Source organism: Podarcis pityusensis (assembly GCF_964106645.2).
Source record: "Podarcis pityusensis genome assembly, chromosome: 1".
Classification (NCBI taxonomy): Eukaryota; Metazoa; Chordata; class Lepidosauria; order Squamata; family Lacertidae; genus Podarcis; species Podarcis pityusensis.
Window position 1 is genome coordinate 45996952 of NC_138028.1, and position 471702 is coordinate 46468653.

General features: G+C 43.3%; 4 protein-coding genes and 2 long non-coding RNA genes across 14 annotated transcripts in view; 4 read left to right on the top strand and 2 right to left on the bottom strand.

Moving 5' to 3' along the window:
• Window positions 1-5716: 5716 nt before the first annotated feature.
• Window positions 5717-27870, top strand: ZFYVE1 (zinc finger FYVE-type containing 1). 2 transcript variants are annotated; one of them, XM_080989390.1, is made up of 12 exons: window positions 5717-5995; window positions 6908-7721; window positions 13228-13732; window positions 15432-15646; window positions 18014-18120; window positions 19148-19256; window positions 19772-19869; window positions 19982-20099; window positions 20694-20864; window positions 21657-21861; window positions 25133-25246; window positions 25749-27870. In XM_080989390.1, the coding sequence occupies exons 2-12, from the start codon at window positions 7230-7232 to the stop codon at window positions 25979-25981; spliced, it is 2367 nt and encodes a 788-aa protein (XP_080845516.1). In that variant the 5' UTR covers window positions 5717-5995; window positions 6908-7229; the 3' UTR covers window positions 25982-27870. The 2 variants fall into 2 exon arrangements, with proteins under 2 accessions (XP_080845516.1, XP_080845517.1); XM_080989391.1 differs by having other exon boundaries at window positions 21657-21837.
• Window positions 27871-30007: 2137 nt separating this feature from the next.
• Window positions 30008-46752, bottom strand: DCAF4 (DDB1 and CUL4 associated factor 4). 3 transcript variants are annotated; one of them, XR_013985376.1, is made up of 15 exons: window positions 46427-46580; window positions 45050-45202; window positions 43833-43921; window positions 41042-41199; window positions 40409-40491; window positions 38880-38982; window positions 38415-38558; window positions 37570-37619; window positions 36246-36325; window positions 35565-35660; window positions 35392-35489; window positions 34860-35036; window positions 34635-34749; window positions 32139-33965; window positions 30008-32097 (listed from the first exon to the last, which is right to left on the bottom strand). XR_013985376.1 is itself a non-coding variant. In XM_081003050.1 (14 exons), exons 2-14 carry the CDS (start codon window positions 45157-45159, stop codon window positions 33715-33717), a joined length of 1554 nt encoding a protein of 517 aa, XP_080859176.1. In that variant the 5' UTR covers window positions 45160-45202; window positions 46604-46752; the 3' UTR covers window positions 30008-33714. The 3 variants fall into 3 exon arrangements, 2 of the variants coding, with proteins under 2 accessions (XP_080859176.1, XP_080859175.1); XM_081003050.1 differs by lacking the exon at window positions 46427-46580 and adding an exon at window positions 46604-46752 and having other exon boundaries at window positions 30008-33965; XM_081003049.1 differs by having other exon boundaries at window positions 30008-33965.
• On the top strand, window positions 42103-43597 carry LOC308475754. The gene is made up of 2 exons (XR_013985380.1): window positions 42103-42650; window positions 43453-43597. It is a non-coding gene; the product is annotated as an uncharacterized lncRNA (long non-coding RNA).
• A 25381-nt stretch (window positions 46753-72133) lies between the features above and the next one.
• On the top strand, window positions 72134-262997 carry DPF3 (double PHD fingers 3). 2 transcript variants are annotated; one of them, XM_080997690.1, is made up of 11 exons: window positions 72134-72219; window positions 160961-161121; window positions 171851-171958; window positions 197887-198014; window positions 199295-199390; window positions 204664-204742; window positions 211956-212093; window positions 223327-223455; window positions 250675-250787; window positions 253221-253302; window positions 256876-262997. In XM_080997690.1, the coding sequence occupies exons 1-11, from the start codon at window positions 72188-72190 to the stop codon at window positions 256944-256946; spliced, it is 1137 nt and encodes a 378-aa protein (XP_080853816.1). In that variant the 5' UTR covers window positions 72134-72187; the 3' UTR covers window positions 256947-262997. The 2 variants fall into 2 exon arrangements, 1 of the variants encoding a protein (XP_080853816.1); XR_013983600.1 differs by lacking the exons at window positions 250675-250787; window positions 253221-253302; window positions 256876-262997 and adding exons at window positions 226836-228145; window positions 232247-234482.
• A 20024-nt stretch (window positions 262998-283021) lies between these two features.
• Window positions 283022-471702, bottom strand: part of RGS6 (regulator of G protein signaling 6) — a 220093-nt gene continuing 31412 nt past the window's right edge. The window contains exons 3-18 of one of the 5 annotated variants that reach the window (XR_013982161.1): window positions 372524-372623; window positions 345392-345442; window positions 344457-344563; window positions 342690-342741; window positions 339632-339696; window positions 337862-337938; window positions 334683-334764; window positions 333983-334057; window positions 332569-332667; window positions 331998-332059; window positions 327792-327902; window positions 326580-326705; window positions 318725-318889; window positions 308932-309021; window positions 297643-297696; window positions 283022-286098 (exon numbers count right to left, since the gene is read on the bottom strand). Coding sequence is in view for 3 of the 5 variants with exons in the window: in XM_080993139.1 (XP_080849265.1) it covers window positions 294642-294740; window positions 297643-297696; window positions 308932-309021; window positions 318703-318889; window positions 326580-326705; window positions 327792-327902; window positions 331998-332059; window positions 332569-332667; window positions 333983-334057; window positions 334683-334764; window positions 337862-337938; window positions 339632-339696; window positions 342690-342741; window positions 344457-344563; window positions 345392-345442; window positions 372524-372623 (1437 nt within the window). In the remaining 2 variants the exon portion in view is untranslated. Of the gene's footprint in view, window positions 286099-294520; window positions 294741-297642; window positions 297697-308931; window positions 309022-318702; window positions 318890-326579; window positions 326706-327791; window positions 327903-331997; window positions 332060-332568; window positions 332668-333982; window positions 334058-334682; window positions 334765-337861; window positions 337939-339631; window positions 339697-342689; window positions 342742-344456; window positions 344564-345391; window positions 345443-372523; window positions 372624-471702 lie in introns of those variants that run through there. The other 4 variants (XM_080993140.1, XM_080993139.1, XR_013982160.1 and 1 more) reach the window with 4 other exon arrangements.
• Window positions 435925-438117, top strand: LOC308474194. Its single transcript, XR_013984541.1, has 3 exons — window positions 435925-437609; window positions 437749-437858; window positions 438064-438117. It is a non-coding gene; the product is annotated as an uncharacterized lncRNA (long non-coding RNA).

Below are 471702 nucleotides of genomic sequence, written 5' to 3' on the forward strand. Positions count from 1 at the left end.
ACAAGAAGAGCGTCAGAAGGAATGAAGTCTGTGGTGCATCTCGTCAATTACCTGCAAAGAGGGCGGCGAGCGGCTTGACGGCTTTGTCGCCATCTTTGCTGCGGGCAGTCAACACTACCGCATAATGTTTTGCGGCGAGCCGCCATTTCCCGGTCACATCTGAGCTTCTTTGGATTCTTACCATGGAAAACCAACATTGTAGAGCGTCTTCGTTCTCATCGACCCCTTCATACATAAGCATACGCCAGCGCTTCAAGCGAGGCTGTTGGGGCTCTCTTCGTTTGCGAAATGGCTTCCTAGACACGCACAGCCACGATAAACATTCAGGAACCCTGAACTGTAGGGCTCCGTACTTCAATAGCAGGCTGCCTTCAGTGCCTTCGGAAAAACTATGAAAATAAGGAACCTGCTGCGGCCTTGTTCCTAGGTAGCGAAGCCAAGGTGTCTTGGTGTAGGGCAGCTTTATTCTTGAAACTTGAAATCCAAAGAACTCGGTGAGGTAGATCAAGTTGAGTAGTAACTGGCCAAAGGTCACCAAGTAAAATTAATTGGGGGGGGGGGCAGATTTTGAACTTGTGTCTGATTTCCCCTGTTGTGGTTTGGCATTATAACCTGTTATAATAATTTTTATGTCATATATATATATATATATAATGTTCATAAATGTACCAAGCAAACACATATATAAATATATAAAACCACATGTCTGAAACCCATAGGAAAAATCCTAAAGCCATTTTGACTCTTCTGGTCACCTCAAATATTTCTCTACAAGGTCGAAGGAAATGCAGAAACTTCCCTATTGTCTCTGTTCTCACAAATCCTGCCTTAAGGGCACATTTAAGGTGTGAATAGGGTGAGCCTGTGACCTGGCTCAGGAATTAAGTATTATCATTACAAAAGGATGGCCAGACTCCATGGGTAATCCAGTCAAGTGACCTAATTAACAGGTAACCTGGCAGACAGGGTAAAAAAAATTCACTCAGATTTCTGTGATGTAGGGATGATGTATCTGGGGGGGTGGTCTTGGACTCCAGGGCGGGCAATTTGAAATGTCTATATAACCGCGGGCACACCTTTGTTCTGGGTCCTCCTCCTCTCTCCTGCATGTGGGGGAGCACCCTGTTGCAACAGTTTTTTTAAAATAAAGGTCAGGCTTACCTAGCCGTTTTGCTTTTCACTAGAATTCTGGTCTGGTCTCTTGTCATTTTACTAACCGGTAAGGGCTTTCAATTGTGCTCTGCCAAAGGTCCAGACTCCCTCCTGGAGAAGGACCCCTTTTAACTCTTATTACAAACCACTAATACACAACACCTCACATACATACGCTCAGGGCCCAAGCTACATTATTCTCTAGACTGTTCATATTTTACAAGCTCTTAAGTAGAAAAACACACTCCCCCCCCATTTCTTAATAAAATTCCATGTTTCTTTCTGCGCATGAGTACAGTTGAATCTATGCTAATGCAGGTGTTTCTCTTTTAAAACAAAAAATACAAATAGGTTTCTGAATAGTTTTGCAGGGTTCTACATTGCCCAGGGAATCTACAGGAGCAGAGCAGGATTCCTGCAGCAGATGGTCACTAAAATTTGTGCAAAGCAGTCAGCACTCTGTTCACTAGAATAATACTGAATTATGAGGTGTTTCCTGTGTAGCTTCTAGACTGAACACGTCAAAACATGAATTACAGTACATGTCAGTATCAGCCTGGGATAAAAAAAGTACTAGTTAATCGTGTAAATCCAGGCCTCTCTATCTGGCCCTCAGGCCTCTTCAGACCACACCTCTCACCATCCCTGCTTTGCACCCTCGGGTGATTTTTTTATGGCTAGAAACTGTCCTTTAACACATTACATTTCTTGCTTGCCTAGATGGAGGTTAGTGAGGGGTGTGCAATTCTGTGAATAAACTAGCTTGCCACACAAAGGTAAAATACAGATTCATTGCTCTGCCCACATTTGCCTGTGATTTTACCAACTGCTGGCATGTGGCTCCTGGAAGGTTGTCCAGAAAGGAATGTGGCCCCTTGGTTTGAAAAGGGTTCCCCACCCCTGATGTAAAGTTCTATAATGTAAGTTGTGAATGAGGATGGGGTGGTGGTGGAACTAGCATACCTGGCCCCACTCTTTCAGCTTTTGTATATTACTTATTCATGAATATAATGCCTGAATAGGGATAGAAAGAGAAAAGGACAGACAGAAAGACTACGGGTCATGGATTTATATTTAGCCTTTGTTGTTCCATAGGTTCAGAGTAACAACCGTTTTTAAACAACTAGCAGTCTTACAATACAAGTAATGAAGATACAAGTAATAATATTCAGTGGGAATATTAAGATGTGGCAGATGATCTGGCTATTGATGAAGCAGTTTCCAATTAAACTCGGTAGAGTAACAACTATATTTTAAATTATGCTTTATGCAATTACATTTACATACCTTGCATTCTGATCTTTACACATCATTACACTGGCTGATGGACAACTCCTCATTAAGCAGTCAAAACAATACAATACAATTTCAGGATTTATTTGCTTGCTAATTGTTCCACATTGGCATTCCCTCAATAGAAGCTAAGGTTGAAGTTTCCTGAGAAAAGGTGTGTGTGTTTGTGTGTGACTAACAGAGAGTGATCATGCTGAGAGTTTGGATAGCATTAGCTAAACTGTGATGCAGCCTTGGTTGGGGCTCAAAAAATTAGAATACAATCCTAATCGTCGTTCAGCAGAGCTTGATGGAGTGGCAAAGCCAGCTTCACATCTACAGCCCAGTTCTTGTACTGGGCAAGGCAAAGTGCAGTAAAAAAAATACTGCTTTGCTTTGCTAGCTCCCCACTCTGATAAAGTTGTGCTATATTCTTATTTACGCCAGGTCATAGAATTGCCTCCAATACACCAACATTATAGCTGAAGCATCCTATGCCTGCCATACATGAGGTTAGTAATAACACATATCCAAACAAAAAACAAAAACAAGGATAGATGTGCCCACCCTTGCTCCCTGATGCAGCTCAAACACATGCCACAACCACTAACAATGGCCACATGACATGTGGAGGCAGCCAATATCATTGAATGATTCAGGCACTTCCTCACTCACCCCACGCAGAACGTACACTGCTACAGTGTACTCACTCCAACAGACATAGTGGCACACTCCATAAAGCACAGTTTGGGAAAGAAGTTTGAACATCAACAGGGGAGAGTGGGCTAATTGGGAAGCACCCCAACAATCCTTCCCAGTGGACATAGGACTTGAGACCACACTTCAAATACCACAAAGCAGTTGCCTACACACTTAGCCATAAGAGCAGAAGGCAAGTACAGACGTCATGGAGCATTTGTCACTCTGAAGCCCACAACCCCAACATGCAGTCATAGGTACCAGGAACATAGGTGATGCAAGAGGAGCCCTGGGCTGGTGGAACAATTGCTGCATGCTTGGAGGGCCCTAAGTCAAATTCAGGATACACACTAAAGCACACTAGGAAAGAAGGGTCAGCCTCCACACCTGAGCCAACCATGCATGCATGGAGTAAAATCCTGTCCCTCCATTAGCCAACTAGCCATATTGACCCCCTCCTTTCCCCATGGCAATTTCCCCTGTATTGCCTGATAAGCCCAATGTGGTAGCATTGCAGCAGGACTCCATTATCCTATCTAGACCAACTGACTACGTATTTGAGTAGCCTCCCTTAAAGCTTACGGGACCTAAGAGAACTGAGAAAGGAGGCTCAGCTGCCCATTAGCAGATCCAGCTCCCTGCCTTACAGTCACCTCCTGAAGTCAGCTACAACCAGATCACACTATGTTGGGGGAAACAGAAGACACTTGTAGAGTTGCCAACCAGACCTTTGAGCAGCTTTTGTGCTTTGACAGTGGTTCAACGCACAAACTTAGCTCTAACAACTTTCTCAACATGCATCATTTTATAAACTATCACGTCCGCTTACTCTTAATTTTTTTGTAAACTAAGTCCCAAAACATCATAGCCTTTTCTTGGAAGTGAGTTGCTTCTGCCTCCTGATTATTTTGTTTGTCATTTTCTACACTTTTTCCAGCTCTGTGGTAACCAGAACTGTCAAGAGAATTCCAAGAGTGATCACACCATAGATATGTATAAAGTCAGCGAGAAGGAGTCAGCATCACAGGAATAAGTAGATAGAGATACCATTTTGTTTGCCTTAAACTATGAGATATCTGTGTGTTGTAGTTATGGAGTTCTGAATGTTGCCTTGGGTATGCCATGTGGGTAGAAAAATAGTTGAAAAATTATATAAAATCTTCATATGGTTTTTTAAAAAATCCGAAGTAGTTGCACTCTACTGTTCCTACCAGCACAGTACAATTTTGTCCTATTGCATTCAGTGAAGCTTACTTCCAGAGAAATATGTACAGGCTTGTAGCATTGCACTGCATTACTATGTATGTTTACTCAGAAATAAGCCATTTACTAAGGGTTTAAAGGATTGCAACCTTACAGTCCAATGAGAGTGAAGATACATGTTGCAGCTGAACGCAAAACAGAAAAAGGTTTTTCTCGTGAAGAATTCTATTGAATTCAAAAGGTGTTGGTCATTTTGGATCTCAAAAAACCTTGTATACACCTATAGAAAACTTTTGCTAATTTACACATTAGGATGCTCATCTTTATTGAACCTATGTGAGTTTATTGGCAACACATTTATTTAGTATCATGCTCAGATTAGCATATGCATTGGCATCTTTGTTTAATACCCAATACATGTACTTTATGTATAGCATCTGTTTCTATTAATGTGTTAATGTAACATAATCACTTATGCTCAACTATTCTTATATTACTGATGAATAGTTTGAAGATTTCCATTTATACATATATATCATAGTTTCAGGCTCTTTAGTTCAAAGTACAATTATTCTGGGAGTGTGTGCTCTACACCAGTGTGTCTGGGAACTTGTATTGTGACTGCAGACCCCTCCTGACATCATCTTCATCCTTCATCAGATTGTTATATAGCGCAATCACTTTCAGGTTCCAGTCCAACTCTACCAGTTTTCTGCCAGTAGGTCTCCCAGTGCCAAAGCCAAGTTTAACGGACCAAGTTCACTCATAGCTATACGGAAGTTCTGCTAGCAATAGGACAGAAGTTCATCATCCATCAAAAAGATAGAACCGGGAGAACAGGTTCGAAGCGCTTTCTGTTAACAACTCCTGCAGCCCTTGAGATCCCTAAACTGACATTCTAAAGATAATTCGTGGCAAACCAGAAGGAAGCCTCGCTTTGGGAATAAACCAGAGGGGAGTTTTATGGGGCTCTGTTGCAACCTCCTCTTTGCTCCCTTAGCCAAACTGAACTCCCAGGTGCGCAGCAGTCAACCCTAATATTCCATAAAGGCGAAGAGCTTACATCTATACGAATTTCCACCCCTATCCGATAATCTCTCTTTATCCCTCCGCGTTACACAACACGTTATGCCACATCACACCCATCCATGCATTCTCCTCCTCCTACGAAACCTCACTTCGCCGCCGCGGCTTGTCACAATTACGAGCCCAGGGATTGTTGAAACTACATCTCCCGGGATGCTGTGCAAGGCGGCTCAACTTCTCTCCGCAGTGCATGTCGGGACATGTAGTTCTGCCCCCGCTCCGAACGCGTTGAAGCGCCGCCCCCTGAGCACTACGATTCCCATAATGCACCCGGCCTTTCCCCCCTCGACCGCTCACCTTCCTGTCTTAGGAAAAAAAATAACCCTGAAGTTCCCTGCGATCAGCTGATCAAGACTGACAACAAGGGGAGAAGGAGAAGAGCTTTGGACTGGCCCCGATCCCTCCTAGGGGGTCCCAGGTCTACATGGTGGGGCTCAGGCACTGTGGGAGCTAAGCCCTAACCCTGCGGGGGAGAGGAAGGATCTGCCCAGCTCGATCCTTGAAGCTCAGAGGAGGAGGAGGAGGAGACTGTGATCTGATTACTTAGTCACTAAGACTTCCAGGGAGGAAGAGGAGGAGGAAGGTGCCTACTGTTTTTGTAAACAATAGATCGGGATGTTGGGGGGATATTTTACTCCTAGGCAGACCCTGCCATTTCGTTTATTCTGTTTCCTCCCCACCCCGTTGTTGTTTATGAGAAGATCTACTAGTTTAAAAGAAATGTTTAGTATATAGCAATATTTTCCTATTGTGATTTAAAGTAACCTTAAGTAAGCAGCTCGTTAGGTATATGTTTTGCCCTTTTTTAGGCAATATGGGCAGACAAATATTTATTGTGCTTTAAGGCAAAAGGTCCTGTTTTGGAAGCAGATAAGTTACAAATGTAAACAGATGGAATGGTCTTACTGTAAGACACCTACCCTCCCTCCCACCCCGTTTGCTGGCTTAAACATTGCTTGACTTACGTTTGTAATTTATTATTGTCCTAATTTAAGGTAAGTAGATACTCACCGCTGGGGAAAATAAAAACCCATACAGTAGGGTTTAAAAATATGTGGCGCTTTGATGTGGCTTTCCCTGGTCAGATTTGTTTCCGTGCTTCCTAAGGCTGTAATCCTATATACTGCCACCAGACTTAAGTCAGACTTATTTCTGAGTGAATATACATAGAATTGGGGCCTATGCCACTTACTTTTATAAAGGCCCTTCTGCTTATTTTGTGTGATGAAGTTTAGTTTGTTCAGATATAATTGCAGCTGAAATAAAGATCTTGTCTGAGATAGCATTGCTGTGAGCAGACAAATACATTCCTTGTTTTGCAAAAAAACATAGATCCAGAAAATGTCCACAAGTGCTTTGCATTGTTCAGGAGGAGTTGAATTGTGACAGGAAAGCACAAGGTTTACTAATATTGTCTGAATTTTCTGTTGATTTTTAAAAAAATATAAAACCACTGATGTTATCTTTATAAATTTTTTTCCTATTTCTTTTTCAGGCCTTTCAGGGAAAAGATCTGGCTTGCATTTTAGAAACATATCCCTGTTTTTCTTACACATATCTAACCTCAGTGTGACTTTTAAGCCCATAATTCATTTGGGCCTGTCCTTAATTGTGGAAAGCTGCAGTGTTTACATTGGCTTTGCATATGATGATACCATTATAGACAAGAGAAAATCAAGACGGACACATTCTTTAATAGAAATATCAACATATGCAGAGTTTCCTCAATGTTAAGATAAATACAATTTCTAATCCTTTGGAAAACCAATGTACATATCTGTTAAAAAATTGTAAAGCTAACAGTAAAATTTCTGAAAATGAGTGCCCAGCCTCCAACAGCTGATAAGGGACTGAATACTGCCCTTTTGTGCCAGGAAAGCTATGCTTGCAGTGGCACAGATGAAGCAACCTTTGAGTGCGATGAGTGTGGAAGCCTGCAGTGCCAGCGGTGTGAAGAAGAACTACACAGGCAGGAAAGGCTACGAAACCATGAACGGACCCGAATTAAAGCCGGCCATGTCCCATACTGTGACACCTGCAAGGTTGCCAGTGGGAATATCATGCAGAGCAATATCATAAACTCCAGACAGAGGGCAGCAATAAGATGCCAAGCATGCAAAATTAACCTCTGTGTAGAGTGTCAGAAGAGGACACATGCGGGTGGAAACAAGAGGAAGCACCCCATTACTGTTTACCATGGTGACAAATCTCACGAGGAGGAGGAGGGGATGGATGAGGAGACCAAGAGGAAGAAGATGACAGAAAACGTTGTAAGCTTCCTGTTGGTAGATGAAACAGAGGAGATCCAGGTAAGAAATGTTGTGACTTTTGAAAGGCAGACAATTAAATCTGCATGATTTATCTGAGGGACTCAAGGCAGCATCATATTGGGGGGAATAAACCCAATGATATACAGTGGTACCTTGGGTTACATACACTTCAGGTTACATACGCTTCAGGTTACAGACTCCGCTAACCCAGAAATAGTACCTCGGGTTAAGAACTTTGCTTCAGGATGAGAACAGAAATCATGCTCCGGCGGTGCGGCGGCAGTGGGAGGCCCCATTAACTAAAGTGGTGCTTCAGGTTAAGAACAGTTTCAGGTTAAATACGGACCTCCGGAACGAATTAAGTACTTAACCCAAGGTACCACTGTAGTATAGAATTATTCTTTGTGACTTTTCAACTTGACAGTTGTGGGGTGGATACTTTCTTGAGTGGGCAAGATGCACGGTAAGTAGCTAACATTACAGCCTCAATTCAGTCTTTAAAGAAAATTTTTTTTTGAGAGCCTCTACATATGTGCCTTACATTTAAATCTGTCTCTCTCTCTCTCTCTCCCTCCCTCCTATATAGCGCATATAACAAGTATTAGCAATGGCAAAATCAGTTTCCCCTTCTTCCTTCACCCACCCACTTTCCCTCCCACTCCTCAACTTGCAAACTTTAACAAAGCCACTTGGTTCAAATACATACAAATGAGGTCATGGTCAAAGTCACTTAAATCTGTCCTAACAGAGAAACTCTTCTGTAGTTTGTAGCATACACTGAAGTCAGGAAGCAATGGCTTCTTTGCTATGATGTCACAGTAGGCAGAGGCATCATAAGTCTTCTTGCTGCCACTGGGTTAACTGCTCTGATGTCACAGAAGGAACCTTTGGTCTGGCCGCTAGAGGAGTTGAGATCTTAGGATTTGAATTCCAAAGTCCACAAGCAGCTTTGAATTGCAATAAGTATGTCCAATGCAAGTTGGTTAAGATGTAAACAGATACTTGCTGATTTGTTGGATGTCAGAATTGAACCTTCATTCCAATTTCTTTTGTAACGGTGGCTGCATAATAGTTCTGTTTTTCTGCACTGTGTCTGGCATAGTCTGTTCAGGTTTGAGAGTGCTGTTTGCTGGACCTCAAGACTATCATGGCAGTTAATCATCATACTTACAGTGTTCTTAGTTTTGCAATCCATTGAAAGAGTTAACCTACTTGGTATAAGGAAATTAAAGGGAGGCTGAGGTTGAGCAGATAAGTAAAGAGCTTCAAAGAGAATGATGAGTTCCTGTAGAGTCTTGCCAAAATCACACTCTCAGCTGTAATATGCCTTTAAGGTTAAGGAAGCTTACTGTTGTCTTTGAGTTTATGTTTGCACAACAAATGGGAACCCAAATTATATCCAAATAGTCCACATACTGTGCTAATAATAAACGTTATCAACCATCTACAACAATAACATATACTACAAATCACCTGTAAAACATCCATTTTCAAGCTCCATAGATGAAAAACAACTTCTACATTTCTTAGACGGATTCCAACTTGAATTATATAATGCAATTGTTTTTCCTAGATAGCTGTGTGCTGCAGTTCTTCTAACTTAGAAGTATTTTCTTTTATAGAAAAATTATTGCCTATAAGGTACATTAGTTCCCTGCTTTATCACATTAAAATAACAACAACTCCTCATATTTATTGGTTTCTAAATGTGCTTCAGTAGTTAGAACAAAACAGCTGTCTGAAATACTACTGTAACATTACTGGCCTAAGGAAACTCTCCTACTATCACTTCTCTGTTTTGTCAGCTGTACAACCTTTACTCCTTTGACAGGACAATGACATACTTCTTCCATACATGTTTTAAATAACATAAATGCCCATCAAAATATATCCAAAGTGGGAAGGCATAGTATAACATTGACCTTATTACGGAAATGTTGGGAAATCAAATCTTTAATTTAAACCATTGGGAGAAACTGTCTTTAATGTATCAATTCAATATGACTCTTGCTGAGTAATATTGCTGAGGATTTGAAATTTTTGTTCAGTTGCCAAAAACTTCAAATGCTACGGTGTATAGTTGTATACCATGAAATATGGAAGTAATAAAGTTTCAGTTGTTCTAGTTCTGATCTTACTGCTCAATGATCCATAATTCCAAAATTCCACTTTTTTTGTTGTTCCTCCATATACATGTGGACAAGGGTATGCAGTCACATAGATCACATGTGTGGAGTGACATGTAATGAAATCCCTTAAAACAAAAGCTTTACCATCTTTAGGATTAAAAAATTGTTTTGTTTGTACAGGTTGTAGAGATCTGGAATATTAACTTTGTTAAAATGTCCTTTAGTAATAAGGGGTTTCATGTGGTAAACTGTAACTGAATATACTATTTTTTTCTTCACATTTAAAGATCCAATATCCTACAACAGGCAAATCCTGGAGTATCTTATATTAAGTATCCGTGTTTCAGTACAATATGTCTAATAGGGAAAGGTATTCTGTTACATTTCATATACCTGAAAAGGTTTTTTTCCTCTGCTTTTGAACGGACCTCTTATCCTACAATAACTCATACTCAATATTTAGCCTTCTTTATACCCTCTTGATGAAAATCTCTTTGTTTCAAATCGTGTGTCTGTGTCCCTTTATTCAATATATTGGACAATTATGTTTCAGCCTTAGAAACTGTCCAAATGGCAGTGATACATGTGGAATGATTCCTGTTTTAATATATAATACGATGTTCTTGTCGCTTGGTTTACTGTATTTTTTACACAAAATTGTCAGTGTTATTTATAAGTAAAAAATTATATCTATTAAAAATCCATGTGCACTAGTGATATAAGGATCAACTGTGTTCATCCAGGTAAGAAATTCCCAAACACCACTATTTAAACCCACACTGATATATATCATCAGTGATATATATCAGTGATATGTGCCATGCAGTGTACATGTGGATTTTTCTCTTTGTACAAAATTGCGGTTGTTTCTAAGTAGGACATATATTTATAACATTGCTCATCAGAATTTGGGTGTTTTGGAATTTCTTACTTGGCTGAACACGGTTGATTCCTGCATCAAATTCACTATGGATTCACCACATGTACCATTTTTGGACATTTATGACCAATGCTTTCTCACAAACAAATCTGACTGACTGACTAGGTGGGGCTGAGAATGCCCCCTGTCTGGCACCCTGGAGGGCTGTTCAAGCCAAACAACAGAGGGACCAAATAATCAGACTAGGTATAAGGCCACTTCCTAAGTAAGGCATCCATTGTCAGTTTCCATACTCAGTGATAAGGGAATAACTTTCGCCTTATCCATCTATACTGTTTCTATTGTATAGTCAAATGCTAGTGACTGACACTGAGGTAAAGCTTTTTCTGTTACAGAGATAAGGACAGGTGTAACTGGGTGGGGTTCTAGGTATGAGGTTGCTATTGAAGGCAGAAGAACAGCACAAGTGAAATAAAATGGCAGCCCTAACAACAGTGTGAAAGCTTACAGGCTTGTAAAATGCGTTGTAACTTCTGTTCTCTTCTTAGGCAAGTCTAGAGATGGGAAGGCCTGGAAAAAACCCAGAAAACTGGGGGGAAACCAGTCCCCCCTTTTTTTGTTTTTCCCCCCAAAGCTGTTTTTTCCCCGTTTGGAAAAAAACGAAAAAAACCCCCTGGTTTTTCCTCCCAATTTTCCGTTTTTCCCCCAGGCCTTCCCATCTCTAGAGAAGTCGGTGGTATGGTTCCTCATCTACAGGTCAGATTGAAAATAACCCATTTACCGTATTTTTTGCTCTATAAGACTCACTTTTTCCCTCCTAAAAAGTTAGGGAAAATGTGTGTGCGTCTTATGGAGTGAATGCAGGTTGCGCAGCTATCCCAGAAGCCAGAACAGCAAGAGGGATCGCTGCTTTCGCTGCACAGCAATCCCTCTTGTTGTTCTGTCTTCTGAGATTCAGAATATTTTTTTTCTTGTTTTCCTCCTCCGAAAACTGGGTGCGTCTTATGGTCGGGTGCGTCTTATAGAGCGAAAAATACGGTATAAACTGGTGCAGTTCCACTGACTTTGAATAGACTCCTTAGGAGCAAGGGTGTCATAGCTCATGGGCAGCAAGCAGTTATGAATATCCTTTTAGAGAAAGCTTTTAAAAAATGATTTACCTATTAACTTTGACTTTATTGTGGGGTGCTGTTTTTAGCTCTTTTATAGCTTGACTGTCATGCTGTCTTGGATTTTCTTTTTTTATTACTGTTTCATATCTTTTTAAAGTTGTAAGTTCTTTTGAAAGAGGTATCTCTCTGATGCAACTACAAAAGTTGTTGACACAACCCTAGCAGGTGTACTCGGAAGTGAATCTCACTCTGTTCAACAGGGCATACTGCCAAGAAGGTTTTTGTAGGATGCAGCCTCAGTTTTCTATCCCATTTATCCTTGTTTCTAGCTGTTTCATCAGTAATGGGTGGGTGGAGCTGTTTCCTAATGCAATAGATGTCAAGGTTGTATTTGACTTCAGTGAGGACAAACCTTCCTGTGGCTTGGCTATAAGGCCTTCAGTTATGGCTTAGCGGCACATCTGTTCTCTTTTCTAATAAACATAATGGTGACATTGAAAGTGGATCCCTAACAATTAAGGTTGCTGATTTGCAACCTGGAGAGTCTGCTTCTCTAACAGCCTCAAAGAAGTAGAAGAGAATTCAGGTGTGGCTTCTCCCTCAAAATATCTACCTTCATTTAAATAGTGTACATTGTGGAGAATTGCTGTACCATTTTTAAAGGCTGAAAGACAAGCAGAAACATACCAGATGAAACTTTTCCTCTTGCTTCAGCTGTATGCCAGGAAAAGCCTCGTCTGCTAAATTTTGCTTATCACGCAGTTGTTAGATGTAGAGGAGTCCTGCTAAGGAGAAGAAAGATGATACAATTTATGTGATATATGCTTCAAATTATATGTATAATTTCATATCTTATTGACAAAGTCAAATTGATGCTGCGATTGGACAAGAAAATACATGACATCCATTCATATATGACCCCCCCTCTAATAGTTCATAGTTTTAGTTCACATTTTCATTGGCTCACTCCATACTGGAAAAATGTATGTCAGTTGTATGTAATTAAAGTGGCAAAGAATCTATGATTGGATCATATTTTTTCCTGGAGGTAAGATAACAGCATAGTTCAACTATGCTCAAATATAATAACAGAATGATTTCTAGATGCTAGGAATTTTAAAATAGAGTAAGAGTAAAGGACTGAATCCTTACACAATCATTTAAGTTTTTTGCCCCTCTTGCTAAGATGTGACATCCTTAGGCAGGATAAGAAATCCAAATATTCCTGTGTGGGCTAGCTATGTTACCGTCCATTCCTTGCTTAAACAAAAAAGTCTTTAGCAGGCACCAGTATCTCAGAGTGTTACTGGCTAAAAGAATGTCACTTGCAGTTACAAGTCATGTCCCAGAAGTGGCACCGTTTCAGCAGTGGGTTCTTTCCATTAAAAAGTTCTAACGCAATCTTTCTCTTCTTGTTTTGGAAGGTGGCAAACGAAGACGAATTTATCAGGAAACTGGACTGCAAACCTGATCAGCACGTAAAGGTGGTGTCTATTTTTGGGAACACGGGGGATGGCAAATCTCATACCCTTAACCACACTTTCTTCTACGGCCGTGAGGTTTTTAAAACATCTCCCGCTCAGGAGTCTTGTACAGTAGGGGTTTGGGCAGCCTATGACCCTGTCCACAAAATGGTGGTGATTGACACAGAGGGTCTTCTGGGGGCCACTGTCAACCTGAGTCAGAGGACCCGGCTGCTTTTGAAGGTCTTGGCTATTTCGGACCTTATCATCTACCGTACTCATGCTGACAGACTTCACAACGATCTCTTCAAATTTCTTGGAGATGCCTCAGAGGCCTACCTAAAACACTTCACCAAAGAACTGAAGGCAACCACAGCCCGTTGTGGCCTGGATGTTCCCTTGTCCACTTTGGGCCCTGGAGTCATTATCTTCCACGAGACTGTATACACACAGTTACTAGGTGCTGGTGAGTAGACGCACGTTGGTTGCTGCAATGTAAATCACTTGGGATGGATCTGTATCGTAACACAACCAGAGTTGGGTGTTGCCACGTGGAAGATTTGGGGACTGAATCCTGACTTAGCTCACTATCTAGAATATAGAAGGTGGAGAGGTAACATGCAGGGAGTTTGCATCTGGCAAATAGCAAAGCATAAGCCAGTTAGTTTGGATTATGTGTATTTTGTGTGACTATGGCTTTTGGGATCACATTTCATCGTCCTTTTTTTAAAAGCAAGGAGAAGAAGGAAGTTTCTAGATATTCTAGCTGCAAAGCTAGTGTATACCACCTGTTGAAATCTTAGAAACCAGAGGCAGGGTTGATCAGAATTTCCAGTGGCAGGAAGCATGGCTTCATTGTCTTCCATAGTTTTTCCCTTGATACCTAACAGAAGCAGACTAAATTATGCAATAGATGCAAATCCTGCTTTCATATTATAGAGTACTTTTATACATATTTTAAAAATAAAAAGCTTGGCAGTATGAATGTCCCTGGTATCAGCCCCTCTCTAAAAGGAAAGGAATTCCCTGTGGACTGACTTTTCTGAGCATTACCAGTAGCTCTGGAGAACACCAGTGAAACAACCGAAAAACTGACAAAGATGCAGAATCTATTTTGTTTTATTTAAGAAGTTTTAAAAATCTGCCTTTCAATAAGATGCTTCATAGCTTTGAAGCAACAATATAATCAACAACAACAAAATGTTAAATTAATAAAACAAGCAGTAAACAGTAAAGACAGTCAAATAAGCATTTTAAAGAGCAGTGGTAAGTGGTCCAGCTGGTATATTCAGCAGCTGAGATCTGATTTGAATGAAAGGAGTTTCAAGAACATGTTCCTGGAACTTTCTTGCAAGAGATGATTTTGCCATCTTTGGAGTATAATGGAGTATAATGTCATTGCCACTGATTTTACAGAAATAGGTAGAGTAGTAAAAAACACACACCAAGAAACCTCCACCACCACTTGTGCACACAAGAAAACAAGCGGTATTATATAAATTAAAAATCCCTTGTTTATAGACCATGGTAGTACAAGTAGTTTATGCTGTTGGAGGAGGAGGAGGCTTTCATCAGTTGCACCTTGCAGCAGATACACTTTAAAAAAAACAATGTGACCCCATCAATAGGCCATCAATACAACTGCATCTAAATAATGTAATATTGATAGTAAGATTTCCTATAAAGGGCTTCTTCTTCCTATTCCCCATTTCTTTCCTCTAATAATCTATTTAGGTTAACAATTTGTAAGCTACTTTTTAAAAGGTATGTTCTGGCAGCATGGAGTTGGATCCCGTGATCCTGTCATCTGCTAATAGAAAAGGGCGGCTGGTTTTTTACCACCCTCCCCCCTTCCCTCCAATCTCCAATCTGCTCCAGAACAGCATAGTGACAGGGTGGTGGTGGTGGGGCTGCAGAGATTGGAAGAAATTTCCCCTCCATTGGATTGAAGGCCCTTGTGTTCACAGAAATGTTGTTTCTGGGAAAGGAAGGTAACCTTTGGGTCCAGCCTATGCTTTGCTCTAGGTGTTTCCTATTAGGAGAGAATTCGTTGTTTTGATCAAGAATGCACATGCAAATACGTGTAAACACATATGTAAAAAAAAAAAAAGTAAATACACATGCAAACCTCACGATAATATAGCTAAAGTGATTGAATCTTTTAGATCACCCTTCTGAGGTGCCTGAGAAACTTGTCCAGGATCGGTTCCGGAAACTTGGGCTCTTCCCTGAAGCCTTCAGCTCGATCCATTACAAAGGAACAAGGACACATAACCCCCCAACAGATTTCTCTGGGCTCAGGCATGCCGTGGAGCAGCAGCTAGAAAATAATACGACCCGTTCTCCCCGGCCTCCTGGAGTTATCTACAAGGCACTCAAAGTAAGTGTAAGATGGTGAATTACTGTTCCTCTATACAAAGACCACAGATTCCGTCGCCACAGCCAGCAGCTCTGGGGGCAGGTGGCTATATTTCAAATTGCAAATTCCTCCAGTTTCATTCTTGGAGGGTTGGACTTTGATTGCCATCAGGTCCCTTAGAAATCAAAGTGCAACCCCCATCCCAAAGCAGGGTCACCTGCACTCCTCCTATCCACGGAGCAACTCCCATAATATAAAGCAAACAGCAAAGAACGAGAGTTGACCGGAGTAGACAGTGTATCAGAGCTCCTGAAGAGTAGGCAGACCCAGAACAGTACGGCAAGTGAGCCATGCCAAGAGAAAATGGACACCCCGCCTCCAATTAGGCTGACACCGAGGGAAATTGAGGACATTGGCAGGCTTACAACTAACACTGAGGTCTGATTTGTACTTCCTGACTATTCCAGTTGCCCAGGGCATATCAGCTTCTGTGAGTTGTTTTCTTCTTTTAAAAAAAGGCCAGAAGAAACTTTGGACTGGGTTTGTGGAGTAGGTGAAAATAGTACTTCATCAAGCCCATGTCTCTTTAATACTTTCCCCCAGTGTTGCAAATGTAGTTTCTACAGACACTGTACTTCTACTAGTAGTAATGCACCATAAATGGCCAAGCAAGGCGGGACTAAGCTGCTGTAGTACAATGGAAAGATCCTTCTTGTTGCCAGGGTAACTGAGAGTCAGGACATGGTCTCCAGGCAACAACCTATTCTCTGACTTGCCTTGATTTTTTTCCTCAGTTTCCTTAAATGGTTTTTCATCTGTAGATAGCAAAGATGTAACATCTGGAGCTAGTGGAGGTCAAGAGCACAGCTCTTCAGGGGACAATGTAAGAGTCTGAGTGGCTGTCAGGGAAAGTATTTTAAAATAAGGATGGATATGTTTTTCGAGGAGAGAGTTTATATGTATGCAATTAGAAGTTTTACTGCAAAACATCCTCCACTGAGCATTTATTATATAATTAGATCTTTCCCATGTAATGAGAAGTTGTAATTTTTGACTTCTTCCCTACAACCACGCTCCTATATTTATTGTGGTGTTGTCACTAACAACACAATCCTTAACATGTTCTCTCAGAATCCTATGATTATTTACACTGTGCTCAGTGGGGTTTACTTCCCGGAAATTGTGCATGGCATTGCAGCCGAACTCTTCTTTTCCACAACCCCTCCTTGTTCAGTTTATGATTTGACAGGCATTTTTACAGTACGTGAAGAGTATAGTTACCCATGGTTTTAATGTTCATTATTCATTCATGGCTTATCTATTTATGGATGTTGCAGTGTGAAGTATACACTTTCTGATCATGAGGTATTTAATGTTTTGTTGCGAGAAGAAAAGTTTCTCATCTGAATTGCAATCAGTTGCACTGTCTTAATCTATGGTTCTTGCCTGCTGAACCAAAGAGAGATTTTGTGGCTTTAATAACTGCAGCAGAGAGGAGTTTGTAAAGTTCTGCTTCTCCCAAAATGCATGTAATGCCAGGCAATGATACCCCTGTAGTCTAAAAGGTTTTCAGGGTCTGCTTGGTGCTTTTGCAATCTTTACATTCAATCTTTGTGAGCAGGGGATGGGGGGAGAAGTTGCTTACAAAACATTCAGGGAAATTCCTGCCAATAGGCTGCCAGTGTAGGAGTAAGCCCTTTGCCTCTCTTTCTCTTTCCTGGAAATTTTGGATTTCATTGTTTATTTTTATTTTATGAAATTTATATACCATTTAATTGTAATAAAAACCTCAACGTGGTTTACGACAAGAATAAATGAATGGCAATATGGCTAGAACCTAACAGTTTTGACAGTCTTTCCATCCTTGTTGAAGATCGGGCTGGGCAATATCTGGTTTTCAACATCCTAATATATCACCAGCTAAACATCACAATGCCTCAATCTATCGCGATATATATCCGCCACAGCAGAGAGCCTCGTCAGTCCTCCCTACAGCGGAGGATGAACTCACTGACAGCAGACCCTTGCAGAGGGCAAGATTGTACCCTCCACTCATCAGCTTGTGAGCAGAGAGTTCTGTCCTGCTAGGTGCTGTGTTTCCTGTGGGGAACATGCAGGCAAAGCAGACCTCTCCCTCACAGTTCAGTTTTGACAGATTAGTGGAACCATCAGATGCTTGTCAGGGAAGTGGCTCTGTGCATCTGTTAAAGTTGGCCTGCAGGGTGCGGGGAGAGGAAGATCTGACATGCCAGGCCGAAAATGTTCCACGCCCTGATCTAACACATAAGAGGTGCTTCACGCTCCTATACCGTTCCATAAAAGTTGGTGTTTTTTTGTTGTCCCTCTAGCTCTATACTCACTGCTGGTTTCTCTCTGTGTGTTCTGCAGGCACTGAGTGATAGGTTCTGCGGTGAGATCCCAGATGATCAGATGGCCCACAGCTCCTTCTTTCCAGACGAGTATTTCACCTGTTCCTCCGTATGTCTCAGCTGCGGGTAGGTGGAATGTGAAGAACACTATTTGAATAAGATCTACAGTGTCAGAATTATGTTTTATATTACAATATAATGAGCATGTTACAAGCAACCCAGTCATTGCCCATTTTAAATAGGGAGTTGCCAATGTCACTGTTAAGTAAAACTTGGGTGAGAAATTTTGCGGTTGGTTATTCGTGTTGGGAATTTGCTTTGTTTCTTGTGTTGTTGGGAGAACACTGCTTCCGAAACGATCTTATTAACTTTAAATAAAATCCAACATTACTGTACAGTCGTACCTCTGCTTACGTATCCCTCTGGATACGTAAACTTTGGGTTGCGAATGCATATACTTCTGGGTTTCACCGCATTGCGCCATGTGCGCGCGCAGAAGGGCGTCTCCAGTTATGAGGTTTTTGGGATGTGGCTGGGCTCCGGAATGGATTCCGTTCATAACTGGAGGTACCACTGTACAGTGGTACCTCAGGTTACATATGCTTCAGGTTACATACGCTTCAGGTTACAGACTCCGCTAACCCAGAAATAGTACCTCGGGTTAAGAACTTTGCTTCAGGATGAGAAAGAAATCATGCGGTGCCAGCGTGAGGCCCCATTAGCTAGAGTGGTGCTTCAGGTTAAGAACAGTTTCAGGTTAAGAACAGACCTCCAGAACGAATTAAGTACTTAACCCGAGGTACCACTGTATATATATTTAGTGTGTAAGGCATTAGGTAACATCATAAGCCTGGAATCTATATAACTGGGGGTGGGGAACCACTTTTAGCTAGTGGGCCAGATCCAGTTGTAACCAACAACCCATGGGCCACATTTGACAGGTGGGCAGGGTTGCCCATCTACCAGTCATCTGACATAAGGTTGATCTGACTCCCAGCTGAAGCAGTGTGGCTTGCATGTGGCTTGTAATTGTAAAGAGCAACCAATGCAAGCCACAACTGCAAAAGAACGATTGGGAGCCTTAGAGATCCATTGGGGAGCTTCTGGTCAGTCTGCCTTCTGAGTATTTGTGTGGTTTGCTTTGAAATTCCAGGTGTGGATGTAAAAACAGCATGAACCATTCAAAAGAAGGGGTTCCTCATGAAGCCAAGAATCGGTGTAGATACACCCATCAGTACGATAACAGAGTGTTTACATGCAAGGTGAGTGAAGCAAGTGAAAGAGAGCTTCTGGTACTGGAGGTTGACAAGAAAAGCCTGCATAGCTTATAACCTGCTAAGATTAATGTAGCCCATCAATCCATGTATTGTAGCTTCCAAGGTGCTTTGCAACCTGTGATCGGTAAGGAGCAAACTCTGCGTCCCCCTCCCTCTGTACATTACACAACCCATCTATGTTTGCAGTTGGAGGCAGAAACAAGAGGATCTCTGAGCCTCTGCTGGGCTGTGAATTCACTTTGGTGGGTCAAAGATTTCACAGCTTTGGGCTAGAAAGAATTAGGGTTTTCCCTGGCCTGTTTTCTGGCACCCACTGTCTACTGAAGAACAGTAAGTTCCTAGTTTTAATGCTGTAAATGTTTTCGTGCATATGTTCAAACCATGCCATTCCTCGTTGCCTCCGTTTTGGGGGAACTAACGCATAACTCTTCATTGTAAATGGAAGGTATGGACTTTGAGATCTGAAGATAAGTCATTTTAATTGATATTTTGCATTCCAGGCCTGTTATGAACGTGGGAATGAAGTTAGAGTGGTGCCCAAAACGTCCGCTTCCACTGATTCCCCTTGGATGGGACTTGCCAAGTATGCCTGGTCAGGGTGAGTACAGGAGCAGGAGAGGATCTGTTTTCCCCCTTCATCCTTCCCTGCTCCCATTCTCTTCACTTGGAGCATGCTCAAGTGACCAGTTCTTCTTCCTTCCTGACTGCAGGTATGTGATCGAGTGCCCCAACTGCGGAGTTGTGTACCGCAGCCGACAGTACTGGTTTGGCAACCAAGACCCTGTGGATACCGTGGTGAGGACAGAAATTGTGCACATCTGGCCAGGTGTAAGTCTACTTGCATACATTTGTTTCTTGTCCTTTTAATTGAAGGGGAAACGATTAGGTTGCCACAGTAGCAGGCATTCCACCCCTGTTGTGTTAAATCATCCCATTTCAGGAGATGTTGGCGATGAGAGACGTTTTACATGCCCAGGCCGTTAAAGCCAAGTTTGACGCCACCATGTTGTGTCTTGGAGACATGGATTGAGAAATATGTATACCAGATCTCTCCTGCCCAGCTTCAAAAAATATTTCCTGTATTCATCCTGGTTCATCTCCTTAAGATCCATCCTAGTGTGTTTAGGCCACACATTCCAAAGCAAAGAGTGAGAGAAGGGACCAGAGCCCTGCATTAGGATCTTCCATGCCCCTAGACAGAGCTCCTATTTTGAATTCCTTCTAAGGAATTTACATGAAGATCTGGGGCGTCCCAGTCAGTAACAGAAGTCTAATTTCCTTATGTGGTTGCACCGGTGAGTCGCTTCCTTTCTCCAAATAAAAGACAATGTATATCTTCTAATATTTAGTAGAGGTCAGCAGGTCAGCAGCAGACAGGCACAATGAGATGTTAATTGTATTGAATATCCATTTTTGTTGCAGACGGATTGCAGTCTGAAAGACAACAACAATGCTGCTCAGCGCCTCATAGATGGGATGAACTTTATGGCACAGTCAGTGTCTGAACTGAGCCTGGGACCCACAAAAGCAGTGACCTCTTGGCTGACGGATCAAATCGCTCCAGCCTACTGGAAACCCAATTCCCAGATTCTGGTATCTAGTAGTCATCATACTTGCATGCTGATGAGAAGTCATTTCCCTTTCCCCTACTTCTCTTTCTCCAAAGAGATGAAATAATGGTTCATTGCTCGATGAAATGCCTCTGTTGTGTTCTACAAATCTGTTGCCTCCAGCAGACACAGTGAGACAGCCCTGTGTGCAGTCTCCCCCTTTGTGGGCTCTCACTCTCCTGCTTCCCACCAGGAAAAAAGAAAGAAGCCTTTCTGCTCGAGGCTCAACAGCTGGGCCACAGACACCTCTGACGCAGGTGCCAATCCTGAGCCTCATGGCAAAATGAAATGTGTCCATCGTGTGGTTAGCTCTGAGGCTGCGGAGATGCTAATGACTCCTTCACACCTGCTTGCCTTGCCCTAGCTTGTCTCAGGAGGCCTTTAGCAGAGAGCTGTGTCCTCACCATAGGAGCCAGCCCCTAGGGGCAAGGTCCCTTTGCCCCCCCAAAAAATATTTGAGCAGGTTGGGGTCCCCAAGTTGATGGGCATTGCCATTCAAATGGTGTGTGTGCATTGTGACTTGTGATTGATTATGCGGGTGGAGCTTACCTTGGCCCACCCAATATTCAAGTTGGCACTCCTGGTCCACACACACACACACACACACACACACACACAATGCCATATCAGGTGTAGGAACAAGTGGATATGGCTTGAGTTCCCTGCTGGCCAGATGTTCCCACCACCAATTTAGCTGACTGAAAGACTAACAATACCTCTTTCACCAAACTACTTAGTCCAATGGCTTGTTGTCGTGTTTTTTTATCTCCTTCAGAATTGCAGAAAGTGTGGCATCTCATTTAAAGATAATGACACCAAACACCATTGTCGGGCTTGTGGAGAAGGTTTCTGTGATGGTTGTTCATCCAAGACCCGCCCTGTTCCCGAACGTGGCTGGGGCCCCACACCAGTGCGAGTATGCGATGGCTGCTATGACGGCAGGGGCGTTCAGTTAGGTAATCCCATCCTGACCATAGTAGGTGTGTGAACCAAAGGGGGGAAACCTATAACCTTTTGTGTGTCTGTTGGTGTATCATGTTGTGCTTTTAAATGCTTGTCCCTGTTGCCTTTTGTCACCTCCCAGCTGAGATTGAGGTCAGGCTATGTGAGATGTTGAAGATCTGTGATTGGATGTCTTGCTTTGATTCTTCAAAAGCAGCCATGGGGTCCCTGAATTGGATTGGGATGGCATCACTGGAGGAAGCTGTTAACCTGTGCTATTTGCATCATCTAAATAATGTGTGTGGAACCTTTGGCCCTCCACCTGTTGTGGAACTACAACTCCCAGCAAGCATGGCCAGTGGCTAGGGATGATGGGAATTGTAGCCCAGCAACATCTGGAGGACCAAAGGCTTCCCAACATCTGATCTAAATACACCCCAAAGTCACTGTTTGCCCCATGGGTGGGAGAATGTTCTGATTTAAGGCCTTCTGGTTCCTTATGAAATAAATTGGGGAATCTAGCTGTGGATTTCCAACATCTCATCTCTTTCATTAGAGGTTTTAAGCAGAAGCTGGGTGGCCACCTATAAGGGATGTGGTAGCAGTGCATTTCCTGCATCAGGCAAGATGACCTCCTGTCCCTTCCAGTTGAGTGATTCGTCTAGTTTGGACCTGACACTCAGCTGTGGTCCTTCCTGTATCCAAAAGTAGAGGGCAACTCCCACCAAACAGCAGAATAATGAGAAAGCAAAATGAAGGAGCATAATAATAAATTTTAGTTTCCAAATTTCTCAGTGCATTTACAATTGAAGTCTTCTTCCTCCATGAAAACAACTTACCTAAATCTTAAGAAATCGCTATTCAGATTGAATTAAATCTCCTTCATTTTAACTCTAGAATTAATGGATTTATTCACCGGTTGTAAGAAAATGATCTATTTAATGGCAATAGAGAAGAACAGTGTGTATGTACTGAGTAGCTTCCCCAGAGGAGGGACATTGTTGATGCTTTCTTGTCATTCTGTTCCTGAAGCTGCTCAGTTCCAAACCGACACTTTCATCATAGTTGCCCATGGACCCTGGAGAGCTGACTGGGCTGATGCTGTCATTCTTTATTTTGTTTTGTTTTAATTTCTGATGAGCACTGAGCTAATTGAACACAGCAGCTATCATCTTTTCTTACTCTAGAATTCCCAAGGCATTCTGGATTAATAAAGATGGCAGCAGACAGCTGCTTTGCTCGGCACATTGCTGGGGAGCACTAGGCTGAGTGCTGCCACCCATCTCTGCTGCTGCCATGCTGAGCTTACAAGGGGAGGAGGTGGCAGCATTCAGTCTGGTGCTCACTAGAGAAGCCTTGTGTGCAACCTTGGAGGGCAACCTACCCAGGGCTATACCAGAGCTGTTTATGACTCTGGTAACATACCATTTCAAGACATTTGTGCATGATTCAAGCTAGGAGAACGTATTATAGAGGTTGCTTATACACCTGTGGATAAATGAGAGTTGATTCAACAAGGGGGTATCATGGTGTTTGTACAGATGAAAAAATTTCAGCAGTGAGCCTGTTGTGAAATGTACCTTCCCCTGCTCCGATCAAACGCAGGAAAGTCCTGATGTTCTGGTTTTCAGATACTGAATTTGATCGTGTCAATTGGCTAGCCATTCTGTCATTCACAAATCCACTTCCTTCTCAAAAGCAGTTTTACAAAGCTTAACACATAACTTGTATTATTATTATTAATAATAATAATATTTTTAAAGCACTGAACCAATGTTTGACGAGATGGCTAGCCAAGATCCTTGTGTTTTAGGTTCTCTCCCCAACCCCCTACCCTGCAAAGCAGGCATCCACCGGAAGCGTAACATGAGGTGGTGCCATTGCAAGAGTGGCAGCGGTGGTTGGGAAGAAGACAGGAGTGGCTGGTGCAGTGGGGTGGGACAGAGTGGCAGTGTGGCAAGGACTTCGCTGGGGCAATGATGGGAGTGCCAGACTGGCTCTGCCAGTGAACCAACACATCCCTGATCTTGCCACTGCCAGTAGCTGGCAGCAGGGCTGCTGTACCAGGAAGGCACTCCTGCTGCATTACTCCACCATGCCAGCCGCTTCTGAAAGCAGAGCTCCCTTCACAGCAGAAAACCTTCCTCCTCTTTGAAGGCATATCTGTTTGCATCCCAAAGAATCAATCACACACTTTTGTTGACTGTCTCAGGGATCCTATGGCATTACAATGAATTCAAGAACTCCAGTCACCCTTTTATCCCTGGTATAATGGGCCTGTTGTTATTTACAGGGTCTCTTAACCTGAAAATGGGATGTGGGTGGCGCTGTGGGTTAAACCAGAGCCTAGGATTTGCTGATCAGAAGGTCAGCAGTTCAAATCCCCGTGACGGGGTGAGCTCCCGTTGCTCGTTTCCTGCTCCTGCCAACCTAGCAGTTCGAAAGCACGTCAAAGTACAAGTAGATAAATAGGTACCACTCGGGCGGGAAGGTAAACAGCATTTCTGTGCACTGCTCTGGTTTGCCAGAAGCGGCTTAGTCATGCTAGCCACAGGACCCGGAAGCTGTACGCCAGCTCCCTTGGCCAATAAAGCGAGATGAGCGCCGCAACCCCAGTGTTGGTCACAACTGGACCTAATGGTCAGGGGTCCCTTTACCTTTACCTTTACCTTTACCTTTACCTTTACCTTTACTTAACCTGAAATAAAACAAAGGGGGATCAAGAACCTGTTTCTCCCATTTTCAGCTCATTTCCAACTCATGCTCATGTAGAAACCATGTCTTTAAGCATGGGCAGCTAAGTAAGCTGCAGATTGAACAATTTCTTGCCTAAGCATGAGAAATCATAGCAAATTCTCCTATGGCAGTTAGTCCCCTCATCAGCTGCTACCTTGAAAACCTTCACAGTCACACAGATAGCCTATGCCACTGACAGGGTAGTGAAGCACAATAGTTTTACTCATACTACTGTGAGGATATAGCCCTGCTTTGTGCCTTGCCCACTTGGCAGTAGCTGAAAGTAAAGGTAACAAGAAAGGCAAATTGTGAGCTTTCATCTCTTCTTACTCATGGATTCTGCCCACAAAACAGTTTTTGGTGGAATCGTCCTGGGGAGGTAGCCTTCGGTGAAGATCTCAGTGTGGAAGATCTATGGATTTCAGTCATTGTCCCCTACCAGGTTAGGGACCAACCACTGACTGCAGCTGGCTGCAACTTCTGGGGGAACATCAATTTTAATTCTAAATAGAACAGCTGTGTCTTAGGCTGGAGTTGTGCCTTTGTCTCTGAGCCCTAACTTCTGTCATGCAGATGTGCCTGAGGCTCCAACTGATGAGGAAGGGGGGACAGTGATTGCCAGGAAGGTTGGTGAAGCTGTGCAGAACACTCTTGGAGCTGTAGTGACTGCCATTGATATCCCGTTGGGTAAGTGCTATTGGTGCATTTAGAAACCTTTTGGCTTCTCAGTTCAGTGGGTATGTATAGAATTGGAGGCTTTTCTTTCCCCCTCAGCAAGTAGCACTTAGTGAAATAAAAGAAGTCCAGTGAAGCAGAAGACCAGGGCTCTTCAGGTGGCAGGTGTGGGGAATCTGCACAGGTACTGCCATCCTTCCCTCTCCCCCACCAAGTTAATGCTAAGATGCAGAGCTTTGCAATAGGTTGTTTTATTCTCTAAACCTGGTTCCCATACATAAGGTTGCACGCAAAAGCGTAAGCAGGGACAACAGAAATCTTGGGCTTATCGACAACTTGTTCACTAATCCTTTATAAGCCACAGCCTGAGAATTACTTGAACCATCCTATAGATTAGTCTTAATCCTTCATTAAGAGCAGCAAAAACAGAGGTGGGTTTTGTACAGTCCCTCCTCCTCTTTATTGGTAACAAACAGAAATGGTGTTGTGGGTTTTTCCCCCTAACTCTCTGTAGGTCTTGTGAAGGATGCTGCCAGACCTGCCTACTGGGTGCCCGACCATGAAATCTTACACTGCCACAGTTGCCAGAAGGAATTCAATATCAAGCTGTCGAAGCACCACTGCCGTGCCTGTGGCCAGGGTTTCTGTGACGAGTGCTCTCTGGAGCGCAGAGCTGTCCCTTCCCGTGGCTGGGATCATCCTGTCAGAGTCTGCTTTAATTGCAATAAAAAGCCCGGTGACCTTTAACCCTACCTACCTTTCTGGGTCCTCCGTAACACCGTAGCTTCTCAGGGTTAGATAAAACAAAAGTCACCCTTTTTAACCTTTTGCAGCCAGAGTGCATGCTCCTGATCTCTGGCCCTTTTTCCCCATGTGCGGATTTCTATAGGATTGCTGAACAGCTAGTTTTAACAAGTTCTGCAGGACTTGGCCAACTTGGGATGTATGGAGAAGCTTGCAGTAAAATGAGGAATCCAAAAATCCAGTGTATTATATACCAGTTTAAAGTATGTATCTCTATATCTATAGTATTGAGTATGCTAAGAATGCAACTGGCTGATGAAGCATTGATGATTTACAATTAAAACAAGCAAAGGTAAATAGAACTGTTTTCTGAAATGTAAAGGGGGTCAAACATACAGCTTCTTGAGTGCCTTGGAATTCTTTTGTGTGAAGCATTTTGCTGTTTGTTTACAGCATCTTAGACTTACAAAGGCTTTGGTTCCATACACCTTGAACTAACCATTGTTCATACTCCCTGTTTCAGACAGTGAGTCCTAAGCTTTTGGGTCTGACCCTTTGGAACTCCCATCACCCATATTTATTTTACCCCAGATGGCTTTTGTTCTGTTTATAGGGCCTTGTCATCCAGAGCTAAGGAGTTTCCTCATGGCTGAAAACAGCCAGAGAAATGAGGAAGCTGCTCTGTACAGGTCCTGATAAAAATATGTGCTGCTGCAGAAAGGATGGTAATCTTAGAAGGGCCATGCGCTAAAGGCAGTGGAAGTATGGGAGGAATCAAACAATGTAACACAAAACTTAAAGCTGGTCTTCTAACAGCTATTTCAGCTTCACTTTGGGCTGATGAGGCCTTATTTCTCTTGTTCACATTCCTCTATGCTTGGTTTTCCTTGTTGATGGACTCTTCCCCGCCCCCCCCCATCAAAAATCTTCAGGCTAAGAGCAAAGGTAAGTACTAGGCCAGACCCACAAACCTGCAGTGTAGTGTTTGCTTAGCATCTTAGTCACTTGTCTTCTGTAAATGGTCCCAAGTATAGATTCTTAGCAGTATCTATGTGAACCACCCTTAAAGCACTCATATAAACCAACTTGGAAAACAGTGATGTACTTCTGATGACATCGGGGGATTGTCTTTTTGGAGGGAGAAAACCCTGCATCGAACCACTTTGAGACACTGATCAAACCACTGAGTAAAATTATTGCATTAGACTTTGATGTGGATCTCTGCTTCCATGACAAGAGACCTTCAGAAACCCAATCAGTTTGAAGAATGAATCCTTCTCCTTTTTACTCCTGAGAATGGCACATTCCCATGGCAGAGATTTGTCGTCACTCATAACAGCTGGAGTTTGGCATGATAGTCAGGCACAATACCCTGGCACTGTTGTTTCTCCCACTTATTAAAATATAACCTTGTATACCTTGATGACTGACCCCTATTTTAGAACTGTAATATGAAATTAAGTGCTATAAAGGACTATCCCTTCTGAACAAGTGTGCTGATTTCTTCTGTATATCTACCTAATCTTGCTGTGTCTTGGGAAGGGAGAGACAGTTTCCGGCTTGCATGCCAAAATGGAACTGGATTATGTAGTAGTACATTCCTGCTGTCTAAACTCTACAGGGATTAATATGTGTTTTGTAACTAGAAACTAGGTTTGGGGGTTTTTTCTTCAAGGGATAGAAGTGGGAGGAGTTATCTTGTAGTGATTTTTCAACCTAGGTAACTGCACTTTGAAGTGTTTTATTTTTGACTCTGTGGTGGAAAATACAAGTGAAACCTGTTGTGTAGTCCATGCCCTCTGTATGTTCTCCATGCATGTAGGTATTCTACCATGTTATTGCACACCCAGAGACCACCCTTGGCATTCCTTGTATAAAATCTTCACTTGTAAGCTTCTGTTTCGTTGACTTGTCTGGGTTTTGTTGTTACCACAGAACAGCCTCATTCTCTTAAAGCCAGCTATTGCATTTCTACAATGCGTGCCATAGTGGGTTCAGTGTATCTGAGGGATAACAGAAAGCCTGTTAGCACCATCTCACTCTCTCTCCTTGCCCTCCCCTCTCCCCTTAAGTCACTTAGCTGGTTGTAGAAAGTGGAGAAAGCTTATATGTGGCAATGCTCTTAAGAACTGGCTGTTTCCACAAAGTAGAAATAACGTGCCATAATTTTTAGGAGATGGGGAAGTTGAACCTGTAATTTTGCTTGGCCCTGCAATACTCGGTATTATATTGGAAACAAGAGGGAGATTTATGCTTCCAAGAGCAACTTCACACTGGCTGCTTTCCCTTAGTTTCAAAATCACACCCAAGTAAAAGATTGGAATTTCCAGATACAAAAGGACTCAAGGCATCAATATAATTAGGGTGCCTTTTTTTCTAGACAAGCTAGGTATCTGAATGACTACAACCCCTCAGATAAAAGATTAGCTGTATCAGTAGCAAACCAAACAAATCTAGAAAATTTTCTAGCAAGAAACAAGACTTCAAACTACTGGGGCTCTCTATGAGAAATACCATTTGTGGGATTCTGCTAACCTGCCACAGCTGTGGAAGCCCAGCACAAGGACTTTCAGAGTTTAGCGTTTACCTGCACCTCAAACATAAGGAGAGTCTTCTGGTTCAGGCCAGGGACCCATTTAGTCTAGTATCCTTTCCGCAATAGGGAGGGCCTGTCCACCCATTACCCTGAGGCAGTCACCATGGACAGCAGATCCGGAAAGGAAGGTGAAGGGATCCTCATGAACCTTTGCCGCTCCTTTGTCTGTACATATGTGCTGCTGCTGTCATCCCAGTCGCCCCCTGAGGGGGAACGGTCCCTCTGGTACCTCAGAACAGGAGCTCGGAAGAAGCTCTGAAGGCCAAGAAGCACGTCACTTGCTGCCTCCTGAGTTTGTCACCTGTGGCTGCTGCCTGGAAACAGCAAGGCCACTGCTGTCACCATCTGCTCCTCTCCAACCTCCTTTCCTCCTCCTCATCACCTTCAGCATGCTGAAGTGTCCCCGGGCCACCTCCGGTTGCCTCAAGTGGTGGCAAAGGTGGGGGACGTGCACCATTTTGTTTTGCCTCAAGTGATTAAAAAGCCTGGGGCTGGCATTGCTGCATGTGTAAATACTTTTTTTTTTTTTTAAAGACATTACTGAGGTATTTTTCCAGCCAAAGCCAGACCACCTCAAGTGAGCCGTTGGAGCAGTGGTTTTGAATCGGTGTGCTGTGGCACCCTAGGGTGCCTTGAATGATGGTCGGGGTGCTGCGGGCAACACTGGCCTTTGTCCCTCTTTCCTTCCTTCCCTCCTCTGATGCCCTCTTGGGTCTCTGCCTCCCAAAGGCATGCATAGCTGTTTGTTGCAGAACCCCTGGCTACAAGCTCAGCAGGTGAATGTTGCCTCTGGGGCTGGCCAGGCGGTGCTTCCCAGGCCCTTGTGGGGAAGTGTGAGGAGGCACGTCTCTTTGGGGCAGGGGCGGCAGCTGCGGCTGCCCAGAGGACTCCCGAGGAAAGGGGGCTGAGGGAAGACTCCACAAGGGAGGGTGTTCAAAAAGGGGTGAGGGGCTGCCAGCTCTGCAGGCAAGGGGTGACATAACTGGGCTCCACAAGAAAGAAGGTAGTTGGTCAAGGGAGCCATGGACTCAAGAGAGGTTGAAAACCTCTGCATTAGAGGGATATGCCTAAGGGAGCCTCGGGGAAATGGCATTCATCTTCCTTAAAAAAAAAAAAGACAAATAAGCAAATGTACCAGGCTAACATAACAACTATGAATGTCCAAATTAAGTTTAGTGTACACAAAGTCAATAAAAGGAAGGCAAGATATCTGAAAAGCCTTCTCTCCTTCCCTTTCCACCTTGCTGCTTCCCATCTCATAACTGGGATTTTATCAGTAAGAAGGGCTTATATGCCAAAAATATCAACCTTTGCCATGGACTTTAGTTACACCCTTTTCATAATCTGTTGACAAAAAGAGATGTGTGTATTGGTGCTAAATTAGTACAGCTAGGAGTAACTAGCACAAAAAAATACAAATAAAAATTAGCAGATTTTCCAAACATATATACATAATTTTATTTGTATGGCACCTTTCCATAGTTGAAACTATGCTCATGGCAGCTTACAAAATGAAAAATACATACTTATTAAAAGTAGTCATAAACAATAAAACATCAAAAAGTACACAACCACATTAAAAAAAATCCATATAAATCATAACATCAACATAAAAATACAAAAAATAAAATAAAAATAAAAAGTAACAGCAACAACCCCCCCCCCCACCTCAGTCAGTAGAGCCCCAAAGTCTGTTCAGCGGCCTCAGCTTTTGTAGCTCAAGTAGTCCGGGCCCAGGTCTTTCCAGACCAAGTGGGAATAGGCTTGCAGGGCAGGGAACAGCTCTCCCAGGGCTCACAGCCAAGATGGGAATTTAAATGGGAAGCCAAAAGTAGGTGTCTGCTCACAAAGGAATTGTCATAAGATAATACAAATTACTGAAGTGTCTTTGGCTTGCCATTATAAAGAAAGTAGGAAAAGGTGATACACCCCTGCCAAACTGAAGTTTAAATCCCACATTATAGGTTTTGTATAAAATGAAATAAATATTCTTCACACACCATACCATAAACAGCCCCACAAAATGGGATTTTCCTGGTTTACATATTCTACAAGGCGCAGTGCATGGTTCACCCAGGACACAGGTGCGTTTCTCAGTCTGGGATTCGGCTGTAGTAAGATGAAGTAACCATGCCAAAACATACCAAAAAAAGTTACAAAATTAAAGGCTTCAAGTCAACTATTCCGTGACAAAGTTATTATTTGTTTCCAACGTGGCAGCTGGCAAATGGAAAGATAGGCTTAGATACTGGTTTAAAAAATGAAGCATTTCTTCTTTTGTTTACAATGAAGTATTTGAATTCAGCCTTCACCATACATTATTTCAATGTAAAGATTCAATGTATCATAAGAGAAATATCAAAGTCTGTTTTACAGATTCAGTAAAAACAATCATATTTTCCCCAAGCCTACTGTTCCCCTTCTGAAAAAGGTAACTGCAAGTCACCATTCTTCCATTAACTGATTTATGGTGACACATTTATGATTTCTCTACATGAAAGCACTGGGAAGGTCATCCAGAGAGTCTTCACTGTTGTGTCTTATCAGGATAGGGTTGCATTCCTCTCAAGGGGCAAGAATACAGTTTGGTGGTTCTCTTGGACTCTGTGGAAGAGCCAGTGGCTAGGAGTGCCTGCTACCAGCTTAGGATTCAAGCTGCTGCAGAAACCTATCTGGAGAGGTTTATGGGCCAAAACAACAGGCCAACCACAAGAACTGGCCAAAGCTTTTTTAAAAAAGCAGATACCTGTCCCCACCTCTAAGCAAAGCACTCCTGGTCATTCCCCTGATCCCTCAGAATTACTAGGCAGTAGCAGGAGGCTAAGATGCACAGGCTTCTACCACCTGCTACTCTCTCTTCCTTTCCAATCCTATAAAGAATTTTTATTTATTCATTCTACGTATTCCACTTTTCCTTTAAGGAGCGCAAGGTTTCTCCCACCCTCTAATCTTAATCTAACCTGCCTCACAAGGCTGTTGTGACAAAGACAGTGACTGGCCCAGGGCAGGATTTCAACCCTGGCTACCCAGGTCCTAGTCTACACGGGGTGTGAAGGCAGAAAGGAATAGCAAGCACCAAGGAATCCCAATTAATAATAATAATAAAGAAGGAATGGTGAGGGAACTTGGTGCACACTAAAGGGATGTCTGGGAGAGCCACATTCAGAACCTCCAGTCCAAAATATTTAATTTATTCCTACTCGTCAAAAAAGCCTACAGTGTCTTAAAATATTTTGAACATGGAACAGACTCTCGGTTATGCTTATGCACAAAGTCACAAGTTATACAGTTCATTCAAAAGCATCATATTCCAGATTCTCCTTCTCCAGGGGGTTGATGTGGTGGTTGCCTGTAGTATGAAATTACAGTTTTGACAACTGAGTAGGTATTTGTACACCTAAGTATCTTAAGGATTCAATGACCCACTTAAATGAAAATTGTTCCCTGCAATGAAACAGCCCAGCAGATCAGTCTTGAAATACTGTGCTGATCCTCATTGGTAAGGAAGGTTTTCACTTTACATCTAGGAATAAGTGCCTTATATTGTTTTTGAATGCTAACTACAATATGTCATTAAGTCCCACTTGCCACTCCAGTGGAAAAGTTAACTCAATGAGTATACTCAAATCCACACCCCTGGGGGACCTTCAAATCAAATACATCTGCAAGCCATAAACACCTGTCATATCCTGTTCCAAATGCTCATTAAAACCATAGATGAGAACACCCAGAACTGTTTTCCACATCAAAAGTCTTGTCTTTTGAGTTCTGGTAGGCTTTTTTGGAGCCTTTGAAAATGATGCTTAACAGTTATCTCAGCAAAAGCTGTGCTGATATTTCCAAAACTGTCTTCCAAGCCCTCAAAGGTGGGCAACAGAGTCTCAATTTCTGTTCTGGTGCGGCGGCAGCCCACTTTGGCAGCCCGTCTCTCACTCCTTACTCGTTTTAGAACTACAAGCTGCTATTGTAGATTAGGTGTCATCAGACATGCTGCTATCTGAGCTCCAAGTAAAATAATTAAATTCCTCCTTCAGCTGCTGTTGTCTTAAAAACCATACCACTTTTCCAGAGACTTTGCAAAAATATTTGTTATTGTGCTGGAATGGATCTGCGGATTCAAATCCACCATCCACTAAGAACTTCAGTCTCCCTTTATTTTTTAAGAAACATTTTCATCGTGGAATGATGAAGATGCAGAATCTCTAAAAACAGCAGCAGCAACAAATAACAAACTTTCGCTTAAATTCTTAAACATTTGAGTTTAACACAAAAAAATCTTATCTAGATTTCAGTAAGCAAAGTTGCCGAAGAACAGTCAAAATAAAATCTAAATCCACTTATTTTAAAAAGCGTAAAATGGTGTGCTGAACAGGTCAGGTTTAGCACAAAACTGCACGTACTTGTTCCCTATCCATCACAGTAGAAACATACTTTGGGAAGCAAGTATTTGTTGTGCTTGATTTATGTCACTTGAAATATCTCTCAGATAATTCTAGTTCTTAGGACGTTGGGAACACGAGCAGACCCACCTCAGAGACTCTGCAAGATGGCATAGCTTTTGGTAAGCATTTCTAGCAAATTACAGAAGCAAGAAAAATATTATGTATTGAGTAATCAGCAAGCTCAGTAACTGGAACTGAACATGTTCAGCCCAGAAGCAAGAATGGTAGGTATAATCAGGATTTCCAGAACAGCAGCCATTCTGCATGGCATGGGCAATATTCCTGCAGGTTGCTTGCACTGCCGATGAAAGCACCCTTCCTCGATAGCCAGCACTGTTCTACTATTTCTGTGGGCTTATATAAAACCTATAAGCTCTCCAAGTAAACAATTAGGAGCAAGCATGTAGCATGGAAACTGTAAAGTGGCATATCTGAGGACGCAGGTATACTGAATTTTTTCTTCTATGAGTTTCAACATCTGAAGCTGACAATATGCAATAAAAATCAAAGAACTGTGTTTGAAAATAGCAAAAGCAACTAAATGCTCCCATGACTTTATTCACAATATTCTGAAATATGAAAACGGAGGAGAAAAGTGTTCACGAAATAAGAAAATAAAGAATGTTAAAGGAAAGAACCACAGCCCATCTCCGTACAACAATATGCAGGGCAGACAGCCTCCACATTTTTGTTCTCCATCACTGAGGTGGAGTGGAATTGTCCTCTTCTGTGGCAGACAGACAATATGGATCGTCTGTTTTGTAGGAGAAATAATGGAGATCCTGCTTGACAGCCATAAGCAAGCCGGGAACCCCTCGGGAGCCTCCAAGATGTGATGAAAACTCCACACTTGGGATGGAGTCAGTGGAAAATGGATGTGGAGAAGGTATAGTCCGTAGCAAGTGAGCGTCTTGGAGACTCCAAATTCGTGTATAACAATCCTGACCCACTGAGGAAGGAAAAAACAAAAATTCTAGCACCTAACAGCCCATTACATCCATTTAATGAAATACTTGTTACATTTACATTTACACCTCCCTGTCTCCTCAATCATGCGAGGCTGCTTGCTGCAGCTGCAAGAGTTATGCCAGGAGGATGGGACTGACTGTGGATTTATGGAGATGGTGGCCAGCAACATCAGAGGCCAAGGATAAAGCTCAGCCATTTGTGGAGAACAAAAGGCCCAGGAGATACATATGTGGAAGAAAGGGCAATTGAATCTCCCAGAGAGGAGAAATTTTCTGAAAATTTGGGTCAGCAGACTAGAAACATTTTGTGGAGTCCTGGGCATGTTTCCTGTCAGCTATTAAGATTTCTTCACAATTCAAATGCAGGACAGCATTATTTTCTATTTATAGGTTATATAAGTCTGTTTGAAACACTGGGCAGCTGCTGCCAGCCAGTGTGGACAACACTAAGGCAGATGGACCAATATTTTGACTTGGTACAGTTACTGTGAGTGAAATGCACTGGATCCAGTGGCTGAACAACGATGGAAAAACTCTCACTACACAGCCCTAGAGATATATAAAACATTTGTCAAAAACAACGGCAGACAGCTTTGTCTCAACAGCCTTTTTTAGGCAAACTCCATTTTGTGCATGACCATGTGCCCTACCTGCTGTAAGAAGCCCTTCTTCCTCATTGACATGCAAAGGCAGAATGCTGTGTTCATTGTGATGACCATGATATTCTTTCACACATTTTAGTTTTCTCAGATCCCAGAGTTTTATCTGTAAATGGACAGAGTAAGAGAACAAACACATCACATCCTTGGAATGCTTAGGCAAGGCAGTAAAAACAGTATTCATGGAATATTTCGTGAAACAAACTGGATCTCTACCCGGCCTGCCATGTCTGCAGCCAAGAGGTACTGCTCATCCTTCAGAAGATTCACAGATGTGACTGCCGAGTCATGAAACAGCCGGAGGCTTTTCAACCCTTGCCCTGTATTCATGGGGCGGCGGATATCAATGCTGAAAATCTCCCCTGAACGGCAGCCATTATACAGCACTGGAGCCTATAAAAACCAAAGAACAAATTCAGTGGATTTCAACACTGCCTTACTACTTGTAACCAAACCCTTCTTCTTGGGTAGCGAGGGGTTGTGTACCTGGGCTGTTCCCCCACCTCCATTTTATCCAAGCAACAACCATCTGAAATAAGCTACATGATACCAACCAAAGAAAACCAGGCAAATTCAATGACTAGGATCTGAACCCAGGTTTTCTCCACCAAAGCTCAGTGCTCTACTCCATAGTACAACTTTACTGTATCCTCAAAGCTTGTTTAAGTTGAGTGGTGACAACATTAACCACAGAAATTCAGGGCTATCATTGCCTGGGTCTGCTTGTTGCACAAAAAGTCTCTCCTACCTGGGTGGCAAACTGCTGTGCAAGAGCATCGCTGCTGATAGAAAATATCTGACGATGACCGGTCACTGCATTGGTCACATGGACTTGTTGACTTAAACCTAAGATGAAACAAAATGTCAGCACCAGACAAGTAATTAGCTCCATAATGATAGTGGTAAAGTATTGCACCTTACCTGTGCTAAAGTAATTATCAGCCTGAGGATTCAGACACCAAGCACAGGACCAGGCTGTGGAGATCTTGAAGCTGCACAACATTCCAGGCTGGTCTCCTAAAAAGAAAAAGGAAGAAGCCATTAGCAAAGCATCCTCAACACCAGGTTTGTCTCCCAAAAACGGTATAGGGTACCTATCTTTTATTATTCACACCACTGTATCTTCCAAACATTCAAATGCAAAAAACACTTGAAGAGCTTCTGCCACACTGAACTGCTTAACTGACGACCCAATGCCTGCTAGGGAGCAAGGCCATAATCCACTTAGACCAAAGCAGTCTCATTTACTTTAGTCAAACTGCTCTGAGGAAGGAATTATGATGAATAAATTGCACGATGCATCCCTAAATCCCATCTTTTATAAGTATGCCCTCTACCCAAAGCATATGCTTGCTGAACATTAGCAACGTGCTTCGGACATAATTTTAAAAACCATGTTCAATAAAGGGAGCAAAACAATTACTTACAGAAGACTGACTAGTTACCTAAACTAAGCCAACAAAAGCCAGAGGCCTGGACATAAGGCAATGTCAGTGTTATTCTTATAACACTCAGAAAAACCATACTTGAGAACTGTAAAACTGGTATGTCTCATATAGGATCTCTGCATGCCTAAGACTTCACCCAACAGATATACACTACCTGCATTAGAGTTATTGAACAAAGATGCTGGAAGCAGGCTGGCACAGCCGAGAGTTTCTGCAATGCCCATGAGGCACAGCTTGATGGAGGTAGTTAAGGATATTAAAGAGACAATACAGACAGCTCTCGCAGGAACAGAATGTGTCACTTTAAATCAGCCCAAGAGGCAGATCTCCCTCTGCCACCGTTGCACTAATAAATATTTCACTAGAAAACAGGAGATTTCAGAGCATTTCAAGATGTACAACATGCACTATCAAGAAACCATCATAGATAAAAGTGTTAACTTACGGGGTTCCCCACCCCCATTTAAACCAATGTCTCCAATCTCTGCTCCCTACTTTTAGCATGGATACTAAGAATAAACAGAAGGAAAAAACAGATAAATGATGGAAATCATGTTCCTCCTCTTTCTTACCACAAAGCACAAAAACATTGCAGTAGCGTTACTTAATTTATGTTCAAAGCCCCAGAACAGAAAACTGAATTTTCTAGAGTCATACTGAAGAGAACACGATTTTCATGTTTTTTGGGAGGGGTCTAAATGGTGCACATCCTCCATGCATGCCTGGAGTTGTTCAGCAACCACCCGTTTAATCACCTTGCCCCAAAACAGAAGATTTGAGACTGGGCGATAGTTGGCCATATTGGCCAGGTCCAAAGATGTTTTTTAAGAAGCGGTTTAATAACCGGCACTTTCAGCGGGTCTGGGAAGGCTCCCTCACGGAGGGAAGCATTCACCAGCCTGCGGAGCCCATCGCCCAGCCCGGCTCACTTTTATGAGCCAGGATGGGCAAGGATCCAGGAGACATGTGGTTGGTTTCACTTGTCCAAGCAGCCTGTTCACATCCTCATTGGAATTGATCTCATGCAACATCACCAGACAGGACCCTAGCACTCTTCCACCCCAGCCTGGATCCCACCGTGGAGTCTACCTCTTTCTGAATTTGAGCGACCATCTGCAAAGAACTTTTCAAAATCGTTGCAGGAGATAATTGGGGTCGTCACAAGGCCCTGATGGTGAAGGTGGTTCCGCTAGATTGTGAACCACTTGAAAAGAGTCTCCTGCTGCTGTTCTCTACAGATGCAATAGAAGCGGTGAAGAAGGTCCTCTTCGCCGTCGCTATCACCACTTGGTAGGCTCAACATTGAGCTCTAACCAGTGTTCGGTCTGACTCGGAATGAGTTTTCAGCCACCGGTGCTCTAGCAGTGTCAGCGATTGTTTCATCATCCTCAGCTCCAGCGAAAACTACAGGGCCACCCGGGCTCCATGCTTTGGAGCCAGACAGTCGATAGCACTTAATTTTTTTATAAGAAGGATATAACACATGGGAATCCGGATGACTTAGTGAGGCCCAACACACAGAATTCACCTTGAAAATAAACAAAAACAAACAAACAAACAAACAGAAAATGCCTATTGGAACAAGGATATATGAATGCAGATAGATTAACTGAACAGGCTAGTGATGAAAGTATAACCCTGCTCCCCCCACCCCCTGAAAATGAATAAGAAGCTGAACACAATCTAGTTAATAAATGAGAATCCATAGATTTCATACAGATTGGCACAGCTCTTTAACCAGGCCTTTGGCTATTAAACAATTTATGGCCTTTTAAAAGTGTGTTTGTGTGGGATGTGTGTAAATATTTCTTTTTTTTTTAATGTTAGGCATTTTGTGCTTTTATACTGTAAACTGCACTGCAATCTTTGGAAAAGCGTCTCATCCCTATGGTTATAAGGACTGATTTTCCACCCTCCAAAAACTTGTTTAAGCAGAGATGAAACATGTTCCCAATGTCTGGTCTTGGTTTAGCAGTCTTGCAATTGAATTCTGAAAAGAGCTTCCATATTCAAACCACATATGAGTTACAATAATCTAACCTGGAACACAGATAACTGTGGCTAGGCTCTCACACAAGAGCAGACCAGCTTATGAGACCAGAGGCTTATCTAGTTCAACATCCCATGTCCCATAGTGGTCAAACCAGATGGCTATGGAAAGCCCATAAGCAGAACACAAGTAAATTGGTCCTCTCCAAGTGTTGTTCCCCAGCAACTGATATTCAGAAATCGACTTAAGTGCTCCACATTTCTGCTTGGTCTCAATAGTTAGGGTTAAAGAGAATAAATAAATTCTAAACTTGAAAGAAGGACAGAGCAGTACCTTGCGGTTTGTAAAATACAGGTTGTCATACATTTCCACAGTAAGAGTATTCTTCCCCAAACCACTGAGGTTGACAATACCACATTTACATCCTCCATGCTCGACATCATTCACAGTGAATATTCTTTCAGAGGCACTGTCTGCCTGCAAAAGCAAGGGGTGGATTGCTGAGGGGTTACTTTTTCCCCAAGGATGGCTCTTCCACTAATGAAGAAAATCGCAAGCTCCTCTCAAAATGTTACAGAAAGATCAGTTGCCAAATGCCCCCCTGCCACCCACCCTGCCCCAAGATCCAGCTAGTAGCTGCCATTCTTCCAAATGAATGGCAGAAGAATTTCTGAAAGTACCCATGGATGCATCTGGAAGAGATCATTATTGCTGTAAGATCACATTGCAACCTTAATACCAAGATAAATGACTGTCCTAACATAAGTAAAAAAACAAAACAAAACCCCTCCAACTTACCATTATCAATTTAAAATTGTTGCTTCCACAAATAGAGGAATCTGGGGTCTCAATTTCCAATTTCCTTCTCTGCATGCAATTCACTTTTAATTCATGGATCGACCTACGTCAGAACGAGGAAAAGAGAACAACCAAGGAAACTAGCATTTAATGTCAACAAAGCCAAAATCAGTATGAGAGCCAGTATCAGTGCTAACAATCAAGTGTTATTTTAGTGTGATCAGATAAATTAAGAGTGCTGTCCTGTGGCCCCTGGAGATGGTGTAGCAGCAGTCATAGGACAGATCAGATCTAACCCTTCTACATAACAAACAGAACTGTGGGTCAGGGAGAACCAGTGTCGGAGCATCTTTCTCCAATGGCACCAGCTTCCTCTGACACCTTGGCCCAACATGATGCAGGGTCAAAAGGGTGGGGACATTCTAGGAAGCTGCTTGGGTCCAAAGCCCTCCTGGTTTCCTGATAACATTCCAAAACTAGGAGATTTACATACACTTCTGAACTTTATCTAAATGTAGCCGGCCCCTTGTTTCCAACAGGAAGGAAATGAAAAACCAAAGTATTTTAAAAAATATTTTACACATGGTAATGGAAGGACTGCACTCTGTACTCCCTTCTATTCTGCCAGTAGAGTCTGACAAGGCATTAACAGATGGGTGGTTAAAATGCTTTCATATTTCCCCACCAACTAGCCATAGGATTGTATCTGAGCGTTCCCAAACCTATCATTTCCAGTGCAAAGTCCAATAGTGGGGGGGAGAATAAATTGCAGTGTATTGCTTATCAACATCAATGAAATTCCATAGATGATACCCAATGTTCACCATACTCAAAGGAGACTTAAGCCTGCTGATTTGAATAGGTGGTTCCTCCCCTATCAACTTGCCAGATGGATCGACGACCCCCCCCCTTCACTGCTCTGGGGGTTCACCTCCACCTCCCCACCAGTCAATTTCAGGTGGCATACAGTGGTGGGAGGAGAGACAAGGGAAAGCCCCATCACGCAAGTGGAAGCCCTCGCATAGGGCTTTTGCTGATGGGGCTTGTAAGGTGAATCGCGCAAATGCATTTACAAGTGAGTTAGCTGGATATCACCCTCAGTGACAGCAACAATTAGACTGTTAAGCTGAAATAAAATCTAGTCTAATAAAGGCTGCCCTTTGGGAGGAAGGACGGGATAAAAATGGAGTATAAGTAACTTATATACAAGAACTACAGATTGTTTTTAAAATACTACGAACAGAGAAAGATTACCATTTGATCAAAAACGTACTTTGATAACTATCTCTTCCACCAAATCAAGCAAAAGAGGTTTTAGGTAGGCTGCAAACCAAATAAATGTGAAAGGTATGTTGTAGATCCATGCTCCACATGCTGTAGAATCTGATACAAATAAACCCATAAGCAACAATGTATATTCAGTAATTGGGCACCTTGTAGTCACTCTGGTCTGTTAGAGAAGTTCCCCTTTTCCACAGAGCTTAAGAAAAAGAGCTTTGCAACATAAAAGTAATGTTAAATCATCTTACCTGCGATAGTTGATAGAGCTAGGCAAACCTAACTGCCTCTTGCGTAAAACGATTGAAGAGTTCAGCCCAGACCTGGATGCTTTCTGTTTAAAAATGGTGAAAGTGCACAATCATGTTCCTTGTGCTTAAAAAAATCATGGGCTGAATCCAACAAAACCATAAGCAGAACTATCACACAATGGAATTTCCCAACCTCCACATGTGTGCTTGAGTACACACAAACACCATCCTGCTCTGGAGGAATGGGGGAACTCCCAAAGCAGGGTTTGGGGGGGGGGGCTTTCAGAAGGACAAAGGGTAGGAAGTTCCATTGCACCACTGGAAGTTGTTCATCCAATGACTTCATTGAATACAACTCCATGAACTCTTCATGTACAATTGTCACTCTTGCATCGAGCAAGTGTGTGGACTTCACATAATTTTGTTCTATGTTTAATCAAATGAATAATGTAAGCTTTCAATTTATGAATTAAAGTTTGAACAATAAGATTTTCATACGTAAGAGAAACGTGTAAACTTAAATCAGAAACCAGAATCCGGCATAGAATTACGTACCCTGAAAGCAGCTGATGGCAAAGACCTTACGCGTTAAGTGAACCTAATTTGAGAGAACAATTAAGTGCAACAGCTCACCTTCATGCATTTCTCCTCCTCCTCCAAGAGCTTTAGCCTTTGACACTCCATCCTTCTGTGCTGAATACTCTCACTGGTGAGAGGGTTGCTGTTGTTATGCCCAGGAAGCAAGCGAAAGTAGCGGTTCCTTTCAGGATCGTAGTAAAATCCTGGTAATTCTTAAAAAGAAATCAAACACTGTTAGCAGAACCCTCTTCCATCTTCCCCATAGATTACACTGCATAACAATGGACAAACATTTGTAGGACTTCATACAATTACTTTCTGTGGTAGGATAAGCATCCGCCATTGCAGTTTAACACAAGGAAGTAGTTGGTAGTTTTCTTACAAATAAATATAAAAGCAAAGGACAACTGTAGCTACTACTTACAGGGTGGATTTGATTTAAATCATGATTTAAATCACTAGCCAGTAAGACTTGATTTAAATAGGATGGATGCATCCATGAGGAACTAAAAAGGATGCTCAGGATATCTTTAGGGGGAAAACCAGAGTCATTCTTACTAAGTATAGTAGGAGATGAGATACCAGAAGAAAGGAAAAAATCACTCTTTTATGCAACAGCAGCAGCCAGGTTACTCCTTGCAAAGAACTGGAAAGGAAATTATATACCCACAAAAGAGGATTGGCTATATAAATTAACAGAATTTATAGAACTGGCAAAATTAACTGCGGCAATAAGATATCAAACACATCAGAAATTAAGGTCACAATGGTTATGGTTCAAAGAGTACATGAGCAAACACTGCTCTAAAGATAACATGCTGGTATGTTTAGACTAAGCTCGTAAATTTGTCATGATAATATAATAGTATACTAAAAGAAATAATGTAGTGATACATTATTTGCAATGTAAATAAGAACTTGAATGAAAAAATGACAAGCACTGGTGGAGGGAAGTCACAAAGGTGTATTATCATCCACCTATTTTATGTACTTCTTTCTTACCTTAATTTTTTTCTTTTGTTTTTCTTCTTATCCTTTTTTCTTTTTGTTGTTATTATGGTTGCAAATGTATGTGTATTAATGTTTGTATGAACATCTAATCAAATCAAATAAATAGTTTTTTTAAAAAAAGACTTGATTTAAATAATCTTTTTACAAAAAGACTCATGCTTCCTGGTATAATCTTAATATTTACAACCAGATGAAGCTCTCATTTTTGGAATAATAAATTTTCAGAGTAGTTTTTATTGTTATAGCAAAAATTACTGATTTGGTTATACTATTAGAAATACATAGATAATTATGAAATTATTGTGAGGTTTAATAATTTAACTATTTATATTTGGACAACTTTTCTGCTGTACTTTTTTGGAAGGAGAAAAATAACCATTTCCTTAATAACAATTTAAACAATTTATTTAACTAAAACAGTAACATTATAGCATATGTATCCATGTTGTTAACTGATGTGGTTAAACAACTGACTTGCACAATTATTACACAAAGATCCCAAGACTTGTGGAGTTTTCTGAGCACGAGGTTGCACTTTCTGCGCACGAGGTTGCACTTTCATTTTTACAGATTCACACTTAGCTACTTGTGCAGATCTATTCCACTCCAAACAATCTATTCATTGAACCTCTTGGAATTCAGCATTTAAGAGGTATGGGGTTGATTCTGTGTATGTAAATTTGGAAAGGCACAATGGGAGTTTTTTTTTTTTTTAAATTTTTTCCTCAACTCTGTATGTTTATAACATTTTTTCTGTGACGAAAAGGCAGGTTATATCGGCAGACACAAATTCACACTTCTGAGAACTGCAAAAACAAGCATCTGTGATAATATCTTCTTGTTAGAAAAACTGCCCCAAATAATCTTACAGAAACCTCTGGAAGAGCATGACATTGTGAATGGATTAATGAAATTCATTTACCAAAAAATTTAAACATTGCATATAAAGCCTCATGCTACATAATTAAAAACAGATCCTTATTAGAAAACTATCTTTAGAAAGATTTTTTCCCCCAAAAGCATTTTATTTTTAAAAATCCAATTTAAATTTTTAAAAAATCATTTTTTAATTTTTTTAAATCATTGATTTGTATCCACCTTGGCTACTTACAATGAAAGCAGCAAATCAAAGTTACTGCATTCACCAATTGGAATAGAGACAGCATAGTCATTCTTTAAGATTACTTTAACTTTGCACACAACTTTTTTAGCACATTATACTGGCCGTCTCCAAAAGGCTGCAGGGAGGTTAACTCCTTTTACAATATGAACATGTATTATTTTCAGCTTTACTTTCCAAGAAGTTGCTCTGGACAGATGTACCTGATTTCTATCTGACCAGATATGGCAATTGTCCCCCACTCATCCCTGTTGACATTGCCAGAATGTGAGAATCTCTAAACCGCATATTAACCCTATGAATTTAGTAATGGAATTATTTGTCAATCATGCAGGTTGATGCAGCAGGGCAGTTCTTATGTACAGAAATGAAGATGGAAACCTCATTCTCAGTTGCTGAAGTTGACAACATGTCTGGCAGAAGCACCCTAAAGAAACCTGTATTAATAAAGATGGCATGGCAAGGCCTTGAAATACTCATTTATGTGAATTATGTTTGAAAAAAATGTTTATATATTTATCGTTTGAAAAAAAGATTTGACTTCAAGAAAGCCGCTACTTTCCATTTGTCAATTTAACTTGTCAATATTTAAAAACTGATTAAAATATTCCTTAGACACAGGCGGCAGGCACCCTTTGAAAAGTTGAGTGACAATACATGTCAAAGGTCTCAAACTCATGAAAGCAGTGGGAACTTTCTTGGTAAATTCCTTACCAGGTGGTGGCATGTTCGAGAGTATTTCAGATAATGCAGTGGAGGCAGATTCATCTTCGCCAGTGTCTGGGTGCAGTCGTGGTTCTTGTCTATAAGGAGGAGATACATAAGTAAGAAAGATTCCATAAAATATTTGGTGGGTTAAATATTAAACAAGTACAAATATCGAATTAACTATCAGTGAAAAGGTTAAGAGTGAATAAAAAAGCAGGAAACTAATTTCAAGAAATGTCATTACCCTGAGCAATATAAAGCCACCTACTCCAGTGTTCTATTGGGGAACTCAATTTTGTTGGGGGACACTGAGGAAGAGAGTGGAATAAGAAAAGGGAACATGTCCCCTGCTTTCTCTCTCTCTCCCCCGCTATTACATTTCTTTTCCCTCCCACATTGGAAAAATGCCCCACCTCTCAGTATAATATTCAAATTCCACCTCGTCCAATATCCCCCTGGATCTTTCACTTCCAAGTCCTCCTACAACACTGCTTACAATAACCAAATGTTAAGTCCCATGGTCTACTCTATCCCAACATAGGAATCAATTTTACTTTGTGTATACAGTTTATAGACAGATTACCTAATCTCTACAGAGTTATCCAGAGCAACATACATACTTCAGATAATTTACTATTGACTCGGAGTGACGTCCACACAAACATTAGTTAGTTTGCTATCTGTTTTAATAGGGGCAATCAAAAAATTAGCCATTTTCATCTAAAAGGCATATATCACATATGAACTGTGAAGAAAAAATTAACATAAAACCCTAAAGACCTTCTTAGATAATGCTTAAGGGCCAAAACGCTTCATTGTTTATATATTTATTTTATTAAAAAAGTACTTGTATACTTCAAATTCATAAAAACAATGAAAGCGGTTTACAGCAATTATACGTACAAATTGAAATCACATAAAATTTAAAATTATAGAAAATATTTTAAATTGTCTGCATATTTATTATTACTTTTCTTAACTATCTGCATATTTATTTCTGTAAACCACTGTAGAAAGTGCATGAAAAAAATTAATGTTTCAGTTTTTCTGCTTCCTCCAATGGACACCGACACTGATGTTCTGCAGCACTGAGTTGCAAACTGAGTGCGGCGGGGCAACTATTGTGCCAATATTTAAGCGTCGACTTTCACTGTAAATATCCAAGACTCATCCATTCTATTTAAAGCATTAATCCTTAAAAATTTGAAAGTATCATCACCTACCCTAGCCTTGCTGAAGAAGTCCAGCGGTGGCGTATCCTCCAAGTCTGATTGGGACCTGGCCTTCGATTGTCTCGCCAGCAGATTCTGCCTCGCCAACAGTTTCGTTTCATTCTGTGCACTGTACAGTACAACTTTCCGCAGTTTTGAAGAGCTCTACACAAATAACACCTCAATTCAGCTGCTTTAAATTCTGTGTTCACGGCCACATCATACACCCCGAAAGCACATGGCTTCCCCCAAAGAATCCTGGGAATGGTAGCGTGTTAAAGGCTGCTGAGAATTGTAGCTCCCCCAGGATTCTTTGGGGAAATTATTTCAAAAAGTAGTTTGTGATACAGTGGTACCTCTGGTTACGTACTTAATTCGTTCTGGAGGTCCGTTCTTAACCTGAAACTGTTCTTAACCTGAAGCACCACTTTAGCTAATGGGGCCTTCCGCCCCGCCGCACAATTTCTGTTCTCATCCTGAAGCACTGTACATACAACATGTAAAAAAAAAAAAAAAGGAAAGAAGTCCACTGGGCTAGCAGTAAAACCAGAGCTCCAGTAAAGCAACTCTCTGGATCCAAGCCGCTGCACAATAACATTCATCCAACTTACTCTCTGATTCATTTAAGACAGCACGTGAAACCCGTAACAAGCTTTCTGTTAGGATATAGGTATTGGCTATTCCTACTACTAGTTAGTTTTGTCTTAGTATTATTAGCCTTGTACTGCAATTGTGTTGTTAGGCCGACTTTAATGGAAACTGTTTCTATACCGGCTTTCATGGAAGTTGTTTATTTTTATACAAGCCAGACTATCTGAAGAAATGTGCATGCACCCGAAAACTCATACCAATAACAAACTTAGTTGGTCTCTAAGGTGCTACTGGAAGTATTTTTTTATTTTGTTTCGACTACGGCAGACCAACACGGCTACTACCTGTAACTATTATTTTTATGGTTAGATTAAGTCAAGGGTCTCTTTAAGAGGACGAAAGGCTATCCAACCCAACAATTAAAATGAATTTTATTATTACAGTCACAGACCAGTTCCGGCTCACTTACAAGATCAGAAAAATCATAAAACACAACAGGAATACATTGAATTGCAACTGGGTTTAACAGAGACCATTCAGATTTAGCAGCAGTTAAAAATATACATTAAATCTTGAGCACTAAAATATAAGCTAAAATTATCATAACCCAACCATAACCTAACCCACAACTAAAGTCAGAGGAGAAAAAAACCAGCGAATTTGTGCCGAGGGGGCCGTAGCGGCCAACCAGGGTGCCTGTGGGAAGTCCACAAACTCGGCAGCCTCTGCCCTTCCCGCTTCAAGGAGTGAAGCAAAGACCCATAACTTCCCGCTCCCCCCCCCCGGACTCCGTCCTACCAGCCTCAAGCAGCAGCCGTCAGCAGCCTCCTTCCTTCCAGCTCCGTTTCCCTCAAAACTCTGGCAGTGGTCAAGGAGTCGCTCCTACTCCTGCCTTTCCTCCTCCCAGCTTCTGCTCCTCCTCCTCCCAGCTCCTCCCTCTGCTAGCGACCACGTGCGCGCGCACGCACATCCCACCTAATCTTTGATCTTCAAGGTTCCAGACACCTCCAGCAGCGACGTGGCAGGGAAAACTGCTCTCTGCCTCGCCCCCCGCCCCCGCCGCCCGTTCACTCGGAAGCTTTAAGCTACTTCGACTCAGCACTTCCTTCAGCTTCCCCCTTCACAACTGCTCTCTCATTGGTTCCCTTCCTCGTCCCGCCTCTCCGCCCGCTCGAGCCTTTCAATTGGTCGAATCGGGGTGCCGATCATATCCCGTTTTGTTTTCCTCGCCGGGAGAGAGAGAGGGAGAGATCCAGAGAGGCGGGACTATGTATCTGTAATGTAGCTCCCCGCGTCCCCTCCGCCCAACCTCACTCGCGTGCGGTCCTCCTGCCTCGCTGATGGTCACGTGACTGTTTGGCGGCGGGGAAGGGGTTACTGTATTGTCCGTTCAGAAGAAGTAGGCGGGGCGCGGAGGATTCTCTGGCCACGCGACGAACCCATGTGGGCGTGGCTTCGAGCAACTCGTAGAAACGGGTTGAGGAAACGGCGTCCCGCCGTCGGGAGAAGTTTTTGGTTTTGGTCTTACCTCAGAGATGCTCTGCTGCTCGCCGGGGGCGCGGGCATCGAGAGCTCAGCTCTTTCTCTTGAAAGCCTAGTGTTAAGATAGAAATAGTACAATTAGGGAGAAGTAAATCCTTTTAAAAAAAAGTTTTTATTTATACTTTTCAAGTTTATACATTTCATTAGTTTTACAATCAATTTAACATTTCAAAGTTTGACTTCCTTCCCCCTCTTTCTGCTGTTCCTTATTTTTTTAAAAAAAATACCTTCCAAATTCATTTCATTTGCTCATTTAATTATTTACTTTCAATATATACCCTTATGAAACTGCAAATAAATCCTTGTACTGTGAAGTAAATCCTAGGACAGCTAATGTATATATGAAATAGATCATAGAACTGACTTCAGGGGGTCTAACTTTTGACTTAATTGAATGCCACCCATAAGTATATATACTGGGTTGAATTCTGTGGAACTTCTATATAGCAATACAGTGAAAATCCTACTGGCTACACAAAATTGGGATGGATTTAATCCTTTAAATTAGTGTTGTTTTGTAGGGATATTGGGTGAGTTCTGGCTTGAGGTATTTTGGACTTTAGTTGCACCAGTCAGTCATTACTTTAAAAGGGATAATTTGGAATTAAATGTGCAAGAGATGGGACATAAAATTCAACACACAGCAACATAATACTTGCTTGATGGAACCCTCTTCCCTCTCCTCCCATCTTGCTGTTTTGTGTTCTGACCACTCCAAGCTATTTTTTAGGTAGGGGGATATGAGGTGGGGAAACCCCATTGCACTAGTGGAGATCCTTGTTATGGGCTTCTGCTAGCATGTCCAGTTACTTTAATCCAGTTTGTTTTGTTTAATCATGATTCTGGAATGTGTGGCGTTACTGTGCTGTGAAGTCTTAATTGTCTCATACAAAGATTTTTCATTTTGCCCTAATGAATTATTTGGCAATCCAGGTATTCTTGTTTCTTTTTATTGTTTCTCTATTTCCCAGTGTTGGGCCAAAGTTTGTCAAACTTTTAAATCCATAATTACTAGTACTGCACATGATTACTAGTACATCTGCTCATTTATTTTAAATACCGTAAGTAACATTTTTAACACTGAATGAGGGTGGGTTTTTTTATAAGCTCAGTCTCAGGACTCATTCCAGCCAGTAGAGAGCAGCATTGCATTAACACAGTATACTTACTTTTTCTGTTTTAATCAATGGCAATGGAGCACATTCTTTTACAAATAAAACTTTACGTTTGTTGTGAAGCAGTGTATGTTAGGACAATTCAAAAATCTTTTTGGAAGTGGTCACATACAGCACCATTTCTGTTGTCACACTGGCCACTGGGTTGACTAGTAGAAGATGTGGTATTAAAATTAACATGCTGCATCGGTGAATTGGTTTTCTCTTTAAATTTACCACTTGTGCTGTTTTTACCATTCCATTTATAGTTTAATCTGGTATTATTACTATTTATTCTATATTTCTAGTTTATATCCTGACCTCCCTCTCCAAAGAGTGAAAAGAATGGCTAGCAATAATAAAACTATGTAGAAACAGTATAAAACAGCACAATAAACATATTGCAGGCAGCAGTTATACACTGTTTTTTAGCAAAAGCTACAGGGCTGATCTTTTACGTAGTGAAACTGACCACTGAGCAAATGTTCTCCTTGCTAATCAGATGCTGATAGCCAAGAGTGAAGTGCTTGTCTCACCCCAACCCCCAAGTACCAAGCAAAAATTTTCACTTCTCCATCCAATGTTGCCAGGTAAAAATTCTTACAGCAGTAGCAGCATATTCTCCCCCGCAGCCAACCCAGAGGCAAAAACAGGCAGCTTGGTCTTATTACTAAATCCCTGGTCTCTGAGGCCCAAGATTCAGGCCATTTGCATGTTCCTCTGCATCTGGATGCAATTCCTCCATAGCAGATGTCCTCTCTGGAGAGATTCTCTTCCGAAAGTGGAGTCCCGTGCTAGCTCATAGCAGGAAAATAGCCAGCTAACTGATCTAGCAAAACCCCCACATGCTCATACTGATGAGCTTAATGCTGTTTTATGGGTGACGTTAAATCATATGGAGTGAATTCACCTCTTGGGATGTGTCTTGAACTTCTCACATGCAACTTCCCCGGTCTTGGACATTCTCATGTTTGAATGAACAGTCAATATTCATCTTCCCACCACTAAACTCCCATACTTCCTTTTAAAAGAAACAAAAGCAGAAACAGTATTTTTACTGAGCTTTTGAGAGTTGCATCTAGTAAAATTTACAGTGCATCTCCTTGGTTTCAATATATTGATGTTACATCCTGTTGCAATACTTTATGCACAGTCTTTGCTTCCATTTAAGCAATGGATGTAAGCTCCAGAAATGCTTAACCATGATGTCAGAATAAGCAAATTCTATTTCCCCCCTTCCATTCAGGGTGCAATACGCAGGTCCTTCATTGACTCTTGGCCCTTGAGTGATTACTTAAATGGGCATAGGCTAGCTTGAAGTGCAATCATTTTTTGAGAGGAAAATTTGATCAGGCAGGTGAGTCTTCATCATTAGATGGTTAGCTATTGTGACTATCTCCCACCCCCAGCTTCTCTGGTTATCTACTGCAGAGACATGATATGCCCTTGGTTGGTTTGTTTTTTAATGTATATACAGCCCCATCCGCACTTAAAAGAATTTTGCACAATGGCACCTGTATATTTATTTTGATAGATGATTGCAGATGGTATAATACACCAAGAGTAATCCTGTGTTTGCAAGGAATCTTTTCCAGCTATAATTACACACAGGGTCATAGCTACTGGGGTGTGTGTGTGATTTTGGGTACCACATGTCAGGACAGAGTTTCAAGCAAAGATGTGCTCTCCCAGTTCCTAGCATGTTCGCACTCCTATCTTAGCAACGTCTAAGCTGGTTTGGTCATGTCCACGCAATGGAAGATGGCAGGATCCCCAAGGACATTCTGTATGGGGCGCTGGCTTCAGGCACCAAGCCCATTGGTAGACCAACTCTGCATTACAAAGATTTCTGCATACGTGACATGAAGGCTGGCAACATCAACTCTGCCGTATGGGAATCCCTTGCAGACAACTGCAGTGCCTGGAGAGGACAGAGTCAGGTCATGTATCCATAACAGTGATTATGGATCACTGAAGGAATGACTGTTGGGAGGAGCACAGAGAGAAGACCCACATCTGCAGCGGCACAACTGGACACCTTAATCTTCCCTAGCTGCAAGAAAACATGTCTCTCCCGCATCAGTCTCCACAGTCACAGAAGGCGCTGCAACCTTACAACAGTTGGACTTCACCCGCAAAGGTGCACTCATCTATAGTCTCCTGAGGCAGATGGATGCCAAAAACAAGGTTCACAAATAAAAAAAATCAAGTGAACAAATATTGTAGAATGAGCTTGTCATGTATTCTAATTGATCCAGAGCAGATTCCAACATATAGTTAGCAGAGTAAATTAATATTTCATCCAGCAGAGCTTTACCGCTACTGAAGGCAAATGAGCATAATGGTCACAAATCCATACATTCAGGATTGGCACTGTCCATAAGACATCCAGTTGCAGCAGACTTAACTTAAACTTACAATAACTTATAATAAAATTAAACCGTAACACTATATACAGTACACCACACTAGAAGGAAAGAGAGACAGAAAGAGAGTCTTACGATTATAGTCAGCATGACCTTGACAGAAAAAGATAACAGAACCAGTTTAAGCCAGCTGTATTCAGCTTCTCTGAAGGAATAACCCAAATGTCATGAACCTTGCTTGTTTCTTTCACGCAGAGAAGCTTCCAGAACCCTCTTGAATTAATTAGAATATGAACGATCTCTACACATCAGATCAATACTTTCTGCACTAAGAAATGCAAACTGACAGAGCTTGCAACAGTTTAAAAAGCACAATCAGAAGAATCAGGGATGGCACCCCATAATGAAAGACAACTGTCCATTTTGAAGGAGATCAACCCAAAGCTATAAGTAGGTGAAGGTTTTACCGTTGCTGACTTTTGAATTATGCCAAAGGAGGCATTGTCAGATTGCACTATTACAAACAGAGTGATTAAACCCTTCCCGAGAAGGCAGTTTGGAAGTGCAGTAAAGCCAAGGGAAGCAAACAAACAACAAATTTTTGTGTGTGATCAGTTCCTCCAGAGGGAACGGCCAGTTCTGTAGCTCAACCAACTACTTGCAAGTGTGTAGAGCTGCCGGATTCAGCAACAGCAAGCACTGACTTTGACTTGGAAGGCAATTTATGTAACATACAACAGGGATGACAGGGAATGGTAATTTCAGATGACAGTCTGGCTTTCTTTGAAGAACTGTTTGGTTTCACTCCAGAGCATTTTTACAGAAAAAATAAATCTGAAGATGGCAACATAAATGATGAAGTTATTGTGAGTTTGGATGAGTATCAGTAAAAATCTTATGGCTTGCCCGAAGGAAAGGAGCAAAGGATCACATTGCTGTTTCAAGTTATGTATCTTCTATAAAGTGGAAAGAAATAAAGAAAAAAAATCATTGGTTGTAAAGGGTTTTATACATAGTTGAATGGTAAAGGGTTAACTGCCTGTAAATTATTATTTACAAGGCCTCAAACCAAGGTAGTTCTGTGAGTGAGATTTCTGTCTTTATATAAAGAGTGAGGTTTCTGTCTTTATACAAGAGCTAAAGTGGCAGAAGTTGGTAAATTTTAATTGGACACCTGATGGACATTCTGCATCATCCTATTGGATCATAGTTTTTATATCATGGCAGTCTAAATCTCACTGAGTCATTATTGAGATTTTGCAGCTTAATTATGAGCAGCACTCTAGCCCATATTTATGGCTTCTACTGTACATCTTCACTTCTGGCTCTAATGAGAAGATCCTGGGTTGTACTCACTAAGGGCAAGCAGAAATGCTTGTACAGACAAGACTATATTTCCTCTCTTCTCCCATGTGAAGTACTGGGGGTTCTTCTGCTCTGAGAGAGGGAGGGAAGGAAGGGGGTGAAGTCCCATTGCACTGGCTTCAGCTGTTACATGCCTATCACTGTAGTATAGATGAAGGATCTCAGGGTTTTCTGTGCATCCAAGAAAGATCAGGGAATTGGGCCTTTATTTATTTATTTATTTATTTATTTACCTACCTACCTACCTACCTACCTACCTACCTGCGAACCTAGACTCTTAGAAAGCTGGATGGATCCTGCATATATTATGTACTTGAAATTCAGATATGCCATTCACATCTTTTGTGTGACCTCTGTGTTTAGGAGTGGAATCCTTGTTTTTAAAATGTTCATTTTTAAAATTTAGTTTTATGGATTTATAGGTGTCCACAAATCATCATGTTGCAGTCCTAGGGTCCCACACTGCTCAGAACATAAACAGCTGACCATCCTTTTTTCAACAGCAGTCAGTACTACTTTCCCAATTTCCTTGTCACACTGGAGAAACCTTATCAACCTCCCTGCTCTCTTACTCAGCTGCAACCTATCAACCAGCTGCTTGCTGGTTGGCTGACTCATGAGCAAGCAACCAGTTCAAACACTTACTTCCTCCCACATCAGATGGTCAATCAGGGTGGCTGAGCAATGCCTGATGAGTTTCAGGTGCAAGTCATAACCTTGTTGCCACCAAATGACATTTGCTGAGTGTCTCAAAATCTTCTCTCCCTTGGTAATTAATGCCACTTAGTGAGGCAGCGGCGGCAGAAATAAGTGTCATAGGAGGTCTTATGTGGCATTTTACATTTTGTAAGAATGTATTCCCACTGTAGAAAAATTAATGCAAAAATTAAACTTCACTTCAAAGTGTCCAGGGGAAAAGGAATTGATTAGATAGAACATAACCTAAGAGTTTGGTGAATAAATTTTGGTCACTGGGGCTCATCTGGAAATAGATGAAATAGTGCCACAGGGTGTGTTGAAATCCTTATTGACAGGGCTATGTCTTTATGGAGAGAAGAAGCATAAAACGTAGTAGTGTACTTTTTTTTAAAAAAACCCAAGTACATTTCTAGGCCTTATGTCTGTAAAGATGCTTGAAGGTTATGTGGACAATGGTTACTGAAAACTCAGAAGCCAGAGACTCTTTGGAAGGAGGTGTCAGTGTTCTTTATCCTCCCTTGACTAGAAAAAAAAAAACAGAATTATGAAAAATAGCAAAACTTTTAAAACTATACAAAATAAGAGGAAATATGCAAGTTCTATAGTTTCACCAATTTGCATAATATATGCAGATGGAGAATGTATCTTTTCTTGGATTGCCTAGGCCTTATTTTTTTCTGCATATATCTTTTGGTTATTGGGACCATCAAGGAGGCTGAGATCTTAGCATAGGTCACATAATACAAAAGTCTAGCATCTGTTGCGGTATGAGCAGAGACATCTGGGACATTATAGATTGGGGTGGAGCACTCTGGCAATACCTGACCCTGCAGATTATGCTTTGATAGCACGTCTCTGTGCTATAAAACTGTCCTGATGGGACCTATTATATGTGGTGGGTTGATGCATATAAAGAATCTTGTTGAAATGGGGTCTCGTGTGAATTAGGGTATACTTTTGAAAATGTATAAACTATTATGAATGTTTATGCAAAACATTGAAACTAGCATATATAAGTCCTGGAGGTTACTGGAACCCAGCAGATCTAAGCTGAATGGACGTCTTTTTTAGTTTTTCAACATAATTATGGAGGTTTGTAGATATTGGAATGCACTACAGAGAATCAGAGGAAGGAATGTGAACTTGAGGCAAATATAATGTCTCCAAAGACATTTAAACCATTCTAGGCAATCATTTATAGTTTTTAATTATGAAAAAATGCCATTTTAAAAGTTGGGCATTTATTACCTTCTGGTGCTTTGTCTTTTGCAATATTAGTTTGTTCATTGTGTTGATGTCTAGATATTTCAAATGTATTCATTGTCTAATATGCCGTCCTGACAGGTAGAGAAGGGAAGTATAAGGTCTAAAATAAACTAAACTAATAGGATCTGCAACAGAATGTTGCAGTCTATTCTCACACCTGATCAAGAGTGCTTCTTTTCAGAGTGCCGGCCATGGCCTCCTCTAGGACTGCAAAGCTGCAAGGGGCTGAAGCAGGTCAATTCACTCTTCCTCCAGCTCTCTGTTGGTTTTTTATTTTCAATCTGATGCGCAGCATTCTCCTGGAGGCCGCTACACATGCTTAGTTCTGATTGGGCTTTTTTGTGGTGGGTGTTTCTCCATTTGCATTTTTCTTTTTTGAAAAAAAAATGTCAACTTCCATTCAGTGCTTTTTTCTGGGGGTACGCATACCCCTAAACATTTTGTGAATCTTTGTCCTTTTGTCCATTTACTGTATTTCCTTTTCCCGATTTGAACTATAAAATGGTGGTTTTCTTGAGTCAAAATGAGAGTACCCCTAAACATTGTTTTTTTTTTTTAGAAAAAAGCACTGCTTTTATTTCTGCAAATGTTTCAGACTGTGTTTACCTGAAAAAGACAGAACATGCAGGATCAGGCCAATGGCCCATCTAGTCCAGCATCCTGTGGGAAAGTGGAATGCGGGACCCGAACACAGGAGCGCTCTCCCATCTGTGGCTTCCAGCAACTGGTATTCATAAGCATTACTGCATCCAACCATGGATTTGTCCAATCTTCTTTTAAAGCGACCCAAGTTGGTGGCCATCACTGCCTGCTGTGGGTGCAGATTCTATAGTCTCACCATTCATTGCGTGAATAAGCACTTTCTTTTATCGGCCCTGAATCTTTCAACATAGGATTGGAACCTTTAGTGCCTGAACAGGGCAAGGGTTAAGTTCTCACAGTAAGGCAGAAGGGATCTGTCCCTTATTGCACCAATGTTGTCATGCCGCTCAGGAATCTGAATCGGGTTGTTGTTAGTGCTGCAAGCTGGACTGCTGCCAGAGTTCTTCTGAATATAATATGCTTACGTTGGGATTTGGACTACAAGCGGAATTCCCATGTTCTGTAAGTGCAGACAGTGACTGAAGGGAACAGCTGCATATCTTTGGCACTCCGCTTCGCATGCTGACCCTTGGTGTGCAACCTCCATACTCTGGAAATGTGGGATCTATTCCACGCTGTGGGTGTTTATTTACCCAGGGAAAGCATTAGGTGGTGGTGGGGAATTGTTCCAAATGTATAAATAGAATACGGAATCTGCAGCATGCCTAGTGCTACTGTGTACTGTTACCAACTAATTCACCTGTAGAAAATGCAGGAGGATGCATGTGTCTTGTAGATTAAAACTGGTGGGTCAGTCTATAGAGATGCTGAGATTTTAACTTAGAGTGCTAGAGATTCTGGGTTCAGGACCTGGCCCTGAGGAGGGCAAATAAGGCAATTGAAGGCCCCTGTACAAAAGAGATCCCAGAGAGTGGGTCTGGGAAATAAACCTGCATTTATTCATTCATTCATTTACTTTTGGAGATTTCTAGGTCACCTTTTAGGGCCATGCTTTCCCAAGGCAGCTTCCAATATCTAAATCACAATATTCTCTTAAAGTCAGTACATTCAAGGAACAAAAAAGCTTAGTGTTTCGGATGTTGTGTGAAGGTTTTTTGATGTTCACACAAGCTGCTTCAATATCAATACTTGGGATATTTATTATTTTCTGTTTATAGCAACCTGATCCTCCAATGCATGATGGCTCTTTTCTTTTCTTTCTTTCTTTCTTTTCTTTATTTATATCCCACTTTTCAGGTGAACCTCTCTAAGAGGTGTACATAGAAACATTAAAGGAGTGGACATCCGTTAAAACTATGTAGCAGGGAAAAGAAAGACAAACGACATGGAGGGGTTTTTTATTGAGAACTAGAGTTCCTCTTACCTTGGTGCAACAAGATGGTTCTTGAGTAGCCTTGTGCTGCTCACTGGCAGAAGCAGAGACCATCTCAGCTGAAACACAGGGATGTAGAAGGTGGGCAGCTCTCTAGTTTCACTTTTCCCTTTGTAGGCTGGGCATAGGATTTCAGCCTGGTTCTGAAATATTGTGCATGTGCATATAACCCCCTTTGGAAATAAGAGTTTTCTTAGAGCAAAAATGCATAGGAACGGGCTGCTGCTATTATTTCTTGGAATCCACACACGCACCACAATGATTTATAGTGCACTTGTTCAGACGTAACTAAGTTGCAGTAGCGTCCTTTATAGCTGGATTTAAGAACTTCAGAAGCCTGGCTTTCTGGTACCTGCAAAATATTAATGAACTTTTATTCAGACTGATTCTAGAGTTTCATACAACTTGAGGTCCAATTAGTATTTGCTTTGCTTTTCATTCACTTGGTGAAAATGTTAACTTCCCTGTTATCTGGGTTTTTCTGTTTTTTATGACAACAGGACTATGTGGCTGTTTAAACTTTTATTGAGTAGCAAGTCATTTAAATGATTGTTCTGTATTGCTTTTGAAGCTTTATTATGTTGCTGTACATCCCCCTGATCTTTTGTGTGAGGGCAACACATAAATACTTTTATAAATAAATATTGGGCTTGTTTGAATTAAAGTGGTGTACCTCAGCCCACCGTGAAGTTAGAAGCAGGCTCATTGCCTTAATCTGACTTTCCTGGGCCATGACAAACCACCTTGAGTCTGATGAGGATTCTGCTGGGGATCCTTACAAACCGTGTGCCAGTGTTGCGACATGGTCAGCAGCAAAAATAGTACTGAGCCCTGCAGCATATGTCTGATCCGACTGATCCATCACTGAGAATTTCATAATAAGTCTTGACAAGTCCTCCGCAGCACTTTCCTGCTAAGGCAGAGTGGTCTAATGGGGCAAAGCAGCAACTAACCAGGAACCTGGCTCTCCCATCCAATGACTTTCTCAATCCCAGCACAGCCACTGCAGAAGTGGTTAAATGTTAAGATGAGAAGCGTGTGTCTTGCTTTTAACCTGTAATATATGAGGCAGTATTTCAGGACAGACGAAAGACAGTGCTTCTTCACACAGCGCCTAGTTAAACTCTGGAATCCGCTCCCATAACATGTAGTGGTGGCAACCAACATGGAAGGCTTTAAAAGTAGATGAGAGAAATTCATGGAGAATAAGGCTGTCACTAGTTACTAGTCATGATGACTATGTTCTGTCTCCACTCTTACAGCTCACGCACACATGTTTGTCCCATACCTAGAAAGCACAGATCCGAGAGGTTTCTTGTTTGCCTCCCAGCTTTCCCTGGGAAAACCCGCTTTTTACTGCTGAATCGCAACAAACGTCAATCTATGGAAAACCCGAATGTAGTTTGTTCTGATTCAGTGGTAAAGAATGGATCATCCCCCTTCTGCTCAGGGGAAAGTGGCAGGGCAAATGGAAGTGTGGAGGAGCCATTCCAACCACCACCGTTATTTCTAGAAAGTTAGAACGCGTGATGGAAATCTTAGGAAATGGTGAGAAAAAACATGGTGGGAAAACTGTTGATTTAAAATGTTGGGGCAGGAGACAGAGGAAATACACAGCAGATTTTGCCATACATGCCAGTAAGGCTCCTGTCTAGATTGGCACAATCCAAAAGTGGTGCGTTGATCTGGGTTCACTAGCTAGCACAACATTTTCTTTGACTAGGATCCTTCCTCCTCCCAAGAAATAGCAACTTAAACCATCACTTAGGAGAGAAGCAGTGTAATTTCAGAAACAAGGCTCAAATTGCCTTCCAAGTCTTCTTTTTTGTTTTGTTTTTTTTTATGTCTGGTTGCTGTTGTAAATGCAGAAGAGACCCTAGAAGAGGGGCATTGTAATGTGAATGAGAATTATGGCCAATACACTTATAATTTGCATTACAAAGTGAAGGAAAAAGGCATTTTAAACCTTAGGTGTGAAAACACCAGCAGTCTTTTAGGTCTGAGGAGCCGAAGTGATCAGAGCTTTAGAGGTCAAAACAAGTAGCCTTTTTGTTATGTCTTTGGAGGTCTACCATGAATCCTGCTTATTTTATTTGCTTGACTCTTTTAAAAAACAGAACTCCACTGATTCCATCTCCATTTATCCTGGAAAATAGGACCCATAGTACTGGAATTCAATGGATTTGTGTAAACTCTGAGATTGCCATCAGTTTCAGAAGATGCTGAGTAGATCTTGACAGCCTTGAGGCATTCCGCGTTTATGGTTGTGCTGGAAGGAATTGTGTTTAAAAACAAAACTATGGTTTGAATAATGTGGCTCCTGCTGTTGTATGGGGTTAGCAAAAGGTGTCTGTTTCTGTTGCAGATCTTCATTGTTGCCTGTTTAGAAAAATGACTTGTATTTGCAAGGAGGATCTGCGGTTGAGGCTGAAGGATTTGATAATGATATTTACTGTCTCTTCTCCAAGAGCCAACAAGCTACAGCACATGTGAGTTGTCTGTGGTGTCAGATAAATAAAAGGGGTCATTTAGTCCTTAAAATATTTATATACCACTATTCATAAAAATTATCAGAATGGTTTGCAACAATGCCTTGTCGTGGCAAAGGGGCTTGAATAACTCAGAGAAGCTATGAACTATGCCGTGCAGGGCATCCAAGATGGACAGGTCATAAGTGGAGAGTTTTGACCAAACTTGATCCACCTGGAGGAGGAACCGGCAAGCCACTCCAGTATCCCTGCCAAGAAAACTCCATGGACAAAGACAACAGGCATATAAAACCATATAATAGAAACCATATAAAAATATTAAAAATAGAAATCAGCTATTATGGAAAGGTGTATTATTGCGATGTATTATTAATTGCCTTCATAAGCCTGATGCAATGGTAAAGTTTTCAGCACATACAGTCGTACCTTGGATCCCAAATGCCTTGTGAGTCTAATGTTTTGGCTCCCAAACGCTGCAAACCTGGAAGTGAGTGTTCCGGTTTGCGAACATTCTTTGGAACCCGAATGTCTGACGTGGCTTCTGTGGCTTCCGATTGGCTGCAGGAGCTTCCTGCAGCCAATCGGAAGCCGTGCTTTGGTTTCCAAACATTTTGGAAGTTGAATAGACTTCCGGGACGGATTCTGTTTGACTTCTGGGGTACCACTGTATTTTAAAGTTGAAACAGAAGGTGCCTGCTGAATCTCTGTTGGCAGGGTATTCCACAATACTGGGCGGATGACACTAAAGACTCAGTTTTTTGCTGTTATCAAATGAGCCTTGCCAACTCGGGAAACAACTTGTGACATTCCTGCAGATGATCTCAGTGATCAAGCAAAGGTATAAGGGTTCAGGGCGTCCCCCAGGTCTCCTGGACCCAAGTTTTTTGTAAATTAATACAAGGACCTTGAACCTGTAACAACAATTTTGTAATGTTCAGGATCTTTTCTTTTGCAGGCCCTTTTAGGTAAGCAACACTTGCTGGTAAAAAAATATTCTTAAAGCCTCAGACACAAACAATGCTTTATATGAAATTAAATAATATCTATCTTATAAAATAAATGCTATGGTGCTTTGAAATGACTGAATCCTTTCTCCCTGTGGGTCACTATCTAGTTCTCTGTGGAAAATTCGTTCTTTTTCCCTTTTCCCCTATTCAAGGGGAAAAGGCAACAATTTATCTACTGTAGTTCTTCCCTGAGTTATGCACAGGCCTCCAATAATGGGCTAGTTTGCTCCCTTAAATTTGTGGCTGGAACTGCATGTGTTTAACTGTGGCTCTAGGCATGGATTCTCCCTAGAGCTTTTGGCCTGATGAGTCTTTGGAGCTTATGCAGTCTGTATAATGCAGACAATTGCTTTTCTGAGCAATGAATGCACAGCAGTTCCTTCGTGGGCGCCAAGGATCCAATTGGCCTCCCTCAAGCAAATGCTGCTGTAGCAGGAAAATCACATTTTCCTAATGCTCAAAATACCATATACTGTTACTAGGAAAATGTGATCCTGTAGCCCCCAGCTAGTACTTTGATTGCAGCACTATTCCGTGAAACATGACTGTGTGGGTGTTAGCAGGCCCATGACATTACTGGTAATGTGCAATACAAGCTGCTGCCTCCCTTGCAGCAGTGCCTGCACCACTTTGTGCACTCCGGGTTATATTTAATTTTTTTTTAAAAGAAAAAAATTACTTGCAAGGTCAAGTGCTGCCTCAGTGTCACACTAAGGAGTTGGTGTGTGATTGCTGGCTCACAGGAGTGCCATATTTCAGAAGTCCCTTCCCTCCCTCTTGTTCTTCATAGGCTGTGCAACCCGCTCACAAGTGCACAGCCAGCAGTTGTTAAAAAATGCAAAAGCCACACTCTCCCTGGCCAGCCTCATCCATTGCATATAGAATACACACATGCGTGCGTGCACACACACATACACATGGTGCTATCACTATATCAGGCTCAAATGCAGAAGAGTTCAACTGATTGCTTAAGATCCTCCCTAGTCCATTTCACCATCCCATTGAATTGTATGAGGTTAGCCAAAGTGGCCACAATAAGTGTTGGGAAAATGAAAGAAACAGCTCCTCTCCTTCTCCAAGCCTCCTTAGGTTCTTTGTTACAGTTGTACATTTTTCAGGGTACCAGGGCTGTAGTAATGAAGTTGCTCCATATCAATAATTTATATACCAGAAAGGAAGCTGTTTTCATAGCTGAGAATAAAAGGTACCCCTGACCATTAGGTCCAGTCGCTGACGACTCTAGGGTTGCGGCGCTCATCTCACTCTATAGGCCGAGGGAGCTGGCATTTGTCCACAGACAACTTCTGGGTCATGTGGCCAGCATGACTAAGCCACTTCTGGCGAACCAGAGCAGTGCACGGAAACGCCGTTTACACAGTCTTAAAAGATTTTATTGGAAGGGAGGATATAGGATTCTTAGCTGATGCCTTTTAACAATTCAATGTGTTGTTGTTACTGCTATCCATCTGTCACGAGAGACAATGGAGTGTGCCTCCAAAGGCAAAGGAAGATCTAGGGGAGTGCTACTGGTGCTGTTGCACTTGGTGCAGAGCTTCTGGGACTCTGCAACTATGACATCCAACAAAAAGCAAGAGGCAAGGGGTGCTGGATTTTGGCGTTGCACATGGCACAACTGAAATTTGAGACTAATGTCCACCACTGCTAAGGGTGAGCAGGGCATATACGGCCCTGTGGTACAAAGCTCCCTCCGGCGCTCCCCCCCCCATTTCCCAGAGGTTTTTTTAAGGAGGACGGCACTGCCAGCGGGGCTGGAGGAGGCAAGCAGCAGCTGGAGGGCGGCTCCTCTGGTGGGGAAGAGGCAGAGGCTGGACGCAGCGCCTCCCAGCTCAGCTGGCTGCTTCATGCTGCAGTTGCCATGGCAGACGGAGGCTCCGGGCACGGCGCTGCTTCGGCACAGCATGGCGGGCAAGGGTGAGGGCAGCGAGCTGATGCCAGGAGGCGCAACATCCAGCATCCGCCTCTTTCCTGGTGCCTTCCAGAACTTGGTGCCCTGGCACCCTGCGCCACTAGCCTCTATGCATAAGACGCCCCTGAGGTTGAGTCAAACGGCTGCGTTAGCAGTACTGAAGTGACCCTCTTGGAGTAAAAGCCTGGGCAGTGTGGATGGAGGTCCAGTCATCTTAGGGACTGCCCACTCTGGATTTGCATGGGGTACCCTCCTTAGCCTTTTCTTCTCCTGAAGCTATCCCACAAGGCAGTAGAAGTTCAGGATCAGATTTTCCTTCTCCTAGATGGGCTACCTTACCAGGTTGATCAGTCCCATTGGCCCCTCACTCCCCTCTACAGCAACTGCCTTCTTGACTGTTGGACCCACAGATGGTCTCCCATGTTCAATCTGCTGGAACCTGTCTTTGCTTGCAGGGGGAAGTCCCCAACTCACTGAGGGTTTGAGACCCATTGGCTGCCCTCACCTGATTTAGGCAGTGAGTCAAAGCCATTCCCAGGATGTAGCTGCTGTTGCATGCTGAAAGCTTCTAGGAGCCACAGGTGAGAGTGGAGTGCAGGGTGGGGACTAAAGATACATACACAGCAACATGAGGAATGTAATAGATTTACTAGAATACCTAGAAGAAAGATCAGACAAAAAGCCTGCTTTAATATCAATAGATGCGGAAAAGGCATTCGACCAGGTGTCGTGGGACTTCATGAAAAGGGTCATAAAGGAAATGAAACTGGGGGAAGATTATATTAAAGCTATAGAGGCAATATATAGGAAACAAAAAGCCAAACTTATTCTTAATAATGAAATAACAGAAGAATTTTGTATAGAGAGGGGGACAAGACAAGGTTACCCCTTGTCACCACTATTATTTATTATGGTATTGGATTTATTGATTAATGCCATAAGAAATGATATTAAAATAAAAGGTATCTCATTAGGGAAAAAGGAATATAAGATCAAAGCATTTGCGGATGACCTGATTCTGACTGTTGAAAACCTCAAAGAAAGCATACTACAGATAACTGAAAGAATATTAGAATTTGGGAAAGTAGACGACTTCAAGTTAAACAAGAATAAAACAACATGTTAGCCAAAAGTATGACCAAGCAAGAAAAGGAAGAACTACAGGAGATATCAGGATTAATAATAGTAAATAAGATAAAGTATTTAGGAATTTGGCTGACCAATAATAATAGTAATCTATTCAAAGATAATTCCATAAAAACCTGGAAAGGAATAAAAAGAGATTTAGAAATCTGGAATAAGTTAAGATTATCACTTGTTGGCAAAATATTGGTGGTTAAAATGAACATGTTGCCGAAAATGAAGTGTTCAGGACAGATAAGAAAAAAGGTTTCTCAAATGAACCTTCATTATTAGAAAAAGTGTTATTACAAAACCAAACCAAAGTAATATCAAAAATGTATGATACATTATTGGAGTGGGAGGTCAAAGACGAACAGGTCAAGGAGGTAATGATCAAGTGGGCTTTAGATATTGGGAAAACCATTAACTTAACAGCATGGGAAGAACTATGGAGAAAGAACTGGAAATTTACAGCCTGTGAAGTATTGAGGGAAAGCCTAATCAAGATGTTTTATAGATGGTACTTAACACCTACAAAAATAGCTAAAATGTATAAGACAAAAACAAATCTGTGCTGGAGGTGTGGTAAAACAGAGGGGACACTTATACATGTTTGGTGGACCTGTGAAAAAATCAAAAGCTTCTGGAACACAGTATATGACGAGCTTAAAAAATGTTTATAACTTTATGAAAAATACAGAAGCTTTTCTACTAGGGATAACAGACACAGGTATAGCAAGAGAAGATCAGAAAATATTCCTCTATGCCACAGGAGCAGCAAGGATCCTAATTGCTAAAAACTGGAAAAAAGAAACTTTGCCAACAAAAAAGGAATGGCAAGATAAACTGTTAGAGTATATTGAAATGGCTAGATTAACAAGGCAGTTAGAGATCACACTAGACAAGTTTCAAAAAGCATGGGGAAAATGCAGAGAATACTTCACAAAACAGTGCCCTACCGGACTTGTTTCGATTAATGTCTGCAGGAGACTTTGTGGATATTTAAGTTATAATTAGAAAAATCTTAATAATTATTCATAAAGGAAACCGTTTATAAGAAGTAAATAAGGAGGCCAGATACAGGACAAAGGAAGTCTTTTATTTGGTTGTTTGTATTGTTGTATGTTATGCTCACTGTATGTTATGTTCACGTTTAATGAGGGTGGATTTGTGTATTGGGGGGATGGGGGGGGTTGTGTTATGTTGTAAATAAAATTCCAATAAAATTAAAATTAAAAAAATAAATAAATAAAGACAAACAAACTACCCCAGAAGGAGCATGACATGTCCCCCCTCGAGGTACTACCCCGCCCCCCAGTTCCCACATGATCCTCTATTTTTCACAACAGTTAGAACATTAATTATATTTATCAAAACAGTTAACATTAAGTCCTTAAAACAAGATAACTTTAACATCAATGCAATTATTTCCTAGTCTATTTATTGTAGACTTATTGGTGTTCTCTAGATAATTCTGTACAGTCTCATCAGCTCTGTGACTGGGAAATGTGGAGCCTAGACAGGGAGATTTGACAAACTAGTAAGTGAGAGAATGTTTTCCAAAGTTTTGTGTCTCTAATTTTCTATCCATTATTCATGGTGAAGTTTACAGCTCTTGGATTTAGCTGACTCAAATGGACTGAATCCAAAAACAAAGCCCTTTTCTTAGTCTGTAAGGCTTTGCCAGTAAAATTTCTGTGGATGTCAACCAGGCAAACTGGTTTACATGTGCATTAACATGCATTTGCACATATCTGAATTAATCTGATATGATATTAATCTGATATTAATCTGAATTAATCTGAGGCTGTAGGTGTGCAGACAGACCAACATATAGGAAAGAATTTGCAGGGAAATGTACATACTGCATACAGACATTTATGAATCGTTTTGCATGTGCCCATTGACTTGCATGTAGACAGGTTTGGCTTGTGGCTGAATACTGGAGTGGCAATCTTGAGGGTACATACGGTTGGTAGGGCCCAAGTGAGGCCATGCCTGCTAATCATCGTGCTACTTTTTCAGGGTACAGGGAGGTTTCTGCTGCTAGATAGATTTCTTCATGCAGTGAAGTTTCCTGCTTCTTGCAAGAGTAATGTAATATGAACTGAAGTGTCCCAGTTTTCAGCCAGAACTTAGCTTCAGTCAGGACTCAACAATGCTAAAAATTTAAACCTGTTTTCAGTGGGGGGGGGGGTCAACCCTAGAACAAGATAATGGGGGGCCCTTTGGAGAGATCTGAGGAGAGCATGTTGTATGCAAATAGGCGGCATGTTGTATGCAAATCGTGCCGCCGGAGCACGATTTCTGTTCTCATCCTGAAGCAAAGTTCTTAACCCGAGGTACTATTTCTGGGTTAGCGGAGTCTGTAACCGGAAGCGTATGTAACCTGAAGCATATGTATACAGGTACCATTGTATAAACTTGCATTTGTCCCTATTGAAATTCATTTTTTTAGTTTGCGCACAGTTCTCTGTTAAAGGTCATCTTGAATCCCAGTTCTGTATTCAACAGCACTGGCCACCCCTCCCAGTTGGGTGTCATGTACAAATTTGATGAGCACCCCCTCCATATCTTCATCCAAGTCATTTATAAAGATGTTGAACAACAACAAGCCCAGGACAGAACCCTGCGGCAACTCACTTGTCACTTTTTTCTAGCATGATGAGGAACCATTAGTGAGCACTGTTTGCGTTTGATCAGTCAAGCAACTACAAATCCACCCGGTAGTTACCTCATCCAGTCCACATTTTACCAGTTTCTCCGCAATACTATAATGGGGGACTTTTTCAAAAAGACTTACTGAAATCAAGATATACTATGTCCACAGCATTTCCCTGATCCACCAAGCTTGTAACTCAATCAAAAAGAGAGAGAGAGAAAGAAATGAGATTCATCTGGCACGACTTATTTTTGAGATGTCCATGCTAGGTCTTAGTAATCACAGCATCCTTTTCTAAGTGCTCACAGACTGACTGTTTTATTATCTGCTCTTGATCTTCTCCCTACCCCCCAGCCCTTCTGAAGATGGGGAAAACAGTTGCCTGACTCCAGTATGCAGGGACCTGACCTGTTCTCCAAGAATTCTCAATGGTTATAGACAGAGGCTCTGAAATTACACCCACAAGCTGCTTTAGTACCCTTGGGTGCAGCTCATCAGGCCCTGGAGATTCGAAGTCATTTAAGGTTAGGTGTTCCCTTAACACCTCTTTTCCTGTCTTGGGATGCAGCTCCCTTCTTGCATTATTTATTCTGTTATCACCAGGTTGGGCACTGCTTTCTTTTTTTGTGAAGATAGAGGCAAAGTAGCAGTTCCACCTTCTCTCTGTCACCCAATAGCATTTCTCCATCATCTCCACACAAGGGCCATACTACTTGCTTGTTCCTCTTGCTTCAGACATAGCTGAATAAACCTTTTATTATTATTTTTAACCTCTCTTGCAAGCCTGATTTCATTCTGAGCTTTGGCTTGCCTGATCTACTCCCTGCAACTGTTGGTGTATACTCTTCCTTTGTGATTTCTCCTTTCTTTCATTTCTTATACATTCCCTTCTTACATCTCAGTTCATCTGTAAGCTCCTTATGCAGTCACACTGGTTTCCTTGGGTGCCTCCCACTTTTCTTTCATGTTGGAATTGACTGCCTTTGTGCCTTCAGTAGTTACCTTTAAGAAACTCCCATTCATCTTGGACTCCCTTCTCCATGAGTATTTCTGACCATGGGACTTCACCTGCTATTTCCTTAAGCTTTTTGAAATCAGCCTTCTTAAGTTCCAGAATACATGTCCAACTGCACTCAAGCTTTCCCTTGCCTGTGTATAATGAAACCCAAGAGGACAAATTAGTTTAAATTTCCTGTTATGTGAATTATGAGCCAAATTCATCCCAAGTATATACGCTTAAAGAGAGACTTTAGAGGCTAAATATGTTCTTTGTGGCCACCCAGAGATACCAGACTTTAAAACAATGGCATGTACTTTTTTAAAACCACTGAGCTTGGTACACTTGCAGTTGCAGCTTCCTTCTGATGCTGCAGTCAAAGAGTTGTTTATGTATCTCATGAGAGGATGTGAGTTGGAAACAACTTTGACAGGTGTCAGTTATTTTAAGGAAAGATTCCCACACTCCTGAATGCCGGAGCTCTGCAGAAGGTAAGTGAGAGTTGCTTATCTTGGAAGAAGCATTCCTGGACTTTGCAGCATATCTTCTTTATGAAATTCTTATCTGGTTCCCCTTTGATTTTTAGGTTGCTCAAAGGGCTGGACCAGTTCCAACCTCTCCTTTGTATTAGCTGATAAACAGCCTCCCCCAAGAACTGTTACAGTAGCCAGAAATACATCCTTTAATTACAAGGCACACCAATAGAGTATGCACTCTTATTGTGTAGTTTCATAGAACTTTATATTTGGTACGTGACCTAAGGTATCTTTGAACTAGTCTATGCACATATTACTTTATCCATGCAGCAAACAGCCCTGCTTATAACATCTCACAACATAAACTTTCTATGTGGATCCTTTGGATCAATTGAATATCTAGGCCACTTCTAAACCAAGAACAACAAGAACAACAACAACACACACACTCTCAATTCCTCTCCCCCCAAAACCCACTTTGCTTTCAGGATAGTAGTGGGATGAAGACAAAATCTACTGATATCATATATCAGTCTGGAACAACTGGAGAGTTACCAAGCTGAACAGCCCGCTAGGTGTGTGCTGTGGCCTGTCAGGGACTCGATAAGGCCCCTGTTTTCTTCTCTGCCTCACACTGCAAAAAGAGTTGCTGTTGTCATGTCAGACACCTTGAAGGGCATAATCCATGGCCGATGGGCTGCATTTGGCTTAGTTTGTACCATGGCCTCTTATATGTCCCCCGCCCCCACAAAGACTTTTATCCATTGTGAACTTTGCCCAATTCCTTGATTCAATAATCACATGTGTACAGAGATATTTTGGGGCCTGATAAGCCCCAAATGCCCCCTGCTTATGATGGTATAACGATGTAAGTATGTAGTCGGCAGACTGCTTTAGAAAAGCTCTGCTGGATCAGGCCAAAAGGCCTATCTAATCCAGTGCCTTCTTTCACATGTTGGACAGCCAGCTGCCCACGGGAAGCCCCCAAACAGGTAGCATCTTATGCTTCCTAATGGTAGGACTGGAGAACATGAAAATAATACTGAACTATGGTCCTTTCTCTCTTTTGTTTAAGACTACTGTGGCTGCAGTCTTAAACACAGACTCCTGGGCATGCATGTACAGTGGTACCTCAGGTTAAGTACTTAATTTGTTCTGGAGGTCCGTACTTAACCTGAAACTGTTCTTAACCTGAAGTACCACCTTAGCTAATGGGGCCTCCTGATGCTGCCGGGCTGCCGGAGCACGATTTCTGTTCTCATCCTGAAGCAAAGTTCTTAACCCGATGTACTATTTCTGGGTTAGCGGAGTCTGTAACCTGAAGCGTATGTAACCTGAAGCATATGTAACCCGAGGTACCACTGTATAGGACTGCATGTCATGAGACCAGATTTAGTTGAAACACAAGTCAGATCTGCACTGCAAGCTGATAAGCAACTGTTTAGTGCTGCTGGACAAAGATGATGAACTGGGTTTTTTGCTCTTTCTGTTGCCCCCTTTATTACAATATCATTCCACACGCAGTCACAATGACTGTCTCTAGGAAGGTGCAAGTGTGGTTCGGTTCCATTAAATCCATGACTGCCACCCTTCGGTTTAATCTCGGATGCAAACTGTGCAGTGATACATTTCCATGCAGCAGTCCTACTGACATTCTCTTCCTCTTCCTGGTTATTTCTCATCAAGATACTGTCGTGGGTTTATTTGTACAACTACACAAAGTTCAACAAAAACAAATGCGCCCAGTTTGCCTTTTGATAAAGATGTAAATTGGGAGGTCTGATTTCTGTGGTTTCTGTCTATGCGCATGTTTGTAGAGCAGTATTTTGAAGCGGGGAAAGTTGCCCTTCAGACTAATAAAATGTTCAGTGCAGTAACAGCATGCCACACCACACCCACACTAGCTTCCATATGGTGTCAAAGCAGGCCAGATGTGCACTGCACTGCATATGGGGTAGGTTAGGTATGCCTTGCAGATGCCTTGTATCAGCATTAACTTGCATTTAACTGTAAAGGCATGTCCAGGGTAGATGTCTCCTATCACACTGCATGCCTTTGATTTCTGCATGAAATAAAAAACACCGTTCTGGTCCAGTCCCATCCCCCTGTCCCCCCAATATTTGATCTAGCAACAATTTCATTGACTGGAGTATCCTTTGTGGAAGCTGAGCCTGCGTAGTAGTCACACCCTCCACTGTTTTAGAGGATGGCATCATTCCCACAGTAGTAGGGTACAAACTCCATTCATAGGGGCCGTGGTTGAAAACTGTTGGGAGTCTGTTCCCAACAGATCATCCCTCTTGAGTTAAGAGCATGCGCAGAACTACAGCCAGCCAGACGTACAGCTTACAGGACCACAGATGGAGCATTGTGTTGGAACGAGTTCCTTGCTCACAATCAAAGCTCAGGACTCCATTTCGTAGGAGGGCCTCCAAATGTCCCAGGGCTGATTTGCCACATTTTGAAGTAAGATGAATAATATACTCTGCCATGTAAAGCAGGGACAGGAAACCTCTAGCCCAGGTATAGGCAAACTTGGCCCTCCTGATGTTTCTGGCCTACAACTCCCATGATCCCTAGCTAACAGGACCAGTGGTCAGGCATGATGGGAGTTATAGGCCACAAACATCTGGAGGGCCGAGTTTGCCTATGCCTGCTCTAGCTCCTGCACTAGATTCAGCCCTAAGGGACTCCCCACACAACTCACCCAAGTTTCTCCCCATCGCTCCTCTGTTAATTTTTAAGTTTGCAGGCAGAAGACTCAAGGTTCAATCCCCAGTATTTCCAAACACAGCAGAGAGAGTCTCTCTGTATGAAGCCCTGGAGCGCAGCTGCCAAGTCAGTGCAGGCTGAGCCAGAGGGGCCAATAGTCAGTCTTGGTATACAGCAGTTCTCTATGTTCCTGTGATGCATATTTATTCTGAAATGAGTCTCTCTGATTTTAGTGGGGCTTAATCTTAACCAGGCTTCCTCAACCATAGCCCTCCAGATGTTTTGAGACTACAATTCCCATCATCCCTGAGCTCTGGTCCTGCTAGCTAGGGATCATGGGAGTTGTAGGCCAAAAACATCTGGAGGGATGAGGTTGAGGAAGCCTGACTTAACCAAGGGTGCTTCCAGATGGGAGTTTATTGTGAAATTGTTGCTGCTATGCTCACAATTCCACACCCACCCACCCTGCATCCACATGATGTTGTAATGTAAACAAACAAACAAACAAACAAACATAAGGGCTGGCATTTTTGTTTGTTTGTTTGTTTGTTTGTGGAAAATCCGATATGTAAAACTAGCCCAGTGTACACCTGCAACTGCTCCCAGCTTGTTAGTGCAATTTTTAGGGTGAGTGTTTTGTCATGTGTTCAGTAAAGGTAAAGGTAAAGGGACCCCTGACCATTAGGTCCAGTCGCAGACGACTCTGGGGTTGCGGTGCTCATCTCGCTTTACTGGCCGAGGGAGCCAGTGTACAGTTTCCAGGTCATGTGGCCAGCATGACTAAGCCACTTCTAGCGAACCTGAACAGTGCCCGGAAATGTCATTTACCTTCCCGCCAGAGAAGTACCTATTTATCTACTTGCACTTTCGAACTGCTAGGTTGGCAGGAGCAGGGACCGAGCAACGGGAGCTCACCCCATTGCAGGGATTCGAACCGCTGACCTTCTGATTGGCAAGTCCTAGGCTCTGTGGTTTAGACCACAGCGCCACCCGCGTTGTCCCTATTGTTTCAGTAGGTTGTCCCGTTTTGTTTCCAGCTGCCCCAGATAATAATACAAGACTCCTATTTCTACTGATTGCCTCACATCTGATTTGGAGGAGAGACTCTCTCAATATCTCCTGAGAGGTTGTAATCACTGTATGAACACCTGTCCCCCCTTTACTTAACAAACAAACAAACACACACAGAGGTATTTGACAAGACCCACAGTATTTTAAAAATTATCCCCTGTCCAAAGCCCCACCCTTCATTTTGCTCCCAATAAAACATGGTAGCTAGCTGAACAAGGCTGGCTATGCTGGCTCATGTACAATTCTTAGGATGCAAATACCTGTGTTCATGCCTGTAATTTAAAAAGGTAGTGGATGCCAGGAGAGAAGTAACTGAGGGGAGAGACCAAAAAGCAACAACCCTGGTGTGGATGGCAAGTAGTGGAACGCCCATGAATATCCATTACAGGGGTGGGGAGAGGAATGTGTGGAAGCTAGCATGCCTAACACACACACAGAAAAAGTAGATCCCGACGACTCATTTATGATACCAGGTCCCTATCTGGAAGTACCCAAAGTGTGCCTAACAGTTCAGTCCTCAAACGTCCAATGATTAGGTTTCACATACATGCCTGCTGAGTGTGTTCACTCAAAAGTTAGTTTCATTGAGTTCCATGGGCTTCACTGCCAAGTAAGCATGCATAGGATTTCAGCTTACTCTCAAGTGGGTATGATTTCAGCCTTTAGACACATCAAAAATCTTTCAGCTCCTCTTCTGGGTAATTCATTTGCAGACTCATGTAATTAGCCACAGGTAAACTCAGACGTCTTGGTGTCTTCCCCAGAAATGGGGCTCTGTCTCCACTCCTTTCCCTTGCAGTCAGAAGACCTGCTGCCTCCGAGAAGTTACTTCGCTGCTTCGGAGCACTTATATGTGCTTTAATGAAATGTAGGCGAAGTTCCCTCCCTCCCGCTCCCTTTTCTCATGTCAAAAGATCAGAGAGGTCAGGTCTCAACACGCTACACCCAGACGATCACGCTTCCAAAAAGTTGCTTTGAGTGAAACAAACAGGCGGGCGGTTTGGCCACTGTGCATTATGTAACTAGTGCACTGGCTGCAGAAGCTGGATGACTGACACAGAGAAATTCCTGGCGGAGGGGGAAGGGTGCTGCCCTGAAGTCACTGTAATTACCGAGCGGCGTTCCAAGAAACCTAAAGGGGAAAGTGGCTGGAGATCAAGGGAAACAAAATGGAGACCACCATGTTTTGTTTTGGTTTTTTTTAATACCCCGAACAACTAGAACGTGCAACTGAAGAAGTGAGGGTCAGCGCACATGTAATTCCCCCCCCCCTTAAATGGCACGAACCCAACCCTTGCATATGAATTGGTGGTGGTGGAGGAGGAGATGCTCTTCGGCAAACGAGAAGCTATTGAAACAATGAACGAACTATGTTTCACCCCCGCGCGCGCACACCCACCCCACTCTCGCCTCTGTGCGTGTGCGGTTTTTTTTTTAAAGACCCAAACTATTATTAAAAACTCTTAAAACTCCCCGCTATCTAAGTTCGAGCGCCGATTGCCCCTCTGCCGCGTCGCTGCCCCTTTAAGACCTGCTCTCTTAACAGTTGCACAGAAAGGGAGTGACCTCTGGGCTTTGACAGCTCCCCTAATAACTAGCAGAACCCTGGCTCCGCCCTCAGCGCTTGATTGGGCGGCGGGCCGGTATCCACTTTCTCGATTGGCCGAGCGCTTCCCCTGAGCGAACCTTTAGAACTCCGAGACACAATATTCTGTTACATTGTAGCAAAATGGCGACTGTCATTCACAACCCCCTGAAAGCGTAAGTAGGAATCAAAAATGTACATATTCCGCGTGGTTTAAATATGAAAAAGGGCGCCTTTCCGATGCATGCTGCCAGACTGAACCGGGCGTCTCCAGACTCCCAGCTGCTCTACCCTCCCTCGCTCTTTTCTTTTCTTTCCTATCTCCTCCTCTCTCTCTCTCTTTTTTGTGCAACACACACGAAGTCTCTCGCTCGGTAATTAATAAGAAGAAATTGTTACGTCCGCGTCCTGCTTAATTGATTGGCGGTGATGAAAAGAAAGCGGAGTTTCTGGGCGCTGAGGCACCGGCGCCGCTCGCAGTTCTAGGGGCTTTTTCGGCTCTCGGGAACGGCAAGGTTTTGACGGATCCCCGAGGGGGTGCGTTGCACTTGACAGAGTCCTGCGCGCGGCGTCCGGGCTGCCTTTGCAGCGCTGTCAGCGTCCAGCACAGAAAGATCGATTGGTGGGAACCGGGCAAACAAGGACTGGCTTGGAAAACGCTCGGGTTGCAGTTTCGGGAGTTGTTTTCCCCCCTGTTTGCAGTTCGGGGATGGCTTGAAAGCTGCGGGAGGGAAGGAGTTTGAGTCGCCAGCGTTTGGCTGGCTCGTTGTTGGCAAAAGGGCAGCACGGATCTTTTCATGGCAGGACAGTAGGGACATATTAGCCATTACACTTGTATGTGTGTGTGTATGGGGAGAGAGAGACCGACTTGTTCTAGATGAATGACTCGGGTTGGTGGCTGGTTGCTTTTGATAAAGCGCAGGAAGTCCGGCGATCTGCTTTGCATACCGTTCGATATATTTATTTTTTTTCGCTTTTAAAAGTAGAGGATGCCGGAGCTCGATTCTGGAATGCATCCACTCGGTGGACGCCGCCAGGGTGCAATTGGGGGTGAAATCTGGCTGCTCTCCAGATCATCCAGAAAGCCCCGGTGTGCAGGTTCTGGGGGCAGCCCTACTACGTCGGGGGCGGGGTGCGTGTGCGTCTTCCTAACCCTGGTGGTTAAAGGCGGGTAGTTTTCTTCGGAACCACCCCGGTTTTTCCTTCTGGTCTGCAGCACACACAGCCAGCTTAATCCCCCCAGGCATTAAAGGGAGAGCGGGATTTGGCAGCGCGACTGGGGATGGCGGGGCTTTTCCTTAACCTTTTCAGGGTTACTTCTGCGCTCGAAGGAACCGGCGCTCAGCTGCAACGGGGACTGGATCGGATCAGGGATCCTGGCGTGGTAGTGGCGAAGGGGAGGGAAGCCCCTTTGGGGCTGCTTCGCTACCACTCGCTGAAGTTATCCGGCGGGGGGGGGGGTCTGCCACCTTTCAGCCTTCCTTCCTCCGATCGGGGAAAAACACACACACTTCGGAGGGGTGTTCCGGGGATCTTCGCTGATGTGAATGGATGGGAGAGTAAACCGGAGGAAGCAGCAGCCTTAATTTGGGATTGCGGTGGGGGTTGGGGAGAGAGGATGCACGGCGAGCTGTCATATTTAAATAACTGACATCTCCCCTCCCCCCTTCCCTTTCTGGAATGAAATATTTGCATAATGAGACCCTTTCCTTTAGTGAATTCTAAGCAGGGCCGTCGGGGAAGCGGCAGCTGCGATTTTCAGATCATTAGCGAGCGATCCCCTTCCTGCGATGGTGAGGGAGGAGAGAGCGGGGCCGCACAAAAGTCGGTGGCCCAAAGCGGATGGACGATGCAGCTTCCCAGCAAAGTTTAAAAACACCGTATTTGTCACATCCGTATCTCGCCCTTCCTCCGAGTGGCTCGGGGCGGCGCACGTGGTTTTTACGAAAATAGATTGCTAAAAAAAATCCTCATAGCAAACCTGAGAGCTAGGTAAGACTAGAACAGTCGGTGAGCTTCGTGAGCGTAGGAGCCAACTCCTTAGAGGCCGAGGTCCCTTCGCCCCCCTCCATTTGAGGGTGCCGCCCCCCCCAAGTTGATGGGCATTGCCATGCAAATAGCGTGCGTGAGCTGCATCTTGTGATAGATTATGCGGGGTGGGGCTTACCCCCCTCAATATTTTATTCAAGTTGGCACCCCTGGTCGTGACTGCTGAGGGCTGGGCGAGGGTGAACCCACACCTCCTCAGCCCTGATCCAGTATGCGCTTACATCTTGTGGAAGGGATCTGGAGTTATCCTCGCTTGGAGTCGCACGTGTTACGTCGGTTTCAGGGTGGCGAGGTCGCTCAGCCCTCCCTGCTGAAACCCCCAAGTGCAGCAGTTAGTGGCCGCCTTGACAGCTCAGCCAGCCCTGCCCCCTATTGCCTGCGCGGTCCCGATGCAAGCCTTGCACCTGAGTCAGCCCAGTATTTGACTCCTGCTTGCACAGATCCGCTGGGAGAGCAGCACCACTCCCGGGCATGTTTACTCGGAAGTAAGCCCCGATGGCCATAGGCTTGCCAGCACGAAGCCATAAAGGCTGAGTGGAAGTTTCTTTTCGAGGAGCCACTTCCGGAGGGGCTCCCTCGAAGGAAGGGCAATATTTTCATCGCGAGCCTGGAAGGGGGCGGGTGGCGCGTGGGGGGTGGATCCGGAGTCGAGCCTCGCTGACATCATTGGTGCAAACGAAGCGTGTGCGCCCGGCGAAGTAGCAGAAGTGGGAAGCCGCTCCTCGCGCGGCGCTATTAAATTTCTTCGCGCCCAGCAACCTTGTGCATCAATCATTTCCTGCCCCTCCACGTGACCCGTTGGGAGCCCTTCGCTGCCCGCCGACGAATTCATCTTGCGGCCCCGAGTTCGCCCCCCGCCGACTCTCTCCCGCTCTTTTAAAGGGACAGAACCAGGCTTTTAATATAATTAGCCCTCTCCTCTCCTTTCACCACCACCCCCCGCGCGCGGGGGTGATCGGAAAGGAAACAATAGGCAGCGCGCGGACCAAAGATGCTTTCCTAGGAATGGGTGTGTGTGTGTGTGTGTGTCCATTTTCCAGATTCACAACTTGCGCCGTTGTTTTTAGTGCGCGTTAGTTAAACGCAGTTAAATACTGTAGAACGTTTCTTTTCTTCTGGAAAAGTTGCTGATCAGGATAAACCGTATAAATATATATCGGCCATATAAACATACATCGCGCCAGCTTATGAGGGCAAAGGCAGTTAAGACACATAAGGGGGGGCAGAGAGGGGGGGGTCGCAGCGCGATACGTCTCAGCCCCGGTGTGTCCTTCCTTCCTGACAATGAAAGGGAGTCGAGCATCATCTGCATTTTGATTGTGATGTCTCAAAACAACTGGCGTCCCCGTCTCCCCTTGCAAAGAAACTGGTCTCGAAAAGGTTTTCCTGCTCACCATCGGTATTGCTCGACCTCCTAAATCAGCGGCCCCCTTAAACTCTTTGTATCCTTGGTGTATAACAATCCCTTCGTTTTCAGTATAACACCGAACTAGGCAGCGCTATTAATTCCACGTGGGGAATATAAAGTACTGCATTTCCAGTCCCGCCGGATACTCGGAAGAAATACTTTGAAGTTCCCAACTGGAGGCACTGGGGGCCCTTTTCTGTTTGTTTTCAATTTCCCAGGACTCTCCTCCTCCTCCTCCTTTCCTACAATAGCGATGCCTCCGCAGATCCTTTAGGCTGTCTCCGGCGCTTCTCCGCTTTCCCTCCCTCTCTTCTGGGATTCAGCCAATGGTGTGACTGCCCATTGTGTTGTTTCTCCCGCTGAACACCTTGTTTGCCCACACGGTGCGAAGAGGCAGGGAGCATCTAGAGGGCTGGAAGGCTGGGATTCCTGAACCTGGGCTGTAGGGGGGTGGGGAGGCTAAGCATGGGCAAAGGCCCACCTTGGATAAAAATGGACTGTCTTGCAGCACACCCACCTACCTGCTCTTGTCTGCATTGGAAAAAATAGACTCCTCAAGGGAGGTTTATTTCTGGTGGTGAAGATGGTAATACAGTGGTACCTCGGGTTAAGTACTTAATTCGTTCTGGAGGTCCGTTCTTAACCTGAAACTGTTCTTAACCTGAAGCACCACTTTAGCTAATGGGGCCTCTCGCTGCTGCCATGCTGCCGGAGCACGATTTCTGTTCTCATCCTGAAGCAAAGTTCTTAACCTGAAGCACTATTTCTGGGTTAGCGGAGTCTGTAACCAGAAGCATATGTAACCCGAGGTACCACTGTATGTGAGACAGTTTGTGCAACCCTTTCCTCCCTCCCTTTTGACCCCAAATCTCTCTTGACCCTCCTTTATTCACCTTCTATTTTTCCCTTTTCCTTTCTGGGCCTGCCTTTGATCAAGAAAGGGAAGCTGGAGCTATCTGGACAAAACTTGCAGGATCAAGCAGCCATAAACAACAGAGACTTTTTACATTTGCTTGTTTTGGAAACTTATTGTCTGTCTGTCTGCAGTAGGGTGTCTCTCTCCACCCTGTATTTGCCTGCCATTGCCTTATTTTAACACCCTGGAGAGCGGGGATTAAATGATGTTCTTATCACTCCCTGTATTTGGATTCTGCAGTGTCTTCTGTTGGTTGTCTGTTGATGGTTGTTGATATTGACCTCACAGTGGACAGTTGGGACAGTTGGCATCCACCTGCCTCAGGAGACAATGGAGGAGTGTGCCTTTGGGAGTAAAGTCAAACTGTTGTAAGGCTGCAGGTACCAGCTGTGGAGACCAATATAGGAGAAACATGCTTTGTTGCAGCTGCTGCAACTGCATCATGGTACAGTATTTCTTCTCTCTGCGCTCCTCCCAGCAGTCATTCCTCCTCTGGTCACTACTATACATACACAACCTGTTTGTCTCCAGGCCCTGTGGCCACCTGAAGTCTGAAGAGATGTCCTTGCTCACGCAAGACATAATTTGTCCCCCAGCTCATCTTCATCCCTGGATAACTCACTTCCTTTCTTCCTACCAGCCTTGTTACCCGCCTCCCACAATCTCCTGCGGTTCCTGCTCATGAGAAGTGCTAAGAAAGTTTTATAGAATTCCCCTCTGTTCCTGCTGTACTACTAGTGGTTGGTGCCCGAGGCAACGTACAAGCCATACATTTAAAGCACACGACTCTTCTCAAAGAATCCTGGGGATTGTAGCTTTGTGAGGGGTAAACTACACTTCCCAGGATTCTTTGGGGGGAGAGATGTGCTTTAAATGTATGGTCCGTAGGCAGCCTCACCAATGCAATCTTCCTCCTGGTTGGTGATCTCCATTCTGATCTCACTGGGGGAGAGAATCAGCCTCCAATGTAAACAAACAACCACAAAATGAATGACGGTTCACTTTTATAGGCTCCACTCTTTACAATTTCCTGAATGCCAGCATAAACATTGCTTGCACTAGGGAATTCCCAACCTTTTCCTCCCGTACAGGCCTATGCTACCTTCCAAAAACCTCTCCTCAGTTAAGTCAGGGGTCCTTAGTAAAGGGCTCGGATGTGGAGCAGGGTATTGCTCTCCTCTGCTGACCAAAGATGCTTTTGCCTGATTGCAGACTATTCCACACCCCATCTCCTGTAGTGCTCTGTCCCACATTCCAGCCTACAATGAGCATCCCGTGAACACTGGAAGTGGCCTTTTGAGGGTTGCAGGAGCCGAGAGTGGGGAGACAGGTCGAGAGTTCACTGGGGCAAGCAGAATTGGGTACAACTCAGTGTTTATGTGGAATACATACATATATGTACCAACACACACACACACAAAATTTGGGATAACATGTCATGTACCTGACAAAATGGAGCATAGCACATGAAAGCTTAAGCCACAATATATCTGCTAGTCTTTACGGTGCCCCAGGAGTCTTTTTGTGTGTGCCCTGATGAAATCAGCAGCCATCATGTGCTTAGTAACTAACATGCCTCAAACTATTGCCAGGCTTAACAGGCCTGAAAACAAAGAATAAAAAAGAAGAATGTAGTCACACAGAAGTGTCCAAGCCAGCCTGGGCTAGTTCATTTGCATGGAGGTGGCTGCTGTGTGTCTGAACCAAGCCTGAGGAGCCTCATTGGTGAAGGAAACAAAAAGACCCCCTAAATATGATTATGCCTTGATCTAAACCTGCACTATGATGAAGTACAGATGGAGATAATTGTACTTTTAAAAAAACAAACAAACAAAAAAACCCACTGGAGTTTAATAGCTACCTGCTTGCTGGTTCAAAAACACAAGTCTGGCATTGAGTAGTCCTTTCAGCAGATGTTAATCATTAAAAAAAATAGAGTCTTGAGGCTTAAATCTAGGGAGCAATGTGCCAACAGAGATGCAGCTGGGATGGAGAATAACAGCACATTGTCGCAATCTGATGGTGGTCATGAGCCAATCCAAAATATTATGCTAAAGCAACAGCTCTGCTGTGTTAGCAATTATGCAAGTGACAATTGCCACTGTTTAATGTAAGCAGATGGGGCTCATGGGGCTCGCCAACCTGGGAGGGTAGCCCATCTAGGAGAAGGAAAACTCTGATCCTAAACCTCTGCTGCCCTGCAGGCTATCTGCAGGAGAAGAAAAGCTTCTTCTTCTGCAGAGTAAAGCCTACACAAATCTGGAGTCCCTAAGACAGTTGGTTGGATGGCGTATTGTATGCTTCCTTCTGACGACAACTGCAACCAAGCTGGTGCCAAACGTATTGCTCTGCTTTCTTTGGACCACTCGGAAGAAGGCCAAGAGGGGGTCCTATTGTCTGGGCAGCCCAGGACTTCCATCCACACTGCGCAGGCTTGTACACTGGAGAGGTCAATTCAGTGATGCTAACCCAATGGTTTGACTTCACTCCCGTGCTGCCCCATTCCAGCCCTTTCTGTGACATTTTTATGACGTTTTGGGGCTACTTCCAGGTTCAGTGCTATGCATGTGTGATTGTGCGTCATTTGGATGTGCCTAAATTGGTCATTGCCTGTATTAAATTTCTATACTGCCCTTCACCCAAGGATCACATGGCAGTTCACAATATAAAAATGCAAAAATACATAACATAGTAACAATACCCCCACCCCACATTGATGATTAAATTAGTCAAAGGCCTGGGAGAAGAGAGAATGTTTCCCCCCGCTGCTTAAATATATGTAACGAAGGCTCCAGGCAACCCTCATTGGTCCAGCAAGACGCTTCTTGAATTCTTAACTTCTGTGGCTCTCGACATTTAGAAATGCTTTTTGAAATGCATCCCACTTATAATTTGTTTCAGAAGCAAAACCATCCTAATCAGTAAAGCTCTGTCATCCTTGTATCTTTGACCTCCTGGAAAAGTGTTGGATAAATATAGCCGCAAGATATGGGAGTGGATGTGGATGCTGAACGAAATGGGCTAGAGATAGGAAATGAGAACTGCTATGAGCTGGGGGAAGGGTGTACTATTGGGGAATCTGGAAAATGACAGGTTCCCCTTTTATTTAGTTGCATGAATGACTTGATTAGTGGCTTAGTGCTTTTGTAATTTGTTTCCTCAAAATTCAAGTCTTGCACAGCCCATCAGGTTGTGTGGATGGGTGGAGCTGGCTTCATAAATTTGTCATGGGGTGCGAAAGGAATTTCTCAAAGCCTCTACATTTGTTTATACATACTGTATTCTCCTCCCCCCCCCCCGCCGCCCCCAAAGCCCCAATAATAGGCTTGGATGGGAATAACATTCAAGGGACATGGAAATCAAAATTGTTGCAAGAATTCTAAGCTACAAATCTCCCTATTCGTGGGGGTGGGAGGGGAAAGGACTTTCATGGTAATGGGGAACATATTTGGGGAAAGTTTTTGAATTGTGTTAAATGGGTTCCACATTCAATCTTTTTCAAAGAAAGTCTGCACAAATAATGAGTCCTTGCACTTAAGTATGACTAAAATCAATGGGACAAGGTAACTTCTGGTGAGACTGTCTCAACAATTTCAATGAGATTTAAGTACAACGTAAAGTTCTGAGGGTGTTATGAAATGAAGTGGGCTTTTCACATTGCACACTTATCCTGGGAGATGAATCACAATGGATTATTAAGCAATGGACTCTAGATTTTGTCAGTCTGTGTTCTGATCACATGTTTGCAATCTGGGCATGTGGTTTTGTGAGTGTTTTGATGTATGTTGTCAGTTACCCTACACTTTCTAATTCAGCTTCTGGTCATTCGACTGCTGCTTCAGTGAGGTCTGGAGACAACATCCAGGCAGCATAACCAGCTTCAGCAATTTGCTTTCTTTATCAATCCTTTAACAGTGCAGCAAGCAAGTTACGAAATAGGACTGCCTAATAACAATTCACACATCACACTGTACACTCCTTTGTGGTAATCACAGGGTGTTCTGTTCGGAACAGAATCATGTGAACAACTCCAAGGCTAAACTAGTAGAAACAACACCAAACCAAAATTAATCAGAAACAAGCAAGTATTGTGGGGTTGCATAGGGCAGGTATCTTCAACTTTTCCAGGACCCACTTTTAACCCAAACATGCATTTGGGGACCCATTTCTTAATTTTACCATATATCTGCATGGTGGTAGTGCTTCTACAGTCACTCGTTTTGAATCAGGTCAAGCCATGACCCACCAGTTGAAGACCAGTGGCAGAGGTTTTCAACCTTTCTGAGTCCATGGCTCCCTTGACCAACTCCTTTGGTACCCCTGTGGGGCTCAGGAGCCCAGTTATGTCACCCCTTGCCTACGGAGCTGGCAGCCTCTCACCCTTTTTCAAACACCCTCCCTCGTGGGGTGTTCACACATTCCTCTCCTCTCCCCTCTCTTTGGGAGTCTTCTGGGCAGCTGCTGCTGCCATCCCTGGTCTCTGAGCTGCCACCCCATCCCTTCCAGAGGCACCATTTGCCTGCAGAGCTAGTAGCCCCAGCTGCTGCAATAAACAGCTGTGCAAGCCTTGGGGAAGCCACATGCGGATGGGCATCAGAGGAGGGGGAGGGAAGGAAAGAGGGACAGAGGCCAGTGCTGCCTGCGGCACCCCTGACCATCATTCAAGGCACCCCAGGATGCCACAGCACACTGGTTGAAAACCACTTGCATAGGGTATGCTGTCAGAGGAAGAGAGTGAGAGTTTGTGGGAGAGGTTAGAGGACTACTTATTGAAATCCAATCTGATTTGTGCTTGTGGTGTTATATGGGCAGTTATACATAAAGAAGAGTTTGGATTTGATATCCTGCTTTATCACTACCTGAAGGAGTCTCAAAGTGGCTAACAATCTCCTTTCCCTTCCTCCCCCACAACAAACACTCTGTGGGGTGAGTGGGGCTGAGAGACTTCAGAGAAGTGTGACTGGCCCAAGGTCACCCAGCAGCTGCATGTGGAGGAGCAGAGACGCGAACCCGGTTCCCCAGATTACGAATCTACCGCTCTTAACCACTACACCACACTGGCTCTCAGGCTTTCAATAGCATTTGCTCTTGGGTGGGGGGCATACTGCTTTGTTTGCAATAGGTGTATGTCCTGTAGTTTCCTGCTAACATCCTGTAACTTTTAATACCACAAATGTTCCGAGGTTATGGTTTCTTTGTGTCCCTCCAGACTGCAATAATGCGGTGACATTAGGGAAGCATCCAAAGCCACAACTCTGTCCAAGAGGCCACAGTGCGCTCGCTACCTGTGTGATGAATAACTAACCAATTCCATTAGTTTTCTCTGCTGGAACTGTTTAAGAAGCACAAGTTGTAACATGGTAGTAGCCTTCTGAACCCAGCACAAGAGAAGTGTGATGGCGTAGAAAAGCAATAGTTTATTTTCCTTTTGATTGAGAACATAACAAAGGAGAAGAACGTTGTAATCAAATTTTAAATAGTTCTCTCTTAAACCACTGCAAGAAGCCCTGGTCAGGAATTTTTCATGACATGGTTTATAGCCTAAAAGAGCCCGTTCGAGCCACAGATTCCAAGCCAATGGCCTCAAGGAAGGATTTAATTTAGTGTCTCTGAAGTTTTTGGCATGGCCTCCAATACACCAATTCTCCCCTCATATGGGAATAGCTGATGAAGTTCAGCAAAATGCATCTTAGGTCACACTTTCCCTGGCTGGGTGTTGTAATGTAAGCAAAATACAACTTCAGCTGCTGTGAATCATTTGATGGCATGTTCAGCAGTGCCCAGAACTGTTGCATCTTGGCAGAGAATGAGATGACAAATTCCACAGCCGTATGGTGTGAATGTAATCACAACAGGGTGTTTCCACTGAATCTTGACTGGTTTCTTATGGCACTTGCTCCTCAGGCAACTCCTTTGGGGTGTTACTGATGTGGGCTGCTTCACCCAATTATTCATATTTCATCAAAAGCTGGTGTCCAATGTTATATCTTTTAATACTGCAGAGTCTAGTTACAGGGCGTGCAATTCTTCACTGAACGGAGGTACTAAAACAAAATGGTTTTATCTTTATTCAGTTTATGGGATCAATGTTGCGAAAGATCCCAGTTTGCTAAGGACTGCTTAGCCTTGCTTCTTATAAGTAACCCAACTGAAATAAATGGGAATTATAGCCAACATTTTGCAGGATGAAGGCCAAATAATAATTAGCTTCTAGCAATGGAAGTAATACAGCTCACCTTGCCGGTCTTACATAGATCTGTTGGTCTCACCTGCACTAAATATTGAAATATTATGCTAAAAGCTTAATTGCCTAATATTGATTATAACTTGCATTTCACTTAATCCACTCCCCCTGCCTTGTTGTCTCAATTCCAGATCTATGGCTTTGGTCATGGTTTCTTAGTGCTGAGGAAAATTCATTCTGCACATGCTCAGTGTCCCCGTCTTTTACTGCACATCTCCCAGGACTGAGTCTTGCCGTGACAGTGGTGTGTTGGGGTTCAGAAGTTCTGAGATTAAGCACTGGTGAACCCGGATTCAAATAATACCTTGATCCTCTCCTTTCCCCTCCCAATGCCTTTTACAGTGGTACCTCAGGTTAAGAACTTAATTCGTTCTGGAGGTCTGTTCTTAACCTGAAACTGTTCTTAACCTGAAGCACCACTTTAGCTAATGGGGCCTCCTGCTGCCGCCACGTGATTTCTGTTCTCATCCTGAAGCAAAGTTCTTAACCTGAGGTACTATTTCTGGGTTGGCAGAGCCTGTATCCTGAAGCGTCTGTAACCTGAAGCGTCTATAACCCAAGGTACCACTGTATTCTATTCCTGGGTCAGTTTTATCTGAGACATTGACAATGGGCTGCTTAACAACCAGAGAGTTTCTTTTTCTTGGTCACCTTCACATGGGATGATGGTTATAACCCAACATGCCATTTTGCAAATCAGGGGGCTTCCCTTATGGCATTACCTAGTTCCAGAAATAGCTATTGGGCGGCTGCTTGTGACTGGGGCCTTATGCATTTGGCATTGTACCCCACTTTACAGAGATTGAGAGTGATTCCTGTGGTGGTTGAAAGAGGCGCAGTCCCATCAGTTGATGTTTCAGCTCATTACCACCTGAAGAATGAAAATCTTCTACAAGCATTTAGACTTGGGGAATATTTCTAGCCAGACAGAGGCTGGTAACTAATCACGAAAAATATCTATTGTTATCGTGATGACAGACTTCTTCCTCCTGCCCTCCAATGTACGGTATATTCCAAAACACTATGTTCCAAAGACTAACTAACAGCACAATCCTAACCATGTCTACTTAAAATAAGGCCCTATTGAATTCCTGGGCTTACTCACAGGAAAGTGTGGTTTGGACTGCCGCTTAAAATCCTGAAGTTAAGAGGAGCTTCACTTGATGTTACTGTCATTGGCTAAGCTGCTTGGACACAGAGTGGCAGGCCCAGGGAAGGAGAAGACTGCAGAAAGAAAAGAAAAAGAAAGAAAAGAAGACGCAAGAAGTTGCCTGCAAAAGGAGGGTTAGAGGAGGGGAGTGGTTCATCCACAGGCCTGAGGGAAAGCCAGTGAGAGGAGACAGAGGCAAACTACACACAAATGTGAGGAAGCCCTGGTAGCAGGTGCTAGTAGAAGAAGAGGAAGAAGAGGAGGAGGAGGAGGAGGAGGAGGAGGAGGAGGAGGAGGCAGCCTTTGGAGGTTCTGGTTTTCAGACGGAAAATGGGAAAGGGATGGTACAAAGATGTACTTAACCCTTTCCCTAAATAACCCCCCCCTGCCAACTGCCTATTTCTACAGAGTCGCTGTTAGGTTTACAAAACACTAAAAGCATGTATTTCCAGCAGCCAGTGTAGGGGTCACACTGGTACCTGTGAGACCAGCATTCAAATCCTTATAAAGCTCACGTGGTGCTCTTTAGCTAGTCACTGTCTTGAAGCCAAACCTACTACCTTGTTGTGAGGATAAAATGAAGAGGGTAGAATCATGCATGGCACCCTGGGCACCTTGGAAGAAAGGTGGGAATGTAAAGAACAAATAAAATAAATGAATAAGCACACGGAACTCCATGGGCAAGGGAATTCTGAACAGAAAAAGAGTCACCTGGGAAAGGGATAAGCACGTGTGTGTGTGTGTGTGTGTGCGCGCGTGCACGCACGCACCCACCCACCCACTACACCTCCACTCAGAAATTGCACCCTCCTGAGAGGGGAAGGAAATTGCACAGAGAAGCTGGGCACATGTTCAGAAGCTGCAGATGTGAGAGAAGCCCACTGAATTTAAATAACCATCCACATTTTTGGCTCTTGGCCTCTATCCAGCTTGCATTTGCATAGATCGAGTTGCTGTTAATGGCACAGGAGCCAGGGCCAGTGAATAAGCTGGCAACCCTGTCAACCCTCCACATTTTATGCTTTGAAGAACTAATTGGTTTGGTCAGCTGAGAGCAAATTCTGTGTCTAGTGCTATCCGTCAGCTTCATGTGAATGAACTAGTGAATAGCATGTAATTTAATAGTCACAGATGATGGAAACTTGGACTACAAGATCTGTTTCCTGATTAGTCACTGCCAGTTCATATCCCATCAGTGCGTATGTGAAGTTTGATTGTTTTGTCCTAATGTGCATAACATTATGCTTACATGTTTGTCATTTTGTTGCCCATTCACCCACTTTCGGAATTTATTTTGGAGCCCTTTGAGGTCTGTTTGGGTTTTCACAAGCCTGAATAATGCAGCAGCATCTGCATAACTGGCTACCTTACAGCTCACCCATGACTGCCGCTTTTTTGTGAATAAAGAAAACAGCACCAAACTCTCCTCTGTTTTCATTTTATTCATTTGTAGTAAATGACTTCCATTCATTTGCTATGTTAAATTTGAAATTCTGTCTCTCATCTCTTAACAATTTCCCTGTAATTGGCCCTAATATTTGGATTTTTTATTCCTTCTGGTATCCATGCCACTTCTTTGCTTGTATTACAACAGCTTATCAAAACCTTGCTTTCTTTGTCCAAGACTGATTTCCTTTTACTTCGCTGATAACTTGTAACTCCCCATTCTCCAGATTATAAGCCATTGGGCAGGACTCATTGGGTTTTTCCTTTGGAAACATCTAGTTGTAGGCATCATTTAAATCATGAGTGGGGACATTTTCCAGCCCTAAGGCCACATATTTACCTTCTGGGAAACTTATTGAGGACCATATATGAGTGGTGGGTGGGGTCAGAGCAGTGCCGGATTTATGTATAAGCTAAACAAGCTATAGCTTAGGGCCCTACTCTCTTGGGGTCCCCCAAAAAATTTAAAGGAAAAAAACCTGGATACACATTTCCAAAATATAAGATAAAAAACAAATAAATAAAACCTACATACAGCAGCAGTGTTTTGTGCTGTGTAGGCTCCTATGATGTAAGTAATGGGCCCCGCCTGCTAGTCTGCTCCCTAAAATATCACTTTTTGTTATGTGCAAATGGCTTTAGATACCTATTAGGTCCATAAATTAGCATATAGCATAGATTCAGCACAAAAAACAGTGACAATTTGTAGCTGACAAAGGACAGCTGGAGATATAAAGGGCCCCTTTACCTTCAGTAGCTTAGGGCCTCATCAAACCTAAATCCGGCCCTAGGTCAGAGGCAAAAATAGATGGATCAACATTATTTTTTTTAAAAAAACTTATGTTCAGTAGGGTAGTTTTACACATGCTAACACTCTTTTTTTAGTATATGTGCTGCCGAAGCGAGCACTACACATGCTAACACTCACCTCCTCTCCTTGGTCCAGATAAGCAAGAGGTAACATCAGAGTTCAAGGATACATTCCAGCTACACAAAAATGCTTGGTGGTTGCAGAAGGACCCACGAGGAATGAGGCCTAGAGAGAGTTCAGAGGAGAAGCCTGGGAGGATGCATGAACCTCCGTGGCCTCAGGTTCCCCACCTCTGATTTAAACATTGCTGCAGAGATTTCTGTGATCTCATGGCAGGACTTTTGGAAACTCCTTCCATTGCAGAAATTGCTTGCAAACTGCGGCTGTCTGGCATTTCTGTATATGCTTTATATGCATGGCAGCATTTTCCCATGTGATTTTGAGCAACGATGGCATCTTCTCCATGAAATGGTATGCAGGACCATATGCGTAAAAGCTGCCTTGTTCTGAGTTAAGACTATTGCTCCATCTAGTTCAGTATTGTCTACACTGACCGACAGCAGCTCTCCGGGGTTTCAGGCAGGGAGTCTTCCCAGCACCCTCCGGATATGCCAGGGATTTAACCTGGGACCTTTTGCATGCAAAGCAGATGAGCTAAGCAGCCTTAACCCCTGGAAGGTTCCAAATGTTCCTTTCGAATGCTGCAGAGGGGCCTTGTGTGTGAGAGAGACCCAGAGGGAAGAAATGTTGGGCAGAAAGAGCATAACACTCCTGCCCCACTGCTTATCAGCTATAAATTCCCCTCTCCCCAAACTGCTTTCCACAAGTTGCATGGAACCTATATTTAGCCCTAGAGCTTTTATTCTTTCCCTGTGCCCGCAGAGCCCTCTGTGTGGCACCATTTTGGGTAGCATATACTTGCAAGAGCATACTCAGGGATGCAATGGTGTGAATAACAAGCTGCCCTGGCTGTGGAATAGAGAGATCAATCAGATTCAGTGAGGGCTACTTCTACTTCCTGCTTATTAGCACTGTGGGAAATTGGTAGATTTGGCAACTGTCTCTTCTGACTTTGAATCAGCAGGTGTCAACAACTTAGATACAGTGGTACCTCGGGTTACATACGCTTCAGGTTACAGACTCCGCTAACCCAGAAATAGTACCTTGGGTTAAGAACTTTGCTTCAGGATGAGAATAGAAATCATGCTCCAGTGGCGCGGCGGCAGCAGGAGGCCCCATTAGCTAAAGTGCTTCAGGTTAAGAACAGTTTCAGGTTAAGAACAGACCTCTGGAACAAATTAAGTACTTAACCCGAGGTACCACTGTATACTTAAAGCTATAAGATTGTTTTTAGACTCTGGACTGAATGATCTTATGCACCTATTCCCACCAGTCTTTAGATGGTAATGTGCAATGTTCTACTTACATCGAAACTGGTAAGTCAGCCCTGCTGCTCATTCTACTGACTGGGGCCCTGAACTGTGCCTGAAAGTCTGCCCTGATGGCACCCGCCGTATTTGCATGGAGTCAGGGTAGTGGGCAGAACTAAGAGTCTGACTCAGGAGTCAAGCAAGGGTGCTGTGAAGTTTGTGTGTGGCTCAGATTCTTGCTAAAATAAGAAACCTTTAAAGGAGGGGAGCAAACTCTGTCTGGTGTTGACATGGACTAAGTCAGGATTGGTCAACCTTGTGTGCCGGGGGCGTGACACGCATCCCAGAGGCGTGGCCCACACTGCCACCAGTGGGGGCGTGGCGCCCAGCACCAGGGGGGCCCAGCCGCAATGGCACCCCACTGGGATCGTGCCGCCGGGGGTGGTGCGCTACCCCCCACCCCTGTTCCTCCGCCAGTGTATAGTGCATGTGTGCAGATGTTGGGTATGACACCCTTTTCATGCCGTTTTCTCACACCCACCTAGTTTTGAAAATATATTTGTGGTCCTTTCTGCATGCTTGCTCTATAGTAACAGCCAGCCAGGCTGCCTTCACCTTAATGTGGTGTCACCATTCACTCAGTGAGCAGCAGCTAGATTGCATCTGGCTGCACCAGTCCCTGATGGGGACCCTCCAACTCCAGCCAAGGTAAAAGGTAAAGGACCCCTGGACAGTCAAGTCCAGTCAAAGGTGGCTATGGGGTTGCGGCGCTCATCTCGCTCCAGGCCAAGGGAGCCGGCGTTAGCCCACAGACAGTTTTCTGGGTCATGTGGCCAGCATGACTAAACCGCTTCTGGCACAACGGAACACCATGACAGAAGCCACATGATGCTCACCTCCATTTGTGTTGATGTCACTACTTCTGACCCCTCAGATACCTATTTATGTACTTGCACTGGCGTGCTTTCGAACTGCTAGGTTGGCAGGAGCTGGGACAGAGCAACGGGAGCTCACCCTATCAAGGGGATTCGAACCGGCGACCTTCTGATGGGCAAGCTCAAGAGGCTCAGTGGTTTAGACCACAGCGCCATCCGCTCCAGCCAAGGTACACAATGTGAGCTCCTCATAAAATGCAGTCCCCATCAGGGGACTGGAATAGCCACAAGAGCTAGAGGCATGGCGTGTGTGTGTGTGTGTGTGTGTGTGTGTGTGACAATAGTAAAGACTGCTAGTTACTGGAGGCTTTTGGCGCCTTCTTCACAAGCTCTGTTCTACATGTCCTCTGCCAGAGCCCCCTTCCTTACTGCTTCTCTCCCTCCATGTTTATGCCTGATCCCTCCACCCTTTCCCTGCACCATCCCCTGCAGGGCCAGCAGTTCAGCCTTCATACTGCATCAGTTCACGAAAGCAGCACAGATAGCAGCATTATTTATTGAAAACTTGATGTGCAGGTGTGCAGTGAGAAGTAGCATCCTTTTTTTTTTTTTTAATGGGACTGTCATTTCCATGACCATTAGCCCAAGGAGAACAAAATGGAAGGGAAAACATCCTTCCCACAAACCCACTGTAAAGCCAAAGATGGAATGGGGGAGGGAGGGGAGGGGAGGGGAAAGGTGCCAAACTGGTTCTGCAGAACGGAAGCCATTCCTCTCAAAATAGTAATAATACCACACTGCTGATTCACAGGACACAGAAGGCAGTGGCAAAATGCAGTAACTCAAAGTTGGCATAGAACTAGTCTGAGAAATCTCCGAATGAAGGATCAGAAGTACAGTACAGTTTTACCTCAGGTTAAGTACTTATTTCGTTCCGGAGGTCCGTTCTTAACCTGTAACTGTTCTTAACCTGAAGCACCACTTTAGCTAATAGGGCCTCACGCTGCCGCCACGCAATTTCTGTTCTCATCCTGAAGCAAAGTTCTTAACCTGAAGCACTATTTCTGGGTTAGCAGAGTCTGTAACCTGAAGCGTATGTAACCTGAAGTGTACGTAACCTGAAGCGTATGTAACCCAAGGTACCACTGTAGTGGCATAAGTAACCCCTCCCTGAAACACACACACACACACACACACACACACACACACACACACGTGTGGATGGGCTACTGGCTTAATTTTTGGGGGGCAGTGAACTTTTAACAGAATCCATGGTTCTTCAGTGGTGGAAATTGGGAGGACCTTTGGTAGACAACAACCCTTTTGAGCTGCCCTTTTTCCCCCCTAAGGAGGAAATAGCAGCTGTTAGACTTCTTACAGGAGTGACCTGCTCTTTGCATATCCTATTCTGACCCTTTGCATTGCATAAAGAACTTGATGCTTCTTAAGCATTTCACTTCTTCCTGCCTCAGGCTAAGGATTGGATCTTACAGATTTGGGGGGGGGGGTGTCCTCATTTTGTGAGGTTTTCTCCATTCTTGCAAGTAGCACCATGGTGTCATCAGTCCTGAAAAACCAGCCAAAGATTACGGCCAGCTTTTCATCGGCCAGCTACAGCTCAGCAGCTGGATGTGCAAACATTAATAGGTAATAATGTTTCTTTTCTGTTGGTGAAAAGTTTCACCTCCCTGATTCCTGCACATCAAACATAAAAGCAAAAGAGCAGGTCAGCACAGGTTTTTTTGCCTGGTTAGTTGGCAATGTTTGTTGCTCAGGAGTAAAAAAACCAACAGGAGCTATATATCTTCACACTCTTGAGAACACTTAGGCCATTTTCGCAAGACAATGAAAACCCATTTTGCATTTCCTGTGTCTGTAATTCAAATGCAAAAGTTCCATTGCTTATTAAGTAGATTCCATTAAATAAATGGTTCTCTTCTTTCTTCCATTTCAGCAAAGTTTGCATATGCAAATAAATGGCGCAAGAGCACTTTTAGAGCTTTTCCAAGTGGCCAGAGGGCCAAACTGGATGTTACACAGGCAAAATGAGCAATCTTCCTTCACTCCCTCCTTTTTAACTGAAAAGCACCCCCTGACAGCTACCAATTTGACAGGAGGAAAGGAGAAATGAGAGAAAGAGATGCTTGTTCCTTTCCGCTTTCTGCTGTTTCTCAGCTCAGAATTGCAATTTCCAAGCTTATTTTTCCCCTGTATGGTGAGAAAAGATAACAGGAACCCTATATCTTTCCTCACAAAGAGGGTAGTACTTTTGAGCTGGAAAATGGTAGGAAGGGAAAGGGTTAAGCAATGCCTCCTGCCCCACTACTCTTCTGTTCCTTGACTGCAGCCTCCAAGGCTGTTTTTCAGTTAAAAAACAAAACAAAAGACAGGACTTGGAAGATTCATACACTTCTTGGAAACATCTGAACTTAAGATGAGTCTACTAGATCAGGCCAATGGTCCATCTAGTCCAGCATCCTGTTCTCACATTGGCCAGCCAGATGCCTGTGGGAATCCTGCAAGCAGGACATCAGTACAACAGCACTCTGTTGTTGTTGTTGTTGTTTAGTCATTTAGTCATGTCCGACTCTTCGTGACCCCATGGACCAGAGCACGCCAGGCAGTCCTGTCTTCCACTGCCTCCCGCAGTTTGGTCAAACTCATGCTGGTAGCTTCAAGAACACTATCCAACCATCTCGTCCTCTGTCGTCCCCTTCTCCTTGTGCCCTCCATCTTTCCCAACATCAGGGTCTTTCCCAGGGAGTCTTCTCTTCTCATGAGGTGGCCAAAGTATTGGAGCCTCAGCTTCACGATCTGTCCTTCCAGCGAGCACTCAGGGCTGATTTCCTTCAGAATGGATAGGCAATCCATGGGACTCTCAAGAGTCTCCTCCAGCACCATAATTCAAAAGCATCAATTCTTCGGCAATCAGCCTATTCTCCAGCTCTCACTTCCATACATCACTACTGGGAAAATCATAGCTTTAACTATATGGACCTTTGTTGGCAAGGTGATGTCTCTGCTTTTTAAGATGCTGTCTAGGTTTGACAACAGCACTCTGCCCACCTCTTATTCCCAGCAACTGGTATTCAGAGTCATCATGTCTGTGACAGTGGGGGACAGGGGGGTAGAAGACAGACATGGCGGATAGTAGCTGTTGATCATATGCTTTCACCCTGGTCATCTTTCACACAGAAGAGAAGGCAAGACGAAAAACACCTTTGGTGGAAATGGGTATTTTGGGCCTGTGTAGGTTTCCATTCTGCCTGGGTCCAGGGAGTGATGCAGCCATCCTCAGCCCCAAACCCCAAGGACTGAAGAAATCTCTTCAAATGATGGTTGTTGGAGGAGAGGGTGTTGGGAGGTGCATTTGGGGCCACTGTGTGACCAGTGCATCAAGTCAACAAGCTGTGGCCCGTCCTGGTGTGTGATGGGGACCAATATATATGTCTTTGTCTTTAAAAATGGGTGGGAGATGGCTCGTGTTGATGATGTGCTTCTCCTTTGCCCCAGAAGAGGCGCTGAGCAAAATTGCATTCAACTCTTCCCCTCAATTTCTGAGACACCAAAGAGGGGCAAGAAGCAAATATTTCCCTTCTTCCGAGCACTCCGTGTTCCTGGGCAGATAGTGTCATAGCAGCCATGCCAGTGGGAAAGGCTCACACATTTGCATAACTCAGGGGTCAGCAAACTTTTCCAGCAGGGGGTTAGTCCACTGTCCCTCAGACCTTGTGGGGGGCCGGACTATATTTTGAAAAAAATATATGAACAAATTCCTATGCCCCACAAATAACCCAGAGATGCATTGTAAATAAAAGCACACATTCTACTCATGTAAAAACACGCTGATTCCCGGATCGTCCGCAGGCTGGATTTAGAAGGCGATTGGGCTGGATCTGGCCCCTGGGCCTTAGTTTGCCTTCCCATGGCATAGCTCATCTGATGGAAGAAAGGGGGAAAGAGTTGTAGCTCAGTGATGGTGCATCTGTACTGTATTCAAAATCCCAGGTGCAATCCCTGGCCTCATCTCCAGGTAGCCCTGGGAAAGACTCCCTGCCAGAAACCCTGGAGAACTGCTGCTATACATTATAGTCCAGTATAGTGGTCTGCCTTGGTGGGGGGTGGGGTGGGAGAAGGCAGCTTCTTTTGTTCCCTCTTTCATGGCAGCGGCAAGGACATTCAGTACATGGAGTACACCTTGCTGAACCCAGCCGGACTGGTTGTTTATGTCATGTTTAAAAATACAATTTCTTCTTACGTGGGAACTTGTGCTTCCTCTCCTTAAAACACTGTCAGTGCAAGACTCATGAAAAGCACCACCCGCATGATGCTGCCAGATGTAAGCATCTGCTTTTCACAGTCCAGTCCTGTTAAATGTGTCAAAGCCCATTCATTTTGGTTTGCTAAGCCTAGGTGCCTTTAACTCTGCATAGAATGGTTTGCAGCCTAGGCACATCTCTGAGTATGCCCCATTGACTTTCGTTTAATTTACTCCTGAGTAAATATGCCTAGGCTAGGGCTGCATTCCCTATTGCTTTTATAGGAAGAGAGCTAAGAACATGTTTAAGTCATACACTTAAACCAAAGGACCTGAAAAATGCTTTAACTTTGGGTGGACTTATACCTAGTGCTCTCCCCCCCTAAAAAATGTTTAGGGGTGCTCTCATTTTCCTACTCATATTGAAATACTGCCTCTCAATGAGGCCAAACTTAGATTCACAAAATGTTTAGGGGTCTGCGTACCCCCAGAAAAAAGCACTGCTTATACCCTAAGTCATATTACCCCAAGTATATTCCCTGACTTCCTTTGAATCATTTGTATACACCTTGCTAACATGGTGTGTGTTTTAAAGAAAAATGAAGGCTAGATGGAAATTTTTTTTTTCCCAAAAAAGAGAGAGGAAAAAAAAGATTAGCTTCAACCAGTGGGCTTCAGAGGGGATGCCTAGAATTGCGAGTCTCTTAATAACATTGCAAGAGTTGGCAGCTCTGTGGTTGTGCATCTGAAGAGAGGATTAGGTAGCTTTCTTATCTCTGGAGTCCACCACCTGTGCAGATCTTGCTAAACCATCTCTGCTGGAGATGACCTATCTCTGGCATTCCCTTCCTGACAAGCAGCATTTTGCCTCTCCGAGGAAGCGCATTGCACCAAATTCCAGGTGCTTTAAAAAAAATAAAAATCCCAGGGATGTTACCGAGGCTCTTTAAAATCTTCCATTTATTATTTCAGTCTGGAAACAAACATTGTTTATAAGAACTCTGCTTCAGTGGAAGCCTGAAGTACCTTTCCTTCATGGACCAGCATAACAAGAGAAATTCCCCAGACATATTAAAAATAAACTTCTTCATATCTATTAATGATCAGCCTGATGATGGCTTATGCCTTGTTGTGATTTTTAAAAATAAAAATAAGGGATTTTAAAACAAATTGCATTGCCCAGCATCTGTTCCTTATGAGCACGCGTATTTCCAAGCCAAAAGGAATGTGACACAATTGCAATATTGGGTCACTTATTATCACAGCACTGGAAGTACATTACTGCCTAAGATCACTTTTCTCCTATTAAGAGCTCTGTTTAGCCTTATCTCAGTCCTCTTTATAGCTTGGCGTATTTCTTAATGAAAAGTCTGCTCCTAATTCAGCCCCACACATAGACTAATCCAAGAGGCACATTGCACTGATACACACACCCCATGTGCTAGGAGAAGAGCCTTCCTCCTCCTCCTCCTGCTTCCTCCAGCCGTGCATTTAATTGCTTTTCTATCCCTTACAGGCCAGGCATTTTCTTTTTCCGAAGGTTGAGTTTCTCTCCCCTCCCCGTTATTTACTTTCTGGTTTTGTTTTCATTGCAAGCTTACCCACCAAATGCACTTTTGGGCTCTTCTGTCTCACGGTATGTCTCCAAGGTTAGCCATTGCTAAGCAACCGCCACACAAAGTTCAAGGCTGGTCAGCCGACCGCAATGCATTTCCCAGGTTATCTCTGATACGAAGTTAAGGGCGGCTGGAGTTGGGAGGAGGAGAGGCACTCCTTGGGAGAAGGGGGGAAAACGTTCGCCGCTGAGCTGCCACTGTGACTTTGAGCAAGGCTCCGGCCAGAAAATGGATTTCAGATTCCATCTGAACGCTTCTCTTTCCTTGGTAATGGAACGGCCCACCTGAGCTTATGTCCCCCATCGTATTAATTCCACCTCTGCTCAACTTTCCCAGTCAATTAGCCGCGTCTATCCACCTCTCTAAGCAACCACATGTGACTCTTTTGGGAAGGGAAGCAGCTGCTGCAGGGATCTGGGGCTGCAGTTCCTTTGGCAAGCTCTCGCAACAGCAACCCCCCCCCCTTCCGACACACTTGGAGCGTGGTTATCAATCAAGGCATGTCAGGTTTCTCTTTCAGACCCATCTATCTTTGGGGTTTGGCCTCTTCCTTTTGTTCCATTTTATACCAGTTTATGTATGGTGCTGAATTCTTAGCTGTTGATTAAAATGATTTTCTTTAGTCTGAGTGTGTTGCTTTTTAGCAAACCTCCAAGTCAGTCGGTACCTCTTGCACTTAAGGTCTGAGTGTGCCATATAAATGAGGTCACTCGCAGAAGTCCTACTTGGGTGGCATATAGAATCCCAGGATCCTAGACTTGGAAGGGACCCTGAGGGTTGTCTCTAATCCAACCCGGCCTCCTGCAATGCAGGAATCTCAACTAAATCATCCATGGCAGATGGCCATCCAACCTCTGCTAAAAACCTCCAGTGAACGAGAGTACGCAACCTCCCGAGGGAAACTGTTCTACTGTCAAACAGCTTTTGCTGTCATATGTGGATCTGGAAGGGGCAAACTAGATTCTCTATGCATTGCACACAACTCTTTGAACAGAACGGTGGCTGTAATGTTCTGTATGCAGAACTGGGGAAAAGGCAGGATTCCCGATTGTGTGGAAAGAGCCTGTGCATGTAAGTCTCTCTTCATGTACAGTGGTACCTCGGGTTAAGAACTTAATTCATTCTGGAGGTCCGTTCTTAACCTGAAACTGTTCTTAACCTGAGATACCACTTTAGCTAATGGGGCCTCCTGCTGCCGCTACGCCGCCAGAGCATGATTTCTGTTCTCATCCTGAAGCAAAGTTCTTAACCCGAGGTACTATTTCTGGGTTAGTGGAGTCTGTAACCTGAAGCGTATGTAACCCAAGGTACCACTGTACTGTGATTACAGTCTCCAAAGCAGTCCCTCACTGTGGTGATCTTGAGAGTACAGTGGTACCTCAGGTTAAGTACTTAATTCGTTCCAGAGGTCCGTTCTTAACCTGAAAGTGTTCTTAACCTGAAGCACCACTTTAGCTAATGGGGCCTCCCGCTGTCACTGCGCCACCGGAGCACGATTTCTGTTCTCATCCTGAAGCAAAGTTCTTAACCTGAGGTACTATTTCTGGATTAGCGGAGTCTGTAACCTGAAGCGTATGTAACCCGAGGTACCACTGTACTGCTCTTGCCTCAGACCTTGGTATGATTATGTGAAAGATGGTGGAGGAACATGATCTGTCTGGCTTCTCCCTCCCTGTTTTCATATTCAGGCGCATGTTGCACGGGAAAGTGAGCTTTACGAAGTTGGCCAATCTGGTTTGCAGGCCAGAGTCTGATATAGCTCTAGCAAGGAAGGCAGCCAGATCAAACTTTGAAAAGCAAATAGCATAGGATGATTAAATGCAGTAGAGGCTAGAGCTTGAGTTCCTTTTAATAATAGCTGTGTGGAAGAGCAAATTTTGTCAGGAGCAGATTGTCAGGCCACAGTGGCGCAGCAGATGAGTGCAAAGCGGCAGTTGCCGAAATTCCCTCTTTTCTACACCTGCAGCTCTTCTAAGCCCACAGAGTGAATGCAGAGGTGGCAGGATTTGGGACAGATAAAAGAAAGCACTTCTTCAAGCAGTGCGTAGTCAAATTATGGAACACTCTCGCCCAGGAGGCAGTGCTGGTTACCAACTTGGATGGCTTTGAAAGAGGATTTTATGTGCAATATGGGCTTCTGCACACAATCTACTGGTAAATGAAGGCAGGTGAAGGGTGAGGCTTGCAGCCAAGTCTCCCCTCCCCCCCAATTCCCACATACACTCTACATGCTTAGAATGCCTCCATAGGTCTGTTGCACCTGGTCTCACCGCAGCCATAATTCTTCGAATACTAGAGTCTGAAAATAAGAGATATCTGTGATGTCGCATAGAACCATGATGTTACACAGAATTTGGGAATTTGCATGATAATTGGGGCTGTAGATATGGAGCTGTGGGTACGTTGAGAAGCCCCAGCCCTAATGGCCTTTTTCTTTCTCCGCTTCCCTCCCTTGTCAACTTTCTTCCTATGGGGTTCACACCTTTTGTGTGGTCTGGCTCCTCTGTCCTCAAAATCTGCCTGTCAGTCATTAAATGATTGCTTCTCCCCCCCCCCCCAAATATATTTTCTCTTTATTCTTTTAAAAGCTTCAGCAATTTCATTTGCACATATAAAATCTTGGGTTTTTCATAGTACAAAGAGAGAGAATACTGGGAACCGGCAATTATATTTTGGGCTGGCAAAGTGCCCATCATCATGACTGGGGAGGTGTGTATGCGCAGGAGATGAGATTTTGTATTGTACTGTGTGAAAGGTTCAGAATATTGACGATAGGGTGGCCAATTATGCATCACCCAAAAGAGAGGACAAAGGAGACACAACTTTGCATAGCATTTTGCATATGCTTTTATTGGTATAGATGCCAATTTAGAAATAATTGCTATCATTTAAACAGGAATACAATACAACTCACTGTAGTGAGGAAATCACAGTTCTACCTCTGACCTACAATACTAATCAAACTTTCAGGGCTATCATAAGTTACTCTCTCTCAGTCCAGCCCCACAATCTGTAATTGTTGTTGTTTAGTTGTTTAGTCGTGTCCGACTCTTCGTGACCCCATGGACTAGAGCCTGCCAGGCACTCCTGTCTTCCACTGCCTCCTGCAGTTTGGTCAAACTCATGCTGGTAGCTTCGAGAACACTGTTCAACCATCTCGTCCTCTGTCGTCCCCTTCTCCTTGTGCCCTTAATCTTTCCCAACATCAGGGTCTTTTCCAGGGAGTCTTCTCTTCTCATGAGGTGGCCAAAGTATTGGAGTCTCAGCTTCAGGATCTGTCCTTCCAGTGAGCACTCGGGGCTGATTTCCTTCAGAATGGATACGTTTGATCTTCTTGCAGTCCATGGGACTCTCAAGAGTCTCCTCCAGCACCATAATTCAAAAGCATCCATTCTTCGGCGATCAGCCTTCTTTATGGTCCAGCTCTCACTTCCATACATCACTACTGGGAAAACCATAGCTTTAACTATACGGACCTTTGTTGGCAAGGTGATGTCTCTGCTTTTTAAGATGCTGTCTAGGTTTGCCATCGCCGTTCTCCCAAGGAGCAGGCGTCTTTTGATTTCATGGCTGCTGTCACCATCTGCAGTGATCATGGAGCCCAAGAAAGCAAAATCTCGCACAGCCTCCATTCCCCCCCCCCTTCAATTTGCCAGGAGGTGATGGGACCAGTGGCCATGATCTTCGTTTTTTTGATGTTGAGCTTCAAACCATATTTTGTGGACTTCCTTGCAGGGTTGTCACAAACTCTTTGTCCAACCTCCAACACTCTGTTGTACTACACAGCTGTTGTAAGCCGTGGACTCCCAGCCACAGCCCTCTCTAACCCACAGCTTGGGAATAATAGGATGCAGCATGTGTACTGGAATTTGTATTGACAAAACTATTATTTTAAAATATTTCAGCAAAACTGAGGCAGTTCACACAAAGTAAGATCTGGGTTAAAAAGAGCAAGGATTTCCTGGTTCCGTTTTTTGGAGGAGGCAGACTGTGGATACACAGCCCAGATTTCTCCCCCATGCATCTCTTGGAGAAAGCTGAAGTCGTGAGAATACAGTGGTACCTTGGGTTAAGAACTTAATTTGTTTTGGAGGTCTGTTCTTAACCTGAAACTGTTCTTAACCTGAGGTACCACTTTAGCTAATGGGGCCTCCCGCTGTCGCCTGTTCTCATCCTGAAGCAAAGTTCTTAACCCGAGGTACTATTTCTGGGTTAGCGGAGTCTGTAACCTAAAGTGTCTGTAACCTGAAGCGTCTGTAACCTGAGGTACTACTGTACACACTCTATTGACAGAAGGAGTAAAGTACAGTAAGTGTTACTGAGACATACAGACAGAGAAAGCAGCTATATGCCTGACCTCTTTTGTCTTCCTTAACACGTGGGGAACTGGCAAAAACATGGGTCACACATTTCAAAGGCTGTCTCCAGACAGTGGCTATTTTGCGGGTCGGATTCAAGTGTGTACCAGAACTTTAGACTGTCGCAATGAAAGTGGATTAAAGCGCCCGGTTGTTGCCTTAGCACAACAAATCCACATTCTTCTTGCTGTTTTTAAAGGGGATGTTTTTTGTTATTAGGAAAGTGGGGTGGGGGGGGGTGGAGAGAATTCACTGAAAAGGAAATGATTAATGGGAAGACATGTAAACACCCTGCAATCAAATCAGGATGAATACTCATTGGCATATAACTGTCCCATAAACAAATCTAAATGAATGCTCAATAAAGACCAGACATTGTCTAACTGCTATGTAAGGTTTGTGGAGGCAAATCAAGGTGAATGCTGAACAAAGAGTCATCTGAAGGAGCCCAAAGAATGCCTTTCTATACTGTCACTCATGTCAGCTTCGATTCTTTTCTCAGGCCCTGCTCCATGAAGTGAGAATTTACTGCTCTTTATTGGCCTTCTGGAGGGGTGCAAAAGCATATTTACTGTTTGGCCTCTTGGTTCAGCTGGGTAGTTTTGTGTGGTTTCATTGGTGTCTATTTTTCATAGCTGTTGTGTTTGTCCTGTTTTCTTTTACTTCTTATGGTGTGCTGCCTTGAACACTGGGAAGGTGGCTAATAAATGTTTAATTCATAATGATAATGATAATCTCCCAGATTTTTAAGTGGGTAGAGAGGGATAGCAACAGTTGCCTTACCACAAACCTGGAGGCTACAAATGATTGATGCGTCATGAAAGTCATGGTTTGAGTCTTCTGCTATACAGTAGTACCTCGGGTTACAAACGCTTCGGGTTACAAACTCTGCTAACCCAGAAGTAGTACCTTGGGTTGAGAACTTTGCCCCAGGATGAGAACGGAAATCATGCGCTTGGTGGCACGGCGGCAGCGGGAGGCCCCGTTAGCGAAAGCACGCCTCAAGTTAAGAACGGTTTTGGGTTAAGAATGGACCTCCGGAATGAATTAAGTTTATAACCTGAGGTACCGCTGTACATGGTATGTTGTGAGGTGCTTTACAGGGCTGGTGTGATTTATTCCGAACATTTATTGCATTTGGGGCAGATGCATGATGTACACTCTGTTTAAATGGACTGGATTATGCTCCTTGATTGGTATTGTCTTTCTGCTGAATAGATTGCACCAGGAGAAAATTACACATGCACTACAGAGGAGGTCCCCAGCCATTAACTAACAGTGCAGTGGAAGGACATGGGTGGCACTGTGGTCTAAACCACTGAGCCTCTTGGGCTTGCCGATCAGAAGGTTGGCCGTTCAAATTCCTATGATGGGATGAGCTCCCATTGCTCTGACCCAGCTCCTGCCAACCTAGCAGTTCGAAAGCACACCAGTGCAAGTAGATAAATAGGTACTGCTGTGGCGGGAAGGTAAACGGCATATCCGTGCGCTCTGGTTTCTGTCACAGTGTTCTATTGCGTCAGAAACGGTTTAGTCATGCTGGCCACATGACCCAGAAAGCTGTCTGCGGACAAATGCTGGCTCCCTTGGTCTGAAAGCGAGATGAGCGCCGCAACCCCATAGTCACCTTTGACTAGAATTAACCATCCAGGGATCCTTTACCTTCACCTAACAGTGCAATCTTATGCATGCTAACTCAGAAGAGTAGGGGATGTGGCGATGGACAGCAATACCTCACCACACAATGTGCTCCAGTGAGCCCGCAGTTGAGTAACATGTGATTTCCTTCCCTTATTAAATTAGCTGTGTATTGGGAAAATCTGAATTTAGCAGGGGTGTAGTGTGGGCTGCCACTTCTAGGAAGAAAATGTTGTGTGGATACAGGAAAAAGAACCATACACCTTGTGACACAAGCTGCTTCAAATCCACATTAAACTCCACTGTGGATCTTCTCTTTCCCCTGTGAGAATATATACTGGATCCAGACCTTGAAAAGGGGAGAAGAAAAAGTTCTGTAGTGCTGGCTAATGTATTAGTTCTTCAAACATTCTTATACACCATGTGCTGATTTATTGCACTGCATGTTCTAACTCTAATGTTCTAACTGTTTTCCATTGGCTGACTCCAACAACTTGTGTAATGGAAAAGACTTCTTCTTCTTTTTTTTTTTTTTGGGTAGAGAACTCTGGGAACTTTGGCTGTTTTAGCACTCAATGGATCAATGCATATTCCAGAAACTCCTTGCCTAAGTGACCTACAATTGGGCGATCAAACCTCCCCCCCCCCACTGCCTTCCTCTAGCCTCTCCCCTAGAGAGAAGCTTGTAATTAGATGAAATGAGGACAGACTATGCATAAGTATCTGCTTTGCTGGGATTCTTGCCCAGAAAGGAAACGAATGAACACACTGAACTGGTCAGAATCTTTTGCATCCTTTACATTATTGACAGGTTTATAGTTTGACTGTGGAAGCACAGAGGATTATGTTAAAACACAGAGCTGCTGACTCATTGTGATCTTTCCAGGCTGACTGGCTTTAATAACAATAACAATAACAATAACAATAATACAACTATACATCCTATATTGTCAGTTAATATTTTCTCACATCTTGTATTGCTGAGGAAGTTTTGGCTCAGAGCAAAGAAGCTGATTCTTTTCTTGGCTCTGTGTAGTCATTTATTTGCTTGCAAACTGACCATGAATTCTGGTCGTGCAAATATTTTATAGAGTTACTAATTATCACATAAGCTGCATATGATGCTGAATCAGGATTCCAGTTTGTTTCCCCTCCACTCCTGCTTATTTGGTAACTGTTGTCAGCACACACTTCTTTACTTCTTGATTGCTACACTGACGACTAGAAAGATTTTCTTAAATTTTGAGTGTGTGAAGTACAGGAAACATTAGTCAGTTTAGAACAAGTGGGTTGGATCCAGGCTAACTGCATGTCTGCTCAGAAGTATTGGATCCAATGGGATTTACAGCACTTTGAGTTGGGCTTTTAAAAAGCCCTTTTCCAGGTGATGCAAACGTTGTGTTATGATTGTTTAATTTAATTCATGCATTCAGTGTTTCTTTTTTAATTCGGCAATTCCAAGACTACCAGCTCCTGTTAGGATTGTATTGGATTAAAGAGCTCTAACCTGAATGAGATTTAAACAATTAAAGGTTTAATCCACTGGTGGGGAACTTTTGGCCCTTGGGCTTAATTAGGCCTGCCAGGCCTCAGAGGTTCGCCTGTCAGGCTGCTTGGGGCCAACCTGGTTCTGTGTTCATATATGATGCCAGAGGCAAGCTGTGGTTGAAAGGAAGAAGAAGTGGGAGAGGATGCTTGAGAACCCCATGCAAAGCAGCAGAAATAGGTTCCAGCTCTCCTGTCAGTTGATGCACAGCAGACAGCCAAAGCCTGTGAGACAAAGGCTGCTTATTGCTGGTTTGCCAGCCTTGTGCTTGGTGCACTGGAGTTCCCAAGCCTAACCTATGTGGGTGGTGTGGTGGGAAGATCAGGCCACATATTTGCACCTGTTGGAAGTGGCAACAGTGGCTCACCTGCGTGTCCCTCAGCCTCGCCGTCACTCTGCCTTATCCCCATCCAGGTAAGCAGCAGCAACACCAACGGCAAGAGTATGGCCTTGCACACCTCCGTTCCACCACACATTCGGTGGCTGTGCTTAGCCTTGGAATGCATTGACAGCCAATATCCACCCTCCCTTCCCCACAGGTGGGTGGGGTTTGCGGCACTGAGCAGGGCTCACCTGGGCGGGTGCCACCCACCTGCTTGAGCTGGCCTTTGACCCGCCCTCAGCCAGGGAGGACAATGGATGGCCAGCCGGGGGTGGGCCTAAGGCCAAAAGAAAAGAGGCTTAGGGCCTCGAATGGCGGTTTTTAGGCCTTGGCAAGGTAGCCTTTAGTCTAACATCAATTTTGGGGAGGATGCATTCATGCTCCCTCCCCATGCGGCGGTGCTTGCAGGGCCCATTAAAGGGCAAAAACCGGGAGTCCCTGGCCCTAGAGCGGCGGCATGTAGGTCAAACTCCCGGGACAAGGTCGGTGGAAGGGCATGCTGTGTAAGTTTGCGCTTTGCAGTCCCCTCTCACTGGGCCTCAACTGCCTGCATATCCTCAGCCAGGAGGGCTGAGAGGGTTACCTGCCAAGGCCTGTGCCAAGTTTCCCACTTCTGAAGCTCAATAAAGTTGTGGCCAATTTGAACCCATACTCTGGTCTCTTGTCTCATCATTTGGGATAATGGGGTAGGCACCACAGACAGGGTTTAGCGCGTGTGCCCACAAACATTATCACTCTTCCCCCATCCCTCACTTGTAATGCAGCCATCAGTAGGACCTTTGTGAATGCACAGTCCCATTCATGGATGCCCTAAACCAGTGCTCTTTTTTGAAAAGGAAAGACAAAACGGTGCTGGAACTCGCCATGAAGTTGTTACAGCAAGTATCACACATTTAAGGGAAAAGGTGTACCCTTGACTGCCCCCCAGAAAAACAACCCCTGCTTGTAACATTCCCTGTGGAAAGGGTTAAAAAAAGGGAGTGGAGATAGCTTACAAGGAATGGGCAAGAGCATGCAGTAATTCTCACAGGTGAATTCTAGGGCTATTGCAAGGTTGCATGCATTTTATTGTGCTGTAAACTGAAGCAGTATAATTTAACCCTTCTGCAGACTGGGAAAGCTTTTAGTACAGTGGCTCAGAGGATATACTGATTGCCTGCTATGTGTTGTACAAATGTCACCAGAGGAAGCATGCTTGATCCACATTACACTAAGAGTAATACACACACACACACACACACACACACACACGAATGCCATGAGTGGGCAAACATTCAGAATATCTTTGAACTCCTATAGAAATTGCAGGGGAGGAAACATAGCAGGAGCAGCTACTCCCCCACCACAACTTTCTGTTTGAATGCTATGCCAGAAGCATGAAGTATAATGAAGTATAACTCCCCTGGTGCATTCTTAAAAAGTCTGACTCTTAAACCAGTATTATTATTTCTATTTTAAAAAATAATAATATATATATTTTTACTTTGCATTTAAAAAGTGGCTTACAAATTTTCTCAAGGCAGCCTTTTCTTTTTTTAAAGAACCCAGTAAAATAGATAAAAAAAACTTGGCTAACTAAAGTGGCAGCATTAAATAGCATTCCAAATAAAACTATCACTATCATTTAAAACCCTAACTAAAATATAGAACTAGTATCAATATTATTTATTTAACTTATGCTAGGTTTACTATTCTGTACTTCTTTTGTCAAACTGTGACACACACTCCTCTCACCTGCTAGTCTTTAGTATGGCAAAACTTTGCTGGTTTTGCTGCAGCAAGCTAATCTTTTTACTGGAACACACCAGTGAAGAGGATTAATCTGCCAGAGGTTGCTTGAGACCACCTCCCACTCAATGTTGAAAGATACAGTTCCAAAGGTCAGCCACCAAGGACACCCCTTTCACCATGTGTTTGGAGAAGGAGATGAGCAGATATGTTTTTAGTGACTATTCTATAGTTACGGAACTCCTTTTTTTTGTTACTGTAAACTCCCCAAAGACCCAACATTTATTTAGATTTGTACCCCCTTCCCATGAGATGATTCCTGTAAAATAAATAAATTTCATTAAAACTCACAAAATATTTATACCCCGAGATAAAAACAGCAGAATTAAAATGACTGTATAATCTCTGTTCTTGGAGAATTTATCTTCAAGATAGAGAGAAGAAATGAGGGAACAGGAAGGGACATACTGAAAAATTTCTCAGTTTCATTTCCCTCAGACATTTTTCATTTGGCGGCGTGGCTTTTTAAAGGCACAGGGAACACCTGGAATCTATAAGCCAAGATAGTTAAAGATTTTCTGTTATGGAGCTTTCCTGTACAGTTCACCTTTTGCTTAGCACAGTTGTGCCTGGTAGTAGTTTTATGACTTCAATTTGCTGTGATCAACTGGGTGAGATTACCTCTCTGGAATCCTGGCCCCAAGTTGCAGAGGGATTTATATGCCAAAATGAGTACGGGTCCATCGTTCTGTTCGCAGAATAGCCAACTAGATGATAGAAAGCCCACAACCAGAACCAAAGTGCAACAGAGAGAGTGGCAGTGTGAGATGACCAATGAAGATGCCAAGAGGTTTCTGGGCTGAAAGCTTGGGGCGCTGATCATGTGCCAGTTCACCAGGTGAGTCTCATAAAGCATAGCCCCTGTGGAAAAAAATGTAACATAAATGCTGCAGGTTAATCAGTTTTTCAAAATAACCACATGCATCTATAACCCCAACCTTCTTCAGCCTTATTTTATTTTATTTCTAAATTAAGGGGAGGATAAATTCTAAAACAGTCTCAGACACAACAGCCAACTGTCATTCTCATGACAACTTTTCTTCTGCCGCTTCTTTTGAAGTTTTAAAAGGCCTTATCCAACAGATGTGAAGAGTAATGGTGCACATTGTTTCCACTCTCTCTTTCCGAATGCCGTCACCCCACCCCCACCCCGTCAGCCAAAAGCCAGGTACAGTAATTATCTCCAGGCTTGGTGACATCTGCAGAAATATTCCTGTAACAAATAAAACTAGGCTTGTGCCAGATGTTTCCGCACTTGAAGCCCAAGGGGAACAATATAGATCACTGGAGACCTCGGAATGCTATTGGAGGAGAGAGGTTGTAATCCTATCGTATCCAAAGACAGGAACAGAAGAGGGGGTTGCTACCTGTCTCAGCTGAAGGAAGGAAATAAGCGCAGCTTAGAAAGCGGTTTTCTATTTTTGTGGACACCTCTTCTTCCAGGCCCACTTTGAATTTAAATCATAGCATGCTTTAGTATAGCGGTAGCCAATGTGATGGGACGATGGTGGCGCTGTGGGTTAAACCACAGAGCCTAGGACTTGCTGATCAGAAGGTCGGCGGTTCAAATCCCCATGACGGGGTGAGCTCCCGTTGCTCGGTCCCTGCTCCTGCCAACCTAGCAGTTTGAAAGCACGTCAAAGTGCAAGTAGATAAATAGGTACCACTCCGGTGGAAAGGTAAACAGCGTTTCCATGCGCTGCTCTGGTTCGCCAGAAGTGGCTTAGTCATGCTGGCCACATGACCCGGAAGCTGCATGCCAGCTCCCTCGGCCAATAAAGCGAGATGAGCGCTGCAACCCTAGAGTCGGCCACGACTGGACCTAATGGTCAGGGGTCCCTTTACCTTTACCTTTAGCCAATGTGATGCCATGCAATGTTTTGGACTATCACTCCTATCATCCCTGGGCATTGGCCATGCTACTGGGACTGATGCCAAAAATTGTAGTTAACATCATCTGGCGGGTGCCACCATTGGCTATTTCTGTTTTAGCACATAAACCTTGCAGATCCTAAAAGAAGTATGGAATAGGCATTCCTTCCTATGGAACTGTGTTCACTCGCTGACCATAATGCTGATTCCTGGTGCTTCTACATGGATGCATAACTCTCTCTCCTCTTGCCCCCCAGAAATCCCCTGCCCTTTCTGTCTGTGCTACTTCTCCCTTGGCCACCCTTGACAAATGTACCTGATGGAGGGGACTGTGAATCTTGCACGAACCTGCATTTTATAATCCTAGCAAGGGTGCTCCTTTGAGCTCTGCCCACTGTGAAGCATAACAGATCATAAGGCTCAGAAATACAGACCAGGACAAACATGGGTTTGGTGACTAAGGGCATTCTTAGTACAGTTCATTCTGGAATCGAAACAGAAGCTGTGCGGCCTTCTGCTTATTTCATGCAGATCACTTCCTAGATCTTTGTTGCACATCACCAAGAATAAAACCCAAATACAGGGAAACTGAGCAAGGCAAGATACAGAGCCCCTCCCTCAGTTATTATATATTGCATCACAATTCCTATTTGTTTTATGGAGCTAACAGCAAAAGGAAAAGAAAGCAGGAACTTGAGGCATGGATGATGATGATGATGATAATGATTGTGTCAATGTGCATAATATTGAGAAGATGAGCAGCATGAGCTGTGAGCTCTTGACAAGAAATGGACCTGCGCCGGAACTTTCAGTAGTGTAGAACTTTGTGCCAGGAAGCCAAAGGACTCAAGGAAGGATTCCTGAGAGGGCTCCTGTATCTCTTTCTAGATGTTATTTCTCCCATCATCAGATATGGTGGGGGAAACCACGCCTGGAAAAATGTATTGTACAGGGGTCTTCCCAAGGTCTAGACCTGGAAACCATAAGCGGACAGCAAGGTCCAATAAATAATGTGTGCCGAACTGCACAGTTCATGCTTTTGTGTATCCACTTGCATGATTTCACTAGCTCTGCCTTTTGAGATGTGTATTCCTCCTGCAGATCCCATTCTCGCTAGGAAGTCTGTTCCCTAAGATACAGGACTCAGGTCTTTATTGTCTTGGTATCTACCATTTGCAACTTTTCCCCACACAGGTACTGTTGTTTTAGCATCTATTGAAAACCCCACTTTTTCAAGAAGCATCTGTATTGGGTTTGAAATTGTATTTGTGTAGTGGGGAGGGAGTCCTGTTGTGCAGGTGGAAATCTTTGTGCTGATAGAACACGCTACTGAGTGCTACTTTGAATCCAACCCTAATATAGAAAGCTACAGAAGGCTGCACTTAATATGTAGCTCTGATTTTGCAATATGCACAACTACCGTAATATATCCGTTAGTTCTAACTGTAGCCAGGATATACGAAAGCACTAAACCTTTGTCCTAGATCTTGCAGGGAGCTGAGTATCTATAATTCTCCATGTGAATGAAGGTGGACCAGATGCCAAGGTCTCATTCTGGGAAGCGTCTGGATAAGAACTAAGCAAAGGTTTGCTTTCAAATATGACAAAATGGGGTTCAAATAGTACATAGACCACAGAAACAGGCATACTTTAGCCCCCACCCCCGATTTTCATGGCCCTAAGTGTACCTCATTTTGACCTGAGATAAAAAAGCCAAATGGTAGGAAACTGGTTAGGATTGCAACCGCATGGTGGTTGTCAGCATTAAGCAAATACTGAAGATACCATTGAGAGGGAGATCCCATGACTTAACCTGCAAGTTTCTCTTTCTTTCGGTGGTCTTTTAATCACGCATCTGATCTCAGTTATCTGTGTTACGGCAGGCGGCCAAACCACTGCAGCACAGGGAAATAACTATAGTATAATAAAAGTGCACCTGCCTTGTCAGGGGAGAGAAGACTAGTAATTCTTCACTTGGTGGGGTGTAGGAGGGAGGGAGAGAGAAGGGGGAGGGACTGCTCATGAGGCTGGCATGGGGTGCTGCACATTGTAGGAATCCATAGTGCCATTTGCAAAACTCAGATCACTTTGCAAAAATCTTTTATTGCCAAGCAATACACAGTGACAACAGCAGTGATTACTTCACCTAGTCATGGCCCATTACATCTCCGAGTGTCACACTCCGTTCAGTTTCTAGGCAATGTGAGTCTGGGTAGATCAGGGGATTGCTTTGTCTTGGGCCTCCACGTCTCTCCACTGATGGATAATAATGTATAGCTCCTTCACCTTTGACTGTAGGCCCTCACCAGGCTACTCTTGGCCTTGTTGCAACTTGTGCACTGGTACAACTCATTTCCACATGAACCACTTTTTCCTTCCTCCTGTCTCTGTAATCGGGGTGGGGAAATGTCTGGTTCTCTAGATATTGTTGGACTCTGGTTCCCTCAGCACCAGCCAGCATAGCCAATGGTCAGAGATGATGGAAGTTGGACTCCCATAACGTCTGGAGCATTGGTAGGCAAACTAAGGCCCATGGGCTGGATCCGGCCCAATTGCCTTCTAAATTCAGCCCGCGGACAGTCCGGGAATCAGCGTGTTTTCACGTGAGTAGAATGTGTGCTTTTATTTAAAATGCATCTCTGGTTATTTGTGGGGCATAGAAATTTGTTCATCCCCCCCCCCCCCGCAATATAGTCCGGCCCCCCCACAAGGTCTGAGGGACAGTGGACCGGCCCCCTGCTGAAAAAGATTGCTGACCCCTGACCTACAGTATACCTTCTCATTCTGCCTTATCCTCCTGCTTTTTTGTCCTTGGTCTCTGTGGTCTTGGCTCCCCATCCTGAGTGACTCTTCCTTCAGCTGGACACAGACCTCTCTAACCAAGCTGAGAGCAGGAAGTGGGCATGTTGATGTTGAGGCTCCACATCCCAATCGGCTCAGCTAGGGAAGGTCCAAGCATGCAGTTTGGACAGAAATGATGACCAGGATACAGCCTAAGTGAATTCAGGCTTGGAACCATACAACCCTTTCTCAAGCTCTTGCCTTGCATAACAAAAATGTGCTTGCTCTACGATGATAGGGGAGATACGGAGTTTAGCCGATCCCCAAGCAACCAAGATTCTTACAGTAAGGAAATGCACTTGATCCTATATGCCATGGTAATTCTATGCCTTTACCAATTACCCTCTGAGATGTTGCGTGTCCCATTACAAATGACATGTAATAGGGTACATATAAAGTGACTCAGTGGCTGAAGCGGTGGAGCACTGGAAGGGTGAGAATGAAGATTTTCTATTATATGGCCATTTGTGGCTGTGCTGAATGGCTGTACATTCTTGCCGTTCCAAGCAGGTTTCATGTTGCATTAAGTATAAGTGACAATTCTTAATGGCAGTCTGGCCATAACTGAACAGGCGCTCTGACCTCCCTGGATTTTAAGAACCAGTATTTTCATGTGCATTTGCATTTGTTTTATTTGTTGAGGCATGGGAGGAGCAAATTACAAAGCATACTCAGTGTTAAAACTTTAATACAGAGTTGTACAAAGCCACAGAAATTGGACCCAAGAGTGAAGCAGTGGGAGCAGCGCCCAGCTCAGCTTAAGGGATGCTGAGACTTAACACTTGACCCTAATATAGAAGGCTTCACAGAAGATCAATGTTACCAGGAATTGCAACAGCATCTTCACATACATCACCTTCTGGCTACTGCTGACCATACCTCTCAAACGTGTCACAATGCTGGAGGTGGCAGCAGTTTGAAAGTTAGTTTGGAAGCCTTTTTGAAATCGGTTCAAGAGCATTTTTAGTAAATAGCATACCCTCTAACTAGTGGCATGGGAGCATATTGTTATTTAGCTTTCATGTGCAAAGCACTTATGAATACCTGCTATCCATCCTGACAGCAAAAACCTGTCATGTGAACTGTTAGAAGCCTCATTTAGAGGTTGGGGAACGGACGAAAATGACTGTGTGGTATTTGACATCAGGTCAAATTAATTATACTATCAGAAAGTATTAACAGAATGCATTCCCTAAGTGCTCCTGTCCACTTTTCTCAATAATCCTTTCTATAACTCTGTAATGGCAGGAGGTTTTATGACAAAAAATGAGATTTGAACCAGGGGCTTTCTGCTCATTGCTGACACTTTTCAGTACAACCATATCCATCACTCTGATTTTCCTGCTGTTGTCCATTTCAGGCACTAAAGTACAGGAAGACTATGGCAACTGTGCTGAATGTCAAAACTGCCAAAACTGCCTCTGGCTGCCTTTCTGCTACTATACCCTTACACACACACACAAACAGAGAGAGAGAGAGAATGAGAATGAACACACTGCTGGATCAAGCCCCGTGGCCCATTTAATCCAGGCTGCAAAAATGGCTCTTTCATCTTTGGTCTTTGGCTTTCCAGAAAAACCTAAATGCTGACATTCCCTCTGTCACAATATTTCTCAGACTGGTCCAACTGGGTGCACCCCAGTCCACTTCCTTTTTTCAAGAGAAACCTTTGGTTCTGATTTGCGCTTCTTCTGACTTTCCATTCCCAGTGAATCCCAAACTTGACTGAATCATGTTCTTGCAAGCTTGACCGAATCGTGGTGATTTTTCTGCTGACCACATCCTTTTTTAAAGACCTTGGCAGGGAAAGGAAGTAGGTAAATGATAGTGCCATTTCTTGGTTAAGGAGATCCACTACGAGCCCAGGTTGCCAGATTGCATGGTCACAGATTGCAGAAAGCCATGGTATAAGTGGCTTTGTCTGCCATACTGTTTCAACAAAGCACAACTGGGGCAATTTATTTCCCCACTACAGAACTATACTGTTCTCCTTCCCATCCCAGACTTGTAAGCAGTGACTTGGGTGTGCTTCTGTTGCAGCCAGGCATGCCCTGGCTCCTTTTCATGTTTCCTTGTTTGGAGGCAAGATTATTCTTTTAGAGACATCATATCTACCAGGTTTTGATCTTGCAATACACAAGGCAGCCAGGTCTCAAGCCAGAGGCTCTGTCAGCCTGTCTTTCTTAAAGATTCAGAGGCCTGCCTTTGTACCTTGCCTGCTTCAGTAAAGAGGGTGTCCCACATCCTGCAGCAGAGAAGGCTGGGGCTAGTGACCATTGGTGCAGTGACACCAAAGACATAATTTCCACTGCCTTTCTGGCTCTGAGGGCTATTTCACCCTATCCTGAAGGCTCATGGTGTAAGCATAACACCACCCTGCCAGCAAAACAGAATATATTCTACAGTGGTACCTCGCAAGACGAATGCCTCTCAAGACGAAAAACTCGCAAGACGAAAGAGTTTTTCGTTTTTTGAGTTGCTTTGCGAGACGAATTTCCCTATGGGCTTGCTTTGCAAGACGGAAACGTCTTGCAAGTTTGTTTCCTTTTTCTTAAAACCGTTACAGTAATACAGGGTGCATTGCTTGAAGAGGTGCAGTTGCGACTTGACTTTGGGGAGCAACTCACAGCACGCGGTGTGGTAGCCTTTTTTGAGGTTTTTGAAGATTTTTTTGAAAAAATTGAAACCGTGCTTCGCAAGACGAAAAAACTCGCAAGACGAAAAAACTCGCGGAACGAATTAATTTCGTCTTGCGAGGCACCACTGTATTTCATTAAATCACCAGGAACAGATGATGACTTTTATTTATTTATTCATTTATTTTAGCCTTGCGTATAAATGGGAACTGAGGGATGTTGCAGCTCCCCACAGTATATCCACATGGTTCAAAAATGTATATGAGGTTGCCTCTCACAAGTAATGGGGTACATATTGCATCCTGATTCCACAACATGAGGCATCCCTGTGCGCTTAAAGGTATAGACAGGGAGATGCATCCTGTGTGATTCATATTCAGAGTAACCTTAAGTCCATTAAGTTCATTGGGACTGCCCTCGGTGTAACTTAGTTGGATATCACTCAGATTCTTCAAATTAGTACAGTACCTTATAACTCAGGGGCGCCAACTATAGGGGGTGGAAGGGGCTTCGCCCCCTCAATAATTCTGGGCAGGGAGCCAAGCCCCCACCTCAATACTGAGGGGGCCACCATCTCCCCGCCATATCATTTTTTAGAGGGGGAGCAACCAGGAGCCCACACAGAGGCTCCCCGAGTCAGGTCTGGCCCGGGAGTGGAAAGAAGGAGAGTCATGGCAGCAGTGTTGCTGCCCCTTTTCTTCACTGCGCTGTGTCCGTGAGGGAGCAGCCAGCTCCCTTGTACCCAGCCACAGCTCTGTTCCTGGGTCAGGTCTGACTGGGGAGGCAGAGAGAAGGAGGAGAGCTGCGGCAGTGCCACCCCGCTCTTCAGCTGGGCAGAGCCACACAAGAATGCTGTTGAGGCAACATTTTTGCGTCCATTTGCTCTGGGTGCAACGGACTCGCTCTGCGCCCTGCCTCCCTTGGCGGCACACCCTGTATGCCCAACATGGTTGGCAGGAGCATATGCTCTGCCGCTGCACCGGGTGGAAGGAGTGGAGGGTTATTTTTACCCTCTCTGCTCTCCGCCACTGATGGGCCAGTGCTGGCACTCTGGGCGGGGGCAGGAAGTGCGGAGGGTGAAGTTACCTCCATGCTTCCCAGCCCCTGCTGCCAGTGGGCAAGCACTGGAGTGCCGGGTGAGGGCAGAACAGGTCATGTGACGCTGGGTCCCCTCAATGTGGGGGACTAGTCAGCACCTCTGTTGTAAGTCAACTCATAAGAGCATAGAAGACTTTAGGAATTGTTGCTAGAATAACATAACAATGAGGAATGAACAGTCTCCATGTCTGAGGAATATAATACAATCTTAAGGTGTGTTGGAATGGAAGAGCCAACCTCTTAATTTGTGTGGTAATTCAGAATTTCAGCACATCTGGAAAGTAGAACTCTTTTTTGCACTATTTGTTATTAATAGATTAGTAGATTACCGTGCGCTGAAATCTCATGGTGTAAGACTTACAGAGTGACATCATCTCTGGGGTAAGTGAAAAACAACAACCATAAATCCCCAATAAAATTTCATATACAGTGGTACCTCGGGTTACAGACGCTTCAGGTTACAGACTCCACTAACCCAGAAATAATACCTCGGGTTAAGAACTTTGCTTCAGGATGAGAACAGAAATTGTGCTCTGGAGGAACAGCAGCAGCAGCAGAAGGCCCCATTAGCTAAAGTGGTGCTTCAGGTTAAGAACAGTTTCAGGTTAGGAACAGACCTCCAGAACGAATTAAGTTCTTAACTCGAGGTACCACTGTACTGTATTTTATTCAATGTAAACAGAATGAAAACACTTTACACTGCAATTTTCAGTTTATCCCAGAGCCCCTAAAAGCCTGCCCACATAAAAAATCTTACAAGGTTCCCAAGAAGTGCTCAGACTGAGGGAAGGGGGGGCGGCAGCAGGAATGGTACAGTCTACTATTACAATGCTACGCTAGCACCTTCTGCGCTGTGAGTGGCAGACACACAGGTCTAGGATGAATGTAGGATTGGGGCTTTTGAGAAATACACAATGCAAGATGAGAAGCGCTGGAGGAACCCTTGTTCCCCTTAAAAACCAGAGTGTTTGCACGTCCTTAGAAATGGTATGCACAGCTCTTTAAGTCAAACCTGAAATGTTAAAATGTTGGCCTCTAGGATAGTAAATCTTGACAACCAGCCTGTATCAGGTTTGGTTCCTCAATTGAATACATTGTAATTCCATTGATTTCTGTCAGAACCTTCTATTTTGAATGGGATAAGATGACATCCTTGTCGTGCCCCACCCACCTAGTCTCTTACTCCAATTGCATTCTTGAGTGCCCTGGTGCTATTGCATTACTTACTGCATTCACTTCTCATGAAGGCAGGACTTTTAAACTGAAATAAGGCTCTGACCCTTTGACATGACACCTAAGAGAAGGTAGATAACATGATCCTGTCTGCTTATCAGAGGACACTTTGAAACTCTGTAAGAAGATACCTTTCTCAATATAGCCTCCTATGAAGAGAGGAAAAAGGGGGGGGGGGGGAGCTTAACCACTACTAGAATGCTGCAGTTTCCAATTTTGGTACGCTTCAGTCAGTGGGCTGGGGGAACCAGAATACTCTGGAAATTAAGGATACATATGGATGTTGAAAATTTGTTGGATAGTTTCCCCGTGAGTTAGACTGGTCTTACCTGGGTGTTTTGTTCTTTAATGGTCAGATTCAACAGTAAATAGTAGCGAATTTTCAACACAGGTACATTTGCATTAATATGTGCAAATTAGCAATGCACTGTATGTCTCTGGAAGACTGGGCGACTGTACCCGACGCTGTCTAGAAACGTGTGTGTGTGTGTAGTTAGTTCTGGGGAATCATCAAGGGACTGAAAGTAGGTGACTGGTGGGGAATCAGATTTCCAATCTGTAGCCAGTCATTTAACTATTTGCTGGCCTAGTAGCATGCTCCTCTGTATGCTTATTCAGAGGTATGTCTCACTGAGTTAAGTATGATTTACTGCTAAGTGAATGAGGATATACCGTATTTTTCGCTCTATAAGACGCACCAGACCATAAGACACACCTAGTTTTTGGAGGAGGAAAACAAGAAAAAAAAATATTCTGAATCCCAAAAGCCAGAACAGCAAGCGGGATCACTGCACAGCGATCCCTCTTGCTATTCTGGCTTCTGGGATAGCCGCACAAAGCCTCTTCAGGGCAGGGGGAGCATTCTTCCCGCTGCCCTGAAGAGGCTCTGCGTTGCTATCCCCGAGGCCAGAACAGCAAGCGGGATCGCTGCACAGTGATCCCTCTTGCTGTTCTGGCTTCGGGGATAGCTGTGCAGTCTGCATTCGCTCCATAAGATGTAAACACATTTCCCCTTACTTTTTAGGAGGGAAAAAGTGCGTCTTATAGAGCAAAAAATACTGTAAATGTGACATTCCTGATTCCCTGCAGAGTTAGTGCACATAGGTAAAACGTAAAGGCAAAGGACTGTTGGATGGAAGTCCAGTCAAAGGCGACTATGGGGTGCGGTGCTCATCTCGCTTTCAGGCTGAGGGAGCTGGCGTTTGTCAGCAGACAGCTTTCCAGGTCAGGTGGCCAGCATGACTAAACCGCTTCTGGCACAACGGGACACCGTGATGAGCGCCAGAGTGCAAAGAAATGCCATTTACCTTCCCACTGCAGTGGTACCTATTTATCTACTTGCACTGGCATGCTTTCGAACTGCTAGGTTGGCAGAAGCTGCGACAGAGCATCGGGAGCTCACCCAATCGCACGGATTCGAACAACAAACCTTCTGATCAGCCAGCCCAAGAGTCTCAGTGGTTTAGACCACAGCGCCACCCACATCCCTGCAATTAAACACTAGTGTGGAGGGGAGCTTAGTCTAGAACCTGGGTGACCAGGGTTCAGATCCCCATAGCCATGGAGATCACTGCATAGCCATGGGCCAATCAGTGCCTCTCAGCCTAAAGTATATCAGAGGAGTGTAGTTAGGATAAAACTGAAAGGAGCAGAATGATTTATGTCATTTTGAGTATTTGGAAGAAAGATAAGAAAGAAGATTTTTTCTATTACTACTACTACTACTACTACTACTACTACTACTGTGCATATGATTTACCTAAGAACTAGTCCCACTGAACATAATGGGACATTCCTGTGTATGAATACGATTGCATATGGAAATGCATATGATTGGTTTAATATATTTAAACACGTGAAATAAAAAAAATATTGATATGTGCCGGTAACAAGCAAATGCAACCACACTGTCTGATGTCTTTTTAATATTATCGATTCAATTTGTTAGTCACTTGACACATAAGGAGCCCACAAGTGATGTACAAAATTTTCAAAGCGCAAGGCATGACATAAAATCTCCTGCTTGGCAGGGGGTTGGACTCGATGGCCCTTGTGGTCTCTTCCAACTCTATGATTCTATGAAAATCTGAAAAAGAACAATACGCACATTATAATAAAAGCCATAGAGTAAGCTATAAAAGAGCAGAAAAGGAAGAAAGAGCCTTTTATTCATATTCATGATCACTGCTGACTCAATGTTGTTGTTTCTTTGGGTGGGTGGGTAAGACATTCTCATTTGTCCCTCCACATGGGCTCTTTTTCTAATTTCCTTTGCCTATTTCCTTGCCTCTTCCTCCTTGTCCAAGTTGCTTCATTTCCAGAGAAAGGGCAAGGGCTCCCGGGGTGTGAAGGTGAAGCTGGACTGCTGATGAAACAGTGAATACAGTGGTACCTCAGGTTAAGAACTTAATTCGTTCTGGAGGTCCGTTCTTAACCTGAAACTGTTCTTAACCTGAGGTACCACTTTAGCTAATGGGGCCTCCTGCTGCCGCTACGCCGCCAGACCATGATTTCTGTTCTCATCCTGAAGCAAAGTTCTTAACCCGAGGTACTATTTCTGGGTTAGTGGAGTCTGTAACCTGAAGCGTATGTAACCCAAGGTACCACTGTATAGGAAATCCCTGCAGTAACCATTACAGTAATCTAGTCTGGCCTCCTACATTGTAACACCTACAGACATTTGCTTAATTATTTCCATGTTGTGTCCTGTCCATAGCTGTCAACCTTTCCGTTTTTTGCGGGAAATTCCCTTATTCCAGTGCCGTATCCCACAGCTTCCCGCTGCTATCCCGGATTGTTAGATATCCCATAGACTGTCCCCGGGACAGGTGAGGCTGCTGATCCCTTATTTTCGAGGCTGCTGATCCCTTATTTTCAAATCTGAAAGTTGGCAGCTATAGTCATGTCTGCTTTAGAGTTGGTTTTTTTGCCTTTGTACCATAGGGATGGTCCATGTTGATTCAAAAATTTTCTGTCCACTTGTGTTACCAAGTCACACTCTGGAAACCATGCACAAACCTTTAAAATTCCCCAGGGAGGAGATGAAGTAGCGACAGCCTCTTTTACCTTTCATCACCCGGTCCTGCTTTTAACCCTTCTCCCACTTCCAGTGTCCTCTACGTAGGCACACGTTCTCTTTGGGTAAACCCCAGTTGGCAATATCATTGCATACAGTTACATTTTATATTGCACCGCTTCTTCTGCACAAATTGAATTCCAAGCATTTATTTTTTTGTCTGAACAGAACAATGGATTTTCTTGTGTTTTCCTAACTTCCTCACACAGTGTTGAAAACTTGCTTTCTTGTCATGCAGACCAGTTCGTCACTGTTATTCAATTTTATGGTTGAGTAGCCAAGGGCAGGGTCACAAAGTATTGTGAAATGCGTTCTACAATCCCAAATCTGCTTGTTCAAGGAAAAGACCAATGAAATCAATAGAAGTTGGTAGGTAAGAGGAAATTAACCAAAGGTTGGGTAAGTTTCCACTTTTATCAGCGTATTGTGCCCACATAGGAATTTGTGTGAATGCTGGTAAATGGTAACAGTTATTAAAGTTTGGATTCCATACTCTGTTAGAGATACCAGTTGAAACATCACCTTGTTCTTTCTTTATTGCTGGCTTCTTTACTTCTCTTTGAAATATATATGAGAAGTTTATTTTATTCAAGGTCATGAGCACAGTGATGGGAACTAGAAACCTCACAAGCTGCAATCCTGAACCCGCTTACTAGGATGCAAGTTTATTTATTCTTTATTTATTAAATTTGTATACTGTTCTATACCTGCAGGTCTCAGGGCGGTTCACAGGATAAAATCACAATATAAAAACACAGAATACATAATCAAAATAAAACCAAGAACAGTCCAATAATGCCCCCAACACTTTTTAAAAAGGCATTGAGTGTCGGTCAGCCAAAGGCCTGCTTAAAGAGAAACGTTTTTGCCTGGTACCTAAAGGTGTATAATGAAGGTCCGAGGTGAACCTCCCTGGGGAGAACATTCCATAGATGGGGAGCCACTGCAGAAAAGGCCTCTTCTTGTGTTGCCATCCTCTGGACTCCTCGTGGAGGAGGCACACGAAGAAGGGCCTCAGAAGATGATCTCAGGGTCTGGGAAGGTTCATAAGAGAAGAGGAGGTCCTTAAGGTATTGTGGTCCTGAGCCGTTTGAACTGAAATCAGGAGTACTTCTTAGTAAACATGCTTAAGATTGAGTTATCATTGTTTAAGGTGGCAATTCTATGCCTGCTTACCTGGGAGTAGCACAATGGAATTTACTTTTGAATAAATAATCATATTAATAGGCTGTAAGTTCAGGTGGTTTTTGTACCTTCTCTTTGGTAACACCTTGCTTATGGTAAGGTTACCAGATTTTTTTCAATGAATCCGGGGATGCTTTTCAACTTCCTACTAAATAGATGGATTTTGTCAGGGAACTGATTTGTAAATCCAGGGACTGTCCCCAGGAAACGGGGACATCTGGTAAACTTAGCTTATGGAAGGCCCTGCTCAGTGTGGCTCATTTGGTGCCTATGACCTCATTTTGTTGCCAAGTGAAGACTTTAACCCCCCCCCCATTCTTTTAAAAGGATTCTTGGAGGTTTTAAAAGACTTTGGGGGGGGGAATATTTTTTTTAAAAAAAACTTGCAAAGGGTTTTAAATTTTGAAGGTTTTAAAAATCTGTCTATACTATGAGTCTGCTAGATTGATATTATTGATTTTTCTGCCATTTGCTTTTGTTTTATTGATTGTATTTTAGCTGCTTGCATTTTAATTGCTATAAGCCACTCAGAGAACTCTGAGGCATAGAAATACCCAGTGCTTTTTTTCTGGGGTTACGCACACCCCTAAACATTTTGTGAATCTAAGTTTGACCTCATTGAGGGGCAGTATTTCAATATGAGTGGGAAAACGAGAGTACCCCTAAACATTTTTTTTTTAAGAAAAAAGTACTGGAAATACCACAAAAAACCAAGTTGCACACATTGGTGTTTTTGCCCATGTCATCTAGCCTGGCAATTCCCTTCCATCCAAATGAATCAGGAATTGGTGAGACAGTCTGGAAACATAAGCAAGTGCCTGATCCCTATTTCTCCTCCCTCATAGAACTATAGTTCTCAATGCTCCCCGGGGAGAGAGAATGGCTGCTAAATCAGTGTATTAGCTGCAGTGCAGAAACACCCTGAAGAAAGCAAAGACCAGAGGCACCTGTGAATTGAGATGAGTTGTTACAGGTGAATGCCTTTAAAGGTCAAAGAAACAAATCCAGTGGCCACTTTTCAGATACTGTTCTTTGGGATGGATACTCAGCTGAGCTTAAAGTAAAGGTAAAGGGACCCCTGACCATTAGGTCCAGTCGTGACTGGGGTTGCGGCGCTCATCTTGCTTTATTGGCCGAGGGAGCCGGCGTACAGTCATGTGGCCAGCATGACTAAGCCGCTTCTGGCGAACCAGAGCAGCGCATGGAAACACCGTTTACCTTCCCACCAGAGCAGTACCTATTTATCTACTTGCACTTTGACGTGCTTTTGAACTGCTAGGTTAGCAGGAGCAGGGACCGAGCAATAGGAGCTCACCCCGTCGCGGGGATTCGAACCGCTGACCTTCTGATATTCTCCAGTAAAACAAGGCCTTCAAGAATCAGTTCTATTTGCCACCTTGTCTGGGTTTGTGTTTTTTAATCGTCATGGCTTAAGTAGCACAAGTGCTTGACTACTTTATAACAATCAGCTTCAACAGCACCAAATTTGAATTCGAGTATTCACAAGGTGTTCCTGGAAACAAGACACATTTTCCCTATTACACAGTATATTCAGGAGGTGGGTATGGAGGGGAATGATAGGCAAACTTCAGTATTGTCCTCTTCTCCTCCTCTAATGGCAGCCTGGGAGTAGAGAGCAGCAATGCCACAAAGCTGCCTTCCAGAAGTTGGTCACATGGTTCCCCTGCAGGCCCATATAGATGTTTTATCTGTACAGTGGATGAGTGGCACTGTCCTGATTACTCCTTTCTAAAAATAGACTTATTCCTAAATGAATTATGCCAAGCAAGCATCAAGGATAGTTTCAGTTGAATACTGTATACTAATAGAAGCATTGCTGCTCTTTCAAATCATGCTTTAAACTAATTGCACAGTTTAATTATATTGTTTGTTAAGCTGCTTCTACTTCTATACTGTTGCAGCTTCTGCCTAGATGTCAGGAGTCCAGGTTCCCAGCTTGATAACGCAGTAAGCGTAGGTAATTAAAAAGGAGGATTTATTGCAAAAACAAACAGATAGCTCCGGACGGCTCTTAACAAAGCCTCCGACACCATTATTCAAGATGACCCTTCTGAAGACTCCTTCCGGCGACAGAAGATATTGAACTTATGAACCTTACGTCTTTTATTTTGCTTCCTATCTAGCAGCCCTCCCATTCGCCAACTTTTTGGACTGAGTGGATCAGCTCCAACTTCTTCCTTTTCTGGCAGGCTGTCTCTGAGTTCTTTTGTGCCTGTTTGTACTTCCGGTGAGCTTTGACTGTGTTCTAGGCTGCTCTCAGCTACTGCCTTATCACCCTACCTGTCAAGGTCAGGAAGAGCTGAAGTCTGCAGCTGCCGGCTCTCCCCTACCTAACATCAAAGCCTCTCTGTTCCTGGCTGCTTTCTGCAGTTGGCTGCAAACCTTCGCTTGGAGCTAGCTCATTCCTGACACTAGAACTGTTCTTATTTTTATCTGTAAGCCACCTTGATTCCCTGTCAGGGGAAAAGGCAGGGTATAAATAAATATGTAACGACAACAACAGAATGGCCTTCTCCTTTCTGCTAAGCAAGTTGCTTCCCTCTCCACCATAAAATCCCTTTTTGATAGCTTCTTTAGGAAAACCACTGTTAAACTACTGTAAACTTCACTTTCCCTAATTCTCCACTGCCATCTGATTGTCCCCCTACCTAATCCTAATCATGTGCCAGACTGTTACCGATGTCTTCATGGTCCTTGGGTTGCTTCTTCTTATGTTGCTTGGTTCACATCAAAAGCCATGGGCCACGTGAGAGGTACTTGACCATGTGGCTCCCTCCAGTGCCAGCACTGCCCCAGTTAGGATTTTTCTGCTGATTCAAAACATATCCGCACTCCAAAGGCCTACTTATTTTAAACCAGCTTATCTTCAATGGCTTCTTTCAAATAATATTGGGAAGTGTAGTGTCAGAGATCTCTGGCCTCTCTACATTTCCCAGTATTCTTTATAGGAGCGAAGAGCAAATTAGTACAGTGGTACCTCGGGTTACATACGCTTCAGGTTACAGACTCCGCTAACCTAGAAACAGTACCTCAGGTTAAGAACTTTGCTTCAGGATGAGAACAGAAATCGTGCTCCGGCCGCGCGGCAGCAGCAGGAGGCCCCATTAGCTAAAGTGGTGCTTCAGGTTAAGAACAGTTTCAGGTTAAGAACGGACCTCCAGAACAAATTAAGTACTTAACCCGAGGTACCACTGTATTCGTTTTCAGGCTGCGGTTTAAACATGTCATTTGTGTTCTATGCAACTACAGTAGTGTGTATTTCTTACATATACTATGCAAGATTTCATTCAAGGTTATGCCTTGGTAGGGGATATCCTATTTTCCAAGCACTGAAAGCTAAATATTTTTTTGTTTGGAAACTTACCACACTTTTTATATCCATTGCCATCATGGATTCTTCCCTATAATGTGGCTGTGCTCATTTAATGGGCACCACCTGGGCATTCTTGGTGATGTAATTTGTAAACAGTGTTACAATTAATGTTTGCATCGTTTTGTGAAAATGTCTCCCTGGTAAACTGCCACTGCCTTTCTCGAAGGCTGCTCCCAATATGTGAGATGCTATATGTATATAATTTTTATTAATTTCAACATACCAATTATTATACATTCACATCTTATACAATCTTTTTGGACTTCCATCAGCACCTCTGATGATCCACCATTTTTATCATTTCTTCTGCATTTCTTTAATTCCTATTGCCTTTAATTATCTTAACTCACAATCCACCTTTTTAACTATTTTTGCAATAATTCAAATAATTTGCCTCACAAAACTTCTTGCAAACCTACAAACGTAATCTGGTCATCACAATTACTTTTCAAACAGTCCGTAAATTTACACCAGTCTTCTGTGAATCTCTGGTCCTGCAGGTTTCGAATTCTTCTGGTTAGTTTATCCAATTCTGCATAGTCCATCAATTTCATCCTCCATTCTTCTTTTGTCGGTAATTCTTCTTGCTTTCCATTTTTGTGCCAATAATATTCTTTCTGCCGTCATTGCATATAAAACCAATATGTGAGATGCTGAAGGCAGATCCTGTGAAGTCCTCTTGCCACCTGCATAGGAAACGCTCCATGCAGAGTGTGAGTGTGGGCAAAGCTGAGATTCGGAATAAAATTGATTCTGTTCGTTTGGCCACATCCTGTTTCCCTTGTTTATGTACCTGCTGCATTGAAATCTGGCGACTAATTTTCAGTTTGATGGAGGCCAAGATAGGGTTGAGCAGCTAAGTAGGGCTGCCACATTTTTTTTAATCAGGCAGAAAACCTGCCTAGCTGCTGCATGAAAGACAAAACACACACACACACACACACAAACAACCCCCCCCCCCCATGCCAGGAAAAGCTATAGCTTTCAAAAGTTCAGAAGCTCTTACAGAAAAAAGGCTGTAATCCTACTGCCAAATTGGGTTGGATTTTTTGTTTTTACTTCAAAGTATCTTCATCAGCTTGATACTTGGCTAAGGAATCATTCAGTCGATTGTCATCTGTCAACTTGGAGATCACGCCTGTCCTCTCCAAAGCTCTGTAGCAGTAAGAAAACAAGCAGCTGCTGTGTTCCTGCTCCATTCCTTGACCGTCACTTATTGCATATAATCACGCCCAAAGCTTTTTGGCTCCCTTTTGCCCAGTCACTATTGAGAAGAAGAGATGCAAGAACTTTTCTCATCCTGTTTTAAAATTTTCTAGAGGCAGATGATAGGGATTTCAATGTGTTGATTGTAGTATGAAAGAGATCTCCCTTGCCATTGTATAGACTGAGCTGGTAATCAGGTTTTCTTGGTGCTTTAAAAGTCAGCAAAACCTGCTTGACCAGGGACCAGCGGAACTGTAATTGTAATAATAAGAATAATAATCAGAATTCATTGTAATGGTAAGGAGATTGTTCTGTCAGTACAAGCATTTCTTCTTGCTTGATGGAACAATCTCCTCTCTCCTTTTCTCATGTAGTCATACCTCATGTTACATTTGCTTCATGTTACGTTTTTTCAGGTTGCATCCCGCGGCGACCCGGAAGTACCGGAAAGGGTTATTTCCGGGTTTTGCCGCTCGCACATGCACAGATGCGCAAAATGACATCACGCGCATGCGCAGACGCGGCACAGCGGGTTGCTTTCTTTTCATGTTGTGAACGGGCCTCTGGAACGGATCCTGTTCGCAACCAGAGGTACCACTGTACTTTTCTGAGGATTCTCTTGACCACCCCCAAGCCAATTTGTGGGTGTGGGGAGAAAGCCCCATTGACTTAGAGGACATCCTTGCACAGGCTTCTGCTACTGGACTGGTTGGCTGACTGGCCCAATAATAATAAATACTTCAGCCATAACACTCTCAGTTCTGTTAAAAGTAAGTGACTGCCTTTAACCCCAGCCAGGCAGTTCACATAAGGCAGTTCCATTCTCCTTCCTCCCCAAGTATGTGAAGTATTATGTCTTATTTCTCTCCCACAAATAGTTCATTCTCTGGTTTAGCTATCTGTCAGTCCATTGATATTCTCCCACCTACAATCCTCAGGACGTAAGAAGGCACAACCCAAGAGATCCACAATTAAAATACTGAAAAAAATGTAGTAACAGCAAGTAGGTGCTGGGGGTGAGACAGAAATGCACTGGGAGAAGCAAGTTTCTTTTCCCTGTGCTGTTCACACAGTGCCAATGGTTTCTTCTTCCCTGAGCTGCCATTTTCTCCCATGGGGAACAGCACACCTTTCCCCAAATGGGACAAACAGCACTTGATGGGGAGGAAGATGGTAGTGTAGAGAGGGGGTGGAAGAGTTAAACCAGGAACAAAGAACATGGGGCTCACAGATGTTGTTCAACTCAATCTCCCATCAGCCCTAGACAGCATGGCTAATGTTTGGGGTGATATAGTCCATCCACATCTGGATGACCACGGGTTCTCCACCCTTGCTGCACAAGAATCTATGTAGGCACATTCCATCTAGGTGTGGAGCCAATAGGGTCTTAACGCCCCAATGCACCATGAACCCTACCTTTCTAATATACATGCATTATACAAGGCAGACTACATCTATTACACTACCCACTTAAAAATGTAAGAATACCGGCAGTATAAAAACTACAACATAACAATTGCAAATTGAAAACACAGCAACAATTTCAGCAAACTAACTGGGTTGCCAATGAGCCAGAAGAAAACTGCCTTGGCTTGATCTTGTGTCTTCAAAAGAGATTTGATGTGAAAAATCGTGCCACAGAGCTACACATTACAGTATATCACCTGCTAATTGCTGCAGATCAAACCACTCTTAGAGGACTGCTACAGAGACCAGCTCTGCTGTTGGGTTGACACAGTTCTGCAAAAGCGCAAAGAGGTCTTGGTGTAAAAATGATTTCTTAAAATGAAAATACCCTTGAACTCCTCTTTCACAATGGAGTGGTTCGGTGTCAGAGAACTTTTGAGCTCTGCTCTGTCATGTTTCTTGACCATCTCCCCCAAGCAGTTCCCTCTTGGAATCCAGGTTTTTGTTACTCAAGCTTCAGATATGCACCCCCTTTTCTCTTCTTGCCTTTCTCATTTTTTTTCTGTAGCAGATGGTGATAATTCCCATGGCTGGATCAGGCTGCAGCTGAGACGGCTTCCCTGATGCCTTGACTGTACCATGGAAACTCCCTCTGGCCTCTCTGAGAGGGGAATACGCAGCTTATTATCATCTTCTGTTTATGAATTTAAAGGTCCTATTAGGATTATATTTCTTACTCTTGTGTGCTTTCCCTCTGCCTCTTTCAGGATAGTTTTTGTACCTTCGTGTGACTGCTCTATTTTGACTTCTTATGTGCAAACACAATTGCAATGACCTTATAACAGAACCTTTGTTTATTCCATTTTTTAAAAAAAATAGTAATAGCATCCAGGAGATGAGATAAATATAGTAATTGAAAATTCCTGTTTTGAGATTTAAAACAACAACAACATTATTTTTGTCATTTGCATAGCGATTCATTCTGATTGAGGGTCACTTCTTGCGTTTCATCACTGTTGGCCTAACCTGTAGGTTTCCCCCCTTTGGGGTGTATGTGTGCATTTTCAAATATATATATTCATTCAACAATTTATATTTTTCTTTATACTGTAATTTCTAAACAGTTTACAATGAGGTTACAAAAGAGATACAAAAGATAAAATCAGAAAAGCTTACTTAAAATGTCTACTGAAATAAAAAGCACCTGAGGTTCAACATGGAGGGATGCCTTTCTGGTCTCAGCTAGGAAGGTGTTCACAGAATTGGGTCCACATACCTCCTGGGGTGGGATGCCAGGCACGCAGCTTAAATACAGTCTGGCCCATATTTTATCACTTCATCAACATGTTTTGCCTGGCATGGACATAAACTGATAAGAAAAGCTTAACTTAATTTCTGGGTCTTAGGCCACTGTTGAGGGAAAAGAACAAGGCCTCTAAAAATGTTAACCTATCCTCAGGGCAGGAGTGTGGAATATTTTCCTGAACATAAGAAAAGGCTGCTGGACCAGGCCAGTGGCCTATCTAGTACAGTGTCCAACTCTCATTCCCAGTCACCAGTCTAGCTGCCGCATTCTGGATTAGTTGTAGTTTCCGGGTCATCTTCAAAGGTAGACCCACATAGAGCGCCTTGCAGTAGTCCAAGCAAGAGATAACCAGAGCATGCACCACTCTGGCGAGGCAGTCCACCAGCAGATAGGGTCTCTGCCAATGTACCAGATAGAGCTGGTAGACAGCCGTCCTGAACACAGAATTGATCTGTGCCTCCATGAACAGCTGTTACTTTTAGACACTTTTAGACAATGAAAGAGTTGCTAATCTGGAATGTGTTAAACAGAGATGTGAGGGGAAAGTTTGGCTGAACTGATCTTCTCTGCTCAAGGCATCTGTTAATGGTGCAGGAGCAGGGCTACTGAAAAGGTATTCAACTAAGTTTCACTCAGATCAGACACATTGAAAAGAATTGACCTGACTTAGCCATGTTCATAAAAGACAGGAGTGCCTGGCGTGCTCTGGTCCACGGGGTCATGAAGAGTCGGACACGACTAAACAACTAAACAACAACAACAACAACAACAACAACAACAACACTCTGTGTAAAACGTAGTTAAATACCACTCAGTAACATGAGATGTCCTTGCTCTATGAGGTATATTAAACTGGGATCATTAAACTTGAAGTCCAATCACAATAAAAACGTTGGACTACAGTTGCAAACAAAACTTTTGAAGTGTGTTTTAAGTGCAATATACAATGTGACATTAGATGGCGATGGTGAACCTTATGGAAAATTCACTGTATTTTAAAAAATGCTTTTTTAAAAAAGCATTTTCAGAACGGCTTTTATATGTGCGTAGATTCCACCCTAGCACATGGATGGGGAAGCTCTGGCCCTCCATGTCACGCTGGCTACAAGTACCAACATCCCTGACCATTGGTCATGCTGACTGGGACTGATGAGAACTGGAGTCCAAATGCACCTGGAGAGCCTTATATCCCCCTTCATATAGAATGTCACTGATTTTATTATGTCTTTCGAACTCTCCCAAATAATGCAGAAGAAAAGTACAGTGGTGCCCCGCAAGACGAATGCCTCGCAAGACGGAAAACCCGCTAGACGAAAGGGTTTTCCGTTTTTGAGTTGCTTCGCAGGACAAATTTCCCTATGGGCTTGCTTCGCAAGACGAAAATGTCTTGCGAGTCTTGAGATTTTTTTCCCGCTTCCCCCCCCCTTTATCTAAGCCGCTAAGCCTTTAATAGACTTTTAGCAGCTAATCCGCTAAGCCTTTAAGCCTTTAATAGCCGCTAAACCGCTAATAGCGCTAATCCGTTAAGCCGCTAATAGGGTTGCTTCGCAAGACGAAAAAACCGCTAGACGAAGACACTCGCGGAACGGATTAATTTCGTCTTGCAAGGCACCACTGTAGAAAACAGTTTCTGTATTCAAGGGCTTCTCTAAACAGCAAGGACACATATGGACACATATCCACAGATGGATGCCACTGGAACAAAGGGCTATTCATTTTCCTTTATAGGTTTCCTTCAAAGGACTTAAATCATAAGGTATGGAAAGACTGAAGAACTTTGAGCCACGAGTTCTCAGAAAAATTAAAGGTGGAATGGCCTATAATGCACAAAGCCCTGTAATATCATAATGACACGTGTTGCATCTTGAAGGTTCCTCAAGGCTCCTTGCTGTTTTGGTAAATAAACAGTTTGCACCTACTGTACCTATCTTTGGTGGTGGTAGTTTTATTTACTATGGCATGGCTTTATTCATTCCTAACTCTTAAGAATATGAAAAGAGTCCTGTGGATCAGACCAAAGGCCTATCTAGTCTAGCCCTCTGTTTTCATAGTGGCCAACCAGATTCCCACAACCAGGACATGAAAACAATGTACTTTACTACTCACGATCCCTATGATTTACTGGTGGAAACAGAATATAGCTATGATGACTCTAGTTTTCCATCAATCTATAACTGCCTGAGAATAAATGAAAAGTTCTTTAGAAAATCAAGTTATGCTGGAGTTGCAGCGGAATGGTTGCAGCTAGGAACAGTCTTCCTATATCTCTTCCCTTTTTAAAAAAAAATATTTTATTAAGGATTTTCTTGTTTTACAGAAGTGTAGTGCCTCGTATTTTTTTTTCATGTAAGATTTTTACAAATCCGTTTCATTTGTTGAGGCATTAGGGGGAGAAGAAAAAAAAGAAAAAAAAGAAAGGGGGGTTGGAGAGAGGGGAGATGGATGGGGTGGGGTCGGGTGACGGTGTTTCTATTATGTTTAATGTATGTAGAGTTTGGTGTCAGCGTTGCTTGTGTTGTTCATTTGTGTTCCTTTGGTGGTGAGAGAGGTTGGGGTTGGCCTAGGGTGTGATTGTTTGCTTGTGATTGGCTGTGGTGATCTTTGTTTTTGTGTGTGAGTGAGGTGGGTGGGTGTTTTGGATCAGGTTAGCCATATTGATTTGTATGCTGTTGGTGGATTATTGTCATTGTCCTGTTGGGCTGTGTATGTGATAAAGGGGAGCCATACCGGGGTGAAGGCGTCTTCTTCTGTTTGTCCCCGTGCCAGTTTCAGTTTATTAGTTAATTTTTCTAGTAGGGCTGTTTCCCATACTATTTGGTACCATTGGTCCATGCTTACTCCTGACAGGTCTCTCCAGTGTCTGGTTATGGTGTTTCTGGCTGCTGAAAGCAGGTGGGTTATGAGTTCTTTGTGGTGTAAATGGGCATTGTTGTCTTGGAAGATGTTTAGTAGGGCCAATTCTGGGGTGATGTCTATTACTTGCTTAGTTATTTTACATATTTCTTGTATGGCTGTTGTCCAGAATAGTTGGATTTTGGGACACTCCCACCACATGTGGAGGTATGTGCCTGTGGAGGTGACCCTCTCCAGCAGTTTGGTGAGGTTCCTGGGTGTATTAGCGCTAGTTTCCTTGGTGTTAGGTACCACCTGTAGGTGAGTTTCAGTGTGAGTTCTTTTCTTTTCGTTCATATGGATTTAAAGGGGGGTTTAGACCACATTCTGGTCCATTGAGTGGGGTTAATCTCATAGCCTATGTCATTCTCCCATTGTTTTTTGATTGCGTCTAGGGGATTTGCGGGATTTTGGAGTAGTATTTTGTATATTGTGGATACCGTCCCTTTACCATTTCCCTTTGTTGTTAGGAGGAGGTTTTCGAAGGTTGTCAGGGGCCTAGTTGCTGCTGATTTTACTGTTGGGTTGTTTAAGAGGGCATGTAGTTGGTGTTGTGTTAACCAGGGCATTTGGGTGTCTTCTAGTTTGTCTTGTATTTCTTGTGTTGACAAGGGTTTGTTATTTTTATAAAAGTCTATTAGGCGATATAAGCCTTTGGTTTGCCAGGTTTTTATCTTGAGGTTTTGTGCTGCATGGTGGAATAATGGGTGGTACGCCAGGGGGATTAGTGGGGATGGGGTTGGGGGTAGTTTGCCTATTTGTGTTTTCCATGCTTTGAGCATGGTCTGTGTGTACCTGTTAAGTGTTGTGGGAATTTTCTTTAGTTTGTTTGGGAGGAGTGGGTATGTTGTGGTGCAGGTATTTTCAATTGAGTCCCTCTCTAGGTGTACCCATTGTTTTGTCTCATCTTCTAGTATATATGGGATTATATGGCGTATTTGGTTGGCATTGTAATATGCTTTTATGTTGGGGATTCCCCATCCTCCTTCTGAGGTGGGGAGGTGCAGGTATTTGGGGCTTATTCTTGGTTTTTTATGTGAGAAGATGAAAGAGTGTAGTTTTCTCTGCAAACTGCGAAGTTGGGTTGAGGGGATCCAGATTGGGAGGGTTTGGAATAGGTAGGTTAGTTTTGGGAGTGTGATCATTTTGATCATGGCTATTTTGTCTGAGAGAGTGAAATTCATGTTATTCCATCTCTTTAGGTCTTTGTTAATTTGTTGCCACAGGGGCTTGTAGTTGTGGAGGTACAATTTATTGAGGTTTCTGGTTATTTGTACCCCTAGGTATCTGAACTTGGTGTGGCAAAGTTTTATTTTGGTGACCTTCGTGAGTTCTTTTTGGGTGTGAGGATGGGTGTTGAAGCACATAGCTTCTGACTTTGTAAAATTTACCTGTAGGCCCGACACCATTGCAAATGTGTTGAGTTCTCTGATTAGGGAGCTTGCTGTGCTTATGGGGTCTGGTGTTGTGACCATTAGGTCATCTGCAAAGAGCCGTAATTTATAGGTTCTGCCTTTTATTTCCACTCCCTTGATGTCTGTGGCTGCTCGGATGCGGATTGCTAAGGGTTCCAGAGCCAAGATAAATAAGAAGGAATTTCCTATAGAATTCTGCTGTGAAGCCGTCTGGGCCTGGGGCTTTGTGTGGTTTCAGTTTTTTGAGGACCGCATCTATTTCCTCTGGGGTGATAGGGCTGTCCATGAATTCCTGTTCCTCATCAGTTAGGGTAGGCATGGTCAGTCCTGCTAGAAATTTTCTGATTTCCTTCTCTGGTGGGTTATGGGAGGTGTATAGGTTGGAGTAGAATTCTGCAAATTCTGAGGTTATTTCTTCGGGGGAGAATGTTATGTTGCCGTCTTTTTTGGTGATGCAGTGTATTCTTGTTTTGAGTGCTTTTTTCCTACATCTATTTGCTAGTAATCTGGAGTTTTTCCCTCCATATTCGTAGAAACGTTGTTTAGAGTATAGAATGTTGATCATTGTTTTGTTAATATCTAGGGAGTCTAGTTCTCTCCTTTTTTGTTCTATAAGTTTGAGGAGTTTTTTAGATCCTGTTTGTTTGTAGCGTAATGAGAGGGCTGTGATGTCTTGTTCTATTTTGCTAATTTTTGAGGAGGTTTGTTTTTTAAGGAAAGTTTTCTCTTTTATGCAAGCTCCTCTGGTGACCGCTTTCATTGCGTCCCATAGGAGGGGGGTTGTTATATTGTTTACATCGTTTTCCTTGAAGTAGTTTTGGAAGATTTTTGTGAGACTCTCTCTAATTTGTTTGTTTGTAGTTAGGATGGGACTGAAGGACCATGATGGGGTGGTTTGTGTTCCTTCTCCTATTTTAACGATGACTTCTACTGGGGCGTGATCTGTGATTTTAATGTTACCTATGTTTGTTGATTCTACTGAGGGGATCAGACCCTGTGTGAGTAGAATGCTGTCCAGTCTGGACACTGTATCATGGCGTCCTGATTGGAATGTATGGCTGATGTCTCCCGGGTTTTGCTCACCCCAAATGTCGTAGAGACCCCTGTTTTTTAGCATTTTTAGTAACTTGTAAGAGTTCCTAGTTGTTGGGGGTTTCCTTCGGAGGAAGGTTGTCCATGGGGTTGTAGGGTGGATATCTTTCAGGGATATACCTTTCATATTTAGATTGAGGTCCCCTCCTAGGATTGCTTCCCCTTCAGAGAAGGAGAGGAATTTGTTTAGTGTCTTCTGGAAGAATTCTAATTGTTTCGTGTTTGGGGCATATATGGAGCCGATTGTCAGTTTGATTTTGCCATCTAGTGTCCCTTTAGCGAAAATGAATCTGCCTTTTTTGTCCTTGAGGACTGTTGTGGCAGTGAAGTTCAGGTCTCTACTGAGTATTATGGCTACACCACGAGCTTTCCCTGAGCCTCGTGCGACCCACTGTTGACTGAAGCGGGGGTCGCTCAGGAGTTTGCTGCCTTTGGGTGGGTTGTGTATTTCTTGTAGGAAGGTGATGTGTGGTTTCATGGTGTTTATGTATGAGGTGATGCGTTTTCTTTTGATGGGGTTTCCCAGCCCCCTCACGTTTAATGTAATTGCTTTTAGGTTAGCCATCTTGCTTATCTATTATGTGGGGCGATTCCCTGCCAACCCGTTTGGGTTGTCTTGTATCTCTCTCTTCGTGTTGTTTAAAGAAGCAGTGGGGTTGCGCTGACCTAAGGTGTGGTGGGTGGGGGGCTAATGGGATTAGAGTAAGATTTGGGTTAAAGAGTAGGGGGTAAGAGAGAGAGTTTCCTATATGTAGTCATATAGGTGTTTGTTTGGGGTATTTTAGGCCATCTGGCATTTAGCCGGTTGGTCCTAGGTCTCAGCTGGTGTGGAAGGCCGTGTTCAAGGACAGGCCATCCCCCCTGTTGTTTGCGATAGGGGGTGATCAGTGAGACAGTGTGAAGTGACTTTGTAACGTCGCTGTCAGGTATAAGGTTCATAAGCAATGTTGCCAATGTTATGAGCAACATTGTTGGTGTGTTGGGGTGGGGATGTGGGTGCTGGTACGCTCTGGTGCCACCATAGTGCTGGTTGGGTATCAGATTTTAGCCTGATTGTGGGTTGTGTTATTAAGGTTGGAGGAGTTGTTTTTCCTTAGTATGGAGTATGGGGATGTTGAAGGTGTGGGTGATGGGGAATGCGGTTGAGGTCATCTGGACTGGTGTTGGGGTGGGGATTTCTGTGGGGGTGTGGGGCCGGGGGGGGGGATGTTGATGGTGTTAACTAAATCTATGTTTGGGGGGGGGAGAGGGGGAAAGGGGGGGGAAAATCACCAGTCCTTCAGTTTGTGGTTTTTTCCTGGTTGCTTCATTCAGCTGGGGTTGTTGTTGTTGTAGGGTTGTCCATCTGCGATGAATTGGTTTGGTTAATCTTGGTCTGGTTTCTTGTGTCGTATGGCTGGCGGGACGATTCTGAGCGTGATGCTTCTTTGTATTGGTTTGCATTGTTGTGCCGCTTCTGTTGTTTCTTTTTCTTCTGTACCGTTGTCCAGTTGTTTGCTGTTGTTTCCTCGTATTTGGGGCTGTCACTTAGTGGGTTTGTCGGTTGCCATTCCGGTGGGAGGTCGAGTTCAAGGTTCTGTAGTAGTTGCAGGGCCTCAGGTATGTTGGTAGCCATGTGTTGTGTTGTGTGGTATTGGTTGTTACAATGAGGTGGAAGGGGAAGCCCCATCGGTATTTGATCACCTGCTTGTTGGAGATGCTAGGTGCATGGGCGCAGGCTTTTCCTCCGGTTTAGGGTATCCTGAGATAAGTCCTGTAAGGCCAGAATGGGGGTTTCTCCATATCAAAGGTTGGTTGAGTTTCTGAGGTTGTTCCATACCTCTTCTTTCTTTTTGTAGCGTGTGAAGCATACAATGATGTCTCTTGGGGGGGGGGGCTGGGTTTTGGCATAGGTTTTAGGGCTCTGTGAGCCCTGTCCAAGTCATCTACCTCAAGTTTCAGGCTTGGGATTGTGTTTTTCAGCCAGCGTATAATTAGGTCTGCTGGGCTTTTCTCCTCTGTTTTTTCAGGAAAGTTGTGGAAGCGGATGTTGCAATGTCTATTGCGGTCTTCAAGGTCGGCTTGCTTAATTTTCATCTCTCTGTGTTCTGCTTCCATTTGGTTTACCAGTTCGTCCAGTTTCTTGTTCACATGTGCATTCTCCTCCCGGTATTGCTCTATTATTCTTTCTTGCATTTGGTTCTTGTTCTCTAGAGCTTCCACTTTGGAGGTTAGATTGTTGATTCGTACCTGCATGGGAGCCATTGTGGCCTTCAGTGTTTCTTCTAATCGTGCTTCTAATCTTGCTTCCATTTCCCTCAGATCTCGTTTCGTTATTGGGTGGTCATCATCTTGAAGGGGAGTTACCGTCTTAGCATTGTTTGTCATCTCCCTGGTTGGTGTCATCTCAGTCTCCCTGATGGTTTTGGTTTGAGGTTGGCTTGGCGTCCTCTTGGGGTAGGGCGTGTGGTGGTTAGCAGTTGTGGCAGTGGTGATTCCTGGGTATTGTTGGGTTGCTGAGCTAATCAGGCTTTGCTGGCTGGTGGCTTTTACAGAGCGTTTGGATTAGGTGGTCATTTGTGTCACTTCTAGCCTGTGTTTTAAGAACTTCTCTAGGGTTTTTGTAGTTGCCTCAGCGGTGCCGCCAAAGCGGGGCGGGGGGCAGGTAAGCAGAGATGGGTAGACTAATGGACAGACATTTCATATAAAGGGAGGGGGGTTAGCAGGTAGAGATGCAAGAGATTAGAGGGGTGGGGCCAGGGGAAATATGTGTTTAGGAGGGGGTTGTATATACCCAAAAGGGGTACTGGGGTCCAGTTAAGGTGGAAGTTGGGGTTGGGAGTGCGCTCAGAAACAGAGACAGACAAATAGGCTATATGTAAAGGGTGGAGGGAGAAAAAAGGGAAGAAGACGAAGAAAGAAAGAAGAAGGGGGGAGGCGGGGGGAGAGGGGAGAGGGGAGATTGGAGTAAAAGAGAAGAGAGAGAGAGAGACAAAAAGAGAGTTGAAAGAGAGAGGAGAGATAGTACAGTAATATCAGCGGTATTAGATTGCAGTAGTTTTAGCTATAGTATGAGGGGGGCAAATTATGATAGGGTGATATGAATGTGTGTAAAGTGGTGCCTCGCAAGACGAAATTAATCCGTTCCGCGAGTCTCTTCGTCTAGCGGTTTTTTCGTCTTGCGAAGCAACCCTATTAGCGGCTTAGCGGATTAGCGCTATTAGCGGTTTAGCGGCTATTAAAGGCTTAGCGGCTTAGCGGCTAAAAGGCTATTAGCAGCTTAGCGGCTTAGAAAAAGGGGGAGGAAGCGAAAAAAATCTCAAGACTCGCAAGACATTTTCGTCTTGCGAAGCTAGTCCATAGGGAAATTCGTCCTGCGAAGCGCATCGAAAAACGGAAAACCCTTTCGTCTAGCGGGTTTTTCGTCTTGCGAGGCACCACTGTATGTGTTTCCTTTAGGGGAAGGGGGGATGGAGAGAGGGAGGAGGGAGAGAAAAGGAGAGGAGGGGGCAGGGTGGGAAAAGGAAGAAGAAAAGAGAGGGGGAGAGGGTAGGGGGGAGGGAGGTAGGTTGAGCTGCGGCAATGGTATGGGGGAAAGTCTTATTTTAAAAGAGGGGGTGGGGGGAAAGGGCTCCTCCCTCAAAAACAAACTGACGAACAGGCTAAAAAGGGGGGGTTGATTTTAAAAAATAAAAGGGATAGAAAACAAAATTGGGGATGGAAAATGAAAGGTGGGATAAAAGGAAAAAATGAGGAGGGGTGAAGAGAGAGAGAGAGGGGAGAGCAAAAAGGGAGAGAAAAATAAAAGGGGGGGAGTTGAGGGGGAGAGTATCAATAGCAATAGCAGTGATATGGAGGAATTTTTTGTTTTAAAAGAGAGTGGTGGTCGTAGCTGGGGGCGAAAGATTCCCCCCTCAAGAACAAGCCAACAAATAGAAAAGAAAGGGCTTTAAAAAGAGAAAGGAAAAAAAATTGTGTGGTTTTTTTTTAAAAAAATAATATTTCCCGCTAATTATTGTTATTATTTTTTGTTTGTAAAAAAGTAATTAAAAATGTACGGGTAAAAGATAAAAATGAGAATTAAAGGTAAAAAAAAGGGGGGGGTTGTCTTTATATAGATAGATAGAGCTTTTTATTTTTTAAAAAATGAGTAAAGTATAGGTAAAAGAGGATAGGTAAAAGAGAGTGGAAAGTCTGGGGCGAAGTGGCAGTCCCAGGAAATGGCCTGTGATGGTTCAGGGCTGTTTTCTGGGTACTGCCATTTTAATTCTTAAGAGGGGAGTTTGAGGTGAAAATAAAATGAGGTTTAAATTGAGGGTGTGTCTGTGTGGAAAAGTGTTTCTTTAAATAGTGTTTCTTTAAATAGCAGCAGTGGCCCCTCTTTTAAAAAGAAAAATGATAAAAGTAGGTATATGGGGGGGGGGGAATAAAAAAGAATTTTTTTTAAAAAAAAGGGAAGAGGGGGAGGAAGGGGTTAAAAAAAGGATTAAAAAAAGAAGAAAAAAAGAAGGGGGTAGTTTCTTCATTTCTGCGATCTCCTTTGTCATGCGGCTTTCCTCTGTTTTCCTTGCTGCTGGAGGGGTAGGCTCCAGTCGGCTCATCCACGTGTTTTTTCGGAGCCTCTTTTGCCTTCCCGTGCTCACCTACCTCTCCTCTTCTTTCCCGTCGGCAGAGATGGGGGCAGCAGCGGTACAGTTGGGGCTCCTTTTTCTTTCTTTCTTTTTCTTCTTCTTTCCCCCTTTTCTTTTTCTTCCTCTCTGCGTTAGCTCCACTGTCCTCCTGGTTTTGGAGCTCCTCTCGGCTGTTGGGGGGGGGGGTCGGGTGCCTTTCCGGCTCAATCAAGGTCGTGGGGGGGTGTTTTGGCTCCTTTGATAGACGCCCCGGGCACCTCTGATTCCTCTCCGCTGGCAGTGCTGGCGGCAGCAGTCCTGGGAGTCCGGGAGTCGGCCAGACAGAGCCTTTTACTCTGGCTGGCTTCAGGAGCTCTTTTCTGCTGTTGCAGCCGCCATGCTGCCTCGCCGGAAGTCCCCCTACATCTCTTCCCTTGAAGTGTGTTTAGCCAAGGAGGTGTCTTCAAAGGCAGCCTCTGTTGTTCCTTAATTAGCCGGCCACTCCAGGGAACAAAAAAGTGGGACAGGAATCTAATCTGGCTTTCTTGGATGGCAGAGCACAACTCAAGAGTTCTAGCAGTTGAGCAGGCGCATGCAAGTTATATATGTTAACCCTTAGGAAATGTATCAGAGTTCTCAGGGGTGGTAGTGTCATTTTGAAATGAAGAGTTGGATCATTTCCACATTTAAATCAATGCATATATTTCCTAAAGCAAGAAGGTAGCTTTGCTAGTTTGCCGGTATGGGTAAATGATTTCTCTTTGATCTTTCTTTTGAGTAAAAATGTCATGAATCCAGTTTTTGCTGAAATCGCTGGTACTTAGGGAAAATTGCCCAGGGACTTAGGCCCTTGGCCTGTATTTTTCCTAGAGCATTCTTATGTTTATATTATCTGGAAATTTGGGGCTGCTGGTTATTTTATTTTATTTATAATATGATTTTTTAAAAATATTCACCAGGTGACTATGTTTGCCAGCTCTCCCCCACTCCTGATACTGTTTCCAGTCTCCCATGATGAGTTGACCTGGACTGGTTAGAATTTATTTTCGTTTCTCTATCCCTTTTAAGCATTCCTTAGAGCTGATGCTCTCTTACTGTTCTATATGTGGGGGGAATAGTCTCTACTATGGTGACAAATGTAAAGATGATTTGTTGTTAGTCACATACAGTATTAGAGACATGTCCTTCTCACCCGCTTTACTTTTTGTTGCGGTTACCAGTTCATGTTTGGAATACAGTAATATGGGGAAGATACAATTGTAGGGGCTTTCAATTAACTAAAATGTGTAAAAAAAACAACAAAAGCATAAACTTGGGGAAATAATTTTTAGAGTCCTCTTACAATAATTACTGATGTGACACCTGTAGGATGGAAGTGGAACAAGCTGACAGGGAATAAAATGCTTTGCATTGGTGTCTGCGACCACGAGTCTGCATTTAAATTACCCAGCGTTTCTTAGGATTTAAGATTTGACTATAACGATTTGCAAAACCTGGAGAGATCTAGCAGTCCTTTGGATTGTCCCTATCAGCATATACCATGGGGAACAGCTGCAAGGGAATGTTCCAGCCATAAAGGAACAGCAGCTATGATAGGAACATAGGAAGATGCCCTACACCAGCACAGATTATTTATTTATCTATCTATCACTTTATCTTAAAAAAAAACCAAAGCAATTTATAATGATACCTGTATACAATGAAAACACTTTTTAAAAAATCCCATCAACTGACTCTTATGGAAAGTTGTATTATTAATTGCACACATAAGCCTGGCAACAGATCATTCCGCTGGACTGGGCTGATGATGCTAGAAGCTCCATTTTATGTTGATGTCAAACGTAGGAGCAAACTCCTAGGGGCTGAGGGGTCTTTGACCCCCCCCATAAAATATTTGTGGGGACCGCCCCCCAGTTGATGGGCATTGTCATTCAAATAGTATGCGTGCACTGCATCATGCGATTGATTATGTGGGGTGGGGGTTACCTGACCCCCCCACACTTTATTCAAGTTGGCACCCCTGATGTCATATGAGCCTTGGCAACCTGGAGCACAACCAATGCCCTTCCTGCAAATGAATTCAGTGATCATGGGAGATAAGGCTCCATAGGTATTACTCTTGAAGAGCCAATGCCCTGGCCTGCAAAGGAGCCCTTCTTTACCTCTTTGTGGGGCACAACCCCACTGGGCAAGTGTGTGGTAGCATAGGAAGCACTCGATTCCTGTGTTGAGTTTGGTTTAGGGCATGGCACCTGTGAGCGTCCTGTCTTCAGCTCTGGAGCAGGTTTTGAGGGATACAAACCATCAGCCTTGAGCACTTTTGGCTCCGAAATGCCAGCACGAGGAGCTGGTTATTTCCCAGTTGGTGGTATAGCAGCACCGGACTCTGTTGGCTCCTCCTCCTCTGAGCTTGTGGCATGGGAATGTGTCATACATTACAGCCTTCTGTTAGAAGGGTCATTCTGTAAAGATACAGAGCCATAAGTAGAGAGAGCAGGAAGGGTCATCAACAGTTAGCCTTGAGACATCAGCTTCAGCAGGACAGAGATCACCTGGCCACACTTTCCCCCACTATGGTGAAATGAACTTAATGAATTCGTGCCCACTATTACCATCTTTAGGGACGCGGGTGGCGCTGTGGGTTAAATCACAGAGCCTGGGACTTGCCGATCAGAAGGTCGGCGGTTCGAATCCCCGTGACTGTGTGAGCTTCCGTTGCTCGGTCCCTGCTCCTGCCCACCTAGCAGTTCGAAAGCACATCAAAGTGCAAGTACAGTAGATAAATAGGTACCGCTCCGGCGGGAAGGTAAATGGTGTTTCCGTGTGCTGCTCTGGTTCGCCAGAAGTGGCTTAGTCATGCTGGCCACATGACCCGGAAGCTGTACGCCGGCTCCCTCGGCCAATAAAGCGAGATGAGCACCGCAACCCCAGCGTCGGCCACGACTGGACCTAATGATCAGGGGTCCCTTTACCTTTTATTACCATCTTTATTGGTGACATATTTTTCTCTCTTTTTGACCATGCATAAGTGACCACCCTAAGTGGAAATTAAACTTCAAGAGACACAGGATGTTTTTGTGTGTGTGTAAACAATGGCCTGCTGTGGGTGGCAAGCCTGTGCAACTTCAGAGATTTCTTTCACTTGTGCTGTCTCTAGAATGACTCTCACTGAGCTATGCTTTTGTTTGAGCATAAAAATGCACAACCTAAAAACATTAACTTTACAATGTGCAAGAAAGGCTGAAGGCGTAATAACATTGCTATCTCAGTTCACAATTAAAAGACTTCTGCTATCTAAAGGAACACCTTATAAGTCTAATGAAAAATAAAAATTATTTCAAGTCCTGCCCCCTTCTAAAATATAAAAAAATGTTCCAGCTTTGCCAGAAACATTAAGTGCATTAGCGGGTTTAATTGCCCCAGTTGCAGAGGCTCTGGAGGCCACCAAACTGCATAGATTCCATTCCAGGATCCCTTCCAGCTGGTGGCTCTTTTGACAGAACTCGGTGGCAGAGTTACAAGTGCAAGAAGTCTGCAGTTCAGGTGAAATATGAGTTAACGCTGCTGCTATGTGGGTTGGACGGGTGTTGTGTGGGCAGGAACAGGGAGAAGGTTGCAAGATCAGTTTGACTATGTCTGCGGTGAGAGAAATGTGAACTGGCTGGCTAAGGTTCCCACTGTTTTCCGCCCACTGGAGGAGGGAAAAAGGTTACTATTGATGCTTTGTTGTACTTGATGAAGAGGGTACTTGCTGAACTACCCCTCTCACGTTTCAAGGTGAAATATTTATGCTTTTTCATCTTGGATGCCTTGGGTAATGTCACCAAGAACTCGTTATGCTTGTGTAATTGCCTCTTGGTCTGATTCCGTTATCTTGTGACCAGTGTAAATGCTGATCATTGTGGGGTCCTCTCTGTCCAATGAAATGGTGCAGCTCAGCCTAGGAGTGGGCTAGCTGCCTAGCTCTAAACACTAGCACTCAGTGAAGGCAGAGAAGCTCCCACACAGCTGAGCCGAGCCCGGCAGCCTCTTATCTCCCCTGCAGATGTTTCTGCTTTTGTCTTGCTTGTGCATGGAGGCAGGAGAGAATACGGGAATGTGCCAATCCATTCCCTCTTTGCTTCCTCTTCCAAAACTGCCAAGGACTGGCTAACCTCAGACTCTATATTTGGCAGGCGACACAAAGAGCAAAAGTGTGATAGCTACGTCAAATAAAGCATCTGACCGCATTTGGTCTTCTCTGCTGGTTTGGGGCCCAGTTTACACTTAAGGAACCATGGTTTAACTCCAACTTTGACTTGAGATTGTAGCCTAACATTCTTGGTCCATTAGCAAGGCTGACTTCTGACCTCCCATTATGCGGCAGGGATGCTGCTGTCAAGAAGGTAGTGTGGCAGCTTTACCTCACTGGGCAAGCTGCTACCTCCAATGTGACACGGCCAGGGCTGATGGAGACATAATGTTAACTGGCCATAAACTGGGGTTAAGCAATGAGGCCAAAGGATTGCACACTCTTCCAAGCCTTTTCCCTTACCTGAACTCACCGCTTCTCCTTCACTTTGGTCTCAGGTATATCTGACTGCCATTGACCCCAGTTAGTAGAAAGGGGACGGCTTCTGGAACTTAACCTTGCACTCTAAAATTAGTTGCTGAATCGTGGATACGGAGCTTGGGTGCAAAAGAGGACGGGGCTCCTGATCTTTTAATTGTTGTGTGGAAGCTTAAGCTGGCATCCTTTTTTCTCAGGAGACAATGGGGGAGAGAGCCTTTGGAGGTGAGGTCAAGCTCACAGCGCCTGCTGTGGCTGTAGAGACCAATGCGGTAGAGACGTGTTTTGTTGCAGCTGAGGCATATGAAGGTGTCCAGATGTGCTGCTGCAGATGCACCACGGCATTTCTTCTCTCTGCACTCCTCCCAGCGGTCATTTATCCTCTGGTCACTGCTATGAATGCACGACTTGACTGCCTGTGACCGCCAGTCTTCAGGCACTGGGTCGTCTGCAAGGGATTTCCACATGGCAAAGCATGGCAGATCCTTATCTGAGAGATGCTATTTGCAGATGACACAGCTTTGACAGCACACTCCAAGGAATCTCTAGAGAGACTTATCAACTGTTTTGTGTAGAAGCTACCCTTGCTGAAATTCCCTCAACTATTAGCATTTCATGAGCCTTGCTTTCTTTTGCATCTGGTCATCCTAGTGGGGCGGTGAGCGGGGCAAGGAGAGGCTCTCTTTCTTATCCTTTAACCCTGAGTTATCAGATTGCTGACTTAAAATATTTTTATAGTACCTACTATGTCCCTTCTCAAGGGTGGTGTACAACAGTGTAAACAATGACATTTGAATCTTCCTTTGCACTGGCCCGTAAAGTGGCTCTTATAACGGAGTTGTGCTGTTAAGCAAACATACATACAGGCAGCCCTGCATTGCGCAGCTAACCTTTGTTTTCTCTCTGAAAGTTAGAGGTTGCATTTTTATCTCTGAACTATATATTGATGCCTAGGGCAAGAGGAGGGGGAACCTTCCAGCATGATACTTAGCCAGAAGCACATTAACATAGCAGGGGTGGCTTATTTTGTATACTTGCTAGGTTTCTAACCTAACCATATCAAAGCCTCAAAGTAGATCACAACCCTTTAATAACAAAACACCGTATCACATGAAACAGTTAACAGGGGCCGTCTGAAGCCACCCCTTCCTCAAAAGTCTTGTAGCACTTTTAAAAGTAACATGGGACTGGGAATTTCATAACCATGGCTGGCAGAGGCAGCCTATCCTATTTTGCTGCCTGAGGCAAAACAGGAAGGTGCCTCCTCCCTGCTGCTGCCCGCCCCCACAAAAGCCTTGTGCCTGTGGGGGAACCGCCACAGGACTCTGCCACTCTGTGGCAGCCCAGTCCTGATGGCTGGTTACAATTGCTCTTATGTCAGCCTCTCCCTGGTTGCCGGTTTATTGCTTTAGTACTGCACTTTATCTGGTGATGCAAAACATTGGGATAGAGCCCTTATTTTCTATAGCTTTCAGTCATGCTGCTAACTCTTAAGAATACAATGCAGAAGTGGCAGGGAACCCGTAGCGCTCCCAATGTTGTTGGACTGCAACTCCCATCATCCCTGGCAATTACACCATTATGGCAAAGCTTACAAGTTATTTGAGAGTGAAAGAAGAAAGGTGAAAACTTACAATGTTTAGACAGAACTGGGGAATATTTCTTGAATACTGGCATAACAAAGCAAATGCTTCACATGATATAAATTAATACTTTCCATTTTTTTCATTAACCTTCTTTGTAAACGTGAGGTTTTATTAAACTGAATAAAATGGTAAGTTTTTTTTAAAAAAGGAAGTGTTGTTTGGATAGAATTACTTAATGTGCCACACATCGTGTGAGGAAGACAGAATGAATTCAGGAGGTTTGGACGATGGAAAATAGAGTTCAGTTTGCCGAAAAGCAACAAATGCATGTCAGTGGGATTTATGTATGCTTAACTTACCCATAGAGGGACACGGGTGGCGCTGTGGGTTAAACCACAGAGCCTAGGACTTGCAGATCGGAAGGTTGGCGGTTTGAATCCCCGTGACGGGGTGAGCTCCCGTTGCTCAGTCCCTGCTCCTGCCAACCTAGCAGTTCGAAAGCACGTCAAAGTGCAAGTAGATAAATAGGTACCACTCTGGTGGGAAGGTAAACGGCGTTTCCGTGTGCTGCTCTGGTTTGCCAGAAGCAGCTTAGTCATGCTGGCCACATGACCCAGAAGCTATACGCTGGCTCCCTCGGCCAATAAAGCGAGATGAGCGCCGCAACCCCAGAATCGTCCACGACTGGACCTAATGGTCAGGAGTCCCTTTACCTTTTTAACTTACCCATAAGGCTTTTGCCCCAAGATTTTTCTAGATACATACATAGAGTCTGAATTCCTGCTGCCACAGTCAGAATACTGAGCAAGATCAACCAATGACTTGGGATAAGGCAACTTCCTATGTTCCTAATTAGAATGTCACTGAGAATGAGACGGCTTCTTGTGGTAAATTATAATGAGGCAATAAGCATTTGCTACTAAGAGAATAAGCCATCTGTCCAGCTCTGTGTTAGAGAACCTTCTTAATCTCTTTATAAACTGTTGTGCACAGTTGCTTAATATGTTAAGTAGCAAACTCTTTTTTGTTTGTTTTGGATAGGTCTCAGCGTTCTGCCCTTCTTCTCCGTCACCAATCTCATCCCTGATTTTTGGGTGTTACCATCTGATGGGGATGAGGTTGGAGGTGCAGAAATAGTTGCTAACTCTAGCTTGACAATTCCTGTGTACATCATGTAATCCTCTAAATCTCTGGCATTTTGATTCTTTCGACCATCCCCTCTGCCTTCTGTTGTCTGCAAGTTTCTCAGGCTGTTTAACAAATTACAGTGCATTACCTTGACATTTCCACCCTACATGGGCATGGCAAGGGGAGCTGAGCTCTGTTATCCCCGCAATCCATGCTGTTACCCAGAAAAAAAGAGAGAGGATGTTCTTTAACTGGAACTGATTAGGGCCTGATGTGGCCAAGAAGCACATGAATGAAGGAACTGTGTTTTAAATCATTAAGTGAAGGCAGTGAGTGGGGTTGCGGGGAGCATCCAAACAAACAGGAAGAGACCATGAAATATCCCCTTTGATGTTTTGCGCTAGGCAGTTTTCAGTCTTTGCTTAAAGACTCTCTCTTCTCCCCCTCCCCCTTTCCCTGTTTGCCTCTTGTGGGACTGTATCCAATATTACAGCGTTCATGTAATGCCTTGAATTAGCTATCACTCTTCTTGAGATAATTATAGGTTTGTATAATGTACCTATTGTTCTGTTCCACAAAGCAGCACTGTCATATGGATGGCTGGGGTGGGGAGACGAGAGAATCTCAGTTTGCCTCCTGCATCCACCCTGGGCTGTTAATTAGTATTCTGGTTTGCATTTCCTTCTTTAGGGCTTTCCTCCTCTGATGGCTGCACTCTATCTTCCCCTGGACCGTCCCTTGCTCTTGGTCATCAGCCATAGCACACTGCCAATGTGCCAATGCCACTCCAGCCTTTATCACTACTCATCCTAATATAAAACAATCCACTCTCCAGCACATTGGAAAGTAAATGAACCTTTCCACTGTGTTCTCTGAACAGACTGCCAAATTTTGGACAATATGGGTTACTCGCAGTGAAGAAGCATCTTTCCCCAAATATCATAAGTTTCTTGGGTATCTGTCAATATCCTTTCAGATTCACTAGAGTCGGCACTTTGCATGTGGGAAATATATTTATCTGTTTAGTGTAGTTTACAGGGTGGCTCGCAATATTTAAAATAACATTATAAAACAAAATCAGTCCAACAACAATTATCACAACTAAAGCAGAAATAGCAATCAAAGCAACAAAAACCTTTCAGCTCTGTACAGCGTGGTAGCTAAGCCAGCAGATCTTGTCTGCACCTCGTGGTTAAGGAGGAGAGAGCTAAACCATGAGCTCAGATTCGGAAAATGCACTGACTAAGCCAAATGTTGGCTTAGCTGCTGCGCTGCACTAAAAGGACCAGGGAGGAGCAAAGCAGCTGTAATCTCCGCCCCTGGAGCCCACATGCCTGCATATTCAATGTCGGCACCAGGCAGACATTTAACAAATTAAGCAGCTTTTAATCAACGAAAAGGGCTTGGCACTTTGGGTTAAACCACAGAGCCTAGGACTTGCCGATCAGAAGGTCGGCGGTTCGAATCCCCGTGATGGGGTGAGCTCCCGTTGCTCGGTCCCTGCTCCTGCCAACCTAGCAGTTCGAAAGCATGTCAAAGTGCAAGTAGATAAATAGGTACTGCTCTGGTGGGAAGGTAAACGGCGTTTCCGTGCGCTGCTCTGGTTGCCAGAAGCGGCTTAGTCATGCTGGCCAAATGACCGGGAAGCTGTACACCGGCTCCCTCGGCCAATAAAGCAAGATGAGCGCCGCAACCCCAGAGGTGTCCGCTTCTAGACCTAATGGTCAGGGGTCCTTTTACCTTTTAATCAACGAAAAAATATCCCGATAATCTGGCAGAATGTTTTAAACGTATTATTTTTAAATGTAAGTTCTGGTAGAAACTGCTGATGGCAAACATCACCTTAACAGGAATCTCCCCACTCCTTCTCCCACATACAGGATGAAATACTCTCTTCTTCTGCTTCTCCTGCTTTAACAGAGCATGCCTCAGGCTTCAGAACTACTACTTTTAACTCCTATGCAGATTTAAGCAAACTCAGCTAATGGATTAATTGACTACAATTCATATGCTGAAATCAACTAAGATTTATTTGAGTGACAATCCTAATAAAAAAAATACTGGGATGAAAGCTACAGAAATGCTTCTTATTTATAGTGTAATATAATTCAGCCATTTAGCTGTTGCGCAAAGAATTCTCATGCTCACATTCTAGAATTCTCCTCAAATCCACTGAACTGGGCTGGAGTTTCTGTCCTAGAGATAACTTTATAAGAGTTTGTTTCCTGCCATCATAATAGGCCTGGGCTGCACACATTGCAGAATGTGGTAGAATCCCAAAGTGGTGGACTGTAACTTGATTGCAGGTGAGGATGCCATTTTTGAATGCAACCCATATTTGAAAATATAACTCTCTGTAAGTGTAAGCAAAAAAAATCCTATTATTTCGGGAATAAAGGGTAAGCCTGTTATATACTGGCTTTCCGTTTGCAGGGGATTTTTCTTATTGTAGAAAAGAATTCAAAATGTGATGCTTCTTCTGCATCCCAAACTTGTTCTCTCACCTCTGGACATCTCATTCCCATCTCATGTTTGCTACACATGTAGAGCAGGCCAAAGTTACCAATTGTATTACTGATGGGATTCAGCAGAAACAGTTGCAGCTTTGGAAATAGTAGCTGATAATAATGATGACACAAGCCTTTGTACTTTAAAAACCCTTCCTATACCTGATATGAAAGCCAATTCTGTCTGTCTGTGGTGATAGCTGATGAATGCGATGTGGCTGTTGATTGATGCTGGTGTTGAGTGATTTGTAATGTGAGATGGAGGGACAGGGCTGCACAGCCAGTTCCTCAGCATGTCCAGAAGATCTACATCTTGGCAATGGGAAGCTTTCAAAATCCATTTTCCTTCCTCAATCATTTGTGGAACTGTGTCATGGAAATAAATAGAAGCAGCTGATAAAGAAGCACAATCTGGCAAGCTGCAAATATCACAGGTCCAAACTTACCTATTTTTCGCTCTATAACACGCACCCGACCATAACATGCACGTAGTTTGTAGAGGAGGAAAATCCGTAGGCATGCCACCCATAGGCATTCCCTCCATAACACGCACAGACATTCCCCCTTACTTTCTAGGAGGAAAAAAGTGAGTGTTATGGTGCAAAAAATACGGTATTTTGCTTGATGTAAACTTTTCAGGAGAATCATCACTATCGATGATCACCCTTTGCCACCATTATATTTCAATATATTTAAAATGTTGTAGGGGGTGATGCTGGGTACCTACAAGGAATTCTGAACCAGATATGCTCTTTGGAGAGGAAGGCACACAGGTATACTGTAGCCATCATGTCCTTGGTAGTCTTCTCCATGAACTTGTCTAATGCTTTTTTAAAGCCACCCAACTTGGCCATCATTACATCACGTGTGTGAGCAAATCCCACAGTTTTAACTATGTGCTGGATAAATAAGCACTTTCTTTGGTCTGTCGGTGTTATGTACTGAGTTGAATAGGATCCAAAATGCAGCAGTCTGGTCCTAAAATAATAGGATTCAGAATGCAGCAGTCTGATCGGTCCTAGAACAATGCAGCAGTATGATTGGTCCGCAGGAGCCACCCAATCCAGCTCCAGGTGGAAGTGAATCCGCAACCTGATTGGCCTACAGGAGAATCCCAGAATTAGCCAATCATGTGCGGCCCATTGTGTAAATAATTTATATAAAGCAGATATTGTGGGGAAACTTTCATTCCTCGCTACTATGAGCTGAATAAAGAGCATGAAATCCACACTCGACTCCGAGTATATTTCAGTCCCGAATATTCCAACATTCATGGCCCTGTGTTTTAGTATTACGATTGCTTTATGGTGCCCTTCCTTCGAACAATTGCAGCCTGCCTTATGCCATTGCAGCTATTTCCCCCCCTGTGCCCTGAAGTAGCAACCCAAAGATTAATCTTGGCAAACTGTGCAAGTGGTTGGCACCACTGGAGCAGCTCCAGAACATTTTCTCCCCTTGCCTTAAGTGTATTTACATACCACAGCTCATTGCTGTCCTGACACACTCCTTTCTGTTTTCATTCCCAAGTCTTGGGTTTTTCGCTTAGTTCTTTCTCGACTATTTTCTGTTCCCTCTTGCATTCTTTTTTTTTTATTATTTTAAAAAAATGCGACTGTGACTGAAATGCTACTAAAGAGTAAGGATCCAACAAACTGGCTACAGCCTCTCATCTCTTAGTCATCACCTCATATTGTTCTTACCCTAATTAATGTTTGGCAGTAGCTATTCTGTTGAAGTTAGGCTGGAATCTGTTATGAGCCAGCCCCAACTTGACAGCACACGATCCCTGATTTGGAGGATGAGAATCACAAGCATGCCCTAGTAGCTGAGGTAACTTATGAACTGCAGGAGTATTATTATTATTTTATTTTATTTTATTTTATTTTATTTATTTTATTTTATTTTATTTTATTTTATTTATTTTATTTTTTATTTATTTATTTATTTATTTATTTATTTATTTATTTATTTATTATTTATATATTTTTGAATTTATATACCGCCCTTCATCAAGAGATCCCAGGCAGTTCACAGAATAAAATACAAGATAAGACACAAGTAAATAATTAAACCAAAACAACAAAACAATAACCACCCCCTTCCCACAGATATATTTAAAAGCTGATAGGCGTGTTAATTTGACTAAACCAAATGCTCCAAGGAACCCCGTGGAACTCGAAAGCTGTAAGAACTTTATCATGCCCCCCTGGAAAATTATGATAACCTGGGCACAGTAGAAATAAGTATTTATTTTACTTACATTTTACTTACATTTGATAATAGTCTTTGAATTTACTCTACCAAGCCCACAACGCTCAGACCAAAGTGGAAAAGAACACCGACTAATACAGTTTCCAACATCAGACATATCAATTGTATAGTTTAATCAAAAACAAACAATTCCAATTTCTAACAACTGTCAAAAGCATAATTATTCTTAAGGCCCCGTCATTCTAATAACCCATTACGGTTTTATCTGAATTACCAGACAAATTAAAAACTTAAGAACCATCTCGCTTATCTATTGTTCCAGCTTCTTTTAACTGTTCCCAAAGCAATTGTCCTCTTCAGGAATCTGCATGAAGCCGTAGTACCTTCTTAAAAAAGTCCACCAACTTAATTGGAAATCTCCATCTATAATTAATATGTAAATGCTGTAACTCACTTGTAAGCCATTTCCAAAGCCTATGCTTTTCTAAGTGTCTTGCAAGATAAATCAGATAAAATCTGTATTGGAGAGTTACTCATTAATAAATTTTGTGTCTGCCAAGCAGACCTCCTTATTAGATTTTTCAGATGCTTCAGTCCTGTAAGTGTACACCTGGAAGTAAGCCCTGCTGAACACAGCAAGACTTTCTTCTGAGTAAACATGCATAGGATTGTTGTGCTGCAAGTCTATTAGCATATAACGTGAGCCACAGGGATGCTTATTTCCTTGCTGGTAGCAAGACTAAAGTGCAAAGGCAGATCTGAGAGTGCTGCCTGCTTGTAGAATTGCTTCTGACCTTTTCAGGTCTTAAGATCTGCAGAGGGGAACCAGGAGAGGGTGGTGTTTTTTGTGTGCCAGCCTCTCAATCTTTGATAATCAAGGTGTTTTGTGGGACCCACCTCTTTTGCTGAATTTATCCAGTTCTTGTCTGTTTGGAATTGTTTTAAAGTCAGGTAAAGGGACCCCTGACCATTAGGTCCAGTCGTTGACCGACTCTGGGGTTGCGGCGCTCATCTCGCTTTATTAGCCAAGGGAGCCGGCATACAACTTCCGGGTCATGTGGCCAGCATGACCAAGCCGCTTCTGGCAAACCAGAACAGCGTACGGAAATGCCGTTTATCTTCCCGCTGGTGCATACCTATTTATCTACTTGCACTTTGTTGTGCTTTTGAACTGCTAGGTTGGCAGGAACAGGGACTGAGCAATGGGAACTCACCCCGTTGCGGGGATTCGAACCGCTGACCTTCTGATCATCATGTTCTATAATTGTAATGGTTTTAACTGTTATTGTAAGTTGCATATTCTGTTGTTGTAAAGTGCCCTGAGACTTTATGGTGAAAGGCAGGTAAGGGATCTAATACAGTGGACGCTCGGGTTGCGAACATGATTCATGCAGGAGGCATGTTCGCAACCTGCAGCGTCCACAACCCACAGCGCTGCGTCTGTGCATGCGCAGGTTGTGATCTGGCACTTCTGTGCATGCGCAAAGCGTGATTTAGCGCTTCTGCGCCTGTTCAAGCACCGAAACCCGGAAGTAGCCCGTTCCAGTACTTCCGGGTTTCGGCGCGTCCGTAACCTTAAAACGTGCAACCTGAAGCGTCTGTAACCCGAGGTATGACTGTAAATAATTTAATAAAGAATTTAAAACCATATTTCCCTTCTCTTCAAAGTAGCAGAGAATCACAGTTTTTACCAGCGGTGCTGTACTATTTTGGCTTCTGGACATGTAGTTGTGCCCTGAGAAGAGATGCAATGAAAAACACTAGCAACTAGTCAATGGTGATTAATCTTACATAAACAGTGCAGTTATCTACACAGCTACTCAAAAGTAAGTCTCTTTAATTTCCTAAAAGAGGCTTCCTCCCAGGTAAATGAGTAAGCAGCCAAACTTTCCTGAACTCAATAGGATTTACTTCTGCATAGTCACATGCATAGGGTCGTGCTGTATAGTATACATATGCACCACAATGACTCCTATTACAAAGAATTGTAATATGAAGGCCACAATTACTTCAGAATAAGTTTAACTAAACTCAGTGGGTCTCATCTGTAAGTAAACATGTAAAGGACTGTATTGTAAATGATTTACTCAGGGATGGATAAATATTTTCAAATCTTTACACACACCTTGCCCCCAACCTCACTTTGTTGAGAACCAAATTTTTAGGCAATATCATCAGGCCTGAGTGATCAGGAGTCTGAGATTTTCCTACTGTGGATCTTAGGGTGCCTCTAGATAGGGGCCTTATATTGCGAATGGGTCATTCAGATTCCATTTTCTTGTATTTGTGCTTGGCACATTAACTTACACACATTCCTGGAGCCCCCCCCCTTCCAGTCATGGGTATTCATAGCTATTTCGACAGCTGTCCATATCAATAGGCTGTTTATCTGCCTTTTTTGTATTGGCAAAAGTTAGAAAATGTGGAAAGGACTGAGGTAGGGTGGCCAGATGAAAGAGAGAGGTGAGGAAATATCAGTAAGGTATGGCTTGAATGAGGCCCAGTGTAATACCTCTTCCACACAGCTATTAAAATTATAGGAACCTGTTATCTTTTTCAATTGAATCCGAAAGGCTTAAGGTTAGGGCATCATATTTGACACTATATAGTAGGTAAAAGGGTAAAGGGACCCCTGACCATTAGGTCCAGTCGCGGACGACTCTGGGGTTGTGGCGCTCATCTTGTTTTATTGGCCGAGGGAGCCGGCGTACAGCTTCCGGGTCACGTGGCCAGCATGGTGACCCAGAGCAGCGCACGGAAACGCTGTTTACCTTCCTGCTGGAGCGATACCTATTTATCTACTTACACTTTGACGTGCTTTTGAACTGCTAGGTTGACAGGAGCAGGCACCGAGCAACAGGAGCTCACCCCGGCACAGGGATTCAAACCGCCAACCTTGTGATCGGCAAGTCCTAGGCTCTGTGGTTTAACCCACAGCGCCACCTGCGTCCCTATATAGTAGGTAGGCAGTATTTATTTTTAATGATTTGGTAACTACTGAAACTCCCTTTTCTACATAGCTATTAGCATTACGGAAAATTATCTTCTCTTTTTAAATGAATTTGGATGGTTTAACATCTATCAAATCATTAATAATCAATACCGCATACTCTGCAGTATTGTGTGCAATATGAAGCCCCTCCATCAGATTTGGCTAAAATGCTGCCCCTTCCTGAAGCCTTTTTGACTGCCTTTGTCCTTTCACAGTATCTTAATAAGTTAAAACTTAAAAAAATAAACAAACCTCATGCCATTGCTATGTGATCAGAAGTGCCTGGCAAGCAGAGACCACATCTGCCATGAACGATGGGATGAAAACCTGGATGAAAAGGAGGCAATTGCATGACCATTGAAGGTTAAGTTGCTGGTGAATCCCTCTTGTAAGATAAGTGGGATCCATCCGAAAGGTAATTATTTGAAGGCATAAATGTCTGACACAACCTACGGAAAGCATCTTCTTATGAAGGAGGAGGGGAGGCAATTTTCCCCTTCCTTCCTGTTTAGGAATGTCCCACCACTCTCAGGGGCCCAGGGAGCTACAAGGAAGAGGGTGAATGGGTTCTCAGGTCCATCTTGTGGGTTTTCCACAGGCATCTGGTTGGCCACTGTGAAAAGAGGTCGCTAGCCCGGATGGGCCATTGGCCTGATTCAGCAGAGTCTTGCTATGTTCTTACGTTGTTGTTGTTTAGTCGTTTAGTCGTGTCCGACTCTTCGTGACCAGAGCACGCCAGGCACTCCTGTCTTCCACTGCCTCCCGCAGTTTGGTCAAACTCATGCTGGTAGCTTCGAGAACACTGTCCAACCATCTTGTCCTCTGTCGTCCCCTTCTCCTTGTGCCCTCAATCTTTCCCAACATCAGGGTCTTTTCCAGGGAGTCTTCTCTTCTCATGAGATGGCCAAAGTATTGGAGACTCAGCTTCACGATCTGTCGTTCCAGTGAGCACTCAGGGCTGATTTCCTTCAGAATGGATAGGTTTGATCTTCTTGCAGTCCATGGGACTCTCAAGAGTCTCCTCCAGCACCATAATTCAAAAGCATCAATTCTTCGGCGATCAGCCTTCTTTATGGTCCAGCTCTCACTTCCATACATCACTACTGGGAAAACCATGGCTTTAATTATACGGACCTTTGTTGGCAAGGTGATGTCTCTGCTTTTTAAGATGCTGTCTAGGTTTGTCATTGCTTTTCTCCCAATAAGCAGGCGTCTTTTAATTTCGTGGCCGCTGTCACAATCTGCAGTGATCATGGAGCCCAAGAAAGTAAAATCTCTCACTGCGTCAATTTCTTCCCCTTCTATCAACACAAATAGTCCCCCTTTCTCTCCCATCAAAAACCCTTCTGTGTGCAAAGGAATCAATTGGATTCCATCTATATGTATTTTTGTGTGTGTGAAGAAAGCTCAAGTTTAGACAGGAGAGGTCCATGGTTAGCATACCACACTCCTTGCAAATGGAATTGAGACTGATGAGGAATAGAAACCACTCCCATGATAGTCCTTTATCATATCTGAATGCCTTTCTTCATTATGTGGCCATAGACTATAAGGCAGCTTCATTTCTGATGGATTTCATTGGAATTCCATCAGAAAGAATGTTAGGTTGATATGCTAGAAAGAGAAAGAGATTGATTTTTTTAAAAAAACTTTAATTACTAAAGTTAAGGAGGATCTTTAGGGGAAAGTAGACATTTTCTGTCAAATGTGTCTCTTGTTGGCACTAATAACTTATTGGATGAGATAGATTTTAGTGCTTTGTTGTGTATGTTGATTATGTTTCTTATGCATTATCCCATCTTTATTACTGCAAATGATATCTATTCAGGGCAGGCAGATGTTTAAATAAATGGATCTTTGTATTTGTGTATTTCAAGGCCAGGCTCGGGAGCAAAATAAAATCTAATTATTACGCTAATGTAAATTTATTATAGAGCTGTTAAATGTAATTGTGGTTTACAAGACTCATATTGTGAATCCAGAATTATTTCACTGCATGGAGCTAGTTGCTTGGGGACAGAATTACATAGTTTAAACAGCTCACTTCCCCCCTTTCCTTTGAGTTTCATAAACTTGTAGCACGACAGATCAATTAAGCATGCAATTGTAAGGTTAGAGCCTACCTTAAGACCATCTAGCCAAACCTCCGGCACTGAGACGGCATCTTTGAACACCCAGAACAGATTAGATTACTCAGAATGCTATAAACAGAGAGGAGTGAAGAAAGTGCGCCATAGGAACCTGCAAGGCAATCAAGCGAAACAAGTTTTTGTTTTTTTTTTGCTGCAACTTCTGTTGTTACACTGTTGGTGCATCAGGAAGTGTGAACCATGACAGAAATACAGCTTGAGACTCTCAAATGAAGAATGGCGTGGTTCAAGGCCACCTGGCAATAGAGGAGCCAACTCCTAGGGACCAAGGGGGCTTCGGCTGTCCCAATAAAATATTTGAGAGGGGCCCTCAAAGTTGATGGGCATTGCCATTCAAATGGTGTGCATGCACCATGTCATGTGATCAATTATGCAGGGCGGGGCTTACCTCTCCCCCCAAAAATATCTTATTCAAGTTGGCACCCCTACCTGGCACTGAGAGTGATCTGGACCACATGGGCGCAATGTGCCGCAGTTTTGATCTTCTGACCCCCTTGTGAAGTGACTTAACTGTGAACTGACCTGTGGCACAATGCAGTTCACCAAAGTGATTTGTATATTTAAATGCTGCCAGTGAAATTCTCACTGGACAGTTTGCACCTCTCTACGTGTGCTACTAGGTGAGTCAAGTGAACTAACTACAAGAGAAGAAAAAATCTGCTTCATTATTACTTCAGATGATATCTATGATTTATCTTCTTTCGATGCAAAAACTGCATATGTTGCAGAGAAGCATCCCCAAACACCCAGGAAGTTTGACAATGGTATTATTAAGTCTGACGGGAATGGGTGGGTGGGAGGCAGTGATTGGATTTGCAAGTTGCTACACAGTTAAGTCAGTTTTAGATAAAAATGCACCTGGGCTGCACAGCACTTATTTGGATCTGCGTCGTGAATGCTCCAAATATGCGATGCCAGCATGTTAGAAGGTGGAAGAACAGTGGCTGGTGCTGTTAGAAATGGAAGCCCACCATTGAAATCCTACCTCAACCACAGTGGGTGCGACCACTGTTGTTGTTTTTTTAGCAGCATGCTAGTTCCTCATCTCTAAAATGGAAAGAACTCCATGGAAACAAAATAATTAAAATGTGGTTTTCTCCCCTTGCTGTTTGAAGACAGAAGGTGGTGTTTTAATGCATGACATCTATGGGGCTGTGTTGTCACTGGGTGATGTGTCATAGTTTCACTTCCAATGACATGGGATCTTTAACAGTCACCACCAAAAGGATTTAATTCTTTTTTTGAGGGGAGGGTTGCGTGTAGGAACAAGGTGGGTTTTTAACATGCAATATGAAACTTTTGAGCACTGGTCTCCATTGACTGGCTGAACATCCCCAACATATTGTTGGCCAAAGCCAAAATCACCTTACAAGATACTGGGCAGGTTTTGCTCGGATGTTAAAGACAAGTGGTGACAGGACTGAGCCCTGTGGCTCTCAGGCATATATGAGAGCTGCCTAGGGAGGAAAAGCAGCTGCCCATTATGCATCTCTTGGGACCTGTTAGAAAGGAATTAGTGTAGTCAGCTTAGCACCATTCTCTTGGTACTGACCGTGCTGGCAGAACTTCACAGTCGGCCATGCCTCGCTGCTGATAGATCAAGAGATAGCAGCGGCATGGCTGATTTCCTTTTTGTCATTTCTCACGAATGCCCAGTGCATTATTGCTGCTTTGGTTTTTCATATACGACTCATCTGGAAGAAACATCATTGCTGCTTTGCTTCTTGATTCATCTGGAAAATCTACAGCAGGGATGGGGAGCCCAAAGCCTGGATCCATGGGCAAACTTCTGGAGAGCCACAGGCCCGTAGTAGGGGGAGCCAGAAGCAAAAGTGGACAGAGCAATGGATGTGACTCCTATCTTTGTGCCATAGGCTACAGTCTAGCCATGTAGAGGGTTCCACATCTCCCTCACCAATCCATCCTCCATTCAGGCTAACAAGAGGCATTATCACAGTTCAAGTACACATGCCAGCCAGGCAAAAGTATTTGAGGGAAAGAGTAAGTAAGGTCAGTGAGAGATGGGGCATTGAGAGAGGGGTGTGGCTGAGAAGGATATGAAGCCTGAGATACGTCCAAAGAGCCAGACACAGAGACTTGGAGGGCTGCATTTAGTTCTCATATCCGATGTTCCCTATGCCTGATCTCCGCTATGGGTGATTCAGATAGTTTGTCACCACTTTCTCAATTGCTTCCTAAGGTTTGGAAAACTATTAGCAAGGCCATGGGAATTGGGTTTGGATGTATTTTGATTGCACAGTTATTTATTTATCTTTCATTTTATTGAAAGACATATATAAGCTGCTTAAATATTTTAAGAATCTATGTAAAAAATAGTACAGTCATACCTCATGTTACGTATGCTTCATGTTACATTTTTTCACTTTGCGTCCTGCGGTGCCCTGGAAGTACTGGAAAGGGTTACTTCCAGGTTTTGCTGCTCGCACATGCACAGACACGCAAAATGATGTCACACGCATGCGCAGAAGCAGCAAATCGCAACCCTTGCGTGTGCATGCGCAGACGCGCCACTGTGGGTTGTTTTCCTTTCATGTTGTGAACGGGTCTCTGGAACGGATCCCGTTCACAACCAGAGGTACTACTGTATTTATCTTGCTTGTCTTGAGCCTTCTCACAATGACCTCCACTAACTTGCAATACTCTAAAAGAGGATTCATCAAATTCATGGAGACCATGGCTGTCAGTGACTACAGTGGTACCTCAGGTTACAGACGCTTCAGGTTACAGACTCCGCTCACCCAGAAATAGTACCTCGGGTTAAGAACTTTACCTCAGGATGAGAACAGAAATTGTGCTCTGGCGGTGCGGTGGCAGCGGGAGGCCCCATTAGCTAAAGTGGTGCTTCAGGTTAAGAACAGTTTCAGGTTAAGAACAGACCTCCAAAACGAATTAAGTTCTTAACCCAAGGGACCACTGTACTTACTACAGTGGCTATGCCCTGTGTCTGTGGTTGGAGGCAGAAATGCTTCTGCAAACCAGTTGCTGAAAACCACAGGATGGGGCCTGCTCTTGTGCTCGGTTCCTGCTTCACGGTTTCTCACAGGCACCTGGTTGGCCACTGTTCACTACTAAGCCTGTTGTTCGTACTGAAGTTGAAAGATTTTGATTTGGTTAAGGTCACTTGTTAAGTTCGTGACAAAGAGTTCAGCTTATGTCTTTGGTGGTTTCACACCAAAATACTAATCGTTGTGTAGCCCATTTGGAAACATCAGGTGTCAGAACTAGAGGAATTTGAGGGGAACAAAACCAACTCACAGAGACTTTTCTAGAGTTATGGCAGGAAGACTCTAGCAGGCTATTCCTATGCATTTAGCAAGCTCTCAATTTCATTTTAACATCTGCAGTTTTGTGTAACTGGTGTTATTAGAGGCTTGTGTTAGAAGCATCATCAAAACTCTTTTCAGGCATTAACATTAACATTGATTAAACAGGTGAGGGGGTGCAGGGAGCATGAGCATGCTAGTTCCATCTCCTTCCATAATCATTTCCATTGCCCTCTAACTTGTGGAGGGCGACTATCTGCAGCAGGGAATCTTCTATCCTTGTAGGGCTCCTTGTGTATCCACGTGACGGGGTGAGCTCCCATTGCTCTGTCCCAGCTTCTGCCAACCTAGCAGTTCAAAAGCATGCCAATTCAAGTACTGGTAAATAAATAGGTACCGCTTTGGCAGGAAGGTAAACAGCGTTTCTGTGTTCTCTGGCTACTGTCATGGTGTCCTGTTGCGCTAGAAGCGGTTTAGTCATGGCGGCCACATGACCCGGAAAAGCTGTCTATGGACAAACGTTGGCTCCCTCAGCCTGAAAGCAAGATGAGCGCCACAACCCCATAGTCGTCTTTGACTGGACTTAACTGTCCAGGGGTCCTTTGTGTATTTTAGATCCCTGCAAAAATTAGGGTTCTAACTTACATGGGGAGTCTCCGTGACTGGAGAAGGCTGCTCACTGCATATAACTGCCTTCCACAATGACTGGAGATGGAGCTAGCACAGTCATGGTTGTATATTCAGGATTTATTTATTTATTTATTTATTTGGTACCGCAGGTCTTGTAAATTGGAAATCTTTTAGTGTGACAGCACCCACACTTTGGAACACCTTCCCTGTTGACGTCAAGCAGGGGTCTTTTACTCTTTGCTGTATCTGCTTAAAACATCTTTGTATAGGCAAACTTGTCGACGTGTAGATGTTGATGTGTTTTGATCTTTCTTAAATTTTAATTATTCAAAACATGTTTTTAATTGTTTTGATCAGCTTTTATAGATAATTTTAATATTTCCTCTAAACTGTTTAGAGATTTTACCACACTCAAGCAGCATATAAATTTTGTTAAATAAATAAATAAAATTTCATGCTACCTCCCTCTTGTTTTTCTGTCACCCAGTTTTGCTTATATTATCTTGCCAGCATTCACAAGCTGAGTATGCTGGAGTAATGATACTGATAATTGCAACGTCTCTTTTCATTTAAGACAAAATGAAGCAGGTGGTATAGTCCTCAATAGCGTCTCACTGATATATGAAATTTTCAAGTTTCTTAAAAAAAATTCAAAGTCAAGGGGTTACTCTGGATATTCCAAAGTTGGCAAAATGTGAGCAGATGCTTTTTATTTATTTATTTAAAATATTTATGAATCACCCTCCCTCCAAAGAAGCTCAGGGCGATATACAATAACACAAAAATCATGCTCTCTCCCTCTTTCTGCATCCACTCACACCCGAAAATCAATTTAAAACACAGAAAGAGATGATAAGAACAAGAGATGAACGATGAGAACAAAGCTAAATGTGGTAAAGTAGAGCCTATGTTCTATGAAAACATTTATTTTCTGGTTAAAGCTATAGTAACATTTTTGATAACATCAAATAATTGACACATCATTTTAAAAAAAACATCTTTTTAAAAAATTCTTTAAAATCAAAATTTCTTATTTTCAGGCTTCGATCGGCTTTTCAACTGCTGGGAATAACTGGACCCTTTGATTTTCATATAACTTCCCTCCACCATAGCAAAACTGGCATTTTCAAATTTTAAACAATCCTTGATGCCACCAATTTAACAAAAAGATTTAAAGTTTGAAGTTCTACTTTTATTTTTAGCCTTGCAACTAAAGTGGTGAGCAGCAGGGATTCTTATATGGGTAGCAATAGTTCAACTTTTGCCAGCCTGGTGCCCTGCAGATGTTTAAGCCTAATACTTCTATCAACCCCAGCAAGCATGACTTTTTTTTAGTCCCAAAACATCTGGAGGGCACCAGCTTGGCAAAGGCTACTGTCGTTTATTGTTCCCTAGTTTCTGTTAATACAAAGTGATGGGCACTGCTCATATTTCATTCTTGGGAGGAATTTTTGGTACACACAGAACTTGAGCAACGGGTGATAGTTTGTTTTCATTCAGCATGCTCTCTTTTCTCTTAAATTCTCCTCTCTCTCTCTCTCTCTCTCTCTCTCTCTCTCTGCATCCCAATTTTCACAGTCACAGAAATTTGACGCTGTGCTGTTAAATTGTTGATTAGTTCCTTTGTGAGTGTGTCTGATAAAACAAATGTGCGTGTCACCCAGTTTTAATCAGCTTCATTTCTTTCTAGTGAGACTTCAGGTTGGGTTTGTGCACTTTCTAATTGAAAACAGGGGTCTAGACAGCCGCCCTGGGACTTCTGTGTAAAGAGCTTTCTCAGTAGGCTGGCATCTCTCTGCAGATTGCATATCCACAGCCACAACCCCTCTCTTCCTGGTGCCATACAGACCTCCGCCCCCTGCAGTCCCTCAGGGAAATGTCTCCGCTGGTACTGGTTCCACCCCTCCTCATCCCACATTCCCATATCCTTCAGGCTACTGGAGAATCCTAATAAATATCTGCTACCTTTTTCTTTCTCCCCTGGCGAGACTCTTGCGCCTTTTTACGCTTGCACGGCGGGCAAATTCAGCCGTAAATATAAACTCTCGCCTGAGTCTTTCCCGCTGCTTTGCTCCGGTGCCAGGAAAAGCCGCAGCGGTTAAACTTCTTATCTGCCGTGCAGCTGCTGAAGGAACCAGGCCACAAGAAAAGCGGTGGGTTTAATTTAGTCTAGAGCGAGGGAAGAAATAAAAGAGAACAAGGTTCTCTCTCTGTGGGTGCACCTTTTAACAGCTACTGTGGCCTATTTATGCCCTTCTCCTGTTATTAAGCAGATTAGGGTTGTTGTTACACCACCCCGCATATAAGCTTTCTGATAAAATGCCATATGTTGCTATGCAGCTGACTACTGGAGGAGGACCACACAGTTTAGCATGGGAACATGGACTTACCCAGACATGGCTATATATGTAATTGCCAAATTTTCCCCAAGCCTCACACCCCACACTCTTTTCCTTGGACCAAACTTCCTCATATTATCACAGACCCTCCAAGTGTCCCTATTTTCCAGGGACAGTCCCGGATTTACGGAAGCTGTCCTGGTTTTTGATTGGATCCTGGAATGTCCCTGTTTTCTTTGGGACATCCTTATTTCATTGGAGAAATGTTGTAGGATGTCCTCTAGGAGACTCTGTGAATAGAAGTAATGTTTTATTATGTGTTAACATATGTTGGAAGTCACCCAGAGTGGCTGGGGCAACCCAGTCAGATGGTTGGGGTATAAATAATAAAATTGTTGTTGTTGTTGTTGTTGTTGTTGTTGTTGTTGTTGTTGTTGTTGTTGTTTTGTTGTTATGGAATAGGACATCACTGTTTTCATCGGAGACATGTTGGAGGGCATGCTATCACCTCCACCTCCCCAGTTCATCTGTCTCACTCTCTCTCTCGTTCCATCTCTCAACCTTCCTGCTATCTAGTTGCTCAGTCTGTCAGATTTCTTGGCAGTGGGAAGCACGGTGTGTGTGTGTGTGTGTGTGTGTGTGTGTGTGGTGCAGGGGGAGGTACATATGTCCAGTCCAGTGGTTGCTTAGCAACCAGGATATGCCCCCACACCCTGTCCCGTTCTCTTAAGCTTCATTGGTGAGGAAGGCAAAGGGAGGGTGAGGCAGTCAAGTAGATGAGAAGCGCTGAGCAGTGGTGGAGATGCCTGCTGGCTAGGATCTTTATAGCCTCCCAAGGGGCTTGTAACCGCAGGATCTTGTGTCCCTTTTGGGCAGTGAATCAGAGCAGCTCAGCCCTCCTCAAAGCTGCATTCTGTCGTTCTTTTATTCCCTTTCTGTGCAGCTATTTTCCTCTCTCCCATGTTGTGCTTTATTTACTTTTTAATTATCAGAATGCTGTACAATTCATTTTTGGAGGGTGGGAGAAGAATGCTCTACAGCCCCTCTCCATATCTAGTCCTTTAACAATTAGGCCAAAACCTCACCACAGTGCTTAACAAGGATACTAGTTCCGGTCTGAAACTGGCAAGGATGGTAAACATCCTGACTGTAACTAATAAATTGCACAAATCATCTTGTTCTCACCACACATCCATCAAAACACAACTGCCCTAAGCAGGGATGGGTTTTCCATAGTCTCAGAAAAACAGATTTTGATCTGGAGATACACCCAGACCAATGCTAACTGTGTTCATTCAGAGGGAATTCCCATTGCGTTCACAATCCATGGATCAATCCATGTTTAGGATCTCAGCTAATAACTCTAGGAGAATAACTCTCTGAGACAGCCATTAGTGCAAATTACATGCTGTTTTGCTTGCCGTTTGATGCCCATTTCAGTGCGCATGAGAGCGCATTAGCAAGTATACTTGCTTCCTGTTAAACTACATAATTGCCTGTCAGGTGAAAGTTGTTACAAGAATAAGGCATAATAGTGAATCAGACATGCTGCTTTAAACTCAATTATTTTTTCATTTTAAAATTAGGACAACCTGCCTACCTCCAACTTGCATGCTTTTGAAAAACATGTGTGTTTCTCGTGCTGGCTCTTGTCATAGCACGGCCTACTGTTTCTGCAACTGCAGTGTTGACCCCCAGAGTTTCTGTTAACGTTGCAGAGGTTTTTAGGTGCATTCTCAGTTCATGTTGGAACTGAAAATCCAGTCATGTTTGAAACTGTGGGCCTCTCCAGATGTCCCTTTTCTTGTGCATTCATGGTTATTTGTACTCATGATGGTATTTGGGCTTTTGTACATGATCTTGCTTTGGTTCCCGCTCCCACCTGCAAAAAGTTTGGGGCAGACATACTGCTTTATCAGTCCAGTCAGTGCATGTGGCTTAGTTGCCTGCTGAAATCCAATAACTGTTTATACCACAAATATTGCTGGCGTTTTTTTGGTCCTGCTTCTGTTGCCCTATAGCATAAGAGTCCCTGTCCAGATGGCAATAATGTGGGAATATTGGAGACACACCACCAAACAACTACTAGAACAGAATGATGCGTGGACAGCCCAGTGTAAATCCACAACTAACACACTATTATTGTGTCAATGTCATGTTGCAAAGTGTACCCACAAAAAGCCACCAATCCGCTCCCTTCTTAAAAGTTAGGGCCTCACTAGCTTCCTCCCTTTGTGAATAATAGGCCTGTGAGGGGTGGGAAGGTGTGGAGAACTTCAATTAATTGTATGCTTTCAATGCTTTTCAGTAATTTCATTATCCTGTAATTGCACTGATCTTTGCCTAACACGTTTATATGCCCCTTCCCCTCTTTGTTTTGTTTTGATCCCGGGGGAGGTGGATGTCCACTGCTTCATCCTCTGCTTCTTCCTCCTCCTCTGCAGACTTGGGGACCAGTTCTACAAAGAAGCCATTGAACACTGTCGCAGCTACAATTCCCGGCTATGTGCCGAACGCAGCGTCCGTCTTCCTTTCCTGGACTCGCAGACAGGTGTAGCTCAGAATAACTGTTACATCTGGATGGAAAAGAGGCACCGGGGACCAGGTACACATTGTTCATCAGTGGCATGGAGGACGCACAGAGTTCTGCTACCAGGAACTTTGAGAAGCCACACGCAGGAGGGCCTGCCTGAAAGGATATGCTTGAAAGGGATTCCTTTTGTTAACCACAGAAGATGAGTAAACCCAGTGGAGACTGGTGCTTATTGGGACTGGTGGGGCAGAAGGCAGGGAGCCCAACAGCTGGTGGAGCCACAACCAATGACAGGCAGAGCCAGCTAATGCCTGTTTGGTCTCCATTCTCCCCCCTGTTGGGTTCTACAAATGCAAAGTTGAGACTAAGGAGGAGGAAGATGACAGGCAGGTCTACCTCCTGGACTATCTGTAACTAAGAAGGCTGGGGGGCAGGAGGGGGCTGGCTGAGGTTGGTGGGGCACTGTCCCATTTCCCTTACTAGACCAGCCTCCACTGAGGAAGCCCTAATTATTCCTTCGCCCCCATTCACTGTCACAAGAGAGGATTGCTTGACATGTTGTTTCCTTTGGATGCAGCATCATCTCAGCCCCTTTATTTCTATTGATCTTCATTGCATAAGTGCAATGGAAGGTGAATGGGAAATGGTTTTAAGTAAGAGTTGCGAGGGAAAGGCATCCGTACGTTGTTACTGATACACTTGAGAATAATGAACCTTATTTCTCAGAAGGTAAAATGCATTAGTGGCGTGCTTGCAATTTTAAAGTGACTTTACCATTGCCCGTTTCAGAAAGCGATAGGGAGTGCCTTGTTCCCTTCTTGCACATACCATAAAAGTTTAACATATTAATAGTAACGCAAGGATCAAACTAGACCTTACATAGAATTCTTGATACACCCCTCCATTTTAAAAATCGAAACCAGCTGTTTCAGAGTGGGAGAAAGTTGCGAGCTGCACTTGCGCAGCCTTGCAGAACTCATCCAGCCATTGGCTCCACTTACTGCTGACTGCCCAGTCCTCAACTACTAGTTCCAGTGGGCACCAGCCACTGCTGCAGGTTCAGAAAAAGTATGGGATAGAGTCCTGGGGGACTGCACTCCATATTGAAGAAAGCTAAGGTGCCGAAGAGTAGGGTTGTAACCCGGCTTTCTTTCTACTATACAAATTTTACTAAATAAAATTTACTACTATAATAATTTTACTAAACAGCCTCTTGCTACTTGCACTCTGAAGTGGCGCAGTCCCAGGGACCTGAATGCACAGATTGGCTCTGGGTATTGGTTTCTTCAGGTGTTACGCACTGTCCTTCTGAATAGCACTGTGCCCAGTGAACAATTCTTTCCCATTCATTCTGCTCTTTAGCATATATACTTGAAATATATTCATTATCCTACAGGGGGGGAAATCATTCCTTTGTTGCATCACCTTACTTTCGTACAGTTCTCTTAATAAATGTTGTATCTCATGGCAAACAGTTGAGGGTTAATTTCACACAGTACTGCACATAACTCCTTTCCTCTCTTCCCCCTCTCCCCCCCCCCCCCCGGCAACCTTTCACTTTAGCTTTGAGTTATGACTCTTCTACACTAATGAGATAAACAACATAACTCATTGCGGGTCCCGCTATTTCCTTTATAATCAGATGGTTAGAACCTTCTGTGGTTGCCCTATAAGGCACTGAATTGTGGGGCAACTCTGGAGAACAAAGAAGATAAAAAAAAACAACCACCATGCATGCATTCTCACGTATGTGGTGCCCATGTCAAAACTGGGGAGATCTTTGCAAGACTGTCTTCCTGGACTTGCCTTCTAAACTTCTGTTTGCAGAAGAATTGAAAAAAGAACACCATACTTCTTTTGGGAAATTATATTGCAGTGGCTAGGCTCAACACATCCCTTTCCTGTTCCAAATTCAGTAGACTCTGTTTTTGAAGATAACACAAGGTTACTTCAGATTAGCAAGATTGTGTAGTAGGACTGCTTGTTAGCATACAGTCTCGTCAATTAGGAAAGGAAAAGCAGATTTTTATGTAGGGCATTTCCCATCCCTGTTGTGCCTCTTTCTACTGTAGCTGCTAGGGGTTATCTGCCCAATCAGCTTTTTGAGTTTGAAAGCTTTATGCCCGGTATGAAACAGGGACAGGCGATTGAGGGGTTGTTTCTCTCCCCCCTTCCCCCCCCTTCCATTTTTTTCTCAGGATGTTAAGTATAAGGTGTTCAGCTACAGAAACAAAACAAAAAAAGCCCACCCCACAATGCATGATTGCAGCCATGTCTATTTACATTAACTGGAACAATTGCTGCTTGCCCCAAGTGGGCTGGTAAGTATCCTGGCACCCTACTTTAACATGTGCTGCATCTGCGTTCCCCGCCCCCCCCCAATTGCCATTATTCTTCTCATCTAGATCAATGCTTTTAAGCTGCCAGTTGCTGCTGCTGTTCCGACCAGGGAACTTTTGCCTCCCCAACCTTAAAAAGACAGCCACTCTCAGTTTGAGTGACCTAATTCTTTGTTGATGGATAATGTTGTAGAAGAATGTAACTCTCCGTGGTGCAAAGCTATATAAATGGCACTTTCAAAGTGAGAGGGAGATTGCCAAATGCCCCTTATTTTAAAGACAGCCGGTCTTTTCACAAGGGATGTTGTCTTTGTTCCGGAGTGATATCCTTATAGCACTTAATATGGGCCCCTTATTTCGGGTTTTAGATGCAATACAACACTGAAGAGAACTGAAACTGCGTCTCTGCAGTGACAGGTATTTCTGAACTTTTGATCTCACAACCCTGTAGAAGAGAGAAGAGGTGGAGGGAGAAACTTTGCAATGCCTTTTTGCCCATTTCATTCCACTTCATGTGTCACTTTGAGCTAATCAAGTGGGAAAGCTCATAGTGAATGAATCAGCTGTAGGTTTCCACATCGCCTGAAACGTATATGCTTCCTCTAAAGAGTGCTTGGTGTTCCTTCAGTCACAGGTGGCACTCAGAGGCCAGTCCTAAACAAATGTTTTCCCTAGAGCTGACTTCTCCAGCCAAGTGCCCTATGGGTGTTTTGTTGTGGCAAATGGGGTAGGACAGAGCAGTGGCAGCGCCCCACCAGATGAGTTGTAACCAGCATGCTAGCTGGGACTCATGGGAGTTATAGTCCAAAACCTCTGGAGGGTACCAGCCTGGGGAAGGCTGCTCTCGAGCAAGTGGTGGCTATGAGTACGAGCTTCCATTCATCTCTGGAATTAGCCACTGTTGCCACTATCAACATTTTCTTAGTATTTAATAAAACAAGTAGGTCATATGGAACAAAAGCAGGGTAAATTAACTTATATTTTAAAAGTAGCTGCCTTGACATTACTTGTGACCCTGTAGTTGTCAGATTGAATAAAGGACTGCATTCCTCTGTCTTAATTATTCTGCAGGAGGAAGGTATGTAGGGAATGTCATTTCCCCATATCTATCGCAGTAGTGTGAAGAGTTCCACTCTCTGAAGATGCCATTAAGGGTACAGTGGTACCTTGTTTCCCGAACGGCTTGGCTCCAGAACAAATCGGCTCCTGAACGTTGCAAACCGGTTTGCGAACTTTTTTTGGAAGGCGAACATCCAACGTGGCTTCCGTTGGAAGCTCCTGCAGCCAATCGGCAGCCGCGGCTTGGTTTTTGAATGGTTTCAGGAGTCAAACGGACTCTGGGAATGAATTAAGTTCGAGAACCAAGGTACCACTGTATACCTACACAAAAATATTTTTGCAGAATCTATCTATACAGCGTTACTTCGGTTTAAGAACAGTCCTGTTTAAGAAGGATTCAGTTTGCAAACTCTGCAAAACCGGAAATAGTGTCTCAGTTTGAGAACTTGACCTCGGTCTAAGAACAGAATCCGAACGGTGGAAGGGCACCAGCGGTGGGAGGCCTCATTAGGGAAAGTGCGCCTCGGTTTAAGAACGGTTTCGGTTTAAGAAGGGACTTCCAGAATGGATTAAGTTTGTAAACCGAGGCACCACTGTACTGTGAAAAGTTGGTGGATCTGACTTGGTGCTGTGTCCTCTTTGTTAACATCTCACCTTTTCTATATATTCAGAGGTACTGCGACCGTGTTTTCAATGAGATGGTAAGCATGTTTTTTGGCCTGTACCACTTCAGGCTGCAAGTGCTGGCTTACATGACTGAATACTCTTCCAAACACACAAATAAAAACCACTGCCCATTGAAAACTAGATGTCAAAGATGAGCCTTGGCTACATGCTAGTTTTCTAAGTTATATATAAATATATATATATTTTAAAATTGTCTGGGGAGCTCTTAGTAATGTGGTCTGCTAGTTGCAGTGTAAAGTGGTGCAGGTCTTAATTTATCAGCCCAGTGGTAAAACTTGGTGTGACATTGCATTGTAGCTGCTATTTGCCCCACTGCGTAAATGCATAGATATCACATGGATTCTGGTAAGTGTCTACCCCCACTCTACAAATACCCAGAGAGGGAGGGTGAATTTACTTGGAAGGAAGCACAGTGGGGAAGTTTTGCTGCTATTGTTAAGAACTTCTGGATCACTTTTGGTTGGTTCCTGAAAAAAGGCTTGAGTTTCCTCCAAAATCTCACATGCAGGTCTGTACACTACTGCTCTCCCAGTCAAGCACAGCATCATCTAATGGTGCATCTAGGTGGCAAGTGCATTCTTCCCTTGCTCCTTCTTTGCCACAGTGGGTTGTTGAGTCATTCAGCTATGAATTCATAGAAACTCCCCAGGGGAATGGTAGGGATTTCTCTCTCGCCCGCAAACACTTCTGAACTCAATTTAGGAATATAGTTGTGATGAAGAAACAACATTTGTAATCCCTGCAATTAAAGTAGTCTGGAAGAGCCCTAGGACTTAATGCAGTTTAAAATAGCATAGCATTCTTGAGCTCTCTTTTCATACAATTTTTAGATGATATAAAGTGGGATTCCCGCCTCCCCCCTCAACAAACTTTCTGTTCATGCTTATGGGCTTAAGTGAATATTCTCAAAGCTGTGATAGGGCCCTTCAGAAGTCATAGCAAAAAGGCGAGTCCTTGCATTTCCTCTGTGGGTTGACCACATATTTTCTGTAGAGTCTGAATGTCTTCTGTAACTATGTGGTAAACATACCAAGGGAACATAGTCAACTGTGGTTCTCCAGTTTTTTGTTTTTAAACCATGTCCACAAAACATTACAGAAGGGGCCCATGGTTGAATAATTATAATGTGTCGTGTTGCTGGCAAGGAGCATATGAACTGGGTCAGTTACTGACTATTGTCCCAATAATACAAGGAAATTTGTGACAAAGCACAGGTTGATAAATATGGGGCAGAACTCCTAGCAGCTTAGTTCCCACCCACCAGATGGGAGCACAAGATGCCTCTGATGGTGGACCTGAAGACCATGTTCCGCAAACGCTTCTCTTCCTAGAATTCAAGGGAAACCAGTGTAGTTCAGTTCACCGCAGCCCATTTCCTTTCTTATAGAAATGTTCTTAGATTTTTTTTTTAAGCCTGTGCAGACCAGAGAGGACATACAGTTGGTGGAGTTCCTCACCTTTGAAGAATCCCCAGATGGAGAACAAAATATTTTTTTATTATTCTTATGATTTATTAAATAGCCTCCTTACCCTAGGGTAGAAGTTTAAAGCTCACTTGCAGTAGCTTGATACAGTTGATTCCAGAGAGGCTACGATTTCTAACCTGTTTGTGAATCACTCCAGAGTTTGTCAGCCTTGAGAGGAGGAAGGGTGGGCCAGCCTAATTGCATGCAAACCTCTCTTGTCAGGAAGTGTAAATGCTTCAGAATGAAAGCTACAGTTAGATTTGCAAAATTTGACACCCCTGTCTCCATTTGCTTATGGTGAACTTTTGAGGGAGAGAGAGAGAAAGAGAGAGAGAGAGAGAGAGAGAGAGAGATTTATTAAGGGTTAAAAAAATCATTACGCTCGTTATCATTGTCCATATTGGAAAATACATATTTCTTTAGAAACTTGCCAATAGTTCCGTTTGTTTTGCTTGGTTCCCATATCTGGGTCATTCTTTCACATTGCAGCTATTTAGCATGGTCACATTAATTGTGAATCACCACCGGCAGCATCCAACATGCTGAAATAATCTCCACAATATTTTATGTGTGTTTTTGCAACTATTTCACATTTAGCAACCTTGACAGCCATGCTATCTAATATTCACAGTCTGCAGCAGCTTGATGATGGTGGGGAGATCACCACAGAGTTGTGTGCAGGTGTGTGTGGTGAACCTCTCTCAATAAATTTGATTCTTCATGGTGGCATCATATAGCACTGACTTCTCCTCAGGGAATGGAAAGGGATTTTTTTTTTAAAGCAAAGTTGGCCAGTACAGTCAAATCTTATTCAGTGGTGGGCTGTATATACATGTGTGGTGGCTATGCCCAGTTAGGAAATCGTTCTGGGATAATAGAATCTAATATTCCCACAGAAACTCTTGTATGAGTTTCTGTTATATAGCCTAATGTTCTAGGAAAGTACCAGGATCTTAAATGCCACGAAAAAAAATTTTTCTTTCTCACTAATGGCAGCAAAACTAAGAGCCTAGTCCTATGCTTTACTGAGCAGCTCTGCTCATCCCCCAGTGATTTCAGAGCCCAGACAGGTTCATATGGGACAATACGGTTCTTCAGATCACCTGGACCTAAGCCATATAGGGCTTTATAGGTGATATTTATTTATTTATTTATTTTATTTATATACCACCCTTCGTGGGATGCGGGTGGCCTTGTGGGTTAAACCACAGAGCCTAGGACTTGCCAATCAGAAGGTCGGCAGTTCGAATCCCCGCGACGGGATGAGCTCCTGTTGCTTGGTCCCTGCTCCTGCCAACCTAGCAGTTCGAAAGCACGTCAAAGTGCAAGTAGATCAATAGGTACCGCTCCGGCGGTAAGGTAAACGGTGTTTCTGTGCGCTGCTCTGGTTCGCCAGAAGTGGCTTAGTCATGCTGGCCACATGACCCGGAAGCTGTATGCCGGCTCCCTCGGCCAATAAAGTGAGATGAGCGCTGCAATCCCAGAGTCTGTCACAACTGGACCTAATGGTCAGGGGTCCCTTTACCTTTACCTTTATACCACCCTTCATCTGAGGATCACAGGGTGGTTTATACAGGGTGATTTTCAGAATAAAAACAAAAAAAGTAACACAACCACAAACAACCCCTCTCCTAGTTTAAAAAGCCATATAGGTTGTTTAATTAGCCAAAGGCCTGAGAGAAGAGGAATGTTTTCGCCTGGCGCCTAATGATGTGTAATGAAGGTGGCAGGTGAGCATCCCTGGGAAGAGCATTCCACAAATGGGAAATGAGCATTTCACTGCAGAAAAAAGGCCCTTTCTTATGTTGCCACATTCTGGACCTCTCATGGAGGAGGCACATGAAGAAGAGCCTCAGATGGTGATCACATGGTCTGGGTTGGTTCATATGGGGAGAGGCGGTCCTTGAGGTATTGTGGTCCTGAGTCATTTACAGCTTTATGGGTCAAAAACTAGCACTTTGAATTGGGCCCGGAAAGTAATTGGCAGCCAGTGCAGTCAGGCCAGGATCGGTGTTGTATGCTCAAACCATCTTGCCAAATTCTGCACCCGCTGAAGTTTCTGATCCATCTTCAGAGGCAGACCTATGTTTAACACATTGCAGTAATCTAACCTAGAGGTTACCAGAGCATAGATAACAGAAGTTAGGCTAGCCTTGTCTAGATAGGGGTGCAGCTGGGCCACCAGCCAAAGCTGATGGAAGGCAACTGCACACTACAGAGGACACCTGAGTCTCAGGTGACAGCAAAGGGTCCTGATGTACCCCAAGCTGCGTACCCGCTCCTTCAGAGGGAGTATAACCCCATCAACAGCAGGCAATCTCCCATCCATCCTGTTTAGGGAATCACCCACTAACAGTTCTTCAGTCTTATCTGGATCAAGCACTTTGAATTGTGCTCGGAAACAGCCAACGTTGTAGCAAGATTTATTATACAGGTTATTTCCAAGCTAAATTCAACATTCTGCTGCTAAAATATAAATCCTATGTGGTTTTGACCTGAGATGCCATGTAGGAATGGAAGAGAAATTTGTGTGGCCTGCATTTTAAAGCAAATCAACCTAAGCCCCCTCCTCACAGTCGGAGCTGAGTTGGGTAAAGACTCCAGAGACAACATTTTTAGAACCAGGAAAATTTGCTTGATACTACAGCATTACTATTTGCATGCCAGGAAAATAGCTTTCCAACCCCCTGCCCCCAGCCTCTTAAATATTTTAAGCTGGAAATATTTAAATGTGATGATCTGGTAAAGTCTGCCCTGAAATCTTTATTGTGAAAGGTGCTATCAAAACCCATCATGGTTCGTTCCACTCCTCCTTTCTGAAATGATACCCGAAGGTAGGATGCAAGCAAAGGTTGCCTTCAGGCCAAAAGAGCTGCTTCCTCTTGCTTAATTATAAATTTTGCCCTGTGTGGGTCACCCGACAGAGACAGATCTAAGAACTAACTCCTGCAAAAAGAAAGAAAGGAAAACCAGAAAATCCCGCCAGTACCAGCTCTGTCCTTTCATCTACTGCTGGGACTATGACCCCCAAGAGCATCAACCATATTATCAAAGCCACATTCACTAGAGCATTCTTCAGTGCCTGTCAGCGATGCTCCTATGGCCCACGCCCATGAGCCAAGCAGTTCACCCTCTAAGTGAGAAAATGAATGGACATGAATAATAGGGTATTAGAAATGGAAATGTCCAAGTGGAGCACTTTTCAGGCTCCCTGGGGGGTTCTGTCTCTGACCTTAAGATTGCCATGCTTAAACAGAAAGGCTTAGAAGAGAATTAGACTGAGAAGGTGCCCAATTAGAGTGGGCTTACAATTTTGCTACTGTATCTCTTGGTCTAAATAAGGGCTATAAAAAGTAATTGTCCCCCACGTGATAGCTGCTTTTGTGCTTTGATGTTTCAGCAAACGCAGAACCCTGCTAGGTTCCATGCTTTTTGGGGAAAATCGTTAAATCTTACCTTGTTAACCTAGTTTTTGCTCCCATGCACCTCCACCCATGTGTACTTATCGGCTCTTGCAGTCTTTTACCTATTGCAGCTCATGCTACAATTAACAGGTTCTTCTTCAATGCCCTGCAGGACTCATTTGTCTTTTGCACCGGCCAAAAGCAGAAGAACATAAAGTCTAGACTATATTATAATACTATATTATGTCTCTTCATTGATTTATTTTAAATGCCATATTTTTTTCTTGCCACCCCAATTTTGTGAACTGTTTGTCACACTGTTGCTACTACTGTATTGTTAGTATACAGCGTTCTAGATCAGTACACAAGGTTAGTTTGCTAAAAGGCTACCTTTTTACATATTACCATTTTCTCTTGGTTGTTATGAATTTCTAATACCTATTGGGCATACTTGCAGCAAACTAACCGATTTTCAATGCGCAGTCTACAAACTTGTCGGGATTCTTTTTTTGAGTTGTCATGCTGTAACTCTGGATTCTGCAAAATGCAGCAACAAACTCGTTTCTCCTGCAGAGGAAAACAAAACCTAAGCCGTGTCTGCATTAAACTTCAGAAATTCACATCCGTGAGCCCATCTTGACATCATGTGCCCCAGGCAAGCCTCCTCTGGTGCCACTTAGCATGTCGCAACTGCTGCTTGCCAATGTTCTCCCAAGTAAATCTTACAGTAAGAAGACTGTCTTCTCATGCCTACTCAGAGATAAACTCTGCTAGCTTTCTTTAGCAAGCTTAGACTTTGTTCACACTCCCATTTGCTGTACACTCACTGCTTTTCCAGTGCTGGGTTTTTAATCAGTGTTCACAAGGCGTTATCCAAAATGCATTATGTATGCTGTACGTTGTTATAAAATACTACTGTTTGATGCATTGTTTATCAAAGCAACTTCACATCAGTTGCAGTCCTTAAGCTGTCCGTAATTAATCTCTAGCCAAGGTGTGAGCACCTTTGTGTAGGGTAAAGACATCTCTGCCTATCAATGTTCCCTGGTGTGTACACACACAAAAAAACAAATCAAACACTAAGGAAGGTATGTTGATGTGAACAGGTGGCGGGGCGGGGGGAGCTGTGAAACACACCAGGGGGGGAAATCACTACACTCCAAGGCAGTAATGTGAACATACCCTGTGTCTACATGAGATTTGCATCCAAATGTGCATGCTGTAAATCAACCTGCTATGAGCTAAAATAAAAAAAAATTCCTTCCAGTAGCACCTTTAAGACCAACTAAGTTAGTTCTTGGTATGAGCTTTCGTGTGCAAGCACACTTCTTCAGATACACCTGAAGATACACCTGTGTATCTGAAGAAGTGTGCTTGCACACGAAAGCTCATACCAAGAACTAACTTAGTTGGTCTTAAAGGTGCTACTGGAAGGAAATTTTTTTTATTTTGACTATGGCAGACCAACACGGCTACCTATCTGTAACTGCTATGAGCTGTTCTGGATACATATCATTGTGCAGCTGAGTGGTGTTAGGGATGCTGTGGACCCATCGCTAGCATGATTAATATGCCGCATGATTTTGGGACCACTCCTGGTATCTAGCATTACACTTGCCACATCCAGTGACATCCAGCTATGGAAAGATGCTAAGGAGTTTTGCAAGGCTCAAGTTGGCTATAATTTTGAAGAGGTGCTAAAAACCCTTCAAAGACAAGATGTAATGAAGTATAATTCCAGAGGTGAAGAAACGTTGAGATTCTAGCAAGGCTAATGATGATTTGACAGTGAAACAAAATTGTGTGTGTGTTTTAATTGTTGTTTTCGTTTCCTTCTAACCCTCAGGATTAGCACCAGGTCAGCTCTATACGTATCCTGCTCGTTGTTGGCGCAAAAAGAGACGTTTGCATCCTCCTGAAGACTCCAGGCTGAAGTTACTGGAGATTAAACCTGGTAAGTACTCCTCTCGATGTAACTTCATGACTCTGGCAGGCACAACCTCAGGGCTTTTGAACTTTCCTTTCCTCTCTCCTGTTTGCAAGCAGAGAATTTTGCTAAAATCCATTGTGTTTTTTAAAAGGAGACACCCATTCATTCTGAATTTAAGTGCGCCTGTAATTTATACCAGTCTTGAAAGACCTACATTGGCTCCCAGTACGTTTCCAAGCACAATTCAAAGTGTTGGTGCTGACCTTTAAAGCCCTAAACGGACTCGGCCCAGTATACCTGAAGGAGTGTCTGCACCCCCATCGTTCAGCCCAGACACTGAGGTCCAGTGCCGAGGGCCTTCTGGCGGTTCCCTCACTGCGAGAAGCAAAGTTACAGGGAACCAGGCAGAGGGCCTTCTCAGTAGTGGCGCCTGCCCTGTGGAACGCCCTCCCATCAGATGTCAAAGAAATAAACAACTAGAAGAATCTGAAGGCAACCCCTGTTTAGGGAAGTTTTTAATGACTGATGTTTTAATGTATTTTTAATCTTTTGTTGGAAGCCGCCCAGAGTGGCTGGGGAAACCCAGCCAGATGGGTGGGGTATAATAATAATAATAATAATAATAATAATAATAATACTATGGGGAACTGCAGTATTTATGTTGGGGCCAAGTGTTTTTCTCAATTTTAACACTTGACGTTTGGGAGGGCAATGTTATCTCCTGAGTGTTATGCCTCATGATGGCATATCCTAATAAATATTTGCTAAGGCTCCATTCATCCATTACAGCCATAGCATGGTTGTCTGTGAAACAACTGTGGGTGCAATTCCATATAGGAAAATATTTTGTGTGTTGTAGTTTCCTACATAGTTCAACAGTTAATCACAACCACCTGAAAAAAGTAGTCATGCAGCTCTTGCAATGCAATGTGTAGGAAATCCTTCAATAATGTGTGTGTGTGCTTATATGCATGGTGTGTCACAAGGAATCATGAGAACTGTAGTTTTCACTGAACTGAAGGCAATCCATGACAGTGACACACCTTAGAAGAAGAAGAAGAAGAAGAAGAAGAAGAAGAAGAGTTCGGATTTGATATCCCGCTTGAAGGAGTCTCAAAGCGGCTAACATTCTCCTTTCCCTTCCTCCCCCACAACAAACACTCTGTGAGGTGAGTGGGGCTGAGAGACTTCAGAGAAGTGTTACTGGCCCAAGGTCACCCAGCAGCTGCATGTGGAGGAGCGGAGACACGAACCCGGTTCCCCAGATTACGAGAATACTACCGCTCTTAACCACTACACCACACTGGCTCTTGAATGTAGACTGTAAACCTGAGAACAAGTACCGTCCTAATGTTGACATTTGTAAATGATATAAAAATGCTTCAAACAAATACTTATAAAACAATATAAATGCGTATGTTTGCGTTCCTTTATATTTCCAGCTTTGCTGTTTTCTGATTTCCTCCTCATTGCCAAGCTATTAAGAAATGAAGAAGGGATGAATCCTTGTGCTTCTTTATTCTTAGCAGTCAAAGACAGTTAAAGCACTAGGAGAAGGAGGGTGTTCTCATACTGTTCAGTTTTGGAGAGTAGGAGCACCTGGATGTCTAACTGTATATTTACTTGCAGGATTTACTCTTGATAAAATCCCACAAAAGTGGCAGCCTCTTCTGGGCAAACAATAAGACCCCAGTCCCTTTTGCAAGCCACATAGAACTAAACTGGTGTGTGTGTGTGTGTTCCCATTTGTTCAGATTCAGTTTTATTCACCAGAGAGAGAAGACCCAGTGGTAAAGAATAGGTCTTCTCTGTTTGAACCATTGCAAAATTGGGCGTATTTGGATCTTAATTTGGCTTAATCACATTTGCCTTCATCACAGAAAGTAGCCAGATGGTCAATAATGGAAACCAAACTAAAGTCTGTTTAGCAGTCCTAACATCTAATCTATCTATAGCATGCTCAACACTGTACGTATAGCATAAATATCAAAGACTTAGTCATGTCTCCGCCACAAAAAAATAAAGTATTTAATGAATAAACCCAAAAGCCTTTTTTCACATTAGCATGTTTCCACAACTCCTCCCTCCAGCCATACAGTAGAAAATGGGAAATCTCTCTGAAACCAAATGTCATTGTCCAGCACCGCACAATTTAATTTATGTGTCTGTCTGTACGTACTCATTTAACAGTAATTATGGACTCTTTTATCTACTGTGATCAAATGCTAAGTAGCTGTTTTCGAGTGCCCTTTGACTATCCTGGGAGGGTTGTTCACTCTGATGCTGTAAGATAACATGATCAAGAGTCTGGTGATGTTAATTCTTGTCTGAAAAGAAAACCCAACAGAGTCATATTAAACATTTATTTATTATGGCAGAAACAATGTCTAAGTTCATCCGCAGTATCAACTTGAAATAGTGATTTAGTCACATTGTGTTCTATAAAGTATTTAGGAATTACAAATAGTTATCTGTGAAAAATCAAGGAAAGGTTTTTGGAGGAGAGAATGTGTCAGAAGAACATTGTGGTAGCATACCACAACAACCCACAGTAAATTTTCTGCAGCATGCTCAGCTTTTTTTTTGATAACCTTGTGGGAAAGTATATCAGAGAATCCACAAAGCTGGAGGGGGGGGGGAGCAGAGGGGAGGAATTGTCCCAAGGGAGTTTCCCTATTGCCCTCCTCACTCTCCAAGAGGACGTTGCAAGCTTTTGCAAGATTAAAGGTGTTAGCTGCAGGTCCGAAAAGTCAGCTAATCTGCAATTCATAGCCCTTTTTAGATGCAAGGAGAGCGTTTCCTAAACTTTTAGTAATTGAAGCATATGTTCTTCTGAATTTAAATTCAAATTTTCCATCTGAAGAAGTTTATGTGGAGAGTATGTAAAAGCAAGAATTATTTCTCCTCAGAAGACTCCATAAAGATTTGTTTCTGCATGAGTCACTAATCTGGGCTTGCCTCTTGATTGGAAACAGGCAAGTCCAGAGCAGTAAATCTTGCAAAGATACGACAGGCAGCCTCTTCTGTGGGTGGATGACTTGGCCAAGGACACAATCTGAGTATATATGCCAGAGCTCTGAACACCAAACCAAGCCTCCTTTTCTTTGACCAGACAGATGGCTTGCTGAACATTGCTACTATCCCTCAACCCCATATTGGCAGACACAAAAGGAAAAACTAATCCAGGCAACCTCACATAGCGTTACCACTCCACGTAATGCATCTTTCACTTATTGGATTTGGCGCTGAACGTGTGATGATAGCCACTAAGAATTCAATCCTATACACATCTACTCAGAAGGAAGTTCCTCTGAGTTATTCCCAGATAGGTGTGTGTGGATTTCCACCTTAGTTAGATGGCTAAAAAACAGCAACAAACCAGGTATTTGGAAAAGAAGTCTATCAACTAGCTACATGGGTTCCAGTCTGCTTCTGGGCCTGGGTCAAGTGGGGATGCTTTAAGAATTAATTGGGTTTTTTTTTGTACTCCAGTATGAACTCATAGATCCACAGTTTCTGGAGTAATGTGCAGATTGGAACATAGCTATCCATCAGATTTTACAGTATGCTTCTTTGAATGTTGCAACAGTTCTTACCTCAAAAAGCATATCAAAATGTTTTAAAATTGTGTATTTTGACATGGAACACTTTCAAAATATTTTATTTCAGTCTGTATTTAAATATGAATTTTTAAAATAAAACCGCAGATGAACGTGGGAATGAGGCAGAATGGATTTATGAGGAATCATATGTGAAAGCAACTTGGTCTGCTTTTGACCATTAAATGCTCCTTAGAGCTTAGGACCAGGATATTTGACAGACGGCCTACCTCCATATGTACCTACCCATACTTGAAGACCTTTGGTGGGGAACCTCCTTTGGGTGCACTCATCAAAAAATGTGAGGCAAATGCCTACCACAGAGAGGGCCTTCTCAGTGGTGGCCCCCTCCCAATTCTGGAGTGCTTTCCTCAAAGAGGTTTACAGATATGCGTTTACTCGGAATGCCCCAGCTCTCCCACCTCCAATTTAGAGAGGTGGGAAAGCACAAAAGGCAACATGATGGGCATGATGAGCCAGCCCTCTGCCTCTGTGGTGGAACGCAGACTGTGTCCTGAGGGGCATGGACTGAATGTGATTCCTTTGCACAGCCCACTGCACAATATTCCGGCATGCCTGTGCCCTATTAAAGTCTCAAGTGCACGTGCACCCATTGAATATCTATTGATTTACAGTGCCTGGTAATATGAACGTGTGATTTATTTAGGACCCACAAAGGAGTATTGATTTTTTCTCGAACCTTTTTGACCTTAAAAAAAAAAAAGGGCAATGCGGCCCATGTGGTCTTTATGTAAAGTGACCAGTGGCACAAGGTACCGATCCTTACATTTAGGCTTGTCTTCCTCCTTTTAGATATTTCTCTCAGATCCCTCCCCCCCCCCGCCACCTCACTGTATCCTAAGCTGTGAGCCAACCTCACTCCTCCCAGCTATCCAGTTAACTTTTCCTTGGGTGTGCTCAGAGAAGTGGGTTTGCGAGCTCTGTTTTCCCTGCTTTTTGCTGCTCAAACAAAACATACATAATTTCTGGTTTGAAGGCAGTTCCCTTTCTTCTCTTCAGCTCCCCCCCACCCATCTTTCAGGCAGGCTATTTCCTCCTCTTCCCTTCTAGTTCCCCCTGTGTTTGTTCAAACGTTTTGAAGAGGGGTTTTTGATTTTAGAAATTAGAATAGAACGTATCGTTGCAATTCTATTCTAATGGGGCGGAGGAGGAAGAAAGAGGATAACCTTCACTAACAGAATAATGCTAGAAAAGAACCAGCACCTGTTTCTTATTAAGAAGCAGCGCTGAACATAGATGCTGGAACCAGAGAGAGCTAAAGACCAGGCGTTTCTCTTGGGAGTTGCTTGACTGTCCCTCTCCCCTTTCCTGAGGCCTTCATGCGTCACTGTGGAGTTTGAACTGCCCATGGCTTAGTTCATTCCTGAGAGATAGCAGGTGGCCTTCAGCAGAGAGGGATTCTAATCTGAGGAAGCAAAATACTTTGTACGTGGTTTCAACTGCCTAACTGATGTCCTTCATTCCGTGTTACTGTCCTTAACCGTTTACATTTTCACCAACACACCATTTTGGGGTATGGGGCGAAAAAGGAGAGGGCAATCTCAATTTTTCTTTCTTTCTTGTCAGTGAGTGTAATATGGCATCTGGGTTTATGTGTGTGTAAGGTTAGCCCTGCTTACATGCAGATCTCTATTTGCATTCCTGTGTTCAGCTCGGCTTCTGTAATCACATTTGTTTTACTGGGCAAAAGGTCTTTTCAATGGCTTGTTGACTCAGGAGGAGACTTGGGAAGCAAAGAAGGGCTGCCAAGGTTTTTGTTATCGCAGAGACAGCTTGAAAAAACACAACTCTCCCCAGCTAATAACCTTCCCTCTTTTTTATCAGGTGTTAGAAGGTGTGTTCTATTGTATGTATGAGTGTGTATAAGATCCTGGACAACTTCAAATAGCCTTGAAAAGGTTGAGGGTTAATCCCAACAAGCGCTGGGCATACTTCTTTCTTTCATTTCCACCAAGCATCACTAGTGATACTTTTGCTTGTGCGCATGCCTAGATCTAGCCTTCAGAGGCTCTTCCCCCTTCCGAATCCCAGCTGAGAGGCTCCCTTGGCATCCATGCTCTCAAACTAGGCTGGCCAGATGCAAAAGAGTTCTCTCTCCCTTTCATAGTTCTGTAGAAGAGGGAATATTTCAGCAGATGTACCTTATCAATCAAGCACTAGAGCAAGAATGGAAAGACTGAGTGGGGAGGGGGGTCTTAAAAAAACAAGACAGCTCAGCTGAATTGCTATTCTCCACCACCGCTGTTCTGTCATGTCTATTGTGGACAGCATTTATTTATTTATTTATTTAACATAATTCACATATCATTTTATGGGCGGCGGGAATTAGAGTGGGATGCACCCCGGAGAAAAAGTGCAGTACCTTCAATGGATTGAATAGTTGGTTGCAATTCCAGTGATAACTTTCAGTGGAAGAGCAATAATTGGGTAGTGCAAGGTATCACCCATCTGGAGGTACCCTTTGACAGATAGCATGGTGGCATACAAACAAATAGGGCTATGTGGAAGTAGAACAGAAGTGGTCAATGCCTGCTCCTTTAGGAAAGAGAAGGCATGCGGGTGGCGCTGTGGGTTAAACCACAGAGCCTAGGACTTGCTGATCAGAAGGTTGGTGGTTCGAATCCCCGCGACGGGGTGAGCTCCCATTGCTCGGTCCCTGCTCTGCCAACCTAGCAGTTTGAAAGCACGTCAAAGTGCAAGTAGATAAATAGGTACCGCTCTGGCGGGAAGGTAAACAGTGTTTCCGTGCACTGCTCTGGTTTGCCAGAAGTGGCTTAGTCATGCTGGCCACATGACCCGGAAGCTGTACGCCGGCTCCCTTGGCCAATAAAGCGAGATGTGCGCCACAACCCCAGAGTCGGCCACGACTGGACCTAATGGTCAGGGGTCCCTTTACCTTTAGGAGAGAGAGGGTGCAAACAGCTTAACGGGACACAGATCCAGTTTGGTATGGCAGTTAGATTGGGAAGACACAAGTTCAAAGTTCACAGGCTGTTCTTGGGCCAGTTACTAGCCTTCAGCCTATGCTACATCACAGTGTTGTGGGGATAAAATGGAAGGTGGCCAGGATAAAAGTCTAATTGATAGATTGACTGATATTGTCCGTTTAGATAAAGCATTCTCCCCCATGGTAATTGCAGATTACACACCTTCCCTGTACCACACAGTTTGCCTTTTTGATATATGAAAATCCCCATTTACAAAGCACCGGCAATACTCGTTTTTTTTAGCTCTGGAAATGTTTGCTGCCTTCTTTCTGCGCTTCTTGTAACATGTGACAACTTACTATTTTACCAGTGGCATTCAGCTGACTTTGCTTCCTGTGATTTAATAGCAAAATTGCTAGTCCTTCAGAATGACTGCCTCAGATATACTGTTTAATGAAGCTAATACGTTATATAGAAACGTAACATGGCTACTTCAATCTGTGAATAAATATTTGACGTGTAATCTGCTTTTTGAGATAACACGTTGTGTAAGATTTACTGCATCTTTTTTTTTTACTATGAAATAAGCCACATTCTCTGAAAAAATAAATGTCGCTCTACTTATCATTACCAAAGTCCTCCCTGCCTCCAGCAGTGTTGGAGGTCCTGTTGCACTTTTTACTAGATAGACAGGCAGAAGATGCAGATGGAGACAACCTATAGATCAGATCTTCCCCCCCAATGTGTAGACAGGGCAGAGTCAACAGAAGTCACAATGGCTGGACTAGGGAGTGTAGCTCCCTTCTATCTCCAGAGTGTCTGGGGAAACCCAGCCCAATGGATGGGGTATTAAAAATAATAAAGTGATAATAATAATAATAATAATTCCATGTGATGTTACTTGCATGGTGGGGAAAACATCTGGACAAGATTACAGGGGAAAAACAAACTGTTGCTTCAGAGTCAAACTTCAGTGCTTCTCCAGTATTTTCAGAAGAAAAATATTTATTTATAGTGCTTGTTTGCCTTTACACCATAAGTAGTTCCCATGTATTCAATTTGTAGAATTCATTTTTTTTATAAAAAAATGTCCATGCCTTGAATCAGTACAGAAAACTACTGTTTTAGGGCCAGCAGAGGGAGTAATATTACAGGATTTATTTTGTGTGTATGGGGTTTGATTCTGCTTTCATTTAAGCTGATGTATGTCAGAAGTGAGTTTGTTCATGGGATTAACATAAAACTGTGCACTTAAATTCCTGACTGCTACACCAAAAGCACAGGTGCAAAATAGAAATGTATAGCCATAAAAGATCTGTCACTGTAACTTTTTGTAACTCCAGCCAGTACAGGTGCTCAGATTTGTGACTGCAATGCTAGCCAGTCATTTATGCAGGTGATGGGAGAAATGTGCACACAGCTGGAAATTTTTTAAAGTTTTTAATTGAAGCCAACTTCCTGGCTGAATAAGCATGCTGCTTTTATATGGCAAAGTGTTTTACCTCTTCTGTCACCTGAGTGGCAGCAGTGAAAACTTCCAAAACTTTTCTGGTTGTGTGAGCTTATCTCCCTAGTGTGCAGGGATATGGCTGTCTAGGATCATGGCCCTGGGTTTTCATGTGCTGCTGTGTTCATGCCCTTCAAATGTACAGCTTTTAACTCTCTTTTGGGAAGGAAGGGAATACAGACATACTGCTAGTTCAATATACCGTATTTTTCGCACCATAGGACGCAGTTTTTCCATCTTAAAAACTAAGGGGAAAAGTCTGTGCGTCCTATGGAGCGAATGCAGGGGGGAGGCAGGCAGGAAAAGCCCCCAAGAGCCACACACAAGCTTCGTGCGGCTCTTGCGGGTTTTTCCCCAGGAGGGAGAAGGGACTGACGTGGTCAGTCAGTCCCTTCTCCCTCCTCTAGAAAAGCCTTGCGCAATCTCTCCAGCCGTGGGGAGGCTGCGCAAGGCTAAAGAGGAAGCCCGGGCAGCCAGCGCGATCCATCCCGCTCGCTGCCCGGGCTTCCTCTTTAGCTTTGCGCGCCTCTCCAGCCGTGGGAGGCTGAGCAAGGCTAAAGACGAAGCGCGGGCAGCGAGCGCGATCCATCCCCTCACTGCCCGGGCTTCCTCCTTAGCCTTGCGCAATCTCTCCAGCTGCCCGGGCTTCCTCTTTAGCTTTGTGCACCTCTCCAGCCGTGGGAGGCTGAGCAAGGCTAAAGACGAAGCCCGGGCAGCGAGCGCGATCCATCCCCTCACAGCCCGGGCTTCCTCCTTAGCCTTGCGCAATCTCTCCAGCTGCCCGGGCTTCCTCTTTAGCTTTGTGCACCTCTCCAGCCACAGGAGGCTGAGCAAGGCTAAAGACGAAGCGCGGGCAGCGAGCGCGATCCATCCCCTCACTGCCCGGGCTTCCTCCTTAGCCCTGCGCGCCTCTCCAGCCACGGGAGGCTGAGCAAGGCTAAAGAGGAAGCCCAGGCAGCGAGCGCGATCCATCCCGCTCGCTGCCCGGGCTTCCTCTTTAGCTTTGCGCGCCTCTCCAGTCGCGGGAGGCTGCGCAAGGCTAAAGAAGCCAACTTTTAAAAAATCTCTCTATCTGTACCTCTTTTTCTTTTTTCGTCCTTTCTCCACCCCCTTCTTTTCCTCTGGATCAGTGTTTTTATCTAGATTAACGTTTTAGTTTGGGGGGGGGGGAATATTATAAAAAAGGAAACTTTGCAGCTTTTATTTTAGTATACAATAAAAACAGATTAAACAAAACACAAAAGAAGGAAATAGCACAGAAGAAGAAGAGAAAATGGAAAGCCATTTACCAGAGGTAGATCTTAACCCTTGCCTCACCTGGGAGCTTCTCTGGACAGGAATTCCCTCGGCTTAAGTGGAGTGGGGGGAGAGTGGCAGGTGGGGGGGGTATCTACCTAGACACTGAAGCCACATGTCTCTCCAATGAAAATTGGGAGAGGGCATTGTGTGAAGTGGCTGTGGATCTCCTGCCACAGATGTGTAGGACTGTATAGAGTTGGGAGGGCCACCCGAGGGTCATCTAGCCCAGCCCCCTCACAATGTAGGAATTACAGCTAAAGAACGCCAGGCAGATGGTCCCCCAACTGCTGCTTAAAAGCCTCTTGTGGTGGAGACCCCCAACACCTTCCAAGGTCATAGAATTGCAGGGTTGGAAGGGAACCCCAGGAGTCATCTAGTCCAGCCCCGGTGGACAGCGGGCACGATCCATCCCGTTGCGCAAGGCTAAAGATGCTGCTTAAGGCTAAAGAGGAAGCCAAGGCAGTGAGCGGGATGGATCGCGTTCGCTGCCTTGTCTTCTTCTTTAGCTGCGCTGGAGAGGTTTAGCTCCTGGCTGGAGAGGCTGCGCAGCTATGGATCCCGCTTGCTGTCTTGGCTTCTTTGCTCTTTGGGGCTGCAGGGGAAGCCCTGAGAAGCTCTGGGAGAAGCGGACAGGCTGCACACAGCCTGTCCCTTGCTCTTTGGGGCTGGGGGGGTGGAATAATATTTTTTCCCTTGATTTCCCCCTCTAAAAACTAGGTGCGTCCTGTGGTCCGGTGCGTCCAATAGAGCGAAAAATACGGTACTCTTTTTCTAAGCAGTTTAGAGAATGATGGGATAGCCTCTTATTCCCAGATCTTCTGCCAATCCTCAGAAAAACTACAGCCTGGTTCCTGCCTCCATGTTTTACATTGGTATAGCTATCTATGTAATTGTTCTAGGCATGGAGTACCGTGGTACCTCGGGTTAAGAACTTAATTCATTCTGGAGGTTCGTTCTTAACCTGAAACTCTTCTTAACCTGAGGTGCCACTTTAGCTAATGGGGCCTCCCACTGTCGCCACGTGATTTCTGTTCTCAACCTGAAGCAAAGTTCTTAACCCGAGATAATATTTCTGGGTTAGTGGAGTCTGTAACCTGAAGTGTATGTAACCTGAGGTACCATTGTACTATAGCTAAAGGATGTCACACATCAAGATTGGGTATGAAGTATGAACATTGTTTCACCTATTACTCTGTGGCTCTGTGACTGCAAGTACAGTGGTACCTCAGAAGTCAAAACGGAATCCGTTCCGTAAGTCCGTTTGACTTCCAAAACATTCAGAAACCAAGGCACAGCTTCCGATTAGCTGCAGGAAGCTCCAGCAGCCAATCGGAAGCCGTGTTGGACGTTTGGGTTCCAAAGAACGTTTGCAAACTGGAACACTCACTTCTGGGTTTGCGGCATTTGGGAGCCAAGGTACGACTGTACTAGCAAGCTCTTTTATGCCTTTGCTAAAAATGTCTGGTCCTATGGATGTACCGACAGTGTAATAAGCCCATGAATGTTACTAGCTGGCAAAAAATGTTTGTAGTCTGTTGGGGGTTGACAGAGGAGGACCAGGGTACTCCCATCATTCCTGCAGCAGCCCACTGCATTTCTATACTGGGTCTAGAGGAAGGATCCTCCATATCCTCCAACTTTTTTCTGATGAAAATAGGAACGTCCTAGGAGAAAGCGGGACATTCTGGGAACAAATCAGAAACCTGGACGGCTTCTGTAAATCTGAAACTGTCCCTGGAAAATAGGCTAGAGCACGCCACCCCTCCTTGTCCACCTTTTGAACAAGACTCAGTGGCAGTTATTTTTTAAAAAGAATATTTACAATGACCTAGCGGCTTAATTTAAAAACTGCAACACTAAAACAATAACTATCAGTCAATTAAAGGGATTGGGAAGCCACATTGTGTGCTACACCCAGCTGCTAGAACAGGAGCTGAAACTAGTTTTTGTGATTTGACTGTGCCATTTTTTAAATTTAGAGCTGTTTTTTCTTTCTTTCAATTTATATGCCATTTAACTGCAGCCATCTCTATGTGGTCTACAAGTAACAAGTACCAGAAGTTCCCTCCAAGCTGTTGGTTTTTTTTCCATGTGCAAAATCATCATATAGGTATGATTCCAGTATGCCATACATTTGCCCTGAGTATCAAATAGAAGCTTCTCTGTGTGGTTTTTTAACTGGGAAAACTGCATGGGGAAAAGGAATAACCTCTTCCACCAGCACTATGGTCCAACACTGAATTGACTCCACCCCAACCCACCCCTGCTGGTTTCTAAGACTTTTAGAAACCGTGGCGGGGGGGGGGGGGAGCCTGTAGTCTGGCCCCTAAAGATGGAGATGTAATAATATTTTTTATTATTTTTACCAAGCATTACTGGGGAGACACGATTGGCCATATCTCCCATGTGGTGTCTAGTTAAGCCAGAACTCTATAAAGTTGATGCAGTAATAAGTGTGTAAGGAATCAATGCAAATTTTCATATGTGCTATGTGTTAAAAGAAATGTGGAATTGTATTTCATTAAAATGTGATCTTTTAATTTTATTCCGTTTTATAGGTCTCTTTGGCAGATTAAACTGTTTAGGAGGTTGAAATACGATAATATTTAAACAGTGATTCTCCCCCTCCTCCTCTCCAGTGTATACTTTCAATGAATAAGCAATAAATGATATTAAATTCCATTTTGAAATGTTACAAGCCAAGTTTTATGGATACATAGAGAGCAGTAAGAGCTCAAAGATAATTTTCCTTTGTCCCCATCTATTATTCTCCCCTTTTCTTCAGCGAATGTTTTCAATCTGTCATCTTTATTCTTCTCCCGGGTAAACATTTTACAGCCTCATAATCATTTTACACTTGATGGATATTAAATATGTTTTTTACTGGTTTGCAATTCATTTCAATATTTCCCTACATTTTGTACTTCATGTCCTAATAAAATGCAGGTATTTTATGCTAAAACATTCAGACCCGGCAAACACCTGCACTTTCCAAGTAATAAATGCATTTGTATGGGGTATATGGAAGTGGGTATGCATGGGAAGGAGAGCTGATGTAATTCACCCTGATGCAAGATATATGTATATGCTATAGTTTGTTAAGGCCCCACTCAGAGATCATATCTCTAATGCACTATTTTTTGAGTTCATAAAGTGAGTTTGGTATTGCATCAACATCTGGCAGGGGAAAAATAACTAAAGTTGCACCTGTGTATATATGTGAAGGAATGATAAGGGATGCGGGTGGCGCTGTGGTCTAAACCACTGAGCCTCTTGGGCTTGCCAGTCAGAAGGTTGGCAGTTCAAATCCCCACAACGGGGTGAGCTCCCGTTGCTCTGTCCCAGCTCCTGCCAACCTAGCTGGTCAAAAGCACACCAGTGCAAGTAGATAAATAGGTACCGCTGCAGTGGGAAGGTAAACAGCATTTCTGTGCGCTCTGGCACTCGTCACGGTGTCCTGTTGTGCCAGAAGCGGTTTAGTCATGCTGGCCACATGACCTGGAAAGCTGTCTGTGGACAAACGCCGGCTCCCTTGGCCTGAAAGCAAGATGAATGCCACAACCCCATAGTCGCCTTTGACTGGACTTAACCATCCAGGGGTCCTTTATCTTTACCTTTACCTGACTGCCAGTGTGCATGAAGGGGGGGGGCAGTAATATGCTCTTAAATGGGCCCAATATTGGGAGAAAGGAAGATGGTTAGGCAAGCCTCAATTATGCCTCTTAAGAAGATGGTTATAGGTGTGCCTTGAAAAGTGGCTTGTCTTTATATCCTATCCCTGTTCCACTTTGAGTATGACTATGGCTTAAACTTATACTTCAGAGTCCTATGATTTTAGAAATTCTACCACAAGAAAAAAGGCAATAAAACAGTGCCCTGTGTAGAGCCAATCGATTTATGATCATTTAACAAACAACATATGCTGTAAGAAAGAAAAATAGGCGAAGTTTGGATTGTGAGTATCATAAGCAGAAGACAAAGTGTCACTCTCTGTAAGATCCCTTTCGCTAGAATGAAGTTCGCCCTAGCAGGGAATTTTAAAGTAATGCTGTACCCACAGACGATTCCTTCACATACATCTGTCATTGTAATCTAATGCTCATTGCTCTGCAAGGTGCAAGCACAGCAGGAGAACTGAAAGCAGTGATGTTAGATCTGTATGTGGTGCTATGGATTACAAGCCTGTCAGCAAACAATGATAATGTTAACTTGAGGGTATATGCCTGCAGCTGCTGTATCTGCCAATAATATGGTAAAATACACATAGTTTATGGGGTTTCCCCCCTCAAAAGACTTTCGTGCCATCTTGCAGGGCAAAATCATACCGAGGTGGCTTCTGTTAAAGCCATAAAATACAATAGATAAATTAAAACCACAATGTAAAACACTATGACATTAAAATATAGTTCTCCCCGAATTTCTCTGAAAACAACATTTTGGAGCAGATGTTTCTGCTCAAGAAAAAAGAAAAAAAAAAGATTTTTTTTGAGGAGAGATTAAAGTTTTGATCAGGCAAATTCCTCACCAGAGGCGTGGGGGTTTCCCTATCTATCTAATTCTATAGTTTTGTGATTCTAGCTTTTCATATCTGAATGGACAAATCAATCAACTTCCTCTTAGAAATGATGCCTGAAAGGCATCTAAACTGTCAGCATGATGGCTTGAACCAAAGCATACCTAACTTCTCTTTGCAGTCCTTCATCCTGAATCTTAATAGGTCTCCTACTGCTTTGATGCATGCAGAACACGTTAATGGAGATAAGACGTCTCCCAGCCCACTGTGCCGTTTGGGCTGTTGCGTCTTCCACACTAGCTGTAGAAGAGCAGCTCACCAGCCAAAGATATCCGTAGATTGATGAGCTTATTACATCGTTCTCTTCAGCTCCTAAAGTCCTTTCCTCCCTCGCCGGCAAGGCACCTAGGCTAGGCCTTGCTCATGTTCTGCAGACAGATGATTGTTGTGGGGGAGCGGGGTGGGTAGGAAGGAGAAGGAACGTAGTTTAATGAATCTCATGGCCAGATGTTAACGAACGAACACACTGACCTTGCCAGAGTACCCAAAGGAGCCTGCACTCCCCTTCCTTCTGAGGGGCAAGGCACCCCAGGTGGCTCCATCTGCCTGGTGTTTATCTGTCTTTCTAAAAGGAACATGACATGCCTGCATTTGGCACGGCTGTTTAGAAAAGACATTTCATTGCACATCAAGGGCAGATGACCAGTCATTCATCTCCGCAATGTGGAGCCTCTCTGCAGCCATCAATCTTTTCTCCCAAACCCGCAGCTTCTTGGCTCCTCATTAATCAAATGAAGGGAAATACAGAGGCACCACTACTCACCCCCCTTCATTATCATTTGCTTTTCTCCTCAGATGCAGTTCTCCTCCCCTCACAGTCTTTACTATTTTTGGTCAGGGAAGGCGGAGGTACTGAGAATAATTTATTGAGTGTGGGGATTTGTCTCCACTTCCCACAGTTTATGCTGTCATTTGGATAGATGGCAGAGGCTGATAACTCCCATGTTTCACTTTCAGATACGCACGGTCATATTCCGGGTGTATTCTCCAAAAGAACTGCCTTGCTGCTTTTGCTAGATCAGTCCATCTGGTCCAGTCCTCTGTGGCCAGCCCAGCAGTCACAAGCAGATTGCCATCTCTTGTTCTCTGGGCCAAAACCTTCAGTTCATCAGCTGAATCTGACCAGTTCTCTCTATATCCTCAGGCCAAACAGGCCCATTTTACTCTCTGCTGTGTGTTTCCATTTCTGATTTTTTGCACTATGAACCTTTCAGCTATGTTAAGGCTTCCAACTCTATACGCTGCATTTTTGGCTAAAGCTCCCCACCCCCTGGAATGATACCCCAGAGACTTTGAATGTTACCTTGTTCACAATTTCTCTTTTCTCCCACCGTTCTGATTCTTGCTGAGCCCGCAGGGCACATTTTCCCCATCTGCATATTCTCTGCTGCCAGAAATCTTGTTTATTTCAGTGCTCGTATTTTTTATCTTAACTTTATATAAAAGCTTCTGGCATACCCTCCGGTAGCAGGCAGAAATTCCCTTTTCAGACACCTCTTATTGGTATAATAAAATTACACATCTCTTGCCACCATTTGGTGCTAGAGGTGCTAATGACTCCATGACAAAACTCTTTCCATATCCCTGCAAATAGCAGGGACGGGGAACTCTTTCCAGACCAGGGGCCGCACTCTGTTCTGTGAAACCTTTCAAGGACCACATGCCTGGGGGGGGGGGCAGAGGCAAAAGGGGGCAGAACCCAGAATGTAAATTTTATCTTTGTACAGTACAGTGGTACCTCGGGTTACAGACGCTTCAGGTTACAGATGCTTCAGATTACAGACTCCGCTAACCCAGAAATAGTACCTCAGGTTAAGAACTTTGCTTCAGGATGAGAACAGAAATCGTGCGGCGGCGGCACAGTGGTAGCAGGAGGCCCTGTTAGCTAAAGTGGTACCTCAGGTTAAGAACAGTTTCAGGTTAAGAACGGACCTCCAGAACGAATTAAGTTCTTAACCCGAGGTACCACTGTAGTCCAGTTTTACATATATGCACACCCAGGCAAGCAAGAGGCCTTCTCAGAGTTTGTGGACACATTCTAGCCAGGCAAAACTCTTGAGGATAATGCAGAGCTTCCCATCACCCCTACATATCTGCAGTGGACAACACAAACATGTGGTTTCCTGTCCTTTGGGTTGATTGTCAAAGAGACAGGGTGGAAGCAACATGCTGGTGTCCATCCCTACAGCCTCATTTCTCTCTCATCCATTTTGACTTGGTTAGTCCAGAGCTCAGGGCATGAGTAAGTACTGACAAGGTAGCCGTATGTCGTATTATGCTAGGCCAATTAATATGGTTGTTGTGATGAAGGAGCTCATCCCATCAATACTGAATCAGGAATATGGTTTTGTTCAGCAGTCCTCCCCCCTCCCCCCATAAGTAGCTCTTCCTTTTTTTCCGGGAGCATTTGCAAGATTTCCACATGCAGAAGACTGATCCTTAAGACCACTTAATCATTTTGGATATTGTTTGGAAATATACTGACTTTGCCCCTCAAGCGGTATCCAAAATGGTAAAGTGAGTGACTTTTCTGTCTAAAAATGTTTCTATGAATTGCCCCCTCTTTATACCTAGGATACTTACTTGATCGATTGTGGAGATTTCTGGGACAATATTATTATAGTAATATGCAGTACTTTTTTATGGGGGTACGCAGGGGTACACATACCCTTAAATATTTTGTGAATCTAAGTTTGGCCTCATTGAGGGCAGTATTTCAATATGAGTAGGAAAATGAGAGTACCCCTAAATATTTTTAAAGAAAAAAAGCATTGGTAATATGAATAATAGAACCTACAGGAAAAAACTTTTATAAGTTTGTTCTTGTTGCTTATCAGGTGCTCTGCTGAAAGAGCTTTATCTTCCTGTTTCTGCATAGTTCCTATGACAGGCTAGAATATCACACAAAAACCTACCAACTGCTTAGAAATCATCTGAAATATTTTGTTTTCAGAGGGCATTCACAGTTGGACTGACAATACTTTAAAACACGTTCTTTATTAAGCTATTTACATGTGCAGCTCTTCAGATAGCTTTGTGAAGTATTCTGGATGGATATCTGACAGTGTGTTTTGAGAGTGTGTTTATGTTCCCATTTAATTGACTAGAAACCAACGTGAAGAAAGTTATCATGTTCCTCTATCACGTTAAACCTGAGAGAGCATAAGGGGATGAAGTCAAATGCAGGAATCTGTGATTAAAAGACCTGACAAAGCCAGTGATTTCTAAATGGTGGTTTGGGACCTGATAAATGATTGGAAGAGTATCTGAGAAATTGTGATTATACTGGCTGCTCTCAGATGTAATTGGTATATAATCTTCCCCTCTAGACCTCCTTTATATCTAAAGGTTGTTTCACACATTATACTGAGGTAACCAACACTTGTCACTGAGCATATGTTGTGGCTGATTCTGGGTCCCTGAATGATGGGGATGTTTTGCAAATGTGTCTGCCACCATTACACCTGACATTTTTGGGGTGATATATACAAAATAGCTTAGCTGTACACCTAACAACGTAATGTGTACAGTGGTCCAAGAGATTGCCACCTTTTCTGCACAGGGTAGCTAGGTGTCATGCTTTCAAAAAAAAAAAAGGTACTCTATACAGAGGGTTGTCAGAGAAAAAATACTCTATTCTGCATTTTTGGACACCTGCCACTCATAGGGTGGAAGTCAGTGTCATGTTCTTTCATAATTCTGTAGGTGCAAGCATTTCAGCTTGTCAGATGGAACCATCCCCTCTCTCCTCCCCTCGCGAGCCTTTCTGGTGGTTCTCCTAACCCCCTACAAGCCAGCATTTGGGAGGAAATGAGGGAAGCCCCCTTGCACAAACACAGTCCTTGCCCTCTGCTGGCAGAGCTGGTTAGCTGATTTCTACCATACACATCAATACCTTCCCCCTTGCATACCTTTGATGTGGCCCTCTGCAAGTGCCCAAGCACTCCCAGAGCGAGTGTGGTGTAGTGGTTAAGAGCAGGGGACTCGTAATCTGGTGAACTGGGTTCGATTCCCTGCTCCTCCACATGCAGCTGCTGGGTGACCTTGGGCTAGTCACACTTCTCTGAAGTCTCTCAGCCCCACTTACCTCACAGAGTGTTTGTTGTGGGGGAGGAACGGAAAGGAGATTGTTAGCTGCTCTGAGACTCCAAACCTCCTCCTCCTCCTCCTCCTCCTCCTCCTCCTCCTCCTCCTCTTCTTCCCTGCTTCTGAATTTAGGGATGACTGAGATCTCTTCCTGGTAAGGACAGACTTGGAAATCAGGATTGTGCTGGCTGTCACAAACATGACCCCTGCTTCAAATGTGCTTTCCTCTCCCTGCTGGGCCGGGGGGGGGGGCATTTGCCCTTTTCTGCCTCAGCAGGGAGACGCTTTGAAAGCCAGGGTCGTGCTGGCTGTCACTGGTGCCTTCAAAGTTCTTTCCCCCTCCCTGCTTCAGTGGCAAGAGGGGTCTGCCCTTTTGTGCATCAGCAGGCAGAGACTTTGAAAAAGAGGGTTGCACTTACTGTCGGCAGCACAGCTTCTGTTTTCAAAGTGCTCTTTCCCCCCTGTGTGTCTCTGTGTGCACCAGGCGATGTCCACACCACTGGCACGTGGCCCCTGATCACCCATTCACTGCTGCAGGTGGCCATTAGGAAAATGGCTCACCACTGATCTATTTGAAGAGGTCCCCCTATCAGAAGTGGTTGTTTAAGAATGAGAAGAAGGGAGAGTCTTGATGCTGCCCATCAGCACCGGACTGAGCAGCCATACAGTCACTTGGACCCAGTTCCCTCCCCTCCCTCTGATGAGATATTTGTTCTCTTTTTCATTATTACAACTTGCTTATTTTTTGTTGATGATTAATAGGTCATCCTACTTCTCTGTCCAGTTGTTCTCTCTAGGAGCTGGGTATGTTTAGCCTAAGAGCCAGTGTGGTGTAGTGGGCAAGAGCGGTAGTCTCGTAATCTGGGGAACCGGGTTCGATTCCCTGCTCCTCCACATGCAGCTGCTGGGTGACTTTGGGCCAGTCACACTTCTCTGAAGTCTCTCAGCCCCACTCACCTCACAGAGTGTTTGTTGTGGGGGAGGAAGGGAAAGGAGAATGTTAGCCGCTTTGAGACTCCTTAAAGGGAGTGAAAGGTGGGATATCAAATCCAAACTACTCTTCTTCTTCTTCTTCTTCTTCTTCTTCTTCTTCTTCTTCTTCTTCTAAAAAAGAGGAAACTGTGAGGATCTACGATAGCCATCTTCAGATATCTTAAGGGTTGTCATATGGAAGAGGGAACAAGCTTGTTTTCTCCTGCTCTGGAGGGTAGGACTCAAACCAATGGCTTCAAGTCACAAGGAAGGAGATTCTGACTAACATCAGTAAGAAAACTCTTGACAGTAAGAGCCCCTCAGGAGGTTGTGCACTCACCTTCATGGCAGATTTTTAAGCAGAGATTGGATGGCCATCTGTCATGGATGCTTTCGCTGAGATTCCTGCATTGCAAGGGGTTGGACTAGATTACCCCTGGGATCCCTACCAACGCTATGATTCTATAATCAGAGGTGGCATGGCTCTAAATTCCAGTTGTGAGATAGCTAGAGTGGGAGAGTGCTAATGCTCTCATGTGCTGCTTTTCAACTTCCCCATAGGTATCTTGTTGGTGACGAATGCTGGACTTTCTTCAACAACCAAGCAGGGCTCTTACGGTGTTTCAGTGTTCAGTAGTAACATCCTAATCAAACTTCTAAGGGGTTGTTATGGTATTCCGGCAGTTTAATATTCCAGAGAGCATTAGGGCAATTGGACACTCTTTGGGCTGGTTTGCTTCCCCTCCAGCAAGGCCAACTTGTCTCACAAGATGAAAGAAAGCCAAGAATTGGTACACTCTGGGATTTTACTCTTCCACAGTGCACTGGTATGATAAATAGCAGTGGGGAAGCAGGGTGTCTTTGAATTTCAAATAGCTGTGCATTTGACCTAAAGGAGCACTACTCTCCAAATCATACTCCCCACATTAATTTTTCAAGTCTCTGGCTTTTAAAAAGCTCTGCTACTCTTTAAGGAACATCCTTCAGAAGTTTGTTTCAGTACAGTACAGCAAAAGAGGGGGGGGGATTATCTCACTCGTAGATGGTTTATGCTCTTGTCCTAGGGGTGCATGGTTGGCAACAGTACATTTAAATTAAAAAGAAAACACTCGTTTTATTTAAACAAACAAACAGGAAGACTCAAGCATTATTAAAATCAACTGAAACTTGTTTTAATGGTCATATGTCTGGTTGGTAAAAGTGGTTACTCAAACAGTAAGTTCTTACAATATTTTGGGGAGATGCTTGGATTTAAGGTTTACAAGAGAGTTTTCTACAACTAACGGAGGGTGTCTGTCAGTGACCGCACACCACATACAATGGGAAGGGAGAAAGAAGGGACCCAAGAGACTTGTGCTTCTAGGATCTTGACCAAAAGTCACCTCCACCATGAGATGCATGGGCTCCACCTACACAGAGGAAGATCAAGGAATGTGAAAAACACCAGTGTGTGCTCTCCCTCAGTGTGCCATAGAGTCATAGAACTGTAGAGTTGGAAGGGACCCTGAGGGTCATCTAGTCCAATATACTTCGATAAACCAATAAATAGATACATGATTCTAACAACATTTAGGAATTGTGATGGCTATGTACTACCTCCATTATTGAAGGCAGAGTAGGCCTCTGTATACCAGTTGCTGGGGGGCAGGCGCTGGTCATGAATGAGAGAGTGCTACAGCATTCATGCCCTGCTTTTGGGCTTCCCATAGGCATCTGGTTGGCCACTGCGAGAACAGAATGCTGGGTGACATAGGCATTTGGTCCGATCAAGCAAGGCTGTTTTTATGTTCTCAGTGCAATAGCTTTAAGGTATTGCAATGAAAGTTAGTGTGCTAATCACCAATTATATATTTCATGTTCAAATCTGACTTTCTCCCATGCACCTGTTCTCAAGATGACCAGGAGTGAGTAAGGTCTTTCAAGCATGGAGCTTTACCAGTATATACACGATATTATGCAGAATTCAGTTGTTCTCTGGTTATTCGGTTGGGTTACCTTGGAGCAGACCTTTCCCTTTTAATTGCAAAGTATTCATAGTCCTGCCTTTAAGGCAATTTAGTCATGCACACTTAGGTGCGGGGAAGGTAATGGTTAGGCAGCTTTCCTGCGAAGACAACATATGCACACTGTCAGCCATCTGCTCACATTCCCACATCAGAGAATCTTGTCTGCTAGTGCAATTTAAGATTTCTCTGCTTGGGGCTGCAGTTTGAAGTAGCTGTTGTTCTAGGGCAGAATCGCAGGATCTTATTTTCACATAAGATCCTGGCAATCCTTTCTTCCATAGTCAAGGCACAATACAGCGTTCATACAAAAATGAGCCAAGATACATGGTTATGAGAACGTTTGACATGTGTCCTTTTTTTGCTGGGGGAAATGTAGCTTTTATCTCAAGGGCTCTGGCACCTTAAAAGCCTGACATCCCCTTAAATTAATTGGATGGTTTCAAACTCTTGTTCACATGATGAAGTCACACCACACTTCAGCATTAGGGGCTCTCGGGGCTGAGGCTGTGTCATATTATGAACAACATTTTAATCATCATCGTTTATACAAACAATGCAGGCTGCAAGGAAGCTTCAAAACTGAAAGAGAAGAGTAAGGGAAAGAAGGAGTGGACAGGACTGGGTCTGGGAGAGTGATGTGGAGGTCTGGAGTGGTGAGGATGGTAAAAGTCAGAGTTGTTGCATATTGGGAGAGGTATGTGCAGAAAGGGCGTCACAAGACATCTTCCAGAGTGAAATTCTAGAGTACTATGAGAAGCTTTCCCTTTGTTAGGCCAATAAAAATGACTTTGTGGATGTGGCTCACCATTTTTAAATACAAAACAAGCAATTTCCAGGTACCACATTGACCGGACTTTATCATTTTCCCAGCTAATAACCCAGCTATTTGACTAAGTATGTTTGTATATTTTCTCCCCCACCCAATCTTTAAAAATCTACCCCCCTCCCACTTGCACTTTAATGCTATAGAGATGTGGAAATGAGCAATATGATGGATGGATGGATGCAGCTTGTCTGGGTTTTTCACCACCATTTCCCCCGGGGCGCTCCATCTGCTGGCAGAGAGCACCATCCCAAAAGATGGTATCTTTTGCAAACTCGACAGCTAACAGACAGCTTCTCTCTCTGCATATTTCCCAGAAGAAGAGTGGGCTTAATCTGTCCCCCCCCTCCTTCCTGTGGCATATTTCGTGATATTCTTTCTGACTTCCATTGTTCCCAGTGCTCCACCTTAAATAAAAATGCTAAGGGTGGGAAACAGGAATGGAGACTTTACACTCTTGTGACACTGATAGATTCTCATTTGAAACTGACATGAGATTTAATTGCTCACTGAGCCACTGAGTTGCCCTTTAAGGCACATCCTGCCACATCCTGTTAATGAGCTCAGTGGCTACATTCACCCAGCAGTAGCTAGGTGCCATGTGGATACATAAACACACACACACACACACACACACACACACACAGTTATTATTTGAAGATTATTGGGGTTACAGCCCTGGATCTGGGATTTACCATCTCAAATACTATCTACTAGAATCAATCATGATGTACAATTATGTGGTATTTGTTTATGAGAATCAGCTAGTCCAGAGAATCAATGTGACACAGTGTTTGTATAAGCTTTGTGTAAGCATTTCTGAGGAAGCGGAATTGCTGTGGTTTGCTTTTGCACAGCAGCTGTCCCTGGAGTGACAGAGCATCGCTAGAGCTCACCCAGTAAGTATCTCGTTCCCAATTAGAACTTGGAAGTGGAGCTGCTTTTGTGCAGAGAGAGACAGTAGTTTGGATGGCAGCTGATTTGGCATTGTGTTGTGATACATTGTATACTGTATAGCAAATTAAAATGCTGATAGTTTTATTTTAATAGGTAAGCCTAGAGTGTAGGATTTACTGTAGCCTATTGCCACCTGAGGCAGTTTGGCCATCCCCTTAAATAAAGGTAAAGGGACCCCTGACCATTAGGTCCAGTCGTGACCGACTCTGGGGTTACGACGCTCATCTCGCTTTATTGGCCAAGGGAGCCGGCGTACAGCTTCCGGGTCATGTGGCCAGCATGACTAAGCCGCTTCTGGCGAACCAGAGCAGCACACGGAAACGCCATTTATCTTCCCTCCGGAGCGGTACCTATTTATCTACTTGCACTTTGATGTGCTTTCGAACTGCTAGGTTGGCAGGAGCAGGGACCGAGCAACGGGAGCTCATCCCGTCGCGGGGATTCGAACCGCCGACCTTCTGATCGGCAAGTCCTAGGCTCTGTGGTTTAACCCACAGCGCCACCCACGTCCCTTGGCCATCCCCTTAGTGCTGACTAAAAACTACTTCTCCAGGCTGAGTCTTACCAGGAAGTCACTCCTACTAGCCCCTCTATGGACTGTTTCTTTCCCCACAAGATATAGGGCACCCTTCTGAGGAATATGACTCGGGAAAATCTGTGTCCCAAGTCTCTCTGGGCACTGGATCTTGCCAGTCTCTCTGGCACCCCCCTCCTATCCAGAGCAATCAGATTGCAGAGGTGAGGTTTAACACCGCTTTAGAGCATTTTATTCAAGAAAGGAGATACATGCATTGATCGAACAAGCCCAAAATAATCAAAGTGTGCTCTAACGACTCAACTCACGCTCTGGATTGATACTAATCTGCAGAGTTGACCATAGTAGATTGCAAAGAAGGCCATATACTCCCATTTTTTAATGAAATTGTGTGTGTGTGTGTGTGTGTGTGTGTGTGTGTGTTCCTTTTTGAGGATGGTGAAGTCTGACTCTCTTTTTTAAAACAGGCCACTTGTGTGGGTGGATTTTTTTCCTTTGGGACTGTTGGCCAATCTGCCTGGGAGAGGAGATGTGAATAGCCACTTGCAAATTTGGATTTAGTCAAGGGACAAGTGGGCTTTGAAGTTGGCCTTCTGGCTGAGTATGCTAATTGCTGAAAGCAGATGTGATTAGGAAATGAGACTGACACCTATGGAGGAGGGACAGTGCTTAATTATCACCACTTTATGAGCACTTAAGTTGGCTGTCACTTTGGAAGGAAGCACCCAGGAGTTGGAAGGGACAATAGGTGTGAAACAGCATGCTTCTTGGAATGTGATCATGTCTAGCCTGCTCTCAGGGAATATGGAGGTTAGTTTAATGCAGGGGTAGGCAACCTAAGGCCTGGGGGCTGGATGCGGCCCAATCACCTTCTCAATCCAGCCCACAGCCGGTCCGGGAATCAGCGTGTTTTTACATGAGTAGAATGTGTGCTTTTATTTAAACTGCATCTCTGGGTTATTTGTGGGGCATAGGAATTCGTTCATCCCCCCCCCCAAAAAAATAGTCCGGCCCACCACATGGTCTGAGGGATGGTGGACCGGCTCACGGCTGAAAAAGGTTGCTGACCCATGGTTTAATGGATACCAAATTTATCCAAAAGCGTTTTCTTAATCATAACCATGCAGGGGTGCCAACTTGAATAAAATATTGGGTGGGGGGCACTACCCCACATAACCAATCGCATGACGCGATGCACGAACACCATTTGAATGGCAATGACCATCAACTTTGGGGAGCCCTGGCCCCCTCAAATGTTTTATGGGTGGGGGTGGGGGCAAAGGGAGCTTGGCCCCTAGGAGTTTGCTCCTCTGTAACCATGCCAACATTCTAGTGGTGAACATACTTGGATTATAAAAAAAAAAGCCTGCCATTTTGTGGTCACCAAAACAGCAGCCAGCTTTCCTCTTTCAATGGCTGCCTTAGGATAGGTTCATCCATGAACATACTATCCTTGTATTAGTCAACATTTGGTACCTTGCTGTAAACTGACTCTTATTACAAAGAGATGGTTTGAAAATTCATTATGTGCTGCTGTGACACATGTAAGGCACCACTTGATGGTGCTTTATCAACATGCACACATGAATTGTATAAATGGATGGCACTTTAAATCTGTTTATCTTTTGGACAGAAGGGTAGAGTAAAAAGAGAAAAAGAAATAAGCACCTCACTGTGGTATAGGGGTGTGCCACTGGGATATGGGGAGTTTCTTCACACCATTGCAAACTTCTTGGGGAGGTTTGTGTGGCAGGTGGTAAGGGCCCACCATTCTTATGGCTCCACGTGAATGATTTGCTAAAGGGAGGTAATCATCACAGGGAACAATCTAAAGTGGCCTCCAATATCCTTTCATTTTTGTGCAAAGCAGAACTTAAAATACAAACACTGTTTAAAGGGTGAGGCTAACGGTACTGGTTGCTCAGACTAAGGCTGGGAAGACTTCAAGCTTGTGGTGGGACAGAAGTCTTTTTTGCTTTTGTTAAAAAATTGGAGATAAAAAATTACTGTTGACCTACTGTAACTCACCCAGAGATCTTCCAGAAGCTTCCAATCTACCTGTTGCTCTCCCCTTGTTTAGACTTTGCATGGGTAACAACTGCTTTTCACATGGCATGGTGGTTGAATTCTGACTGACTGCATGGACTGCATGTTGAGAGGGATGTTATATTGTTTTAATATAACAAAGCTTCCTGCAAACAAGTCAGCTAGGAAGAGGTCTAAAAAAACCCTCAACACCCCCACTTTTGAATTTTGATTCAAGTCCAGTATAATGGATTCAAATCCATTGGAAAAATTGACTCGTGTGTTTTATTTCAGGGTGTTCAGACAATGATCACATAAATCCATGTATGACTGTTGCCCATTCTCATTCAGCTTGAAAACCCACATGGCTATTCCTCTATACGTGATGTGCATCTTCTGGTTGCTTATTTACTGTTAGGAACACATATAGGGAAATGCAAAGTAAGTTGATGACATGAGAGAAGTCTTAACAGCAGTAGAGAAGATGAGCTGGGCAGGACTTCTCAAGAGAGCCTCCTTGAGTGGTTTTCAATTTCACACATTCTGTGATTTATCTGTGCTTGTGCATCCCTGGCGCTGCAGGAAATAACCATAGCCTCTGTTGTTGTATTTGGTTTGTCAGAAGTTGACCTGCCTCTGAAGAAGGATGGCTTCACATCAGAGGGGACCACACTGGAAGCACTGCTGCGTGGAGAAGGGCTTGAAAAGAAGGTAGATACTAAAGAGGAGGACACTCTACAAGAAATCCAGGTGATTAAGTGCTCTTCTATTGGCCTGGTCACATTTTCAGTCTATGTAATACTGAAATGGCTGCTTATAAGATTTTGTGGCTCAGTCTCAACCTCCAGCCTATTAATCTCTTGTGACCTTTATCCCATGATCTACAGGGGAGCACACACAAATGCAAATACCAGCTGCTGTATATAACCATAATCTCCAGTGAGAAGGAGAAAGAAAGAAAGAAAGAGTGTGTGTGTGTGATTGTGTTGCTCTGTTGCTGTGTAGGTGTGCCATAACCAACTATTGCAAAGGACCATAACATAATAACAGTTGGGCAAATGCTGCCCACGCAACCCAGTGGGTAGCCCAATTCATTCCCCTTTCCTTCAAGATTAAGGAAAATGAATATACAATAGAGGAATGTGGGAAGGAGTGGATTTACTTTACATAAGACAAATGCACTGCAGAAAGTGCAAATTAACACTGCACCAAATATTGCAGGGGCACCTTGTGGGAAGATACATTTGCATCTCAACACTACATGAAGGGCGAGCATTGTGACTGCAACACTAGTGTGAGTGTGAGTGTGAGTGTGAGTGTGAGTGTGTGTGTATTTGATATCTGTAGTAAATTCAGGATTTGATACAATTATTGAATAAAAGCATGATGGGAATTGAAACTCCCCTATAATTTTGAGGTGGAATACTACAGCAAACACTCAAAAGATGCATTCCTGTGTAATGGGTGTATTGCAAAGTAGGGGTGGAAGATATATGTTTATCCATGGAAGCTTCCACTGTGCCCTTTGAGCCTCTTCACAGCCCTGACTGGCTGCTGTTTCGTTGCCAGGTATCCCCCCCACCCCACCCCCCAAATTGGTCATCTTTCTAGGCTACATAATGATGCCACTGTTCCCTGGAAGAAAAAAGCCAAGAAAACCAATTTGAAAGACCCCCCAAATGGAAACAAAGCTCCGGCTAATCAGGGCTGTGAAGATGCTTTGAACATATGTGAAGAAAGTGAGCAACAGAAGGGTTCCAATAAGGTTTGTGGAAGACCCCCAAACCCCACCTTGTAGCCTTAAAAATGATCAGCTGTTGACGCTTGGTACAGGCAAACTACATGTCCTCCTTGAGAACAGGTTTGGAACTTTCAATCCATAACTTGAAATGGCCAGATCCAAAGTTGCTTTGTATTCGAACAAAGCCAGAGTCTGCATCCACAATGCCTGATTTCCTTTGCCTTTCTGTTATGAAGCCTCTGTTGTTCTGGGAATTGTTTTTAATTACTGTTTATTGTTCTAACTACAGAGGGTTTTGGAAAATGATGAAAATGCAGATGAAGTGAATGAGGAGGAAGAGATGGAGGAAGATATTCCGAAGCGAAAGAACAGACCCAGAGGACGGGTAGGTTGCCTCAGCCACATGGGGGGGGGGGAGGGAGGAGCGAGAACACTATTCTCTTGTTTCTATTTATATTGATTGCATAGGTAGACAAAGAGCCTAATGATACCTGTGTTATGTGATACGTTTTGTATGGTATGTATGGCATATGTATTGGTATGTATACATTATAAAGTGATGTGATGAACAAGGATTCCTTTGAATCTTTTGTCTTTTCACTCTCTGATTGTGGTTTTTAATAAAACTGTAAGAGAAACAAACCTGGGAGGGAGAAGGAATGAATGCACACATGGAGATATTTGTGTGCATAGATGGCACAATTTTTATTATTTGGTGCTTGTTTTAGCTGCCTTTTCAGATGGGCTGCAGTTATATCTTTTCCCTTGGCGGTCTCAGTGCAGGGAAGAGCTGGCTATTGATCAGTGCTCTCTGCATGGGTCTTGCAGCTGGAGGCTCTCAGTAATCAGATCCCCTGGCAAGAAACCCACACAGCATGAAGGCAGGCAGCTCACCTCCCACTCTTCATGCTGTCTGGCTGTTCTGGCCCTCTCTGCTCTCTGGAGTGAACTGCTGGAGGCTCTCAGGACTTGAGCAAGCACCAGCCCCTGCAAACCTCTGGTAGCAGACTCACAGCAGGGAGATCTTTACATTAGCCAAATGTTCACAAACTCCTCTATTCTCCTCCATCAATAAGTGGCTTTTATGGGGTGGGGGTGGTGGGGGTGGGGGAGAGAGACACCCGGGCCACCTTACAATCTGTTAAATTGTAATGTGCCACAAGCAGAAAGCAGGAGGGAAAGACATTGTGCTTGTGGTAACGGTAGGAAAAGTCCACAAGCTATATTTTCATCTTCCCATAAAATCTCATTCTTGCACGCGGTTCCTTCTACTCTTGAAATTTCCTCTTTGGCCCTTGCCTGCCTGCCTTGCCTCCCTTCACTTTATGCTATGACTTCATCTGGCTGCCCTTGGCTTGGAGCTGACCTGTTGCACAGAATGAGGCACACACTACATTCGATGGCAGCAGGCGTGCATCTTTGCAGGCAAGTCTGCGAAATTTGCAGTTAAAATAGAGTCGGACGGAGTGCAATTAAAAGGGTCAAAGGGCCTCTCCAGACTGGTGTTTTGTTGCGGAAGTATTCTGCAATTTGTGTTCTTGAGACAATCCTAGCATAGTAGTGGCGGATTTGTTCTGCGATGCTTCCCCATTATTGCTGCCTGGACAGGCTGTAATGGGGCAAAAATAAGTTAGAACATTTGTGCTATTAGAATGTTATGGGGCACGCACTGACTGGAAATGAAGCAGTGGAACTGCCCTCAAAGCCTTGCGGGTGCAAGCAATATTGAAAGCTGGACTGTGTGTGACAGCCCTGATAGCATCATGAACACAAATCACCAAGAAAGTGCAATAAAAGATATGCCTGGAGGGAGCCCAAAGTGGTGTTTGTGCAGGGAGCACACAACCCTCCCACCACTGGCCTACACTGGAAATGAGTTCAGCAGGAAGGAAAGTTCCTGGGGGTGAAGGAGAGACTGGGGGAAAAGCTGCAGGTGGGAGCAGACTTATGAATCCTTGTCTACATGCCTGCTTGTTTCTTTAAGTTACTCCCTATCTTCACCACCATCACCACCACCACCACCACCACTACTACTACTACCACTACTACTGCTAATTAAATAATAATAATAATAATAATAATAATAATAATAATAATAATATGTGTATACCACCCTTCATCCGAAGATCCCAGGGTGGTTCACAACAGAAAAATACAAAATGAGAATACAAAATGCATAACAGAGCAAACCATTAACCCCTCTCCCACAAACACTTTCAAGCACACTCACTTTACATATGAATTGGGAAAACCAGCTTTTAAAGATGTGGGTCTGCTGCCATAATGTGTACTGTCATGGACCCAATTCACTACCAGCTCAGACTGCCTCTCCATTTAACCCGGCACTGCCTCCTCTGGTTGGCAGTGGCTCTCTCCTGGAAAGGTCTTTCCCATGGTGAGGGTGGGGGCACAGCACTGGGCCAGCCCCTCCTGGGATGCAGTAGGAAATTGCCCCACACTACTATTTTGCTCCTGGCTCTGATCGGGGTTCTGGGAAAACACAGAGTAAATTCTGTAGCCCTGAAGACTGCCCACCCCCCACTTGATAGTATGCTGAGCCTGGAGTACAATGCAGAGCCAGTTAAGACTTTGAAGCTCTGGTACGATGTTTACCCAGCAGCCTAGACACTAGGACACATAAAAACCCCAAAGGCGGCCGTTGTTAACAAAGCACCTCATCCTTTTTTCCTAGATCTAGAAGGTATGTTTCTTCTCCACTCATCTGCATTAAGGACACCATTGCACTAGATTTCCAGAAGCAATCTAGAGGCCCTTAAATGTATATTTAGGCCCATGTGTTTGTTTCTTTCAGAGCAGCAACGAGGGAATGATAGGTACTGCAAGAGAAATAATGCGGAGCAGCTGATGTGCTGGCCATTCCCAATTTGTGCACGTCCTCCCCTTTCCTGCAGCATGATTTCATTTTTAATCTTGGGCCCCTTCATCTGTCCTTCTGGCAAGCGTCCCTGTTTGGCTCCATCTGAACGCTCCAAGGCTGCTCTGGCGAAGCTTTCCGGCTATGTACATCAATCCCTTGCTGTAGAACGGCAGGAGGCTGAAGGCAGCCATGGATGACTGAATGCCACATGCTGAAGCACTGACAGCAAGCACGTGGCACTCGAGTTTGTGCCTCTGGGGCGGCTGTCTATTTGCCAGCCCCCCTGAGGCCAGCCGTGAAATTATGGGAGTGTTGGGAAAGAGAGTTGAAGGCCAAGGATATATGGATTTGCAGACAGTGAGAGGGAGATTTAAAGAACATTGTCGGGCAGAAATAATGGGCAGGGCAATAAGGCCTGAAATCACAGAGTGCACATTACACACAACCTGAGAACATGAGCACGCATTTTAGGGGGGAGGGATGTATATTTTGCCCATTGTGTAATGCAGGTTAGGTGTAGCTACCATTCATTATTCAGTGTCCTCGGTGCACCAAGAGCAACCATTTCTTTTTAAAAACAAAAGGAACAAGAAAAGAAATTAGAAATCAACATGCATGAATGTGCTTGGGGCATATTTTACTGAAAGCTCCAGGTTCAGACATTTTAATTTATGCATGTGCTTCGCTCTCTCCTATTTTAAACAAGGAGACTTTGAAGTGAAAACTTTGCGTGTAATGTAACTGTTGTTATAATTACTGCACTCTTAACAATGCAATAACACTTTTGGATGTGTACAAAACGCATAATAGGGTTCATTTCTTAGAGTATCTCTTTTCAGAGTGTATATCCTTTAAAAATCACATTCCCGTTTTCACTTTGTTTCCTCCTGGTCATGAGGATTATATTGTATCCCTTGTGAAGTTTTAAAAAGAGATGGCTTGCATCAACCCCTGCCGGAGCATTGCTCCCCAGCATTGTAGAACAGAGGCGTCATTCCCTTCTCAGCTGTTTGCAGCTGCTGGCCCAATGTACTGGAGTCCAGGGACATGGGCAAGAGGGAGAAAATTAGCCTCAGAGGGCCCTGCTGGTATTGGTGTATTGTGAACAATGGGTTAAATTACACAGTGCTTGGTCTCATGTCTTGAGGAGTACACCCCCTCCCAATAATATGGCTATCCTGAGAGAAGGGTGCCAGGTGCACTGGGTTACCATAGCAACACTAGCAAGGCCAAGTGTATGACTAGCTGAGTCCTCCCATTGGTTCAGAAAATACGCCTACATGTAGAGACGGTTTTAATAGTCTCTAGGGCATGGGTAGGCAAACTAAGGCCCGAGGGCCGGATCTGGCCCAATCACCTTCTAAATCCGGCTCACGGACGGTCCAGGAATCAGCGTGTTTTTACATGAGTAGAATGTGTTCTTTTAGTTAAAATGCATCTCTGGGTTATTTGTGGGGCCTGCCTGGTGTTTTTACATGAGTAGAATGTGTCCTTTTACAGTGGACGCTCGGGTTGTGAACATGATCCGTGTGGGAGGCACATTTGCAACCTGCAGCATTCACAACCTGCAGTTCTGCATCTGCGCACGAGCGGGTTGCGATTCAGCACTTCTGTGCATGCACAAAGCACGATTTAGCGCTTCTGCGCATGCGTGACCGCCAAAACTTGGAAGTAACCCATTCCAGTACTTCCTGGTTTCGCCGTGTCTGTAACCCGAAAAAACGCAACCTAAAGCGTCTGTAACCCGACGTATGACTGCATTTAAAATGCATCTCTGGGTTATTTGTGGGGCATAGGAATTCGTTCATTCCCCCCCCCCCCAAAAAGATATAGTCCGGCCCTACACAAGGTCTGAGGGACAATTGTATATGAGAAATAGATGTGACACCACTTTGGCCTGACTGCAGTATTTTAGGTGTGTTGCTAATTCTTCCGCCCACTATGTATCAGGGTTAGAAAACCTTGTTCAGCCTAAGGGCTGCATTTGCTAGTGGGCCACATGTCAGGAGGTGGTAGTGTGACAGATGTGAATTTTGTCTTTTACAGTAGGCTGAAGTCCAGCTGCACCAAAGTCAGAGGTTCTACACATATAGCACACCGTCCCGGCAAGCCAGAGGCCTTATCCCAGTTCAATGACACATTTCAGCCAGGCCAAAAAAGGAAAAGTGGAGGCAGGTGTGGAGCTGTGCCACTGAGTGTGTGGCCTGTGGAGGAGGCATGGCTTCTAGAGAGTCCTGAGTGCCAGATAGGAAGACCTGGGAGGCCGCATGTGGCTCCTGGCTCCGAGGTTCTCCACCCTTGTGCTATAAGAACACCAGCTATCATGAATATATAGCAATTCCTCCACTAGTGTCAAAACAGGAATTCTTTTTTGCTGGAGAACAGTTCACCCTGCTATGTTTTGGTTTTGTTCACATGATTTTTGTACCTGAACAGTACTGCAGCATCAGAAAACAAAACACTGGGTATTCCACTCTGGGGTAATTTTCATGGAGCTGTGCTAAAGACACTCAAACCAGATTACAGTCATACCTCATGTTGTGTTGTTACGGACTTTCATCTTACAAACGCGGCAAACCCGGAAGTGTTTACTTCCGGGTTTGCCGCCCGCGCATGCGCAGAAACGATTTGCACACTTCGTGCACGCGCAGAAGAGGCACTCTAGTGGCGGACTTTTCTGGGTGCGAACGGCACCCCGAAACAGATTAATTCCGCAACTAGAGGTACCACGGTAATGTCTGGGTGGTGGCTGTTGCATTAACATCTTGGTTTATCTCTAGGCTCGGGGTTCTGGAGGTGGCAGGCGAAGGAATGATGTTTCTTCTATGGATGACCACGATAAACCTTATGTTTGTGACAGTAAGTAGAGTCCAGACCCTCCACTCTGCTTTCAGTCTGGTGCAGCAATCAAGACATAATTCATTCCTTTCCAGAAAATGAAACACATTTCACTGCTTTAGAATTTGCTGAGCTGCCACTCCCATCACTACTTGCTGTTACTATTTTTTGAGCGAGCGAGTGAGTGAAAATGAAACCCGTGGTAAGAGACCACACCACACCTCACATCCTTCTTTCTCTTAGGCTCAGTTTCCCTCTCTGTTTCATTTGCGGCCTTCTATGCCTTGGTATCTATGTCTACCGCATGAGTCACTCTCTTTTCTTTTTTGTGGTTCAGATAGGGCCACACTAAGTGCTACATGGGAGATGCATGAACAGCCTCCCAGCATTCTTCTTCAAATGAAAAAATAGTTGTGGGAGGCTGCCAGTTTGAGCAGAGGTATGGTGAGGAGGGGAGAAGCAGCTGCTTCACCCACTCCCTCCCAGTCACGTTTTTCTTCTCCTCAAAACTAGTCCCTTGCCGCATTTCTATAGAGGTAGCCATTTTTCTCTCCCATTGTGAATTGGGGATGATTTTGGGCAGGAGGGAAAAGGGATGAAATAGCTCTTTATCCTCATGCTGTCCCTGTGCTGAAACTACCAGCCTCCTGTGGTTGCTTTCCATTAAAAAAATACACACAAACTCTGCCTGCAAACTGTTATATGCATTGCTCATTTAACACCTAGCTCAACTCTGTGGTTAGAAATAAAAAGTATCACCTGAATACTTAGGTACTTTACAGTTATGCAATTCGCTTTTCCCCAAAACCTTTTTTTCCCAGTCCAAAGGCAAAATCTCATGCTGCTCTTTCTGCATCTCTCACTTGGACAGAACTGTCGTGTACACAGTGTTAGAAACTGAGATACGAAAGCTAGGAGGTAAAAGGCACTTTAAACCCAGATTATGGGCGCAACAACAGAATGTCTAGGCACATATTTTTATAACAAGAATACAAAGCTGAAAATGATTGCAGTGCAGCTAAAATATTATGTTCATTATTTCACATGGTCTAGTCCTTCCCCTGCTTACCCCTCTAATATTCTTAAGAGGGTTTCTTCTGCCGTCTTCAGAGAGTGGCTGGAAGTGAGGAGGCAGAAAAAGGTCCTCCTTTCCTTCCACTCTGCAGTTTTAATCTGAATCTGAAATTTTAGGTGCAGTACTGTGCCCAGAGCTCATAAACTGCTCGCACTAATGAAATTCCCTGTCGCAAAATGTGCCTAGAACAATGGGAGTTTCGAACACTGCGTGCACAGTACATGACTGAGCCCTGCTTGGGTGCTCAGTTGTATCAATCCCTCCTTCTGTTCTATGACAGAGAATGTAATTGAAATAAGCCAATCAGAATGAACTTGCTTTTTGTAAGAATTCCTATGTTTGCCATTACTGCCATTCTAACCCCTGCAAAGGCTCTGTTCATTGGCTTTTTATTGGCGCTACTGTATTGTAATTGAGGACTTTCTCCCACCAATTTAGAAGGCACCTTAAGCACCACACATTTAACCTAATGAAGTCCCAACCAGGTAACTTGTGTCGTAGGAGCTGTTTTTGAATAAACCAATATAGAATTCAGTCTACGGAAGTGCCTTTTATATGAATGCTTCCCTAACCTACCATGTGGTGTGACTGTTGCTCAAGGGGCTGGCCAACTAGAAAAGGAAAGTACAGAAAGGTGACAGTATAAGAAGAGCCCTGTTTGGATAAGAGCAAAGCGCTATTTAATTCAGGGCCCTAGATGCGCCCGATAACAAGATTGCTATAAGCTGGAATGGTGGTGGGAGACTGGGAGCCGACTTTTTTATTTTTTATTTTTGTTATAACCAATGAAGAGCCTACCAGTAAGAAGGGTGGTATGCTATACATTCACTTTCCTCAGTCTCCTCTTTCAACCTCTCCCCTCTTGCTCAGTTCAGTCTTTTCTGCCTGTCCTGTTTCCCTTGATACCATTGGCTGAAGTGTCCTGATATTACAAGGGGCTTGTAGGTTAGTCTCCTCTGTGTTTCATTTACTTAGTCGCTCTGATCCTTTGATTTTGGATACTAGGATCCAGTGCTTTTTTCTGGGAGTACTCAAAGGTACACAGTACCAACATCATTTTTTTCTCCCAAATGTCAAAAGTGTAGCACTTACTGTAACAACTTCATGGTGAGTCCTGGCACCTTTTCCTTTTCTTTCTTTTTTTAAAAGCACTGCTAGGATCCATGATAAAGTTTTAAAAATTAAACTGCAAAAATGTTCTGAACAAAGGATAGGTTGGGTGAATGCTAACATGAAACTAGACTAAACTCACCTCTGCAATTTACTTGCTGGGTTTGGTCTCCTCTTCCTGCCCTGTTTCCATTGATAACATTGGTGGAATTGTCCTGATATTACAGGGGGATTGTGAATGTAAGTCTCCTCTGGCTTTCATTGGCTTAGCTGCTCTAATGTTATAGAAAACCTGGGCTGATCAATGGCAATCTCCTTTACTGAAGCTGAGAAGGAAGGAAGGGTGAATGAATCCATATAATTAACAATAAATGAGGGCCTGCATGGAAACAGATGTGAGATGGCACCATAGCTGGTTTGAATTTCTACCCTAAACTCAGCTTTCCTTTGTGGAAAATCTTCAGTTAGTGAAACGTGCAGATACATTCCAAAGTTTATGCCAAGATGAGAAAACTGAACGAATGTGGCCCAGATCAGCATACTTTGTTGGAAGTGATTGTTCTGTGTGATGTTGTGGAATCATTGTTTAATGCTTGTTACCTCTGGCCTTATTCCATTTTCCTCCAACCACGCCACAATAAAATTCCAAATATATTTTTTATTCCACAGTTCTTACCATATTCTCAGCCAGCACCTGAAGTTTGTTCTTTTCCTGTTTCACTCAGCAATTCCTTAGGAATAAGGAATGTTCTTAGCTTGTGGTTTCATGGCATTTAATGCTCCTGCTACTTCCGTTTGTGGGAAAATTTGCTCTAGGAACACGCATTGATTAGCACAGTCCATCTATCTAAATCACTGATCAATTGACAGTCCGTGGGCAGCATCCAACCCTCCCCTCAATTTCTGGTGCCCGTTCCCTGAGAGCTTGCTTAAAGGGCACCTGTTCCATCATGTGGGAAACCAGGGCTGCAAAGGAACAATTGCTTTCAATATTTCCTTTGCAGCTCCAATGTGCATTTGGCACTGAATGCAAGGCCCCCTGCTTTTGGCAGTGATAGGATCCATTCGGAAGCTAGGGCTGCAGAGGAAAAATTGGAAGCACACTCTGAGGCTCTGGATTCCTCCATAGCAGCTTTGCTTATGCTGTGGCTGATGTCATATGACATCAGGTAAGTAACAGGTGTGTGTGGCCAGCTGAAAACAGCCTTGTGGTCTGGATTGCAAGGCCTGGCGGGTTTAATTAGCCTTAAGTCAGAGGTTCTGCACCCCTGCTTTAGACGTTTGTTCTCACTCACTTTAGTTTGAACGAGGTGGCTGTTAAATGAAGCTGAAGCCTAGAAAACTACTGAGCTCTGCAAACTAGGTATTGTCCCTGACAACGGTCCTAATAGCTTACTCTCAGCACACATGTGAGGTTTCTGATAATAGACTTATATAAATAAGAAAGGTAATATTAATTATACATTCAATACCTGACAGTTGCTTGACTGTAATAGTCTTATATAAATAAGAAAGGTAGTATTAATTATACATTCTACACCTGTCAAATGGGACAGTGTGTATGATATGTATCAACATTCATGTTTTAAATATGTCTAAGTATTGCTTTGATCATTGCCCCTTACCATCCAGACCACTCATTTTTTATTTCTTTAAAAGAATAGCTGGGCTAAGATAGCTGCACCTCATCAGAATCTTTTTTAAAAAGATGTTCTATTATTTTCCTAATTCTGCCATAATCCAGTACTTCTTAGACCTCTAATTAAATGTCTTAATTTAGAAACATTTTGGTTTTTTTTTTATAGAAATTTATTGGGTTTTACAATAGAAATAAACATAATAAACAATGTAACATATATCTTAACATAATTTCACATTTTCTTTGGACTTCCTCACATCTCCCGCTCCCACTTTCATCGTTATAACATTTTGTCAGCAATTTATTATCTTATTTACATTCTTATATCCCTTCTATGTTTCATAATCTTCTAGTTCTCAAAAAGAGTTATATTTTCTCAATCTCACTTATTTTCTTAAAATCATCTAAATTAGTGGTGCTCAGTTATTTTGATCTAGCATCCTGTTTAGCATTCACTCAAGTTGCAATATTTTTGTAAATAATTCTTAAATTTCTTCCAATCCTCCTCAGTCCTCTCTTCTCCCAGGTCACGAATTCTGCCGGTCATCTCAGCCAGTTCCATGTAGTCTATCAGTTGCATCTGCCATTCTTCCAGTGTGGGTAGATCTTGAGCTTTCCAATGCTTTGCGAGTAGTATCCTTGCTGCTGTTGTTGCGTACATAAAAAATGTCTGATCCTTCTTTACCACCCCTTGGCCGACAATACCCAAAAGAAAGACCTCTGGTTTCTTAGTGAAGGTATATTTAAATACCTTTTTCAGTTCATTATAAATCATTTCCCAGAACGCCTTCACTTTAGGGCAAGTCCACCAGAGGTGGAAGAATGTTCCTTCACACTCTTTACATTTCCAACACTTATTGTCAGTCAGGTGGTAAATTTTTGCAAGTTTGACTGGGGTCATATACCATCTATATATCATTTTCATTACATTTTCTTTCAAAGCGTTACATGCAGTAAATTTCAATCCAGTGCTCCACAACCTTTCCCAGTCCTCAAACATAATATTATGCCCAATGTCCTGCGCCCACCTTATCATAGCCGATTTAACCATTTCGTCTTGTGTGTTCCATTTTAACAGCAAGTTATACATCCTTGAAAGTACCTTACTCTTAGGTTCTAACAATTCTGTTTCTATTTTCGATTTCTCCACCTGGAACCCTAATTTCTTGTCATTTTTAAAAACTTCTTTAATCTGAGCGTAATGTAACCAATCTCGCACTTTATCCTTCATTTTCTCCAAACTCTGCAGTTTCCAATTGTCTCCATCTTTTTCTAGAATTTCCCAATATTTTGGCCATTTGGCCTCCATATTGGGTCTTTTTCGGGCCTTAGCAATTTAGAAACATTTTGATATATTCTCAAGCTTATTGACAATATTCTCAGGACGTCTAGGGTAATAATTTTTCAAAATAGTTCCTGCACAGTTTTGTGCATCTCTCCCAATGTTGATGCTTGGTAGTTAAAACAGCCGGTTGTGTAAACAAAGAATGATGCTTTTCATTGACCTTATTCATCATGTCCTCATTTCCACATGGTGTTGACCTGCTAACATTTATTCCTGTAAGATATAGTACAACCTGACTCATTTAGTTTAAGAGGCAGGAACTGTAATGAGTTTTAAAGGCCTGCTAAAAACCCACTTGTTTAGCAGGCTTATTATTACAATTAAGCAGTATATAATTTTTATGAAATAAATAAAGCATGCACTGGTCAGTTTTATTGTTGTGAGTTTTTTAAATTGTATATATATGTATTATAGTTGTGATTTTATAGTATATCTTATGAGAATTGCTTAGAGAGTGGTATGTTAAGTGCTATATAAGTATCACTACTAAATAATGATAACAACTACAACTTACTGTTAGTGCCAAAGCTGCAATTTGCATGCCACCAGAGCTGCATTCAATTTGAGTTAATAGATAGTTTGCAGCATTGTAATTTCAGCTTGTTTGCCATAACCAGGATGGTTTTCCTCCAGGGCCTCAGCTCTCTGACTCAAGCCAGTTTCCATTGAAGAATAGATAGGGTGACATGACATCCAATGTTAGTTATAAAACAGGTCCATTAAAATTAATGGTCTCAAATTCATTGATTACAATGGGTCTATACACATTACGTGTGTGAGAGAAAGAGAAGAGAGAAAGAGAAAAAACATTATCCACAGAGATGGCCTAAAAAGATTATAAGTACATGAACAAATATAATAATGTAATTTCTAATATAAGCACAGATCATTTGTGTTCATAATAAGCTATTTAACCTTTCTATATGCTTTAGTCTCTTCAATGGAAAACTGATAATAATTTTTTATTAATGCTCACAAGCTAATACCCAGAAAGCAGTTTCTAATGGAAAAATATTGATAAAGACTTTGATATTGATAAATATTGATAAAATTGATAAAGACTATCAGCTTCAGCAGGGCATTTTTCCCTGGGAATTTTCTCGTTAACATGAATTCTGAGGCATCTGATCACTAAATGCTGGCAGCTCACTGTCCCTAGTCTGAAGGAGAGCTACCACAGCATGGCACTCAGCTGTGACCTTAACCATGCAGCATCTAAATTTAAACTGAGACTGTATTCACACATAGATCATTCCATTTCCTCAATGTTCCCTTAACTGTTACTTTCCGAATTATAGCTGAGCTTTCACAGGACGTAAACGCCACTTCTGGAAAACCAGTAGAGGATGGTGCATGTTTAAAGCTCATTTGCGTGTTAGTTGGTTGCAGAAAAAAATCTGTTTGCAGTAAAGGGATGGAATTTGGAGCAGTATGCAGTTCTTTCCTGCTGTTTGCACAGGGGAATCATGGGGGAACAGATGCCTGCATGTGCAGAAGGGGTGTGAGCATAGAAATATTGCCCAATGACGTTTGTTGTTGTGTCACACTGCACCCACTGGTTTGAATGAAATTTAGCATGGTATGCTGGTATATTGGTCAAAAAGCCATAGTTCCATAGCACGACAGGTACTGTGGTGTGAAAGGAATGTTAGAAAATGGGATGGAAGTGCTAGTATTATAATCCAGAAAACTAATGCAATATTCCCCATATCTGAATACACCCTGAGATACCTTTGGGGCTGATTCTTACTCCACATTTCATTTCTTCAGCTATGCACTGTCCAGTGGAAAACAAGTTTTCCTCAGACTTTCAGTCCATGTCTGGTTGCCTCTTCTGAGTGTTTTAAAAGAAAGATTTTACTTCAAACCTGACTGGAGGGACAGGTATTTTGAATGGGGGTATTTAGCCCTCAGTGAAGAGCTATCCCTCTGGTGTTATGAAATGGAAATAAACGTCTATTTGTCTGGGAAAGGCAGCAGCAGTGAGGAAATACTTAAGGCCACTTTAGTTGTTACTGATGTATCATCCTCTGTCTTCTGCTCTTTCTGTTTTCTCTGTTCACAGTCTGTGGAAAGCGCTACAAGAACAGGCCAGGATTGAGCTACCATTATGCTCACACCCACCTTGCTAGTGAGGAGGGGGATGATGCTCAAGAGCAGGAGACACGCTCCCCACCTGTCCACAGAAATGAAAATCACAAACGTGAGTAGAATATACATTTCCCTCCTCTTTCTGCCCACCCCCCTCCTTTGTAGAATGCTCCAAATCCACCATCTATTCTTCCTGGGCTACCTTCATCCTTGCATTTCAGCAGTGGCCACAATTACTTTGCTCCTCTGTGAATTATTGGGACCTGGGCTTTTAGAGGAGCTAATCAACTGCAGCTTTCCCAGGTGCTGAGCTCAGCTAGTCAAAAAATTCAGCTCCAAACCTCACATTAACTCTGCAGCAGGGCACTTTCCATCACTGCTCCCATGGGGCGAACATGTCAAGGGAAGACAAGCGAAAGGGGGGAACCCAATCTGCCCATTGTCAAGCCGTTTCACTGTGGTTTAGCTCTGAGAACAAGAAAAAACACTTTTTTATTATCTTCTATCTTTGTCTCTTTTCTTCTTGTTATTGTACAAAATTCACTGCACGTTTCCAATGTCTTTCTTATGTGACACATGATATGATCTCCATAAATATCAAGGGAGCAAGTCGGACGCAAGGGCCTAGGCCTAGATCTGATAATATTTTCTGCTCCAGAAAGCCTCTGGATGTTTCAAAAGGTAATGACGTCCCCCTCTCAACTCTTATTTCATAGAATAATAGAATCATAGAACTGTAGAGTTGGAAGGGACCCTGAGGATCATCTAGTCCAACCCCCTGCAATGCAGGAATATGCAGCTGGTCCATACAGGGATTGAACCTGCAACCTTGAGTGTTATCGGCACCATGGTCTAACCAACTGAGCTATCCAGGCTCATATTTGAAAGTCCTAAGACTGGTTATTGAGGGGATGCTGATTCTACTGCTGAACGAACAGCCCGGAGACACTTAATCTCTACCGTGCTTTTAGACATATTGAGAGTCTTTTTTTTATTTTAAGTGTTGTATAGCTCTCATATGAAGAAAGGCTATAGTAGAATTTATTATAACTGGGGTGAAGTTGTACCGACAGTAACATAAAAGCTTTGCTAGGATCAAACTATTATTAATGCTACAAATAAATTTGGAAGTAACAAAGTGCATTCCTCTTCATAGCAGGATAAACTACCATAGCTTCTTACCAAGTTAAGGTTAGTAATCCTCTCCTGAAGCATTGGTTACTGGTTTCTTCCTAGAGGCAGTGTGCTAAACTAGATTAGGTGACTGTTGAATTATATTTAATTGTAGGAATATAAGATGAAGCTGATGGACTGAAGCAGTCAGTCAGTCTCGTCTTTCTTTTTTTTCTTTTAAAGCAGCCATTGATTGATTGATCAGAATATCAAAATATAGTTACCCTGAGCACCTTAAAAGCAAACTACAAATATTCTCAAGGTGCCCTTTCAAATGTGCAATTCAGTTTGTCAAATAACTAAACGAGATTGTTCAGTTGTTATTTTTAATAATTATCATTCAATTGCAACCATATCAATTCATTGCATGTATCCTTCAAGAGGCTTGCATAGTAGTAGCCCATCAATTTAAACAGAGACCCCTGTGCCTTATCCAGTACTGGGGGGGGGGGGGAATACTATCCCCATATTTAGCATACAACTCATTCTCCTATCTCTATATCATAAAATATGTCATTTTCAAAGTTATCAACACTGCTAGGATTTCACACCTCACTGCGTTTCTGCTAGTCGTCATATTTGATCTATTTGAATTCTTGTGGCTATCAACAAATGGCAAACCATTTTACTGTGGTAGGACCTGAACCAGTGGATTGAAGTTACAAGAGAGGAAATTCCAACTAAACATCAAGAATAACTTTCCAACAGCAAGAGCTGTTAGAGAGTGGAATAGTCTCCCTCGGGAGGTTGTGGACTCTCCTTCATTGGAAGTTTTTAAGCAGAGGTTGGATGGCCACCTGTCATGTATGATCTAGCTGAGATTCCTTGTTTCATTTAATGCAGTGAGATTTTGATTTTAATTACCACAAGCTCTAGCGGTAGTAGTTACTTGTATGCATGTTTATCCTTCTTTTATGTCCATCTTCCACCTTACTGGTCTGTGATTAAAAACATTTCACAAATTGTTCCAGGGATGGGGAAGAAAAATGCTAATGTCAACACAGCTGACATTGGGTTTTCCCCAATGTACAGAACCACCACCCTTAAGCTTGCTCCAGGAAATTAAGTCAAGTTGTTTATCCCCTCTGTTACATTCTCAAGCGATGGGGATTGCTGAGCATCAAGGGTGCTACCAGACTCATTAGAAACTGATCGTGTTCCTCCTTTTGTGTCTTCCATCATACTGTGAGCCGCAGCACAGTAAACAACACAAACACACTCAAGTCTATACAACTATGTAGCAGGGGCATTTCAGGCTAGCCCTGCACCATAATTCCATGTGGCATTATGATTGCTGTTGGCAGGATGGCTCTGAGGGAAGCTGCTTGTCTTTCACCCTTCCTCACCCTTAGGCTAGGCAGTGGCTTAAAGCCATATTAATTCCTTTAACATTTGTTAATCGCTCTGAGATTTAGGTGCTTGAGAGTGAAGTTTCCCCACCCCCCTTTTCGAATGCTACTCACAGGAGGAAGAGTAGTACCACAGAAATCCTCATAAGCATTTTCTGCTGAGAGGGGAGCCCTGACTGCTCAGTGATAGCAGTACCCCCCTTGCGTTGCAGGAAGTGGAAGGATCAGGGTGGAGTGGGCTTTGCAAACCACCCCACACTACCCCCTGTCACTGCTGCTGCTGAAAACAAGAGAAGTAAGTTTGTGGCATTTTTGGTCAGGTGTAAAGGTGGAGGTTTCACAGGGGGTGGCAGGTAGGTGGAACTGGTGAGTGAAGCGAGCAACTGTGAGCAATTATTATTATCGTTGTCATCATCATCCCACTCTAGGTGGCTTCCAGCACATATAAAAACATAATAAAACATAGTCCAAGCTACTTATACACACACACACACACACACACACACACACACAGTCTTTTAACCATCCTAGTTCCAAATGTTTTAGGGCTTTAACAGTGAGATCTAGGACTTTCAGTTGGGCTCAAAACTGGTCCGGCAGTTGATAAAGTAGAATAACATACTCCAAAAGACCAGCTGCTGCATGCTGTCCCATCTGAAGTGTCCATGTCCTCTTCACAAGAAATGAGACAAACCAAATGACAGCTTGTTGCCTTTGAAGCGTAGCCTGTCACAGTGCACAGACTTGCAATGGGGGCAGTTAAACACCATAGCGAGCCATATCCCATAGACCAGCAGGGTGGCATAGCTCACCTGCCTTATGAAAGCCAAGCGTCTGTCTTTTGCCTACCCTGCTTTCATCCTTTCAGTGATTTGCACTTTTCCAGCAAGAACATGGCCATTCAGGCCTGTTGCTGCTGCTATCCCTCTTTATGGTCTCTGTTCACACAGCCTTTGCCTTGAGCCCAGCTGCCCACAGCACTTAGGTGCACCATGCCACCCCCTGTCACAAGTCCCTTCCTATTTTCCATCACCTCTAGCTCCTTATCTCTTCCTTCCTTTCCCTCACATGCTGTATCTGCTGGCTCTAAGCACACTCAACTCACGCTCAGCTTTTAACCCTTTCTTAGCTTCTTGAATTGCCTGTGGCTGTGTTAACCACAGCCCCCTTTCCTCTACCTTGAGCTTTCCTTCCAGGTCTTGCTCTTCCTCTGGACCCCACTTCTGGCTGGCTCTATCCACTCATAACCCACATATCCCCATAAGAAGATGCCTGAGGTGGGCCACTTCACCGGGTGTAGTGGTAGGGTTGGCTCTGAGGTTGATTCTGATGGCTTCTGCAGCTCCTTCAAAAGCCTTCTGTTCTTGGCCCAGTTCTGATAAACTTAGCTTTCATGTGGGATGGGATGACTGAGTCTCCCCTCCCTGTTCACAATGAAAGCATTTCTCACTTGCTGTTTATGCATGAGCATCTCACCGGCAAAGGACCTATATGCAAAAAAATCCAACTTGTATCGGCTTAAACCAAATTATTTGCAACTACAGATGTTAAATATTTTGTACAGAGGTCCTACACCTATTAGATACCCATACCTGGATATCTGGCAGGCCTAGAGGTGTTCATGGTGGGTTGAGTCAGCAGCCACAATCTGCTCTCCCACCTTAAAAGGTAAAGGTAAAGGGACCCCTGACCATTAGGTCCAGTCGTGACCGACTCTGGGGTTACGATGCTCATCTCGCTTTATTGGCCAAGGGAGCCGGTGTACAGCTTCCGGGTCATGTGGCCAGCATGACTAAGCTACTTCTGGCGAACCAGAGCAGCGCACGAAAACGCCGTTTACCTTCCCTCCGGAGCGGTACCTATTTATCTACTTGCACTTTGACGTGCTTTCGAGCTGCTAGTTGGCAGGAGCAGGGACTGAGCAACGGGAGCTCACCCCGTTGCGGGGATTCGAACTGCCGACCTTCTGATTGGCAAGTCCTAGGCTCTGTGGTTTAACCCACAGCACCACCCGTGTCCCGTCTCCCACCTTATGCAGCAGGAAATTTATTAGAACTGGTAAAGGGTATTACAGTGGTACCTCGGGTTACATCCGCTTCAGGTTACACACGCTTCAGGTTATAGACTCCGCTAACCCAGAAATATTACTTCGGGTTAAGAACTTTGCTTCAGGATGAGAACAGAAATCGTGCAGCGGCAGCGCAGCAGCAGCAACAGGAGGCCCCATTAGTTAAAGTGGTGCTTCAGGTTAAGAACAGTTTCAGGTTAAGAACAGACCTCCAGAATGAATTAAGTTCTTAACCCAAGGTACCACTGTATCTGGGAACAGGATTTTACATAGTGCACTCTTTCAGTCACTCAGACAATCTCCCGCCCCCCTGCAGCCAAAACCTGGCTTCTCTTTGAATGTCTATTTACAGCCTGAAAACCTCTCTTCTTTCACTTATCAGGATTTAATTTATGTTGCCATCCATCTTTCATGTGAATGCTAATTGTTCATATTGCTAATACGTAGTAGTTAAGTGGTGCCTTTGTACGCAGGGAGGAGGCAGGGAAAGCCAGAATGCCAGAGCCGTCTACTCCCTAAGTTGGGTGCGTGTTGTGAATCAGATCTGACAGGTCCACAAGGTCACAAGGTCTAGACTTCAAGAATCCTCTCTGTATGGCTCTTGGGAAGGGAAGTGGGGGTGTGTGTTAATCCATATGACTAATCCGCAGCCTTCTGAAATGGCCGGAAAGGCCAAACGCACGGTAAATGGCAGGCCGTGATTATTTCCTTCGCTACATGGGAAAGAAATGCAAGAAGCCCAGTTTAATGAATGCAAAACAAACCCAGAATAGGTTGTGACATGTGGGGTGGTGGAAGATAGATCATTGCCACAGTACAGGGTTCTTGCTTATTTCCTTCCTCCTAGTTCATCCATGTCTTCTGTTCAAGCATCTCTTCACAGCAGTATCTGTGGTAATAATAGGCTGGTGCGGAATGTGCCAAAATCAGATATAGATTTGCTGCCTGACGTCAGCTGCTAGAAGAAAAACATTCCTTCCTCTTTCTATCCCTCACTCTGGCCACTGTGGATGTCTAAAAAGTATATTTTCCAAGCACTCTGGAGAAAATGTTTGTCAGGGCATCCTAATTTGAACTGACCGGCTTCCAAAAGGTCTGCTTCATAAAATAAGAGTCCAAAATGGATGTTAAGTTTGCCCCATCTATACCATCCTTCAGGTTCTTTGGATGCTAAAACCAGGGATTAGGCCTGGTTTTGGCACGGAAACTGCTTTCATCACCCTGTATGATTACCTCTGTTGGGAGAGAGACAGGGGAAATGTGTCCCTGTTAATTCTCCTCAACCTCTCAGTAGTTTTTGAAACAATTGACCATGGTATCCTTCTGGAGGGATGAGTGGCAGCACATTGCAGTGGTTCTGGTCCTACTTGAATGGTTGTTTCCAGAGGGTGATTCTTGGGGAGTGCTCTTTGGTCCCATGGAGCTTTCAATGTGGGGTTCCTCAGGGTTCAGTTTATCTCCTATGCTCCTTAACAGCTACATGAAACTGCTGAGTGGGGTTATCCAGAGTTTTGGAGTACGTTGTCGGCAAAATGTTGATGTCACCCAGCTATCCTTCTCCTTTACGTCTTCAGGTGTGGCAGTGGAGGTGCTGGACTGTTGTCTTGCCTTGGTAATGGACTGGATGAGAGTCAACAAAGTACCGTAAAACTCAATCCAGATAAGACTGAGATAAGCACTAGTGGGTGTTTCTCTAGACCAGATGGGTGGGAGGTTGTGCCTGCTCTTGATTGTGCTACATTCCCTCTGAAGGAGCAGGCATGTAGCTTGAGGGTACTTTTGGATCCTTTGCTGTTGCTTGAGGCTCAAGTGGCCTCAGTGGTACAGAATGCCTTTCATCAGATTCAGCTGCTGGCCTAGCTGTGCATCTGTCTGGACAGGAATAGCCCATCTTCTGTCACCTATGCTCTGGTAACCTAGGTTAGATTACTGCAGCATGTTATATGTAGGGCTGCCTCTGAAGACTGTTCAGAAACTTCAGCTGGTGCAGAAGTCATTGGCCAGGTTGCTCACTGGGGCAATATGGTCTGAGCATATTACACTGATCCTGGCCTGACTGAACTGACTGCCAATTATTTTCTGGGCCCAATTAAAAGTCCTGTTTTTTACTTATAAAGCTTTAAACAGCTCAACACCACAATACCTCAAGGACTGCCTCTCCCCATATGAGCCCACCCAGACCATGCAATTATCTGAAGCCCTTCTTCTTATGCCTCCTCCACAAGAGGTTCAGAGGGCAGCAACACAAGACCAGTCTTTAAATTGGCCTTTCCACTTCAAGAAATGGAGACAGCATGCTATTTTTGGCGTGTATAATATTTTTCATAAAAGTTTTTGCAAGGGTCTACAAAATAGTGAGAGTGTGACTATTCATACTGCATAGTCATAGATAGCTCCAACAATGCTAACTGCTCCTGATTTTTTTTGCCCTACTTTCTACTACTGTACTCTGGTTTTAAATATATTTATCCATTGTCATATTAGCAGCATTCTGTGCTTAATGCTACTGCTATCCCAGCTGGTAATATGCAGCATCTGAATCCACACTCTGTGCCGAAGAGTATGGCTAGCATATAGGACTCTCCTGCTAATTGAAGCTAGACACGTTTCCGCATTGTGGAACTCAAGACCATGAAGTCCAAATAAGAATTCCAGTAGGCCTGGGAATGCCTCATTTTACCCCACATACTTGGCATGGAATTTTTAATCGCTCCATGTACAGGGAAAAGGGCAGCTGTAGCTGTTATTCTTTTTTTGTTTCTCAGTCCTATCATCCATTGTGCTCATTCACCCACTGGGACAAGCAGGTCTTCAAGTCTGCCATGCAAAAGTTAGTGCAGATGAGTAAAATGGGGGGGGGGGGGCACACACAGCTGAGATCAGCCATGTATTTTCTGGTGATGCATCAGAAACTTTCTGTTCTTATATGTAGTGTCGGAGGAGGGATGACAACCCTACTGGAAGCCATCTTGTAAATTACCTTGCATTGTGGTTAATTTGGACCAGGACAGATTAAAATAAAATAAAATTGGAACCTCTCCCCTGATCAGCTGGTGTCAGTTTTAGATCTGAAGCATAATTTGATACCTAGTCTCCAGAAATGGAAAACAAAATGATGCCTTTATCCCACTGAATCCCAAGCTACCCCCCATTTCCCATGCAAAATCTCCTTTGAAACTTCTTAACTTTTATTTTCATCTAAGCAGGAGGCTATGGATGAATAAATAAATCAAGACAGCTTCTCAGTGGGAGAGAAACTATTTGTTCCTCACACCAAGCACCAGCTATTTGGAATGCTGCAGGACCTACCCCCCCCAGTGGTATTTTCTCCTTGGTCAATGGCAGGAAGTATATTTGAATGCAAAGAGTGTTATCCCTTGCCTTCCTTGAGGAGGATGACAGCAGTGTCTTTTCACTGAACACAGTATCATATTATTGTTATGATTATTTACATTTTTATCCCACCTTCAGTCCATTTACCCCTCCTTCTACTGGATGTTAGGGAAAGAGGAAAACATATGTTGTTCTGAGGCAAAATATTCCTGAAGGTGACCTGCTCTATGTGTAGACCAGGTCTTCTAGACGGATCCCATAAACTGCACACTTTCCCTTCTACATTTGCTGGAAGGACAACGGTGACCTTTGCACCAAGAGAAGCTTCCCTTGTGAACAGAGGTGATTGCAAATCAGCTGGAGTGGAGGGGATAATCAGAGCAATTTCCAAGCCATTTGTGAAATCAGGCCACTACAAAGACTTACATCTTAAGCCAATGTTCTTAAAAACAGCAGCAGAGAAATGCAATGTTGGAAGCATCTGGGGGTGGGGTGGGGTGGGGGGAAAGGCTCCTTTTGAATGAATACTTCTATGTCTTGTTTCAGTCCACACCTTTATTGTGTGCAAAGAATAAAAAAATAAAAAATAAATGTAATGGTCTGTGCAATGAACCATTCCCTTTGAAACCCACCCGCAATGACTTTCTCCATTTCTCATTAAATGTTGGGAATAAGCCAGCCGGAGTTGGACATGTCTCCAGCAGGGATTCAATCTCTCATTCTGTTAGCGCAAGGCGCTTCCAAGAAGCTTGTCTCCTCTCTGCCGTTCCTGCTGCTCTTCCTTTCCCATTTATTAGCTGATGCAAATCTGTGGCTTCTTCTTTTTTTTTTTTTTAATTTCTCATTTCTTGAATCCCACCTATTCCTTGCAAACTTGCTTTTGAATGGGAAAACAAGAGGCCACTAATCAGCTCTTTACACTTGAGAGATAGGGTAATAACAGGTGGCAAGACTAGAGGCAGCAGGAGCCTGGGATTCTGGTTGTCATGGAAACATGTCAGACCTGCAGAGAGATGAGCTCTGTCAGCAGTAGGGGGGTAGGGAAGGAACAGTGCCACTTACCCTATAGGTTCAGACTGTATGTCAGCCACCACCCCCCCCCCCCCCAGGGATGAAGGCTTGGAAATATGTGGAAACAGGGAAGCCAAATTCTGAACACAAGATTTGAACTGCAAAGAAGAGGGCTCAAGGGTGCAGGACAGAGAAGCTCTCACACTAGGCCTGAAACAAAGAGCTTTTGTTTTCTCATAACTAAATGCAGGGGCTTCATTCTCCCCACTCTGCTTTTTTTGACCTGAGGTGCCGGCACAAAGGACTATAGTGGCCTATAAGACGCAGAATAAGCAGATAACAAAAGTCTCATGCAGCCCATTGTATTATATTGTTATCCTTAATTGTTTTAAATAGCACTTTTATTTAACGTGAGTCAAGTGCTTGGCGATCTTTATTGTTACTTGCAAGCCTTACTGCACAGTCTCTTCCTGGCGCTGATGGTAGATTTCCTGATTTGGGATGTGAATTGTCTTCTAGAGTAGTGTCATAAAGCTTAATTTAGAGTGAAAAAATAACTCCAGTTTAAATCAGTGCTGGCCTCCCTGCGCACACCTCCCCCTTTGGTGGAGTTACAATATTTGCATCAAGAGGTTCAGCCATTAACACGGTCTCTGATGAACCTCTGCTACCAGGCAAAGACGTTTTTATTTAGACAGGCCAGGCTGACTTGCCTGTTGTAATTGGTTTTAAGATGTCACCTTTAATCATTTTAAATGATAATTTATCTGCCTTGCTTTCATTTTTGGCTGCATATTTAATTACTATTTTATGTTTTACTAGTAGTATTTATATTACAGTGGTGCCTCGCAAGACGAAATTAATCCGTTCCGCGAGTGTCTTCGTCTAGCGGTTTTTTCGTCTTGCGAAGCAACCCTATTAGCGGCTTAACGGATTAACGCTATTAGCGGTTTAGCGGCTATTAAAGGCTTAAAGGCTTAGCGGATTAGCTGCTAAAAGGCTATTAAAGGCTTAGCGGCTTAGATAAGGGGGGGGGGGAAGCGAAAAAAAAATCTCAAGACTCGCAAGACATTTTCGTCTTGCGAAGCAAGCCCATAGGGAAATTCGTCCTGCGAAGCAACTCAAAAACGGAAAACCCTTTCGTCTAGCGGGTTTTCCGTCTTGCGAGGCATTCGTCTTGCGGGGCACCACTGTATTGTTGTTTGCCATGTTGGGAGCACCTTTTTGGTGGAAAGGCGGGATGCAAATCTTAAGCAGTGAACAAATTAAACTGGTGATAGCACTAGAAAATATGTGGGGGGCTGGGAAGGTTCTGAAAGACAATCTCCATATTATTTAAATTTGTTAAAAAATATTGATGTATACTTCTGAGCAGAAGTTAAATTAAAACAGCACAAAATTATAACGGCACAAGACCTCACTGGAATATCCTAACTGGGATACTGGGCCATAAGGTTTTGGACTTTAGCCCTGAGGTCCAGCCTTAGTCACCTTTGGCAACATTTCCAGCATTAATGAAGTTCCAAGTACAAATAACCTTTCCCATCTGAAAATTTATCCAGCAGGCACATGGGGCTGCAGTGGGGCTGGCAGTGACTGTCCTTCTCTCTTTTTACTTGTGAATGTGGTCTTATGAAAATTCCTTAAGTATGCTTAAAATTGCAGTTTAAGAGTCAGTAAAAGGAGAAGATTAAACGCCCAGGATTGTAAAGCTAGTCGTCTACAAGGTTCTCAGGAGCACTTAGAAATGTGAAGCGTTCTCAAAATTATTGAGGTATTGCTTAGCACACTTGGATGCCCCTAAAACTTGTTTAGCAGTAATTTGGAACGCCATTGGCTTTTGCTCTCTGACTTAAAAGAAAATGGGTTGGATCCAAGTGGTCAGTTGAACTTAGATTGCGTTGAAATATATTGGACAAGTTAGTCGTAACACAAGTCTCTTTGATTTCAGTTAACTTAAGATGCTTCCAGACTCAGAGGCGATGGGTTAATTTGCAAGGGTTGTTGAGATATTGCAAATGGGATGTTGGCAACAGGTGGGAATTGTGTTTACTTATTGGATCCCCCCCACCCCTGAAAAGGTAAATCCAGATTACCAGGGGTCTGGGGGACACGGGATGGCATTTTAATGTCAATGATCTTGTGCGATCGCTGCAAAAAACCGAAAAGCAACCTTATGTGCATGAGGCACACTAATCTCACAATAAATACTCACCAGGGATTGCTTTTAATTTTCAGCCGTAGAGCACAGGAGTCATGGGGCACCCAGATACATGCACTAGGCAGTTTGAACTAGCTTTATTCCAGTTATTCTCTTTGTCAAATGTGTTGTTCAAATCCATGTACAGCAAAGAGTGAAAGTTGCATACTGCATGTCTCCTGGTTTAAGCAAGAATGTTTCTTACCTGCAGCCCAGAAAGGACCAGATGGGGCCATCATTTCCAATAACTACTGTGATTTCTGCCTTGGAGGATCTAACATGAATAAAAAAAGTGGACGACCAGAGGAACTTGTCTCATGTTCAGACTGTGGGCGATCTGGTAGGTGATTCCTTATTGTAACTTCCTGTGAGTGACTGACATGTGTAAATTCCTTTTTCTCATACTTAGGAACTGTGGATTTATTGTTATATTTTCTTGTACAACTGGTGCTGGTTAGACACGTAGTTTTGGGTGGGCATTTTAAAAACCGTATATACAGATGAGATTTGTTCCTATTCAACTTGGATAATTATTTCCACTGCGCTCTCCTCTGTCTCTGTTTCTGTCTCTGCCTCTCTTACACGCACAAGCATACACACAATATTGCATAAGACTGAGGACATTTGTCAAACATTGTTCTTTGCAGTGTAATACTACTGAAGAGGGTTTTTTTTTAAAAAAATCTGCTTTTAATCTATGTGCGTCTGCTTTAATATAAATTGTGATCCTTTTATCATTATCATCTTGAGATTTGTCCAGCTCAGTTGTTGAGTTTGGGGATTGTTTGGATGTTTTCATTCTACTTGGGGGGTTGTTTTTAACAAGGAAAAAATGAGTTTTAAACAATATTTACCAATGTTTATTGCATTTTAAACTTGTTTATATTTTTTTTTTAGGGATTTGGGGGAATATAAACCCATGGGTTAAAATCATAAGGTTCAATCCAGTTAGTTCTTATGCACATGATTATGTGCATGCAGCCCTTTTCTGCGCAGGTTTTCACACATGTAGGGTTGCTGACTGATGGTGTGTGTTGGTGAAAGGAAACTCCCATGCTCATAAGAGAGGTTGGGAGGATGTGGTGGGCATCTGTATAGTGTCTATAGTAACAAAAATCCTTGGAATTTGAAATCTGTTGCATTGATTCTGCTCCTGACATTAATTACATGGTAGGATAATCTACTTTTTGTTGTCCAAATAACGCAGAAACTTCTTCTAAGAACCAGTAGTCAACTTTTTATCAAAACCAGTGGGTCACAAAAACTGTCCCTATGTCTTCCAAACTCTGCGGGTGACAGCAGAATGCTATTTTGTGTTTTACAGAGAGTAAACAAAGCACAACAGATTTATGCTGCAATCCTGTACCCACTTTCCTGGGCCCTAGTGGAGAGCAAGGGGGATTTTTAGTCCTCCCTCTGACCTGCCCCATATTTTGCCCGACCTATCCTTTATTTTAACCTGACCAAAGGTGGCAACCCTAGGTCTATTCTGCATACATTTAAACATTATATTGAATTACAAATTCACACATATACCTGCTAGCTGAGGATAAGACTCCAAGCTTATAATCAAGGAGGTCATTTATAGCACCAGCCCTACCATTAGGCTGAGTAAAGTGGCTGCCATAGGTAGCTGATTTTGAGTGTCATGAAATGGCAGAAAATTCTTGGTTATTTTCAGTGCTTTTATCCCTGGATAAACGGTATCAGTACTCCAAAGCTTCCTCCTCCCCAAGGGCAACATGAGGCTGAGCCTCCATAGTACAACTGAACCAGTGCCTACTGCCAGAAAAAAAAGCTTTGGTTGTTTTATTTGGCATTGTTGTACTTTTCTGGGACAGGAAGATGCAGCTGCAGGATTTTCTGCCTTAGGTGCCAAAATAACTTGACTGGCCTGAGGTATTGTCTACCTTGACTTTCAGTGTAGGGGGCAGTTGCTTCTCTGCTTCAGGCATCACAAGAATTTGGGCCAGCCTTGTAAAACATTAAAGCTTATGCCACAATAAATCTGTTAGTCTTTCAGATGTGTTCCTAGGTTCTGCTAGGAATATGCTTACCATTGGGGTGAGTCAGCTAAAGTTGGATCCAAGTCTTCTGGGCTGTTTTTTGTTTTTGTAGCCCCTAGCTATACAGTGGTACCTCGGTTTACGAACTTTAATCTGTTCCAGAAGTCCATTCTTAAACTGAGGCGCACTTTCCTTAATGAGGCCTCCCGCCACTGGTGCCCTTCCACCATTTGGCTTCCGTTCTTAGACCGAGGTAAAGTTCGCAAACAGGGACACTACTTCTGGTTTTGAGGAGTTTATAAACCGAATAGTTCGTAAACGGGGCTGTTCTTAAACCGAGGTAACACTCTATTTCCAGCATCCCTAATTTTACATTATAATTTAGATATAAAGCTTTTTCTTATTCATTTATTTTTCATATTTGCAAACCACCTGCAAAATGTGACACTTAGACTTTCTAACTATAGAGTCCAGTATATTAGTATAAGCTACCATTGGGTGAGGGGGAGATGGATACTCCCGTAAATGGAATCCTTTTGCAAAGCAACTATTATTCAGTTTGAATTGTTTACCAGAGTCAGTTATCTGTTACACAGATGTCTGAGTCTGTATACAGCGTGCTGGTTACAAGCACATACAGTCTGGGTGGCTTATCATTCTTATTTCTAACAAAAACCTTACTCATTTACCCATTGAAGAAACTTTCTTTATATGACAAAAGGAGACAGGTTAACTTCTTTGCCTGTATAGACATAGTAAAATCATTGAGTGTTACTATTTTACATGTATTTTCATCTTTGGGAATATGATTTGTACATCAGAACATTTTCTGATATTTGTACATCAGAATAGTTTCTCGATATCTACTTCCTTCATCTATTTGAAGTCATGCTAATTGGAATTACTGAACAAGAAACAATGGGGGTATTGTTGTTTCACTCTCCGAAGATGGATCCAGGAATATAGTGTATTCTGAAAATTGTGTCAAAGTTACATATTATATTAGAAACCTTTCTTTCTTTGGATGAAATGCTTTATCTGCCTTTTTATATATGTACATATATACAAAGAGAAACTTTACTAAGTTGGCAATATGTATTTACTTATTTACTAGTTCTGAAAAAGTTTTCCACTTTGTTTTACAAAAGAACTATACCACTTAGGAGAACAGGTGCAGAAAGATCAGGATGAGGGTGCTTTGGGTTTTTGTTTTTTTTAAGTCATGGAAAACTTTTGAAATGGATTATTACTCTCAAATAATACATTTAGGGCAGTTGATGCCAAAATGAAGGCCAGTCATGGTACCCCATACTCTTAATGAAGTCCCACTATTACACACAGTATGAGTTATTTTAAAGCTGCTCAAAAGAATCACAAAAAAAAAAAATGTTTTCTGTATGTTTTAAAGAGAGGAAAACAATATTAACCCTTTTGCTGCCTTAGTTTATGGGCAACTGTGATGGTTGTTTTGCTTTTTACTCTTTCAAATGCAATTCAGTTTATACTTTCCTTATTGCTCCTGCTGCTGTTCTACTGCTCTGTTATCAAGCTGAACCCCACTTTAGATATATACAGACAGACAGACACACATATATATATATTTGTATGGCTGGGAGATCTCTTTAGTTTGAACTGTTGAATAGTGATAATAATGAAATTAATGATGATGCCTGTTGCTTAACCCATGTGCTGATATATTCATCATACATGTCAGCTCATTTGGGAAGAGAAAGCAGGAAGGAAGAGGCAGCGGCGGCAGCAGCAGCAGCAGCAGCAGCAGCACACACTACGGAGGACTTGTTCGGTTCCACATCCGAAAGCGACACCTCAACTTTTCACGGCTTTGAAGAGGATGATTCAGAAGAGCCTCTCTCAAACCAGGGCAGCAGCTCCCCGTCCACAAAGAAAAAGGGCAGCTGCTAAACTAACTAATCACACACAAACTCTATGAGCTACTTCCTGCCCTTTTTGCTACGTTTATTGTGGCTGTTGCATTCCCCCCCCCCCATCCCCAGTTAGACCCATTTTCACTTTTGGATGTGTACACTGAAAGCACAACAGTATAATTTTTTTTTTAAATAGAAAACTTACCTTCTCTTTTTATTAAAATAAAAGGTTTTGGTTATTTTATATTCATGATCATTCATGGCCCCTTCCTTTCTTTACAACCACTGAAATGTAGACGTCTTTAACAAATAAGTAGTAGAAAGCTAATTTTCTGGACTTTTAATATATATCAGCCAGATACAAAAAATAAAAGTACAGAAGGGTTGGACACCAGGAACCCGCCTCATAGAGTGTTTATATATTTATTTATATATTCTATATATTATTAGAAAAAAGAGACCTTTTGAGATTAAAAGAGAAAAAAAGCAATGAAGTCTACTTGATAATCTAACTATACAGAAAGAGAAACCGCTGTGGTATGGATAGTTCCCAGATGGAAAGGAAACTCAATCCCTTGCCAGTGTGACTTTTGCACTGTGAAAAGTTTGCATTTACTGTAGCACACTGGATTTTGTGACTTCCCCCTTCATATTCCTGCTGTCCTCACCTTTAACAGTTTGGAAAATAAAAAGGCAAGGAAGATCAACAAAGAACATAAAACTGAGGAATTTCTTGCCTCCTTATTTTGGACACATTTGTCTTCTGTAAAGAATGCTTCATCTCTCCCCCACCTTGGCATCTTTTTCTAGCCACTGCTTTGTGTTTTACGTTTCGCTCCTTTACCTTCTACGTTGTGGAAAGACATTTCCAAGCACAGGGATGGAATACAACCATCAAGTCACAGATTCTGCAAAAATGAAACAAAGGATGTGAACCTTGAAAGAAATGAAAAGGAAAAAAATACCTCACGTTTCTTTTACTTTTTGAAAAACAAAAAAACAAAAACCCATTTAGTCTTATTTTTGATAGCTCCTGTTGAAATAAACCAAAGCAATACTCACTAATCTTCAAAGGGCAGTAGAGAAGACAGAATCTCTCTCATTCCAGCACCATGGAGCTGAGCAGCAGGAGTAAAAGGTATGTTCCAAAATGAAGTATGTTTCATTGTTTGTGAAATGGCTGCACTTTTAAGTTTGTCCCAAACTATTCTGCATTCTTGTTTAAAGAGCACAATGCAGGCATACTGGCTAAGTTTGGATGATCATATCAATTTGAAATTGCTTTAATATCCTGGCTTGTTCTGGTTGGTAACCATAGTTTCCTGGTTCAGGTGACACAATAAACTATGATTTATTAGAAGCTTCTTTTCATTGCTCATGCTACAAAGGGAAGAGCAAAGGGGCTGCATGTGTAGGCAAAAGAATAGTTTATATCTTGGCTAGTAAAGGTGGGATATGATCATCATAACTGGGCCAGCACTCAAGTATGGTTAGCTTAACATTGGTTAAGATCCCCAAAGTGCAGCACAGATAAGCACTATGTTTACATAGGGACAATAGCATTGTGTTGTGTTGTGTTGTGTGATGCTTTTAGGTATTTATAGAGTTGACATTGTGCTGGGACATCTTTAGCTCTGACCTAGACAATTGTAGAGTTCCCGAGAGGAATTCATTTAAAAGCCTGACCTTAAGATAGATGCAAGTTTGAAAAAGTGTCATGGTGTATATATGTATGTGGGGTGTATGTGTGTGTGTGTGTGTGTGTGTGTAATATTTTATATTAATGATTGTTTCCTGTTATTATTCTACGAGGCCATGTTACTGCTTGCTGTCCCCTTATAATAGATCAGTGATACTTTGACTTAACAGAGGATGTTCTTCTCTAGGGAGGGCTGGGAAATATTCCTATATGCCAGTCAGTATACACCAGCCTTCCCCAACCTAGTGACCTCCTATGATATATTGCAACTCCCAACAGCCCCAGTCACCATTGCTGATGGGAATTTTAGTGCAAGACTTCTAGAGGGGTCATATTATGGAAGGCAATAACAAACTAAATGGGCCAAGGGTCTGACTCTGTGCTTCTACGGCCTTTAATTGATAATAGGATTATGATCAGACCATATCTTTGTGTGTTACTCCCGTATATACCAAGTTCCCAGCAACAGCTACTGTATATAGCATCATTGGTGCTTGAATGTTTGCAGAATATTCTAGAGTGATAAAGCAAGAACTAAGAAAAGGTGACAGCATTTAGAAGGGACTTCTGGAAGGCAAAGTTTTTGTGGGATGTGGAGGTGAAGAACTTGTGGCCTAGTATAGAGCAGTCCTAGGGAGCGCGAGTTTGAACTTGGGTTGTGGAAGCACCACCCTTCATTTAATAAGTACAGAAAAGGAAGTCTGCTCTGTTTCCCACAATACAAAATCTCATTATTGCAAGAAACAGGGGGGCAAATTGCACCATCTGTTCCAGCCTCCTGACTTGATATTGTCTTGCGGAAGGCGATTCTTTTAAAATGAGATTCAGAAACCGTACTAATAAGTACACAAGTAAGTTACTTGGAAGCCCTCAAGAATTGGTGAAGTGACTCCCCCAGGTGACCTCAGTTTTTATGGCCCTGTGGCCGATCAGTCCAGGCACGAGCTTCAAAGAAACTCTGCCCAAACTGTCCAATTTGATAGATAGCCTGTGTATCTATGTGCATACCATCCCCTCCCAATGCCTCACTTTCTCAAAACAATGTCCAGCATCAAAGAAGGCACCCAGCATTATCCTCCACAACTGATTAAGGCAGCTGTGTGTGGGGCTTCACCTCCTCCCAACGTTCTCAGGACATTAAAGACTGTTCTCACACCATCAAAAACTTAACAAGAGCGAGGGAGGGAGAAGGAACAGATGCAGGAAGGGTAACCATGTCAGGTCACTAACTCCTCAATACAGTTTGTCTTCCAGACACATTTCTCATACAGATATCTCCCAAGGCCAATGCTGTAGCAATTATTCCTCCTCATTTTCTTTCTTTTTTGGCACTATCAGCTGTCTTCTCACAAATCATTGAGTTACGGAGAGCAGTACCTCCTGATACATCATGGAAGTTAATGGCAGATGGGTGGTAATCTGATCCTCTCCTAATATTTGCCAACTTGAGAAAACATATTGCCTAAAAGCACCCCATTTTAACTACTGTGACTGTAGCAAAAATAATTTTATAACTATATATAATGAGATGGTCCATAGTTTCTGTGTTGGACACATATGTGGTGAGGGCAGTCTATGTGGTTTCACCCTTACTTGTTTCCCCTTTCCCCCATCTATTACTCATTGTTAGAAGTTGTTCAGATTTGCTGTTTTTCAGCCTGTGGCTGTAGCTCCATAGATACAGAAAATCATTCCTGCTAATGCCTGGAGCGGATCAGATAGTTGATAAGCATAGCCTGTAGAAGGGACACCATCTGTGCTAAATGCCTTCTGTGCCTGCTGTCATATTTGAATCCGGCAAATTCTTTTCATCATCATCATGAGAGGCAGGGACAAAACAAAATTTGCAATCTGAAAGTTGGAATAGGCCTAGGTATGGTTCTTCAGGAATGTTGCTCATTATAGTAATATCTGCCCTCTGGATGTTCTGCTCCTAGGTGAATGAAAGGTTACAGCAAATGTGCAAATGGAGAACCCAGAATGGGAAAGAAAAACACCAGACAGTTTGGGTAGGGTCAGTTCCTTTACTGACAGGTAGTCCAAAGGATAACGCAGCCCCTTAGCTTAGCAGTTATATTCAACTGTAGCATAAAGTAATCCTACCTCAGTCTGTCCCAAGAGACAGCTCACAGCAAAAGTAATAAAAAGTATTTCCAGCAACATGCTCTCCTTGCAGCATTCCTACACAGATTAGGTTCTAGCCAAGCAGCAGGGACCAAGGCAAACTTGCTTATAAACACAAGGACATTTATACTTTAGATTGTGCTGAGTCACTCTCTGACTCACAAGTTTGCCAACTCACACTTAAGCAGCTGCAGGTGTAGGACAAGCACACCCAAATCAACCCTCTTGCCCTTTTTCTCTGTATGCATAAACCCACATACACTAATAGTATTCCCATAAGTGTGGTGTCTGTTATTTGCTGTAGAACCCCAAGTATCTCAGCTGTTAATAAACCTTTAAAATCTCCATGGTTGTGCAGATACGGTTGAAAACATAGACTGGGCCACAATCCAGCCCATACTTAAGCCCATTGAAATAATTTGGTTGAAGTACACTAATTAAGTAATGGATTGTAGGTACAAATGGAACCACAATCCAATGGACTGCATAAATATATATCCTTACCAATATACTCCCAGTCAGATTCCCACATTCATAAACTCCCATTGTTGATATTTCCAATATATTTTTCTCCTATTACCACACCTTTCTTTCTCACTTTTTGAAAAAAAGAGAAAGAAAATATTGAGTCAATAACAAAGGATGTAAATTAGGTTCATTCAAAATAATCAATTTTGTATATGAGCATAGAATTTGAGTTAACTTGGTGAAATGTTTGAATTTGGCTGGTGCACAGTATGAAAATCCTTTCTTACTCCTCTTGGTTTCAGAATTCAATATTGTCCTTCAGCAAATGTTTCAATCATGAAGTGTGGGTGTGCATGTGTGCATGTATACAGAATGGTGGTGGTGGTGTGATGTACTTTTATGAGACGTAGTCATTGTGGCTATTTTTAGCAGCTCATAGGCCGAGGTGTTGGTGTCAGCGTAATCCTGTAGCAGGAGATTTAGACCAAGGATAAACTGCAAGTTTTTCATTTGATTCCAACATTAAACCAACACAGCTATGATTGCCATTTATGGTTTGCAGTCCTTAGGTTTGTAGTCACAGAGTTGTCCTGAACTATAGCATTGCCGTTCTTTGTTGCAGCGAAGTGTATAGTGCTGGCTTTCATCTTTGCTCCTAGAGGCAATAAAGCACAGGACTCCTGCACTTTAAAAAAAAAAAAAATAGTTGGAAAGTCATCAGGAGGAGTTTTCACCTCAGCAGCCCTGTGGCACATCCATATATACTTGCTGAAATTCACTCTTCTGTGCAACTGTTTCAGGCATATGAGCACTTTCATTCTTGTTTGTGGACTCTGTTCAATAGGAATACTCTGAATGTGCAAAGAGGGGGTGTTGGAGCAGTGTGTTCTGCCTGTTGTATGAGGGTTGCTTTTTTAGTTTTCCCTTTCATTGCCTCTCCTTCTGCAGATAACGGGCCTGCGCTCACTTAGATTCTGAATCCATCATCTTTCAAGAAAACTGTTGGAAGAAGCCAACCAAGAATAGCCAGGATGTTCTGATCTTCCTCTCATTGCCTGATCCTTTCATACCTGTGTCTCATCCCACACAGGAGCCTGGACTGTGGAACGCCTGCTGGCACTTGCTCAGAGAAGTCTTGGGGATTCCCTAAGCTTGTGCAATACAAAGATACCCTTTCCATTTTATTTTTTATTTTTAAAAATCCCTTTCTTTTAAGTATTGTATGAGTTTGTGTGTGCGTATATATATATATATAAAAGCCCAGGTCAAACTGGAACTGATTTACAGTAGAAGTGACTGAAAACAACAAACAAAAGGAGAGAGAAAAAACCTTGACAAAAAATAGAACAAGTTATTTTATTTATTTGAATATTTAAGAGAGAAAAAGTAGTGCTGATGTTGCACAGTATTTTTGTTTAAAATGCATTTAACTTCAAAATTTAAAAGCAATTCTTGTGAAGAGGGGATTTTTCCCTAGAGCGCTTAAATGTAAGATAAAGACTGACTATTTGCTTTCAGGTTAATTTTTTTTTAAGTTATGAAAATAAAGATAAACTCTGCTTTCTCTTACTTTAAAGATGCCATTCATACACACGCTGGGTGTTTTGTTTTTTTTTTCTTTCCCCAAACTGGATGTGGTAAGTTTAAAGTTGTTCTGGCTTATTTTCCTGAATGTCTGCTAATGTTTCCTGCTTGGTTGTATTGTATTAGGGCAAAAGTCAAAACTTTCAACAAAATATTTTGAAAATGAAATGCTGGATCTTGGACAGTTGTTGTAACAAGGACTATAAGCGCAGTCTCCCAGCACTATCATCTTACAGGAACTTTGGGGTGTTACCAGTTCTCAGCAATAATGCCACTTAAACTAGGTGCTTATAAAATAGATTTTGTTGTCTGAAAAGAAGTTGTTTTCCTGCGTTGATTATTCTACTCAAGAGCTATCAGCAGCTAACAGCTGCTTGCTATAGTCCACAAATAATGTAAGCAAGACAAAAAGAAGCAACCGGGACAATACATCTGGAGAGAAACCTTTTTCTCTACAACTGTTCTAAAAGGCATTTGAAATAATATTTGGGAAGAGGTAGAATATTAAAAAAAATCTTTCCAGGAATAGCAAAGTTTATACAGTTGGATCTAGTCACAGGTCATAGTTCTCTCTATAGTAATTTGTTAGGACCAACATGTGACATGCTGATAGCTGGTGCTTATGTGACAGCTTTTAAAGAGTGATCCCTACCTATTCTGGGAAGGACGTATGAACATGACCCCAGGTTCCAATTGATCCAGAATAGTTCCTGGGAAAATCCAATTGGAAAAGCCATTCTGATATAACTTTTCAGTGGATATTTGCTTACCAGATGATGTCGAAAAGTTGATTGTGTGAGCCTTCGAATTGTACTGTGCAATGTACTTCTATGCACCTTTACTTGGAAGTAACACTCGCTGAGTTAAAATGTGGCTTACTCCTTAGTAAGTGTGCACAGGAGTCTGCTATACGATTTGGTTTTGAGTAAAGGTAATGACACCATCCCCATACAATTTAAACCTGAAGCCTTCTCCTGAAATTCTTAGAGCGATCCTGCTCTAAGAGGACTGAGCAAACCCAGCCATCGTGCATTCTCATTGAGCTTGCTCAGGAGTCCAGGGGAGTGAAACCACTTTGAAATATACAACTGTACAGCAGTGGTGCTATGAATTTTGCATGCTCAGTTGTTCTTTCAGGGATGCTGGTTGTGGGGACAATGCAGAATCCACTCCGGAAAAGCATCAGACATGTTCAACTCAGTAGGTCAAATCTGCATCCTACTGAGGAGCTGGAGCTCCAGAACATTGCACATTAAAATCAATGGCAGGACTCTTATTGGGGTCAGTGACAGAAGACCCATTTAGACAGTCACTTCAATGATTTCACTTGGAAATCTGCAGACTACCTTATGCTGCCATTAAAAACAAATGTTCCCATTAGATGCAAAATGCACAAACTGTACTAACTTGTGTTTTGTGTTCACTTAAAATCAACTTCCAAGGCGCCTCCTGTATACTTCTCTGTAAATATTTATTTACCCAACCTTTTTTAAAAGGAAAAAAAATTGTGAAACTGCAATTGCTGTACATAGTTTTTAAAGGTCCTCATTGTTTACAATGCTGTCCTCCATACTGAAAATAAAACTTCCTTCTCTACTTATTTTTGTTTGCTTCCCCATGTGGTAAAATATTATTTCAGTTTTCAAAAAACAAACAAACAAACAAACAAACAAAAACCGAAATACAAATGTTTAACATACTTTTTGTTTTGTTTTGTTTTCCATTGGTATTTTGACTTTGTCCATAGTCATAGTCAGCGGCTGCTGTGAAGGTAGAGAAGAGAACAGGATGTGCAAGGCTAACTGATGTTGTGTCTGACTATTGTCCGTGTAGCTCACTCCTGCTATCTACTGTGGCAGTTTGACTGACTCCAAGGTTTCAGGCCAAGGTCTTTCTTAATGGGAGATGCAAGCAATAGAATTTGGGGTCTTCTGTAGGCAAAGCAGCTACCACTGAGATGCAAGGCAAAACTACATGTTCCATTGGGCATGAAAAGAAATAGCATGTTTAAGCTGACCAGTTTTATTTTGAAGAAATAAACCTTCAAAAGGCCATTTAAAATGCATTCTGGGAGCTCCCAGGCCCAGATTAGGGTCCCTCACTGGATTCCCACTGAACCCCCAATTACTGTTAACTCAAAGATTCTGTCAATCACACCTTCAGGGGCAGCTGGGGAGATTCTCAGTGGGAAACTGGCTTGGAGTCCCTAAAGGCCGCTTTTCCTTCGAAATAATGCTTGTTCAATATGGCTTGTAGTCTGGCCCTTCCACAGGTGTCAGTCCCTCCCAGGAAAGCCGCAGCAGGTTATGCACTAACTCCAGTAGTTTCTATAATAGGGAACCAAGGGGCAAGGGGCAGAGTCCTTTGGAGAAAACTGCACGAGAGTTGCATGCTACAGCTATTGTACATTCCCATACATTTCAGTGGGCTTTCAGAGCAGAACTTCCAGAAGGATTGTGATGAATCATTAAAGGTTTAAAGCACAATGCTTAAGTCTTTTGCTTTGGAATGCTTAAGTCTTCATCAGTTAACTAGGACATTAGTCCTACTGAACTCAGCGGGACTTACCTCTGAAGCAAACATGCTGAGGATCAGACTGACAGAATCAGTCTACGCATTTGATTACTTTTGTAAGGTTGATGCACAATTCATAGAAACTTTAAAATTGGTGTGGCAGCCTGATCAGTAGTATATGTAATGAAATGTAAAACCAAATAGAATCCCACAGTAGTTCCTCTCTTAATGTGTGTGTGTGTGTGTGTGTGTGTGTGTGTGTGTCTTATCTATCTATCTATCTAATGGCCATAAATTGACCTACAGTTAATGTACACTTGATCCCCTTTCAGATTTAAATGCAGTTTGGTGTGCACAAAATTTAAGCCCATTGTTACACTACAGAGCTCCCTATGAATAGGAACTTCCATTTCTCCTCCAAAAGAGGATAACCACCATGTAAACCACTTTGCCGGCATCTCTTTAGGCAGAGCCCAATTTTTCTACTAGCCTGATTTTTTTTAACTAGCATAAGCGCTAAAATGTGAATTTGATTAACGACCCCACAAAAGAAAGCATCATATTCAGTAATACCAAGTTCTAAAAATTCCTCCTCTTTCATGAAAAGCTTCTATATTTCAGGATAGAAACTCCTGTAACAGCACTGTACTCAATATCTTTAGAAATACTTGACTGCACTAGTACTGAATGACCTACAGATGAGGTCCAGCTAAAAACTGCTACGGAAACAGAGATTTATTGTAAGTACTGAAAAATGAACAACAGTTTGAAACAGCCTTTTGTAGCCATTGCTTGATGTAAGAGATGCAAAACTTTGGAAATTATTCACAGGTGTTAGTCCTTTCCGATCACCTTGTCTGATAGTTCTGCCTAGCAGAGTTCTGCCTGTAGAGTTGAGATTTAGCTACAGAAATGTTTTTGTGTTTTGTTGTAGAGGCGATTATTATAGTTCCAGTTCAAAACCAGTGTTCTCATCAGTGCTTTTGGTAATACTTTAAAGTACAGTTTGGTGAAATGGTGCTGTTTTTCACTCTGTCACTGCTATGTCAGCATTAATAGGACAGATGGGGTGAACTGTACAGTGGTACCTCAGGTTACATATGCTTCAGGTTACATACGCTTCAGGTTACAGACTCCGCTAACCCAGAAATATTACCTCGGGTTAAGAACTTTGCTTCAGGATGAGAACAGAAATCGTGCTCCGGCGGCGTGGCAGCAGCAGGAGGCCCCATTAGCTAAAGTGGTACCTCAGGTTAAGAACAGTTTCAGGTTAAGAACGGACCTCTGGAATGAATTAAGTACTTAACCTGAGGTACCACTGTACTTTAATCAGCACATCTTTTCAATGGTCCCTTTGTAGATATATCTGGTGAAATGGGTTGAGTAGTCGTCCCCCCCCCCCCCCGAGTGTGCCATCAGAACTATGCCAAATATTTCAGGACATGTAGCAACCTGAAAACTTCTTTCCTCAACTCTCATAAGACCTGCTTATACATTATTCGTTTCTGAGTAGCAAGTTCAGTGACTAGACCTCGAAGTCTGTTATAGAGGCCAAATTCCCTACACCCCATCCTGCCATCAAGCCCATTCCCTTTAGGGAGATCTAGTTGATAACTAATTTTAAAAGTCTAAATGTGCCAGCACCCTGAAATCCTTTGTTAACTAGAGTTTACAACACAATCCTAACCCTACCCCCACCCCTGATAGTGCAGCAGTAAAATTGCTGGCACATTTGCAAAGCTAAGCAGGGTCCAGTATGGTTTCAAATATGATGGGGGAGCACATGTTGAGATGCCTGCATTGCAGGGGGTGGAACTAAGTGACCCTTAGGGTCCCTTCCAATTCTAATAATAATAATAATAATAATAATAATAATTGTACCCCGGCCGGAGCCAGGCTCAGAGCGGCTAACATCATAAATAATACAATATGCATAAAAACAAGCAATCAGTCGGTTAAAATGCATCCCAAAATTGATTCAAATAATTTAAAGTTAAAACTGGACAAATGACAATCCCCAGGTTTAAATTGAAAGCTGTTAATACTTGCCAGAACCAACTGTTTCCACTGATATTATAAGGACCTGTGAGCGGGCTGGGAAACCTCCTTTGTGCTTGTTCTTATACAAAGAGAAAAGGGTCAGACTGAACCCTGACCAAAAGCCTAGTGGAACAGCTCCGTCTTGCAGGCCCTGCGGAAGGATGTAAAATCTCGCAGGGCCCTGGTCTCTTGTGAGAGAGCATTCCACCAGCCTGGGGCCACGGCTGAAAAGGCCCTGGTTCTGGTCGAGGCCAGTCTAATTTCCCTGGGGCCTGTTGTTATTTGCAGACGATAAATGATTCATATTCATATCTACTTAGAAGTAAGACCCACTGAGTTCAATGGGACTTTCTTCCAGGTAAGCATTTTTGTGCAGCAGAAGCTGCTCTTTCATAGCAATTCTTCCTGGTATAAAAATGGAGTTCACTGCATGCTTGCAACCTTTTTTCTATAGTAGCACCAGGAACATTAGAAGCAATCAGTCCTGAGACAGTTTTCCGAACTTCAGGATGAGCTTCGCAGCCCCAGCCATCTATTCGCTAATGGCTTGTGCTAAATGCAGATCTTGAGGATCAACTGCTAGTACAGAACTAAACATGATAACCATATCTTGCTAATGTTCTGTTTCTAATGGAAGCAAACTAAATTGGTTCTAATTGAAAAGAAAAGGGGGGGAAATCAATAGATCATTCTCTTTAATGGGAAGTTAAATTTTAAACATTGAACTCACATCAAGTGGTTGAAATAGTCTCTGAAGGTGAATAACTGAGCAGAACTCAGCACAGAATCTTCTTATTTTGGTTTGGCCTTTATTAGACATGGGAATTAGAATAGTGCATTAGTATTGCCATCAGGTGTCAGCAGGATTAAATGTAAAAGGTGGAACTATTGAACAGTGCGTATCTGCATGACACAAACAGTTAAATCATCATGTGCACATGCTCGTTATGTGTATTGCTGTACTTAGTTTAGTTCTCAGTTTACTAATTATGGGAAATTATAATCTTCCCCCACAATATAACATGACATGCCTCAGTAAAAAATGTTGGTGAAGTGTGTTGCTTAGTACTGGAGTTGATAGTAAACAATATACCATTTTCTAAGGAAGACACTGCTAGAAAATTGGAAATAAGATCTCCACCCCCTGCTTAAAGGCACCCATTCAAATGTATTCCTATCATTTAATAGATCAGCTGTATGTTGTCAGGCTTCTTCAGAGCCCATGGGTAGAGAATCCTCCTATGAAGTGTGTTAGCACATGGTCTTTGCATCCCTTAACATTTTGTGTAAACCTACAGACTTCTCTCTCTTGTTAAAGATATAACTGCAAAGCATTGTGCAATGACTCTGAATTGAATGAGGATACGCTGTCTAATTCCGAAGGTATGTTTACACCAACCTTCTCCAACCAGATGCCCTCCAGACAATTTGGACTACAATTCCCATCATCCCTGACCATTGACTCTGCTGGCTAAAGCTGCTGGAAGTTGGAGTCCAAAACCACTAGAGGACCTCAGATTGGGGAAGGGTACTTTACACAAACAAATATAGGTTCAGACAACCTGAACTGCAACCTCCTCTGGAGGTGCTATGTGAACTCTTCATATATGTTATTCCAAGTGTTTTCAGTTCAGTATGACTCACTGACACATTGTTGACCTGGCTCATAGAAAATGTGATGCACTTGCTTACATTCGGAAAAACTTTCTGACAGTAAGAGCTGTTTGGCAGTGGAACAGACTCCCACGAGATGTGGTGGACCCTCCTTCCTTGGAGGTTTTTGAGCAGAGGTTGGATGGCCATCTGTCATGCATGCTTTAGCTGAGATTCCTGCATTGCAGGGGGTTGGACTAGATGACTTGGGTTGGACTTGGGTCCCCTTCCTGCTCTTAAGATTCTACAGTTCTACTGTATTGAATCTGCTCTCACATTTCATAAGCAACCACTAAATAATCGTAGGAATGTAATGTAAACGTCAACGTAAGAGCCATATAAGATCTGCACATCCCATGTCCACATAACATCTAATAATACAAAATTAATCACAGTATCCCCTACAAGCGGGATATATTTAATCATAAAATTAGGCATATTATCAATTGCCATATGTCTTTTGTGGATTAAGAAGAACATTCTTCCGGTTACCTTCCTTGTTACCTCTTCCTCCTCCCAACTTTTCATAAATATTTGAATTAATGCCAGCTTTTTCCGATACAGGAAAAGCCACTTCAACAAATCCCTTTGTTTCTTGTACGTACAAAATCTGTAGACTCGATGCAAAATACCATAATGAAACACGATGTGTTTCAAAAAATACTTGAAAAGACTGAAGATTAAGTATCTGGGTGAGCTTTCGGTTTCAGAAGGTCGTTGGGCTAGTTCCAGGTGAGAGTGAAATGATAGAGGATGCATTTGGAACTTTCTCCTTCATTCATCAGCAAGAGAAGCCATGGCAGTACATGGGCATAGATTCATTCTTTGTAAGTATTACCTTAAATCTGTCTGTCTGTTGGGCAGCACTACAAATCATGCACACACAACACTGCCTGTTTGTACTAACCCAGTAAGGATGAGAGAGCAGCTTTATTGCATTGCATTATAGCTTTATAAGGAAGTTTAAAGGTACACGTGTAGTTTATGGGAAATGGTGTTGTTTATTAAGTATTGTGGGTGGGGGTGGAAAGAACCACAGCCAGTCTGCTACCCTGAATTTTGAGCGTACCATGACCATGTCGTTTTTGCTTGGCTGCACATTTTGAAAGGGTTAGTGAGCTTGCAAGTTGATTGAAAGCTCTGTGGTGTGTGAACTGGCCAGGCTGAAAAGCCTGCAGCGTATAGGGATAACTTCCTGAGCCCCTGAAGAAATTGATTCCCCTGATGAAGTTTGCCGAGGGTGTTGTGATGGGTGAAAAGGGGGTACAAAGGGAGCACCCCCTTGTAGCTCTTGCATTGTGGTAATTCACCCAGCCTCTCTTCCTTCCTATCAACATATTGTTTGTCTGCCCGTAGCTCAGCAGTCAAGTATAGCAAAATGCCCTTGCAGAGAGGTACATTCAGCATGAAAGATTGGCCCAGAGTAAGTTAAATTTTATGTACTTTTGATTGGTAGTATCTTATAAGTTGGAAGAGGCTTTATTTTCAGAGCGTTTACATGACAAGCTTAAATTCCAGTTTTACATATCAGTCTTCCTGCCATTAAATCCCCTTGCTTTGCATGAAGACAGGTTTCTTCCCTGTTGGGATTGTTAAGCTGTCTAACTGCCTTTGGCAATTAGCAATTCATTCCCCATAATGCTTTGCTCATTGTAATATGTTGTGTGTGTGTGTGTGTGTGTGTGTGTGTGTGTGTGTGTGTCTGTGTGTGTTTATCTGTGTTTTCTGGAGGTCGCAGTGACCTAATTCACCCCCAGGAATTGAACAGTGTTGGGCGCCTTATCTAGTGCATTAACAAGCTGATGCATCAATATAAGGTCATTTGAGTGCAGATTTCATAGGCAAGGAGCAAGCATTTTGCCTAGCAACTAGGAATGTCAGTAAGGGGCAGTTTGGTAAAAGTTGAGGCAATGCACTAGGTATTTAGCCTGACAAGGAGAATTATAAGGAAGCCATGTTATCAACACATCTCAGGTTAAGGCTCCAATCAATAATTACTGCATGCTTGGGTCCAGGTGTCAGCCCTGCATCTTTAATGCAGCAGTCTGATGCCCTGGTGTGTTTTTTAAATTATTATTATTATTAGTAAAGGCTCTTCCTTGCCAGGATATTGAAGGTGAGGCAGTTCTTGTAACTCAGCTCATATGTTAGCTGTTTTGCATTTCCTAGATCTAGGCCAGAAAAGGCTCTGCCATTAAAGTTGGGTGGATGCAAGTTTTGTTTACATTTGTACATGCACCTCTCTGTTCCTTACATTTTGTCCACAAGTTCTTCCTCTTGCACTGATCTGTTTTCCTCTTTGTGACTTCTTCTTGTGTGTTCTGTCTTGTAAGGGTTCCAAGAAGGGTATCATTCTGAACTCTGCTACTGTATTTTTCTCAGGACCCTTGATTCTTATCCTGAGGATCTGGTTCTGTTGGGATTATCTCCAAACTTCTGTGTAGTGCTAGATGTTTTTATCTCTTCTCTCTCCACTTCTCTCAGTTTCTCAATTCACCACTCTTTAAGTTCAGGTTCTTTACATTTCCAAATCACTTTGGAAATATATTTTTATTTTATTTTAATATTTTTTATTTTAAAAGTCCCCATGAAAATTCAGCAACATTTTAATGTGAATTTATCCTAATATACACATTTTTGCAAAGCCATTTCCCCTTATATAATGCATTTTTGTATGCTATTTTCACTAGTATATACATTTTTATGCACACCACAAAATTGCATATTTTTGTACATGGTACTTGGCTGGAAAACTGCATGGCAAAATTTGGAGAAGTGCGAAGGATGGCTGTATTTCAGTTTGCATAGAAAAGCACAGATTTGTATTTCTTGGCCTTTCCCAGTCTTGCCTTTACTATGTTAAAGAAGCTTATTTATAGCAGATGAAAAGTCTGCTTCTCCCTCCTCTGATCTTTTAACAGTGCTGTAATGCCTATTTAAGTCATGTCCAGGAGAGAAGTTTCTTTGCTACTTCTCTTGCTTTCTATGGCCATTCTTTTATCTACATTTTATCCACCTGGCACCTGAATATACTTAAGATCTACTACAAAAAAACCAGTTCACTCCAATAGCAAACTCAGGTGGCAAGAGACAATAGAATTAGGGCCAAAATGGGGTCACTGAAAAACATCAGGGAGGTACCAGCATATCCAGAGGAATATCAAGGTTTGCAGAAATGTATGTGTGCGCACACACGCTCATAAGGGGGCAGCCTAGTGAGGACTGAGGATGCTCAGTAGCCACAGAATGCTGGGTGTCAGATGGAAAAGAAAGGGGAAGAGTGGAATGGCATATGCTAGAGGAGAACATAGCTGGCTGACTGACTGGCTGGAGCCCTGACCAGGAGCTGTGTTGTTAGGATAGGAGAATACATGCTAGCATTTTGAACAAGTCTCACTTATAATATATAAACCACCAACAGTGATGTATGTAGTAGCAATATGAATCCTTCACTGGGATTCTCTTTTGTGTTTTCCTACAGTCATAATAGGTGGGAATCATCAATTCAATCTATCTATAAAGTCAGATTCTGATTATCGACAAGTTAAATAATGAATGGTCCCTTGAATGTAACAAGAATGTCACTGTCTTAAATTCTAGTGATGAGCATGGAAATTGGGCTCTTCTCACTCAAATATAAAAGATCTTCACATACTGTACATCGCATAATAGAAAATATAAAGATTTGTCACAAACCTTGCAAATTTCTACACAACAAAACAATTGCCCCAAACTACATCTGAAGTTTCAAGAATTTTATGGGTTTTCCAGTGAAAATATGGCCAAGATTCCTACTATGGAGTCCTAGTTTAATGTGCATAGTTGTTGAATGCAGGGATCTTGCAATGGGAACCACAGTGATTGATACAGAAATAGATAGCTGGTTGCATTTTGGCATGGAGCTGTGAGCAATGTTGAGCTGTTCAAACCCTCCAACAGGGATGTCTTGGATAAAGATTTATTAGAGCAGTGGTTTTCAACCAGTGGGCCTTGGCACCCTGGGGTGCCTTGAATGATGGTAGGGGTGCCGCAGGCAACACTGGCCTCTATCCCTCTTTCCTTCTCTCCCTCTTCTGATGCTCTCTCGTGCGTTTGCCTTCCAAAGACTTCCACGGTTGTTGTTGCAACAGCCCTGTTGCTGTCTCCCAAGCTGCGGTGCTGGCCTCACATTCACCTTTGGCTCATCTCCGTTGGGCCACTAGGACTGGGGGAATCCTCTGCCCAGGTCCCTGTGGGGCAGCATGAGGAGGCATCTTCCTTTGGGACAGGGGGGAGACCAGGGGCAGCAACAGCAGCTCCCCAAGGAGAGGCTGAGGGAACACTCTACAAGGGAGGGTTTGGCTCCTCAGGCAAGGGATGACGTAACTGGGCTCCTGAGCCCCACAGGGGTGCCGCAAAAAGAATGCAGCTGGTCAAGGGAGCCGTAGATTCAAAAAAGGTTGAAAACTTCTGTCTTAAAGAATGTTGTCTTCTAGTTCTATATAGCAAAACTACTTTCCCCTAGGACTGACACATCATTTTATCAGGGGGTGCTGTGATGAGGAACCCTAGTTTAGCTCTGTCTTGAGCCTTCTTTGCCTAGGTGTCAAAGTGAAGAACCCAGGTGTGATGCCTTGTTCCTTTAACCCTTCATCTGCTTTTGAGTTTTACTTCCTCTTTGACTCTCTGTTCAGTGAAAAGGAAGCTTGCCATGGCTGCTGAGCTCTAGCCAAAATTTATAATACGTGTAACTCAGCAAAATGTATTTACATACAATGCATTTCTTTTTAAGCCTGAGTTTAAAATATAAACTATAATTAAAACCTGAAAGATCACCAATCAGAACCTCCAACTAACCTCTTGCCACTTAAAGCTCAGCCAAATAGTCACATTGGCGAGTATGAATGGAAAAGGAATGGCATAAGAATGAATCATGTTCACAATACATCCCTTTCTTCTGAGAGCTTAGTATGTCACTTTATAATAGGAATTGATGTGCAGATGGTATAGTTAAGTAGCCATGATCATGGAGATATTGATAGGACATAAGAGGATAGCGCAGCATAGTATATAGGGAATGCCTGTCCCTAGTGAGTTATGTATTTGATTTGTGAGTAGCTTTGTAAGTGTTGTGGTAGACACCTGTTTAATCTGAGATGTAAGAACAGCAAATCTAAACATTTGATCTATTTAAAATAAATTATCCTGTAACTTTAAACTTAGAAACTAACAAGCCTTTGAAAAGTTTGTTCTTTTTCTCCTTCAGATATGTAATGTCTTTCCCCCCACACCATAGGGGGCCAGCAGAATGAACAGATTTAAGTGCTACACGATGGGATAGGTATATATGTATATAGTTTTAATTCTATCAATGTTTTATTGTTTTTAATGATTGTTTTTTCTTTGTTCTTATTGGTTCTTGCTTTTATCTGTAAGCTATTTTGTGTCCTGTCAGGGGAGAAGGCGGAGTAAAAATTAATAATAATAATGATGATGATGATGATGATGATGATGACTGGTTGTGAGCAGTCCTCACAGGATCAGTTTGGTGCTGGGTGCTGGCAAGGAACAGGTCCAATAACTGCTCTTCATAATATAACTGGTAATTTCTAACACTATTAATAGAAAACCAGGGAATTTCTCGTAACCAGAAGAAACTTTCATTATCTTTTCATCAAACCTCTGTGCGCTTAACTGCCTGTGAACTGTAAACATCAACAACACATAAATTGAAAAAAAACCCAATAACTTATTCTATAAATAGAAGCTGTCATCTATGATAAACAAATCTTCCCACTACAGTGTTTAGACTTTGACCAATCACTGACCAATTGTCCACTGAACTGGGTAAATATGATTTACCTCAGGAACAACTTGCAGACCTGCTGAGAGAGTAGCATTAAGTTTTCAAATCTGTCCCGTGGTTCAGGAACCCACAACTCTTTGAATTTGGGGTTAAATTTGCAATCAGGACCGGTACTTGTGGATTCTGTTTAGAAAACCACCACAAGTAGAAGAGAGAGAGTTCAGAGGAAAATAATACAGTCTGACCAGTGACTGTTAAAAATAATAAAAAAGCACAAGTCTTCCAGAAACAACACTATATATCAGGAATATACATTAGGAACCTGGTACTATTAAAACATTATTGGGCTCCACCTCCAATCGCCCCTGACCATTGGCCATGCTGACTGGGGTGGAGGGGAGCTTTTATCCAGCAGAACCTGGAAGGCTACAGGTTCCCTTGCTTCATGGTGTAGCATTTGTATCTTGATCCTGTAGTTGTTTACACAGAATAAACTCCCGCCGAGTTCAGTGGGTTGTACACCTAGGTCATGAATTGCTTCCTGGAGTTTTAATTCTGAAACCAGAAGAGAGCTATCACTTTTAAAACAATTAAATCCTGGGAAGTCAATTGGTCTACTTTTGGTAATGACGTTGTACTGTCCTTTAATTATTTGGCTATGACATTGCATTGGAGGCTGAGCTGGTAATGGTATTGTGTTGACTCTTAAATTGCACAAACTGGTTTTTCATAACCTTAGTGTACACACCTGCAAGGCTTACACTGGAAAATATAGCCACCTTGTATCCTAGGGAAGCTGTTCTGTGATTACGTGCTCCTAGTTAGCTAGATGAAAGGCCTTATAGGTTGTCCTAGGAGAGGGGAAAGATAAGGGAAGGGCGCGCAGCTAAGTTATATTGACAGCTTTTCAGCAACACTGAGCTTAGGAAGCTGCCAAGGCAAGGACAAGGATGTAAATGCTGAGATTTGTATTTGGAATGCTGGTTAGCCTAAACTGGGCCTTGAAGATAATATTAGAAATAGGAGCTTCCCATTGCCATCCACTGGGGGAGTGGCTTTGCCATCCAACATACACCTGGTCCAAAGGTTATTTTAAGCCAAATATTGGTTTGTTTTTGGTTACAGCTTGTGGCTCCATGAGCTTGTGGGTTTGGAGAACCTTGGCTTAGCTCAGCCCAGTCCAGTGTAGCAGCAAAAAGGACCAGGGAGGAGCAAAGTGGCTGCATGCTGCTTTCTGGAGGCTGCACATTCATTCATGTTAGTCTTAGTATGAAATGTGAATCAGGCCACACTCTGCTTTACTGTAGATGTGACCCATCAACCGTTGACCAATTAAAATCCGTAATGGCCCTCAATTTCCAGTTACTCAAATGCTGAATATAGGGTGTACCAGTGAGAAGAAAATACCAACCTGGAGTGATATCCTGTCTTTACATTCTTTGAGTTTTCCTCCCTGAAGTCCACCTAGCCTAAGCACTTGCCTCCAGGCTGCTGTCATGCAAGGCTAATCAGATGACCTAATGTCTTAGGCCCTAGAGCTCCCCTCCTGGCCCACTTGGCACAACCTCATCTTTGTTGTAAGGAAAGCCATTTAGTAAAAGGGGGAGGGGTAGATATATTATATTTTTCTTAAGTAAATGGCCATTATTTTTTCCTGAAGTCATTAGGGTTGTTGTTTGGAGAGGATATTGATTTGCTTTAAGATGTCTGGTTGCTGTGGCTGTGCATATGTGGCCACAATTAATCTTGTAGCGGAGAATTCGCTAATGAAGAAGCATAAATGAGCTGTGTTAAGGTCGTTAGTGGTCATTGGATGTCTGCATACAGCAATTGCTCCTGCCCTTAATGGCATTTCTGGTCATTAAGGTTTCACAATTAATGACAACCGCTCTTTTTTAAATATGTGTGCGTGTTGGGAAGCAAGCTCTTCTTCAAGAATTCCATTTGTTTTCTCTCAGAGGTGCCTGACTAACAGTATTCTTTTAGAAAGAAATCCCTTCACAAAAACCTCTGTTTTTTAATTCTGGGGCTGCTGTAAAGCAATGGTGAGATGACCAACGGATCCAGAGATGATTGCAAGCTAGGAAATGGCTAATGGTTCTACTTCAGGGCTGGTTCTTCTTCAGAACAGTTGACTGTGATGAAGAGTTTGCATTTTGCTGGAGATTCTGTGTAAAGAATGTGCATGGGCCTTTGGTGAAAGAGGGCCAAGGCAGTAATTTTGGGATTCTTGTTATGGGATGCCTGCCAATGAGGGAGAAAGGACAGAAAGCACAGAAAGGAGAGCAAGATTGGGGAAACTTTAGGGTGGTTCTATCCATCCCCAGGTCATCCCCCAATTAGGACTCTTAAGCAAAACATTTCAAAAATTTCAAAGAAAGCAAACAAAGAATCTGAAGAAGGAAACATTTCTCATGGGGATGTCACACATCCTAAATCTCAGTCAGCTGAAATGACTAGATAAATTCTTGTTTGTTGTACTAGATAGTTGGACAGCTGGTAGAGAATTGAATATAATAATAAGGGAAGTACCTCACTGAGATAGGAGGGGCCCTCCCCCCAAGTGTCATTTCAAATGTCTCCCCTGCCTGTCCCACAACTGTAACGTGTAAGTCTCAAGCATCTTTCTTTGTTTCAGATCAGTCACATGATATAGTAATAACAATAACAATAACCAGCACCAACAGACATGTATTTCTTGTCTCCCCATATAGTTATGGGTTGCAAGGCTCACAGATGATTATGAACCTTGTTGAAAATTCCAACACACATGCACACACAAACACACACAGTTGTTAGTTCAGCGCTACTGTGTTTTGTGAGGGTTTCCTTTTTCTGCTCTTTTTTTAATTTCGCTTGGTAGAAGTGAATTGTTCCACCAGGCAGACTTCCAATTAATCACCATGTGCTTGATCAGGGGACCCTACCCTGATTTCATAGACAAAAATATACAGAATTACACCCTGAAGTATGTGTAATATCCTACTGCTATGGGTGACATAGCAGATTTGCATTGTTGCGTTAAACTCATGAGCACCAAATTATACATTACTTTTATTCCCAAAATATCTGGGGTGGGGAAGAGAGATGGATCAGAGTTGCAACATGTTGTGGGGCCTTAACCCTTCCACTGCACATGATGGCTTTGGTCCAAATCACTGTTCTCAGATCTCTTGTTAGTTACAGAGGTGAAACCATGCAAGCAACTTACATATATGCTTGTATGTTTTCCCTGTATGTGGCTAATGACAGCTCTGGCTTAGGGCTGGGGGGGGGGGGCAGATTTGGATTAGTGTTTGTACCATAGAATAGTGGGCGAGACTTTTTCCACACCTTGCCTCATTCCAACCTTCCATCACAGCTGCTTTTAGGAAAAGAAAATTATACAGGGAGATGCAATCACAGATCTCCCATTCAGTGTCTGGTTTAGCAATCAGGTCCACCGTTCTTTTACAATACAATAAGCTATTGGTACACAGTAATCACAGGGACGTGGGTGGCACTGTGGGTTAAACCACAGAGCCTAGGACTTGCCGATCAGAAGGTCGGCGGTTCGAATCCCCGCGACGGAGTGAGCTCCTGTTGCTCGGTCCCTGCTCCTGCCAACCTAGCAGTTCGAAAGCACATCAAAGTGCAAGTAGATAAATAGGTACCGCTCCGGAGGGAAGGTAAATGGCGTTTCTGTGTGCTGCTCTGGTTCACCAGAAGCGGCTTAGTCATGCTGGCCACGTGACCCGGAAGCTGTACGCCGGCTCCCTCGGCCAATAAAGCAAGATGAGCGCCGCAACCCCAGAGTCGGTCACGACTGGACCTAATGGTCAGGGGTCCCTTTACCTTTACCTTACACAGGAATCAGTGGGACTCCTAACATGCAAAGTACATTCAAAACCTCATAGAACTGTCAAGATGAGTGAACATACCCAGACAAGTAGAAGAAGCGGGCTGGATGAATGGCTAGACTTGAGAGGAACAAATGCAAGGTGGCACCACCGAAATAGCACATGCATGGTCATACTTGCAAACGGTTGTCTAGAATTGGCTGCTCACTAGGCTGCTCACTAGCTCTCAAGTGCTCACCTTAGAAAATAGAATTTGTGGAGGGGAGACCAAAAAAAGACAATAGAGGCTGTTACATGGCCCAGAAGTGGTCTTTTGAGTTTGGTGGCTCTGCTCAGAGGCCTAAACTAGATGTGATATGCAGTGGTGCAGCCTTAGGAAGTGAGTCTGAACAAAGGAATGGTGGGTAGGAGGACATTCTCAATTCTTTTCCATCTGTCATTTCCCTCAGTCTTTTCCATTCCAGCAGCTGCTTCTCCACCTCTGTGGAAAAAGATACAGGTTCCTTTTGTCTCCTTCCCCATGAAAAGCAGTGGGGGGGGGGGGCTGAGTAGAAAAATGGAAGAAGGTGAAAGGCTTAAACAGCCTCCCTCCAGCCCATGATCCTTGAACTTGGAGCCTCTTGAGTCTACTTGTGCTTTGCAGGAAATACTAAGGGACAATGCCCATGACAGCCAGCCACATTGAGACCAAATAACTTCAGAGCTGTGCCATTATCCCCTAGGAGTTCTTCAGAATCTTTTGAGAGAGTGGAAGAAAAGAAAGGTGAATGCTGTCTAGCCGCAGCATTGTGCAGAAATACAACAAGAGGGAGGATCAATTCTTCGGGAATTTTCACTGCTCCTTGTTGCTGCTCCTTGTAATCACGTTCATTTTGAGCACAGCTCTTACGCCGATTGATTTCGTTCCAATCAAAAGTCATTTCGTCCCCACCCCTGCCCAACTGCTAACGATTGCAAGTCTTAAGCCATGCAAATACTTGAAATGACAAGCTTTTCCTGTATGAAGCCACACGTACGTCCTTTGCTTACTTTTGCACATGTGCATTTTGGATGCATGTTAAAACTTGGGAATTGCTGAGACAGGGATGTAGAAGACTGCTTGTGAGAGATGAAGATTGCATATGTGTAGGCAAACCTTGGAGGGATGGGAGACGTGGTTGAGAAGGTGATTGTTGTCATTATCTCAGTGGTCTACTGTTGTCTTTCTTGTTTTGCAGAAGGAACACTGACCCTACCTTTGGTTTGTTTGTTTGTATTTCCCCCCTCCCCTCCAGAACCCCCCATTGCTGATCCTGCTACCGTAGTCCTGCTGTTTTGCAAAGCTGGAATCGACACGCATGTAGGGGAGGGGGCCAGAGTCCCGGCAGCTGTCCCCAGTAGATGTGACTGTTATGCTAGCTTTCCTTCGTTTATTCCTTTTGTAGGTTATTTTTGGCTCTGGGGGTCGTTGGGAGGTGTCTTTTTCTTTTTCTTTCGTTTGTTTGATCCTGAAAGGTTAGCCGTGCAGTTTGGTTTCTTCTGTGCGAACCAACCTTGGGAGTGCAGAGCTCTTAAAAATACAAATTTCTATTGCAGCCGCAAGTTTCAAATTGGTCTCCAAGCGAGGTGGTGGGCAAAGCCCACATTGATTCATTTGGAAGAGGGAGGCGCTATTTGTTCCTTCCTTTCACTCTCCTTGTTTTTGTAAAAGAGGAAAAAGAAGAAAAAGCCCACAATGTTTTTAAGAGCTCTGAATAAAACTGCTTTGCCAATGGGGAAGCGGGAAGGGTTGACTTTGGTTTTTCTTGTGCCCGGCAGCAAAAGGGTTAATGCCTGCTTTCCTCTTTGATATCCATTAGTTTGGAGCCCATGTTGTGATTGGTCCATGTCCATGTGTGTTTTGTTCCTGAACTTTATGACTTTGATTAAAGGAGCAATCCAAGGTGCGCCTGACTAAGGGTGGACATTTGCCATTTCTCCAGGTCACCCAACCTGCTTGCAGTTCACAGCAAACATGACTGAGGCCGTCAAAACCTATCAGTGGCAGTGCATTGAGTGCAAATCCTGCAGCCTCTGTGGGACGTCTGAGAATGATGTAAGTTCATCTTCATTACCGATATTGAGATTAGCAACTTAGTTTAAAGGCTATAAGTTCATTTGTAATGTTCATTCATTTAAATCGCAGCACTTTCCGCAAGCAGAAGATAGCCTTTTCTATGATCTATAATGTTTTGGTGCGCACACATGCTCTCTCTCTTCCCTGCCTCATTGTTTTTAACTATTATACAGGATCATTTAAGATGATAACACTTGGTACAAATGGATCAAGGTGATAACAAAACTGTGATGGTTCAGGTGGCCTTCATAAGGCTCATTTGCTCTACCCAGGATGTAACCACTAAAGAACTTTGCAGCAAGGGAGGGACAAGCACAGCATTTGCCAACTCCTCAGACACCCACAGCACAACCAAGGGAAGGAGTGCTGCTAGTGCTCCTTTCCCTATCCCAAGTAAATTAAAGCAACTGCAGCATAAGCGAGAGACCACCCTGCACTATTTTCTTTAAACCACGTACATGATGTGGCTTCCAGTCTCAGGTTAGGAGGAAATCTCTGCTGTCTTGCAGAAGGGTGTTTCACAAGATGTGGCCCAATGCAAACACCATCCCCTCTGCACAGACAGCAAGGGGAATGGAGGCCTGTGATAGGCTCCCATCATTTTACGGCAGAGGAAGGGGACTTGAGGACTTCCAGATGTTGCCAGTCTCCAGCTCCCATCAGGCCCATCCAGCTTAGCCAGTGGTCAGAGATGATGCAAGATGTGGAGGGCCACCGATTCTCCACCTCTTAATAAGGCCACTATAATAAGAGTATGTTCCTTTCTGATCTGGGTTTGAATATGTGTGGACTTGAACTACGATAGCTGAGGGTGGTTCAAGCCTCAGTGTATTAGGACCTGGAATATGTTTTGGCTGCAGGCAGCGGACATTGCAGAACATGAAAAGTCCCCAAGGTAATGTGGTAGAATCACAGTTCGATCACATGTACATTAGCTTTGTAAGCACTCTTTAGTAAAATGTTTGGAAATCTCAGATCTGAAGATGGATTTTTTTTTTTTTACCTTTCTTCCTCCCCCTCCTGATACCACTGGTGTCATTTGTCTTAAGTAGGTTGCTGAATTTCCCACCTGGTCTAATTTGCTGTTTTGTTTAGTTTTGCTTAATTAAAAAAAAAAAAAATATTTATTTTAAAAAACCTGACCACTCAGATAAAAATCAAGATGGTGCACAACAATATATGGAGGTTGTTGTAAAGCAAAAGAGACCATAAATAAAATATTGAATAATAATTAAAAATGACTGGCTCATCTTGAGAAAATGCGTGCAGCCTATTGGTGTTAAAGGGTCTTGAAGAGATGGCTGAAAATTAGCAGTGAGGATGCCTGCTGTATCTCTGCTACAGAAGTGGCTCAAAAGGTGGGATAGAGCCACTGTCCTAGCTTACTGGAAGGGAGAAGGGCAGGAGAGAGGCAGTGGGAAGTTGGTGTAGTGTAAACTCACCTGGAGGAATGCTGGATTAACTCCTCAGGTGCATTTGCATCATGCCAACCTTCCCATAGGGGTGCGGGTGGCGCTGTGGTCTAAACCACAGAGCCTAGGGCTTGCCGATCAGAAGGTTGGCTGTTCAAATCCCCACGACGGGGTGAGCTCCCATTGCTCGGTCCCTGCTCCTGCCAACCTAGCAGATCGAAAGCACACCAGTGCAAGTAGATAAATAGGTACTGCTCCGGCGGGAAGGTAAACACCGTTTCCGTGCGCTGCTCTGGTTCGCCAGAAGCGGCTTAGTCATGCTGGCCACATGACCTGGAAGCTGTACGCCGGCTCCCTCGGCCAATAAAGCGAGATGAGCCACAACCCCAGAGTTGGCCACAACTGGACCTAACGGTCAGGGGTCCCTTTGCCTTTATTAACCTTCCCATTGCCTTGCCACTCCTTCGTCATGTTAAGCAACAGTGACCCACATAGCAGTTCTGCTCCACCTGGCAAGCAGCTTCTATTGGCACTGGAGATTTTAAGCGTCTTTCCAAGATAATAACAGGCAACAACAATAATAAAAAAACAGAAAACAAGCTGCTTACACAAGCCCCTCTTGTTTTAGCAAGGAAACTTTGCTTTTTTTATGCAAGGGCTACAAGAAGCCCTTCTATCTGTGTGTGTTGATGCTGCTGTTAGGCCATGCCCTGAGCAAAATGAGAGTTTCCCCCCGCCATTTGAAATACAAGTTGCAACATGCACGCCAGATATGTCCAGAAATCCTGCCTGTGGAAAAGTGAGAACAGAGTGACAGCCATTTCAGAAAGCAGGAGGGATGCTCCTGTCTCTATCTGCATTCATATATGTTCTCTGTTGTCTTCGTGCCACAACTTCATATTTATAGTACCACAATGCACCCATTTATGGGATATTTTCAGCTGCTATGACTAATCTAATGCCTGTTTTCTTCTCTTTCCTCCGAACAATCTTGGATCAGGACCAGCTACTCTTCTGTGATGACTGTGACCGTGGCTATCACATGTATTGCTTAAACCCACCAGTCTCTGAACCTCCTGAAGGTAACATTGCTTGGAATCTACCCTATTGTTACTGTTTGCTGCTGCTGTTAAATATTTCTGTCCCGTTTCTCTGCTCAGAGAGCACTCAGGGTACCATTTCCAACTTTATTTATTTATTAAATTTGTATACCACCCTTCATCCAATGATCACAGGGCAGTTCACGACAGAAAAATACAAAATGGAAAAGAGAATACACAATAAAACAAAAGCAAAAGCAAAACCAATCCATAAACCCCCTTCAATACTTAAAAGGCCATAGAATGTTAATCAGCCAAGTGTCTGGTTGAAGAGAAATGTTTTTGCCTAGCGCCTAAAGATATGTAATGAAGGTGCCAGATGAGCCTCCTTGGGGAGAGCATTCCACAAACAGGGAGCCACCACAGAAAAGGCCCGTTCCCATGTTGCCAAAATATGGAACAAGGTAAAGACGTTTTCAAGATATGGAAAAAGGTAAAGCAGTCATTGTTGTAGATCATGCTGTGTATGTGCAATTACACAACGTGGCTTAGCCAAAGGATTCACAAATACTAATGCAAACTCCTTGCTCATCAAACAGAATTTGCACCAGCAGATGAGTTCAGTTGACTTATAACTTGCTTTGCAAGCATTTTAGAAGCCCACGCTAACAAAAGTAACACAAACCAATGGGTGGTTTCTTGACTTGGAAAACATGACCGTTCTTGAAACCTACTTACATTTAGAGGTGTACACCTGCTTCAGATGAAACCTAAATCACAAACTGAATCAGCATGCGTTGGAGAGGTTTGGATCTTATCTGAAACAGAGCAAGCCGCCTCCAAAGCAATTCATGGCAAATTTGGGTTGCTCCTGAAGTTGCAAGGGTATTTAGAGCAGTGTTTCTCAAACTTGGGTCCCCAGCTGTTGTTGGACTACAACTTCCATCATCCATAGCTGGCAAGACCAGTGGTCAAAGATGATGGGTCAAACTTTGCTTTCCTTCAAAGTTTTGGAACAAGTGATGGCTTTTGGAAATAATCTCTAGCGTTGTGACTATAGGTCAGCACTTACCTAGCTGTGATGCAAACAAATTTATGCAGGCAGGAACAGGCTAATGGGAATCCAATCTCATTGTGGTGTTCCTGAAAATATTCCCCATATATATATATATATATATATATATATATATATAGGAAGCTGCTGTGTCTTTGAGTGTGTGGTGACTTCAACAGAAGCTAAGGAGTGATTTTCCAGATTGTGTAATGAGGCCCATGCCTGTGCCATGGGAAATCAACCAGTTAACTAAATAATTAAATGTGTTATGCGAGTCCAAAATCCTACCTCACAGAGTCAACTGCCTGCCAGATCTCTACATAGTTAACTTCCTTCTGATCAGCCTCATAGGGAAGTGGGGGACAGAAGTAATTTTGACACATCTTCAACTATCCATCTGTTTATTAGGCTGAATACAATACAGTTTAGTGAAACCACCCAAACGGAAAGGTATTGTATATTTGGCAAACACAACTGCCACTCACTAGGCACACTGTATGCAATACATCACTGTATCCCCCTTGTTTATACAGTGGTCCCTCGGGTTAAGAACTCAATTCGTTCTGGAGGTCTTTTCTTAACCTGAAACTGTTCTTAACCTGAAGCACCACTTTAGCTAATGGGGCCTCCTGCTGTCGCCACACGGCCGCCACACGATTTCTGTTCTCATCCTGAAGCAAAGTTCTTTAAAAAAAAAATATATATTTTATTAAGGATTTTCTTGTTTTACAGAAGCGTAGTGCCTCATATTTTTTTTTTCATGTAACATTTTTACAAATCCGTTTCATTTGTTGAGGCATTAGGGGGAGAAGAAAAAAAAGAAAAAAAAGAAAGGGGGGTTGGAGAGAGGGGAGATGGATGGGGTGGGGTCGGGTGGCGGTGTTTCTATTATGTTTAATGTATGTAGAGTTTGGTGTCAGCGTTGCTTGTGTTGTTCACTTGTGTTCCTTTGGTGGTGAGAGAGGTTGGGGTTGGCCTAGGGTGTGATTGTTTGCTTGTGATTGGCTGTGGTGATCTTTGTTTTCGTGTGTAAGTGAGGTGGGTGGGTGTTTTGGATCAGGTTAGCCATATTGATTTGTATGCTGTTGGTGGATTATTGTCATTGTCCTGTTGGGCTGTGTATGTGATAAAGGGGAGCCATACCGGGGTGAAGGCGTCTTCTTCTGTTTGTCCCCGTGTCAGTTTCAGTTTATTAGTTAATTTTTCTAGTAGGGCTGTTTCCCATACTATTTGGTACCATTGGTCCATGCTTACTCCTGACAGGTCTCTCCAGTGTCTGGTTATGGTGTTTCTGGCTGCTGAGAGCAGGTGGGTTATGAGTTCTTTGTGGTGTAAATGGGCATTGTTGTCTTGGAAGATGTTTAGTAGGGCCAATTCTGGGGTGATGTCTATTACTTGCTTAGTTATTTTACATATTTCTTGTATGGCTGTTGTCCAGAATAGTTGGATTTTGGGACACTCCCACCACATGTGGAGGTATGTGCCTATGGAGGTGCACCCTCTCCAGCATTTTGGTGAGGTTCCTGGGTGTATTAGCGCTAGTTTCCTTGGTGTTAGGTACCACCTGTAGGTGAGTTTCAGTGTGAGTTCTTTTCTTTTCATTGATATGGATTTAAAGGGGGGTTTAGACCACATTCTGGTCCATTGAGTGGGGTTAATCTCATAGCCTATGACATTCTCCCATTGTTTTTTGATTGCGTCTAGGGGATTTGCGGGATTTTGGAGTAGTATTTTGTATATTGCGGATACCGTCCCTTTACCGTTTCCCTTTGTTGTTAGGAGGAGGTTTTCGAAGGTTGTCAGGGGCCTAGTTGCTGCTGATTTTACTGTTGGGTCTGAAGCAAAGTTCTTAACCCAAGGTAATATTTATGGGTTAGCGGAGTCTGTAACCTGAAGCATATGCAACCCCATTTGGTGCTGCATTCCATTGCAAAGTGGGAGAGAGCAGGCGCTGTAACCTTACAACAGCTTGACTTCACCCCCAAAGGCACACTCCTCCACTGTCTCCAAAGATGAATGGATGCCAGCCTTGTCTTCATCACATAACTGTGACAAACATCACTGTAATTAGATTTAGTTGTGTGGTGCTTTAAATATTGCTTTTAAAAAACTCTAGTGCAGGTATGCGTACCTGTACTCATGCACAGACACAGAGATGTGTGCAGCATATTTCAGATTAGAGTGTGTACCCACATAATTTTTTAAAAAAAGGATTGTACCACCTCAGAGTGGTGGAGGGATGGGTGCCAACCAAAACTGATGCTTCCAGTGGGGAAACATCTGAAGAACTCCTGCATCTTTTGTCATTTGGTCCTTAATATAAAATATATATAGCCTGTCCATATAGCATGCACACACAGAGGAATATGCATATTTGTGATCACACATGTGGATCCGCATGTCCTGCAAATGTTTTACCTGTAGGAAATGTGTGACATACAAATTGGTCCTCTTGTGTAGTGTGGTTTAAATAGCTTTCCCACTTCTTCTGCCTGACACTGATTGATGTACCCCAGGACCACTCACTGATCTGATGGTTTTATTACTGTATTTATTTATAGGGAGTTGGAGTTGTCATTTGTGCCGAGAACTTCTCCGAGAGAGAGCATCTGCCTTCTGCTTCCAGCCCTAGAAGAGTCTCCGTGGACCAGGACTGGGCTTGTTCCTGGACTTTTGGCACCAGCACACAACTGTCACCCGCCACCTAAGGATCTGTGTCACTACAAACACACCTGTACACACATGAAAGAGAATGGACATTCAAAGAAATTTCTGTGGTATTTGCTGTCCAAGTGTAGATTTCACAAATCTCGTACCTCCTGGGTTCTACTAGAAGGAACACACATGGTTTGTTTGTTTTTTATGTTTCCCCATCCCCACTGCAGTGCATGATTGCAGATATGCCGTAATAGATTCACATGTGTTATGATAATAGCAAAGCAGGGAACTGTTGTAACTGTTGGTATTTAGGCATTTAAACTGTGTGGCATTGTGCTTTTTGTTTGATCTGTTGTTCCCCCCACTCTAGCACCCCAAGAGAAATGCCAGTGTCATCTCCACATCCGTCCTTGATGCAGAGCTGTGGTGAAGATATTGAGAAGTATCATTCGCTGCAGGTGTCTTAGAGCAGGGGTCAGCAACCTTTTTCAGCAGGGGGCCGGTCCACCCTCCCTCAGACCTTGGGGGGGGGCCGGACTATATTTTCTGGGGGGAAATGAACGAATTCCTATGCCCTACAAATAACCCAGAGATGCATTTTAAATAAAAGCATACATTCTACTCATGTAAAAACACCAGGCAGGCCCCACAAATAACCCAGAGATGCAGTTTAAATAAAAGGACACATTCTACTCATGTAAAACCATGCTGATTCCTGGACCATCCATGGGCCAGATTGAGAAAGCGATTGGGCTGCATCCGGGCCTTAGGTTGCCTACCCCTGTCTTAGAGGAACCTCCCCCTCACAAGCACACTTTTAGATGTAGAGGACCTTCAAAGGATACAACAGCTCAGTTCTTTCCTAGTCATTAACAGTAAGGCCCAAGCTACATGTTGGGTCCTACCAGTCCAAGTCCTCTCAATTCTCTGGTAACAGGTATGTGGAGATGGGGAACCTGTAACTCTCCAGATGTTGTTTTCAACACCATCCCTAACTGTTGGCCGTGCCGTCAGCCTCCTGTTTTACATGGGGTTGAAATAGATCTGAGCAGGTGGGAAAATTCAGCCCTGGGGTCCAAATATCGCTCTCCAGGTTGCTCAGAATTTCCCCCAAGCCACATCCCATCACTGTCCCTACTCCACACACTGCTCAAAGCTCTTTTGCCTGGCTGGAATTTGTCCTTCACTGTGATAATGCCTCTCACTTGCTGGGGTCGAGAAGGGTGTGTGTGCTTGTTTGTGTGTGAGGAAGCCTCTGGTTTTGCATTTGCATCTGTCGCTCTACCCATCTGTTTGCCTTTGGTCTCCCCCACCTCTGGCATGCGTCCTTGGGAAAGTTACCCGCAAGGAAATGCTGTCCTCAAGCTGGAAAAGTCCCACCAACCTCCTGTTCGAACACATTGACCTGCCAACATTTAAGTTGGGCCAAAGGACACTGTTTCTTCAGGCCTGATCCGAAGACTTAAAATGGGAGCAGCACATGTGCTTAGGGTAGAGCACCCAACATCCCATGGCTGTGTGCATGATCCATAGGAAGTTTTCTTATGCAAAGCCAGACCATTGATTCAGCTAGCTCAAGTGTTGTCTACGGCAAATGGCAGTTCTCTAGGTTTCAGACAAGAGTCTTTCCCTGAATCCCCAGCCCTACGTGGAAAAGACAAGGATTGAACCCAAGTTCAGCCTTTTGAATGAGCTCCACCTCTGCACTGCAGCATCACTAGTCCAGGTTAAGCATGTTTAAGTATCACAGATTTAAGCCCATGCTTAACTCTCTTCCATCTAAATCAATGGCTATGTACAGTTCTTAGGAGCATGGTCCAGCCAAAATTTCCTCTAGTTGTCGGAAGGACATTTTAAAGTGTTTAAAGCAGGGGCTGGGGCTGTAGCTAAGTGGTAAAACATCTGCTCTTCATGCAGAAGCTCTATGGTTCAATCCCTGGCATCTTCAGGTAGGGTTGGGATAGACCCTTGCTGAATCAGTGTAGACAATGGACCAATGGTCTGATTCTGGATAAGGCAGCTTCCAATATTACTATATATTTTCCAAAACACTAAGAGACTTGGAACTCAGAATGTCAGCCCTTTCCTTGAACCTGCAGATTTTAGTAACTGCTTAAAGGACTCTCCAGTGTAGAGATGAGGGCGCACAGCTAGTATCCTCATGGTGGTGCCCTGATCCAGCAGCAACTGCACATCTGGTGTAGCAGCTGCACTCGGATGGCAGTCAGCCCCAGGGAAGTTGCTGCAGGAGCAGCAGAACCCCTTGCTAAAGCGAAAAATCTAGAGTCTGGTGTTCCTGTAGATTTGAATGGAGGATTTGCTTGATTCACGAAAATATAAAATGGCCATTACAACACATTTCCCTCCCTAAAAGAAGACCTGCAAATGTTCTAGATGCTGTGTTCAAAACAAAAGAGAAGTGAACCTAAGATGGTTGTAGTGTCCTACATCTCTTCTGTGGACCCTAGGTCTCTACCAATCATTATTTAAGATGGCTACAGAATACATTGTGATTGTCAAGATATCCTGAGCCTCTAGTTGCAAGAAGCTGGAAGATGACTGGGGGTCCTTCATTCTATAAGCACCTGCTTTCTTGTAGCTTTATTTTGAAGGATCCAGTACTGGCACAGTGGGAGACAGGGCACTAAGCTGTTTATAACATTGACCTGTGGTTGTCTGAATGTCCTTATGATTGACACATTGTGTTTGACCCTTTTTCTTTCATTTGATTTTAGAGAAAGAATGGCTGTATGTAGATGCATAAATTGTATACGTTCCATAACTAATTTGTTGTAATATGCCAGGGGAAACTACTCAAAATTGCCATTTGCTTTGGTTCAAGGCCACCATTTAAGGTAAATAAGCAAGTAGGCTTTATTTTCAGAAAAGTGCAGGCCGCCATGTTTTAAAAGAAAACTCCAGCAAGAACAGAATCCTAATACTTCTCTTTGGGCCAGCTGCTAACAGTCACAAAGGAGCGTGCTCATTTTTTAGTTTCACCAGGCTCTTCCTCAAACTTGATCTTAAACGAAACAAAAGTGAGGGGGGAAATGTTGCTGGTAAAACGTTTTGCAATATGCAATATAAAATAGATTTTCTAGAATCTATTTTAAAGTGCCATAACCCACTATTCAGAAACAAGGGTGCAATCCAGCCAAGGTTGACCACTTTTATGCCCCATAGATTTCAGCTATGACTTTGCTTATTTCTGCCATAGAAAGCAATGAGACTTAGAGCCTAAATCTTGATTCGAAAGTAAACCCCACCGAAGGGACTTGCTCCCCAAGAATCATGCATCAGATTTCAATCATAAAAAGTTTAATTTTGGCTGGCTGGCTCTGTAAGTGTTATCATTTGCTATCACTGTGTATGTTTATGAACTACAGCACTGTTTTAGCACTAACTAAGTTGGCATAACTGCAGCTTCCATCCCATCAGCTTCTATTACCAGATGTGGTGTTACGCACAGTGACTGTATGGCCCAGTATTGCCCAGAGGGAGCGAGACTGAGATGACATTTCAGTCACCATGGGGTTGAAATGTGTCATCTGAGTTGATACAACGCTATGCAGCTAAAATTAAGTAGTAACCTTTGGGAAATGGGACTGCAGCAGGATGGATGTGCCCAGAATATGAGGTGCCTGTCTTGTGCCAGAGCAATCCATCCTGGACACTGTTGCTGCTACACATTTCTGTAAGCTCAGTACATCAACTTACAGTACTCGGGAGTAAGTTGCTCTGAAATAATTGGATTTGCTTTCAATTATATTGTGTTTAAGATCAAGGGATGGGGTGAACAGTGTTATCTTGAAATGCCAATGCAACTATGTACATTTTAGTTAATCCCTTTGCTGAGTAATGCTCTGAGTAGCACTGAGCATTCATGGCAAGGCAAGAAACTGATTTGGCAGTTTTTAGGGTCAGGGAAAAGGAGAAAAAAGGCAAATGGAAGAAAGACCATCTGCTCACAGAACAAATCCATCTGCGGAATGGGAGGAGGCAATTTTGAGGTTTTCACCCTTCCCTGCAGCCCCTGTGCTCCCCTAAACATGTTTTGGAGAGCAGATTAAGGAGGGCCCTGGAAGGTGGCAGGGGATAGGGAATTGCCAAGGGAAATTGCCCCCACCCCTCATTCTACTGATGAATCCCACCATTGGATGCCTCCCATAAGGAACTGCAAGAATGGAACCCAAGGAGGCATTTAAAATCATGTCTCTCTTGGCCCTAAAAGTTGTCTGAAATGACAAAAGCATTGTTTTTTTATGAACTCGAAGCAGTCCATGGAATGCAGAATGGCAAGCAGGGGAGTTACAAATCTTGTGTTTGCCATGTGGCACTAATGTGGAGGGGGAGGGTATTTGCAGGAAAGGATCAGCTGACAGGTGGAGGTTCTTAACAGTGAGGACCTCTCCATCATGCCCATTCATGATGATTTGCACTCATAATGGTATCAGGGTGGCCTCGCTTTTAATAGTGTTTGCACCTGCAAAAGTTTTGCAGCAGACATCCCATTTAGTTTCCTATCCGTGCATGTCCCCAGGCTTCCCACTGAAATCCTGCAGCTTTTTCCACAACAAATGTCCCACTTCTGTTGTGCTGTACCTCTAGGGTGCCCCTCTAGATGGCAAATAACTAATAAAGCAGAATGTTGTGTGAGTGATACAGTATACACCCACCACTAATGCACTGTTGTTGTGTCAACTGACATGTTGCAGAGCACACCTGCAACACGTCTCCCCAGCTAATTGGGAGGAGCCCTGGGAAGAATAGAATACCCTTCTCTGCCCACTATTTCTCCTTTACAAATTCCATCCCATTCCTTATTACAAGCAAACGCCTGGGCAATTTGTTTGCTGAAGTAATGGGTAGCTCCACTGGGATCAATGGAAGTCAGATAGGAAGATGGCCGAGGCTGCATTTGGGAAAATAAGCACTCTTCAAAGCTTCTCTGTAAAATGAATCACCTGAGCATTTAAATGTACATTGTCAAAAGAAGTATCACTTGACGTTATTGCCACCACCTCCTCAACAAATTAAAACACAATGAATTATAAAAAAAAGGAATTGTTTTTTCTTGTTTGCATTGTCTGTAACCTTTTGTATTTTTTAATTCATTATGATGAGATTAGAGCACATAGCAAGTTGCACATTTATATACCCGGACTCATACGTATGATGCAACCAAGTTCTGCAAAGGACAAGAGAACCATTTAGAGCCATCAAAAACTTTGTCTGCTGTTAGATCACAAGAAAATGCATTATTATTCCTCATATTCTCTTGCACTGAGAGTTGTTTGGGCCCCAAATGGAAGCACTGGAAGCAAAACACATGAGTTATGAAACCCATTAAATGGAAAGCTGAGCAGGCTAAGCCAACCCAAATTAAGGTTGTGATCCTACACAAATACTTAGTTGTAAGCCCCATTGATTTTAATAGGACTCATTGCTGTAAAAGTATGACCAGGACTGTAGGCAATTCAAGTCTAAGATTTCACGTGCCAGCAAATAAAATGCTCCGGTGTTAATATATTGTTAGCTGCTATACCAACATTTTAAAATAACAAGAAGTGCATTGCAAGTTCATTAAAATGGCCTTGTATGTAGATAAGTTTATATGAGTGGGTCTTATGGAGAAACCATGTATTATGTGTCTGTTTGGTTTTTGTGTACCATTGTGAGCAGCACTCAAAGCACTAGCTTTTTGCAAGCACAGAGAGAACGATCTGTGCCAAGTTTGGTGTGTGACATCTGCATCTGCACAATCAACTCCATGCATGGCAGGGAAGGAAAAGTCAATGCAACCTGACCAAAAACGCCGCTGCAACGCACCAGAGAGACCCATGAGAATTGGCTCCGAGTTGCAAGACTTTTCGATTAAAGTGTTGTTCCAGGAACTTCATGCTGAGCATTCAAAGCATCTTTCAAGGGTAATGAAAAACTAGATGTGGGTTCAGTCAAGGCTTTGGTTGATTGGCTGTGTGTTTCTCTGTTCTGGTGAGAGCAGAATAGGAAGCTGGAGTGAGGACTGGCAGGCAGCCAAACCTTGTCTTCAGCAGTGATATAATTACTAATAATGACCTCAAGCCCAGTCAGCTAGTTAAATGGCTTTTCAGGACAGGCACCAACTTAAAGTCTGGTTTATAGGCAGGATAAACTGAATCTTTGGGGTACATGAAAACTGTTGTGCTTAGGTCCTCCTCAGCTATGGTCCAGGAGAGAGGTCAACATCCTCAGGCTACAAGGCTAACTATATATTTAAGATTAAATTTAAATTGTTGTTATTAAAACATTTAATTAGAAAGCGACTTAAAAATTCTTAAAATGTGCCCATATGTATGTCTGTGTCAAGAGATTTAGAAAATGGAATAGTTTATAAACCTGAGAACGTAAGAAGAACCTTCCTTGGATTAGATCAAAGGCTTACTTTAGCCAAGCAACCTGTTTCCGACAGTGTCCAACCAAAAGTCTATAGAAAACCCATAAGAGTGTGCTATAAAGTGCTGGTCTAGGGTTCAAATCCCCACTTGGCCATGAAGCTCACTAGGCATCCTCGGACCAGTCACTGCCTCTCTGCCTAATGTACCACTCAGGGTTGTTGTGGAGATTTAGAGGGGGGAGAATCATGTATGCCACCTTGAGCTCCTTGGAGGAAAAATTGAATGAATGAATGAATGAATGAGAGGACATGATGACCTAGCACTTTCCTGTTTGTGTTCCCCAGTGACTGGTATTCAGAGGCAATACAGCCTCTGATCCCAGAGGTAGTACATATAGCCATAACTAGCAGCTTGGTAGCCTGATCTCCAGGAATCTGTCTAACCTCAGGTTAAAGTTGTTTGGACTGGTGACTGTTCACTACATCTTGTGGAAACAAATTCCATAGTTTTAGCTATGTGTTTGTTGTAAATAAAAATATGCCCTTTTCCCTTATGGGGTATCCAAGAGCCCATATAGAGTCCTTACATAGGTTCCCTATTGGTAGGAGAAAATAACAGAGGCCAACCAGAGAATATTGAGAAGCAAAGCAGCTAGTAAGCTTGATCTTTATTGATCTGTTGCAACAGGGTGCTCCCCTCACACGCAGGAGAGGAAGAGGACCCAGAACAATGCTGTGCAAGGGCTTATAAAGACTTTTGAAATTCCCATCCTCTAGATCAAGACCACCCCCAGAAACATTATGCATACATCACAGAAGGGGTGTAATCTAAGACCACCCCTCAGATACATCCCACCTACATCACAGAAATTTAAATGTTGTTTTTCTCTTGTCCTTGTTTATCTCCTGTCTAGCAGGTTACTTGATTGGATTTCCTGGGGAGCCTGGCCATTCTTTTGTAGTGGTAAAATACTTATTTCCTGGGCCAGGTCACAGGCTCACACCTTATTCAAACAGACATATCCTTGAGACAGGATTTGTGAGGAAAGAGACAATGGGGAGGCTTTTCCAGGATTTGGTCAGTTTAGGAATCAAAATGGTTCCAGATTGGTCTTCCTGTGTTGATCTATGTACGTGTGGTTATGAACGTTGCCATATATCTAAAACCATAAAATTCCTATCACATGTTGCATGAAGGACTTCATTTTATATACCCTGAATATTGTGCCACTCATCATCCTTGGATGGTGGTTCTGGCATTCTGAGGGAGGAAGAAAAGCTCTTCCCTCTCCACATTTCCCCCTCCGTGTATAATTTTATGTGTACCATTCCTCTAATTAAAATGGCTCCAAGCATTGTATGTAAGCATTCCTCCTCCTCGAGGAGTTGTTCTTGCTCTCCAATTATTTTGGGTGCCCTTTTCTGCTCTGTGCTATTCCCCCCCCCCCAGTTGTGCTGACCAGGTGTTGTCACAGTATAGATTTATATAAAGGCATGATGACAGTGACAGTTTTATTTTCTTTCCCTTTCCTAATAATCTCCACTTTTTTTAAAAGAGCTGCCACACACTGGGTCAACATTTTAATTGAGCTATCCACGATGACCTCAAAATCCCTTTCATTATCAGTTGCCACCAGCTTCAAACCCCATCAGTGCAAATGTGAACTTTATTTTCCCACAGTGTACATTACACCACATCAGTGGACCACCACATCAGCAAGGCCTGGGGGACAGGGGTTGTTATCTGGGCAACCTAGACCTTCCAAACACACTGCCCAGGCTTGTGCCCTGGTGAGGTCACTTTGGTGCTTCACCCCTGGAGGCACACTCCATTGTCTCTCCAGACAAATGGATGCCAACAGCAGGGCTTATTTGAACTGAAATGTGACTGTGTTAGACTTCATTGGCAATATCTATGATAACACTTAAGTCATCACAGTTCTCATGCTTCAACAACACTTACATGAAGTGATGGGCATCACTTAGAGTTAAGTTCAGAGTTGACTCCCTTCTGCTTCCATGGCTGATCTAAAGCATAATGGTTTAGGGCATCTAGAATTTTTACCTGTGTCGTGACCAGAACATGCGTTTACTCAACCTGCCACTTCAGATGTCTCCCTGATTTCATTTTCCATCTGAAGATCACCCCCCTGAGCATTTTGGTCAAGAGGGTGATAGTGTGTCTTCAGTTCTAAATTTAGAGGCTCAGTATTACTTTTACTTACACTTGGAAACAACAGTTGAAAAAGGAGCCATCAAAAACTATAGCACTCCAAAATGGCACAGCCTATAATATGCATTATGGAATTAAGGATGTTATTCATAGAAACTCTAGCTGAAAATGTTTTTGGTTTGCTTCTGTACGTGAATGTCAAGTCCAACAATTATTTACGTCTTCTTAATACTTTCAACTTTAAGAATCACATGGTCACCCTCTGGAAAATGGGAGAGGATGTTAAAAAAAAATAAATCCCTTCAGTGAATAGGAATTCAAGCTAGCATTCTGAAACTTCATTCTGGGATGCCGCCTCTGCTTTCATTTGGAACGGGGCTCAGCTCAGCTTATGGAAATGCATCTTTTACACTTGGAAACACCAGTGCTTGAATTCCAGTAGAGAGACAGAGGCTGGGCAGGGCTGTTGCCGCTTTGCATCAGGTAATGGCTACTTTGAAGTGGAGGAACTGGCAAGACAGGCAGCGTAATAGCTGTGCCAGGAGCCATTCTGCATGCAGACTTCGGCAGCATTGTTTACCCTTTCCAAGGCTAAGCTCCACTGCTATGGGAGCTTGACTGGCTCAAGCTAGCTGGGAAAGCAAAGCTGTTCAATTCCCTTTTCTGCAGTGACCTTGAGCTACAGAATGGCTGTGCATATGGTGCACATGCACAGAGCTTGAAACTAATCCAGGAAGGTAGATAGGAGAGTGTGTGTCTGTGTGTGTGTGTGTGTGTGTGTGTGTGTGTGTGTGTTGCCTCTCCCGCATCTCCCAGCTGATTCCACAGCTTAGGCCTTAACAGCTGCAGTTGTCTGACAATTAATTCCTTCCCAGCCTCAGCTTCCCTCCCCCTCACTTCACACAGGCCTTTATATACCCAAGTGTGAAGGTGCCTGGCAACACAATTTCCTCCATGGATTTGGGCAACTCATGGCAATTTTCTTCAGAGATATCAGCTCCTCCTCCGGGCTCAGGCACAAGTCACACAAGCTTATAGAGCGGCTCTCTTTCAGAAGATGCCCCCTTCTTGGATTTGTGTTCTTCCACAAGCCTGGCCTTGCATTTCAAATTCATGGGAGTTGAACTGAGCCCCCCCCCCCCCACAACACCAGCAAGTCGCTGAGGTATCCCTCACCGAGTATTCACAGGCTAAACTTTAGGCAATTAGCATGGTTAATGTTCACTGTGTGATAGTACAGCTGTGTGAGTCTCATTAAAATGTTCCTTCGGGAGAGCAGATGCAGGCGGAGACTAAGGGACCAGTTTTGCATCCTGTAGAGGAGACATACCTGTCTGCTGTGATGGGGCCTGTACCTGATTAAACACTCGGAATCTCAAGAGCACAGAAAATATTCAGGTTTTTCACCTGGCTGTAAAGTGTCAGTGTGTCACCAGGGAAAGCTTGTGCTACAAGAGGTGCCTAATGAGTGAGACAAAACTCCTCCTCCTCCTCTTCTTCTTCTTCATTTTATTAAGAGAGTTGGAATATATTATTATGATATTATTATTACCCCACCCATCTGACTTGGTTGCCCTGCCACTCTGTGCGGCTTTCAACATAATATACAAAAAGACAACAACAAAACATCACACATTAAAAGTGTGCTGATATAAGGCTGCCTTCAGGTGTCTATGCAAGGTTGTATAATTATTTATCCCCTTGACATCTGATGGGAGAGTGTTTCACAGGGTGGGTGTGACTACCGAGAAGGCCCTCTGCTTGGTGCCCTGTACTGCCAGAAGGCCCTCAGCGCTGAACGATGGGGTGGAGACGCTCCTTCAGGTATACTGGGCCGAGGCCATTTAGGGCTTTAAAGGTCAGGACCAACACTTTGATTTGTGCTCAGAAACATACTGGGAGCCAATGTAGGTCTTTCAGGTCTGGTGTTAGGTGGTCCTGGCAGCTGCTCAGTCACCAGTCTAGCTGCCGCTGCAATTCCATGGACAGAAACCAACAGGACAAGCAGATGAATCTTATTTCAATACAGTGGTACCTCGGGTTACAGACACTTCAGGTTACAGACGCTTCAGGTTACAGACTCCGCTAACCCAGAAATAGTACCTCGGGTTAAGAACTTTGCTTCAGGATGAGAACAGAAATCGCACAGCCGTGGCGTGGTGGCAGTGGGAGGCCCCATTAGCTAAAGTAGTTAAGAACAGTTTCAGGTTAAGAATGGACCTCCAGAATGAATTAAGTTCTTAACCCGAGGTACCACTGTACTACCAATGTAATTGTGGCTTTTACTACACCTGAGGCCAGCAGGATAGTTCTGGGTGTGCAGGACAGGCTGTGATTACACAGCCAAGGTGCTCACAAGTGGAGAGAGTGCAGCTGCTGATCACAGGTTCTGCTTTGGGCTTTCTCACAGGCACCTGGTTGGCCTCTGTGAAAACAGAATACTGGACGAGATGAGCCACTGGTCTCATCCAACAGGCTCTTTGTTGGATGCTCTTAATGCACAGTTGTAAAGCAGGCAGAAATTCAACAGGTACAATGTTCCCAATATGGAGATACAGTGGGGGGCGGGTTGTTGTTATGCAGTTGTTAAAGGCGGTAGATAACTCACAGGAAAAGCTGGCTGCCTTATCAGAGCAACAGCACCCTTCCTTGCAGATTCTCTGCCTCACTCCATCCTGGGATCCAAAGAAGGCGACAGGTTGTATAGGAGAAGGGGGAAGACATGTCTAATAATTCAGGTCAGTCCTCAGAGAACGCGATGGTGCTTGTGTGCTGCTGGAACCAGACATTTCATTCCTTGTTAAATGCTTTCATTATCTCTCACCAGTCATGAGTCAGAGGCCACTGTTAAGAAATGAAGTCGGTCGCCTCGGCAGACATGGCTAAGCAGTGGCCTTTGGAGTGGGGGGAAAAAATCTTCACAAGCATCTAAAATCAGGCATCATTTCAAGAGCTTTTGTTGGGGGTGCAAAATTCACAGCCGAGTTTAAAGATGCAACATTTCCAAAACTCAGCATATTTTAAGAGCGAGTGTTGCATTTTCCATTGTTATACCCTCACAAAAATGGGACTTGGATGCCTCCAGGTGATAATCCTGTGTGGGTTAAAACACAAGAGTTGCAAGCGTGACCACCCCCTTCTTCCACGACGGCATTTCAGACTTAAACAGTGAGTCCAAGTTCCTGGTAAGGAACAAATCTTTTTCCACATGAAGTATGTGTGTGAGAGACAGTTTCATGTCCCATATTGTGGGGTTTTTGTTAGCGCAGCTTCCAAGCAACTCATTAACCACAACACACACTATCCATGCCAGTGTTAGGCCCTTTCTAAGGCCAGACCCTCCAAGTGTCCCTATTTTCCACCCTGGTTTCTGATTTTATCCTGGAATCTCCAGCTTTTCCTTAGGACATCCCGGTTTTCTTTGGGGAAATGTTGGAGGGTATGGAGTTATACCACCCCAAGCCAAGGAGATAAGTAACTAGATAACCTTTAGAAGACATCTGAAGGCATGTTTAATGTTTTTTAAAAATATTTTTATATATGGAAGCTGCCCAGCGTTGCTGGGGCAACCCAGTCAGATAGGCGGCATATAAATAATAATAGCTAAGTTGGTTAGACCGTGGTGCTGGTAATGCCAAGGTTGCAGGTTTGATCCCCGCACGGGACAGCTGCATAATCCTGAATTGCAAGGGATTGGACTAGATGATCGTCAGGCACCCTTCTAACTCTATGATTCTTTGATTCTGTTATTTTAATGGAACAGGTCATTCCTATTTTCACCGGAGAAATGTTGGAGGGTATGTAAGGCCCAGTGTTTAGAATGTCACTACTATGACCCGAGATACTCTGGTACAATTCCCCACTTATCCATGAAGCTCACTGGATTACTTATTATTTCTCGGCCTAACTTAACTCACAGAATTGTTGCCGGGGTAAAACGGTTGTGGGGAACACACGTACACGACCTCACAAACCATTATGGGGAGGGTAATATGAGTGAGTCATTTTTATTCCCCCACCAGCTGCACCATTGTGTGCACATTTTCATCTGCAGCACCCATGGAAAGCTTGATGGACTCAATCGATCCAACACAGGCCCATGAAAACAACTGGGACTCAAAGGGATGTGGGGTGGGGGACACCAAGGCAATGGGGCTAGGCAGGTGGGTTCAATACAAAAGGCAATGCCTATGGGTAAAGCTTTGTAGAGCACAGGTTGCTGTCAAAGATGCTTTGCCAGAGAGTTTCTACTCACCAAGCGGTTAATTTTTAAATAAGGAAGCCCTTGAAACAGTCCGTGCTGAGATTTATGAATGTTTCATGTGACTTGTAGCTTTGTTGGTGTAGCTGTTTTTTACTGTGCATCTTTTGTAGACTGTATTGGGAGCCAATTGGGGAGCTTTAAGACATGTTCTGCAGTGTCAAACAAACAAATAAAGGAGAAATCCTGTGTATAATAAGGCACATACTCCTAATGGGAAACCGTCTCCAATTCCAGATGTAGGATTTATCAGTGGCAATGGCAATGGACACAGCCTATTCCCTAAAGGCGCTCTCTTCTTTTATGATTTCATGCATGTATCCGTTCTGTTGAAGGTTCTGAAGGAAGCCCTTAAGTGCTAAAGCCAGAACAAAACGCTATCACTCCTTCAAAGATCTCTGCCATAAAGATGCTGCTCACATCTTTCACTATGATCTGCAATCCTGATGGCAATTGCTTTCGAAGCTTGTAACGGAAGGAAGAACACCAGACTGCCATGATGAAACTTGTGTAGGATTTGATTTATTTCCATCCCCCCCCCCCAGTAATCTATTGCATTTTTGGTACATATATATATTTATACATATATTATTCATTTCCATAAACTGTTGCTATAGATATCCTATGTACATGCAAGTAAGTAACTGTTTCTATAGAACTGCCTCATCACAAGTTGAACAGCAATACAGGTCTTTGTCTCCAGAAAAATAAAATAAAGGTAGAATTTGCCATGAGTAGATTTAGCACCTCAAATATTGCCCATAAGTCATAATAACTTCACCCTTTGGGAAGATACACCTGATCATCTTTCATCACCTAGGTTGTGATGTGCCCACATGGGCTGGTTAAGTGCCAAAAAATTTTTTGGTGCAGAAAAAGAATGACGTGGTGTCCCACCATCGCAATCTGCAACATTTTGGCTGGCGTGCTAATCTGAGGGAGCTCTTTCAGGCTCGTAGCCAAATTATTTTACTTGTAACCTTTGCTGAAACGGAAAATATGATTTTCGAAAAGGAGAGGGGAACAGAAACGCATTTACAGGGTGAGTAAATTCCCATACTGATTCCATACCTGCATTACCAAGGTGCGCAGTGGGTGGCGGCATGGCCTAGTAATCTCCAAATACAAAAAGAGCATCTGCAGGCTCACTCAAGATGATGCTCACTCATGTTCCTTTAAAGGCACCTTCATGTTGGCATGATCATACTGTCAACTACTGCACTGTGAATATTATTTCTCTCAAGCATGTACTGCTTTGCTTCCACTTGTCTGCAGGTCAGGTTTACCCCAGTGGTCTAGTTAGGTGGGACGATCAGTGGTAGATCACAGTCTTTGCATGGTGAAAGTTCTGATCTGGTCCCTGGTCCCTCCGATTAAAAGCATCAGGTAGCAAGTAATGGGCAAGGCCTCTGCCTGAAACTCCGGAGAGCTACTACTAGTCAGTGTAGTAGACAATGCAGAAAGGTGGGCATCTCCCTGTATTGCTTTCAAATGAGCGTGTGAGGGGATCTCAGTAGGTGTAGCTTGTTCTGCAAGGATGAGGAAAGCTGAACCTAAAAACTTCTGCTTCTTCAAAAAGCACAGGGAACCTGCACCCTCTTTGCATCTTGGCCACCTTCATGGGGTCCAGATCCTGAGAATGCCCTGCATAAGCAAGAGTAACTCAGAAGCCACATGGGGCTTTCCTCATCATAGCTGAGATGCTGTTATGTTACTGTCCCCCAACATCCTGCAACCTTTGAAGGGAAATGCAACATCTCCAAGCTGCAACCTGACAGATGGTGCTAATCTTGGCTGCTGTTTGGACCTGACTTGATCTGACTGTGGATTATCTTTAAATATAGTCTACTCTGAGGACTAGGAGCAGAGTGGCCAAGAAATATGAACAAGTGGCTCTTTTAAAAAAGGGTGTTAATGAATGGCAAATATTTCTCTAGGGCTGTTGAGAACTAATGATGTAAAAAAAAAGAGAGAGGAATTAACTAGAACAAAAAGTGAGAACATTTAATATGCATCCTGCCCTCCTTTACTACTGAATGTCGTTGTGTGACCAATTCAAATTATTTGAATGTCACCTTTCCCCCTGGCCATCTCTCTCCCACCTGTGATCATGGCAAATGTCCATCTGGTCTCAGTCCTGAGACGAGAAAGATTATTACCCTTCATGGCTGACAGCTTCCTATTTTCTATCTCCGACTAGCATGTCTAACCTCCAAATGAGCACCATCTGCATCTCCACCTGAATGTCAGTTTTCTTCGCATGGATTCTCACTTTGCTTGCCAACATGTGTTTGCATCCTGGATGGGAGGTGTGAAAGGTGATATGAGCTTGGCACATCTTTTGCATAATCCTGTCCATTTATATGAAGGGACGTGGGTGGCGCTGTGGGTTAAACCACAGAGCCTAGGACTTGCCGATCAGAAGGTTGGCGGTTCGAATCCCCATGATGAGGTGAGCTCCCGTTGCTCAGTCCCTGCTCCTGCCAACCCAGCAGTTCAAAAGCACATCAAAGTGCAAGTAGATAAATAGGTACTGCTGTGGCGGGAAGGTAAACGGCATTTCTGTGCGCTGCTCTGGTTTACCATGCTGACCACATGACCCAGAAGCTGTACGCCGGCTCCCTCGGCCAATAAAGTGAGATGAGCGCTGCAACCCCAGAGTCGGTCATGACTGAACCTAATGGTCAGGGGTCCCTTTACCTTTACATTTATATGAAGGGCTTTGTAAACTATATGACGCCACTCTGCTTAAAGACTCCATATCTACACTAGCCTTCCCTAACCTCACTCCAGATGATTTTGACCTTTAATTTCAGGATCATGGGTTCAAGCCCCACATTAGGCAGAAGGATTCCTCCATGGATGGAGGCTGGAGTAGATGACCCTTGTGGTCCCTTTCCAATGCTACAATTCTATGATTCTATGACTCTAACTCTGATGAACCCCGGCCAGCATGGCCAAAGGTCAGAGAGGATGGGAGTTGTAGTCTAAAATATCTGGAGGGCATGAGGTTGAAGGTTGATCTAGATTGACATTTGCCAGGGACTTTTGGAAACAATCCCTAGAGCCAATGGGAGCTCTGTCACTATCAAGACAATACTTTTTGTAGACTTTTTCCTCCTTTAAACATAAAACAAATTTTGTACGGCACACAACACATTCTGGAACAGAAACTTTCCGTGTGGACAGGACCATGGCTGTGATAGTAAGCACACTTACTAGGAAACAAGTCCTGTTGAACTCTGTGGGACTAACATCTGATTAAACATACTTAGGAGAAGGACAGCTCTTACACTGAGATAAATGAAGTACTGGAACAATTTAGCACGTGGCGTGTGGCATCTGTAAGCTGAAGTCTCCAAAATATCCATGGGTCGCCAAGGTACATTTTACTACGTTACACAATATATCCAGAAATACAATTGTTCTTGTGATCATAACTGTCCTTGAAAAGTCTCTAGTGAGTATCTGGTACTTTGCCACCATGGTCAGATCCTTTGCTACAATAGCGACTGGCAATTCTGCTAAAGCGCACTGGAGAGTTGCTGCACAATGTTTATTCTGGAAAAGAGATTCTTTACCTCACTGCTCTCTGCGTACAATTTCAAGCCCAGCCCAGCATTGCGGTTTGTATCTGCATCAAAATGCAGTGTTAAGCTGTTCCAAGGCACTGTATGGTGGTAAGACATGTTCTAGCAATGGTGTGGAGAGCTACTACATCCCACAAGCGAGCGTGGAGAAGAGGCGTTTTTGAAGTAAGGTGGGAGCAGGGTCTCAGAGCAGTCAGCAGCACAGCAAGCTGAAAGTCACCCCCCCCCTCCACGATTCAGCCAATTAGGCAAGCACAGCCCTACCTGATTGAAGGCTCTTTTGGATAGCAAGCAATAATATGTAGTGTAGCTCTTCCTGGGCTGTATCAGATAGGGAAGCCACTTATTTCCACAACCCTCTCCCTGCATATGGAAATTGACATGCCAGGGAAAAAAGAGGTTTAGCCCAGCCTTCTCCTTAAACTGCTTGATTTCCATATAGAAGGAAATTTATATCTGAAGTGTATCATCCAGGAAGGATCAAACTTGTTATCTCTGCACACTTGAATGGGCACCCGGCATTTCGCAGCCATTTGTTACTCGGCAGACGCAGATGATAAGCGGCAGAACAGGGCTAGTTTAGCACCAGCCACCAAATGCATCATGGCTGCTCTAACTACGTGTCTATAAATTTGGGGAACTAATGGTATATAAAGTCACTCACAAATGACCACACAATTTTGATGTCCAGTTAAAACTTTGCTAGGTTGCAAACTGATTCTGCAGTTCCCATGCTATATATCTTTTTGGCCTTCTAAACACTTGGCACATTTTTGGCAGGATGTTTTTGTGGAAGGGCAGGCTTCAGCTAACCAGCTGTGCTTCTTGCTGCTGTAGAACAGATTTTTTTCCAAATGCATTATGCTCAAGCATTACTAAGACTAGTTCCTAAATAAATTTAGGAACACGCAAATAGCTTGCACAAGGCGGGTAGAGAAGTTAAACCTGACTTGAAAGAGGAGGTTCTTTTTAGTAAAGCAAATGCTTGAAAACAAAGGATGGGGATTCAAAGAAAAGAGGCAAGCCACCACCGTGATTTCAATTGCTTGGAATAAGAGTGCAGCAAAACAAAAGACGCTGGCTATTCTGAGGGTCTGCAAGAGCAGTGCAGCCAGCCATTGGCCTCATTTATCCTCCAGGATGCCATGGAAGTGATGGGAAAGGGAATTTTTCTAATGCAGCCTTTGCCAGCTCTATTTAATACTCAACTGTCTTCCCGGAAGGGGAAATCCATCATGTCAGAAACCATGCAAAGGGAAAGCTCAAATGTCTTTCTTTATATGGTGCTGCTAGACTCCCCCCCCCCCCATTATGTTCTGCTTTCGCCCTGCAGCTTGGCTTGGGATGGCCTAGAAACAAAGGCAGGTGGGGACACCTTAATATAGTAACACAGCTGCATTTCTGGAAACACTTTCCTTGAGGAGAGGGAGAGGCGGGAGCCTTGTCACATGAGCTGCCTGCAGAGCCACCAGGAGTGCTATTACCCCGCCTCCTTTGACTGGGAGCCAAAAGGCATGTATTGACAGAGCTTGCTTGGCTCTTAAGGAAGTGGGGAAGGCTTTCAAAGGTGGCTCCCCAGTTGGAGTCCACCTGACAATGCAAAAGTGTGCCCTTGACAATCCTATAGGGGGGAAACTAGAGAATAGGCAGACTGGAATGTCTTAGCAGTAGAACACCAGAAAAATGAAAGGTAACGGCTCACGTAACTGACTTGGCCTCTTTGCATACAAATTTCTATAACCGAAAATATGGGATATCTTGATATTCAGGCCTTCTGAACCTGCAGGGCACACATTCTGCGCCCACACTTAGGAAGCTGCCTTCAATCGAATCAGACTATTGTTCCACCTGGCTCAGTATTGTGTTGACTAACGGACAGCAGCTCTCTGGGATTTCAGAGTTTTCTCCCAGCCCTACCTGAAGACACCAGGTATTGAACTTTGGGTCTTCTGCACTCAGAGCAGATGCACTGCCACTGACCTATGCCTCCCCCCGTTTCCCCCCTACACTGGTGGAAAGGAGAGAAGCCCCCAGGTTCAAGCTTGCATATCCAGGTAGGGCTGGGAACACCCCCTGCCTGAAACTCTTTTTAGATAGCTGCTACTAGTCAGTGTAGAGGGTGCTGGGGGAGACGGAGCAATGGTCCAACTCAGTATAAGGCAGTTTTCCCTGTTCGTAATACTGTCCATTTCAAACAGCTTGTCCCCCAAGTTTAATGGCTGGAACGCTATGAGACACTGCATGAAAAAGAAGGGCTGGGTCAATCTATAGACATAAGCCTCAAGAATTGCCAAACAGCAGGTGTCATGAGAAAACCCATGGTGTAAATACAACGCTCGCACTGTTTAATTTATCAGAAGCTGCTTAAGGAACTCATAATTCACACTTGCAGGGTTACTTGCTCCCCATAATCAATCAGCTGCCTTATCCCAAGGTTGCAACACGCCTTTTGCAATAGCGGACCAGCTGGTTCGATAGATGTGGCCTCTCAGAGCTCCACACAGTCCTTTTATGCCACAGCTAGGCTTGTAACCCTAGAGCTAGGGTTTGCAAGAACAACACAAGCCAGCCTACTGTGATATCAGAGGAAACTGAGCTATGGGCATCAAGGGAGCTGCAGTAGGAAGAATGATCCATGACTGAAGAGGAAATTTCAAGAATAACCTCAGTGGGTAAGCAGTAGAATGCAAGAACTATCAAGACATTCATTGTCTATCATTAGATATAAAGGAAAAAGTATACAGTACATTGCAATTTCTTGATTAAGGCAACTCATCTGCACCTCCTATTTTAGCCGCAAATCCTTTGGTCCTAGTTGGGGGGGGGAATGTATTTCTCTGGTTTTGTATAGAGCCCTGTTTACCATTTGTGAATCACTAATAGATAGCCTTTGAGACTGATGATGGGAGACAGGATGCAGTGGACACCAAGAAGACTCAGTGTCAAAGAAAGGAGTTAAATGCTTAATAGCTAGGTGTAGATTCATCAGGCCCAAAGGAAGGGATCCAGATTGGCTATCGAGACTTCTGCATGTTATCTTCCTGTCTGGCCAAATCAATCATCCTGTTTGACACAACAAGAGCAAACAAAAGGCCTAGCAGTTAGATACTTGGTGAGACTGGGGTATGGACTCTAAAGTGTATTCCTCTATGTGTTGTCAAATTGAGTCCATCCATTAACTTAATTCCATGTGACTTTGGGTGGTGAGTGAGCAGTGTAGGATCACCAGGCAAAATGACTGCAACACTGACAAGAACCAGAGATATTTAAGATACGTGCCCAACTTTGCTCTAAGCTTCCCGAAGTCATCAGCAGCAAGAGAAGTATTTGTGTATTCACAAGTGCAGCCCAGAAATCATTTGCACCACTCACATGAAAGCAAGCAGAAATGGGGTTGAGAGCTGAGGCTTAAGGCTGGGGTTGGCCTTGTCAACACTGAAGCAGTGGGGAGGTGGAGGCTATGACCAAGCAATTGCATGACCACTTCACTACATGCCTAGATCTAGCCTTCCCTAGTCATGCAGATTGCTCAGCTGATGGAGGTCAGCCTTGGAAAACTGTGAAAAAGAAGCTGTGGCCCTCTGTGTCCTCCATGGACATTTTCATCACGTTGAGTAAGGCACACGGGTCTACAGAGGGCAGGGGTAGCCAATGCCGTGCTCTCCAGATGTTGGTGGACTTCAACTTCCATAAGACCCAAAGATTATGGGAGTTGGGAGTCCATCAACATCTGGGAGGCACCATGTTGGCTCCCCCCAACGTAGGGTATCTGTTTAACACTGACTGGGAAGTAGTAGGGGAAAGGTTGCTATTGTTCTCCAATGAAAGCGAGGAACACACAACTGGGCTCGGAGCAAGGGAATCATTTAAGTTTCACTCTGCCTTCCACCTAAGTTCTTCTCCGCTCTCTCAGAGCTGCAGCTAATTAGTTACAGATTCTGACTGTGGAATTTCCTACACAGAAACAAAAACCATGCAACCTGGCCTGATCAATAACAAAGGCAGCTTTGCATGTTTGGCTTGAGATGTTCCTTCGCTTTCTATGGTGCTTTCCACCATGTAAGATGATGGGAGAAGTGTTTGCCATGGGTTGCCATGGCTATGAAGGATACTTCCAGCAGCAGAAATGAGTGATGGGGCTCAAAGCATGAAGAGAACCAGACAATTTACCCTGCTCCATTTCCAAAGCAGAGTGCAAGTTAACTGATTCATTAATCAGATGACTTGGTTAAAGAAAAAACCACATTGATCCAAATGTGTTGAATCCACCTAAAAAAAAGTCTCTGATTAATTGGGCAGTAAATTTACTTTTTTAAAAAAGGTTTTAGCATACAGTGGACACTCAAGTTGCGAATGTGATCCGTGCAGGAAGCACGTTTGCAACCCGCAGCGTTCGCAACCCACAGCACCACGTCTGTGCACGCACGGGTTGCGATTTGGCGCTTCTGCACATGCGCAAAGCACAATTTAGTGCTTCTGCGCGTGCATGCCCACCGAAACCCGGAAGTAACCTGTTTTGGTACTTCCAGGCTTCGGCATGTCCGTAACCTGAAAAAACACAACCTGAAGCGTTTGTAACCCGAGGTATGACTGTAGTACTGATTAAAACAACAGATGCCATTTCCAAAAAGACACCCTTCCTGGCCTCAGAAAGAATAGGGAATGCCTCTTCCAAGATTAAAAGAGCATCTCTATTCAGAGCAAGGTGTGTGTTGCGGGGGAGGGGGGAGGCTATTAAAGAAACTGCTTGTATTCAGTCCACAGAAAGAGGATCCTAAGAGAGACAGCAGGCTCCCTGTTTATAAATGTTTTAAAGGATGTCAGAAAGCAGAAGGGGAATAATTATTCAGGAGGAACATTGTTTGGGATAGGAGCAGAGAAATGTGAGTTTAAGTTACAGGCCTGCAGATTTATGTTCAACATGAGAGGGAAACTGCCAAACCCCGAAAGCATTTCACCAACAGAGCAAGCTGCCCTTTAAGAAAAGGTTAGCGCCAGAATCAGGGTGTCCTACCTTCCTGCTGGCAATGTAACAGACCCATGGGAGGACAACACTCTTTTTCCATGGAGGAATGAGGAGAGGAAGATTCTGGAAGCTGAAACGTTAGGGAATAGGATGGTCCCCTTGGGACAAGTGTCATAGGCAATCTTGGATGGCACTGGAAACAAAACTGTCAGCCAAGCCATGCTACTCATTGGCTCTCAGAGCCTGTGGTCATTTTAGACTTTGGACCTACTGTTCATGTGGAGGGTATTCTATAGATAACACACATTTCTTCAATGTGTGATAAACCCACCCTGCTGTATTTAGGGGACCCTCCTTCTCATTCTGGAGCGCTGGATTGCTGCCCCAACGCCCCTGCCCTGGCCAGTTCCATATGCATGCAATAATGGCTGGGTATTATTACAAGGGGACTCCAAGGGCTTTGCCCCAAGAACTGCAGTGAGTGGAAAGAAACTCACCACAGACACAGTCGTGGCTGAGGCAGCTGTGCGTGGAGCAGTTTTGCAGCACAGGAGCTGAAAGTGAAGTGAGTGAATTAGTACTGGGCATTTTCCCATGGACCACATTCCTGGTTAAGCATCGTAGGTAGAGCCAGAGGCACAGAAATGCCCCTGAAAAGCACAATCATACATCTCAGGGTGCTTCAGTGCCCTAAGTCAGCTATGCATCCTGTATAACCCCCAAGTGGCCTAGGTCTCATAGAATCATAGAGTTGGAAGAGACCACAAGGGCCATCGAGTCCAACCCCCTGCCAAGCAGGAAACACCATCAGAGCACTCCTGACATATGGTTGTCAAGCCTCTGCTTAAAGACCTCTCTCTCTCTCTCTCCCTCCATTGGTACTGCTGGAGACCACTGCCTCCAGCAGCTCTTTGACCTGGTATACTAAATGGCACATCCTGTTTCCCCCTAAATAAGAGCCACGTAGATGAGGCATGAGTGACACAGCTACATCACAAAAGGTGGAGGCTTCACCTCTTTCAGAATAGGTGCCACAAGGCAAGGCTACCCAGCAGAGGGAATGGAAGCTTTAAGAAGGGAGTCGAGCAGAGCACGACTGCTGAGCTTGGGTAACTGTGTCTCTGTAAAAGGTGTACGGAAAGCGGACCTTCCAAAATCTTTGACATCTGCAGCATCACTGATCCAGATTGCTGGACGTGTTTGGAGTTATCCAAAGGATTTCATGGTTGCACTAACCTGCTACTTTCTGGGCGACTGAAACGGAAAGAGATTAGTCTTTTTGCTGCCAGCAGAATAACCGGCAGGAGTTCTGAGGGATGTGCTTGGAATCAAAGAGTGAGGCAAGGATAATGAGATCCTGCCCGGGATTGCAAAAGGCCAAAGGGGTAAATTTGAATATCTACCATTTTAGCTGCTTGAAGAACTACACAATTACATAAAAACCCTTGTATTAAATATTTTACTCCCCCACCCGCCTTTTGTAATATTATATGCTTTTGTCTAACATCAACAGGATGCCCAAATCATGTTGATAAGAGCTGAATTACCTCCAGAAGGTAGGTGGAGAGCACAGATGCTCTGCTGTGCAGGATGTGCTATCGCTGCACACATTTGCTCCTCTCTGCAGTCCAAAAGCAGCAGGCACGCCGCCCAGTTGCTTGGGGTGGGAGGCGCAGCTGTCTTTTGGTGCATTCCAGCTGGCCTGAGGCTCTCCTGCCTGAAGTAGCCAGAGGGTAAATTTTGTCTGCAAATTTCTGTGCCCGACGCTGACAGCCCCAATTGTTCACTGGCACCATTTTCCTCTGCACTGCTGGACCGGGAGGCTGTCAGCTCCAAGGTCGCTGCTAGGTAGCTCTGGCGCTTCCCGCAAAACTATGGGAGCAGCGTTTGGAGAAGAGCTAGACAACCCTGCGCAGAAAATCACAAAAGAAAAGCAAGCGGGGCAAAAAGCCCTTGAGCAACAATGTGAACAGTAATACTGCCTGTGCTGTAAGGCTGGACCATTTCAGATCACAGGTGGGAGGAGTGCATGGCTGAACGCTCCCCCAAATAGAAAACTAGGATGCCAAGGAGAGGATTAGGCTAGAATGGTCTCCCTGGCGTATTAGCTTACCACAGGCAGAAATACTTTTGATGCAAGGAAACATTCAAATGTACAATCGACCACCTGCAGCCTGAATTGGTGCAGTCCTGGAAGTCCTAAATTATTATTATTTTCTTGCTCTGCATCCTTGAAGAAGACACTCCAAAGGTTTAATTTAAGCATTTTTTAAAAAAAATTAATCAATTTAAGGGGGAGGGGGAGGTATTGTCTTGTTGTTGCTTTAATTATGTATATTGTGTTTTTATGCTGTGAACCGTCCCGAGATCTACAGATGAAGGGCAGTATACAAATTTAATCAATACATAAATAAATAATGAAAACACAAAGTCTAGTAAGCGATACCATTTTATACTGCCTCTTTCATTCTCCAATCAACAGGAAAGGCTAGATCAGACCAACAGGCCCGTCTAGAGTAGCACTCTCTCATCTGACTACGGCCAGGGAGACGCTCAGGGAAAGTCACAGAGGAGGGCACAAAACCATTATCCACTCCGGCTTGTTAGCCTCCAACATCTTGTGGCGCCAACAAAGCCATGTAGAGATTGATCATTAAAATTCCTTCCTGCTGAGAAGACAGTAATTAAACAGGGAACAGTGGCTGTATCCTCATTGTGGGGCAACTGGCCACTGGTTCAATCAGTCGATTTATATTGCAGTGAATCCCAGGTGTGATTCTGGTGATGCAGAGGAAGGGGACCGACCTGTGCGTACATAATTTCTCTCCTGAATGAGGGCAGAAATATGGTGCCCAAAGAGTTATGAGGCCTCAACAGGATGCATTGCAGGAAGCATCCTGTGCCTAACCCCATTTTCTAGCTAGTTTATAATACCATGATTGGTAATTTACAGCTAATATTAGCATTGTTTTCTTCCAGGTTTTTTTTTGCGGGGAGGGAGGAGCATCTCTCTGGGAAAAACCAGGAGGCCATAGAGCCAGAAAAGGATGAGTCTAAGGAAGCTCTACAGCAACTTTTACCAAAATGGTGCCTTCAGAATTTTTTGGCTACAACTCCCATCGGCCCGAGACACCATAGACATGCTTGTTATTTCTGATTGAAACTGTAGGCTAAAACCTCTGGAGGGTGCCACGTTGGTGAAAACTGCCCTATAACCCCAGTTGTCCACTTCCCTGTACACCCTAAAGGTACATACTGAAAAAAGCTGCCCAGCCTTTCAAGAGGAACTGTGAAGTCCCTGGTCAGGTTGTCTACTTTTAAGCAATGACCCGCCTTATTAAAAAGAAAAGTTTTGATACGGAAATGGAAACTGACCCATGTTCAACTGAACCTCAAAAACAAAAGGTTTCTTCCTTCAGCCTTGCATGCATGAATCGGTTTAAACTCAATCTGACATAAACTCAGTTGAGCACCTGCCCTTGCAACATCCCAAATGACAAGATGGCTAATCACAGAAAACAGGAGCATTGTGCGATGCTCAAGGTGATCTCACGGCAAGATGATGAAGCTTTCCATAATAGTGGCTTATTCCATGAAATGCCATGCTGTTGCATAATGGGATGCATTACTCATGGGCACACAAGGCGACCAGAGCAATCTTGCAAAAGATGAGCCTATAAGCCTCCAACATGGGCAGACATGAAAGGTTCACCTTTTGGCCACTGATATCTATTATTTGATACTTTGATGAATGGAGTTCTGTCCTTCCTTCTTTAACTGGATGGAAGAAAACCTAGATAAGTGTCTTCGGTTAAGACTCTCAATCAAATGGAGACGAATTACACCATCATATAGGGCCCCCTTATGACTTGACACCACTTTACATATCACAGTATTTCATGATACCTGACAATTAAGGGATATATTAGAAGCTTTCTGTTGTTCTCTAGTTGAGTAACTTATCGCTACAATGATGTAGGACCATCTGCCAATGGGATTTTTGCCATAGCTGGAATTTACCAAATTAATCTTACCAAAGTGCATTTAGCTTTTGTTGAGTTCCTGCAGATGTTATGCCTTAGCGGAACCCAAATCACCTAATATTTTGTGTGAGGGCACATCTAGTGGTCATTCTCTGCACCTGGTGCGACATGGAAGCACATTAGTATCTCCCTCCACATTCCACAGCCAATGTTTCAGGGGTTGCACAAAGGATACAGAAGCTTTGATAGACAAAATAAGATGATAAGGCATGTCTCTGAAAACAGCTTTGCGTAGAGCATGGATGGGAATGTGGGGGCAGAATTTGCAAATTTACTGTGGGAATGGTGAAGTTTCTGGCACTCACCAGGCACATAAGAGCCCAGCTGTGATATCCAGTGGAATGTTTTGAAATAATAATATAGCATGAATATGCATGAGAAAGAATGGGAAATGGGGAAAGATCTAAGCTGAGGAAGGACTTGTGTCTAAATATCACTGTGGTTGAGGAGTGGGGAAGACAGATAAAGAGAGGATGTGGTTCAAAATAAATGGTTCAGATTTTTCAAATAGCAAATGTGTCTCATGCTTTGCCTTTTGCTTTAACAGAAATTTTGTTAGAAAACAAACTATTACTAGACATATATCTCTCTACACAGAAGGCAGTCAGACAGTTTGGTCACCAGTGTAGTGAAATCAGGATCAGATCACACTGAACTTTATTTATTGTGCTAGGAATGCTCTCCTACCTTGCGCTGAACCTAATATGCAGAATAAGCACATTTAAATGCCTAAACAACAGGTATTGCATAGCATAAGGCTCTCTTGTCTGAATGTAGGGGGTGCTGCTCAGGTATGGTGTGTGTGTGTGTGTGTGAGAGAGAGAGAGAGAGAGAGAGAGAAATATGAATATATGTGTGTTCTGTGTTTATGTGTAGTCTGTGTGTGAGAAAGAGAGAGGGTGGGGAGTTTGAATGGTATTGTCTATGAGGAAGGGAGAGAGATGTACTTTGGTAAAGAGAGGAGAAATGGGAGTGTGAAAAAATCAGTATTGTATGAGCTCTACAATCAGGACCAGCATGAGGTTGCCCCGGGGTGGTGGTGGGGGCAAGTGGCAGCAAGTGCATTATGCCACAACCATGGCAGCCATTTTGAGTTATGCCATGCCCTAACAACAGCAGTTTTGTGACTGGCACCCACAACATTCTCTCAGGATTTGAAATGTGTTCCTGGTCCAAAAAGGTTGACTCCTCTTGTTCTAAGTGGTTCTTCCTTTGTTTCCCCTCAGATTCCATCTTCCTCTCTACCCTTTATTGTCGATAAATTTAGATTGTACACTCTGTACACTCCTTGGGGCACTGTTATTTTGCAATGTGCTGTGTACTGGATCCATCTTGTAAACTTGTCCATCTAAGAATCCATCTTGTAAACTTGTCCATCTAAGAACCAGTAGTGCAATGTCTGACAGAAAATTACCCACATTGCCTTTTTGTACCAAAAGGCGGACAGGAATGTTTTCCCCACCACACTAAGAATTCATGATTAGAGATATATCCATCTACTGCCAAGAAAAGAGCTTAATGTGCATTTAAAGTGGAAAGAAGATTTTTATGAATATAGGTAATTATGAAATATTTTTAACACAAAAATATCAACACTACTTAGACTATCCTTCCTCAGCCTTAGGTCCCCAGATGTTATTGAACCAGATGTCTCAGCATTGGCCACACTGCTTGGGGATGATGGGAGTTGGAGTCCAACAACAGACAGAGACCAAGTATTGGAGAAGACTGCTTTAGATCATCATTATGATGCTAAGCAGCTCCAAATCAGATTGAACTTGTTTTAGTTTACACTTAAAGTAGTACTTTGTCTCCTTTTACTACTTTTTTTTAGCTAGTTCCCCTGTGCTCCCATTTCTCAGAGCATTGAGAACAATTCTGAGAAATCAGCCATATTATTTCCATACCTAGCTGAGTTATCACACAGTTTCAAGCCATCCTCACTTATTGCCACATTGTGAGAGACGTTCAAATGCCATTACATTGAGCAAAAAGCCATTCACCTCCAAGCCAAAGTGTTGTAGACTGATTTCTGCCTTTCTCTACAAAAGAGACTTATTTGCGACTTAGTTGTCCAGGAATGAATAAATAACCCTAACAGGGTCTTTTTCTTCCTACAAGCGCAGGGAGATGTCTCGAATTCTCCCATCAGCTTGGTTTACTCTGTGTGACTAAATCGTGAGACAGACAAAATGGGAAGAAGTACGCAGAAAGTGCAACCACACAACAAAGACAAGACTTCTTTCCCAACCCAGTATCACCTCTTCAAATATGGTGTTTTTACAGAATGTGTGCATAAAGCAGGCCAGCACAACTTGTGATACAACAAACTTGAATGCAGCCCACTGGCCGTGTGCAACAGATAGTGAGGGGTTCAGAAAACCATTCATGTTTGCTGCCTTCCTGGAACTGCAAAGCAACAACAGACAGACTGCCAAACACTTGGCAGGCCACCCTATAAGCTTGGGCTACACAAGCTGTGAAGGCCTGGCATAACATTTTGATCATATCGCCCAAGAAGCAGGGCCAACATTTTTTACTTGTGCAAAATGCAAAGCAACTCTACTGAAATCAGATCCCTCACAGGAAGCTTAGAGTCTGGCTTTATGGACCAAATCCTGAGCTGGCAGTCAGTAGCTTTGCCCCTTTTTATGCAGCTGAGGACCCCAAAATATATTTTTGGACGGATATTACTGACAGTGAGTGAAGAAGCTAAAAAGCAATTTTAAAACCATTATTTAAAAAGTGGACTATCTCATCGTGGTAAAACCGAATTCTTCCTCCCATCCTTAGGGAACTTTCATTTATTATTTTACTGGACCCGAATGGTTGTATGAAAGGGGACATGTGGCAGGATCAGCGAGAGCTCTTTCTGTGGCTAGGGAGTAAAGGTATTTTGGACCACCCTTTCTTCTTGCTCTGATTCCCCTTTGCCTACTTTAATCTGCATTTCCACTCAAGGATGGCAACACCTGTATTGCGTACTATTCTCTCAGGCGGAGAAAAAACCTCTTCAGGTTTCGCAAAGGATTCCAGATCTGAGAAGTTACTGTCAAGTCAGCAATAGCCGTTATCCATGGCTAGGGAGAATTAACGCCAGGGCTACCAAGATATGCAGAAGATGGATGTTTTTGCCTGTACACATGCAGCAGCAGCAGCAGCAGCAGCAGCAAGAGGAGATATGAGTGTGAGAAAGTGCCTGCATTACGAATACGGATCTCAACCAAATCTTTATCAAGATTTCTCTTAGGGCCCCTACATTAAATGACACCCATAGTCAGTCCCCCCAACCATCTCTGCCTAAGTTGGCATCCTGCATACAGCAAGTTGTGCTCCTCTGAAATCAAGCGAGAAACAGAGAATTATCTTGACTGAACTCAGTGCCATTACAAAGCTGTACAAGTAGAAAAGTGTTGATGTAAACTATGAAAAGAGGAACCTCCGGGTGGGCCAGGCTCTCCCTCGTGGTTTCCTTCGCCTTCCCTGTGCTCCCTTCCGTCTCTTTCTCTTCCCATCTCGTTTGCACTCCCAGCCGTACACACACACACAGACACGCACACACACAGTGACCCATTTGCCCCCAAATGATATTTCCGCCGTGGAGGAGGTTGAGTGAGTGCAGCTGTCCTTCGGAGATGCCAGCGACCGCTTGCTGAGACGATGCTGTCAAGAAGATTGCATCAAGCCTGTGAGGCGCTTGCCTGCCAGCGACTTCCCCTGGAGGAACAAACAAAAGGGAGAGGGAGGGAAGAAAGCCAAGGATGTGAATATATCCCAGTTACTCAGTAAAACAGGCCAGATTGCTCAGTGATTGGGAGGTCAGCACAATGACCAGACAGGAAAGGAAGGAGAAGGGAAGGCAGTGACAGTTCAGCAGCCTCCTTCATCAACCTAGGGCCCACCAGATGTTTTGAACCACAACTCCCATCAGCCCCACTGAGAAAGGCCATGGTGACCTCATGTTTGGGACTACATCTCCCATCAGTTCCAGCCAGAAGGCCATGCTGGCTGGGCCTGATAGAAGCTGTAGATCAGGATGGCACCAGATGGGCTGTATGGGGGCCAGGAGGACACCTTTCTTATGCTGTGGCTCTTTCAGGTGATTAAAAACTCCAGGTGCCAAACTTGCTGATTCAGCACACTTCAAATAGTTGCAAGGACTGCTGGAGAGCTGGTCGCTGAGCACATCCCAGCTGGTAGAGCAGGCTAGGTAAGTATAGTTAATCCCACCACATCTTTTCCCTGCCAAAGGGTCCTACTTGGCTGCAAAATAAGCCTCCTGTTTAATCCTGGCTTTGTTGTACTTGTGTGGCAAAGAGTCCTGCCATACACTTACAAATACATTAGAACTGTTCTCAGCTTTGCCCAGATGCTCAGGGCAATCTGGTTGTGCCTGTATGTGTGCGAGTGTGTTTTTGCATCGTTAGAAACGGCAAGTGTATAATGTTTTACAAAAATCCAAGGCTATTTTGCTGAGCAGCACCATATTGATCTAATTGGTGGTTGCTTAAGCAACAAGCACAAAGATGTTTATATTTAACCTTTAAGATTTAAGATTTAAGAGATAAATTTATTGTCATTGTCCGTATATACACAGTATACACAACAACGAAAATCAAACACCCACCCAAAGACCGGGTTCACATACACATTTGCACGTATCTCCAACACTCTCATCCTATTCAGACATAATCTATAAAAACATATCATACTCCAGAATGTAACATAACCTATTAAAGGCATAACATAACCTAAAAACCTGTCTCATTCCTTCCTACTCCCTGCTTGCTATTTCTTGCAACTGGCCCTGAGATCATTATTTAGTGCAATCAGAGCTCTTGGATAGAAACTATTCAGAAGGCGTGTGGTTCGTGTTTTCATTGTCCTATATCTTCTGCCCGAAGGCAACAGTTCAAAGAAGTTGTGAGCAGGATGGGTGGGATCTCTCAGGATATTGTGTGACTTCTTCAAAGTGCGAGACGTGAAGATCTCATCCAGGGTTGGTAGTTGGAGCCCAATAACATTCTGGGCAATTTTAATTATTCTCTGTAAAGCTTTTTTATCCGTTTCAGAGCTGCTCCCATACCACGATAATATACTATAGGTTAAGACACTCTCAATGGTACTGTGATAATAGGACAGAAGTAGGTGCTGAGATAGATTCAGTCCCCTGAGCATTCTCAGGAAATACAACCTCCCCTGCACCTTCCTCACAACCATATTAATATTTGCAGTCCATGAGAGGTCCTCAGAGATGTAAATGCCCAGGTATTTAAAACTACCAACCCTCTCCACCTCCTCGCCATTTATGTGCAATGGTAAAAATACACTTTTCTTTCTCCTAAAGTCAATTATGAGTTCTTTGGTTTTTTTGGTGTTAAGCATAAGATTGTTTTCTTTACACCATTGAATTAACCCCTGTACTTCTTTCCTATAAGCAGTCTCATCGTTCTCACTAATGAGCCCCACCACTGCTGTATCATCCGCAAATTTGATGATTGTGTTGGACTTATACAGTGGGGTGCAATCAAATGTGTACAGGGAATAGAGAAAGGGACTTAGCACACATCCCTGAGGGGCTCCTGTGCTTAATACTAGAGTAGAAGAATAGTAAGGGCCCATTCTCACTGTCTGCGGCCTATCAGTCAGGAAATTCCTTACCCACAGACAGATCTTCTGATGTATACCCAAATTGGTCATTTTAAGAAATAACCTGTCTGGCAGAATTGTATTGAAGGCAGAACTTTACTGGCGACCGTTAGTCCTTCCCTTGGTTGATACTCTTTCCAACCTACTGATGTTGAAATTCCTCTTTTCTCTGAATTCATTGATTCAATAAGCTTATAGTGTGCCCGTGCCCAATTTATATTACATTTGCATCCCAATCCTGCATACATAGATACTGGCCAAGCCCCAACTGGAAGGTAAACCAAGCACTTTCATACCAATCTTAACGGCAGTTGCAAGTACCCCACATGTTCAAAATTGATGAACAGCTGACATTTGGAATTACGTGATAGATGCAACTTTAAAGCTGCATGATCGTGTAATTCCACAATAAGTACCTACCTGGGCATCCACACGATAAAATTCCAGAGTTATCTCAAGGCATTCTTCCCAGAGCTACTATTCTGAGGTTGTAATGCAAATTACGGCTGTTTCTTTTACTTTTTAGCTTTGTTGATTTGTTTATGCAGCCAGTGGTGCATGCAAAATAACAGAATGTGTGCCAAAAGAATGCAACAGATTTCTCAGAATACAGTAGGTAATGTTCACCCTGATCAGAAAAATCCATAACATGCTTTATCATTCATTTCTGTGGTTTAACTCATAGTCTTCTTTTCTTCACTTGCTTGCAGTCACTAGATCTATTTGCAAACTGAATGTGGAAGTTCTGCCCACAGCTATCTGTGTGGATCAACGTACTGTTGTTTGGAGGGCTCCTCCTGAACTTCTTGCACCCATTTGAAGTTGAGAAAGGCTTTTCATGGGCCTAGCCAAGGGAAGGCAGGGAGGGGGGCATCTGCCCCTCCCAATCAAGTAAATAAATAAAAATAACTGACTAATCACGTCTCAGATAGCTCAGTTCTGCCCCCCCCTCATATAAATCCTCGCTACTCCCATGTGGCTTTTGCCTCTCTAACAGAACAATTAGATGTGCGCCGCCTCAGAAATAAATCCCAATGTGTTCAATAGAGTTCACTCACAGGTAAATAGATATAGGATTGCAACTTAAGCTTCTTGGGAACTATCAAAAAGAGCGAGGAGGCATCCATGATTTCAACTCTGCCACTATTTATAAATTTCCTTTTCCAGACACCTCTGGTTGGTTACCCATCTAAATGAAGAGTAGATTCTGTGATGTCCTCCAGAGGTTGTTGGATTATAACTTCCATCATCCATGGTGCTTTGGTGCTGAAATCCAACAGCACCTAGAGGGCATCCATTGGCTATTCCTAATCTAAATGGATCTGTCTGGATTATAACAAACAAACAAACAAACAAACAAACAAACAAACAAACAAACACCTAATCTGTATGCATGTAGGAGCACTCTATGGCAGAGGCCTCCCTGATGTTGTCCATGCCCTGTTTGATAAAGTTGTCTTTAGACACCTGGAATGGGCATCCTCTCCTGACCATGATTCCAGTACCATTGCTATTTTCAGGGTCCTGATGGAAGCTGAAGGTAGGCCTGCCAGGGCTGACTTTATCCCTAGAGAGTCTCTGGCTCCTGGCTTTGGATTTCATAAAAGGGCAGCAAATTATAAGCTAATTTATTATTGTTGTATTTTTGCTCCCAGGGAGAGGCACCTGTATAATTTTCTGCCCCAGGTGTCAAAATATTTAGGCCTTCAGTACTACCCGCCTTGACTTTTGAGGCAAGTGGAGCCAATTGCCACTCTGCCTCTGGTAGGAATATTTTGGGGGCTTTCTCTGAGGACAAGATGAGCAACTGACTTGCCCTTCCTTCCCAGGAGCTAGATTGCAGGCTTTAAAAAGCACAGTTGTGTGGTGCCTCTAATCACAAGGGGAATGCTATTCCTGAAACCTCCAGATATTCACCGAAATGGGTACTCACAGAAGAAGCAGAAATGAGAAGAGGAACAATCTCATTTATTAGTTAACTTCTCAAACACTGAACCGTCTCAACGGTGCTTAGCACAGCATCAAAGTTAAACTGAAGGTCAAAGGTAGAGCAGAAGTGTCTTCTGTAATACGTAGACTAATTTAGCCCCTTTTGGAACATTAACTTCAGCATTACCATCTCCCTGCTTCCTCTTATTTCTAAGCAGCTGCAGCAGCAGGGTGGTAACACTGAGCTCAACTGTGTTGGCAAGATGTAGGGGATTTGCTTCCCCATCTGACTACAGGCCTCAATGGAGGAAGCTTTCAAAGAGTTGTTACATGACTATTGGCAGCCTCAGTCTTTGTGTGTTGCAGGCAGGATGCTGGACTTTGAAATCCTGGAATAGGGACTTGACTTTCTGAAAGCAGCTGTGAGCTATGTGCCTCCCTCCTTGCCCCAGGTTTTATTGTATTTGTTTTTTCAAATTATATCCTGTTTTAAAAAAATATATCCAGGTCTCAAAATGGCTCTCAAATATGCACCACACAGAATAAAAAACTTATATTAAACCCCCAGAAATTTAAAATGACTGAACAGCTTGTGATCAGCTGTCTCGTCCACAATCTCACACACTGGTAGTGTCTATCCACTGGGTCTTATATTTGGCGAGGGGAATCAGAGTGTCATCCTATAATACATCAAACTCCAATTGCCAACATGAATTACTCAGCCCTCCGTGGTCCTGCTGAAAGGAAGCATGGTATAGCCACTAAAAGGAACCAGAGACAGGCCCAAACTCTTAGAGGACCTAAACTCGTGCACACAGGCACGAGTGGACAGCGTACTACCATGAAGGCAAGCTCCACATCCATGAACATCCATAATTTGCTAAATGCCTATCATGTCACCATGAGCATGTGTGAAATTAAGATTTTCCCCCCTCTGACATGCATAGATTTGTACTTGTTTTCACTGAATTGCATTTGCCATTTTACCACCCATCGACTCAGTTTGGAGAGGTCCTTTTGGAGCTCTTCACAATATATATTGATTTTCATGACTCAAGTTAAATAGCACAGGTCTCATGACCAATCCTTGTGGGAGATTCCACTTTCTACATCCCTGCACTGGGAAAACTGTCCATTTATTCCTGCTCTCTGCTTCCACTTCTGATCCACAAGAGGAACTCTTCCAACACTGCTATTCTTCAATACCCTGGGAAATGGCTGTAAGGGGCATGATGTCCCTTAACATCTCCTCAGGCAGGAGGCCACATAGCAACTGGCATTGATAGCACACGATGTCTCCTGTACTTCAACCAGTGCTACAGAGAGCAAAAACTCTTATACTAATAACTCCCCCTCCCTGATTGATCAACTCTACTCACACTGAATATTAGATTCCTCTCAGGTACACAGAAGGCACCCAGCCTCTTGAGAGACTGTAAACTTTTTCCACAATGACAATACAGGGAAATAAAGAGGCTGTGTTTCTGGGGGCTTATACCTACAGCTACAATATTCCTTAATTCAGGCCATGTGGTGCATTAGGCCTCTCAGAATCTGCACTGACAACAAATCCTAAAAAACACAGGGCATGCATAACCATTTCTTATTGAACCAGGATTTTTCATAGGACACCCCCAAAATCTCCATGTGTTTTCAATGCATAATTCTTTTAAAGATCTTAAGGACCATATCCTTTTATAAACAGCCTTTTATTAGCATTTGCTGGGGGAGAAATGATACACACCATAAACATAAGAAGGGTAACATAAATTAGGAAAAGAAACAAAGTTAAATGCTTAAGTAAGTTTTTTTTTTTTAAAAAAAGCAACAGTAAAGAAAAGTAATGTCAAGAGAACATAAAATCTACACAGATGAATTCACATGAAAAGAGATCAAAAGAAGAATCGATTTAGCATGCATATAACAAATAATGGGTAACAACATAAAAATGAAGCCTTATATAGATTCTCTTTCTTAAAAAGTCAAAAGCATATGTCTTGAATACTATTTCCAGGGAAATTACACGTTTACCTAGATGAAGAATCACAATCTGGATGTACAAATGTCAACTCACTAAGTACAGGCATGTCACACTTACCCTATCGGCACCTGGAGATTGCATAGTAACTATCTGACTGCCCAGTCCTTTCATTTCCAGCTGCATCTAACTGCTCTTGCTATAAGAAGGTAAATTTTCTGATGGTGTACATGCACAGTCACTATGACAAATGCAATGACTGTATGTCAGGAATGGCTAACCTGCGGCCCTCCACATTTTGAATGAAAACTGTCCCCCAGCCAGCAAGACCAATGGCTGTCAAGAGATGATAGGAGCATAACTCCAACATCTGGAGGGCCACAGATTAGACACCCCTGCTATCTGGAGTGCTGCCTACCAAGCATGCAGACACAGCTGTCCCCTCTCCCATTGAAAAACAGCCTCTTTGTGTGTCCTCCCTTAAGGGCAGCTCTTCATATTAGTATTACAGGTGTACTTGCAGGCATGATGGAGAACATCCAACTTACTTGTGCAATGTAAACACTGTTTTCATGCCTCTGCTACAAGAGACTAAAACTGTGCCAGCTTCACGTCTTCCCCCCTTTCTTGTAGTGTCCTGATGAAAATCACACACTGTGCTTATCTAGAGGGGTTACAAAGATCAGGGCACAGAGAGACACACAGCAGCGCTGTGGTAACATCCAAGTACACCTCAACTCCTAACTTTTGCATGCAAGACCTCCGTGAAACATTAAGTCTGTTGCAGTAAGGGATGGATGAACCTATCAGTTTGGGTTTCCCTTCAGTTTCTCATTTCCCCAATCTTCAGCTCACCACCTTTCTGCATCACTTTGCAAATGCTTCTGCCATTGTTTTAGTGTGTATTTCTCCTAATATAACAGTTTTGTATGCAGTTTTCCTCCTGAATTGTAGGACTGTGGAGCAGGGGCACTGGCTCCTAGGGACCGGGCCCTTCTGGCCTCCCCCTATATTTTGGGGAGTGGAGCCAGGGCCTGCCAATCACCAAATGTGGCATGCCTGGAGCAGCCGGCTTCTTCTTTCTCCTTCTCCTGCCGCAGAGGGGAAGAAGGGTTGAAGCTGCTGATGGTGCCAAGAGGAGTCAGAGGAGGAGCTGCCAGCCATTGAGTCATGTGGCCACTGCATTTGGCTCCGCCCCTGGCTCCTCCCAAAGTCCTGAAGTCATGCGCATGACATCACATGTGCAATGTCAGCCCCCCCCCCGCCACTGCCCTCACAAGTTTGGGGATATATTTCCCAGCACCTCCTGCCATGACCTAGAAGGTGGGAAAGCAGAGAAAGACAGAAAAAGGACTGCAGACTGAGAGCAGCTCTGTGGGGCCTGGGGAAGCCCCAGTGGGGACTTGGAGATGAATAAGAGTCAGTCTAGTGATTTGGAAACAGGTAGCCCTGGGATTGTTGCTAGGCAAGGTAGTTCTGTGGGAAAGACCCTGAGAAGAAGGCCAAACACAGTCTTGAAACTGTGCAGGCCTCCTGTTGGCCGGTAAATGTAGAAGCCTGCGCTGTTGTACTTTGGGCCCAGATCTTTTGTGACACCCCAAGGAAGCTGCAGTTTTCCTTGTTTCCCCAGCTCCTGCTCCACCACCCCAATTAAATGAACTGCTGTGTGTTAACTGCATGTCAGGTGTGATTGCTCAAACTCACCAGGGTCAGTAAAGAGAATATTAATACTAAAGTGCCTTCAGCACTTTCCTCCAGTCCTGATTATATGCACCCACTACTGATTTGAAAATCCATTACACTGCATATATAAAATAACAGAAAAACTGAAAGACACCATTTAGTACATTCCTTTTTGCATTCAAAGCAATTGAGTGTACATGAGTCTGTTTCATGCCGTTTGGGAAGCTTTCCTAGTGAGCAAACATTCAAAGCCTTTCTTAGGAGCCAGCAATGGTTCTTAAACAAGATAGAGCTATTTAGTTTTAAATGCCCTTCAGCCATGGTGAGGCGCTGGCAGTGGTTCATTAGAAAAGAAAAGCTAATCCTCGCAAAATGTGTTTTGGCTGTAGAAGGCATTTGTCCCTTCAACATGCAGGATCAGAGAGAAAAAGTAACAAACCTCACATATTCTGTGTAGGAGAGACAAGACTCTGGGCAGTATCCCAGTCCAGAGTGACTGACATCTGAACTAAGGACTCGGGCACCATTTCCTGGGGTCCTCAGCGCATGGGATGCCGAAACAGCTTCTCAGAGAAGCCTCCAGTGGGATTTCCCCAGTGTTGCCATTGCCCCCCAGCCAGTGAAGTGGGATGGGTTTGCAAGGCAGGATACACTGCCATCACGGGTCAATCAAAGGGCAATTATCAAGGAGGAAAGAGGAAAGAGATGGTCCATCTTAGTCTTGGAGGAAAAAAAGGTAAGGAGGGGAGATGAGAGGGGTGCAGAAAATTATGCATGGTACAGAGAACATGGATAGGGAGTCCCCCCCCCCCCCAGTAATACTACAACATGAGGTCATCCAATTAACATGAATGCTAGAAGATTCAGGATAGACAATAGGATAAACTTCACATCCTGTTCAAGGGCTTCCTGTAGGCTTTTGATGGCCACTGTGGGCAATGGGATTCTGGACCAGATAGGTCTTTGTTCTGATTTAGCATCTATGTTTTTAATGTCATAGTCACTACAGTACCAACCGAGCTTAGAAAAAAAATACTCTTTTTTTCTGTGCGTGCATGAAAAGCAGTTTGGTTTCTGGAACCCATTTCTGAATCTGCTTCTTTGCTGCTGTGCAGAAAGGCTGTGGTGGAAATCGAAGATGCATTAAAAGCTAGCTGAAGAAAGAAAAGGCAAGAATCCAAAGGGTCACCTGCCTGAACCACGGACGTTCCACACTAAAGAACAGTTCAGAAGACTTCTATTAAGAGACAGACAGCCAAGCTCAAATCTCATGGAACAGGTTCATTGTGGCCATTTCTACTCGTTTCTTTTGAACACTGTTATCCACTGAAGCTGAGATTTGAAGGGGAAGACAGACATATATTTTCTCTGTCAAGGGTAGGAACAACTTCAGGGTATGTGTGATTTTTCAGCAGGAAAGCAGAAGTCACATTCTTCCCATACCAACCTTTCCCTTCAAATGGCAACCTCAGCGGCTGCATGACACAAAAGGTGGTGGGATGTGAGGGAGAGCAACTTTTTTTTTAAAAAAGGAAGAACATATATTGTGTAGTTCTGTCCTCAGTAGAAATAAAAAGGGAGGGAATGTAAACAATTAAAGGAGAAGCAAAAGCAAGTAGGGAGCCTTATCCATTATTCTACAACTGAGATGGAAACCTTGTTAGACAGCCAGCATGGCTGATGGTTAGGGAAGATGGGAAGATGTAGACCAGCAACATCGGGGGGGCCACAGCTCCCCCCTCCGTTTCACATGGTGGCATTTGCAATTAGAAAGCAATTAGGGCAGCTAATTTAGGGAAGCTTTTAATGTTTGATGTATTACAGTATTTTAATATTTTTTTGGAAGCCGCCCAGAGTGGCTGGGGAAGCCCAGCTGGATGGGCGGGGTATAAATAATAAATTATTATTATTATTATTATTAGGACTAAGCTAGAACTGCTTGCCTTATTCATGCTTCCAAAAGTGTATTGAAAAGTGTTTTCCATGTTTTGGTGTGTTCTTCTCAGGACTATTTCTTCGTTGTCTTTACTGCCGTCAGCTTCATTTGCCCCAAGCTGCCATTTAATCTGACTGGCCTTGGGGACCCCCTTGAGGTCAGCAATGATTTTGTGGTGCTGCCTAAGCACATCCTGGGCAGGTGCAAACAAGGCCACATACTGTACATCTCCACAGCCAACAGGCTGAGCAGCCATGTGGGCAAATGAGGGAGAGGATCGTGAAGGCAAGTTAGAAGGCAGAAGCCCACTAGGGTACCAAAGAGAACCAAAGGAGTACAAATGTTTTTCGTTATCGTTCAGCTGCATCATCTTTGCTAATTTCAAGGGAAATCTGGCAATGAAAGAACACAGCTGTAACTGTAATGGCTATCAAATCAGAAAATTATTTCCCCCTATTTAGCTCACAGCTAAATATTTTTCCTGTATGGAGAGTAATGACTTACAAGATGTTTCTTCAATGGCTTTGGGTGGTTGATTACTAGCAAGGACACACGTCACTTGCTTGCAAGGGGACTGGGAAGTGAGGCAGCTAGGATGCAGATAGTGGAGATAAAATTCCTCTGAGTATCTCTGCAACTGGCTGGTGGGTTTTCAAGGCCTGCTATTTGCTTTTGGGAAACGGAAGCTGGTTTAAAGGCTTGCTCTAGCTGTCTGGGTGTTTGTCTCCTTCCTCCACAGTCAGATGGTGTATTTGTAAATAAACACATAGTTCAGAAATCGACAATCACCTCCAGCATTCTCTCCCTTCTAAAGAATACAATACTACAGCAGCTGTCCCTGGAACTTTCTACTGTTTGGGGAAATGGGAAACAGTATGTGTAGCCTAAATTGAAAACAGATGTGGGGTTGCTGTTAAGTCCTCTGTGATTCATAATGTGGTGAGGACTTCTCCATAGAATAATATCCAGGCAGTGAAATTGTGGAACAGCAATAGGAACTTGGCACAGGTTCCCACTTTGCTTCTTTTTCACTCATGCATTCATACCTGAGTATGAAGCACATGTGGTCAAAAAAGTTAAAAGGAAATTAGTGGTTGCTGGTATGAATGAAAGAAGCTTCAGACTTGACCTCAAGATCCACCTCTGATCCACCTAAGGTCTTCCACTTAGGTGACTGAAAAGAGAAGACTTAGTAGCCTCTAGCTTAGATGCCTTTGGAAGGGGATTACATGGAGGATAAGTTTGTCGTTGGCTACTAGTCATGATGGCTGTATGCTACATCCAGGATCAGAGGCAAGCATGAGTATCTGTTTCTGGGGAATGACAGCAGGAGAGGGCTATCACACTCAGAAGCTTGTGGTTGGTCACAGAATGTTGGACAAGATAGGCCTTTGTTGGATCCTGCAGGGCTCTTCTTATGGTTCTCATGAATGGTTGAGGAAATGTTATACATTCTATTCTACAGCCAGGTTCAAAGAGCAGCTTAAGCTCACACTTTTGCTAGTCTGGATTTATTTTGTCCTCTTCTTCTTCTTTGAATTGCCAACCACTAAAGGCACATCACAAATTACTTTTAAAGCTCTCTTCCGTTTCAAAAGCAATTTGCCATGTGCTGCTGCATGAGGAAAAAGTACTTTTTAATGAAATACTATCAGGCTCATGGAACTAGTCTCACGCATCTTTGCATAGGATAGCTGACATTATTCAATCATAGCTGACCATTCCAAGATATTTTAGAGGCCCATGTTAGATCAACAGAACTGTAATGGATTTTTGAGCCTGAGTTCAGAATCTGCATGCGCTTTTATGAATGAAAATTGTAAGTTGTCCTTTATTGGGCAACTGGTTTGAAACAAGTTCATTAAACATCTCTTAAACCTAGAGCCTTGTGGGGAGCATTCTGCTTACATTAGACTGGGGTACCTTCACTGGCCGAAATCTGCATATCATGAAATTCTACCTTTTTATTGTACAGGAGTAAACTACACAGGAGGTGTAAAATTTAATAAAATAATTTCTGAAATAAAAGAAAATGCTGAAGAGAAGGTGGGGAAAAGAAAGAAAAGCAAAAGCAAAATGAACTTACCACGCTGCGAGTGAACTTTTCTAGAGAAGTTCTACGACCTTGCTCATTCTCGGGCTTTAGAAGGGGAAAAAAAAGTTAGGAAGGAAAAACTACTGAAAAAGAAAAGAAAAGAAAAAAAAAGAATCCCTTCAGCTTAAATTTTGATCTAAAAACATTAGCAAAAGAAAAGAAGAAAGATAAAACATCTCAAAACATGGCAGCTACAATTTGCAAGAGCAAAGCAACTAACTTTTGTATTGTAATATTCTGGTAGCTTCTCCCATTGGGAAGTATCCTGTGTTCCGTGCTTAAAATGCGGCTCTGGAGGTCGCTCTAGTCCAAACTTACATAGCTCAAGAGAAAGATACGTAATGATGCATTCTGCATCTGTCTTTTCAATAATTCAATCAATCAATCCCTGAGCTTTCCCTTCTGTGGTTCAGGATAGAGCCTAAACTTTCCCAATCAGCACATGGTGGTCTCCTACCATTCAGGATAGGCTAATTGGTTTTATAAAATGAACCAATATGGTACTAAAAACAGTCATTGCCCCTATCCAACATGGAGCCACCCATGGAAACACACTTGCTCTCCTCACCCCTGCATGCTGGATGTGTCTTTTAATTTGAATGGTGATGCATTGCCTTACGGGACCATGAACCACTTGTGACTGGATCAGGGCCAGTATCGTTCAAGACTGACCTACTTATAGCTTTATTATCCTGTTGTATAGCTCTACACACAGGTGAGACGCAACATATACAATGGCTATAGCACAGTGGTTTTTAGACTGTGCTATGAGGAACCCTAGGGTTCCTTGTAGGTTTATCAGGAATCTCTTAAGTGAGAAGGACAGTAACGGCAGGCAAGTTTCCATAATAAACAGGACTGTCCACCACCAATTTATGTTATCCTAAAATATGCAGATGCAAGAGAGCAAGGATGAGACCAGGGCCAACCCTGCCATTAGACAGCAAATGTGGAGGGTAGCGGATGGAGAGCAGCAGCAAGATGTTGAGAGACAGAGCTGGCTTGCCCTGCTGCCCTCAGGTGTGTTGGGTTGAAGTCATCCCATTGCCAGTGTTGGTAGAAAGTCTCAGCCACCAGGATTGGCCAGCTTCTGTACATGGCTTTGGGGGCAGGGGGAGGCACCAAGATGAGACTCTGATGTGGTGGTGGTAGTTGTTGTTGTTGAAAAAACAAATTAATTATCTGCTAGAGCATATAAATAATATAATTTCATCATAACAAGAAAGCCACCAACATTTTGGGTATGTTGCTGTTCTCCAAAGTAATGTGATTCATTTGACATAGGACAAATCCTAGGAACTATGAAAGAAGAGGTAATTTTGCTAGCAAGCCTGCCATTTTGTTGAATAAAGGGATTAAATGGTGGTGGTGGGGAATAATCAGCACATCATCGGGAGGGGGGGGACTACCTTACCTCCAGTTCACTTGTGGTTGGGAAGTAACAGAGACATGTGATTATGAATGTGTTTGGTGGTTTTATTCAATCTGCCCTTTCTTTTAAAATGAAGTGTCAAGAAATCAGAGAAAAACAGCAGACCTGCCACCCTTCTAAGCAAAGGAAGAAAGGGAAATCCTTTCTAGCAAAAGGACACTTTTGCTGAAGGGAGTTAGGAACATTGGGAAGTTATCTAAAGAGCAGGGCTTTGCACAATGATACTAAACACTCTGCTTTGCAAGTGAATGTTTCTGTAATGGAAAACTTCCTGTCAGATGGTGCTGCATGGGGGCATGGAAGGGAGAAGAGTGATGGCAAAGGGTCAAGTTCTTTGGAGAACTTTCAGCACAACCAATTCTACTCCTCTGGAATACAAAAGAAAAAAATCAGTGCTTGTGACTTACAGATCAGATCTACGAGCAGATGGAAGAGAAGTGAAAGCGGGTGATAAAAGATTGCTTCAAGAATCTGCCTAGAATAGGGATGAGGAAGCTCTGGCCCTCCAGATGGTGGCTGGGGCTGATGGATTCAATACTAGTCTGTAGGAGCAGGCAAGGGAGAATCTGGTGAACCCTTTATGTCAGGGATGGGAAACCTTTGGCCCTAAAGATGTTGTTGGACTATAACTCCCAACATCCCTGACCTTTGGCCATACTGACTGAGGAAGACAGGAGCTGGAATCCAATGACATCTCAAAAGGTCACAGGTTTGCTATGCCTGGAGTGCAGGGATTAATCAGATACTAGGCATTAACATATAGCCAGCCGTACAAACAGGAAGAAACACATCTTTCAGGTCAAAACATATCATAAGAAGCAAGGAGAAAAAATGGGAACTGCTGTCAACACCAGCAAAACTTATGAGCACAAGAAAAAATTAAGATGCTTCAGTGTAAAGGCTTCTTAGGGCTGTGCTACACAGGAAGCAGCCTGACCATTTAAGAGGAGTATCATCTGGATATGCTGGGGTTGAACCCGGGACATTGTGTCTGCTGCTATGCAGATGCTCCACCCCTGAACTAAGGCCTTTCCTTCAACTTCTTTTCATCTGGTTCTGGTAGTTTTCCATGTACACCAAAATAGAATCTTAATGGCAAAATTTCTGGCGCTTGAGATTAAATGCTCAATTAAAGAATGCATTGAGATTACCTTTGCATTGGTAGTTTAGCACAGCAATTATTAGAAAAGATGTCTGTATATAAAATATTTTAGGCCTCGATGTGAGGAATTGAACTCTGAACCTTTTCTGAATGGTCTTCAAATTGCCTTGCATTCAGCATCAAAGAGCAGAGCAAGACCTTTTTTTAAAAAGAAAAGAAAAGCTTCTTCTTTGCAAGTGGGACCTCTAGGTATCCATAATTAAGAAAAGCTGAGGTTTGGGATCAGAGAATCTTAAAATATACAGATTTTCTTCCGGGGCTTTCTGAAGTTTCTTGCTTTGGGAGACTAAAGGCGTTCCATATCCTATTTTAACACTTGTTGCAAAACACCGGATCAAAAAGACCCTGTATCTGAAAGCAGGGCCCTGAAAGTGCAGCCCATGGCCTTGTGGATGATGCATAGCTGTCAAGTATCCCTTATTTGAAGGGACAGTCCCTTATTCCAGCGCCATGTCCCGCTGCTGTCCCTTATTGATGGATGTCCCTTAAATGTCCCTTAAATGATGTCCCTTAAATTTCAAAGGAAGCAGCTCCTCTCCCTCCCTCCCTGCCGGCCAGGGAGGAGGGAGGCTCCAACTGTGTTGCTTGGCTGTGTTGCTCACCCAATAAGAAGTCTAAGAACGACTGGGGGGGGTGGAGCTTGCATGCCTTGTGTGTGGCTAGTTAATGCAAGCTGAAGGGGGTTTTGAATGCTGGACGCCATTTTGTTGCACATGCTGCTGCAAACTTTGCAGTGCAAAGCCAGGCCAGGGAGCCATCTTAAGTTGAGGCTGCATAGGCCTTGTGGTGCATGTAATTCAGATTCTATTCAGTTGAACCTCTGGTTACAAAGTTGGTTGGACAGTGTTCTCAAAGCTACCAGCATGAGTTTGACCAGACTGCAGGAGGACAGGAAGACTGGAGTGCCTGGAACAGGTGAGGCTGCAGATCCCTTATTTTGGCTGCTGGTCCCTTATTTTCAAGGCTGCTGGTCTCTTATTTTCAAGGCTGCTGGTCCCTTATTTTCAAATCTGTAAGTTGATAGCTATGGGATGATGTGCACAGCTCAAGTTGCACAATGATGCTTATCTGTGTCCTGATGAACCGAAGGGATGTCTCTTGGCCTTCTTATTTGGGGCCAACATAGCACAGTGGGGAGGGGCTATCGTTCAGTGGTAGAGCACATGCTTTGGATTAAGAAAGACTCGGGTTCAGTCCTTGGCATCTCCAGGAAGGCCTTGGAAAGACTCCTGCCTGAATCTCTAGAGAACTGCTGCCCCTCAGTGAGGATAACACTGAGTTGGATGGCCTGACTGTGCATTAGGCAGCTTCGTAAGTATAGATTTTGGGAAATTAATAGAATTGCATTAAACCACAGCTGGTTCTAGATCCCTGAATGGGTTGCATCCAATGGTGTTTAATAGGAGATGATGAAACTGGAGATTTCCAAAATAAGGAGGGAGCTTATTTTGGCTAATTCCCTCTTCTCCCTGCAGCATCTTGTGCCAGCTCCCATGCTTGTTCCAAAGCGTCCCCCAAACAAGGATGTGGGTTTTCTGGGAAAGTTGTCTGGAAAACCTTCCTATGCAGATTAGGGTAATTTGCATCAGAAAATGTTCATTGGGAAATGTTCAGGTTGCAACAGAATACTGTATGATGCCCCAGAGAGCTATTTAATGTAGTTAGTTTATTTTACATGTATTTAGTAAACAAAGTTAAAAACCTAACTAATGTTTATTTGCACTTTGCATTAATCCATTATTATGAATGAATGTATAAAATTGAATTTTCTGCAAAACCAAAAACCCCTCTGCCCCACAACACTGCTCCTAACCACCTGGAGCAGATTTTTTTTTGGTGGGGGGCGGCGGCGGGCACAGTCTGCAGGGGGAGAGGGAAGTGGTGAAAATTGTTTTCCTTCCTGTTGTGCTGACCGAAGCCTCTGCTGCGTCAAATAACCTACCATCAGTTCAAGGGGGAACAGCAATGAATACAACCTATTCTATGCCTTTTCTTGTGCTGAAAGAGATTGAGACCAAATCAGTTCAGAGCCTATGTAATGATGAAGCAAAGGGTGTGTGCTCTGACATTTCCAGTTCAAACTGAGACACAGAATTATTAGCTTGCATTAGGCAAACAGTGGGTTTCCTCACCAGTATCTCCTCTTTCCATCTGCAGCATGGGAACAATAATTCTGGCCTACCTTACCAGGTTCTTGTGAGGATGGCTGAAATATTGCACATCAAGCATTCTGAAAATGGACAGGTACTATAGACATAAGCCTTGCTTAGGCATTATGCCTGAACAGGAAATGCCAATACAAGGGACATGTAGGCAGGGCAATTCCCCAATGTCCTGCCCTACCCCAACCTTCCTAAACTGAGCAGGAAAGTCTGGAGGGGGTTTCCAGGCATGCTAGACTAAATATGTTTTTAGACGCCTTCCTGCAATCAGGAAGCCCCTCTGCTATCAGAGTGCTTGTTCATGAATAGGACTCCGAGTGCATTGTGGGAAGGTTGTGGGTGGAGTAAGTGGAGCTGATGCATGTGGGGGCCTTAGGGGTGGGGTGAACATGCAAGCTCCCACACCTCCCTGCTCATGTTGACATTCCCTGCTAAGCCATCACACCTGAGCGAGGCTATTCTGAGGCTGCAATCCTAAACACACTTGCTAGAACATAGGGGAACGTAAATTCCACGTAAGTATGCATAGCATTGCACTGCAAGTATGACAAATAGATTGACACAGATCAAAAAAAAGGATAAGTGTGCATTTTGTTATCAACAGTATTCCTGCCTAACGAAGTATGCTCAGATGATAACTTGTGGGTGACTTTGTGGCTTCCTTGAGTCCACTAAAAGTGAACATTCTGGGGACAGTTTCGTAAACCTTGATGAATTTAATTGGAGCGTTCTGTGTGTCCCTCTTAAACCAGGGAGAATAATTACAAACCTAACCGTTCTGTCTGCGGCAGCATGTTAACATTTCCACTCATTAAGTTCTGTAAATGCAGAATTCAGCGCATACAAATATGCAGGGGCTGGCTTATGCAGTTTTCAAACATGCAAAAACAAAAAAAAAAGGTTGTGGGGGGAGGGCAGTTGCCACAAGAGAACAAATCAACCCATTGTTGTAGCAAAGAGTTGGGCATAGCTATGTAAAGTAAAAATGCTTTGATAAGGAAAGCGCTCATTCCAGTTAGCTGCAAGGGGATGAGAAAATGTGGGTCCATAAGTTTACTGTATCTGCATTCTTTCCCCTGGCTTTGCCTTAACCACACAACATGATTGTTCCCCCTCCAACCCCCAAATATCTAGTTCTTTGAATACAAGACCTAGTGCCAGGATGTGTCATTCCTGCAGGGGATTTCACATCCAAGTCATTTTGCTGCAGAGCAGCAAATGACCTCCCCCCCGCCCCAAGTTAAGGTGCACAGGACTCCAGAGGCTGGCCAAGTTATTTTGGCGCCTGATGCAGAAAACCTCACAACTTCTCTCTCCTACTAAGTAAAGGTAAAGGGACCCCTGACCATTCGGTCCAGTCGTGACCGACTCTGGGGTTGCGGCGCTCATCTCGCTTTATTGGCCGAGGGAGCCGGCGTACAGCTTCCGGGTCATGTGGCCAGCATGACTAAGCCGTTTCTGGCGAACCAGAGCAGTGCACAGAAACGCCGTTTACCTTCCCGCCAGAGCGGTACCTATTTATCTACTTGCACTTTGACGTGCTTTCGTACTACCTGGCGTTAAAACACAACAATAAAAGCTATTTTATTTATCCATTTTCTGCCTTTTCAGGACAACCAAATTCAACTGCTGGAGGCAGCCACCCCATTCAACTTGATGGTAAGCTGCATATGCACCATATATTTGAAGTACATGACTCCTCCCCCCAGCCGAATCTTGGGAACTGTAGTTTCTTAGCAGTGCTGAGAATTGTAATTCTGTGCTTGAGATGCCAGGAGTTGAAGACTGGGAAAAACATCACCTAGCAGAAGGAGGAACAGCTGGATACCACCCTGGGGTAAACATTTTGAATACTTTAAAGAACTCTTGTATGTACAATTGACAGACGGATAGTTGGAAGTCCTTTTTATTTATTTTTCATTTTTCTCTTTTTCCTGATCTTCCTTTTTTATTCTTGTATTGCTTTCTCATTCCTGTATTACTTTTTTGCTTTCCTTTTTTGCTTTGCTCTTGCTTCTGTTTTGTTCTAGTTGTTGCTGTTGTTGTTCTCTGGGCCAATGAGGGGATTCGACGCTGGTGAAGGTAATGGCTGGCTGATGAAGGACCCTGTGTGAGAGGCAGGGAAGCTCTTCCAGAGTGGGCGGGGAAGAGAAAGGGGAGCTCCCAGGTAAGAGATGGGAGGGTCCAACTCTTTCTTTGTGAAACAAGGGTTAAAAATCTACCCATGAGAGAGGACTTTGTATTTTTCTCTTCTTCTTTTTGTTTTTGTTTAGATTAGTTTGTTTTTTTATTGTAATGTATTATGAAAAGTCTTAATACAATCTTTTTATACAGATAAAAAGAACTGTAGTTCTGTGAAAATGAACTACAGCTCCCAGGATTGTTTGGGGAAAGCCATGTGCTTTAAATGTATGGTGTGGATGAAGCCTCAGACCTAGGTTACAACAGCAATGAAACCCCACCATGGGGCTAACATTAAACCCATCAGAGCCAATTTAGCTGATACTAACAAACATTCAGGGACGCGGGTGGCGCTGTGGGTAAAACCTCAGCGCCTAGGACTTGCCGATCGTATGGTCGGCGGTTCGAATCCCCGCGGCGGGGTGAGCTCCCGTCGTTCGGTCCCAGCTCCTGCCCACCTAGCAGTTCGAAAGCACCCCTAAGTGCAAGTAGATAAATAGGTACTGCTTTATAGCGGGAAGGTAAATGGCGTTTCCGTGTGCTGCGCTGGTGCAGGCTTGCCAGAGCAGCTTCGTCACGCTGGCCACGTGACCCGGAAGTGTCTCCGGACAGCGCTGGCCCCCGGCCTCTTAAGTGAGATAGGCGTACAACCCTAGAGTCGGACACGAGTGGCCCGTACGGGCAGGGGTACCTTTACCTTTACCTTTAACAAACATTCAAAGGGACGCGGGTGGCGCTGTGGGTTAAACCACTGAGCCTAGGACTTGCCGATCAGAAGGTCGGAGGTTCGAATCCCCGCAACGGGGTGAGCTCCCGTTGCTCAGTCCCTGTTCCTGCCAACCTAGCAGTTCGAAAGCACGTCAAAGTGCAAGTAGATAAATAGGTACCCCTCTGGCGGGAAGGTAAACGGCGTTTCCGTGCGTTGCTCTGCTTCGCCAGAAGCGGCTTGGTCATGCTGGCCACATGACCCGGAAGCTGTACGTCGGCTCCCTTGGCCAATAAAGCGAGATGAGCGCCGCAACCCCAGAGTAATGGTCTAATGGTCAGGGGTCCCTTTAGCTTTACCTTTAACAAACATTCATGTTTAGATAGAGGGATGAAAAATGATATGATCAATGGTTGTTATCATGGGATAATGAAATAGTGTTATATTACCATGAAGTTTGAAATAAGAGGTAATGACTATAGTTCTTTGCCTGCTGATGCACACTTTTTCTAGATTAAAACAAGATGTACACTTTACTCTCACTCTTAAAAATATACATTAGTCAGTGGTGTCCAAACATTTTTCAAAGAGGGTCAGATTTGATTAAATGAAGGGCCGTGGGGGACGACCAAAGGGCCAACCAGCTTTTTTTAGGATTGACGTTTTTGAGCTTTTTTAGAGTTGGAGCTGGAGTTGTTGTTGACCGGTGGGCCGGATTAGACCCCCGAAATGGACTCTGAACATGCCTGCATTAGATGTTTCCCTCATCAACTCTTAGAGAGCAGGGCAGGCATTGCCCTAACAACTGTGAGGTAGCTCAGTTAATGCTGCCTCCCAGTGTTGCAACCAGCCATCTTCCTAGTCGGTCAGGACTCAGAGACAGGGTTGTGCCCCTGCGCCTTCCAGCTGAAGAACACTTTGCATCAACACATCCTTATAGCTTTCCTTTGGGATGCTTTGCTTTACAGAGCTCACTTTGTTTCCAAAGCTGTCTTGGACTCTTGTTTTTTTAAGTGACTAAACACTTTTTGCTGTCCTTCTGCAGCAGTGAAGCTTATATACCCTTTCTAGTTTTGAAATTGAAACAGAACTCCAGCAAAGCTTACATCCTCCTGAAACAACCTCTTACAATTCCATTAATTATTTCATTTTCTTTACAAAACAAAGCAAACAAGCAAACTAACCAACCAACCAACCAACCAACCATACTTTGGTTACTTGATCCCCTGAAAGCACTTGGGTACAAAACCCTACATCTGAAAAAAAACCACTACAGGTGATTGATCACCCAGCACCCACAGTTCAGTTATTTAAGAAGGTTACCCCTTCTGGGACCAGACTACTAGAGGAATCTGTGGCACCAGTTGACGATCCAGACTAGGACTACATGTATACCTTAAATAAAATCTGATGCTTTGCATCATCTGACAAGATTCCAACAGAAGCAGCAGAACGATGCTCATAGGTAGTCACTTTGCACCCTGAAGCATACACTAAAAAGAAGGTGTACTTTAAAGAAGGCCTCTCAAAACAGTAACCCATCAAGCCCACAATCCATGTGTGGCTGTGGCAGCAACCCAGCAGTCTGAAGATAATCAAGAAAACTACACAGAGCAAATAGGACCTTACCATAGTACCTGCATTTTCCCATTTCAACTTATGCCACTAAAACCTGCCTGAAGTCAATGTCTGGTATAAGAAAACCTCTTATTTGGTCTGTTGCCTCTATACAGCATTCACAATGGCAGACAGCATGGAAAATATGGTTCTGGAAAATACCTGGCGCACTCTTGGAGCTAAGTGAGGGCTGCTTCAGAGTACAACAGTTTTCGCCCAATTGTTCCAACACATTCGATCCAATCTAGTTGTCTCCACAGTGCATGAGAGGCCGCCGCCACACTAACAGAAGTGCGAAGGCTTTGCTCAGTAACTCCAGCTGTGCCTCTGAGCTCCTGAACAGAGAAGGGACTGCTGGATTGTGGGAAATCCATTCTAACCATCGAGGGCACATTGGAGCTGCAGTGGAGGCTAACTTTAATTTGGCAGCATATGGAAGCCCCAGCAGGATGGAGACAGCAAAGAGCAAAGCAATAGGAAATGGCAGTAAACCCAAGCTGCAGAAGCTGGGAAAACTCTGCACAAAGTGTCTTGAATGTCAAAGGCGAATGAGAGAAGTGGGGAATTCTCTCAGATGTCTATCCAACATGGTTCTAGGTGGAGGAGCTTCTGAAAGACGTTTAAACACAGCCACAAATGGAGATAAAACTACCTCTGCTCCCCACCCTTCTTCCTTGCCTGGATAATCAGGTGATTATCAGCGCAACAAGAAACCCTTTGTTATTTTGACCTGGATGGAAAACATATTGCTGATAATGGGCATGCAGATGCCAAAAAGGCAGAAAGGAATGGAAAGGCGTGCCGCTTTTGAGGAGTTCCCAGTCTTACTGTAATTAGTTTAAAATTAAATGGAAAAAAGTGGAAGGGGAGAAACCACATACAGGAAAGTGCAGGTAAAACAGGAGGGGAGGGGAGCCGATAAGAAATCATGACAAAGTCTCCATGCAAGGCATCCCTTACAAGAAAAGCTACAAAGCTTGACATAAGACACTAAATGGAAGAGGGTTTTGCGCTACTTCCCAATCATTAGTTACTGCCATGGTTATGAAAAATAAAGAGATTCATAGGTAACGTTACACAAGATCGCATATTTGTCCTGAAGGAGTTTAGAATGGGACTTTAATGCCTTATGTTTAGTTTGAGAGATCATTGTGGAGGAGCTGTAACTCCACGGTGGATCCCATGCTAGGTCCCAGGGTCAAGCTCCGACACCTCCAGTTAAAGGTCCTCAGGGTCAAACTACACATTACACCTCCTCCTTAGCATGCAGCTGTGGCTCCAGGTGTCCTCCCCTTATGTAATTGCAGGTGTGCCCCCTCCGCTGGATTGATATTAGAACTGCAACGGGTGGAAGGGGGGAGGCAATGAGAACTTAGTGCCAGTGGGAACTTTTGAACTAATCCCCATTGTGTTGCTCCTAGGGAGGGATGAGCTGAACATTGCCAGCAACATCAGGGTCCTCCATGGCTGCAAATAAGGAAAGACAGAGATGTAGCTGCACATTGTGCATCAAGTGTATTTTGTCATTTGACCCTGAGGTAGAAGAGTTGAGAAAGGAGGATCGGGCAGACAGCCAGTGTGCTCCACTGATGTACGAGCCTAGGAAACTGCCTTATACGGAGGCTGACCATTGGTCCATGGAGCTCAGCATTGTCCACAGAGACTGACAATACACCTCTCTAGGATTTCAGAAAGGGGGTCTTTCCCAGTCCCACTAGGGATTGAACCCTGACCCTTTGGCAATCAAGCCATTTGCCCCTTCCCAATGACCAGGCTCAGAACTAGGCAGCTTCTAGTTCACATGATCCTCGCAGAGGATGCTCAGAGTAGGTCTTCCTCATATTGACTGCTGTTTATAGGGATGCCAAACATGGAGCTTCAAGGAGAAAGAAAGAAAGAAGTGCTTTCAGTCAGCAAGAAGCCCCCCAAATAACTTATTTTTCATGTTCACACAGCAGCAAGCGGCAGGCAGGAGTCATGAAGTGCTCAGAGATGCAAGCATGTCCTTCCCGACAGATACCTTCTTCTTTGCCAGCAACAAGTCTTGGTAAGCGTTAGAACGGAGGAAACGTGCATAGCTGTCGCTCTTCATCAGCTTGTAAATGTGCTCCTGTGGGAAGGGAAGAAACAACGGGCTGAGATTTGTTACCTGGACACTAGTCAACATTTCCTGGGCACCTAGAAAAGAGAAACACCAAAGAGGCTTCCTGGATACGAAGCAGGCATTTATGAATACTATACAATATTTATTATTTGTGCATTTATCTAAAACATTTCCATCTCATCTTTCAGTCAGCAGACCCTCAAAGCATCCTATCAGAAGCTGGATAGAATTCATTTCAGGAACAGACTTGATCACCCAGAATACAGATGATTAACACAGCTACTGATACACAGATGTACAGATGTTCTCTACTGGTGAAGATGGGGCCATTGAGAACACTTTGAATCTGCTAGACCTGTATCTGCCATTGGAGCATCTTTACAGTACAAACATTATTGCTGTAGTCTAGCTAGAGCAGCCTTCTCCAACCTGGTGCCCTCCAAATGTTGTCGGACTCCAAGTCCCACCAGTCCCAACCAGCATGGCGAAAGATCTGTAGTTCAACAATACCTGGATGGTGCTTGGTTGGGGAAGGCTGAGGTGGAGTGAATGATCCTTGTACAACAGACCTCTGCACACGTAACGTGCAAGGTTCCCCTCGAATTGTATCCAGGGGCATTTGGATATGCTAATACATATGTATGCATATTCATGGCTCTGGCTGTGAATATAGTTCTAAACCTAACCCCAATCCCCCTCTTCAAACATATACACAGTTCTGCTTTCCTATTCCATCCACCCCTATTCCATCAAGCTATTGCACATATTTACAAGTTCCTGTCACCAGTCAATACCACCTGCACTTGATATCTGTCACAGAGCGAGCCAGGCAGCAAATCACACAGGTCAAAGTTGGTGTTAACACTTTATTAGCAAAAATACAATCTTCACCGACTTGGCTGAGTGTCAGGCCTACTGAGCACACCAGCTCCTTCCTTGTAGGTCTTACTCCATGAAACCAGTTGCCAAGACTAAAGGTTCCCGCCTCCCCAAGCCATCTACTGGATGTCTCCTCCTGTCCAGGGCCTTTTCCAAGCAATCGGATACTACTTCTGCGTGCAGCCTGCCTTTGCTTTGCACTTTTTCATGCCGCTTGTGGTTCTGGAAGTCAGGGAGGGAGGGCGCTTGTTGCAGCAAGAGAGGGAGATCCCTGTGACTCTTCACCAGCCTGACTCATCTCTGCCCCTTGCCCTTTCCCACTTGCCTGCTTCAGCTTCTGCCTGATTCTGGAGTACTGAGGAGGAAAGGGGGGTGGCGGGAGTGTACCGCCCCCAGCACCATCAGGGAAGGGGGTACCATCACAACCACCCCCCGGACACCTGCTGTGCATCCCCCCACCGCGCCAGGCACCATGCCCCTGTAGGCGGCACACCACACCCCCAGGACTCACGCCATGCCCCTGGGACACGAGCCACACTCCTGCAGGCGGCGCACCACATCCCCAGATGCATGCCACACCCTCGCAGGCGGTGTGCCACGCTCCTGGGATTCACGCCACACCATGCCACACCCTTGCAGGTAGTGTGCCACACCTCTGGGATGCACACCACACCCCCAGGACGTGCACCAGCCATGCCCCCACCTGCTCTCCACCCCCTGTGTGGGAGCATGCAGCTTTGCCACTGTTCTGGAGTTCTCTCTGCCACAGATTCTCCCAGTGCCTTAGTTTTCCCAGAGTGCCTCTTTGTTGTCACATAAGTCTTCTACATCCGCACTGCACTGCTCAAAAAGAAGCAGCAGCAGCAGAACAAAACAAACCACAAAACACCAAGCCAACTGATGAATAGTTATTTTTGCAGATAACCAAATATGACTCGTCTCTAAGAACTGCCTATCTTGGGACTGGTAATCCACTGCAACTCTATTATTTTCACTGGCAGGCAGCAGGGCTTTTTTTTCCAGCCGGAACTCAGTTCTGGCACCTCTCAGGTGGGCATCATTGCCACTTTAAGAGAACAAGGGAGGTGTTCATGGAGAGTTCCAGCACCTCTTTTTCTAGAAAAATAGCACCGGCAGGCAGTAATTGTTTAAAATTATTCCCAAGCTTGGAATGTTCATGAAGAAAACGCTGAAGGAAGAAATTGGCAAATGACTGGCGGACAGTCTCTTCTCTGATTGCAAAGTTTTGCAAGCTCCCCTTTCCAGATGAAGGGCTGGCCCAAGAATTGCAGCACTCCTTTTCATCCTTTGTGCAACTTCTGCTGGGGAAGCTGCACTCGCCTTTGCAACCTGCAGAGAGTGCCCTCCAGCTGTCGCTGCTTCAGAGTCGCTCTCGCTGTCATACCTGAGAGAGCAGCTGTCTGCAAGGGCTCCGGCTTGAATTATAGCTTCAGCAATAGTTAAGCCGTCCTTACGCAGGCAGTGGATAGAAACTCTTAGGGTAACAGATTATATTGATTAAAGTCTGCACCCCTATGGAGATGCCAATAATATCTGCTGATGCTACAGGACTGCTAAAATGTGTGCGCAGCCCACAAAGAAAATATGCAATTAGTTCTTGGCATGGAACAACAGATTGCAAGGGCAGGGGAGTTGGCAAAGCGTTGATTATGTGAAATATGTGAAGCCAGTTTAAGTCTTCTCTCCCACTGTCCCCCTGGACCTGTCCTAGGGCACCTACTGTTACTCACAGTTAATTACATCATCATTTTGAAAGACCCGAGTAATGACTTGAACCCTAACACCTGGATAGAGCAGTTTCCAATAACAGCAGGGGTTTCCAGCATGGTGCCCACGGACACCATAGCACCCATTAAAGATCACAATAAATATCTTCTCAAAAATCTACTGTGCATGAGAGACTGTTTGCCCTTCCTGATCAGTTTCTGTCATCAATGAGCTAGACTGCCCCTGAACATGGAGGTTCCATTTAGCTGCCATGGTTTATAGATTTTGATAGAGCTATTTTTATAGGAACACTGATGTGTGAATCTACATTACATCAAATGTACGAAGCTAATGTGGATATATCAAAAATGAAAAATTTAGAAAAAGCGGCCCAAGGGCAGGGGATAAATTCAGAATTCATATTTTCTAACTTCAGTTTTGATATGTGGATGTCTAGTACACATCCAAACCCCGAGCCTGAGAGGATTTGAAAGCACGCGGATGCAATTTCTCCCTGTGTAACTTGTGTTAGATATTTATGATTTTATTTGCCCTGAATACTTGAGGGAAACTTTTACCCCTTTCAGCCCGTTGCTTCTGCCTCACACAGCTCTTAGGGTGAATTTGTTCTTTTCCCTGTCTCAGCTCCATGTGCTTTGAACACCAGTCTGGGTGAAACAAAGGAGAATTCTTTTCCTTCAGCTCCTTCTTTTTGTACAAAATGCATATCTCTGAGTCCTGAAGGGAAGCCAGGAGGCCCCTAATGCTGCAAAGGGGCCTGACCTTCCCAGACCTTACTGTAATTCTATCACCATTGAAGGTTACATCTGTTTCTACTGAAAATGTAACTCAGTCCAGCTGGTCTCTCTCCTGCCCCTTTTTCTGGCATGGTGAAGAATGGGATGGGGAAACTTCATGTATCAGGCTGTTTAAAGACACCAGAGTAGGCCTAGTAACAAAACCATGACAGCCTGTGCTATCCCATTCATATCTTCTGTCAGGCAGACTAATAATAATAATAATAATAATAATAATAATAATAATAATAATAGTTTTATTGTTTTATTTGTACTCTGCCCATCTAACTTTGTTGCCCCAGCCACCCTGAGCAGCTTTCTACAAAATATAAAAACACAGTAAGACATCAAACCTTAAAAACTTCCCTCTACAGGGCTGCCTTCAGATGTCTTCTAGAAGTCGTACTATTCATTTACTCATTCATTCATTTAAATATTTCTAATCTGCAACATTTAAAATATATAATAAACTCAATCCACAAATATCCATAAAGTATTATTTGAAACACCATAGATGTTTGGTTAAAAAGAGAAATCCATATTGCAAAGGCTTGCCTAAATAGTGCCATTTTCAGAAGGCAGGGATAGCTCCCTGCTGAACCTCCACTGGAAGGGAGTTCCACAGGGCAGAGACTGCCATGCTAAAGATTTGGCCCTAGTGAAGGACAGCTGAACCTCAGGGGCGTGGGGAACCACCAGAAGAGCAGACTAGACTTTGAAGGCCCATCTTTGAAGAACTAAAGCTTTCGGAAGACCTAGGCACCCGCCCCGGGAGAAGCAAGAAGAAGCAATGGCAGTGGCTTCCAGTGAGATCTCGTGAGAGCTCCACAAATCTCATGTGATCACACTGGAAGCCATCATTGCGCAATCCCAGCAAGCGAGGCTTTGGCAGGGCGGCAGCACTTTCCTGTTTCACATCAGGCGGCAAAATGGGATGGGGCTGTTGGTTGGTGTTGCAATATGATTGACTTTGTGAGTATAAAGAGTAAAGAACACGAAGATATAATGGTTGATAACCTATGCCCCCTCCCCGCCATGCTAATAAATCAGTCAGAAAAGTCTAGGAGGAAATCTCCAAGCACAAAGGCTGACAACTGAGGAGGGAGGGAAGTAAAACCTTGCTATAAAGATATGGCTCCCGCATTTCCCTCCTGTTACGTACAAGCCATATCTCTGGGAAGAGATGAAGGACATTTTTCTAGAACCAAATGGAAAGGAACACAAAACCACAGCTACCCTGAACTCCAGATGGGTATGTGGGAGGTGGGATAAGATGGAGGCTGCTTCGATAAGGCACCTGCTTCAAATCAATCCACGGCAGGAAGATCTCAAGGCTCCCTCTCCTCCTACACAACCGTTGAACAACAACAACCCTGGCTAGGACACAGGGTGGGCAACCAGCCAGTCAGGGCCTTGAATGTACTAGACAAACATCCTGGGAACAGCTGAACTGTTTAAAATTGTGTCACTTTTATCTATGTCTTCTGCGCTGAGTATTCAACAGAGCTAATCAGAATATAAGAAAGCATCCCTATTTTCCTTTTGTTGTGCAAACCGAAGAACTCCCCCCCCCTTTTTTTTTCAAGTGCTTGAAGAAAGAACAAGGGGAAAAGAGGTTTCCCTTGCCTTTCATAACTTCTCTGGAAAAGCAAGAGACAGCCTGAACAACTTGCAGTTGCAGCGTGCAGTATTCTGCTGAGGGTCCGCTGCTGTTGATGCCACTGTCCTGAGACCCCTTACCTGGTTTGCCAATAGGCTTGTGGCCACTACTGTAATTGCCAAAAAGGCCCCGGGGCAAAACCATGTGATTCTGGTGCATCATGGGCAATTATAATGGCAGCCACTGACACTAATATCACCACCACTGGCAGAAGGTCCTATACACAGGCCCCTTGTTCATCCGGGAAATAAACAGGAGGACAAAGCATCCTTAACCCCTTGGCAACATTGAGGGGGGCAATCCACCAGCATGAGAGACATGACAAAGGAAGCCATATTTAAAGCACTGTAATCCTGGAGTTGTACCTGCCCATATTAGGGCTCTATAGATCGCTTGCTTTTTCTGCCTGCCCAAGACTGCAAAAATGGAGGCTGTCACAATAAATGGTTCATGACTGGTGCTCAATTTGTTGTGTCACAAGTTGCTTGGTCTCATGTAAGTACTTCAGGCCAAGCAGGCAGCTGCCTAAATGTACTCTTATTCTTCTAACTCCACCTGCAGCCACATTTTTAAACATTCAATGCTAGTAGTTCTACTATAGGAATAGCTGGCTTTGCTATTGGATTAAACACATTTGCTGCTTGACTTGTAGCTACATAGTCATAGAAGAAAAAAGTACCGCGAGTTCATTTTCTGTTTCTAGATACAGTCATACCTTGGGTTACAGTTGCTTCAGGTTGCATTTTTTCAGGTTATGGACTGCCGAAACCCGGAAGTACCGGAACGGGTTACTTCTGGGTTTTGGCCGTTATTTACAAAACCATTCATGCAGAGATGCAAAGACCAGAAACGGTCAGAGTCAGCACCTGCTTTGAGAGTTGGCTTTATTCTCCCTACTGTATACAGTGGTACCTTGGGTTACATATGCTTCAGGTTACAGACGCTTCAGGTTACAGACTCCGCTAACCCAGAAATAGTGCTTCAGGTTAAGAACTTTGCTTCAGGATGAGAACAGAAATTGTGCTCCGGCGGTGCGGCAGCGGCAGGAGTTTCAGGTTAAGTACGGACCTCTGGAACGAATTAAGCACTTAACCCGAGGTACCACTGTACACTGAATTCTCATCCAGGTACACACTGGGTCTAAGAAGGCAGGATCAAAGTCACAAGTTCATAGCAGGAGATTTAGTTCAGCAGTTATATATTGTGGCATCATATACTTATCATCAATAGCATATCATCAATAGCATATCATCAATACATATCATCAATAGCATAAGTTATTCAAGTATACCATTCAATCTCCCCCTACATTGAGAAGGAAAATGTGTGATTGTAAAGTGGGAAGGTGAGAGCTGATCAGTCAATGAATCCTTTGTGTCAGTATAGTGGCAACCCCATTTTCCTTGGGAGTAAAAAACAAAGTTTCCACAAAGATTCACCTATGAAATGTTGGCGAGAATGAAGTTGGCTAGTTCACACCAGCCTTACCCAATCTGGTGCCCCCCCCCCGATGTTTTGGACTCCCAAATCCCATCAGCCCCAGCCAGAATAGCCCACAGTCAGGCTCCAAAACGCCTGAAGGGCTCCAGGTTGCAAAATGTTCACCTACACAAAAGCCCAACAGAAGGGTACAGATTCTCTGCAGGGTCCCCAGCCGTATAATGTCTGTCCTGTTTCTATTTTAAATTGTGACTCAGTCATCTTATCAGTAGCCAAGAAACCACAACATCCTTATCCTCCCCATGTATTCCTCTGTGAAGAGCATGTTGCCCACAAGCTGAAATATTTGCAGGGGAAATATGGTGATTTTTCTTGCAGTTTCGGGTTTTTTTGGAACTCGAGTGGGAGTAGAGGGACAGGATGCGGCTTTATTCAAACAGCCTACAATAGCAAACATTCTACATTACAACAATAACTTGTCAGCACTGTAGGCCACATTCCAGCAAGTGTCAGCACCATGATATATTTGGTCACGTCTATGGGGAATTAGAAGTGAAAAACATATGCAGAGGAGTATAATGGATACGGATCTGTATCCCTTGAAAGGCAGGGCAAAACCACATTGCGGGTGTAGGCTTTGGCTGTGGGGTAATTCTCAGAACAGAACTACCATCTGGGCTTGCCGTATGCCTGTGTTATCAGGGTGGGGGGACTTGTAACGATTGGCAAATGCTGTTTTAAAGCCCACTATGGAGATACATCGTATGCTGTAAAGCCACAGTGCATTGCCTCTGAAACACAGTGCAGATCAACATGTTGAACGATGCGTTTACCATTATGCGCTTACTCGTTTGGGGGAAATCCTTTTTCATTTCCTGTATAGAAAAACAATCTGGGCTGCTATGTCTTTTTTCTAGGCAACACTGCCTTCTAAAGCAACAGGACCGATCTAGCTCTTCTCTCTTTCCCTAAAATATATGCCTGGCTGCTTCCCATTTCTATGTCTCAGCTGATCCAGCCACACCAGTTACATTTGGACATGCTGCTAATCAAATAGGCATTATCTGCATTTGTTTATTTTTCGGTGATGGGCATCACTTCTGAAACTCATCCCACTGGACTTGCTGCCTTCTGCACATGCTTGGCAAAAATGGTAACTCTTTACATGGTAGGTGTCAGGGAACTGACATCGGAGCTAGAGGCGGAGGGAAGGCTCTCAAATGATGCTGGAGAAGGGCCCAGCAGGGAGAGAGGCAGCTCAGCAGATGGGGAAGCAATTCAGCGCAACACCAGGAATAAAGAGGGGCAGATGGGGGAATCGGCAAGAGGGCTCCCAGACTCTTCACCAGACACCAGCGGGGAGAGCACGGGTCCTCCGCTACCCACGCCCTCCCTGCGCAGAAGACTTCCGCGCAGAGAGAGTAGGAGGAGACTGGGTGTCAAACAACTTTTATGTTGGAAAAGGTTTAAGAAACACCCACTGACGGATTCTGCTAGCGACTGAGGCAGCCACGAAGTGAAGGGCTGTCCAGACTGAAAGGTTTAACAAGGCAACAAAGCCAGGAGAGGCAGCAACTTACGCACGAGCAACCCATACTCTTTACAGTAGGTGTGCGTGAATATGAGAAGCAGGGTTAAATTTCCCAACAGCGATCAGAATTTAGCTCCTATAAATAATCTCTGTAGGACAAAATAGTTCAAGTAACTGAGACTTCCTTAAATTCAGCTAAGGACTAAAGCCTTATGTGGATGCATGCAGAGCCCACCTGCAGTGACGGAGGGGCGTGGCACTCACTAACCCCATCTCCTTCCAGGGCATACCTCCGAGCCCTGTTCACTCATTTGGGCTCTTCCCCACATGTAGAATGAATGCACTTATGAGAGGTGGCAGCAGACTCCCACTCCTGCTGCTACATGGGCCCACACACAAGCATACCCCAAAAGGATTCAGAATTCCTCGCTGCATGGAGCCCTGCCACCACACCTGTGCAGAGTGTGGTGATTGGCTTTTCATGGTGGAAATGGCAGCAAGTAGCGCCTGCTGCTGCCTACCACGCACATACGTATTCTATGCATGGAGAAGAGCCATAGCAAGCAAATAAGGCCCTTCTCTCCATGTGCTGGACATCACTCTGGAACAGGGGCCACTCTGGTAGATCCCAGGATGCATAGGCTCTGTCCAGCCATTGATAGCCACCAAATCTGGGGTGCATGGAGCAATTATTGTGCGTCGCCTCCTATGCAAACATAATGTTCAATGAGCTGATATTAAGAAGGCAAGAACCATTTGATCTTCCCTTGGATGAAGATTCTACACATTCTAGGGCTTAACATAACTTCTTCAATTTACGGGAGGGCTCAGTTTAAAAAGATAAGTACTGCATAGCGAAACCTTTTCCTCCCCCAGCCAACCCAAGGATGTTCCCATTGTTTGTTCTCTTTCCCATCTTGCATAGTTTTTTAATAGAATAGCCTCATATCCTCCCTACCACATCACTGTTTTCTTTTACCTAATTATGCCTGGCTTACTGCACAGGAATGCGATGTCTGTGAACTCCTGTGGGAACTCGCTGCTTAATTTGAGCCAGGGTGTGCCATGTCTCACCCTTGAAATTTGTTTTCAGTGCCAAGGCTCAGCCCCCAGAAAACGTGATATGTCATTATAATGTGTTTGCACTGGTTATCTCATGCTAAAGGAGAACTATCTCTCAGTTCCTGCTTCAAACACTTTCAAGCACTAATGGGACATAGAGAAGTGTGGTGCCAGGTTTGGGGGGGGGAGGGTGTATCATAGAATCCCAGAGATGGAAAGGGATCCTCAGAATCATCTAGACCAACCCCCTATGCCGCTGTCCCATATAGGGATTGAATCTGCAACCTTGGTGTTATCAGCAACACACTCTAACCTTCTGGTAGAAGGAGCAAATTCAACAAAAGTCCCATGGATTTTGTGAATGAGCTAGGTTTGGGAGCATATCCAATTAGTTCCTTTTTGAGAATACATTTATAGTGTGAATTGGCTTATCCAGCTCTTGTATTTTTGCCCGTAGTCCTCATTGTATATATTAACTGGCTAAACACAAGTACATTTTCCTGACACAATTCTTGCCCAACCTGAAATTAAAAAGTTACATCCCCTCCTCTGTTCTAGTGCACTATTAGGAATGACACCCAAGTCCGAACCTGTGCATCTTCATATGTGTACCTCCCTGGGTCTTTGACATTTTGGCTTGTTATCTCATAGCTGTGAGAGTCCAGGTTGATGGCACTCTGGGCCCCAGGAGCGAGGAACTCTTGCCAGATATCTTCCACTCTGGTAGCTACATCTTGCAATGGTTGTTTTTTCAGGTCTTGGACAGCCAACCAAAACCTGTATCAAGGGAAAAGACAGGGAAAATTCGTCTCAGAGATGTGCTTCAACCTGAGCTACCAAGGCACTGGCTAATCCCAGTCCTAGCTCCACTGAAGGTTACATTAAAGAAAATTCATTTATAGTACAGAAGCTGACATGTTATGCAGCCAATATTCAAATTATGTTAAACGCAACTCAGTTACACTAATCCAGTGGCTCGTGAAACAAACTTTGCAAGAACCAAAATGTGATAGGTCTAACCACTAGGAAAGTGGTCGCAATTGTGGTGCATTTGAGTCTACTGTGGTTTGAGTCAACATGGAAATGCTGTTAATGTAGGAGATAAATTGAGATGGAATGTACATTAAATCCAATGTGGAGTTTACATTCATGTAAAGAACTGATAGAAAACACAGTGGATTTCTTTTATAAAAAACTTCATCTGTGAAACTGCCTTTATTCAAGATAGATTCTGCAATGTGCTCTATGTGGGGCTTTCCTTGTGCTTCATCCAGAGGCTGCAGTTAGTGCAGAATGCTGAAGCACGGTTGCTGACAGGAGTGAGGCCTTGCCAGCATATAACACCTGTGCTCAGAGATCTGCACTGCATGCCAATCTGAGACTGGCCCAAGTTCAAGGTGTTACTATTGATATGTAAAGCCCTTAACACCTTGGGACCAGTTTACCTATAAGATGGCCTTACCCAACAGGTGTCCAGTCAACCACTTTGATCGGCAGAATTGGCACTACTACAGGTGCCACCTAATACCCATTCTGCATTTAATAATAACAATAATTTTATCATTTATACCCTGCCGATCTGGCTGCGTGTCCCCAGTCGCTCTGGGCACCTTACAGCACAAATAAAAACATAGTAAAATGCCAAACATTTAAAACTTCCTGATACAGGTCTGCCTTCAGATGTCTTCTAAAAATTATCCTTGACATCTGCAGAGAGGGTGTTCCACAGGGAGAGCACCACTGCCGAGAAGGCCCTCTGCCTGGTTCCCTGTAACCTGGCTTCTCGCAGTGAGGGAGCTGCCAGAAGGCCCTGGGAGGAGGACCTCAGTGTCCAGGCTGAACGATGGGGGTGGAGACGCTCCTTCCATTGTACTGAACGGAGAACTTGAGCATTTAGTGTGGCAGCACCCCAGACTTTGGAACTCCCTGCCTATTGAGATCAAGCAGGCGCCTTCACTGTACACTTTTTGGCACTTGCTAAAAACATGCTTGTTTAGAAAAGTCTACACAGGTGCCTAGAATGCTGAGGTAATTTTAATCTGTTTTAGTATTTTATCTTTTGTATATTTTAAAGTAGGGTTATGTTTTTTTCTTGATTTTACTGTTTTATCTTTTGTAAACCGCCTTTTTTTTTTTTTTTTTTTTAACAATCAAGCAGGGTATAAAATCTAAGAAACAAACAAACAATTTGTACATGTACATCTGCCATACACAATTTGCTGTTTTACACTGCGTGCCTGAGTTGCTTACTCCTTATAATGTGCTCATATGCTTGTCCAACTGGATCAATATAAATCATCTGGAGCTGATAACACACCAGAGGAAACTAAAATGAGGTCTGCCTTTACATTTTATCAATGCTTAACATGACATATTGATGCAACTGGATGTGTTCACACTGGTGTGGGGTGGATGTTGCCTACACATGCGTAACAAAAATATCCCCCCCTAGGTGCCCCTTAAAAGTAACTGTAGAAATAAACCTCTTTTTCCTACTGCCAAGAAAGTGCTTTGTCAGGAATCTGCACAAAGTGATAATGACACCCAGTGGGCATTCACAATAACTGCAACTTCCCTCCAATTTGGGCAACCCTAGACAAGAGCTGTCAGGGCAAGCAATTGTATAAGGAACAATTCTTCAGGGTTTCAAAGGGCAATCCCAGAACCTGCTACCTGATATTTCTAACTGAGGACGCCCAGGACTGGAGCTGGGAGCCTCTGCATGTCACCATTTTGCTTTTTTTTCTTGTAGGTGGTACAAGAGGGACTGGCTCAGTTGTCTACTATGGTTTCTCAGCACTGGCAGCTGAAATTGCATCATGTAAAAACATTACGTGTCAGGTGATACGGAAATGCAATCTGCGGTATTCGGTCTGTGACAGCTCATTCAATGTGCAAGTCGCCAATGATGATTAAATATGTGTGACCCCAAAATAAATAAATCTCCAAAGGCGTCTATGCTGCATGTACTTTGGAGGTAAACCCTTTATGAGCAGCATGAGAAATGCATGGCGTTAAAAGGTCACGAGGCCATTGCTTTGCTGAAGCTCAGAAGGTGTGTTCCTTGCTCTGTGCTGAATGGGTGACCACCGGGGAACTGCATGTATTTTCTGTGATGAAAGGAAAGTGGGATATAAATGCAAACAAGTACATCCAGTGTGCCTCTCTCCTTCTCCACCACTGAAGAGAGTAAAGATTGCCCTTCTCTTTAATCACAAACCTCAGCCATGTTGCTAATGCTGGGAAAAGACATTTTCCATTCATTTGGCTTGAGCTTTGTGAAGTTTTCTCTTTTCGTACCTCCCCCTGCCCCCCAAAAGGCAGCTGTATTCTGCGATTTCCTGTTCTTAACAACCTCTCCACCCTGCAAGAAGTATTAAAGCCATCTGTGTGACAGGATCTGGTGGGCTGTTCCACAGTTGCCTTTCGAAACCGCCTGCAGTTTGATTGACCGTCCATTCCGGTCCTCCTCCCCCATAGCCATGGCAACCAAGGAGAAAGAGGAAGGAGGATAAGCCATCCGAGATATGGAACACTTAATGATCAGCTGTGGTGCAGCCCGTCCTTGGGAGCCACAGTTTACACAGACCCATTTTGAGCGCTTGTAATCCTGGAAGAAAACACCTAACCCAGCCTAAATTACACGATCTCCTCCGTATACTGAAATGCAGGACTAGTGTGCAATGTGATCAGCAAACCTGCATAAGAAAGGAGGGTCCTAAAATGGACTTCCTCTGAGGTTCTGTTTGCAGAGTAAATGGGATAAGGAGCGGACATGGTGACGGTCCAAGGCAATGTCAGGCATGGAAGGCCCCTCAGCAAATAGGACAAAGATATTCTGCTGCTACAATGGCTGCCCCACACTTTAAAGACAGCCTGAGGAGAAAGGATTCTGCCTAGCCAGAGGAAAGGGATTCCTCGCTACATTTTTTTTACTGACAGCACACAGTTGTGGCAGTGGGCAGGCAGAATAGAACGTAAACCTACGACAACAGGCACCGCTGTGATTTGAGGAACACAGCAATATTGTACAGACAAAGAGGATGCAGATCTGGAATAAACAGCCATAAGGAAGAAACACATTTAGAAATGGCAAATGCCATTGTGAGTATATGGGGGAGAAAGAAGGAAAGGTGGGTTTTGAGTTTTAATATTACCCGCAACCACAAATTAAGTTACTGCTAGTCAAATTCCATACTGGCTGTTACCAGCAAGGATCCGCACAGAAGAAATCGAGGCTGTGCTTTGCCTTTTGCCTCTTAGGAAGAATCTACCCACCCAGGGTAGATTTACTGTTTATTTTAACGTATATCCAATGAGGGACTGCACTTTGGTAGATTGCAGCCCTTCTAGCCAAAGAGTCTAATTTTGTACTCTTCACAAAGACATTCAAATCATGGGAAGTCAGAGGAGCTACTTGTGAGAATAGTATTCAAAACCCACCAGGATGTGGCAGAAATATGTTCCACATAATGTCCCCTTCTTCTATAATCACTGTCTAGTGTCTGCTAAAGATAACCATGTAATGCAATTTATACCATCCGGAAGGGAGAATATTCTCCATTTCTTCATAGTACGGTAATAGTTGTTCTTGAAAGCATGCTCATCAGAAGAAACATTTATATATACCAAATCTATTTGAATGAAAAGTGATAAGGGTAAAGTTGTATTTTTTTCCAGTGAAGTGATAGCTGTCATTAGTGATTCCCACATATTTATGCTCATGTTTTGAGCCACCTTGAGCATGGGTTGAACCATGGAAAGGCAGCATACAAATAAAATGTATGTATTAAGTGGGGCTTAATTCTGAGAAGATATGCCTAGTATTCTGCTGTTTGTGTTCGTTGCCCTTCTCAGATCTCGTTCAAGCTACTAGGCACTCAAATTACTATGTTTTTAAAGCTCATATTAATTGAGCCTTATAAAAAATTAAAACCACAGTCTTGCAAAAGAACTCATTTCCCCCTCCCAAATACTGGGAAATATAATGAATCACACTTGCTCTGATCAGGACCTGCAGTGTGTTAAAGGATACTGGTGTGAAATGTATTTATTTGTGACACCTGTACTTCCAATTCCCTGAGATCAGTGCAGCTTGGATTTGCTTCTCAGTTGGGCTTACAGTGCCAAAGCTTCAAACACTTGCAGGCATCATGAAAGCATGTATGATTCATCCAGAATAGATTGGCCAGCTCCTGAGACTAGGAGCATTTTCTTATGTTGGGTGTAGAAAACAAAAACATTGAGATCTCAAGGTATTAGGTGGGCTATAATCGGGTTGTTATTCAGACCCTGTTCACATAGTGTGGCTCAGGACAGTACATCTATGATATCCCCTAAAGGAGGAAAATAGAACATGCTTCACATTTACATCTCAATTCTGAGGTGCGTGGCAAGATTTCCATGTATAATTTTCAGTTCTACAGGATGTCCAGTATAACTTGTGAACACTGGTGAGTAGCAACAGTTCTACAATCAGTCAGGCTTTGGGTTCTTCTCTAGGCCTATGGAATATAGTAGTCCTTTTCGTATCCACACGATGTCAGAGATCTTCCACCTGAATTTAGCAGAAACTAGTACCTGTAGAGCATCTGCACCCTCTAGTGGCTAAGAGACTACAGACGCTGATGTCAACAAACGGCAAAGTTATTTCAGCTCCTTGGAATTTCTACCTCATGTTCTTTGTACTACAGTTTAAAAGGTCACACAGAGACAGTAATCATTACCTTTTGTACCATCTCTTAGGACAAGATGCCTTAGGAGTCTGATTAGTACCCGTCTTTCACTGTCAAGAAAATGTGTTTTGTTGTTGTTGTTCGCTTCTTTATAGACATATATATGCTTGCAGTAGTGTCTTTTCCTGTTATCATGTTGGAAGTAATCTCATATAAGGTCACCACCCTGGTACCTTCCAGATTTGGTACCTCCCACTTGCTAGGGCTGATGGGAGTTGTAGTTCAAAACATCTAGAGGACACCAGGTTAGTAAAGGCATACTTTTCAGCATATACATAGTGTATATTGTTTAATCACTTTTGCTGATTTCTTGACTTGGCAATTGGATCTTTTCCAGTTTTGTGCTGAACCTTCATGTTGAGCAAATGAACGACTGACGGATTGACACTGAGCTGTCACTGCAGCCTGTGTTGGTTACGATGATAACATGGTGACAGGGATTGCTCACGTTTAGCTTTTGCCTTGCCTCACAACTAACCTCACAACTTGCCTCACAACAACTAACTACTCCCAGCTGAGGTGTCTATGCACATGGTGGCGGCTGACAGGCATTTTAGTCCAAGGCTGTCAAAGGCAGTAGGTACAGAGACAATGAGTCGAGGTCAAACACTGGCTACAGCTGAGGGTTAGTGAGGCGGGAGCAGAACCAGGAGCCCCAGGCTGGACTGCACACCAAGCCAAACCTTGTCTTTGTATATAGCACAGCTGCAAAAAGGGGCAAAGCAGCTGGGAGCTCCTCTCTGGGAACCTGGTCTCAGTAAGCCTGTGTGTCCTGTGCTTTTCTTATCCCTACCTGGAGATGCCAGGAATTGAACCCAAGACCTTCTGCAAGCAAGGCAGGCGCTCCACCACTGAGCTGTGGTCCTTCCTCCTTGCCCTAAGCACACTGAGAGGAGGGAGAGGAAGGGGCAACTAATTCTGCATCCTGTGTATCAGGTAAGGATATTATTGATGTGTTCACAGGGGTGGCATTTGTTGTGTTCACAACACTGTGCTGTTCTGAGGAAATGGCTACCCACTGGAATAAACAAGGAAATAAAAAAGTATCTGAAATTAAGGGAATTTAGTAAACCTAACAAAGCCCCCCCCCACCCAATTGCTTGTCTTCCATTATTTTTGTGTGTGTGAATCCTCTTTTTTTTAATAACTACCCTTAAGGTCTTTAGGTACTTCACAAATGTCCCTTTTCTCAGCATTCATACATGCTTGCTTTCAAGGTTCAGGAATTACCTTACTCTTAGGTTAATATAAAGTGAGAAAAGAGAGTTCTAATTGTGACGATGGAGATTTCTCCAGCTGGTTCGAATACACAAAAATCTCTGACAGGAAAATCTGGAGACAGCTGGTGAAACTCCCCCTCAGGGCTGGCTTTAGGCATTTTGTCACCATAGGCAAAATACTGAAATAGCTTCTCCCTCCCACAGGATCCTGGAACTCCCAGAACTAGCAGCCTCTTCTTCCGCAGCTCATCTGGTCCTAGGGGCTGTTGCATTTTGATGAGGTCTTCCTTCATCAGCCACAACTGCACTCCACAACTGCCCCCTCCCCTGTGATTGGACTATCCCTTCACTATTCCGGTATCATCACCACCATCTGCATTTATATTCTGCAATTTCCTCCAAGGAGCTCACATCAGCACACCTCTTCCCCATCTCTCCGCACAACAACTCTGTGAGGTAGGTTAGGCTAAGTGATAGTGACTGTCTGGTCCAAAGGTGCCATAGGCAAGTGGTGGTTGAACTTGTGTTTCCCTGGTCCTAGTAGTTCAAGGCTCTAACCAGTACACAACACGCTGTGTCTCATCCATCTATATTGAACATTCAGTTCTAGGCTCAGTGAAATAAGTATTGCATTCTTCAAGTGCCACAGAGATCCTTTGGCTATCCCTATATCAGTTATTCCTTTCTTCTTCCCGCCCTGGATATATGTGTGGGCATTCGCCAAGATGTCTGTTGCAGAACTATGAGCATCTAATGTAGCGGTTCTGAAACTAGTCTTTAGCTGTAACTGCAGGAGCGGTCACAGAACAGTGTGCTGCCACATCCTTTATCAATAAATAAAACAAAGCTATGCTTCAGTAGCCTTATGCGACGTCCCAGAAAACATTGCTTTAGTAATAAGGCCTATTCTGCTCTCTTTGTGAATTAGCTCACTCAGTAACACTGATTCAAAATCTGACCCCGTTTGACACGAGCATATAAATATATTATCGAAACCTACTAACAAAGCTGTCTGTTAAACACTAGATGGGGTCTCAGATCTCTGTCCAGAGATTGTTCCTGCCCCCTTTGAAAACGATGAGGCATGTGAGTTTGCATGTAATGCTAAGCAAATGAATGACTGACGGATTGACACTGAGCTGTCACTGCAGCTTGTGTTTGTTATGATGATAACAGGGTGACAGGGATCGCTCACGTTTAGCTTTTGCCTTGCATCATAACTAATTTTAGTCCAACATATATGGGAAATTAACCTTCTTCTAGAGGGAATTGTAGATTTCTATCAAAATCCAACCAGCATGCCTTTTAACAAAGATTTTGGCAAATTCCTTAGTGGTACCTTAAGGGTACCTTTTAGATACAGACTAGCACTGCTGTCATGCTAATTTATAGCATTCCATACAGGAGTCCAATTCCCACATTCCTTGCTCTTGACATGAGTGAACTTTTCTGCTGAGCAAGTACTGCAACCTTTGGAGCACTAAATCTTTAGTGTATCTGAAGGGTCTTTACCTGAGGTTTTCAGAACTGAATTCCGATTCCAGAAACCGAAGAAACTGGTCACGCCCAACGGGATCTTTCAACACCTCATCTATAGAGAAGCCCCATCTTTTGACCCGGTGCTGAGAAGGCTCCTTGCTATTCAAAGGATAGAAAGATAAGGATCAGCCAGGGTTTCTTTTTCGAGTCTCCCAATGTATATTTCTCTGTGACAGCTTAATTCAAAATGCTCATTAGTGAGCCGGTAGTGATAATTTAAATTAAAGGGGGACACACACATCCTTTTGACTTCAAAGAGTAGAGAAATCTGTATGTATGAAAACAGATGATTTGTTACCTTGTCAAAATGTCAGAAAAAGATAAGCTAGGTAGTTCTCTGCTTGTGGATACAAAGCTGATATCAGAGAGAAACACTTGCTTATAATTTGAAGAAATCCACTCTGTAGCCCAAGAGAGGAAAATGTCAACCTGCAATATTTGGGGTGAGTTATGATTTTCTGGGGAGGGAGGGGGCATAATTTCCTATTCAGTATCTGTTTTATGTATTGAAAGGAGAATCCGAGAATGATAAGTATGCAGCCGTATTCTTTTCCTCAGAAGGGTCTCTTACTCTAATAAATTTCTTATCTCAGAAAATAAGAAATTAATGATATATTTAATGACAAGTTTGAGGGAGCCCACAAAATCCCTCTTCTGGGGTTGTATGCAGCCTGAGACAGAAAAGTTAACTACCCTTATTTTAAATTCAAATAATGACATCCAGTGTAACAGATGGGATACAATAAGGGACAAAGGAATCTATAAAGAGGAGGAGAAGCAAGTTTAGGTACCAATTCTTAAATAATGTTAGATAACTGGGCAGGGACCCTCCTTTGTAAATAAACCATCCTGTTCATAGATAGTGCTATATAAATAATAATAATTGTTACAATGACTATTAGGATTTTGGGAGTCAGTTCTGGGAAGAGAGGAGCCAGCCAGCAGCTGTTCTCTGCAAGGTCTTGCCATCTTACCTCTCCCTCTGTTATAGGCAGGTGTCAATCCTTCACATAAAGATAATGGAAACTGTGCAACCAAAAGAGCTCTGCAATGTTTTATCTTTGAAAGTTTCACTTTCAAAAGTATGAATGTAGGTTGTAAATAGCTTTGAGATCCCCCCTTAAAAATATAAAGCTGTATAGAAATGAATAATAGTAAGAAGTGTAAAAAATATTAATTTCTCACCTTGTTTCTAAGTCCCAAAATACAGCGTCATCATTTATCCAGGGATTGGAAGGTTCAGCAGGAGTTATAAAAGGGTCATAGTCAATGTACTGATCTGAATAAGTAATTAAACTGTAACAAGAGAAAATAAAAGAAAATATACAGAGATGAGCGCTGTGCGTATAACTTCATTAAATATTACATAGGTTTATTGCCATTTTTTAAAAGTATATTAATCTTAAAAGTATTCATTATTTGCCCATGCACTGCACAAATGTCAGTAAAAAGGCTGGTTCCTATAGGATACATAAGTCTATGCCAAAGTGTTTGTCTTCCAATAGATGTTACAAAACAAACAATGCTGCCTTGTTTTTACATGAGTAGAATGTGTCCTTTTATTTAAAATGCATCTCTGGGTTATTTGTGGGGCATAGGAATTAGTTCGTACCCCCCCCCCCAAAATATAGTCCAGCCTCCCACAAGGTCTGAGGGACAGTAGACTGGCCCCCTGCTGAAAAAGTTTGCTGACCTCTGGGTTAGGCAGATGATTGTTTTTGATCAAAAACAAAGTAGCTAACTAGATATAGTACAGCCAGACAAAAGCAAGCACCCATTAACTTCTATTGGACAGAGCTAAGCATTGATTTCAACAGAAAATTAACTGGTGCTTTGTCCAATAGCTGTCAGTGGGGGATGTTAAACACTTAAGTTTTGTAGACTTGTGCGCATTGGTTTCTAGTGTCCCGCTTAATATAATAATTGCATCAACAAGATACATCATTTTAGTTTCCCCCCACAAATGCTCCATTCACCGTGCATACTTTGAGTAGTTGTATTGCTTTCATTTCGTCTCTGTAAGGCAAGTCAACATTTTTTGCCAGATTATTGCTCAGGTGAATGTTGATGGGCACATAGCTGGGATTTGCAGCCAGCGGTGGAGCAAGCCTATTGGGAGTCTGGGGCGGTGTGTGTACCCTGCCCAGGGGCGGAGCCAGCCGTCCATGGGGCGGGGCCAACTGGGGCAGGGCGCTCCACGGGGCCTCCAAGGAGTCTGCCTGCCTCCTCCCACTCAGCCGCCCTACAGCTGAGGGGGAGGCGATGGCCGGACTGTTTGGGGCAGCGCAGAGCCTATGGGCACCCAAGCGACCGCGTCACTCCCAGGAGAGACACGTGGCTTGGGCGCACTGCAGGCCCCATGGTGAGTGCAACCCGGCATTTTGTCACCCCTCTCAGTGGTGACACCCGGGGTAGCCCGCCCCACCGCCCCCCTTCCTCCACCCGTTTGTAGCACCCACATGTGAACGCTGGCATTTACTAAAACGCGTATGTTTACTGTTAAGACTGTGCACAGACTGTAGCTAAGAATAAGAATCAAGAATCAAACTGTCGCTAGGGAGAATAGTCTAGGTTCCAAACACTGGCCAATTGTTCACTTTAATTCTTCTTGCCCAGGCTATATCACTTGCCTGTGTGTGTGTGTGTGTGTGTGTGTGTGTGTGTGTGTGTTAATGAGAAATGGTGGAGCTGGAGGTGTGGAGCTCTTTTTCCCTTCAGCCTGTCAGAGGAAGGTTGTTGTTATTTCACAAGGCATTACAATCACACCATTTCGTAACAAAATGCAGGTCCTACCAATAAAGCCTTGGGGTCTTTAGTCCCTCCCTGTCTTATCTTATTTCATTAATAACGTTTCATGACCGCCATGGATCAGTAGTTGGAGGAAGGAAAAGTCTCAATTTTCACAGTAACTGAAGCATGGGGGGGGGGGAGATTTCTTTTTTAAAAAATCAATTGGGTACTATAGTTTCTGAAATTCAAATGTTTTCCAATGAAACTGTGGGCACCACAAGGAGTTAAAAATAATGTGGGTTGCAGTTCAAGCTGTTTACTTCAGAGCCATTTCATGGAATTTGATGAGCCTATTATCGAGTGGCTGTGAATCGCACCGGGCAAATTGTAAAGTCAGCCTTGGTTTTGCAGAGACATGAAAAGTAAGGGATGAAAGGAAGGAAGGAAAACTGGATCCACTGAATATTTCAGGCATGTTCTGCAGCTGAACATTGCAGGCACTTTGCTTAGTGTTGGTGCAATGCTACATGGCAGATCTAGGAGCATGCAAGTCTGGGAAAGTCACCATCTACTTTCTCTGTGACTGCACAAGGAATTTCTTCCTTCTTCTCCCTGGTGAAAAACTTCGTCTGATGCTCCCCAACCCTGCTGAATGATACAGAATCTCTTTCTGCACTAAACAGGAGTGCTGTTTATCTTTCGGCTTCCTCACCTTTTTTGCTGTATATCTGCGGTTCTAAATTTTGTGATTCTATACGTATTTTTTACGATACTCGTGGCCTCTGGAAGACCAACAGAAAAGCTGTTTAAAATGGCATTTTGCATCCCAATCCCTAATAGCTACTGGAATTCAGGGCACACACACTCATAAATTGTGCAACTAGGACAGTATTCTGATTTGCTGACACTGCAATGTGCTCTTCTTTGTCTCCTTCTAGCCAAAGTCTCCTTTACTGCTAGTGCAAAATTTGTTTGGAGACTTCTAGGAGGGGAAAATAGTCTTGGGAATTAATGCTGCACAGATAAAGAGAAAAGAAGCCCTCATGCGTTATGATCTGCTAATCTGCCACATTCCCGGCGGAAACAATAAGCTATTAAACTGTGGGTTCAGTCTGAAAGGCTACCGTACAACAACAATTCCATCGTAATCAACAAGTCTGGCCATGCTGAGCTCAGCATTTTATCCCAACTTTAAGGTCAAAGGATCTTGTTTGGGTTGGCTTTAAAACTACTTCATCCTAATTCACTCTTGCGAGCCTCTGACATGTAACACTAAATGATGCTTTAAAGCAATGCCTTGTGCTCACATGCTCCCTGCCCCCCCTTCCTCCTCTGGTACAGCCGAAAAGAGGAGATTGGAAACTGCCACTTATTTTAAAGTAACCAGAGTCATTCTGGGCTCCCTTGAGAGGAAGAGCAGGACATAAATTTCATCAAGTAATAAACTGGGGGAAAATTTAGTTAGTTTAAATGTAATATTTACTTACTTACTTAATTCTCAGGAGAAGGTACACCCCATGATGCAGTTCTCCTTCCTGCAGGGTCAATGTCTCTGCTTAACAGAGTCACACAGCTGTTACGTGGGAGGGTGTGATCCCGTACAGTGCCAACAAACAGTGGCGGAGCATATGCTCCTCCGGAGGGGAGCGTGGCGCACTCCCGAGGGGGGGTGCGGTGCAGAGGGTGCCCTCCCAGGCGCAGGATAGCTGCTTGGGTGCTCAGAGCAGTGCGCGCACCCTGCAGCCGGGGGTGGAGCGAGCTGCCCATGGTGAACATTCAGCACACCACCCACCCGGGACTCCCAAGCCTCCTCCAAGCTGTCAAAATGAAGGAGGACGGGGAGAATGCTGCAGGTACAGGGCATCACCCCTTCAGTGAGTGCACCTGGGGTGGTCCGCCCCCACTGCCCCCTTCCTCCCTCTGCTAGCAATTGCTACTTCATGAGCGGCTTCCCTTAGTGGCTTTTCTACACCCCCACATAGGATAGATGGGCACTGGGGCTTACTGTTAATCCACATTAAACCAGAGTTTGCTGGTTTGGATGTAACGGGGGGCTCTGACTCAATACAAATCAGGATCTTCATGCCAAAGTAGGCATACAACAGGAGCAAGGGAGGGCAGCAGTCAAGGGAGAAATACCCAGCTCAGGTGCTCATTCCTGGATACGAAATTAGTCTTGAATCATTTGATACGTTTCCGAGCACAATTCAAAGTGTTGGTGCTGACCTTTAAAGCCCTAAACAGCCTCAGCCCAGTATACCTGAAGGAGCGTCTCCACCCCCATCATTCTGCCTGGACGCTGAGGTCCAGCGCCAAGGGCCTTCTGGCGGTTCCCTCACTGCGAGAACCCAAGTTACAGGGAACCAGGCAGAGGGCCTTCTTGGTAGTGGCGCCCTCCCTGTGGAAACCCTCCCACCAGATGTCAAAGAGAAAAACAACTACCAAAGTTTTAGAAGACATCTGAAGGCAGCCCTGTTTAGGGAAGCTTTTAATGTTTAATAGACTATTGTATTTTAATATTCTGCTAGAAGCCGCCCAGAGTGGCTGGGGTATAAATAATAGATGATGATGATGATGATGATGATTGAGAGGGGAAAACAGAACAGATAGCAGAGAACCATTACAACAACAATTATAACATATGTAAATGGGGAGTCTTACCTTTCTGCTACTTTAGACATTTTTAAACAGTGTCTGTCTATCTGCACGTTCAGAAATGTTATCTGGCAGAAAGGAAATAAAACACCTCTTAATGCTTCAAATGACTTACACTGTAATATACTTAAAGATGCTGACTCCCAACCCAAACCTTCATGACTATTCTGGTGAGCATTTGGAGGACCTTGTAAACCCAGACTTCCCTGTTTGCTGAATTGTCAATGGCCATACATGACAGGAATGGAGAAGTGCAATGGTTCAAGAAGGAACAAGTTGATTATAGGAATGTAAGTGTCTGTGAAATAAACTGACTTGCTTTCAAAGAAATGTGTTTAGCATCAGGGGGTCCCTGGTAGCTTACAGCAAACTACAACAGTACAAGAGATATAATTATAACTTTAAAAATTGGCAGCTTATGACATACTCTAAACACATGTGTTTTCTTTTGAGGGAGAGGCAAGTTTCCAATTTCATATTTACTCAATATTCTGTCCTATTTATAGTAACATGGAAATAGAAAAAGGGTGGAATATCTCCAAAAGAAACATGAGAAGTCACAGAGAAGATTCCTTACTTGCTTCCGGACATCATCTTTTGTTGTTTTCCGAGCTGGTTGGGAGGGCATATGTACAGGACTTTGGGACTGACTGTCTTCTGTAACTCCGTATACTGACTGCAATGAACAGATGAGAAACAGTATGGTAAGCAAAATAATAATAATAATAATAATAATAATAATAATAAAAGGGGATTATGATTTTAAACACTAGAGTTGTTAAGGTGTTTTAGGACAATTATACCTTCATCCCTTTCCTCTTCCTTTCCTTTCTCCCCTCCCCTCCCCTCCATTGGTGGTCATTTCTATTTGAAAAAATTTAGACAGTAAATATCTCAGAATATGGTCCTATCCTTTCACCCCCTAATTATTATGTTATTTCAGCCTTATTAAATCTCAGGTGCTTCTGACTACAACTCCCATCATCTCTGACCATCGGCTACATTGGCTGGGGCTAATGGGGTGGATAGTCGAAAAGAAATAGAGGCCAACATATTGGGGAAGGTTGTCTTACGCTGTAAAGTACCATACACATCAGCAGCCCTATATATAATGCTAAGCCATAAACAGCTTAGGCCCAAATATCTGAAAGACCACTTCCATCCCTACTGACTCTCTTGGGTGTTAACGTTCCACTATCCTCAGAAGTGCGAGGAATGGCAGCCTGAGAGTGACTTTTCTAAATTTAGGCATCCCCTGAATTGTGGAACTTCCTCCACACAGAGGTGCATCTAGCACAGGCATCCCCAAACACGGCCCTCTAAGGTGTTTTGGGACTACAACTCCCATCATCCCTAGCTAACAGGACCAGTGGTCAGGGATGATGGGAGTTGTAGTCCCAAAACATCTGGAGGGCCGAGTTTGGAGATGCCTGAGCTAGCATTTCATTGCATAGCTTTTGTCACATCCTGAAAACACACCTCTTGACATACACTTGTCATTTAAGGTGTTTTTGTAGCACCAACCTCTTCTGTTTCTTTAATCTATAGTATGCAGCTTTCACCTAGAAAGGCTTTATTTGTTTTTATGATTGGATATAAACTGTTTTAATTACTTTACTTTTTTAAAATTTACATGATTATATTGCTCTGAGCCACCTCGGGATCTTACAATGAAGGTAGAAACCTGATAAATAAATAAAAGAAGTAATCAGGTCTACATGTTATGTTGTATGATTCTTCACAACTGGTACACACAATTTATCTACCTCTAGTAAAAGGTGAAAGATTTATATGATCTGAGGTGAAACCAGAGTATTCACAATTTATCTACCTCAATGAAACTGAAAAGCAACTTATATGTATGTATCTTTGGCATGGCCATGTGCCTCCTGCTATATAACAAAAACATCCCATGAAACTCTGATATTCTTATTGTAAAGGTATGGCATAATTTAACGTTAACTTTTTTGAGGCGGGGGGAGGAATCTTGCCTTTTTGACCCTCTGTGGATTTTTCATACGCCGACACTTTCTGATGTCCATCTCTGTTGTGTTCACGCAGCCCGGCTGAAAAACACACGTTTATGAGATTACTGGCTGCGTTTAATTTTCACTGTTTCTGCTTTCTAAAAATCAGTAATTTCAAACCATAATCCACACAGCCAAATTTTGCTGTCCTTTATTTAAAGTGCTGTTATTAAAAACAGGAGCTGTTCTAATGCAGGCACAGGGAACCTGCTGTCCTCCATATATTACTGAACTTTCAACAGCCCTAGGAAGCATGATGAGTGAACAGGCACAATATGAACTGCAGTTCCAACAACTTCTGGAGGGCCAAAAGTTCCTCATCTCTGCTTTTAAAGTCTCAAAAGGCCACTATGAGGTACAATCCAGGACGAATTAGCTGCAACTGAATTCAATTTCATACTTTGCCAGTGGCATTGTTCTCCTTTGTGTGGTGAAATGCTTCTGCCTCCCCACTCTTCCCAGTGGGAAGATTCATGCTCTCTGATGCAAAAAGTGAGCTCTGAAGGGGCTTTAACTAATAATCTACAGAATTGTGCAAATTCTTCCATACTATAGGAAATAGGATAAAATAAAGAAAACATGCAAGCTCATGCGATATCTATGTGTGAAAACAAAACAGAACATGTCATTGGACTGTATAGCAGCAACAAATCATTTAACTTACCACTGGCCTATGGACATCCCAGAAGGCTCTTTCTTGACTATCCAAAATTTTCCTTTCTGTTTTATCCTTTTTTCTGTCAATTCTAAAACAAACCACAAGAAAATCACAAAAGTTTGATTGGGGTTTATATGAGAATCTAGATTAACCTTTAGTGTGGTGTTTTGACTGATTGGATTTTAGGGTCTATTGAATAACCTTTGGAACATTACAAACACAATTGCTATATAGAAAAGCAGAGGCAGAATACAAATGTAATGTAATATTAAGCACCCACAACAGCTCATAAAATCCTCCACAAGGACAATCCCACAATGAAATCAGACCACAATTTCACTAGTTGGAGTTAGCAAAGGGCAGAGATGGGGAACCTCTGGCCCTCCAGATGTTGTTGGACTCCCAACCCCCACCAACCCCAGTCAACGGTCAGGGATGAGAAGATGGAGTCCAACAACATCTGGAGGGCCAAATGCTCTCCACCCTGGGCCAAAACTCTTGTCTTCCCCAAGGTTTATTGAACTCAACAAGGCATGTATAGGATTGTGAGGCTAATTTGTTAGACTTGATAGTCGGATTAGAAAGGCTTTGCAGGAATGCTGTTGTCGCTAACTCTGCACCAAAAACATGGTGCTCACTGCATCCTGTTGGGTGGACTTGTATGTGCATTATTGTCAGGAGCGAGCCAGCAGTAAATCACACCGTGCAACTTGGAGTTAACTCTTTATTAGCAAAAAACGAGATCAGCAAAGAAGTGTCAGGCCTAATGACCACAGCAACTCATCTCTGGTAGTTCTTGCCTCCATGAAGCAGTTGTTCCCCAGCTGGCTCATCCCCACATTCCTCTGCATCCAACCAGTCCATGAGAACTATACTACAAGTCCTCTCTGTGGTATCAAGAGGCAATTGCCATATTTCCTTTCATATAGCAGAGAGCATGCCTTGAAACCAAGACACGAATTTATTCCTTAGCAGCAAGCAAAAATATATGGGGGCTACATTCACCCTACCTTTAGAATAACATGGGGGCAGAAAGCAGTTAAGCATACATAATGCCTAGATGAATTTTGCGGGAGGCCATTTACATATCACCAAAAAGGAGCACACAAAATTGCACAAAACTGGCATGTCCTAATTTACATCTGTAGGTGCAAATTTAGAAATAATTGCTATAATTTAAACAGAAATACATTACACCATAGTGGTTAAGTCTGTGCCCAGGTGACTTGTTTGCCTGCTCAATCTGCTGCCTAAGTGGTAACAGCTGATGGTCAATTTCAAGGTCTCTGCTCTCTCTGCTGATGGATCCTTACCTTTCAACCAGACCTGGACCAGATAAGATATTCAAAGAAAGGACCTCAAATAGAGGACTGTCCAATGTAAAGCGGGGCACATGGCCACCCACTGACAGGGCTCCATTACACCTGTGTTTGTCATTCAAATGCAGCCCAGTTATGAACTAAGCTTTTTGCCCCCCCCCCCCCCCATGTTGACAACTGCCAGAAGGGAAATACAGAGTAAGTAATGACATGGTAGGCACAACTGTTAAACCTAAGTACTTAATATTAGGCACATAAATCTAACAGTCTTAGCAGCAAGAGTTTAATGATGAGCATCCACACTTATCGCTGCGGTTGACACTGACTAATGTGGCTCATTTAATGTTGCCTGCGGCTTTGGGAATACCCCACGGATGGGGGTAGAAGCCTCTGTCATAGCAGAGAGGCCTTCAAATGAAGGTGGCCAGGAACAGGCAAAACAAACACCCTCTATTCCAGTTTCTGCTCAAGTATGTAGGGATGGCAAAAAAAAAGTGAAGAGAATCAGAGAAGGCAAGAGTCAAATGAAGTTTTAAAACCTTTCCCGTATTAATAAGACAAATTGCAGCAAGTGACAAAAGTAGCTTATTTAATTACGATTAGCCTTGAAGTTCTTCACACCACACTGGGACTATAAGGTTTAATCGGGAGATTAAGCAACTGACAGGGAAGATTCACACTTAGCTGGGAGTCTCACGGAACAACAGGACTTACTTCTGAGAAGACGTGCGCAAGGTTGTGCTGTAAGAGTTCAGTGGATTAACTGGTGGAGCCCAATTTTAACTGGCAAGAATGGAGGTTAAGGGCAAACATTTATTTGGGGCTTGTGGGTGGTTGCGTGTGTGTGCTATTTTTGTTTTGGTGTGTTAATATAATAGGGAATGGGGGGGGAAAGATGGTGCTATAATACAGACTGTGTGTTTTAATCTGTTTTTAGTTTGCTGCAAAATTTGTGTTTTTTCTAATGTTTTAAGCAGTTGCTCTTAACTGTTTTTACCAATAATGTCATCTTTTTTATTCTCTTTTCAGGTTTTTCACAACCAAGCATAAATTTAATGAAATAAATAAATTCCCTCCAGCAAGGTGTGATCATTTTTGTCTACCAAATTGTAAGTTGACATGTTTATTGCAGAAGGCATCTTTATTTATTTTCTCTTTTTTTGGAGAGGGCAGGGAGCTTCATCTTCAGACAAACTAATGTATTATGGTTTTGAGAATATGCAAAATCACTGAAATGATCCATTGGTTCAACAGCAGGTGATGGCTCAATAGTCAACCATTTACAATGACAAATTAGGCCTAATGCCATCATTCCCACCTGCCCTTTCCATGTACAAGCCATGCACAGGGTGATATCCAATGAGGGTCCCACCAGAGACAATTGGTGCGCACATGTGTGTGTATGCGCACACATGGTGGACTGCAGAGGAAGGAGAAGTCCCACTGAACAAGTGGAAATCTGCTTGTGCGGCACTGGGTATCACCCATAGAAAATATGGGTGATGTTTATATTTGTTTTATTATATTTATATACTGCTCTTCATCCAAAGACAGCATTTTTAGGGGAGGGGGAAGGGGGAAGAGTCAACCATATGAATACCACATAATTGTGCCAAGAATCATCATGCCAGAGCTGCGCATGTCTGGTGGTTGATGCCATCAATGGAGAGGTTCTCCTTGTGAATGGAGCCAGATATGCAGTGAAGGAATGTTAACTGTTCAGATCCTGAACAGAATGTAGCATCTTTCAGTTCCCTCCACTTTGCAGAGGGGAAGGGAAACGTACCCTTGAAACCTAAGCTTTAAGAAGGAATGGTTAGCCTTAACACATTCTCTCCCCAGAAGACTTGTTCACTTGGTACCTACTTCACTTGAGCTTCAGCTTGCATAAAGATGAATTCCCACTTCCTTGCAAAAGCTCTCTGGAGTCTTGCCAAGTTTTCCTAAACGAGAGAGGAAGATGAGGCGAGCCACCAATTATACCAACCCGTGCTCAAAATGAACCTCTCATTATAACGTCAGTCACGTGTATCTGCAAAGCCGGACAGTCACAAAGCAATGGCGGCAGCAGTTGAAATGACAAGAATGGAAATTGCATTGAGCATAAAATGAGTAAAGAACAGAACACAATACCTTGAGTTGTAGCAGGGCATGAAACCACCTTTCTTGTATTACTGGTGTGCACCCCCCTTTGTTTCATGTACCCCAGTATTTTGGGAATTATTTAGCTGCTGTCTGTTCGCTTCACATAAGATGAGTCCCATGGTCTTGATGTCAGTGTGGCATTTGTAGAGCGGATTTGAGCCAGCATTTTTAGAGTCCCATTGACTTAAATGGGAGCGTTTCAAGTATCTACTTAACATTTCAATCAAGTCAGTAGGACTTGAAAGCACTCAATTTTAGCTCAATTCTTTCCATATACTGTATCCATTATGTGAATTTTCTCTCTCTACCCCCCCTCCCATGTATTATTGAAGCACATGACCTGCTGTATGCAGGCTCCCTCGGCCAATAAAGCGAGATGAGCACCGCAACCCCAGAGTTGGCCACAACTGGACCTAATGGTCAGGGGTCCCTTTACCTTTTTTTAACACTATGGAAATGCCATAACGGGAATCTCATTTAATAAGTTCACTATTGACTTGTATAGGAAAGGATCATTGGCCTTGCCAACACAGTGGACTAAATATTAAAGCCCAGCCATTTTAAGAGACGAATCCACCGTGAGCCAGAATATGCAGACAACATGCCTTGCCTAAAAAAATTAAATAGATAGATACAAACTCACATATAGACAAAAGAATGGGAAAAGAAGGTATAAGCAAAGGAAAAACAGATAGCAGTTAAAAAAAAAATTACAAAAACCTCCAAAACATCTGCAGTAATATATCCAATGGTTTGTTTGCAACCACAAAAACAAAATCACCCCTAAAAAAAATGGAGTTCCTAGTTTTAACAAGAGCTTCTGTTAAAGCCATACACCACTCTTATCTTTAATTAACCGGGCAAGTGTTGATGTGGTTGCTCATCACGTGAGCTATGGGCTTGAAGAAAATGAAAGATGATCTAATCGTTTGGCCTTGTCTGATAATTATTGCTCTCAATAGGCCCCAGAACACTGCATTTTGGTGCCATGCCTTCTCTGCATGTATACCAGAGCGTGACTGGTGGCTCTGAGTAAACCCTTTGTGATTCATAAAGATGCTTTATAACCCGCACAATTGACTAGCTGATAGTAAGCAAAGATTTGTAACTGAATTTATAAATAATGAAGTTGGAAATGTGTGGGAGTAAAACCCTGTAAAGAGTGATAATATAGCGTATAAAAATGTTTAATATACCATGGTTGGTGGTTAGAGTCAATTGGCAGTTCTGCCTGGGTTGCAGGGATGGAATGTGTATCTGTTTAGCAAGCCAGAGGAAGCACTGGGTTGTGCAGGAATAAACATCCACTGTGGTTTAACAAGCATCCAAAAAGTGAAACAGCATGAATTTCCTGACATTTATTTAAGAGTTTCCAGATAGAAGCAACGATTAGAAAGCACAGATTCCACCTTCAAGTTTGTTGTACAAAGAAAAGAGGTTTGCTTTAGAGGACAACATTACACTTTGTAACTGTAAAATCAGTATACCTACGGCTTCATAATCCGCCAGCTCCAGCCTCGCTTTGTTCTGCATGGTCCTCTTGCAAAGATAGATGGCTATGGAGAGAAAGAAAACAAAATGTCACCATTAAGGCAAGGACAGTTGCTACAGGGGGGGAAAAACCCAGCCACAGGTGTGGACCAACTCCCATAACTGCAAAATCACATTTTTTCAGATGCCTGAATCACCAAAAAAAAAAATCATTTCTGGGTACCCAGAAATTCTGAGCACGTCTGTAGAATTGTTGTGTGTATCAAACAAATGCTGCCCTGAGCTACTTCATGATGATTGGTAGGATACAAATGGAATAAATGATAATAAAATAAATCTTAGCAAAACATCAACATGAATAACATGGGAGAAGAATTTTGACTGTGAGTGCTAGTCTTTCAAGATGGTTCCCTGTGCATGCTCTACGTGCTAGGATGTATTTCCCTTAAAAAATGTGCCCACGGTTAAAATGGCAGCCCCAAGCGTCATCTGGTCCAACAGCCTGCAATGCAAATGCAACTATGTATTGGGTTACCGACTGGATGGATTTTGCCAGTTATAAGGGAACAGAAATTGCCATCTCTTAAGCATGAAGCACCTGCTTAAATATCTCCTACTGAAATAAAATGGACTCAGAACTGCTTAGAAAGCTGCACAATGGACTCAATGCCTAAAGGAGGAGAAGGATTGTTTGTTATACATCTTTTTTTCTTACTGACTTGTTGGAGTTATTAACAGTTAAATAAGAGATTAAATGTGATTACCATTATATGACTTCCACAGTGATGGCAACTCTGCTTCCAACTACAAATCCTACAATACATTTATTAAAAATTGTGCAGTGACAGGGAAGAAAGGGTTTTTGTTTGTTTGTTTTGTGTGGTCATAAATTGCTTCTGGTCAACCTGTTAAAAAAAAAAAGCACGGCCAAAAGCCCTTGTTTTATGAGCACAGGTATATTCATTTCCTTTGCCAGTGCCCCGGTTGAATGAAAAAATTGATTTTATCATTTCAGTGTGAGAGGAGTATGGCTGTAGAAGAGACAGCAATAACGCATAGAGACAACTAAAGATAACAATGCTGACATATTCCTTTTATGCATTAGTACTCAAGCTGTTCAGACATTTAATAGAGAATTCTGTGGTTTATTAGCTCATAAACCACTGTTATTTCTTTCCCAACGCCAGACACCAGCCGCTAATATAAACTGATCACTCTTCTTTTTCCCCGCTATACATCAATGCAACGCCATTTTCATTTACTGCTGCTAAGGGATTTCTAATTTTGGTTAGAGAACAGTTTATTGATCAGCCAGACTATATATTAGTGTCCAGGCTATATCATCATTTATCGTACAGGACACCAAATTCATCCACAGATCACAGCCTGACCTTCGTACAAAAACCATACTAATGATGCTAGATGGCAATAACCTTAAGGCATTTTACAACGCAATCATTTTATACACAGGGAGTGCATTCATATCTGCAGCTGTAGATCGACACTTGCATCTGAACAAAGTCCTATCTTAATTTCCATATTAACTTAATCTCTGCTCTGTTCTGTATGCAATTTTGTATACGGCTCGGGACTATTGAAATTACTCTTAATGTTTGCCCAAGGACCTTTTCACACAACAATTAATATCACCACAGCGGGCCAAAGGGGAGCAACAAGTGGTGCCCCTATCCTAAATCAAGGTGCTTAGTAACAATGGCTGTCAAATTGCTTGGCATTAGAGGCACAAACTGCACAAGCACCCCTCCCCAATAGCAAAAATGCAACAATAATAAATTAAACAACTAACCATTTGCTGCCCAATCATGCCACCCAAAACCAGCTTAATAGTAGGGTTGGCTCTGAAAAACACTGTACAGTGGTACCTCAGGATGCGAACGGGATCCGTTCCGGAGCCCCATTCACATCCTGAAGCGAACGCAACCCGCAACTGCTGGTCGCGATTCGCCACATCCGTGCATGCGTGTGACGTCATTTTGACCGTCCGCGCATGCGTGAGCGGCGAAACCCGAAAGTAACGCGTTCCATTACTTCAACCTGAGGTATGACTGTAATGTTTCCAGTGTAAAATGAATGTATGGGGATTGGGGGCAGAACTGTGATGTGACTTTGGCTCAGCTCTGCTTGCCTTGAGGCAGGTGGGCGCCAACAGAGCAGAAGCAAAAAAAGGGGAGGGAGATGGTCTTGACAGCCACTGAAACACTGTGGCTGGTACCCACGATTTTAATTTCTCCTCAAATGCCTCTGAGGCCCCAACTCAGGGTAGCTCTGGAGCAAGGTTACACGGGAGCCCCTAGTGGCAGAACTGGATAAGGCATGGGTACACAGGAAAAACATAACAGTTTTTAAATCTTCTCCCCAAACACTGTGAGATTGGAGAGAGCCCTGGAGAAATGATTCACAGTAATTAAAAACTAGAGCTATCTGTTGACATATATCTGCCATTCTTTCATATATTATATTAGTTAAAAGTTAATGGGAGGCTAGGATTAAGATGTTTAACACAATATGCACATCCATTGCATTAAATTTAAATTTCCATAGATTTCAAATTGTATTACATACAGTAAGTGTAATATGAGAAATAAAAGAAGCCAGAAGAATACAATTAAAAATAATTCAGCACCTAGCACAGCATATTACAATTGTTACAACAGGAAGGGAAATCATTAAGTGGGCCACCAAGACCCTCAGCAATTTTCAAGTGTTCAGCTAGGAAGGGGGAAACACTGCTCTTGAAAAAAAAATCTACTGTTAATTTAATAATTCATCCCATAATGTCTCTTGTGCTTGCTCATTTTATATATCATGAATTTGCTCCAGGAGATGCTGCATGTCAGTTGAATGAGGGTTAATATTATTATTATCATCCAAACTGAAAGACAGTACAGCTCTAGTCATGCGAATAGAACTGTTTCTTACATGGGAAAGGAGAAGCAATGTGGGTCATATAATGAATCATCTCTTTTTAGAACAACTTGGTCACTGGAGATACATTTACAAATAACATTAAAAAAATGATATCACCCCAAATTCTCACCATAGTCTGTGTTTTCTGGTTCCCAACAATTTGAAGGCCAAAAATATGGAGCCTGAAAAACAGTGAAGTTTTATCACTATGATGGATTCATCCAAATATAATTATTGCTGTTATCATAATTAATATGTTTATTTTATGAATCACTTCTCATGAGGCATCCCATAGTAATTTACAATATAACAAAAACATATTTACAACAGTTACGCATGCAAAAAACAGTTAAAACACTTGTATGTATAGAAACAATTTTAAAAACAATTTGTGTGTGTGTGTGTGTGTGTGTGTGTGTGTGTAAAATCTGATGGGAGGGCGTTCCACAGGGCAGGCACCACTACTGAGAAGGCCCTCTGTCTGGTTCCCTGTAACCTCACTTCTCGCAATGAGGGAACTGCCAGAAGGCCCTCAGCGGTAGATCTCAGTGTCTGGGCTGAAAAATGGGGGTGGAGACGCTCCTTCAGGCATACAGGACATTCTTATGTCAATGAGAAATATTCATAAAAGCAAGATTTGATCAGTTGTAAAATACTGTGAGAATTATATTTTCTTTCATTGCCTCCTCATATGAAGAAAACTGATATAAAGTCATGTGATGTAACCAAGATGTGTAGCCATTCCAGCAGGAAGAAGATGGCGAATTTCTCCCCAGAAATGTGTGTATTGATGTGGTTTGGGCAGTCAAAACAAGCTGGCAGACTCAAGTCTCATCTTAGAACTTTAGAGTTGGGAGGAAGTTGGCAGGAATCCTGAGGGTAATCTAGTCCAACCCCCTGCAATGGAGGAATCACAACTAACACAGATGGTCATATAACCTCTGCTTAAAATCTCCAAGGAAGAAGAAAGTCCACCACCTCTCGTGGGAGTCTGTTCCACTGCTGAACAGCTCTTACCACCAGAAAATTATTCCAGGTGTTTAGCTGAAATCTCCTTTCTTGTAACTGGTTCAGGTCCTAGGCTCCAGAGCAGGAGAAAACAAGCTTGCTCCATCTTCCATGTGACACCTCTTTAGATATTTGAAGATGGTTATCATATCTCCTCTCAGTCTCTTCTTATCCAGGCTAAACATACCTAACTCCCACAACTGTTCCTCAGAAGGTTTGGTCTCCAGACCCTTTATCATCTTGATCACCTTCCTCTGCACACATTCTAGCTCATTAATACAGTGGTACCTAAGTTCCCGAATGCCTCCATTGTCGTACATTTCGGTTCTCGAAGGTCAAAAATCCAGAAGCACCACTGTATCCTTATTAAACTGTGGTTCCCAGAACTGGACACAGTACTCCAGATGGGATCTGACCAAGGCAGACTTGAACTGTACTATAGCTTCCCTTGCTGCATCACATTGTGGGTCTGTCAGCTGCCAATGGGTGGAAAGTGTAGGAAAATAAGTTGGGCATGAGACTGAACATAAGATGCCATGCCACGGGGCATAAGTATGTGGTAGAACGCATGGTTACCAACCAAAAAGGTGTGAGACTCAACACCTAGCCCTACTAGTTAAAAAGGAATCTCTGTCACAGTTAAAACAAACCAACCCCCCAAACTTAACTTTATATATAAGCCTCTGTTAATGTCAACAGCACTGCTTAGTTATAATGAAAGATAAGCATTTCCATGCCGCTGTCAAACAACTAAAGCAGCTCCTCCAAAAGTTAGAAGGCAGCAGGTGTGTGATGGAATGCCCTTACTCTAGGTTTATTCCTCTTGTCAAGGAGAAAGCAGGAAGTTCTTATGAAGGAGGGTGTTGGGTCATTGTGTAATCCAAATTACCTGAAAGCGATAGAAAGTCCCATCATCCTTCAAAGTAAGTACATGATCTGAGATTGGGAAAATGTATCCCTGTGCTGCAATGAGACTTCCCATATGTATTGCTTCAGCTGGAAATTAAGGAAGAAAAAATATATGTCAAATATCTATACAAAGCAACATCTCCCAAGGCCTAGGGTGGCAGGACCTTGTTGATACAGCAATCCCCGAGCCATGACCACCTCCTTCCTTACAGACATGCTTGGGTGCTAAAATTGGCAGAGGGGGGCCCTCTTGGTAGTTCCTCCACCCTCAGAGGCTGGGGGCGGCCCAAGAGAGGACATTCTCTGTGGTAGCCCCTAAGCTGTGGGAGTCCCTCCCCACAGAGGTGCATCTGGAGCCTCGCCTTCATTCAGAGACATACAAATCCCACTGAATTCATTGGAGCTTCTTCCCAGGTAAGTGGGTACAGGATTGCAACCCCAGGTTCTGCTATAATGCCTCTGCAATCACTGAAATAGCCTCAACATATGACAAGTCTGCTGGCCCAGACAACTTTAAAAACTATGTTAATATATCACAATAATAAAATTTTCAAGTTCTGGAAGTGTTTGCCACAATTCTGAGTGTGTGGTAGGTACCTCCCTATCCTTCTCTAAGGTTTTCGTCAATCCAAATGTGGTAGAGAGAATTCTGGAGAACTCAGAAGAGAAAATGAATTCATTTAGGGATGGCACAAAACTACTTTCAACCCGTCTTTCATCTTGTGGTCACTTTTCCCACCTGGGTCTCAGAAACAGTGTTCCCAGAATCTGGCAACAAATTCTTAACCCTTCAGTTTGGGATGCCACAGAATCACAAGATTCCGAGTTTAATTTTATAGCATACAATATTGTAAGCCATAGATAATACCAAGCCCCAAGCTTATATATTTTTTTGGCATTGGAAGAACAAATTACCTGGGTCTTCAATGTTGAGATTCTTCATGAGCCACTGCACTATGTCAGTCCCTAGAGAAAGGAAAGGAAAGGAAAGGAAAGGAAAGGAAAGGAAAGGAAAGGAAAGGAAAGGAAAGGAAAGGAAAGGAAGAAAGCCAAAAGGAATGAGACAAATAATACATAAGCAATAAGAACTATTTTCAATGGTGTGGTGGAGAGGAAATGCTGTGGGGAGGGGTGCAGCTCCAGGATTTTATTTTAATTCTTTTACAGCAGGAGCAATGTTGTCATCAGGAGGAGAACCAGGATAATTGTTGAGCCCCTCCACCCCCGCTCTGGTAGGTGAGGACGAGACTTTCAACTTTTCTTGCGACAGATTAACAAAGATGAAGTCAGCAAATGAGGAATATAGTCAGTAGAGGCAGGATGCATCTTTCTTTTTTTCTTTGGTGTGGTTCCCATTGTCAACGCTGTCAGTTTAAATGGTGACACTTCTCGGCAATGTTGTTTCCGTTTCTAATTAAAACAGGGAAGGCCAGGGAACCTTCTTAAGCCCAATGGTTCTACTCCCTTCTAGGCAATCTTCTGAAGGCTACATACCAGCCTTCAGGGCCAGAAGCAAAGATGAGTAAAGCAACAAATGTGCCATTTTACCTTTTATATAGGAGGCTAGTTTCTACACGCACTCATGCACCCCCTTCATTCATAAGAACCCGGATCAGAGGAGTGGTCCATCTAGCCCAACAGCCTGTTTTCACAGAGGCCAGCCAGATGTCCACAGGGACCCCACAAGCATCAACTGTTGTTCAGAGCCATGCTGCCTCTGGCAGTGCAGGCAGAACTCTCTCTGTTCTGCCGTCTTCTTACCTGTTGGATGTGCGATGTGACAGCATTGGTGGGGAATCCATGTTACAGGATAACAGCTTCCATCGTCCTTGGCCATTGGCCATGCTAGCTAGGACTGATGGGAGTTATATCTGTAGGGTACAATGTTTGCTGTCCCCGGTTTACAGCAAGTTAGAAACATTACCCACAGCAATACCTTCAGTGTCTCGGGCAACTTATTGCTTAGGACAGCAACCAGATTTTCAAATCAAATATTTATGCCTCCCAATCAATCAATGAATCAGTCGGTCAGTCAATCAATCAATCAATCAATCAATCAAGTCAGCCAGCCATCCTTCCACACTCCAAAACAATTTGGAGTTTCTGAAGATCTGCAAAGCTTGTACAAAGATAACTCCAGAAACACCGCACAATCACCCCTTCATGTGTACCATTTTTGAAAGCCCAAAGGACTCCTGAGAGGCACCGAGAAACGAAAGTAGTTTTTTTTTTATGGTGGGTCCCTAGCTTTCCCCAAGGCTGACAGATTATCTTCCTGTTGACTTTGCCAGACCATTAATTATCACCTGCCAAAAATGATTACTCACCCTCAGGATAATGACAAGCGTTTCCTCCCCCTGTTAATTAGTGTCACTGCTAATACTCATGTGTCTGATCAGCATTCATCAAGAAAACAGACATATCTCCACACCCTCCTCCCCAGATGCCATTAATCCAACAAAGAAAACACTCACATATGTGTGTGCATGTGTGTGATTATGCAGGCTGCATCATATGCTATTACATGCTATTCATGGGCTTTTCCCCCTAAAATTGCTGTAATTTCTAAAATAATAAATAATAATAATAAACCTTTATTGCCACTACACCACCTGTGTGCAGTGAAAACTGCTTTCTGCAATCTGCCAGGGGTCAGCTAACTCCCTAATTCCTATGGGCACTATTAAAAAATAAAAGTCTTCTGAAAGCCTCCAACTTACAGTTTATTTTCTACAAAAAAAGAGTGGGCTATAACACAAAAACAAACAGACAAACAAACCTCCTTATCTCATAACAAGCAAGCAGGGTTAAATTTCCCATGGAGCTCATCTTCTTATCCACTACAATGCCTTCCAGAACCAAAGTTTTCCCTCTCAAGTCTCTGGCCCTGTAAACATGTTCTATAATGAATATGTTAGTCGTGGTGCCCTTCTTAATCATGCAGGAAAGAAGCAGAAAGCTTTAACCCCCGTTCCATATTTTTGAAATCAAAGCCAGCAGAATGCACAAAACAGGATAAAAATGGGCCCACTGGTGTCTGCGACTGACAAAGGGACTGCTGCTATCCAGGGCATTAGCACACAAGAGAGGCCATTATTTGGCTTCCAAATCTCTTGCATTTTTAGGAGGAAAGCAGCAGCAGAGAGATAAACAACGGGAGATTTGGGAAGGAGGGGCAATGGGGTGGCGGTAGATGTCAGCAATGACTGCATGCTTTCGTGTGTGTGTGTGTGTGTGTGTGAGAGAGAGAGAGAGAGAGAGAGAGAGAGAGAGAGAGAGAGAGAAAGAGAAAGAGAAAGAGAGAGAGTCCAAATTTCTTTATAGGGATGTTTATAGGGATGTATAGGGATCAGGGTAATGGAAGTTTCTATATACACACACACACTCCCATTTCCTGAAAGCAGGAAAGAGAGACCTGGAGGGCCTCCTTTGGCTCCTGAGCCTTAGGTTCCAACTCACCCCTGTTTTATAGCATACCTATATGAATATTGTATTGTGGCTCTCTTAACCTTAGGGAGCTTGCCTGCCTATGTTAGGAAGTCGGGCAACTCCATTTGGCCACAATTAACAAATGTGACTGCCAACGATTTCACTTGCTCTGCAGCATGAAGATAAAGTGATGTGCAAGGCCAAGGTCTCAGCTAGTGAACTGCTGCTGTCAGCCTGCTTTTCATGTACAGGAGCAGGGTCAGTATAAAAGTTGGCAACATTCATCTCCCCAGGACTGACCAAGGGAGCATCTCTTCCTGGCTCTGTGCAGCTGTTATACCTAGCACACATGATTAGAAATGCAAGCTACATAGGCAACGTTTCTGATTTCATCCCTTATAGGAGGTGTGAGGAATCTGTTGCCCTCCAGATGTTGTTGGCGTCTCCACCCCCATCGTTCTGCCCGGACGCTGAGGTCAAGCGCAGAGGGCCTTCTGGCGGTTCCCTCATTGCGAGAAGCAAAGCTACAGGGAACCAGGCAGAGGGCCTTCTCGGTAGTGGTGCCTGCCCTGTGGAATGCCCTCCCATCAGATGTCAAAGAGATAAACAACTACCTGACATTTAGAAGACATCTGAAGGCAGCCCTGTTCAGGGAAGTTTTTAATGTGTGACATTTTAATGTATTTTTAATCTTTGTTGGAAGCCGCCCAGAGTGGCTGGAGAAACCCAGCCAGATGGGCGGGGTACAAATAAATTATTATTATTATTATTATTATTATTATTATTATTATTATTATTATTGGATTCCAACCACCATCAGCTCCTACCAGTGTAGCTTATGGCCAAAGATGGTGAGAGCCAGAGTGCAGCAACATCTGGGGGACCACAGGTTTCCCACCCTGCCTTATGGTCTGTATTCCTCTCCTTTCTTTTTTTGGGGGGGGGGATATCTTCCTATATACATAAAAACCTAAGGCTGTCATCATGTGCTACAACTGCAGCATGACAACAGCAGGCAAGGTGATCAAGCAAAGCAAACAGGCTGAGCGAGTGAGCAGACAAAAGATGGCCCAGGTGGGCCTTCCCATGTCCTCTGAAGAGGAGAAAGTCTTTCACCTCATGCTGCAACCCACTTACTTCTGCTGGCAGGATGGAGAACAGTGGAGAAAAACTCCCCTCCTGTGGGTGGCAGTGGGATCTTGGGAATGAAGCGAGTTTTGAGCGGATAGGGGAGTTTGGGGCAAACTGTGGGTTGTGGCGGTGACACCTGTGGGTGGCCTGCGGGGAAACAGGGACTGGCAACAGGGTGGTGGGTTGGCAGGGTTAGGGTGGGGGTGGCTGGGGGCAGAAGGAGTCACGAGGACTGGAAATTTGGGTAAGAGGTAAAGGATGGAAGTTTGGCAAAGGAGGTAGTCAGGGTTGGCAAGCAATAAAGGAGGGCCAGCACCCCCTAGTAGTTTTAAAAATAAATAAATAAGGCAAACAAAAAAGAGGTGGAAACAAGTTGTTGTTACACACACACACACACACACACACCACCTTTCCCCCCTGATGGGGACTCAAGGCAGATTTCAGATAAAAATAAGGACCACTTAAAACAGAATAATAATAATAATAATAATAATTTAAAAACAGTTAAACATTGATAGAATAAAAAACTACATAAATCTATTAAAACCATACCAATAATTACAATAAAAGCAGCACAGCACAAGCTCTTTTACTAAAAGCCATCAGTTCCCCAAAACCTGTTGGAACACGAAAGTCTCCATCTGTTCGCAGGAAGACAACTAGTAGAGGAGCCAGTCTAACTTCTCCAGGCATGGAGTTCCGGAGTCCGGAAGAAGCCAACAAGAAGGCCCTTTGCCACATCCCAACCAACCAAATATGGCTGTGAGGGTGGTGGGACCGAGAGAAGGCTCTCCCCTGGAGATCTCAAAACCTGGGCAGGTTGATATGAGGGAATACAGTCTGTCAGATAGCTTGGTCCCAAGCCATAGAGGGCTTTATAGGTCAAAACCAGCACTATGAATTGTGCCCAGCAACAGATCAGTAGTAAGCGGAGCTGTTCTAGCTCCATATAAGCAGCCCCTGGTCAACAATCTGGCTGCAGCTCTTTAAGCCACATGAAGTTTCTAAGCGCTTTTCAAAGGCAGACCCATGTAGAGCGTGTTACAGTAAATCCAAATGGGACAGTATTCCAAATGGGTGACTAAGGCATGTGGCTCTGTGGCCAAATCGAACATCTCAAGGATGTTATCCTACAGAAATAATTCAATACAGCATTTATGGGTAATACCCAAAGAAACAGCAATTATGAGATGTACTTGCTCCTTACTTCTTGAATCAGTTAGCGTTGCGCTGCAAAAATGAACTTACATAACACTGAGATAACAGTGAATCAGATCATAAACTGCCAAGTCGCTCATTCATTTAATGAAGTATTATGGAGACAGGATAGCAGCTCTATATCTCCAACTATTTCCTCATAAATATTAGATCCCACTGTTCCTAGAAAATATAACCAGACAAGCGTCTGTCACAATGACAAACAGCAAGGCAATCAAGGAAAGAGGGGGGGAAAATGGAAATATCAAGTTTGAGAGCTAGAGGAATTATAGATACAATGGATTTGAATCACCACTTTTTGAGATACACTGTTTTCATGTCCCATCACTTTTAGGAAGATTGCAAAGCTCACAAGAAATCAGCCACAATTTCTTGAGCCTGTCTGCCTCCCCATACTTCTTTACAGTTAGGGTAGCCATGTGCCCTTCTTTACAGAGGATAGCCTTCTATCCACAGGGATGTCCAGCTCAAGTCATGTTGAAAGATAAAGGAGGCACAGGGGCCTTGAAGTTACCCAGTTAACACCTTGGAAGGAGACGAAGCAGGCACACAAGCCACCTGGTCAAAGCTTTTCCCACTAGGATGGGATTTATTGTATTTCTGGTTAAATTACAATAATTATTTTCTAAATTTGCATCTATACATATATATTAGTATATTCTAGTGTATTCTAGTGTATTCAAATGTTATGCAAATCTGTGGTCTCTTTTGAATTAGGCACCTCTTCTTTTTTTGGCAATGTGTTTCTGGCTACCACATTTATAATATTTGATGAGGTGAACAATATGGAACAGTCTACATAGTTTCTGGTGTGGAAAAATAACTGCTCATGATTATATTCTTTTCCCATTAGATGGAACATTTTGTATATTTTGGCATGCGGGTGGCGCTGTGGGTTAAACCACTGTGCCGCTTGGGCTTGCTGACTGAAAGGTCGGCGGTTCGAATCCCTGCGACGGGGTGAGCTCCTGTTGTTCAGTCCCAGCTCCTGCTAACCTAGCAGTTTGAAAGCACGCCCCAAAGTGCAAGTAGATAAATAGGTACCGCTCCGGCGGGAAGGTAAATGGTGTTTCCGTGCGCTGCTCTGATTTCGCCAGAAGCAGCTTAGTCATGCTGGCCACGTGACTTGGAAAAACTGTCTGCAGAAGCGGACAAACGCCAGCTCCCTCGGCCTGTAAAGCGAGGTGAACGCCGCAACCCCAGAGTCGTTCGCGACTGGACTTAATTGTCAGGGGTCCCTTTACCTTTACCTTTGTATTTTTATTGTTTTCTGTATTTAAATACTTTTTAAAATTGTACCTTGTTTTGCTTTTTGCTCCAGAGAATATTTGTTGATGGGTTGCCATGAAAATCATCACTATCATTTTACTGCTGCTACTACTGCAACAGCTACTTATTAAATGTGCAGAGCATAACTGCAAGTACAAGAAAAATGCCCACAAAGGGCCTGGAAAATTAAAGAGTGGGGTTTAGTCTCGGCAGACTAGGCAGTATTCTAAGGCTAATTTTCATATTTCATGCTATACAAATGCTAGTCATGTCAAACATTTTATTGCAGTTACCAAAGGTCATTAAAGTTCCCTCTGGGGGCAAAGATTTGCATGCAGAAATAAGGTATAACTAGAAAGACCAAAATTGTCCATCTTGTATCTCCAAAACAGGAAATAAGTAGCTTCTATCACTGCCTTGATGCTAGCATGCTCTGTTTGCAGCTTTAGCAGAGAGAGCTGTGGGGAACACCTGGGCAAGAAGTGTTAATAACATTGCCTCCTCTGCTGCCCACAAAATCCAGTCTTCAGCTGGAAGGGAAGGCAAAGTAAAGCACTTTTGATGCAGCATCCAGCTCTCTCCCAAGTCTGTTGCCTGTCTTCTTCCTTTTCCTGTTTGAAGCCCTTAGAGTGCATCAGCAAGACAGAATGTGTGGGACCTGCTATCAGAGGGCTTATGATTCTTCCCCCCCTAATTCGCCTGCCAGACAAGGGATTTTCCATGTAACACCATGTTGCGCCACAATGTCCGAAAACCATTTAATAGTATTTCCCCCCTGTAATTCATATGTAAATAACTGCTCATGTCAGCATGAAAAATCCTGGCACTTCCATCTGAAAGTGCAGTAATTGCTTCACTTTCAGTATCAGCATGTGGTAATTGCTCTGTTTGCTGCCAGCCAGATGCATCAAGAAAGAAACAGCAGCATGGAGCGTTTGAGCAATGAGAGCAGAGCGCTCCCTTTATTTTCTGCACCTTGCATCTGGGGTGTGTCATGGCAGCAATGCCTATGACATATCAAGAAGAGTCAGGCTGAGGCCTCCTATATCTGAAAGGCTGCCTTCTTTCCACTGGGCAGAGGAGGCCTCCAGCCGATTTTGGCACTGCTACTTACTGGGAGACAGAGGCAAGGTCAGTGCGGTGGAAACGCACTCGTGCAGACAATCTGGCACAGGTGTGTTAGCACTGCACTGATTTGGCCACCACCTCACCCCTCCTGATAAGCACCAGGTCAGTTGAGTGGTGCCACACCACCAACCTGTCTGCTACCTGTTCCAAAATGCTTTGAATAAATTTACTTACTTACTTACTTACTTACTTACTTACTTACTATGTATCCCATGTCTCCCCGAACAAGCTCAGTGTTGGTTCTTTCCATAGCTCTTCCCCTGCTCCATTTATCTTCACAACAACCCTGGTTGGTAGGCTTGGCTAAGAGATGGTGCACCAAGGTTACCAAGCGAGCTCTATTACTGTTGTTCATGATGATGATGACTGAATATATAAATCGCTTTCTCCAAAAATGACTCAAGAAACAGAGTATTATAATCTCATGGTGGAGGGGGGAGTTGGACATGGGTCTCAGCCTTGGTCCAAAGACTCTTAACCAGTATATCACAATGGCAAACAGAAATGAAATATGAAATTGACAGCGTAACATCAGAACTGGATATTTTGTATAATATTATTCAATATTACTTAAGAGAGTTGACCCTTTTCCATTTTACACACACACACACACACACACACACACACACACGTATATTATATTTATATGGCACATTTCTCCCTCAGGGTTCAGTTCCCTTTCTTGTGATTTCTTGATCCTTCTCACTTTTTGGGTGGATAAGATAGCAAGAATATAGGGATTAAAACCAGGAGTCTTTATGAAATGGGTTGAGATGAGTGCCATCTCCACCTTCTAGATCAGGGGCCGGCAAGGTTTACCTCGCCTGGGCCAGTTCACTCCTGCAGAGATCCTTCTGTGGACTGGATTGTGTGCGAGCACGAGTGCGTCTGCACAGATGCAATTTCTGACGCTGTGGAAGCGAGTCCCTGCACCGCACAGTGCCGGTTTAACGCAGAGTGCGGGGACTCACCGAGTGGGCGGTTCAGCTCAGGGGTGGCTCGTGGGCTGGTTAAATGACCCCGGTGGGCCGCTTGTGGCCCATGCCTTAGGTTGCTGAGGCCTGTTCTAGATTGAGAAGGAATTCACATTGGAAGGTGGGCTCGAGAATATATATTTTCTAAGCCCTATTCCTACTTGTAAGTATGCAAAGACCTCATTTCAAAACCAAAGCCAAGATGAATGAATAAATTTCCAATCAGCTGCCTGCAAATAAAATACGTTCAAGATTTGGGCCGGACATCATTCAATTTATTAGCAGTAGTGAAATGGAATCGTTATCTCGTTTTTCCAAGGAAGGGGGAATCTTCTTTCATCTTATTCCTTGATAGAATTCTTGTCAACATCAGAGTCCCAGGAAACCTTTAACTGCTACGCCCAGGACCTGAGCTCTGTGGCACACCAGAAACATTAATTGGAAAGCTGAGAAGGAAAGAGCGTGAAATCCTTTCATGTCCATCTGAGACTTGCCAGAAATTGAATCTGAAGTTTCAACCTGCGAGTTAAATGTCCTGTACTGTAATCTAAGTTTCTCAACCCTAAGCCACTAAGAGGGTTGTTTCTACTGAAAGCTACTGCCATGCCTAGATTCAGACTGGCTGGCTAGTGTGTGTTGTGGATACCAAATGTTAAGGCCTCTGATATTTAAGCTAGTGTTGTGATGTCTATTTTGGTCTGTTATTTCCCATCCATTCATTGGAGGAATTCTGGGGAAAGAGGCTAGAACTGTTAGTTAAATTCTCTAGGATGAAGGGCTTTGTCATTTACCTTAATATCAACATAATACTGTTATGAGGTACCCAAGGAGTGTCCTCTTCTTTTTTAACAATGCTTGCACCATTCTCTTGTGCCCTACAACTTCCCTGGCTGTTCAAAGTCATGGGAAAGCCCATAGGAGGATGTCACACAAACTTTTTTTTGGAATCACTGCCTATGGGAGCTGCCTGAGAAAAGCCTGAAGGTGGTACAATTTCGTTGGCAGTTTAAAAAGCTTCTTTTTGTAATTTTTCAAAAATAATAGTTGCACCGCTCAGCTGCTCTGTGCTTCTGCAGCTGCACAATGGGACATTTGACAAATGTCCTGTCAGGTGCCATCAGAACATTCAATAGATGTCTTCTTAGATGACTTTGGAGCTGAGGAGTTAGACTAAATGACCTCATGTCCTCTAAAGGGACAGATGTGACCTTGTACTCCAGAAGTATATTGGGATACTGGTGGTTCTCTGAGAAATAGGAGAATAGGGGTTTGGGGATATCTGTCAGTGTGTTGAAGGTGTACCTCCACCTATGTTGTCTTCTATATTTGTAAATAAACACAAATATTTGACCTTATTTTTGGGGGGGGGGGGGCCAGACCCAGATCAGCTCTGCACCCTTGAAATGTTTCACAATTCTGAGACTTTTGATGTATGTTTAACAACAATCCTTTCAAAGTTCGTTGCCTTAAAAACTTAAAACAACAGCAACATAAAGGCACTAATGAGCAGCAGCCAACACAGCAATTTACAGCCCAACCACTAGTTCTTGAAAATCTGCCCAAATAAAATCCAGCCACATATGGAGGATGTAAGTCCTAGTTTAATGCTACATGGATGAGCCTCCTTAGGTCCAAACACAATGCCTCAGGTTCACGCCCTCTGCCTCCTCCCATGTGGCTAAGGCTTAGGCCATGTTAACTTTCATTTACAAAGCATCTTGTATGACTGTGTTATGTATAGAAACAGAAACAAATCACAACACAATGCTTACTTATATGAGCCAGCTTCATAACCTGTGGTTTGAGGTCTGCTTGGTTAGAAAGTACACAGCACTAAGCTGAAATTCTTTGAACTAAAAAGTAAACTCAGAAGCAGTGGTCCTTTCAACCATACAGGAGGAAGAAAAGGGAAGGGGGAACATGTGAGTCCCATGTGCCGCTTAGGTTTGTGGAGGCTTGCCCAAATCACGCCAAGCCATGGTTTAGCGTTACATACCAAGCCAGACCTTTCTTAACTCTGTTCTAGACCAGGCATAGGCAAACTCGGCCCTCCAGATGTTTTGGGACTACAACTCCCATCATCCACAGCTAATAGGACCAGTGGTCAGGGATGATGGGAATTGTAGTCCCAAAACATCGGGAGGGCTGAGTTTGCCTATGCCTTTTCTAGGTGGTGGCCAAGGTGCGTTCCAACAAACATGGGAAAGTTGTGAGGGGAAGTTTATGCATCCAAAAGAAAACCCTGGAATATGCCAAGACAACAACGTATGCGGCAAGTAACCACTTAGTCCCACAGGTTCAAGGAATCACAAATATGGAGGCAGATTGCCTTTGAATGCTAGTTGCTGGGAATCAGAAGTGGAGAGAGGGCTGTTGCATGCAGGTCCTGCTCGCTGGTTGCTGTGGGAACAGGACGCTGGTCACTGATCCAGCAGGGCTCTTCTTGTGTTCTTACAAAAATGCACAGTATCACACCATTTTCTTACAGGAACGTGCAAACATGGAGCGCAACGAAAATTAGATGAAAGAATGTAAGTACCACTGAAAGAGGTGCAGTCTGCTAGGCCACAAATCCCCATCTACATTATCCCGCCATACTGTGCCATATCAATGAAAAACAGTGGACAGATATATTGCGGGAAGTTCCTCACGCTACAGTATGTGCAAATGCAACCCTAATTCCAGTATCAGATGCTAGAAAGGCAAAATCTCACACGGGATGCTGTCCAACTCCACCTCTCCTGCAGAAGTATGAATCAATTCTGCCTCGGGCAAGAAATGTACTGGGCAATCTCTGCTCATCACATTCAAGTCTATGTTCTCATATAGAACATAAGCTGCACAATCCTTTGTTTATCCGTTCATTGCACACACACACACTCACAGCTTCCTCCTCCTCCTCAGCTTTTCTCATTCCTTTGCTCCCTGCTTTGCTTCCTCTCTAGTAAGACACCTTTGAAGTTAGGCAGGAGGGTTTTTTCATGCCTGCACACCAGCTGCAGTGAGCATTTGGGTGAAAGCAGAAAGCTGAGGGGCCCACAAGTTATTAGTATGCATTGTTATCTGAGACAGTGACTCTGAAACATGACTACAAACAATGAATTACCGTTGCTGAATTCTAGCTTCAAGGGGCCCAAATTCTGTGTAAATCTATCCATTGGCCATTGTGTGTCCCCCAACAAAAGACCCACAAAGGAATGGGGCCCTGATAGAAAAAAGTGGCTCACTACAAATCCTCTGTTAAAGAGTCCTTTATGTATTAGTGAGGGACGCGGGTGGCGCTGTGGGTAAAACCTCAGCACCTAGGACTTGCCGATTGCATGGTCGGCGGTTAAAATCCCCACGGCGGGGTGCGCTCCCGTCGTTCGGTCCCAGCGCCTGCCAACCTAGCAGTTCGAAAGCACCTCCGGGTGCAAGTAGATAAAAAGGGACCGCTTACCAGCGGGAAGGTAAACGGTGTTCCGTGTGCTGCGCTGGCTCGCCAGATGCAGCTTGTCACGCTGGCCACGTGACCCGGAAGTGTCTGCGGACAGCGCTGGCTCCCGGCCTATAGAGTGAGATGAGCGCACAACCCTAGAGTCTGGCAAGACTGGCCCGAACGGGCAGGGGTACCTTTACCTTTTTATGTATTAGTGTCCGAGAATGTGATTCTGATGCATATTGGGGAGTAGGTGCGATTCTGATGCATATTGGGGAGTATGTTCACAGGTTATTCTGGGAAACTTGTGGGGGCTGCATATTGCCTCTGAGCCTCCAGTTAGCTACTATACACTAGATTCAGGTAGGTAGCCGTGTTGGTCTGACGCAGTAGAAATATATATAAAAATTAAAAAACATGTCTAGTAGCACCTTAGAGACCAACTAACTTTGTTCTTGGTATAAGCTTTTGTGGACAATTTTATATATATATTTCACACTATACACTAGTCTGCTTCCAGTTCATTTCACTTTCACATGCCTTCATTCATAAATCTGTTCCATTCTGTTTCCACATTAACTGGCATTTAAAAAAAAAAATTTGCATGATAATTGGTGTCAAATAGATACTTTTGAATATATTTTTCCAAAATTATTATTTATTAAATTACAGATTTCTAAATGCATTTTCCTACAGTTTTAGTGCAGAATAGCATCACAAAATTCAAAGTGTGGAATACTAAGAATAACCAACATTCCAAACTGCATTCTAATAACTTCATTCCCAACCTGCACCTTAGTCCAGGAGGTGCAGACTTGATGAGTCTGTATAGTAATTCACAAAGGCTGAATTTCTCAAACTTCCCTTCTGCTAAACACACACACAATAAGGTCTTGACTCTGCAGAAAAATGTCATCAGCAAAGCACCATTCCAGAAACAGTTATGCAACTTGGCCACCAGATGGTGGACTTGTACACAAAATAGAAAGCCAAAGTCCCACTGATTCTAAAACTTTCCATTATTTTATTTATTTATTTAAAAATGTACTACATACTGTGTGTGTTAGCTAAGGTGGATTGCCGGCATCTGTGGACACATTGATTTTGAATTAGCAGTCATTAACACTTCAACATGCTGCTTGCCCTTTCAGCGTAAACAGAATTTACACGAAAACTGATCTAATGTGCATTTACAGTAGTCTGCTACTGCTAGGAGAAATCTGTCTGCAGTGGGAAGAAACAACCACCGGATGTTTTGTTGCAAAGGCCAAAAGTTCAGGCTCATTCATAGGCCATCATAGGCATGAGAACATAAAATAAGCAAGGCAGGTCTTTTATTTGTTTGCTAGTTTTAAACAGTTGTGTGTCTCAATGGAAGTATTCCTAGAATATTATTATGAACAATGAAATTATCAGATCTAGTGAAAGAAGACATTTGAGGAAGGGGAGTTCATGCAGCCTGCTCTTTCCTTGTTTATTTCCTGTTCCTATTCTGTAATAATAATTAGCATTGTATATAGTGTTTTTGAGTGCAACGGTACAGAAATAACTTGTGATAATATTGGCACTGATCTGGTTCAGCAGATGAAACAGCCAGGAGTGTGGGCCTCTCAAAACCTGAAGTGCTGGTTTCAACCTTTGAAGTCTTATGCAGCTCAGGATCCCTATGACCTAAAGGGCTGCCTTTCAGCGTAATGCTGATGGTCAACATATGAGGTTTGAAGACTCTCTCAAGGAAAATCTTTTAAAATGTACAGTGGTGCCTCGCAAGACGAAAAGAATCCGTTCTGGGAGTCTCTTCGTCTAGCGGTTTTTTCGTCTTGCGAAGCAAGCCCATTGACGGATTAGCGGATTAGCGCTATTAGCGGCTTTTAGCGGCTTTTAGCAGCTTATCAGCTTATCGGATAAGCAGATAAGCGGCTTAGCGACTTAGAAAAAGAGGGGGGAAGGGAAAAAAAACAACGCAGGAACTCGCAAGACATTTTCGTCTTGCAAAGCAAGCCCATAGCAGATTCGTTTTGCGAAGCACCTCCAAAATGGAAAACTCTTTCGTCTAGCGAGTTTTCCGTCTTGCGAGGCATTCGTCTTGCGGGGCACCACTGTACTATAAACACTGACAATTGGGAAACACTGGCCTGTGAATGCTCCAATTGGAGAGCAGCCTTTATCAAAGGTGTCATGGACTCTGAAGATGCTCAAACTTAAGACGAAATGGAGAAATTTGCTAAGAGGAAGGCATGTTTTGCAAACCCTCACCTTGATCAAGGTGGACTCCTGCCCAGAAACCTATGTACCCACGGTGGAAAGACGTGTGTATCCAGAATTGGCGTCCACAGTCACTTACGGACTCACTGTTAAGACCGTGTTCATGGAAGACAATCTAACGAGGCTACGAGTGATCACCAAAGAAGAAGACCCTGAGATCACCAGGTGAGACTCTTATTTATGTGCTACCTCTGAGGGGGGTCCGGATGTTAGCAAAAAAAGAGAACAGGGCCATTTCTGTAGTAGCTCCCTGTCCATGGAATGCTGTCCTCAGAGAGGCCTACCTCACTTTTTTGGCACCACAAAAAGACATTTTGTTTCCCCAGGAATTTGGGCAGAAGCAATGACTGGATGTTTTTACTCTGGTTATGCTTGGCTGTTGTTTTTTCTGTATCACTGCATTCTGTTTTTGAAAATCACTTCAAAACTGTCTGTTGTGGGAAGCAACTTATAAATTTAATAAACTAAACTAAAAAAAAGTCTCCACTCTTTTTGTGGGCAGAAGGGTGGGGGAACCATAAATACACTGATCACAAGATGCTGTAGGCAGATGTGGTATAGAAATGATGTGACTGGCAGAATAGACAGTTTATGTGTTTGCCTGCGCAGACAAAATTATTGAGATCCATATAAATTACTTGATTTCCTGAAGGGCTGCCCTCACCGTATCGGCCTACTTGTGACCCCCCTGTGAGAGCAAATAGGTCGACAGGCAGAAGCGAGGGGGCTTTTTGGAGGATGGAGATTGTGGACTTGCAATTCCATAGGCTCCGTCAATTCAGGACTTTAAGAAGAGGCAGAAACCTTACCTATTCACTGCTGCCTTCCCATGATTTAAGAATTAGCCCGGCTGCTATAATTTTGGTTCTATTTTATCTTACATTATGTCTGTGATTTGGTGGTTTTACTGGGCTGACTGCTGTTTTAAGTTAATGAATTTGGGGGTATTGCCATCTATTAATTTTATTGCCAAGGTGTTTTTTTTTATTTAAAAAAATGTGGTTTTATAGATTGCTGTTCCAAATTTCCTTAGTTTTTATCTGAGATGCCTAGCAGGAAAGCTGCCCCTCTCAAAGTGATTGGATATGGATAGATAGATAGATAGATAGATAGACAGACAGACAGACAGACAGACAGACAGGTAGGTAGCTAGAGAAACCACAGTAAGAAAATTGGTCATTTCTCATTTGACAGCCTCATCTGCACATCTAAGGATCAGGTTATGTTTACATATTCTGTATAGGAACACTACTCTAGGCCATTGTTAGAAGCCATTGAATATTCTCCTCCTTGAGATTCTGTGCCTCTACAGCAGCCTTTATCTATCAGCCCACCAATGTTTTCCAGCCTAGAGGGCACCAGGTTGACAAGGGCTGCTCTCAACCACTGCCATGTATTCCTGAGCACACCCACCCCGTTCATTTATGCTCTCCATGTTTCTTATCCAAAGACATGATAGCACAGTAGGAAGGTTTTGCAAATATGCCTATGTGTTGACGTACATATCTCACTTACAGTTTAGCAACACATCAATCACACATCCATCACAAGCTTGTGCTGATAAAACCCTTTACATTGCAAATCACCATACATGTGTGCACTTTCGGTAAACACACGCTCACAAAGCTAATTTGAAAGCTATCTGCGCTTTGCAACGCAGAGGTGGTAAATCCTCATTTCAAATGGTCACAAAGCCATGCATGCTAAACTGAAGTATCGAAAGAATATCCTGGGAGGAAAAGTGTTAGGGAAATGGCAAAGCTTTGCCAAAGCAGATTTCCACCTACAGTGGCTGTACAGTGTACCTTGAGATTGCAAGGGCCTCCGCTGGGAATGTGGTTCCCTTGGGACATCATTAAGTGATCACAATGCCTTCCGCACCGTTCCATGCACAAGATGAACTGCCCCCCTTTTCTTCCCCCGACCTCCAGAAACAGGCTATAGTAATTGTAACTGCTTCACAATTGAAGGAAGATCAAATAGCAGAAAATCTCAAGAGGAATCTCCCTTTCTCTTTAAGGACTTAGCTCATATAGATCACTGGTAAGACTCAAAGGTTTGTCTCCTTACTCTACATCACAGCCACAATTCTTAATCAAAGTGTGTTCTGTTCTTTCTCTATATGGCTTATTTATGGACAACCTTCTCTGTACAGAGAGACATCAGAGTCCAGCATACATAAATTATTTGAACAGCTAGGGCACAATGGAGATGTTAATATTGTTTTCTGCCAGTGCTTCACATTATCTGATGCCATGCTGCATATATTCACACACAAAGGAATTGGTACACAGTTCTTACTTGGATCTTCACTACCAAGGCAGCATTGGTTAGTTCTAGTTGTGTTGCAGATCTGGAGCAAATTTTAAACCCAGAAGTTCTGTAAATTAGAAATCACTGCATGCTCAACAATGGCCCAGTAATGCATGCTCAACAAGCGCCCAGTAATGAGGCACGTAAAGACTGGAAGGAAATAACTACAAATAAACACAGAAGAGGACAGAACCATCATGACCAGTGCTTTTTTTCTGGGGGTACGCATACCCCTAAACATTTGGTGAATCTTTGTCCATTTACTGTATTTATTTTTCCTGATTTGAACTATAAAATGGTGATTGTCTTGAGTCAAAATGAGAGAACCCCTAAACATTTTTTTTAAAGCACTGATCATGACAAATAGAACGGTACCAGTTTTTATGTTGAACTAATTGGCCATTAATGCAGTATCACTGTAGGAGGGCAATGGGGAGCCACCTATCAACCAAATTAGGTTTTGGCCCACAAGGCCTGTTTGCCCCCAATCACACCATTTGTGACATCAGGTATGGGGCAAGTAAAGATGCAGCTGCAAAGGAGCTATTAAAGCGCACTCCTGCTTGTTCCTTGGCAAATGGGGCTTCCTGTCAGTGCCAATCAGCTGCCAGTATCCACAAGCCCTGTTGGGATCAGCTGAGCTATGGCGTTCCTGACCATGAACTCCCTAGTGCAGTCAGTCTCTGCTTTTGGCAAGGATCTTAATTTGAGTTCAAAATGCCCTGTAGGGAGTACAGGAGCTCAGGATCCAGCCTGCGGACCGGATGTTGTTCCTTACCCCTGCTGTAGGATCTTGGTAGGGGGGTTTCTATGTGTCCTACTTTACAAAGGGCAGCTTACTGTCAGAAGGATGGTAAAAGGACAGTCCATTGTTTGAATGGGCCCTCTGCTTGAAGCTGAGACATGAAAGCTGGGAGCTAAATGGCACCTTAATCCTAGGTTATGGGTGCAGCAATGGAATGTCTAGGCATGCTTTTTTATAACAAGAATACAAAGCTGAATATGAATAAACTGCAGCTAAAATATTATGTTCATTTTTCACTTGGTCTAGTCCTTCCCCTGCCTGCCCCCCAATATTCTTATGAGGGTCCCTTCTTGAGTCTTCAGAGAGCAGCTGGAAGTGGGGAGGCAGAAAAAAGGTCCTCCTTTGCTTCTACTCTGCAGTTTTAATTTGAAATCTTAGGCTCAATACTGTGCCCAGAGCTCAGAAACTGCTCACGCTAAATTCCCTGTCACAAAATGCCCCTAGAACAATGGGAGTTTTGAACACTGGCTTGAAGGCCTTTCCAGCCCAAGCCTGTTTTAAAGAAAAAGAGCTTAAGAAGGGAAACTAGAAATGGCTTTGATGTGGTCCAAAAACCATTAATTCATGGACAACAGATCTAGCAGACACATTGGCCTGTTGTTCAACGTCTTTTTCACATATGATGATATGTATTTCTGCTCAAATTATATACAACTCTACATGTACATGAAGCTATGAAAACTTTTGGCAAACTAGTGTCCTTTGTAGCAATGCATTGACTCTTCTTTTTTGGTGACGCATAAGTGGTCATCCACTTACTCTGTGGGTTAAACCACAGAGCCTAGGGCTTGCCGATCAGAAGGTCGGCGGTTCGAATCCCCGCAATGGGTTGAGCTCCCATTGTTTGGTCCCTGCTCCTGCCAACCTAGCAGTTCAAAAGAGCGAAGTGCAAGTAGATAAATAGCTACCACTCCAGCGGGAAGGTAAATGGCGTTTCTGTGTGCTGCTCTGGTTCGCCAGAAGCATCTTAGTCATGCTGGCCACCTGACGCCACATGAGGGAGCTGTACGCCGGCTCCCTCGGCCAATAAAACGAGATGAGCGCCAACCCGAGTCATCCGTGACTGGACCTAATGGTCAGGGGTCCCTTTACCTTTTAAGTGGCCATCCTAGATCTTGGGAAGAATGACAGAGATGAGTCTTTGGGTCAGTTCAGTTGTTTTGCTAAATTCACTGTGAGCTTCAAGCCCCCCATGCTGTGGGGTGCCATCCCAACAGCCAAAGCCAAAAGCAGTGTCTTCAGTGAGGGGTGGTTGGGTGGAGAGATCTCACCGACATGATTAGTACCATTGCCTATTTCATTTAGGGGGCACAGAGACTGCCATACTTATATTACATGGGGAAAGGAAAGAAGACCCATGTATTAGCAAAACTGGTTTATTCTGTGCGTGTGTGAGATTGTTTGGGTCCCACTTGAACTACACAAATGGATTTAAGTGCCACTTAAGAAACAGCTTTAATCTGCTCTATTTGATCAGTAGCTGTAGTAATTTGGAGAGAAATATAATTTTGTTCAAAACCCAATAATTTGATGGTAATAGACTTTTCAATAAGGGGTTTCTGAAAGCCATGTATAAATGTTATGTACGTATACGCTCAGTTAAAATTCATTCATTGCTCCAGTGAAAACAGTCACACTTCTGATGGGGCCTAATTGCTTCATTAGTATTCAGTAGATAGAAAGAAATGATCAGTAACAAAAATATTAGAGAGTGGTTTTGTTTTTTTTTAAAGAATAATCTTCTAGCTTTTAAATTTCATTTTGATTTTTTTGCTGTCCCAGTTACAGCAGTGCACAGGCCTGTTTATAGCTTAGTATGGCAAGCCAGTAGGACAGGAGTATGTGAATCTAACGGGTGGGCCAAATGCTAATCCCACCCTGTGGGGCCCATCTTGATATGTGGGCCAGGCCATCCACCTGTCAGATGACATCACCATGGTGTCAGATGACATCACTATGATGTCAGATGAAGTGTCTTCCTTGAATAAAAGCCAGTCTACAAAAGAAAAATGCTCCTCTGCCTGTGTGGTTTGATTGAAGCGTTTTCCGTTTACAAACCAGTTTGAATTTCAGCCGGGCTGCAATGGACAAGTGTTCTTTTTCATGGAGTTGCTCCACTCAGGTGTTCAGAAGTTGCACTTGCATCTGGCACTGCAAACTCTGCTTGTGGCCAGGTGTACCCAACTAACACGAATCACAGTGGGACTTAAAGGGCACCAAATGCAAGCCCCACTTACAGAGGAGGAATTAGACGCAGACTTTAAGATGCCCACATGCTTCTTTGCAGTCGTGGCTTTACCTGCCCTGCAAAGGATGTTGTATGAGTGTATCTGCGGAGGGCAGTGGGGGGGGGGGGCTTATGGGTCAGAAGCTCCCCATGCCTGCAGTAGGTCTTCCCAAGCAGTAATGAGACTGAGGCCTGAAAAATATGTGTGTCTGTGTGTGTGTGCAATTAAAGGAAAGGAGTTTCCACTCTCCTGAAATGGCAGTCCTAACCAAGCATGTATAAAAAGAAACGACAGCCAGCCAGATATTGTAACAGATAAAATAGGTAGAAATGAAAATGAATTTCGATGAATAACTTGGACATGAATTTCCATGTAGGATTTCTGAGGAGATGCTAAGGATATATGACCCAATAAAACTCCTCTATACTGAAATTGCTGCCAGGTAGCTGGGCAAAATAGGAAGAAGTCACTGGATGTGGAAGAGAGGAGGAGTCAGGAATTCCTTCTCCTTGCTCACCCTAATTGGACACTGCAGGTCTCCCAAGTGTCATGGCTAAAGAGCAGGTATAACCTTTCCCTTAATTGAGGGGGGAAAGAAAACAGGAAGATGGCTCAATGGACTAAGAGCTTCCTCCTTAAAAACCCGAGTCCCTGTTCAAGGTCAAGAGTCCCAGACTTCTGTCTTTTGATGAGAGTCTCCTCCATTTGATTCCAGGACTGAGGGAGAAAGAACTTTTGGACCCTGAAACAGAAGCCTTTACTGATGTCAGGAGGGATATATTGTAGTGTGAAACGCATAGCTGATAAGCGCTGTCTGTTTGCTGTGATTGGAACTTCAGCTAACTTGTGCTCCTAACACAAGAGAGTGGCTCAGTCTGGATGCAGCTTGTGCCTCTATCGACAAATATGCACACGAAGAAACAGAAAGCACAGACAAGCAAGTATCATATATGGAATTTAGTCTAATTGTTTGAATAAATGATGCAGTATTTTAAGATGTAATTTAAAAAAAATCAATTGGAGCCAATTAAAACAACCACCAATCTTAAATTTTAAGATTTAAATTCAATTATCATCCATTGAAATAAATAGGAAAAATAAAGTTGCTCTCCCTATATTGCCCTGCCTGGGTGCTGCAGTTGGCTACTTCTACCAACATCAATTGATGTCAGGAGGCCTGCGACCTGCTAGAAAGCCTTCTTAGCAATGCCACTCCCCAACCCATCCCAGCCACTGAATGTTGGCTGGTGCCTACTTTGCCTATTTTTCACCATCAGCCAGTGGCCGTTCTCACTCTCCAGGACTTTGAACAGGCCTTCTGAATAGGTCAGGGGTTATGTGACAGATAGGTTTTTAACTGTAATGTTATACTGTGTTTCATATTGCTGTTTTCACCAGTTTCTGAAATGCCATCAAAGAGAAGTCCAGATGAACCTCCTTTGACAGCAGCATGGTCAAATGTATTTCTCCGGGTGGGTTTTTTGGTTTGTTTTTTGTCCTGGACATTAATCACAACTCAGACAGCACTCTGCAAACTACCCCCACCCCCACAAAGGCTGATTTTAAAGGCTCTGGGGAACTGTGCAGTTCCGCAGCTAATCCACAGAATTCAAGTCAGAGAAATTCCTTGGGAAAGTCTTGAGAGCAAGGAAGCTATGCAATCCCTGAACTTGCTTGAACCTGCTCAGGAAAGCTGCTCAGCGCAACTGGGCTAAAGAATAAGCACACATCCCTTTATATCAGGCTTCCTCAACCTCGGCCCTCCAGATGTTTTTGGCCTACAACTCCCATGATCCCCAGCTAGCAGGACCAGTGGTCAGGGATAATGGGAACTGTAGTCTCAAAATATCTGGAAGGCCGAGTTTGAGGAAGCCAGCTTTATATGCTCTCCAGAAGCCTTTTCAATCTAGATTTTATACTGCCTAGACTTTACACTGAATAAGAACGTAAGTACATAAGAACAGCATGCTGGATCAGGCCGGAGGCTCTTCTAGTCTAACACTCTCACATTGACCAAACAAATGCCCAGGAAAGCCCCAAATCATCACCTGAGCATCACAACAGGTCTCTCCCCACCTGCAATTCTCTTCTACTAGTATTCAGAGGCATACTACCTCTGACACGGGAGGGAGAATGTGTTGGTGAAACTGTAATTTTTCAGTTATTTATTCTTGAAGTCCTATTCAGATCAAGGAGGCCGTTCCAGTCAGAGTGGGTTGAAGACTGGTTTGAAGCCATTGCTTAGCCTCATCATAGATGCTTCTACCACCTCTCATTGTATAACATACTAGAGAAACACAGTGTGTGTGTGTGTGTGTGTGCGCGCGCGCACACACACACACACACAAATATTAAAACACCCACTATCAAACCATGCCACCTAGAAAGTCCATCTCAACACAGCTGCAGCAGAGCTTCTATAAAAAGCACAAAACTTCCTTCCAGCTGAAATGCAAATATTTGGAGTTGTTTTGAAAGACACTGAAATGTTTTAGGAAATGCTTAAATTGGTTTTCCCCCCTTTTTTTGCTTAGACATATTCAATTTGCTAAAGATGTTTCTGCATCTGTGACATAGCTTGTTTGTTTAATACCCAGCTTGAAAGCCTACGGTTTCTAAGACCATTAGAAGATTCATTTTTCAACAGCCCTTGCTGTAAACCCTTATCCTTGAGGAACTAGTACCCGCAGGACACACAGCTGGAATTACAGTGGTTTGACACCAGCTTTGTCACATGGGAGCCAATTAGATGAACATTTTATGAGAGATGCACCACAGTTCAGCAGGGTCACCAGGGGAGAATTAGGATCAGGAAATACACCCATCTTAAGGCATTAACAGTAAGAAGGGAGTTTCTGTGTTCCAAATCAGATTGTTGCATAATCACAGTACAGTGGTGCCTCGCAAGACAAAATTAATCCGTTCCGCGAGTCTCTTCATCTTGCGGTTTTTTCGTCTTGCGAAGCACGGCTATTAGCGGCTTAGCAGCTATTAGCGGCTTAGCGGCTTAGCAGCTATTAACGGCTTAGTGGCTATTAACGGCTTAGCGGCTTTAAGAAAAAGGAAACAAACTCGCAAGAACTCGCAAGACGTTTCGTCTTGCAAAGCAAGCCCATAGGGAAATTCGTCTTGCGGAACGACTCAAAAAACGGAAAACTCTTTCGTCTAGCGAGTTTTTCGTCTTGCGAGGCATTTGTCTTGCGGGGCACCACTGTACACACAGCACAACTATATGTGGTTCATGCCCCAAAGCACTATAATCATTTGTTCTTAGGCAGCAAACAGCAATGGCAGTGGGCTTTCTGTTGCATCAGATAGAGCCAGTTTATTTCCAGCTTCTCTGACTTTACAGTGTCTGGCATTAAAAGACATTTTAAGTGAAAGCATTTGGTTTTTCCCCACCTGGCTGAAGTTAAACTCAGCCTGAATACTAAGCAATGACTAGTTGGCTGCTGGTATACACAAAGGCATATCCTGATTATGTTCTCCTCTCCCCTGAAAAACCTACCAAAACATATCCTATGCCTTGATGACATCGTGCTGTATGTTTCCCTACCTCTGTCCCTTAGCCTTCACACAGCTTGAACCACATCCATGCATTCAAGCCCCACCCAAAGTGGTTGAGGCAACCCAGCCAGATGGGTGGGGTATACATGATAAAATTATTATTACTCTTACATATGGCAATGTTGGTTTGAAGCAGGAGTGGACCATACTTCTTGTCCACCCTCCACATCGTCACATCAGTGCACTAAGCCTGCCCTCCATTTCTGTGGACATCTTGATCAAGCCACTCACATGTTCTGTTACGCTCACTTAGCTGACATTTTTTAAATAAAGGGTAATAATTAACATATGCAAATAGGCAAAGGGCTTGGTTTTCCTACCTACCATGTAAAACAATCCAGAGAGATCCTCCTTTAAAAGTTCTGAGTTTCCTTTTAATACGTATGTTTCCTATGCTGACAGCAATATATCTGGAGAACTTGAGCATTATTGCCAATGGGAATTGGTATTTTGATTTGAGAGTAAAATATTATTAATTGCTACCTGACTAAAGCTGACACACAGGTCTTTATTCTACATTTTATTTCTTCTCTAAATATTGGGGATAATCTGGCAGAGTCAAGAACTAACTGGTTATCTTTGTTTGCCTGAAGGATCAAAATGGTAGTTTCTATTTCCCCATTCCCCCCAATCCACGTCTTCTGTTTTTGGTTCTCCTTTCCTCCCTCTGACTGAGAGGGAATCATAAACTCAGAAATGAAACACTACCCTTCCCTCTTAATGTTTTAAAAGCTGAGGTAGTGACTTCTTAAATTGTATCACAGCCCACTACTGCCATGGAACAATGGAAATGCTGAATTTTTAATTCACTGTATGCTATGTCTGATCTCTTCTAGGTGTCATAGTCATCCTCAGCTTTTGGTGTGCAGACCTCAGAGACCTGAAAGTACAGGGGAAGATAAAAGAAATCTCTAATGGGGGGAAGTCTGAAGGATCAGTATAAATGAATATGACAATGACCAACACAATCTTCCAACTGAGAAGCAGGTGAAAAGGGAGTATGCAGCATTAAAAATTAAAATTAAAATGTTGATCTGACATACAGAAGCATCCAGTGCTTTTTGTGTGTGATAGTACTCACTGGTACAAAGTACCAGCACCTCTTTCTTTGTGGTCCATAGCAGCCATTTTTTATTGGCACCCACAGCCTTTTCATCAATATTTGAGTACTCTATTTTTTTTTGTCCCCCCCAAGTGCTGGAAACATCCTTTCTTTTTCTTTTTTTAAATAATTTTTATTAACAGGCCAATCAAATCACATTAATTCCAAATCACATTAGTTCCAAATTATACAGCCAAATTTTTAAAATTTTGTTGGGGGTACCCATACTTCGAGCTCCGAAAGGGATCCAAACATCACTCTTGCTGCTGCTTTAATTACACAGTTCTGTCCAGATACCGTATTTTTCGCCCTATAGGACGCACCTAGTTTTTTGGGGGGGAAATCAAGGAAAATTTTTTTATTTCCCCCCCAGGTTTGCGCAGCCATCCCCAAGCTAGAAGAGGGAGACGGAGCACTCCGTCTCTCTCTTCTGCCTTCAGGGACAGCCTCTCTAGCCTCCGTGGGGCAATTGCTTGCCCCGCTATCCCCCGAGCTTGTGGGGCTGGCGGGGAGGAGAAGCAAGCTTGCTTCTCCCCCCCGCCAGCCTCCAGATCAGGTCGGGGAATAACGGGGTGGCGACGCTCCGCCACCCCGCTATCCCCCGAACTTGTGGGGCTGGCGGGGGGGAGAAGCAAGCTTGCTTCTGCATCCCAAGTTCACCTATCATCCCTTCTGGACAATTCATAACTGCAATGTACAGATATTAATACAGGACTTAGGATTACTGCTAGATGATGCTAGTAAACCTCCGGCTTCTACCTCTCTGGTCTTTGCTTTTATGTTCATTTTTATGTAGTATTTGTTACTTAACAATAAAAAGGGGGGGGATAGACTTGGTTCAAATCTCCATCCAGCCATGAACTCACTGGCTTGGTTGAGATGTAACAATCTCAGGCTGGTACACCCTGAACTATGGCTATGAGACTGAGCTGTGCTCCCTCCCTGGCCCTCCCTTCATGCAGCCAGCTTCCACTTTCACTTGGAAATCTTGGTCTAATCTGATTTCAAATCCTGCTTTGTAGGCAGCAATTAGACCACCGGTTCCAAGTACAGACACCATTATTTAATGAGCTGGATATCAGCCCCAAAGCCAACAGGCCACTGATTGGCCTTAAGCAAGCTGCAATCATTCAGTCTCAGCCCCTTAGCCATATTCCGAAACAATCATTTTGGCCTGCTAGTGAGACAATTTATGTGAAGTACAGAAAGCATTTAGGGAAAGTATACATAAATATTCATCGTGTTTACTTCTACACCGGAGTGTGCTGTTGAGAAAGGAAGTCCCATGAATTTTAAGATTACACATTCTAAGGGGTTACATGAGCATCTTGAGCTATTACAATTGATCTTGGATGAGATACCACGGTCTGCTTTCTCATTTCCTTTCTGCCACTATATATAGGAACTCATTAAGTCACCACCATCGCAGTCATGTTTTGACTCATGGGCACAGCAGCTCCTCTACATACATTTTATTTGAAGGAGATGTAATAGGCTGGGGTTAGATTCTAGAAAGAAAGCATACTGTTTGCTTAAGTGAAGGTCAGGGCAAAGACAGCAAGATGGTAAATGGCAGGATTCTATTGATCTCTCCTTCACAAATCCTTCCCTTAGCTACATGGACCGCTCTTCTCTACTGCCAACCAAAGGTGGTCCATCTGTGACCTTCCAGGTGGTGTTGGACTCCACTTCTTATCAGACCCAGCCACCATTGCCCATGGTCAGAGATGATGGGATTTACAAACGAGGAACGTCAAGTAGGGCTACCAATTTTTTTTAGAAGTCCTGCTTTTAAGTCTTTGACAGCAGCCTAACTCACATAGTAGTTATTATTTATGTTTGTTGGTCACCTCATAATGTAGACAATAGGTGCCAGTGACACTGCTTTCCACACAGCAACCACAGTGTCAACCTATGGGCTCAGCAGCGACTTACTCAGATAGGACTTTGAGGTAAATGTCTCAGTAGAATGAGGAGGAGGGCCCCCCCAAATGCACAAGGGTTGGCTTATCAAATTTCGAAGTAAGTGGACTAGTAGTACACAATACACGTCTAAAGTTGGAGAAAAGCCCTTTTAAGACCCTTAAGCCCAAAGTCTAAAATTCCCACCCAACAATATATGGGGAAGAATCACAGTTTCGCCGGTACAAAGTGCAGTGCAGCATATCAGCTGTGCTGTCGGGAATTATCTTGACCCTATAGAACAAACAGGTTGTGATAGCATTTTTAATGCCAAGAAAATCCTTACTGCAGCTATTCCTAGGAATGCAAAAGACCCGTTTTCAGGAAGCCTGATCCTGCATAAGGATAAGTATAATCAGCTTAGAAATGATTGTCTTCTTTTTCCTTCCTTGTCCTCCTAAGGAACAGTGATGGTTAGCTCCAATGCTTAAATAAAGCCCATGAATATTAAACAAGAAGATAAGCTATCCCTTTTCTTAGCTAAATATACATTAAGTCATCTTGACTTGTGTCTTTCTCACTTGAGCTGATGGGATACATTCTCAAAAGAGATGCATCACTTGCTTTTTTTAACCAAAGGACATTCAGATACAAAGTTTGTCAACATGAATTTCATGCCCTCATACTCTGTATACATAGCTACATCAATGATAGTCAACAAGTGCCCTCCAGATGTTGTTGAACATATAATCCTCCAATAATCCTTGGCCATTGGCCATGCTGCTTGGGACTAATATCCACTTTGGTTGACCCTGGCCTACATTATGCACTTAGTATTTGGGGATTGCAGATGAGCTTGAAAGTCCCAGGAGAACTGAAAATCTTCATTATCATAGTAGTACTGAGAAGAACACACGTGTCTCTTAGGTTGCCTGCATGGCTGGACAGCAAAATCCAGCACCTGGGTTGCCATGAGGGAGCTTCAATTTACACACCAATCCTTGGCATCTCCAGGTTGAAGAAGACTCCTGTCTGCAACCCTAGAGAGCCACTGCCAGTCAGTGTAGTTAAGCTCTGTCCTTCCAGATGTTGATGCACTCCAGCTCCTGGCATGGCCAATGGTCAGGGATGATGGGAATTGTAGTCGAACCACATGGGTAGGGCTACAAATCAGCCACCCTTATCATGGATAGTACTGAGTTAAGATGGTCCAGTGCTCTGACTTCCTATTTCTTCCTACTATTATGATTTGAAACAAACTGAATGGCAATGTGTTACAATTTGAACAGCATACATACCTGTGACAACACTGGGGATTTTTGACAGAAAGCTCTTGACTGTTCGGATGGGCACACCACCTGTTTTGTCATCTTGCATTCTTGTAATGACATCTTCAATCTGGAAAGGAAGAGACAATGAATATTATTCTTGCAAACCACGTGACTGACTATAGAGATTTAGACTGCAGCAACATATTTAACGGTTCTAGGAACACTTCACCAACATCGCAGGTGTTACAAGGAACCATGCTCAAAGGGAGCAGGCGGAGAAGAGAAGAGCTGAAGGAATAGCACCGGCTGAAGCTAAGTTTGGTTGCCAAAAGGATGGAGAAAAAGAAGAATGAATGACCAGTCTTTAGAAATGGCATTATCTTGATAACATAAAAGCAAGTAAATCAAGATAGTTGAAAACAAATATGATGCATGCCAGAAATAAGGAAGTATTTTACCAAATTAAGTTCTGTTGAATCAAATGCAGAATTGTGAATTACAAAGAAGTGCATTGTTATTTTTATCATCACCATCACCATCATCACCATCAGGTGGCTTAAAATAAAAATGCCTAAAACATGAACATTAAAAATACTGACATTAAATTTATAGAAGCAGACACATGTTTCATAACACAAAAATGTTATCTAAATACAAACCAGAACAGAAAAATAGTGTCAGCATGTCCTGAAAAAATGTGAAGGAGGGGATCATATGTATGCTGCTGCTGAAGTCCATCCATAGAACTGGGCCACATCAGCGAGGCCGAGAGAGGGTTCTTGTTGTCTGGGCAGCTCAGGACCTCCCATATACACTACCCAAGCTTGTGCCTTGGGGAGGTCAATTTGGGGCTGCAAATGCAGCGGTTTGACTTCAATCCCAGAGGAGTACTCCATTGTCTCTCAAGACAGATGTATCCCAACAAAATGCTCTGGACTATTGAAAGAAGGGGGAGTGGAAATTCCTAAAACACTAAAGTTTCTAATTGGAAAAACCCAATTCTCTGCTTTGCTGGGAGTTTCCATCCACAGTCTTCAGTCTAATGACTTCAGCGCCCCATAATTACATTTTACCACTGCCTTCTAGTAAGCTTATAATTGAAACCAGTGTCATTGCTCTGCTCCAAATAATGTCTCTGGAGACATGTGGGTGATGATGACTCATTATTTCAAAGCTACACAGTACATCATGCGCCAGCCTTATTACTGTCAGCAACTTCAGCTTGCATCTTATAAAGTTACATAACTGATTAGCCCACTGCTGTCTTTTTGTATTTACACATAATCACATACATGAGAATTATTGCTAGTGATATCTGTGGTGCTTTTTAGCATGCAATGAACTTTTACTGTTACTGTGGAAGTTGCATATATGTACAAAGTAGGCTTTTAACTGTAACTATTTTTAGAACGTTTTTAACTTGAACCTGTTTTGGAAGGTGTTAACTGTTTTAGAATGCTTTTCATTATTATTGTGGATGTGTTTGCTGCCCTGAGCTCCTTCAGGAGGAAGGGCAGGAAATACATAGATGATATAGATAGATAGATAGATAGATAGATAGATGATAGAGATGTAGTGATATACAGCATTTGCATCACAATATTACTTAACGTTTGACTCAGCCTTTAAATGTAGGAACTGTCTCAATTGAAACCTGTTATGTTTGCTCTGAAGTTCAGTGATGCCAAAGATCTACCTGCAATGGCTCAAGGTGTGAAGGTAAGAAAACCAGAAGTGCTGACAAATGTGACAATGTGAAAGCTATCATGGAAAAGTATTTGCTACCAATGAAATGATGCTAAATGAACTTTCAGAAGGTATGAGATCTATCCCCAGTGCTTCTTGACTTACTATAAAGATTTGTTTATCCAAAGGTGTCTTTACCATCTGTATAACAGATGAATGCCATATTTTTCGCTCTATAAGATGCACCAGACCACAAGACACACCTAGTTTTTGGAGGAGGAAAACAAGAAAAAAATATTCTGAATCCCAGAAGCCAGAACAGCAAAAGGGATCACTGTGCAGCGAAAGCAGCGATCCCTCTTGCTGTTCTGGCTTCTGGGATAGCTGTGCAGCCTGTATTCACTCCATAAGACGCACACACATTTCCCCTTACTTTTTAGGAGGGAAAAAGTGAGTCTTATAGAGCAAAAAAATATGGTAATTCACTAGGTAGGAAGTAAGGTAGAACTTAATTCACTAATGCTTGTAAATGGCCTCAGACATGCCACCAGAGGAGAATATGCATGCATACACGCACTTTATCCTCAACTGACTTTTAGAAAGACTTTAATCAAACTAGAAAAAACACTTCAAATGGAAGCAAAGGTAGAAGACTCTGTCTAAGAATATTTGAGCTTATACAACTGCCATCACTAGATGGTAGAGGTGTTCTCCTGTGCTCCTCCCTACACTCATTTCTGCTGTGCTCTTGCACTTGACACAGATGTTAGTCTCATGCTGCGTTCCATGTACACCCTGATCTTACAAGCAGGTGGCCATGTTTTAAAATTACTGCACATATTTATCACTGGGGTCCGGTCGACCTGGCATATCTCCACACCAAGAAAAATGTGCAGTGTGTCCTTATCCAAGAGGTGTTGTCTACAGATGGCACAACCTTGACAGCACACTCCAAGGAATCTCTACAAAGAATCATCAGGTGTTTTGCCCAAGCCTACAGGGAGTTTGGCCTTATCACCAGCCTGATGAAGACCAACATCCTGAGTTGGGATGTCAGCAGCACTCCACGCATCAGCATTGGTGGCAACACACTTGAAGTGGTAGGTGGTTTTGTCTACCTGGATTCCACCATAACCAGCAACTTCTCCATCAACGCTGCACTGGGAAAGTGTATTGGCAAGGCAGTTATGGCAATGGCTCACCTCTCAAAAAGGGTATGGGAGAATGTGCTGTTAATGACCAACACCAAGATGAAGGTCTGCCAGGCCTGCAGGTTGAACACACTGCTTTATGGAAGTGAGTCATAGGCACCTTACAACCACCAGGAGCAATGCTTCAACACCTTCCACATTGTAGGAATAATGAGGATGACAGGAGGTTGGACGTAGGTGAGCTGTGCAGGAGCAAGCTGGCAAGCATACTCCAAGCAGGCTGCCGGCTAGTTCTGCAGAGGCTCCTTTTATTAGCAGTAGTCAACAATTGGAAACAGTAGTGAAACCACTCTGAACATGATGTATTTCCATCTAAGCACATTTCCAGCATTATCAAATACACGTGTCAGCAGGTGTTTCCCTAAAATGTTCCCCGATACTTGATTACATCTGCGTCCCCGGTCATGCTCCAGCCAAGCATTATGTCCAGTAACCAAATCTGTGAGAGGACAAACGGTCGGGGGAAACCCCTGTTTTCTAGCCAAGAGGCAGAAGTTCAGGGAGCATGGGCGCAAGGCTCCTTGGCACACTGTTGCATGCCAGGTGCGAGGTGTGCCTCAGCACAAGTGGAGCATTACCTCCACACACATGCATTGCATCAGGAAGATTTTGGGCATCACATGGCAGGACAGAGTCTCAAAGATGTGCTCTTCCAAGCCCACATTCCTAACACGTTCACACTGCTGTCTCAGCAACATCTACGGAGGTTTGGTCATGTCCACAGAATGAAAGACAGCAGGATCCCCAAGGACAGGGAGCTAGCTTCAGGCACTGGGCCTGTTGGCAGAGCAACTCTGCATTACAAAGCTGTCTGCAAATGATACATGAAAGCTGGCAGCAGCAACCCTGCTGTGTGGGAATCCCTTGCAGATGACCGCAGTACCTGGTGACAGTTGGGTTGCATATCCATAGCAGTGACCAGAGGAATGACCCCTGGGAGGAACACAGAGACAAGAAATGCCATGCTGCCTCAGCAGCAGAACAACCGGACACTTTCATCCGCCCCAACTGCAACATATCTCTCCCCTGTTGGTCTCTACAGCCATTACAGGCGCTGTAATTCTCCAACGGTTTTACTTTACCCACAAAGACACACTCTTCCATTGTCTCCCAAAACAGATGGATGCCAACAATAATATTTATCATGCACTATAAAATTAGATTGTCTTGGCTGAGCTTGAGGACCAGCAGCAATAAGATTACTATGGGGCTTGTTCCCTTGCTGCTGGTCTTGGCAGGTATGTGGTCGCGTTGCAAGCCTGGATGTGACCTCAGAATGAATTCAACACAACAGGTTTTAATTCATTTAGCAATGTGGACAAGACACATTGTCACCAATTATTGCTGTATGATCAGTGAATGGTCACTCCTCCCCCCCCCTTTTTTTTTGCATATGCTCCAAATGAATTCCCTCTGAATATTTGTATTTCATTACTATTTAAACCCATATTTTACATTCCCTTCCCATGTGTTTGTATACCTGCCAACTGAGGATAACACTTCATGCATCTGATGAAGTGGAGACTCTCATCGATTAAGACTTACAACATTTTAAAAATAGTTAGCTTTTTAGATACTAAAAGTTTTTGTTGTTGTTTTAGCACAGACTAACATAGCTTCACCTGTGGGAGTTCTGGTCTTCATGCTTTCCCTTATTTTTGAAGCTTTATTGAATAAGACTTTTGTCCAGTGGGATTCAGATTATGCTCATGCTTCACGAAAAGCATGAATGCAGGCTGGTATAGACAGAGGCGTCTGATGAGTCAAAGCAGTTCTTTCTCACGATATGTGCTTGTACTGGGGGCATCTAGGAGGATGCTGTACTCTGGAGCTGGAATCTGTTAATAAATAATCATTGCTTCTAGATTTAGGCTCTGAATAGGTTCGGACAGTGTTACACTTGTGAGAACATGTGTGTGCGCACGTGTGTGCATGCGTGTGAGAAAGACAGGGGCAGCAAAGGCAAACCCATCCATAGATGGGTGGCTCTCTCTATATTCTATGTTTGATGCCACTGAGCTCTCTTCTGAGATTATAAAGGTCATCATGGCAGGTGATAACACCCCTGCATTTTTTTTTCTCACAAGCTAACAGCATTTTCATTTTAAGAAGCAAAAAGTCTTGTGGTGCCTTAAAGACCAAGACATTTATTACAGATTTCCTAGACGAGATCTGACCTCATCAGTTGCATGGAACATTATCCTGCATTGGCAGGTATATACGGTGCAACATATAATATATCTGATGAAGTGAATTCTAAGTCCATAAAAGTTTACACTGTACTAATGGTACCACTTTATGGTACCAATGGTCCTTATGGTACCACAATACATTTTTTGTGTTGCTTTTGCTACAACTGACTGAAATGGCTACCCTTCTGGACTTATTTTAACAACTAAATTTAGGTTCTTTTCTTTTTTTACCCGTAGTAATTATATTTTAACAGTGACCTAGAAATTTCTTCTCCCATTCAAATGCAGGATAAGACACAGGGAAGATTTTAAATGCAAATGATGAAGCTACACAGAGGAGTACCCAAAGGGGAAACACCACTGGGTTTTGCAAACTGCAAAAGGTGTGTGTGAGAGAGTGATAGTTTTGCTTTGCTAAACTCATCATGGGCTGAAGGGAAATCCACAGCTTCTCTGTAAAAGCAACATTTATTTGCACTTGTTGCCTTGGAAACAGGCGCAGCTTTCTGGTGTAATACTTCAATATCTTAACATAACATAAAGATAGGCAAGTCTTTGTGTTTTGACAGTTCATGTAACAATGACTGAAACAATAGCATGCAACAGAAATGGGGGCAGAGCTGTGGGAAGTGCACAAACCACCTGCCCTCGACTCTTTATCCACATTTCTTTTCATTCGCCCACAAAGGATATGAAGATACTGTATAATATTAAAGGGATGCCCTTTTGCAACAGCAGCCAAGGCATTAATGAGTCGCTGTAGAGTGAGTGGGTTATGAATGGCAGCCTACCAGCCCAATCTGTAATCTTAAATCAACGTGCCTGGACTGAAACAGACTGAAATCAACGACATAATATAACGACATGACATAATTTCTACATGGGGGGTGTATCTATATGGGAGCTGATGGGTAACATATGGATATAATGTACTGGGGTGCACACCAACTACAGGATTCAGTTCGGGTGCCAATTCAGCACTTTGGAAAACAGCCCAATAAAATCCAAAAAGCTTTGAAGTCTGTTCAACTCAGCTCAGGGTCCAAATTTGATATAGGGACATTTAAAAAAGAAAAAAAAAAGCTGTAGCCTTTTCCCTTTCATCAGAATTGTATGAAATTTGCAGATCCAAGAAGGCCTGTCGGGAAGGAGATGGTCTTTCAATTTTTTTGGGGGGGGGGAGGTCTTAGTTGTTGGGGGCTCTAAACACTAACATGAGCAACTTGAATTAAGGCCCAAAACAAACCGGGAACCAATGCAGCTTTTTAAAAAGAGGGGTTATATGCAATCTAAATGGAACCTCGGCCAGGAATCTGGTGGCTGCACTTTGGACCAATAGAAATTTCAAGGGTAGTCCCACATCGAGTGCATTACAATGATCCCATCTGGAATTTACCAGTGCATGGAGTACAAGAAGAAGAAAAAGAAGAGTTTGGACTTGATACCCCGCCTTTCACTCCCCTTAAGGAGTCTCAAAGCGGCTAACAGTCTCCTTTCCCCTCCTCCCCCACAACAAACACTCTGTGAGGTGAGTGGGGCTGAGAGACTTCAGAGAAGTGTGTCTGGCCCAAGGTCACCCAGCAGCTGCATGTGGAGGAGCGGAGACGCGAACCCGGTTCCCCAGATTACGAGTCTACCACTCTTAACCACGACACCACAGTAGCCAAGTCACTTCTGTCCAAAAGTGGCTGCAGCTGGCGAACCAGTCATAACTGGAAAAAGACAGTCCTAGCCACTGAGACCACCTGAGCCTCTGAAATTTCTTATCTACTTTCAGCACTGCATTGAAAACCAAACCTGGGCCACTTAGTGCAGGGGTGGGCAGTTGGTGGCCCTTCTCAGGTTATTGGACTGCAACTTCCCTCAGCCCCAGCCAGCATGGCCAATTGTAATCCAGTAGCTGGGATAGCTCAGTTGGAAGACTTATGAGGTCATGGGTTCGAGCCCCACAGTGGCAAGATTCCTGCATTGCAGGGGGATGACCCTTGTGGTCCTCCCCAACTCTATGATTCTCTGAATATCTAGAGCGCCACAAATTCCCCACCCTTGAGTTACATGTTTCCCTTCCTACAAAAGTGGGCAATTTTTACGAACAAGTTCTGCCCATTTCTTGGGAGATGGAGACTGGTGAAATCTGAAGTACTGTTATTATTACATTAAACTCGAGATAGTGTTTTTTTATAACGACTGGGCTTTATTTATACAGATTTTAGTTTTATATTGTTACCCACCCCAAGCCTTTGGGGGAAGGGCAGGTTAGAAATCTAATAAATTACAGCGTTACCCTCGCTACAAGAAAACTCCAATTAGGTTTTGTATTAGCTCCCATCACTTCCCCAGCATGAAGCTCTAAGTTTGGCAGGGCTGCATTTGTAACAAATGACACATGGGGAAAAAAGCACAGTATCATAGCTACCAGTTACAGCAACGAGTTAGTGGAGGAAACCTGTACCAATCATTCCTTCCTTTTATGTTGCTGTTGCTAAATTCATACAGATTAACAAAGCCACTCCGCGCGAATAGATTTTTCCAGTGAATAGCAAGTGCACCATTAATACTCTCTTCTCTCCCCCCTCACACTATTTTCTCCCCCTCCCCTTTTTGTGTGCTTTTCTGCACCACATAATGCAGTGTGACAGGTCATTTCATGCATCATTTAATGCTATGCACTGCAATCTACCATGGCCAAAATTAAGTCTGAAAATTGGCAAAAGGCAGATGTAAAAGGAGTGAAGCTTTGGCCCAAAGGCATAAGAGAGAGTCTGTTTACCAACACAAAGTGAAGCTGAGGGTTCAATAAGCAAAGGCGGTGCCCGTTTCCTCTCAGGTTTTCTGAAGGGCTTACAATCACATGGTGGAAAGTGAAGCTGAAATATTTAAACTGAATGGAGCTGAGGGGGAGACAGGTGTGACCAGGGCACAGGTGGGTGGCTTGGTTGGCAGGCCAAAAGGTGAACAGAGTTCTCGTCTGCCCTATTCCTGCCTCTCGGCCCTTTACGCAAGGATGTTGCCATAGCAGCAGGAGCTGCAGCTTGAATGAAGGGCTGAGAGGCAACTTCTTTACCCACCAGCCAAAACTTCAACCAGTCACAATGGCAACTCTTCAGGCCAGTTCCTTGAGGTTATTTCTTCCTAAGAGGGCCAAGACAAGTCCAATGGGGCCAAGGCAGCAGCATCACACTGCCTTTTTCTGTATACTAAGAAAGAAGAAGGAAGCTATATTTTCAAGTATGCTGATTCAGGGTGCCTGAATTGTTTGTGGTGAATTTGAAAAAAAGCTTTTGTTTTAATCATGGGTCTTTGAGTTACTGTTGTTGGCAATTTACACTTGCAAAGACAATACTGCAATTGTATTTTACTGCCATTTCTTGCTGTGAAACAAGCTGTCATCTGTTTATATGGAAGGTAGTATACATCACCTTAAATAAGTGAAAGAATAGCAATGCATTGTCTCAAAACTTTGGGGGCTTGAGATACTTCTAAGCCAACCTGTAAATTTAATGCCATATGGAGGCACAGTTAATGTATATGAAGGTTTTTTGTTCACGCATTCCCTTCACATACTAGCCATATTCAAATTGTTCACATGACCAGAATTGCAGGAGGCTCCACAACTAGCTAACCTCAGCCCCCCGTTGCTTCTGGAGCTGTTGCCAATGAGAGACGGAGTGGGTGTAGCTGCAGTCTGGATCTCTCTCTGAAACACCTCCCTGTGTGCCAAACTGGGATGGGGGAATTTCTTCACCCACCGTTCTTTCTCTGTCAATTTACAAAATTTAAAGGTCTTTACTCTCCCCCAGCCTCTCTTTGAATCACAGGAGCACTGACTGCGTCTACAACACAGACATGAGGCGGGAGGTCGGCTGGGGATGGAGGGACAGCCCTGCCTCTTCCAGAAGGACAAAGGAGACTGCCTTTTGGCCTCAGAGGGCAGGGTCCTCCTCAGCCTAAACCAACCCAGAGAGTCACCCAAGGATAGGATCCTGCACAATCAGTTTCTGAAATTGTGGGTGGGAACTTCCTGCCCTCCAGCTCCCATCAGCCCCAGCCAGTGGTCTGGGAAGGAGATGCATATTTTTATTTTTTATTTTTTTATTTATCATTTTAATTTTATTTCAGACAACAACTGGCTGGTGACAGGTTCCCATCCCTGTTTTAAAGTTTCCAAAGGACCTATGAGAGTACAGCAGATTTGCCACTGTAGAAACTGGCTCAGTTGGTTATAGAGTCTGGTGCTAATAATGCCAAAGTCACAGGTTCAATTCCCATATGGGCCAGGCTGGACTAAATGACCCTGGGGGAGCCCTTCCAACCATGCCACTCTCTATGCATTGGAAGGCAAATAACATAGAATTATAGAATTGTATTCTATGATTCTATTATATTTGCCTTCCAGTGCATGGGAGAGTGGCATGGTTGAGCAAGAGGATGTGACAGAGGAGGCAGGGCTAGCAAGTACATTGCCACTGTCTCTCGTGTGATACATGTTTGGGAACTGAGCTCCCTCTTTCATAACACAATCTCATGGACAAACAACAATGCTGAGCACTGGGATGATGCAAGACTGAAAAAGGAATCACTTCTTCACACAGCATGTTTTTAGATTATAGAACTCATTCCTACAAGCAGTGATAACCACCAACCTGGATGGCTTTAAAAGAGGATTATATAGATTCAAGAACCGCCCGTTTCCATATGAACCTATCCGGACCCTGAGATCATCTTCTGAGGCCCTTCTTTGTGTGCCTCCTCCTTGAGAAGTTGGAGGGTAGCAACACAAGAAAGGGCCTTCTCTGCAGTGGCTCCCCATCTGTGGAATGCTCTCCCCAGGGAAGATCGCCTGGCGCCTTCATGATACACCTTTAGGCGCCAGGCAAAAACGTTCCTTTTTAGCCAGGCCGTTGGTTGATTTGACTGACATCCTATGCTCTTTTAAAATGGGTTGTTGTTATTTTGATTATGTATTTTGTGGTTTTATATTCTGATTTTATTCTGTGAGCCGCATTGAGACCTGCAGGTATAGGGCGGTATAATGAATGAATGAATGAATGAATGAATGAATGCAGCCTACCAGCTATGATGGCTATGTTCTACCTCCACTGTGCTCCTCTGAATATCAGGTGTTGGGAATCACAGGTGGACAGAGTGCTGTTGTGTTCATGTCCTGCTTGGAGGCTTTCCACAGGCAACTGGCTGGCCACTGTGAGGACAGACTGCTGGACTAGATGTTCTTATGCTATCGTTGTGACCCAAAGCTTGAGAAGATTAACATTAGAGAGCTTCCAACAAGAGGGTTCAGTTTGAAGCTGACCAGTGTGCATGTTAAAATTAGCCTGAGTGGGGTGTCATCCAGAAATTAAATTTTACAGTAACTGAAATGGAAGTTTTAAAACAAATTCAGTTCAGAAACAAGAAAACCAAATACTGTACCGCGCAATATGCCAAGCACAGTCATCAGCAAGCCAGCTCACATTCTGTGAATGTACTTGAACACTTTCTTAGGCTTCAGGAAGTTGTTAACCCAGCTGATTGTTAAGGATTGTTAACCCTTCCAGGGCCAAACTCCATGTTACATGCAAATGTTTACAACACTATGCAAGCAGCTTATTTTTAATAGGAAAAACACAAAAGGAAAAAGATGCAACAAATTTAGTCAGACAGCTCTGATTCAGAATATTTTGTGTAACAGACAAGTTGGCCACTGGAGAATATCGACAAGCATTTATGCAGGAATAAAAGAATAATTGAGAGGGATACTTTTGTATGTTTGGTAGTAGAAGGCTTCAGATACTGGAGACCCAGATTCACGTGGTTGTACACAACACAGTAACTATAATTCAGTTACGTAAGACGCCAACCTTTGAATAAAGAAGCTAGATACTTTCTCTGAGGTCAAATTGTTTCATAATGTAATGCCCTGTGCCATCCTTTGAAGCATATGGCATTGCTACCAAGAGGAGAGAGACATCAGCCTCCATACACACCACTTAAGCGATACAGTCGTCTTTTGTTATTTTACTACTGAGAAGCTTAATGTACTTTAATTGCCTCACTTCATTCTGTATTCTCCACATCCTGACTCCGTAGCTACAATTTGCTCAGATGTGTAAAGAGAACATTTTCAGGGGGGGGGGGGATATGTGAATAATCTCCCAACAGCAAAAGGATAATATGAATGAAAATCTGGATCCAAGCGCTTTGGGACTTTATGTATTTCAGACCCAGGGTTAGTGCTTTGAAAACAACTAAAAAAACCTAAATGCTAGAGGGTTCACTCAGATCACCTTGCTGAAATAACGTGTGACAGGGTTGTGCTAAATAGCCTCAGCGCCATCAACACAGGTGGTGGCCATGCCCTCTCTGTCCCCCATCCACACACAGCTGTTCATCCAGTGGCCCTTCATAAGGTTAGCCAACATGGCTTCACATCTTTTGTTAATGCTTGAGGGAGATTGTGTAGACCCTCCTACTGAGGCCTACAGCTATAGATACAGCCTCAAAATTACTACTGTATGTGGATTGGCCAGGACGACAAAGTCTTTACATGCTCATTACAGTGGTACCTCAGGTTACATACGCTTCAGGTTACATACGCTTCAGGTTACAGACTCTGCTAACCCAGAAATAGTACCTCAGGTTAAGAACTTTGCTTCAGGGTAAGAACAGAAATTGTGCTCCGGTGGCACAGCAGCAGCAGGAGGCCCCATTAGCTAAAGTGGTGCTTCAGGTTAAGAACAGTTTCAGGTTAAGAACGGACCTCCGGAACGAATTAAGTACTTAACCCGAGGTACCACTGTATATTATTGAAGAACTAAAGCAGCACTGATTTGTTAAAATATATGTCTCTGTTTATTGTAATATGTTATTAGCCATTGAATGCGGCTTGTCTGTTCTTTCAGATCACAGGGCAGTCACCTGGACACCAATATAACTGACATCTATTACTAGCATGTGCAGAGGGTGTTGAATATCCTGAACTTTCCTGTTCAGCTAAAAAGGTGACCACATTAGAAAGAGATCACGTTGGGAAGGTAGCAGGATAGAGTCTCTTAACAGTAATTGTACCATACAGCTATGGGCACAACTTTTATGATATTTATTTGCAATGCAAAGCGACTCTATGCTGGAACAGATTAATGAGGTAAAGCAGGATGGTTTCAGTTAATTTTCCTCCTTCTCAAGTCAAAAAAGCACCTCGAGTAGGATTAACACTCCCCACAAAGAGTCATGTTGCTCTGTCTTCCTGTGCTCTACTTTTTTATACTGTATTTTTTCTGTTTTCCTATGGCTATTTATGCTTCTCTTGGTTCATGGGGTTTCCAAGAAATGGGGCTGTCCTGAATGCTGTCTGCATAGCACTGAGCAATGGGTGATTTTTTTAAAAAAAAAATACAACTGGGTAGTGATTATTTTAAGGTAAAAATTTAACTTATCTTTTTAAAAAATCTCAACCTCTCTCTCTCTCTCTCTCTCTCTCACACACACACACACACACGCACTGCTGGGTGGGTAGGGCTTCTTCACCACTCCAGAGGCACACTTCAGGAAATCTTCAACTTATAATGCCTACTGGAGGACATCTGTTCCTCACACCAGAAAGCTAAGCTAGATGGTGTGAAGTAGGGCTGCCATATGTCCAGAATTTCCTGGACATAGTCAGAATCACTGTCCAGGCAGAAATCGCTGAAATGTCTGGAAAAATCCGGACATATGGCAATGCATGTTGACAGTTTAGATTTTGGTGAATTGCATTCTTAAAAAAAGCTCAAAAACTTCTTTTCTTTTCTTTTTTTGAGATTCTGCCAAAAAAAAAAAAAAGTTGAACAACTTTTGTGTCCAGATTTTCACTTTTTGAAATATGGCAACCCTAATGTGAAGCCAACCCTTTTTTAAAAAAAAGTATATGCAACAATCCAACACAACTCAGTCACCTCTTAACTATTTTGACAAGTGAAAGAGCATGAGACTAACCCCTGCTCTCTCCTCAAAAACATGAAACTAATAAGGTTTTTTAGTTGGCCTAATATGGATTATGGAGGAAAGTTGATCCCCTTTACTTCCCACACAAAATCCACTAGACCCTTTTCCCAGCAATTTGACAGACATAATTCATGCTGAAGAGGTTCCTGTGTCTGCAAATGTGTTCCACTTCTGAAAAAAGTGAAAGAAGTTATAGCTGTGTTTAGATTTCTCATAAAAGTGAATGGAGAACATGGAGCTTCGTTATATGCAGAGCAGATCCAAGTCTGAATCGTGGATTGGAGCAGAGTGAAGACAGAGCAAAGAATGACAGATTGGTTGCTGTTTTTAAAAGTACAAATACAAGGCAAATCTTGGGGCACATGTGTACCCTAATATTTATACCTTTTAGGAAATCATCTGCATGAAAAATACAATACATTTACCTGATACAGTTGAAACAATTTTCCCAGTAGTTTTTCAGCAGCAACCCAGCTTCTAAAAATAGAACTCTAACTATCCAGCAGCTGATTTGAAGAAGAGGGTCAAACATCTAATGCTCATCATCATAAAGTAAAGGTAAAAGGTAAAGGACCCCTGGACAGTTAAGTCCAGTCAAAGGTGACTATGGGGTTGCGATGCTCATCTCGCTTTCAGGCCGAGGGAGCTGGTGTTTATCCACAGACAGCTTTCCAGGTCATGTGGCCAGCATGACTAAACCGCTTCTGCCTCAACGGGACATCATCGTAGCAGCCATTATTATTTATATAGAATAATAATAACAATCCATTCCCACCTTGTGCGGGCAGCAGAATAAGCTCTGACACAGCCTGATACTGTATTGTTTGAAAGTTGAGGGTGGAACTATGCATGTAACAAAAACTATGTATGTAACAAAATCCTGACAGCAATTTCTGGTGGGGGGAAATAGCTTTGGGGAGGGTTGATTTGCACTGGAGAAGTGTGTGTGTGTGTGTGCGCGCGCAAGTGTGGAGTGTCAAGTTTTCCTGCCTGAGACAAAACAGGAACATGCTGCGCCGCTGCCTCCCTTCCTTGGGTTGTGTGGTGGCACCAGCAAAGCTGCAGTAAGTTCTGGAGAGATCTTGCCTCATGAGCAGGCTGGCCCTGTTTATCTCTCTGTGTGTGTTCCCTCTGCAATTTCCTTGAGCTGTTTCCTCCTCTGTCTTTCAGAAAGTGCATATCCTTTGCATCCAGACCCCCTTAGAACAGTGATGGCCAAACTTGGCCCTCCAGCTGTTTTGGGACTACAACTCCCATCATCCCTAGCTAACACAGGAGCTGCTTTTCCCTGAGCAAAAGTGGCAATTTGTTACACACATTCACAGCTAGGTCTGCCCTGAGAATACACAAGTCTGCAGCAGAATTACACCAAGGGAAAAACCTTGCACTTATATTTCATTACAGTACTACAATAGTTTCTTGTTGGAGTCCAGGGGTGACATATGAGCCTAAGAATCAACAACAAAAAATCACCTTTCACTGTGAGCAAACTATGGCAGGGTTTACAGGGACTACGGCTGAACCCTCCCCACAATAACTACCTATATTTAATCTCGTACTCTTCAAAGATTCTGATTTGGTATTTCCCTCCAAATTTCCTGGATATGCATTTGCTACTTATAGCTGACAGAACTCTTAGTGCACCCAAAAACATTTCGACATTATCGCTTGAGACTTGGAGCTAAGGTGAGGTTCATCCAAAAGAGGTTGGCAAGGAGACACAAGATCTCACCACTCTCTCACCAAATGGGCTCACAAGACTCTGTGCAGGGATAGATAAGCAAGCTAGCAAACCTTTAACGGAACAGTGGGGGCGGGGGAGAGACTCAGCTTGAAAAATGACTAGTGGCCATAGGACTGTCCAGTTGGTAAAACTGTATTTATTATGGAGCCTACAAATTAATTGTTAGTCAAATTACAACCTTAGGGTTGGATTGAACTACATTGTTACACGTGTGCCCTCTAAATCTGCTCCCAGAAGGGGGGGGGGGGAGAGGGGGGGTAGTCCCATTGTGTGAGTGGACCTCGTTCCCCCCATGCATACCCCACTTAGCACTATGTTGAATTGCACCCCATATGTTCAGTGTTTTCACTCCTGGATCCTTGAGCAATGATAACCAGAAAACCCAGCTTTTATGCTGATACGGATAAATATGCGGGATTTGCCATCTGCAACCTGACTCATGTGGAACAATTTTCTATGAGACAGCTGTAATGTATATACCACACCAGAAATTACTCATATTTCTTGGATTACACCTTCCAATTAACATTCAAGTATTTTACAGCACTGAAGTATAAATGCTATTTTTTGAGAATGAATGGAATCATTTTCGTTTTTCAAATTTCAAAAAAAGAAAAGATGTTTATGACCTTGAGACAGAAGGTTTTAAGTCTTTAGAGATAGGGAGCTGCACATCAGCAACCTTAACATGTCCCACTCTGTTGTCAAACCTTATTAGTGTTCAGGTCTGACAGTAGACCTTACTGCAGCATCATTATCTGGCAAGCCTTACATTTGTGATTAAAATCACCTTCTCCTTTAGATTACGGGTTGCTGCTATGGTGTTCAAATACTGACTTTAGCAGTAACTAAACATTCAGCATAGTTTCCCTTAGACCAAAAAGGGGGGGAAATAAATGTGATTTTCAACCGCGACAGAAAAGGCATCAATTTTCCAAGATGACTGTCACAAATATAGCTAAGCCTAGTTCTATGATGCAATCACAGTTCATAATAGCCCTTTCCAGGCATTATAACTCTTGCGTAGACCAACACAAAGAAGGGGATGGGATTGTGCTGGTTAGCAAACCCCTGACATCATTTGCGCTGACTAGCCCCATCCCCTGATCTCTATTCATGAACATCTGTAAGGATAAAAGGTAAAGGGAAAGGGACCCCTGACCATTAGGTCCAGTCGCGGACGACTCTGGGGTTGCACTGCTCATCTTGCTTTATTGGCTGAGGGAGCCAGCGTACAGCTTCCAGGTCATGTGGCCAGCATGATTAAGCTGCTTCTGGCGAACCAGAGCATTGCACAGAAACGCCGTTTACCTTCCCGCTGGAGCGGTACCTATTTATCTACTTGCACTTTGGGACGTGCTTTCGAACTGCTAAGTTGGCAGGAGCAGGGACCGAACAACGGGAGCTCATCCTGTCGCTGGGATTCAAACCGCCAACCTTCTGATCGGCAAGCTCTAGACTCTGTGGTTTAGACCACAGCGCCACCCCCACAAAAATACAGCTGAAGATGGGTAGGCTTGCATCCAACACGGAGCCCTGTGCAATCACAGTTTGAGGCCTGAAGGCCTTTTCATAATAATTCATTATCCATAATTTTTAACGGTCCTATTGTCTGAAACTCAGTCACTATTTCTCCCAGCACGTAAGCCCAGACCCCAGCGTGAATAAACAACTATGTCTGGATATGAGTCTGCTTTTAAGTTATTCTAGGTTTTGATTAGCTGAAACAAGGTTCTCACGTTGCACTTTGCAAGGAAGAGAGATTCTCTGCCCCTCAAATCTCAAAAAAACTCCCATGTGTTCTTCCCTGCCTAATTAAATTCCTAATTCTCTACATATGTTGGTCAGAAATAAGTTCCCCTAATTTCAATGGTACAAGTAAATATGCAAAGGGGTAGCTCAACTTTTTATGACCACAATCACCCAATTTTCTTTTATGAGAATGAACACTGCCTCAAAACCACTATACCGGTGCTGAGAAGAAACCTATGTAAGTGCTGGCAAGCAGCCTTGAAAAGAAACAAGCCCTGACAGGCCGGTGATCAACATCCAGGGCTTCATGCCTATTCATCCACCTGTTCCTACACAGCGGTGCACAAGGGTTTGGAGAGCACCAGGTGAGAGGAAGTGCTGAAAGGTCATCAATAATAAATGTTAAAACAGCTAGATGGATAAAAAGCAGAGGACTACCTGGCTGTTTTCAAAAGGTGGCTGGAATTCTTAATGGGCTTCAAGACGATTTTTGTGTGAATACATGCTGCACTGCATCACTCTGCATGATTAGGAGCGAACGGCTAGGAAACACTGTGAAAGAGATGAAAAGGAGATTGCAGCCACCAAAAGGGAATGGAAAAAATATCTACCTTGTTCAATTCCTTAGCCAAATCCCATCAGGAATGTTTTGAAGCAAAGGCGTTTGTTCTCACAATATGCAAAAGGTCTATGAAAGTTTAAGGACATTTTAAAAACACAAATAACTCCCGTGCCCTATTGGAGAGATAATAGACCACAGTCCTCAACCAAGTGATTAAAATTCCAACCCTGAAGGTGGCTGTCACCAATGGAAGCGAAAGCCTTGAAAAAGGTCAATATGGAGGTCAAATGGCCGAAATATTGGGAAATTTTGGAACAAGACGGAGATAGACTGAAATTGCAGAGTTTTGAAAAACTAAAAAACAAAGTGCGAGACTGGCTTCATTATTATCAGATAATGGAGGCATTTAAATTGGACAGGAAAATTGGCTTCCAGGTGGAAAGATCAAAATTAGAAACAGAATTGCTAGAACCCAAAACTAAGAATTTGTCAAGAATGTATAACTTGCTGCTGAAATGGAATACTCAGGATGAAACGGTAAAATCGGCTATGATTAAATGGGCACAGGACGTTGGACATAATATTATGTTTGCTGACTGGGAACAGTTGTGGACCACAGGTATGAAATTTACGGCATGTAATGCCTTAAGAGAGAATATTATGAAAATGATATACAGGTGGTACATAACCCCAGTCAAGCTTGCAAAAATTTATCACTTGCCCGATAACAAATGTTGGAAATGTAAAGAAACTGAAGGTACATTTTTTCACCTTTGGTGGACGTGCCACCAAAGGCTTTCTGGGAAATGATATATAATGAATTTAAAAAGGTATTTAAGTATACCTTCCCTAAGAAACCAGAGGCCTTTCTCCTGGGCATAGTCGGCCAAATGGTGTTAAAAAAGGATAGAACTTTCTTTATGTATGCAACAACAGCAGCAAGAATACTCATCGCAAAGTATTGGAACACACAAGAACTTCCCACGCTGGAGGAATGGCAGATGAAACTTATGGACTATATGGAACTGGCGGAAATGACTGGTAGAATCCGTGACCAGGGAGAAGAGTCGGTGGAGGAAGACTGGAAGAAATACAAAGACTATCTTCAGAAACATTGCAAAATTAAAGAATGTTAGAGTGATGTTGGACTGAAAATAAGCGGCTTCCAGCTGTACAGGTTAAGGTTTATAACAAAGACTAAAGATTAGGATTAAAGACGTTTAATGAAATGGAAATTTGACAATTAAGAGGTAAAATTTTAATGTTATATTACATTACATTAAGACTAAAGATTAGGTTTAAAGAAGTTGAAGTTATATATTTCAATATTATATTAAAATTAAAGATTGGGACTAAAAAAGTGGAAAAGAAATTGCTGGACAAACAATTTGGACTGGAATACAAAAGAGGGAGGTATGAGGAAGTCCAGAAAATAAGTAAATTTAAAAACGGAAATGGAAAAGAGATATTGTTTTTAATTGTTATGTTTCTTTTTTTTATTATTATTATTGTTGATTCTTGTTTTTTGTGTTTTTTTTTATTTTTTCTTTGAGATTTGTATTGTGTATTCGTGTATCTTTTTTGATGTTTTTCTTTTCTTTCTCTGTTGTTTAATTTCTGATTGAAACTTTAATAAAAATTATTTAAAAAAAAAAAAATTCCAACCCTGTATGCACTTATCTGGGTGTCTGGAGGGGCTGTCTTCCGACACACAGAATTGTGCTGCAAACCCAGGGTACGTATCTCATTTTCCACCACTTGGTGAGATGACAGCGGGGTTAACCACATGTTTGCAAGCTATAGCCACTTCCTCAGATTAGGCATTCCAGAAGCTACCAGTTGTCTAAATCTGTCCACCAAAACGAACACAGAAGCAACTTTAATTCAATTTTGAATTCTGAATTCTGATGGTGTGGTATTGTAGGGGAAATCCCACATCATTCCAACAAGCTGCTTGCTTGTTAATGGCAAAGTTTAGGGTTGTTAGTTATAGCAAGAATGCACTGATCTAAAGGTCACACGGGAGGTATGTTTGGAAGTTCAATTTGGAAGCCGAAAGTCATTGTGAGAAAAGATTCACAGTTATTGGGCAAGCAACAATGCCAGGGTTAAGACAGGAAGGTACACTCAACAGTAGGTCTGGCTACCCTGATAAATTCAGGCTGCTTTTCAATGTGATATTTTAATGGTCCCAAGACTTGAAAGAATGAATGGCAATATAAGCTTAACCTGTTTGAAAACAAATGTCCAAGTTGGCTTTCCACAGAATATATATCTCACTCTTTATGAGTTGCTCAGCTATCCCCACAGCAACACAGAGAGCACTCATAGAATAGCAAAAGAGTCCGATTCCAATAAATAATATATTTTTTCAAACAGGATGCTCTTGTATCATGTCCTATTCATGTTATATACATGACTCAATGCCATTAGACTCATTCTCAGGAATAATCACCCATCCTTCAGCATATCTAATATAATTGCTTTCATTCAGTGAAGGTACACAACATGTTTTGATTAGCCTTCTGAATCTGCCCCTTTTATGTACCAATGCATGGGCACTGCCAATCAAATGAGTGGAACCATCCACTCTGACACTGCTAATCACCTGTTCAGAATCCTGAAAGCAGTGGTCATTATGTGTTGGAGAAGAAGCCCAGGATCCAAATGGATGGATAAAAATATCTATGGCTTAGCCCAGGACCTTCTTTTAAGTATCAGGGATAAGGCATGTAATGTGTGAAGAAAATCTGCACTTTTGATTTAACTTGTTGCCTTTGCACTTTTCACCCCTTTTACTTAATGGAATTCTAACAAGAGAGTAATCAGAACACAGTTGCATTGTGGCCTGGCAGGCCTTCTAATTCTCCTGGTCTGCTATTCCCAAGATAACCTTTAGCACTGTTTAAGAAGTACAATACATAATGATCAGGAATAGATCTTTGGCTGCAAGTTGATTGAAAGCAGACTTTTGAAACAGGTCCTTGTAAATGGCCATACCTGAAGAATGATGAGATGGCAGAATAATTTTTTATCTTTTTTTGAGGGGAGAAGGCATTAAAAACAACAACTAGGAAGGGGAAAATTTGGAGAGAAAAAAATGAATGACAAATCTAAAAAATAGCAGCAGCAGAAGGAAACAAATTAAAAGAAAATGTACGAATGACCTAGACACCGTAAGTTCAGAAATATAATTGTAATGCATTTTATTAGACAATTTCTCTTGATGGAAAATAAAGTTTTTGAGGTCCACACAGCAATACTTCATACAGAGGTTGATAAACTTTCCATGCATCATTCACATCCCACTGTTCTTTCACTATAACCATAGTGTTAAGTACTGTGACTCACTGGGCCCCATGGCAGTTTGCCTTCTAGAAAGAACTGAACACCATCAGTCAATTCTTAAAGCAAGTGTTGTGATGATTAATCCATAAATATTTCAGACTTTAATGGGAAAGTTCTATGCATTTACAAAGCCTTGCCATATTTTGCTAGCTTGATCCTTTATTCTTCCAAGATTCAAGTAAATATGATCAATTTCTGGTAAAAAAATTATAAATGACAGCCTTCCGCTTGTCCTGTCCACACACACACACACACACACACACACGCTCCATCTTGACAAAGACAAGCCCCTTCTTTCCTTCTAAACAGGAACCATAGGACATGCAGATGTCTCATCCCCTCATTTAAGTAAAAATAGCAAGATGTTGCACATGCCCGTCATTTCCACTGCTACGCTGTACAAGGTAGATTGAAATCACACAGCACATTTCTGCCCTTTGCACGGATGCTGATAGCTGACACAGAAACTGCTATCTGTGTTCAACTATAAAGTTCAGTTCAGAGATGACTAGTCAAATCTATAATATTTGGAACAAGTGCCTGATAAGCACAAGTTTATCTTCTTTATTGTAGGGATGGCACCAGCAACTGGAACAGAGCAGAGCCTCCATGGTGGCACTGTGTTCACTGGTCCAGCCCTGCCAATATGCTTCCTGTTGGCCCTCCCCTTCCTCCCCGCCCCCATTATCCATGACTTGGGGGAAAGTCAGTAGAGGGAGCCTACTGTAGGCTTCTGCCAAGATTTAGATTTCCATGTGACCAGAGTTCTCAACCACTTGCAGAGAACGGTGGTGGAGGAGGTAGAGGATTGGGGTCTATGGATGTAGCCCTGTTCTCTTGCTCTATATGATGTTAATCACATGTTGATGAATGCTTAAACAGGGCTGAGATTCAGAACAAACTCCCCCAGCCTGGAAAAGCTGTGCCAATTACAAAGTGAGCCAAACTCTGAAGTCTGGTTTAGCAGATCTGAGCACCAGTCATCGTAAGTCTATCTCTTCTATTTCCAGTTTCCATCCATCCATCCCCCACTTTCCCAATAGGTCAGGTCAGGGTGAAAAGTGGTGGCAGTGAAGGCTGAGATAAAAAGAGGGGCTGTTTTTACATTCCCAGGATTCCCAGCAGCATTCTGAGTAATTCTTGAGTGCTTCCATTGCAGCCAGGAGCAGCTTTTCATTCATCCTGGCTCAATCCAGTCAGGATGAAGAGAAACTATACATCCCAGGATTCCCAGCAGTAATGGAGACTCCCAAGAATTATCAGAATCCTCCTTATGTACCTCATGCCCAAGCCTGACCTTCCACCTCATAAGAGGAATTTAGGAATCAAGCACGTATGGTGTATACTTTGCCTGTTTCACACATTCCATTGTACTTCCATAAGCGTATATCTCATGGTACATACAATGTTCCTCCATTTGACAAGCATGTGAACTGGCTTTATGGGGCACCCCTTCCAAAGGATTAAATGCAATCAGCTAAACCCAGTGCTGCCTTGACATCCTTTAAAGTTTTGGTTATCTTTTGACAGCCACAAATTCTCTCATGTATTTTTACTTGAATGTTAATGGGGGCCTTACAAGATACCCACAGGCTTATCTAGCCTAGCACTGCACTGGAGTTTATTTTCTGTATCTATACACTACTTGCATTCATCAGTGACTGTTCTCAAGCTGCTGCTGACCCAATTTAATGCCTGGCAGGAGATTGTACTCCCAGCTGTAATTAAAGTAAAAAAAGGACTTTACAATACATTTATTCATCCAAAGCCCATGACATCTGTTTATTCTTCTCCCTTCGTATGCCTGAACTTATTTGAAGCAAATACATGCTCTATAGTGTTTGAAGCTCTACATAATCCCGATGAAAATCACTTCAGAACAAACACTCAGCTTCTAATAATGAAAGGCCAGACTAATCCTTCAGCTGGTGTTTTCAAGCTAAGAAAATAGTTCCTGCGTTGCTACAGCAATTTGCAGTATATTATACCCATAATGCCTAGCAACTGAGCTTTACCTCAGCAGTATTTTCAGCATGTCATTGGCCCAGGTTAACCTAATTCAGTCTCTATTTCTCCGGCAGGCTGGAAATATGTATCAGGGAAGTGGGTCTCAACTTCCCACGTTACACTTTACACAAATGTGTAAATATGAATGCAGCAGATCCCTTACACAGAGTCAGACCATAGGTACATGTAGCTCAGTATTGTCTTCACCATCAGGCATAAGCTCTCAGGGTTTGGGGGGGCAATCTCAACCCAACCTGAAGATGCTGGGCATTCACCAGGAATCTTCTGCATGCAATGAGTATGCAGTCATTTCTCAGTGAGTTCACCACCACATAATTCTAGAGCTGTAATCTAATTAGAACACAGACCCTTCCTAATGTTAGGGGGAAATACCTGTAGGGTAAATTCAAGTGTAAATACGTTTCTTTCAAATTTAAAGATTAGATTTTAAAAATAATAATTCTGCTGCATTCTACTGCTCTCTTCCCCACTGCCCCAATATAAAATACAATGGGAGGGATTCAACTACTCAGTAGAGTCAGGAGAAAGCCCTGCAGGATGGCTTCCATTTCCACAATGGGAATTCCCCCTATTCTTTGCCATCCCCCCTTTTGTCCCCTAAAATTGGCTTGCGGGGGGGGGGGGGAATCAGGAGAAGCCCCAGAACAGCACACAGAGGGAGGAGAGGAATCATAGAATCATAGAGTTGGAAGAGACCACAAGGGCCATCGAGTCCAACCCCCTGCCAAGCAGGAAACCGGCAAGCTGTAATAGCGTGGTGCTGAATTCCACCCAATATACTGTAATTCACCTGGCTGGAGAGCAGTACATGTGAAAAGGATCTAGGAGTCTTGGTTGACCACAAACTTGACATGAGCCAACAGTGTGACGCGGCAGCTAAAAAAGCCAATGCAATTCTGGGCTGCATCAATAGGAGTATAGCATCTAGATCAAGGGAAGTAATAGTGCCACTGTATTCTGCTCTGGTCAGACCTCACCTGGAGTACTGTGTCCAGTTCTGGGCACCACAGTTCAAGAAGGACACTGACAAACTGGAATGTGTCCAGAGGAGGGCAACCAAAATGGTCAAAGGCCTGGAAACGATGCCTTAGGAGGAACGGCTAAGGGAGCTGGGCATGTTTAGCCTGGAGAAGAGGAGGTTAAGGGGTGATATGATAGTCATGTTCAAATATATAAAAGGATGTCACATAGAGGAGGGAGAAAGGTTAGTATCTCAGCTCACAGTCAGAGGTAAACTGGCCTCCCCCGGGCAACTGAGTGAGATACTTGATGACCTCTCCGCTGCGTCTCCCGGCAGGCTAGGTCATAAACCGGCGATTTCCCTCATTAGATGTGAGGAAAACACACCCTCTGCTTCTCTGCTTCTCTCTCCCCCTGCATTCTCCCCAGGGAGGGGAAATGAGACAGACAGGAGTCCTATTTACATGTTTTATTCCTGTCACTCAGCAGTACATAGAAATGCGACTGCACCCTTCAGTCTCCATCAGAAGAGTCTCAACTCCTCCCCTGTACTTCCAGCACAGGTCAGATGACACACTGAGCTAACATCCGGTGCTCAGTACAGAGAATAGGCTCCACCTTTTCTCCAACAGTACATCTGCAAACCATAACATCCTGTTTTGCATTCCAGCCATCTGGAGCTGGCTTTTGCCTTGGTGCTTTTTCCCAACAGTTTTCTGCTGCTCCAGAGAAGCGGACACGGAGCAATGGATCCAAACTACAAGAAAGAAGATTCCACTTAAACATTAGGAAGAACTTCCTGACAGTAAGAGCTGTTTGACAGTGGAATTTGCTGCCAAGGAGTGTGGTGGAGTCTCCTTCTTTGGAGGTCTTTAAGCAGAGGCTTGACAACCATATGTCAGGAGTGCTCTGATGGTGTTTCCTGCTTGGCAGGGGGTTGGACTCGATGGCCCTTGTGGTCTCTTCCAACTCTATGATTCTATGATTCTATGTTTCTTGATTCATGCACTTACAATATACATGCAATACGAACGTTTTAAAATAGAGGGGAAAGTATAAAGAAATTTTGAGATGAATCTAACAGTGGATCCTGCAAAACCAAAGAAAGATAATGCTTAAGGCTGCAATCCTAATCCCACTTACCTGGGAGTAAACCCCACTGAGTTCAACAGAAGCTCAACAGGTGGGTTCAATGTGTAACTACTGGAGGGTGGGCTTAAATCAAATCCATGATCTAAAGACTCTTCAGGCTTGCTGTATTGCTGACATTTCTCTTATCAGGTCTCCTGGCTCTAGACCTAACCCTTCACCTCACAGCGGTTTCTTCCCCTCACACAGGGCTTCTGCGGGAGACAACCAGCAGCCCTTCATTATTATTGTGATTGTGTCTCTTGCAAGGGAGAGGAACCCCTGGAAGAAAGAAATGTGGTTCAGTCCTGGATGGTGGGCTTGAGCAAGAGTCAGAATAAGCCAGGCATAGGCAAACTCCGACCCTCCAGATGTTTGGGACAATTCCCATCATTCCTGGCTAACAGGACCGGTGGTCAGGGATGATGGGAATTGTAGTCCCAAACATCTGGAGGGTCGGAGTTTGCCTACGCCTGGCATAAGCAGAGGAATGTTCCTGATGCCTCCTGCAAAAGCCCAGTGGGAAGGGGATCTTTGTGCTAGGCAACTGAGGGTGCAACTGAGGATGCTTACCACTGGCAAGCCCACATATGGATTTATGGAGCGCTCAAGACGCTGTTAAAGGATGCAAGAGTACAGGGTTTTAAGGCAAGGTACTACTCATTTGAATTCTTTTCTACTCTCCACTAAGCAGCAGGACTTAGATGGCCATAAAGACGCACATCAGGGCACAAGGGTTCACCATGAGCTCTCCATCTTGTCAGAGAAACCTATTTGCTTCCGCAGAGCAATCTCAGGTCTTGCAGCTCCCGATTCCACTGAGGCTCTGCATCCTGCTCCCACAACAACTATTACCATCTTATAATACCAATTCCCGGCTGTTTGTTACTGCTCTCTGCCACTGGCAATACCTCTTTCTTCTGGCAGGCCCCTCAGGGTCACAGTCAATGCCCTGCAGCTCCAAAATAAAACACAAGAGTCACTGTGGAAATAAGCTGACAGGTATGCTAGCCTTCGAAACTTGTCCTCATTCAATTAAAACTTGAGAATTCCCTGTTCACCAAATGAAAAGCATTCATGATATTTTCTTTCATTATACTACACTTGTGCTATTCAATGGATAGGGATGCTGATCTCAAGCACTACTGCAGATCAGACGATCATGCCAGCAAAGTGATAACCAGCTGAAACACTGGGCAGCCTGCTGTATCTGAAAACATTTATTCTGTCACCCACCTCTTAACAATTCTACCCTATGTGCTATGCTCCTTGGGGGAATATTTTTTGGGTTGCTACTTGCCTCTCCCTGCTGTCAAACTTCCCCACTGCTTTTCCCTCTCCCACACGTGAAAAACTAGAATAGACTTTTGAAAATTAAACACTTCTGATTTGTATGAAGAATGAATGTAGCAATTAAATGACCAAGGTATCTACTATTCTAACAGAATCTGTTTATCTGAATGGGCAATGGAGCACGAAATGAAAACTAACAATGTCATTATGTGTGATTTTTCTAAAGTGGAAGTAGTGCAAAGGCAAGAACAAGTTATTGTCTTCCTCAAGATATTCACTGCCAACAAGGAGCTTGAACATCTTTCAGAAGTTGTGCAAAACATGAAATCTAAACTTCCATGCTGTTTGAAGATGCTAAATTGAGACATTTTGCTACCCCCCAGATAATCAATTTTTAAACATATAAATTAAGTAAAATGCTGCTTTGATTTTAAACTTTGGCAACCCTAACTCTATTTACCTGACAGTAAATCTCAACTGAATTTAATGGGGCTTACATTTGAGTTCACATGGTTAGGATTGTGTTGCAAGTCTCTCTCTTCACCATCAGATCCAGTTTGATTTCTTGTCTAACATGCTCTTGAGGCTGACTTATCAATCAGTTTGGTGCTGAACAGCAAGCCAAGAAAGCAAAGCCAAGCCCCTGTCCCTTTGCAGTGGTAAAAGATGGCCATTTCATTTATATTGGGTGGTATTCAATTAACTTTTGCTCACTTGCCCCACAGGATTATAGAATTATGGAGTTAGAAGGGACCACAAGTGTCATCTAGTTCAACCCCCCCTTCTGCAACACAGGATATATTTTTTTGCCCAACATAGGGCTTGAACCCACAATCCTGAGATTAAGAGTCTCATGCTCTATCGAATGAACATGTTATAGATATGATTAAGTTAGATGCATCAATTTCAATATATTGCCACTCATTATTTCTACCTAAAGGGTAAGAGAGAGAGGAAGTACTTTGAATTCCCCCCGCTCTTCTTACTAGTTTTAAGAACCTACAATGCTATTAAAACTTTCCAAGGTCTTCTCAAAGTGGGGTGGAAACCCTAAAAACTTGCAAAAGGCTACATCTTGGCCTCCTTAAGACACATCTACATTTGATTCTGCTTTGAAACCTTTTCAGATTAATCATGGTGAAGTCTTCCAGCTTCTATGCAGAGCCAAGGATAGAGAATAGTATCTTTATTGAAAGCCTCCTCACACAAAAACCTGTTAATAAAGCGAGCACTTTTTGGCACTGAACTTCTGAAAGCTTGGCATGTCTCTGGAGTTCAGATGTTTTAGAGAAGGCTGTCATCATTTGAAGTTTGAGTTCTGTTCTTCTAAGTTTCTGAAATGGGGTCACTCCTCATCGTGCCATTGGTTTCTTTCAGCAATGCTCCTTTCATTCATACACCCTCCAAAAGGGGCTTTTCCCAAAGAGCTTATGAACCTGTTATTTTTTCATTAAAAATGACCATATTGCCCTGATCTTAACGTACACAAATACAAGTTCCCTTGCATAAATACAGAAGAACGTAAGCAGCAGCATAAATTAGTAATGGCAGACCTGGTTGTCTTGAAAGGCGCATTAATATTCTATCAAGTGTAGAACAGAGTTGTTTTATATTTGATGTTTCTCATGCTTGTGACCTGTCATGGCCTTGAGGAGCAGATGTGCAAGAGAGGATAAATGGATGACACCTAATGAATACTGCAGAGCAGAAATGCTTCCGGTTGGAGCTGTAGCTGAAATTCAGTAATCATTTCACAGCTCTGCTCATGCCACTTCTGCTCTAGAAGGTGAACACAGCCACCACTAATTAACCCAGAGACACGGCTGCGGTCACCAGAACAACAGTCTGTGGCTGAGACAAACAGGGCCCCTGGACTACATCACGGATGGGGAACCAAAGCTTTTTAACCAACAAGGAGCAATGCATAATGGAACAGCAGAACCAAAACCAGAAACAATCAATCAAAGCGGTCATGCAGCATGCATTTTGCTCTGCTGTGTCAGGGACATGGCTTACATCCATCCACAGTCTGACACTTTGTGTAGTCAGGCAAACACCTGCACATGCCCAATATAAAGAAGTAACAGCAAACAAAATGCTCAGTAGCCAAAGTGTCTAGGAAAGTGAAAAAGTCTTCCTATACACTCAACCGCTTCGACCTGCAGAAGGTGCCACATATTTATTCTGTACATGCAGGAAATTGATCTTTCAGCCTGGCAGCACCCACACTGAGGAACTCCCTGTCTATTGACATCAGGCAGGCAGCTTTCTTGTACTCTTTTCAGTGTCTGCTAAAAAACGTTTTTGTTTAGGCAACCTATCCAGACACATAGAAGTTGGCATGTGTTTTCATTTGTTTTTAACTTCACTGCTGATTTTTATTTTGAGGGGTGTTTTGTTTTGTTTTTTAAAAAACCACCTCTATTTTTAACTTTGTCTTTTATTGACAATTAGAATGTTTATTTTATTTTTTATAAGCCACAATCAAGTAGAATATAAATTTTAATGATAATAATAGCAGTGAAGGAACCTTAGATATCCCAGGAGAGAAAATTCCTGAGAAGAAGCCACCATTGAGAGCTCCTCTTACATACTGTCACCTAATGGATACCTGAAGAGACAGTGAGAAGGGTCTCTGTGGAAGTATAGTTATGTCTGCCTATCTATTCCATCCATTTTTTTTTTCATCTGCTGTGTCTGGGTTTGTGAGGGTTTTGGATCTTTGCTGCTTCTAACTGCCCTGGCTGGCTCTCCATTTTGCAGGGAATGAAAAGGCGGTATAAAAACAAATAAAGCAAATGATCAAAACAGATGCTCCTGGCGAAGTCCAAAGTCTAAGCCACATTGGGAAGCTGCTGACCAAGGTCCTCTGACAATTTTCTGAACCTTCGTCATTGCTGCTGGATGACTTAGCAGCACTGCTTTTACTTGCTTCCCTCCATTGTGTGTGATTTGTGAGCGCAGCCTATGCAATTTGAGAGATGGTAATAGATTCACTTGCTTGGCATTAAGCGAATGATTGGTTCGTAGCAAAAGATCAAGACGAGCAAGTCTCTTTCATGTCATGCCACTATATGGAAGGAAATTAAATATTTTTCCAAAACGTCCATAAAGATTGTAGGAGCAGTTGGAAAATATAATATGCAGTCAATGAACAAATCTGTCCGAAGCCCATGTTTGTTTTCAATCCTGTTTACCAACCATGAAACCTTTCTCTTTGCATCAGGAGAGGATTTTGAAGATAAGCATTCCTAATGTGAAATGTACTATAAAAAAAGGAAAGGTTCCCATCTCACTTTTCTCCCTCAGACTAGGGAAGAATCTGTATGTATATGATATAGTTCCCTGAAAAAGCATTGGGGGCAGTTGCATTGAGAGCATTCCAAGGCCTCTGACGTCCAACACATGAAGTCCATAAGTAAGTAATAAAGTGGAAAAGGAAAACTTTCCTCTTCTGGGACTTGTAAAGTGAAGGGGGGAAAGTAAGCACAGGGCCTCTTTCATTCAACTAGAAACATGAGATAATAATGTATGTCCAGTGCCAGGCAGGCACCGGGGGCTGGGGAAGCCGAACAGCAACCTGGTATGCAGGAACGCCCTGGCTCTCACCAAACTTAGTTAGGGAGAGCAAGGGCACTGCTCACAGCATTGCTGCTTGGCTTATTTGCTCACAGGGTGGAGCTTAGCAGCAACATAGCATGCGGGAACAACCCAGCTCTCACCGAACTCAGAGGTCTGGGTGTTCCATAAAGCATTGCTGCTCAACACCAGAGGGCCTCCCTCTCACCGACAGATGCTGTTGGACTTCAGCTCCCACTAGCTCTAATCAGCATAGCCCATGGTCATAGATGATAGGACTCCAATACTACCTGGAGGTCATTACATTGGCTTCCTTGAGACATATCCACCTACCGTATATACTCGTGTATAAGCCGACTTTTTCAGCACATTTTTTACGCTGAAAAAGCCCCTCAGCTTATACTCGAGTGAGGGTCCCACTTACTGTTTGCTGCTGCCGCTCGTGCCACCACCACTCTGCCAAGTGCGGCTCCTGTGCCTGCCCTTGTGAGCGGCAGAGGCTGGTCAGCTGAGGAGGAGGAACGAGCAGCCCGAAAGCAGCCCTTTCAGGATGCTCCTTCCTCCTCCTCCGCCTCTGTCGGCATTTCCCACCCTAGGCTTATACTCGAGTCAATAAGTTTTCTCAGTTTTTTGTGGTAAAATTAGGTGCCTTGGCTTATATTCGGGATAGCTTATACTCTAGTATATACGGTATATCTAAATATTTCTGGATTGTATCCAGTGTAGCAAAATATCATGGTTCCATCAGCGGAAGGATTTTTGCTGGAACAACAGAACTTGCTTTCCACATTCCTCCTCCTCCCTAAATCTGTCCTGGGGCTTGCCCCCCCCCCCCCCCGCTGCCAACCCTCTTGAGCAGATCTGGGGAGGAACTAGGAAAGTCCCATTACAGAGGCAGAAATCCTTGTACTAGTGGGATGTGTTAGTTGGATGTCGTCCTCTATTTTGGCTTGGAGCACAATTTTGTTAATGAGAAAGATGGCTTTTTCCCTGAGACCTGAAATTTAGCATTAAAAATATCTGGACAGAAGCAGATTTATGCAGCCTGTGTGCAATTTCAGACCCAAAATGAACTACAGTGTCTCTTGTAACGAGCCTTAGCTGTGAGGTATGTTTTCCATTCCACTGCTTGACGTGCATTTCAATTATCTCACTCACACTCAGTTATAAATAAAGCTGCAAGGAGATGTTCAAATTGGGGCTGACTGCAAAAGTCAAGGGCTTCACTGAGTCAGGCTTTCACTTGTGGAATACTGATTTTCAAGCACTGCGCTTCTTAAATCCAGTGCAGGTAACAGACAGACAGATGGAGTCGGATAACAAATATTTTAATCTTTTGATTACTCTATTTATCCCAAATGATATTTTTCAGGCACAGCATTGTCTGCATAGTTGTGATAAAAGTGTATGTGTGTATGCATACATAGTGGGAAGGGTATGGAGATGGCAGAATGAGAAGGTTCATGTGCCATAACTTAAGTTTGCTAAGACTGGCAAAATACTCTTGATCCAAATATAAGCACATGTGCATAGCCTGGGCTATTGTGGCTGGGAACGTACATTCCCATCTGCACTGCAATTGCTTTTTTAAAAAATAAATCACGTACCAATACAACCAAAATTATAAGATGCTTGTAAAGAGCTATCACTCTCAGAGAGCTGCAAAATTAGAGATCCCACTTTGGAAAGGAAAAGGCTACATGGTCCTCAAACCTTGATGATTTTGTCCACCTTGTTCCACTGCTTTTTTCCTTTCAACTTTCTAAGGCAGGATTTCTGTAACACTGATTATTCTGCTACAGGTATAAACCATTTCCAATTACACTTAAACGTTTATATGAGTGCCAGACTAAAGCTATCAAATGATAATATTATTCCGCATGAAAAGATTGTGTGTGAATAGCTATTGTTCTCCAAACCCTCTCTTAAAGAAAGGGTGGTTATTATCCATGTTTCATTCTCTATAATTGGAAGAAAATTAAATTTCAGTTAAACTAATTTTTCCACTAGAGATTGTTGTGACTCAGATCTAAAGGCACCTGTACTACCTTCCTCATTCATATATTCTTTCATCCTCAGAACTGTAAGATCCTATTCGCTTCCACCTCTTTCAAACATCCATGGTATAGAAGTTACAAAGGACTTAACAAGCATAGGGCAGAAGGAATGTTGGAATTGGCTATGAGTTCATTGACATATCAAAAATCATTAGCTAAGAATTATCCTAAATTTAAAAAAGAAAGAAGGAAATCCAGAAGAGTTTCTATAATAAATGAGAGTCTGTGGGCCCAATTATAGGTGGCATTAAAAGCAGACACAAGGAAATCCAATCTTGACTAGGGCTGGGATGCTGCCCACACACTGTTTCCCAAACTTGAATCCCACCTAAAGTTACAAAGGAGGAGGAGACAGGAATCTGTGCTGTACTCCCATTACCACCACCGCTGCCCTGGTAACTAATAACAGCTCAAGGAAATGGGAGGCCATGAATACGTTTTGTCTTGAACAGGAAATGGATAACTGAGTGCCAGAGTCCAGAGGTAACTAAGACATTGAATCATGCTCTAGACTTACCAGCTGAGCAGTCAGACTGGGTTCCCAACTCTAGCGGGCAAGAGTCTGCCTTGGAATGAATGTTATTCAATCACTCAGCATTAATAAGATTCTCTTACTCTCACTTTCCTCCTGAATTTCAACCAATATTCTGTTGTTCATTCTGTTCTCCAAACAAGCAGCAGGTTGTATAATTTGTTTCAATATATCTGTGTATCATTTTAGATGGTATCCATAATGTTTTTATTCAAAAGGCTGATGGAAATTATAGCCAAAGCAGATGTGCTTCTGTATTTACTGATGGCTGTCCTTGTTTTGCCTTTTAGGATGATTTATTTATTTACTGGATGTCTCTTAGTACAAAGCCATAACAAAAACAAAAAATAAAAACAAAAGACCATATTGGAATATGATATAGTTTCACTATATCCTGTGGAGAATACGTGGGGGAAAGCTATAGCTCAAGGTTCCAGGTTCCATCTCCAGGTAGGGTTGGAAGAGATCTGCAGGACCATGGACAGAGCCCAGGGAGCAGATGGCATTGTTACATCAGCTCAGGGCTCCTCTACAGTTCCGCTTTTCCAGTGCTTTCTAGGCACGGATCTGAGCAGTTTTTTCTCTGCCCCACCACGTTCCCCGTAAAAACTGCTCTTTAACGCTGAATCAAAGCAAACATCAATACGCAGGAAACCCGATGGACATTTGCTCCAATTCAGTGGTAAAGATTGGATTTTCCTGATGGGAAGTGGCAGGAGAAGTTTAAGTCTGGATGAGCCTTAAGTCTCAACTTAAACCCTTTAATGTTCCCTGGGCTACCTTCCCTTGCTGACAATACAGAGCTTGAAAGGAACCTGACATTCTTTCTCCAAAAGCTCATGCTGGTCACGTTGGCCCCACTGATGAGACATAATGGTTAACTATGAGGGTCTTGGGTATAAGGAAAGCAGCTCTTTGGTGAAAGATGTCTTGGGGGCAGTAGTCACTGACCATCGGGTCTTCGGGGTCTAGGAATCATGGTTTTTTTATTGTTGGGCTTGGGCTCAGAACCTTCTCAGGCAGCAATAGTGGCATTTCCCTCTCTCTGTGTTGGTGGCTGTTGGATATCTGGGCCACAACAAAAGTTAAAACCATTTTTTTAAAATGGTTTCAATGTGTTTGCTCTCACACATGGATGGCTTTGGAAGTATAGGGCAGGCTGCTACAGAGGAAATAAATACAGCATATAGGACTCAGAGAACAGCGTTCAATAATGTGCTATAGCATGTGTTAAGGAAGGGCTTGAGGTGCACGGTTGGTGATATTTGGTGTGATGATAGAGGTGTTGCACAAGCATAGTGCCTGTTTTCATCTGGGAAATGTTGGGCAGTTACACTGCTTTCTTCTGCGTGCTCTTTTCTCTCAGCAGGGCCTCCTCTGCTGATCTTAAAAGGCAGAGAAAGGAAGTAGGTACTGCCTTGGGTATGCTGGATAGAAACTAGACAGCAATAATATCACCACTATATTTGGAGCAGGAGCAGGGAAAAGGCATTTCCCCTCACAGGTTGAATTGGCCAGTTAATGCTAAAGATCAAGGCATGACATGCAGCAGCCACTGGGAAATTGTTCCAGAATCATTCATGTGCCACTTCCCTGCCTATGGCCAGCCAAATCTGTACCACTAGAATTGACAGGATTAAATTTCTGCCTGCCGGCATAAATAATAAGTTCGCAATAGCATGCAAAAAGCTTGAACTTGTGAATGGTGATTGCAAAGGGCCATTTGGCTGCAAGCATGGTAGTGATATGTGCAGGATTATCAAATTACTATGGAAAGATTGTGGGACTGGACTTGAGTATGAGAGATAGGGCTGGTCTTGCCATTAGGCAGAATATGGCAGCCACCAAAGGCAGCAGCAGGAGTAGAACACCCACCCACACCCAAGCCATTCCACCTGAACTCTCCACCTGAGCTGGCAAGCAACAATGTTTGGTTTTTGGTGGACTGGCTTGGCTGGTTTGCTGAATTGTCTATTCCCAATGTGCTACAGACAGTACTGTTGGGAAAAGCCACCAGCTGAGCAAGCAGGGAAAAGAGGCAGCCAGACAACACCACACAATCCGGCAGCACATCTGCTCTCGAGGTGCATGCTGACCTTACTGCTACTTTGCATCATTTGTCTGAGTGAGCAAGAAGAGCAGTGAATGATGGACAGGTGTCAGAGGACAGATCCCTGTGCCCCTTAAGCTGGCCTGCTGCCATCACATGAAGTGGAGCATGCTGTCCCATCACTGTTACCCAAGGTTCACCTGCCAGTCAGCTTCTATGTGCCATTTTGTCCTTTGTCTTGGGCTGGTCCTCTTTTCCTTTGGTACAGAGTTTATAATTCCACGGCTTCACTGCTGTACTTTAATATTTCATTGATATTTTAAGCTTCCTCGAGAATGTTGTTATTGGGAGGCATAGAAATGTGGTGAGACGCCTAAATTACAGTCGTTCAGGCACCATTTTATTCACCAGGGCTTTTAACTGATTTATGTTCCCACTGTATTCTGATTTTACTGACTGCTGCTTTATTGCTCTGACAGTCGTTTGTATTTATGTGTGCTGGTTTTATTTTTATTTCTTAGTGTTTTTAAAGTTGATATGTTACTACATCACTTTTAAGACTCAAAGCAACTTGGGTTTTGTTTTTATGAAAAAGCAAACAATCCCAGAACAAAGCAAAACAAGAGGGAGGGAGGAGACAGAACTATGCAAAGCTTGTTCACCCTCTGGAGCTACTTGCTTTGTGGGCACCTTCCTTGTTCCTGTTCTCTGCTAATTCATGGTCTCAATAGGACTGGATGTTCTTCAGACTTTTTCCATGCCTGTGTTTCCAAGATAGTGTGGAAATGAGTCTTGCCGAAGCTGCTACCCTACATGGATCCTCAGACAGTTGCTGGAGTGAGGCCAGGATGCTAATGTGGTCTAAGTACTTCAGCTCTTCATGTCACAGGAGCAACTGCACTCATCTGCTTGCAGCATTCAAGAGTAAGGCTGTGCCTCTCAGGATGGCTGCCAAGGCTGGCCTTGCATGAAGAAGAGCAGGCCTTCAAATAATCTCAATGACAGAGGAGCACAGAAGTGGCTAGTGGCACCATCCCAATAACTGAACAAAGCTGTAAGGGAGACAAGTGCCACATTTACTTTCCAACATTGATGTGAATAGCTGTTGCAATAATTGCATGAATGGCCCGGACAGAAACATAATGTTCTTGCTAGAACATCTGCTTTGCCTTCAGAAGGTCCCAGATTCAATCCCCGACATTTCCAGGTAGGGCTGAGAGAGATTGTGGTCTGAAACCTGGGGAGTCACTGCCAGTCTGCGTGGACAGTAATGACCTAGATCAGTGGTTCCCAATTAGCCGTCTGGGAACCCCTGGGGGTCTGCAGAATGCACCCAGGAGATCCACGGCCCCATCCCTTGCCTCCCTCCCAACTATTTTTTTGTCATTTTTGCCTGGCAATATCACAAATTTTATGTTCTTTTTTTTGGTATATCTTAAATCGTTTGCTTATTAGGGGCTACCCCACATTTTGTTCAAAACATTGCTTTGCAGATGTAGCTACCACAGAGCATGAGCATAGCCCAGATTTTTGTTGTGGGGAGGGTTTTTTTAGGGGGGAAGGCTTTTGTTAGGGGGGTTGGAACCTCAGATTTTTATTGATTTGTATTGGTTTGGGGGGGCAGCTTCCTGCCTGACCCCCTGGGCTATGTCCATGCCATAGAGTTATCACAATTTTCAAAAGTAGGGGGTCCGTGGCTTGGCTTTTGAAAAATATGGGGTCCTCAGTAATTAGTTAATTGGGAACCACTGACCTAGATGTAACCCATGGTCAGACTCAGTATAAGGCAACTTCCTATATTCCAATGTTCGCTGTCTTGGCTACATAAGACTCAGGGCTGTCCCTACACATTTTGCTGCCTGAGGCAAAGGGCAAGACTTCATTTCTCTCCACACCACTTACAGAAGCTGACTGGACTGGCAGTCCGTTCCTAATTCAACACAGGTGATGGGGTCATGTCCTTCACCGCACCTGCAGCAGTTGGCATATGCCTCCAGGCAATTGACAGAAATGCCATCAAAACATCTGAAAATAGTTCTGAAAACAGTAGTGCAGAACTCAAGCTAGACAGGTCTAAAAACAGCACGAAATGAGCACCAAGGCAGAGAGAAGTTTTCATAAAGTTACTGGAAAAACTAAATAGAATAATAAACATGGCATATTGAAACAAAAATGTCTTCAACTGCTTCTGAAAAGTAAAGATAGTTGATGCCTGTCGTATCTCATCCCGAGGGGCAGCCACACTGACAGCTCTGCTATGAGTTACAGTGGTTTGGAATTCTTCGGTTTGGGACTTGTAGGAAAAACTTTCTGGGAGAATAGAGTGCATCTGCAGCTCTATCCTCAACAGAAGGGAAAGGCCAGGAAACCTGGGAAGAACAGCAAGGGGACTGCTGCCCCCGCCCCCAGCATCTGCTGCCTGCTGCCATACTAACTCTGATACTGGAAAATGTGCGCAGCCGTTATGAGTAAGAGACCAATAGCGATCGTACCATGCAAAGTGTTAAGTCTTTTGTTAATGTATATGTATTTGTGTTTTTAATTCTTTAAATCAGTTTTGATGGGGGGTAGTATACTTTTCAAAAATAAATGAATCAATATAAATAAAATGCAAAACAGTCAAGTGGCACACATGCAAGGCTCAGTCACGTGTGAGAGAGGAGGTGGAATAGACAGAAAAAGACAGTAACAATGATTAAGAACATACTTCAAGTAGGGGGGACATGAAAGAGAGAGATATTTTCCAGTAATCTACTAACTAGGACCTAGGGAGGGGTCTCTGTGTCAGAATTTACCAAGCAAAATGGCAGCTACAGGCCCCTAATTTTTATATACCGTATTTTTCGCTCTATAACACGCACCTGACCATAACACACATGTAGTTTTTAGAGGAGGAAAACAAGAAAAAAAATATTCTAAATGAAACAGTGGATGTATGATTTTTGTGGTTCATGCTGTGGCCACAGACGTGATCTGACGGTGAGTTTGGGGTAGCCCAATGCAAAAATCCTGAGGATCCATGTGGATCCATGCTTTGTAACCACGTTTTTGCGCCATTGCAGCCCCATGAAACAGTGGGTGTGTGGGTGTTTTTTGGTGCAGGCTGTAGCCATGGATATGCTATGTGATCTGATGGTGAATTTGGGGTGACCCAGTGCAAAAATCCTGAGGATCCATGTGGATCCGTGCTTTGTAACCACGTTTTAAGTGGGGAGGGAAGGAAAAGCATTCAAGGGACAAGGAGCACGCGTGGGGTGTGTGGAGAAGGATGCGGCTAATAATGCAGGCAAGGGGTTTAAGGGGAGAAGGAACACGCGTGGGGTGTGTGGAGAAGGATGCGGCTAATAATGCAGGCAAGGGGTTTAAGGGGAGAAGGAACACGCGTGGGGTGTGTGGAGAAGGAACACGCGTGGGGTGTGTGGAGAAGGATGCGGCTAATAAGGCAGGAGAGGGGTTTAAGGGGAGAAGGAACACGCATGGGGTGTGTAGAGAAGGATGCTGCTAATGATGCAGGAGAGGGGTTTAAGGGGAGAAGGAACACACGTGGGGTGGGTGGAGAAGGATGCTGCTAATGATGCAGGAGAGGGGTTTAAGGGGAGAAGGAACACGCGTGGGGTGTGTGGAGAAGGATGCGGCTAATAATGCAGGCGAGGGGTCTATGGGGAGAAGGAACACGCATGGGGTGTGTGGAGAAGGATGCTGCTAATGATGCAGGAGAGGGGTTTAAGGGGAGAAGGAGCTCGCATGGGGTGTGTGGAAAAGGAGCTTTTCGGGGAGCTGAGCGGGGAGGGGGGAGGGAAAGAGCACTGTTGCTTTAAAGGAGCCAACCGGACAGCAGCCACTTACAGCAGTGTAAGCAGCTCCTTTCCTCTCCCGCTTTGCTCCTTCTCTCCCTCTTTGCTGCTTTACGCAGCTAATGGCGAATCCCTTCAACCCAAGTCCTGCTCAGCGGATCAGCTGAGACACTGGGAGAATCGTAATTTTCCCCTCTCCCTCATCCCGTGCCCTCCTGTCCCCAGCAGCCTTTTAAAAAACTTTTAAAAACCCTTCCCTCCCTCCTCCTCGGCTCCTCCCCCTCCTCCTGGCTGTAAAGCAAGCAAAGCTAGAGCCACGCAAAGCGGGACAGAAGCCCTGCAAGCGGCTCCCGCTTTGCTTGACTGACGGCAGCCATGGCTCCGGTCGAGTGCATTCGCTCCGTAACACGCACAGGCATTTTCCCTTACTTTCTAGGAGCAAAAAAGTGCATGTTTTGGAGTGAAAATTACGATATTTAGCAGACTTTAATTATTATTTTCTTTGTACCTAGGGCCATTTGTAAGGGCACACTTTCTGGTGTTTCAGCCTGGGGTTACTATTTATATCTACATTTGTTAGCATCTGATTTAAAGAGTTTAATTAAACATGAAACTAGGTGAGCTGTGAAAACAAGAAGTGATCTGAGATTTCATTGTCCTTTGATTTATGGTCTATTTACAAAATGTTGCTCAGAAGGAACCCATTCTGATTAGATGTTTTCCACTGCACAAAACTGTTAAGGTGTTTAAATTCAACATTTCCATTCCTATACCTTCAGCGATCCATTTCAGATGGCCAGACAAGACCATTCTTCATAGATTATCCAAAAGAAAATCAGATGTCGATTTAAGATGACCTAAGTGACTGATGCAAAAGGAAAGTCAAAACTGTGCTTAATAAAAATGAAAGTCCTAAGTCCCTCCCACCCCCTCCCAAATTGTGAAAAGAACTATGATTAAGTCCCCCATAAAGGCCTGATGAAAAAGGTACGTTGTAACTGGTGCTGAAAAGTTAGGAGAGCTGGTACCAGTTTTATATCTCCAAGAGGGAGAGCATTCTATATTCGGGTACCATCTCAATCTAAAGCCAGTGTGGTGTAGTGGTTAAGAGCGGTAGTCTCGTAATCTGGGGAACCGGGTTCGCATCTCCGCTCCTCCACATGCAGCTGCTGGGTGACCTTGGGCCAGTCATACTTCTTTGAAGTCTCTCAGCCCCACTCACCTCACAGAGTGTTTGTTGTGGGGGAGGAAGGGAAAAGGAGATTGTTAGCCGCTTTGAGACTTCTTAAAGGGAGTGAAAGGCGGGATATCAAATCCAAACTCTCCTTCTTCTTCTTCTAATCTGTATGGCACAGATGCATTTGAAAACACATGTCTGTTGCATTCAAAGATGTGTATGCACCTTATCTGTTTAAGACAGGGGTTCCCAAAATATAGTCCGCGGGCCGCATCCAGCCCGCCAGGCTCATAAATCCAGCCCACCAGCCGAAACACCGCTGGAGCTTCCTGCAGCCAATCAGAAGCCGCAGAAGCCTCAACACCACCTCTCCCTGCCTGTCCACCTGCCTCCTTGCCCCGGAAGTCAGTGGTGCATAGTCAGTGGCCGCCCCTGCCTGCCTGCCTTCCTCATCCGCCGCCGCTGCACTGGAAGATGGCTGCAGCTGCAGCTGAGGTCTGGCCCAGCACAAGCACCTTACTGGCGCTGCAGCACTCTGTGCTCTCGCTGCCGCCTCCTGGGACACCCACCTCACCTCCCCAGGGCCCGGTGCCTGCAGAGCTGCGTTGTGGGCAAGAACAGCATCTTCGTCGATGGCACCTTCCAGAGGAGGGGTGGCCCGGCCCTGCAGCTGCCCCCGCAGTAAGTTGGGAGTCGTGGGGACGAGCGACATGTGGGCAGGCCGCGCCATGGGGGTTGGGGGTAGGGAGACGCACAAGCAGGCTGGCGTGTGGGGATTTGGGGTTGGAGGACAGGCGTGCAAGCTGGGGTGTGCGGATGGAGGTTAGGGAGACACACGGGCAAGTTGGGTCGTGAGGATGGGGCTTAAGGAGACATGGGTGCGGACTGGGTCATGGGGATCTGGGTTAAGGAAGCACATGCATAGGCTGGGTCGTGGGGAAGGGGGTTAGGGAGACTTGTATAAGCTGGGTTGTGGGGATGGAGGCATGGAAGGCCTGCATGTAGACTGGGCCATGGGGGGATCCATGTGTAGGCTGGGATGTAGGGGCGAGCATTAGCGATACTGACCATCTCATTAGCCAAAAGCAGGCCCATACTTCCCATTGAAATACTTATAAGTTTATGTTGCTTAAAATCGTTTGTCGTTTTAAATATTGTATTGTTTTTCTGGTTTTTTGTGCACTACAAATAAACCATGTGCGGTGTGCATAGGAATTCGTTCATATATTTTTTTCAAATTATAGTCTGGCCCCCAACAGTGTCTGAGGGACAGTGAACCGGCCCCATTTAAAAAGTTTGGGGACCCCTGGTTTAAGAGATTTACATCCCACCTGTTAGAAGGAATTCCTCACAAGGGAGCAAACACAAATATTGTATCAACTCAGCACACAACAACACAACTTAAATGTTTCTAACAACATTAAAAGAGCCAGCATGTTAAAACAATCAGCTCAGTACAACCATAAAAACCCCATGTAATCAGAATAAAAACAGCACCAGAGCATCAGAAGGCCACTGAAAATCAGTTCAAAACAGCAGCAGGAAACAAATGTTAAGTCTTCAAGATCCATTTAAAGACCTATAGGGATGTGATTTGCTTGATCTCACTTGGAATAAAATTTCACAAACGCAGGGCTACCGCCAGAAATGCCCTCTCCCAAATGTCTATCCAGTGCCACCACCCTGCCCTGTTCAGACACTGTCCTTATCATACTTGAAAAGCAGCAGTGTGGCACCACCATTTCATATCCCTGCACACCTTTGACTCTTAGGTGAGTCTTACTTCAAGAAGCTTGCCCTTCTTTCTTAGTATATCCTTAAATCAAAACACTTACAGATCTGTTTGCTCCGTTTATATTACATTTCTCATGCTAAGGCACCACCTGTTTGTGCAAAATTGCTGCTGGGTTAAATTGCCAATGAGTGTCCTTCTGGCTTATTTCCGGTGCAGGTGGCCATATTAGTCTCTTGCAGCTAAAGCTATTATCATAAAAAATTGTTAGTTCTTATGATGCCACAAGATTCTTGGTAGTTTTTTATGGCTTATATCTGTACATGGTGTATTGGTTTGATTAATGTACTGTCTAATTAAAAAATTACTCACTGCAAATAAATTTATGCTCATCTTGGGTAGCTCAAAAGCTGCTATGCATACAATTCTACTGTATTAAAGATTTATAGGGATAGGGGCTGATATCATGAGGAACAGAATTTCACAAATGCAGTATCAATACCACCACCAACAAAAGCTTTCTCTCAAAAGTCTGCCAAATCCCCAACAATGGGAGTAAATCCCACGGAACACAGTATAATTTATTTTTAAGAAAGTTATACAGGATTGGTTCTAAGTGTCATATCTATGTCCTACTGTTTCACATTCAATGACTTCTTTAATATACACAAATTAGGGTGCTACTATTAAGAAGGGAGTCAGAGGAAATCTCACAGGGACACTGGGATAGGATGACAGGGTTGTAAACAACTAGAAGATAACCATCACAAACCATCTTACTCCAAGGCAGGACCTTCTCAAGAATACTGCTGAGGGAAATCACAAGAGCATAAACATGTTTGTCTGTTTTCAGAATTAGTATGCAATTTTTCTAATGCATAAGGCAGGTTGCCATTAGAACAGAAACAGTGCACAATAAAAAACTACAAAAATATCAGTTAAGCCACAAAGCACTCTAAATAAAGACTGAAAACCTAAAAGCAATAGGAGCATTAAAAACAATTTAAAGATGGTATAGTAAAAAACCCCAAAAAACTAGCTGGAATACAGTTGTTTTGTTGCCCGTTTAAAAGCAAACAGGTGATGGGATCTGGCTGACCTCCATGGAGAGGCTGTTGCAGATTTGGGGTGCAACAACTGAAAAGGCCCCACCTATAGGAGGTCCTCCCCTTTATAGTGCATTTTTTAAATGGAAGTTATTTCCACTGCCAAAATTTGGAAAGGTGGGATACAAATGTTTTAGATAATAATAAATAGCTGTGCTTTTTAAAATGTCTCCAGTCAACATAGCATGTATTTCCCAAGTCGAGGCAAAAGACTGTTTCATTTTTAATAAGGGACTTAAAAATGAAAGTATCTGCATTTTTAAATGTGTTTTTGGAAAGGAGTGGACTGACAGGTCTGACAAATATCCATTCTAAGTTTACAGACTAGATGCAGGATGAATGCTGTCTCTTATAATCAAAATCCCATCATCACCAAACAACTCTTAGAAGCTATATTGAACTTTCAAAGCACTTCACATTATATTTCAGTTATTGTTACTGTTATTCTTTTCATTTCATTTTTCTATACCACTTTATATTTTAAAGGGGGAAAATTATTATGTTAACCCTGTTTTTGTTTATTTGTTTACCAGGTTTGATTATATTTCTTATCATAGTTGTTAGTTGACCTGTAGTTAGTTCACAACCCACATTTCCGTTGATGATGATGATGAGATACAGTAAGTCGCCTAGGAATACCGTCATAACTTTGGTACTGGGGTGGCCTTTAATCATGGCTTCTTGGTTTACAAGTTAGTCTCCACACAAGTTCTCAATAGCATGGTTCACAAACAATGCTAAGCCAAATTTTAGCTTAGCCTGAACAAGGAAGTGTGGATTCAGGTAGGTAGCCGTGTTGGTCTGACGCAGTCGAAATAAATTAAAAAATTAAAAAATTGTCCAGTAGCACCTTAGAGACCAACTAAGTTTGTTCTGATATCTGAAGAAGTGTGCACGCACACGAAAGCTTATACCCAGAACAAACTTAGTTGGTCTCTAAGGTGCTACTGGACAATTTTTTAAGGAAGTGTGAAGGTACTCAGAGAAAAAGAATCACAGCTGCTCCACTCCTTCCCCAGTCCTGCTGCTGTTCTACTACCCAGAACTAAGCCATGGTTTGGCTTAGCATCACCTCCAAACCTGGGCTCATGGTTTGTCTTAAGTTTGTTCTTGTCCTATTGTTCGTGGTTTGTCTGAAGCCTGGATTTGGACATAATGCTAACCAAACATTGACTCGCAGCAGCAGCAGGACTAGGAGAGGAGTGAAGTGGCCATGGTTTTTGCTCCAAGTATTGTACCCGCTTGCATGCTTATTCATGCTCAGTCATGGACTGGCTTAGTGTTGCATCAAACTGAGCCACTGTATTGAAGTGACCTAGCTCATACCACTAGATAAACCACTCATTGGTCGGGATCGGCAGGGGTCCCTCAAAAGGCTACTGTTCTAATAAACAGCAGTTTTAAGCAAGCTGCTTGCAAGAATGTTCCAAGGCACATCTCAAGATAAGCCAAAGAAGCCATTACGCTGATTGGGATGTTTTGGGGTCCAATCTAAACCCATTAAGTATTTGAATGTATTGATTGCCAGCAGGCTTGTAAAAACCAGTATGGATGTGGTCATATATCAGCATCTTCCAAAGCCCTGCAGATAAAAATAATTAACATTTAACTTTTTGCGGAGGGGAAAATCAATGTAATCAAAACAGATATTAACCTATGAATAATGTATATTCTCAGGGGCTCTCCGGTTGAATTAACTTGTAAGAACGCTCTTGGGCTCATATGTAATGGAACTTACAGGTCGCTCACACAGCATATCTTAAGAGGTGGGAGTGCATGGTGGAGGGGGTGGGGAGAGAGGGGGGGCAGCTCATCTGCTGGTAGCGTCACTGCCAACAGCATTGCTTTTGTATGGGTGCTGGGAGGAAAGTCTGGGAAGATGCTAAGTAGTTTAATCAAAACAGCACATTCAGAAATATTATTAGGCTGTATTGCTTCAGAATACAGTTGCAGAATTGCATGACTGAATGCCACACACCTTCAAAAAAACACCTCCCCATACATGGAACACATTGCTGCTGGGATGTCTAGCTCAGAATTTACCTTAATGTTTTCATGGAGGGGGCGTTTTTAATATGGTGTATCCTTTAGTAGTAGTAGTAGTAGTAGTAGTAGTGGTAGTAGTAGTGATAAATTATTATCCATCTGGGCGGCTTCCAACAAAATTTTAAAAACACGGTAAAACATCAAACATTAAAAACTTCCCTAAACAGGGCTGCCTTCAGATGTCTTCTAAAAGTCAGATAGTTTCTTATTTCCTTGACATCTGATGGGAGGGCATTTCACAGGGCGGCTGCCACTACCGAGAAGGCCCTCTGCCTGGTTCAACCTACATTCTCAAATGGTACAATCCTAGGAAGGCTGCACCATGTAGTTCAGGTAGTTCATATGTAGTTCAGGTCTTAGGCTTGGGAGCATATAACTGAGAACAAACCGATATGTAATACTTATAACACTTCTGAAGGAGAAAATTCAATGTAAAATGTATAAAATGTAAATTTGAACATATACTATAAATGCTCTCCTTGAACTTATTCAAGTAAGCATAGATTAATGCATTTATTTTCATAGATAAAGCTGCAGGAAAGCAGCAAAGGCCTCTCTCTAGCGAGAAATAAGGGTTCTCTTGTCCTCTTTATACCTTATCACTTGGTGAATAGAACTGGTGATAGATTTTTTCCCTATGTACTTGGCCACCAAACAGCTCTCAACCAAGTAGGAAAAGGCGGAGCCATGTGTAACAGCAATGTTAAGCAAGCCACATATTCAAAGGACTTATGCTGAGCCTGTGACAGATTTCATGGCTAGAATATCTGGATATACTTAAAGGCTCGTTAAAAATTCTACTATAAAACAGCTTTATATTGTAAAATAAAATAACCTGTAGGTTTATTTTCACCCATGTATTATTGTGAGTTGAAATCTTATGCACACTTAGTTGGGAGTAAGCCCCACTTAACAAAATGGACTTACTTCTGAGGAAACATACACTGCATCAAACTGCACAAATGTGTCCAACAGTAAACTTGATTCTTAAAAGAAGGGCAGTGTGAGTTATGGTAGAGAGAAGGGGAGAGAAGTGCACTGTGGTTATTTGTGCCCAGGAAAAGAATTTACCTCAGAAAATGAGCCAAGAAATGGACAATGACTCCTCATGTGGAACTCTCCTCAGACGCTGAACAATTTAGAACAGATTTTTGTTTACTGTGAATTTCAGAACGTTGGCGCTTTTAGCTGCTGCTCGTTGGGAGTTTTTAGCTTATTTCTGCCAGCCAACAATAGGGAAAGGTTGCACATATTCCATAAACAGAATTTCATAGCAGTTTGACCCTTGACAATAAAAAGAGATTTTCCTCACAGACTGGTGGATGCTAGAAAACTAATCTCGTTTTGTTGGGTTATGTTTAACTGTGTGCTTTATTTAGTTAATTATTTTACATTACAACTTAGCTCCCTTACAGTGCTTCCTGGGAACTGTAGTTCTCAGTATTCTTGGTGCCTGGCATTCTACCAAGGAAGCATCAGGTGCAGGGAGGGGGTTCCCTTCCATCACAGCCTTGGAAGCCACAATGGCATATGGAAGGTTTGAGGGAAGGGGGAGGGGAACTGGAAGCTCATGGGAAGGATCAGATTCCATTGCTAATTAAACTCAAATTGGATTGGAATAGACCATACTGTTTCCCTGTTTAGGTGGGAGTGAATAGCACATCTTATTCTGAGCCAATCAGAAGGGTGTGTTTGGCAGAGGAGATGCATTTGCACCATCAGCAACAAAGCCTGCCTTTTCAGATACCACTGGCAAATCCCAAATTTGCACCCTCCCCATTTGTAAACTAAAAAAACCCTGAACATAAATAGCTTAACAAATTCAGCAATAAGAGTACAGGAGGGGATACTGGGAGTCTGTAGGCACTTTGTATCAATAATTAACGCTTTGGAGTATTTTAAATCAAAGGACAGATATCTTAAACAGACATACATTACACTACGAAAATAGTGGCACAATACGTTGCCATCATTTCGTAATGACGTACTGTAACCCTTGGGTCAGCACCTAGGGCCAGATTCATCATAAGAAGGGTTATTTTCTTTTCGTCTTGGCTCAAGATCCCACCAGGGAAAAGCAGGTTGGCAAATCTCTTCTTTAATAGTTTAGCTTAACAACAGTTCAGCTCTTACTGTGAAGCGGTCCAACAGCAACTACTCAGCTCTGTAATCTTCACCCCACAAGGGAAGAGGGTTATTCAGCTGCAATCCTGATCTCATCTACACTGAAGGATATCCCATTAAATTCAATGAGGCTTACTCCCAGGTAAGTGGGGGTTAGGATTGCACTCCCAGTGCCACTTTTGCTCAAGGAGAAACAAGTTATGACTTAATGAGAGTGCCTGGGAAGAAGGTACAAGCATCCAAGTACTATTTGTTATCTTATCACAACAGTTTCATATTGCATGCAAATCAGTGCTGCGCTTTGGGTTTCTTACCTAAGAAAGGACTACCAGCTTCCACCACTGGGTGGCTTCTATTTTTCTCGACCGTTTCACATGTTTTTGAAGCTCTACCTTTACTGCAAAAAATCATTTATTTAAATATCCCAAAACTAAGGAATGGGTATACAGCATTAGTTTCAGCAAAACTCCATAATAACTTCATGAAGTCAGTTCATAAAGTCAGAGATGTGATGTTCCATCATCTGAAATAATCGCCTGCCATTTTAATACCTAGCTGATATCCTGCCTTGTTTGCCCTAATAGAAAAGGAAAATATATATTTATGCTGACACCTCAGTTTCACTCTCTTCTGGCATGTCTTATGTACAATAGCAGATGCTCTGTAAAGGCTTAGTTAGGCCAGGAGTCTCTAACAAAGTTATACCACACTGTAGTTATTCAAGAAAACCACATTTATCCTGTATTTGCTCAGATTTCTGTGCAAGACTCTCAAACTCTAGAACAGAAATGGGAAACCTCCAGATTTTGCTGGGCTTTAACTCCCATCATTGTTGACCATTAGCCATGTTGGCAGAGGCTGATGGGAACTGCAGTCCACAACATCTAAGAGACCTCAAGTTCCCAACCTCTTCTATAGAGACTGGTGGCAACCATCCTGAGTTGATCTCCAACAACCTCTGGAGGGCCAGAGGTTGCTCATCCCTGCTCTGTAAGTTGTTTTTCTCCCCTTCTCTTTTACCTTCTCTACTCCCCATGGCCATTTTTCCTATTTCAGCTTTTCCTTATTCTTAAAAGGGAACACACCAATTCATCGATTCCTGTTATGCTGCCCGAACCTTAAATACATCTGCTGTGTTCAAATGAGGCCAAGCTGTCGTGATAAGTGCACAAATGGAATGGTTCTGTACAGCAGACAAAAATAGGCTACCCCATGTTTTCAAGCTTAGGCAAAAATGAGACAAAAGTCCCTTGGCATTTTGAAGGCTGGCTTGACATACCTCAGTTTAAATTTAGGTAATATAATTTGGCAGCACAGGGCAGGAAAGAGGTTATAAAGTTGAGCCAGCATACTTCCAGGGAAAAGTAGGTGTGTATTCCAACTCTGCCATCCACAAAGATTTTGAAACTGGAGGTAAACAAGAACTGACTACAACCATAAGGTTTATCTGTCAGCAACAATCTACTCAAGGTCCTTTGAATCTACACCAGTTTCTCCATTACAGTTGGTTCATGTCTTCATGGATATCAGTTTGCTGCATGAAATACACTACTGTGTTTTATCCCTTCCCTTGTTCTTTTCAGAGACCAATCACCCAAAGGGCTGTACGGAATGGAATGTTTTTAGAACAGCGTTCTTTCCACACCAGTGAAAGGCACCAGCTCCTTCAGATCTCTGTATGGCATTTCCTCTCCCTTTTCACATTTATTTTCAAATTGTTGTTGCTAAGATTCATATCCCTGCCTTCCTCTCAAAGGAGCCCAGTACGGCAAACACACAAAAGTAATAAACAATAAAAACATTTAAAAGCAATTCCAATATGATGCAGACTGGGAAAGGTCTCAGTCTAAAAGGCTTGCTGAAAAAGGAATTATCTTTAACAGGTGCTGAAAAGGAAACCATGGTGGTGCCTAATATTTAATTAAGTTGAATTCCACCCCCGAACCCAAATATTGAAAGAAAATATATTCGTTGACAGGTGCTTGAGAATTTTCTCCTGAAAAGAAAACCAGAAAGCTTCCTCTAAAGCACTAACTTTCTATATGATAGAATTGACCATTTAAAATATAATGAGATTAAATATGTTCACGAGCAGCCATAATCAATTGAACCGTGTTTATTGTTCCTTGAATTCCATGTTAGTTACCTGAATTAGCAATTGGGGTGTGTGTGTGGGTGGGTGGGTGTTTAAATCAAATATAAATTCCAGCTATAAATGAGAGGCTACAAACTAAACCTATACAAATTGCCAGGGTGCATGCATACCCTACCTTTAAAGCACATTTTTCACCTCAAAGAATCCCGGACCCAGTAGCCTGTTAGGGAACAGCACCAGCAGCAATTTTATTATTTATACCCCAGCCACTCTGGGCGGCTCCCAATACATATAAAAACATAATATAACATCAAACATTAAAACTTCCTGGTACAGGGCTGCCTTCAGATGTATTCTCAAAGTTGTGTATCTCCTTGACAAGTGATGAGAGGACATTCCACAGGACAGGTGCCACTACTGAAAAGGCCCTCTGCCTGTAACTTCGCTTGTTGCAGGGAGGGAACCGCCAGAAGGCCCTCGGAGCTGGACCTCAGTGTCCGGGCAGAATGATGGGGGTGGAGACGCTCCTTCAGGTATACTGAGCTGGGCCGTTTAGGGCTTTCAGTATCAGCACCAACACTTTGAATGGTGCTCAGAAAGGTGCCGTGTGTACTCAGCCAAAAACCAACAATGATTCAGGGTGATTGTGAATGGGGAGAGCTGATATTGAAGTGAACTGCTTTTGCACCAGGCTGTGGTGAAACAAAAAAACCACGAGGCTGAACAGTGGTTTTAGGATATGCACTTGCAACTTTACTTTTTCACCAGACCCACTGGACCTTACTTGAAATGTAGGATGCTGTTAGGAAAATGGTATAAAGGTATTCATGAGGTAGGCAACTGTGACAGGTCAGTGGTGGGCTTTTGTCATTCTGGCTGGAGCTCATTTTGTATAAAGATCCCTCCCCAGAGAATTACGATAGTCTGTGAGCAGATAGGGTGTACTGTATATCCTGGCACACCCAGGACAGATGCAGATTGTAAGAAAATCCTATGAAATATCCTCAAAACCCAGGGATAGCCTTAGTAACCCTGCTGCCTAACAAAAGGGAGAATATCCTAGTAAAATATTCTGAAGAATTGCCTTTTCAAACCAAGGAAGCCAAGTGTCAACATATAAACAATTTTATCAGGGAAAAGAAGAAGAAAGGGGAAGGAAAAGGGAAGGCAAGAATCACACAGAGAGACTTACAAAAAATAAATCAATAAAGTCAATCTAACTTAACAAGCTATGTGTTACCTGATTGAGCACAGTCTTAGGTTTCAAAGCATCTGCAAAAGAGAGAGGTTCTGAGAGAGGGCACTTTTGGATTTCTAATTGGATGTAGGAAGAAGACTGATAACATAGCTTCCTATTTTTGTGGGAATCTGAATCCTATAAAAAAACAGCTTCCTGACTAAGGTAGAAGACGGCAGATCCACACTATACATTTAAAACACATGGCTCCCTCCAAGGAATCCTGCGAACTACAATGTAATGGCAATGGAAATAGCTCTTTGAGGGGGAAACTAGAGTTCCCAGGATGCTTTGGGGGAAGTCATGTACTATAAATGTTTAGTGCATATCTGCCCAGAGTGTTGCTTTGTCCAACGGTGGAAAAAAATCTCCATTTCTGATCCCACTGGCCCATTAGATAATTATTTAGAAATCAGATCTACCTCCCTAATGACTCTGACCTTACATTTAAAAAGGCCTAGCAAGCGCTAACTGAAGGCAGCATTGTGCAAAAGAGCTTAACTCCTGGATGTTTATTCAGAAGAAAGGCCTTGGAGAGCTGTTAATTCAGAATTCACTGGAGAGTGTGAAATCCCAGACCCTGTAGGTGGCACTGTTGACTTCATTAGAATATGTACTTCAGGCCTGGGCTTCATAACAATGATAAACTCTCTTCTCCAGCGTTGATAGGAAGCTAGGAAATGAATGGGAAGATGCCGGATCCAAAGCTTCAGAATAATTGTGATAGCATGCACACCTCTGTGTTTGAAAAGCCTCTTCCCCCTCTTTAGCAGGGGGATGTGCAGTCCCCCCACCATGATTTGGACATATGAGTAGGCAGGGGTCCTTCTGCATTGTACTGAGAGGTGGACAGGAAGCTTGAGCCTGCTTGAGACCCAGTGGTCCAGTTCTTCACTTGATGTGGAAGTGGGATCTCTGACCATTCTTCTAGGAGGGGGCAGCCTACATCTTTGTCATGGTTGTCTCTTCTGTGGCCTGGAGGTCTGGGAGGTGACTGCCCCTTTATAAGCAAAATAAGCAGTGACGCTTGTAGAGATGGTGGCATTTTAAAATGGAAGAGGGGAGGACTTAAGAGATTAACTCCCCAATTCAGGAAGCAAAAAGAATTATAAGCTAAGCCAAAACTTTGCCTGTTTGTTCGAACCTGGTCTGCCCCAGGACCAGCCTGGCAGTGCCCCTTCAATCACTCCCTGCTGCTGGCTCTCTTAATTCCCAAGCGTATCCTGATGAGCAGAGACTGGCAGGGCAGGCTGAAGTGGAAGGTGCAGAGTCTCATTCTTACAGAGTCTGGATTCTTAGTAGCCTGCTATAGAGGATCCTGGAAAGTAGAGTTCTCAGTGATTCTCTGCTTCTCCTAGTGAGCCTGTAGCCAATGGTTTCTACCTGCGGGCCACCTACCTTTTTGGTCGCAATTGAAATGCCCCCTGTTTCTTCCTCATCTAACTCAGCAAACGATTTATTTGAAGGCTGCTGCTGGCTGTGTTTGGACTGCACAGAGAACTGAGGAAAGCTGTGGAGCTTGTGGCTACAAATGTCACTTGATAACCTTCTAACCAGTGACACAAGGACAGCAGAAGCACTGAGGATTCTTGCTTGCACAATCCTTGGTGCAGCATGTGTGCGAGAGAGAAAGGGGGTGTGGGGAATCACACCTCTGACTCCACAACGTGTTGATTTGTGCTTTCCGTGCATGGCTATTTTGGGTTCATTATTGGTGCACAACACTGTGGGTGGTGGCAGTGTTGGTCAGCATCGTTGTGCGAGTTGCTGTCGGTGATGCTATTTCTACCAACATTGTTTTGCTTTCCACTTTGCGTACATAGGATGGTGACTAAGATATGCCAGCACTATAGCACTGGCCCATAAATTCACATGGGCTACCTGATGGTGCTGCATCAAGAGCTGATGGTTCCAGCTTGTACTGCAAGCTGTTACCTAATTTGCTTGTATTACTCTTTTGTACACCCCATTAAATTATCGAATAGAAGGCAACTCCCACTTCTTCCCACTACAATTTTTCATCAGAGAAGGTGCCTCCTCATTAGAGCCTGGCAAAAACATAAAACAGATTGGATTAAACTAATTTAACATGAATGCACTAGGGAAGTGGCCAGTTTGAGATTTTTCTTCAGTTGAGCTTGTTAATTGTAGGCTGGCTGAATACAAATAGAGAGATGAAGAATTGCAAGAGGCAGTTGATTGGTTATTCTTGGCTGCCAGCAAATTATTCAAGGAGCAATTGGAGGAAATCCAATTCTCGTTAGCTTACTTTAACTCTTAAGATAAAGGATTACTGGCATAGAGCAAGATATGGTTGAGAAGAACTACAATTGGAGGCATGTATTATCTAAATAAAGCTGAAATTCTCCAAAGATTCTAATCTTTAAGAAAGGGAGAAATCACACAGCCTTGTTAAGGATAAATGAAATTACAGTCATTCAGATTCCTTGTACATGTTAATTGCTGATCACAAAGGAATCAAAAACACTTTGCATAAAATGCATAAATTTACTTTTAATCCCTTTTGTCAGGACCTTTAAAAACACCAAAATATTAAGGTCCTGTGTTTTTTAAAAAAAGGTGTACAATGACTAGGCAATCTGTAAAAAATGCTGTTTTGGAAACATTTAAATTTGCTTTAGAGGCAAACACTGAACTATGACCTGTTCCTACAATACATCTTTTCACTGGAATAATTGTAGCATATGTGAGCTTCATGGGAGTTTTATAAATTATACTGCAATTGTGGAATCTGTCTGTAGATGGCATCCTCTTTTGTTCTTCTGGACATTTTAATGCAGGCACTGAGGGGAGAGAATAAATTGAGTAAAGATGGGGTTTACAGCAGCAGACACAGTACACAAGCTAAGCTCCTTGAGCCTTTTTTTTCTTCACTATTTGCATTGCTAATGAGAGATATAAACTGTTGCAAATTTAAGGGATATCACATTTTTGGCATTTTGTACACAAATGTCCTAAAGTTAAGAACATGCTTCTGATGCTACCGCAGACTAAATCTCAAGACGTTATTCTTTTCTGTAGCTAAGATTGCTACATTCACAAAATAGAAATTGTGTAAATTTAAGACTATAATACACACCCCGATGTCCGGAGGGTGGTAACACAAGAATGGGCCTTTTCTGCAGTGGCTCCCCATTTGTGGAATGTTCTCCCCAAAGAGGTTTGGCTGGCACCTTCATTATACATCTTTAGGCACCAGGCAAAATTGTTTCTCTTCAACCAGGCCTTTGGCTGATTAACATTCTATGTCCTTTTAAATGTGTTTGTTGGGGGGGGGGGGGATTAATGGTATGATGCTGCTGCTGGTGCTGATGCATTTTTATGCTGTGAAATGCCCTGAGATCTTCGGATGAAGGGGAGTATACAAATTTAATAAATATTAATAATAATATAATAAGCATTTTCCTTCAGCTCATATAGTCAAGAGGATTATGAGATATGCAGCACAATCCTATGCATGTTTACTTAGAAGTAAGTCCTTCTGTGTCCAGGGGGGCTGACTTCCAAGGAAACTTGCACAGAGTAGGGTATGTAGTCCAATGTAGTCCTTAACATGCTTAATCTTTAAGGAATACAAACATGATGGGCGTATCAGGATTGTTCCACAGCAAAACCAACACCATTCTATTTAACATCAGCCAACAGTTTAGACAATTCCAAACAGGAATTGTGTTATAGAACAAGTCACACTCAGGCACAAAGAATTAGGCAGTACTTGCAAGGTTCAATTGGTAACCCTCCCTCAAAACATGCCTTGTTACTTATTCCTTAAACACTTGAGTTAAACTTGGCATAGAAATGCATAAGGGAGTGAACAGAAGTAATCTAGGACATCTCTATCACTATCGCTATCTCCATCTCCATCTCTCCCCAGTCTAATAGCCAGTTCATCTTCACAGACAGTTGCTCTGTGAAAGAGAGGCTAGATGAGCTCTCTGATTAGGGATCTGTAACAGAGAATTCCCAGACTTCTAACAAATCCATGATTAATACTAGTCATCTATCATCAGATGACTTGGACTGGCAAACCTTCCCCTTAAATGCATCTGGAATGTTTTCTAGTCTACATGTATGATCATCATTCTAGTTTAAAGTTCAGAGGATAAGGGTCATCAGTACAGAGTCTTCAATGTTGTGGAACAATGGTGTGGTCCATTTATTACTTGCAAATCACTCAATCTTCACATCATCTCATTGCTGCTAGCCAACAAATCTAAAATTAAACATTTTATGGCTAAATTGAAACAAAACAAAGCTACCTGTCTGCATGCACTTGCTGAGTCATCCCCATTTGCTATTCTCCAACAGAATGGCAAATACCTTTCAGTACGTTGACACAGGAATTAATTTGCCCATCACTGAAATGAAGACTTCCCCTTAGGTGAGACGTGGCAACCATTCTATTCTGGCAACCTCCAAAACAATTTACTGAAGCATTTAGGAAGCAAAACAAACTTGCCTAATTAAAACCACAGCAGATCTTGAAATGCAATTATCCCAGTTGCAATTTGGCCAAGATATTGAAATGAATACCTTTTGCCATCAATTCTTAACATAATTATTCCCAAACAGTCTTGCTGAACATATATAGGAACTCAGGATTATAGCCCTAGGTGCCAACCACAAAGCACTTAATCTGAAGCATTTCCACTGACTTCAAATGAATCATACCGGAAGTACAAGAGGTTGGTTTGCAGGCCATCGCTTTAATCTTCTATAAGCGACATTTTTCAATAATCACTACACAAAGAGTGAAGGCAATCCAAAATCCATGACTGGGCAATAACTTTGCTAGGAGCAACCAAAATATCACAAAAGCATGAACGAGTTTTTGAATTTTTCCAAACCCTTTCATCAGGCAATACTGATTGATTTCATTTATATCGCACCTTTTTATACAAGGAGCTCATGAAGGCACACATGGTTCTCCTTCTCCTTATTTAACCCCCACAACAACCCTATGAAGTGGGTTAGGAAGCAAAAAGGATGGGGAAGGGGGAGTGGGGGGAGCAAAGGGTGGGGGTGAGAAAAGTTGGTTTGTTGTTAACATCAGAGGATTACATTTAGTCACAGTCTGAAGATGGAGAAAGATCATAATCAGAACTACAGTAAAGTCAAATAACATTTACATACCTTACTAGGCAGAGAAGATGTCCTTCTTAAATTGTCGTGACCAGAACTGGACACAGTATTCCAGGTGTGGTCAGGCCACAGCAGAATAGAGTGGTATTTTATTTCCCTTGACCAGGACACTATATTTCTGTTGATGCAGCCTATAACAGCATTAGGTTGTTGTTGTTTTTGCTGTTGCATCACACTGTTGGCTTGTGTTAAGCTTGTGGTCTACTAAGCCCCCTAGATCCTTTTCACATGTACTACTGATAAGCCAAGTGTTCCCCATCTTATATTTGTGCATCTGGTTCTTTCTGCCTAAGTGCAGAACTTTACATTTGTCCCTATTGAAATTTGTTTCGATAGTTTGAGCCCAGTTCTCCCATCTGTTAAGGTCATTTTGGATCCTGATGCTGTCTTCTGCGGCATTAGCTACCTCTCCCAGTTTGATTTCATCTGCAAATTTGATAAACATCCCCTCAATTCCTTCGTTTAAGCTGTGTAAAAAGACATTGAACCACAACGAGCCTAGGGCAGAACCCTATGGCACCCCACTTGTCACTGTTTTCCAGGATGATGAGCACTCTTTGGGTTGGGCCAATCAACAAGCTACAAATCCACCTAACAGTTACCTTGACAAGTCCGCAGCATTCCTGATCCACCAGGCTTGTAACTCTATCAAAAAAATGTTGGATTCAAAAGTATTTCCTCACATAACACAAAGTTAAACTATTCCCAAAAAGGGAACTGATGACCGCCAACTTGGATGGCTTTAAAAGAGAATTAGACAAATTCATGGAGAAGACTACCAATGGCTATTAATACTGATGCTATGTTCTACCTCTACTGTCAGACGCAGTCCACCTCTGAACACCTTCAGTTGCTGGAAGCTGTAGGAGGGAAGAATGCTATTGTGCTTGGCTCCTGATTGTGGGCTTATTCACGGGCATCTGGTTGGCCACTGTGAGACCAGGATGTTTGGCTAGGTCACTGGCCTGATACATCAGGCTTGCATTATGTTCTGATGTTGTCCTATCCAGCATGACCAAAGGACAGGAATGATAGGTGTTGTAGTCCAAAAATATCTGAGGGGCACCATGTTCACTACTATGTTCACCAAAGGGTTTCTAAAAGCCATTTAGCTCACGTATACAAACAGCAGTGCAGAATTCATCTCAGCATATGCTTGAAAGCTGCCATGATGAGCTTCTCTGTCTTCTGTCACATGGAAAATGGGGCAAGCTTGTTTTCTCCTGCTCTGGAGGGTAGGACTCAAACCAATGGCTTCCGAGTAAATATCAGGAAGAACTTTCTGGCAGTAAGAGTTGTTAGACAGTGGAACGGTCTCCCCTCTCCTTCCTTGGAGGTTATCTGTCATGGATGTTATAGTTGGGTTCCTTACATGAGGTTAAGGAGGGCGGCTGCAAAAGGCATTGGGGTTATTTTGTGTTGATGGCACCGAAAGCGGCGGTAGGTGGTTGCTGCCTCTAAAATACAACTCAACAACTTTGTCTCAAAAAGGTGGGAGTTCCTGCTTCCAACTCTGTTCTATTAACTGCTGGAGGGCCACCACCTTGTTCTGCACGTTTAGAAGCTCACCTTAGATGCGATTTCTTACATAAATAAATTGTGTAAAAATGCAGAAGAGGAGGTGAGAACCAATCAAAAGATATGGTGCTGAACAAAACAGGGTGGGTGGAAGATAGTGTTTATGCCTGTGAAGTTCATAAACATAAATAAGCAGTGTTCGTGTCTGTATTTTTAGGGCAGTCTTCTTGTATTACTTCAAGCTGTTTTGATTAAGCTATAAAACAAAGAGAAACAGTGGAATACAAAGCCAAGAGAGTATAAACGAAGCTGAAAACAGATTGTCATTGCAAGGCTTCAGATCAGTCTCATAAATAAGCCCCACAGGAACAGAGGATGCTGCATTAAACTGAGGCAGATTATTGATCTACCCAGCTCAGTATTATCTATACTGACTGACAGCAGCTCCCTAGGGTTTCAGGCAGGGTTGTCCCCAAACCGTAGCTAGAGATGCTGAGGATTTAACCTGGGACCTTCTGCATGTAAAGCAGATGATCTACTGCTGAGATACAGCCCTCCATGCTAAAGTCACTAGCTTGTATAAAAGGCCTACAGTATATGCCTGCTGGTGGGCTGACAGAAGAAAGATGGAGACCTGCATTTCTGTGCTGAATATGGAGGAGGGGGCTTCCCTCCTCTAGGGGACCACTCAGATTCTCTACTCAGCACAGGGGAGGGATGGAGCACTCCACCCCTTCTCTACCAGTCTGCTAAAAGCTACCAGCCTAGTACTTAAATACAAGACTGATAAAATATACGCACTCATAGGCTCGTTTTATTACAGGGCAATCTTTAAGTATTTCATAGCAAACTGTCAAACAAGTCCAGCTGCCTGTTCAGGTTCAGATAGCCCCATTTGTACTGGTCCTGTAACTTACAAAGGCACATGCTCCATTTTTCCATGGACATGAATTTTGCATACAGTCAGACTGCATGATGGGTTCCGTAGTCTTCTGTTAGCGTGTTCTTTCAGCATTTACATTACCGCACACAGTGCAACTGTGCACACTGTCCAAATGCACAAAAATCGCAAGGAGAACAGCCCACTTTAATCTTTGACACAAGGGAAACGACTCTATAAAAGCTGCTTGGAGCTTTCTACCACCCAGGGAAGGAAGTATAAAACAACGTGAAGCATACTCCTTTTGACAAATCTTATGCTGAATGAGATGAGTTTACAAAAAGACTGATTTCCTATGTCATGAAAGCACGAACCCTTCTGTTCACAAAGATCTGGGTAAGGAAAAGGCAAATGTTCCAAAAAAGAAGAAAAAAGCTAATTTCAGCAAGAACTTGTGAGACAAACAGCTTGCATCTGTAGTATGCTAAAGAATTAAAAGCTCCCATGGATTCAAGGTACCATCTGCAAAGGCAAGGCCCCCTTCAGGGTTGAGGGTTTTTCAGTCAGATTATTTTCAAGATGTCCCATGGCAAACATCTGGTGTGGGCCCTGGAAGCGTCTTGAGCTACGTGGTGGTGCCAGGGCTCTACAGAGAATAGTGTCCACTGAGTCTCTGCAGGAAGAGAAGGTCTGTAGCCCAATGGTAAGACATATGCCTTGCATGCAGAAGGGCCCAAGTTCAATCCCCAGAATCTCCAGATTTGAAATCCTAGAGAGCCACAGTCCATCAGTGTGGAGAATAATAAGCTCTATTAGCCAACGGTCTGAATATAAGGCAGTTACACGCATTCCCAGAATTCACTGCTCCAGCCACACCCGCAATCAGGCTTCACTGATCAGGGGAGGTCTACCTACAAGTTTGGGGAGCTTTCTAGATCTCCGGGAGAGAGGTTTTCTCTTCCAAATCCCTGCACAAGCTGAACTTGGCCTACATTGGCTCATTTGAACACACTTCAACACTCACTACATTTGAACACACTTGCCACTTACTCTTCCAGTCATACTGGAAAATGGTGCCATGGCTGCAGCCTCAAGCTCAGCGGCGAGAGGAGGGTAAGCTGGCTGAATCTGGGGATGTTGTACCACTGGCTGAGAAATTGGGCTGGGTTCCTGAGGCTAGTGATAAATGGCCTCACATTTTCCTGAGCTCAGTTTGAGGAGTCGAGTCCCTTCCATGCTACCATGCGTGTCCAATGAAAGACGGAGCATGCCAGGTAAGGGCTACAGAAAAAAAGGAGAAGTGCTCACCCTCAGGGTTCTCCCTTTAAGGATTCACATACTTCCAGCAGTGGGGCGGAGTTGTAGGCAGGGCTGGACAGGATGAAGAAACTCATAAGCCCTCAGTCCACCTCCTGCCGCTTGTCAAAGTGAGCTGCTTATTAGGAGCTTTATATTGTTTTGTTTGGTGGATGTCTGCTGCAAAAGGGTCTGAATAATGGGCGAATCACAGATGGTCAGAATAGAAGCATGGAGGAAAGAAGTCTTGGCTAAGTTGTTTGGAGACAAGGCTATCTCAGTCGGAGCTCTGCTTACAGGTGAGGAAACTGAAATTAGGTATCTGTGAAGGATGAAGCCAAAGCAGCTTCAGTTCAGTGGAAGGTAGCCAATCACAAGGGAAGGCAAAGCATTTTAACAGATTCCCAAATCTAATTGGCATCACTTAGGCTAAGAACAACAAAGCAAAGAGGGAGGCTGTTTGCCAGAGAATTACGTGAAGCTATGTGTGAGGGGAAGAAAAGAGGGGAAAGCGTGCTTCCAATTTTAATTCTGGGGGTGGATGGCATATACTTCAAGTATCTGAAGTCTGTGAAAATGTTCAGAGTTGTTAAAACAAAAAGAAATTGTGAAGTGCTCCAGAAGGACCTCTCCAAACTGAGTAAATGGGTGGCAAAATGCAAATGCAGTTCAGTGTAAACCAACATAAAGTGATGCATATTAGGCAAAAAAATATACTTTCACATATATACTCATGGGGTCTGAAATTGATTGACTGACCAGTGAATGACCAGGAATGAGACCTTGGGGTCATAGTAGAAAGCTTGATCAAGATGGTAACCCAGTGTTCTAAAATATTACCCGTTCTGTGCATTAACTTTTTTGGAGTGGAGATGAGATGTTACAATGAGGTTGCATTTGCACCACACCCATTAAATCTCCTCTCTGGTCATATCACAACTTTTTCCAAATGAGCGACCTTCATTCAAACTTGTCCCATGTGCATTCACAGCTAGGTCCTGATCCTCTACCATGTGAGCTTACAGTACATATTCCCCCCTCAAATGGAGAAAGCTTCAAATATTCTTTCATTATTTGTACAACGACCTTTCCCATGAAATGAGATGTGGCTTGTGCAATGGTGTGTGTGTTGCAGGAAATCCAAATTAGCAACACAGAGACACTGTGATTAGATGCACCAATAAACTATAATTCTGTGAATAAGCCCAGGTGAGCCTTGGGCTTGCATGCTTCTCCTCAAGGCAAGCAAGTTAAGGGAAGGGGGCAGGATCCATAGGGCCAGCAGATCCAGCCTCCTTAGAGCCACTTCCTCAACACCCATCCCACATGCTGCCTCTACAGCGGCCTCTTGGCGAATAGAAGGTGTTGCTATCTTCTCCCACCCTTGTTCCCCTGTGTAAATCTTTATTCCTCACTTGTTCCCAATGCAGAACTTCACTCACTCCTTCTTCCCTGCCCTGGAGGGGGTGCCATTTTGTGGTCCTCCTCCTCCTCTGGTACAGCTGTGAAGAAGAGATCAAAGCTTTTACTTCTATTTCTACTAACCGCAGGTTAGCATGATAGTCTGGACCTGGACAAATGGTGTACTGAAGTTTTAACTATGGTGTACAGAAACAAATCAACTTCCAGCTATGGTTTATAAGGCTAGCTAGTTTCAGCAAATCTTAGTTAAAATGAACCACTCTCTTGTATTCAGACATAATACTAAATGGTGCTTAATTAAGAACAGAAGCAAATCTGCTCTGGGTGGATATGGAAAGTGTCCTGTTGTCTCAATGCATCCAATAGAATGCATCCTATAGAAGATGTTGCTTTCACTGCAGCATTTTAAAGCACTATTAAGCAGCAGCTGGCGCAAAATACAGCTGCTGGCGTCTTAGTGGGATACTGAACTTTACAAATATTATGCCAGTCTTGAAAGATCTGCACTAGCTGCCTATTAGCTAACAAACAAGGGTCAAGATTTTGCTGTTGACATTTAAAGCTCTAAGGAAACCAGGATACCGAGAAAACTGCTTCCCCTAGCACAGACCAAGCCAATCTTTAAGACATTTTGAGCAGACGGATTTCTACTTCGTGGTAATGTGGAAAAGGGCCTTCTCGGTGATTGCATCCACCTTCTGGAATTTCCTCCCTCGTGTTCCTGGTGTGACAGAGGCAGTAATGACCTTTAAAAACCACTTTACAACTTCTGTGTTTACCCAAGCTCTACCAGACTCTGACCCTTCTTTTCTGTTTTGCTTTGTACACTGCTCAGTTTTAATTGTGATATACAGTTGTGTTTTGTTTTCATCTCATTTTTAGGAAGTGATACTGAACGTTGTTGTATTAATTTTTTAATACAACAGCATAATTATTTAAAATAAACAGGATAATTTTACAGCATAATTTTAAAAGCAAAACAAATAAACACCTCTGATGTTCAAACTACACATGGATTTTGGGACTGGTTTTGCTTTTAGGGAAGCACAATCTTTGGCAGTTCCATAGCCTGCTCTACTGCTAAAGGGTAAGGTACTTCTGAACAAATCAATATAATGATTCCATAGTACCACTTCCTCACAAAGCATTTTTTTAAAAATAGCAGTCAGCAAAGGACAAACATTCAGCTATTCAGTGCTACCAGCTAAAGCAACAGATAAGTGACAGCTTAAAAACACACACACTACTTTTTTAAAAGCAAATTCAAGGATTCTCTACAGGGATTAACCTTGATGGTAAATTAAAACTACTACCACTACTACTACTACTATGTGGAGGGAGGGTTGCCAAACTCCCGATATATTTCATTCTTTGAAACCTCCTAAAAATCGCCATCTTACAGAACTTGAAACGAAGACTACAATCCCTGCTAGCTTTAGCACAGATGATGCAGCTGAATTTTCATTTTTTTAAAAGCTTCCTAGTTTAGCACCAAATTATAAATTTCTATTTTTCACTTTTTGAAATGGATTATGCAGACACTATTGCCATTACTTTGAGTTGTAGTCAACTCACTTTTACTCAGAGTAGGCCCACTGAAATTAATGGCTGTAACCAGGGCTCCCCCCCCCCCAGGTAGAACTCACCAGAACTCAGCAACGCCAACTCTCAGGTAGGTGCCATTGCCATTCTAAGAGAACAAGGGTGGTGTTCATGGTGAGTTCCAGCACATCTTTTTCTAGAAAAATAGTATTGGCTGGAACTAACTTAAGTTCATTAATTTCAATAGCTCTACTATTGAATCTGGTTGAATAAAACTCTTTATTTTTGGAAACTTCCAACTTTTGTTGTCATTCTGCAAGTCCTTCCACCCTAGAATCCCTGAAATCAGTTGTAGTGGCTGGATATCCCAAGATCAATGGCTGTTTCCCTTCTGATTTACAAAATGTATGTGTTTATTACATGTAAATGAAAATCTTTCCGTTTTCCCCCTTACTATTGCTATGTCACCAACACACACTGTAATATCAGTAGTTCTACTAACATGCAGTACTAGTTTTTTGGTACAGGGAAAAAACAGGCTAGATGGCAGAAATACGTCCAAAATGTAAGGAGCTTCACAATACATTTTCACTTTTCTGACTTAAGCAATTAGAGGTTCAAAGATGCACAGCTATCGGCTAGGTGCATTTCTACTCATTAGCTGATTCTACATAATGAAGTGCTAATTAGAGAAAGTGCTCTCTCCATTTCCCTCTCCCGTTAATAGTCTCAGTGTGGCCTTTATGGACAATTTCCTTTCTAGTTATTGAGAGCAGATGGTCAGTTGACACTGTGACATTTCTGTGGGCTTGCTGGGAGAAAGAAATTAAAGATTAGAGGGGATTTTGGTAAATTTAGTATGCAAAACTTTCTTCTATATAAGTAAGCTGTGGGTCCTTTCTTACTGATACTCCCCAATGGGGGGGAAATATTTCCCTGGGCTGACAATGCATAATCATTATGAATGAATAAAACTTGTCCCTTCATTTTGGGAATATTTCATGCAACTCACAGGAAGATGATAATATCAGTGTTATGTACAGTAATAGATATGCATCATGTATACATCTTCAAATAATTGTTGCACATAGCACATATATTATCGTCTTCATTCTAGTTTAATTGTGTTTTCCTAACCACTACAACAAATCAGAAACACTGTGGCGCATCATGTATGCAAACAATATAATTGCACATGACCTTGCACACTGCCACACACTCCTGCAAATTTGATGACAATATTGCAAATCTTTTTACTTTTCCATTACCAGCAACAAGACTGAATATCTTCATTTTTTACAGATGAACATCCATACAGTTGTTTTGAATACAAGTGATACCTTTAGTAGACTTGATCCATCTTTGGTTTTCTGTAAATACTTGATTTTGCAGTGTGGATTATGTACCCCCATAGAAATTAAGGATTAACACACTTTCTACATTTGACATAAGCAAAAGTATTTTTTAATGTCTGTGGATGCCCTCTCTGCTCTTCAGCCCTAGACTTCCACTTGGAAGGAGATGTGGGAATTCTTACACAGAAGGATGTGGTAAGTGATGTGCTCTTGGTGCCAAATCACTGGGAAGAGAAAGATAAGCCCTGTGGACTGATCCTGTCCCCCCCCCCCCATGACACACATTCTCAACTGTTGAGGAACTGTGTGTCAGGTTCATGTGGGTCACTCTCCCTGGTTGTGTGTCCTATTGTGAACTTTTTAGGAGAACTGAATTTCCCCTAGGTCCTGAGAAATGTAACATTAACAACAAGGTTTGTTCTTGAATTACCACTCATGGTCTAAGACAAACCACAAAGCTGTGTTTGCTTGGAACAAACACTAAGTCAAGCAGTGACTTAGCTTTCAGTAGCATCAAGGACTGGGCAGAGGAGGAATGGTGGACACCGCCTCCCCATCCTGACCCTCCCAGAGAGGAGGAAGAGGAAGGCAGTATAGATTCACAACAGGGGTTTGAGGGAGGTCACAGCTCAGAGGCAGATGAGAGGAAAAGCTAGGAAATCATTGGACAGCTGGAACAACATGCAGCTGACACATTGTCATTAGAAAGCATTCCAGACTCTCCATCTCCCAGAACCCGGCGAGCCTTAAAAGTAGGCGAGCAAAGAGCTCAAAGACAAAGGGCATGTAACAGCACCTGTAGAAGAGACAATGAGAATGACAAAGGAGGAAGTGGGAGAGATGGGGGGTGGAGATTCACTTGGGACAACACCATTATCCAAGAGGCTGGGTTCTATAGCCTCTCTCTGTAAGATTGAAATAAAGAAGGACAGTAAGAAACTTTTCCTTGTCTTTGTGACTTTCCTGGGCAACCAGCCGGGAGCCACTGACAGCATCCTGACATACAGTAGTATGGCAGTCACGGTAGTGAAGCAGACACCATTTTCTAAATGTCCACCAGTATGCTTCGTTGCTTACCATAGTTTGGCTTAGCATTCTGTGTGATGCTTCTGCTGTCAAAAACATAAGGGACATATTATATTTGACAGGCATAGATATCCTCCTGTGAGAGATTCCTGTGCTTCTATTGCCTCCGTTGAAGTAAATTGTATAAATGCTTTAAGAACAAGAACAGCTTCCACATCAACCTGTGCTCAGTGAGTCTCAATATCCGTTTTATACACAACATTGGTATGAGGCTCACTTGCAGGCGTGACCCCGTTTCTGAGAAACTGTACGTTGTGATTTGACCCTTAGCAGAGAAGAATGACAGGCTGGGGACAGAGTGCAACAGAGCTGAGACACCAACAAACTACAGAAAGCCGCTGAAGTAACAGTGTCAGAGAGGCCTTGTTAATCCTGGAAAACTATGAAAGGAAAACAGAACCGAATGCCAGAAAACTTCTTGGCATCTCTGCAAGACCTCTTTATATACAAAGAACATATGGGCAGAGTTCAAGCTGTTGATTGATAGCTACTGCACTTTTTAAATATGTTTAATTTTGCTGTTCTTATATTTTAAAGGAAAAGTGTAATCTTTCACTAACTGGCTTCTACTTAAGCTTTGTAGCTTAAAGACTGTATATGAAAACAGATGAATATCAAAAGGCAGTGCTTAATAAGTTTCAATATGCTCTCGATTGTTTTTAAATATTTTTAGATTTCTGAACTTTTAAAAAATGTTCTAAATAGGTTGTTATTTAGTTTTATTTAGTGTTTATTTAGTTTCAACTGTACTGTTTTACTACTTTGTTGATGGCCACCCTGGGCTCCTTTGGGAGGAAAAGTGGGACAGAAGTTTATTATCGTCATCAATCAACAGACTCCATTGCTATGTGAGCCAGGCCATAATGAACAGTTAATTTCTAAAGATGTGAGGATTGGTTTATTGACCCCACAGTTCTAGAAGAAAGAGGATGAAATTTAGGCCCACAAATGAAAGAAACCAGCATGCCAGTGGTTGCATTAGTCCTTTTCTAAGCTACTGAATTTGGCAGTTGAGAATAAATTCACGTGACTAATTGATATTCATTGGCTAGAAAAGCCTTACTTAAAATGTAGAAAATAGGTTTAAAAAAACACTGGGGTGGAAACATGATTTGAACTAACTTCATAAATTTCATTGTCTGTTCTACTTAATCTTGCGTCATGAGAGAGCCTGTTTTATAGCACTATGAGTTTCTTCAGGATTAAATATTGCTGCTTTAAAAACAACAATTCCTTGCAACAAAGTGAGATAATCACTGGTCAGGTGCAAGTAAAAGGAACCACTGAGAGTAAGTCAAGTCCTGTGTGGTTCTTTTAAAAAATTGAGCAGTTAGCCATTTTTTCTTTGTAGTTCTGACCTCACCTATATTCTATTAGATAAGGGTGTATAATTTAGGCTTGCCTGTAGTAGAATAACACAGTATTATGGTTTAACATGGTGAGCACTGTGTGTTCAAATTTCAAACTAATTCTTCCAATCTGTTTAGTGGAACAATTTCCTGTTGATTTCATCTGTTACTTTCTATTGTATTAAAAACTTTTTCCTTTTCTTTGTTCTACCTTTCACTTTCATTAAGTGCTCCTTTCTTCTGAATTGCAAGTTTTCACTTGTTTGATTGACTTAGAACTTGACAGCAAATGTTCCTGCCTTGAGAAACAGATTTGCACTTGGCCGAAAGAAGAAATGGTGAGTGGGATGTTTTCACAGCTACCAAAAGCTGTCATGTAGGAGGCTGGTGGTTTTTCTGATGAGAAGGTGGAATATTTCCTAAAATATGAAAGGTAATTGGGAGAGGTCCCTTAAAGAATGGATGAAGGGGTGGTGGTGTTCAAACGATCCAATACACGCAGAGTCACAAACCTATCACAAAATATATTGCTTATTTTGACAGTTTCCAGAAGATGCTGAATTACAAGCCTTCAACATGTAAGCTGAAATCTGAAAACTTGGTAATATTTATGAATCAGTACAAATGTTTATGGAGTTCAATTTCATGTCATGTAACGGGCAAGATTCTTCCAGTTAGTACCGTTTATTTTAAATTGTATACCCTGCTTTTTGAGGAACCTCTTTCAGAAAGCAGCTTACAATCTCCAGTAACAACCAGTTCCACGTTTTCTCAGTGAAATAAATCAATTTACCATACAGACAAAGCATGAAAAACAAAACATTCATATGGACACATTTCCCCCCCAAATATTTGCTTACCTGGAGACATGACTGCAAACTCTGGATAGGGTCTTCAGACCATTTGAATATCTGGGGCCTAGACATATGAATGGTCTATAGAGGAGGTCATACTAAATAAGACTGAGAAGACCTTATCCTAAGAGTATAAGCCTACAGGTGTGTATTAGTTAGCATGCAGAACTCCACTCAGCTGACACCACCAACCCTGATTAATAGGATTTTCTTTTCTTTTCTTTTGGAAGCACAGAGAGACAAAGGCTTCAAGAAATGCAGGCAATTTAGAAAAGAAACCAAATGTAGCTTTTCTTCTCTGGCTCCGAACTGTTGGTACTTTGCTGACCCAGTACTAAACCTTACTAAAGTCAGCATCTACACAAGCACATCTGGACATGCAACATGATAGAAGCCATCTCTCTAGAGCAGGCATGGCCAAACTTGGCCCTCCAGATGTTTTGGGACTACAACTCCCATCATCCCTAGCTAACAGGACCAGTGGTCAGGGATGATGGGAATTGTAGTCCCAACACATCTGGAGGGCCACGTTTGGCCATGCCTGCTCTAGAGTAAGCGATTTCTCTTCTCCCGCCCAAATATATATATAGAGAAAAACTATTTCTCCCAGAAGGGGACTTTGGGAGGTGACCTCTTTTTTTTTTTTTTTTTGCAAGGGATAGTCTTGGCCCATCAGGTTTAGTGGTACTTGTAGATTTTGTTGGGAATCTGGTATGAGATGGCCATGCAGTGGAAGTTGCTCCCGGCACCAGTCACCACATAGCAGCAGCAGGTCCAAATAGCTTTTTGCTGCAGAAGATAAGGCTCAGTAAAACAGTTCTGGACATAGATATATACAGCTTGTAGGATTTGAAGATACAGATATCTACAGATCCATACTAGAACAATGTAACTCCATTGCCCCAAATAAACTCCAGCAATTCAAGACATAACACAGACTCTGACTCACACTGATGAACACAATTGAGCTGACATACATTAATCACAGATATAGTCAGGGACACTGGGCTGGGTGATCTTGCACCTGCAATTAGCTCATCCATGGGGTGATTTAGGGTCATGAAAGAAATCAACCCCTTCCCATGTCCAGTTACTCCAACAGATTTGGTTCTGGCCAATCGGGAAGCTAGCTTTAAACCTGGCCTTTCTTAATGTTTTGTTAACTGCTGAAGGTGCAAAGAGGCATGTAAGAAGACTACCACCAATAAGTGCCCTGGTGTCCCTTAACACCCCAGTTTAACAAGACATGTTTATGACTTGTTAACACATCAGACTGGCAAGAAGTGTGGCTGAGACAATAGGTGTGAAACTCTATCTGGGCTACACCTGCTGTTTCCTGGAATGTGACTCAGCAGTCTGTTCTGATGGCAAACTTGGGGTCAATCTAAACTGCTAGATTGGCGTATTCAACTATATCCAAAATGGAGCCTATCCATCATACCCATAATACATCCTGAAATTTGGTGCCAAAGCATCTAATACAGTTTTCCCCACATCTTTGCCTCCAAATCTCTGAGAAAGGCTAACCAGTAAACTGAGATGTGATGATATTTATTCCATTAGTTATGAGTGAGCATGAATATGCTATTATGCTAGTAGACATCTTTGGTGACGACTTCCAGGCCATTTGAAATGACGGCTGTTACTGATGGATGCTGGAGTCAAATAAGATTTGGTAGGATACCGCATTGGATCTCTCTGGTTTAGACCTTTCCTTTTTCCTTCCACAGAGGGTCCAAAGATAGGTTATAGGTTATAAAAACAGAAAAACAACAAAATACCAATCCCAAAATCAGTAATCCATACGGGGAAGACACCGACAACATCACTTAAAAAAAATAAAAATCAAAGGCCAGGGTAAAGAGATGCATTTTTAGGAACCAGTGGAAAGTGTAATAGATTGTGCCAAACACACGTCTCTGAGAAGGGAGTTCCATATTCTTGGGGCTACCACCGAGAAAGCCCTCTAACAAGCCAATGTCACACTCCACCCCCCAAACCTGAGTGCAGCGGAAAGAAAAGGGGCTTCTCTTTTGAAACGAAGGCTGTTAAGTCTTAAAACACTAATACCGTACAAAGCTTTATGCAAAAAAACTCTCCAAATACAGTTTATATAGTTTTCACAAACATTGTTTTGCTGGGTATCTGCCTTGAATGAAGCATTGCTCATTTTCTGAAATTTGATTAGCTCTCCAGGAAATCAGTGTTCCAAAATTAGGACAGTTGTGCCTGGCCTGGGGGATGGAGGAGGAAAGGGAGCCTGCAATTTAGATATGAAATTGCCTGGCGATGAGCAAGACCATTGGCTCATCTGGCCTAATGCTGCGTGCTCTGACTTTGTGGCAGTCCCAAGCATGGGTCCTCCCCAGCCTTGTTACATGAAGTTCCTTTGGACAAGGAGATGTTGGGAGCAGAACCTGGACTCTGCTACATGGTATGTGCTCTCCCACCAAGCCATGGCTTCTCCCCAACTTCACATGAATGCAGTTTAGACACAAAGCTCTTTCTGATATGGCTTCCGTTAAAGGGGTTAACATCAGCTGAGTTTTAAAATCCAGAAACCTCTTTTCTGTTTTGAGTGCTGCCTTGGGATGGATTGAAATTCTCAGCATTGCGCAGCTCCTGCTCCATATTCTTCTTGCACCTCCTCAGTACATGACGAGACAGCTTCTCTGTAACCTCTGCATCACTCATGTCTCCACCTCCTTTCCGTGCTGCTCAGATTTCTGCCACAAGCGGTTCACCGTGAGGAAAAGCACACTTCCTAGTTATATCTGGTATACTGAAAAGGGCTAACGTACTTCTTTGCTGAAGGCCAGCCTAAATCAGGCTCCAGTTGTTCTGGTCTACAATGGGTGGGGCTGGTGTGAGTTGTGGTCCAAAATATCTGGAAGTCACCCCTTGGGGGAGGCAGCTCTAGACTGTGGACCCAGTGGTTTTGTTTGTTACTATGTTGTGTATTTCTGTGTTTTTATACTGCAAACAGCCTTGTGATCCGCGGATGATGGGTAGTATAGAAATTTAATAAATCCAAATAATATTAGCCAGGAGTAGATAAATTGCAACTGCATTTCCCCCCACAGCTGTAAATGTCCCATATGATGGGAGTTTTCAATACGGCAATCTTACCACTGAGATACATAGAAAAGTAGCTAAAAGAGGAACACACTATATCTGCATCAAGTCTAATTCTAAAAAGAATTGTCTTCAGCACAAGTACTTCCATGCAGCTTTTAAAAGAAAATCAGGGGAAGGTGGCAGCAATCTACATACAGAAGCAGTCAAACACATAATAAAGGGGGGTGGGAGGGGAAAAAACCACACACCCAAGGCTGTATCTTGGAGTGTATCTAAATGCGTTTATGCCAACCCTCAAAAGAAGGGCAGGAAAAAATCATTTTGTAGCTTGGAGCAAACTGGAGTTATGCGTTTGCATGTATTTCATCATCGGATTATTTAATGTCTTCTGTTTCTTAGGATGACTCTATAATTCATCAGCTGCCTTAGGAGACCTATAATAAAGTGATGCTTGTCCTGCTTCCTCTATTTTTATAACTCTTTGCAGGGAATCTCTGAATTCTAATGCAAAACAAGGTACTGAAGTCTGGCTGGAAGCAGGTATTCCTATTTCTCTGTTTTGCTCCCAAACTCATAATATTTAAATGCTGTTAGGATGCTGAACAGCCTTAATTAAAAATAAATATATCTTTAGGGTGAAGAGTCAGATCAAAGAATCAAAATACTACGACTACTGTTATATTCAGATTGGTCGGAATAACTCTGGAACGTTGGTGATAAATTATCATAATAAAATCTTATTAGGCAACCGCAGCAGTCATAGCTAAGTGCACAGGTAGCCTCAACAACTGAAAAGGGCAGGTAACTGCTGGCTGACATTATGTGTAATGGCAAGATAATTTCAGGGCAATTTTCAGTGAAAAGAGTAGTAAAAGTATACTGCAGCTTCCTTGATGCTACATGATTCAAATTCATGATTATACCCCGCCCTCCCCAGCCAAGGCCGGGCTCAGGGCGGCTAACAAGCAATAATAAAAACAAGTTGAATGAATACAACTTAAAAACAAGATTAAAATATAACATTAAAATATTGAAACGTTAAAATATTAAAATGCAGCCTCATCACAGGAGGAGAAAGGAAAAAGAAAAAAGAAAGAGGGGGTGGGAATCAAATTGGCTCCAAGCCAAAGGCCAGGTGGAACAACTCTGTCTTACAGGCCCTGCAGAAAGAAATCAGATCCTGCAGGGCCCTGGTCTCATGAGGCAGAGCGTTCCACCAGGCCGGAGCCAGTGCTGAGAAGGCCCTGGCTCTGGTTGAGGCTAATCTAACTTCCTTAGGGCCCGGGACCACTAGGGTGTTGCTATTTATGGACCTTGAGGCTCTCCGTGGGGCATACCGGGAGAGGCGGTCCCGTAGGTACGAGGGTCTTAGGCCGTGAAGGGCTTTAAAGGTCAGCCACAGCTTCCAAGCATCTGGTCAGTGTGTCCAAGGCAGAGTCGGTGTGGCCATCCATTACTGTTTATTGTGTCATCATACTGCACAATAAATATTTTTATTGACATGAGCAAAACCACTAAGGTAATAAGAGATAGAGTTCTTGCTTTGGAAACTTTTAAAACTTATTCAACAAAATTTGTATGCCACGTAACTGTAAATGACTTTGCTGTTAATTTTGTAAAATGGAAGAAATAACCTTGCAACTCACTTTTTTTTTTACAATCAAGTACAGTGGTACCTCAGGTTAAGTACTTAATTCGTTCCGGAGGTCTGTTCTTAACCTGAAATTGTTGTTAACCGGAAGCACCACTTTAGCTAATGGGGCCTCCCGCAGCACAATTTCTGTTCTCATCTTGAAGCAAAGTTCTTAACCCGAGGTAATATTTCTGGGTTAGCAGTCTGTAACCTGAAGCGTATGTAACCCGAGGTACCACTGTATATAAATTTTATGAAATAAAACAAAATAAAACCTCTAAGCAGTTTACAAATACTTGTATCTAATGTAGCACTATGTAAGGCTCCTGTCACAACAAGAACTTCTACTTGAGCAACAGAACATTCCCCACTCCACACACTCCAAATCTGTTCTGTGCAGAAGAAATCCTTGCTCTGACAAGACATAGGAGCCAGATAAAATAAAATAAAATATACATTAAAATTGTTAATAAAAATGATGGTAAAGGCAAGTTGTTGGGTTTTTTTAAAAAAAAGCAAAATGAATAACACCAACAGTTAAAAGTATACATTTATTTATTTATTAGATTTGTATACAACCCTTCATTGGAAGATCTCAGGGCTGTTCACAGCCTAAAAATACAACATAAAAAACCACAATACATAATGAAAATAAGAATGAAAACAAAACAAACAAATAACCCCACCTCCCACAAAATAATCAACCAAAGGCCTGGTTGAAGAGGGATGTTTTTGCCTGGCACCCAAAAGTGTATAATGAAGGCACCAGGTGAGCCTCCCTAGGTGAGCTAAAATGACTGATTAACGTGCACATCTTTACACATCTGGGCAGAAAAGTTTTCATCAGGCTCCAAAAAGAATACTGAAAAGCACCTGCCTAATGTCAAGGGGCGGAAAGTTCCAGACTGTAGGAGCCTCATGTAGCATATCGAGTTAATGCCATGTTCTTCCAAAAGCAGTGTGTAATTTGGTACAACACTTGGGTGGTTCAGAGTGGACCATTTTCCTCCTCGCACAGCTGCACCTGCTGCTGTGTGGGGAAATTCTTCTTCCTCTTTGGCAGACTGATGCAGACAGCCACGCTGCCCTAGGAAGAAGCTGCTCCCCACAGGGGAGTTTACCTTGTCTCCCTGTCTCTGACCATCCCTGTTCTCTTGAGCCAAAGTCTTCCAAATGTGGAAATTGGAAAGACATTCAAAGCACCAAATCCCTTGACTCAGCTACTGCTAATGTGGAGAAATGGCTGTAATTTAAAGTCTGGACCCAAAACAAGATTTTGCAGTAAAACCCACAGCGCATTAATGGCCAGAATTCTTAAACGTTTGAAAACCTCTGCAAATGGCCAGTAAGTACTTCAGTACTGAGGTCCTTAAAGCAGGAGCTCATTTTTTATACTTTTCTTAAAAGAAGGAACAACAGCTCCAAACAGTTTTTCAGTAAAGGTTACCATCATTTATTATTTATAAAAGTGTAATATTACCGAACAGATATAAAAAGAACAGGTCCCTGGACACAGGCTCTAACATGAAGCTTTTGGGGAACGATAGAATGGGACACTGGTCTTCCAGCCTGCTTAAGGATGAGACCAGATTTTAAAACTACCCTGCAAGAAGGCAGAAAACTTGTATTGTCTGTATTTTTAAAAGGGGGAGGTCAAAGAAAGGGAGTCATTCTGTCTCAAAACCTCTCACCCTAGAAGGGTAAGCTTGAGGCTAAAATCCTCCATACGTAAAGGTAAAGGGACCCCTGACCATTAGGTCCAGTCGTGGCCGACTCTGGGGTTGCGGTGCTCATCTCGCTTTATTGGCTTCCGGGTCATGTGGCCAGCATGACTAAGCCACTTCTGGCGAACCAGAGCAGTGCACAGAAACGCCATTTACCTTTCCGCCGGAGCGGTACCTATTTATCTACTTGCACTTTGACGTGCTTTCGAACTGCTAGGTTGGCAGGAGCAGGGACCGAGCAACGGGAGCTCACTCCGTCATGGGGATTTGAACCGCCGACTTTCTGATCGGCAAGTCCTAGGCTCTGTAGTTTAACCCACAGCGCCACCCGCGTCCCATACCCTGAGTCTAATTAGGCCCACAAGGCCCTTTGGGGCAGGTAATGCCCACCTGGCCCAACCCCGATGGCATCTGGTGCAAGGCAGGTAAAAGTTTGGTTCAGGTGAAAGGGAGAGTTGGAGGCACCTCTGATCAGCTGCCTAGCACTATGTGCAAAATAGTGCTTTGAAAGGAGTTTCAGGTCTTTGGAAGTCCTTCAAAGCACTCTCTTGTTCTGTGCTTTGAAAGGAGCTCAGCAAGACCCAATAATCAAACGATTATCAGGTCCTGAGCAGGGATCTTACAAAGTTCTCTGCAAGACTTCCGTGGGCAAAAAAAATCACCTAAAGCCATTGTGACATCAGGTGATTGGCAGCTGGGAACCTATCATAATTGGCCTGTGAGGGGTGGGTGAGATAATGATCTGGCCCAGCGGCCAGATCCCCACCCCTGCTCCCACATTTACCTGGGAGTAAGCCCAAGGTTCCTTTTTCTAACAATAGCTCTTCTACGGATGCTGTTAGAGCTATTGTGCTGAAAAGGAACAAAATCAGATTCTTTCCACAGTGAAAAGCAACACAATAATTACCCTTCATGGGTGAGAAATTCTGCTTGCTCCACGGGGATTAATTTTAGTTTATTTCAAATTAACTGCCAGGCTTTAATGATTTTTAGCACATGCAGTTAATGAGGCCTGGGAGTGAGAAATCCAGGGGTCTTTGAATCGCAGGCAGAGAAAGCCCAGAAACACTTCACCCACCCACCTGTTTTTCGTTCTGTAATGATCAGAAGAACGCCAAGAGTGGAGAAATGATAGTTAATAGTGAAGAATGGAACCTGCTCATAGAACCACATGCATTTCCACTGGACTTTAACTATTTATGTATCTCACTTGTGATGGAAGCAGGCAGGTAGTGCCTAGGGTAAGCTAGGCACAGTCTGAACAACAGCCTAAATAGGCCTCAACAAGGTAATAATTGTCAAATTATGTAACATTCTCATTTCATAAATGTTCAGCATTTAAGAACATAAGAAGAGACCTGCTGGATTGGGCCAAGGGCCCATCTAGTCCAACATCCTGTTCACACAGTGGCCAGCCGGATGCCTGTGAAAAGCCTGCAAGCTAGACTTGAGCACAATAGCACTGGCAGTGGAGGTCAGACACAACCATCATGGCTAGCAGCCACTGCTAGCATTTGAACACGCTTCCAAAACTGAAGCCAAATCACATCACCTTGCTGGGTGGGCTTAGTTGCTGTGCTGCTGAGATCCAAGAGCTGGCTCCCGAGTTCAAGAAAAACGCAAAGTTTTGGCCGCCCTTCAAACTGATTTGTGAGGGTAACAGTCAAGTTATTTGCCCCAATTTATGTGTAGTACTTCAAATGATTCTCACTGTAACTGTTATGTCTGATGAGAGGTCATTTTCAAAGTTGGAACTTATAAAAAGAAGTATGTGTTGCAAGAACATCCAGTAAGATTAGCTGGTGTCAGCTGAACAGGGAGAAGTTTGGATTACAGAAATTTGATTGAGGACTCTGCTTCCAAGAAGGCGAAACAATTTTTCATTTCACTAAATAGGGAACAAAAACATTGACTTTTACGTGATTAATCACTATAATGTTATTTTTCAGGCTATCACTAAATTCACCGAACAGTATATCCTTCCTACCATATCATACAAAACCTTTAAAAAAGACCACTTTGTGGGATGGGGGGGATGGGGGATGTTTCTGGTTACAAAGGAGAATCGTGTATGAAGGTAACAACTTGTTTATGCCTTGCATTCATGCATTTACAGTTTGTGGTAATATAATGGTTTGCATAAGAGGTCTTCAATTGGTGGGTGGTGACCCACTAGTGAGTTGCAGCTGGATCCAAAATGGGTCATAACACTATCACCGTGAAAATATGTGGCAAAGGGTTACGAAATGGGTCTCCAAATGCATGTTTGGGTTAAACATGGGTCTGAAGAGGTTGGAGAGACCCAGTTTACATAATATTCTCCATGCCAGTTGTAATGAAAATTGGCAAGGAATGTATTAATGAATCATTTATCTATACTTTCATTGCAGCTTTGTGTATAGAATTGGCTCTATTCATGCCTGACTTGCTTTCATACCTTTAATGGCCACAATGACACTCTTGCCCAGGCCCCCCAAAACCCTAGGGTATCCATGGGCATAGCCAGGATTTTTGTTGGGGGGCAGGCTTTTGTTGGGTCAGAACCTCAGATTTGTATTGATTTTTATTGATGGGGGGCAACTGCCCCCCCACCTACACCCATTGTTGAAATGTATAGGAAAGATTCCAGTAGACAGGTTGGGAGGCAAGTAATTACACAGAGTTGAGAGTTTGCAGGAGGGGGTGAGCACATGATCTATGTCTAAGCCTGTCCAAAATTATTTGGGCCAGATCCAAGATGCAGAGGAAACGGATTGGTGCTGAAAGACCAAGATAAATTGTGTGCTCATGGAGGCTCATTTGGAAGCAACATCAATATGTCAAGTCTGTAGAAGGTGTGTATTTTAAGAAGTGTATTTTAAATGAACACACACCCTTGTCATGAGGCTCCCCTGATTCTTGGTGTTTGCAGGAGGAAATCTATGCACAAAGATTACATGACCAACAGGTGAACAGATGAACACTGGAGGTGGGGAAGCTGGGTAATGTTGGAACAGGACTAACCCCTAATATGGGTCAAATGATGTAGTACTGTTGACCTACCTTACAAGCTTACCTAATAAGGATTAATTATAACACTTTAAAGCCTCATACTTGTTTGTTATATTTTAATATATGCATTTTACAGTTACAAATAGCTTCGTTATATAAGGAAGATGCTAGGGGAAGTGCAAGAACATTAAGATTCTGATAAGTGGAAGAGTCTCACCTTCTTGGAGCTGTTTTACATGGCAGCCTTCAGAATACTTTGTACTCCCAATGACAGGTGAATATGAGCTCCTTTAAAAGGAGCTTGGTGCCCAATGGAAAAATCTCACATTTTGAACACTGAAATTCTTTATGCGTATCTGTGCTTTTTGTCTCCACTGTTGTTCCCATACTGATCTAAGTGCAAAAAAAAAAACAACTTCTGGTTGTTTGTCTCTTCCATGCAGTAACTGAGGAACCAGGTGCCTTTTTGCATGAACTCAGATTAGAGAGGACACAGCTACAGAGGCAGCAAATCAAACACACTTAGACATATATACGTGCAGGGAAGTTACGCCCAGTCAGTTTCATTAGCATGCAAACCTTAACTAGAGCCAATCTTCCACAAGAGAAAGTTTGTTTTCTGCGAGAGACCCTAGTGTAGGTGTAGAGAATCTTTGGCCCTCCAGAGGTTGCTGAACTATAACTCTCTGCACTAATGCTTCACACAAACTTTACAGGATGGTTTATTTTGGCACAGAACTGGGCTTATTGTTCAATAATTGTATAAGAGTGGCTAGATGTACCTATTTTATTAAATACATTTGTTGGCCCTTCTAGAGTTTATTTTTCTGTCACATTTTTTTTTAAATAAAGAAAGTAAACAAAATTTAACATTATTTTAAAAACCCTCCATCTTCTGTTCTACCCCAAAGGGCAATCTCAGTGGAGAAGAGAGTTATTATAGAAGCTAGGTAGCTGTATTACAATGATTGTCAAAATCCTGCTAAAGCAAAGTGATCTAACTGGCTGAATGCCTAGTCCAAGGATATCCAGTAATGAAAGTGCTTCATCATTGGAAAGAATAGCTGTAATATACATAACAACCTACAGAACACTAAATTAGGTGGGTTTCATTTGTAATATGTAAACTGCACCAACTATGCTGCAACAGGATTCAGACAGATTCCAACATGTTGGATTAATAAATATTAAAGACTATCAAGTACTAAATGGTGCTTACATTTCCGGGAGACATAAATATATCAGTTTGTGTGATTAGTCAGCTCTTTAGAGTCAGAGGCGGATATATTTATATCCCCCAGAATATCCAACTGACAGGCACCCACCAACAAGCAACAAGTGAAATCCATTTCTGACAACATTGTTGCTTACTTGGGCTAATTCGTAGGAGCCAACTCCTAGAGGCCAAGGTCCCTTCACCCCCCCCCCAATAGAATATCTGAAGGGGCCAGCCCCCCCCCCCAGTTAATGGGAATCGCCATTCAAATAATGTGCATGTGCTGCATCTTGTGATCGATTATGCAGGCCGGGACTTACCTGAGCCCCTCAGTATTTTATTCAAGTTGGCACCCCTGGGCTAATTACATTGAAAAGACCTGCATCTGCATTAGACAATCACATGTTGTGTCCACTTTGCATGATTTAAAATCAGAACAAACATCCTAATTAGGAAGAATGAGATGTCCTTCAGTTCTAAAATAAGATTTGGTGTAATGGGTGAAACATGTTACAGAAAAATGTTTGGGGCACAGCTTCAGTAAAGAAGTATAGTGGTACCTCGGGTTAAGAACTTAATTCATTCTGGAGGTCCATTCTTAACCTGAAACTGTTCTTAACCTGAGACACCACTTTAGCTAATGGGGCCTCCTGCTGCCACCAACTTCTGTTCTCATCCTGAAGCAAAGTTCTTAACCCGAGGTACTATTTCTGGGTTAGCGGAGTCTGTAACCTGAAGTGTCTGTAACCTGAAGCATCTGTAACCCAAGGTACCACTGTACTAGTAACATCTTGAGAGCAGTTGCACTGTAAAGATACAAAAGTGTACGCAATCAGTTTGCGAAAATAAATTGTCTGAATCCAGGAAACAGAATAGGCCTGTGCCATGAATGAGACTCCTCACATACCTGTCTGTTGTGAAAGGTTTGTTTCTTGAAACTTTCCCTTTTGAAAATACACAGATTCAGGACCTGGGAAAGCTGTGGGCCCCAAATTTCGTGTGTGTGTGTGTGTGTGTGTGTGTGTGTACTTCTGTGGAGGGGTAGAGGTATTAGCAAATCTGCTTGTGTGCCAGTGCATGTGTGCCTGGGAACCCATGTCTCACAGTCACAAAAGATTCACAAAATCTTCACTGGAAATGACTGTGCACCACAAGCATTATTGCAATGGTCATGATTGTCTAGCTTGCATTGGGGAATTTAGCAATAATCACACCATTGTTATAATTAGAATAGTTATTCACAAAAATAGCTTAAAGGGGAGTTTTTTTAAAGGTTTTAAGATTGTGAAGTGTAGTTATAGAAGGATAATATGCTTAATGGTCACACATGGCATAGGCTACCCACCCCATGGATCCTGGACTATACCAGGCATAGGCAAACCTGGCCCTCCAGATGTTCTGGGACTACAACTCCCATCATCCCTAGCTAACAGGACCAGTGGTCAGGGATGGTGGGAACTGTAGTCTCAAAACATCTGGAGGTCTGAGTTTGCCTATGCCTGGACTATACACTTTGACTGTAATCTTAACCCCTGGAAGGCAGTGGTAGGGCTTAATGGAAAGGGGAAACCAGCACGGCAAACTACTGCTATGCCATCCAGGGCAGAACCAGTGAGGAATAATAATAATAATAATAATAATAATAATAATAATAATAATAATAATTTATAACCCGCCCATCTGGCTGGGCTTCCCCAGCCACTCTGGGAGGCTTCCAACAAAATATTAAAATACAGTAATGCATCAAACATTGAAAGCTTCCTTAAACAGGGGTGCCTTCAGATGTCTTCTAAATGTCAGGTAGTTGTTTATCTCTTTGACATCTGATGGGAGGGTGTTCCACAGGGCGGGTGCCACTACTGAGAAGGCCCTCTTCACTGTGTCAGCTTCCAGGTTCACAAAAAAAGAGATGGGCAAGGTCTGAAGCATGCTCAAAACATGGTTGATAATGCACAGACAAGGCTCTTGATATAGGCAGCAGAAAACGTATCACACCAGGGCCAGCCCAAGACATTTTGGCACCTGAGGCGAATCACAAAATGCCCTCACCCCAGGCAGGGAAGAAGGGGTGAGTGAATAAAAAATAAGGGGGTGATGATGATTTACATCCCGATTTACAGCAGGGACAAGAGTGGAAGGGGGCCAGCAGTGCCTTTTACTCATCAAGATGCAGCTGTAGAAGCAGGATGGGGGGGGGCTGCGGAGGAGGTGGCAGATCTGGCCTCCAAGGAGCACACTGTGGTGGCAGGTGATGCATTCTTGGAAACTGGATCTCCTGCCCTGTATCGTGCCTATTGTCACCAGGGTGCTCAAATACCATAAATCAAAAATGCAAATATAGAAATGGTTGCTATAGTGTAAACAGAAAAGAAATACCGGCCTGTAATGGGGAAGACAGTGGCCATGTCACCTGTGGAGGTCTGCTCAGCCTGCTGTCCAGATGCTCTGCTAACTGCTGATGGGCTTGTTGTTATTTACCGGTATCTTAAAACCAGACTTGGTCTGGACATCACTTCAAAAGAGGGCTGTGCTCTTGTCAATTGCAAACAGTAAAGTACAAACTATATGAAGGCACTGGTTTGGTGACGCCTGCCTCTTATACTTAACTGATCAACACAACAATGCTTGCTCTGTTTTAGGCTCCGGCTTCCTCACACCCTCCAGACGACGATTCAGATAAGGCTGCTTACAGCCAGGGCTGTCCCAGGAGCTTTAAATATATGGTGTGAATGCACCCTTTGACACTGCTAAAAGGAAAGAATGTCTTTCATTCACATTTTCCCCTGTTGAAGAATCATAGAATTGTAGAGCTGGAAGGGACCACAAGGGTCATCTAGCCCAACTCCCTGCCATGGGGGAATCTTTTGCCCAATGTGGGGCTCAAACCCACAACCCTGAGATTAAGAGTCTCATGCTCTACCAGCTGAAGTAGCCCAGGTCCTAAGCGTTAAAGTACTCTGAAGAGAAATAATAATAGCATTTATTTATTAAAAAGATAAGCTTGCTTCAAGCACCATGGAGACCTGACCATTACATTTTGGTAAATGGTCATTTGTATTCACCCAGTTCCTATGTCTTATCTCTCATTCTCACGAAACCAGTGCACAGGAACGACATATTGTACCACATTTATACTAATATATTTGGTTTTGGTTTTTGTTCAAAATTTAAATATTCCTGCAAGCTCCCCTTTGAAGGTGCAAGAGCTACATATATTATTATTATTATTACTACTACTATTACTACTACTACTACTACTGCTACTACCCACCCTTTACCCTAAGGTCCCAGGACAGGTTACAACAATTAAAACTACTCAAACTTCTCACCTACATGGAAACACTGAAAGCTGCCTTATACAGAGTCAGGTCACTGGTCCAACAAGCTCAGTATTGTCTACACTGACTGACAGGGTTTCAAAGAAGTCTTTTCCAGCCCTGCATGGAGATGCCAGGGGTTGAACGTGGAGTTTTCTGCATGCAAAACATGTGCCTCTGCCACAGAGCAACAGCCGATCCCCAAATGCTCTCCTTATAATCACTTAGGTACCAGTTATTCATCCATATGCTGATCAACTAAAAAAGGGAAGAGGCGCAGTTTGACACGCACAGCTAAAGGTCTAATTCACTGAGGACATTTAGCTACCTGTGAACAACATTTATATGGTGACTCAGTAACAAGCAGTCCGCTGAAAGACTATTTTTCGTTGTTTTTTTTTAAAAAAAACAACCACCACCTTTGTTTTTAAAAAAACAACCACCACCTTTCACAAGAGGTTTAAAATCAATATCGGCAGACTTCTGCTGCAATTACACTGATAAGATGAAGATAGTAGCTAGGGGACTGTTTCAGGAAGAAACTGGTGAAAGATTATACACCGCTCCAACATTATTAGCAGAGTCAGTACGCTACTGCTAATTAGAGCCGTGAGCTCTTGTTCCAAAGCCGACTTTGACCGATTTAAAAATGGCATCACTCCCTTTTTCTTCTAAGGAAGCAGCCTAAATTAAGAGAATTCAAATAGAGGAAAGATGAGGGAGAAGCATGGGAGGCATTTTCAGCTTGCACAATGTAAAAATCACATCTCCTCCCCTAAATTTTCAATTCCATGGAATAATTTCAGTTCATCCAAACGCTACCCAAAGTAATGCCATGTGTTCAGTTATCCTAATAGAGTTAATTTACAATTGGAGGAAGTGTTCACTTAAGAGGCAACACCTCCTTTCTTTGTTACAATTAATAGCAATTGCCACACTCTATTCAAGCTGTCAGTAAGAAAGACAGTTTGCCATAAACATCTGTTTCCTTTCATTTGCGCAGACATCTCTAAACAGCTCTGTTCCTTAGCCTAATGCACAACTACATTAGGACTTCTACAGCAGGGCCCACTTCAAAGAGGGATCCTAGAAGTAAAGGTCAACATAAGATACGCAGTTCTATAGTGATGATTCACAGATCACTTACACAGGAGTAATCTGGCATATTTCAATAGCATTACAGCAGCACAGCTGGCCTCTAAATTGTCCTTAGTTTCCACTGTTACTCAGAACTACTATCAACAGGCTCCAGTTACAGATAGGTAGCCGTGTTGGTCTGCCATAGTCAAAATAAAAAAAATCCTTCCAGTAGCACCTTTAAGACCAACTAAGTTAGTTCTTGGTATGAGCTTTCGTGTGCAAGCACACTTCTTCAGATACACTGAAACAGAAGTTGCCAGATCCTTCTATATAGTGAGAAGGTGGGGAGGGGTATTACTCAGAAGGGTGGTGGGAATGGGAGATAGGCAGATAGCTGGGATGAGCCTGCTGACGACTCTTAACGACTGTAATGGGTCTTACAGGAAAAGGCAAGGGGTGAGAAGGTGAGAAATGGCTTAGTCATGTATAATGGGATAAGAATCCAATGTCTTTGTTCAAACCAGGTTTCTCCATGGTTTTAAGTTTGGTAACGAGTTGCAATTCAGCAGCTTCTCTTTCCAGTCTATTTCTGAAATTCCTTTGTAGTAAAACAGCTACTTTGAGATCTTGTATAGAATGTCCTGGGAGATTAAAGTGTTCTCCTACTGGTTTCTCTGTTTTGTGATTCTTGATGTCAGATTTATGTCCATTTATTCTTTGGCGTAAGGTTTGGCCTGTTTGTCCAATATAGAGAGCTGAAGGACACTGTTGGCATTTGATGCCATACACAATGTTAGATGATGAGCAATTGAATAGTCCCGAGATGGTATGTGTGATGTTGTTGGGGCCAGTAATGGTGTTGTCCGGGTGTAATCTCCCAGGACATTCTATACAAGATCTCAAAGTAGCTGTTTTACTACAAAGGAATTTCAGAAATAGACTGGAAAGAGAAGCTGCTGAATTGCAACTCATTACCAAACTTAAAACCATGGAGAAACCTGGTTTGAACAAAGACATTGGATTCTTATCCCATTATACATGACTAAGCCATTTCTCACCTTCTCACCCCTTGCCTTTTCCTGTAAGACCCATTACAGTCGTTAAGAGTCGTCAGCAGGCTCATCCCAGCTATCTGCCAATCTCCCATTCCCACCACCCTTCTGAGTAATACCCCTCCCCACCTTCTCACTATATAGAAGGATCTGGCAACTTCTGTTTCAGTGTATCTGAAGAAGTGTGCTTGCACACGAAAGCTCATACCAAGAACTAACTTAGTTGGTCTTAAAGGTGCTACTGGAAGGATTTTTTTTATATCAACAGGCTGTAAGCCTAACCTTACTTACCTAGGAGGAAGACCCATTGATTTCAATAGGACTTACTTCAGAATAGGGTGGCACTGTTAGTTAATGAAACCAAATACTTATTTCAATAAGCTGTTCGTAGCATTGCCATATACTTCTTGTTGTTGTTTAGTCGTTTAGTCATGTCTGACTCTTCGTGACCCCATGGACCAGAGCACGCCAGGCACTCCTGTCTTCCACTGCCTCCCGCAGTTTGGTCAGACTCATGTTTGTAGCTTCGAGAACACTGTCCAACCATCTCGTCCTCTGTCGTCCCCTTCTCCTTGTGCCCTCAATCTTTGTGCCATATACTTAACCACCAATAAAACCTAATCAGCAGTCCAAATTTTCCTGAAGCAAAAGCTTGTCTATATCAGCCTTCCTCAACTTGGTATCCTCTGGATATTTTGGATGGCAACTCATAGGAGCTCCAGCCAGCGTGACTTGAGGCTGATCAATATTATCCTGACAAGTGATAAGGAAGATTTTGCCATGGTCAATTATACATTCTCAATCTTAGGCCACAAAAAGAAACATTACTACCAAAAATAACAGCTATACAGATTGCATGCATCATCTTTCTTTGATATATGCTTTATTTTATCTATATCCAGGGCTTTTTGTTTCCAGCCAGAACTCGTCAGTTCCAGCATGTCTCAGGTGGGCACCATTGCCATTATAAGAGAACATGAGAGGCGTTCATGGTGAGTTCCGGCACCTCTTTTCCTAGAAAAATAACACTGTTTATATCCCACCTTCCCAGCACATCATGGAACTCAACTGCGGTTCCAATCAAGACTGGCATGGGCAGAGGAATAATACATGACATTACTGACCTCTTCATCCTAAGTGCATAGAGGGATGCATTCCACATGGTGGATCAAAAGCTATGTAAGCCTAGTGTGGGAGAAATCGGAAAGTATTGAGAACTGGCTGTTTCTATTTTTATCTAATGTTTCAGCTGAGGATTTTCATACTGTGCAGGAGACATCAAAATGAAAGAAGACTGGGTTGTAATTCAGCAGCTCCTCCTTGGCTTCCTTTTCAGGGAGAGAAGACCAGGGATACAGTCACATGCACACACATTTGGTGTAGATAAGTTACAGTTGTCTTGCAAGAAGCCTATACACAGTCCTTGAGGTGGCGAGAGAAGGGTTTCGCCTGCCTTAGGAGCTTACCCCAGTCTGGAGCTTTGCACCGTTCTGGCAGAGCATACTCCACAGTTCAAGACAGGAGTGTGTATGTGTACACCCCCCCCCCCGGTCTACTCTGCTAGCAGCTCTCAAAGGTTTCTGACCCACATCCTTTCACTGGAGACGTGAGTTGCCAAGGGCTCAACTCTGGGCCTTGTGTGTACTCTGAGCTATGTGGGTTACTTCATAGTTAACACAAAGACTGTTCAAAATCAGCGAGCTCATGCGATCCTTGACTGGTGCTTTAGTGCTTAAAATCAGGCAGGAAATAACTTTTCCTTCCACAATGAATCTCCTTTGTCACACCAGTGAACAGACAACAGACTCAGAGAGGTGCTAGCTGCATACTGAACCCCTTCCAAACCACTGCCCCCATACAAACAATTCACTTAACAATTCAGTCTGTGCAACATCCTCCATGTGTGCACATGTAGACATCTTGGTGGACTAATGGTCCCATTAACTTTCTGGCATGATTTCTAGCTTTGATGGTCTGAAATGAGAGCAGTATTTGGATTTACGTCTTTACCTCAAATGCCTTCTTGGCTTTCCTTGTAATCATTTTCTATGTTAGTTGCCGGAGGTTATACATTCTCCTGTGTTCCTCATTTGCCTTCTATTTATTTGAGGGTTTTTGTTGCTGCTAGCTTGATTCAAAAGAGTCTTTCTCAGTGCCCTGCTTAGCCATGTGTTCCTTTTTTATACTGAATTGTCTTTTTTTTTTTATTAAATATTTATGCTGAGCCTCTTATAATAGTTTTAGATTGCAAGAGGCAGTTCTGCTTTGTAACTGGCCCTTTTAAATGGCTCTAATTAGAATTCTCATTCATTAACTCCAGTTCCTCTTGAAGCTTAATGTTACTGTGGTGGCTATTTGTTTGCATTTTCCAGTATCTGTCCTTCTGCCGTCTTACAAAAATACAAGCACATTTGTAGTCATCACCACTGTGCTCCATTTACATTTTGAAAAAATGGCAACCTCTCATCATGTGGCTTTCAATGCTACCACATCTTAAGTGTAGTCATTTGTGGTATTTAAAGCACTCTCTACATTGTACATAGAGGTGACATTTGCAGTTAACATAAACAAAATTTAAAATCACCCATTAAACTGTGTGCACTGTTCCCCATATGATTTTTCAATCTCTGTTCCATAGTCATAGCAATTAAAGATATACCATTAACTTTTATCCACTTGGGCATTACCTTCTTCTCCTCTTCTTGGTACATGTTAGTCTAACTAGTATGTTCTCCTAGAGACATTTCAAGCAATGCTTACTTCTGCTCCTGTGCTGACCATCACAGAAGGTGCATGCGAATAAGCCAACATAAAACATGAGAGCTGGGAGACTGGGCATTTTCATGGTCTAGGCAGCTGGAATATTGCTCATATGAAGTTATATCTCCTGGCGCAAATCCTCTGTTTACTTCACACAGAATGGTGGCTGGGAGAACTTATGTAAACAAAGACATCAGCAAAAGGCGAAAGATTTATACTATCTGAGGAGAAACGTAGGATAACATGTCATGGCTCCCAGTACGTTTCCAAGTACAATTCAAAGTGTTGGTGCTTTAAAGCCCTAAACGGCCTTGGTCCAGTATATCTGAAGTAGCGGCTCCACCCCCATCGTTCTATCCGGACACTGAGGTCCAATGCCAAGGGCCTTCTGGCAATTTCCTTACTGCGAGAAGCCAAGTTACAGGGAACCAGGAAAAGGGCCTTCTCGGTAGTGGCACCCGCCCTGTGGATCGCCCTCCCACCAGATGTCAAAGAGAACAACAACTACCAGACTTTTAGAAGACATCTGAAGGCAGCCCTGTTTAGGGAAGCTTTTAATGTTTGATGCATCACTGTATTTTAATACAGTAGTACCTCGGTTTACATACGCTTCAGGTTACATACGCTTCAGGTTACAGACTCCGCTAACCCAGAAATAGTGCTTCAGGTTAAGAGCTTTGCTTCAGGATGAGAACAGAAATTGTGCTCTGGTGGCGTGGCGGCAGCAGGAGGCCCCATTAGCTAAAGTGGTGCTTCAGGTTAAGAACAGTTTCAGGTTAAGAACGGACCTCCGGAACGAATTAAGTACTTAACCCAAGGTACCACTGTATTTTGTTGGAAGCTGCCCAGAGTGGCTGGGGAAGCCCAGCCAGATGGGCGGGATGTGTATAAATAAATAAATAAATAAATGCCAAAACTGTGTATAGTCAAAACACATTGGGTGCAATGGTGGGTGGGATTGCCAAATCTGGACATAGCTGGACAACACAGGAAAAGATAGTTAATATATAGATAGTTTATTGAGGGCACTAAGTGAAAAGCATTTTGGGTCATCCTCAAGATGCATCTCAACAGTGAAAAGCAGGAAATGAAGAAAATGGACCAAAATTCTCGTATTAGGTGCACACATTAATTTTCACACTTTCCCAATTTCAGTCTGTGTTTCCCCATCAATGCTTTAATTATCTTGTGTTAATCGGATCTCTCAGGCGTTAGCAACATTGGATGCCTATAACCCCTTGTGTGTAATTATTTCATGATAACCACACCTCAGGGTTACCTGAGTTTTGGAAAATCTAATTCTCTTCCCCTGCTCACCCCCACCAAATCCACTTTGAAATTAAATACATCTCTGACCTATTTTACACATTCCTAATTCTTCTTCTTAAAGGGAAGTGTGATTCTTTATTCTCTTCCTTAGAGAAAACATAGAAAGCCTAATCTCTTTTATTGTATAAGACCTTTCGGAACAATATACAATCCTCCAAGGATTCAGGATTTATTTATTTTTTTTAAGATGACAGATTGGACTTCAGGACTAATATATTCAATATTTTATTTAAGAAGGATTATCATCACCAGCTATAGTGTGAGAAGCTGAGAAAATCTGTGACTCAAAGTCAAAGAATCAGGACTGAATCATATGACTGTGAATGGGGCTTATTTCTGTCCATGCAAGATAGTCATGTTTTTATATGGGTCAGATGTGTGGCAAATGAGACTTGCAAAATGGCAAGCGGAAGCATAAATCGCATATAGTATATGCGATAGTATAAATCGCATATACACAGATTGTATTTGCTCTGAGAGCAAGCCACACTTTTTGTACATACATACACACCAAATTTCCACTCAATTCTGCTCCGTAAATTTCCTTGCCATGAAGTTTACTATGTTGGCAAAGAGGACCAGAGTTTTGTTTTGTTTTGGAAACAAATGCAATAAATGAGTATGGGAACAATGTCTCAGTCAGTAAGGCTGTGTACACCTCACACATTTAAAGCATATCCCTCTCCCCCCCAAGACTCAAGAAGGAAATCTTGCATTGATGGGATAAATAATTAGCTCTGCACTGTACAAAAGCCAAAAAATTGTAGTTCTCTTATTAAAGTTGACTGTGCCAGATACAGAGACACGGGTGGCACTGTGGATTAAACCACAGAGCCTAGGACTTGCCAATCAGAAGGTTTGCGGTTCGAATCCCTGCAACGGGGTGAGCGCCTGTTGCTCGGTCCCTGCTCCTGCCAACCTAGCAGTTCAAAAGCACGCCAAAATGCAAGTAGATAAATAGGTACCGCTCTGGCGGGAAGGTAAACGGTGTTTCTGTGCGCTGCTCTGGTTCGCCAGAAGCGGCTTAGTCATGCTGGCCACATGACCCAGAAGCTGTACGCCGGCTTCCTCGTCCAATAAAGCGAGATGAGCGCCGCAACCCCAGAGTCGGCCATGACTGGACCTAATGGTCAGGGGTCCCTTTACCCCTTTACCTTTACCTTATGCCAGATACAAACAGTTTGGGTTTTACTAAACAACTTCTAATGGAAACCATTTTGTGCGAATTCATATTTCTGGTTCAAACACTAAAAAACAACACACGAAGGAGAGTAAGTTTGCCCACCGTATTAGGTAGTAATGAAAACATCAACCAGTGCATAGATCACGATGCTCCCAAGCATTGCAGGGGCAAATAAGTGCCTGGGATGAGGTGCAATAACTGCTGCATTAGCAGAACTTCAAAACTGCATTAGCAGAACTTCAAAACACTGGCTTCCTCAGTTCATCCAATTAATGCAGCGACATGACTTGGCACAGCATCACCATGTCCAGCCACAGCAGAGAGCCATCACACAAAGCTGCTGTGTAGAACATGACTCAGCAGAGAGAGGGAAATGGAGAAGACTCCAGTAGCTATTCTAAAATGGAAATTTGGCTACCTCAGAAGCAAACATTCAAACTGTCATGAACAAGCTCTCTTCAGCTCCCAAACTCCAGGATTTCAGAGTTTTCTCAGAGAACACTTGGGAAAACTTAGATCTTTCTGGAGGTTCAGAAAGGAAGATCATATCTATAAAGGAAGTTCATCCTTCACTGAGAGGAGCTCAGAGGAGGATTTCCCAAATCACTCAGCCCCTGCTGCTTCCCAAACAATAGTACCAATAAACAGAATTTATTGGCTTGGAAACACACATTAAGACAACATGGGTAGGCAACATGGAGTCCTCCACATGTTGCTAGGCTCCAGCTTCCTCCAGCCCCAGCCGGCATGGTCAAAGCTTGAAGATGATGAATGTGGTAGTCCACAACATATTGAAGAGACCACATTGGCTACACCTGCTCAACAGCACCCAGATATTAAGGGCAAGGCCTGGAAGACACCCCCTGTTGCTAGCCAGCCCTTCCAGGCAGTGCCATGTGTCTGCTTATCTATGTAAGCATAAGTTTGCTAGGAAAGAATGGCAGATACGGCTGGCAGCAAAGCCAGGTTTGTAATCTCAGGGTTGTGGGTTCAAGCCCCACCCTGAGCAAAAAGATTCCTGCATTGCTGCTGGGGGTTGGACTAGATTACCCTCACAGCCCCTTCCAACTCCATAGTTCTATGATTTTAACCTCCCACAATTCAAAATCCATTTGCATACAGTGGTAACTCGGGTTACATACGCTTAAGGTTACATACGCTTCAGGTTACAGACGCCGTTAACCCAGAAATATTGCTTCAGGTTAAGAAGTTTGCTTCAGGATGAGAACAGAAATTGTGCTCCGGCGGCGCGGCAGCAGCAGAAGGCCCCATTAGCTAAAGTGGTGCTTCAGGTTAAGAACGGTTTCAGGTTAAATACGGACCTCCGGAACGAATTAAGTACTTAACCCGAGGTACCACTGTATTTGCAACCAATGCAACCCTATGGAATAAAGTGCTCTTTAGTGTGTAGTGATGTATGGAAGTGAGAGCTGGACCATAAAGAAGGCTGATCGCCGAAGAATTTATGCTTTTGAATTATGGTGCTGGAGGAGACTCTTGAGAGTCCCATGGACTGCAAGAAGATCAAACCTCTCCATTCTGAAGGAAATCAGCCCTGAGTGCTCACTGGAAGGACAGATCGTGAAGCTGAGGCTCCAATACTTTGGCCACCTCATGAGAAGACTCCCTGGAAAAGACCCTGATGTTGGGAAAGATGGAGGGCACAAGGAGAAGGGGACGACAGAGGACGAGATGGTTGGATAGTGTCTTCGAAGCTACAAACATGAGTCTGACCAAACTGCGGGAGGCAGTGGAAGACAGAAGTGCCTGGCGTGCTCTGGTCCATGGGGTCACGAAGAGTCGGACACGACTAAACAACAACAACAGTGTGATGACAGTAGCTCACACAAACTATCTGCCTTGAAAACAAATGTTACAGAATGCAAAAAAAAAGTGTGTTCAAACAACTTTCCCTGAACATTATAATGATTCTCTACCTCTACCAGCTGATGACTCGGTGGATTAACAATTAAACACACAGCATCAACGAAGAGACATCCATTATCCCTGCCTTCCTTCAGAATGTTGTTCAACAATGGCTGTGCTAAGCCTGAGCTCTGGGCTAGTCAGGGCCCCGTGTCTCCTTGCATCAACAGTGGCACCAATTCTGTGAGCCGCAGTGACCATTCCCAGGAACTCCTAATTGATTTGGAAAATGGTAACATGAAGTAACCCAGGCCCAATTATTTGCAACAGGCTAGCAAAATGTAGCAGAGATAAACAGCCCATGGTTTAAAATGTACAACTATGCTTGCTGGTGTAAGCTCATCAAAGGTTTTGTGCGTCAAAGCAGCAAACATTGTGATGAAGGCACAGGATTCCATTTTTCACCTGTCAGTAGGACATTTTGACAATAGTAAAGTAATGAAATAGAGCTGGGCTCAAATAACAATGAAAACATTTTTTCAAGAAAAACCCAAAACTACATATTCAACCACCCAGCAGAGGCGTGGAAAAACACAGCAGATCGAATGCTGTGCATATCTGACACAAGTCTCCAAATTAAGACTGCAACCACACAGCAAAGAAACTCTTGCCACAGAGACTGTTTATTTTTATTGATTCTGCTGGGGCAGTGCCAGGGAATTATTAATTCAAAGTCATTAGGGAGAAGCCAATAAATTCAGCTGCTTACATACAAACTCCTACTTGTGCTCTCCTTTGCTTTAAAAGATATGCATTAATAAGCCTCCTGGAGACTGAAAACAATAGGATTAAAAATAATTAAAAGGCAGGAGATAAATGCCATGGTTCCATTGTTCCATTTTCCATGTTGCCTTCACAGTGGGGGAGGTCTTTGCAGCATTGCTCCATCCATTACCATGAAGATTAGGTGTGAGGCCCCAGTGCACATGGGAGGAACCTGTGCTCCGGCTCCTCCCCATGCCAACACTGCTGTACCCAGAATTTGGGTAGGGGAACTGGCATCTGGAGGACTTTCAGTCCTTGGACTCCAGTTTCTAATATCACTTTCTCCATGGAATGAGAAGGGGCCACTCACAGTACCTCTCATCCTACCACAACAAATAGGGATGCAGGTGGCACTGTGGTCTAAACCACTGAGCCTCTTGGGCTTGCCGACTGGAAGGTCAGTGGATCGAATCCCTGCGACGGGGTGAGCTCCCATTGCTTTGTCCCAGCTCCTGCCAACCTAGCAGTTTGAAAGCACGCCAGTGCAAGTAGATAAATAGATACCGCTGCAGCGGGAAGGTAAACGGCATTTCCGTGTGCTCTGGCACTCGTCACAGTGTCCTGATGTGCCAGAAGCAGTTTAGTCATGCTGGCCACATGACCCGGAAAGCTGTCTGTGGACAAATCTGCTCCATTTAGCAGTGGGGAGGAGTTGCGGTGGACCACATGGCCACCAACTCCCCTCCGGGGGCGGAGGACTGAGTCCTGCGTCACCCGGAGGCTCCCTGCCACGCCATCACCCAGCCAGCCAATCCGCTGGCTGGGGAGGCGTGGCTAGGCCCCATTTAAACAAAGGCATGAGATGAGCTGGAGAGCTTTCTCTTGGCTCGCTTCCTCAATCTCCCGCCCGCCCTCCCTAATTTCAGGTTTTGACATTGGCCTTGCTATGGACGACAGTCGGTCGCCGTTGAGGGGCCTGGTAGGAATTTTTCCACTTGGCAGATTGGCAAGGGCCACTTGGTATTCGCCTACCTTGTAGCAATCACCACAACTCTGTAAGGTTTGGTGGTTAGGCATTGGTTGATCTTATGATGGGGGAGGTGAGGTGTGGACATCACCTGCCCCTCCAAGCTTAAGAGTATTCCGTTAAAGGAATCCGGGGGTGTGGATCTTGTCCAAAGTCCGGGGCTGGGCTAGGGCCATGCCACAACTCCGTCGGGAACCCTGGGGGAGCTCAAGTTGGTTTGCATCAACGGGGCTCCCCCTATTTGTGGTTGACCCTTACTGGACTCCCTGTGTGATGGGCGGGAGTCAGGTATAGTCGGGTCAACTCCAATGCCTAAGCCAATACCACTCACATTCTGTAAGCAATAAAGTTGTGGCCAAATTTTGCCCAATAACATTAACCTAATATCCGTGTCCCTGTGTCTCATACATTGGCAAGAGGGTGGTTTCAAGGTCTCAACACACAAACGCTGGCTCCCTTGGCCTGAAAGCAAGATGAGCGCCACAACCCCATCATTGCCTTTGACTGGACTTCACAGCCCAGGGGTCCTTTACCTTTACTTTTTTTTTTTTTTTACCATGACAAGGACTTCTTTAACCACATATATTTTGTAATCAATTACAGCAACTTTCAAAGCACTATAGTCAACTTCTTCCCTGTTTACTTCCTTTATTGTCTTTGATACCAATATTGATGGTATGGAAGGAAGCATTTAACATATTCATGAAGGTAACAGTTCAGCACATCTTAATATATGCTCGGTTTTTGCTCAACATATTGAAAAGTCAGTTTAATGAACAATAAAGTCAACAGCAAAGTGAGTTCATTCATTTAAGTTCCCTGCTGCAATAGTATTTATGCGTTGTTTGTTTATATCGACAGCAAATGTTTAATTTTCCCCCTGTGTATTTCCTAACTCATGTTTAACTCATACAAATGTCATAAAGGTACTCTGCATACATACCTTGAAAGCAACAAGTAAACCTGTTTTTCCATTTCTTTCTTTTAGCTGCAGCAAGCAGCTCTGAATAATGTATAGTTATTTGAATTGTAGGCTAGACACTCTTTTTTAAAAAAAAAATGTCTGGAAACAAAACCAATCTGTCCACTCTTGGCTGAAGCAAGTCAAAAACATCATGAAAACTTCAGGGGCAGGTAATGAGGAATTACTAGACTTTCTGCAGTCTGGAAATTCACCCCAGGAAGAATTAGATGCTGGACCAGTCCAACCCCTCCCACACCCAGATTTCAAAGACATCTGCATTCTGCACTGGCGTTTAAGGTACAAATCCTAAGGCTCCCATCCTACACATATTTACCTGAGACTAAGCACCATTTAATATGCACAGACTTCTGAGTATGTATGCATAGGTCTGTTCAGTAAATTACTTTAGTTAGAATACCTGGTCCTGCTGTGGCCAACTGAGGCAATGATGATGCCTTGCTGCTGTCATTTTTTTAATGTTAAAAGCAGAATGATAATCTGGCAATAAGCAACAACTCTGTTGTCCTCTACTAAATTTACTGACTGCGTCGAAAGATCTAAGTTGCCAAGACAAGCAAGAATGCACTTATCTACATAGCTTTTGATAGCTTCACAGCTGGAAGGGATTTTTAAAAGCTTTGCATTTTGTTGAAGTGGAAGCTTAGGTTTTACGAAACATACAAGTACAAAAGAAAAAGCATAACATTAAATCTCAAAGAGCCCACAGACCTTTTGTTCTCGCACATCTCATTTATCTTCGCGTTCTACTACGTTTGTGTTTTCAGTCCTACACCTGAACTGCATGCTCAGGAGTGCAAGAATGGGATATTTGCTCACCTGAAGAACAAGAAGCACATCTCTGTAATTATAGGCAATGCAGTTACTGCCACATCCAATGAAGTTCTTATTTTCTTCATATCTCAGCTTCATCCCAAATGGGATTTTGACTGGTGCCTGAACAGCAGAACTCAGCTCCAGGGAAGACTTGTGGCATTGTTGTCTTATTACGTTTTTAATTGTATTGATTTTACATAGTTCCTAAGTCACCTTGCGGAGCCTAACTGACAGAAAGGCAAATATTTTATGGCATCCCTCTGCGAACAGTTCTGAACGCTCCAAAACAGAAGCAGATTCTTGCTGTGTTTTTAAATTTGGAAGGAGGAGATTTTGTGATAAGTGTTCTGGTCCTAAATCAAAATCCCAAAGCACATGCTTAAGTTCTCTTCCGGGTCCGAGCTCTGCTTCTTGCAAATGTTCATAGACTCACCCGGCAAAGTTTACTGAATCTGAAATCTGCCCAGGAAGGAAGGGGATCGCCAAAGGGCACTCTGGATGTGGCCCCAGAGCCCCAGAGTGCATTGACAAGCACAAGAAGAGTGCCTTGGGATATGTGCATGGTGCTTTTCTGAATCATCTGAACCAGTCTCCACATAGATGGGGCTCAGGGAAGGCTAACCAGTTGTTTTGGACCTGGCCTCACGCTACAAATTAAGCATCAAAATATAAGAATTACATAAGATAATGCATCTCCTTCACAGCCTAGTTACCCAGGAGGAGGAGAGGACTGCAGGTCACTTTCTGAATAGTTGCATAAGCCAGATTGTTGTAGTACTGTGGCTTGTAAAAATAATTAAATGCTTGCTAGAAGGGGAAAGGGCACTGCTCCAATAGCCCAATAAAGCAGTTGCTTAGCTAATAAAATAAACACCACTAATGTAAACTGCTGCCAACCAATTTGTAAACTGTTAATGTTCAGTACTCCAGAGCCTTTCTACAGCTGGCATGGTCCAGTGGAAAAAAATACGTGAGTTAGAAGCTGAAAAATCTGGTTTCAAACTCAGGCTCTGCAATTGCCTCACTTGAGTATTGATCACCTTTGGCAAATTATTATCTTTATATAGTTAGAAATACAGGATTGTGAAATTAATTTTGGTGCATATACACATTCCTCATAGTTCCATCACATTCTCGCTGCAACTTGGGACCAAAAAGAAAAATCATCTTCCCTGACAGATGGTCCTGTCTCTGTCTGGAGTATGCACAGCACTCTCTCACAAGGTTCCCCAAAACATATATGCTTTTTCTGTCCCCACAACCCTGCACATCACAATTCTGCTAAATTTTTGCTAAGCCCTGCAGTTGAGGTTTTTTAAAAAATGGAAAAAGACCCATGCATATTTCAGCACTAATCACAATTGGACAGCAATAGATCTTGTCAACAGTACCAAAACTCGTTACATATTACACATTTATATTTTCGCCAGTGATTTTTCTTTTAAAAAAAGTTAACTCATGGTATGCTGCAGACTTAAAAAAAGATACAGAAGAGGAGGACAGATATCTGTATTTACAGTATTTAACACAAAGCAAAGTTACTTACTCTGTAGGTCCAGAACAGGAGGCTGCTTATTGATGAACAGAATAAAATTCAACTACATTGGAAAATAACATGCTAGAGAGTCCAACTCATTAACTGCTGGAGACAATATTTAACTCTATAAATACCAATTACTACAGTTTGTTTAACCCTGTCTCCTCAGGCTGGCTTTCTGCTCAAAATCATGCTTCCCCCACCTCCAGCAAGCTGCAGGGGGGAAAATATATGAGTAGCTCGCTGTATCTTGTTGCCTATGAAGCGGGGGGTGGGGGGAAGAGAGAATCTGGGGAAAGACTGAGCGGGGGGGGAAACAACCTGAAAGAAAAAAATTGGAGCAACCATCCTTCCCCTCCACTGTTTTTCTTCAGAACTGCCTTGTAGGTGGTTACTTTTGAGTAAAAAGGGAAAAAGAAAATGCTGGGATGAAACACAACTTATGGCTGAATAGATCATGTAGTTGGGCCCTACTTTTGTCTGCCTTTTTTTAAATCATTGTAATTTTTGGAGGCTTTAATCCAAGAGCACAGCACATCCAAATAAATGCTAGGGGAGAGGGAGAGAGAGCTACACGTGCAGATTCAGGTCACCATCCTTCCAAAGATGAAACCAACCAGTGTAATTTAATATTTATCTATTCTCTGGCTCATCTCCCCCTTTGTTTTAGTGTGTTGTCTTGATACAGTTCAGCAGAGGGGAGAACCAGGAAGTGAAGCTGAGCAGTTCTCTCGCCTGAACTGCTCTCTAGATAGCACTCTGATACAGAAAGAGACAGGGCTCAAGAGAATATATAAATATCTTATAAAGCATCGCAACACTCAATAATTAATTTCCAGCAAGAAGAAGCTTTTATTTCAACAATACATGGGTGCAAAAAAGAAAAAAGAGTGCTTTAATTCCACATCTGCTGCCACATTACCCCTGACCTGACCCCAAACTAAGAGAGAAAATGGAAGAGCCCCAACTTTAAAAAAAAAGTATTACTGCAGCTGAAAATATTTAATGTATTTTTTCCCCTAAGCATTTATACCCCACTGTTCAGTCAGAAAAGCACTGAGAGTAGCTTACAAATCAATAAAAACAACAGAGTCCTTTCCCTCAGGTTTAAAACATGGCACAAAAGGGGGGAAGTGATGGGGAGGGAAGAGGAAAACAAGCAAACTCTGGCATCAAATTCTTAATGCTACAACATTCTTCTAATAACCAGCTTGGATTGAAACAGGCTATATGCAAAAAGTTTTTTTTTTTTAAAGCCTTGGTGGGCAAAGCCTTGAAGTGGCTATAAATGCAGCAAGAAGTTATTGACCTGACAGAGTAGAGTCTTGGCCTCTGGGGTCCTAGCTGGAATCTGCCAGCTTCTTGTTTCTCCTGTCATGACAGGTAGTCTCCACTAAAGCTCTGTGGTAGAGCATCTGCTTTGCAGGCAAAAGGTTCCATGTTCATTCCCTGATATTTCCGGGTAGGCCTAGGAAATATTCCTGTATGAACTCTTGGCAGAAGCTGCTTGGACTATAAACACTACTGAGCTAGATGGAACAATGGTCTGGCTTGGTAGAAAGCACCTTCTTACATTCCTAACACCAAGCCTCCTCTATCTGTGCTGTACAATCCCCTCTTGCACCACTTCTTTTCTGTCAAGCCATAGTTTGCCATTGCATCCAAACTGGACAAACCATGGCATGCACAACCATAGTATTCCAAATTCAGGTAGGTAGCCGTGTTGGTCTGACGCAGTTGAAATTTGTAAAAAAATATAAATTTTGTCTAGTAGCACCTTAGAGACCAACTAAGTTTGTTCTTGGTATAAGCTTTTGTGTGCATAGTATTCCAGTTCAACTAATAAGGCCAAACTACAGCTACAAACCTGGAAGTGCTGGTGAATGTGAGAAGGGAAAAGGAGTACGTAAACCCTGGTGCTCATTCTTGTAATTCCAAACCACATTTCGGGTGATACATCTTAACTGAGCTATAGTAAGCGGCTGCAAGAATATTTATTTATTTCAGGGGCATTAATGCCCCACTTTTCAATCAGGGTCTCAGGGAGGCTTACATATTAAAATAAACAATAACACCATCCCTGCCCTTTGACTTGGAATCTAAAAGGACATAACCCAATCGGAAAAAGAAGATACAGCATTGTTCTGTATACCCTGCAAATAACTACTCAATATTTAGACTACCAGTCAGCCACTTAATAATTTGTTCCATGGCATGAAAAAGTCGCTGAATATACACACATCTCCTCATTTTAACTATTTCTGAGGGGTTTTTTTCACAGAGCTTGTCTCAGAGAGCAAAGGAACAAAATGCTCATTGATTTGTAGTTAGCATCTGTTTTGTCAGCAGTAATTTGAGATTTATATACTGAATGCTGAGCTGAAGTAAAAAGCATTTCTTTGGACTGGATCCCAGTATTAGTTAAGAATACTTAATGTCAGTGATAGAGTAGTTCCCCGAAAAAAAAAATGTTTAGCATCACATGTTAACCTAATGGCACAAGCTCAGCTGTCAATCCAGAAGCTGCTCACCTGTGGCTCCTACTTCAAGGTGAAGTGCCATGCTGCTGCTCCTCACTACTGAGTCACAACCAGCAGCTGAAACCCACAGATTACAGCTGAGGATAATTCCAGTTCTTCGCGTCAAATGAGTTCTCAGCACTGTTCGAAATTAGCCAGGCATCAGGCGCATTTTGCAACTGTGGTGGGTATAATTGCGACCACGTGGCGCTCTCTGAATGCCAGATTGACGACCGACATCTCCATCTGGCTGGCTCCTCCAGCCTTCTTAAGCAGGTAAGCAGAAGAGCTTATTTATTTCATTTATATCCCAAACAATCCAGGGAATGGTTGTTTATTTAAGGGTAATAAAAGTGATCCCTATTCACCTCACAGAGCTACAATTCTCAGAGTGGTCTAACGGTCATACCCTCTTCCCAGGAACAGTAGCTCTGTGAGGAGAACAGAGGTCTCTCAAATTCAGCTGTCAGTTTCCTATCTGTGACCGGCTACATGGAACATATATCACTACTTCTGGATACTGGTGCATTTCCATGCACCATTCGAAGTCCTAGTGCTTGGTTCCCTGTCCAGAAAAGCTCATCAGGGACCAGCTGAGATGTCATTCTACTGCCAGGAGATGGCCTTTTTATTATTATCCACCCAGTCTTTTTAGCATGTAGTATCTACTGGACATGTGGTGATTTTATCCAATCTGCTGTTCTATGCTGAACTTTTATGCCATTGTCACTTTTAGCATTATTTACAATAATAACAGTATTAACTGCAGCCTTTGGCAGGCTGATGAGCACCTGAGGTTTTGAACTACAACTCCCATCAGCCTCAGCCAGTACAGACATCACCCGTGGCTGATGGGAACTGCAGTCCAAGGCATCTGGAGGATACCAGGTTGGCAAAGCCTGGTTTACAGTAGCAGCAGCTTATTATGACTATTGCTGGTGTTTTCTTACTGTAGTGCAACACTGTCATAATAGTTCCTAAAATCATTCAAATAAATCAATGCAAAATTGGAAAGGGTGTCAGTTTGACTTTCCAGCTCAGGCATGAAAATACCACTGGACACTGTTCAACGTACTGTTTAATTAAGCAGCAGCATCCAAAAGTCTCCCAGCCATTACATTATCCATCAGAAAGATTACAAGTAAAGTTATAGATTTCATTCCTGGCACCATCAGCTATAGAGGGGGGACAGAAAGCTCTGGCATTCAAATTAGAAATACATATTTGAATGCCCTCTTTCAACCACTTAGCTTCTCTTCAACAGTTAAGCTATTTCACCCATAACTGTGTCTTTCCCCTGTGTGATATGCAGCATAATCTTATGCATGTTTACAAGATCCACTGTTTTCAGAGGTAGAAGAAGAGGAGTTTGGATTTGATATCCCGCCTTTCACTCCCTTTAAGGAGTCTCAAAGCGGCTAACATTCTCCTTTCCCTTCCTCCCCCACAACAAACACTCTGTGAGGTGAGTGGGGCTGAGAGACTTCAGAGAAGTGTGACTGGCCCAAGGTCACCCAGCAGCTGCATGTGGAGGAGCGGGGAAGCGAACCTGGTTCCCCAGATTACGAGACTACCGCTCTTAACCACTACAGCACACTGGCTAAGTGTGCATAGGGCTGCAGGCTGAAGCACATTACCAGGAGCAGGTCCCATTAACCACTGTGAGATTTATATATGGAGATACTAACTTGCTTTCATATAAATAACTCTGTTCTCTTCCAACAGTCTGGATTTGAGCCAAGGATGTAGGCATTAAACTATCTCCACTTACCATGTTTAAAATAAAACTATTTCCCTCATTTTAGTTTGTCAGTTTTCATTCCAAAAACATATGCACAAATCCATCAATGCTTAAAAGGAAGCCCTGCCTGCCTGCCTTACCAGGTATGCAATGGAGTGGGGAAAATTAAAATAGAATGAGAAATGGAAGAAGTCCGTGCTGCACTTCCTTCATATTCCATTTAGGAAAGAATCTCAACTACTCCTGCTTGAAACCCCTGGGGAGTCCTCATCAACCTGACATGTCTTAATTTGAGCTTGTTTTCCAGGTCATTGGCTTCCTCTCTCGGTGCTTCTCCATTTTAAAAACTCTTAGTAAAAGAAGCGCGAGATCCACCCAAAACAATTTCTCTAAATATGCAATAATTTCCCAGGAGCAGAGATGGCACTCTTGACTCGCTAAGAGAAGGAATCATGACCTGACTGACATCCATGCATTATTGTCTCTCTGGAATTGTGAATATGTCACAAAGCCAAGTGCATGCCCCATGCAGGGTGCAGGGATGTGACTGGCTTATGGATCATATCCTGCACTTCCCTAAAGCCTTGATGTGATGAGCAAAACATGCCCTGGCAATTTATTTATTTTTGTGGTTTTCACAGCACATTTTCAGAGTAACTAATCCCCTTCCATCCCTTTCTGATCCTCACCACAAAATTTTGAGTTGAGCTGG

What these genes read in the sequence shown, in the direction of transcription:
- ZFYVE1 (XM_080989390.1), top strand. Translation starts at nt 7,230, where the DNA reads ATGAGTGCCCAGCCTCCAACAGCTGATAAGGGACTGAATACTGCCCTT. An exon ending in CACACAGTTACTAGGTGCTG is followed by an intron (nt 13,733 to 15,431) that starts GTGAGTAGACGC and finishes TGAATCTTTTAG; the next exon opens with ATCACCCTTCTGAGGTGCCT. An exon ending in ACAGAGTGTTTACATGCAAG is followed by an intron (nt 19,257 to 19,771) that starts GTGAGTGAAGCA and finishes TTTGCATTCCAG; the next exon opens with GCCTGTTATGAACGTGGGAA.
- DCAF4 (XM_081003050.1), bottom strand. Translation starts at nt 45,159, where the DNA reads ATGAAACGAAACTGTTGGCGAGGCAGAATCTGCTGGCGAGACAATCGA. An exon ending in CATCCGGATTCCCATGTGTT is followed by an intron (nt 36,326 to 37,569) that starts ATATCCTTCTTA and finishes TACCTCCATCAA; the next exon opens with GCTGTGCCTCATGGGCATTG. An exon ending in GTTCAATAACTCTAATGCAG is followed by an intron (nt 35,661 to 36,245) that starts GTAGTGTATATC and finishes TTTTCTTTTTAG; the next exon opens with GAGACCAGCCTGGAATGTTG.
- DPF3 (XM_080997690.1), top strand. Translation starts at nt 72,188, where the DNA reads ATGGCGACTGTCATTCACAACCCCCTGAAAGC. An exon ending in AAAGAGGCACCGGGGACCAG is followed by an intron (nt 161,122 to 171,850) that starts GTACACATTGTT and finishes TCTAACCCTCAG; the next exon opens with GATTAGCACCAGGTCAGCTC. An exon ending in CAGAAATGAAAATCACAAAC is followed by an intron (nt 212,094 to 223,326) that starts GTGAGTAGAATA and finishes TCTTACCTGCAG; the next exon opens with CCCAGAAAGGACCAGATGGG.